At 40.9% G+C, this 576,716-nt stretch overlaps 6 protein-coding genes, 5 long non-coding RNA genes and 1 pseudogene across 70 annotated transcripts in view; 5 read left to right on the top strand and 7 right to left on the bottom strand.

Moving 5' to 3' along the window:
- The first annotated feature begins 12,549 nt into the window (after positions 1-12,549).
- HERC1 (HECT and RLD domain containing E3 ubiquitin protein ligase family member 1) lies at positions 12,550-216,732 on the top strand. Of its 50 annotated transcripts, none has more exons than XM_070234926.1 (80): positions 12,550-12,751; positions 62,510-63,465; positions 69,939-70,034; positions 75,826-76,020; positions 77,366-77,677; positions 79,655-79,751; positions 80,330-80,473; positions 81,575-81,702; positions 84,082-84,226; positions 84,554-84,725; positions 86,144-86,278; positions 86,596-86,761; positions 90,819-90,944; positions 91,929-92,150; positions 95,323-95,475; positions 95,604-95,736; positions 97,094-97,285; positions 100,341-100,562; positions 102,516-102,689; positions 105,755-105,869; positions 105,958-106,078; positions 108,147-108,318; positions 110,718-111,057; positions 111,522-111,642; positions 117,106-117,157; positions 119,551-119,679; positions 120,816-120,881; positions 123,962-124,230; positions 125,972-126,187; positions 126,829-126,949; positions 127,210-127,447; positions 127,601-127,794; positions 131,218-131,373; positions 133,001-133,107; positions 133,649-133,759; positions 136,530-136,706; positions 141,160-141,399; positions 141,772-141,855; positions 143,615-144,135; positions 145,997-146,772; positions 155,922-156,120; positions 158,058-158,218; positions 163,902-164,018; positions 164,237-164,465; positions 165,761-165,885; positions 166,884-167,104; positions 168,057-168,325; positions 169,068-169,120; positions 169,814-170,014; positions 170,692-170,866; positions 173,416-173,686; positions 173,822-174,035; positions 174,793-175,049; positions 176,201-176,328; positions 177,058-177,185; positions 183,869-184,069; positions 185,306-185,436; positions 186,257-186,456; positions 186,841-186,946; positions 188,390-188,536; positions 188,879-188,980; positions 190,039-190,212; positions 191,417-191,710; positions 192,755-192,820; positions 192,995-193,120; positions 193,954-194,092; positions 195,123-195,304; positions 196,007-196,162; positions 196,945-197,067; positions 198,125-198,227; positions 199,775-199,944; positions 203,656-203,794; positions 205,750-205,919; positions 206,998-207,167; positions 207,452-207,617; positions 208,446-208,522; positions 209,587-209,839; positions 210,345-210,497; positions 213,052-213,357; positions 216,090-216,732. In XM_070234926.1, exons 2-80 carry the CDS (start codon positions 62,536-62,538, stop codon positions 216,273-216,275), a joined length of 14,856 nt encoding a protein of 4,951 aa, XP_070091027.1. In that variant the 5' UTR covers positions 12,550-12,751; positions 62,510-62,535; the 3' UTR covers positions 216,276-216,732. The 50 variants fall into 50 exon arrangements, with proteins under 50 accessions (XP_070091027.1, XP_070091073.1, XP_070091171.1 ...); XM_070234972.1 differs by having other exon boundaries at positions 110,745-111,057; XM_070234959.1 differs by lacking the exon at positions 12,550-12,751 and adding an exon at positions 12,937-13,099 and having other exon boundaries at positions 110,745-111,057.
- On the bottom strand, positions 56,067-56,494 carry LOC138917647 (SOSS complex subunit C pseudogene; annotated as a pseudogene).
- Positions 215,217-226,731, bottom strand: FBXL22 (F-box and leucine rich repeat protein 22). 4 transcript variants are annotated; one of them, XR_002799234.2, is made up of 3 exons: positions 226,140-226,731; positions 221,657-222,738; positions 215,217-218,452 (listed from the first exon to the last, which is right to left on the bottom strand). XR_002799234.2 is itself a non-coding variant. In XM_014733553.3 (2 exons), exons 1-2 carry the CDS (start codon positions 226,625-226,627, stop codon positions 222,393-222,395), a joined length of 834 nt encoding a protein of 277 aa, XP_014589039.2. In that variant the 5' UTR covers positions 226,628-226,731; the 3' UTR covers positions 215,217-222,392. The 4 variants fall into 4 exon arrangements, 1 of the variants encoding a protein (XP_014589039.2); XR_002799233.2 differs by having other exon boundaries at positions 221,414-222,738; XR_011425953.1 differs by having other exon boundaries at positions 221,392-222,738.
- LOC138917653 (uncharacterized) lies at positions 221,609-248,024 on the top strand. The gene is made up of 2 exons (XR_011425959.1): positions 221,609-221,791; positions 246,056-248,024. It is a non-coding gene; the product is annotated as an uncharacterized lncRNA (long non-coding RNA).
- On the bottom strand, positions 229,028-319,952 carry USP3 (ubiquitin specific peptidase 3). Of its 3 annotated transcripts, none has more exons than XM_070272858.1 (15): positions 319,752-319,867; positions 293,610-293,670; positions 289,604-289,735; positions 275,079-275,162; positions 271,877-271,958; positions 270,315-270,397; positions 269,047-269,160; positions 266,302-266,415; positions 259,197-259,343; positions 255,622-255,728; positions 255,362-255,442; positions 235,949-236,067; positions 234,663-234,776; positions 234,438-234,505; positions 229,028-232,603 (listed from the first exon to the last, which is right to left on the bottom strand). In XM_070272858.1, the coding sequence occupies exons 3-15, from the start codon at positions 289,630-289,632 to the stop codon at positions 232,438-232,440; spliced, it is 1,308 nt and encodes a 435-aa protein (XP_070128959.1). In that variant the 5' UTR covers positions 289,633-289,735; positions 293,610-293,670; positions 319,752-319,867; the 3' UTR covers positions 229,028-232,437. The 3 variants fall into 3 exon arrangements, with proteins under 3 accessions (XP_070128959.1, XP_023497990.1, NP_001093229.1); NM_001099759.1 differs by having other exon boundaries at positions 232,395-232,603; positions 319,853-319,952; XM_023642222.2 differs by lacking the exons at positions 293,610-293,670; positions 319,752-319,867 and adding an exon at positions 292,388-292,503.
- A 1,666-nt stretch (positions 319,953-321,618) lies between these two features.
- On the bottom strand, positions 321,619-324,028 carry LOC138917651 (uncharacterized). The gene is made up of 4 exons (XR_011425958.1): positions 323,911-324,028; positions 323,649-323,799; positions 323,062-323,250; positions 321,619-321,794 (listed from the first exon to the last, which is right to left on the bottom strand). It is a non-coding gene; the product is annotated as an uncharacterized lncRNA (long non-coding RNA).
- Positions 324,029-339,148: 15,120 nt separating this feature from the next.
- On the top strand, positions 339,149-345,628 carry LOC102148957 (uncharacterized). Its single transcript, XR_001379102.3, has 4 exons — positions 339,149-339,437; positions 343,174-343,486; positions 344,294-344,344; positions 344,929-345,628. It is a non-coding gene; the product is annotated as an uncharacterized lncRNA (long non-coding RNA).
- A 4,464-nt stretch (positions 345,629-350,092) lies between these two features.
- Positions 350,093-364,280, top strand: LOC138917654 (uncharacterized). Its single transcript, XR_011425960.1, has 2 exons — positions 350,093-350,238; positions 362,587-364,280. It is a non-coding gene; the product is annotated as an uncharacterized lncRNA (long non-coding RNA).
- A 37,253-nt stretch (positions 364,281-401,533) lies between these two features.
- On the bottom strand, positions 401,534-431,605 carry LOC138917658 (uncharacterized). 2 transcript variants are annotated; one of them, XR_011425967.1, is made up of 4 exons: positions 431,369-431,501; positions 427,352-427,522; positions 405,470-405,610; positions 401,534-404,583 (listed from the first exon to the last, which is right to left on the bottom strand). It is a non-coding gene; the product is annotated as an uncharacterized lncRNA (long non-coding RNA). The 2 variants fall into 2 exon arrangements; XR_011425966.1 differs by lacking the exons at positions 401,534-404,583; positions 405,470-405,610 and adding an exon at positions 419,983-421,224 and having other exon boundaries at positions 431,369-431,605.
- CA12 (carbonic anhydrase 12) lies at positions 430,997-481,118 on the top strand. Of its 2 annotated transcripts, XM_005602598.4 has the most exons (11): positions 430,997-431,683; positions 437,452-437,472; positions 463,452-463,631; positions 464,544-464,686; positions 467,316-467,411; positions 468,323-468,386; positions 468,610-468,767; positions 470,472-470,598; positions 476,653-476,685; positions 477,559-477,646; positions 478,439-481,118. In XM_005602598.4, exons 1-11 carry the CDS (start codon positions 431,431-431,433, stop codon positions 478,509-478,511), a joined length of 1,236 nt encoding a protein of 411 aa, XP_005602655.3. In that variant the 5' UTR covers positions 430,997-431,430; the 3' UTR covers positions 478,512-481,118.
- APH1B (aph-1 homolog B, gamma-secretase subunit) lies at positions 437,323-526,381 on the bottom strand. Of its 4 annotated transcripts, none has more exons than XM_023616091.2 (7): positions 526,117-526,381; positions 524,554-524,724; positions 518,811-518,881; positions 517,602-517,724; positions 506,666-506,793; positions 499,464-499,658; positions 437,323-439,311 (listed from the first exon to the last, which is right to left on the bottom strand). In XM_023616091.2, the coding sequence occupies exons 1-6, from the start codon at positions 526,227-526,229 to the stop codon at positions 499,491-499,493; spliced, it is 774 nt and encodes a 257-aa protein (XP_023471859.1). In that variant the 5' UTR covers positions 526,230-526,381; the 3' UTR covers positions 437,323-439,311; positions 499,464-499,490. The 4 variants fall into 4 exon arrangements, with proteins under 4 accessions (XP_023471859.1, XP_023471853.1, XP_070091358.1 ...); XM_023616085.2 differs by lacking the exon at positions 437,323-439,311 and adding an exon at positions 457,068-458,260; XM_070235257.1 differs by lacking the exons at positions 437,323-439,311; positions 499,464-499,658; positions 506,666-506,793 and adding an exon at positions 516,201-516,553 and having other exon boundaries at positions 526,117-526,322.
- A 7,198-nt stretch (positions 526,382-533,579) lies between these two features.
- The window catches only part of RAB8B (RAB8B, member RAS oncogene family), a 67,133-nt gene continuing 23,996 nt past the window's right edge, over positions 533,580-576,716 (bottom strand). Inside the window, 7 exon segments of the mRNA NM_001309334.1 lie at positions 533,580-537,860; positions 538,709-538,759; positions 540,961-541,026; positions 542,248-542,337; positions 543,303-543,380; positions 548,404-548,464; positions 551,273-551,333. Of these exon segments, the coding sequence (NP_001296263.1) occupies positions 537,768-537,860; positions 538,709-538,759; positions 540,961-541,026; positions 542,248-542,337; positions 543,303-543,380; positions 548,404-548,464; positions 551,273-551,333 (500 nt within the window). The 3' untranslated portion in view covers positions 533,580-537,767.

Below are 576,716 nucleotides of genomic sequence, written 5' to 3' on the forward strand. Positions count from 1 at the left end.
GAACAGCAGAGCGGGTGCTGCAAGAAAGACTAATAGAGACAGCAGCAGCAATGAGGGAGGAGGGGATTAGAAAGGGTCAGAGAGTAGATGTCGCAACTTCAAACTGTTGTCAAGATTGACTTTGGAATCGGAAGTCTGGCCTGAGGGTCCTTGAGGCTCAGGAGGGCTGCATCTGCCCACCCCAGATCTGTGCTGGAGTGTCTGTTTCAGGGGTCAGCCGTCTGGCTCAGACACCTTGACTCAGAATCACCAGCCAAGGCCTTCCATCTGTGCTTCTGTCTGGCCCAGTGCCCTCGGTCCAGGCCTGAAGCTAGAGGAATGCTGGAGGAATGCAGAGACATGACAGAGTCCAGGATTCAAGGCACTGGTCCTCTGCTCTGGGATACGAACCAGGACCCTGAACCCAATTACGCATTCATTTCCTCGTGCTATTTTCCAGTTGAGAAAACAAGTCAGACAGCAAAAGAATGTGTGGGAAAGTTACTAACGCTTCCTCGTTATTTCTGTGATTCTATCCTAAGGCCCTGCTACTGTTTAGGGGCCCTCCCTGCTTCTTTTAAGCTACAGAAAGGTACCAGGTGGCTTTTCCCTAAGACACTGGGTTTTGATGGGCAACACACTAAGACAATATGTTGTAGATATTTTTAGCATGCAATACCACCTAATATGATGGTTAAGAACCTTCCTATGGAGTCAGAAAAAATATGGCCTCACATCCTGGCTTTGCCATTTTTAGCTCTGTGGCCATGGACAAGTTCCTTAACTTCTCTGAGCCTCAATTTCCTTAACTTTAAAATCAGTGTAATAGCAGATACCTTCTAAAGTCTTGTAAGGAGAAAGGAGATCATTCATATATGGGACTCAGTACATTGCCTTGATTTTAGCAATTCCTGAGGAGATATTTATTATTGTTGTTGTTAGTATCATTGTCACGTTATTGCCATTTTTTGAAAAAGCTTTAACTCAGGGCCAAAGGCAGCCGCAAGTCTAGCTATCCACTTGGCTTTACATCTCTCTGTTGTCACAGCAGCCTGAGATTGCCAATGCTTGGCAAGGACTGGGAGGTCAGGCCCTTCTCTTCTGCAGAGGTCAGGAGGATGGGCAGCCGGATGATCTCCTGGGTGGGTTCAGCTAGGCACAGCTACAAGAGACAAGGAAGAGATGTTGACATGGTCCAGATGTGTTCCACAGCTGTTGTAGTAGGGCTTGGTGCTGTCTCTCCTACCAAACTGTAGAAAAAAAAGAAAATCATTTCTGGGAAGCTGGTTTCTAACTTCACGTGTCTTTGGACAAAAGAGTTGAATTAGTGACAAGCTAATCCAGTTATGACTGATGAAAACACGACACTTGAGAAATCACGACACTTCAGGTTTATCTTAAACTTGGTGACTAGGAGCAAATTCCCCCAGAGCACAAACGGGAAATAGTGAATGAGTCAAATGATATTTGTCAATGGCTTTGAATTCACACCCCTGGAGTTACAACAATTGATGGGATGCAGTGAAACAAGCATTCTCCTTCATGCTGGTGACAGTAAAATCACTGTAAGCTTTGGGAATGTCATTTGGCTGTTGGTGTCAAAGCGTTTATTTCCTTAGGCTTGGTAATTCCATCTCTGAGAATCTATCTTAAAGAAACAATCCACAAATTTAGAAAGAGCTGTATGCATATGTTTGTTCATGGCCTCATCGTGTATGAGAGTGAACAGATGGAAACATCCTAAATGTCAAACTAAAGGTCTAACAACAGGGAGTTGGTTAAATAATGACAGCATATCTATTCAGAGGAATATTATGCAGCCATTACTAATGAGTATCATAAAGGCCATGCAGCAGCACAGGAAAAGGCTTGTGGTGTATATGAAGTGAAAAAGTCAGACACAAAATGGTGTAACTATATGTGAAAGACCAAATAGAAAAATAGATTGGAAAGAGTTATAGAATGATATTATTGGTGATTGTGTTAGAATGATGGAGGAATTGTGGGTAACTTGTTTTGCACATGCTCCAAGTTTTTAATCTTGTAGTTATATAACGTGGGTAGTAGGCAGAATAACGACCCCTCAAAGATCTCCACGTCTTAATCCCTGGGACCTGTGCACATGTCACCTCACACAGCAAAAGGGAATTTGTAAGCATAAAGGTAAATTAAGGCTTTTGAAACGAGATTACTCTGAATTACTGAGGTGGGCCCAATGCAATCACAAAGTTCCTTATAAAAGGGAGGCAGGAGAATCAGGGGCAGAGAGAGATTAGAAAATGCCACATTGCTGGCTTTGAAGATAGAGGAAGAGGGCCATGAGCCAAAAAATCCGAGTAACCTGTAGAAACTGGAAAAGGCAAGGAAACAGATTCTCTCCCAGAACCTCCAGAGGGAACACAACACTGCCCACACCTTGATTTTAGCCCAGTGAGACCTATTTCAGACTTCTCATCTCCAGAATTATGAGATAATAAGTGTATTGTTTTAAGCCACTAAATTTGTGGTAATCTGTTACAGTAGCAATAGGAAATGAATATAATAAAGTTGAAATGAATCATTTATATAATAAAAATTAATTTTCTAAAGTGCCAGCCCTTACAACAGTGTGTTACCAAATACAGTGGAATGATTGTATATTTTCTTTACACTTATGCACATGACATTTTTCCTTTGAATGAGGAAAGGATTGATTTGTAGGACTGGCTTTGGAGGAGGCAGACCTGAGTTTGCATCTCAGCCCCTCAGTTGTGTGACCTTGGGCAAGTTCCTAAAAAACTTCTTTGATCTCCTAATCTACATACATGTGGACCCTGAAATACGATCTTTCTCAGCTGCAGTGGGCCCCAAGAGGGTCGGTTGTTTTTACTTCTTAAATGATTTCTTTGAAATTATAAAAATAATATAACATTACAAACAGAATAAAAAATATAGAGAAAAACTCCCATAATTCCTTCACTCTAACACAATAATTCTTTTTAAAAAATTTTTTTTTGAGGAAGATTAGCTCTGAGCTAATATCTGCCACCAGTCTTCCTCTTTTTGCTGAGGAAGACTGGCCCTGAGCTAACATCCATGCCCATCTTCTTCTACTTTATATGTGGGACACCTACCACAGCATGGCTTGACAAGTGGTGTCAAGTCCACACCTGGGATCCAAACTGGTGAGCCCCAGGCCGCCAAAGCAGAACGTGCGAGCTTAACCGCTGCGCCACCAGGCCGGCCCCAAACACGGTAATTCTTTTGTGCATTTCCTGCCAATCTTTTCTCATATACACATGGTGTTTGTCAAGACTCTGGGTTGCAAGTAGCCAAAACCTAACTCAAAGTAGCTTACTTAAGCTACTTTTTTACTTAAAAAAGGGAAATTTGTTGGTTCAGTAAGTAGGAGATACGCTGGCTTAGATTCATGTACTCAAATGATGTTGTCAGCGTCCGTATCTCTCCATGCTGTGGCTCTGCTTTCTTCTGTGTGGCTTCATTCAATATCCAGGGGCCTCTCTTTATGTGGTGTCACGAATGGGGGCCAGCCCGGTGGTGCAGCAGTTGGGTTAGCACGTTCCACTTAGTGGCCCGGGGTTTGCCGGTTTGGATCCTGGGTGTGGACATGGTGCCGCTTGGCAAAAGCCATGCTGTGGTGGGCGTCCCACATATGGGGTGGAGGAGGATGGGCATGGATGTTGCCTTGGGGTCAGTCTTCCTCGAAGAAAGGAGGAGAATTGGCGATAGTTGGCTTGGGGCTAATCTTCCTCAAAAAAAAAAAAAAAAAAAATGGCCAACACAAGATGAGGCTTCTGTGATCCTTATAGCTCTTGATCCCAGAGGAAGACAAAGTATCCACACACCAAATAGCATGCTGAGATTCTGATTGGCCTTCCGTAAGTCACATGTCACACCTTGGGCAAACCAATATGGGCAGGGGTCAGGGGTATCATGATTGTCTGGGCCTGCATCACATGCCCACTCCTGCAGCCGGGGATTGGGAGGAACAGTGTGATTGCCATACAACCAGGGGGAGGGGCTGTTCCTTTAATGAACAAGAGGTGTTGGGCATGAGAAAACAGGAGACATCCTCTAGCCATATTTTATATCATGAGCAATTTGTATATCATTCCGTAGTCTTCATAATTATCATTTTAATGGATTTAGGATTGCAGCATACCATAGCTTGCTTAACCCTTGTTAAATATTGTTGGCTACTTGGACTGTTATAAAAATTCAATTATAAATAATGTTGTAATGAACATTTTTGTGCATATAGCTGTCTCTATAGTTTAGTTTCTTTCTGTAAGACAGATTCCCGGAAGAGGGGTTGCTGGGTTAAAGGTGAGAACAATTCATTTTGGCATATTGTTTTTCGGGAGGGCTGCACAAATGTACAGGGAGCGGCGCAGCTGCTAAGACTGAGAGGTAGAGTTGTGCTCACTCTCAGGCCTTGCAAACTGAGGTGGGTTGAAAGGATACCACAAGCTGCTCTGCCCTGAGGGCATGACCAAAGCAACAGAAAGGAAATATACTCACTCTGCTTAAAACTGAGATAAAATGCAAACTCACTTGTAGTTAGGGAAATGCATATTAGAACAGTGAAATACCATCTTTCATCCATCAGACTGGTAAAGCTTGAAACACTGAGAACAGGCAATATTTGTGAGACTGGGGAAGAGCCACCCTCATAATCAGCAGATAGAACTGGGAATTATTACAACCTTTTGGGAAAGTAATCAGGCCCTATGGATTAAAATTGATCGGAGAACACCTCTATTGCATCACATAATTACCATCTCTTTTGTGCCGAGAATATTTAAGATCTGCTCTCTTAGTAGCTTTCAAGTACATAACACAGTATTGTTAGCTATAATCACAAAGCTGTACATTAGATCCCTAGAACTTATTCCTCTTCTATTGGAAGTTTGTACTCTTTGACCAACATCTCTCCATTTCCCCCACCCCCCACTGCCTGGTAACCATTATTTTACTCCTTGTTTCTGTGAGTTAGGCCTTCTTAGATTCCACATATAAGTGATATCATACAGTATGTGTCTTTCTCTCTCTGACTTATTTCACTTAGCATAATACCCTCCACGTCCATCCACGTTGTTGTGAATCACAGGATTTCCTTCTCTGTCATGGCTGAAAAATATTGTAATGTACAAGTGGATCAAATCAATCACGTTGTACACCTTAAATTTACACAGTGTTATATGTCAATTATATCTCAATAAAGCTAGAAAAAATTTGATCTGGTAATCCCATTTTTGTAAGCATATCCTATAAAAAAGAAGGTACCAGGTTTGTTTCTTCTTGGTGTCAGTTTCTCTTTCTTTACAGGTTATAGTTCCCTGCATGAGCTAGATCCATCATGTGTCTCTGGCCTTATCTCTAGGAGGTGCCATACCCATCTTTGCCTTAAATAATTAAGCATTTGATGTGGACTGTGACAGAGGCAGCTAACTATCTCCAGTAGCTATTTTCCCTTTCTTTCTCTTAGTAATAGATCCTACAGAGCCTATGACTACCTAGGTAGAGATCATATAACCTAGCCCCCCTTACAGCTATGTGTGGCCATATGAATAAGTTCTGGCCAATAGGAGATGAATGGAAGGGATGTCTGCAAACTTCACAGGTAGAATTTGTTCATCTGGAAACTTTGACCTTTGAGAGATACCAATGAATATCTGCTGGTCTCTTGAACTGAGAAGAGAAAGAACTGGGAGCCACAGGATGACTATTCTCTGCCTTGGGAGCAGAGAAACGAGAGGTGGTTTGCCAAGAAAGGAGAATGGAGCAGAGGCAAAACAAGAGGCAGGGTAGGGATACTCTGAGGTCTGAGCAGCTGTTCCAGTCCTGGCGCTCATTCCTCCTGAGTGAGGTCACACTACTCCTGTGCTTGGGTCCTTTCAATAGATTCCTCATTTTCCTTCAGCTAATTTGAATGATTTTTCTGTTTGCAAGAGAAGGGGACTTCATAAAGATAGAGCCTTCCAGAATAACTCTTTCTTTTGTACATGATAGCCAATAAGGTGTGGGAGGAATATTTGTTGAGATATTGTATTTTGCTTTTGCTGTTGTGAAGAAGAGAGAGAGGGAGAAGGAGAGGGAGAGAAAGATCTAGCCCAGTCTCATTCAGCTGACATTCCACAATCACATTTTTCAATATCCTACTTTCTATTTATTTTGTAGTATTTCTTTTCCTGGCCTATTTTAGCCCCAATTAAGTCAGACCCTAACTAACCCCCTCTATGTCAAAGACAAAGAGTCATGGAGTTCTTCCCTTCCATTTGTTTTTGTCTTCTCAAAGTATCAGCTTCTGGTGCCAGAGGCAATCAGGAAATGAGGGAAGTTTCCTTTTCTGGGCAACAGATAATTAAAAATAATGATGTATTGAGTGCTGGCTGTGCACCAGGAAAACGGGCTCTGCATCTTACATGGTTTCTTTAATCTTTACAATAACCCTGTGAGTGGGGATTATTATTGCATATTTATAGAGCCCTATAGGGTTGTTTTGAGGATTAAATGAAATCATGTTTGAAAAGTGCTTCGAACATCTGGATTCAACAGATGTTAGCTCTCATTATTACTATTAGTTTTCGGTGAGGAAATTGAGGCTCAGTTTGGTTAAGATACTCACCTAAAGTCATCCAGCTATAAGATTGAAGAAGGATCCCAGGTCTTGCTGTCCTTAAAATGAAAGTGAGGAATCCACTATGTTTCACAACATCTTTTTTTTTTAATATACACATTTTCTTTTTTTTGTTTGTTTTTTTCTTCTTCTCCCCAAAGCCCCCCAGTACATAGCTGTGCATTCTGGCTGTGGGTCCTTCTTGTTGTGGCATGTGGGACGCTGCCTCAGCATGACCTGATGAGTGGTGCCATGTCCGCGCCCAGAATCCGAACAGGTGAAACCCTGGGCCGTCTGAGCAGAACTTAACTACTTGGCCATGGGGTGGGCCCCCTAACAATATCTTAATTGAAATGACAAAACATTAATCAATTTGAACAATGACAAAATTTTCAACTCTATTTTAACCTGATAGTCCAGCAAATGTTCACCATAATTTTGGACTATTTCCCCCGCTTGCTGATATGCTCCTTGTACAGATGCCAACTTCAGTCCCCATCAACTCCCAGAGCACAGCCTCATAAGACTTGACTGCTTTTCCAGACCCATCTCCCACTTTTTCTCATACCATTAGCGAGTACTATGGTGTGCCCTGCCCTTACCCTTGGCCTCCTGGCATTGTTCTGGGGATGGGCACAGATCCAAGCCTGGCCAACCAGCACTTTTTTCCCCCATGATTTTTCAAACTTAAATTGAGCATTAGTCCCTTTCTAGTGATGAAAATAGTAAGATGTAAAACTTGAGGGTGCCGTATTTCCGGATATATGAAGAAAGCTACTAGCTTTGTCTTGAGAGAAACTGAAGCCAGTGCAGCAAGGGAAGCAAAGAGGCAAGAGAGTTCTGGTGGTGCTGAAGTTCCTGTTCCAGAAGTTCCTGAAGCCTTGGTTCATTTTCCCTCTTCCACCTTAGTTTGACTGTTCAACTCTTTTTTGGATTCCTTCAGCTAATTCTTCTCCTTCACTGTTGCTCAAGCAAGTTCAGGTTGGGTTTCTGTCACTTGCAACCAAGATTCCTGGACAACGTAAGTACCACATAGCCACAACTAAACTAGACTGCCTGCTGATCCTGAGCACACTTTTGCTTATTCTAGTCTTTGTGCCTAGAATGTTCCCTGTTCCCACATGTCCAGAACTAACCACTCAATCTTCAAGGCCCCATTTCTCAAGAACTATCCCTGATACAACTTGCTGGAATTCAACTATCCCTCTTCTAAGCTCCCCAATCTTTTAAAAGGGGGAAAAGTTCTCCTATTGTACTCAGAACTTTCTAACTTGTGTTATAATTATTTATATATACACTCTCTCTATTATTTTCTTTCCAGAACAAAGATTTGCTTTGTTCATCTTGTTCCCACTGTGTGACCATCATGTCGGGCATGGATAGCACTATATAAATGTTAGTTCCCTTCTCTTCATTGTAGGCACACTTTTTTCCTGTACCTTCATTTTCTTTTCCCAGCATCAATGTTCCATTCCCTGCTGCTGAGTGAGAAAATGTTCATCTGTGTCTGCTCCAGTCAATTGTGTGATGAAACAACACTAACAAATTGTTGTAAAAATAATTTATCTAAAAACGGTTATTGCATTGCAGGCTTGAGGAATTAGTGAGGGAAGTTGTTAATGCTGTTTAGTGGTGGGTTGTCCTGGTTCATGTGATATTTCATGTAGAATATGGATTTCAAGTGGGAAGCCTATAAGGTTTGCATTCAGCAAGAAGGGACTCCATTTCCAAAAGAACTACCTGCCAATCTTGTGGTCCTATTTTTAGTATCTCCACTTCCCTTCAAACCTCTTGGGCAGACCAATTATTCATTAGTGAGAAAAAAGGTACTGAATGTGTTCTTATATGTAGATACACCCAACAAAAATTCTAGGTCGCTTTTGTGGCTCGAAGGTTAGTGTTTTGAGAATACATTACTATCAGGATGAGTAAGTTTTTATATTTAGCTGTCAGCTCCCCTCTCAAACTCTATCACTTGGATGAAATGCTCTCTGTCCAACAATGTTGTCTCTTTTCTGAGTTCTGGGAATATTTATATTTCTGCACCTTCTTTTAGCTTGTATCATACTGCTTTTTATTGATGGCTGTTTTTTTGTGCAAGTCTTTGTCTTCCAGGATAATTTTAATCGGTCCTTGGGTTTGGTCAATTTCAAATTTTACCTGTACCCAGAGAAAATTGTAATGGTTACACTCTGTTTAAAGGATGATGTATTCCAGAGCACCTACTAAAATACCTATCATATGTCTATAAATATCAAGTTACAATAAACACCTTGCCCTTCCTTTGTATCCTGCTTCTCTGGAGGAACAGTAGGGGAGAATAAACAAGTTTCAGTAGTTGGGCACCTAACTTTACAATTTTGCTCATTCAACCAACAAAAAATATAGAGGGATAGAATCCACATTGTTGGTTATTTACCTCTCTTTTCATGGATGTTTATCTTCATCTTTAGTTTTCAGGACCCTACAAGGCATGGACCTACTTTGTACAGCCTGTAATTCTAGCACAATGTCTTACACATAAAGGCACCAGTAAATGTGAGAAATGCTTGAATGATAAATACACTCTCTTGGAGTTTCTTTGTGGGGAACATGATTAAGAATAAAGTGCTAATAGCTCTCTCAAAGTCTTTCGTAAAGAAGTGGAGTATAAACAAACACAAATAAAAATAAGGTATGGTTATCACATTCTGGAAATGCTTCTGGGCTTCTGATGTGCAATAATGCTTGGATCAGAAAGACTGACTGAAGGGAACTATTGGGGACCAAGTAGGTGAGGTGTAATGCATTCTGTTTTTTGGGTGTTTAAACACAAGCTGTAAGGACAAAATGTTTCTAATTAAGATATCACCAATTTTTCCCTCTATTAATTCCATCTTTCTTCAAAGCTAATGGGTCTATATAATGACTCCACATCAAAGACACTTTTCTAATGGTTTAGGAGATATGAGTTTGATTAGAACAAAGCAGAATTCACAACCCACAACAGAGCAATTTGTTGAAGTTATTTTGGAGTTGATTTGTGAATCACTGTTCATGAAATGAGCTGGATCCTCATTATGTGTGCCATCCTCCTAAACCTCCTTCTCCAAGAAGCATTTCCGCTCTTTGTCCTTCCTCTCTCTGGATCCTTCCTCTCATACCCTTGTCACTTGCACTCTCTTCACATGGTGTTATAATTATCTATTTTCTTTTCTGCATCCTCCAGTTAGACAATAAGCTCCTTGAGAGCAGATAGTAAAGCTTGCTCAACTTAGTATAATCAGTTCCTGGTTTATGGTAGGCATTCAACAAAGACCTGTTAAAAGAATGAATAAAAATAATGTCTCACATTTATATAGTGGTTTAGGTTACAAAATACTTTCCTCTGTTATTTGACTCCCATGATACTGTGAGGCAAGCAGGAAATCCATTACCACCCCTATTTACAGATGTGAGAAGAGGTTCAGAAAGGCTTTGTAACCTGAGGGCAAAGAGGCTGCAACTTCGGGAGACACCGGAACTCCTGACTGTAGATTCCTGCTCTAGAGCCCTTTTCTGAACAACGGAGCTGTTTATTTCCTGAGCCAAGTGCCAAAGGCAAAGCGAACATTCCCCTAATCCTTTAAACCTTCTCCCTGTTCTGCATCCACACTTCACTCCGCTCTTGGATCCTTTCACTTCTGACTTAAACGTAGTTTTTATTTAGGAGCCATATATTTCCTACGTGCAGATGAAAGATGAAAAATATATACTCTTCTGTTGATTCTCCAGTTCCTCTGCCTGGGACCTCCTGGGTGAGGTATAGGATTATGTGGCATGAGATAGGGGTGATGTGTGTGTGTGTGTGGGGAAAGACATAGCTGAATGGTGAAGCCAGAGTATGCTGCTCAGAGGACTATCAGGGCAAAGGCCTGCGATGCTGAGGCCTTGGCCTTGAGTTCCCTCTGTTCCCCACCCCGCCATCTCCAACATTTTTCTCTAGAGAAAATCTGGATAAATTGAACTAGTAGAGTTGGGAGAAAGATGATGACAACAAGACTCCAGAAGATGTTGATTTAAGTATTAAAGAGTGTTTAGGGAAGGGGTGGAGTGATCAAGGTGAGGGTGGAAATTAGTTAGGACTTACTTGCTGACTTTAACTGTATTTGATAATTGTATGCAATTGGACTCAATTGTATTCAATTCTCCTTTCCACACAGCCCTGAGAGTGGAAGCTAAGGATAGGACAAAGGGGGGAATCTCTCAACTGGCCTTTATTTACTTTATTTATTTATTTTTTTTTGAGGAAGATTAGCCCTGAGCTAACACCTGCCGCCAATCCTCCTCTTTTTGCTGAGGAAGACTGGCCCTGACTTAACATCCATGCTGATCTTCCTATACCTTTTTATATGTGGGACACCTGCCACAGCATGGCTTGACAAGCGATGCGTACATAGGTCCACACCCGAGATCCGAACCAGTGAACCCCAGGCCGCCAAAGCAGAACGTGCAAACTTAACTGTTGCCTTTAAAATAAGCAGTCTTGGGGCAGCCCAGTGGTGCAGCAGTTAAGTGCACACGTTCTGCTTCGGTGAGAGGGGTTTCACTGGTTAGGATCCCGGGTGTGGACATGGCACCGCTTGGTACACCATGCTGTGGTAGGCGTCCCACGTATAAAGTAGAGGAAGATGGGCACAGATGTTAGCTCAGGGCCAGGCTTCCTCAGCAAAAAGAGGAGGATCGGCAGCAGATGTTAGCTCAGGGCTAATCTCCCACCCCCAAAATAAAATAAGCAGTCTTTTTCTTGTTTTTCTTGAAAGAGAATGGGCAAAAGCAGTACAGTTTTACAAATCCAAGAGAAATGGAACGTCATGGAATGCTTGTGAGTGGCACAAATGCCTGCATCAGCAGCAAGTTAAAATGAGAATGACAAGGGAGATTGTTAGCCTTGTCTCAGCTTCACACCCAATACCAGATCATAAAGCACTAGTAACAATGACGTCACTCCATACCTACCCGCTCCTTCACATCCAGTTTACCAGAAATAGATACACATTTTATATGTATAAACTTACGTTACACACATAATAGGACTACCATTTAATGAGTAATTAATATGTGTCAGGAGCTTTATATATATTTTACTCTTCACAGGAACCCTGTGATAATAAGAACAACATTTTAAGTTAACAGATAAGGAACTGAGGTCCAGAGAGGTCAAATAACTTGCCCATGGTCATACACCTGGTAAGTGGGATTCTGGAATTCTCACCTATGTCTGACACTGAAAACAAGCGAGTCAAATAACTCTTGGGCTAAACTGCCTCACAAATATCCAATTTGACCACGGGCAAGCACTCCCTTTTCTGCCTATACCATAATTTTTTACATTAGTGACACAGACATCGCTTCTTTGTTGAGTATCCCTCTTATGTCCCCAATTAGATAGTGAACTTCTGGAGGGCAGAGACCGGCTCCATATCCTCAGTTAGTGACACATAATTGGTGCTCAGTAGAATATTTTCAACGAAGGACACCAGGAAGGTGGCTAGAAATACAGGAGTCTAGGAGCAAGAACAGATGCAGAAAGAAGACGGAAAGGACTATTCATTCAACAATTCAACGAGCACCTGCACCGGTATTAGGTGCTGGGGATACAGTGATGACCAAGCCAGTCAGGGTCCCTCCCCTCATGGGACTTCATTGCAGGGGTCGGGGTCATGATCAAGGATGTGTCACCCAAAGGACAATTTACCTCCGCGTTCCTCGGCGGAAAAGAAAACCGAGGAGTGGCAGCCCCCAGCATCTGCAGGGTTCTGGCAGTCCTGCAGCGCAAAGACATGAATAATAAGATGGAAGTAGGTCAAGTGAAACGCTTTCATGAGACTGAAATCAACCGGCCAGAGGTCTTGGCCGGGCGGGACGGGAGATAAAGAGCGCAGAGCGCGGGGCGCGCGGCCGAGATAAAGGGGTGGGGCCGCCCCGCCCCTGCCGTCAGCTTCCACGCGTCGCCGCGTCCCGCAGCACTAGGACGCCGGGCGGTCTTCCCCGCTCACCACGAGGATACCGGGGGGCGCTGGCAGGCCCCCCACTCCTCACCGCCCTTTGTGAAACGCCCCCAATTGTGTCTCATAGGCAGAGGCCGGTCTCCGCGGGCGGACAGGGCTGTCCGGACTCTGCGAGGGCTGAAAGGTGAGGGCTGCGCGGGGACGGGGTGTCCCCAGAACCTAGGCTCCCGTCTCCCATTGAATCCCTTTCCCTCTTTCCCTCTGCCCACAACCTCGCCCCGGCGCTCCACCCTCAGCCCCTCTCGCCTCCCGCGCGGGGCTTGGGGGGCGGGGTGAGGGTTCCAGACTGCGCGAGAGTTCCGCCCAAATCCCGCGATACTCGCCTGCCGCCGCTGCCACCGCCTCTTACGTCGTTCCCTTTGACAAGTCGCCGCTGCTGCAGCAAAAATAAAGGACGCGGCCGCCGCAGCCGCTGCCGAGCCGGCTTCGGGTCGCTGGAGCCGCGTCCTAACCCTGCCAGCTCCGGAGCAGCGTACGGTAACCCCTCATCTTCTGCCCTCCTGGCCGCCTGTGCCGCGCCGGCGGGCAGGGCCGGCTGGGACCGTTCCCGGGCCGCTGTCGAGCGGGGCCGCCGGGGTCCCGGGTGGGCGGCGGGCGAGGCCTGTGGGAGCCCTCGGCGCGGTGCGGCCCTCCAGCCCCGGAGGCCTCCCGCTGCCCGAGCGCCTTCAGAGCCGCGTTCGAAGCCGAGCCGCTCGCCCCAGAGGGCGGAAGGACCCGCCCCTCCCGCCGCTCGCCGCACATGTCTCTCGGCCCTCCGGGTCGGGTCTCGGACCTTCTCCCCCACCCCTTTTTCGCTAACGAGCGCCGCTGTCCTGGCCGGGGTCGGGCTGGGGGTGCGGCTGCCCGACTCTTTCGGGATCCGAGAGAGCCGTGACCCCGGTGCCCCCTGTTGCCGTCTGCCTTCTGAGGGGTGGAGGTTGGGACGAGGTGTCTTTCTCCTTTCCTCTGCCTTGGGCAGCTCATCATCTAGTAAACCTTTCTCCAAATCTCCCACTTCGATAAAATAATTTATAAAGCCTCTGCTACCTGGAGGGGAGACGAGATGCATTGTTTAGCCTGTGGGATGAGATGAGGATGATGATGACAGGGAGCTGTCCCAGGGAAAATGATGAAACCTTTTCTGTGATGGGTGGCAGGTTCACGGGAGACACGGGGAGGACCGGAGCTAGTACCACCTCTCTCTGGAGGTTATATAAAAGACATGCTCTCCATCCTAAATTGCTGTGAAACACGGGGACAGAATTTGCCTTAATTTTAAAATATTGTCTATAATACAGTAGAAAATATGGATAATCAGAATAATAGGAATACCGAATCTGAACAAACTAACTCATCCTTGTAATTCAATTTCTAGAGATAGCATGTCATGGTTAACATTTTAGTGTATTTCCTAACGCTTAATTTTTTCAAGTAGTATTTGGCTCATTGTTGATTGGGACTTCCCCATTCTATATATGTTCCAAAAATGATTTGTTTTATTTGAGTCACTTCTTTGGCCTGCTTGATTAAAACTGGTTACTTGTTCGTTATCACTGGCTGTACTCTGTCATTGCTATCTATTTCATTGGGCCTTTTTCCAAAATGATTGTTAGCTAAATGGTTTTAACAATCAAACATTAAAAAATTACTTTCTGCTTGGATCCAGTACATATGTGTTTTTAGAATTCTGCCTGTGGTGGGTACTGAAAAGAAGCAGTACTTGTGGAAAACAGATAAGCTTTGTTTATTCATAGAAGAAACCTGGTTACCTTAAAGGTTTTATAAAATTAATTTCCATTGGTTATTTTTAGGTCAAAATCGTTATTTGATGTTGTTAGTGCTTTTTTGATTGGGATAGGGTGGATATGTGCCTTTGCTTGTCTGGGTTTCTATAGTGTGTGTTTATACAAGCAAAACTGAGTGTCTTAGGTGCCTGTGTGCATATATGTGCATATATATATACATGCATGTGTATTATGCACCTGTACACGTTTGCGTATCTTGGGAGTGAGTTAAAATGTATTGTTCTATTATTTGAGAAAATAGATCATTAGGTAGGGCAAAGGATAGTCTTGTAATATTTCCCCCGAATCACATGACAGAATTATATGGCAGAATGAGACATCTAGGGAGGTTGGAAATCTGGAGGCTTTTAAAAATAGGATAGATTGTCATCTGTCTGGAGTTGTCATCAGAATGGATTAAATGGTCTATTAAGGCCTCTTGTAATTCTAAACTTTTATGAATTTTGCTTTCCCTAAGGTTCTTATCGCTTTGCTTCTTAAATTTCTAGTCATGCTGTTTACATGTGACACTTACCCATTCATTTGCTGGTCATGTATTCCACTCTCAATGCACGCATCTTGGTGGTGGATAAAGGAGAAAGCAAATGTAAACTTGGCACTTAGTCTGCTTATTAATATAAACATCTCCTGAAAATCCTGTTTGATTAAAGGAATTTTGAAGACTGTATTGTTGATTGGGGCTAGGTTGGTTATTAGAGGATGCAAATAATAAATAGCAATACAGTTCTGATGTCCTAAGTGTTCCCTGCCCTCCCCAAATACTAAATTACTCCATCTTGATGTTTGAAATAAAAAAAAGGACTGGATACATTGAACAGCTGATCTTTTAAAATTTAGACTTTCAGAACTTAAAATAATAATAATGAGAACTTTATGGTTTGGAGTGTGGAGAGAAATTTGTGTTAGGATAAAAGCAAATTGACTTGTGAAAGAGAACTTGAATTTTATTTTATTATTATTATTTTTTTTGAGGAAGATTAGCCCTGAGCTAACATCTGCTGCCAATCCTCCTCTTTTTGCTGAGGAAGACTGGCCCTGAGCTAACATCCGTGCCCATCTTCCTCCACTTTATATGTGGGGCGCCTACAGCAGCATGGCTTGCCAAGCAGTGCCGTGTCTGCACCCGGGATCTGAACCGATGAACCCCGGGCCGCCAAGGTGGAACATGTGAACTTAACTGCTGCGCCACCAGGCTGGCCCCAGAACTTGAATTTTGTAGTTGGACAACTTTGCGGTAATACGTAACAAACTTCCTATAATCTATTGAGGATAAAATTTTAATGTAAATAAACTTTGGCTTACCAGACAAATGAAATGCCTTGTATGGGCACATACTGCAGATTATCATGATGTTGAAAACATAAAACATTGATCACTTATTTAGAAAGAAGTTTGCAAAGTCAGTAAAGTCACAATACCTAGCAAATGTTTTTAACTAAAAAAAATATAAGGGAACATAGTGTAGATAATTTACTTTTTAGATGCCAGATCTGATTTTTATGATTTTAGTTTGTTCTGCTGTTACTTATTGGGCCCTCTAAATTAATGGGAATATTAAATTCCAGATGAGATCCCTGAGCAAGGAAATACGACAATTGTATAAGATGATCGATTAATGGATTTTATTTATTTATTTTGAAATAATGTTAAATTTACGGAAATGTTGCAAAGATAGTACAGAGAATTCCTGTATACTCTTCACACAGCATCCCCTAATGTTCGTGATTTATATAATCATAGCACAGTGATCAAAACTGGGAAATTGGTGTAATGCTGTTAACTAAACTACAGACTTCATTTGAATTTCATCACATTTTCCCCAATGCCTTTTTTTTCTGTTCCAGGATCCCACATTGCATTTAGTTGTTGTATCTTCTTAGTCTCCTCCAATCTGTGACAGTTCCTCAGTTTTTCCTTGTTTTTCGTGACCTTGACACTTTTGATGAGTACTGGTCAGTTACTTTGTAAAATTTTTCTCATTTTGGGTTTGTCTAATGTTTTTCTCATGATTAGATTGAGGTTAAGTATACTTGCAAGAAAACCACAAAAAGTGACGTGTCCTTCTCAGTGTATCATATTAGAGGGTACATGGCGTTGTTATATCTTATTGCTAGTAATATTTTAATCTTGATTGCTTTGTTAAGGTAGTCTCTGCTGTATTGTCCCCTGTCAAGTTACTATTCTTCCTTTTGTAATTGATACATATCTTGGGGGAATGCTTTAAGACTATGCAGATATACTGTTTCTCCTCAAACTTTCTCTCACTGATCCATTGGTGGATCTTTTCTGCAACAGTTATTACTGTGGTATTTACCTCATGGTGATTTTGTATTCCCCTCATTCCTTTTACATTTATTATTGGAATTCTTCTGTAAGGAAAAGATGTCCCTTCCTCATTTATTTATTCAATCAATCATTATTTATATAAATATGATCTCATGGGTATTTATTTTATTCTATGGGTTATAATCCAATAGTATCGTTATTTTGTTGCTTAAATTGTTTCAACTTTGGCCATTAGGAGCTCTTTCAGATTGGCCTCCACCCTTTTTTGGGCACTTCCTTATATTCTGGCACCACAGGCTGTTCCATGCTCATCTTGTATCTTTCCTTGTGCCAGTCCTGGAATCAACTGCTTCTCTGAGCTCTGGTTCCTTTTATTGGAGAAAATAATTTAAATCAAGATCTGGGTGCTAGGTGTGCTCATTGGGATGTCATTGCTCCTAGGCCCTCAGTGCTAGGAAATATATGTGTATATGCTAACCCACGCATGCAAGCAGGCATGCGTGCACACACTCACACACATCTATTTCTATGTATGTTAAAAACCGTGAGCTCATATTGATATCTTCTATTCCAGTCCAACACTACAAGGTTCATTCCAACCTTTCCCCTTTTTTTATTTGTACCTTTTTTTCTGACAGAGGGAAACCTGGCTCTCATTATCTGTAGTATACTAATTTATTCACTTTTAGAAGGCATATCAGGTAGAACCTGATTGCTAATCATACCCTTATGAGAAACGTATTTGCTCATTAGAGTGCAGTATTTGTGTCCCTTTTTTTTTTGTCTTTAACCTTACAGTATCTAGTCAAAATACTGTTTTCCAAAGTTACTTAGGTTAGTTCTTTTCTTCCTCACTCCCGTTAGTGTGGTTATGTTATTCATTTGTAATGTAGTTAGGTTCTTTTCTTACTCTTTGTATTCCATTTTGGGTTCCTCCAATCTTGGTTGATTTTAATTATTTGTTTACTTATTTACTTTGGTATGTGAAACATTACTATTACTAAACATTACTACATAAAAAGATATACTCAGAGAAGTGTCACTCCTTATTCCTATTACCCAACTCGCATCCCCCCCAGTTTCCTCCACCTGTTTTCCATGCCGTGTTGGTAACCAGTCTCTTCCATTTCTGGTTTATCCTTCCATTATTACACAAATGAACAGATTGTGTATATTCCTTTCTTTTTTTTTTCCTGGTTGTTTTTAATTGAGATACAGTTCATGTACCACAAAACTCACGCTTTTGAAGTGTACAGTTGAGTAGTTTTTAGTATATTCACAAGGTTGTACAACCATCACTGCTATCTAATTCAGGAACATTTTTCATCACCCCAAAAAGAAACCCTGTATGCATTGGCAATGACTCCTCATTCCTCCTTCCCCAGTCTCTGGTAACCAGTAATCTACTTTGTATTTGTATGAAATTTCCTTTTCTGGACTTTTCATGTAAATAGAAGCATATAATATGTGGACTTTTGTGCCTGGCTTCTTTCACTTAGCATAATTTTTTCAAGGTTCATCCATGTAGTGGCATGTATCAGTACTTCATTCCTTTTTATGGCTGAATGGTATTCCATTATATGATTATAGTGTCATATGTCATATAACGATGGGCATATGTTCTGAAAAATGCATCATTAGGTGATTTCATCCTTACAAGAACATCATGGAGTATACTTACACAAACCTAGATGGTATAGCCTACTATACACATAGGCCATATGGTACAAATCTTCACCATTGTATATGTGGTCCGTGGTTGACCGAAATGTTATGTGGTGCATGTCTGTCCCATGTTTTGTTCATTCATGCGACAATTGATGGACATTTAATTTTCCATTTTTTGGCTGTTAGGAATAATACTGCTGTGAACATTCCCGTACAAGTTGTTGTGTGGACAAATGTTTTCAGTTCCCTTGGGTGTATACCTAGGAGTAGAATTGCTGGGTCATATGGTAACTCTATGTTTACCTTCTTGAGGAACCGCCAAACCGTTTTCTTGTTCCCTTCTTTCTTATATGAAGAGTGGCTTATTATAGATACTCTTTTGCACTTTACTTTTTTCGCTTAACAGTATATCCTGGAAATCACTTCAAATCAGTTCATTCTTTTGATATTCTGCATTCTTTTTTTTACAGCTGTATAGTTCTCCACTCTGTGGATGTATCCTAATATTTTCAACCATTCTTCTATATATGGGCATTTAGGTTAGTTTCATATATTTTGCAGTATAAACAGTGTTGCAATATAAATGATCTGTGCATATGTATTTTTGTATTATTAGACGTATATCTTCAAGATATATTCCTGTAAGTGGGATTGCTGGGTCAAAAGTTAAGTGCGGGCTGGCCTGGTGGTGCAGTGGTTAAGTTCTCACGTTCCGCTTCGGCAGCCTGGGGTTCGCCGGTTCAGATCCCTGGTGCGGACATAGTATGGCTTGGCAAGCCATGCTGTGGTAGGCGTCCCACATTTAAAGTAGAGGAAGATGGGCATAGATGTTAGCTCAGGGCCAGTCTTCCTCAGCAAAAAGGAGGATTGGCGGCAGATGTTAGCTCAGGCCTAATCTTTCTTAAAAAAAAAAAAAAGTTAAGTGCATGTGTAGTTGTGTTAGGCATTACCAAGTTTACCCCAAGAAGTGTTGTACTAATTTGCATTTCCACCAGTAATGTATGAGAGCACCTGTTTTCCCTACAGCCTCACCAACAGAATGTGGTGGTGTGCTTTTTAATTTTTTTTTTTTGCCAGAGATGACTGATTTTAAAAAAGGCTCTGTAGTCATTTAGGTGACCAAACCTGTTGTGGAAGGGCACTTAATGCCTATGGTTGGCAGGTTCTTATAGCTTGAAAATGAAATAGATTGTCTACTAATATTGCACTGATACATGTAGGTTATTATGTGCAGGTGAAATCAATTGGAATGCAATTTCTGGTCTAGCCAGAGTTGCTCATTTGAAACCTTTTGCATTTAATGGAGTTGCTGCATTGATTCATAATACTTGTGCTCTGAAATACTTGTGTTTAACAGAGGGTAACTGAAATTGTAAGGAGAATATTTTTTCCTGTAGAGTATGTATAATATAGTGTTATTGGTTCACATTGTATGCTAGATATTCTGAACAGTACACACAATACATATTGAAACCATAGTATGGTAGTTATTTGACCAGTAATGGCCGTATCTGGAACCTGTTATGTTTCTATAAGAAAGAAGGCCAATCTTAAGGAAGATGAAATCAAGAGTAAGTTCTGGATTAGGATAATCCTATCAGATTTTAGTGGTGCCAAGCTAACTAAGACAACATTGAAAAAGTCTGCATTTTACTAGGTAACGGTCTGCCCAGTGAGGCTGGAAATTTCGGTTCTTTCCCAGAAAGGGCACTGTTCCAGGTGCTTGGAACACATTAATGAAAAAACGAAGATTCTTGTACCGGAGAAGCTTACTTTCTAGTGGTCTTCTGATGAACTAATGTCTCAGGAAAACAGATGCTGAGTGCTGATTGTGAATGGAAGCAGTAGAGGTCTGGTGTGGTCTTAAGATAAAATCACCTTTGGTGCTATAAAACCCCCAAATAACACTTGATTTTACTGGTTACAAAGAGAATGCCATGAAAAGTCACAGGGTGGTTACTTAAGTTGTTCACCAATCTCTGTCTCATTTTAAATGATTCCTAGTAGTAGTAGTAGTAGTAGTGGTGGTGGTGGAATAGTAATAACAGAATAATAGTTTTTTTCTCAACTGGGGTTCCAAGAGAAAACTAAACCCCAATGCTCTAGGACATTTGGACATTCATTGTATGTAAAGAATTAACTTGTGTCCAGTGCATCTAGAATGACGTTAGTTATCTATCATCCTTGGGAGAATTGAGAAAAATATTCACTCCAATTTTCACTTCAAGATTTGTCGTTCAGATGAACCTCAGTTGAGAAAGGTCATGGTCATTGTAGTCAGTTAGATCTTTGTGTTTTCCCCCTAACTCTCCCACTTATTAGCAGCATGATGTTGGACAAGTCTTAATCTCTTAGCCTCAGTTTCCTGATCTTTAAAGTGAGAATAATAATAGTTGCTTCCTCGTAGGTCTGATGTGAAGATTAAACAAAAAAGTCTTTCCCATCTACATTTATCCATTTCTGTGGCTTTAAAAACTATCTATTTGCTGATTGACATCCACGTTTATATCTTCAGGCCAGACCTCTTCCCTGAGGTCCAGAGTCATGGTTCATCTGCTTATTCCACATCTCAAATGGCTGTGTAATAGGCATCTCAAACTAAATTTGCACAGCACGGAAGGTGTGATTCCTTCCTCATCGTTTCCTCTGAATCTGCTCTTAGTAAATGGCAGGATCATTTAACTAGTCACTCAGGCCGAAAGCCTAGGTGTCATCTGTAATTCTTCTCTTTTCTTTATACCCTATAACCAGGCCGTCACCAAATCCTCTTGGCTCCATCTTTTGAATATATTTCTAATCTGATCACATATCGTCATCTCTGCCTTATTACTCTGGTCTAAACCACCATCATCTCCTGCTTAAATAATTACAATACTTTCTTAACTGATTTCCCTGCTTTCTCACTTGACCTCCTACAGTCTATTCTTCACTTCATAGCTAGAATGATCTTTTTAACGGTTAATCAGGCCGCTCCTCTATTTAATACTTTAGAATTACTTCCTTTTTTCTATCTAATACTTTAAAATTACTTCCTTTTACAATTAAAATAATAGCCAAATTCGCAGCCATTGCCTACAAGGTCCTCTGTGATGCAGTTAGTCCTTGCTTACCTCTTTCTGTTCATTCCAATTCTGCTATACTGAACATCCCTATATTCTTTGGTCGTGCCATGTGCATTCCAGGGCTCAATGTTTGTTCTTGCTCTGCTGGGAGTGCTCTTCCTTCAGATCTCTGCACTGCTTGCTCCCTCACACCGTTGAGGTGCCTGCTTAAAGAGGGGTTCTCAGAGTCTCTCTCTTTAGAAAGATCTTCAGTGATCACACTATAGAAAATAGCGATCACCTCCCCCTCTTCTTTTTGTCTCTTTTGCTTTATTTTTTATAGCACTTATGCTTCCTGAAATTTAATGAGTTATTTGTCTATTTGTTTATTTTTCTTCCTCACTGAAAGTAAACTTCATGAGAGCAGGAATCTTATATGTCTTGTTCATTCCAGTGCCTAGAAAAGTCCCTGGCACATAGTCAGTCAGGGATGCAGCTCTAGGAAGTTGTCTTTGGAGTAAAATTGTCTTTAAATTAGATTAAGTGATTTTACTTTTTTTAAGGTTTTAAGCCAAAGGAGAACTATTAAGCCAAAGGAGAACTATTTAGAAAGTATAAATAGTTTCTTAACTTTTAAGAAACAACGCTGTGAATTTTTTGCATTGGGTGCTCACATATGAAGTGTTAAGATTTAGGATTTATGACGTTATCAAGAGCATATAGTTGTGCATAGGATGTGCTCAGTAATATGTAAAAGATAAGCTTGGAGTTTAGCTCTTGTGCTTGTTGCAGTGTTTAACATACTCTATGGTTATCCTCTATTTATAATGGTAGTGATGTTAATAGTCATAATTTCTCTTGCTCTGGGAAGGTATTTTTTTTTTTCACTCTAAGCTTGATTTAAAGTCTCTATTGATTTTGATTTTGGGGGGAATACACTGTTGTCCAAGCTGTTTTAAAATTTAATATAGTAGCATTTATAGATGCCCTTTTAATTTTTGCCTGTTTTAAGACCGTTCCTGTTAGTCACTGTACCATAAAATTGTCTGGAGAATTTTACGTGATAGAATTCAAGTAAGTAGCTTTGCTAACTGATAGTATTAGAAATATAGGATAAACTAATCTAGAACTGGGAAGATTATATTATCTATGTGTTAATATAATTTAAAAGTGTGTGGGGGCCAGTATCTTTATTATGTCATCATTGATCTTTCTTATAAAACCACGTATTCAGTCACGTATAATGAAATTTTGTCAATAATGTCACAGTTTCTGCTGTCTCAAAATTGCTCATTCTTTTGAAAAGAAGGAATGATGGGAAGATTTATGTGATTTAGTGAAGGTGGTGTGATGGAGTAGACAGCTGCACATAGAAAGGATAACGTTTATTGAGCATTTACCTTGCACCAGGCACTATTCTAAGCACTTTGATCTGTTATTTAAACCACATTCAATCTGGTGGTTCTGTTAATTATTTAAACCACGTTTAACCCATTTATTTTGTAGATAAGGAAAGTGAAGCACAGAGAGGTTAAATAATTTACCCGAGATCACAGTAAGTGGTGGAGCCTGGATTAGAATTCAGAAACAAAGGAGGGTGTTGGTGGAATTTGGGGGGGGGGGGGTTGGGGGGCGTGGGCAGAGCATGGAAATGGCAAGCCCCAGTGTGATGCTTTTGGCTGATCCAATCCAAGTATTGTCATGTGGGCAGGACCATTCTTCATAGGTGTTCAGGAACTCATGGTGACAATAAGACAAATTTTAGGTGCCCCGTGTTGCTTTGACTTCTTAAAGAATATTTCTAATTCTGTTCTGTCACAGAGGGGGAATAAATGTCAGAAGAGAACAGTAATTCGTATAAGGATTGGACTTTGTCATAGCAAGGTGAATATTAGTGGATCTTTATGCCCTGAAATATGAAATTTTTCTTGGTAGACCTTGAAATCCACTGATACTATGGAGCAAGTTTGGTCTGCAAACTGTCTAGAGGGCAAACAAGTAGTGAAATAATAATGATTTACATTTGTATATAGCTTTTTAGTTTACAAAGTCCTTTGGTAAACATTTTCTCAGTTGATCTTCATAACACCTATGTGAGGTAGGGAGGGTAGATATTCTGCCGTTTAACAAGCTCCCACAGAGGAGAGAGGTAGCTGCCCGAGGAATGAGCCCTTGAGTAACCCTAGTTGCTAGATCCTCTTTCATGAAGATTCTGTTCATAAAGGAAGTGGCTATTCTTTTGCAAAACTGCCAGAGATTGAGTGGTGGACTTCTGCAGTGGACTTCTGCATTGTGTGGTGTTAATGGATTTGATCTCTTAAATGAGTGAGTGGAAAGTTGCTTAATCTGAAAGCAGAAGATATTTGGCATGGTGAATAGGCAGAGATGCCCTGTTCTTAATGTTTGTTATACTGAAAGCCTAGATATTTTTAAGAAATATAATTTAGATTAAAACTGTAATTCTAATAGCAACATTGTTGTAATCTTTTTTAAACCAATATTTTAATTCTAAAACCTTTTACCAGTTAGGCTGCAATAATATTGATGCTATTTTGATTATATTGTAGATTGACATGGGGGGTGCTTTACTGTTTTGAAGTCAAAAAAGAAAGTTTGGTAGCTTCTGAAAAGGCTGATGTAACATATAGTAGTAGTGAAATACTGACAAAAGTTTAGTATGTTCCCTGCTTCCATTATTCACTTTGAGAATAGTTTGAATTGTTTTGGTTAATTTAAATTGGTCTGAGATATTAAGAGGGACTTTTCATAACTCTTAAAGGTATGCTGTATAAGGGAATAAAGTCATGCAAATTCACAGAATCATGTCGCTTTAATTGACGATTGACAAAATGTGACTTTGTTTTTCAAAAATCTAAGAAATTGCTGAATATTTTGTATTCTTAAATTCTTGTATCTTTCAGTTCTCAGTGTTATTTTCTTTTTCCATGGTGCTCTCTTGTAACTTCCTCTTTGTCACCACCCCCTCCCGCTTGGTCTGCCATCTGTTGGTTTGGCTCTTTATTTCAGAGTAGGAAGGCAGGAAAGGGTTTTTGTACACAGATAAAACGAGTCCTGTTTGGACCTCAGTGAGCTGGAGTGCTTATGCAATAAGTCTGCTGATGATAAATTCCAGAAGTACCATAGGCCCATAGGACTAGAAAGATAGCGATGACTCTGCAATATTGTCTGCAAGTTTTTTTTCTGTGACTGTTGCTTTATTTAATAAATAAAAATTAAGAAATAAATCTTACTTAAATTTTTACTTACTGTATTTTTTCATGGAAAGCCATAAATTGGTTAAATATTGTTAACAGGCTTGTAAAAAGAGTAATTATATAGAGGAGTTTATCATATTGTTAGTGAAATTCATGTCAAATGATTTCTTGTAGTACTTTATAAATATAATTTGATCATCATAAATTTACATTCACTTATGCCTGACTGTGTATTAATCTATTATGGGAATCTGCAAAGACTATTTGCAGTTCCTAGGCAGGTAAGTCAATTCCTGGACAGTGATTTTTTGTTTTTATCTTTTTATTGCAAAATATTTGGAACATATACTAATATAAAAGTAGGGAGGATAGTATAAAGAGCTCCTATGTACTCATCATTGAGCTTCAAGAATTGTAGGCAGTCTTGTTTCCTCTATATTTCCATCTACCACCACCCCACCTCCAGTCCCTGGACTTTTTTGAGCCAAATTCCAGACATATTTAATTTGTAATTTCAGATATTTCATTCTCTAAAAGATAGAGTCTCTCTTTTTATAAAATAAGCATAATACCATTATCATACCAAAAACAAGTTATAGCAAGTACTTAATATCATCAAATATGTAATCATGTTTCATATTTTTCTGATTGCTCCATATGTAAACTATGTAATACACATAGTTTGCTTAAAGTGGGATCCAAATAAGGCCCATACTTTACAACTATTTGACATGTTTATTAAATCACTTTTTATTTTTAAAGATTTTATTTTTATTTTTTTTTCCTTTTTCTCCCCAGAGCCCCCCAGTACATAGTTGTATGTTCTTAGTTGTGGGTCCTTCTAGTTGTGGCATGTGGGATGCCACCACAGCGTGGTTCGATGAGCAGTGCCATGTCGGCACCCAGGATTTGAACTGACGAAACACTGGGCCGCCTGCAGCGGAGCTTGCGAAGTTAAGCACTTGGCCGCGGGGCCAGCCCCTATTAAATCACTTTTAATGTTTAGACTCTCTCTCCATCTTTTTTTTTTTCTTTCTTAAAATTTTTTGTTAAAAGAAGGCAGGTTGGGCCGGCCCTGTGGCGTAGTGGTTAATTTCCCGCATTCTGCTTTGGCGGCTCGGGTTTGCTGGTTCGGATCCCGGGTGCGGATGTGGCACCACTTGGCAAGCCGTGCTGTGGTAGGCATCCCACATATAAAGTAGAGGAAGATGGGCACGGATGTGAGCTCAGGGCCAGTCTTCCTCAGCAAAAAGAGGAGGATTGGCAGCAGATGTTAGCAGAGGGCTAATCTTCCTCAAAAAAAAAAAAAAAAAGGCAAGTTGTTTGCCCTGAGAAGTTTCCCATAGTCTCATTTTGCAGATTGCCTCTCCGTAATGTCTTGTAACATGTTCTTCTGTCTTGTGAATTTCCTGTAAATTGATAGATTTGTCGGATTTTTTTTTTTTTGGTGAGAGTAGTTCATAGGAGTGGTTTGTGTTTCTATCAGGAGGTACATAAGGTTTTGTTCTCTCTCTCTGTGGTGATCATTGCTTGGATTTATTAATTCATCAGGGATTGCAAAATAGTGAAATTCTGTTGTTCCTTCTTCATGTGTTAGGTGGTATTCTTTTGGATAGTTCTTCAACAGTGTAAATTGTGTTTCTAGGGCATTGCATTTATGCCAGAACTGGTTCTGAGATGATTTAACAAGGTTCTGTGGTAGAATTCCTTTAAGGGAAGAGTGAAAGTCCTTATTATTGAAAATTCAGAGAAAGCTTGGGAATATGGAATCACAAAACTTTGTTTAAAGGATGTTTGGCCAATAAATAGGCTGACATCCCATCATGAGATAACAGCTTGTGACCTGACGTGTGTAGTTGGTCATTGGTGTTTGTTTTTTTAGAGGTCACTGTTTGTATTCAGAAATTTCAAAAGTTTTTTGCGCAGGGCAGCAGTTATTAGTTATTTGAGCTAGATTTCTCAGCATAAATTTTAGATCAGACCTTGTGTGTGAATCATATTTAAAAAATATTGAGTTTACATAACATAGCATATTTTGTATTAAAGGTTGTCAAAAAATTGGAGCAGCAGTATTTCCCAGTGTGGCTCCTTGACAAAAGGGTTTTGGGATCAAATAAACTTGGTAAACAATGTGTACTTTATTCTCTCTTGGAGTGTAATAGTACATATTAATGTGTAAAAGACCTACAGTAAAGAAACTTGTTTAATATTAACTCAGCATTTTCCAAATTTATTTGATCCCTGAACCTTTTTTCCCCTCCACATCATCTTGAAGAACTAGTGGAACAAATTTTCTAGAGGAAAAAAATTTGGAATATGGTGGATTAGAGGGTTTGAACAAAGAATAAAGAAGAATATCTGATGATGAAGAGTGTGTATGACTTCATTATAGTGATGTGGAGAAACTTTTGGTAGGGTAAATAAGACATTTTTCAATGAGAAGAAACAAAAGGCACATAATGGTGGTTATTTTAGCCTGCAAGCATTATATTTTTAGAAAAACAGTGTTAGAAAAGGATTTCAATCATATTTAACATTTACTACACACCAGGCACTGTTTTCAGTCCTTTATATATAATTTATAATTCATTTAATCTTCACAACAACGTTATGCAGTAGACACACTGTCATTATATCAGTTTTCCAGATGAGGAAATTGAGGCAGAGACATTAAGTAAATTGTTCAAGTTTGCATTACAGAATTGGTGACATAGCAGAGGCAGGATCTGAACCTAGGCAGCCTGGCTCCAGGGTCCATGTGCATAGCCACTGCTCTACACTGCAGGATATAGCAGATGGAGATCATGAAATATAAATTAGATTAAAAGGGGATTTAAAATCTGTTTGGAGAGAACAGACATATTTTCTTTAATTTTCAGGCAATCAGGGCCATAAGAGAAGAATGTGGAGAGCAGGCTGTGTCCTAGTGAAGATAGAAAACCTGGAGTTGCGGGAACCATTATCCGTAAAAAAGGTATACCTCCCAAAGAGATAGATTAGTTGCAGGTAGAAGGCTGAGTTAAGAGGACGGTGTTATTACCAGAATATCAGACTTAGAAGAGAATTAAAGCTCACTTAATAAGACCCCCTCATTTTATGTATGAGATCTGCTGTTGCATAGGTGTGTTCAAGTGCTTGTAGTAATAATTGTAGCTCACATTAGTATACTCTTGTGTTAAAGCACTTACACATGGATTCTCATTTGGTTCCCTAAACAATCCTGAAAGGTGTAATTAGATAGGCTCCATATTTTCCACAGCAAAGCTGGTTCTTGAATTTAGATTTTCAGTATCTTAGAAGCTAAAGTTCTCTGCACTGTATCACATTGCCTCAGTTCTTAATGAATAACATATATTAAAGAAGAGTAGTGCTTGCTTTTGAAATGCGATGAGGATTTGAGTCAGAAAGAAAAAAACCATGCATTTTAACAAGTGGAAATAACTCCCTCTTAAGTGTGAAAAGTAATATATGCTAGGCTAGTAAAATAATTTTTTAGACAATATAGGGAAATATAAAGAAAAAAGTGAAAACTGTCCCACCACAAAGAGTAACCACTGTTAAATTCTAATGTGTAGTTCTCCAGATTTTTTTCTGGGTCTATTTTATATAGAGAGAATTTTTTCAAAATTCTATACGTATTGTTTTATAACCTGAAATACTATATTCTTAAAAGAGACTCTACCTCTTTTGCCTCTACCATAGTAAAAAAGTACCTGCAAGGACAACAGGCATAAAATGGTAATGTCCTGGACAAACTGGGATGTATAGTCCCCTCCCCACCTCCTCCCCCCAACCCACACACACTCTAATAGCTGACCTGTGAGTAAAGTCTAGGTGAATAGATAAAAACTTATTTGAGGTTAAGTTAATTTAGGGAGTCAATGAGTAGTATAAAGCTTTGTTGTATCATTTTCCTGTAGAATTTGGGATAATTGATTGTTTTGTAGTTTGATAGAAAAAAATTTTTTCACACTGTACTGGATTAAAAGATAAGTAACTCAGATTTCTTTAAGTAAACATTAAGAAGAATAAAGTATGGTTCTTTTGGAGCACTCTGTTTATGGGCTCTTTTAGTGTGTTTGTGTGTGTGTATGTAACTGTCTCTGATTATCATTATTATTGGAGTGGTGGGAGGGGAATGGAGCCTCTTGTGTTGGGTTGTGGAATGGATTTTTGTACTTGAAGTCAGTGCTTCAGCAAATCTTGCTTTCTGTTTTATTGACTGCATCTAGTAATTTACTTTGTTAATCGCTGTCTTTGCCCAAGCAGATTTGCAACAGTCTTATTTTAAAAGTGTTTGTTTTTTGAGAATTGGGTTACATTTTATTTACATCTCTCAATATTTTCTTCTAAATTGATAGTAAGGCTTATGATTTTACTTATGTTAGTTCCTTTGCCTTTCCATGTAAATTTAAAAATAAGTTTGTCTGTATCTACAAAAATTCTTGCTGGGATTTTGATAGGTATTGCATTAAATCTATAGATCAGTTTGGGGGAGAAAGGACATTTTTATATTTAGTCTTCCAACCTAGGAACATGGCATCTCTCTCCATTTATTTTGATCTCCTTTGATTTCTTTCATCTGTCTTATAATTTTCAGCATATAGGTCCTGTACGTGTTTTGTTAGACTTGCATCTAGGTATTTCATTAAAAAATGTTTTAAAAGCTTTTTATCAAAGTATAATATATATTTGTAGAAGTGTACATATAGTAAATGGATAGCTTGATTAATTAGTTCCACATGGATGGACTTATTTTCAATTTCTGCTATTTTCTGTCAACCTGAGAGATTTTCAGGAGGGAGGTAGAATTCAAGATGAGGGAACAAGAAAAGCTTCCCATTTCCTCCTGAGTCAGGTCTTCATAGTGTGATTTCATTGTTTGGTTTAAAAGTGAATTCTCAAGACAGTAGACATATTCAAGATAGTTAAGCTTATTTCCAAAACAATTTGCCATTTAGATTTTTCCTGCTGTAATTTACCTCCAGTCATGTTACAATAGAGGTTTACCTAGGTTTTTTCTGATATAGGAATGAATACTGTTTTAAAACAATGAAGATGTGGGTTGAAGATTTAAGAGATGGAAAGTTCTGCCTTCTCATTTTTGTCGAACCTAGCTGTTCCCTCACCGTTAGCTTACTTCTGTACAGTTTGTGCTAAACACAAGCTTAAGTAAACTTGTCGTCTTATTATCTGTCTTTTATCTTCCTTCTAGGAAGGGTGGGAAACTTACTGTCTGTGTTTATGGGAACAATATTTTTCTGCCTGCTCCTTCTAAGTAAGCCTTCTAAATCTAACTCTTGAGTTTATAGAGCTGGTATCACTGTAATTACTTAAAGGAAAATCATTACGTTGTAAGGAAATGAAACGTGATATTTGCTTGATACAGGTACTCCTGGGAATAAATGAGTTTATTACATATACTCCGCCAGGAAGGACATGGTTAAAAATGGAAAAACCATACTTATTTAACTCCTCTGTATACTTTTTTGTAAAAGATGATCATTTTTTTTTCTTTCCTCTTTACAGCACTGGGGCTCAGCTGTGTCTGATTCAGCTATTTCTGCCCTTCTCACCAAATTTTTATTTTGAAAATTTGTCAGATCTGTAGAAAAGTTGAAGAATAGTACAATAAACACCCATATACTTTTCACCTAGTTTCACAAATTGTAACACATTACTGCAGTTTCTTTTTTTCTTTTCTTTAAATGCACACACATTTTGCTTTAAGTGAAAGTAGGTTTTAGTCACTAAGGTTGTAGTCACCCTCCCCACGTAGGTTGTAGTCATGCTGCCCACCAAGTTCTTCAGGTGTGCATCTCCTGAAAATAAGGACACTTTTATTACACCTAAGGAAAATAACTAGTTCATTATCGTCTAATATGCAGGGTCTGTATTTAAATTTTTCTAGTTGGCTCTCACATATCTTTTATAACTTTTGTGTTTTTTTTTTTCCTGATCCAGGATCCAGTTACATTGACATGATTTTTATGTCTCTTTAGTCTCTTTTAATCTAGAACAATCCCCTGCCCTTTTTTTTTAAATGACATTAACTTTATTGAAGAATCTAGGCCATTTGTCTTATATAATGTCAATGGTTTTAGTATCCATGCGAAGATTATCCTTGTTGGGATAATTTTCTTTTTTTTAATGAAAAATATTCTTAGGGAATATATGTACATGGTGAGAAACCCACATGGTACAAAGGAGGTTACAGCAAAATGTGTATCTCCCTCTTGTTCCCTATCTCCTCTTTCCTAGTTTTTCCCAAAGTTAACTGTTACCAGTTTCTTGTGAGTCCTTTCAGAGATTCTAAACCCCTCCAGTCATGCATGCGTATATATTCTCTGTTTTTCTCTTTACACAAATGGTGGAATGCTGCAGACTGTTCTACATCTGATGTTTTTTATTGTGGTAAAATATAGATAGCGTATTTATCATTTAAACCATTTGTGATGTGTACAGTTCACTGGCATTAAATGCATTCACAATGTTATATAACCATTACTACTATATACATCCAAAACTTTTTCATCATCCACAACAAAAACTCTCTTCAACGATAAAAACCATTAAACAGCAAAAATCCATTAAATAATAATTCCCTCTTCACTTTACCCCCAGCCCCTGGTAACCTCTATTTTACTTTCTCTGTGAATTTGCCTGTTCTTACTTAGTACCTCACATAGGGGGACTTATACAATATTTGTCCTTCTGTGTCAGGCTTATTTTACGAAGCATAATACTTTCAAGGTCCATCCATGTTCTAGCATGTATCAAAATTTCATTTCTTTTTATAGGTGAGTCATATTCCATTGTATATACTATATTTTGTTTATCCATTTGTCTATTGATGGACACTCGGGTTGTTTCTGCCTTTGGGCTATTGTTAATAGTGCTGCTATGAACAGTGGTGTACAAATATCTTTCCTTGCTTTCAATTCCTTTGGATATATACCTAGGAGTGGAATTGCTTGGTCTATGTCTTAATGTATTTTTAACTTAATATATCATGGTTATCATTCCAATTCAATATATTCCAGATAATTATAAATCTTTCTCATTCATTTTAGTGATTGCCGTGAATCCTGGTGTATGTGTATAATTTATTCAATTAGTTTCTTATTGGTAGACTTTAGATTATTTCCCTTTTTTCCTTTTTCTTTAATTGCTATTCTAAATAATGCTGCAATGAATAGGCTATTTCTTACTTTAAGCAATACTTTGTTTCTTGATTAAAACTGCAGTGTGGAAATGTTGATTAAGCCTAAGCTCATTAAGCATGCTTTCAGATATCCTTAAAATTCGTCTTCTCATAAGCTCAATATATTCTTGCTCTTTTATTTTAGGCCCTCATCTCTCAACTTCTGGGGTGTCTCTTGTGTCCTGGCTTTTCTGTCCTTGTTTCCTTAGTATTATCCATAGCTTCTGCTGGGTAACTTTGTTATGCAGCGTTATCATATTGTATTGTAATTGCTTACGTATCTTTTATCGTCTTCTCCTTTCTGAGTCCTTTAGGAGCCTTGTGCTTTATATGTAGTAGACCTTCTTGATATGGATAAATTTTGCACATTCTTGTCAAGTTCCTGGTAACAAATTGGAATGCTTTTGTTAAAATTAACATACAGGTACAGAAGATTTTTTAAAAATGCAAGTAGGACTGAACTTAGTTCATTAGTGAATATACTAGGGGTACATCCCTTTGATTTTTTTTTAAAATGAAGAGATAAAAGAGTTACTTTGAAGTCAGTATTTGGTATTATTATGTCTCCCCACCCCCTCTTTTTTTTGTTTTTTTTAAAGATTTTATTTTATTTTTTTTTCCTTTTTTCTCCCCAAAGCCCCCCAGTACATAGTTGTATGTTCTTAGTTGTGGGTCCTTCTAGTTGTGGCATGTGGGACGCTGCCTCAGCGTGGCCTGATGAGCAATGCCGTGTCCGCACCCAGGATTTGAACCAACGAAACGCTGGGCTGCCTGCAGTGGAGCGCGCGAACTTAACCACTCGGCCATGGGCCAACCTGTTTTTTTTGATACCATTAAATCTTTCAGGTAGTCTTTTAAGTTTTATTTTTTTCTCCTCAGAATCGTATTCACGGGGCTGGCCCCGTGGCCGAGTGGTTAAGTTCGCACGCTCCGCTGCAGGCAGCCCAGTGTTTCGTTGGTTCGAATCCTGGGCGTGGACATGGCACTGCTCATCAAACCACGCTGAGGCAACGTCCCACATGCCACACTAGAAGGACCCACAACGAAGAGTATACACCTATGTACTGGGGGGCTTTGGGGAGAAAAAGGAAAAAAATAAGATCTTTAAAAAAAAATAAAAAAAAATCGTATTCACATATTGATATTCTGAGATTGTGTGAGGAGCTAGCCATAGTATTTACTTACTACATTTTTACTATTTCTCCATTCTTTATTTTAGGGAGGCTCATGAGAATGAGTTCTTTAAGTGTAAATTGGGTAATTGTTGGGAGGTCAGTGAAGATAAATTTACCAAAGATGTTATGATTGCCATGACTTAGTCATTAGATGCTAGCAAATTGATGGTTCTAAAGAAAGGAGAGGAGATTTTCTCTACAAACAGTATGTGATGAGGACCATTGGCCTCTTGTGCCTCTGGAATTTTTACTTTTGTTGAAGTCTGTTGTCTGGTTCATGGCCACTGGACAGCTCCAAATTAAGGTATCCTGCATGTGCTGACATTTCTATTTGCATTTCAGACTGATTGCGTCTGTTTGCATAACAGGTTGTTGAACTTGACAGATTGATAACTTGCTTTACTCTTTTGTTCCCAAGGATTCTGTCATTAAAAAGTGCATCGATGTTCCAAAAACCCCAAGGTTGATAGCAGCCATTGTTTGGAATTACTGCGCTGAAAACAGAATCATTAAAAACATAGTAAATTTCCTTATGGCTAGTTATCAGAAACTTTTTGTACTAGAATATTGTAGTGATGTGATTTTGTTTATTTTTCTCAACAAGAGTTACTTATTTCTAATGTTACACTAACTTTCATGATGGAATATAAAAGAAGAAATTTAAAATATTTCAGATTTCTTCTCTTTGGGGGATATATGGTGAACAGTTAGAGACCATACAGTACAATACCTATCATTTATTTTTACAGTTTTCAGAATACTTCTATGAAAGAGACATGGAAATTCCAAGATGAGAAAGATCATTGTGGGATAAGGTTATTAGGACAGATTTAATTGGGGGGGAAAATGGTAGCATCTGAATTAATACCTGAAGGAAGGATTTGTTAGGTAGAGTGGAAGGGATGGGCATTCTGGAGGCAGCAGCATAGGTAAAGGTGCAGGGGTAGGAGTGAACACATCCCAGCTGAGTGATGGTAAGGATTAGTAGAGATGCCTGACTAGAGCAGAGAGCTGCTGAGGAGCTTGGGCTGATTAAGATTTAGTAGTTTGGAGGGAACAGTTGATTATGAGCCTTGGGAAGCAGAGTGGGGAATTTTAAGCGTAGGGAGCTGTATCTTAGGATCCTAGCAGGAAATAAAGGGACTAGTTATAGAGGTTTGGGTAGGATTAAGGGAAGCAACAAGGGATTGTGAAGCTTCCAAGGCCTAGCAATATCAGGAAGCCATTGATACTTTTAAGCCAGAGGGAGCAAGAAGAGGATCACTGAAGCCTGAGGAGAGCTGGAGCAGTGGAAGCCAAACCAGTGGATAGGATCTGTGGTTGTAGAAGAAAGTTCTGTGGTGGAGAGGGAGTCAGGGCAGTGAGGACCCCAGTTTCTTTTTCTTCTCATCCTTTAATTGCCTGCTAATGCCTCTCATTGGCCTAATCCAGCTGGAAACCAGGGAAGCTTGGGCAGTGTAGTCCTAGAGGTCAGCCTCAAAGGTTACAAAGCAGAGCATAGAAAGTAGAGATTAAGTTTGTTTGGGGCTACTGGGGTCAAATAGAGAATGCCTAGCCCAGGACTTATTTTAAATTATTCTAAGTTTGTGAGCAGAGGAATGTTATACTAAAAATGCTCTTGTAGGAAGATTTGGTTTAGTGGATTTTGAGGGTCTTGTTAAAAAAAAAATCTCTTCAGGGGCTGGCCATCTGGTGTAGTAGTTTAGTTTGGCGTGCTCCACTTTGACAGCCTGGGTTCATGGGGTTCGTGGGCATGGACCTACACCACCATACAAAATAGAGGAAGATTGGCAACAGATGTTAGCTTAGGGTGGGTCTTCCTCAGCAAAAACAAAACAAATCTCTCTTCAGGCAAAGTTTCAACTTATAACAAAAAAGGCAGGATGCAATCTAGTATCTGATTTATCCTTATATCCCCTGTGGGCTGTATAATCTCTTTATTTCTCTGTAGACTCCTTAGATCAGAATTAATTCATCTACCATAGAGAGTTCCTGATCTCCTGCAGCAAGAAAGGTAGAGTGCCAGTGGCTTAAAGGGGCACAAGAGGGATCAGTCAGAGTACTAGCATTGAAAAGCTTAAGTTTGGTTGTAGAGTGGATGGGGCAGTGGTGATGAAGACAAATACATAAACAATAAGAAATCAGGTAGAGTATGACAAATGTTACAATATGTGTAAGCAAAAGTATTATAAGAGTTTAGAGGAGGAAGTGATCTAATCTGTATTGGTGAGTGTAGAGTGATTAAACCATAAAAGGCTTTATGGAGGAAGTGACCTTTGACATAGGCCTTTGAAGTACGGATTTTGACAGATAAAGATTAGATAGGTGAGGACTTGTCAGTTACAGGGAATAGCATGAACAGAGGCACAGAAGTGGGAGTGTTTGGTTTGTTAAAAATTAGGATGTATTTAGGCTAGTTGTGGAAGATGAAATTAGAAGGCAAACTTGGCTCCCTCAGGATGGACTTAAACCTACAACAATGGCTTGTATCCAATTTTTATGGGAAATGGAGAGCCATTGAATTCTTTATAGATGGGCAATGATATAATTGGTTAGAACTGAGCTTTAAGAAGATTAATCTAGCAGAAGTAGATAGAATGCATTGGAATGGGGACACTTTTTGGGAGCCCATTGCAGTTTCCGAGGGGAGGTTATGAGGGCTGAAGCAGGGTGGGGTCAGTGGGAATGTTAAAAGAGGCTGGGGCATAAAGGAAAAGCCTGAGTCAAAGACTACTCTGCAGTTTTGACTCTGGGTACTTGAGTGATGTATCAGAAGGAGCTGGTTTTGTAAGGGTGCAGAAGGGAGGGTAGGGGAGCATTAAGAGGTAGGGAAGCTGCAAGAGATGGTGAAAGTAATTTTGGACATTGTTAATTGGGGGTAGGAAGCATTGACATGGTGATGTCCACCAGGCATTTGGAAACATAAGACTGGTGTTCTGCAGAGGTGCTGGTCAGAGGTATGGATTTGGGAGATATCTGTGTAGTGATGATGGGTTAAGCTTTAGCAATGAACAGAAATGGTTGATATAAAGGAAAAAATATTGAGAAGAAAAAGACAGAGGTCTGCAAATTATTTTGTTGTTTTGTTTGTTTTTGGTCAGTTTTGAGGTATAATTAACATGCAATAAAACTCACCATTTTAAGTGAACAATTTGACAGATTTTGACAAATGTATATGGTCATGTAGCTACCGCAACAATCATGGTATAGTCCATTTTCATCATCCCCAGAAAGTTCCCCTGTACTTCTTTGCAGTTAATCGGCTCCCCCTATTCCCTAGCTACTGGCAACCACTAATCTACTTTCTATCATGATAGTTTTGCTGCTTCTAGAATTTTATATGTAGACGCATGATCATGTAGTCTTTTGTGTCTGGCTTCTTTCATTTAGCATAATGCTTTTGAGATTCATCCATGTTGTTGCTTGTATCAGTTCTTTTTTATTACTGGGTAGTATGCCATTGTCATGTACTACAACTTGTCTATCCATTCATGGATTGATGGACATTTGAGTTTCCAATTTTCAGCTATTATAAATAAAGCTACTGTGACATTCGTGTGCAAGTTTTTATGTGGTCATGTGTTTTCATTTTTATGGGCAAACACCTAAGGAATGGAATTGCTGCATGTATAGTAAGTACAGTATATGTTTAATTTTATAATAAGCTACTGAACAGTTTTCCATTTTATGAGAGCTTTAATTGCTTCACATGCTCATCAATACTTGGTATTGCCTGTTCTTTAAATTTAGCCATTTTAGTGGGTTTGTAATAGTATCTCATAGTTTTAATTTGCATTCCTCTAATGACTAATGTTGTTGAGCATCTTCTAATATGCTTATTTGACCATTTATATATCTTTGGTGAAATGTCTGTTCAAGTATTTTGCCCATTTAAAAAAATTGTGTTTTCTTATTACTGAGTTGTAAAGGTTCTTTTTATTTATTCTTGATACAAGTCCTTTGTTAGATATATGTTTTACAAATAGTTTCTTTAAGTCTGGGGCATGCCTTTTCATTTTCCTAACAGTATTTTTTGAAGAGCAAAAGTATTTAATTTTGTTAAAGTTTAATGTATCAAGTTTTTGAGTTCTATTTAAGAAGTCTTTACTTAATCCAGGGTTGTAAAGATTTTTTCCTGTGTTTTCTTCTAGAGATTTTTATAGTCTTCGTTCTAACATTTAGGTCTAAGAACCAGTTTGAGTTGATTTTTGTATATGGTGTGAAATTAGGATCGAAGTTCATTTTTTTCATATGTATATCCATTTGTTCCAGCACACTTTGTTGAAGATTATCCTTTCCCCATTAAACTGCCTTGGCACCTTAGTTAAAAATCAGTTGGCCATAGGGGCCAGCCTGGTGGTACAGTGGTTAAGTTCGCACATTCCACTTCTGTGGCCCGGGGTTCACTGGTTCTGATCCCAGGTGTGGACATGGCACTGCTTGTCAATCCATGCTGTGGCAGGCATCCCACATATAAAGTAGAGGAGGATGGGCACGGTGTTAGCTCAGGGCCAGTCTTCCTCAGCAAAAAGAGGACGATTGGCGGCAAATGTTAGCTCAGGGCTAATCTTCCTCCAAAAAAAAAAAAAAAAATTAGTTGGCCATATGTATGTGTGGGTCTGTTTCTGGACTTCCCGTTTCTGTTCTGTCGGTCTGTCTTTATGCCAATACATGTCTTGATTACTGTAGCTTTTTAATAAGTCTTAAAGTCAGATAATGGAAATTCTTCAGCTTTGTTCTCTGTCAAAATTATTTTGCTATTCTTAGTCCTTTGCATTTCTGTCTTGCAAATTTGTGATAAGGACTGTGAAAAGTGTTTTGTTTTTGTTATTTGATTGGGATCATTTAATGATCTTGAGAGAGTGGCTAGGAGGAGTGGATTTTATCATAGCAACAGAACTTTAAGAATGAACTGAATTGGCAGTTGAGCCATTGAAACCTTCTGAGGTTTTTAGTGTTTAAAAATTGAGTGATATAGAACATGTGAAACCACCATGATAGAGATAAGAAGCAGTATGATTTAGTTGTTAAGAGGATGGATGTCAGTCTGCTCTGGTTTGAATCCTTACTCTATCACTTACTGGCTCTGTGACTTTGGGTAAACTATTTAGCCTCTCTGCCTCCATTTCCATTCCTGGCAAATGGGAATAATAAGAGTACCTATTTCATAGTGTTATTCTGAGATTAAATAAGATAATACATGTAATGGGTTTAGCACAGTGCCTGCCATATATAAAGTGCTCAGTGAATGTTAGCTGCTTTTGTTGTTCTGTTCACCTAGAGAATGTTAGAAAGCTTCAAAATTTGTTATATTGACTTGTATCAACTATTAAGTCTACCCTTGTGTTCAAATCCTTCAGCTTCCGTCATTTATTTCAGTTTTGGAAAGAGAGTGGTAGTGCTGTTTGTTTTATTTTCCAGTCCTTTGGTAGTTTTTCCAGCCTCGCTTTTCGTTGATGAATTTGGTAATGTACATATATACTTAAATTTGGATTTGTGTATTGGACCGTGAGTGGCAAAAAGAACAATTGGTCTTTAGTGGTATAAATCATTACTATAAATTAAAACAAAACAAAACAACTGCAGTGTTTTTTTTTCTTTGCCAGTATTTAGCTGATTCATCAGAATTGTGAATTGGTGCTTCTTGAATACAAGTGAAAACCCATTAGTTTGATTCGATTTTGTCTATAGTTCTTTACTTGCTGAATAAGCATGTCTGCTTCCTGGTTTATTTGACTAGTTCTTGTTATTGATGTGGCAACACAATTTGCCAGCAAACTCAGCAAGTCTTTTCCTTTTCTAAATGTACTCACTTTCTAAATAGGGATGATAAAAAAAGCTTTTTCCTTTTTATCAGCTGTTTAATTTTGTGCAGCTAAACATTGATAATTTGTATGGTTTAATGAGTAAGAGTACCAAAATCAGTCAGTCAGCCTAACGAAGCCCCCGGAAGGGAAGTATTTGGGACAGGGGTGGGGAGAGCTGGATCATAGTTGGCACTTAATTTTCAGTTGCAGAACTCTGCAAGTGGGCTGTCCCTCCTGCACTTCCAGAAATGCTCCAATAAGTATCCTTATTCACGTCTTTCTTTTATGAATCTCTAAATTCATAAATCCAGAGCTTTATAAATTTATTTGTGGATGTGAGCATATCAGAGGGATGGGGTGAATGATAAGTTCAGTTTTAAACACGTTGAATTTAAGATTCCTTTGAGACATCTAAGTTGGTATATCTTGTTAGCAGTGAATACTCACTGGAGTTCAGGAGAGAGAAATTTGGACTGGACTCATTACCTTATGAGAGTTGGGTGAAAGCCTTGGGAGTAGCTGGAAATACTCCAGAAATGTATGGACAGTGAGAGAAGGAGACAGAAATGAATGAAGACAGAATCCAGGAGGTCTGTCCACTGTGATACCATCACACTTGGAATCATTTCTTTTAAAGTGCTTCTACTATGTCACTTCAGAGTAAAATAATACATATCTGGGTTTAAATTAGATTATATGTAAATAATGAACTATATAGACCCAGATTACTCAGCTCAATTCAGCAAATATTTATTGAGGTCCCTGTATGTGCTTTACTTTTGCAAAGCACTGGGTATATAAGCAAAATTGACACTTGTCTTTGCCCTCATGGCCTTTATAGAGTAGTATGAGAGGACACTAAACAAATAATCACACAAATAGTACATAACTGCAAACTATGCAAAATGCTGTGAAGGTAAAGTACTGGGTGCTGTGTGAGCATTTTAATAGAGGGACCTGACCTCATGGGTGCAGTCAGGGATAACTTCCCTGAGGAAGTGACATTTAATTCAACTAGTAATCTTTGAGTACCTAATATGTCCCTGGTACTGGGCTGTTTAAACTGAGCTCTTGTGACTAGTTATTAGCCGAGTGAAAGAGGATAAGTTGGAAAAGGCAGGCTCCAAGTAGAGGGAACTGCACGTGCAAAGGTCCTGCAATAGAAAGGAGCATGGTGCCTTCCAGGAATTAAACATCTCAGGTGTAGTTATAGAAGGGAAAACAAGGAGAGAGGTCAGTTCTTGGCCTTCCTGGCCATAGGAAAGATTTTGTTCTTTAGAGTAAAATTATTGAAAAGATTCTCAAAGTTTTTTTTAACTTTTGTTCCCTTTTAAATAGAGTTTATTAACTTTTTATTATAGAAAAATGTTAAACATAAACACAAATGGAGAGAATATTTTCCGACATCCAGTGTGTCAACAATTATCAACTCATGGTCACTTTTATTTCATTTATACTTTGTGCATTGCTTTCACTCACAACGCATCTGTCGCCAAATGTGTGGGGTTTTTTCTCACACCGACCAATTCTCCACCTCTCCAGACACTAACAAGGTGTTCTCCAATTTAGCTCAGTTCTGACACTTAACTACCCGGAATTAGCACAGACCCTGCAGGTTAAGGGCTCAGTCCCACAGAACTGCCCCCACTTCAGATGCCAGTTGCAAATCCCAGGTTGCCGCCTGTACTTTTGACCAACCAGCTTTAAGTTGTTTGTTCTCAATATCCTCTCATCAGGTTTGATAATTTGCTAGAAAGGCTCACAAAACTCAAGGAAACACTTTACTTGCATTTGCCAATTTATTATAAAGGATACGACTCAGGAACAGCCAAGTGGAAGAGATGCATAGGGCATGGTGTTTGAAGGGGTTGGAGATGGGGTGGCAGGAGGTTGGTGCACAGAGCTTCATGCCCTCCTGGGGCACATTGGAAGCTCTCCAAACCCTGTCGTTTAGAGGTTTTCATGGAGGTTTCATTACTTTAGCGTGATTGATTAAAGCATTGGCCATTGGTGATTTAACTCAAGCTCCATCCTTTCTCCCCTCCTGAGAGGTAGGGGTTGGGAGGCTGAAAGTTCCAACTCTCTCATCATGCCTTGGTGTTTCTGGAGACCTGCCCCCATCCTGAAGCTCTCTAGGGGCCCCAGCCACCAGTCATCTTGTTAGCATACAGAAGATACTCTTACCACTTCGGTGATTCCAAGGGTTTTAGGAGCTGTGTGTCTGAACCAGACGAAGACCAAATATCTATTTCTCATCCTACTACATGTTCCCATCCACTTTCCTTGCCTTTTGTATCTCAGATGCAGGCAGTCATTTAGGAGATTATTTTGGTGGTCCAGATGAGAGATGATTGATTATAGCTTGGACGAGGGTTATGACAGTGAAAATGGAGATATATGGATAGATTTGAGAGCTGTTTAGGGGGTGATAGACCTGTGGGAAAGTATGCATACTGTGATATGTGAAAATTCCAAGATGAAAAAGGGTAAATCTTGCATACAATAGGAGAAACAGACCAACCATGAAGTAGCATGGATTAGCTGGTGTTATGGGAAAAGGTGGGGCATTCTTAAGGTTTCAACCCAACAAACTTTGTTGACTACAGTACTACATTGCTAATTCTCTTTGATATATTCTTTCCTAAGCTGGGGATGACCACCTCCTCCTGAAACCTCCTACTTCTTTGTATTACTTGCATAATTTGCTTCTTGCCTCTTAAGGCCTACTCCCAGGCTAAGGGTGAGCAGTTTCTTTGTCCTTTTAATTACTGTGAAGTTGACTTTTTACCTTTCTGGGCCATAGGTCTGTACCTTGGTTTCACAGCATCTTCCTCCCCCACGCAGTGGGCCTTTTATTTTAAAAAAAAAATTGTGTGTGTGGTTAAATCCATTATAACATGAAATTTATCATCTTAAACATTTTGGTTTTTTTACCATTTACCTTAGCCATTTACCTTCTTAGCATTTTTAAGTGTACAGTTTAGTGATAGTAAATACGTTCATAATGTTGTACAACCTTCACCATCATTCATCTCCATAACTCTATTTTTCTTGTAAAACTGAAACTATTACCAATAAGCAATAACTCTCCATCTCTCCCTCCACGAAGCCCCTGGCAGCCACCATTCTACTTTCTGTCTCTATAATTTTGACTACTCCAGGTACCTCATATGAGTGGAATCATGCTGTTACTGAGAGAAGGCTCACTGCCCAATGCGTATAGAAGCCAATACTGTAGCGCTGGCTTTTTTTTTTTTAAAGATTGGCAACTGAGCTAGCATCTGTTGCCAGTCTTCTTCTCCTTCTTCTCCTGCTCCTTCTCCTCCTCCTCGCCCCCTAATACATACTTGTATATTCTAGTTGTAGGTGCTTCTGGTTGTGCTATGTGGGATGCTGCCTCAGTGTGGCTTGATGAGCAGTGCTATGTCCGTGCCCAGGATCCGAACTGGCAAAACCTTGGGCTGCTGAAGTGAGCGCACAAACTTAACTACTCAGCCACGGGGCTGCCCCGAGCACCAGCTTTTGAGAAAAGAAAGAGCTTTATTGCGTGGCTGATCAGCAAGGGGACAAGAAGCAAGGCTCAAATCTGTCTCCCTGACCTGAAGGAGGGACAGACTTTGAAGGATTTGGGAGTGGAAGTGTTTATACAAAATGCTAACTTACGGGAATCTGATTGGAGGGTGGGAGTGTAACAGTCTTAAAAGCCCAATATGTTACAAATCAAGAGACCCCTAGCTTGTATTAGGTTCCCTGTTCCACTTTCTCTTTACATTGAGTTCTCTAGTTGGGGAACTTTTGGTTCCTAGACAGCTCGAGGCCATCTAATGACAAAGTTTCCATCCTTTGGGCATGCTCCAGCTACATGACTTGAAGTTTTTCCTTGTTACCCCTGCAAAAAAACTTGATACAACATTGTTATTGATATAATAGGATATAAGAGGGCAGAATGAATTGGCCTGTGATGGTTACAATGCAGTATTTGTCTTTTTGTGATTGGTTTATTGGTTTATTTCACTTAGTATAATGTCCTCAGGGTTCATCCATGTTGTAGTATATGTCAGAATTTCTTCCCTTTTTGAGGCTGAAAAGTATTCCATTGTATGTATATACCACATTTTCTTATCCATTCGTCCACTGGTGGACATTTGGGTTGCTTCTACCTTTTAGCTATGGTGAATAATGCTGCTTTGAACATGTGTGTACAACTATCTCTTCAAGAACCTTCTTTCAGTTCTTCTGGGTATATACTGAGAAATGGAATTCCTGGATTATATAGTAATTCTATTTTTAATTTTTTGAGGAACCACCATACTATTTTCCACAGCCACTGTACCATTTTACATTCCTACCAACAGTGCACAAGGGAGCCAGTTTCTCCACATTTTGGCCAAGACTTTTTTCTTGATAGTAACCATCTTAATGGGTGTGAGGTGGTATCTCATCGTAGTTTTGTTGTGTTTCTCTAATGATTAGTGATATTGACCATCTTTTCTTGTCCTTATTGGCCATTTGTATTTGTTCTTTGGAGGAATGTCTATTCAGGTCCTTTGCCCATTTTGAATTGGGTTCTTTTTGAGTTTTAGGAGTTCTCTTTAGATTTTGGTATTAATCCCTTATCAAAAATATAGTTTGCAAGTATTTTCTCCCATTCTGTGGGTTGCCTCTTTATTCTGTTGATATTGTCTTTTTTGTTTTTTAAGATTTTATTTTTTCCTTTTTCTCCCCAAAGCCCCCCAGTACATAGTTGTATATTCTTCGTTGTGGGTCCTTCTAGTTGTGGCATGTGGGACACTGCCTCAGCGTGGTTTGATGAGTAGTGCCATGTCCACGCCCAGGATTCGAACCAGCGAAACACTGGGCCGCCTGCAGCGGAGCTCGCAAACTTAACCACTCGGCCACGGGGCCAGCCCCTTGATATTGTCTTTTGATGCACAAAATTTAAAAACTTTCATGAAGTGTAATTTTTCTATTTTTTCTTTTGTTGCCTCTGCCTTTGGTGTCATATCCAAGAAATCATTACTAAATCGAGTGTCCTGAAGCTTTTGCTGTATGTTTTCTTCTAAGAATTTTATAGTTTTAGGTCTTACATTAGGTCTTTGATATATTTTGAGTTAATTGTAGTTTTTTTTTATGAGGAAGATTTGCTCTGAGCTAACATCTGTTGCCAGTCTTCCTCTATTTTTTTTCTTTTTTGCTTGAGCAAGATTAGCCCTGAGCTAACGTCTCTACCAGTCTTCCTCTATTTTGTATGTGGGTTGCCACCGCATTGTGGCTTTACCAGTGATGTAGGTCCACACCCGGAATTCGAACCTGTGAACCCGAGCTGCCAAAGCAGAGCATGTTGGACTTAACCACTGTACCATGGGGCTGGCCCCTTAAGTTAATTTTTATATATAGTATTAGGTAAGGGTCCAACTTCATTCTTTTGCATGTGGATATCCAGTTTTCCCAGCACAATTTGTTGAAAAGACTGTCTTTTCCCCATTGAATGTCTTGGCACTCCTGTCAAAAATCATTTGACCATATATGTGAGAGTTTATTTCTGGACTCTGTGTTCTGTCCCATTGGTCTATATGTCTGTCTTTATGCCAGTACCACACTGTTTTGATTACCTTAGCTTTGTTGGAGAGAAGCAGCGAAAGTGGGCATTCTTTCCTTGTTCCTGATCTTAGAGGGAAAGCTTTCAGTTTTTTGCCATTGAGTATGACGTTGGCGGTGGGTTTTCATTTGCAGCTTTTATTATGTTGAGGTAGTTTCCTTCCAGTCCTAGTTTGTCGAGTGTTTTTCCTATGAAAAAGGTGTTGAGGGGCTGGCCTGGTGGCGCACCGGTTAAGTTTGCACGCTCTGCTTCTCAGTGGCCTGGGGTTTGCTGGGTCAGATCCCGGGTGCGGACATGGCACTGCTTGGCACGCCATGCTGTGGTGGGCATCCCACATAAAGTAGAGGAAGATTGGCATGATGTAAGCTCAGGACCAGGCTTCCTCAGCAAAAAAGAGGAGGACTGGCAGTAGTTAGCTCAGGGCTAATCTTCCTCAAAAAAAAAAAGGAAAAAGGTGTTGAATCTTGTCGAATGTTTTTCCTGAATTGATTCAGATGATCATGTGGTTTATGTTCCCTTCATTTTGTTTCACTGCATCTTGAGCCTGACTTAGGAGTGGCTCCTGAAACCTACTCACAGAAATTCTCTAACCTCTTCTCTGCACTTTTTAGTCTTGCTTGCAGTTATCCATGTTAATTTAATTACTTACCATGATTTTGTAGTATTTTCTTGTTCCATTACCTTCCATCTCCTGACTTCCCTCAAATTCTATATTCTCCTTTGCTTTCAAAGCTCTTAGTTTCTCTATAACTGACCTCCACCACTACCCATGGAGATCCTAACTTTCTTCCAGGGGTTTTCTAGATCATTGCCTCCTTTGGATATTTGGGGCAAAGAACAATATTGTACTTATGATTCAGACACACCAGTTCTTCTATATTTTTAGAAGTTCTTCTACACTTCTAGACTTTAGTTCTTTTACACTTGAGGTTGGGGGCTGGGTGTGGATATTAGATGAATGATAACTATATCTATGGTTGGGGATAATAATGATGATGATGATGATAATAGACACCATTTATTAAAGACTTATTATGTGTCAGAACAGAACTGAGGAAAGAGGTAGGTAGAAGAGGTCGTCTCTGTTAAATTACAGAGTTTATTATTTAGTTGTACAATTCCTAAATTGACTTTTAGTGAGTCTTTGAGTGACTGATATGAAGTTAACTTGTCTGAAAGTTGCTGTTTTGGTAGCCAGAATTATTTAAATGTAGACATCAGTTGTAATCAGTTAATTTAACAAACACTATAATGTTCTAGGCTGCATGCAAGGGAATTAAAATTGAATAAGATGGAGTCCCTATCCAGGAGGAGTGTATTATCAATTAGGGGAGAAAAGAAATCCTAAATAATTATAGTTCAAAGTGAGAGAGATCCTGTTAGAGAATTAGAAAGCCTAGGTTTAAGTTCTGAAAGGCCTTGCATGTGAGGGGTACGTGGGAGAGGGTAGAAGAAGATAAACTGAGAAAGTACTTCAATACCTGATTGTGAGGAGTTGGTTGCTAGTGTAAAGCAATTGGCTTTTACTTAGTAAGTACCAAGTTGCCATTTGAGGCTTTAAGCAAGAGAGTAACATCAGGTTTGTAGAAAGATGGAGGATGAATTGGAGTGGGGGAGAACCTGGTATCAGGGAGTTGAGTAAGGAAGCTACTCTAATGAATCAGCATGTAGAGAATTTGCAATTAGATGTACAGTTATGATTCCAACTCCAATTTTGAATGTGGGTTTTTTCCACATCACTAAGCAGTTCTCAGATACCAGCTGGTTGTCCTACAATTCAACTCAATTTGACAGTGTCTACCTGGAGATAGTGTCAGATCCTACGGGTTAAGGGTTCAATCCTGTACGACTTTCCCCCATATACATACTTCAGATGCCAATTGCAAGTCCAGATTGTCACCTGTGCTTCTGACCAACTGGCTATAGACTTCCTCCTTGGGTTTGGCTCACAGAACTCAGCAAAGCATTTTACTTACCAGATTACTGGTTTATTCTGAAAGGATGTAACTCAGGAACAGCCAAGTGGAAGAGATACACGGGGCATGGAAGTTCTATGCCCTCTAGGAGTGTGCCACTCTTCCTGAATCTCCATGTGTTCACCAACCTGGAAGCTCTCTGAACCCTGTCCTTTTGGGTTTTTATGGAGGTTTCATTACATAGGCATTGTTGATTGTATCGTTGGCCTTTGGCCATTGAACTCAATCTCCAGCCCCTGTCCGCTTCCCAGAGCTCAGAGGGTGGGACTGAAACTTCCAACACTCTGATCAGGAGCTTGGTTCCACTGGCAATCAACCCCTATCTTTAGGTGCTTTCCAGAAGTCACTCCATTAACATAAACAGAAGATAGCTTTGTTCCTCTTATCCAGGAAATTTCAAAGGTTTTAGGAGCTTTGTGCCAGGAATGGGAACAAATACATCTGTATAATCTATATATGTTTCTTATTATAAATTGGAGTATCACAGATGTCATCCTTAGGCTGATTCAAAGGGTGAGGGGGAGTAGGTGGCAGTGTCACACCTCTCCAAAAGAAGTGGTGGGAGTGGGGAGTTGGGCATGTGTATTTTGACAGGCTCTCACACTCGATTCTTATATCCACACTCCATTTAGAAATAATTTTTCCAGAGAGTGGTGTTGTGGGACAGTGGAAATAGCACTGGACTTCAGAGTCTAGAGACTTGTGTTCATATCTTGACTCTGACATTCACCTTATGTGTGATCTTGTCAAATTATTTAAGTCCCCTCCCCCCCCAGTTTTATCGTGATATATTGACATATAACAACATTGTATTAGTTTGTGGTTATTATTATTATTTAATTTTAAAAATTTGTTTCATGTTACTGTCTCATGGATTTTTATGATAATTAAATATCAGCCTACAAAAAACAGAAACCAATTTAAGAGGCAAAGCATTCTTTTGGGATCAAAGAATTGCAATTTGGGGACCACAGATTCAGATAGAAACCCATATAGTGTCCTGATTACAGGATAGGGGCTCAAGATTTTATAGGGAAAAGGGAGGAAGATAAGGTAAGTTGTATTAAAGAAGAGTTTGTTGGTGCTAGATGAGGTGAGGCTCTTTTGTACTTCATAGATTGGGTTGAGATTCAGTCATCAGGCGAAAGGCTAGACTTGTACTTCATTGATTGGTTAGCAATTCCATCATCAGCAAAGTCCAGTTTCATCAATTCCTTACAAACAGGATATTCTTGTCCCTACTGACTTCTTGGAATGTTGCCTGTTTGATCCAGTTTGGAAGATAAAGAAAACAAGACGTGCAAGGCAATTCCTTTCAAATGGCTACTCTGGCTCTATTTTAATATGGCTCCACTCATGTCATCTTTAACATAAGTTAAAGTGTCTGAAATCTAGTATGTGCTCAGTAAAGTTTTGTGAATTTTAAATGTTAATCTAATTTTTAAAATTAAAGAAAATTTATGTTAGAAACTACTGAATTTAGTCATATTTCAGTACCCTCATCTACATATTAAATGAAACAGATTTGTTAAAAATTGTAGAAGATGTGACTGTTGGAAAATGTATAGTTGATGAATGGACTTACGTGATGATACCCTTTGGTAGTGGACTAAATATAGTTTTTTTGTTTATTTGTTTGTTTTTTTTGTGAGGAAGATTGGCCCTGAGCTAACATCTGTTGCCAGTCTTTCTCCTTTTGCTTGAGGAAGATTGTCGCTGAGCTAACATCTGTGCCAATCTTTCTCTATTTTGTGTGGGATGCTACCACAGCAGGGCTTGACGAGCAGTGCTAGATCTGTTCTGGGATCCTAACTTGTGAACCCAGGGCTGCCAAAGCAGAGCGCATGAATTCAACCACTATGCCACTGGGCTGCTGCTTTTAATTGTATAGTTTATTTTAAAATTGTGTTTACTCTTGATTGATGAAACTAAGAGCCAGTTCTTTGAGAAGATAAACAAAATCGACAAACCCGTAGCCAGACTCACGAAAAAAAAAAAGAGAGAAGACTCCAATAAATAAAATTAGAAATGAAAGAGGAGAAATTACAAAGGATACCACAGTAATATAAAAGATTATAAGAGAATACTATGAAAAACTATATGCCCATCTAGAAGAAATGGATAAATTCTTAGACTCATACAATCTCCCAAAACTGAATCAATAAGAAATAAAGAATCTGAATAGACCAATCATAAGTAAAGAGATTGAAACAGTATTCAAAAACCTCCCAAAAATAGAAGTCCAGGACCAGATGGCTTCTCTGGAGAATTCTACCAAACATTCAAAGATTTAATACCTGTCCTTCTCAAACTATTCCAAAAAGTTGAGGAAGGCGGAACACTTCCTAAGACATTCTACAAGGCCAACATCACCCTGACCCCAAAGCCAGACAAGGATAACACAAAGAAGGAATATTATAGGGCAATATCACTGATGAACAGAGATGCAAAATCCTCAACAAAATATTGGCAAACCGAGTAGAACAATATATGAAAAAGATCGTAAACCAGGATCAAGTGGGGTTTATACCAGGGACACAGGGATAGTTCAACATCTGCAAGTCAATCAGTGTGATACACCACATTAACAAAATGAGGACTAAAAACCATGTGATCATCTCAATAGATGCAGAGAAAGCATTTGACAAGATCCAACATCCATTTATGATAAAAAACTCTCAATGAAATGGGTATAGAAGGAAAGTACCTCAACATAATAAAGGCCATATATGACAAACCCACAGCCAACATCATACTCAATGGGGAAAAACTGACAGCCATCCCTCAGAGAACAGGAACAAGACAGGGGTGCCCATTCAACATAGTCCTGGAGGTTTTGGCCAGAGCAGTTAGGCAAGAAAAAAAGTAAAAGGAATCCAAATAGGCAAGGAAGAAGTGAAATTCTCACTGTTTGCAGACGACATGATTCTATATATAGAAAACCCTAAATTATACATTGGAAAACTATTAGAAGTAATCAACAACTACAGCAAAGTTTCAGGATACAAAATCAGCTCACAAAAATCAGTTGCATTTCTATATTCTAATAATGAACTAACTGAAAGAGAACTCAAGAATCCCATTTACAATTGCATTTACAATTACAATCCCATTTACAACTGCAACAAAAAGAATAAAATATCTAGGAATAAATTTAACCAAAGAGGTGAAAGACCTATACAATGAAAACTATAAGACATTATTAAAAGAAATCGATGATGACATAAAGAAATGGAAAGATAATCCATGCACATGGATTGGAAGAATAAACATAGTTAAAATGCCCACACTCCCTAAAGCAATCTACAGATTCAATACAGTCCCATTCAGAATCCCAATAACGTTCTTCTTGGAAATAGAACAAAGTATCCTGAAATTCATATGGGGCAACGAAAGACTCCAAATAGCTGAAGTAATCCTGAGAAAAAAGAACAAACAAAGCTAGAGGCATCACAATCCCCGACTTCAAAATATACTACAAAGCTATAGTAATCAAAACAGCATGGTACTGGTACAGAAAGAGACACACAGATCAAGGGACAGAATTGAAAGCCCCAGAAATAAAACCACACATCTACAAACAGCTAATCTTTGACAGAGGAGCTAAGAACAAAATGGTGATAGGAAACTCTCTTCAGTAAATGGTGTTGGGAAAACTGGACAGCAACATGCAAAAAGAATGAAAGTAGACCATTACCTTTTGCCATACACAAAAATTAACTCACAATGGATTAAAGACTTGAAGGTAAGATGTGAAACAATAAAACTCCTAGGAAGAAAATATAGGCAGTACATTCTTTGACATCAGTCTCAGAAGCATCTTTTCGAATACCGTGTCTACTCAGGTAAGGGAAACAAAAGAAAAAGTAAACAAATGTGACTTTGCCAGACTAAAGAGCTTCTGCAAGGCAAAGGAAACCAGGAACAAAACAAAAAGACAGTTCCCCAACAGGGAGAAAATATTTGCCAATCATATATCCAACAAGGGGTTAATCTCCAAAATAAATAAAGAACTCATGCAACTCAACAACAGCAAAGCAAACCTGATCAAAAAATGGGCAGAGAATATGAACAGATGGTTTTCCAAAGAAGATATAGGCCAACAGGCACATGAAAAGATGTTCAACATCAGTAATCATTAGGGAAATGCAAATCAAAACTACACTAAGATATCACCTTACACCTGTTAGGCCGGCTATAATTACCATGACAAAAAACAATAAATGTTGGAGAGGATGTGGAGAAAAGGGAACCCTCATACACTGCTGGTGGGAATGCAAACTGGTGCAGCCACTATGGAAAACAGTATGGAGATTTATCAAAAAATTAAAAATAGAAATCCGATATGACTCAGCTATCCCACTACTGGATATTTATCCAAAGAACTTGAAATCAACAATTCAAAGAGACTTATGCATCCCTATGTTCACTGCAGCACTGTTCACAATAGCCAAGATGTGGAAGCAACCCAAGTGCCCATCAACTGATGAATGGGTAAAGAAGATGTGGTATATACCTACAGTGGGATATTACTCAGCCATAAAAAGACAAAATTGTCCCATTTGCAACAACATGGATGGTATTCAAGGATATTATGTTATGTGAGATAAGCCAGACAGAGAAAGACGAACACCGTATGATTTCACTCATATGTGGAAGATAAACAAATACATGGACAAAGAGAACAGATTAGTGGTTACCAGGGGGGAGGGGGTTTGAGGGGTGGGCATAAGGGGTAAAGGGGCACATGTATATGGTGACTGACAAGTACTGATGTACAACTGAAATTGCACAATGTTATAAACTATTATGACCTCAATAAAATAAAAAATAAATTGTCCTTACTCTCTGTTTATCTGCTTATTTCCCAAATTTTAGAAGTAAACACAAAATTTTAAGAAAACCTCTGTAAAATGCAATCTTCAGTGTCTAAGAAAATTGACCTAGTCTTTAAAACCTTCTCTAGAGTTTAAGATCTGTAAAGCAGAAACTTGTGCTTTAGAATTCTGTTGCTACATTTTAAAGTGTTGTAATTTGTGAGTGTATCATTTAAATTTTCAAGGTAGGAAAAAGGATGATTATTCCTGTACCTTTTTCCCTCCAACTACTGAAGTGGGGCTAGGAGAGTGGAAAATTGGGAGGGAGAAGTCCTAGCTATTACAGGATAAATGTGTGGAGTCTTCTGTTAGTCTCAGTTTAGGTAGGTAATTTGAGACATTATTTTACTTTTTTTTTTTCTTCTGAGGAAGATTTGCCTTGACGTAACATCTGTTGCCTCTCTTTTTGTTTGAGGAAGATTAGCCTTCAGCCAACATCTGTGCCAGTCTTCCTCTATTTTCTATGTGGGGCACTGCCACAGCATGACTGACAAGTGGTATAAGTCTGTACCAGGGATCTGAACTTGTGAACCCAGGCTGCCTAAGTGGAGTGTGCCAAACTTAACCACCAGGCCACGGGGCTGCCCTCAAGAGACATTATTTTATATTAAAAGCACACCATCCAAATTGTAGGAATTTAAAGTAATTTCTTGATTAAAATGGACTACTTAGTTTGGGATACCCCAAAGTCCTGGAAGCACACATTCGATCTACTCTGCCAGCAGGGCTGTATCTGGAAAGAGGTTTGAGAAGTCAGCAATATCTTCTGCACTTGCTGAATTTATTTGTCCTTTTTGTATTCTTTCTAGAAGTGAGTAGAGTGTGGTGTCAGGGAGGGGGAAATCCTCTTTCTATCCTTCTTGTGTTCTTATAGCTGGCCTAATAATAAAATTGACACAAGTCAAGATTAACAGGAGAAAAACCCAATTTAATTACGTGCACAGGGAAGAATTGTGAAAATGGTGCTTGGAAAGTGAACAAAGCAGGCAGAATCTAAATCTTTTACACAAAGAAACAATAAATTTGTGAGGAATGACAGGACAAAGAACCTTAGATTTGAAGTACATAATTAGGGAGGAATTTAAGCAGAATTTAGCTTGAGGGAGTAAATAAGCAAGGTTTGTTTATATAGACTTCTCTGCTGGAAATCTCTGGTTCTGGGGATAATGATGGCAGGGAGAGCACCTTTCACATGGGAGATTCATTTCCTGCTTTCAAGGGGAACAGAGACAGGAGGGGCAGAATGCCTGTCTTGCTTCTCAAGTAACTTTAATTCAAAATAATCAGTATGCTATTGTGGTATAGTTTGGAGTGGCCTGCCCTGGGCCCCAACAGTAGTAAGGTCTAATTTTGTATGTCATTGAACGTGTGGGTTTTATTTTAAGTATAAAGGCTCATAGTATTCTAAAACTGGAAGGGACTTTGGAGATTATCTTATTTGAATCCCTTATTTTTTAGATGAGCCCTGGGGAGGGTAAGTGATTTTGCCCAAGGTTATTTCTTAAGTATCAGTGTCTTAATTTCCTGATTCCATTCTAGAATTTATTGAATCATGCTTGTCTTTTTGTAGCTAAGGTAGGAGCTTGATTAAACTGGCTTAAGGCATTAAGGTTTGAAAATGTTGGTCAATTGGATATAAAGATATATACTTTGTGAACCTACTATATACTTTCTTGGAGTTTCATGGAAAATGAAAAAAATTGTCAGTTATCAATTATTGCACCTTGCCCCAACTTGACAGTTGCTAATAACAAGAACTACACTGAAAAGTAGTTGATTAAATCAGTGATTTTACTTTATTTTTGAACAATTGTGGGCCAGTAACACTGGAGATCCTACAGCTGGTAGATAATTTAGTTTTGAAATGGTTGGTCTAAAAACTAGGTTTTATATAATATTTGAAGAAATACTAACTTTATTCTCTATCTTAGTGAGGGAGAAAATTATTTATTCTAATGTTTGACATTTAGAGAGAGTCTGCTGATTGTACCTGATGTGAGTGAGGCTTACAGCTTGAAAACTTTAGACGTTCAAGTTGATTTTAGTTTATTGTAAGTGTTTTAGCATTGAAGGAACCACGGTTTGTAATTTGAACAGCTCATGAGTTGGTTTTTATTCTATTTGCCTACAACATAATATGTTAAAGAAGGGACTAAACAGATCTTATCCGGTAGCTCAAAAGTTTTATTGAAAATGTTAGTTTGATGCAGTATTTTGTTCTTTGAACCTCTCTCTGCTGATCATATTATTCTGAAAAGCATCATCCCCTAATTTTTGGCAAATCTGGCTGCGTTGGTGATTCGTCTTTCTCTTTTACAGAATGCATCATCAGAATACACCCAGAGGTTATATTTGTGATATTTATATATAATACATATGCAGAACGACATATTTTAAGTACAGTTATCTCAGAGTATCTAAAGTAGCAGGCTGATGGATGTATCATCTCTAGGGTATTTGTCCCATAACTTTGCAGATTTCTGTATACCAGAGGAAAGAACAAACACCATTAAACCTACGTTATTCAATTTTTGTTTTACAAAGCTTCTGTGTTAGTTAGAAACAGGATAGATAAAATCAATCTTTTTAAAAAAATTTTTAGGATTGTTCAAATGCTATTTACAGAATCAAGCCCATTATAAAGATGTCTTCGCATTTGTAAATATCCTAAATTAAAAGAATAATGGGATAGTGATGATAACTTTTGATTATATTATAATTGAAAATGATATGATTACAAACTTTTTTGTTTTTCCTTTTCTTGAGAAAAATTTAAGACTGAAGAAAAATACAGAGAATTATAAAAAAGACCCTCCTATGTTTCTTCTATCATCATTTAACTAGTGTTAACATTTTGTCATGTTTCTGCAACCATTTTTAAAATAAAGGAATGGAAGCCTAACACATGATGTTGATGTCCTCCTCTACACCTGCCACTCCCCTAGGTGATCATATCATGACTTTGGGGGTCTATCCTTCTAATCTTTAAAAAAAAAAACTTTTATGTACATCTACACGTATATCTACAACCAATATTTAGTAGACATAGCAATAATGAACAAAATAATAATGATCACAATAGCAGTTTACATTTATTGTGTATGTACTATGTTCCAGACGGTGATTCTCAGAACTTTATGTGTGTTGTCTCTTTTAACCCTCATGATAGCCATAGAGGTTCTCTTATTCTCCAGTTCACAGGTAAGCAGATTGAGCCATGAAGAAATTAAAGAGCTTGCCTTGGTTAATAGCCAGTAAGTTGTATAGCCTAGATTCAAACCTAGCCAGTCTTGCCGACTTTGGGGCTTTTACTTTTAATTTATGTAGTGCCACCCCTCTAGTATTGTTTTTTATATTCCTTAAATACTAAATGTTGTTTTGAATGTTAAAAAATTATATTGTTTTTGTTGATTTGCATGTGTTAACTTCTTTATAGTATAAAGTTTAAACTTTGGCATCATCTGAATATTCCACATTTTAGTTGTCTCTTCCCTATTGATGAATAGTTAGGTTTTTCCCTATTGTAAAGAGAGTGCACTGAACATCCTTAAACATGTTTCCTTGTACACACTGGGATAGAGAGTATATACGTTCATTTGGAATAACGTTTTTATCATATGCTAACATTCATGATATACTAGCTTAATATATGTCCTTGGATCTTGTTCTGGACTCTCAATTTTTTTATATTGATATTTTGTAGTATAATCTGTCTATTGTGTCAGAACCACATTGGTTTAGTTATGCCAACATTATAATTTTTAATATCTGGTAAGCCAGGACCCTGTGCAGTTTGTAATTTTTTTCAGATTTTTTTTTCTCTTTTTGCAATAGCTGTGTATTTCATTTAACAGATAATCTTAATAAATATTTTATCAAGTTTCAGAAAAGCCCAGGGTGATTTTGGTTAATATTGAATTGATTTTATGCATTAACTGAAGGAGAATTAACTTCCTAAAATGTGGATTATTTCTAATGAGAGCATTGCTTAGCTCTCCACTTATTAAAAGAATCTCTTTTATTTTCTGGTAGAATTTTAATTATTTTTTAATAAAATTTTTGCACATTTCTTATTCAGTTTGTTTCTAGGTGTTTTATGTTCTTTGTTAACAACTCTACGTGGAATTTTTTTCTCCTTATATATAATTCTTGGTTATTGTAGTTATTTAAAGATACTTTTGAGGGTTTTTTTTCTTATAATTGTTTTTAATAGCATTTAGTCAGATCATTTATAGTGGCAAGTGTTTATAAAAGATCTTTAGGACTGGTTGGCAGTTTAGTCTTATCTTGGGTTTTCTTTTAAAATTAGAAGAGGGGAACTAGTTATGAGTTAACAGAATATTTTAGGGTATTACATTGACTGTAAAACCAAAAGATACGCTGACATCGATTCTATAAACAGTAAATATGAATGCAGCTTTTTTAAACCTATTGATTTACGTTTTTAAAAAACACCCTTGTTTCTTTAAATGTTTCTTGAAAATCCTGTTCTGGATGTGATATGAGTCCAACTTCTTGGGAGCTAGGGGATGAGTTTATGTGACCGTCAAATTCAGAGTCTGATTTACAGTTAAAGTTAAATTGCATTGCAAGAAAGTTACAGTCACTGGTGGCATAATCAGTTCCTTAGATAATACAGCTTCTAAAGCGTTCATCATCCTAGTTACCCTCCTTTTTGTTTTCACGTACATATACCTTTCTTTTAAAGAAGTAAAAAATATGAAAATTCATCAAAATTCTGAAAGTCATAGAGTTAGTAGCTTTGGCCTTTGATATTAGAAAGTGACTTTCATTGCGAATATGTTCTTCATTCTGGGTCAAAGTGAGGTAAAATGGGAAAAATAAGATTCTTATGCAGTCTTGAATTGTGAAGTATCCAGATGAATGTGCATTTGCATGCTGCGAAGCTACCTTGTGTTGGGCTGCAGTCTGCTGCTCAGCATGATCCTGGAAGTCCTTATTAAGTGAGGGTCTCCAGAGCATAATGCTAGCTCCAGGATGATTTGTTGAAGATTGCTTCTGCTTTAGTAATTTTCCTTTCTCTTTGTCCAGTTCTGCCAAGATTGCAACTCTGTTTTTGTTTTGAAAGCCTTGTCCTGAAGGGTTTGCTGCCATCTTCCTATTTTCTTTTTCAACTGTGTTTAGTGGCAGTTGGTCAGCAGGGTCACAAGAGCATGGGACCACCTTGAAGTTGGATCTTGACTCTCAAAAGGGAGCCTGACCACTTAGAACAAGATACTTTTGAGTTTTGATTTTTATTTATTCTGTAATTAACTACCTCACTGTCGTCTTGTTTCTAATATTTAGTCAGATTCTTCTGATGGATTTTCCAGGTATTCAGTAATATCACTTGTAAATAACAATTTCTAGAACATATACTACTTTTTTTTTGTTCAGTTGCATTATTGATAATAGTGGTGAAAGTGAGCAGTCTTGACCTTCACTCTAAAAGCCAATACTGCTAGTGTTTTTCTTTGCATTTGTGATATGTAATTTTTCATCATTTTAAAGAGAAAACCTTTGTTTTTGCTGTATTAGTAGATTTTTATTAGGAATGGATATTGGGTTTTATCAGATACTTTTTTAACTTCTCACAATATAAACTGGATTTTGTTAAAGTTAATAGATTTGCCTAAATTGTGCCGTCTTTATATTCCTGGAATAATCACCACTCACATTGTGTGTTAACCTTTTAATGTACTGTTGCACTTTTCTTGCTAATATTTTGGTTGTGGATTTTTACGACCACCTTGATGGGGCAGTATTATAAATGTATTTTTTGTGCTTTGTGTGTTTTACTATTGTTACTTTATTGGCAGCTAAAGAAGAGCTGAGACTCTTTCTTCAATGCCCTGAAATGTTTAAAGTAGCTTAGGAATTGTCTGTTTCTTGAAGGCATGAAAGATTTCTTCCTTAAACTTGATTTTTGTTGTTGTTAGTTTCTTTGAACCTCAGTACTAACTTATTTCAGTGGTATCCTAAACTCGGTTATTCCAGTTCTCCAGTTCAGTGTATATTACTATCAAATTGGTTTTCTTGAAATGTATCTTTCATTGAGGACGTATAAGGTACCAGGTACTGTGCTAGGTGCAGATACCATTTTTGCCCCCCAAATTATTGGTTTTGACTCATCATAGATTGCAGAACAAAAGCAAACTCGTTGGCTCATTAAATATTTTTTTTCACGTTCTGAACTCAGTGTTCATTTTCTTACAATTTTATATGAACACCTGTATGTTTTCTAGCTCCTCTGATCCGCTTTACATTCTTCAAATGCTCTTGACTTTCTTTCCTTTGAATTCACAATTTGATGAACCTGGGATGGCATTCTGTAATTTTTTTTGACCATAAAAGTCATTCTTGCTGTATATTTGTCTGTATATTTGATGTATATTTGATTGCCCACTGCTGATTCTGTTTTCTTTTGGTAACATATCGTAAGTTCATTTTAGGGAAGCCCTTCCTGCCATACTCTTTTCTTTTTTAAAAAATAATTTATTGAGTCGAAATTCACATAACACAACCATTGTAGAGTGAATAATTCATTCGTACTTAGTACATTTTCAATATTGTGCAACCACCATCTCTGTCTAGTTCCAAAACATTTTCATTACTCTAAAGTAGAACCCATTAAGCAGTTTTCCCCATTCTCCCCTCCCTAGCAGCTGCCAACTTTCTTTTTGTCTCTATGTATTTGCCATTTCTGGACATTTCATATAAATAGAATAATACAATATTTGGCCTTTTATGTCTGGCTTCTTTCACTTAGCATGGTATTTACAAAGCTCAGTCATATTGTAGCATGTATTAGTAACTCATTCCTTTGTATGGCTGAGTAATATTCCATCGTGTAGATAATAATACATTTTGTTTATTCATTAATCTGTTGATGGTATTTGGGTTGTTTCCACTTTTCAGCTGTTATGAGTAATATTGTTATGAATGTTCCTATACAAGTTTTCCTATGAACGTATATTTTCAATTCTCTTAGGTATTGACCTAGGAGTGGTGTTGCTGGGTCATATAGTAACTCTGTTTAACTTTTTGAGGAAATGCTAAACTGTTTTCCACAACTGTCTTTCCATTCTTACTTGTAAAATTGAATATCTTATCCTTTTTTCCTTGATTAAGTTAGCTGATTGTTTTGTTCATTTTTCTCACTAAAGAGTCATTTCTGAAATTTAGATATTAATCCTGGTAGTTTTTTATCTTTCTTATTCATCAATTTTTATTATTTTTATTCTCTTAGAGTCTCTTGTTTTTCTGATTCTGAACTGAATTACTAATTATTTAATTCTTATTTAGAAATGAAGTATTTAAGTCTCTGTATATTTCTTTGAGTCAACTTTGGTTACATTTTGTTGATTTTAACATATAATGTTTTTATATACTTTTCTAGATAACGTCAAATCCCTTTTTTCTTCCCCTTTTTGCTTAAAAACCTATTTAGAAGAGAGTTTCCAAAAATTTGGCTTTTTGGTTTCCTTTCCTTATTTAAAAATGGACTATTTTTTGGGTCTGGCCCAGTGGTGTAGTGGTTAAGTTTGGGCACTCCACTTCGTCAGCCCAGGGTTCACAGGTTCAGATCCTAGGCATGGACCTGGACATCACTCATCAAGCCATGTTGCAGTGGTGTTCCACATACAAAATAGAGGAGGATTGGCACAGCTGTTAGCTCAGGGCCACTCTTTCTCACCAAAAAATGCACATATATGAGATTCGAAAGGTTATGCAGTGAAGAGTAAATATCTTTCCTACTCATATTTCCCAGTAACCCAGGTCCTCTCCCCACAGAGGGAACCTAGTGTTGCTAATTTTTTGGTATATCCTCCCAAAGTTTATGCATTTGTGAACATACATGCATGTTTAATTTTTTAGAATATAAATGTGTGACTGTATATGAACTATTATACTATACCTGAATACGTATTTTTCTTTTTTCACTTAAAAGTATATCTTGGAGATAGTTCCATATTAGTTGTTTCTGTAAATGCTTCTTGGTTTCACTGCTTGTGGTTAGAAATGTGGTCTAAATTCTACCTAGATTTTGGAATTATTGTTAAAATACAGTTAGTTTTCGAAGATTTTCCGCTAACACTAAGAAGATATTTTAGAATATCCATAACATTTTATCAGTTTGGAGTACATGGATGACTTCAGGACATCAGTGAAACCTTTGTAGTTTTGCTCATATTTTTAGGAGTATGTACATAGGAGTTTTAGTCTTGGGGGAGTCAGGATCCACAGCGTTCATCAGATTCTCATAGGGATCCATGGACTGACAGGTTCAGAACTAGCGGTGTACATACTGTTGTATCTGTTTGCTTGATTTGTCAAGGAATTAAGTCTCTATTACTGTGGTTTCTACTCTGTCTCTGCATTTTCTTTGGTTTCTGCTTTATATATTTCATTACTATGCTTGTACATAAAGGTTCATGATGGTTATACCTTAGTAGCAGTTATACTGTTTATTACCAAGTAACCCTTTTTGTCCCTTTTTTTTTAACCTATTATTATTAGGTAATAAACCTTTCTAGATCACTTTGTTTTAGATCTCTCTCTTATGCATATATTTTTAAAATAAGATTTACTTATTAGATCTTATTATTATGTATACTTAATTTATAACAGATTATAAGTAACTGGGCCGTATCTACTTGCACCTATGTTTTGTTCAGATAGCATATAATGTTTTTTTGATATCAGCGTTTTTTTGGTATCAGTATTTGTCTTTGGTTTTAATGGGTGAGTTTTACAGATATTGATGTAGTAGATGTGCTTAGTCTTAGACCTTTTTTCTCTGTTTTATCTTTTTAATACTTCTTTGCTTTCTTCCTTTGTTTTCTGTCCTTTGTTATATTGTGTCTGTTTCTTTGATTCATCCCTTGTCCTTGTGTAATTTGGAAAAGTATATGAATATACCCAGATGGCTAGATAGCAGTAAATTATCTAGAAAAGGAAATGGGGAACTTCCATTCATAATAGCTAGAAAATAAAAAATATTTAAGAATCAGTTTAACAAGAGAGGCACAGGACTTATATGAAGGAAATCTAATAGTATTGGATCAAATAGAAAGGCATGCTATGTTCTTGGGTAGACACATTATCATAAAAATGTCTACTTTCTGAAAATATGTAAATTTAATGCAACTCAAATTAGAATATCAATAACATGTTGGGGAAGGTAGCGTATAATTAAATAAAATAATCTTAAAGGTTAGGGACTTCCTTACCAGCCATCAGAACGTTTATAAAGCCACTGCATGTTGAGAAATAGGAAACTCCTTTTAGTTAGTCTGGAATTTCTTACCACTGGAGCTCTTTCTTGAAGATCTACTATATCATAAAAATAAAATGTCCTTCAGCATGTGAGGATCTTTCTCTACGACTAACTGTTGCTGATTAGTGTTCTGGGGACTTGCTGGAAAGTCAGGACTTAGTCCCCACCTCTCCCGTAATATGTCATGTTGAAAATTTTCAAACATACAGCAAAGTTGAAAGCTTTAAAAATGAACAGACGTATACTCATCACCAAGATTCTACCATCAATATTTTACTATACTTGTTTTATTTTATATCTATCCATATGTATGTATCTTTGCACATACATTAATGCATCTTACTTTTTGATACATTTCAAAATAAATTACAGACATCAGTATACTTCCCCCTAAAAATACTTCAATATGCATATCACCTGGAGTGCAATATTTATTGAGGTAAAATTTACATGCAATGAAGTGTAAAAATCTTAAGTGTATAGTCAGTGTGTTTTGACAAATGCATGCACCTGTGTAATCAAACATTACCATCACTTCAGGAAGTTCCCTCATGCCCCTTTTCAGTCTATTCTTGCCCTCACCTTCTAGGGGCAACCACTGGTTTGATTTGTCTTTTTACAGACATAGGTTTTCTTTTGGGTAAATCCCTAGGAGAAGAATTGTTAGGTCATTGAGTAGGTATATGTTTAGTTTTATAAGAAACTACCAGACATCTTTCTAAAGTGATTGTTCCATTTTACACTCCCACAAACAATTTGTGAGAGTTATGGTTGTTCTGCATCCTTGCTAACATTTGATATTGTCAGTCTTACTAATTTTCGTCATCCTTGTGGATGTGTAATAGTATCTCTTTGTGTTTTGAATTTGCATTTTTCTATTTTTCTGATGAATAATGACCTTTAACACTTTTCTTGTGCTCATTGGCCATTCATGTGCCTTATATGAAGTTTCATTCACATCTTTTGCCCATTTAAAAAATTAGGTTGTCTTTTTATTAATGAGTTGTAGGAGTTCTTTATGTATGTAGGATGCCAGTCCTTTGTGGGATATATATATTATGAATAGTTTATCCCAGAGGAGTTAGCTTTTAAGTACTTTTTTCAACAAATACTTACTATGTACTGCAATACAGCTGTAAGCAAAATAAATATAGAAAAACATTCCTGCTCTTTTGGAGTCACTGTAGTTCCTCAGTACAGCCAGGGAGACCAGTAAGAAGGCTTCATCAGTGATTCTAGAGCCGATGGCTTGGGCCAGGGTTTTAGCAATGGAGAGGGTGAAAGCTGTTTGGATTCTGCATAAATATTCTAAAAATAGAGCTGACTCACTGAATTTGGAGTGTAAGAGAAGGAGGAATCAGTGAGGACTCCCAAGGTTTTTGGCCAAAGGAACTAAAAGGTTAGAGTTGCCATTTATTGAGATGAGGAAGTCCATAGGAGGAATAGGTTTGTGGGGTGGTGGTAGTGGATTAGGAATTCAGTTTTCAATATGTTAAGTTTCAGATGCCTACTGAATATCTATATGGAGAGGTCAAGTGGGCAATTGTATACATGAGTTTAGAGTTCAGGAAAGAGGTCTGGATTGGAGATAAATTTGGGAGTCATCAGCATATAGAATCCACTGTTATGCTGACAGTGAGACCAGAGCCTGAAGAGAAAAGGTACATAAATCACTAATTTTAAAAATAACTCTTTTCTTTTTGGGGTAGTTTTAGATTTATATGAAAGCTACAAAGATAGTACAGAGTTCCCATATCCCTTCACCCATTTTCACCTAATATTAATATCCTGTAACTACGGTACATTTATCAAAGCTGAAATACTAACATTGTTACATTACTGTTAACTAAAGTCCAGACTTGGTGTTTCACTAGTTTGAAATCACTAATTGTAATATAAGATGAAAGTTTAGAAACATTTTATGAATCACCTGTATAAGTTTTTGACTGCTGTTTCTTCTCGCTTTACAGAACTAATGGCTGAAGAGTAAATCAACATGGCAACTATGGTTCCACCAGTGAAACTGAAATGGCTTGAACACCTCAACAGCTCTTGGATTACAGAGGACAGCGAGTCTATCGCTACAAGAGAAGGGGTTGCTGTTCTATATTCTAAACTGGTCAGCAATAAGGAAGTAGTACCTTTGCCCCAACAAGTTTTGTGCCTCAAAGGACCACAGTTGCCAGACTTTGAACGTGAGTCCCTTTCAAGTGATGAGCAGGACCACTATTTGGATGCCCTTCTTAGCAGCCAGCTAGCACTAGCGAAGATGGTATGTTCAGATTCCCCATTTGCTGGGGCACTTCGAAAACGACTGCTTGTACTCCAACGTGTCTTTTATGCACTTTCTAATAAATACCACGACAAAGGCAAGGTGAAACAACAGCAGCATTCTCCTGAAAGCAGCTCTGGTTCAGCAGATGTCCATTCTGTTAGTGAACGACCCCGGTCAAGCACTGATGCACTTATAGAAATGGGTGTTCGAACTGGTCTAAGTTTATTATTTGCACTTCTGAGACAAAGTTGGATGATGCCTGTGTCGGGACCTGGTCTCAGTCTTTGCAATGATGTGATCCATACTGCAATTGAAGTTGTGAGCTCTTTGCCACCATTATCTTTAGCAAATGAAAGCAAAATTCCTCCTATGGGCTTGGACTGCTTATCACAAGTAACAACATTTCTTAAAGGAGTAACTATTCCCAATTCTGGGGCAGACACTTTAGGTCGTAGATTAGCTTCTGAGTTGCTGCTTGGCTTAGCAGCTCAGCGAGGCTCTTTGCGGTATCTTCTTGAATGGATAGAAATGGCTTTGGGGGCTTCAGCAGTTGTAAATTCCATGGAGAAAAGCAAACTCCTATCAAGCCAGGAAGGAATGATCAGCTTTGACTGCTTTATGACTATATTAATGCAGATGAGGCGTTCTTTGGTACGTACTATATAAATCTCAACTTTAAAATTCTTATCTAACAATTTTGGGGAAAGTCAACCCAACTTTTAATGAATTGTTGATAATACTGAATGATTTGAGAGTTCTGCTGGTGATTGTTATGTTAGTTAAATATTTCATATACTTTGAGTGAAGAGACTTTTATGCATGTTGATGTGGATATGTAATTCAAGCACAGGCTAGTTGGTAATAGTGTTAAGACTACTGGATCAGGAGTCAGGATTGTAGTTTTTGTTTTGTGGCTTCTTATGTGAATTTGGGAAATTCACCTAACTTCTCTGTGTTTTAGTAAACTTATATGTAAAATGAGGGGCCTTGGCTAGTGAGTGTGGACGTCTTTTGAAAAAAATCTGTAATTTTATTCTTCTCAATTTTTATTAAGCATTTACTATGTGCTACGTATTATTTTAGGCCCTAGGGATACAGCAGAGAAAAATACAGTTTCTACACCATGGAGCTAACACTCTAGAAGGGGAATCAGACAATAAATATATAATTTCAGGTACAGTCACGTGCTGTATAACAATGTTTCGGTCAACAACAGCCCACATTTACGATTGTTGTTCCATAAGATTAGTACCATATGGCCTAGATATGTAGTAGGCCATACCATCTAGGTTTGTGTAAGTACACTCTATGATCATCACACAACCACAAAATCACCTAACAATGCATTTCTCATAACATATCCCCATCATTAAGTGACACATGAGTATAGTGAGAAGTTCTAAGAATTAAAATAAGGTAAGGAAAAGGAATTCTATAAAATGATTAGCTCAGGGCAGACATTGGGGAGGGGAAACGTGTGTTATTTTAGTTAATGTGGTCAGGGAAGGACTCTGAATTGTGACTTTTGAACAGAGACCTGAATGAAGGGGAGCAGTGAGCTAAGCAAAGATTGATGGAAAAAGTGTTTTTCTTTCTGGAGGAAGTTAATTGGTTGACTGTCATAAAGAAACTAACCTTGGATACCATATTGAAGAATAAACAATAAAATATAGTACAGTATGGTTAATTTCAAGAATTTCTAAGACTGAAATGTAATACCTTTCTGAAAACGAAGAGTAAAAATTCCAGTTAAGAATACAAATTTAGAATATAAAGGTTGAAATACTTATAAACTGACAATTTCGTTTGGTTACATTGATCTGTCTTTTTGATATCCTTTATTACCAAATATCATTTAGTAAATTGATTTAGTTAAAATAACTAGAAATGCCACTTATAACTTATGTATGTGTATTTTAAGACTTTTTCCCCTCCCAAAACAAGTGGAAAACTCTTCAGTTGACAGGAGTGTTTCATAAAAAACAATTATGTCGAGTTTATTTTCAAACTAGGGCATTTAAATTTTCACTTGGTTTACATTTTGCCTTTGTGAACTGACTGGTAAATAGTGGGTCATTTTTTATAAATAATTTTATTGTAAATAAGTACTTGGAGATTTTAGATCATAAGATCTATGAAAATTTGGATTTCTTAATGTTAAATAAAATTAAGACAAGAAAAGCATACAGTGCTTTGTTCGGGATATGAAACATTGACAAGAGCCCTGTGATCTTCACCTGATGTGGAAACCTAGAGCCAGAGATTGAGTGATCTAAGTGAGAAAGGTTTGAGGGAACAGCTCTGAGAGGCAATTAGGCCCCTTTGTGTTTTCTTATTCAGTATTTAAACCCACTCATTTGCGCATCTGTTTTTCTAATTTTATTTCCTGATTCTTAATACTTTCTGGTAACATTCTCTATATTTACATTGTTTTTAAATATGTAATGCCATTTGATGACCTAAAATATTGTTTCTATTCATGGTCATGTGTTAATATTTCTGTGAGAAGTCACTTAATTCTTCATTTTACAGTCTGTCTATTTTGCATTGCCTTCGTTAGAAAGAAAAGATTATTTCACAATCTAGTTACATGATTATATGCTTGCCCATGGTATATTTCCTTCTTAAAATGCTAAATACCCTGAGTTAGAGGCCTCTTCCTCCCCTTACCCTCTAAGGCCTTATCCTACAGTATTGCTCCTTAGCTGGAAGCGGGGCTCCCGGGAAACGAGATTGCTTTCCTCAGTATGTTTAGTCTCATTGTCTTTTAGCATGCTGGAAATAGGTTTGTATTTGGCTGTAAGTTTAAATTGGCTCTGTAAGCTTAAGATATCTTTACAGTGAATGTATTTATCTGCCTATATAAGGTGTATTAATCTTCATTTAATTAGCCTATAATAAGCCATCTCATTCCTTTTTTGGCTTTTTTTGTTTACTGTTCCCCAATACCTGGAGTAAGGGAGGAGGAAGAGGGCTAACCTCTTTGAGTGCCTACTACCTACCAGGTGCTTTATATGCACTGTCTCATTCACTTGTCATGTTAATCTGTAAGGTAGCTATTATTCATCCTTAATTTAGGGATGAAGAAACTGTGGCAATTATCCTAAATTTACATATCTATTTGGCAAAGGAACTGGAAGTATAATGGGTACTCCTGATTAAGCACTTAAGGGCTAGGCACTGTGTTAACTAATTCTTAGAACCCTAAGTCTGCCTGCACAGCCCATGTTTTTTTCTGACTACTGTATGCAGTTTTTACCCTGTTTATGTTAAAATGATTAATTTTTTTCCCCCATAAAGGCCTACCTTAAGGTAGATGTAAAATATAATACATTTATTTTATTGCTGGATTTCCATTTTTCTCTCCACTTGGCCTCTTTCATTCCTGGACAAAATGTCAAATAGATCTAGTCAGAAGGGCCTTCCTCCATAGCCTCCAAGGCTATACCCTATAATATAGCTCCTTATTGGGATGAGGCTACCCCAGAAACGAGATTGCTTTCCTCAGAATTCTAGATCTATTCTGGGGAAGAATCTTGTATGTTTGTTTGATTTAGTTTGGCTCTCCCAAGAGTCACCAGAGGCCTACATTAGATTGAATTGAGTACCTGGCATAAGGCCTAACAAAAATAAATTCAATCCGTAAATTGCATTTATTTGTGTGATTGTTAACCTCTGCTACCCACACACGTGTAATAATTGTATTTTTGTGGAAGTGCACAAGATACTCATTAACTTACATTTAAATAAAAAGGAAATAGTGTCAGTGTACATCTCTGAATTCTAAGAAAATAAACAATAACAACACCTTGGCCTTTGATGCCTCTAAGTGTTTAATCAGCAGTGTGTGCCACAGACTGTTAGTCACTGGGTTAAAACGATGAATAAACTTTGTAGCGTCCATGCCCTCAGCCAGCTGACAGTTTAAGGAAGGAGAGATGCACAGGCATTTCAAATTAATAATAATAGTCTGTAGTAGAGGTCTGCACTGGGAACAGGTGATGGGACACAGGAGGAGGGCTGGAGAGGAAGGGGCAGAAAATGCCTTATGAAGGAAGGACCCCTGAGCTTAGTTGACAAGTAGGAAGAGGTTGCCTGCAAATGTGAGGTGCATGAGTACGGGGAGCTGGAGAAGTTTTCAGATGAGAGGACCAGAATTCACGAAGTGATCGAAGTGTGGGAGAGCAAGCCCTTGACTGTATGGGGTGGAATGGGACGGGATAAGGCTGCCAAGCTAGGCAGGGCCTCGTATCCCTTGCTATAGGGTTTTGAAACTTGATCCCATAATCAAGTGGGATGGAAATGTACTCCATCCAGTCTTATGTCCTTGTCTGAATATCTTAATAGACAAATGTGAAAAAAAAATAAAGGATATTACATTATTTTTGATGGTAGGTTTTTAAGAGGAAGGTAATTAAATGAAGACCTACGAAACCACAAATTTATGTTCTTTTAATTTTCACTTTATCTTTGAACCGTTGAATTTCCTATATGTTAACAACGTATGAAGTTTTACATTTAATGTGTTTTATTTTCCAAAGTTTAGTTTCTTTAAAATGCCTAGATATAGCCCTATTTTTTTTTAATTATGCAGTATGTTTACAAAACACATTAAGAATTCTGTATAGGGGCCGGCCCGGTGGTGCAGCGGTTAAGTTCGTACTTTCTGCTTCTCGGTGGCCCAGGTTTCACCAGTTCGGATCCCGGGTGTGGACATGGCACCACTTGGCAAAAGCCATGCTGTGGTAGGCGTCCAATGTATAAAGTAGAAGAAGATGGGCATGGATATTAGCTCAGGGCCAGTCTTCCTCAGCAAAAAGAGGAGGATTGGCAATAGTTAACTCAGGGCTAATCTTCCTCAAAAAGAAAAAAAAAAAGAATTCTGTATAGAATGGGTTTTAGAGATGTCTTTAATCCGAATTGACTGGGGCTGGAGTAGTCTCACCCTTCACTGTTGTTTTTTTTGGAGGAAGAGAAATTAATGACAGTCATTGCAGACAATGTTTGAAGGATGTTTTATTGGTTTGGTATTTTTAAATTTAGCAAGAATTTGTTAAAGACTTCCTATATTTTCTCTTCTTTCTCAGTGTACATGATGCAAAATAATAACAATTACTGCTACCAGTTTTTTTTTTAAAGATTGGCACCTGAACTAACATTTGTTGCCAGTCTTCTTTTTTTCTTCCTTTTCCTCCTTCTTCTCCCCAAAGCCTCCCAGTGCATAGTTGTATATTCTAGTTGTAGGTCCGTCTACTTGTGCTATGCGGGACGCCGCCTCAGCATGGCCTGATGAGTGGTGCCATGTCTGTGCCCAGGATCTGAATCGGTGAAACCCTGGGCCACCAAAGTAGAACACACAAACTTAACCACTTGGCCACGGGGCTGGCCCCACTGCTACCAGTTTTGAGTTCTTACTATGTATTAGGAACTGTGCTACGTGTTTTTCATACATGATTTCGCTTAATCTTCCCAATAACTCTAAATAATATAGGCATTATTGCTGTCTATGGATAAGAAAACGTATCCTTCAGTCACACAGCCAGTAAATGATGGGGCCAGGATTTAAACCTAGTTCTGTGTGTCATCGAAAACTTTGTGCTCTTTTCAGCATTTTCCTCCATACTGTAGAAAGGCATATAAAAGGGATTGTGATGGCCCTGGTGCCCTTAGGAAGGTACAGCAGACTGTTGTTCCTCATCTGCTTTTGGTTTGATGATCACTAGAGGTGGCCTTTAAATAATGAAGCCACAGATTACAGTTGTGTTTTTCCCAGAAGTGCTACTTGCTAATTATGGAATTTGAGAGGCTGTGTCCCAAAGTGTTTGCTGGTGTAGCAATACCTTGTATGTCTAGGGATGTTAGTTTTGAACACTCAGTTTCTGATATGACTCTAGACCTACAGGTGGCTCTTTAAAGCCTTACCACTAAAAATGTGAGCCTCAGACAGCAGCATTGGCATCACATGGGGAGCTTGTTAGAAATGCACATCTCAGGCCCCATCAATATTTATGGAGCCATCAATATTTATGTTGTATTTTAACAAAATCTTGAAATAAATCAAGTCCACATTAAAATCTGAGAAGCACCACCTTAAACAACTAAAAAGAAAAAATTGATTTGGTAGCAGCAGGTTAGCACCTGATGACCCAGCAATAAATTAAATAGCCAACATATTCATTTCTTTCATTACTTAGGAATCATGTAAATTAAAATAGTTTGAATTGGTAAAATCATATAAACAGAGTTAGATAGGCTCTTACAGGGCATCTAGGCCAACCTGCCCTCTACAGTAGAGGATATATTTTTCTATGTATATCTGTCAGATGATCATCTAGAATATAAATATTTTTACCATACAGTATCCTTTGAAATAAAGCTTCCAATGAAAATTTCACAATTATAGGATTGATAAATAAGAGAAAGAACTTGACATTTGTGATCTAAAGATTTAAGGATGTGGGAATTCGAGGGAGTGATAGAGATCAAGTTCACTTTCTGGTTTATCATTTTTTAATGAGAGAATGATTTCTGGTTGCAGGCTTAGATTGGGCCCTACTGTGGAGAGTAGGCATTTAGCCCCAGAGAGGGGCTATGATTCCTCAGCTATATTAGAATAAAGATGCTTTATTGCTAGTGTAAAGCAGCTACATGAACTGACTTGTGGGACCTTAGTTGTGCTGGAACCAAGAAGAGAGGGACAGACTTTCTGCTACTCTAGTCAAGGTCATCACTCAAGCTGGCTATATTCTACTTACCTGTATCCTTGGGGGCAGGTGGGCAAGGCAGCCCCAGGGAAGTAGAATATTTCCTGGATATTGGCCACCCAAAGAGTGTGTAATTGGCAAAATTCTGCCTCCTTGACTGTTTCTGAGTCAAGCCCTGTGACCCTTAGAACAAATCACTGTTTAATAAGTTAATCAATGAGAGATTGGCACTTAATTTACTGTTTCACTCTATAGCCATGTCTTTTGTAACACTTATATGTAAAAGTTGGTTTAGGATTTGATCCTAATGCACATAATCATAAAAACAGTTCCTCAGATGTTTTTGTGGACTGTTTAAGTGATTTTAATACATATGTCTCTCTTCTTCTCAAACTATATCCCACAATGTTTTAATTACAGGGTTCATCTGCTGATCGGAGTCAGTGGAGGGAACCAACCAGAACATCTGATGGTTTATGCTCACTCTATGAGGCAGCCTTATGCCTCTTTGAAGAGGTATGTAATAATCATGGCTTTTACATTAAAAATTACTTTGTCTTAAAATGCTCTAGCATGTATTTGTCCCTTAAAAAGAATCTGCTGCCAATTCCTCCTCTTTCTGCTGAGGAAGACTGGCCTTGAGCTAACATCCGAGCCCATCTTCCTCTTTTTTTTTGTATGCGGGATGCCTACCCCAGCATGGCTTGCCAAGCGGTGCCATGTCCGCACCCGGGATCCGAACTGGTGAACCCTGGGCTGCCGAAGTGGAACGTGCGCACTTAACCGCTGCGCCACCGGGCCCGCCCCTATCCTGACTTTTAAAGTAATCACTTCCCTGCATTTTTTTATAGTTGTGTCACCCAATTGTGTAGCCCTAGACGCTGTTGTTTTCTTGCCCACTAAAAAAAAGATAAGTCTTTGAAATTTCTTAATATATAGGTTCCCCCTCCACTTTTTTCTTTTAATGTATTTGTTCAGGCACCTGGGCTTTTTAGGCTGCAGAGTTTCTCAAACCTGGATTTTGCTGATTGTTTACTCATAATGCAGTTCAGTATGTCCTATGTATTACCCACAAATTGGCAGGTGGATCTAGAGGCTTGATCAGTCTTCAGGTTTGATCCCTTTGGCAAGACTATTCATCATGTGGTGATCTTCCATCAGCTTCCCTCTGGTCGTCACTCTTTTTGCTGTATTAGCAGCCCTTGATGCTTAATGACTAGATCTATTAATTCATTGATGGTTGTTTGCAAAATGGTGATATTCTAATTATATCATTCCTCTTTCATTGATTAATTGGAATGTTTTTATAAAGAGATAATTCCCTTATTGACTCTTTGGTTGCTCTGCTACATTCATATAGGAAAGGCAGAATAAATGCTTGATTTGCCTTACCCAGTTTTTTTGTGTGTGTGTATGTGTGAGGAAGATTGGCCCTGAGCTAACATCTCTACCAGTCTTCCTCTAATTTTTCTACGTGGGATGCTGCCTCAGCATGGCTTGATGATCGATGTGTAAGTCTGTGCCCAGGATCTGAACCTGTGAACCCTGGCCTCCAAAGTGGAGCATGTGAACTTAACTGTTAGGCCACCAGGCCGGCCCCACCCGATGTTTTTTTTTTTTTTAGATTTTATTTTTCCTTTGTCTCCCCAAGGCCCCCCATACATAGTTGTATATTCTTAGTTGTGGGTCCCTCTAGTTGTGGCATGTGGGACGCCGCCTCAGCGTGGCTTGATGAGCGGTGCCATGTCCGCGCCCAGGATTCAAACTGACGAAACACTGGGCCGCCTGCAGCGGAGCACACGAACTTAACCACTCGGCCACAGGGCCGGCCCCCACCACCTGATGTTTTTTTTTTAACACCAATTTTTATTTACTAGTTTTCAGTTTAATGAATTGGTCTCCTGTCATCCTTAAAAGTTGACCAACTGATTTCATTAGGAAAATATCATGAGCTCCTAGAATTAAACCTATTCCAGTTTCAATCCATTGAATTATTATTTATTTATTTATTTATTTTTTAAGATTGGCACCTGGGCTAACAACTGTTGCCAATCTTTTTGTTTTTTTTTTTCTGCTTTATTTCCCCAAACTCCCCCTGTACATAGTTGTATATCTTAGTTGCAGGTCCTTCTAGTTGTGGGATGTGGGCCACCGCCTCAACGTGGCCTGACGAGCGGTACCATGTCCGTGCCCAGGATCTGAACCCTGGGCCGCCGCAGCGGAGCTCGCAAACTTAACCACTCGGCACCGGAGCCAGCCCCTAATCCATTGAATTATTATCTGTAGTGAAGCTCACATTGTTTCATGTTTGGCCATAGTCTTTCAGGGTAGTAGTCTCTTCAAGGTGGTTCGTAAGTTCTTTTGACATAGGCCTAATAATCTTTGATAGTTTCCTTGTTCTCTGAGACAGCAAATTGTTCCAGACTCATGTTGTATGTTTGTTGCCCTGTATCTGGAATTAGCTAGCTATTTTTCCAAAAAGCTGTAGTTTCTTTTAGTGGGAAATAGTGTTTCAGACCACAGTCAGGGTGCTAAATAGGTTCATTGCTACCGAGTTGTTTTATTGCTTCTAGGCTTTTATAGTAGCCAAAGCTAGGAGTTGTGTGTGTGTGTGTGTGTGTGTGTGTGTGTATTTAGAGCTAAAATACCTCATGAGTTGATACTGATACTTTCAAATTCAGAGCTATAAAATTTTTGCTTAACCTTTTCTATATTACATTTATATCTCATCTCTTCCAAACTAAGAATGTTGATTCTTAGGGATATGTAGGGATGCAGGGATGATAGAAGGAGAATATCCCATAATTACTTAGTTGTTTTAATCACATATTACACACACACACAAGCAGCCATCCTAAAAATAAGAGAATTACTGACCACTCTATGATTACTGAAAAATATTAATTTTTTACATATGCTTTCCTGGTTTTTATAATTGTATTATATCTACGTAGTCAGAGCATACATACTCTCTACCTTTTAACCCTCACTTAGTATTAATTCTGTGAGTAACTGCATATTTAATACTCACTGCCAGTCTCTGTCAGTGTCTATTCTTTTTGGTTGTCTGAAGCTCATACTCTCGTAGATACCTCAATAAAGGCTCATAGGAAAGGATTTTCTCAGTTCTTATGTATTAATAATTGCTGTGCTCTTTATACTTGGCACTCAGTTTTGAGATTATGAAATCTTTGGCTCACGTTTTCTTTTCTTCTGCATCTTAAATATATTCATCTATTTTCTTCTGGCATAAACCTTTGCTGTCAAAGTTTGAAGGTAATCTGATTTTCTTTCCCATATGAGTCATGTACTTGTTTTGCTGAGAAACCCATAGGATTTTTTTTTTAAGATCAGTAATTTTACTAGAATATGTCTTGATGTTATTCATTCTGGGTTGATATTCTCAAGAGATGTGAGAATTTCAATATGCAGTTTCAAACCTTTTTATTTCAGGAAAGTTTCCCTAAATTATAGTTTTTAGTATTATTTTTAGTCTTTTTATTTGGTTCTCTTCTTTAAAGACCCCTATTATCTGTTTATTGGATCTTTCCGTAACTTTAGTATTTGTCACTTTTTCTTGAATACTTTTTATATCTTTTTTATTTCTAAAAATTTCTTTTTATCTTTTGTTGCTCTTAAGGTATTGTCTACTGTATTTATTTATTCTTGGATTCCTTCTAGTCTTCATTTCTGAAATGATTTTTTTCTTTTACTTCTAGTTCTTTCTTGAGTTCTGTCACCTCATTTTTGAGTGTTTCTATTTCAGATTTATGTTGTTCTTTCATGTCTTGTTTCATTTTCTTAATCCCTTTAGCTTGCTTTGAAATAGGTTATAATTTGATCTGTTTTGTGGGCAATTCCCTTCTGCCATGCTTTTATTGTAGGGATGTTATTCTGCCTCTTTTCCCTTTTTTTCTAATAATAACTTAATATGGAATTTGACCTCGATACTTTTCTGTTGCTTTTCTACGTAAAATTTGTTTTCCTGAACTTTTAGAATGGGATGAGATTCAAGATAGCTTTTCTAACTCCATAGACTACCTCCCTTTATTGTTTTTGTGTAATATTAAAAAAAATATGGTGGTTTCCCAGCATATTCCCCTCCCCAACTTTTATCTTGATCTTCTGTCTTTCTTCTCTGTTATCCCTGTCTGGCTTAGTTTTTGTTGCCCTCTCAGTAGCTTCTCCTCAGTGTAGGAGTTCTCTCCTGGAAGGGTCTTGGCTTGTCAATTTCCAGAGTTCACAAGGGCTGTGTTGCTCTAGCTTCTTTCAAACTTCCCATCATGTACCCCGTGTACTTACCTGCTATCAGAGAGGGCAGTTTCTTCCCAGTTGCAATTGCTATTCTTAAATTGGCTTATTGTTCTTTCCAGTGAGTACCTGATTAGTTGTTTTGGTTTTTTTTTGTTCTGAGGTCTGGCAGACACTCTATTGCTTCCTCCTGCACAGATGTCACTGCAGTGCAGATCTTAAGTTTGGTGGTGATTTGTTCATGCCAGCTTATATTTTGGAGTTATCAGCGCTACCTTTGTCACCTAGTTTTGTTGTGAATGGTAAATGTGGGTTTAGAGTTTTGCTTTCTCATTGCTCTCTGTAGTGATTCAGAGTGTTTAGAAAACTGTTTTTACTGCTGCTGTTATCTTCCCAGAATCTCCCCTACCAGTTGTTTTTAAAAAACACGTTTCTAAGCGTGAGTAGATTGTATTTTTTTCCTGCCTTGCTCCTCTTTTTTTTTTTTTCCGGTGGGGCAGGGGTGGGAAGAGGACTATGATTTTTCCTTTAAGCTTTATTATAGTAATAGATCTTTAGAGAAAAAAATTCTAACCCTCTTGGCCCCACCATCCTCCTTGCAAAATTTCAGATCTTTTATTAGGGGCTGGCAGCCTTCACTTATGCATATTTTGTGTGTCCTCGTGTTCACTGGAAAATAATTTATCTAACACACATATTTTTCTGTTGTTTTGGATACTATTTAAAGATTCTGACTAAAATTACTCTGTCTCCTCCCACTTAATGGGCTGGTATTCCAGTGTATTGACTTTTGAAAATTCTCTTATCGTTTTGCTTGATTCAGCAAAAAAACTAAAAGGTGGACACCAAGCTGACAACAGGATAGTCCAAATTAATACCTTTATTGTATGGAGTTCATACAAGTCAATAAAAAATCCATTAAGCCCTAATAAATGGGCAGAGGTTAGTGGTAAACAAATAGATGGGAAAACTTTAGTTCTTCTGGTAATGAGGAAATGTAAAGTTAAAATACTACATCCTCTTTTTCTCCCACTTAAGTTTACAAAGAAATTAAAAGCATAATACTTACTGATTGTATGGATGCAGTGAGACTAGTACTCTCATAATTGGATGGCCACCCTGGGTCCTGTGCTTTTGGCAGGGCTGGGGAGGGGGAAAGCTGGATTTTTAAAAAGCGGTATGAATGGCAACAGACTTTACCATTATATTCTACACAAATGGTAAATAAGCCATGATTTTTATTTTATATATATAATGTATGTATGAGTGAGTGTTGAATTGCTCTGGACCTTTACTGTTTTTAGGACAGCCCTCCTTTTGTACGTTGCTGGTGATATAATAATATTGTAGCACCATTTTGGAAAGCAATTTGGTATAGTATGTTTTAAGAATCATAAGATTATTGTCATTTTTTTGGATATAGTAGTCCTATTTCTGTAGTTCTCTACTAGATTAGTAATAAAAAAGGTAACTACTATGTTCTTAAAAATGGCTTATATAACAAACAAGTAGGAAGAATCTAAATGTCCTATTAAAGGGAAGTTGTTAAGTTTCATTAGGTGGAATATTATTGGTTCAATCATGAAGATTAGGTAGACATATGAAAAATTTTGCATGACTCTTCTGTGTCATTACTTTTATATGTCCATTGTGATAACTATGTTAAATAACATGTATATGCAAAATTCTGGAAGGATATATATAAAAAAGATAACATTTATTAAGGTGATGGGATTATCAATGGTTTTTTTTCTACTTTGTATCTTAAGCTTTGTTTTCTATAATGCTGTTGTATGCAAAAATAAATTTTTAGTTAAAAAAGGCTTGTGTGTTTCCTCCTCGCCATTTTTGCCACCTTTATTAGTATCTTTTAGTGGTTTATTCTGCAGGAGTAAATGATCTGGCCATCTGTGTTTAAGATTGGTTGTGTTCTTAGGTTATTTGAGCAGTTGAGAGTTTTAGAAGAAGGAAAGTCAGTAATTTCAGAGCATTTTTATAAAAATATCTACACTAAAAATATCTTGACTATTTATTGCATGTTTTAAATTTTTAATAGGTTTGCAGAATGGCTTCTGATTACTCAAGAACATGTGCTAGCCCAGATAGCATTCAGACTGGTGATGCTCCCATTGTCTCCGAAACCTGTGAGGTTTATGTTTGGGGGAGCAACAGCAGCCATCAGTTGGTGGAAGGCACACAGGAGAAAATATTACAGCCCAAACTGGCTCCTAGTTTCTCTGATGCTCAGACGGTGAGTTCCCTGCATACCTTCCAAATTGGTAGATGGCAGGGTTTGCTTTAAGTAATGTTAAGAGTATTTTTTAAATGAGTGAAGAATCTTGCTTGTTTCTTATCTATGTTGTTTCCATACCGTACTATGTCAGGTTTTTTTCCTTTTAATAGAAAAAAGTTTTTAATCCCGCATTTCCTTAACAGTGTTTCCAAGTTTCAAAAATTAAATTGGGTTCTGGATTTGTAAAAAGAGATATGAATGGCAACAAGTTTACCATTATATTCAACACAAATGGTAAATAAGATTAAATAAAAACTGGAATTTTCCCTTTGCCAGATTGGCATTTCATTTTCTTATTATGATCACCTTTTTACATTTGTACCTACCTTTTAGCCCAGGTGGAAGTTTCTATTTTATTATTTTCATTAAATGTTTTTTTAAATAAGTTTTAAATAAGTTTAAATAAGTTTGTGTGTGTGTGTGTATGTGTGTGAGGAAGATTAGCCCTGAGCTAAGTACTGCCAATCCTCCTCTTTTTGCTGAGGAAGACTGGCCCTGAGCTAACATCCATGCCCATCTTCCTCTACTTTATACGTGGGACGCCTACCACAGCATGGCTTTTGGCAAGTGGTGCCATGTCCGCACCCGGGATCCGAATTGTCGAACCCTGGGCTGCCGAGAAGTGGAACGTGCAAACTTAACCGCTGTGCCACTGGGCTGGCTCCTTTTTTTTTTTTAAAGATTGGCACCTGAACTAACATCTGTTGCCAATCTTCTCTCTTTTATTTCTTTTTCTTCTTCTTCTGCCCCAAGCCCCCCAGTACATAATTGTATATTCTAGTTGTAAGTCCTTCTAGTTGTGGTATGTGGGATACCACCCAGCATGACCCAACGTGCGGTGCCATATCTGTGCCCAGGATCTGAACCAGCGAAACCCTGGGCCGCTGAAGTGGAGCGCGTGAACTTAACCACTTGGCCGTGGGCTGGCCCCTAGAATATATTTTGTATGGTTCTTGCCATAATGGACTTAAAGGAATTTATAGGAAAATTTTATTTTTGCCCTTCACCAGTTACAAGAGGCGGCCAACACATTTTGCTTTGTTGTTTCTTTGAACCACGACTGGGTAGATAACCTCAAAAGATAGAGTAGACATTAATTTGAGCTCAACAGTAAAGTCAACTTGAAAAGGCCATTTATAGTTTTCTTAATTTTCTGTTTACTCCTTAATCTCTTTGGAGGGTCATGCCATATTCTGCTTTAAAAGACTTCCTTTGAGCCTCTTTGATAAAACCAGCCTTAAATATTATACTTTGATTCTCACAGAACCATTTTATATTTATGATTCTGTTTGTTTGCTTGTAGATTGAAGCTGGACAATACTGTACTTTTGTCATTTCTACGGATGGCTCTGTCAGAGCTTGTGGTAAAGGCAGCTATGGGAGACTGGGCCTTGGAGATTCTAATAACCAGTCTACTTTGAAGAAGTTAACATTTGAGCCTCATAGATCCATTAAAAAGGTTTCGTCTTCTAAAGGATCTGATGGTCATACTTTAGCTTTTACAACGGAAGGAGAAGTCTTCAGTTGGGGAGATGGTGATTATGGGAAACTGGGACATGGAAATAGTTCAACACAGAAATATCCCAAACTTATTCAGGGCCCTCTGCAGGGGAAGGTATGTGCTTTTTTTTGGGTTTAAAAATAATTAGATGCACTGGTGCTATAACTGACAATATCTTTCAGATTTTGATGTATTCTTTCTGAGTTGCCCCCATCCAACCCTTTGGGTTATCTTTTGTATATTTGCTTTATGGTTTACAAAACACTTTCTCATACATTATTTAATTTTAATTCTTAAAACAACCTTGTTAAGGTAGTTATTATTCTCATTTCACAGATAAGGAAACTGAGAATCAGCAATTCAACAAGTATTTATTTAGCAACTTCCAACTGCCAGGCATTGTTTTAGGCATTAGACATATAGCAGTGAACAAAACTGACAAGATCCTTGCTCTCATAGAGCTTTAATCTGTGGGATAGAGATAATAAATAAGTAAACAGACATGTAAAATAATTTTGAATAATAGTAAAGAAAAAATTGAGTAATGTAATAGGTACTAACTTGGGTGGGATGTGCTATTAGATAATGAAGTCAGAGGGTTCTCTCAGAGGAGGTGGCATATTATCAGAAATCTAAGTGAGGCATTTAGAGTGGTTAAATAACTTGCCCAAGGTCACACACAAATAATTGACACCATTAGAAACTGAACCTAGATTCCCTCTTCTTATTTTTATTTTACCTTTCTTTAAAGAAGTGAAGATATTTTCCTAAACTTAAAATTATGTGCAATTATATGGGTTCCTCTATTATAAGATTGCATTCTTTCCATGAAAATTTTCTCATATAAAAATCTTTTAAAGTTTAAATTTTAATTTTATATGAGAATTACAAGTGGGACACTTTTCCTTAATAGTAATTTGTCTGAGAAGGTTGTCTATCAAATGAATTTTACTTTATTATAACTTTCAGTATTTTAACTTCGATATCAACCCCAAAACAGTGAGCCTTAGAACATTCCACTTCACAACATCAGGGGACACTTGATAAGATGTTGAATATGGGGCTTTAAGGAACTGCATATGATTTCTATTTGAAATTGTATTTTCCTAGTCTTTCTGGCACCTTCTTTCTTCCTTAATTCCAATTCTTTTGAATTTCCTTTACTTATGTTCCTTTTAATATTCCATTTTATAATGGAAACATTGCCAATTAAAAATAACTTAGTATGAATGTCATGAAGGAAAAATGTCCCGTAAAGTAAATTAATAGTTTACACATAAAAATTTCAGAAGTTCTTAGCATATTATCTAGAATGTATTAAGTGCTCAGTATTTTTAATTGAATCTAAATTTTGAATTTTCTAAAGTGAGTTCTAAATTTTGTAGATTAAAAAGACATGGAGTTGTTAGTGTAGATATTTTTCTATGTTTTTTCAGTAGTCAGTGGTTTTGATCAGTGTTAAAAGGTATGAGTGATGTTGCTATATATACCCTTATTCCTCTGATTCTGCTCATCAACTGTACAGCTACTTGAGAGTAAAGTGATACTATCAGGAGTTTAATTAATGTAAGTTTATATAAACTGCTTAGATATATCTGCATTGATAATAGTGTGTTTTTGAGAGTTATCCCTGTTGTTTAATGAGTTTTTCTTGATTAGCCAGGATGGGAGGTTTTATGTTAACATTATATTTAAAAATTTTTCATTGCTCCGTGAGTGTTCAGCCCCCTCCAACTCTTTGAGCAAAGACTTGGTTGGTGATATAATATTCTTGCAAGTGACTAGATTGATGTTTTGGGGGCCCCTGCTAGCCTTTACAGTGCCTTTGTGTGAATTAAGAAAAGTTATCCTCTCCTTTGGGTGGAAGCCAGCATTCATTGCTTGGCAAACAGAGCATAGGCTATATTTCAGCACCCTTAAGCCAGGCACCCTTGTCCTGGACACAACCTCCACAACTGTACATGGCAATTCCTGGATGAGTTATGAATATTAGTATCTCTAAGTCTCTGTGTATAGGGTCAAATGTGAACTATGTGTTTTAGCATCTTCGTGGTCATGAAATTTACTTTGTGTGCTTTGTGTGCAATGCAGGTAGTTGTTTGTGTGTCAGCTGGATACAGACATAGTGCTGCTGTCACAGAGGATGGGGAATTGTACACATGGGGCGAAGGAGACTTTGGAAGATTAGGTAAGATTTTTAAAAAATTGAAGTTATTTCACAGAAAAATGGAAATGATGACGGTTACTGAGAAGCAGTGAGACTGGATTAATAGGCCAAAGACTATCATTTGTTAGTTTTAAGTTCAGAGAAAGATAATTTTGTATAGAGAATACCTAGATTCTGGTGCTGAAATTTAAGATGTAATTACATCTAGCAAGTATTTCCTGAGCGCCTATTATGAGCAGGCACTGTGGGATTTCAGGGATAAGAAAGATACCATCGTGATCCTGAAGTATATAATTTAACGGGTAGTAAAAACAAGTTGCCATGAGCATGATACTAGACAGCATTAGGTAAGTACTGTGAGAGGAGCATAAATAGAATGTTCTAATGATTCATTGAAGAAACTGGATGCCTCAGTTTGGAAGCAGCCTAGAAGATTGAATGAGAACATAGTGGAAATGATTCTGTTTTTCATATTTAATTGCACTTAAAAAAAACTCAATTCTATTATTAACTTGTAATGTTTATTCCACCTGTGAAGTAATGACCTAAAGAAGAAGAATTAACATTATTTCTTTGTTGTTGTTTGTGTTTTATCCAAGGTCACGGTGACAGTAATAGCCGTAACATTCCAACTTTAGTAAAAGACATTAGCAATGTGGGAGAGGTTTCTTGTGGCAGTTCACATACTATTGCTTTATCTAAAGACGGGAGAACTGTATGGTCTTTTGGAGGAGGAGACAATGGTATGTAAAAATTACTTATTGGTAGCTTTGGCCTTTTTTCTTGAGTTTTTAAAAAAATTTATTTTTTATTTCTATAGGACATTGCCTGTTGTAGAAAAGCTCAAATACAGATGAGCAGAAATTTAAAAGATTAAAATGATCTATTCCTACAAATGTTGCTATAACCATTGTTAAAACTTTGGTAGATAGACATGTAAATATATATGCATTTATACAAGTGTATACATATATTTCTATGTAGATTTCTTTTAAAAAACAAAGCAGACATATATCATAGATATTATTTTATAACCTGCTGGTTTTTATCTAATAGTATTTTGTAAATATCTTTCTCTAGAATTTTTTGTAGAGAAAATTTACAAACATGACTCTACAATTTTCTTTTAAATGGCTCAAAGTATTCTTTCTTGTGATTATAACACAACTTATAAAACCATTTTATTATTGTTGAGTACCTAGACGGTTTCTAATTTTTTTCAGTATTAAAAATGACACAATGAATGACTAAATCTTTGTCCACTCTACTTAGTCCTTCCTATCAGCAATGTGAGAATGCTCACTTCTCCATATCCCTCAACAACACTGGGTATTAAAATTAAGATAATTTTAAAAATAATTTCGACAATGAAAATGGTATCATTTAATTTGTGTTTCCTTGATTCTTAGTGAGACTGAATTTATATGTTATTGGTCATTTGTTTTTCTTCTTTAGTGGTTTGCAAAGTTTTGTGTTTCATGAACTATTGAATTTTTTCAAAAATTAAAAACAAAGCTTACTCTTATATAGGACCTGTTTATTATATCAGCAAATTTAAAGTTAGAAATATGAACATAAAAGGGGAGAAAGACAGGAAGATAATTTTCCATGTCTCTCTTAGAGTGATTTTAATTGCTTGAAATTATGATTCAGAACGCTATTGGTTGTGGGTTGTTTCTATCTTGTAGCAAAAATACTCATTTGTTAATGTCCTCTGCTGTCAGAAACTGTCCTAGTAGAGATGGAAAGATGAGTGATATTTTTCTACTTAAATACTTAGAAAAAAAATAAGAGGTTCTTTAAAACAAGTAAATTGTTTAACTTAAATGTGTTTGTTTTTATAGGCAAACTTGGCCATGGTGATACTAACAGAGTGTATAAACCTAAAGTTATTGAAGCTTTACAAGGAATGTTCATTCGCAAAGTTTGTGCTGGGAGCCAATCTTCTCTTGCTTTGACATCAACAGGGCAGGTAGGACTAAGGGTTGAACATAAAAAGCTTAGAGTATTTCAGAGGATTAGATGGCTAAGGAATAGTAATCATATTTAAATTTTAAAGTTAAAAAATATATTTTAAAGGCAGTCTACTGAAATGAAATATTTTCTCCTATTTGAAGAAGTAGAATGTCTGAGAAGGAACTAGATTTTCTGACCTGGCCTTTATGACCCAGGAAAACCTGCCCACAGCTTCCTGTTCTTTGTATTAAGATGGTTTTATAAAACCTTTTAGCATTTAGCACTCCTTAAACTTTTTCTTAAAAACTGTGGATGGTGGGGGAAAGTGAGAATAGATTTTGCTGGAACCAGTGATAGGAACTAAGAAGACTAGAAGGTGATTAAAAGAGATGGTAAGGAGAACATTTCCATATGGAAAATAATCTGAGAGGATTAGGTGTTTCTGAGAAAGGGTAGTCAGGTTTAGGATAGTCAGAACTTTATACTCCCTTTATAAACTTTGGAACTTCTACATGCATATTTTAACTTCCCTCTGTTTGTTGGTGATGGAAAGGGTCCAGGTATGGTGATAGACTGACAATAATTTCCCCCTTATAACCATCAGTGATGACAGTGAAAAAGTGAGCTGACCACTCATTGTCTCACATATAGGAATCTGTTATGTGCCAGGCAGATAACAGATAAAATGTTTTTTGACTAATTCACAAGATGAGCAGCAAAGCTGAAATTAGCATATAATTTAATTACTTTTTGAGAGACTGGAATGCCTTGTGTCCTAAAATCAAATATATATACTTAGAAAAAAATAAAGTGAGAGAGAGGGAAATACTTTGAAATGGTAAGGGTGGTTCTGGTCACCATTATTCTTGCTGAGCATAAAATGAAGGTAAACATCTGCTTTCCCTCAGTCCATTTCAGTCTCCGCAGGCCCCTTCAGTGCTAACTTCCCACCACGTTAAGTGTGATTCTTATGTTTAAAAATATAGTGTGTATTTTTTTTGTCTTGCCACTGGGTAAGGACCAGGCATCAATCCTTCGGGACTGCATCCTCCTAACCTACAAGGACGCCAACAAGTTCTTTGCTGTTTTCAGTACAAAAAACCGAGATACTTAATTTTTAAGTCACTGTCTTATATCATCAGTGTTAAAAATGGTAGTTACATTATAGCCCACCAATTAAATGCATTGTGGTCAAAATAGTAGACATTTGCAAATGTATCCACATGAAATGACCAATAATTAAACAAAATAAGAAAAAAAAAAGTATGTATTTTTTTATACAACAAGGTCCCTAAATGCAAGCCACGTATTTCTTCATCTGGTATTCAACCAAAGGAACACTGCAAGTGCAGACTCTAGCTATGTGGGTCTTATTTAGTGATAGTGCTATATTGTACTTGATAAGTGATATAGGAGATTTTCAGTTTCTTTGACAGTATATTTTTTCATTTTTGTCTTTAGTTCTTAACATATGCCTTTACTATACTGTAATTTTGCTCCATTCTATGCTTGTCTTAAGTAAGTTCTCTAGCAACTGATAGAAGTATTTGCTCTTTATTTTTTGTTGAAGAGGTTTAACCTCTCAATTGTCTTTCCTGAAATAATTGCAAGACAAAAAACATTCCCAAACTTGGTGGCATACAGATAAGAGAGTCTACATTACCAAAACCCATTAAAGGGAAAAAAGTCGTTCAGTTTGCTGATTGTTTTGATTTTGGGTTGCCAAATTGGCATTATTTATCCTTTTGTCTTCCTCTTTTCTTCACCTCACCTTTCCCCCAAGCATCTTAAATCAGTCAGTGATTGTTTTAGTATTAGTCAAAAGTGAAGATGTTCAAAGAGAATTGTCTTGATTACTGCTTCACATGGCCCTCTTTGTAAATGATAAAGTTGTTATAACAATGAAGAGAGGTAGTTTTTAATTAAATCATAAACATCAGTTTTGTGATTTATATAATTTATTTTATGTGATCACACCTTGGTGTAATCAGCCAAGAAATATTTGTTGAGACTTTCAGAGTGAAAAACATGTAAAGGAGAAGTTTTAAGATAGCAACAGTATTTCCAAGCTGCTAAGATTGGGCAAATATAACTTACTGCAGGCCGATTAGTAGCTTTGGCAGAATCTCTCAGAAGATCCTTCATTTTTTTCTGTGACCAATTATTTTTCTTTTCAGCTAGCTGCTTGTCTGCCTGTGCAATGAATGTTTAAAAACAACCAAATGAATCACTATGGAAGTCTTTAATCAAACCAGTAAATATTTTAAACAACTGAGTGTTATTATTTAGTGTTAAGCCACACTGTTGTTTAACAGATGATGTTTATTTCTAAATAACTTAATTCATCAACCCATATCTCAGGATATTATGTGTAGTGTATTTCTGTTTATTTCAGGTCTATGCTTGGGGCTGTGGAGCTTGTCTGGGTTGTGGTTCTTCCGAAGCTACTGCTTTGAGACCCAAGCTTGTTGAAGAACTGGCTGCCACAAGAATAGTTGATATTTCTATTGGAGACAGTCATTGTTTGGCTCTTTCTCATGGTAAGGTGATTTGTTTTTAAAGAAATAGTATTAATTATCATCATGTGCCAGTTAACAACAGGGATACGTTCTGAGAAATGTGTCATTAGGTGATTTCATCGTTGTGTGAACATCACAGAGTGTACTTACACAAACCTAGATGGTATAGCCTAGTACACACCTGGGCTATGTGGTACTATCTTAGGGGACTACCATTGCATATGTAGTTGGTCATTGACTGAAACGTTGTTATGCGCCACGTGACATCACCTTCCATATGTATCACCTTCCATAAATATGTTACATTTAAATTTGGCTTTTCTTTTGTTTTTTATGTTTTGTTTTTAGACAATGAAGTTTATGCCTGGGGCAATAACTCAATGGGGCAGTGTGGCCAAGGAAATTCCACAGGTCCTATTACTAAACCAAAGAAAGTGAGTGGCTTAGATGGCATAGCTATTCAGCAGATCTCTGCTGGAACATCACATAGTCTAGCATGGACTGCTCTTCCTAGGGACAGGTAAGAGTGCCCATGTTTAAAAATTCTTGTGTTTTGGGGTCGGCCCAGTGGCCCAGCGGTTAAGTTCGCACTTTCTACTTCTCAGCAGCCTGGGGTTCGCCGGTTTGGATCTCAGGTGCAGACATGGCACCACTTGGCAAAAGCCATGCTGTGGTAGGCACCCCACGTATAAAGTAGAGGAAGATTGGCACGGATGTTAGCTCAGGGCCAGTCTTCCTCAGCAAAAAGAGGAGGATTGATAGTAGTTAGCTCAGGGCTAATCTTCCTCCAAAAAAAAAAATCTTGTGTTTTAATAACAGCAGAAACACTAATAAAAACACAAATAACTACTTTGTTCATAAAATGCCCTTCTGAATATTTATAGTATTGATTTTTTACTTTCATAGAAATGACATCTAGATTTCTTTCCATTTGACTGTTGAAGTTAGGAATGTTTCATAAGCAAGAAGATAGACCTTGTATTAAGATATTTCCAAACATTTTGAATTTCTTCTCTGTCTCCAGATACTGATTTTAAAAATTAAGTTTCTGCATATCCAGAAAAGTTAAATTATTCAAAATCAGAACTAGCTTTATTGATTTGAACAGTTGACTAAACTCAATGCCCTTTATCTGGTTAGTTTTTTGAAAAAAGGCAGTGGCCATACTTTTAAATAAAGGAATTTACTTTTTGCAGCAATTTAGCTTTTTCCTAAAGTAATAACCTTATTGCCTTAGATAATCAGGTAGGTGATTTTTAGCCAATATTAGGAGACTGAATTTTAAGGAATTTTGGGGTGGTTTCAGATATTTTCAGATACATGTGGGCTAATTTACAACTTAGAATGTATTGTATTTTCTTTCTAGACCGTTGATTCAGATGGGATTTATTATGACTTTTTAACCAATTAAAAACATTTATAGATAATTACCCTTCAAAACAAAAGCCAAAAATATAATAAGTTGTATATAAATAGTTTGCTATGTGTTAAATCTGCAATTTGTCACTTTATATGTAGATAGTTGGTTCCCGAGATCTTGAAAATCTTCAAAAGAGTTTTCTTTTAATAGATTTCAGTATATCACTCTATTTAGTCAGGCTATTTTTCTTAATTTGAAATATACAGTTTATAGACCCTTAGAACCAGAACGAGCTGCAGCAGATTTTGTGGCTCAGCCCTCTGCCCTCAGGTGAGTGAATATCCAAACCTTCCAAAACAGGTGGTGGTTGTATATTTTCTTCTTGAACAATTCTAGGGATGGCGAATTCTTGGTTTTCCTCAGTTGCTAAAATGAAGAGTTTTATCACCTTCATAATCAAGAAGGTCTTCTATGTATCTTGGAATCTTTCACCTTTAGTAGTGGCTTAATTTTTGTTTTTGATCATGTAAAAATTTCATGTTAAGGCTGTTTCATGATCGTTGTGTGCTTTTTTCTAGACAAGTTGTTGCATGGCACCGACCTTATTGTGTAGATCTCGAAGAGAGTACCTTCTCACACCTGCGTTCTTTTCTTGAGAGATACTGTGATAAAATAAACAGTGAAATTCCACCACTCCCTTTCCCTTCATCAAGGTATGTTATATGTATGTCTGTTTGTGTATGTGCATATGTCTATTAATTACTCGTTTTGAATTTTGCCTTATGATCTTTCCTGTATGATTTCCCCATCAATTATATGAAGCTTCTTGATAATCTAAAAAAGAACTAAACTTAGGTACTTATTGAAAATAACCTTTAGGAAAAGTTATCCATAATTTCATGAATCATGTTTTAAAAATTATTGTTGGTCATAATGTGACAAAATTTTTAAAGAGAAAACATGTGATCCAAACTGGATAGTACATACTGTTTTGTGTTCCAGAATTTCACAGCAGTTTATTTGGTTTCAGGGAACACCACAATTTCCTTAAGCTGTGCCTGAAGCTGCTTTCAAATCACCTTGCTCTTGCACTTGCGGGAGGGGTAGCTACCAGCATTCTTGGGAGACAGGCAGGTCCACTTAGAAATTTGCTCTTCAGACTGATGGACTCGACGGTCCCAGATGAAATCCAAGAGGTAAGAGTATAGGACTCGTGAATTTATATCTCAAACCTTGTCTTTCCCCCACTTCCTGGTGGGAGTAAATGTTTTTGGTTAGCTCATCCTTTAAGACGAAGATCCGATGTCATCTCTGAGAAACCTTTCATTCCCTGCTCTCCTACTAGGTAAGGTTTCTCTTGTACATGTTCTCATTGCATCACATTGTATTATAGTTGTCTATTTACAAACACATCTGTCTTTTCTACCAGAAGATGAATTTTTGAGCACAAGGACCCAGTTTTATTTTTTATTATGGTAAAATACATATATGATTTACCATCTTAACAATTTTTGAGTGTATGGTTCAGTGATATTAAATACAGTCATGATGTACAACCATCACCAGCATCTGTCTCTGTAGCTCTTTTCATCTTACAAAATTGAAAATCTATACCCATTAAACAGTAACTCCTCATTCTCCCCTCCCTCCAGCCCCTGGCAACCACCATTCTACTTTCTGTCTTTATGATTTTGACAGTCTGTCATTTAAGTGGAATCATACACTGTCTTTTTATGACTGACTTATTTCACTTAGCATAATGTGTTCAAGGTTCATCCATGTTGTAGCGTATCAGAATTTCCTTCCTTTTTAAGACTGAATAATCTTCTGTTGTGTGTTTATACCATATTTTTCTCATCCCCTCATCCATCATCTTTATGACCTTGGATCAGGTAATGGTTTCTTAAATATGACGCCCAAAGCACAAACAGCCAAAGAAAAAAGAGATAAATTTGACTTCATCAAAATTAAAAACATTTATGCTTCAAGGGACATTAAGAAAATGAAAATCCATCTCACAGGATGGGAGAAATAAATGTAAACTATATATATGGTAAGATTCTAGTTTCCAGAATATGGAAAGGATCCTTAGAACTCAACAATAAAAAAGACAACCCAATTTAAAAAATGAGCAAAGAATCTTAGTAGATGCATCTCCAAAGAAGATACACATATGGCCAATAAGCATATGAAAAAATGCTTCAACCTCAGTAGTCATTAGGCAAATGCAAAACAAAACCACAATGGGATACTGCTTCATGCCCACTAAAGAGCTGTAATCAAAAAGACTGAGAACAGGAAGTGTTGATGAGGATGTAAAGAAATTGGAACCCTCATACATTGTTGGTGGCAATGTAAAATGATGCAGCTGCTTTGGAAAACAGATAATTCCTTAAATAGTTAAACATGAGTTACTGTATAATGCAGCAATTCCACACCTAGTTCTATATCCAAGAGAATCAAAAACATATGTCCCTACAAAAACTTGTACATGAATGTTCATAGCAGTATTATTCATAATAGCCAAAAAGTGGAAACACACAATGTCTGTCAAGTGATGAATGGATGAACAAAAGTGTGGTGTGCCCATCAGTGTAATATTACTCAGTCATAAAAAGGAATGAAGTACTAATACATGCTACAACCTGACTGAACCTTGTAAACAGGCTAAGTGAAAGAAGCCAGACACAAAAGCCCACATAGTGTATGATTCCATATATATGAAATGTGCAGAGTAGGCAATCCATAGAGCCAGAAAGCAGATTAGTTGGTTGTCAGGGCTTTGGGGGATGGAGAGATGGGGAGTGACTGCTTAATGGGCACAGAATTTCTTTTTGGAGTGATGAAGATATTCTAAAATTAGTGGTGATGTTTGCACAACTCTATGAATATACTAAAAGCCACTGAATTTTATACTTTCAAAAGGTGAATTTTATGCTGTGAATTACATGTAAATAAAAAACAGCAAAAAAGATACAGTGATTTTTCAACTAAAGGGACATATCCTTGGAATGTCGGTAGAAGGAATATTAACCAGGTGGTGAATGGGAACTTTGACGATTTAATATTTATGAGGAATGAGGTGGTATAATATTTTATTTTATTTTGGATTTATTTCTTTTTCTTGAGGTACAGTTGATGTACAATATTATATTAGTTGTAGGTGTACTAGTGTAATATTTTAAAAAAGGTTGAAAAGCACAGGAATAAGATAAGGAGAGTAAACTTTTAAAAAGTTATCTTTAGAATTGTTTATTCTCCTTGGTAGCTGCTCCATCTTAGGAGAGTCCTTAGGAGATGGATTCTCCCAGGATGTGTATAGGGCTGTTTCTGTTGAGGGCTATTTCTGATCCTCTTTCCTTATCCCTGAAACTTCTAGTAATTTATTTGTTTGCAGCAATCACTGTTGCTGTTGTTTCTTGTGTTTCTTTTTTAATGCTTTATTTTGAATCAATTGTAAACTTAAGGAAAGGTTGCATAAATAATAGAATTTTCATGTATTTCTCACCAGCTTCCCCTAATGTTAATGTCTTACATAACCACAGTACAATTATCAAAGTCAAAAATTAACATTGGTTTAATACTGTTAAACTAAACACTTTTTAAGAAATTTTATCAGTTTTCCACTAATGTCCTTTTTCTTTTCCAAGGTTCTATTTGGGATCCCGTATTGCTTTAATTGTTTTTTCTCCTTAGTCTCCTGCACTCGGGAACAATTCCTCATTCTTTCCTTATCTTTCATGACTTGGACACTTCATGAGTACTGGTCACTTATCTTATTGAATATCTCTTTAGGTGTTTTCTCATGATTGTGCTGAGGTTATGCATTTTTGACAAGAATACCGCAGAAATGGTGATATGTTTTCAGTACATCATATTGTGCAGTTCATGATATTCATGTGTCTTATTACTGGAGACTTTGACCTTGAACACTTGGTTAAGATGGTGTCTTCTGGATTTTTACATCCATCGGTAGCTTCTGATAGAGAGTAGATAGAACATACATTCTTTGAGAATATACTCACACGGAAATAGTTTGCGAATTGAGTATCTTCGTGAAAAGTTGAAGCATAGAATTCTAATGGGAAATCATTTTCCCATATGAATTATAAAGTTGTCATCTTCTAGCTTTCAATGTTGTTACTCAGAAAATCAATGCTGTTCAAATTTTTGATTCTTCGTATGGAAATCTGTTTCTCTGTCTAGATTCTGTAGCAAGTTCTACTTGTCCTTTGTGTTCTCGCTCTTCAAAATGATATGAACTAATGTGGTTCTGATTTTATCTACTGTGGTGTATACTTGGTTGGACCCTTTTAATTTGGAAACTCTTAGACTTCAGTTTTAAGATATTATCTTGAAATATATTGTTGATTTCCTCTTCATTGTTTTCTGTCTCCCTGGAACTCCTTATTTTAGGGATACTAGATGTCCTGAATCAGTCCTCTTAATTTTCTTCTGTTTTCTTTCCTGTTTGCCATCTTTTTTCCCTCTACTTTATGAGAAATTTAATCTTAAATTCTAACCCTTCTATTGAGATTTTTTGTTTCTTCTATCATATTTTTAATTTATAAGGGCTCTTGTCCTTAATCTTTGTTTCTTTCTTCTAGTCCACTACCCTCATTTTGCTAATAAAGAAGCTATGATCCAGAGAAGTTATGTGGCCTAAGATAATACAGCTATTCTTTATGCTGTTTTTGCTACCTGGATCTTTGTCTGGCTAAGTCCTGCTCATTTTTTAATTCTTAACTGAAATGCCTAATCCTCAGGGAGATGTTCCATGAGCTAATAGGCCATGTAAATTGCCTTTGTATGTGTGTACTCACTGAAGTTTGCACTTCCTTTTACTTTCCCTTTGTGACTCCTTTCACATTTACAATTACTTGCTCAAGATTTCTCTTTCCTGCTAGAGTATATGCTTATGAAAGTAGGGCTTGTGTCTGTCTTGTTTATTTCTGCATCCACAGCACTTTGCAAAGAACCTTACCGGGCCCAGTATTGTAGACTCAATGCTAAATTTTTGTTGGGTGGTGATTAGCTATTTAATGGCAAATCCAAAATATGTATTCTAGTTTTCTTAAAGACATCTAAAGAAGGACTTGCACGTTTTCTTTTTTGACATACCACCTCTTTTAGACTTTTATGATCCGCCTTCTTTAGACTTCCATGATCCTAATAGTGAATTTATTTTTCATATATTTCTATTAAAAAAATAAGAACCAGGCCAATAAATCTACTTTTCTTTTTTGATATCAGGTGGTAATTGAAACTCTGTCAGTGGGAGCAACCATGCTGTTACCTCCATTAAGAGAACGTATGGAATTACTTCATTCTCTTTTACCCCAAGGACCTGATAGGTGGGAAAGTTTATCTAAAGGACAGGTGAGCCTTTGCGTAGTATCTAAGTAAATCAGTAATATCATACAAAAAAATAGACTGAGTGGGAAATAAAACTTATCAATTGCTATGTGTTTATGGAATAATACTTAACTTGATGGGTCTGGTAAATCCTAGTATTTAATGTTTTCTGCTGGACGAGTTCCCAGATTTCTAATGAAGGTGAAGCAAGTGATAATTTATTAAATGATTTGGGGCCGATTATTAAAATTATGACTGATTTTTCCAGTGTTGCTTACACTGTCAAACTACAGACCTTTTAGTTTATTTGTAGTATGCTGAGTTGAAATAAAGGGCATGTGCTAGTGCTGGTTCCATGCCCAGAACTTTCTTTGAAATTGCTTATATAAAAAGTAAAAGAAGATTACTCTTATGAAAAAGTATTTGATGATATGCATATGCTTATTCTTTCCATTTTTAATGTCTGGTATACATTAATTACATTTTTCTTAACCAAGTAAGAATAATCAATTGTAGAGTTATCGATTTGAGGGAAAAAGTGGTGCTTACCGGCAATATAATATCCACAGATGCTTTCCAATAAATATTTTGCATTGTTTGGATTTCAAGTGATTTATCTTAAACATTAGAATAAATAGTGTCATTGATAATTTTTAGAAGAATGTATGCATAGCATAATTTATCTGTTGACATTTCCTATTCCTCTTTACTTGCAGTGCTAAAGTCGTTATGCAGAGTATGTCATTTTAGCTTAGAGTTTTAGGTATTATAATAAAGGATGGAATAAAATGCTATAAGTTGCATTTTTCCGAATAATAATAATAATAGGATAGTTCTTGTTTTGATTACACATTTCCTAAAAGATTATTGTTTATGAGGATATTGAGTGGATTGGTTAGTATTATTAGTACAGTTTTTTTTTTCTAGGATCCTTTTTTTCTTTTCTAGTGCACTTTAAGCTAATTATTTATTTGTTCCTGTTTCATTGCTGGAAACATTTTTCTTTAGAGAATGCAACTGGATATCATTCTAACAAGTTTGCAAGATCATACCCATGTAGCTTCCTTACTTGGCTATAGCGCACCCTCTGATGCTGCTGACCTCTCCTCTGTGTGTACTGGCTACGGAAACCTGTCTGATCAACCTTATGGCACTCAGAGCTGCCATCCAGACACCCATCTGGCTGAAATTTTGATGAAGACTCTCTTAAGAAATTTAGGATTTTATACAGTAAGTTCCTCTTTTTCTTTGTAGTGAAAAAAAGAATAAAGCTAGGAGTTTATTTTGAAGAGGGCAGGGACTGCTTCAGGTCAAGATATTTTGACATTTAAACACTAATGTAATCAATAAAACTCTAGACTCCACTCCCCCAAAGAGGGGAAAACATGTTAGATCTTCTGAAATATTGTGGGTGCCAAGTGACTTGTAACTGACACTTCCAGAGGTTTATTTTAGAATTTTACCAAAGTTTTCTGGTGTTAATGTACAAGAATAAACAGATAAAAATAGTCAACAACATTTTGCAAGAGAAGAATAATGAGGAAGGGATCAACCTTACAGATACAGTCTTATAATTAAAGAATGTGGTTGGTACTGACTAAGAATAAGCTGGTCAGTAGGAGAGAAGACAATGGGCACAATAGCTTTCCCTGTAATAGGATGCCATTAATTCTTATTCTTTGCTGTTTCTTAGATTCATCTCTTTTTTTCTTTCCATTTCTGGGGTTCTAGCTCAGGCCATCATGACCCAATGCTAATAGCAATGTTGTAGCTGTTGTCACTGTTGCTAGTCTCTTAGCATCTTACTGCTGGAATAACCTTGTTGTATTAAATAACCTCATTGTATTAAATTAGAACCCCCTCAGACCCTTCGTCATTCGGCTTACATACCACTCTCATTTGAGCTCATGCGCATGGCACACCTATCTCCTGCTTGCTCTGTCTGTCTACCAATCTGTGACTTCTTTAAGACTTGACTATTCTGGGAAGTTTTGCCCCAATAACCCCATCTAACTATGTAATTATAACTGCACACCTTTCAGCAATGTTTAGAGTCAAAGTGTACTGTGAGACTTAACTTTGAATTGTTTGTGTATCATTTCATATTATTTCCTACACCTCTTCAGCATCGGATCTGTATATTCTTTTTCTTCTATACGAGTCTTAGTGTTCTTTTCTGCCTACATTAAAAGGTTCTGGCTAAGTTAGAGTGACAGTTGTTTCTATAGAATTATGTTCTTTCAGATTTAAGGATGTAGATTTGATCTGATATTTGGCTGCAAATGGAATGGGAACAGTGTTACGGTATATCCATTTATTATTGACTGAAAATTTTTTCCAAACTTGTAAGGGACATTTATGCTGCATTAAAGTAGTGCCTTTCTTGTGTTATTAGGGCTGAGGTAGATGTGTATATTTATGGAAATGGAAATAAAATACTAACTGCTTTGGGGCCAAAATCATAAATATTGTTTGTTTCTGATGTGGTTTAAACCAAATTTGTCACGTTCTAAGATTTTAAAACAATGGTGCTTATCTTAGTTTGTTTGGGCTATTATAACAAAATACTATAGACTGGGTGGCTTATAAACAACGCAAATTTACTTCTCACAGTTATGGGGACAGGAAGTCCGAGATCAAGGTGCTGGCAGATTCAGTGGTGCCCACTTCCTGGTTCTTAGGTGGCTGCCTTCTTGCTGTGTCCTCACACAAGGGAGCTCTCTGGGCTCTCTTTTATAAGGGCGCTGATCCCATTCATGAGGGCAGAGCCCTCATGACCTAATCACCTCCCAAAGGTCCCACCTCCACATACCACCACATTAGGATTAGGTTTCAACATAGGATGTTGAGGGGACAGAAACATTCCATCTCTAGCAGTGCTTGTTTGGCATCTTATAATGGAACTCATATAGCAAGGGCCTTAGAATGTTCTGAGACTCTCTCTTGCATATTGTAAACATAGACCATATTTTATGCATAAATATATTCATCATATCATTTATAAGAAATAAAAATTGGAAATAGCTGCAATATCTAAAAATAGGGGAATGGTTAGATAAATTACAGTGTATATGCTTAATGGAATATTATATGACTTAAATTTTATGTACACATGGTTTATGAAAACCTAGAAGATATTTGTGAATCTGTTGGAAAAGGGAAGACTGAAAATAGAATATGCGGTATTATGAAAAAACGTCAGGAAAGGAAATACACCAAAAAATATTATTAGTTTTCTATAGGTAGTTGGCTAAATGGTGATTTTACCTTTTTTTTTTTAAAGATTTTATTTTTCCTTTTTCTCCCCAAAGCCCCCGGGTACGTAGTTGTATATTTTTAGTTGTGGGTCCTTCTAGTTGTGGCATGTGGGATGCCGCTGCAGCATGGCTTGATGAGCAGTGCCATGTCTGCGCCCAGGATCTGAACTGGCAAAACCCTGGGCTGATGAAGCAGAGCGTGGGAACTTAACCACTTGGCCACGGGGCTGGCCCCTTAACTTTTTTTTAATGTAGTTTTGGTATTTTCTAATTTTTTTTTTTTTTTTGGCATTTTGGTATTTGTTCCCTCTTTTGTTTAATCAGATTTTCTAAATTTTTTATACTGAGCATTTCTTTTTTTTAAAAAAATATTTGTAACTTGAAATAATTGAAAACTTACACAGGAGTTACAAGAATTATTCAAAGAACTGCCCTGCACTCTTCAGTCAAATTTGCTTTCTCTCTCTCTCTTTTATTCTAAATAATTTTGAGAATAAGTTGCAGATGTCATGCTGGTTATTCCTAAACACTGAGCCTGTCTTTCTTAAGAAGAAGAATATTCTCCTACATAACAACAGAACAATTATCGAATTCAGGAAATTTAACATTGATACAGAACTGTTATCTAATATACAGTCCATATTCAGATTTCTACAGTTGTCCCAATAATGTCCTTTGTGGTGACCCCCACCCCCCTGCCCAAATCCAGGATCACACATTGTATTTAGTTGTTATGTCTCTTTAGTCCACTCACTTCTCTTGTAATCAGAAACAAATTTAATTTCTAAGAATTGTGTTTTTAGAAATTCACAAGCATGTGAAAATAAAGCCTTTACACAGGAGGTCTAGAAAGCAATAGCATTAAAATGTTGAAATATGTTGTCTTTGAGTATTGTACTATTTTTCATATTTTCAAAGTTTCTGTGGTGAAACATGTATTACTTTTTTTTAATGGAAAGACAAATTGAAATTGCTTGATAAATCTTACCATCTAGTCTAAGTAGCTAACAACAACATAGCAAAGATTTAAAGATTGATAAGGAGAGAAAGAAGACATTGGCTTCTTAAATCAAAATCATTATGGTAGAACATTACTTTCATTTTCAAACACTTCAAATGTAATCTTCATTTATGTATCATTTTAGGATCAAGCATTTGGAGAGCTAGAAAAGAATAGTGATAAATTTCTACTTGGAACATCATCTTCAGAGAACAGTCAGCCTGCTCATCTTCATGAACTGCTGTGTTCACTGCAGAAACAGCTGCTGGCATTTTGCCATATCAATAACATTAGTGAGGTATGTGATTCTTTGCCTTTCTTGGTAATCTCTCACTGACCTCAAAACTCAGATAATGTAGGTAAGCCATGATATTTTTTGGTACCTTGAATCTTTTGAAGAGTAATTTAGGAACTTTTTTCCCTCAGAACTCAAGCAGTGTGGCATTGCTTCATAAACATCTTCAGCTCTTGTTGCCTCATGCCACAGATATTTATTCACGTTCTGCAAATTTGCTCAAAGAAAGTCCTTGGAATGGCAGCGTTGGAGAAAAATTAAGAGGTGTGTTTGGTACTGGATTTCAAATTTAATCAGTGGTTGTAAAGCAAGAGTCCTTAGCCTTTCCAAAGCCTTAAGAGGGCCTGAAACCTCTGAGTGGAAGAGAAATGATCTTGAATCTGCTTCCTATTGAAGATCTCTTTGATCTTGGTTTGGGGGTGATGGTAAGAGCGATTGATCCCATTAATCTTAAAAGATGCTAATTGGTGTGACAGAGGCCTAATTTAAAGGCATTGGATGATAACTACTCAAAAAGATTAATTTTAAATGGCACGAAGTGAGATTTTTATCTGCTGTTTCTTTACCTTTCCTCAGTATTTGCCAGTGTTCTTTCCTTCTTGAAATGCTTTCTTTTTTCTTGCTTCAGTAGTCACAGTCCTATTTTTACTCCTGTCTCTGTGATTACTCTTTTTCAGTCGATTCCTGTAAGCTCCTCTTCCTTGTACATGCCCTTTAATGTTTAGGATACTCTGAATTTTGCCCTCAGCCCCCTTTTCTCCCTGAATGATCTTATCTGGTCCCATTATCTTTAACCACCACGTGCACGTTGACTCCCATATTTGCATCTAGCTGAGAACTCCTGTTTTGCACTAGAAACTTTCTCTAGTTACCTGCGCGGTGTCTTTTCTTGGTGGTCCCAAAGGCAACTAAAATTCAATATATCTATCCAAAACCAACTCATCTCTGAAGTTCCCCCACTGAAAAAAGAAAGAAGCTGAGAAACTAAAACCATTGCTTACTAGATTACCTTCATTTTGTTGTTCCACAGGCATTTAAAATTTAATCTGTTCAAACTGAACTCATCTCTGAATGGGCCTCCCTGCCCCAAAATACAATGAAATATTAAAAATAACTTGATGTAAGACCACTATTATTTTATTATCTATAAAAAGACAGATGCTTTGAGGTAATTGTAATTTTTCAAAATGTAAATTTAGTTTAAAAGACTTAAAAGGCTTCCCTCACTAGAATGTAAGCACCATGAGGGCAGGAATTTTTAGCTCCTTGTTCATGACTATATGCCTTTCACATAGAACAGTGCCTGATATATTGTAGATACTCAATATTTCTTGAGTCAGTCTAAAAAGATAAAGTTGTGAATGAGAAATTCATAATACGTTTTAAAGGAAGCATCTGTAATCTTTTGAATTTGTTGGCATGAGGGTATGTGTACTTTCCCACAGTGTCTGTTGGTGGCACTTTCTGAAAGTGAGTAAATACTAATACCACATCAGCTACTAGGTAGGTGTTCAAAAAGAGTTATTGAATTAGTGTAGGCTACTATAGTATTTCTTAGGTTTTTTTTTTTTTCAGTTTGTTTGAAACGATTGATCCATGTTGAGTTTCTTACCCTTCCTAGATGTGATATACGTCTCAGCTGCAGGCAGTATGCTCTGCCAGATTGTTAACTCCCTACTGTTACTCCCCGTGTCAGTGGCTCGGCCTTTATTGAGTTACCTCCTCGACTTGTTGCCACCTCTTGATTGCCTTAATAGGCTCCTGCCAGCTGCTGCTCTTTTAGAAGACCAGGAGTTACAGTGGCCTCTTCATGGTAAGTAAAGGTAAAAGAGCGGTTATGCTTTGGAGAAAAGTTGTTCCTCTTGCATGCATCAGGTAAATCATATCTGACACTTGGGTGTTCTATGTAATCAAAAAGATGAGGTTGTTATCTTCTGAGAACTTACAGTCTAAAGTGGGCAACTGAGATGGGAAAACTCCAAGTTGCTCGTACATAACTGTCATGAATAGGGTCTTCATATGGTCATCAGGTGTGATTAATGTAATTCATTAATTCTGAGACTTTTTTTCAGATTTTGACATGGTTGAAATTGGGCCATGTTACAATGGATGATAGGAAAGCATTGTTTCATAATTCCGCCAGCAGCATAATGACACGTTTTACAATCAGTGGATTGATTTGATTAAAAAGTTTTCTTAAATGCGAAGACTTTTGTTTATTTATTTTTTTGAGGAAGATTGGCCCTGAGCTAACTACTGCCAATTGTCCTCTTTTTGCTGAGGAAGATTGGCCCTGAGCTAACATCTGTGCCCATCTTCCTCTACTTTATACGTGGGATGCCTACCACAGCATGGCTTTTGCCAAGTGGTGCCATGTGTGCACCCTGGATCCAAACCGGCGAACCCCGGGCCGCCAAGAAGCAGAATGTGCACACTTAACTGCTGAGCCTCTGGGCCGGCCCCAACTTTTAGTGTTTTTTTTTGGGTTTTTTGAGGAAGATTAGCCCTGAGCTAACTGCTGCCAATCCTCCTCTTTTTGCTGAGGAAGACTGCCCCTGAGCTAACATCCGTGCCCATCTTCCTCTACTTTATATGTGGGACTCCTACCACAGCATGGCTTGCCAAGTGGTACCATGTCCACACCCGGGATCTGAACCTATGAACCCTGGGCCACTGAAGTGGAATGTACGCACTTAACTGCTGAGCCACTGGGCCGGCCCCCCAACTTTTAGTTTTAAATTTCTATTTGGTAGTAAAATATTTTGTATTGGTTGGATATATAGATAACTGATTGAATGTCAAAGATGGAAGTTGGGAACCTATCTTCCTGTGTTTTTCTTTTTTAGCTACTTTATAGTAAAATAGTATTCTGATTTTAGGCATTACAGTTGAATTTACTCTTTTTTTATTGAAGTATAATTGACTTAGTTTCGGGTGTACAATATAATGATTCGATATTTGTATACACTGCAAAATGATCACCACAATAAGTCTACTTTCTCCCTGTCACCATACAAAGTTACAAAATATGAAATACAATATTATCTTAAATTTACTTTCAATTGAATATAGCTTAAAATACCATGTCTAAAAAACATAAACGTGTCTTTCCATTGACGTCTTGTCTACACTAAGGCTACCAAAGGAGTTTCAATACTGAAATCTTAAAAACCTTTCAAGTTTAAGTGAGGCCACTGTTTTTTTGGAAAGAATCCTGGACTAAGGTATAAAAGGATCTAGATTTTATTAGTCTTGGCTCTGCTAGTAATTTGGCTGTGTGATCTTGAGCAAGTCCCTTATAACTTCTGAAAGCCTTGGTTTCTTCTCCTGAAAAGATTGGAGTTGGACAAGATGACCTGAGGGCCTGTCCTACTTTAACATTGTATGGTTCTGTGACAGTTGGATTCAGATGAAGTCGAGCATCAAGGTTACAGTTGTAGCAGGTTGTTGATTAGGCTCTTTTGGAGCCATTCTAGGATTATTCTTGTTTTTCTAAAGCATCTCAGAACTTGCTAAGATTCACTCTGTTTGTATTACATTAGGTGTCATTTTATTTTGGATTTCTGCATCTGTGTTCATAAGTGATATTTTTCTATAATTTTTCCTTTTCATGCTGTCCGTGTATCATTTTTACTACCACAGTTATACTGACATAGCATCGGTTTGGAACTTCCCTTTTATTCTTTTTCTCTGAAATAATTTATGTAAGATAGGAGGTCTCTCTTCTTGAAGCTTTAGACAACTTTATCTATAAAACTATCTGGCCCTGGTGTTTTTTTGTAGATAGACTTTGGCTATTAATTTTCTTTCTTTAGTCATTATTATTCTCTTCCAGCTTTTTGTTTCTCCTCAAATCCATTTTGGAAATTGATGTTTTTCCATTTTGTTATTTTTCTAATTTATTGACATAAAATTGTTCATAATATTCACTCATGTTTTTTTAAATCTCTAGTGTATCTGTGGTTACATTCTCTTTTTTTATTCCTAGTTTTTGAATTTATGGCATCTTTTTTTTTGGATTAATTTTATTAGTGGTTTGTCTGTTGGTTTTCACATAACCAGTTTTTGGATTTGTTGATCTTCTCTGTTTTTCTTTAGCAGTTTCATTGATATCTGTTCTTAACTTTATGGCTAAGTGTAGTTGTTTTTTTGTTTTTTTTTTTTAAGGTGAAGAACTTTTAAAAACAAATGTACAATAAGAAAGCATGGGTCTAGATCTTAGTAAAAGACAATTCTGAATTCAGGCCTTAAAAGTATTAAACAATACTGGGGCTGGCCCCGTGGGCGAGTGGTTGAGTTCGTGCGCTCCGCTGCAGGCGGCCCAGTGTTTCGTTGGTTCGAGTCCTGGGCGTGGACATGGCACTGCTCATCGAGCCACGCTGGGGCGGCGTCCCACATGCCACAGCTAGGGGGACCCACAGCGAAGAGTATACAACTGTGTACTGGGGGGCTTTGGGGAGAAAAAGGAAAAAAATAAAATGTTTAAAAAAAAAAAAGTATTAAACAATACTAAGTGTCGTTGTACTAGATCAGCTCTTGTATTGATTTTGGGGTGATGAGCTGTCTCAAGTACTCATTCTTATGGTGAAATCTGATCTGGATAATGAAGAGTAGGAATAGAATCCTTTGGGATAATTCTGCCAAATTCTGTTTTAATTTTTATCTTAAAATTAGTAACTTTACAAAGGAAATTTTTGATAGCATAAGTTATCTGAATATATTTTACATTAGCCTAGTAAAGAGAATATGTACAGAATAATTTGTTCGCATTGTAAAGTTGTTTTGTGTCAATATCTTATTGCATTGCAATAGAAATGAAGAATCTTGAATACCAGGTACGACACGGTTACTAATGATTTTGTCTTCAGGAGGGCCAGAACTGATCGATCCTGCTGGTGTGCCATTACCTCAGCCAGCCCAGTCCTGGGTGTGGCTTGTAGATCTGGAAAGAACAATTGCTCTCCTTATTGGACGGTGTCTTGGTGGCATGCTTCAGGGCTCCCCTGTGTCTCCAGAGGAACAAGACACTGCATATTGGATGAAAACACCACTTTTTAGTGACGGTGTAGAAATGGACATCCCTCAGTTAGGTAATGTGCTTCTCTGCAACATTTAAAATACATGCTTGTGTTTGTACTTCTGTTGGAGATAGTACTTCTACTTCTCTTATTCTGGGTTTGCTAAATAGAGAACTGATAGAAAACAAATGCAACATTAGCAGGGTAAGGGATCTGAGACTAACTTGAAGCCCTCAGAAAAACAGTTAAATCCTGCAGTATTGTGTAGTGTAAAGAACCCCTGAACTAGGAGAGTATATGTCTGGTCCCACTCTGTCATTATTTATCACTTATTTTGGGCAACTCGTGTAACTCATAAAAATGGGAAAATACTTGATTCCTTGTGTTCTCGGGCTTGGAGGTTATGAAACTTCTTCATAGAATGTAAAGCTTTGTAAGGTTACTTACCACGACTTACTAGTGCTCAGTTTTCAGACACCTCTCGGATGTGAGTGGCAGTCCCTTCTCCTCCCAGCTTGTCCTGCTTTCATGCTGTTGTTACCTTGTGTGATTTCTCATTTTTTTCTCCTCACTTATGGTGCCTTTGGGGTTTCTCTTTCCTGCCTCATCTCTCATTTGTCTACTTTGCTGGTAGGCCAGCTTTCCGACGCACTGAAGACGAGGATTTCTCCAGTTCCTGAACAGATGATCTAGTTGTTTTATCTAGGATTAGTCTTTTAATCTCTGGGCTTCTAATTTTGATTCATAAAATGATGAGTTAGATTAGATAATCTATATCGTCTTATTAAATCTGAAATTCATTACTTCTATGATAGTAAAAAGAGACTCAGAGAGTGTCCAGGAAGGAAAATCTAAGAGATCTCAGTTTAAGAGAATCTCAACTAAGAGGGAATACAAAAGATAGAAACCAAAATAGAAATCACAGGAAGGTTTTACTTTAGGGTTGGAGAATAGAAATGAGGAAAGCTGTTGAAGATTTTTCTCCTTTTCCACATAGGAGTGTATATTCATCACTTCATTTATGAACCAGAAAGTGATTCTGGCCATGGTTGATGAATGCTAGACTGGTACCTATAATATGTTTGTATCAAAAAAGTAAAATTATGGTTTTTCAAGGGATATTTAATATCATAGAGATGGTTCCATGCTATCAGTGTTTTAACTCTGTGATAGCCTTAAATGTTCTCCTGAGGACAAAAGTGTCTATATCTCTACCTTCCTCATATTTCTGTTATATTTACTTCACTCAGTTAACTGGCCTTCAGTATAAATAAAATCAATTTGTTTTAATATTTTTCAGTTTTTAAATTATAAAATCATAAAACTATTAAAATGTTACATTTTATGTTTAAATACTTGCATATATTAGGAAAAGGGTATTGTCCTTTGCAAAATTGTAAATATGTGATAATTCAGTTATATCATGGGTTGACTTGACTTTTGGTATTAGCCCCAGAAGTTGACTATCATTTAGAGAATGTTGTTAGGTTTTTTAAATGGAAAATGATTCTGAATGCCAAATGTCCCATTGAAAAGTTAGGAACCACCTAAATAAGTGTAAGTATCAATTGGGAAATTGTTCATGGCATCTTTGATCTCTCTTGAAGCATACTTCACTGATTATTTTCCCTTAAGTCTAGAAAAAAGGAGAAATTCCTGTCTGGTCTCTTTCCCAGTGGTCCCATGTTTCTCAACAGGATATCATTCCATTTTTTGCACAAGAGAGTCTTTGTTACACAAGACTGTGCTGCTTGTCTAGGACATTTGGCTTCCCTGGTCCCTGCCTACCAAAATGCCAGAACTCCTCCCTGGAGTGTTATGTTTGGTCGCACATCCTTCTAGAGGGGGTGGAAAGGGTGATAATACCTCCAATTGAGAAACATTAGAGGACTTTTACCTTTGTAGCATCTACATAAAAGTTTTAAATGTATCATTTCATATGCATTAAATAAATGTGGTAATATTTTATTTGTAGCACCAAAATTTATGAGGTTTAGAATTGATAACTTGAATGATTTTTTTTAGATAAATGTATGAGTTGCCTATTAGAAGTAGCTCTTTCGGGAAATGAAGAACAGAAGCCTTTTGATTACAAATTGCGGCCTGAAATTGCTGTCTATGTAGACTTGGCATTGGGTTGTTCAAAAGAGCCTGCACGAAGCCTTTGGATCAGCATGCAGGATTATGCTGTTAGTAAAGGTAAGATGAAGAAGATAAAGGAGGTAAATATGTAGATAGCTCATAATACTGACTAATATATATGTAATATGTATAAATAGAAAATCACAAGGATCACCCTATTTTTTAATAGAAAAAGATTATTTTTTTTTAATAGAAAAAGATTATTTTACAAACAACATTAAAAAAAAATTCGATTTTCCTCTTTGTGGAAAATACCCTAGGTATTTTTTTTGTATACATGTATCCCACTTGAAGCAAACCCACTGTGGGAAAATTGAGATTTATACAAAAGATAGATCCAGAGGCAATCATTTTACTGAAGGATTCCATGCAATGTGAATGCATCTGGTATAACAGTCTGTTTAATGAATCTCTTCCTTTGCACAAGCCCTAGTATAAGAACTGAAAGGAGGTGTGTGTAGGAGTCTAAGCTCTAGGCCTGGTCCTTTTCCTTCTCTGTAAAACATTTTCCTGCTCCAGAGGGCTATGAAAATATCAATTTGAAATAAGGTGTGCTATTAATAAGAACACTAGTGAAGTGCTATGCAAGTATATAGCAATATTTCTTTTCTAATATTATTTGATGAATAAAATTAATTTTATGTACAAATTTTCAAAGGATAAACCTGATTCCTTTTCTCTCCCCTGTTTTGCCTTTTAACAGTGATCTTGGTTGTTTAGAGTCACCTATCTCTAGTTGTCTTTCTCTGTTATTTTTTCTTGTCCTATCTTTAGTTTCCCCCCCATTTCTTTGAATTTTCCTCCTTCTGTGATAAAAATGGTAAAGGTCAATACATTTTCACCTTTTATTTTCTTTTATTTTGTATGATAAAAATGAAATGAGATACATATTATTCAGATCTTTACAATACCAGTGAGATGGTACTTTTGAAAGTTTGATCTCCTCCAGTTTATCATTCATTTGTTTATTTGTTCTACTGTGTTGATTCCCACCAGAGGTAGAAAAGTATGGTAATGGAGGAGGAAAAAAGTTTACTTTCTAAATTGTATTTTCTGGTATTCTCGTATTTTGCATCATTTGCTTGAAATGTGCAGTTAGGTTTTCTTTTATATCATATTATCATTTCTTACATTGCAGAGTGAGAACTTGTGAAAACTAGATAAAAACATAAGATGAATAAAAACTCATTATATGGCTTCATTTGCTGAATTGCTTATACACTGTAGCCTGGACTTTATAACTGAGTAGTGGAAACACTCTGTAGTGCTTGGCATAAAATGACTGTAACTTTAGTGAAGGTGTTTTAAAAGAACCCATTGCTTTAAAAATTGCATGGGAGGATAATCCCTGCTAAATTTGAAACCTAGCAAAGAGTGTTACTTTAGTTTGCTTTTTGAATTGAATATTAGCATCCTTGAAATGGAGTCCTGTTTGATTTTGAGTCAGAGCAGTTCTTAGAATAGCAAGCAGTTCTTTGGAACAGATGATCTCTCGAGAACCTAATGTGGAAAAATTTTGTATGTAATACAAACTGTCGTTTTATGATTCTCTGTGGGCTGTAAGATTTTCTTAAAATCAGGCATGTTTATATTGTCAGTTTTTTCACTCGTAAAATAGGTAAGTCTGAGCTTAATGTTTTACCTAGGCATACAGTAATGACTAGAAAACCAAGATATAAAATTTTATCTCTTGAAATAGGAATTTTAAGAAGGGATTAAGAACAAATGAAGTTAACTTAGGGCTTAATATTTTCCAAGGGTGTTTTTGTTTGTTTGGTTTTGTTTTTAAGTAGCACAGTAAATCTGTGAAATTAACAGAGTCTGGCAGACATTCTGGGAGTGGAGTAGGTAATAAACCTCCCACCCCTATTTGGAATCTACTGAATGTACTGCATTTTTAAAGTACAGTATGTACTGGTTTGCTAACATGGAATTAAAGAAAGCACCTTACTAGTTCTCATCATCTAATGCTGTTATTTGGGTTTTCACTTGCATGTACTCAATCAAAATGTTTCATTTCTTACCCACTTAAGCGTATGTGTATTCACCATATCTACTTTCATGGCTTCAAATACCAGATATATACACACTTGACTAGTTTACCTAATACCTTTCTCCACTAGGATGTCTAATAGATGGTATTAAAAACCAGACTCCTGATTCCAGCTCCCTGTCCCCCAAGTGTTCTTACTGTGGTCTTCCTCTCTCAGTAAATGCCAACCACATTCTAAATACATTTGTTTTTAGAAGTATCAAACTTGACTTCTCTCATATTCTCACATCTGACCCATCAACAAATCCTATTAACTCTGCTTTCAAAATCCACGTGGAATCTGACACTTCGCACTACCTCCACGGCTACTACTCTGGTCTGAGCCACCATCATTTTTCACCTGAATTAACTGCAATAATTACTTCTGCTGTTTCTGTCTCTGTAGTAAATTCTCCACTCATCAGTCAGAGGAAGCCTTTTAAAACACAAGTCAAATCACGTCGTATCTCTGTTCAAAGCCTTCTAATGGTACTTCCCATTTCCCACAGAGTAAAACCTAGAAGACTTCAGATGGCCTGCAAGGCCCTCTGTGAGCTGGTCCCCAGGCAGCTTTCTAATGTCTCCTACCACTCTCGTGCACACCCACTTCGCTGCAGCCACACTGGCCTCTTTCGACCTACCTCAGGGCCTCTACACTAGTTTTTTCTGAGGGGATACTGTTTCTATGTGGCTTCTTCCTCTACTTCATCTAGATCTCTGCTCAACTGTAGCCTTATCGGAGACCTTCCTAAACCAGCCTGTGTAGAATAGGAATCCCATATGGTACAGTACTTCTTGTTCTCCTTACTCTGCTTAATTTTTCTCCATAGCACTTATCTGTCACATTGTTTTTGTTTGTCTCCCTCACCTCCCGACTATAATTTAAGCTCTGTGAGATCAGAGACTTAGTTTTGCTCACTGCTGTATCCCTAGCACACGGAACAGTATGTGGGATCTAGTAGATGCGTTTGTTGAACAGCTGTTTAGGAAAATGATAAAATTCAGGTGTTAGACGACTAAAGCTGTTAAAATTACCTCTGAACTATTTTCTCAGCCCTTTTAAATGTCAATGCATCATTTTTATTTTCAGATTGGGACAGTGCAACTATAAGTAATGAGTCACTCTTGGACACTGTGTCTAGATTTGTTCTTGCAGCTCTTCTGAAACACACAAATTTACTTAGTCAAGCATGTGGAGAAAGCCGGCAAGTAACTTAAAACTATCCTCAGACATGTATTTGCTCTTATGATGTTAGAAATTAGGTAACTTTTCTACTTTGGTTCTTTATTTAGATATCAGCCTGGTAAAAGCTTATCAGAAGTGTACCGTTGTGTGTACAAAGTTCGAAGTCGTTTACTTGCTTGCAAGAACCTTGAACTTATTCAGACCAGGTCGTCATCACGAGACAGATGGGTAAAGTTGGAAATCACTTAATTTCTTTGTTTTTCTGCAAGCTCTGAGAGAGATCTCCGTATTGGTTTATGTGAGGGAAAAAAATGGACCTTTATTATTATAGATATTCAATAAATGTTTAATAGTTCTTTTTCTAGTGAAAAAATTGGATGAGTGAAAGATTTGGGGTTTATTTAACCCCACATTTATCAAGTGTGATATGGCTGCTAAGAAAGTTTATATATTTTTAGGCTGTGTAAATAATAAACAAGAAATTGAATTGTCCAAATCATATGAAATATTATTCCTTTGTTTTATGCTAATTAGACCACATTTGAATTATCTTATTTGGGGGTGCCGTAATTTATGAGGGACGTTAACAAACTATCTTGGATTGGTGAAGGGTCCAAAAACCATTTTATACAAGAACTGGAAAGTGTCAAATGGGAGTCGCGTAATAGCTGCTTAAAAATAGTTAGAGAGCTTCCGTCTAGGGGAGGAAATAAACATGTTCCTTATTGTTCCAGAGGGCACAAGTAGGACCAAAGGGTAACAATTGAATGGAGAATCATCGTTAACTGAATATAGGGAAAAAAGCCTTCGAATGATTAGAGTTCTCCACCACTGGAGGCAAAGATTGAAACCTTTTATTAAGGATATTTCAGAAGTATTTCTTGGAACAAAAATGAGATGATTTCTAAAGTGCTTGTAATCCTGATAACATGATCCTATAATTATAAGTCTAAGCCTGGATAATACATCACCTTCAGAAGTGCTTACTTTGAAAATTCATACATTAGATGCTCTGTATTCCATTGTTTGGATCTTAGATTTTAAAACCAAACTCTATCTCTACATTTGTATTATAGCACTCTTTTGGTATACGCTGATTTAGTATTCATGGATCTCGCTATTTGTTAGTGGCCTTAAAAGTCCATAAAATGTATTAATTTGCCTTTTTGTTGAAGCTCAGATTTGAAACTCATATATCAGGGGATAAATGACTTACGTATTATGTGAATCTGACTGACTGCTCAGTATTCCTATCTCTGTGAAATACTCAAGTTATTTATTGGCCATGAATCACAAAATCACATTTATTGTGCATCTGAGGATATCATTAAAATATTTTTTTTGTGCTTTATACTGAAATTTGTGGGGGGAAATGATATACTTTTATAGTATTTGTGACTTTCTTAGCACCTGTTGTAAGGACTCTTTCCTCTAGGTAACTACTAGGAGCATAACCACTGTGGGAAATAAAATTAACATTGTACTTACCAGATTTCTAATTTTTGGTTTCTTCAGGGGCAAACAAAGTAAAGAAAGAAATTTGAAACAATACTGTTTGTATAATTGAAATTTGCTAAGAGAGTAGAATGTAAATGTTCTCACCAAAAAAAAATACTGTTTTAAATAAGAATTATTAAACATTTATACAGAGTAATAATGACATATGCAACTTGAGGGAGACTGAATGGAATCTAAATTCATGGTCTTTAATTACCTTTTGTGCTTGGTGTCATATTCAGCTCATTTTAAGTTGCAGCTCTGTAGGAGTTTACGGCTGCATATCAATATAAATATGAATCCATTTATAGCATGACCTTTTTTTTTAAAGATTTTATTTTTCCTTTTTCTCCCAAAGCTCCCCTGGTACATAGTTGTGTATTTTAGTTGTGGGTCCTTCTAGTTGTGGCATGTGGGATGCCGCCTCAGCATGGCCTGATGAGAGGCACCAAGTCCGCACCCAGGATCCGAACTGGGGGAACCCTGGGCCGCTGAAGTGGAGCGCAAAGCGTGTGGACTTAACCACTCGGCCATGGGGCCAGCCCTATATAGCATGACCTCTTGATCAAAATACTAAGGTAGAGAGAGCATATAGGTGTCTCTGTGTATAGTGTATATACATTCTTTCTAATCTTTTCAGATTTATTCTGTATATCCAGATTTATCCAGTAGTAAAACTCATGTGTTTTTATTGATATTAGAAATATTTTCCATGATAAAAAAAAAAGTCAATGTTTTAATGAAGTTTTTCAAAGTTTTTGAAAAATATATTGAGTATAGCTCTGATCATTTCTTTAAGATATCAGAAAACCAAGACTCTGCAGATGTTGATCCTCAGGAACATTCATTTACCCGGACCATTGATGAAGAAGCTGAAATGGAAGAACAGGCTGAGCGAGACCGGGAAGAGGGGCATCCAGAGCCAGAGGATGAGGAGGAAGAACGGGAACATGAAGTCATGACAGCTGGCAGTGAGTACAACCTTCTTACTTTACGGAACACACTGTGGCATTCTTTTTGGTAGGGCAACTGACTGGAGGAGAAGGCAAAAGTTTCTTCACAGTTTTTCTAAAAGGATCTGATATTCTGCTGGTGATCTGAATTTACATTAGCTGACATTTCAGCTCTTATAACTGTGCTAGTTCCATTCTGCATGTTTTGGGCTGAAAAGCTCTGGAAGGAGGTTTTTGGAACCACTACCTGTTCCACTGAGTCTCATGCGTGAAATGACACTCATTAGTCACGGGTTAAGGTCATTCGAAGTGTGTCCTCTGCGGGGGTACCATGTTGTCCACTGACCTGGTCAATCTCTGCGTGTTGAGGAAGAGAGCCCCTTTCTATGCCTATGAGGAGAGGCCTATTATTTTCTATACATAGAACTTTTAAAAGTATAAATTTTACCCACTGACTACCCTGCTGTTTTCAGTAGGGAGCAAGAATATATATGAGAATACTGCTGGCTGAGTGAACAACACTTTTCGTATCAAGGCTACAGATAGTTAGTTTTGTTGTTGTTGTTGTTTTTGAGGAAGATTAGCCCTGGGCTAACATCCACCACTAAACCTCCTCTTTTTGCTGAGGAAGGTTGACCCTGAGCTAACAAGGGCTACAGATAGTTTTTAAAGGTAATCATTTGGATGTTTAAAAAGACCTGTCAAAGCTTTTTAAACATTTATTAGTATCCTTTGAGTGATTTGGCTATTTCAAGTTAAAGTGTGTATTCACTTTGTAGCCTAAAACATTATGGCGAGCTATGCATTTGGTATCATGATTGTATATGTCAATCAATTTGACGCTTACTTTATTATCAATTTACTTGTATTCTGCGTACTTCTAAAAATGTTTTTGAGGTGGCTCAAAACAAAACCAAAAACCATTAAACAAGAGGAAAAAGATAAGGTCCAAATGGAGAAAAGGGGATTGGAGATAGGAAGGGAGAATAATTATATTTTAAAAACTTAGGCTGAGGGAACTTTTGCAGTTGAACTTAAAACTTAGTTTAGAAATTTCTGAAAGCAAAGGACAAAGGGGAAAATGGTAACACAGTATAACCCTCAATTATAGTAAAAGAAAGCATAATAGTCATCTGAGGAGTAATAATATTTAAGCTAGCTATGGTTTTTGAGCACCTATTATATGCTGGTCACTGGGTCAAATGCTTTACATAGATTAACTCATAATCCTTGTAAGAGTCTTATGAGATGTGCTCTAGTATTACCCTACTCTAAAAATGGGCAAACTGAGGTTTAAGGAGGCAAAATTATGTGCCTGGGACCACAATTAGTTGCAGCTTGAATCAGAACCAGGTCTGCCCAAAATTTCAGTGACCATTCTCTTAATTACTTTAACTGATTTCCAGCTCTGGACTCTGAGTTTGTTGCTTTGATTTTTATAGAAATAAGGAACTTGTAACAGTATAATGAAAATATTATCGTCATAATTCTATAAAATACACAGATCCGTTTTTGAAGTTTGTACTTCCATGTTAACAGATGAATCTAGTATTTTACCAACTTTTCTATCTAGGTTCCCCTTTAAGAATACCATCTTCACCCCAAATTTGAGCAAAAGAATTCTTTTCTTATTGTGAACTATCTACTACTGCATCAGAACCTTGTCAAACCCGCTGACTTTTTACACTTGTGAATTGGGAAGGGCTGGCATCAGATGGACATTTCTGGTGATGCAATTTGACTGTGGAAGCAGTCTTTCCATATATTATAACCACATTTTGTTTCAGCAAAGACTTTTAGTGGTTGCGCTTTTTTTAATGTGTTGAAGATACAGCACATTGTAGGTGTTAGGAATTATATGGACTTTGGAAAGGGAAGGGAGCTGTTCATTATAACTAATGCAGCTTAAATTTTGCTTGTTGTGTTTGTAACCTGACATTTTTCATACCAGTGTCATGAACATTCCAGAAATAGGCAGTTATTTTTATCTAACCCAGTGCTTGTCAACCTTCGGTGGACTTCAGTATCAGCTGGAGGGTTTGTTAAAACATAGATGCTGGCCCTATGCCTAGAGCTTCTGATTCAGAGGTCTGGGATGGGCTGATAATTTGCATTTCTAACAAGGATCCAGATGATGTTGATCCTGCTGGTCTGGGACCCCACTTTGAAAACCACTGACCTATCTCATTAATAAGAGTAGAAATAGAATCAACCAAATCTAAATTCTATAAAGGCGTGAGTATTTCCTATTGTAATTTTTATGAAAAGTTTAATAGTTTGATATAATTTTAACTTAGTTACTATGCTATATTTAATGTCTAAAAAATAATTTTTCCCTCTTTCAGTAAGTTTTTGGTCCAAACTTTTTGACTATTTTTATTGTTATTTTCTTTGCTCTTCTCTCCCCATGTGTTAAGACCTTGTTTTTGTGTTGCATGTTACAGAAATCTTTCAGTGTTTCCTCTCAGCCCGTGAAGTAGCTCGTAGCCGAGATCGAGATAGAATGAACAGTGGGGCAGGGTCTGGGGCTCGAGCTGATGATCCACCTCCTCAGTCTCAGCAAGAGCGAAGGGTCAGCACAGACCTTCCCGAGGGTCAGGATGTGTACACTGCTGCCTGCAACTCCGTGATCCATCGGTGTGCCCTGTTAATATTAGGAGTAAGTCCTGTGATTGATGAGCTTCAGAAGCGAAAGGAAGAAGGACAGTTGCAGCAACCTTCAACAAGTGCCTCTGAAGGGGGTGGACTTATGACCAGGTGGGACTGACCAGAAACTTAAAACTACCTCTCCTCCCTTTGTTACTTTATGCATTGAAATGGTTTATTCTCAAAGTTACAGTGTTTTTCTGAAATTAACACAGACAGGGAGGAGGAAATACAAATTGACTAGGATGAATTTAAAGTAATATAAAGAGTAATACTGATTCAGCCTAAAGTATAAATTTCTGATTAAATGAGGAGGCACAATTTTTTCTACATATAAACAACAGTAGTTGAGAAACATATGAAGTTATTTGTGTCTCTCTGTAATTTAGTGGCATGCAAATTATTTTGATGCAATTGAGAAGGGCTTTGTGCTTAGACAAGAGTCAGGATTTCCCATCAACAGACATAATTGCTCCTCACTGTGTGTGTATTATCTCTGTGCTGCCAGTTCTGTTCAATTTTATGTTCACTAACAGTCCCAAATCGAAAAACTTTTCTTTGTGCATGTGAGACAGGAGTGAAAGTCTTACTGCAGAGAGCCGACTAGTCCACACAAGTCCAAATTATAGACTGATCAAATCGAGGAGTGAATCTGATTTGTCTCAGCCTGAATCAGATGAAGAGGGTTACGCACTGGTAAGTATACCTAGATTCAGTAAAGAAGGATTTTCGTTTTCGAGGTATATATACATAAGGCTTTGGTTAGAGTTAGTGATATACATTTGTTTTAGACATATAAAGACTTTTTTAAAAGAACTTTTAAGAGAAATGAGATAACTGTATTGCATAGATGTTTACCACCTATATGTTCATGGCTCTCAGATTTCTGTCTTTAGCTCTGACTTCTTCTTAAACTCCAGATTCATATATCTGGCTTCTTGATGGACATTCCACCTGAGCTTGTCAGGTTACCCAATCTTAACCTATCCAAAAATAAACTCACCTTTCTCTCAAACCTTCTTTTCTCACATTCCCCATAGTAGGTGGTACTATTAACTACCTGGGCTGGAAACCTGCATTCACCTTTGACTCTACTTTTTCTTATTTCCTGGTCTCTGCAACCCCCTCACTCTCCACAATCCAATTAGTCAAGTCTTGAAAATTTTACCCTTAATATGTTTCTAATTTGTCCTCTCTGTCCCTCCTGCCACTACTCTCTTCCAAACTTTCCTTCTCTTTAGCCTGGACACGTACAGATGCCTCCAAACGAGTTGCCCCACCTCTTGTCTTGTGCCCATCTTCCACATTTCACTAGAATAATATATTTAAAATACAAGTCTGTTTATATGTTCTCTACTTAAAATCTTTTAGGAGCTCTCATTATCTGTCAGAAAAGCCTCAGGACCTAGGATGCAGGCATTTAAGGTAAAAATCAAACAAGTGAGATGCTGATTTATATAAGAAGTGGGAAATAAGGTGTGCTATAGTGTGACAGGTAAAATAATTTATAGAGTGAAAACTATCTAAAAGATTGCTTCTATTTGAGTAGCTGTGGACTTGGAGTTGATAGCTGGCTTTTCATTTCAGCTATTTCTCTGCCTTATTTGTGAATCTGTATGTCCTGCTTGACTCTTCTGGGCCTTAGTGTCCCATTGTGTGACATGAGGATAGTAGTCCCTGTTCTGTGTATAGCAATGTATTAGACTTGGCTTCTGGCCCTAATTCTGCTGCTGAAGAGCTGAGAGACCTTGGTCATGTCACGTGACAGTTCAAATAGAAACTCCGAGTATTTTGGATTGAGTTATCTACAAGCTTCCTTTTTAGCTTGGAAATTCCTCTGTTGTGTGACTTGAGATAATGAATATGGAAATGTTTTTGAAAACTATCAAGTGCTACATAAACTTAAAAAGCTATTGTTTAAAAGAAACTTCTAAGCTTAAAAGATTTTTCCTCTAAGGACAGTTGAATATTGTCTTTAAGCAATTTCATTGTATCGTGATGTTTTTGTTTGTTCTTCCTCCTTTTAGTCTTCATTCCCATTAGTATCTCTGTGCGCCCAGTTCGTGTTCTCAGTCTTGCAGTCTCCTGAGATCCCTCTCTGTCCATTTATTTTTCTAATCTTATCAGTCTCGTTATCTAGTCTTGCAACCCAGTGGTAATTTTATAACATAGATCATATCATTTCTCTACTCAAATGACTCCACTTTTTCTCAGAGTAGAAGAAGCCTTGTCCTTACGGGGGCCTACAGGACTCTACATATCCTGGCCCCGCTACCTCTTTTATCTTCTGTTCTGCTTCTCTTCTTCTCGATGACTCTTGTGCCACACTGGCCTCTTGACTTTCCCATAAACATACCACACGACTTCCCCCTGGGGCCTTTACATGACGCTTTCTTCTCACTGGAATGCTGCTGTCTGCATGGCTAATTCCCTCACTTGAAGTCTTTATTCTGATGTTACTTTTTCAGTGAGGCCTACCCTGACCACTCTATTTAAAATTGCAATTTGCCTTCCCTTTCACATATTCACTCCCTGACTACCTTGCCTTGCTCTGTTTTTTCTTTTTTTCTGACAGCACCTAACATAATTTACTTATTTATTATATTTATTTATCAGTTTCTGTTAGCCTACTCTAGAATATAAGCTCCTTAAGGACAAGAGTTCTTGCTGTTTTGTTTTTTTTTTAAAGATTTTATTTTTTTCCTTTTTCTCCCCAAAGCCTCGCGGTGCATAGTTGTATATTCTTCGTTGTGGGTCCTAGTTGTGGCATGTGGGACGCTGCCTCAGCGTGGTCTGATGAGCAGGGCCATGTCCACGCCCAGGATTTGAACCAACGAAACACTGGGCTGCCTGCAGCAGAGCGCGTGAACTTAACCACTCGGCCATGGGGCCAGCCCCAAGAGTTCTTGCTGTTTTATTTGCTGCAAGATCCCAAGCACCTTTAGTGCCTGCCTCACAGTAGGCAGTCACTAAATATTTTTTGAATGACTGAATGATTGTCTAATCTACTTTGGTGAAATTTCTGTGCCCATTCCATCCTTTCCACTCTTTAATTCAGGCCCTTGTTACCTTTGCCTGGACTAGTAGTTTTCAAACTGATCTTCCTACTTTTTCCAGTCCCTCTCCTTAGACCCTGCTCCCAAAATTAGAGCCCTTGAAAACACAATAACAAGAACCATAATAAAACACCTGCTAGTCATGCTACCTTCCTATTCAAAAAACTCTCTGAGCCTGGATTACCTACCCAGAGATCAAAGATTCTGGAAAATCTTGCCTGCCTTCTTTTGGAGCCAGTTTTCCCCTACAGTAATCTGCATTTTTGCCATAGTAGTCATCTGCCAGACCCCAGACATACCTCTTGAGCCTCTGCTTAAGCATTGTTTGCCTTAAATGTCCTTCTCCTGGGTTTTGTCGGTGAAGTCGTCTCTCTCAAGGACTGGCTAAAATATCAGCTCTTCCAGAAAGCTTTCCCAAGATTACTTTAAACACAGTGACTCTCTCTGTTATTTCCATGGCAGTTTGTTGGTACCGCTAATAAATCACTAAGAGTTTGTTTCATGTCAGGCTTATTTATGTATTATTAGCATTTCTTTCCAGTAGACCTCTTCAGAAGGTCAGGGGTTTTTTTTAATGCCCCTGATAACTCCTACAATATGCTTTGCATCTTGTAAATAATTGATAATTCATTTCAACTGAAATGAAAAGATAAAAGAGGAGGGTAAATGTAGTTAAAGTGGCATACTTTTTGGAAACAAACAGTGATATCTGACTTAGTCACAGTGGGCTTAAGACTCACTTGATTTTGACCTGGGGCAGGATAGTTAACCTTCTGAGCTCTAGTTTCTATTTTTTTTGAGGAAGATTAGCCCTGAGCTAACTACTGCCAGTCCTCCTCTTTGTGGTGAGGAAGCCTGGCCCTGAGCTGACATCCGTGCCCATCCTCCTCTACTTTATATGTGGGACGCCTACCACAGCATGGCGTGCCAAGCCGTGCCACGTCCACACCCAGGATCTGAACCGGCGAACCCTGGGCCGCTGAGAAGGAGAATGTGTGCACTTAACTGCTGCGCCACTGGGCTGGCCCTGAGCCCTAGTGTCTTTATCTTTGAAATGGGAAGTAATACTGTCTGTTACACTTGCCTCAACTGAGTTGTTGTGAAGAACAGGTTTGGTAATGCAATTTAAAATATTTTGAAAATTTATGATTTCAAAACATAATGAAAAGACAGATCAGTGGAGTTGGGTTGAAACTAGATTTAATTGCCAAGATAGTTCATTTAGTTTCTACAGAATTTTTAAAGATTAATAAACCCATTTTTGAAAAAGATTAACTCTTGATCATCTTTCCTTATGGAATATTTAGGAAAACAGTGTCATAAAAGGTAGAAAAGTCAAGAACTAGAGAGAACAGGTTCTGTTGCAGAGGAAAGGAGACCTGGGCTGAGCCTTCAGCTTCAGAGAGCCTGGTGTAGATGTAGAGGAGCAAGCAGTGGGGCAGTTTTTTCAGTTGGATTTTTCCAGCTGAAATATTACCCTTCTGTCTGAGGTTATTTAGGATTACCATTTGTACCCTTGATCTCTTGTAAGTACTTCATTTATCCTGAATTGTTTGTGAGTGAAATGCTTTCTTACAATAACTGAAGTTAACCAGTTTAATGCTAAATCTTTGTTTTAACCTTCTTTCATAAAGAGTATTCTGTGATCCATTATTAACTTCTCTCCTAGTAGTAAACAGAAATCTAAGTAAGCAGTTAAACAGGTTTTAAGTTTAATTGTTTGATTGACAGTTGTCATACTTTTAACGTTTCTTACTATTCTTACTGCATTCTCCTAATCTTTTCCCCACCCTCCCTTATTTCACAAAGGATTTGATTTAGCATGCAAAAATAAATACTTTATGAAAGGATAAATTAAGTGAATGAATTAGGACTAAAAGAAGCTGAGAGAGGAAAAGTAAAGGCCTGGATAAGATTTGCACACCTCAGCACATATTGTTGTTCTGCTAGAGGTGGGCCACCAAACAGGAAAAGCATAATGACTTACATCATTCACAGTATCTGAAGGATAAAAACAAGCCAGTTGTCCAAGGGCCACACAGATATTTCCAGTTCTGAGGCCTGAGATAAATTTCTTCTACTGTGAGCCCTCATGGCAAAGGTACTGTGTGATAAAAACATTTCATTGAATGACACAGGAATGTCTTCAAGAGCTGTTTGGTGTTTTGTCCAGCACCAAAGGCCTGAAAATAGGCTTGTTTCTGGTGTGTGTACGTAAGACAAAAATGTCTTTATCTACAGTGTGGGTACATGTGTGACCAGGTAGAGATTTTGTACAATGACATTTCCTAATTTTGTCACTTCTGCAGCCTTTCTTCTTTGCCACCAATTTTTTTATTGTGTGATAGAGTACAATTGAAATTGCTAAGACCATCTTGTTAAGTCTGCACATAAATTTGTCTTCTGTCTTTTGAATCTAGTTGGCTGTGCATAGAAGCAGGGTAAACGGTTGTCTTTACCCACCCCTGACCATGTGCACACAGAAATACACCGAGACATGCTTCTCTTCTTCCTGAAGGCCCTCACTGTTTTATTAAGCTGTCTGCAATCTCGCCAATTTGAGATTTCCTTATTTTAATAGGTTTTTGAAAACATTTTAAAACACTACCAGAAGGCTTAGAACTGTTATTTTTCTGTTAGTGTGGATTTGTCGGATTTTCTTCCTCTAAACACTTAGCCAAGGCTAGTGGGAGTTTTGAAAAGAATGGAAAGTGAGGATAGAGCAAGTAGTAATTTTGGAAAATGGGACTTTAGGCATCTAGAGGGTATTAATAAGATCATACTGTGTTGCGAAAATAAAAGACAAAGAATCCACAGAAGAAAAAGTGACAACACAGAGGAAGACTTTTGCTATTTTACAGTGTTAATTAATGTGCACCCTGACTTTGTGTTTGTGTATCTCAGAGTTATGTGCCTGTGTTTTCTTGTAGTTGTTTTCACTGGGTTTTTAGAGACTTTGTTGTTAGTCTGGCTTGATTGGTGAATAAGTAGCATATTGCTATAATTATATAGGTTATTTTTTATTCTAATACTCTAATAAATCTTAATCTTAAAATACTTTTCGCAACTAAATTTTATGGCTTATTTATTTTTAACTTAATAGAGTGGAAGACGAAATGTTGATTTGGATTTGGCATCATCTCATAGAAAGAGAGGTAAGTATTAAGAAATATTAAATATCTAGTTAAATTAAGTAGCTGTTTTTATATCTAATATATTTAGATCTGATTGTCATTGAAACATTATTGCAAAAAAAATTTATAAACGTTTTATCAGAAGAGTTAAAAGGAAGATAATTTTCTATAAAATATATACCCTTTTAAAATCTGGGAATGTCTGGGAGGTAATAATCAGTTCTGTTTCTCATTTGTCATGTAGTGTTTTGACTTTCTAAAAATCGTATGGAACTCCGGAAGCAGTGCTTTACAGTAAGGGGGTTTTGTACATAATTTGCCATGTATTAGCTCACTGATACAGTTACTATAGTTTAAACGATGTCATAGGGAGAACTCTTTATCCAATCACCTCCTAAATACACATACACGCTTTCAAACTGAAAGTTTCCAGCTTATTTTTCCTCTTTGCCTCTTAAGATAAAGCATGTAAGAGATGAGCTGATGATTTCTTAAAAAGAAAATTTTCCCATGAGGAAGAATTATAGAGTGTCATCAAGCGTTAAGTTCATTTGTTAGAAACTGTGTCTTAATGATTAATATAGTTAACTCTTGGTTATATGTAAAATGCATTTTAGAAAGAACAGCAGTTTTGGATAATATAAATCCAAGGATTACTAAAAATGCTCTAAGTATTATTTTCTATTAACTGACATGTTTATTAAACCCATTTATACTATGGTTGTGAAAATGTGAAATGGTAGTTACCGCTAATGTCAGTTAGTCTAAAAGCCTGCGGGAAAAATTTTTTTCCATCGTATTAAATCTTTCATATTTCAAAATGAAACCCTTCTCTTGATAGCTTCCTTGGCAGAATGTTAGATTCCCCCCATAGGAAAAAAAATGAGAAATGAGGGAAAATGAGGAATGAGGGGAAGAAATGCACACACAGTTTTTTCATTTTTATGTTTATAACTTAGAATAAGAAATGTTGGTACTTCTGTAGAATAAAATATGGCAATATTTTATCCTTTAATTATAATTAGAATACAGAGAATGATTTTTCTGAAATATTAGGAATAATAATGGCTAGGGCTAGTACTTTATTGAAAAGTCCTTTGAGACTATAATATATCAAAGCTGTTGGGTTTCTAAAAAAATTATAAGGTATGTGTAATATCAAAGAAATTAATGATGTTTAGTATAATGTGCAATATTTATTTTGTTTTATAATTCTTTGAAAACTGGCAATTCATGTGCCGTAATTAGCCAGAGTATCCTTTTCCTTAACCAGTTGACTTAGGAATAAGATTAAAATTTTGGAACAGATTTACCTTCCTAATTTTGGTGAGCTCAGGTGAATATTGTTGTTAAAATTTCTATGTTTTATTAATGAATGGATATTATTTGGTCCTGGAGAGAAAATGGCTCCAAATTTATTGAGTAGCATAAGGGATCCAAGCTGTAGTTTAAGAGCTTCCTACTATACTAATTATATTTATAATTGGTAGTCCATTGGCTAAAATTATTCTTTTCTCTCAAATCTTTATCATGCTTATGGAAATGTAAATTTGAGATTCAGCCTACGTTAGCATGTCAATATGTGGCAAAGTAATCTTTGGAATAAAACAGAAAGTGATCTTTATCTTTGAATTAAGAATAACCTAGAATTTGAGTATAAATTACTTAGGAGCAATTAATGTAACACTTTAAAACTACTGTTCTAGAGTTACTACTTGTTCAAATTTTTAAACAATTATCCTATAAGTAGATGTGGATTTCCTGTAGTTTTAGGTCTAAGTAGATAGAAATGAATTAAGCCATTGATCCAAATCTTCTTTATGGATAAACCACCTTCTTCAAGGTAGTATCAAAACCTATTAACTTGATGGAATTTAACTTTATTTTGTTGAAAATAGAAAAGCAAATACAGGACCTCATGGGAAAAGTGTTTCTTTTTTATTACCCAATTAGGAAGTTATAATAGGGAAGCAAACTAGTTATGTAAATTTTCGTCATATCACTTAAGGTGGTAGCAATTTATTCTGGTAATCATTACATTTTAATGTTCCCAAGGAAAATATTTGCTGGTGGCTTTATTCCTAGGAAAAAGTGACTAGAAAGTAGAAGAATCATCATTTTAGGAAGGGCGGCAAAAATAGTTTTCAATCTCATGAGTCCTAGAGCTTGTGGATTAAACAATGAAAATGTACACTTAGTGGTTTTATTTATTTTATTATAATGGATTTCCTTCTTCAAAAGAAATTAACACTGAAAATACATTTAGGAGATTATACTTTGAAAGAAGTTTTTAAAATCATGTATATTTAGTAACTACCCTCTGACGGCAGTGAGTTTTTTGTCTTGTTTTGCTTTTAAATGATGGTAAAATAAACCACCCTATTTTTTCCTTATTTATTGTCAATACGGACCAGATGCCATAAGCCATCATATGCCTGTCTTCAACTGGGCAGATGAACCTACCAAGTCTGAAAACTATTTGGGGCCATTCAGGTGTTCTGATTCTGACTTGAGCTGTGAAGGACAAGCAGATGTCCGGCCAAGTGAGAATTCTTCTATGTCCTTGTTTACCCCTTTCGAATATTTTGAAGAGGAAGAGCAAACTTTTTTCCCCTTATATAGCTTTTGCATTTATTAGTCTCAGTGGTCCTGAGTTATTAAAAACCTAATAAGAGAAATTATATATATAGAGAGAACAATGCTTAGTTGTGTCCTGTTTACTGAAACTAAATGGGTGTGTCAATCAATGACAATGGTTGTATACACATTTCAACTGCTTTTATTATGCCTCCAAAGACTCCTCCCTTAGAGGACCTGGTGCCTATAAGTTCAGTATTTGGCATTGAGAATACTAGGATCCATGCTGTTGAACCATGATGGTTTCCTCTCTCTTCACTTCAGTTAATGTTTCACAGTTGGTCCAAGCTCTTGGTCCAAGTGAGCAAATATGGTAGGAAGAATTAGAGCAAAGTGAGCAAATAAATTTAACTCAGCCACTTTGCTCGGCTCTTTAGAGGCATCAAAGCTAAAGTCTAAAATCAAAAGTGTCATAAATTACTTTAAAGAGAGATAGCTGAAACATATTTCTGCTTAGCGCCTCAGGTAATATGAAATTTGTGTTCATTAAACACTTATAAACTGCTTCCTATATGCAAGGCATTGTTCTAATCATGTCAGGCATATTTACTCATTTAATTCTTGTAAAAGCCTGTCAAAATTCTTGACAGAACCTGTTAAATATGTTGATATTTTGGTACTTTGATAAATAATTAAAAGATTTGCTATCGTTATACAGAACTGAGCTTGTCCTTTACTGAAAGACGATACCTTTTGCAAACACTTAACTTTAGCTTTCATATTTAGGCTGAAGATGATACAAGTGAAAAATGGTGGGGATACTAAAAGCAACAATTTAAGAAACAACATCAGGAATTTTATTAGTTAAAATATTGTATGGTTTGATTTTTCTTTTCCTAGGTCTTTAAATATAGTGTTTGAGTTTTATTACTAAAATAATTCTGGGAACATTTATCAACATGTGTGTTTTGTGGTGTAGCATGTATGGGTGAAATGCTGTTTTATGTATGCATTTCAAATTAGATTATATAAAGAAGAGCAAATGTAAATGTTGTCTCCTGTATCAAATTTCTCCTTTTGTCTTCTGATTCTTGTGTGGTAGTGTATTTACTCCTTTTTGGCCAGTTGAGCCCCAGAAAAAAGAAGAGCTTCAAGCAAGTACATGATGGCATGTTTAATTTTTTTCCCCTTTTAGCTTGCCTACATATTTTATGGTTTATAAAGTATGTATTGCAGCTCTGCCATGTTCATTTTGATAATTCCATTTAAGAGACAAAGTAGTAAGGACAAGTAAACAATCTCAAAAATTTCGTGTTGGACTTTATATTTTCTTTTTATAGTAAGTAACTCTGAATTAATATTAAGTAAGAATTGAACTTACTCACAATTACTGTATAGATATGCTTTTCAGACACAGAATTTCCCATATTTAGATAAAACAGTATAGAACAAACTAAAGTTATCAGATTGTTACAGTTTTTTCCCCAAGAATTAGAGTTCTTTCATCTCTCATTTCCATACTGTAAGTTTTTGTGTTTCAAAGTATTGTTGATGTCAACCTAAATATTTTAGTTATTTTATTTATTTATCCTAATACTTTCAAATAGTGTCTTTCCTGTTCTTATATTTTATTCATACAAATTTTTGTTTGGGATACACCTAATAAGTTGCATCCTTTAAATTAGGGGTCGGTAAACCATGGCTAGTGGGCCAAATCAGACCTGCCACCTTTTTTTTGTAAAGAAGGTTTTCTTGGAACACAGCCACACTTATTTGTTTATGTATTGTCTATGGCTGCTTTCACACTACAACAACAGAGTAGTTCCAACAAAGACCTTTATAATCCACAAAACCTAAAGTATTTACTATCTGGCTCTTTACAGAAAAACTTTTCTGACCCCTGCTTTAAATTGCAGAAAGGAAGGACTTAATTTTAGGATTGGCCACCCATTTCATAGAATATTTTGGAGTATATTAAGGCAATTCACTGTAGATTTTTCACAATTGAACCTTTGTATAGGCAGGCAATTGAAATTTCCATGGATCAGTGATGTGTGAGTTGATTAATAACAGAAATATGTAAGATCACCTCCCATAATATTAAGGATTAATTTAGCAGATCAATTTCTTTGAGCCTCTATTTCCTCTATTGAGGAAACTGGACTAGATAATCTTTAAGATCTCTTTTACTTCTGTGGTTCTAACTCTAGTTCATTGCACATTTTGTAAGGTAATTTATAGGTATTGGAAAACAGAAGAACTTTTTATTGAGATTTTATTATTGAACAAACAAGCTCAATACAAAGAACCAAAAACTATCATTTGTAAATTAAGGCTAAATCCAGATTCTGGCTTGGGAGTGCTTAAAGAAATGGAAAATGATTATTTCTTTTCTTTTTTTTGATTTACATTAGCCCCAGCTTTCTTCTTTTAAACATCACTTTTAATTTACTACATTATGCATCCGTGACATTATTCTTTGGATTTTTACTCTTTTCTATTTTACGTAAAAAGATACTCAGCTATACAATTAGGGGCAATTTTCGGGTTGTTTATTTTTCGTATTCAGTAAAACTGAAAATTCTGCATTTTTTAATCTTAAGAATTCTTGGTAAAACATGGAAAGCAAATAAACCATGTATTCTTTGGCATTCTAAATTATTTTAGTAGAATGCATATAAATTATTTCCTAGTTACTTTAAAAAGGTAGCTGCCTGTTACGAGTTTCTGTGTCTGACTTTGAAGTCCTGGGGTTTTACTGACACCAAGGTAATAATTAAAAAATAAGTTATGCAATCAATATTGTGTTAGTTTGTTTTCTTTGTGGGCATTAGTGTTTAAGTAGTTCTCTTCCCAAATCTTTTCCATCTAATTATGTAACATACAATTTTGCATATTTTATTGGGTACCTTAAGATGCATTCCTAATAGAGAAATTTGGTATATTCACATGATAGGGTATCATATAGCACTCAAACAAATGAACCATGGCTACATGCAATAATGTGAATGAATATTAGCAATATTATATTGAATAAAAAATGATACTTATTTATAAAGTCAAAAACAACTAAAACTAACCATTATTTGTCTTGGGAGTACATATAAGATAAAATGATATCTAACAACAGTAAAAGCAAAAGAATGATAAACCAAGGCTTCGGGATAATGAAAGCCTTAGGTAGGAAGAGACAGGGAGAAGTGGATTGGAGGAAGAACAGACAGGTAGATAAAAGTTACTGTCAGTTTTCTAGTTCTTGTGTTCACATTTATTACAAATAAGTATAAATACAAAAGCAGCCTATGCATGGACCAGTGATGAGAGTATATCATGAGCCGAGGCTTATCATTAATTCATGAGATCAATTAAATTAAAAAATAAAAGCTTGTAAGAATTGGACATTTCTATATTTATTTAAAGCTAATATTGGCATATGGCTTGGACAGTTGTGTTCAAGCATATTAGCATTTTTACTGTCTAATGTAAAGATTTTAGCCTAGAGAATGCCTACTGGCAAAACTAATGTTATTATATTTAATGACTGTTATGATACCACTTGGTAATTTTATATAGATATCATTTTACACTAAATCTTACATATTCTTGTCTGTGAAACTTTGCTTCCTCTATATAGGAGTTTCACAACCTGCAATAAATATACACATGACACAGGGAAAGTGTTCTTTGTATTAATGAAACCCAAAGGGTGATGTTTATGTCTCCTTTTTGTCTACGTTTACTTGCCCTTCTATATTCTTTTTAAGGTAATGTTTCATTGCAGATATGTAGACTTCACGCAATCTTAACTTACTCTTCACAATGATAATCTTAAATCAGATGAAGTCCTATTACTAGTAGGTCTTACCCGCCGTGTCCTAAGTGCCTAGTTCCTTTTTGTTCATAAATGATAGTCTCGTTTAATACTGCAGAGCATTTTAAGCTAAGCATTTTGAGAGCGGCTTCTGCCTTTCTTTTTCTTGTGGCAGCGTGTTGCTAAAGCGCTTACAGAGACACTGGTACATCAAAAAGGGCTTTCCCTTTATTTTCTTACATTGCTCTAGTTTTTGTTTGTTTGTTGTTTTTTTACCAAAGCATTTTGCTCAGATTCACTTAATGCATGCATGTATTCAAACACGAGTATCCATTTCTCACCAGTTGGTATGGGAGCAGTACTCAGCCCTCATCTAGTTTCGGAATGTATGCTTTACCTGGTTGCCATTGATGCGTGTTTGTTCTGTTTGTATGTAGGTCCTATGCACAGTCAGTTGGAATCCCTGAGTGACTCTTGGGCTCGCCTGAAACATAGCAGAGACTGGTTATGCAACTCCTCTTACTCTTTTGAGTCTGATTTTGATCTCACCAAGTCTTTGGGAGTTCATACCTTGATTGAAAATGTTGTGAGTTTTGTGAGTGGAGATGTGGGGAATGCCCCAGGTTTTAAAGAGCCAGAGGAAAGTATGTCTACAAGTCCCCAGGCCTCCATCATTGCAATGGAACAGCAGCAGTTAAGGGCAGAAGTAAGTCTTCGATATTTACTCTTCGTGAGGGTATATGGAAACTTAAACCAAACCACTGAATGTATAATTGTAGGAAAAACTTTTCCTTTTTTCCTACTCCTTGCCTCCTCATTTTCTCCACCTGAGCTTTTTGATGTCCCTATCTTAACTAAAACAGCATAATATTTTGTTTGAAGTGGACAAAAGTGCAAAATTTTGTCAGGATACTCTAATCATAAGTCTTTCCTTGTTTCCTAGAAACTAGAGTGAGACTGGCTGGTGACCATATGAATCTGCTTCTCACAGCCTCCATTTTTGACAAACTTGGCCCATTTAACAAGGGCTAGATTAGAACATCATGGTAATAATGACCAACACTAAAATTAGTGAGCAAAATTTTAAGGAAACACAGGATATCTGCAGAGCCTCTAAGTATCTCCCTCAAAATATTTATTAATTATTGTGGTTTTAACATGCCCACAAATTCTTTGATATTCTTCCCTCCAGGAAGTGGAACCTAATTCTCCTCCTCTTGAGAGTAAACTGGACTTAGTGACTCAAGGCTAATAAATAGAGTATGAAAAAAGAAAAAAGTAGTAATTTACTTTGTAAAAACCTGGCAGACATCACATTAACCGAGTAATCAAGATTAGCATCACCAGCAATAAGTTATGGTGATATCATGTACTCCTGAAAATAGTGTGATGAGAAGGAGAGTTTATTTTTCTCCAAAATCCATAACTCTAGTCCAATCATGAGAAAGCATCAGGCAAACCCAAACTGAGGGGCATTCTACAAAATACATGAACAGCTATTCCAAGGTGTCATGGTCATGGAAAACAAGGAAAGACAGATACTATCACAGACTTAAGGAGACATGACAAATGAATGCAATGTATTATGTTGGATTGGGTCCTGGAACTGAAAAGGGACATTATGGAAAAAATGGTGAAACCCAAATAAAGCCTGCAATTTAATCAGTAGTGTTGTCCCAATGTTAATTTCTTAGTTTTGATACATGTAGCAGTTATGTAAGATGTTAACATTGGGAGGCTGGGGGAAGGTATCCAGGACCTCTCTGCACCACCTTTACAACTCTGCTGTAAATGTAAAATTATTTCAAAATAAAAAGTTTATTAAAAAAAATAGGAGGAATAGGACAATTGACTGCAGTGGTGGGTATTATCCTCCTGTGAAAGATAGAGCCAGAAGTTCAAGAGAACCACAGAGAAATCTTTCAGAAATCCTTTTTCTGATTCTTGAACTAAAGAGTACTCATTCTGTGTTCTATATTCTTTATTATAAGTAAGGGAAGCAATAACCATACTACCTTACAGTTTTGAAACCTTCACATGTTTCTCCTCAAGAGCATCACAATAGCTCTGTGAATAGGTTAGGTAAAATACTATTAGCCTCATTGAGACTCATTGAGACTGTGTTTTACATCAGTGAGTTTCTCAAGGCCACAGAGTAAGTGGAAGGATCTGGCTTGAAACCAGGTCTCCTGCTTCCAAATCTGCTACTTTTCCCATTGTACTGTGTAGCCTCTTTTATACTGAAGTATACTTAGAGAGTTTTTAGAGAGATTTTCATTTTAAAAAGTCATAATAATAAAGCAAATGTTTATGTTAACAGAATAGATTCCTAAGAAATGTCAGAATTTTCCATGTGCTAGGTAATATATTATCTGTGACATGAAGAGGTTCTTTGTGTCTCAGTTCAGTGAAGAACTCTAAAATATGTTTATTTTACTTTTCTCAAGCTTCGTTTAGAGGCACTTCACCAGATCCTCGTTCTGTTGTCTGGGATGGAGGAAAAAGGTAGCATCTCTCTGGCAGGAAGCAGATTGAACTCAGGCTTCCAGTCATCCACACTACTCACGTCTGTAAGGCTGCAGTTTCTAGCAGGTTGTTTTGGTTTGGGCACTGTTGGACACACAGGAGCTAAAGGAGAGAGTGGCCGATTGCATCACTATCAGGTAGGTAATGGACCTGTCACGTGAGGATGACACCTTGCAGTATATTTAGTTTTAACCATTGTTTTTTACAAAACTAGTTTAATAATGCTAAACTTTTTGGTATTTAAGACTGAGGTTTAAAAATATAAAAACTTTGAAATGACTCAAAGATATCTTATTGGTTTAGTTTCCTGAGTAATAATAATACTATTGGGATTAGGTGAGCCATGGTACTGTTGTACTTTTAGATTCTTTGCTGGCTCAGTTTTGTTAACCCTTAGCTGAATTGAGTAGAGAGAGATCTAAGCTGGGATAGGGATTGGTGTTTGGAAGGATGGATTTCAAGAATTTATATTTTAGACTAGATCATTTTACCTAGCTTCTCTGATTGCTTGAATTTTTTTTTTAAGTATTGCCTTTATGTCTTCTGTATTTAGAGAGGAAATATTGTTTTGTGAGAAAGGAGAAAGGTTATATAGAATCAATAATTATCAAGTATTTAAAAATAAATTTATTATAAAACTTTTATACTGAAATACACTAAATAATTAAAAACCACCACAGGGCTCTGCATAGTCTAGGAATAAAATACTATTACTTTTATTTGGATAGGAGGTATTATTATTGCTAATAGAAAAGGTAAATCTTTGTGTGTAATTTAGGATGGGATCAGAGCAGCTAAGAGAAGTATTCAGATTGAAATCCAAGTGGCTGTGCATAAGATTTATCAACAATTGTCTGCTACCCTGGAGAGAGCCCTGCAAGCAAACAAGCATCACATCGGTGAGTAACTGCCCCGGTAGGTAGAAGATGCAAGGTACGTTTTGGGCTGAGGTGATGCTAGATAGATGCTAGATGTTCTATACCTTGTGTTTTACATCAGTAAATCAACTTACAGGTAAAGAATAAATGTTTCTAAATGTAATAGTGTTCCATGTAACTGTTTATATTTTGGAATATTACTTGTTTTAGTAAATACTTTGTTTACTTCAGAGAAGATTCTCAACTGTCTTTGTTTCTTTGTTTCTTTTTTTTTTTTCCAGAGGCCCAGCAGCGTCTTCTTTTGGTTACAGTTTTCGCCCTGAGTGTTCACTATCAACCAGTGGATGTTTCTTTAGCAATTTCCACTGGTCTGCTAAATGTATTGTCACAGTTATGTGGCACGGACACTATGCTAGGACAGCCCCTGCAGCTGTTGCCAAAGATTGGTGTTTCCCAGCTTAGCACAGCTTTAAAAGTGGCAAGTACAAGATTGCTCCAGATTCTAGCCATCACTACAGGGTGAGCATTGTAGATGACTTGGTAGAATTGTGTGGGGTCTGGTCTTTTCATTTTAGTAATTTCCATTTCCCCCTCATCTCCTTTATCTGTTTAAGCACAACGTTTGCCCTTTTGTGTTGTTACTATTTGTTTCTTTCCTGTTCTTTTATGTAGGACCTATGCTGATAAACTGAGCCCTAAGGTAGTTCAGTCCTTGTTGGATCTACTCTGTAGTCAGTTGAAGAATTTGTTGTCCCAAGCTGGTGTACTACTTATGGCCTCTTTTGGAGAAGGGGAAGGAGAAGAGGGTGAAGAAGAAGAAAAAAAAGTTGACTCCAGTGGAGAAACTGAGAAGAGAGATTTCAGAGGTATCATGAACCTTTTTCTCTGTCATGATGTACAGGCATGCACTGAGTCCCCATTGTGTGCATATCATTAGAATGTAGACTTCTTTCTGTTGTGAGGCATGAAAGGATTTTTGTTTGTTCATTTAACCCCTTTTCTCTCCAAATATATATGATTTAGATGAGCTTCTGACTGAACCTCCTCTCCTTAGAGCCTGTTAACCCTGATGCAGTGACCATACTGCTTATTCTCTATGTTCAGACTCGCCTTGGCTGTTCTGGCTCTAGAACCTAGAGGTTCCAAGTGACTGACTCCCCCAGATTATGCTTTCTTAGGATTTGATCCTGACAACCCATCTCTAACCAGTCTTGGCTTAAGTGTTCCCGTAGGACCAAGGGTTTTACTATTTGGGAACTGGGAGCTGAACTTTTTGCTAGGCTGTTCTCTTCCCTAGTCACTAAAAAATTTCTTCATTATACTTAGCCGTCATAATTTTTGGTTGCTGCAATATGATCATTTGCTCATAGCTTTAACAACTATAGTGAGCATTGTATTTCAGTAGAACTTACTAAACCCTGAACAGCAAAACTACTACATATGTCTGTTACAAATTAAGGGAATAAAGGTCTAAAATTGGTCATTTATTCAAAACATTTTGTGAAACTACCATGTCTTATCATAATAAACTCTGGGAGCCCTTAAATCCTTTCTGGATTAGAGAGAGACAGAAAGAGAGAGAGAGAATTAGATCGATAGATAGATGGAGAGAACAAGGTACTTAATCATTCTGTGCCCTAATTCCCTCATTTAATAAAATGTGCATACTAGAACCAACCTCAAGATTGTTATGAGGATTAAATAATTTAATACCTGTAAAGCAGTATCTGGCACAAAGTGAGAGCTCGGTGAATATTAATATTGGAATAAATATTAAAATTAAGTAGCAGTATTTAAATAATATTAACATTGTGTAGATAGGTGAGTAGATAGAGGAAATACCCTGGGGATACAAAAATGATAAAACGTTGTCTCTGCCCTCAACGACCTTCTAGGGTAATGAGGGAGGCAGACATGTAAACAGATGATTACAGTGTAATAAAAGAAGCTCAGAAGAAATAGCTAAATCTCTTAAGTCAGAATCTAGGAGGATGTATGGGTCTGATTAAGGACTAGCTTTTAGTTTGAGACGCTGAACCTGTGGTTCCTTCTCCCTGTTTACATAAAGAATATGGTGCTTATACAATATGGGCAGACTCACGAGGTGTGACAAAATTAAAAACAAGCTTTTACTGCCACCATCTGTTTTCCTGAGATCTGGTTAGGGGGATACAGGGTTGTTAAGCTAATAGTTTTTCACCGCTCTGTGCTGAGTACTGCACATGCAGAAAGCAGAAAAGAGACAGATAAGTTACAGCCTATAGGTTCCTGAGAAAACTGGATCCTTCCATATCCAGTAAAGAAAGAAATAGTTCTTCTGTGTGTGAATCTCAGCAGGTGTAACAGTAGGTTGAATCCACATCTGTTCCCCTCAGGTCGTCCTAGGGAGAAGGCCATTGCACTCTCTCTGTTTATGAGGATGGCTGGGAGTGAGACTGATTCTAGTCAGCAGTGGCCAGGCATTCAGAGGCAGGCTGCACGGGTATTAATAAGCCCACAAACCCTCTAAAATGCTTAATTGAAAGTAAGGTGTACCCTTCATTTCAAATGTAGTATTGATACTGAAATACAAACTCTATCATCAAGTTGTATCAGCCAGCTTTGTATTTAAGGGCTCCAGGCTTTAATTAATTTAATTAATTTAGTGTCTTGTTACAGAAATACTTGCTGGGAATGAGGATGGAGGTTAGAATGGAAGCCTCATAAAAGGGATTTTCCCAGGGTTCTCTCCCAAGAGAGAAGGCTTCATAGAAGAGGTAGCTTTTGAACTGGATTTTGAAGGAATTTGTAGGAACAAGGTTGGAGTGAGATATGTGGGTACTCAGGGCAGGCTAATAATTTTATATTCTTCAAACTAATATTATGAAATATATTTGCTTAGTAGCCTTCAAGCAAAGGAGAGGTAGAGTACTGTGTGGAGGAAATGTAGAGGAGTTCTTAGCTTTTTCTCTAGTTGTCCCTAGCAATTTAGTTCTCTCCTAGACTTGCATCTCAGCAAAAGAAAAGTCCTCCAGTTAACTAGACGTCTATGAAGATAGATTACAGGCCATTAAGCATGCACCTTGGCAAAGGAGTCTCCCTTCTATCACAAGTGACTTGTCTGTCTATTCCTTAATTAGACATGCGAGGATCTCCCTGAATCCTGAAAGGAGTGCTATATACCTGTCTTCAGATTATGATTTTCCATATTTTAGTGCCCCTTAGGGATTGACATTCTGGGCAGCTGTCCCGCTAGGACACTTCTTCCCCCCGGCTCTGAGTGCGACTTTAAATGGCTAAAGAGGTATGAAAGGTGTTGGATGATAAGAGAACCTGGCGTGTTACAGAAAGAGCAGGTGGTTCTCTGGTTTCAAATCCACAGGATGGAGGGAAACTATGAGAGGCGTGACAAGAGAGAGGCTAGTGGCTGATACACTGGTGGAAAAACTGGGAAGATTGGTTAGGGCAAGTTTATGTGAAAGATCTTGTACAAAGAGTTTGAGCTCAGACAAACCAGACTCAGGCCAGAAATTTGCTTCTTCGTAGAATCTGAAAACACGAAGTCCTTTTTTAGAGATGTGATTCTTAGTTTGATTGGCATGGAGGGGATCATGGACTTTTTGAAAATGTGATCAAAGTTTTGAACTCTCTTACTAGTCAAATATGCACATATACATAATTTTTCATACTATTTTAGGGAGTTTACAGGCCATCTCCTTCAAATTCTATCCAGTAGAACTCTAGACTTGAGTAGAGAACTGTTGTTTTTTAGAATAGCGGTAAAAAAATGCATAAAATCAAGTACATATACTTTATTCTAGCAAGCTCAGTATTATTGTACACAGATGTAGAGGTTGTTTTAAGTTTGGCTTTATTTTCTGACCTTTCCCCGTTCTGTTCTTTAAGTTTTAAAAATTCAGCAACAGGGGCTAGCTCCGTGGCCGAGTGGTTAAGTTCGCGCGCTCCACTGCGGTGGCCCAGGGTTCGGATCCTGGGCGCGGACATGGCACTGCTTGTCAGGCCACGTTGAGGCGGCGTCCCACATGCCACAGCTAGAAGGACCTGCAACTAAGATATACAACTATGTACGGGGGGGTGTGGGAAGATAAAGCAGAAAAAAAAAAAAAAAAAGATTGGCAACAGTTGTTAGCTCAGGTGGCAATCTTTAAAAAAAAAAATCAAGCAGCAAACTGACAACCTATATTTTAAATTAGATTTGTGCTTACTGTAATCTAAATAGGAGTTGTTTGATATAAGACTGTTTCCTGTTGGCTTTTGGTTGTAATGTACACTTTCTCTTTGCTCCTCAGCTGCTCTTAGGAAACAACACGCAGCCGAACTGCACCTGGGGGATTTTTTGGTTTTTCTTCGCAGAGTTGTATCTTCAAAAGCAATTCAATCAAAAATGGCTTCCCCAAAGTGGACAGAGGTGCTTCTAAATATAGCATCTCAGAAGTGTTCTTCAGGTATTTGATCTTTGCCTCGTTTTAGAGTATTTTTATACATCACATGTGTTTTATTCAGATAATGCCAGACTTTAGCAATATTGGATACTCGACTTTGATTTCAAATCTTTTCTTGTTTTCTGAGTACTTATTTGATTAAAGGAAAACTCTAATTTCAGGAGTAAAAATTGGTAGGAATGAATAGAAAGTAGCACTGAAGACGATCCTGGATTTAATCTAGAGAACTTGCCCCTGTTTGTTTAGATTACAATAATAATAAAAGTAAGCAGAGAACATCCTGTTTAATACGATAGTTTGGCACAGATTTTGACATCACTTCTTAGATTATGAAAATGCAGATCTGAATTTGTCCACTCTCTCTTATCATGATATAATTTCTATTGTCTTGATTGTAACTTCTGATTGTGTACTGTCTATGAGAGTTATATATAACAAGCGTTATTCCTGGTTCTAAGCCTAGAAGTCTAGTCTGCTTGTATAGATTACTGTCAGTCCTTTCCTGGTCTGTTTTTTTTTTTAATTGAGGTAAAATACACATAAAATAAAATTTACCATTTTAACCATTTAAATGTTCAATTAAGTGACTTTACATTCTCAGTGTTGTTCAGCTATCACTGCTCCCCATTTCTATAACTTTTTCATCATCCCTAATCTTTTAAAAATATCCTAACATGTAACATAGTCTTCCATGGTACATGTTATTTTATGTATATACATTCCCATTATACTTCACTAGTTTTTCTTAACTAGTATAACTTAAAACAGCCTTTTTTCTCTTTTAATAAGATGAGGCTTATATAACATTAAGTTCTTAGAGCATAAAGAAAAATCAGATATTCATTTATTTTAACTGGTTTTATTGTAGTAATGGATAGAGAAAAGAGGATGAATATGCTGTCTCTACCTTTGCTTACTTTAGAAAAGTACAAACTGCTTACTCCCCATTAACCCTAACAATCTCTGTGAGGTAGTCAGGGCATGGACGGAGAAGAGGCAATGAAAGGGTATGATAAGCCTGAGCTTTAGAGATTAACAGACCTGTTTAAATTCTGCTAGACTCTGCCATTGCTGAGCTGTGTGGCTTTGGTCAAGTAACTTAACTTCTCTGAGCCTCAGTTTTCTCACCAGTAAAATGGGGCTGTAATGTATGGTTTGTGAGGATCAATGGAGTTAATGTGTATGAAATGCATAGCACAGTACCTGGCACAGGTAGTTATTATAGTGCTATTCTGTTTATATATACATAAAAACTGAGACATAAACATGAATATTCATATACATTCATGGGTTTGGGATGAATCTAGAATTCTTATGATAATAGGGTAAAGTGAAGTCCATTCCACCCATAAATGCTTAGCAGCCTCAGGGAATTTATTTTTTAATTGAGGTTATGATAGTTTCCAACATTGTGAAATTTCAGTTTACATTATTATTTGTCAGTCATCTTATAGGTGCGCCCCTTCACCCTTTGTGCCTACCCCACCACCTCCCTTCCCACTGGTAACCCCTAATCTTTTCTCTTTGTTCATGTGTTTGTTTATCTTTCAGGGACTTATTTTTAAGAAATTCATTTAAGCTTTGAATGTAAGTCACACCGATAATAAGAAAATGTCTTTCTCCCCACCAGGTATTCCTCTAGTTGGCAACTTAAGAACGAGGCTGCTTGCACTTCATGTCCTTGAGGCTGTGCTACCAGCTTGTGAATCTGGTGTAGAAGATGATCAAATGGCCCAGGTTTCTATTTTTAAAGTTATTAGAAGATGTTTTTCACAGCCGCAAGATGATTCACCCAAAATTTAAACTTAGAGTTTCTACGGTTGTAAATGTGTCATTTATTCAGTGGCAAAACTTCCACTTCTGAGATTGCTTTCTTTATTATTTCATCTCCAAGCAAGACGAAAGGGAAATTGTTATGCAGTGTGAGGAAGGAGTATGGGGATAGTGAATACTTGCAAGATCAGAAGGAAAGGAAAAGCTCTGAAATTTCTTACTAGGTTCGGGCCTCTAGAGAAAGAAGGGTGTGAGGTTGCATGGCCTAATTTGAGGTCCATATAGTGAGGCAACATAAGGGCGATGGAACCCACTTTCCAGTCGTTAATGGTCTTTCTAAAAAGAAGATATTTAACTTACAACCACCTGAAGTAGCTGTAGGACATTGGTATATAATAAAATTTCACATGTGACTTGATATTACAGTTACATGATTTATCTTTTCTAAAAATATTTAAAATCACCCATTACAAATTTCCTCATTCTTTTTTCCCTCAATAAATAGGTTGTTGAACGCCTGTTTTCCCTTCTCTCGGATTGTATGTGGGAGACACCCATTGCTCAGGCCAAACATGCTATTCAGATAAAGGAAAAAGAACAAGAAATAAAATTACAGGTAATTGATTTTTCCAAAAACGTATTTTTAGACAGCACCAGTGAGTATCCTTTCACCTGTCTCTGGATCCCTTCTCCTCCGAAAGACCTTGTCCTATCAGTTTTCCCATCTCCTCTCTGTATTCTTTCTCCCTCTGCACTGGTTCCTTCCCCTCAGCTTATAAATGTCTCTCATTCCCACCTTCCTGAATCCCTTTTTTATCCGTGAAGCCTTCCCTACCTTCTCACTCGTTCTTCATCGCTAAGCTTCTTGGAAGAGTAAATCTTATACATGTTTCAGCTACTTCCTTACTACTTCTTATCTCTTCAGCGCAATCATTTATCTTCCATAAAAGCCCTGAAATTAAATGACACAGGTAAGTGTTAATTGCTAAATACAGTGTACATTTTTTGTCCACATCTTACTTGATCTCTGGAAACTCTAGACTTCTATTGTTTTCAAAACACTACCTTCTCCTAGGTCTCCATATATACTCTGCCAATTCTTGATTTCCTCTGGAGGTATCTCTTCTTTGCTGCCACTCTCTTCTTGCCTTTATCCCAAACTCTCGTGTTCCCCAGAGTTCTGTCCTTAGATTTTCCAGCAGTCTCAGTCACACTCATGACTATTTTCACCTACATGCAGTGCCTTCCAAACTTAAATGCTAGCCTGGGTGTCTCCCCCTCAAACTTTGCCTCTTTTCTTGCTGTCCCATTGTTTACAGATGGCAACATCACTAACCTAGCTTTCCAAACCTGAATTCCTGGGAATTCTAGGCTCTCCTGATATCCCCATCCGTTTAGTCACTAGGCCTCATTGATTTTACCTCCTACATGGCTCTTGAATCCATCCATTTAGCTACCTTAATCTTTCTCTTGGTTTTTGTGATTCTGTACTTCCCTGGTTTTCCTTCTATCTCAGTATAATGGCCTTTTCTTCTCATTTCCTTTTATTGTTCTTCTTTGTCTGTTTAAGTGTTGGAGCATCTCAAGGCTTGGTCCCAAACAGACCCCTTCTTTTCCTCAACCATCACCCCTATTCCCTTTCCTGTACTCAGCAAAACCTTATTGAGACCCATATGCCATTGATCCCCAAATTTTAATTCCAATTCTGACATTTTCCTGAATTCCAGACTTATATACTTGTCTTTGGCTTGCCTGATCACTTGAATGATAGTCTAATAGGCATCTCATACTTAGTAGAAGTTCTAAATTCTGTCACATCCTGTTCCTTTCCCAGGCTGTCCCATCTTCCTAGTTAGTGACTCAACCAAAAAACCTGGGAGTCATCCTTGATTCCCCTTCCTATCACAACCCATCCCCCATTTTCTCCATCCATACAATCTCCAAGTTGGATTGACTCCTCTGTAAAACATAAGTTGAATTTGCCCACCTTATCATTTCCCTGCCATCACCCTTTTCCAAGCCACTGTCATCTCTGGCCTGGACTCTGCATTAGCTTCCTAACTAGTCTTTCTGCTTCCACTGTTAACTTCCTATAGTCCATTCTCTACACAAGATCCAGAGCGATCTTTTAAAATTAGAAATCAGAGCTAAATATGTTGATAAACCCTCCAGTGGTTTCTTATCATTCTTGGGATAAAATCTGGAACTCTTGTTCTCTCCCCTTCGCTCAGTACACTCTAAACAGCTTGCCTTCTTCCTTTTTCGAGAATATACTAATCTTGTTCCTTCCTTCGAGCTTTTCACTGGCTATTCTCTCTACTTAGAATACTTCCCTCAGACGTATTTCTCAGAAGTCAACTTATTTTTATTCAGGTCTCAACTGAATTATTGCTTCTTCAGAGAGTCCTTTCTTGATCCTCAATGTAGAGTTAGTAGCCATACACTTTTTGTTACGTCCCCTTTTTTAATTTCAACATAGCGTTTATTATCTGATATTTTCTTGTTTATTTATTTTATGTCTCTATCTTCCAAAATATAAGTTCTATGAGAGCAGAGACCTTATCATCTAACATATTGGTGAATATATGGGACTTGGTATGGGGCCTGCCACATAGCAGATGCTTAATAAATATTCATTGAATGAATGAATGAATTCAAGTACTCAGTATTTCTTACCTGAACTCTTGCAGTAATCTCCTGAGTGGTCTCTTTGCCTTCATCCTATATACTCTTGGTAACACAATGTTTGTAAAACACAGATCTGATCAGAGATCCTCTATATAAATCATTCTATGTAGGCACTCCCTATTGTGTATAGGGTAAAATTCAATCATAAAATGGGACTCAAGGCCATCTGTGAGTTTCTTCCTTCTTTTCTGTCTAGGCTCCTTTCTGCCACTCTCGTCCTCCAGACATTCCCCACTACTTGCAATTACTTTAAATCACTGAACTCTCTTGCACCTTCATGCCTTGGCACATACTGCCCTAAATGCCTTTCTCTTCTTTGACCACCTGCTTAATGCCTTCTCATTGTTCAGGACTGAGCTCAGAAGTCATCCTTTTCTGATTGCTTACCTTATCTTTCCCACACATGGTTAGACACTCACACTTTTATGTTTCTGCTTTACCTGTCGTATAATTTCTCTTATTCTCTCACTATGATATTGGTGTTATTTATTTGTCTCTCTGTCCCCTAATTTGACTATAAGCTCTTTATGGGCAGGGAGGACACTGTGTTTATCATTGTGTTCCCATTGCCTGCACAGTAACTGGTACATAGTAGATACTTAGTAAATATTTGGGGGATCAAACTAAGGAATCTTAGAATATATATTAACTGAGATCTGGGTTACTCCAAAATGCTGACCCAGCTTCCTTTCTGTTAGAAGCAAGGAGAGTTGGAGGAAGAAGATGAGAATCTTCCGATACAAGAAGTATCCTTTGACCCAGAGAAAGCTCAGTGTTGCCTCGTGGAAAATGGACAGATTTTAACTCATGGCAGTGGAGGAAAAGGATATGGATTGGCATCAACTGGAGTAACTTCTGGGTGCTATCAGTGGAAGGTGCGTAGAATTCCAAGCAGTTTTTAGCATGTGTCTTTTAGTCCTTTTTCCCCAAGTTCTTATAAAAAAATGTATAGACTTTTAAAAAAATCATTGTATGTAAATTTCTATCGATATGTTAACATAAAGGGAAACTAAATGAAAGATAATACAGGAACTCCATATTATTTTTGTTAATTCTTCTGTAATTCTAAAATTATGTCAAAAATTTTTTAAATGAGCATTAAAAAATCAAGATCATCCTTCCCATGAGGTGTCACACAGTGCTCCCAGCAATGAAAATGCAGTAATGTGTGTGATGTTTCTGCCTAGGAATGCCCATTAGAGACTCAGTGCCCAAGATTTTTATTGGGTGGTGGTCACATAGGTACTCTCTGCCTGGCATACAGTAAAATTTTAGATTTCCAGAAGCAAAGCAGGTGATTAGCATAAACCATATTATTGTACAGTCTAGGCACAGTGAGCCACTCTTATCAGTTAGGGAAAGTTTTTATCAGTGTAAGGAACTGTTTACCTGTCTAGTTCCCAGATGCCAGCCAAGGGCCAACATTGCAAGCAGGCCTTTCTAAGGGTAGCAGTCTCTGCTATTTTAACTCCTTTTTTGCGCAGCCCATCCCCTTTGCTCTTCGCCACAGAGTCTTTACAGTAAAATTATTATCAGTAGGACCTCGTACAGCAGGGTGAGACCAATCTGTAGCATTGACTTCAGTTATGCCTTTAAGGCGTCCTATACTTAGCCAGTTAAAACAAATCTCATTAACCATAAAGGTCCATCTGAAAAAGCCGCGTGGCTTTGTCTTTAAGTTTTTGTATTAACTTTTTAAAACTGGCTTAGGCACCGGTGAAGCACAGCACAACTCTGGCCAGTTCAGGACTCAGGTAATGTCATGTGAGGGTACACACACAAGAAATACAATCCCAGAGGGCATACGTGGTATTCTTGGAAAGAAAATGTTTATAATTGTTAGGACACTGCTAATCAGGATGTACAGTAGTCAGATAGAACAAGTTAACAGGGCCCCAATGTGGCCTCCCACCAGGGAGCCTCCCACCCTGAGTTCCCTGTACAGTCTGAATAATTTAGTTGAGTCCTTGGTTGCAGAGGGACTGCCTAAAAGTGAAATGGTTTTGCTTGTCTGTGACATCAGTTTATCTGCCTCGAGTGTGGATGCCAACTGGAGGTGTTCTGTGGAAAGTGCCGGACCTGGGGCCACCTGCTTCTTATTGTCTATCAGGTGTGATCGGAGGCTCAGCAGTCAGTTTGAATTTAATAAGTGCTCATAATAGCCTTCAAGACAACATGGATTTTTTTTTTCTCCTAGAAGGAGGAACAGTTCTGAAAAACAAAGATTGTTAATGCCTCCCCACTCCTCCCCACTTCCCCATGGCCGGGGTTTTTGTTTTTTCTCCCTTGTTCTAAAATGAGTGTGTCTCATTTAGTAATTATAACTTCAGATTTTTCCAGTCTTTTTTAATTTTTATCTAGACCTTTTGTCCAGAAAGGTTAGGTGCAAGAGGGACAAAAGGATTTTCACACAAAAACATTTTTGTACAACTTAACCAGAAAAGTTAGGCATTGGTCAGGACAAAATCTCAATTAAATTTTTTTTTCAAAATAGGTTAACAAAACCTTCTTTCTCTTTTATCGTAATCATCTATCCAGTGAGCAGCCTAGAAAAGATCAGTCTCTGTGGAGAGCTTCATTTAATAAACCGCCTTACTCTAAGTGATGAGACGTGTAGAGGCAAGCTTGTCAGTCTGTTGTTGCAAGCTGCAATCCAGAAAGCCGAACAAAATCAGTCAACAGCAGTGGGACATTCCCAAGAGGAGGCTGAGCGTCCAGTCTGTTAAGAGTGGACAGAGGAGTTATACTCCCTGTGGTGTGCCCTCCTCCAGCTTTTGGTAGGAATTACAAGTTAGGAATGTAATCAGTTTCTGTGTCAGAAATAGAGAGCCAGTCAGCAACTCAAATTTAGATGGTTCTATCTAAGAACAAGCCCTTTCCCAGTGGCATCTGCAAGAGACCTAGACAGTCCAACCCAAATCCATGATGTTTTTGTAGTCCATGGCCACATAGATGGAGTCCTAAATCTGCAAAGTCCCAGAGTTTGTGTTTTTTTCATTGGGCCTGTGCCTCGTTTTAGTCAAGCACAGCTCTTGCTGGGTTGAAACAGGCCATGGTAGATAGTTTCAGGATTTAGCTTAGACTCAGGTCCAGGCAATTAGAATCTGCAAGTTCAGGATTCTAAAAAACTAGCAACTTTTTTGGCAGCAGTAAAGCCTAGATGCTATATGACCAGACAGCTGTGTTTTAAGTCCAAGTGACAAGTAAGGCTTTCCTAAGCTCTTTTGCCTTGTCAATCTTAGAGTCCAAATTTACCCACTTGAAAATATGTGGTTCGGGTGGGGAAATCATCAGCCTCTAAGGGTCAGACATCTGGTTTTACAGGAACTCATTAGCAAGTAAAAACCACTTTTTAAAACTCTAGAAGTATATCTGTGTATCTCTATTTAGAGATTGCCACTCTTTTTATTTTGTCTCCATTTTTCCAGAACTCTAGTAGGCAAAAATCATAGCAAAAAATTGTCAGTTATGGAGGCTTGTTTTGTTTCCAATGCTCGGTTTAAATTCCAGTCTACCTATGGGTGGCAAAAAAGCAAGGAAGCTGTCTCCCACTGATGTGTTTCCTTTGTAGCTTTTACTGATCAGGATGATCTCTTAGCATTTATGAAGTTATAAGCATATAACATTTTACATCAATTTTTGTACATCCAGATGCAATGGCCACAAAACAAAGCTGTTTTTTATAACTTACTTTTCCCCCTCAGATCTCAAGTTTACTCAAACCCCTAGCAGTAAATTTAGCATTTACAGGGTTAATTGGTTGAGGCGGGGCACTGCTGCAGCAGAGGCAGCATCTAGGCTAAAGAAAATAGCTGGAGTGGTTTTTTCTTTCATTCTCTCTCCTCTAGTCTGTTTAGAGCTTTGTTCCAGCCCTGGGAACTGATTAACCATTTTTCCTCTCACTTGGAGGACAGAGCAACACACTTCTAATATTTTTGGTCTACCCAAAACCCTCTTTCAGGAATTTTTGAACTCTTTCCCTTCCCACCTGGAGGAGAGAGCAACTGCAAGCTAATTTATATTCTTTGGCCCATCCACAACCCATTTGTGGGAATGTTTTGGCCCTTTCCTTCTTGCGAAGAGAAGACAGTTTTTACCCTGGCTACTCTTTTTTCCTCACTTTAGCTGCCAAGGCCAGAAGCAGCCAGGGGATCCAGCGAGCCAGCTCTCCTGTGGTTGGAGCTTTATTTTTGAATTCCATGGGTAACTTTTACCTCTCAGAACAGATAGCAACTCACCTGCTGTTTCATAACACCTATAACTCCATAGCCACCAGGCACCAGAGTTTTGTCTTTCTCCACTTCTCTCTTTCCCCAAATAACACTGCAACTATATTTTAATGAGTCAGAGTTGTTCTGTTGAACCTCATTATTGTCACCACTATGTTGGGGGTCCCTAAAATCACTCCTATATTCAAAGGTTTGTTTGAAGGACTCATAGGCCTCATCATATAGTTGTATTCATGACTAAGATTTATTATAACAATGCAGTAAGGATATGCAGCCAGATAGTAAGGGAAAAAGACACAGGCAGAGTCTGAAGGAATCCATGTGCAGGCTTCCTTATGTCCTCTCCCTCCCACTAGGGGTCACATGGAGCACACTCTTTTCTCAGCAACAAAATGCAGCAACATGTGTGTGATGTTTTAGGGAAGCCCATTAGAGACTTAGTGCCCAAGATTTTTATGGGGGGCTGGTCATGAAGGTACGCTTTGCCTGGTATGTATCAAAATTCTAGGCTCCCCAGAAGGAAAGCAGATGTTCAGCGTAAACCACCTTGTTTGTTCAAACATTCTAGCTTTGGTGAACCACCTTTGTCACTTAGGGAAAGTTTTGTATCAGTGTAAGAAACTGTTCACCAGTCAAATTCCCAGATACTACTCAAGGGCCAGCATTACAAGCATGACTTTTTAAAGATAGCAGTCTCAGGCCTGCTATATTAACTCTTCTGCACAAAAGTATACACAAGAGAATAGTTAGAAAATTTGTATGTAAAGAATGGAAGCTTTCTATTAATAGTTTTCTGGACTAGACTCACTTCTTCAGCTTCTTAATTAAGATGTAAGCTAAAATGATTTTTTTAAGTAAGTACTCAGAGGTTATTCTAAATGTTCTACAAGGTAAAGATTAAATTTGTTGTAAAATCTTTACAAAATAATGAAATTATTTCATTTGTATGTCATTTTCACTAGGCTGCAAATAAACTTATCATGTTCCCACAAATGCATACATATTATTTATAAACATATTCTCAGGTATTGGTTTATGCAGTTAATAGTATAGAAACAGGTCTTTTGACTATTAGTGAACATTACCACTTTCATTTTAGTTTTACATTGTGAAGGAAAACAGAGGTAATGAAGGCACGTGTGTTGGAGTTTCTCGCTGGCCAGTACATGACTTTAACCACCGTACTACCTCGGATATGTGGCTCTATCGGGCCTACAGTGGTAACCTTTATCACAATGGAGAACAGACTCTGACGTTGTCCAGCTTTACTCAAGGAGACTTCATTACCTGCGTGTTAGACATGGAAGCCAGGACCATTTCCTTTGGGAAAAATGGAGAGGTACTGAAACTCATTCACAAGCACTGCATGTTTTTTTGTTTTTATTTACACTCAACTCGGTTATTCAAGTGCTAGTCATTCAGTTTATAAATTATCCACTCTTCTCTGCTTTTTCTCTAATATGTTTGGTTCTTACAGTATTTATCAGTGCCAAACAAGCAACAGAAAGATAGTAAGATTGTTGAAACAGATGAACAAATTTGCATCGTTTATTCTTTGTGGAATTTCCTTGGTTAGCAAGGTTAATTGAGATTTGGCTCTAGTAACTTTTGTTCTGTATCATGAGTTTTGAATTTTAATGTGATTGGATATTATCAGTTCTTAAAAATATGTTCATTTCCTTTTATTTTCATCACCTCTGCCATACTATAGGAACCTAAATTAGCTTTTGAAGATGTGGATGCAGCAGAGTTGTACCCGTGTGTAATGTTCTATAGTAGCAACCCGGGGGAGAAGGTAATAAAACCTCAAGCTTTTATACTTAAGTATAAAGGATATTTGTCATTTTTTATTAATATTTGTGAGCATCATACAAAGTTTATAAATGTAATAAGCTATTTCTGTCACTAAAAGTACCTGCTCAGGTAATTGACTCTTTTAGAAGGAGGTTAGATTACTTTTAGAAATTGTCTTGACTCTTTATGAAGGTGCTATTTGATATTCTGTCAATTTGAATATAGTCACTTTTCAAACATATGTACAATTATGAGAATTCTAGGAAATAGGGATAATCTGATTTGTTGGCCATTATGCATATGAGAGAAAAAACTAGAAATAACTTTAAATGTAATCAGATACCATTAGCTGAATAATAGAAGTTCCAGGTGTGATAAGGAAGCTGTCTTTCATTCATTCAGCTGAAGGGGTTCTTAGACCTTGTAGACGGTGTAAATTTGAACCTTAAACCTTCAGCAGGACAGGATTAAAGAGATACCTTCGCACTAAATTTTTTTTTTCTCCTCATCTAAAACCCAGGCAGAGACAGACTTCTTCGTGGTCTCCCTGTGCAGATGGGTGGATTTGTTTTCTACCCCATCCTTTCACTTGAGGATGTAGTGCAGCATAGGTCTGGTCTCCAGAATTGCTAGTTATTTTTTAGTAGAAAGTTTTCATGTTATCTCATATATAATATTTCTATAATGGAATTGCTGAACTTGGTAAATCCTAACCATGAAAGTTACCTTTTATTCTGTGTTTCTAAGTATATTTTAAAATTTTTCAAGGAAGTATATTTCAGGCTAGCTGTTCACGAGAGAGGGGAACTGCTTCTTGAACAGGTGGTCAACGAAACTGAACTGGAGCTGAAGTAAAGAGGCAGCAGCTGCTGTCATCCCTTTCCCTGATGACACTCTTGCAGCCCAAAATAGGTTCTGCTTTGTTCTAGTTAGAATGATGGCCTATTGCTCCCCAAGATCTGTGAACCTTGAAGGAGTTCATTCAATCTTAGACTATGTGTTAATCAATTTATTCTGCCCAGAAGCCTCTTCTGATAAGTTTCAGGATCTCTGATAAAAACAATACTAATAATAGTTAACAGTTTTTGAACATTTACTGTGTGTCTGGTGCTGTGCTAATAAGCACTTTATATGCATTGTCTCATTTAATCTTTAAAATGACCGTAAGAAACAGATACTATTATATTAGTGCCATTTTTTCAGATGAATGAACTGAGGTTTAGTGAGATTAAATAGTTTCCCAAGATTATGCAAAGTTAAGATTTGAACCCAAGTCTTGCTCTTCTTTTAATCTCTGTGTCTTTTTTGAAATGTGTGTCCAGATTGGGAATATCTCAATTATCTAGATTTATGATTTTATGCTTGTGTCCCTTGAGCAGTATAAGATGGTCCCAGGGCTCATTATTATTCTGGAGTCCTGAGGATGAGAGTGAATAGATTCTCAAGGCTTCTTTTTGGACTAAATTGAGTCAGTCACATATACTTTGGTCTATATCCATCTGTCGAGTGGCCACAGCAGGTCTGATACTCACAGGCCACAAGAAGTTTAAATGACAGGGCAGCTTATTTCAGAGGACCTACTGCTACTAACTTCAGTAGATCTGTAGTATTTGCTCGCTCCTTACTGGGGACCGGTGGTATAATACACATGTATTAGGACACCAGACACTAATTCAACATGAGATTACATGTGCTAGAATATAGTGACTAATAGTTTGAGAACTATTAAAAATAGTTTGTTACCCTCTTTTGTTTTATAGGTGAAAATTTGTGATATGCAGATGCGTGGCACACCACGAGACTTACTTCCGGGAGACCCCATTTGTAGTCCAGTAGCAGCAGTGCTGGCAGAGGCCACTATTCAGCTTATCCGTATCCTTCACCGAACAGACCGTTGGACTTACTGCATTAACAAAAAAATGATGGAAAGGCTGCACAAAATTAAGATATGTATTAAAGAGTCAGGTCAGAAGCTAAAGAAAAGCCGCTCGGTTCAAAGCCGAGAGGAAAATGAAATGAGAGAGGAGAAGGAGAGCAAAGAGGAAGAGAAAGGTAAACATAATAGACATGGCCTTGCTGACCTCTCAGAGCCGCAGCTGAGGACCCTTTGCATAGAGGTGTGGCCTGTGCTGGCAGTGATAGGAGGAGTTGATGCTGGTCTTAGAGTTGGAGGTCGGTGTGTTCACAAGCAAACTGGGCGCCATGCCACGCTGCTGGGAGTGGTCAAAGAGGGCAGCACGTCTGCCAAAGTCCAATGGGATGAAGCAGAAATTACCATCAGGTATGATCTGTTGAGTTACACTTTTAGCAAACGAGTATGTATTGGTGAAATGGGCCATTGCCTATGGACAGTGAGTAATTATGTATTTCGCGTGAGCTGCCAGTTAACTTTTTAAAATAATGTTTTTCATACAGCTGGGTATGAGTACTGTGATTTCATAAAGGAATATTTCTCAAACCTGTGTTCCTTGGAATTCTAGTGGTTTGTAAAACATGCAGTTTTTTGGTTTGTTTTGTGAAGAAATGGTAAGCTCACTAGTTTAGGTTTAATTGGGCTCCTTCTTTGTATTTTTCATTTGGCTCCCTGCTTTTTGATCATTTCCATTACACACTGGAATAGAAAAATGCCAACCAGCAGATGTCAGTTACTTTCTTGTAGGAGGGCTTTGAATGTAGGACAGAAACATTTGAGTGACAAAAATTAGGTTTTGGATTATCTATGATTTTCAGTATTCTTGCTTTTTTTTTTTAAGGACATATTTCTGTCCCCTCAGTGTGCAACATTTTGGATAGACGTGAAGTTTACATTTATTTGACACAAGCTGTACTTAAAAGCATTTAGTTGTGTTTATAATTAGATAGGATTTGTGTGAAATAGAAACTTCATATTTTTAAAAGGAAATATGTCAAGTATCTCCCTCAATAAGAGGATTCACTTATCTAATGATTCCTCATAATTGTATCATTTGAAAATATGGATTTATTGATGATATTATTTAACTTTATTATATTGCCTAAAGTGATTACTTTATAGTGTTAATATGACATGGGGCAATATCTAAAACAGTGGTTCTTAAGTATTTTTTGGAGGCAGTTCTGTTTTAGAATCTAACTGTAGCTATGGATCCTCTCAGCTGAAAAACACACCTACATAAGATTACCCACAATTTCAGGAGTTAATGGACTCTACCTCCCCCTACTCCATCAAATGAAGAAACCAATGCAAATTTTACAGTGTTACATGAAATACCTATGTTTTCTTTTATTCTTTGCCTTGTTTCAGGAGGGATTTATGATGCCTTATTGAGATGCATACAATATGGCAAAATAAATATATTATAAATTAAAGCAAATAAGAAAAATGAGGCAAAGGGAAAAATAAGGTTAGGAAGGTTAAGCTAGAACCAAGATTTAGGTTAGTAAAACAAATGTATGCCACCAAACTTTGTATACTTGGTAAAGCTTTCTGTTGCATTTTGTATAATTATAACATTTTTAATAAGGAAGTTCTTGCCAAATATCAGGAAACATATGATCATAGTTTTAATTAAACTATGAATTAGAAGCATTAATTAGAGACTACTAGTTTTTCTAATGAAACCAGTTCTTCCCTGGAATGGATTATAAATGACCATTATTCACATAATAAACTAGATTTATTGTACGAACTTTCCAAATAGCTCATATCAGGGATTGGCAAACTACATTTTGTCCACCTCCTGCTATTGTAGTAGACAAAGTCATACAGCCACACCCATTCATTTAAGTATATCAATGGCTGCTTTCACACTGGTGGCAGGGCTGAAAGGTTGCAACAGAGACCGTGTGGCCTGCAAGGTATAAAATATTTGGTATTCGGCTCTTTACAGAATTTTTGCTAATTCTTAGCTTACATTATATAATAATGAATATTCTTATTTGAAAGCGTATGCACATCTCATTGCTTTTGCATTTAACATCACATCTCCCCATTTTCTCATAATAGACTCATTTTTCTGTTTGCAATGACTTCTCTAGTTTGTGTAAATTATTCTCTGTACTCTGTACATGATGCATCTTATTTTGTCTACATTATCTTCTGTACTTTCCTCCTGTCTATCCCTCACTTGGTTCTTCCTGTGTCATTCTGATCTTTATTAAAGCTTCCCAACTTTTTGGTCGCCTAGTGATACTCCGTTGTATAATCTGGAACCCTGTGAACCACTGCCTTTTGATGTGGCGCGATTCCGAGGCCTGACGGCTTCTGTGTTGCTGGACCTCACGTATCTGACTGGCATTCACGAGGACATGGGTAAACAGAGCACCAAGCGACATGAAAAGAAACACCGACATGAGTCTGAAGAGAAAGGGGATGTTGAGCAGAAAACCGAGAGTGAATCTGCTTTAGATATGCGAACAGGCTTAACATCTGATGATGTCAAAAGTCAGGGTACCACAAGCTCCAAGTCAGAAAACGAAATAGCTTCGTTTTCTGTAGATCCAACACTGCCAGGTGTGGAATCGCTACATCAAATAACAGAAGGAAAAAGAAAAAATCATGAACACTTGTCTAAAAACCATGACATAGCCCAGTCAGAAATGAGAGCAGTCCAACTGTCCTATCTCTACCTCGGTGCTATGAAATCACTTAGTGCTCTTCTTGGCTGTAGTAAATATGCTGAGCTCTTGCTGATACCAAAAGTTCTGGCTGAAAATGGCCACAACTCAGACTGTGCAAGCTCTCCAGTTGTTCATGAAGATGTGGAGATGCGTGCAGCCCTACAGTTCTTGATGCGACACATGGTGAAGCGAGCAGTCATGCGGTCACCCATAAAGAGAGCATTGGGATTAGCCGATCTGGAACGAGCTCAAGCCATGATTTATAAATTAGTGGTCCACGGGCTTTTGGAAGACCAGTTTGGGAGCAAAATTAAGCAAGGTATGTTCTCAGATTTTTTTGCTTTTGTGCTGAAATTATTTATATAATTATTATTTATAATAATTTTAAAATTATTTATAATTTGAAATTATTTGTAATTGTCAGAAATTCTATATAGTCATGTGCCGCATAACAGTGTTTCAGTCAATGGCGGACTGCGTGTATGACGGTGGTCCCATAAGATTGGTACCACATAGCTTAGGTGTGTAATAGGCTATACCATCTGGCTTTGCGTAAATACACTCTCATGTTCACACAGTGAGAGAATCGCCTGACAACACATTTCTCAGAACATGTCTCCATCATTAAGAGACACATGACTGTATTCTGTAAATGATTTATAAAAATGTTTTTTGGTCAAAGCAAGTTTCAGATTGTTTTTCCTTTGCAAGGCAAACAGTTTTTTATATATATATATTAATAATCATCTGTCTACCTGTAATTTTCTATTTTAAACCTATACAAGCATTAGAACTTAATAATTATTACTACATTTTGTAAACCAGAAATTTGACTCATGCTATGAAAGGTACTCAAGTATTTTTTTCTGTTCATTGTCTTGTTTTATTGCTCAAATATTGATTGATCTGATTGAAAATACATATTATTCTGATAACTTTTCAGAGACATTGTAAAGTACTACTTTCATAGACTCTATATTCTTTGTAAAAAACTTTGTTTTCTCTTTTATCCTCACCTTTGGGGATAATATGAATTCTCAGATAAAAATGAGATTCATTAAGTAAATGTTTACTGAGTGCCTACTACGTGCCAGGTACTCTTCTAGGTTCTGGGGAGTCAGCAGTGAACAAAGCAAAGTCCCTTGCCTTCATGGAGCCTCCATTCTTTTTTACTTCCTTCCCTTCCGCTTCCTCCTTCCTTTCCTTTTCCCTTACTCAACTCCGTCCTTTCTTAGTTTTGACAGTAAATAGGCAGAGAGAGGTACATGGTGCATATAAATAGGAGTGTTAAGATCATGATGATTATGAAGGCCATTTAGCAAACCTAATAGAGTTGGCTATCTTTGTAGCTACTGCTATCTTGATTATGTTTACTCATAGGCTCTCTTACAGATAAGAAAAAATTATGAATACTTTGTAAGCTCTTCAACATTGTAACTAATTTTTTTTTCTTTTGAATCTTAGGAGTTGTTTATTTTGTGAGACACTGTCCTTTTTAGAGCATGTAGTTTCTATGTTTTTGTTATTCTTGTATTTGCATGTCTTCATCTTTATGTTTAAAGATTAAAGATAAGCATTAAAATCAAAGTGCCAAGGAAACACAGTTTTAATGCTCAGGTATCTTTAGAGAACCTCTTGTCAAATCTTAAAAACAAATGTGAGACTTTTGTTTTCAAGAAAACTTTCTTCTCTAAAAAAATGGGGACTTGTTACATTATTGTCTGTAGAGTCTATAGTAACGAGTACAGTAGTGAATATAAGGATGTGTATGTCTAAGAACATTTTTTTCTGTAAATCTCTCCTAGAAATTGATACTTATGAAATATATTTAGAAGCTTTCCAAGTTAAAAGTTGAAAGTTTTCCAGTCCAGTGTCACTTTGTCACTTTTGAAAAAACAAATCCTTACTGTTTTCTTTTTTTTTTTTTTAATTAATGTTATGATAGATTACAACCTTGTGAGATTTCAGTTGTACATTTTTGTTAGTCATGTTGTGGGTACACCACTTCCCCCATTGTGCCCTCCCTCCACCCCCCCCCCCTTTTCCCTGGTAACCACCGATCAGATCTCCTTATCAATATACTAACTTCCACCTATGAGTGGAGTCATATAGAGTTCGTCTTTCTCTGACTGGCTTATTTCGCTTAACATAATACCCTCGAGGTCCATCCACGTTGCTGTGAATGGGCCAATTTTGTCTTTTTTTATGGCTGAGTAGTATTCCATTGTGTATATATACCACATCTTCTTTATCCAATCATCAGTTTCTGGGCATGTAGGTTGGTTCCACGTCTTGGCTATTGTAAATAATGCTGCGATGAACATAGGGGTGCAACGGACTCTTGAGATTTCTGATTTCAGGTTCTTAGGATAGATACCCAGTAATGGGATGGCTGGGTCATAGGGTATTTCTATTTTTAACTTTTTGAGAAATCTCCATACTGTTTTCCATAGTGGCTGTACCAGTTTGCATTCCCACCAACAGTGTATGAGGGTTCCTTTTTCTCCACAACCTCTCCAACATTTGTCGCTCTTGGTTTTGGATGTTTTAACGGGTGTAAGGTGATATCTTAGTGTAGTTTTGATTTGCATTTCCCTGATGATTAGGGATGATGAACATCTTTTCATGTGTCTATTGGCCATATTCATATCTTCTTTTGAGAAATGTCTGTTCATGTCCTCTGCCCATTTTTTGATCGGGTTGTTTGTTTTTTTGTTGTTAAGCAGTGTGAGTTCTTTGTATATTATGGAGATTAACCCTTTGTCGGATAAGTGGCTTGTGAATATTTTTTCCCAATTAGTGAGCTGTTTTTTTGTTTCAATCCTGTTTTCCCTTGCCTTGAAGAAGCTCTTTAGTCTGATGAAGTCCCATTTGTTTATTCTTTCTATTGTTTCCCTCAACTGAGGAGTTATAGTGTCCGAAAAGATTCTTTTGAAACTGATGTCAAAGAGTGTACTGCCTATATTCTCTTCCAAAAGACTTATTGTCTCAGGCCTAATCTTTAGGTCTTTGATCCATTTTGAGTTTATTTTGGTGTGTGGTGAAAAAGAATGGTCAATTTTCAATCTTTTGCATGTGGCTGTCCAGTTTTCCCAGCACCATTTGTTGAAGAGACTTTCTTTTCTCCATTGTAGGCCCTCTGCTCCTTTGTCGAAGATTAGCTGTCCATAGATGTGTGGTTTTATCTCTGGGCTTTCAATTCTGTTCCATTGATCTGTGGACCTGTTTTTGTACCAGTACCATGCTGTTTTGGTCACTGTAGCTTTGTAGTATGTTTTGAAATCGGGGATTGTGATTCCGCCGGCTTTGTTTTTCTTGCTCAGGATTGCTTTAGCAATTCGCGGTCTTTTGTTGCCCCATATGAATTTTAGGATTGTTTGTTCAATTTCTGTGAAGAATGTTCTTGGGATTCTGATTGGGATAGCATTGAATCTGTAGATTGCTTTAGGTAGTATGGACATTTTAACTATGTTTATTCTTCCAATCCATGTGCAAGGAATGTCTTTCCATCTCTTTATGTCATCGTCAATTTCTTTCAAGAAAGTCTTGTAGTTTTCATTGTATAGATCCTTCACTTCCTTGGTTAAGTTTATCCCAAGGTATTTTATTCTTTTCGTTGCGATTGTGAATGGGATTGAGTTCTTGAGTTCTTTTTCTGTTAGTTCATTGTTAGTGTATAGAAATGCTACTGATTTATGCACGTTAATTTTATACCCTGCTACTTTGCTGTAGTTGTTGATTATTTCTAATAGTTTTTCTATGGATTCTTTGGGGTTTTCTATATATAAGATCATGTCATCTGCAAACAGCAAGAGTTTTACTTCTTTGTTACCTATTTGGATTCCTTTTATTTCTTTTTCCTGCCGAATTGCTCTGGCCAGCACCTCCAGTACTATGTTGAATAGGAGTGGTGAAAGTGGGCACCCTTGTCTTGTTCCTGTCCTCAGAGGGATGGCTTTCAGTTTTTGTCCACTGAGTATGATGTTGGCTGTGGGTCTGTCATATATGGCCTTTATTATGTTGAGGTACTTTCCTTCTATACCCATTTTATTGAGGGTTTTTATCATAAATGGGTGTTGGATCTTGTCAAATGCTTTCTCTGCATCTATTGAGATGATCATGTGGTTTTTGTTTTTCATTTTGTTGATGTAGTGTATCACGTTGATTGACTTGCGGATGTTGAACCATCCCTGTGTCCCTGGTATAAATCCCACTTGATCATGGTGTATAATCTTTTTGATGTATTGCTGTATTCGGTTTGCCAAAATTTTGTTGAGGATTTTTGCATCTATGTTCATCAGTGATATTGGCCTGTAGTTCTCCTTCTTTGTGTTGTCCTTGTCAGGTTTGGGGATCAGAGTGATGTTGGCTTCATAGAATGTGTTAGGGAGTACTCCATCTTTCTCAATTTTCTGGAACAGTTTGAGAAGAATAGGTATTAAGTCTTCTTTGAATATTTGGTAGAATTCTCCAGAGAAGCCGTCCGGTCCTGGACTCTTATTTTTGGGGAGGTTTTTGATTACCGTTTCTATTTCCTTACTTGTTATTGGCCTATTCAGATTCTCCATTTCTTCCTGATTCAGTTTGGGGAGATTGTAGGAGTCTAGGAATTTGTCCATTTCTTCCAGGTTCTTCAATTTGTTGGCATATAGCTTTTCATAGTATTCTCTTATGATCTGTTGTATTTCATTGGTATCTGTTGTGATTTCTCCTCTCTCGTTCCTAATTTTATTTATTTGCGATTTCTCTCTTCTTTTCTTGGTGAGTCTGGCTAAAGGTTTGTCAATTTTGTTAATTCTTTCGAAGAACCAACTCTTTGTTTCATTGAGCCTTTCTATTGTCTTTTTTGTTTCAATATCGTTTATTTCTGCTCTTATTTTTATTTTTTCCCTCCTTCTACTGACTCTGGGCTTTGTTTGCTCTTCTTTTTCTAGTTCTGTTAGGTGTCGTTTGAGGTTGCTTATGTGAGGTTTTTCTTGTTTAGTGAGGTGAGCCTGTATTGCGATGAATTTCCCTCTTAGGACTGCTTTTGCTGCATCCCAAATGATTTGGTATGTCATGTTCTCATTTTCATTTGTCTCCAGATAATATTTGATTTCTTCTTTAATTTCCTCAATGATCCATTGTTTGTTCAGAAGCGTGTTGTTTAGTCTCCACATTTTTGCACCTTTCTCTGCTTTTTTCTTGTAGTTGATTTCTAGTTTCATAGCATTATGATCAGAAAAGATGCTTGATATTATTTCAACTCTCTTGTATTTATTGATGTTTGCTTTGTTTCCCAAAATATGGTCAATCCTTGAGAATGTTCCATGTGCACTTGAGAAGAATGTGTAACCTGCTGTTTTTGGATGAAGTGTTCTATATATATCTATTAAGTCCATCTGGTCTAATTTTTCATTTAATTCTATTATTTCCTTGTTGATTTTCTGTCTGGATGTTCTGTCCATTGGTGTTAATGGTGTGTTGAGGTCCCCTACTATTATTGTATTGTTGTTGATGTCTTCTTTTAGTTCTATTAAGAGTTGCTTTACAAATTTTGGTGCTCCTGTGTTGGTTGCGTATATATTTATGTGTTATGTCTTCTTGGTGGAGAGTCCCTTTTATCATTATATACTGTCCCTCTTTGTCTTTCTTTATCTGTTTTGCTTTGAAATCTACCTTGTCTGATATTAGTATAGCGGCACCTGCTTTCTTTTGTTCATTATTAGCTTGGAGTATTGTTCTCCATCCCTTCACTCTGAGTCTGTGTTTGTCTTTGGGGCTGAGGTGTGTTTCCTGGAGGCAGCATATTGTTGGGTCTTGTTCTTTGGTCCATCCTGCCACTCTGTGTCTTTTGATTGGGGAGTTCAATCCATTTACATTTAGAGTGATTATTGAGATGTGGGGGCCTACCACTACCATTTTGTGTCTTGTTTTGCAGTTTTCTTCAATTTCCTTTGTTTCTCTTCCCATGGTTTAATCTGTTCTGATGAAGAGCTGCTACTCTCTGTTGTTGTCCTTCTACTTATCTCCTCTGCTCTTGGTTTTGTAGCCCCTTTCCTTTTTTGGATTTTTCAGGAATGAGGGTTTTCCTGAGGATTTCCTGAAGAGGAGGTTTTGTGGCAATGAACTCCCTTAATTTTTGTTTATCTGGGAAAGTTTTTAGTTCTCCATCGTATTTGAAGGATATTTGCACTGGGTAGAGAATTCTCAGCTGTAGATTTTTGTCCTTCAGATTTTTGAATATATCATTCCACTCTCTTCTATCCTGTAAAGTTTCTGCTGAGAAATCTGCTGATAGCCTGATGGGGGTTCCTTTGTAGGTTAGTTTCTTTTGCCTGGCTGTCCTTAGTATTTTCTCCTCGTCGTTGACTTTTGCTAGCTTCACTACTATATGCCGTGGAGTTGGTCTTCTTGCGTTGATAAAGTTTGGAGATCTATTGGCTTCTGTCACCTGAAGATCCATCTCTCTCACCAGATTTGGGAAGTTCTCAGCCATTATTTCTTTGAATAGGCTTTCTGCCCCTTTCTCCTTCTCTTCTCCCTCTGGTATACCTATAATCCTTACGTTGCATCTCCTAATTGTGTCTGATAATTCTCGGAGAGTTTCTTCATTTCTTTTTAGTCTTACTTCTCTCTCCTCCTCTGCCTGCAGCAATTCTATATTGCCATCTTCCAAATTGCTAATTCTTCCCTCCATATTATCGGCCCTACTGTTCAGTGCATCTAGATTTTTCTTAATCTCCTCTATTGTGTTCTTCATTTCCAATATTTCTGTTTGGTTCTTCTTTATCGTATCAAACTCTTTTGTGACATAGCTCCTGAACTCGTTGAGTTGTCGGTCAGAATTCTCTCTTAACTCAGTGAGTATTTTAATGATGGCTGTTTTGAAGTCATCATCATTTAGGTTATATATCTCATTTTCTTTGGGATTGTTTTCTGTGTATTTGTTATCTTCCTTCTGTTCTGGAGATTTAATGTATTTTTTCATATTGCTTGATGTTGTTGATTTGTGCCTCTGCATAGAGATAGAGTTTAGTTGCTCCTTTCACTTGTTTCTGCTGCTGCGGTGGGGGAGCAGCTGTTTATATTGCACCAACCAGGAACCCTATCCACAGTTGCTAACTGGGCCTGGGCCCCTCCTCGTAGTCACAGTGGTCCTTTGGATTCCCTCCTCTGCTGTGGGGGCCGTCACAGGGGGGCTTCAGGCTGCTGGTGCCTACTGTTGCAGCCCACCTAGACGTGCTCCTTCCTGGGGGTCTGCAACGGTGTTATGGGCTTTTCCAGCGGCCAGGGGTAGGATCACTTATATTTGTTGCTCCATCACTGTCGGCACCCACAAAATCTCACTTGTCCACTATGGGTCGCAGGAGAGCTATTGGCATCTTCTACAGTCTGTGGTTAGTTCACCTAGCTATGCTACTTTTGTCCCGGGGTCTTCCAGCCTTGTGGCTGCTGGATGGGTGCTTTCTACTAGTGCTGTGCAGAGGCTTTCCCTGAGGCTGCTGTGAGCCTGTAGGGTTTCCCCCTAGGCTACGGAGCTGGGTCGCTGGAACTCCACCCTGCCCCAGTCCTGTTCCCCAGGAACTCGGGGAGCCCTTTGCCCTGTCTTGGGGGATAGCCAGAGATCCTGATTTCAGTGGTAGCTGGTCAGCTTCTGCCCTGCCTGATATTCTCCTCTCCGGGACCCTCCTGGTGTTGTGGATGCTGGGAGTGGCCCCTCAGCTAATAGCAGACAGAGAGTTTTGTCTGCTGCCCAGGCAGAACTCTGGAGCTTCCCCTCCGGGCTGCAGAGCTGGCCTCTGGAGCTTCACCCAGCCCCAGTCCTCTCTGAGATCTCCGAGATCTCCAGCAATCCCTAGCCCCACGGGGCAGGCAATGGCAGCTGGGGGTCACCTCGCCCTCTGGGATTCTCTCTGGGACTTTCCTGGAGTTGTGAATGCTGGGCGTGGCCCCTCCACTAATGGCAGACAAAGAGTTTTGTCTGCTGCCCAGGCGGAACTCTGGAGCTTCCCCTCCGGGGCGCAGAGCGGGCCTCTGGAGCTTCACCCAGCCCCAGTCCTCTCCAAGATCTCCGGCAATCCCTAGCCCCACGGGGCGGGCAGTGGCAGCTGGGGGTCGCCCCCCCCTCTGGGGTTCTCTCCGGGACTTTCCTGGAGTTGTCAATGCTGGGCGTGGCCCCTCCACTAATGGCAGACAGAGAGTTTTGTCTGCGGCCTGGGTAGAACTCTGGAGCTTCACCCAGACCCAGCCCTCTCCGAGATCTCCGGCAATCCCTAGTCCCACGGGGCGGGCAACGGCAGCTGGGGGTCACCCCGCCCTCTGGGGTTCTCTCCGGGACTTTCCCGGAGTTGTGAATGCTAGGCGTGGCCCCTCCGCTAATGGCAGACAGAGAGTTTTGTCTGCTGCCCGGGCGGAACTCTGGAGCTTCCCCTCCGGGGCGCAGAGCCGGTCTCTGGAGCTTCACCCAGCCCCAGTCCACTCCGAGATCTCCGGCAATCCTTAGCCCCACAGGGCGGGCAACGGCAGCTGGAGGTCACCTCGCCCTCTGGGATTCTCTCCGGGACTTTCCCGGAGTTGTGAATGCTGGGCGTGGCCCCTCTGCTAATGGCAGACAGAGAGTTTTGTCTGCGGCCTGGGCAGAACTCTGGAGCTTCACCCAGCCCCAGTCCTCTCCGAGATCTCCGAGATCTCTGGCAATCCCTAGCCCCACGGGGCGGGCAACGGCAGCTGGGGGTCGCTCCACCCTCTGGGATTCTCTCCGGGACTTTCCCGGAGTTGTGGATGCTGGGTGTGGCCCCTCCGCTAATGGCAGACAGAGAGTTTTGTCTGCTGCCCGGGCGGAACTCTGGCGCTTCCCCTCCGGGGCGCGGAGTCAGCCTCTGGAGCTTCACCCAGCCCCAGTCCGCTCCAAGATCTCCGGCAATCCCTAGCCCCACTGTGCAGGCAGTGGCAGCCGGGGGACCTCCGTACCCTCAGCGATTCTCTCTGGGACCCTCCGGGTGCCGTGAACACTAGGTGGGATCTCCCTGCCAATGGCGGGGAGAGACTCTCCCCGCGGGCTCAGGTGTGTAACTCTAGAGTTTCCCTCTGCGTTTAGGAGTAATTGCAGGGGGTCTAGGTAGGGTTCTGGTCACCTGTTTCCACCGTCGCTCCTCTGTTGTGTGCTCGCTCCTGCCGTAGATGTGTGTTGATCTTCTGGGGGCGTCCGTTGGAAGAAAGCTGCTTGCGGGTACTAGGCTGTTCGGTCGGGGTCGGAGAGTTTTCACCTATTTCCACATCCTCCCGGAGGAAAGTCCGTCCGCCTTCCGATGTATAGTCGCGTGGGTCTCTCAGACGTCCTCAGATGCTGTCTGGATATCCTTTGTTAAGTGATAAGTGTCCAAATAATTGTAGACTCGAAGGGGGAGAGACAAAGAGGACTACTCACGGTGCCATCTTGGATCTCAATCTCCTTACTGCTTTCTTAACCTTTACCTTGGTTTACAGAGATCGATCAACAAGCTGAAGAAAGTGACCAAGCCCAGCAGGCACAGACGCCGGTTACCACTAGCCCATCAGCCTCGAGCACAACTTCCTTCATGAGCAGCTCCCTGGAGGACACCACAACTGCCACTACTCCAGTCACTGACACGGAGACGGTGCCTGCATCCGAGTCCCCAGGAGTGATGCCGCTTAGTCTTCTCAGGTAGGGAAGTGGATCTTTAACGTCTGCTATATTGATGCCTGTGGTTCTCAACACATGATTGTTCTCTTATGAAGAACGTGCCCAACTAAATCAAGACATTCTAGAGCTAGAAGGAACCTAAGAGATCATATAGTCAAACCTATTTTACTGAAGTTGGAAATGTCCCTTATAGGTTTAATAACTTGCCCAAAGTCTCACAGCCAGTTAGTGGTGGTCCCAGATCTAATCAGCTGTGCCACTGCACTGACTCAGGTACTCCAGCACTTTTCTCTCCTTATAATGATTTCTTTGAGGGGGAGAAAGGGGCTATACTTTTGAATATTTTTTTCCTCACAAAGTAAGTATTTTGTATTTTGAATATTAGAGCCTCAAGAAAGAGCTTATCTCCATGAAAATAATTTTCTCCTTCAGATTATTTCCCTTTTAAGCATAATCCCTTAATTATACTTTTATTCTTGTTATAAGATCAAAGTAGTCTACTTTTCAAATGAAAGAGCTTGTTTTGTGATGCTTCTTCAACCAAGTCTTATTTTAGTAGGTTTGTAAATTCCAAATAATGTTTTAGGTTTTGGAGCCGGCCTGGTGGCGTAGCGATTAAGTTTGCACCTTCTGCTTTGGTGGCCCAGGGTTCGCTGGTTGAGATCCCGGGTTTGGACCTATGCACCGCTTATCAAGCCATGCTGTGGCAGGCATCCCACATATAAAGTAGAGGAAGATGGGCACAGATATTAGCTCAGGGCCAGTCTTCCTCAGCAAAAAGAGGAGGATTGATGGTGGATTAGCTCAGGGCTAATCTTCCTTAAAAAAAATTAAAAAAAAACAAAAAAACAAAAAAACATCCCCTGCCTCTTACCTCTCTCATTTAAGTAACACAGTTCCAGGAGGTGCTTCTGTTCAAGAAAGGAGGAAGAGAGGAATAATAGGATATTCTAATACGGTTTTTAATTTCTCTGAGAATTACAGAATTCAAAGCATCCGCAGAGGATCAATAACTCTGTGACTCCTTGTTGCCTTTCAAGGTTTGTAGCATAGGTGTGGGATTCAGTGGTAAAATAATGCTCTTTTACTCCCAGAGGCATTCACCAGAACTTGCAACTGCTCCTTTCTTCTCAGTCTTTGTTTCCCTGCTGTTGGCTGGGACTATATTAGAGCTGCAATTGTCTCTGCCTGGCTGAAGATCACTTAACATGAGAAAATCAGGGAACAACTGCCCCCTGTGTGATTACCATCATATCATAGTTATTTGACTGAATAGACAGTGCTTTTTTGATGCTTAAAAAGTTGTTGTTAATTCTCTTCGACAAATCTAAAGAGTGGTCAGTGAGGATCTTCCTGGACTTTATTCTTTAGTCAATGTCTGCCTTCTCAGCCTGAGAGGGACTACCTCTCCTGTACCTTTCCCCCTCTAAACAGCTGGCATACCATTTATATTCTATTTTTTAGTTGTACTGGCAGTTATCTTTTCTTTCCATAACTTACCTATAGACCTTACTCTGAATCCATGTGAATAATTTCATGGCTACCTAGTCAATTTATATTTGAAGTAACTGTAAATTACCTATCTGTAAAAGTCTTCTTTATTGTCTTAATTACTATATGCCTACCAAAATACTCCTGTCATCTTGGTATGATAGTAGAAGGAAAGCTTCATGAAGGCAGGGCTTTTAAAAATATTTTTGTTAATTGGTGTATTTCATCCACCTGCTATGTTGCTGGTATTTTGCTGAACAAATGATAAGGTATTATTACTTTTACAGTAAAAGCATCCTATGAGATAATGATTTTTAATACTTGTGGAGTCTTTCTCCCCTTCCCCCAAGTAAACTATAGCTAACTTATATAGTTTTCCAGATTGCATATTCTTCTATAAGAAAATTGTGATGTATATATTATTTTCTAATTGGGTTTTTATGTTAACCACTGTTATTTTCTTAAAGGCAAATGTTCTCTAGTTACCCAACTACTACTGTACTTCCCACACGTCGTGCACAGACTCCTCCAATATCATCGTTACCAACCTCTCCCTCTGATGAAGTAGGGAGGAGGCAAAGCTTAACTTCTCCTGATTCCCAATCAGCAAGGCCAGCTAACCGTACAGGTGCGTGTGCTATCATGCGCTACACCCAAACCTCTTGGCATTCCAGATGTGTGGGACTTTATTATGTGGGCATTATGTTTTGTCTTCATTGCAGGTAAAACCATGATTTTAATTAAGGGGGATCTGCCCCATCAAACTGAGCTGTCTTCTCTATTTTGAAGCTGTGGATTGAATTATGACTATTTGGGAGAGAAATAATGTACTGTACATCAGTCATATTAGACTTTTCTAATAGAGGCATTTTTAGTGCTATGAATTTTCCCTGTAAACATTGCTTTTGCTACAACCAACACATTTTGAAATGCTGTGTTTTCATTTTCATTCATTTTAAAGTACTTTCTAATTTAGCATTGATACCTTCTTTGACATGGGTTGTTTAGAAGTATGTTATTTTGTTTCCAAATATTTGGAGATTTTCCAGATGTCTTTCTATTATTGATTTCTAATTAATTTTATTGTCACCGGAGAACATATCTTGTATAATTTGAATTCATTTAAATTTATTGAGACTTGTCTTATGGCCCATAATATGGTCTATTTTGATAAGTATTCCATGTGCACTTGGAAAAAATATGTATTGTGCTATTGTTGAGTAGAGTGTTCTATAAATTGTTGGTTAGATCAAGTTGGTTGATAATGTTGTCCAAGTCTTCTTTGTCTGATTTTCTTTTACTGATTTTTGGTCTATTTATTCTATCAATTATTGAGAGAGTGGTATTGAAATCTGTATTTCCCCTTTCGTTTATCAGTTTTTGTTTCATATATTTTAAAGCTCTCTCCTTAGGTCCATAAACATTTAAGATTCTTATATCTTCTTAATGAATTGACTTCTTTATCATTATGAAATGACTTTCTTTTATCCCTGGTAATATTCTTTGCCCTTAAATCTGCTTTATCTGGTGTAACTGTAGCCACTTCTGATTTTTTAAAAAATTAGTGTTAGGATGGTATATCTTCTCCCAACATTTTATCTTTAATTTATTTGTGTCTTTATATTTGAAGTGGGTTTCTTAAAGGCAGCCTATAGTTGGGTCTTGCTTTCTTAACTCAACCTGATATTCTCTGCCTTTTAATTGGGGTGTGGAGACCATTTACGTTTAATGTGGTTATTGGTATCTTGATTTAAATCTACCATCTTTCTTTCATCTCATCTCTCCTTTGTTCCCTTTTTTCTACCTTTTTTGGATTAAATGAGTATTTTTTATGTTTCTATTTTATCTCCTTTGTTGCTTAGTAGCTATACTTTGTATTGTATTTTTAGAGATTACTTTCAGGTTTATAGTATACATCTTTAATTATCATGGTCTACCTTCAAGTAATGTTATAACGCTTCATGTATAGTAAAAGAATCTAACAACAGTATGCTTTCATTTCCCCTTTCTCAGCCTTTGTACTTTTATTGTTTAACTTCTACTAACTGTTTAACTATACTTCTAACATTTAACTTCTACATATGTTATAAAGCCCCATACTACACTGTTATTATTTTTGCCGTAAACAGCCAGTTGTCTTTTAAAGAGATTTAAAAACTAAAGTGTATATTTTATATTTACCCATATATTTACCAGTTTTGAGATTCTTTGTTCCTTTATGTAGTTCCAGATTTCCATCTTGTGTTATTTCCTTCTGCTTGAAAGACTTCCTGTAATATTTCTTGCAGTGGTCTGCTGGTGATGAATTCTTTTGGTGCTTGTGTGTCTGAAAGAGTCTGTTTTACTTTAACTTTTGAAAAATATTTTCACTGAGTGTAGAATTCTAGATTACAGTTTTTTCTTTCAGTACTTCAAGATGTTGCTCTACTGTCTTCTGGCTTGTGTTGTTTCTAATGATATGTCTTCTGTCATTCTAATCTTGATGTAGTATGCCTTTTTCTATGACTGCTTTTAAGATTGTCCTGTTTATCACTGGGCTTAAGCACTTTGATTATGATCTGCCCTAGTGTAATTTTCTCATGTTTTTTGTGCTTGGGGTTTTTTGTGCTTCTTGGATCTCTGGGCTTATAGCTGTCATTAAATTCAGATATTTTTCGTCTGTTATTTTTTCAGATGTTTTTCTGTGCCAGTCCTCCATTTCAGTGTCTCTAGTTACATGCATATTAGGCCACTTGAGGTTGTCCCACAGATCACTGATGCTCTCTCTCTCTGTCTTTTTTTTTTTTTTTTGAGTCTTTTTTCTATTTGTGTTTCATTTTGGATAGTTTTTATTTGTTGTGTCTTCTGGTCATTAATTTTCTCCTGCAGTTTTTAATGTGCTCTTAATCCCATCCAGTGTATTTTTTCCTTCAGATATTGTAGTTTTCACCTCTAGAAGTTCAATGTAGTTCTTTTAAAAAAATCTTTCACGTCTTTTAACATGTTCAGTCTTTCCTCTACCTTATCAAATAGATAGAATAACAGTCAATTCTCACTATTAGAATAGTTATGTTCTGTAAAGTCACTGTGAACACTGAATTAGCGAAAACTGAACCATTGTTCCTAGGGAAAATACAGGGCTACGTTTCTGTGAGCTCTTTTGGTCACCTTTTGTCCACTGATCAATATGTAATCTTGTTTTGTCTGTCTTTCTATTTAAAGACACCATATTTAATGTATATTGTTGACTCATTAGCATTGAACTCATGGCCAGGAGCACCATAACTCATGCCTGAATGAAGCTTATCTGACATGTATATTTTCTCCGTAAGACATTACAACCTTCTTGTATTTAGAAACACTAGACAGCATTTTAGCACTACACTTAGGGGCCATTTTAAACAGTGAAATCACCAACAAAAAAGCACAAAAATGCAGAAAAACATGTCACTAAATGACTGTGAAAAGAACACTTGTTTACAGTCTGAGACCTGAAACAACGTGGGGCATCACCTTGTTCAGCCTCAGCTGGGAACAAATGGATGAGGACACTGAAATTTTTTGTCACTGTGCATGTGAATGACTGTGAAAACACCATGGTATTGATTTTGGACTTACAAATTAATTTTACTGAGTAGATGAATTTGTAAATATGGAATTCACAAATAAGGAGGATCAACTCTGTTTATAATACCTATTTTGATATCCTTCTCTACTTAATTTATCATCTATCTCATTTCTGGGTCTGTTTCTATTGACTAATTTTTCTCTTCATGTTGAGTTGTATTTTCTTGTTTCTTTGCATGTTTGGTAATTTTTTATTGGATACTAGACATTGTGAATTTTACCTTGTTGAGTGCTGGGTATTTTATATTTCTTTAAATATATTTTACCTTTGTTCTAGGATACATTAAGTTACTTGGAAAGAGTTTGATTCTTTCAAGGCTTCTTTTTAGGCTTTGCTAGGTGAGACCAGGACAGCTTTAGTTTGGGGCTAATTTTTCACCACCACTGAACCAGTACCTTTCTTAGTATTCTGTTCAATGCCTTATGTATTACGAAGTTTTTTCATTCTGGCTTGTGGTAATGCAAACTCTTCTTAACCCTGTGTGAGCTCCAAGAATTGTTCTGCCTGCCCCTTCTTGGTGATTCTTTCCCTAGCTTTGGATAGTTGCTTTATTAGCATCAGCTGAAGACTTGAGGTGACAAGAAGGACATTTTTGTTTTTTTTCTGTGCAACTTCCTTCTTTTTATATAGCTCTCTCCTTTTTGGTATTCTACCTTTTAATTCTAGCCACTTTGAATTCTCTACCCTGTCTCCTCAGTTCAGAGAGACCACAGAGTTTAGCTTGAATTTACCTCCCTTAACTGCAGCTTGGAAATTCTCTCCAGGTAATACACGAGGCAGTTGTACACCTCGCCTCATTTCATTCTCTTCTCTCAGGGATCATTCTCCTACACTGCCTTTTGTCCAGTGTCTGCAGACTATTGTTTGATATATTTTGTCTGTTTTTCAGTTGTTTAAGGTGAGGGTAAATTCAGTCTCAGTTACTCCATCATGGCTAGAAGCAGAAGTCCAGCAGACATAACAAGACTATTACTACCATAGCAGTCGTGGCCTCTTTTAAGCAAAAATGAGAGTTATAGTCCTCCCTCCCTCCCTTCTTCTTTCCCTCTTTCCCCACTACCTAATTCAATCAAAAGTCATTAAGTGGAGTCAAGCTAGAGTGGCATTCCTGCCAGCAGGGTTTGGGAGGTGGGTGGCATGGTGGCCCAGAGTGGGCTGTCAGAGCCAGATTGGGGTGAGGAATGCTCCTTATATGTGTGGGAGTGGACTGGCATAGAGTATTGGAGTCCAAGTGGGGTGAGAAAATGTCCACATGGCCCAGCACAAGGTGTCAGAGTCATGCAGGGTGAGGAAGGCCCCTTCTAGCACTATCTATTGAGAGGGTCTGGGAGCAGTGATGCTTCAGTAGCAATAAACAGACCTAGTGCCAAGATCCTGTTTTCTAAATAGCATTCTCTACTAAAAAGAACTCCAGTTTCCTGGTAAATGGCTAATTTTAGGGTGAAGTATGAGAAAAGCCTGGAACAGCTTGTGCCAGAAAGTGGTAAAGTGCTCAGAGAATGATGGGCACATGCCTCAAAGATATAGAAACCAGATTGAAGGGGCTTCCACTGGCCAAATCTGGGAGGTTTGAGGCATCAAAATAAACGATCATAATTATGCTAACAGATAATAACCCATGAATACAATAAGAATCTATAACCCATACTAATGGAGAAAGGAGAAGCTTTGCTTTAGAGTGGAGTACCAGCTGGTGAATCTGAAAGTGGTGATGGACTTAGAAAACCATCTTTGTCAACCATCATAATAATAATTAATTCAATAAACATAAATGGATGCTAGTGAGTAAAACTATGATGAGGAATGGGGTATTTACATATTCTCATAGTTCCTCCCCACAAATACTTAGTAATTACACAGGTAAAAAAAGAGTATCTTTACAGTGGAGAAACCTTGCAGATACCAGCTTAACGCAAATAATCAAAGTTAATATCACTAGTAATGAGACAAATTGAAATCATGTACCATCTAATAGAATGCAGCAAGAAGAAGGCAGCATCAGTTTTGTGGTACTCGTGCCAAAAAGCACAACCTGAATCTAATCATGAGGAAACAATCAGACAAACTCAAATTGAGGGACATTCTACCATCTAACTGGCCTGTAATCTTCAAAGTACCCAAGTGATTGAAGGATGCTGAAGAGACATGAAAACTAAATGCAAAGATGATCCTGGATTGGATCCTTTGCTGTAAAAAATATTATGAAGACTTTTGGTGAAACTAAAATGGGATCTGGATTAGATGGTGACATTATTCATTTCCTGACTTTGATGGTTGTGTTGTGGTTAAGCAGGAGAATGCCCTTATTTGTAGGAGTTAACGTTAGTGTCTTCAGGGGAGATGGAGCATCGTGTCTGCTACTTACTCTCCAGTGATTTGTGGGTAGAAGAATTCTTTGTACTATTCTTGCAAATTTCTTTTCAGTTTGAAATTTTTTATAAGTAGGAAACTATTTCAAAATGAGAAAACGTTTTAAAATTTTTCAGCAGGCTTATTTTGTGTTAGCAGTTTTATGAAAAACCTTTAAAAGTTGTAACAAATTTAATCACATTTAGTTATACATTTAGTGAATTCTTAGCAGGGTAAAATTTCATTAAATTTCGACAGTATTAGGAAATTGAGGACTTAGGGTCACTATAAGAACACTTTTTGCTCATGGTTTCTAGTGATATATAGGTCTTTATTTCTCTTTCTTTTGTCTCAGCCTTGTCAGACCCAAGCAGTAGACTTTCAACTTCTCCTCCTCCTCCAGCAATTGCAGTACCCTTGCTGGAAATGGGGTTCTCTCTCCGACAGATTGCCAAAGCCATGGAAGCCACAGGTAGGATAAGTTTTTATATATCAATATATGCAGATATGAGAGGCCCAGTCTTGTTAAGGACAATGTATTTTTTAAGAGGTCATAAAATGCTTGGTAAGATTTTTAACACCAGAGTTAGTTACAGTGACATCATAGAGACACTCTTTAAAACTGAAAGCATGAATAACTAATTATTTTGCCTGAAGTCAGTATCAGACTTTTTTGTTTTCCCTCGTCAGGTGCTCGAGGAGAGGCTGATGCCCAGAACATCACTGTCCTTGCCATGTGGATGATAGAGCACCCTGGGCATGAGGATGAGGAGGAGCCCCAGTCAGGCAGCACAGCAGACTCAAGGCATGGAGCAGCTGTAGGCAGTGGTGGGAAGTCAAATGATCCCTGTTATTTGCAATCACCAGGAGACATACCATCAGCTGATGCTGCTGAAATGGAGGAAGGCTTTAGTGAAAGGTGACCTCCAATTTCCATATTTTTGTTCCGTATGTTTTAAATGGTATCCCCCAAGAGCCCCATTTATTTGCCTGCGTAGATGCTTCTAATGGTGTGTCAAGTTAATAACTAAACATATGTGAAAAGGTGGACATTTCAGTTACAAGTTTATGTTTCCATGAAGGGTAAAAATGACATGACAAGTTTTGACTTGAATGGATGTTTTCACGGAAAGAAGGAAATAATTCTTAGATAAAATTGAGCTGAAAAGAGGAAACAAAATTAAAACAAGTTTGTTCTAAAATAAACATGCTGATAAAATAATTTTATCTCATTTAGTGATATAAATAGAATTCTCATTTTAATATTAGAAATTGGTTTAATTAATACATTTGATAGGGGCCGGCCTGGTGGCGCAGCGATTAAGTGCGCACATTCCACTTTGGCAGCCTGGGGTTTGCTGGTTCGGATCCCGGGTGAGGACATGGTACCACTTGGCAAGCCATGCTGTGGCAGGCATCCCGCATATAAAGTAGAGGAAGATGGGCATGGATGTTAGCTCAGGGCCAGTCTTCCTCAGTAAAAAGAGGAGGATTGGCAGCAGATGTTAGCTCAGGGCTAATCTTCTTCTTCAAAAAAAATACGTTTGATAGAAATGGGTTTTTAAATCTTTTGTCTCAATGTAGATTTGTATTTTCATCTCTTCTGTGGTTTTCACTATCTAGTACAATTTGCCTCTTTTTTAAGTTGTAAAAAGAATTCTATGATAGTACCTAGCCTAAAATGAGATGAAATAAAATATTCTACAATTCTTGCTAAAATCTTCCCCCTTCAGCACTTCTTATGAGTTTAACCTTCATTTTTTCATTTTAGCCCATGAAGTCACATGGTTACCAAGGCTTGTATCTTATGTAATATACAGACTTTTTCTGACAAGCTCAGTGACTATTTTTATAATTTATTTTGAAATATGTTTACCCTAGGCAAGAATTCACAATCATTTCAAATTTTCAGTATTTAAGTATTTAGGATTTAGTTAAGTCCATTGATCTCATTTGAATTTGGACATGCATTAAGCATCATTTCATTGGTGGCATAATTCAAAATGAGATAAAATTATTGCTCAGGGCAATATGAAATATTTATCACTTAGGAGCTTTACCAGGAACAAAAGATATGTTTCAAAGTTTTATTGTAAACATATTTTATTCTTGTAATATTTGGAGGAAAAAACCACCACAAGCAAGCTCGCACCTATGCTTTCTATTCGTGATGGTTTTTAAAAATTTGTATTGCTTTCAAACTTGCATTTGTAGCCCTGATAATCTGGATCATACAGAGAATGCAGCTTCTGGAAGTGGACCACCAGCTAGGGGTCGCTCAGCAGTAACAAGAAGGCACAAGTTTGATTTAGCTGCTCGCACGTTGCTCGCAAGAGCAGGTAATTATATGTTTCACATCCTTCTCTTGGTGAAAGTATCATGTAGTTAATTTTTTTTTATATTTCAGAGTCAATGTAAAAGCAACATTAAAGAAGATGTAAACTAATGATACTAAGTACTCAGTTCCTCCACATTAACAGAGCAACTATTTACGTATTACTTTCTGCACATTTACATAATTGAAATCACAGCATACATTCACAGATTTATTTTTAAGTTCCCTCTGGGTGCAGAAGGTTATACTAGTCACTTGTAGGTATTGTTAAGTTTTGTAAATGCTCTCTCTGCCCTCAAGCAACTTTTAATTTAAGAAGTTAAAGGTGCATATTTAAAACTTAATGTCAGTGGTGAGAAGGAGCTGAAAAGAGCGCTGTGCCAAAGACATAGGCTTTTCTGATGTACCCTGTGGACCTTAGGGCTTCACTGCTAGGTAAGGCCCTAGATAAGCAAAAATAAATTCCCTTGTTACATTAGTAAATACTTTTAGGATTATATTCTGGGCATGTGAAGTATAAGTTATAGGGAACATATTTTCCATACTAAAAACCAGAATATATGATTTTTCAAAACAGAGTTTGATCCTTAAAATATTAAAACATAAATAATGATTCAATAATTTATGGGAACAGAGAGAAATTGAGACTGTCCTAGAAAATATAGAATGTATACTTAATATACAATGAAAGGAATTGATTTTTTAAAAAATAAGCCTAAAAGAATAGTAACAGCCCTAGTTTTTTGAGTATATAACAAACATTATGAAGTATTTTACATGATTATGTCATTTAAACCTATCAACAGCCCCTCAAGGTATGAGTGCTATTATCCTCATTTTATAGAAGAGGAAACATGTGATAGGTAAAATTTTATGTTTATGGTCTGGAATCCAGTAAGTCAGCTGAGATACTCACCTGCATGTATGGCAGTTAAGAACTGGTGAAATAATCAAAATTATTTTATACATACAAATGAAATGCCTTTTTTGTTTTGTTCTGAGCGGGGTTATACCGCTCTGTGCAGGCCCACAGGAATCAAAGTCGGAGAGAAGGAATATCTTTGCAGCAAGACCCAGGGCCGTTGTATGACTTTAATTTAGATGAGGAATTGGAAATTGATCTTGATGATGAAGCGATGGAAGCTATGTTTGGACAAGACCTGACCAGTGACAATGATATTCTGGGAATGTGGATCCCAGAGGTACTGGATTGGCCTACCTGGGTGTGTGTGACTGCAGCGGGGGCTGCTCTGACTTATTTTCCTGCCCTCCTGTTCATACAGCTTACTAACAGCAGCCTTGCCTAGAGTTGTAACACTCTTAAAGTCTTACATCTCATCCTAAAGTTTGGGGCTCTAACGCTTGAGGTTACTTTGTTACCTACAAACTAAGACAACTAAGTCTCTCTTGTTGCTTGCTCTGTGCGATTTTATTGCTTCTCTCCCCAGACTAGATGAATAGAGCCATATTGTGGTAATATTTGATTCTAACATCAAAGATAGATTACAAAACAGGCATCAGGTCCCAGTCAACTCTGCTGGGTATATAACGTGGCTGCGCTGCTCACCTTGCTATCTGAATGCATGCTCTTCTCCTTCATAGGTTCCATTTAATCACTGTACTGCCTCATTCTAGGAAACAGTGACGCCCAAATCTTGTAAATACCTCCATCCAGGGGCAGGGTACATGGTGGGTTTGTATGTTTATGTTGTTTAGCATTATGCTTTTGTGGCAGGGAGACTGAGAAGTTCAGAGGTATAAGTCCTACAGGAAAGAGCATTTACTATATTAAGTTAATAAGAGAAATGAATCTTAATGACTTCTTAGAAATTCAGAAAATAAATACGCATGTTATGACCAGGGAAAAAGTAGTTTTTATTAGAGGGATTTAAAAAAAATCATTTGAGATGGGGCAGATTGTCATTTTTATTAACTCTTCTCAGTAGGATAGTCAGTTACTTTTATTGTAACTTGTTAGAATGAGGAAGGGCAAAGAACACCTTCAGATTGTGTGACCTGAATTCTGATTTGAAAGAAATTTGTTTTTTAGCATTAATGAACATCTTTCAAATATTCCAGCATATGTAAACAAAGTAGTTAATATCGTAATCTATTTACCTCTTCTTAAGTTCATGTTAAATTGACTAATAATTGATATGAAATCATTTTGTACAGCATGTTTGTGAGTCTGAAGACAGGGAAGAAGTGGTGGTGTGTGAACTGTGTGAATGCAGTGTCGTTAGCTTCAATCAGCACATGAAGAGAAATCACCCAGGCTGCGGGCGCAGTGCAAACCGCCAGGGCTATCGCAGCAACGGCTCCTATGTGGATGGCTGGTTTGGTGGTGAATGTGGGAGTGGAAATCCATACTACCTGCTCTGTGGCAGCTGCAGGGAAAAGTACTTAGCCCTGAAGACCAAATCTAAGACAACAAGTTCTGAAAGGTACCTTAAAATTGTGTCGATATCCAGACCCTCTGAATGAAGAGTATAAGGTATCTCTTATTAAGACATGGGAATTGTAGGTTTTTTCCTGTGAGGAGTTACTTTTAACCTTTCCTAAAGTCCTTTGATTGCTGAACTAGGGGGCAGGAAGGATGGAAGTTGTTGAGGAATTCATGTTCCTGCCAGAGCTGGGAGCCTGTAGTCCAGGAACAGTGGCATGGCAGCAGGTCCTTCACTGGAGTTTGACTGTGTTAACCTTTGACTTGTTGGCAAGTTGCGGGCGAGTTAAACTTCAGGAGGCTTATGGTCAAATTTTTGTGTTGGTATTTTTCACCATATTTTTGACATCTTAATTAAGATCTTTTTCTTGATGAAAAATTAGACTGTTTAGATTAAATGAACTTCCATGAATCAATTACCTCTTTATATTCTTGAATAGCAATTAATCTCTAGTGAGTAGAGTTTTTGCCTTATTATCAACCATTAAAATCTTTAAGGCATTCTGGAATAGGTTTGGATTAAAAGAGTTATTGTAGGTCACCCAGAAACATCCCCAGTAATTTGTAGTCATTGATTTTGTAAACATATAAGTTTTTGTTACATTAGCCCATAACATGAAACACACTTTTTTATTTTGTGTTGCTTTATTAATGACCTGTTAAAATGTTCTAGTGACTTAATTTGTATTTTGGGGTACTAACTCTTTTGTATAAAAACACAGTGTTCTTCATGTTTGGTGCAGGTACAAGGGACAAGCTCCAGATCTAATTGGCAAGCAAGACAGTGTGTATGAAGGTAGTTGTTTTGAGAGTTTCTTTATTTTACATGTATTTTTATATACACCTTCTGCTTAACAACTGTTACTAAAATTTACCTTCGTGTGTGTGTGTTTGTATTTATGCACATGTTAACTTAAACTTTCCCTGAAAAGCTCAAAATAGTTTGATAGCAACAGCCCTAGTTTTAAAAGTCAAAGGAAAAGGTCCTGGGTTCAAGTACTAGCTTTACCACAGAATGTTAATTTCTGCATGGCATATATTTTTTTTCAAAGTAAGGAAAATATGTAGTATATTTTGAATTTCCGTTCTATTTGAGGAAAGTGAAAAATAAAAAATTGAAGTCAGCATCATTGTATCTGGAGCATTCATTAACTTTAAATAACTCATTCCCTAATGATTATGGGCAGGGTGAAGAACTCTTTGTTGGCCCCATAACAGTATTTTTTATTAGTTGAAACCTCCATTAGCAGCTGTAATATTTGCTGTTGCTTCAAATGCGTTTAACTGCTCTGACCCCCTTGCGCTTAGTCTCACTGTGCCTTAGGAGTACAGTTTGGTTGGGTTACCAGGAGATGGTGCTATAGTTCATTTTGTGGGCTCTGGGCTTTCACTCCTCCTGCATGTTAGATAAATTTCACAATAACCATTGCCAGCAGAGTTATGTCATGTTTATAGTCATATATCATACATTTAATTATTTAAATTCTAGAAGACTGGGACATGTTGGATGTTGATGAAGATGAAAAGCTAACGGGTGAAGAAGAATTTGAATTACTTGCTGGACCACTTGGTTTAAATGACCGACGCATTGTACCAGAACCAGTTCAGTTCCCTGACAGTGATCCATTAGGAGCATCAGTAGCAATGGTAACAGCCACCAACAGTATGGAAGAGACTCTGATGCAAATAGGTAAACTGAAATGCTGATTGGCATAGATTTTATAGAGTCTGTATTAATTTGTTTCTTATATAAGTAAATAATAATAAGGTAAAGGTAAATAATAATAACATTCAACATTATCCCACCACATCAAGTATCTTTAGCCAGTTGTTTTAACATGTTTAAGGTATAATGTAGTATTAAGTTTTGATTTTTCTGTTTTTAAGAAGTATTGAAGTGATAAAAAGAAAATTTATAAAATATGAGTAGAATTTTTTTAACTTTGTGAGTAGGGAATCCTGGAACTGACTAAAAACTATTTTGCAGTCTTTTTATTTGGGAGAGGATATAAGGAATATAAAATAAATAATTGGGGCAGTATTGGTGACTCAGCCTTTTATGTGTACTCAAAGCATATTTTTAAAACTATATCTTTCCTATATTTGTTAATAACAGTAGAAGTGATACGTGACCAAAGTAAATAAAACCAAAAAAGTTTGAGGCATCTTTCTCCTATAATTGTTGACTAAGCAATATCTATTTCTCCTAAGGAATTTTTTGTATAACAGAGTTCCAGATGAGCAAAACACATTGGTTTGCTGTATTTCCTTGCAATCTGGAACCTAGGTAAAATGGGAAAATTTTTCAGTAGTCCTGATATTTTTTTCTTATCTTATTGAGAACTTAACAAAATCTTATTTTTTCAGGTTGCCATGGCTCTGTAGAAAAAAGTTCCTCTGGGAGAATAACTTTAGGTGAGCAGGCAGCTGCCTTAGCAAACCCTCATGACCGGGTGGTGGCTTTAAGGAGAGTGACTGCTGCTGCTCAGGTTCTTTTGGCCAGAACCATGGTCATGAGAGCTCTATCTCTTCTCTCAGTCAGGTAAGTCGTATTTCATGTCGAATGATGCTCAGTTAGCTTCTACTATATATTAGAGTCTGGTATTGTTTGGGAGGATGAGATAGAACTTTTAGAAACTTGAATATCTACTGTTGAATGAAAGAAGTTAGACATAGTCATCATTGTTATGCATTCATTCAGTCATACCTTCCATTAATACTTGGCTCTTTTTAGTAGAAAATAATGTGATTATAGTAACTGAGTAAACAGCGAACATTTTATCATCTGAAATGGGAAACCAAAGCTGTTGATCCATTTGGTGCAGGGTTTAAATAAAAGGTCAAGAGGCTGGCCCCATGGTGTAACAGTTAAGTTTGGTGCACTCTCTTCAGCAGCCTGGGTTCATGGGTTCAGATCCCAGGCACGGACCTACACCACTCATCAGCCATGCTGTGGTAGCAACCCACATGAAAAATAGAGGAAGTTTGGTACAGATGTTAGCTCAGGGCTAATCTTCCCCAGCAAATAAATAGATAAGTAAGTAAATAAATAAGTAAAAGGTCAAATGAGGTTTTCTGCAGAATTGACTAACTGTATAGCTAAGTCAACTACAAATTCTATCATGGAGACTTTTGCCATGTTCATACTGTGGAGTGTAATGTTAAAAGAGGGAAGAGAGCCAAGAATACCTAAAAGACATACATTTAAGAAATGGTTAGGGGCTGGCCCTGTGGCGCAGCAGTTTTCGCACATTCCGCTTCTTGGGGTTTGCTGGTTCAGATCCTGGCTGCGGACATGGCACCACTTGGCAAAAGCCATGCTGTGGTAGGCATCTCACGTATAAAGTAGAGGAAGATGGGCATGGCTGTTAGCTCAGGGCCAGTCTTCCTCAACAAAAAGAGGAGGATTGGCAGTAGTTAGCTCAGGGCTAATCTTCCTCAAAAAAAGAAAAAAGAAATGGTTAAGTGGGGCTGTTTAACAGTAAATCAGTGAAGACAGAAGGACCCTGAGAGAAAAACTCAAAATAAATTTAGATGAGACTGTAGTATTGGCTCAGGAATAGACAATTTGGACAGTGGAGAACAGAGTTCAGAAACTGACTAACACATATAGATAAACATTTGATTTATGACACTTTACACTACACAGCAGTGAGGAAAGGATGATCTTTTCAATAATTTGGGCTAGGTCAGATGGTTTATTCACGTAGGAAAAAAAAGGAGTCTTGCCCCTTTCCTCCCACTGTATGAAAACAAATATTTCCAAGTCACTCTTAGATCTAAATGTGAAAGGTATATCAATGTAAGTTTCTATATGGTAACACAGGAAGAATTTATTCTTGATCTTGGGACAGGCAGAGATTTCTTAAGCAAGTCACAAAAGGCATTCACCATAGGGAAAAAGATTGATAATTTGGACTATGTTCACAAAGAACTTTTGTCAGCAAAAGTCACTAAGAAAATAAAAAGTCAGGAAGTAAAAAAACAAGCCACTGAATGGGAGAAGATCTTAGCAATGCATATAACCAACAGAATATGTAAAGAATTCCTATAAATCAATGAGGAAAAAGACAACCCAAAAGAAAAATGGGCAAAATACAAAATAATACAAAATACAAAAAAGGATCTCCAAAGGGCCAATAAACATGAAAAATGAAGCCTTTAACCTCATTGATCTTCAGAGAAATGAAAATGAAAACCCAATGAGATACTACTATACACCCACTAGAATGGCTAAAATTTAAAAGACTGGGGGAGAAAGTAAGTGTGAGGATATGGAACACCTAGAAGCCTCCTACACTGCTGGTGAGGAAATAACTTTTAAAACTGTGCAATAATACCAAGTAAAGGTGAATATTAACATATTCTATGACCCAAAACTCCACCTCTGGGTGTATATCCAACCGGAATGCTTACATATGTGTACCCAAAGAATAAGCAAGAACATTCATAGAAGTACTATTCATAATAGCCCCATGACCTGATTGTCTTCTGTCTGGATAAATGAATTGTGATAGATTTCATTTATATGTCAATGAAAATTAATAGCTACTGCTATAATGCAACAACATGGATGAGTCTTACAAGCATAATGTTGAGCCAAAGAAGCTAGACACAAACATTTACGTACTTAATTTTTTTGTTTATGTAAAGTTCAGAAATAGGCAAAACTGATTTATGGCTTTAGAAGTCAGAATAGTGGTTCCTTTTGAGGGCCTAGTGACTGAGAAGGGCACAGGCAGGCTTCTGAGGTGTTGGTAATGTTCTGTTTCTTGATCTGGGAGGTGGTTACAGGCGTTTGTTCAGTTTGTAAAAAGTCATGATTTGTGAACATTCCTCTATGTTATACCTTGGTAATTCAGATATACTTCAAGTATATGTCAGTATTTACTAAGATTTTTTTAAAGTTTCAATAACAATTTCCAGTTAATGTAATATTTTTGGATGTCTCTTAGGACATGGATAATTAGTGATAGTGCAGCTTGCCTTTTGTTTTGGCTCTTGGTGCTATGGATGATATGTGGGGCTCCAAATGGTTCCTTAAGAAATCTATTTTCTTTCTCCATCTGAACTGTTTTCCTTTCCTGGCAGTGGTTCCAGTTGTAGCTTGGCTGCTGGTCTTGAATCTCTGGGCCTTACAGATATCCGAACGCTGGTTCGATTAATGTGCTTGGCTGCAGCAGGGAGAGCTGGCCTCTCCACCAGCCCTTCTGCCATGGCAAGCACCTCAGAACGCCCACGAGGTGGGCACAGCAAGGCGAACAAGCCCATCTCTTGCCTGGCTTATCTGAGCACGGCAGTAGGATGTCTGGCGTCAAATACTCCTAGTGCTGCAAAACTCCTAGTGCAGCTGTGTACACAGGTAAGCTAGTTTTCAGTGCTTTTCTTGTTGCATTGCTTATTTCTGACCGATTCTTAAAGAGCCTTTTGAGGTGAAATCTTTGTGTTCAAAATTATGTGTAAAAATTAAACCTGTTTGTTCCAATTGCCTCTTCAGAACTTGATTTCTGCTGCAACAGGTGTAAATCTAACCACGGTCGATGATCCAATTCAGCGAAAGTTTCTACCCAGCTTTCTCCGAGGAATTGCTGAAGAGAATAAGCTTGTAACCTCCCCAAACTTTGTTGTAACTCAGGCCCTTGTGGCGTTACTAGCAGACAAAGGGGCCAAGCTGAGACCTAACTATGATAAGTCAGAAGTTGAAAAGAAAGGTAAGTTTCATACCATTTAAATATAGTCTTCTAATCAGTTTGATTTATGTTTTAAAAAATGTTTTTGCATTGTTGTATGTGATGAATTACACAACTTCAAGTATACTTCTTAAGTTTAAATTATAAAAGAAGTGCATGGATACTTTTTCATTGTGCATGGAAACAAATATTAGAAAATGTCCCAAATTAGTCTTGATTTGATTATATTATTTTATTAGATTATGCTTTGAGTCACCATAGATAATAATCCTATTAGAGTTCCTTAATAAAATTTAGATAGAGGTAATGCTATTTTTCTCTTCATCTAAAGATGATGGTACTTTGAAGGGACTACTTAATTACTACTGTCTACCCTTCTCTTCATCAGGGCCATTTGGCCAAGAGAGATGGGCATTTGGATCTATCAGCCCAGATCCTTGACTGGCTGTTAAGATCACTTTTGAGCAGCAAAAGCCAAACTCTTATTCTTTAGGGCATGCTGCTTCTGCCCTGGCCTTAAAATTATTCCTGCTGCATTCTCAGTCTGTGTCCTTAGAGGAAAGACTATTGATTGATAAATATAAATGTACATTTGCAATGAATCAAGTTTATTATAGTATTTGATGTGAGATAAATGCTTTATACCTTGTATGCATATCTTAGTGAATTGATTGCTTGTAAAAGTGCTAATTCTTAAGACATATGGGTTAACCCATTTTTGTTTGTTCATCACTACCGGCTCTTACCTGGGCATCATTTCATTGTTTTGTTTAAGCAGGTTTAACTGCCCAATTGTATGCCCATCCTTCCTATGATCCTTCTGCTGTAGGCCCTCTGGAGCTGGCTAATGCCCTGGCAGCCTGCTGCCTCTCCTCCAGGCTGTCCTCACAGCATAGGCAATGGGCTGCTCAACAGCTTGTGCGCACTCTTGCTGCACATGACCGCGACAACCAAACTACTCCACAAACACTCGCTGATATGGGAGGAGATCTCAGAAAATGCTCCTTTATCAAGTTGGAGGCTCATCAGAACAGAGTATGTATTTTGAGCCCCAAGTGTGTTAATCACTGTATGTAAGACAAAATAGTTTCTGCCTTTCTCAAAGAGCTCAAAATTTAGGTCTCTCTCTCTCGCACTCTCTCGCTCTCTCTCGCTCTCTCTCACACACACACACACACACAAAATGATCAATATCCAACTGGTAGTTATTAACTCTTCTTTCTCTGTATGTTGTGTTGACATTTATTGTTAGTGCCATGGAGTTGATTCTGACTCCTAGGGACCCTGTGTACAGCAGAGCAGAACCCTGCCTGATCTTTTTGCGCCATCCTCTCATCTTCCGGCACTGTATCAGACAATGCTCTGCTGCTGTTCACAAGGTTTTCATGGCCAGTTTTTTTCAGAAGTGGGTGGCCAGGTCCTTCTTCCTAGTCTCTCTTAGTCTGAAAGCTCCCTTGAAACCTGTCCACCATGGGTGACCCTATTGATTATTTGAAATACCGGTGGCATAGCTTTCAGCATCACAGTAGCACACCCACTACAGTATGACACTCAACAGACGAGTGGTGTGGTTCCCCGACCAGAAAACGAACCTGGGTAAAGGGGATGAGGGCACTGAATCTTAACTACTAGACCACCAGGGCTGGCTTGGTTTGACATAGTAGTATAGAGATGGGAAAATCAGATTGGGGATGAGAAGAAAACCAAAGGAATAGCCTTACAAAAGGTGAAGGCTTATACATGCAAGAGGAGAAGAAACTGGTCTCGCTATTTTAATATAACCCACTGGGCCTCTGAGCAGTGACAAGGGCAGTTTAGGAAATGAAGACTTTCCTCTATTATTTAACCAATTTTAAAATCACTTCTCAATCTATGTTACTTATTTTATAGAAGATATAAACATGTTGAAGTATTTTACTTTATTGAATTAAATAAACATGTTTAGTAAAGATACTATGAAGTCTCAGATAAACTAGTTTGGGCATAGTACTTTAAAACTACACTTCAAATAGGTGTGTATTTACAAGCCAATTAGAAAAGAATGAGACCCTGCATATTGTGGTAAAACATTTATGCTTTTGTGTTTTACAATTTCATGGTAGATTTTTTTTGTTAATTTGATAGAACTTTTTCAAGTGATAGAATCATTTAAATCAAAACTTGCTGGATTTTGTCAACTTTTTTAGGTAATGACTTGTGTTTGGTGTAATAAAAAAGGACTCTTGGCTACAAGTGGCAATGATGGCACCATCCGAGTATGGAATGTTACCAAGAAGCAATACTCACTGCAACAAACCTGCGTGTTCAACAGATTGTGAGTATTAACGTTATCTCTCTTGTCTAACATTTAATGTGAGAATCCTAAACACGCCTCGTCGTGGTTGTGTTAGTGTAATCAAATTGTCACTGAAATTTTTTACAATTTTTCTTTTAGAATAGTCTTACTATATCTCCAATGTGTATTTTTTAATTTCTATGATACTGATTCAGAACATAAAAACTTTTAACTACTAATATTGGACTTACTCAGAATTAAATCAAGGTGTACTATACTAGAAAATAAATGTTCAATTCTGTAAAACAGTCGGCTAATTTTCCATCATTCTTCATGGATTATTTAGGAATTAGAGTTCTGATATTTCTTCTGTAGCAGAATAGTAGCATCTTTTATAGCTTTATGACTAGCTGTAGGTAATTCTTTTCTGAGAACTTCTGTAGAGATTAGGCAAACAAGAACCAATGTGTTCTGAATAATGACCATGTGTACAACCCGTACAGAATCAGAATGTCTTGGTTGACTAATTATGTACTACATTAAATGATGAATAGTCTAAGCATCACTCTTTTATAATTCCACATTTTTCACATTATGACAAATACTAGCAAATATATGGTTGTCCAATATTCCTAGCCAGCCTTTTGAAACGTAAGAATCTGCTATTACGTGCTCTAGTCTACATGAAACCCTTGTTTTAAGGTTTGGGGTTTAGTTTACTTTTGGATGATGAGGATTAGAATTCCATACATATCTGTTATATTCCAGGGAAGGGGATGCTGAGGAAAGCCTGGGGTCACCCAGTGATCCAAGTTTCTCACCTGTTTCCTGGAGTATCAGTGGCAAATATCTAGCTGGGGCTTTGGAAAAGATGGTGAATATCTGGCAAGTTAATGGTAAGAGTCATGTAAATACTAGTAAACTACTGAAGGTCCTTTTTAAGCCTTTCTCTTAGCCTTCTGAGTCCAAACATTGGCTTCCCTTCACCTTGAAACTCACAATCTATTCATCAGCTCTGAAAATCTATGCATAGTATGGTTTAAATTAAAGAGGAAGTGCTTATTTCCTGACTTTCCTTTTGAGGCATTTTAACTAACCTGATAGTTGTAAAATGAAAATTCTTGTTATGTATCACTAAGTGTTAAGAGTAGAATTTGAGGAGAAGTAATGGCCTCTGAATTTTCAGCCATGAGTTCTTTTGAATCACTTGAAATATTTTTACAGTCAGGCATCACTTAATGACAGGGGTGCATTCTGAGAAATGCGTCATTAGGCGGTTTCATCATTCTGCGAACATCATAGAGTATACTTACACAAACTTACATGATATAGCCTACTACATACCTAGGCTATACAGTACTAATCTTATGGGACCAGCTTTATATATGTGGTCTGTCGTTGACCAAAACATTATGTGGTACATGACTGTATTAATTTTGTCTGTTTCACAGGTATAAACTCTTATCAATTATTTTTAGTTTGACATTAAATTTTTTCTATTAAGGTCATAATAGTTTATAACATTGTGAAATTTCAGTTGTACGTTATTATTTGTCAGTCACCATGTATATGTGTCCCTTTACCCCATATCCCCACTCGCCAACCCCCTTCCCTTCTGGTAACCACTCATCTGTTCTCTTTGTCCATGCATTTGTTTGTCTTCCACATATGAGTGAAGTCATGTAATGTTTGTCTTTCTCTCTCTGGTTTGTTTTGCTTAACGTAATACCCTCAAGTCCATCCATTTTGTTGCAATTGGGACAATTTTGTCTTTTTTATGGCTGAGTAGTATTCCCTTCTATATATATGCCACATCTTCTTTATCCAGTCATCAGTCGATGGGCACTCGGGTTGCTTCCACATCTTGACTATTGTGAATAATGCTGCAGTGAGCATAGGGTTGCATAAATCTCTGAATCGTTGATTTCAAGATCTTTGGATAAATCTCCAGTAGTGGGATAGCTGGGTCATATCGTATTTCTATTTTTAATTTTTTGAGAAATCTCCATACTGTTTTCCATAGTGGCTGTACCAGTTTACATTCCCACCAGCATTGTATGAGGGTTACCTTTCCTCCACATCCTCTCCAACATTTGTTATTTGTTGTCTTGGTAATTATAGCCATTGTGACAGGTGTAAAGTGATATCTTAGTGTAGTTTTGATTTGCATTTCCCTAATGATTAGTGATGTTGAACATCTTTTCATGTGCCTATTGGCCATCTGTATATCTTCTTTGGAAAAAATGTCTGTTCATATCCTCTGCCCATTTTTTGATCGGCTTGTTTGTTTTTTTGTTGTTGAGTTGTGTGAGTTCTTTATATATTTTGGAGATTAACCCCTTGTGAGATATAATATTTGCAAATATTTTCTCCCAGTTGGTGGGTTGTCTTTTTGTTTTGTTCATGGTTTCCCTTGCCTTGAAGAAGCTTTTTAGTCTGATGAAGTTCCATTTGTTTATTTTTTCTTTTGTTTTCCTTGCCTGAGTAGGCATGGTATTTGAAAAGATGCTTCTAAGACTGATGTCAAAGAGTGTACTGGCTATATTTTCTTCTAGGAGTTTTATGGTTTCACGTCTTACCTTCAAGTCTTTAATCCATATTGAGTTAATTTTTTTGTGTGATGAAAGATAGTCTACTTTCATTCTTTTGCATGTGGCTGTCCAGTTTTCCCAACACCATTTATTGAAGAGATTTTCCTTTCTCCATTATATGTGCTTAGTTCCTTTATTGAAGATTAGCTGTCTGTAGATGTATGGTTTTATTTCTGGACTTTCAATTCTGTTAATTGATCTTTGTGTCTGTTTTTGTGCCAGTATATGCTGTTTTGATTACTATAGCTTTGTAGTATATTTTGAAGTCAGGGATTGTGATGCCTCCAGCTTTGTTCTTTTTTTCTCAGGATTGCTTTTGCTATTCGGGGTCTTTTGTTGCCCCATATGAATTTTAGTATTCTTTGTTCTATTTCCATGAAGAATGTCATTGGGATTCTGATTGGGATTGCATTGAATCTGTAGATTGCTTTAGGTAATCTGGACATTTTAACTATGTTTATTCTTTCTATCCATGTGCATTCCATTCCTTTACGTCATCATCGATTTCTTTAAATAATGCCATGTAGTTTTCATTGTATAGGTCTTTCACCACCTTGGTTAAATTTGTTCCTAGATATTTTAGTCTTTTTGTTGTGATTGTAAATGGGATTGTATTCTTGAGTTCTCTCTTAGTTTGTTATTAGAGCATAGAAATGCAACTGATTTTTGTAAGTTGATTTTGTATCTTGCAACTTTGCTGTAGTTGTTGACTATTTCTAATAATTTCTTATGGATTCTTTTGAGTTTTCTATATATACAATCAGGTCGTCTGCAAACAGTGAAAGTTTCACTTCTTCCCTGTCAATTTGGATTCCTTTTATTTCTTTTTCTTGCTTAATTGCTCTGCCCAGAACCTCCAGTACTGTGTAGAATAGGAGTGGTGAGAGTGGGCACCCTTGTCTTGCTCCTTTTCTCAGAGGGATGGCTTTCAGTTTTTCCTGTTGAGTATGATGTTGGCTGTGGGTTTGTCATATATGGTGTTTATTATGTTGAGGTACTGTCCTTCTATACCCATTTTATTGAGAGTTTTTATCATAAATGGATGTTGGATCTTGTCAAATGCTTTCTCTGCATCTATTGAGATGATCATGTGGTTTTTATTCCTCATTTTTTTAATGTGGTGTATCATATTGATTGATTTGTAAATGTTGAACTGTCCCTGGTATAAATCCCACTTGATCGTGGTGTATGATCCTTTTAATGTATTGCTGTATTTGGGTTGCCAATATTTAGTTGAGGATTGTTGCATGTATGTTCATCAGCGATATTGGCCTATAATTTTCCTTCTTTGTGTTGTCCTTGTCTTTGGCTTTGGGATCAAGGTGATGTTGGCCTCATAGAATGAGGTAGGAAATGTTCTATATTCTTCAATTTTTTGGAATAGTTTGAGAAGGATAGGTATTAAATCTTCTTTGAATGTTTGGTAGAATTCTCCTCAGAAGGCATGTGGTCCTTGGCTTTTATTTTTTGAGAGGTTTTTGATTACTGTTTCAATTGCTTTACTTGTGGTTGGTCTATTCAGATTGTCTCTTTCTTCTTGATTCAGTTTTGGGAGGTTGTATGAGTCTAAGAATTTATCCATTTCTTCTAGATTGTCCAATTTGTTGGCATATAGTGTTTCCTAACATTCTGCTATAATCCTTTGCATGTCTCTGGTATCCATTGTAATTTCTCCTCTTTCGCTTCTAATTTTATTTATTGGAGTCTTCTCTCTTTTTTCTTAGTGAGTCTGGCTAAGAGTTTGTCAATTTTGTTTATCTTCTCAAAGAACCAGCTCTTAGTTTCATTGATCCTTTCTACTGTTTTTTTGTTGTTGTTGTTTCAATTTCCTTTATTTCTGCTGTAATTTTTATTATTTTCCTCCTGCTGGCCTAGTTTTTCATTTAATTCCACTATATCCTTGTTGACTTTCTGTCCGGATGATCTATCCATTGATGTAAGTGGGATGTTGAGGTCCCCTGCTCCTATTGTGTTGCTGTTAATTTCTCCTTTTAGGTCTGTTAACTGTTGCTTTATGTACTTTGGTGCTCCTGTGTTAGGTCCATATATCTTATGAGTGTTATGTCCTCTTGGTGGAGTGTCCGTTTTATCATTTTTATATCGCCCCTCTTTGTCTCTCATTGCCTTTATCTTGGAGTCTACTTTGTCTGATATAAGTATGGCAACACTTGCTTTCTTTTGTTTGCCATTAGCCTATGGTATCATCTTCCATCCCTTCACTCTGAGCCTGTGTTTGTCTTTAGAGCTGAGATATACTTCCTGGAGGCAGCGTATTCTTGAGTCTTGTTTTTTAATCCATCCTGCCACTCTGTGTCTTTTGATTGGAGAATTCAATCCATTTACATTTAGAATGATTATTGATATATGAGGGCTTAGTACTGCCATTTTATCATTTGTTTTCCAGTTGTTCTGTATTTCTTTTTTTTTCTCATCCTGTATGTTTCTGACTGCCAGTTCAATTTGGTGTTTCTCTATGATGGTTTCTGTTTTCTCTTTATCATTTGCGTCTCTGTTCTGATTTTTTCTTTAGTGGTTACTGTGAAGTTTGTATAAAAGATCTCATAGGTAAGATAGTCCATTTTCTGATAGCGTGTTTCCTTAATCTATGCAGGTTCCATCCCTTTATTGTTGTCACTACTTGTTCCATTTTGTGTTGTGAGTTTGTGATTAAAATGGAGTGATTATAGTTATTTTTGATGCTTTCCTTCCCTTTATCTTTAATAATTGTTTGCTAACCTGTTCTGATAGAGAGCTACAATTTTCTGATTTTGTCTGTCTCCTTGCTCATGGCTTTGTAAACCCTTTCTTTTTTTTGTTTTTGTCAGGTTTAAGGGCCTTCTTGATCATTTCTTGTAGGGAGATCTTGTGGCAATGAACTCCCTCAGCTTTTGTTTATCTGGGAAGGTTTTTATTTCTCCATTGTATCTGAAGGATAGTTTCACTGGATAGAGTATTCTTGGCTGAAAGTTTTTGTCTTTCAGAATTTTGAACATGTCATTCTACCTTCTCCTAGCATGTAAGGTTTCTGCTGAAAGCATGACAGGGCTTCCTTTGTAGGTTATTTTCTTCTGCCTTGATGCTCTTAGTATTTTTTGTTTTAAAAATATTAACTTTTTCCAGTTTTACTAATATATGCCTCGGAGAAGGTCTTTTTACATTGATATAATTAGAAGTTCTATTAGCTTCATTTACATGTAATTCCAGCTTCTTCCTCAGGTTTGGGAAGTTCTCAGCTATTATTTCTTTGAACAAGCTCTCTGCTATTATTTCTTTGAACAAGCTCTCTGCTCCTTTCTCCCCCTCTTCTCCCTCTGGAATACCTGTAATCCTTATATTGCATTGGCTAATTGAGTCAGCTGTTTCTCAGAGAATGTCTTCATTTCTTTTTAGTCCAAGTTGTCTCTCCTTCATCTGCAGCATTTCTATATTTCTGTCCCCTAAGTTACTAATTCTGTCCTCCATAATATCAGCTCTGTTTTTTTAAGGACTCCAGATTTTTCTTTATCTCATTCATTGTGTTTTTCATCTCCAACATTTCCAATTGGGGTTTTTTTTAATAGTTTCAATCTGTTTTGTGAAGAATTCCCTCTGTTCATTAATTTTATTCCTGAGATCATTGAACTGTCTTTCTGAGTTTTCTTGTAACTCATTGAGTTTCTTTATGATAACTTTTGAATGCTCTGTCATTTAGATTGTGAATTTCTTTGACTTTAGGATTGGTTTCTGGGTACTTGTGATTTTCCTTCTGGTCTGGAATGTTAATATGCTTCTTCAATGCTATTTGATGGGCTGGACTTTTGCTGTCACATAGTGGTAGTATCTGGTTGCAGATTCCACCTGCCACCACTGGGGGGTGGTGGAGCTGTGTTTTCTGAGCCCTCTGCAACCCCTGGCAGATGTGCCCGTCCATTGGAAGCTGTGCCAACAGGGCTTGTCTGTGTTTTCCCACTGGCCGCTATTGTTTTAAACATGTATGTGCAGGTTTTCTGGCAGGGATCCCCTGCTCTGGCCACCTGGCTGAGCTGGTGCGCCGGGTGGAAGGGGTTCTTTGTTTCCATGCGCTGTCTTGCACGCTCCTGCCCTTCACTCACTGCCTGCCTGAGCTGGTCAGCTTGGTATGGATACCTCCGCTGTTGCTTATCTGCCTCATTGTGGAGCGTTCCCACAGGCTAGGAGGCAACTCTGAGAGCACAAGCATTCCCGTGGAGGGCTGCCTTCTTCCCCTTCTCTCAGAGTTGCATGCTGGCTGCTGCGCAAGAGGTCCTTTGCCCTAGATTGCTGCTGCTTAAGAGGAACGGGAGATCCACTTACCTCCTTCCGCTGCCTACTGGGGGGGGGGGGTCCATCACCCCTGTCTTCAGACTTATGGCTGTGTGGATGTCAGAGGTCTGTTGTGTTGTGTGAATGTCCTCTGTTGGTTTGTGAATGTCCTTTCTGTTGTATCTTAGTGGGGAGAGACTAAGGGAAGTACTCACTCCGCCATGATGCTGACGTTACTCCATCTTGTCAATTTTTAATAATACCTCTCTGGGAAGTAAAAATCATTATTATAATCTCAGATTTATCAGTATTTTTGTTTGTTTTTGCATATTTGAGGAATGGCTGTTCTGTTTCACATATTTGAAGGAATTACTAGGCTTAACTCTAGGTAAATTTCTTATGTTCATTTGCTTTTCAGTAATTACTATGAAAGAACTTAAGTATTTGACATTTGTACACTGAGTATCTTCCTTTACTTTTTCTTCCATGAAGCTGTCATTTTTGTCCCTTTAATAAACAAAAAAGCTTATTACAGAAAAGCATATTAATTTGGTAATCCTATGTAGTATGTAAATGAAGGATCCTGCCTTGCAGTCATTCATTAGTACGCTATTATGAAATTGAGGACTGCTTTAAGTGTATATTAGAATTAAGTAGTATTTCTTTTTGTTCTTGTTTTTATTTTTAAGAATTAAGTAACAACTAGTTAATATTTTCTTCCTCTTTAGGAGGAAAAGGACTGGTAGATATTCAGCCCCATTGGGTATCTGCCCTGGCTTGGCCAGAGGAGGGTCCAGCTACAGCCTGGTCAGGAGAGTCTCCAGAATTATTGTTGGTGGGACGGATGGATGGATCTCTAGGACTTATTGAAGTTGCTGATGTGTCCACTATGCACCGTCGAGAATTGGAACATTGCTATCGAAAGGATGGTAAATGTCTGGTTATGTGTCTACCTGAGAAAATGTTCCCCACACTCAAATAGACTTAGTTTTTTGGGACTTGCTTTTAAAAATGCTGAGTAAATATTACTTTTGGCTTTGTTTTCCAAATTGTCTAGTTGGTATTGCATTTTAATTAGTTACTAAATTGAAAGATATTTCTCTCCCAATCCCTACCACATCTCTCTGCCAAAATGAGATCTAATAGTATTATAATGTATTAGCCATTCATCCTTCATGGAAGTATCTGAACACTTATAACAGGCTCCAAGTCTCCCTTGAAAGTTAAGAATGTCCAAAAGAAAAAATAATAATCATTGGTAGAGATGAAATTGTTAACAGATTAGTGAAATTGTGGAAATGGAGGAAGGAGGAAGAGGGAAGTTCCTGGTCTTATGAGATAGCAGGAAGTCTGCTTTCATTTATTGTCTCATTGTATTCCCTTTGGATGCGTAGGCATCTTACTTGATAGTTTTTGTTAGTTGTTTTAGGGGAGTGGGGTATTTCAAACGTCGCAGTTCCCACTTACATGGTACTCTATTGACAGAATAGAACAAGTTTGTTTTTTTAGGTTTTTTTAAAATAGGTAATACCTTTATAGGATGCAAAAATTTTAAAGTTTAAAAAGGTATACAGTGAAAAATCTTTCTCCTGTCAACTCAGTTCCCATGTCCCCATTCTACTCCCACAGATAAACACTGTTTTTTACTTTTTTTATAGCCTTCCAGTGTTATATATACTTAAAGAAGCAAATATGAATATAAGTTATTAGAATAGAACATGTTTGATAGAATATGGAAATAACCTGAGTAGGGAATATTCAACAAGCAAAAGAAGGGACAGGTAATTTTCTTTCTATGACTTAAGGTTTTTTCACTTCTCGGTTTCATGGTAGATTCGACCCAAAAGGAAAGGACTTGGCACAATCACTTAAAATCAGCAAGGAAATTCCCATTTTTTGTCCTTCTTTTTTAATAACCACCTGAAAAGAATGAAAGATTAAAAATGAGGTAGTCCTTGTCACTTATAAATGAAACTTTTAAAGTGGGTTAAATGGAATCCCTTCGGTAAGCCTACATTTTATCTAAATGCATTAAAGAGATGTTTGGAAACTTACTTGCTGTGGTTGCAGTAGCAAATATTTGTTGCAAAGTCTCTTTTTTAAGTTAGACAATGACAAATAAGTCTCTCTTTTTTTTAATTTTAATTTTGTTTTTATCATGTTAGTGTCTGTAACTTGCATTGCTTGGTTCAGTGAAGACAAACCGTTTGCAGTGGGATATTTTGATGGCAAATTGTTACTGGGGACAAAGGAACCACTTGAGAAAGGAGGCATTGTTCTCATTGATGCACATAAGGTAAAGCATCTTTACCAGATGTTTTTTTCTTGTTTTTTACTGTAGTATTGCATGGTACTAGTTTCTTTAAAAATTTCATCAATCACTTATGACTTAATATTCTGTTCTTACATAAAGTCTTTGGACCATGAGTATACATGGAAAAGTCTTTGTAAGAAAGCCATCAAACAGGGAAAGAGGTAAAACCAAAACAGGGAAATAGGAACACCCTTGGAGTAACCCCTGTCAAAGTACCTCCCGCTAATGCCAGAAATTCCATCTGTGAGGACTGATTCCGTTGCCTTAAACAGGGGTTGCCAGTTCATATGCTTACAGGGCCACCTAGGCAAGTAACAAATGCCTGAAGCCAGGAGTTAGAAGGTGTGAAGGAGGGTAAAAAAGAAAGTCAGAAGAGCACAGTGATGACAACCATATAAACACAAAACATGTCCCAGATTCTCATAAGTATTTGGAATTTTGGTGTAAGGGTGCTTTTTTTTTTAAGTTTCTTCTTATTTTACTTTTTAATGATTACCAATCAGTAAAAATAACTCTTAAAAATGCCAATGAAAGGTAACATCCCTTTTGAATCAGAATTTCATAATTAATTCATTCAACTAATACTTATTGTGCTTTGACTACAGTAAATATGTATAATGCACACTAATTAAAGGATGAGTTGGTCTGGTGATTGGGAATGCTGTGACAGTATTTGTGATTTGCATAAAATTTTGATGTCAAAATAATTGAGTAGTAGAAGTATAGGTCATAAATTATTGAGTTTAAAGTATTTGTGAAGGAAGCATTACTATGATTTTTTTTCTCCCCCTACCATTTTTAGGATACTCTTGTTAGTATGAAGTGGGACCCAACAGGTCATATTCTGATGACATGTGCCAAAGAAGAAAATGTGAAACTCTGGGGGCCTATTTCAGGATGCTGGCGCTGTCTGCACTCACTCTGCCATCCGTCTATTGTAAATGGCATTGCTTGGTGCAGCCTCCCCGGGAAAGGATCCAAGTTGCATTTACTGCTGGCTACGTATGTTGTAAATTTATGTGTGTGTCTTAATTTTTATATTAGAATAGACTGTTATTTGCATTAAATGTGACTTCTCGGTAGTCTTAAATAGTTTATTGCCAGTTACTATTCTTATAATGTGTAATACCATAAGATCACTTTGGAGAAATAAAGAGCAATTTTCCAATGTGAAATTTGGTATGTAAACTCCTTATTTGGGTGTGATGTTGTTAGAATATTGATCCTAGTTGTATTTTTTGTAAAAGATCATAGTGTACCTACTACAAATAAATTTTTCAAATAAATTATAGTAGTTCTGTTAGGTCTTAATTGATTGCTGTGTGAAAATATTTTTACTTCTGCATATTGACATGTTTTTGTTTTATGTGATCAATTTTTTTAAAGTGGCTGTCAGAGTGGCTTAGTATGTGTTTGGCGTATTCCACAAGACACCACACAGACCAGTGTGACTAGTTCAGAAGGATGGTGGGACCAGGAATCAAAGTGCCAGGTAAATATTCTGGTGTTTTTGAAGCCCTTGTTTGAAACCATAGATAGTATATGTTACCAAAGTAATCCTTCCTTGATTGCTAACATACTTACTACTGTGTGCCAAAAGACAAAATCCATTAGGGAAGTGTACTCTCTGAATGAGCTTAATCTTTAATAAGTTAGAGATACTGTAATTGCTTGTTAAGGTGAGATGTTCAATAAATATTGAGTGGTGATCATTTGTGGTAATGGATATAATTGGCACTACAGGTGGACAAGTCCTAAGTTAAGTTTTTGGTACCGTGAAATAGAAACACCATGGGAGTACACCTATTTAAAGTTAATTCCTAACTAATACCACAATTCCACCTATGAAGAACAATTCCTTTACCTTAAACAGAAGTTACAAATTCAGATAGATGCGTGCAGGGCCCTGTAGGCAAGTAACATAATTGGAGTTGGAAGGTGTGGAGAGGGTAAAAAAACCCCAGAAGTGCACATGCTTCATATAAAGGGCACAGTTGCCACAGAGCTAACTGTTACCCTCCACAAATGAGAACCTATTGTTACCAGATTGTCTAATTTTTTAGTAGAAGCCCAAAATCCAGTGTTTTATGCAAAATCTCTCAGTATTAAACATTGGCATCTGACTTAAAATTCTATAAAACACTGAGTGGCCAATCGCATCCCTGAGCTACCAGTTTACAACTTGTGTTGCTCTGTCTTTTGTTCATGATGCAAATATCTCTGGAAGACGTAGTGCTTTGTGTCATCTTTGGGTAAATGAGTACCTCTGGTATTACACTCTGTCATAACTGGAAGGGTGAGGGAGCTTAAGAGCAGGGAGAAAGGGGTGAGGAAGTGGGGTAGATAGCTCTCTAATGTTGGGAGGAAAATATCACAGAGGTGGAGGTGGAAGCCCTAAGGTAAGTCTTTTTTTTTTGCTTTTTGTGCTAGAGAGTAGCCCTTTGGACAGGCCATTCTTATCTCACTTCTCAAACTTGCAGAGCAAACATGAAATTAGACATTATGTGACGGAACCATCAGCAACAAAAAGACGAACCTGTTCTATAGAGCTAGCACGTGCAATTCACAGATGTTAGGGGCTAAAAATAAAAATTGCATAAAGCTAAATTTAAAAATTAAAACACTCATTAAAGAGTAGAAGTTAGAATTTTCCTATCTCTGAGGGATAGTTGGAACTTAGAAATGTAGTCATTTCTGCCAGTTTGAAAAGTAGGAAATTAGCTTAGAAGTATATCAAAAAATATGAAACTCAGCTTCTGCAAAGGAGAGCCAGGTTGATATTTTATTATTTTCTCAGGTAACTCTTATTCGAGAGTTGTCCTTCCCTCTTCCCTAATTTTATGCTGAAATATAAAATTTCTAAGAATAATTGTAAATTGTGAATCTATAAATTGTTTTCATTTTAATATATACTAAAATTAAAAATGAATTGCAGGATGGATATAGGAAATCAGCCGGTGTCAAATGTGTTTATCAGCTGCGGGGACACATCACCCCTGTCCGCACTGTTGCCTTCAGTTCTGATGGGTTGGCCTTGGTGTCTGGTGGACTAGGTGGGCTCATGAACATTTGGTCTTTAAGGGTAAGAGTATAAATGTTATTTTTATCTTAAATGTTTTTACATTAACTTATGTGGTAAAAATTAACCCAACCAATCCTAAAAATATTTTGTGTAGTAATATTTTGAATACTGAAGAAACTCCTTTCAGAATCCTCCACCCCTTAGTTTTTCTTATTGAAGATAAATATTTTTAAAGTCATCTAGGCCTTAGAAAATTGAGTAGGAGGTATGCAATTGGACATTGCCAAATTTAGCTATAGTGTAGATTTTATAATATGTTTTTGTGAATGTGAAGTGTAAGTTTAAAATGTGAGTAGTGACTAAGGTCAACTAATGTGTATTGATAAATACATCTCATTTTAGGATGGCTCTGTCTTGCAAACTGTTGTAATAGGCTCTGGAGCTATCCAGACCACAGTATGGATTCCAGATGTTGGGGTAGCTGCTTGCTCAAATAGATCAAAGGTAATATTGCTATTATGTCTAATCATAGAGTATAAGCCTGTAAGGTACCTTAGAAATCATAGTGCAAGCATCCCACTTTAAAGAGGAAAAAACTGATAGACAGAGGGATTATTACTTGCCCAAGATAATTTATAATGCAACTATTTAGTGGCAGAAGGAAAACTAAAACCCAGGTCTCCTGATTTGTAATCTAGTACTCTTTCTGCTACACCTTAGACTTTGGTGAAAGTGCTTAATTACCCAATGACTTCATTTCCATTGGAAGTCACAAAGTGAGTTTTTACTTTTTGCCATGATTTTTGAGATAGCACTAAACTGTCTTAAAAGAACTTTCCCTGAAAAGAAAGACTATCCCAAAGATGTTTAATTCAAGTATGGACAATATATTTTGGCTTTCAAATTTAATATTTTAGTAAAAAATACTTGCCCCTTGCTGTGAAGTAATTCTATGATACAACGTTGTATCCTGCAGAATTGCCTTTCATACCCTTAAGGAATAGAGCCAATGTGCTGCTTTGGTTTACTTTTTATGTGGTTAAATGACACTAAAATAGAGCTGTAAACTTGCTTGACTAGTCCTCCTGGAAGTATCATGTAGAATCAGACCTTAGGCAGCGGATGGTCGTGTAGAATAAAATGTGGAGCCACAGGTAGAGCAGTGCTGCAGCTTTTGCAGATGTGTCCCTCAGCAGACAGAGTACCACCTCCTCTAGCATCCCTGAGGTCTTGTCGGACCTTTAAAATATACTAGATACCTTGTCCTGCAAGTCCTATGTAATAACAAATAATTGATGTTGTCTCTTTAAGGAGAATCAGCTAATCCAAGGTAGTTCACAAATTTTGTGGTTATTTCTTATTCACTTGTTTTCACGTAGACAAAATGTAGGATGTTTTGAAGTTCATGGGCATTAAAAGTACAGCATATAATGTCCAGAAAGTAAGTGTTTAATGCAATTCATGGAAGGAATTTCTCAGATATGAATGGGGATATAATTATCTCTCTTTTGTCTTTTATTTAAACAAATATATGGTGTGGCATGATTTTTTTTTTCCATCAGGATGTTTTGGTTGTGAATTGTACAGCAGAATGGGCTTCTGCCAATCATGTTTTAGCAACCTGTAGGACAGCACTGAAACAACAGGGTGTTCTGGGATTAAACATGGCTCCCTGCATGAGAGCATTTCTGGAGCGGCTACCCATGATGCTTCAGGAGCAGTATGCCTATGAAAAGGTAACTGATTGTACTCACTCCTACAGATCTACAGATGCCTGGTGCTTTGGAATTTGAATTACAGCTTTGAATTGATCCCTTAATCTCATGAGGTCTGCGGAAAATATGTGGGGCTATTTGGGCAGAATAAAATGAAGATAAATCATGTCTAAAACTGTTGTTCAGTAATCCTAAACCTACTATTACTTTAGTGAGATTAAAATTTTAAAATAACTCTTAAATTTGTGTAATGTTTATATCATTCTTTTTCAGATTATTTATTCACTCCAAAACTTCTTAAAATACCTGTGCCTCAGAGTATCATCTTACCTTTTCTGACCCATATATATTTTTGTGTGGTTTTGCCATCCCAAAGGTGGGAGGTAGGAGTAGATATGGGTATCAGAGTGAATATCCTGTTCACTTATCAGGTGAATCCTTGTGGAAAGTTTACTGGAAGAGCTAAGGTTGAATTGAGTAGGGTCCTTAAATACTAGAATGAGGAATTAGGAAATTTGGAGCCGTTGCCCAGGATCTGATCCTGTGTAACCTGCCTTCCAGACCTCAGTAGTCACAGTATGCTGCCTCTAGGCAGAGCTCTGAGGTTTTTTCTCCTTCTTTTTTTTTTGCCAAGCTACATGAATCTAATCAGCTGTTCCCACATCCAGTTAATTTCACTGATGCATTTGCCCAGGTTTTCTTTTCTGAATCAGCCTCTCCCAGAGTTGCTCTACTATGACGAGGGAGCACCACGAAAGAAGGATTTTCGTTTTGTGGTTACCAGAGTTCTCTTGGTAAAGGAGGAACTGTGAGAGGGAGCAGATCTCCATGGATTAGCTGTTATCTGTCTCTCTCTTTTTTTTACTTCAAGAAAAAATGTAATGTGATATCCTGGATTGGATCCTGGAGCAGAAAAGGAACATTAGTGGGAAAACCAAATAAAGTTGTGTTGTTTAGTTAGTATTGTAACAATGTTAATATCTTAGTTTTAATAAATGCACCATGGTTATGTAAGATGTTAACATTAGAGGAAGTTGGGTGAAGAGTTTACAGGGATTCTCTGTATTATCTCTGCAACTCTCTGTATATCTAAAATTATTTCAAAGTAAAAGTCTTAAAAACAGTAAACTTAAAAAATACAGTTACAGGCTTTCAAAATGTAGTAGGTTAATTTAGAATATTTGGCATAGGCTCTTCAACATATCGTCCTTGGATTTTCTCTTAGCCTCATGTGGTTTGTGGCGACCAGCTTGTTCACAGCCCCTATATGCAATGTCTGGCTTCCCTTGCTGTGGGACTTCATCTGGATCAGCTGTTGTGTAACCCTCCAGTGCCACCACACCACCAGAACTGCCTCCCTGACCCTGCATCCTGGAATCCCAATGAGTGGGCCTGGTTAGAATGTTTCTCAACCACCATAAAAGCTGCTGAAGCCCTGACCAATGGAGCACAGTTTCCAGAATCTTTTACTGTTCCCGATCTAGAGCCTGTTCCAGAGGATGAACTTATATTCCTAATGGTAAGTGTAATATGAGCTGCTGTTATTTGCAGCTGAGATTGTACTATGAGTATTTAGCATGCAGCAGACCCTCAGTAAGTATTTGCTAGCTTGAATAGCTAGAGGCATACCCTTAGATAAACTTAAAATATTTTGCTTTCAGATAGCCATTTTCAATCTGTTGGCAGGCTTTGGTGGTGACAGGGATTGATTATATGGGAACTGTGGAGCTCTTGTAAACTTGCTGGCTCTCAATGACATAGTCCCATATTTTCCAGGGTTTTTTGGTCCGTAGGTACCCTGTTAGTACCTTATTTGTATATGTTTAGCGTCTTTTCCTGGGCATCTTGTGAGATTTATCCCACACCTAGATTCTAAATTATTTGGCACTTCAGTCATGTTTTACTCATCATAAAATGAGAATATGGAAGAGGATTCCAGTTGTCATTTCTTCTGATTGTATTTGAGTGTGTCTAGCTATAGACTCTGTGATGTAGATAAAATGCCTCTGTAGATGTGCAAGCCAGCACTTGATCTAACAACCCCTTTACTTAGTTAAGATTTATTTATACAAACATTTGAATATATAACTATAGATACAATGTGAAATGGACATATGAATTGAGGAAAATTATCTAAACATAGGATATTTCAGTTACGAAGCTTCCTTCTGATCACATTTTCCCCAAATCTGTCATTTTGTAGATGAGCAAACTGAAACCCAGAAAGATAGAGTGGCCTGCCCAAAGCTCTACAGAAAGTTCATGGGAGTAGGGGTTCTTGTGCATGACCTTGTGCCTGTGGGTGCTTAGAAAACATAAATGGTTAACTTTGGATCACCAGTGCTATAATGATAGTTGATAGTGAAAGTGTTTATAATAAAGAGAAATAATAACAATGTGTAAAATCAAGTTTGGCATGATTATAAAACTCTTAATTTCTCAGAATATTACCAAGTTCTTTTTTGGAAAGAAAACTTAGTTGTCAGAGGAAGACTTAGTTTAGTTAAGAACAGATAAATCTTCAGTAAGCACGATTGACCCTGATGTTTGTCCTGTCTTTCAGGATAACAGTAAATGGATTAATGGCATGGATGAACAGATTATGTCTTGGGCAACTTCCAGACCTGAGGTCAGTAAAGATGAAGATGACTATATGGTGGTTCTCAGTAAATCTTCTGATTCTAAATGCTTGTGTGTTTGTGCCCTGGTGTCTCTCATAGAGGCTGGCACACACCTGGTACCCAGTACATGCTTGTTTGAATGAATAGGTGAATCTAATCTTGAGATGATTGTGGTTTTCTAGGACTGGCACCTGGGAGGTAAATGTGACGTCTACTTATGGGGTGCTGGCAGGCATGGACAGCTGGCAGAAGCTGGAAGAAATGTAATGGTACCTGCAGCAGCTCCCTCATTCTCGCAGGCCCAGCAGGTAACTAACAGGGTAAAGAAATGGAGAAGAAACTTGGGAACTGACGATTCTGATTTCCTTGCTGGCAGTAACTTACTGTGGGAAAAACTTTGTCCATTTCATAGTCTGTTATAAGGAATCACTAAAGAAAGTCATGATGCATAGCTTCCAAATAAAAGCTTTTTAAGGTTTTTATCAGACTTTGTTAATAAGTTTTTAAGTTTTTCTTGCTTTCAAGCATAATGAATTAATGTCATGATGCATTAGGCCTGTCCGGTGCATATTTATAGAAGTTAAGATGTTCCTAATTATTGATTCTCTCTTTTGGGCCATAAACTTACTGGGATCTTTAGTCAGATTTCATTGACACCTCTCCCCTCTTCTAATAATTGTACTGTATTTCCAAACCCTTCTTGAGGCCACTGCTTTCTCTGTTGTTCTATACCTCAGTGAATACAGGATGAACTATTCTTTCTTGTGTATACCCTTCCAGTTTCTGCTTCTTGCTGACCTCCAGCCCAAGTCTGTAATATTTCCCCATCACCCTTTCCTCTTTCTTCTTTTGTCTATTTTGTTGTTGTTATTTTTGTAATCTCTGTACAATTGGCTGAAATCCCTATAGATAACATGGTTCTAAACTATCTTAGGTGAACCCCTCACATCTCTTGGTTAAGTAAGTAGTTTTATAATAATCAAAGGCTTGTAGGAACCCAGTTACATCAACCCTTCCCGTATAGTGAAAGGATAAAAGAATTAATAAAGGTGTCATAGGTATATGTGGAATCATTTTAAAGGTTTGTATGATAAAGCTATGTAATAATATTAGATAATACATTTGTGTGTTTTTATACTAGGTCATATGTGGTCAGAATTGCACATTTGTCATCCAGGCCAATGGCACAGTGTTGGCTTGTGGGGAAGGAAGTTATGGCAGATTAGGACAAGGAAATTCAGATGACCTTCATGTGCTGACAGTTATTTCAGCCTTACAAGGTAAAATTATCCTCAGTTAAAAGCTGGTCAGAAACTATGGCCTAACTGTAGGAATGTTTGCTTATGTTGGAACTCATCTCTGACTTTGTAGATAAAGTCATATAGGGTTTTTACTTATACTTAGATTCTTGTTTAGATATGTAAAGCCTTAATTTCCATATTTTAAGCTAATATTATTTTGCAAGTTATTTGTCATAGGAGTGCTAGAATTCAGTGATATAAATATTTTAAGACCCACTGGGGATTGTAAACAAAAACTTTAAAATTGCAAAACTGTAATTAGGCAACTATTAATAGCAATAGTGGTCATGCATGTGTTTCATTAAAATTAAAAATCAGTTCATATGGAAATGTACTAGGACTTCAAAGGGCATCTGTGTCAGAGTTCTCTATGACTTGAAGAAAGAATACCTCTGAAGAAAGCCACTGCCAGGAGCCCGTGGTTTGTTCCTTAAGTTAACTTTTACTGACTCTGAAGCCTACAAAAAGAGGAAAGAGGGTGTTTTTGAGTAAAAGCATACAAGTAGCAATGAGTTCAGAATCAATTCCTGAGCAGCTCCGAGTTCTCTTCCTTGAGATCTAAGTGTGAAGAGCACAGCAATGGGGATGGGAGAGCTAGGTTCCTATCCTGTTCACTACATCCTGCCTCTGGGACCTTGCACAAGCTACTAGACCTCTTTGTGACTCAGTTTTACCAGTTGCAAAAGTGGTGATTATAATATCTGTCTCATAGATTCTATATAAAATTGAAAATGAGGTAATCCATGTAAAGCACTTATAGGAGTGGCTAGAACATAGTCCTTAATGACTGTAACTGCTCCTATCACCCTCCTCTTGTTCATCATCATTTCACGTGACTGCTCCCAATTTACTAGGTTATGGCTGAAAATTTGATTTGAAATTAAGAAGTTTTTATTGCCGAAATACCATTCTGGTATTTTTTGATTCTGGGAGTATTCTGTGGCGGCTGCAAGTATAGAGGGGAGTCTTAACATCCAGTTACTCTTACTGGGTTTCTGCTCTGTTTCAGGCTTTGTGGTGACCCAGCTGGTGACTTCCTGTGGTTCTGATGGGCACTCAATGGCCCTGACTGAAAGTGGTGAGGTCTTTAGCTGGGGAGATGGTGATTATGGCAAACTTGGCCATGGGAACAGCGACAGGCAGCGGCGGCCCAGGCAGATTGAGGCCTTACAAGGCGAAGAGGTGGTACAGGTCAGACAGGACATGAATAATTTTGCCTTTGAATTCAAACATGCTAGTTGTTGAGTCAAATTTAGGTAATGGGAAATAATGGTAAAAATATATTACACAGTCATTATAAGAGAGCTAATGTTTTTGGTTGTTCATATTTATTCTTGAGCTTGTCAGAAGTTTCAATAGGCTTTGTGTTAGAATGGACTCTTTTTTCCTGAGCCAGCTGCTTGGCCCAGGCTAGCATGCTGCGGATCCTTGGAAAAAACAATATGGGATTTAGTTCCTGATACACGAATAAGTGGAAAGCTTTGCTTTCAACCTATCATTATTGTTGCAAAGGCTGAGTTCATATACATTTTCTGGAAAATCAATTAGTCATCTAAAATAATATTATAAAATTGCATAGCACCTTAGAGTTTACAAAGAATTTCCCCATTCACTATCTCATGTGGTCTAGGTTATTGCTACACAGCTGAAGAGTAGCAACAGTTCTTCCCAGGTGTGCTGTTGAGCTTGGTCTTCCTGAGGATGATGAGGTAGATCAGGCTGGGGGCAACAGGAGGGCCACTTGGGCAGATAGGACACACCGGTCTTGAAGATCCTGAGTTGTCAGTGAAGTTTATTTAAAGTTTTTTACTATATAATAGCCAAAAAGGACTGATTTATTTCTTTCTTAGTATGCCCTCTTAGAGAATTTTTTCTCCTTGGTTCTGTCTGTAGATGTCTTGTGGCTTCAAGCACTCAGCAGTGGTGACTTCAGATGGCAAACTGTTTACCTTTGGGAATGGAGACTACGGTCGTCTGGGTCTTGGAAACACCTCGAACAAAAAACTTCCAGAGAGAGTGACTGCACTGGAGGGATATCAGATTGGACAGGCATGGAACAAGTCAATAATGCGTTCTATCTGATCAGTTTCTTGTTTCCTCTGTGTGCACTTAGACGCTATCCTGTCAGGAAGAAAGGAATCACCAGTTGTACTTAACCTTATGTACATTTTGTTTGGCCTACTTGATCATTTTTCATGATTTTTTCCCTATGTGAAAATTCACATTTTAAGTCAATTTGTTTGTTTGTCAGACTTGACAAACAAATGAAAGCCTTAATTCAGGATCTGAATATTTTAAAACCCCCCCATAAGTACTGATACAACTTGATATAGACCCTTTAAACAGTACAGACTTTTGTGACTCCTGTCTGGTAGCGTGTAAGTAGACGGCTGAACTGCATCATTGATAGCTGCTGCTCTTAAGCAGTAACTGTCCTTGTCCTATAGACCTTGCGACTGTCTCTTAACAAGGAGATGAAATAAACTATTTTTATGTTTTTCTGTATCATTCCTTAGACTCCTTGAGATGAATGAGTAGTTTTGAGTCATATGTACTTTTTCTCTGTCTTTTATGCTCTCTGATTCTGAGTTAGCCACAGATATTTGAAGGATTTCACTTGGGGAAAAAAGTCATTTTTGTGTGTGTGGACATTAGGAGTTATTTCTTGTTGACACATTTTAGTTAACATATGTAGAAGGCCCTGAAATTAATAAAAATCTTTGAAAACATAGGCAAGTTTTTCACTGAAGTAGAGAAAAAGGATTCAGAAACAGGAATATGTGTTTTAGGTATTATGATTTGCCTTATTGAACACCCTGTTATTTCTCCAGGTTGCTTGTGGCTTAAACCACACTTTGGCAGTGTCAACAGATGGCTCCATGGTGTGGGCTTTTGGAGATGGGGACTATGGAAAACTAGGCTTAGGAAATTCCACTGCAAAATCTTCACCTCAGGTCAGTATTGTCTTTAATCTAGGATTTCAGACAACGTAGTTTTTATCTATGTTAGTACCTTTCTTTAGTTGGAAATAATTTACCTTTAACATTTTTGGTAATTCCTAATGAAGTTGAGAAGCTTCTGTTGCTTATTCTTAAATGTTCAGCATACTAGATCTTGATTTTTAAATAAGCCATTAATAGCTAAATTGGATGTAAAAGCTCTGCAAGGATAAGCCTCTGTCTCTGTACACAGGCTGGCCACTGTAGGACTACCTCCTGTGTAGAGGAGAAAAATTTATAAACATCTCCAGGATGTCTTATGGAGGGAACCATGGACAATCTTTTGTAACCTTTTGCTTGCAGCTGCCATTTCAGCTAATAAGCTGATAATAATACCACTGAATTATACAATATGCACCTCCTTTTGAAAAGTAATAGGAAATTAGAGTGCATAAACAAATCAATTAGAAGCTATTATTCAAATTATAGAAGGTTTCTTGGCTCTGCAGAAGACCACTTATGCAATTCTTTTATGTGAGTTTTCCTAACACATTTAACAAGCAGCATGATTGACAAATATTCAGTTTATTTTCAACTCTAGATTCATCATCATATATAGTCTGTGACCTCTTGACAGCTAGACTGGTGAATATTCAGCTAGGGGTACACAAAGCCAGGAAATCCTCTCTGAGGAACATATAAATCAATTATTTTTACCTCTGAAAGCAGAAAAAGTAACTGGGAGCAGCCCATGGCTTTACAGGGTCTTGCAGTGTTCTTTAAAAGGCCACAGGCTTCTTCTGGTTTCTGTTGCCCAGGGGAAATGTTTCCACTTCACATGGGGTCCTGGGGATTTTATTCAAATACCCCTGCTTACTTCCTCCCCCGAATTCAGCTAGTTTGCAGAGCAGTATGAGAAAACGTTTAGAAGTGTGGATTTGGGTGGAAACAGGTAGGTGACTATTAGTATTTTTATTAGAAGATGATCTTTAAGTTTATACATGCCAGTAGGCAAATTCAAGAGTTCTTTTTTTCCATTTTAAACTATGTGCCTGATGTTTTTATTTTGCAGAAAGTAGATGTCCTTTGTGGAATTGGAATTAAAAAAGTTGCTTGTGGAACTCAGTTTTCTGTTGCGTTGACCAAAGATGGTCATGTGTATACCTTTGGTCAAGGTAAGGCATTTTCCTGGCATTATATTGTTTGTTTTGGTTACACATGTGTTATAGAAACGTTTGCCTTCCAGTTTTTTAAAAAGTGCTCCAAATTGAGTCATTTTTTGTTCTGGGTGATGAATGTCCAGTATAACCTTCATTCATTAGCTCCTTTTCTGCTCCTCTTTATGCTCTTTGTCATAAGGACAACACTTCACCCCATTGATGGCTCCTCATGCCAAAGCCTTCACTCTTGCTAAAAGAGTCCCTGACAAAGCCCTTCCCCTCCTCCTTTCCGCTGCCTCCACCATGCCGTCACGAACACTCCCTTGACCACCAGAGCGCCTCCGGATTCTACCTCGCTTTCCAGCCCTTCCAGGGACTAGAGGTTCAGGTCTTAGGAATTCATAGGCGTTCAGGGTTCAAATCTTGAGTAGGTTCATGATCCAAGCATCCACAGTGGGATTCCCTGGCAATTATTCACCTCCTTAAGTGGAATCTCTTGGCAAGTCATAGTGACAGGGGTCTGTGAGGCAGGTGAGAGGAAGAAGCAGTAAATCATGAGTGAAGTTTCTAGTCTTGGAAGAACATTGATGCCACTGACTGAGGATAGGCAACTGATTTGGGGGAAAGAGGTAAGGAGCTTAGTTTTAGTCATAATGAGTTGGGGCCGTATACTCTAGTATGGAGATTTCCATCAAGTTATTGGGGATTTGGATATGAAACTCCAGAGAGATTGGTTATGGGGATGTAGGTTTGCATAACTCATAATGATAGTAGTTAAAGCCATGTTAATCCCTCTACGACACCCAGGGAAAGAGTATAGACATAAAAAACATGAGGACAGAACTCTAGGGAATGTGAGTAAAGGGCACATGAGCACAGGAAGAGGACTTGGGAAAGGTCGCTTTGAAAGGAGTGGAGAGAGAGGTAGCCAGTGAACCAGGATAGTGCAGAGTCTCTGAGGAGCAGGAGGAACTGAGGCCATATTATCAGAAAGTTTTGTGCAGTTCTGTAGGATGGGGCCTAAGAGGCTGTTGCAGTAAACAGGAGCTTCTCAAAGCTTTCGAGAATACAGTTTCAGTGCAGTGGTGAGAGTGGATGTTAGGCAATAGAAGGTGGCCAAGTCAAACAAGCCTAGAAGACATGGAGAAACAGAGTGGCCCGTACTTTCTAGAAGTTTGGCAGCAAAGGGAAGGGGAGGTTGGCTGGAAGTTTGAGCACAAGACAGATTGAATGATGTCTTTTCTTAGAATACAAGAACTTTAGGGCCTTTGTTAACTACATGCCAGTCTTCAAATATGAGGATACTGGAGGTGCCTCTTGGTTTGAAATAAGCTACTAATTTTATATTTATTTTTATGAATAAGGAGACTGACATTTTGCAAAGAAACAGCTTCAAACATATTATTCACTCAGAATCCAGTATACCTTACCAGAATAGAAGCCTTTGTCCTAATGAGTTATATATGTCATTGCCATTCCACCATAAAATTTAAATGACTCATTAGAAAATTTAAAAGGACTGTGGCATGCCATCCATAAATTTCCTCTTGCTATTCTTTCAGATCGCTTGATAGGCTTGCCAGAGGGGCGTGCTCGCAATCACAATCGACCACAGCAAATTCCTGTCCTGGCTGGAGTGGTCATTGAGGACGTGGCAGTTGGAGCTGAGCACACACTTGCTTTGGCGTCAAATGGAGATGTATATGCCTGGGGGAGCAATTCAGAAGGACAGGTAAATATATATATCTCTGTCTTGCTGCTCTCATATTCTAGAAATCTGACAACGTTCCTCATTTGGGACAGGGATAAGCTAGGAAACTCATGATATTTACCACAATGCCTCAAGCACCTCACTTTGCCATAGAACTGATTATGTTATGAGTCCAGTTGTGCATCTCTTTCTCTTGATTATGGCCAAGTAAATATTATATCATGGTTTAAAAAAAAAATCTAACAGTACAGTAAAGTGATTAAGGGGATTAACTGAGTATATGTGTGTGTCTGGCACATAGTAAGCAGTACTTTATTAAGTATTTGCTACTATCATTTTTACTACAGTAATACATGAGATTAGATCCTCAGGGTATCAGGTGATCTGGAAAATGGAAAGAATGAAACAATGCTTTTATTTTCTGTAATATGACAGTGTACAAAGTATATTTGTGTTCATGTAGGAAGTCTTGTCACCCCCATTATACAGAGGAGTAAACTGTATAATAATAATATGATATATAAGCCTTTAAGAATTGAGAAAAGACTCAAGTGGTGATGTGTTCAGCCTACTCTGTATATGGAGGAGGGAGAGACTTTGGTGGGAGATGTCGGAGATGCCTGCTACTACAGTGGCTTTCAGCCCCACATGCAGAGCCACATTCCCTTCCTCCGTAAGTCCTCTATGGGTCTGGCTGCCCCTAGAGCGAGAGGCCCTCAAGTTAAGGTCCAATATTATTCGTTGTAGCCTCATTTTGCCTCTTTGGTCTCCTGATCACTGTATTAATAGGTGAAGAAGCTGCTCTTCATCGTGGTTGAATATTGTCTTAATGAGAGGGAAGTTAATATTGAAGATACCTTTCGGAGGTCCGTGACAGGACCTTGACATGATCTTCCCTAGTGATGTTGAGGTGCTTAGCTGCTAAAACACTGAGTGTCCCTGTCAGACCCTAAGAACAGAGATCTGGAGATGAGAATCTGCTTCTGTGTATGTTTTTATAACTATGTATTGTTATACAGGCAATCCATGTTAAAAATCAACAAATCAATGTGTTTTAAGTAAAAGCTCTATAGAACATTGTTATTTTTTTAACTTTCCAAGAATTTATTTCATCTCCAGAAGTGGAAGGATGTGTTCATCAAGGATGTGTTCATTAAGACTCATCTGCATTAACAAAATGAAGAATAAAAATCACATGATTGTCTCAATAGATGCAGAGAAAGCATTTGACAAGATGCAGCATCCATTTATAATAAAAACTCTGAATCAAATGGGTATAGAAGGAAAGTACCTTAACATATAAAGGCCATATAAAAAGCTAATATCATTGTCAATGGAGAAAAACTGAAAGCTATCCCTCTAAGAAAAGGAACCAGACAAGGATGCCCACTGTCACTACTTTTATTCAACATAGTATTGGAAGTCCTAGACAGAGCCATCAGGCAAGAAAAAGAAATAAAAGGGATACAAATTGGAAAGGAAGAAGTGAAACTGTCACTATTTGTAGATGACATGATTATATATATATAAAACCCTAAAGAATCCACCAAAAATCTTTTAGAAATAATAAATGAATATGGTTAAAGTTGCAGGATACAAAATCAACATACAAAAATCAGTTGTGTTTCTATATACTAACAATGAAGTAGCAGAAAGAGAAATTAAGAATACAATCCCATTTATAGTTGCAATAAAAAGAATAAAATACCTAGGAATAAACTTAACCAAAGAGGTGAAAGACCTGTACACTGAAAACTATAAAACATTGTTGAAAGAAGTAGAAGACACAAAGAATGGAAAGATATTCCATGCTCGTGGATTTGAAGAATTAACATAGTTAAAATGTCCATACTTCCTAAAGCAATCTGCAGATTCAATGTAATTCCTATCAAAGTTCCAACAACATTTTTCACTGAAATAGAACAAAGAATCCTAAAATTTATATGGAACCACAGAAGACCCAAACAGCCAAAGGAATCCTGAGAAAAAGGATCAAAGCCGGAGGTACCACACTCCCTGATTTCAAAATATACTACAAAGCTACAGTAATCAAAACAGCATGGTACTGGCACAAAAACAGACACACACATCAATGGAACAGAATTAAGAACCCAGAAATAAAACCACACATCTATGGACAGTTAATCTTTGACAGAGGAGCTAAGAGCATACAATGGAGAAAGGAAAGTCTCTTCAATAAATGATGTTGGGAAAACTGGACAGCCACAGACAAAAGAATGAAAGTAGACCCTTATCTTACAGCATACACAAAAATTAACTCAAAGTAAAGACTTGAATGTAAGACTTGAAACCGTGAAACTTCTAGAAGACATTGGTCTTAGCGGCATATTTTCAGGTACCATGTCTGACCAGGCAAAGGAAACAATAAAATAAATAAACAAATGGAACTACATCAAAGTAAAAAGCTTCTGCGCAGCAAAGGAAACCATGAACAAAATGAAAAAACACCCTAACAATTGGGAGAAGATATTTGCAAACCATATATCTGATAAGGGGTAAATATCCAAAGTATACAAAGAACTGATACATCTCAACAGCAAAAACACTAGCAACCCAACTAAAAAAATGGGCAAAAGATCTGAACAGACAATTTCTCCAAAGAAGATATACAGATGACCAACAGGCACATGAAAAGATATTCAACATCACTAATTTTCAGGGAAATGCAAATCAAAACTACCACGAGATATCACCTTACACCTGTCAGAATGGCTATAATTAACAAGACAGAAAATAACAGTGTTGGAGAGGATGTGGAGAAAAGGCAACTCTCATACACTGCTGGTGGGAGTGCAAACTCATGCAGCCACTATGGAAAACAGTATGGAGATTCCTCAAAAATTTAAGACTAGAACTGCCATACAACCCGGCTATCTCACTGTTGGGTATTTATCCAAAGAACATGAAAACACAATGCATAAAGATATATGCACCCTTATGTTCATTGCAGCATTATTCACAATAGCCAAGACTTGGAAGCAACCTAGGTGCCCATCAAGGGACAAGTGGATAAAGAGGATGTGGTATATATACACAATGGAATACTACTCAGCCATAAAAAAGGATTAAATCTGGCCATTCCTGACAACATGGATGGACCTTGAGGGTATTATACTAAGCGAAATAAGAGGGAGAAAGTCAAATACTGTGTGATCTCACTCATACATAGAAGATAAAAATAACAACAAACACACACATAGAGACAGAGATTGGATTGGTGGTTACCAGAGGGGAATGGGGGAGGGAATAGGGTGAAAGGGGTGATTAGGCACATGTGTATGGTGATGAATTGTAATTAGTCTTTGGGTGGTGAACATGATGTAATCTATACAGAAATCAAAATATTGATGTATACCTGAAATTTATATAACCTTATAAATCAATGTTACTGCAATAAAAAAAAATGAATAAATAAAAATAAATAAATAAAAGTGAATGGAAAAGAATGCCCCCCCCCCCCCCACACACACACAAAAAACCTCATCTGCTAGGTTTGGAATGGGCTTGTTATACCTTAGTGTTTAGGCGACAGTCGGGGTGTGAGGACCATGCTGATAGAGAAAATCAATTAATTTCATTATTTTGGTGCTCTTGCTTGGTACGGATATTAATTTATTTATATTTGCTACCATCTAAGAAAGATTTCATCATCTAGGCTTCCTCTCTTCCTCTTTCTAATTGAATCTCTGTGTATTTGTAATTTATCCCCAGCTTGGCCTAGGCCACACCAACCATGTTCGAGAACCGACCCTGGTAACAGTTCTGCAAGGGAAAAACATTCGGCAGATCTCAGCTGGCCGTTGCCACAGTGCTGCGTGGACAGCACCACCCGTCCCTCCAAGAGCACCAGGTGAGGGAGGAAATATCCCTGCTCCCGCAGCTTCTCTTTCAGCAGGACCCAGCTGCACTGTCTGCTTGCCAGTTTCAAACTGTATCCAGGCGTCATTCTGAGACCATCACACCTTCCCCTACACAACCAAAGCACTCTTTGTGCTGCCGGCACAGTAAATACTTTCACCACAGGCGACTCTCCTGAAGATTTCATTACGAAGCAGTCCTTCTCTGTACCCCCAAAAAAGAAAACGTACCACTTAGGCAAGCAAAAATTTATAATTTTATGGCAGCCATTAAATATGTTTTTACATATGAAAGAAGTGATGAATTGTAGCTTTCTAAGGCCTGCTGTTAGGAATAAAGATTAAAGCCCTGAGACCATTTGTCAAATTCTTTACCCAGTTAACCATTTGAAACATGATGTTATCTATGCAGTGGCACAGCAAAAAAAAATTGTTGCTGTTTTACTCCAGTGCACACAGCAGAACTGCTGGGCTCTTTCTACTTTGTTGTTGTTTGTTTTGCTTTTAATTTATTATGAGATCCTTACAGATCTAAAAAAAGATATAAGGGAAAATAAAATCATATTTGTGTACATAACACCCAACTGCGTACTCCCCTGGTTAGATCCATCTTCCATTCTCCACAAATGTAACCCTTGCCTTAAGTTGGCATTCTTCATTCTTAGGCATTTCTTCATATTTGGGCTGTTTCTTTCCCAGGCCTTCGAGCCCTTTCTTTCTCCCATCGTCTGTTGGCAAAAGCACTAGAATTTCCCTGAAGAGACCTTGTGCCTGAGAGCTCAGCATTCTCTTTTCTGGCCTTTCTATTTCTTAGCCACAGGTCCTTGGGAAAGACTCCCCACAGAGATTTTTCTCTTAGATATGCTAAGAGAGAAGGGCAAGACTGCCAAGTAGATTCTAAATAAGCAGAACGTGGTTTCTAGTTAAGAAAAAGCAGTGCTGCTAATGCACTGACCATTCCAGGTGCTGAGGGGCCTCTTCAGCTTCCAGAGGGATTTCACTTCCACTTCAGCACAGAAGGTATACAGTGTGGTGGTTCAAGGTTCAGACTCTGGAACCACATTGCCTGAGTTGAATCCTGGCTTCTCCATTTAGGAACTGAGTGACCTTGGGACTCAGTTTCCTTGTCTATAAAATGAAGATAATAACAGCACTTATTGTACAGAGCTATGGGAGTAAATGAACCAATTCGTGCGAAGCTCTTAGAATAGTGCCACACACCTGAAAGTACTCAATAAATGTTAGCTTTTATTATTAGTAGTAAAATACCTCTGGGAATTGAGCTGTACAAATCTTTATTTAAAGGAAACTCAGAAAGTTGAATATCTTGTTTTTACTCCTTTGTGCATTTTTACAAGAGGATAACCATGGATATAGTCCTTGTAGTCTTTGCTTCTACAGGGCTCTTCTTGTAGTAAAAAACCTTCATAAGTCCTGCACTTATATCTTTTATTCCATTGTGGTCACTTTCTGTCAGATCCCTAGTGAGTGTGAGAGGGGGCTTTGCTAAGTGGCCCATTTCCACTTTTCCAGAACTGCTTGCCTGGTCCTGACTCACACCTTGTTTTATTATGAAGATGACAATTATTTACTACGAAAGGAAGAATTTGGAGTTTTTTGTTTTTGTTTTTGTTTTGTGAAGGAACTCTTTAAGTCCCATAATTAAATAGGAAACTAAATTAAAGGAGAAAAAACTAAGTTTCCATATGATAAATAAAAAATATGGTTTAAAAACCAACATAAGTGCATCAAAAATTAAGGTGGATTGATGGACAGAGGAATTGATAAATATGTGATAAAGCAATATAGCAAAATATTAATTACAGAATTTAGGTGTTGGGAATGGGTGTTCATTGTACACTTAGCTTCTCTGTTTGACATTTATCAAAATACTGAAAATGAAAGCAATGCGTTTTCCTTTACTAGTGTCCATTTGCTTTCTGGGCAGGTGTATCAGTGCCTCTACAGTTGGGCCTGCCTGATGCAGTGCCCCCCCAGTATGGGGCACTGAGGGAGGTGAGCATTCACACTGCGAGGGCCAGGCTGCGGCTGCTTTACCACTTCTCGGACCTCATGTACTCCTCCTGGAGGCTGCTGAACCTCAGCCCCAACAACCAGGTAACGTGCTGGCTTGGGAGGCAGTGCCTGTGACATGCTCACCAGGGCCCAGGGCCCTTCTCTTCACCTTCGGAAAATTCTCCTATGGCTAATACTTTTTACTCTCCACACCCAAGAGATGTAGAAAAGGCAAGAATTCTATTCGCATTTTTATTGCTGGTTTAGGGAAAGTTGATATTGGTAATCGTGCTGCTAGACTCAGTCTTCCTGTATTTTGGTTTGTCCGAATCTGAGGAAGTATGAATGGCTAAGCATATATTTTCTACAAAGTCCAATATATGATTTTAAAACTTAAGCACACACAGCTGTTAGTACCACAGTCAGGGTTGTTATATAAATGAGTCCGAGACATTTAGGAAACTTGCTCTTCTTACAAAAGAGCGTTCCAGGTTGTATAGAGGGGTAGGTGTGGGAGAAAAGTAAATGTGGCTAATATGACTGTCTTTATGGAACAGTCCAGTAATTTAGGAAGAAAGCAAGCTGGCAATGTATACTTGTAATATGTAGGCATGCCTGCCAGAATGTGTATTGGTTTGTAAAACTTTAGTCAAAAATCCTTTGGGTCACCTGTCAAGGGGCATGTGAGAGATTTGACAAATCATTCTTAGAAATAGTTAACCAGCCAGGCAACAGAGTGCTATGTGGCACTAAACAGAGTTAGCAAAATTTGTAATTAGTGGGAGAAATGTTTATGATACAAAGTTAAGTGAGAAAAGCAGCAGAAAATTATATAAACAGTATGATCTCAACAATGTGAAAAATGTATGTCTACACACATGGAAGGAAACTGGAAGGAAATAGATCAAAGTGTTGATGGGACCATCTCCATATGGTAGGATTGAGTGATTTCATTTGTGTGCATGTGTGTGCCCTTTTCTATATTTTCCAAGTTTTTAAAAAATAATAATTATGTGTTTTGTCAGAAAAAATATTTTTAAAAAGCTATTAATAGTTACTGATACCCAGGTTTATGCTTTTAAAGTGCATTTCAAAAAGAATCATATTCTAAAAGTGGGAAGTGTCATTTCTTTTAAGCCTTGAATTGTGCCATTTCTGATAAGCTTACTTTCTGTTACAGAACAGTACATCTCATTATAATGCTGGAACATGGGGCATTGTACAGGGACAGCTTCGGCCTTTGTTGGCCCCAAGAGTCTACACCCTCCCGATGGTGCGCTCCATAGGAAAAACCATGGTTCAAGGCAAAAACTATGGACCTCAAATTACAGTAAAGAGGATATCAACCAGGTTGGCATATGTGTGTATGTTTTACTAACTAGCTAGCATTGTTTTAGGTGAACGTTATTACTAACGAATCTCCGTGAGCCTTAGCTTCTTCGGTTGTAAAGTAGGGTAGTAATAGTACTTCCGTTACTACCCAGTGTGGTTACAGTGGGCCTAGCACAGTGTTTAGTTGTTGTTAAACTGGTCTGTTCATTCATTGATGGGAAGATACCTTCAAGTGACCTTTGTGGCGATTTGGGGAAGTTGGTGAGAGTTGTATTTCATTCTGTTTTTCCTTTCTTTTAAAGAGGACGAAAGTGTAAGCCCATCTTTGTCCAAATAGCGAGACAAGTAGTTAAACTGAATGCTTCAGACCTCCGTCTGCCCTCCCGAGCATGGAAGGTTAAGCTGGTCGGAGAAGGGGCTGATGACGCTGGAGGAGTGTTTGATGACACCATCACAGAGATGTGCCAGGTATATACATGCAGTGTCCCCTGCTGAGTCATCCTCTCAGGTGGTGGCGATTTTACTGTTGCCAGTGATTACTCTGTCAGGCATGTTTTCATAAATGTAGCAAGGGTGCATTGGTGAGCCTTATATAAAATCATGCTGTTAATGATGTATGGGTGAATTATAGCAAGGGTTTGTGAAATGCTTTGTGAAGATACCTTTACTGAATAAAATGTCAATGCTTAGCTGTCTACCAGTGACTCACCATCTGTTGTGCTATAATACTAGCAGAGGAAACAACAATGATACATATTTACATTTATGTAACAGACAAATCCAGGACCACTCATGTGCTCTGATTATTCTGGTGCTTTTAGAAAACACGGAACTGCCAGACTCCAGGGGAATTAGGAAAACAAGTCTTAAGAGTTTGGACCAGTTCTTATTTTAAGATCTACAGTGGCAGCTTTGCTTCCAGGTCAGCTCTGACCCTTCAGCTTTGCCTAGGATCAGGATTTTCTGATAAATCCTGTGACTAAAATAACACTTGGCTATTTAATTGAGTCTATTTGAATATCACCATACCCTTCTCACAGGTACCCCAGCTCCTGCCCTGGATTGACTTTTTCATCTTAGTTCTGCGTACTGCAGAATATTTTCTACATGGGGGAGTTCCTAATTTCGTTTTAAATTAAAACCACAAAAGTAATTTTAGAGATGGCTGGTGGTTGTCACGTAGTATTATAAATTTCACAAAATATTTTTTTTCAGTGTGATCTTTAATGTAATTGGTTCGTTCTCTTGATGCATTTGATTGTCATTTCTCAAAAATTGTTGTTCTTTCTTCTACAGGAACTTGAAACTGGTATTGTTGACCTTCTTATACCCTCTCCTAATGCTACTGCAGAAGTGGGCTACAATAGGGACAGGTAAGGCAGTCAGCAAGTATTTAGTGATTGTCTGCAATCATCATCATCATCATAATGGGAGCTTACATTTATTGAATATGTGCCAGGCACTGTTCTAAGTGCTTTACCTGTATCATCCATTGAATTCTCACAGTGACCCACGGGCTAGGAACTACTGTTATTCCCTCTTCACAGATAAGGAAACGGAGGCATTTCCATCATGACTTGGTATTCATTATGGGGCTTACTATTATTATTATTATCATCAAAGATAATATAGAGAGGTAGAGGTAACTCAAACTTGATAAGGAAACCTGACTTCTTTTGTGTTTCTGAAGGCCCACATGGCCTCCCTTCAAGGAATTTTCTGCATCAAAATTCATTAAAAAGCTTTCATATGCTATCAAGTTACAGCACTTAGTATTTGCAATTATATAACATCCCTACATTTGCCAAACTGAATTTTGGATCTTACTTCATGGACTTGTAAATAATAAATGATTTTAGGAAATAGGGCATCCTGGAGCAGGTAACTTAAGGATTAATAGACCATTCACTTGCCCTTTTATGGTTCTTCTAAAAATAATTCAAAATATGGTCCCTGTACTGTTCAGAACAGTAGCCACAGGCCTCATGTGGCTGTTGAGCACTCAAAATGTGGCTAGAGTAGCTGAAGAACTGAATTTTACATTTTTTTTTTTTTTTTTTTTAAAGATTTTATTTTTTCCTTTTTCTCCCCAAAGCCCCCCGGTACATAGTTGTGTATTCTTCGTTGTGGGTTCCTCTAGTTGTGGCATGTGGGACGCTGCCTCAGCGTGGTCTGACGAGCAGTGCCATGTCCGCGCCCAGGATTCGAACCGACGAAACACTGGGCCGCCTGCAGCGGAGCGCGCGAACTTAACCACTCGGCCACGGGGCCAGCCCCTGAATTTTACATTTTATTTAATTAATTTAAATAACCACATGTGGCTAATTACTACTATATTGGACAGCACAGGTCTAGACTAATGCTGTAGCTATTGGATAACTTATTTCTAATAGAAATGAGGACAATTTTGTTTGAAATATTTCCTTTAATTCTGCAGGTTCCTTTTTAACCCCTCTGCCTGCCTCGATGAACATTTAATGCAGTTTAAGTTCTTGGGAATTTTAATGGGGGTTGCCATTCGCACAAAGAAGCCTTTGGACCTCCACTTGGCCCCTCTGGTGTGGAAGCAGCTGTGCTGTGTCCCGCTCACCCTGGAAGACCTGGAGGAGGTGGATCTGCTCTACGTGCAGACCCTCAACAGCATTCTTCACATTGAAGACAGTGGGATTACCGAGGAGAGTTTCCATGAGGTAAATCCTGGCCAGTCCACGTTTCTGCTGGTGTCAACTAGAATTTTTCTCTGTAAAACTCAGATGGGGTCTTCCACTTGCTGTCTGGCTGACTCACGCCGTGTCCCATTGCTGCCCTTAGCAGCTCAACCCCAGCAGTTTAAATAGCTGCTAAAGGAGAGAGCTGGCTCCCGCATCCAGCTTCGTTTCTTCCCCTGTAATCCATTCTCTGCTTGTTAGAATGGAGGACTGAAGGACTCAAAGATGGAGAGTGAGGCCGGGGGTGGGGACCAGAGTTCATCACATCTGGTTTTGGGGTAGAGAGATTCAGCCTTATTTTTAACTATAGTCAAATGAGTCAGCACATTCCCTGCTGATCAAGTAGCCTGATCAGCTCTCTTAATTCCCTTGTTTTTATTTTTAAAAATCTTTATGTTGTTACTGTTTTGCCATATTTGTGTGTAACATACTTTTTTTGTTGTCGTTGCTACCATATATTGAAAATTCTTTTTTCTTCTATTCTTAGATGATTCCTCTTGATTCTTTTGTTGGCCAGAGTGCTGATGGCAAAATGGTTCCCATAATCCCTGGTGGAAATAGTATCCCACTCACATTTTCCAATAGGAAGGAGTATGTGGAGAGGGCCATTGAGTATCGACTTCATGAAATGGACCGACAGGTGAGGTGAAACATTTTGAGAGGTTCATGGGATTGTTTGCATTTGTCTCCAAACAAGAGGGGACTAGTTACTACCGAATTTTGGTGTATGAATTTACTGTGTTGATTAATTTGTATCTGTATTTCAGAGACTTTTCAGGTCCTGTTTCTGGGTTTCCTATCTGCTTACTCAAGGCATTAGGTCAGCTCTGAATTGGTCACTGGCTGGATTGAGGCCAAGCTCTCACCCAGGCTGTCAGACCTGCCTTCTCCCTCCTCCTCAGTCCCGTTTGTCTTTATCTCTTACTGCTCCCCAACCTAGTGTCCCCACTCCAGATGGGTCAGTCAGAGCCCATGTGAATGAACCCCTAAACACTGGTCTTACAGTCCCACATGAGTGCTTGATTCCCCCTCCTCCTGCAGTCCTGCAAGCTCCAGCTGAGAGCACATCTCTTCCACAGACCAGCTTTCCTCCAAGTCCATAAACTGCAGAGACCTTTTTTGTTACTTAGAAATTCCTCAGGATATCACATACTTCTATGCTGCCATCTAAGAATCAGGCCACAGAGTTTGGGTCTTCTTTCTTCTTTTAGCTTGTAAGACATCAAATGAAGAATGCATTTCATGTGTGTGTGTGTATGTGTATGTTGCTCTTTGCTGACATGTAGTAAGCATTTAAAAATGAAGGGAGTATGATGAGTGACCATAGAAATGCATATTGTGTCCAAAAATGATTTTTTGGGGGTATGCAATCTTACACAGCCACTTCAATAATGCTTTATTTGCAGAATATGTTGGGGTCTTCTCAAGAGCGGGACACAGACTCTGAGGCTGGGTAGTAATTTGGAATGCATATATTCTACACCCTTCACTCCTGGTTCTTTCTTTGACTCTGGCTTTGGGCCAAGTCACTAGATCACAGTCACAGAAAACTAGATCCCTTAACTTAGTGAGAGCGGGTACTGTCAGCGATGCTGTTTACACAGCCAGCGCTTAGGATTTGTCTCCAGTTCTTGAATATTTTTAATTCTCAGAGAGTGAATAACTGACTAAAAATTTATTGATCACCTCCTACATGCCAGGCGTGCTGCCAGGCACTCTCTTGTCCAGTTTTCCTATAGTTACTCTGTGAGGTAAGGATTACTATCACCATTTCACAGATGAAAGCACTGAGTCCAGAGAAATGAAGCGATATACCTGAGGCAGAGCCAGGATCCCAAGCCAGGTTTAACTGTGGGATCTAGGCTCTTTTGCTGGCCTTTCCTCGGACAGTCAGATTGACCCTCCACTCTCCATCAGCTGTGCTCTGCTCTGCCCTGGCTTTGTTTCTTTCTCAGTAATGAGACTTTCCTCTTTCACTTCCTCCTCACCTCTTAGAATCCAGTGATGTTCCCATAGCTGTCCCCTGTTGTCCCCCACCCAAGCAGCCAGCCCCATACCATAGCCTCTTTTTTTTTCCGGACAGCTTTTGGTTTGCATTCTACCAGGCATGACGTCTTGTTTCGTGGCATCCTTTGGCAGGGGTGTTCCCTTTAATAGTGGTGGAGACTGCCCTCACTGCAGTCCTGTTCCTTAGCCTTGAGTGTGACAGCCTTGTACCAATCATAACCCCCCAGAGCCTTGCTGAAGGTGTGGCTCCTGTTCAGGGTCTCAGGTTTTGTTTGTTTTTTATCATAGATGGTTTGAGTTGGCCAAGAGTGAAGAGATATCTAGGAAACACCCCTTGAACAGTGATGAGTCTGTATGTAGGGTGTGCACCACTGTGCACCGTGGAGGAGTCTTTGTAAAAAGCCTGTGGGCAGCCCCTGGCAGTTATCCCTTGGCATTCCCCACAGTGCTGGGTGAAGAGAACAGAAGCAGGATAACTACCCCATCACAGACTGTCATGTTCTTACTCACTTAACCTCATCACAGTCACCTGAGCAGGAATTATTTACCGCATTTTTCAGATGAGAAAATTAAAGTAAAAGAAGTGGTGGAGCTGGGATTCAGAACCCAAGTCCTATGATTAAATTCTCTGTCCTTTCTACTACCTTCCTACAAAAGGACTTCCCAGTTTTACTTCTGTACATTTCTAACTTTTCTTTACAATGAGCACAAGTAATTTTTACAAAAAGGACATAACTATTTGCAAAAGAAAAATATAAATTACAAAACAATAGAAGCTAGACATGTCCTCCAGGAGCTCCTTACCTTGATGAGGAGATGGAGCATCCCCGGTAGCCCCGTTCCCCAGCGTGGCCACGTGCAATTAGGAATTTCAGGGAGTGGGGTTGGTGTTGGGCAGGGCCCCTGCCAGCAGGCTGGGATTTTGTAGGGGAGGGAAGATGAGCTCCTAAATCAACTTGAACTGGGACCAGGAGTGTACAAGTCCCACAAGCAGGGAGAAGCTCTAACAAAGGGTCAGAGGCAAGGAAGGAGGGCTGTGTGCACGGGCACTTATGGCTGAGTTCTGAGGGACAAGTAGAGGGTCTGGGGAACAGACAAGCAGGCAGGAGGTGCCCAGCCCAAGTGGGTCCACAGTGGGTGCCCAGTCTATGCACACACGTTGAATGAACAACCTCTCCTGAGAGCAGGTGGCTGCAGTCCGAGAAGGGATGTCCTGGATTGTCCCTGTGCCGCTGCTGTCCCTTCTCACAGCCAAGCAACTGGAGCAGATGGTGTGTGGGATGCCTGAGATCTCTGTAGAAGTCTTGAAGAAAGTGGTGCGGTACCGCGAGGTGGATGAGCAGCATCAGCTCGTGCAGTGGTTCTGGCGCACGCTGGAGGAGTTCTCCAATGAGGAGCGCGTGCTTTTCATGAGGTTTGTGTCGGGAAGATCTCGACTACCAGCCAACACTGCTGACATTTCTCAGAGATTTCAAATCATGAAGGTTGATAGGGTAAGTAAGCTATTTGTTCTTCCTTAGTAATGTCTGCCCTTATTGCTTCCGTGTTGCTTGCATGTTGGGAAAACCAAACTGCGACCCTCAAGTAGGCCTGCCAGTTCGGGCTTAATGCTTGAAATTTCCAGATTTAAAAAAAAAATCAAGCAGAAAAACTTGTTCAGAAACATCACATAACTTCAGTGAAAAAACTCCTACATGGATGTAAAAGCATGCTACGACCCCTAACCTTCGCTAACTCTCCCCGCATCTTCCTGAGTGAAAGCTAAGCTCGGCAGAGGAGTCGTCATGTGGCCTCTGCCTCCAGTTTCCTGCGCCTTGTCACTGTGTGACTCCTGCACTGGGATGTGGTCTTGTTTGTTTGTTTTCACGAAGATACCACCCATTAACTGGTGCACGTGCTCCAGAAGGAACTTCGAGACGTGGGGAACAGCAGTGACAGGCTCTGCAGCTAGTTGTGTGGTGTGTTTGTTTCAAGGAGCAGGCGATGGAGCTTCTCTGCAGCCTGATGAAAGGCCCCAGCTGCAGAGCCCCAGCCCAGCTGCCATTTTGACAGATGGCTTAGGAATAAAAGGGCTTAGAGGCTTAAACGCACTCTGCTGCCAGTCATCATTCTCAAGCACCCACCTGACCATGTCAGTCTCCTTTCAGACTGTTCATGGGCCCCATGTTGACTCCAGAATAAATGCCAACCCCCTTTGTGGCCGTAAACACCTCCACAGTCTGGCCTCTGCCCCGCTTTCTGATATCACCTCTTGACACTTATTATGTACTGGTCATAATGGGCTGCTTGCCTTTCTCCCCAACAGACCATGCTGTTTTTAAACTTCCCTGCCTTTGTGTAAGCTCTTCCCTCTGCTTTAGTAAGCTCTCCTTCACACTCCTTTCCATCTATGCCTGGCAAGCACCTTTTCATCCTTTAAGCCCAATACCAATATCTTCTCCACTAGGAAGCCCTGTGGATGTTTTCGTGTGTTTTAACCATTCCTGAAGGCAGACTTAGACTTCCTTCTGTCCACCTCCTGGTCACTAGATACACCCCTTGAACCCAGCATTAAGTTAGAAGTGTCTGTGTTCCCCCGATATACCCTCTCCCCCCGACATACAATGAGCTCGGCAGTCCTCCGAGAAGGGCCCATGGTGTTTATTCCAGAAACAGTAAGTAAAGTAGGGTTTCTCCACATAAAGGCCCTTCCTGCCAGTTTCAGCAGGTTTCAGTGTCTGCTTTTCTGGTGTTTTTCCAGTAACTCCTGGAGGTTGCTGTAGCCAAAGCCATCCCTCCCCCGCTGCCTCCTGAGGCTGCTCGCCTGGGCTCTGCTCCTGGGGTCGGCTTGCTGGAGAGGCCACGCACAGGAAGGGCTATGAAAAGAGCCTTTCCATAAATTTTCTACATGACTTGCCAGAAACTATAAGTTGTAAATCTGTTTTGTTCCTTCAGAGAGAGGTGGGGAGGACGAAATGGTTTACTTCTATTCAGTTCTGGAAAAAACCCTTGCCTTATATCTGTCCTGGGCTACCCCTGCCATTCCAGGAATTAATCTACCACTAATCCACTGCCTGGGGGGTTTAGCCTCAGAAAACTGACCACTGTGTGTCTCTTCTTTGTGACTTTTAGACCATTTCTCCAGTTTCCAAATTAGAACCACCTGTTGACATTCCCCTTAGGATCTTTGCTGGTTTGGTTTTTTGCATTTGAGCTGTCTGCGTCATCACTCGCTCTGGCACAGTTAGGCTTCTAGGCCCTCCACCTCCCAGCGCTTTGAAACGCATTCACCTGGTGTGGGGCTCCGAGGAGGAGGAGGGCCAGCTTCAAGAGGGAACTGAGCAAGAAAGAGAGCACGTTCTTTTTTAAAAGCTAATTTTAAAAACATTTATAGAAACATTGTAATATTATTATCATTACAGATAGTTTGGAAAATAGTTGTGTTTGCAGGGAGTGACAAAGAACGTATGTAATCTATCTCTGTGGTAGTAGCCATTTTCACCTTCACCTTTGTGTAATTCCTCCCAGTCTTTGCCTTAAGCATACACATTTTTGCGTGATGTATTTAGAATTGTATAGTCTGCTTTTTCCACTTAACAGTCTCTCCCGAGCACTTTTCTCTTTTGCGGCTAGTCCTCATAATCGTCATTTCAAGTGACTGCATCACCATCAGTTTAATGGATGGGCTGGGATTTAATTGACTGCTCCTTCCTCATCTGAGCTGTGCGCTGGCGGCCATGGCGGGTGAAGGATGCAGAATGCACTGTAAGAGGACAGTGACGGGAGGAGGAGTGCGATGGCTTCCTCACAGGTCTTCCTTCCATTTCCCCAGCTCTGTTGCGGGATCCCTGCAGCAGCTTCAAGTTTGCACTCTTGGTGAAAGGGAACGAACTCTCTTGCACGCTTACTCTGGTGCAGGCACCGTGCAAAGCGTGTTCTCTCAAGTAATCCTGCCAGTCAGGGCTTGTACCCACTTTGCACTTGAGAGCTTTTGGAGGAGTGAGGAGAAGAAGGAAGCATCTTCACAAAAAGCCTTGATGGCCGTGGGACACCAGAGCCTGTGCTCTTTCTTCCATGGCCCAGTCTCTGCTTCCTCTCGAATCGGTCATGCTGTCATGTCCGTGGAGTCCATCTTGAATGCAGGGAGAAGTGCTTTCCTGACTTAGGGGTGGTGGGAATGGCTGGCCCCAGTCCCCACATGACACCCTGCTGCTGCAGTCACAGCTCTGTGCCCTTCTCTCCACAGCCTTATGACAGTCTGCCTACCTCACAGACCTGCTTCTTCCAGCTGAGGCTGCCCCCCTACTCAAGCCAGATGGTCATGGCCGAGCGCCTGCGCTACGCCATCAACAACTGCCGTTCGATCGACATGGACAATTACATGCTCTCACGAAACGTGGACAACGCTGAGGGCTCCGACACCGACTACTGACCGCTGTGGGTGCCACACCCCCTCTTTTTTCTCAATAATGCTCACTTCCAATTTAATGTTGATAATACTTTTATGGTAACTACATAGATGTTTTAGGAACATAAACCAACATTATAAACAGTGGCCACATTTAGTTACTCTAAATGTAACAAAGAAATTAGATGTTTTTATTTTTCTGTGATTGTACAAAAAAAAGACAAAGTGCTCTCAGTCAGGTTTTCCCTCCATATTTTTGGTCACTTTTGATAAGTTTGCATGGAACTATTTTGGTGCATTTTTAGTTGGGAATGGTACATTTTTGTAAACCCACCCAGTGAACATGAAATTGTACATTGTGTATAATTGTTCATTAGAAAGGACAGTTTTACATGAATATTCATATATTTATTTTGTTTTAATTTGAATTGCCTGTTCAGGGTTCCTTATGCAGAGAAATAAAGCCGATTCAGGAACCAGAGCATGGGCTGCTTTTGTGACCTCCAGTGGAGCTTCTGCCAGAAAAAACAAGCTTTCAGGCTAGTCTCACTCTGACAACCTTTTGACCCATCAGAAATATTCCTTGACGCTGAGAGTAGGCTTTGCTTGGAAATGACACAGCAGAGGGCTGTGTGGGTATAGCAGCCCCTGGGGGCACGAAGCCCCTATTTTCATTTGTTCTGTCATCCTGGGTCTCTCGCTTTATTTTCTCTCTCCAGGGCCCTTGCATGAGCCACTCTCAGAAGTCAGCCATCTTCTCAGAACCACCCTTCCTCCTTTTCCATAGCTGGCTTACAGTGTAACATGTTAATAAGAGCCTTTCTTCAAAAGCCCCAGGATACTAGTATGGGGTGCAGCTCTACTAGGCACGGAGGAAGCTAACCAAAGTCATACGGTTCTGACCCAGCCTTGAAGAACAAGTGATGGAATTAAAGAGCAGGGCAGTTTACAGTAACATGTTGTCTCTGCAGGGAGAGCAGCCGAGTGGCAGGTGTTCAGAAGGGACAGCAATTGCTCGCAGGCACTTAGCATATGTGAATGAGTGACCCTATGAATAAGTGAGTGGATTTGCGAATTAACGTGAGAACTAATGGGTTACTTTATATCCTTGAATGATGGATGGTGGGGACTTGTGCAGGGCGCTGAGGAAGGGGTTACACTCTTGGTGCTTAAACCCAGCCGTTGAGGGCCCTGGGCGACACGCTGGTTTGTTCAGGCATGTCAGAATGAGCATGTGGTTCTGAGAGAAAAGGCCATCTTGAGAGCAACCGTGAAGGCTCTAGCTGCCGGGAGTGGGAACAGGAAGAGGGCAAGGCCCTTGGGAGGCTTGTCTCCTTCATCTTCAGCAAGTTCCTGCCACAGGCTGCTTCCAGTGTACTTCAGGCGAGATCACGACTGACAGCCTGCTCAATGAAGTGTCAGACAGAGTGCCTTGCAGGCAAGTTGTTTTCTACAAGGATGGTGGCAGGTGTGTTTTCAAAGAGAAATTGGAAGAAAAATAGAGTTTTGTTGGCTAAGTTAATGCCATGGATCTTTCCCAGTGATGAATGCCTAATAATATTTAGAATGACATCTTAGTTTTATTGGAAAGAGGTTTCAGTTGGCATTGAGTCTCAGAGGGAGACCGCAGCTTCTGAGGAACTCCAGGGGATACCAGGCAAAGAGGAGCCTTTAATACTTGATCTGAGAGCTCAGTCAGTAGCAGTGGTAGGGGGCTCTGGGCTTGAAGCAGTCGCTGTGGCGGTGGGAAGGCACTGCCTGGGCCTCTGGGCCAGGAGGGAACTTCTCTTAGGCTGCTGTGTGCTGCTGAGATCCTGAACCATGCCAAGAGAGGGGTCTCATGGGGCCTTTTGGGTTGGTTCCTCTTGACACGTGGCTCTTCCCTCTTGCTGGGCTCGGCTGAGGGTGTGCTGAGCTGAAGGATATCTGCGGTCTCAGACATTATTTGAAATCAAAATAATGGCTCGACCTTTGTGAGGCTCTGGCCTCTGCTGCACAGTTGGCTCTGGACTGAGGGGCAGAGGCACCCCCCGCAGGCTGACGCTCATGGTTTCAGGTCCCACCCTCAGGCCTAAAGGATAGCTTCTCAGGAGGTTCGACTTTGCAAGGAAAATCTGCAGAGATGCCTCTGTTTTATAACAAATGCTGTTTCTTTGCTGGAAATCTCTCACTTTCCTTCATGCTCTTGACTTGTGGAAGCTCTGGGAGAGAGGGGGAGGCGTGAGTACCTGATCTGAGGAGCTGAAATGGGCCCAGGACAGGTGTATTTTCCTTTACTTCCCTTTCAAGCCCCTATAGAGGTTGGGCAGTATTTTTGTTTGCTGGACCCATTCAGCTAACAAATACCACAGTTTTTATGACCCTTAAACAGTCTCGAGAGAACTTTGACCCCCAACCTTTAAAATTTAAGATTTCCCCAGAGGCCCTTCAGGGTGCATCTTTGTTCTGGGCCTCCCAGCTTTGTGGTCTTTGCCCAGCACTGCCAGCTAGATGAAACCTACATCTGGTGAACTCAACTTTTAGCAAAAAGCAAGTTTTTGGGATTAAATCCTAGAACTGGAGGAGTCCTCGAGCTAAGGGCTCAGATGATCTCTCCCTTTACACAGCAAGAATCTGAGATCAGGAGAGGGAAAGCTCGGATAGCAGTTGCATATAGGCTAGAGCTGGAAGCCCTGGCTTCCTGTCAGCATGCTGCTGGTGGAGCCCAGGGAGCTGTCAGTCCCCTCCAGACATTCAGCCTGTGCAGAAACGGGCCATGTATCCCTGTAAGACAAGCCTCAGAGCACCGCCTCCCCCCAGCAGGCTCCGCCTCCCAGGGAGCAGCCTGGAGCCCCTGACCTAAGAGCCATGTGGCCTCAGTCTCTGCTGGCACTGAGGTTCCTGTGCAGAGTGGCCAGCAGGATGTGGTGACGGGTCAGCCTCACACCAGGGCGCACTGTCCTGCCCCAGTACTGAGGTTCTGCACCCTCCCCCTAGCTGTCCCTCTATGTGGCCATTGGCTGCTTTAGCCAAAACTGAGAGCAGAATGAGTTAGCATTCAGAAGCTGGGGGAAGTCTGTGGTCTCTTCTAATACAGGCTGTGAGGGCACAGATAACCCCCAAGCCGTTTCCAGGTGGCTCTGGAACAAGGTCTGGCTCCCATCGTCTTTGGCTTGTCCTTCTCTGGACATGCCTTGGGCTTCCTGACCCTGCCTTTGCTGAGCTGTGCCTGCTGTTGGAACACCCTCCCACAGCTGGAACCTGGGGGAGCTGGAGGCAGTCTTCTAGGCTCGTTCTAGGCTCCTTCTAGGCTCGGCCCTCAATCAGGTGTTCCTGGATCACCCCGCTATAGACCCAGCTTGCTTCCTCCCAGGACCCGGGCCTCGTGGGTTCTGCCAGGCACTGCACATCTAGACAGTCTCATTGCAGTGTCACAGAAAGGGTACTGGTCCTATTTTACAGATGAACAAACTGAGGCTCAGAGAGATCTTAACTTGTCAGAAGTTATGGACAGCAGAGCTGGGAGAGCACCCAGGAACTCCTCTCAACCCCAGCTGCGTGTCTTCTGACTCGAGTGAGTCTCTGGAAGTAGGGCCTGGCCCAGCCCCTGGCCAATACCCTGTAAACATTTGCAAGATGAATGGGCCAGTGGATTAATTAAGCATGCGGTACCCCTTGTTCTATGCAAATCTGAGAGAAGACCTTGAAAGCTGTTTTTAGATTAAGCAGGCTGCTGTGTTCTGCCACACGCTTTGCTTAGTGCCTGGTGATGGTGAACAATGACTGTCAGAAGGCAGAGTGGAGAGCCATGGGTCTCTGTCAGTGCCTATCTTTTGGGAGCACCTCAGATGGCCCTTGGCTCAGGGACCCAGAGCTCCTCTGGAGGGGGCAGGACTGCGTTAGAGCCCTAGAAACAATGTCGGAGAGCTGTCAGCACAGCGTTAGTTCTCTGATCACTCCAGTTGTGACACTAGGCGTGGAAGGGCTAGTCAGGGAACTTAAAGCTCATTTATAAAAGAGCTTGCCTGGGAAAAGGGGCCTCGGGATGCAGGTTACTCCATTCGAGCTGAGCCTGCAGTGACCTCTGCTTTACAAACACAATCTCATAATCCTTACAAGAACCCTGTGCGCGAGATTCTCTAGCTATCCCAAGACACGGGTAAGAAAGCTGAGGTTTGGAGAGGGCTGACCTGCCCTCGGTCAGAGGAGGCCAGAAACCACCATCCTGTTGTTCCCCAGAGTAAACCACCAGCTCACGGCAAACAGGACCTGCTGGCAGTTGGGGCTTGTGGGAGATGACGAAAGCAGAGCCCTGGGGTTGAAGTGGCTCTGTGTTAAACAAACATTTAACCCCCTGGAAGCCTGAGCTTGCTTTCAACATTGTTTGCAGTAGTAAGAAAATAAAACCCCTGCAAGGCCTCTGTCCAGAGTCCAGGGCAGTGGTGGGTAAACTGGAAAATCGCTCAGAGGAGGCGTGGGTCTCACAGGCTAGTGGTGGCCCCCGTTCCACTGCGGCTGGTGGCCTGAGGGGGCTGGCTCTCCCCACACAGGGAGGAGGAGAAATCATGCCGGCCGGAGCTCACTGCCGTTACCCCTTTTCTGCACTAAGCGCTGGCCCAGTCGGGCCCAGGGGCAGCCGCTAAGGCCTTCAGCTGACCGGGAGGCGTTGGGTGGTGCGCTGCTGCTTGCCCGCCCACGGGTTCTGCGTGGAGAAATTGCAGCGCCTCTGGGCCTTCCCCTGCAGATCGGCTCTGCTTGGGGCCCTGGCTCCTGCTGCGGGTAGGCTGGGTGAGGGGATCTCCAGCTCTCATTTCATGTCACACTTACCTGGGAGGCCTCAACGCCCGCCCCCATCCCTTATTTCTCTCCTCTCCTCACCTTTCCTCCCCGCTCACTCTGCTCCAGCCATACTGACCTCCTTGCTATTCCCGGAACACACCAGCCATGCACCTAGTCTGGGGCCTTTGCATTGGCTGTTCCCTCCGCCCGGAACATTTTCCTCCCAGGTGCTGCTCGGCTCCCTCCCTCACTTCATGTCTCAAATGCCACCTTCTCCATGAGGCTACATTGGTCAACCCCTTTTAAGTTGCTCCCCTCCCCCAACCCTGGCCAGCAATTCCCAGATAGCCCCTTGCCCTGTGCTTTTCCCTCTAGTACTTACGTTCTTAGAAACCACTACTTACTGTCTCTTCCCCTACAAGAAGGAAAGCTCCAGGAGCATAGAAGGTCCCTTTTTCCTTGCTGTTGCCCCAATATTTGGGCAACGAATTAAGGAACCTGAGGGGAGTAGGGATCAAGATCCGCCTTCACAAAGGAGAAACACCTGGCCCCAGGTGGGAAAAGGGCCTTGGTCACAGCTGGTGGTGGGCGGAGCCGGAGCGGGAGCATCGCCCACCACTCCACGGGCTCCCTGCCTCCCCTCTTACCGGAGTTTGCCCCACGTTCCCGGAACCAGGAGGCCGCTGGGTGGCCGAGAGCCTTTACTTTGGCGGCTAAAGGGGGACATCAGTGACTAAAGCCCTGAAATTGACGTCCAGGCGTGTGCCCACGTTCAGCAGCAGGTAAAATCGAACTTTGCATCAGCTTAGCTGGTTTCCTCGTCAAAGGGTTTAGTCAGGGCTGCTGCTTTCACGTTGAAATCTTTACTTTGGGTTTTTCAAATGATTTCTTTTTCCTACGAGAACGGTAGAAATTAAGGATAACCATGCAGTTTATGTAAGAACCACATCAACGAGCGGGGTTTCTAGAGTTGCGCGTGCGGCCCCTCCTAGGAACGCACCCGTCCGGGAAGGGCGCGCCCCCGGCGGGGCCCCGAGAAGGCCGGCGGGGGCCTCTCGGCCAGAGGCCGCTCTCTGGGGAAGCTCGTGCCCGCGCCTCCCGGCAGGTCCTGACAGCTCTGGGCGGCCGCGGAGGGCCCGGAGGACGGCGAGGCGGCCGGGGAGAGGCGCGGGGGGTTAGCGACGCCCCCCGCCCGAGTGCTCGCCGAGCCTCTGGTCGTTTAATCTCGCGCTCAGCATGTGTATAAAATCGTCATGTGAGGTAGACATCGTATCCCCGCTTTGCAGACGGGGAAACTGAGGCTCAGATGTGGCGACAGTGCGGGAGGTGGAGGAGCTAGTTCGAAGCCAGGTCGCTCCTTCCGCCTGTGGGCCCCCGGCCGGCCTAGCGCGGCAGCAGCTTGCGGAGGGCCGAGCCCGGCGCAGGGACGCCGCGCGGGGGCTGGTCGGGGATCATGGCCGCGCTGTGCTCGGCGCGCAGGGCCAGGCGCGGGCACGCGGCGCGCAGGCGGCGCAGGCCGGCCGCGCTCACGTTGCGGCAGAAGTCCACGTGCAGCGTCTGCAGCGCGCGCCCGTGCGCCGCCGCGGCCACCAGCGTGCGGTTGGTGACGCGCGCGCAGTTCTCCAGGCGCAGCTCGCGCAGGCGCGGACAGCAGCGCAGCAGGCGCGCTAGGCAGTCGTCGGTGACGTGGCCGCAGCCGGACAGCGTGACGGACGCCAGGTTGGGGCACCTGCGGAGAGAAGGCGGTGACCGCCCGCCCGCCCCTGGCCCGCCGGTCCGGCCCACAGCCCTGGGAGGGGGGCAGAGGGGGAAAGGGCCCGGAGAGTGTGCGGAGCCTGCCTGCGGTGACGCGCCGGGATCGGACCCTGGGCTCCTGTCCCGTCTCCCTGCTCCTGCTGCCCCCGCCACCGTGCCCTGCGTGGGCCCTTCCCGGTGGAGAAGCCAAGCCCTGTCGGCCAGAGACCCAGGGCCTGCTGTGAAGGGAGGGGATGCTGGTTCCCGGAGGGACAACTGTCGTTGCTTTGGTTCTTTCCAGACTTGTTGCTTTGGGGGGGGGGGGGGGTCAGAGTTGGCCACCTCAAAATGTGTCTCTTTGGCTTATCTTTAAGAACGAAAGACTTTGAAAGAAACTTGGCCTTCCCCCTCACTGCCTAAAAGAATTTAGGATAGAAGGGCCTGTTCCAGGAAGGAGCTAATACCTCAAGATAACCTTGTCTGTAGCCGGCCCAGCAAACACTTGTTTAACAAATATTTGCATTTTCATCTCCATGTAAATTACCTTCCTCCCTTTTGAGGCCCCAAACCAGTACTCCCAGCATGGGCCTTTGTCTTTAGCTGAAGATGGTATTTAAGATGACAACCTCTGCCCTTCTGGTGAGTTGCCCAGTTTTCCTAAGTCTCTCCCACGTATACATGTTATAAAGCTTTGTTTGATTTTCTCCTGTTATTCTGTCTCATGTCAGTTTAACTTATAGCCCAGCCAGAAGGACCCAGAGGGTAGAGGAACTGTCTTCGTACCCTACGGGGCAAGGGAAGCGGTGCATGGTGACCACTCCAGTCTAGCTTCAAGCTGAGGCCCTGATGCTCCTGGCAGGACTGGGGAGGAAGCGGGGGCGGGTTTCCTGTGGGGTGGCTTAGTGATGGGCCCAGTGCAGCTCTTGAGGCCTGGAGGCAGGCCTCCGAGGATTGGCTCTGGGTTCTAGGGCCCTGGTTTCAGCTCCCCTGACTGGGGCAGTTGTAGCATCCCCACTGGGACGCCAGCCTGGAAAAGGTCAGGAACCAGAGGTAGCTAGAACCAGGCCCAAGGGTGGTACAGTCAGGGACACAGAGGTCACTTGTCTGGAAAGCCTGGAGGCCTCTCTGCTCCAGCCTTACTGGCGCAGGCTGGAGAAAAAGATCTTGAGCGAAGTTTGACTTGGCTTATTTGCCATGTGACCTTGGCTGAGTCACTCACTGGACCTTAGTTTCGCTGGGTGGGGGTGGGGGAAGTGGCGGGTGGGAGGCTGGGGCCAGGGGGGAATGCCTAGCAGTGGGGTCGTTATGAGGGTTGAGATTTGCCATGTAAAGAGCCTGCACAGGGCCTTCTATAGGCAATTGTAACCCCCTTTTCTGGGAGCAGACAGGACCAGACTGCTTCAGGTCAAGAAGGACCTGTCTCATGCACGAGGGCCTTGGCTGCCTGACGCCAGAAATTCTCTTTTCCCATCAGCCTCCCCTTCGGCCCTTGACTGCACCTGCCTGGGCCACATCAGTTCCCTTGTGCCTGGGGAAGGGGCTAAGGAACTCAAGTAGACTGGGCACAGCCTCATTTCACACACTGCATCCATTCCCTCTTCCCAGGTTCGTATGTCTGCCGTAGTCTTCACAGCAGCCCTCTGCACCCCGTTTTGGGAACGAGGAAGTTGGCTCAGAGAGCTCAAGTGACTGCCCTGTGACCTATTTTTTGTTGGGCCACCTCATCTGTCAAATGGGAGAGTTTGTTACCTTGAAGGTGGTTATGAGGATTAGGTGTTTAAGCCCCAAGGGTGTTGAGTGATCCCTTCCTCTAAGAACCTTTAGAATAATCTTGATGCCGGAAGAAACCAGAGAAGAAAGAGCTGACTCGTGCCCTGCCCAGCCATCCTCAGCTCTTCTTCCCTTCCCACCCAGCTGATTGCCGGGAGAACCAGATTCGGTGGATACTTAGCAATCCCTACTATGTGCTGGTGCTACCTGTCATTTAATTCTTTGAGCCTGTGAGATAAGGCTATTTATCCCATTTTCCCGATGAAGAAATGAGGTTGAAAGAGTGTAAAATTTGGGCTCGGGTCACGTGGTAGTTCAGTAGCAGAACTGAGGGACTCAGCACAGAACCCTGACCATCAAGCCTTTGCTCTTTTTGTGACGCTGGGGCCTCTTGCACCCCAGACAGTAGCCTGGGAAGTCGCTCCACACTTTGCTGGTTTAGGAGTTTAAACCTGGTTCTTTCAGCAAGAATGGAACAACTTTAGGGCAAGCTTCCCCCAATACGTATCTCCCTCCAGCCTGATTTCTGGGTCTTGCTAAACCCCTCAAAATGGCCTGGTCCCATTGGGGCCTAGCCCCAAGTCCATCTTCTCTTTTCTTCTTACTGCCTTAAAAAAAGAAAGCAAAGTCGGGGTCACTACACTATTTCCTTCCATTCCTGTCCTGCTGCCAGCAAACCGCAGCTATTAAACCTGGGTGGCAACAAACTGGCTGAGGCTACTTAGTAACCAGGGGGGCCTTTCCTCAAAGGCAGGACAGGGCTGGTAAAGGCCCGGGGGAGCCTGGCCCAGGAAGTCTGTGTTCTTGCATGAGCTGCTCTAGGCAGGAGGCTGTGACCATGGAGGAAGCCTGGCTTGTGGTTCATCCTTTGTGCCCACAGCAGGGTTGACAGATCAAATACAGGATATGTTTGGGACATACTTATACCAAAAAATTATTTCATTTATCTGAAATTCAAATTTAACTAGGTGTCTTGAATTCTTATTTGCTAAAATCTGGCAATCCTAGACTCTGGGCAAATCACATGACCTCTCAGAGCTTTGGTTTGCTCACTTGAAAAATTAGGCGAAAACGCCCTCCCCTTAGGGACCTGTGAAGATCAGTAAGTTTCTAATGAGGAAGCCATTGCTGTTTATCACCACTCCTAGCCCGGCATCTGGCTTGGTCCTGCTAACCCGGAGCACCCTAGCTCTCCTTCCGCAGCACATCTCACAAGCCTTGCAGTTTGCTTGCTGGGAAAGAACAGATGGTTGAGCTGATTACTGAACCTAGGAACCCTTTCCCAGGGCCTGACTGACCATCCAGGCCCAGCTGGACCCATTCAGCACTTAGTGGCTGCCAGGGAGGACAGCCGCCCAAAGGACAGTGACAGCTGCAGCCCTGTTCTTCCTCTGCAGCAGCAGCAGCTCCAGGACCTATGAGGCTAAGAGGAGGATTGGCAATTGTTTCCCCATGATTTTATCCATCTTCTGGGGACTGTGCTGTGGCCAGGCCTGGAGGGTCCGCCTTGGGCCTGGTCTGCGGCTCCCGGAGGCGGAGCCATCTTGGTCTTGTAATTTGCTCTTCCCTGCCCCCCAGAAGCCTCACAGAGCCAGCAAAGCCAGCCCTGCTGAGGCGGTGGCCTACCTGTCGCACACCTGGAGGAGGAAGTCATTGACCAGGCTCTCGTGCCGGCTGCAGATGCTCCTCTGGAAGGCGCTCTTGAGCCAGTCCTCAATGCTGCACACCTGCACGCGGCTGGAGTGCCAGCAGATGGAGAGGCTCCTGAGCGCCGGGCTCAGGAGGAAATTGTCCTTCTTGAGTTCTGTGAGGGAGCGAAAGTGCAACAGGGGCCAGAGTGCTGGGTCCTCGAACACGTCCTGGAGCTGGGGGCATGTCCTGGCCAGGTTCCTCCTGCTGTCCTTGTCCAGGAAGGAGAAGAGGTGCAGCAGGCACTCCCGGTTGAGCTGGGTGATGTGCATGGTGAGGGCGGCCACACTGAGCGGCCTGCAGCCCAGGACCTGACCTACCTCCCGCTCCTCCTCCCCGGCGCGGGGCTGGTGGACATATATGGTTGAGGAATGGTGTTTATTTTTGGCCAACAACTGGTGCTGAAGCTCCGCGGGGGGAGCCATGACCCAGACATACGTGCAGCAGGCTGTGGTTCTCCTTATGTTCAGAGGAACTGGAAATCCTGGCAGAAAAGCAGCTATTGAAGTTAAATATCCTTAAAAGGGATTTCTTTTCCTTTTAGCTGACAATAGTGTTTAGCAGAGAGCTCTTTAGGCTTTTCCCGAGGCATTTTCCTTCAAGGTGGCTGGCCAGACCAGACGACCTCTGTCTGGGCGTGCAGTCTACTCTCTGGGAGGGACTCTGATAGTAAATGGTAACTGTTTTCATTTTCTAGTACATCCATCTGAGTCTTCTGCCTCCCCTCTAAGTAGGAAGAAGCCTGTTGTCTCTAAAGGGCTCAGGGTATGGTTTTGTTTTCAGAGCTGCAAGCAGACAGCACACGTGAGGCCTCTCTGTTCTCTCTGCTCAGTAGTGATGGTTTCCAGGCCAGGCTGAAGCACCTGCAAATCCCCTGCCCTCCACCAGGCAACGGGATTTCCTTGGCCTCCCAACGGGCTCTATTTTTACTCTGAGTTGTTTCATAAAAGATCCTAAGTAGCTTTTCTTTCCAAGCTGCTTCTGTGTGTATGTGTGTGTTGGGTTTTAAACTTAAGTTTACTTGGCTTTAAAATTTTTTCCAGTTATGTCTCCTGCTTTATCTAGCCTGTATTTCCCCAGAACGTCAGGATGGAAGAGGTGGCTTTTAATATAAAACCGCTTGAAACAACTCTAAGTTATTTAAGTATTTTAGTGTCAGCTTGCCCTTTAAGCCCTCCTGTTTGTGGGTACCTTCAGTTCCACTGCCACCCCTGCCCCCCACCCTGCAGGTACGATCCGTTGTTCTCCCTTCCCAAAGAAATGGAGATTGCTCGGCAGGCCAGGCGCAGTGGATCTATTTTGCAATACTTCCCTGCCGGTCCTACCACAGCCCTACTGTGAATTCTGAGCTCTGTAACTGGTTGGTTTGTTCGCGGGCCGCTGACAGTCTGCCGCGCACCAGCAGCAGCTTTCCTCCGCCAGCCCGGGAGCAGCACCTCAGTGCTCACCTTGGCTCGTTCACCCATTTCAGTGGAACTGGAAGGAACGGGAATACTCTGTCTTCCAGTTGTGTGGAGTAACACAAATAAGTGTCTCTGCTGGGCCCTCTTCTGGAACGAAGGCTTGGTCAGGCTGGCACGCTTTGCCTTTACAAGCAGAATGCAGCCAAGGAGACAGTCGCTGTTCTCGCCAGCCCCATTCCTCTGAGAAGCCGTCTCAGCCATCCTCTGTGCCTCGATTACTCCACCACCGCCAAGGTGAAGTGCAAGGGGTGACTTCTCTTAAAAAAAAACATAAACCAAGAAACTGCTAAAAGGAAGGATTTCTCAAGGAAAGGGTAACTAGCTACTGCTAATATTTTAAACGAATCATGTTAATTGTTCAGAATTACAGCCGACAGGAAGCCCCTCTCTGGGCTGGTTGTACTTCTCCACTCAAAGGAGCACACAGCACCATAGACGGGTTTAATAGAAAGCCCGTTATCTCCACTTTCCCTCCAAGATCCTTTCCAAACCGATGCTTTTCAGAGGGCTGAGCCCTGGCTCCCTGGCTGCTGGGAAGAGTCATTTTGGTTCCCTGTGGCCTCCAAGCTGCACTCATACAGCCCTGCTGGGACAGCAAAGGCCTGGCAGGGTGAACAGTGAGCCACGGGCCGCCCTGCTGCTCCGGGTGGGCTGGAGGAGGCCTCCCAGAACGCAGGGTGGCCCACGTGGCCTGCAGGGCGCGGTGCTGATGACGGCAGCTGCTCCCTTTTGTCTCTGGAGCGCAGCTCCTTGGCTGCAGCAGCAGCAGCTGCACAGCCTCTGACCAGCACAGCTGCCAAAGGGAACGTGCAACTCAGGACCTGGAGGCAAAACCATTTGGGGTACAGGCGCCTCTGTCTTCAACTTTAGAAGACTGATAGGAACAGGAAAACCATGAGTGTGGACACAGGTGGTTCTTGTTTTATTCTGTTTGCAGGGGACGTGGGGGCAGAATAGTGTACAGGAGCTTACCGTAAAGCAGAATATTTATTTTTTTTAACAACAGCACTTATTTGCCTGTTTTACTTTAAAAGATGTCGAGTATCCTTTGCTCAGAGCCCAAAATCTGGTTGCTCAGGGTAGAGTCTAGCCTGAAGGAGGACGCGGACCTCATCTTTATAGGATCTGCAGTCACAGGTGGACGGGCTGATTTCACTCAGGCTCCTGACTGCAGGCCCTAGAGCATCTGCCCCGCCACCCTCCGCCCCGTGGGTCAGTTCAGCCCGCCCCTACGCCAGCAGCCCCAGGTGGTGAGCACTCTAAGAACTTACTGCCTCCTGACGGAGAAGGTCCAGGGCTTGAGCCAGTACGTCATCATTTACTTGGCTCCACTGAAAGGTGTTCAGAAATAATAGTCAAAAGGAAAGAGACCAGACCTTTAATGATACTTTCCATAAAACAGTTCAGGTTGGTGAAGCAGAAAGGGGATGTGATTACAACTTAAGTGAAATCAGTCGCTTGCACAGTTAATCCTCTCAGCAGCAAACAAACTAGGTTTTAATGGCAAATGATCACATCACAGCACAACCAACACTCGGGGAGGGCCACCTGGGGCCCAGCACAGCAGACCTGAGGGCGGAGGTGCCGCACCCAGTGAGGTGAGGCAGAGACCTCGGCCTACGCATGACACCGCCACACACCCACCTCTTCCTGTGCTGTGGACGTGTTCCTGTGGCTACACTCCAGTCACCTGGGACCGGTGCCCTGGCTGCAGGAACAGACTCTGCTCATGAGCTTTTCCAGGGCCCAAGTGAAGAGGCCACTTCAGCAAGAGAGGGTATGTGAGAGAGCTCAGGGAACGGTGGAGGTGGAAGTGGGATAAGCATATCTAAGTAGACTTATTACACACACTAAACCAACGAAGGAGAGGTTTGGTTTTAACAATAAATATGTCCCCAACCCCGGAAACCAAGCTGCTGAGTAGGTTCCACAGGTGAGATACACATTTAACACTTGACCAGGGCCAGCACACTCTCCTGGTTTAATTCTGTTACAGCTGTCATCGCTCAACACTGAGTAGAATACAGTGGATAAGCAAAGGTTTCTCCACCATGGAGAGAGATTTGTGTTGCCACAAACTGTTTCTGTCACCCACCTGTGTGGGAGGACTTCTGAGAAAGTTTCCTTGTTCCAAGGAGCTATGTGACTTGGCATGAGGCCCCGCCTCAGCATAAGCTCTCTGAGTGAGAAGCCACACAGATGCTAGAGACAACATGGCACGAGGGAAGAGCCCTGAAGAGCACAAAAAGATCAGCTTTTAAAGTAGGTGTGGGAAGGCTACACAGTTAAATTTTTAAAATACAAATAGGCACATTTACGTCTCCGGTGTTCAAGTGCACAATTCAAAGGGATCCAGTCGCTTTTCCAAAGAGCCTTTGTGATTTCATTCAAAGGTTTCTGTTAAGTAAAATCAAGCAATAAAAACACTACAAAAATTCAAACAGGAGATGTGTTCATCTCTTAAGCCAACCGTGTTGCCTCTCTGAGCATCACTTTCCCCAACAAAGTGGTCTGTCTGTTGCTAGTTCCATTTGGTATATAAAGACAGCTTTTCTCCAGCATCAACACTGCCCAAGGCTCGACTGTTGCAGTCATAACAGCTGCCCATTCAGAGACTAACGATCCAAATGCAGATGTCAGAAGTTACAGCTGTGTACCTTCTAAGCAAAAGAGCCTGGGTTCAGAGATAGATCAAAGGAGATGCACATTTCAAGTTCAATTACATGTGGTGTTAATGTATTGATATGTTAGATCAAATTATGTGAAACTGTCAGTTTCGTAGATCAAAAACAGTCAAATATCACAATTTCACGAGTCAACCTAATGCAATTTAGCATTGTAAACTATTTTAAATACCATTTTTCCCTCTTAATTATCTTCTAGACCCTGTTTCTTAGCTGTAAGACCTAACTAAACATGACGGCAAAGCTTTTTTCTCTGGAGTGAAAATTTAGACCAGTGCTGTCCAGGAGAACTCTACACATTGATGGAACTGCCCCAGACCTGCGCAGTCCTATGCCACGTGTGGCTGCCAAGCACTTGAAATGTGGCTAGTGTGACTGAAGAACTGAGTTTTTAATTTAATTTTAATTAAAATTTAAATAACCCCATGTGGCTAGTGACCGCCATATTGGATATTACAAGTTTAGACATAATTGCAATTTACTCCTAGTCATGTTGAAGTGTTTAGCAGTTGTTTTCTGCTCTGAGAAAGTGGGATTTATCCAGCTAATATTAAAGTGGCAATAGAACCACATCTGCTCTTGCAACTTCAAATATCCGACCTAGGAGGACAGCCACTAGGCTTTGTTTTACATTCACACTCTTAAAAAAACTTGACCATCTTTCCTTTTAATATAAAAGATAAGATTACCAAAAAGCCTGGTTGTCTGGCTTAACATGAAATACATTCTGCCCCTTGAATTGAGAAGGAAGGAAAATAATGATTGGAACATGAGAACAGTGCATGGTCCCAGGCCTACAGGCCTATTTTGGAGTTCCTTCTCTCAATAATTTTCAAGTAATGCCACCATCCCCCCAAATCAACAGACTGGCTTGGAACACTTGCAGAAATCACAATTACCTTGTTTAGCTGGGATTCTGGTTCCAAATTTCAATTTGAGTTCAATCTAAATAGCACTTGTACCTATTTTTCTTGAAAACAATTTTAAAACAAAGACTACTAAACTCACGAATAGAAACTCTACTTATCCAAGTGAGAATATTTTCACCTTGCTCTACTATCAGGATGGGCCAGTGAAAGTTGTTAAAACCCAGAGTAGCAAAGACTTGAATTTCCTTCTGAGAAGCAGACCCCACAGTGTTACTTCAAGTGTAGGTGATGGTCAGAGTCAGCTCTGGAGCTTACAGCTCAGCCTCAGATGGCCAGGCGGATAAGAAGACTAACGTGAGCATGCAGCTCTTCCTGGGGCCACAGCTAGAGGGGGAGTCAGATGCTGATTCGAAATGGCAAACACAAATTATGGTTTCATCTCACTGGATAACACCTATACCAGGTAGCTGAGTCACAGACTTTCTTAAACATTAAATGTATTTGTTCTTATTTGGACTTTTCTGTACTCCTATCTCCTCCAGGAAAACACAAACAAACAAAAAATACCCCAAAACCAAAAAAAAACCAACAAATAGAGTAATTTTTGGATTTGCAGTACAGGTACAACTGACCCAACAAATTTATTGACTTAGTGCTGATAAACAGCAACCTTGAGAGACACCAAGAGCAGCAATTACCTGGTCTACTTACAGACGCCCTCTCAGTTACCTTTTACAAGCAAAAAGAATGATTACTGAGCAGTCGCTGAAATCGCGTGTACACATGATCCTTGATTTGGAGCCGCCTCATCTCCATGAAGCCGTGGAAGGCGCAGACAGCACGGCGCTCGCCACACTCGGGAGCGCAGCCTGCTTCCAGCACGTGAGAGTAACGAAGCAGTGATGCAAATGTGCCTCGAAGTGAGAACTGAAGACTAATATAAAAAGTCAAATAGAACTAAGTTCTTCAAACTACATAAAAAACTGAGTTATTACAACTAAAGCAGCAAATCAAAATATCTGCTGAGGTTTCCTGGTAGAACTAAAAAAAAATTAGTTGGTGCCCATCTTCAATAAGTCACTACCATTGACAAAATAAAACTAAACCCAAAATAGGAAATTGAAAAGTGCATAATGAAATTAAATCTTGGATCAAGTATTTATGGAAAATTGGAAATGTTTGTCCGGCATAGTTGACAAATAATGATTTAGAGGAGGTATTAAAGTTTATCGGATCCAGCTTTGGCCTGACGTTCCACATAAAACAGGATGTAGGCCTTTGCCTTCACAACGGTGTCTTCATCAGTCAGTGTTACAGTACTGTCATTGAAATGGAACCAGCGACCTTCGTGAGTTGCATATGCTGTGTAATGTCCAGAACCGACCCTGTAAGAAAAAGTCAAAAGATCGAGGAAAAAGACTACAGAAATCACAAAAGGATCTATGCAACCATATAATTTGTTGGATATACAATAAGTTTTAATAATTATTGTAATTAATAAATCCTTGAGACTTGTGGTTTAAGATGGCTGATTGAGCTCACGTGCGTTTTCTCCTCAAAACCCACTGAAATGACAAGAAATATACTGACACTGGAAAACAGGGACGAGTGCCATCAACTGACCAGAAACTGAGGATTTTCTAGAACTCATAAAGTAGTGTTCACATGGCACCGGATTAATGGAGAAACCAAACACCTAAGGAACCCTCAACCTAACAAGGATAGGGCAAGGCCTATGGCAACAGGGAAAATCGAGGACCAAACTTCCCATCTGAGGTAAGAAAAACCTGAGCTTAAGAAAGTTCTCTGCTTCTGGGGAAGTGCCTTCCCCCCTACTTTTGCCATGGAGGACTTTTCTCTGTCAGCGTGCCCCACCCCCTCACACATGGAGCCCTAAAGTCAGGCCTCCCAGGCAGGAGAAAAACCTGCACGTCGAACAGAGACCTTTATAACTGCTAGACGGACCTTACCATTTACCAATAATGATCGATCTCATCTTTCATTTATCATGATTCTGAATAAACAACCAAAAATCAACCAATTCTTGAAGGGAGAAAAATAGCATGAAAGAGAAGTGCAGGAAGAAGAAATAATTAACCACTGAGCAACTTAATGCAGAAAACCAGAGAGAACTTTAAAAATTCTAATTAGTATCAATGGTTTCTAGAAGATACTGCAACCATCAAACAAGAATAGGCTGTTATGAAAAACAGTTATCAGAAATATGTAATGGCCACAATATAAAAATTTTATGGAGGAGCTAATCTTCAATTTGGATACAGATGAAACCCAAATTGGTGATTTGGAAAAATAGGCCATAGCAGTCTTCAGAAACAAAGAGATGGAAATTAACTATTAAAGAATAGTTAAAATGTGTGAAAGATAGATCCAGGAAATTCACTATACTTCTAATAGGGGTTCCAGAAGAGCCAATAGAGAATGGGGTGGAACAAATAAACATTTCCATGAGCTGAAGACACCAGACTAAAAGTGTCCCTATCAACGTGCAAGCAGGAAGACATCTGATGTAATTTCTTAAGTCCAAAGACAGAGGATCCTGCAACCTTCCACAGGGAAACAAACAGGTTGCCTATAAAGGAGTGATAGTCAGACTGGTAGTGGCCTTGTCATCGATAACTCTATGCGTGGTGAAGCCAATGGGGCAACGTCTACAAAGTTCTGAGGGAAAAGGATTTTCGACATGGACAGTGGTTTCTTCAAGTATAGTAGTCCACCTTTGAAGGTAAAATTAGCCATTCTCAGGCCAGAAATCAGAAGGTATATATCCTTAGTACAAACTTTCAGGAAAAAAGTAATCAAGAATGTTATTCAACCAAATAAAAAATGAATCTTTAAAGTAGATGACATGAGGTAAATTATTCCAAATAAATTCCCATTCTTCCTCGATTTAAATATCAATTGGCAAAGGAAATAAACAACTTTCGAGTAAAGACTGCTCAGGATTTTGTGGACAAGTAAATTGGGTTCTGCGTGCTGGGCTCAAATGAACCATTCTCCATCTTGCTTTCGTGTCGTCTCTTCACGCTTCACAACATCCTCTCAGGAATCTTCTTTGGCACCAAGGTTGAAGGAAAGTTCTACTTTACCCACTTTAATGCATCTGACCTCATTTGTTAGGGAGAATTATCAAGAATGGTGCAAAACTGCAGGTCTTCACTGTGCTGTGCCCACCCACGAGAAGCCTGCTGACTTACTCACCCGGAACCATGGTGCACCACCACGGCAGCGAGGTCGTACAGGCAGTTCTCCGGGCCGCTGTTCTCAGGCTACAGAACAAGGGAGGAGAAAGCATCCCAAGGCTGAGTTAGGACCAGCGATCAATGACATTAGTACCTCCTACCTCAAGGACCTCTACCCTCTCCCTGTGAGCTTAATTTTACAAGAGCCATCTTTGCACCATTCTAATAAAGGTAATAATCTTACCTCTAGTAAGTAGCATTTCATGTCTAGGCCTCTCAGTGGAAATTCTACATATGTATCAACTTTGTTTCTTAAATAGGCTGTCCAGTGAAACCTTTTCAAATGTAAGCATAGCACCTGGATGAGAGAGAAGGACAAAGATTGTAAACAAACACCTAATTTGTCTTTCAGTCAAAATTAACTACTTGGTACTAACGTCTCTCAAATATTTTAGGTGGCCTATCAGTTTTTCTTTTTGATCCTTGATACTGCTTTCTTCCACAAATACCTTATTGTGATATTGTGATTTATAATACGAAATATATATTTGGCCTTTGTCCCCATTTCTGCCACTGAGCTCCTAAACCCTCAGAATTTCCTAAGTGAGGAGAGCAATAAAAGTGTCTTTTGTTATGTTAATGAGCTGACTTTTGGACCACATCTAAGGAATGGGGCTGGCTGCCAGGAGAACCAACCAAGTGATTAGAGCGTTGGAACTCTGAGTCCCACCTCCCCCCTACATCTCCGGGGAGGGGAGAGGGGCTGAAAATTGATAATCAATGGCCAGTGATTTTAGTAGTCGTGCCTAGGTAATGAAGTCTCCATAATACCTAAAAGGACAGGGTTTGGAGAGCTTCCAGGCTGGGGAGCCAGAACACTTCCACTGCCAGACAAAGCCCTTTTGTTTGGGACCTCGCCCTACCTATCTCTTCATCTGGTGACTGATTTGTATCCTTTAATATTCTTTGTAATAAATTGGTAATCTAATGAGTAAACTGGTTTTCTGTTTACTCACTAGAGTAAACTAGAGTTCTGAGAGCCACTCTAGCGAATTAATCCAGTGGGAACTCCTGATTTACAGCCAGTCTGTCAGAATTACAGACACCAACCTGGACTTGCAACTGGCATCTGAAGTCCAAGGAGGGGGTCCTGGGAAACTCCAATCTATAGTTTGTCAGTCAGGAGCATAAAGTAACAAGCTGGGTTTGCAACCGGCCTCTGAAGTGGAGGGCGGTTTTGTGAGACTGGGCCTTCAACCTGTGGAATCTGATGCTGTCTCCAGGGAGACAGTGTCAGAATGGAGCTGAAGTGAAGGACACTCGGCTGGCGTTGGAGCACTGCTTGTTGGTGGTGTGGTAGGAAACCTGCCCCCTCCACACACCAGAAATTATGATCAGGACACATTTAATCATGCGTTCTCAAAAGGGTTTATTCACATAGTCTGAAGTTACAAAAACAATCTGTCTTCTCATCAATCATAAGCAATTTTTCCCTCGAAATTGCATTATAATTGGAAACTCAACACTTACCTTGGGTAGTTTTTGAATCCAAAACTTTTTAGTGGACTTTTGTTTCTTTTTGCATTTGTGGCACATATATAACTCTGTCTCATCAAGTTCTTCTAAGTCGGTAAAACTTCGAAGACAATCTAAAACCAAATTGATTTTGGCAGCATTACAAAAGGATGCCTTTTATAGAGGCACTGTACTGTAGAGAAAAGACGACTTTGAAGCTGAACAACTCAGGCTCAAATCTCTGCTTTATTACCTATATGACCTTGGAAAAGTCAGCCTTTCTCAGTTGCAAAATAGAGACCAAAAAATAACAATACCTACTTTAAAGATCTGTTGTGAGGAAGATAAAATAATGTGTGTAAAGTGCCTGACATCACTTCTGACACCTGGTAATAATCATTTAATGGCAGATGGTATTATTGGTGTTGAGTTTGCTATTATTAGTGAAAGAATTAGTCTGGATAACTCTGATAAAAATGGTTCCCTAATGAAATCAAAGTTCGAACAGCAATATTCTCTCAATATCTGACATTACAGAGGATGAAGCCCCAAGTTCATAAAAAGGCAAATTTAGATCAAACATTTTCAGAGTCCTAACTTATTAAAAAATAGATTATGGGGGGCTGGTCCCATGGCCGAGTTGGTTAAATTCACACACTCCAGTTTGGTGGCCTGGGTTTCGCCACTTCAGATCCAGGGCACAGACCTACGTACCGCTCATCAAGCCATGCTGTGGCGGCACCCCACGCAGAAGAACTACAATGACTTATAACTAGGATACACAACTGCGTACTGGGGCTTTGGGGAGAAAATAAAAAAAGAAAAGATTGGCAACAGATATTAGCTTAGGGCCAATATGAAAAAAAAAGATCACAGGAGGCTCCATCACCGGCCTCCCTGCTATACCCCCAAGGAATCCTTTGTTCCAGACTTTACTCTCAATCCCCCGGACAAACCACAGGGACATTTTTTTCTTTTAAAGATTTAATTGTGTAATCTGGGGTTTGGTAAACTGCAGCCCGAAGCCAAATACAGCACCTGGTTTTGTAAATAAAGTTTTGTTGGAACACAGACACACCCATTCATTTATATACTGTCTGTGGCTGCATTTACACAACAGCAGAGTTGACTAGTGGGGACACAGACTATGTGCTATAAAACCTAAAATATTTACAGCCCCTGAAAGTCCTGCTGGGATCAGGACTACAGGCATACCTTGTTTGATTGCGCTTGGCTTTACTGCGCTTCACCGATATTGCGTGGTTTTTTACAAGACCTCCACCGGCAAGAAGATTATGGCTCACTGAAGCTTCAGATGATGATGGGTATTTTTTAGCAGTGATGTATTTTTTAGTTAAGGTGTATGTACATTGTTTTTTAGACATAATGCTATTGCACACTTAATAGACTACAGTATAGTGTAAACATAACTTGTATACGTACTGGAAAACCAAAAAATTTGTGTGACTTGCTTTATTGCAATATTTGCTTTATTGCAGTGGTCTGGAACCGAACCCGTGATATCTCCAAGGTATGCCTGTATATGCAGAAGGCTATCTAAAATGTATGCATTGTTCCGTAAAGAATTAATAATACATTCTTTTTAAAGAAGAATCTGAATGCCTCTGTACCCACTACTCAGGTAAAGAGATGGCTTCTCCCCAGTACTTGAGGAGCCAGAGTTTACGTGACGGCATCGGCTCGAGTTGTCCGGTGGGCAGCAGGTGCGGGAGCCCTGTGAGGAGCTTCCGTATGCCTCCTCCCAGTCACCAATCAGCCCCCTCGAAGCAGCCATGATCCTGACGTGTGTAAAGCATTTCTTTGCTTGTCTATATAGACTGACCCTATACATGCACCTCTAGACAATATAATGTTTAGTTTGAAAAGTTGGGTGGCAAGCACAAACCTAGCTGTATAAGGAAAAGCAATACTGTCTCTGTACGCAGTGTTCAGCCTTGGCCTCCAGGAGAGAATAACAGGCACACCTCGTTTTAGCGTACTTTGCAGATATTGGGTTGTTTACACGCCCTCCACCAGCAAAAAAGATTATGACGCACTGAAGGCTCAGGTGATGGTTAGCATTTTTCAGCAATAAAGTATTTTTTCAGATATGTACATTCGTTTTTTTAGACATAATGCTATTGCACACTTAGCAGACTAGAGTGTAGTGTGAACATAACTTTTATATGCACTGGGAAACCAAAAAATTCATGGGACTCGCTTTATTGTGGTGGTCTGGAGCCAAAGCCGCAGTGTTTGAGGTAGGCCTGCCTCTTGCAGGGCAGTGAGTGGGCAGCTCTAGGAGGGTTTCTGGGTGGGCTGGGTACTGCACAGGCCAGTATGGGGCACGTGGGCCCATAGGTTCTTTTTGTTTTAACTAAGGTATAATTGACATACATCATTATATTAGTTTCAGGTGCACAACATAATGATTCAATGTTTGTATATATTACAAAATGATCACAGTAAGTCTACTTAGCGTCTGTCACTACGCTTGGTTACAAAAACTTTTTTCTTGTGATGAGACTTTTAAGATTTACTCTTAGCAACTTTCAAAAAATACAATACAGGGGCCAGCCTGGTGGCGCAGCGGTTAAGTTCACATGTTCCACTTCGGTGGCCCGGGGTTCGCCGCTTCGAATCCCAAGTGCGGACATGGAACCACATGGCAAGCCATGCTAGAGTAGGCACCCCACATATAAAGTGGAGGAAGATGGGCACGGACATTAGCTCAGGGCCAGTCTTCCTCAGCAAAAAGAGGAGGATTGTCAGCAGTTAGCTCAGGACTAATCTTCCTCAAAAAAAAAAAAAAATACAATACAGTATTATTAACTATAGTCGCTATGCTATATATTACATCCCCGTGACTTATTTATTTTATAAGTGCAAGTTTGTACCTTTTGACCCCCTTCACCCATTTCTTCCACCCCAACCCCTGCCTCTGGCAACCATCAATCTGTTTTCTCTATGAGCTTGGGTTTTGGAGGGGTGGTTTTAGATTCCACGTGTAAGTGAGATCATGCAGCATCTGTCTTTCTCTGTCTGACTTCACTTAGCATGATGCCTTCAAGGTCCATCCATGTTGTCACAAATGGTGGATTTCATTCTTTTCTTTTTCTCTTTTTTGAGGAAGATTAGCCCTGAGATAACATCTGCTGCCAATCCTCCTCTTTTTGCTGAGGAAGACTGGCCCTGAGCTAACATCTGTGCCCATCTTCCTCTACTTTATATGTAGGATGCCTGCCACAGCATGGCTTGATAAGCGGTGTGTAGGTCCACACCTGGAATCCAAACCAGCGAACCCTGGGCCACCAAAGTGGAACATGCAAACTTAAGTGCTGCACCACCAGGCCAGTCCCTCATTCCTTTTTACGGCTGAATAATATTCCATATATTTCATATATATACACACACACACCACATTTTCTTCATCCATTCACCCACTGATGGACACTTACGTTATTTCTATGTCTTGACTATTGTAAATAATGCTGCAGTGAACATGGGGGTGCAGATATCTTTTCAAGTTAGTATTTTTATTTTCTTTGGATGAATACCTAGAAGTGCAATTGCTGGATCACATGGTAGCTCTATTTTTATTTTTTGAGGAACCTCCATACTATTTTCTGTAGTGACTGCACCAATTTACATTCCCACCACCAGTGCACAAGGGTTCCCTTTTCTCCACATCCTTGCCAACACTTGTTATCTCTTATCTTTTTGTGATAACAGCCCTTCTAACAAGTGTGAGATGATACCTCATTGTGGTTTTGATTTGCGTTTCCCTGATGATTAGTGATGTTGAGCATCTTTTCATGTACCTGTTGGCCATCTGTATGTCTTCTTTGGAAAAATGTCCATTCAGATCCTCTGCCCATTTTTTAATCAGCTTGTTTGGTTTTTTGCTATTTGGGTTGTATGAGTTCTTTATACATTTTGGATATTAACCTTATCAAATATACAATTTGCAAATATTTTCTCTCATTTGGTAGGTTGCTTTTTCATTTTGTTGATAGTTTCCTTTGCTGTGAAGAAGCTTTTTCTTATTTTTCTCTTTCTCTCCAAAGCCCCCCAGCACGTAGTTGTATATTCTAGTTGCAGGTCTTCTAGCTGCTGTGTGGGACGCCGCCTGAGCGTGGCTTCACGAGCCGTGCTAGGTCCACACCCAGGATCTGAACTAGTGAAACCCTGGGCCGTCGAAGCAGACTGCATTAACTTAACCACTCGGGCACAGGGCAGCCCTGAAGAAGCGTTTAAGTTTGATGTACTCCCATTTGTTTATTTTTGCTTTTGGTGTCAAATCAAAAAATCATAGCTAAGACCAATGTCAAGGAGCTTACTGCGTATGTTTTCTTCTAGGACTTTGATGGTTTCAGGTCTTATGTTCAGGTCTTCAATCCATTTTGAGTTAACTTTTGAATATGGTGTAAGAAAGCAGTCCACTTTCATTTTTTGCAAGAGGCTGTCCAGTTTTCCCAACACTATTTATTGAAGAGACTGTCCTTTCCCCATTGTATATTCTTGGCTCCTTTGTTGTAAATTAATTAACCATATTTGTGTAGGTTTATTTCTGGGCTCTCTATTCCATTCCATTGATCTATGCATCTGTTTTTATGCCAATACCATACGGCTTTGATTAATACAGCTCTGTAATATAGTTTGAAATCAGGGAGCAGGAAGCCTCCAGCTTTTTTGTTCTTTCTTAAGATTGCTTAGGATATTTGGAGTATTTGGGGTTCTGCACAAATTTTAAAATTCTTTGTTCTATTTCTTTGAAAAATGCCATTGGAATTTTGATAGGGATTGCACTGAAGATGTAGATTGCTTTGGGTAGTATGGACACTTTAGCAATATTCTTCCAATCCATGAGCAAGAACATCTTTCCATTTATTTGTGTCGTCTTCAATTTCTTTTATCAATGTCTTACAGTTTTCAGTGTTCACGTCTTTCATGTCAGTTAAATTTATTCCTAGGTATTTTATTCTTTTTGATGCAATTGTAAAAGTGATTGTTTTAATTTCTCTTTCTGATAGTTCATTATTATAGAGATGCAACTGATTTTTGTATGTTGATTTTCTATCCTGCAACTCTACTGGATTCATTTATTAGTTCAAACAGTTTGTTGGTGGAGTCTTTAGGGTTTTTTATATGTAATGTCAGGTCATCTGCAAATAGTGACAGTTTTTCTTCTTCCTTTCCAATTTGGATGCCTTTTCTTTCTTTTTCTTGCCTAATTGCTCTGGCTAGGACATCCGATACTATGTTGAATAAAAGTGGTGAGAATGGGCATCCTTGTCTTGTTCCTGATCTTAGAGGAAAAGCTTTCAGCTTTTCACCAGTGGGAATGACATTAGCTGTCTTTATTATGTTGAGGACCTTTCTCTAAACCCACTTTGTTGAGAGTTTTTAATCATAAATGGATGTTGAATTTTATCAAATGCTTTCTCTGCATCTGTTGAGATGATAATATGATTTTTATCCTTCATTTTGTTAATGTGGTGTATCACGTTGACTGATCTGTGAATGTTGAACCATTCTTGCATCCCTAGGATAAATCCCCCTCGATCACGTGTGTGATCCTTTTAATGTATTGTTGAATTCAGTTTGCTAATATTTTGTTAAGGATTTTTGCATCTATATTCACTAGGGATATTGGCTTGTAATTCGCTTTTCTTGTGTTGTCCTTGTCTGGTTTGGGGTAATTCTGGCCTCATAAAATGAGATGGGAAGCATTCCCTCCTCTTCTATGTTTTCAAAGAGTTTGAGGAGGATTGGTATTAATTCTTCTTTGAATGTCTGGTAGAATTCACCAGTGAAGCCATCTGGTTCTGGAATTTTGTTTGTTGGGAGATTTTTTTTTAAAAGATTTTATTTTTTCCCCAAAGCCCCCTGGTACATAGTTGTATATTGTTAGTTGTGTATCATTCTAGTTGTGGCATGTGGGACACTGCCTCAGCATGGCTTGATGAGCGGTGCCATGTCTGCGCCCAGGATCTGAACCGGCAAAACCCTGGGCCGCCGAAGCAGAGCGTGTGAACTTAACCACTCGGCCACGGGGCCAGCCCCTAAAGTTCCCTACTATTATTGTATTGCTATTTCTCCCTTTAATATTTGCTTTATATATTTAGATGCTCCTATGTTGCGTGCATAAATATTTACAAATGTTATGCCTCTTGTTGGATTGACCCCTTTATCATTATGTAATGCACTTGTCTATTATTCCAGTCTTTGTTTTAAAGTCTGTTTTTTCTGATATAAGCATAGCTACCCCAGCTTTCTTTTGGTTTCCATTTGCATGGAGTATGTTTTTCCATCCCTTCACTTTCAGTCTGTGTGTGTCCTTACATCTGATGGGAGTCTCTTGGAGGCAGCATATAGGTCTTGTTTTCTACCATTCAGCCACTCTATGTCTTTGGGTTGGAGAATTTAGTCTATTTACACTTAAAGTAATTATTGACAGTTATGTACTTATTACCATTTTGTTAACTGTTTGCTGGCTGTTTTTTAGTTCCTCTCTGTTTCTTTCTTCTTCTCTTGTTCTTTTCCTTTGTGCTTTGATGACTTTCTTTAGTAGTGTGCTTAGATTCCTTTCTCATTATCTTTTCTCTATCACTATAGGTTTTTGCTTTGTAGTTGCCATGAGGCTTACATATAACAACTTATACTAGTCTATTTTAAGTTGATAACTTAAGTTTGAACACAATCTAAAGCTCTACATTTTTATCCTCCTCATTTTATGTCACAGTTTTGTGTATCCTGTAACTAACTGTAGTAAGTTATTTTTACTACTTTTGTCTTTTATCCTTCATACTAGCTTTATAAGTGATTAATCCACTGCTTTTACTATATATTTACCTTTAACCAGTGAAATTTATACTTTCATATGTTTTCTTGTTATTAATTAGCACCTTTTCTTTTCAGCTTGAAGTCTTTTTAACATTTCTCGTAAGGCCAGTTTAGTAGTGATGAACTCCTTTAGCTTTTGCTTGTCTGGAAAATTCTTTTTTTTTTTTTTTTTTTTAAGATTTTATTTTTTCCTTTTTCTCCCCAAAGCCCCCCGGTACATAGTTGTGTATTCTTCGTTGTGGGTTCCTCTAGTTGTGGCATGTGGGATGCTGCCTCAGCGTGGTCTGACGAGCAGTGCCATGTCCGCGCCCAGGATTCGAACCGACGAAACACTGGGCCGCCTGCAGCAGAGCGCGCGAACTTAACCACTCGGCCACGGGGCCAGCCCCTCTGGAAAATTCTTTACCTGGCAAAGTTATCATCCAGAATTGAAGTTTAGTTGGAAGTTTTTTCTTTCAGCACTTTGAATATATCATGCCACTCCCTCCTGGCCTGCAAAGTTTCTGCTGAAGATTCCTTTGTACGTAACAAGTTTTTTTCTCTTGCTGCTTTTAAGATTCTCTCCTTGTCTTTAACTTTGGACATTTTAATTATAAGGTGTCTTTGTGTAGGTCTCTTTGGGTTCCTCATATTTGGAACTATCTGGGATTCCTGGATCTGGATGTCTGTTTCTTTCCCCAGGTTAAGGAAGTTTTCAGCTACCTTTTCTTCAAATACGTTTTCTGCCTCTTTCTCCCTCTCTTCTCATTCTGGGATCATGTGAATGTTAGTCCACTTGACGTTGGCCCATAAGTCCCTTAAGCTATCTTCACTTTTTTCATTATTTTTTCTTCTTGCTGCTCTGATTGGGTGAGTTCCACTGCCCTGTCGTTGAGTTCACTGATCCTTTCTTCTGCTTCATCTAAGTGCTGTTGAACCCCTCTAATGTATTTTTTCAGTTCGGTTATTGTATTCTTCAGCTCTGTGAAAGAAAATCTTTGAAAGTCTCACTGTGTTCATCCATTCTTCTCCTGAGATTGGCATCTTTATGATCATTACTTTGAACTCCTTATCAGGTAAATTACTTATCTTCATTTCATTAAGGTTTTATCTTTTTCTTTCCTTTGGACTATATTCCTTTGTTTCTTCATTTTGCCTGATTCTCTGTTGGTTTCTATGCATTAGATGAAACAGCCACCTCTCCCAGTCTTGAAGAAGTGGACTTGTATAGGAGACGAACCTTTTCATTCAACTCTGCCCTAGCTCTTGGTTGGCTCTCAAACCTTTTGGTTGTTCAAGCAGCCTATTTTTAATAGCTCCCAGTAGTCAAGGATGTGTCCCAAAGGGGAAAATCTCAGTCAGTACCTAGATTCAGGCTGATTGGAAGCCAGACCCTCAGGCAGCAGCTTTTAAAGTATGCAAGTAAATACAGTCCTGAGGGACTGCAAGTGTAAGCCCCACTGGCCATCAGAGCTAGGTGATCTGGACATGTCCCCTGGGTGGCAGTCGAAAAAATTGGGGCTCCAGGTAAGTGCATAAGCTCCTTTCTGGGAGATACCGCTAAGCTGTAGTGGGGCAGAAGGAGAGTTCAAAGATGGCGTTCCCCAGCCTACATTCCCTGAGAGCATCTCCCCAGGCCCCTAGGATGTGTGCCAAACCTGAAGCCTGCCCCTCAGGCCGAAGCTCTAGGACAAGCCTGGAGCAAATAGACCTGTTGCACAGAAAGACTTGGGATGTGTTTCACTCTGCAGTCTGTGTGTGCCCTGGGGTGGTAGTCTGCCAAGAACTCTCTCTCCAAGAGTTAGTCCCAAGGGACCTAGGGATGCAAGCCCCACTGGTCACCAGAGTCAGGTGACCAGGGGCATCCCCTGTGCAGCAGCCATAAAAACCAGGGTACCAGATGTGTTTTGGAGTTCCCATCTGAGAGATACTGGCACTTTGAGGTGTGGCAGAGGGAGAGCAGGAAGACAGTGTGTGCACGCCCTCTCTGCGGTCTCTAGAGGGCATGCAGTCAGCCCTTAGATGTGTGATTAGTTAGAAGCCGGCCCCTCAGGCTGCAGCTGTGACATAAGCTAATAGTCACTTTCACAGAAAGACTGGGCTCCTGGGTCTCTTGCCTTTTGCTGTGCCCTGAGGGTGGCAGCTGTTTAAGAACTCTTTCTCTGTTGGTTATGGTTCTGTAGGACCCATGAGCGTAAGCCCCACTGGCCACCAGAGCCAGGTGATGTAAAAGTACCCGCTGGCAGCCACAAAAACTGGGGTGCCAGACAAGGGTATAAGCTCCTTTCTGGGAGGTACTGGCATTCTCTGCAGCAAGGCAGAGGGAGACAGCAAAGGCTGCATCCACCTGCCTCTGTCCCCTGAGGCCAACTCCACAAGCCCCTAGAAGTGTGCCAGATGAGAAGCCTGCTCCTCTGGCCAAAGCACCTGGACAAGCAGAGAGGCCTCTTTCTCAGGAAGATGGGAGAGTTTCAGTCTGCTATCTGTGCAGTGCCCTGGGGTGGTAGCCTGCCAAGAACTGTCTCTCCAGTGGTCACTGTTCCATGGGGCCCAGGAACACGAGACCCTGGCCTCCAGACACGTGTGAAAGCTCCCGCTGGGAGACACCTGCACTCCGGAGCGCGGCAGAGGGAGAATACAAAGATGTCGCCCCCTAGCCTCTGTCTGGGGGTATCCCAGCAGGTCCCTGCCCCTCATGCAGGCGCTTTCAGGTTAGCAGATGAGCCTCTTTCACAGAAAGTCTGGGTGCTTTTCCATCGCTGCTTCTGCGCTGGGCCCTAGGGGCAAGTGAGTCCCTGTGAGAGCCCTGTAAGAGCCGGTTCTCAGTTTGCTGCAGCCTCGTGGGTCTCGTGGACGCAAGCCCCACTGGTTTCCAAAGCCAGAAGCTTACTCGGGTGCCCAAAGTGGAGTGTGAACCCTTCACTCCTCAGGGAGAAGCTCCAGGTTTTGAATTCCCTCCTGATTGTGGGTTGCTGTGCCAGGAGTGGATTTATGGCAAGACTGCATCTCAGCCCCTCCTCTCTGCTTCAGCATGGTTTCCTTCTTGCTCACCCAATGTGCAGGAGTCACTCAGCTAGTTTCAGGTTTCCTTCAGAGAAACTGTTCCATATGTAGCTACAGATTCGGTGTGTCTGTGGGAGGAAGTGAGCTCGGGATCTCCCTATGTCGCCATCTTGAACAAGAACCCCCCATGCACTCTTGAATATGCCTTTGTTCCCTGATCCCAATACCTGGAATGTACATCCCACCCTTGTTACCCACAACTCAATTCTCAGTTCTTTTTTTTGTCTTTCCCAGCCTCCAGTGAACGTGACCCATCTCTCTTCAGCTTTGTCCTGGATCTCCTGAATACAACATTGCCAACTTGTTATTTTATGTCAAGGATGGTTCCTAGGAAAGGCTATACTTTTTCAACTTATATTTCTTGAAGGAAATCTCAAACACTAAACCCAAACCTGCAAGTTACAGTGGCGTCCTCAGGGGCCTCCCAAATTCCACATCTCTAGCTATAAAAGCACTGACTACACCACTGACTGGCTGGTACTATGAATCCCTTTAGACTGATCGCTATGGTGCCTGTAAGCTCTGAAATTGAAATCATGGGAGCTTTCATCAGCAAGTATTTGTTGCATCATATAAAAAGGTGTAGCCTTGAGGGTGGGAGATTAGATTTAGAAAAGAAAAACAGACTATTCCACTTTTAAAAATCAGCATGTTAAACACAAACTAGGAAAAGGCGGCAATTTCTTCAACATGATAAAAAAGCCCACAGCAAACATCATACTCAATGGTGAAAGGTTGAAAGCTTTTTCCCTGAGATCAGAAACAAGACAAGGATCCTGCTTTCACCACTTCTACTCAACACAGCATTGGAAGTGTTAGCCAGAGCAATTAGGCAGGAAAAAGAAAAGGCATCTAAATTGAAAAGGAAAAAGTAAAATTCTCTCTGTTTGCAGATGACATGATCTTACAGGCAGAAAACCCAAAAGATTAAAAAAAATGCTAGAACTAATAAACAAATTTGACAAAGTTGCAATATACAAAATCAACATACAAAACTCAGCTGTGTTTCTGTACACTAACAATGAACAATCCAAAACGGAAATGGGACAATTCCATTTATGATAAGATCAAAAAGAATAAAATACTTAGTAATACATTTAACCAAGGAGACAAAAGACTTGTACACTGAACACTATAAAACATTGCTGAAAGAAAACTTAAGTAAATGGAAAGACCCATGTACATGGATTAGGAGACTTAGTATTGTTAACATGACAATACTACCCAGAGCGATCCACAGCTTCATTGCAATCCCTATCAAAATCCAAATGGCATTTTGGGCAGAAATAGAAAAGTTCATTCTAAAATTCATACGGAATCTCAAAGAATCCTGCATAGCCAAAACAATCCAGAAAAAGAACAAAGTTGCAGGACTCACACTTTTCTGATTTCAAAACTTACTACAAAGCTACAGTAATCAAAACAGTGTGGTACTAGCATAAACACAGACATACAGGTCAGTGGAATAGAATAGAGAGCCCAGAAATAAACCCTTGAATATATGGTCAACTGATTTTTTTTTTTTAAAGATTGGTAGCCAAGCTAACATCTGTTGCCAATCTTTTTTTTTTTCTCTTCTTTTCCCCAAACTCCCCAGTACATAGTTGTATATTCTAGCTGTAGGTCCTTCTGGTTGTGCTGTGTGGAACTCGTTGGCCTGATGAACGGTACCATGTCCGTGCCCAGGATCCAAACTGGCAAAACCCTGGGCTGCTGAAGCAGAGCACACGAACTTAACCATTCAGCCATGGGGCCAGCCCCTGGTCAAGTGATTTTTGACAAGAGCAACAGGACCATTCAATGGAGAAAGGACAGTCTTTTCAACAAATGGTGCTGGGAAAACTGGATATCTGCATGCAAAAGAATGAAGCTGGATCCTTACCTAATACCATATATAAAAATTAACTCAAAATGGATCAAACACCTAAAGATAAGACTCACACAGGGGAAAAGCTTCATGACGTACTTGGCAATGATTTCTTTGATTTGACACCAAAAGCACAGGCAACAAAAGGAAAATTAGATAAATTGGACTTTGTCAAAATTAAAAACTTTGTGTATCACCAGGGGAAAGGTGGGGTGGGAGGTGGGCACAAAGGGTGCAGGGGTGCACCTACAACACGACTGACAAACAATAATGTACAACTGAAATTTCACAAGATTGTAACCTATCAACTCAATAAAAATTTAAAAAAACCCAAAACTTTGTATTTTCACTCTCTTGTGAGTGTCCTTTGATACACAAACCACAGAATGAGAGAAAAATATCTGCAAATCATGTCTCTGATAAGGGATTAATAGGATATTTAAAGAATTCCCACAACTCAACAAGAACAAAAGTAAACCAGCTGCTTCAAAAATGGGCAAAGGACTTGAGTAGACATTTTTCCAGAGAAGATACACAAATGGCCAATAAGCACATGAAAAGATGCTCAACAGCATTAATAATTAGGAAAATGCAAATCAAACCACAATGAGATACCACTTCACATTCGTTATGATGGTTATTATTAAAAAAGAAAAACAAGGAAAACAAGAAGTGTGAGCTTGAATGTGGAGAGATTAGACCCCTGTTGCACTGCTGGTGGGAATGTAAAATGGTGCAGCTGCTGTGGAGAACAGTCTGGCAGTTCCTCAAAAGGAATTCCTTTATGATCTAGCAACCACTGCCAGGTATGCGCCCAAAAGAAGTGAAAGCAGATACTCCAACAGATATTTGTACACTTCCGTTCATAGCAGCATTATGCACAACAGGCAAAAGGCGGAAGCAACCCAAGTGTCCATCAACAGATTAATGGGTAACCAGATGTGGTATATATTTATAATAGAATATTAGTCAGCCTTAAAAAGGAAAGCAGTTCTGACACATGCCACAAGATGGATGAACCTTGAAAACATTGTGCTGTGTGAAATAAGATAGTTACAAAAGAGTATGTATTTCACGTATATGAAGTACCAAGAATAAGCAAATTAGAACAGAGGTTACCAGGGTGAGGGAGAGGAGGAATGGAAGTTATTGTTCAATTGGTATAGAGTTTCTGTTTGGGTGATAAAAAAAAAGTTCTGGAAATAGAATTGTACACTTAAATTAACATGGTAAATTCGTTTATATTTTTACTAGCATAAAAAATTGTTTTAATACAGTTATGCGTTGCTTAATAATGGGGATACATTCTGAGAAATGCATCATTAGGCAATTTCATCATTGTGCGAACATCACAGAGCGCACTTACACAAACCTAGATGGTACAGCCTGCCACACACCTAGGCTATATAGTACTAATCTTATGGGACCACCATCGTATATGCAGTCTGTCGTTGACTGAAATGTCATTATGCAGCACATGACTATAAATAAAAATCATTATCTGCTTGAAAAAAGGCCAGGTAAAAATGATGACTGAGAAGCTCTGTCACTCAGCCTCTCCATCCCTTTAACCAGGTGGTTGTAAGATTCACCAGCAAGACACTGCTGCTCGTGTTTCCCCAGCCACACAACACGGAGACGCAGAAAGGATTCGACAGCGGGAAAGCCCTTTTTTCCTGTTTAACCTGCAGTGGACCCCGTTCTGAAAGGGCCTCCCCTCTGAGTATGGAAACACGCAGTCATTCAGAGGGCTTAACTAACGAGTTAGTAGGTGGTATTGTAAGTTCCTTTTGGTAATTATTTAGAATCTAATTTCAGGAATTTGATACCTTTAAAAGTGTTGAGATTATCAAAGAAAGAATATATCAGATAACATTTCAGAGCAACTCGTTGCAGTTTTGAGACCAAAATGTAAATGCACAGAAACACTGAATGGCTCTCCAGTTTCTTCTCCTTGCCACGACACTGGTGGGCGCCTCTGCAGCCACGCTGGCAGCCCTCTCTCTAGGAGGAGGCCCCACGCGCTTTCCACAGCACCTGCTGCATCACCCTGCTCTTTTTCTGAAAACAAAGCCCCTCTCTTCAACAGCCTTCCAGTCCTCATCTTCTTCCCAACACAAATGATGTTCTTTTCACCTACCCCTAGCATCTCCTTGCTTTCCAACATTTTCTGCCTCCCTGCATTTTTGAGAGGCTTAAACTTACACAGTGACCACCAACTGGTCCCACAGCCAATTTATGCACAAGATAGTGCAGAGCTCCCTCCTTCTCCTGTGAGGCCAAGTGATAAACCAAAATGGAACAGAAGACATGAAAGCCCCACTAGATGAGTCATAAACAAGCAATACAAGCTTAGCCTGGTTTTTCAAACACCCAGTTAAAAAAATGGTGGCCCCAACTGCCTCTAGGGGCCCCTTTGTGCTCCCACAGCTCTCTCTGCTGCTGCAGCAGGCCCAGGAGCCCCACCCCCGCTGCCGTCCTGCAGACAATGAGGCAGCCTCTCTGTCACAGCTGCAGCAGGTCAGAAGGCCGGTGCCCGGGGGCAGCCTCCAGGGTGTCTGAAGAAAACAGCAGCATTATGAACCCTGGCTGGATTAGTGGAGGAATACCCTCACCACCAGTCACCTCCATATGGGTTTTAAAAAGCTGCTTTAGCTCTCCTGAAAACCTAGTGCCTATTTGTAATGGTTTCTCTGGGTTAAAATAAAAAATAACCCACGATAATTCTAAAGTTCCAACTGCTGCCCTTTTAGAATAACAACTTTTAAGTCAGTTTTTAAATAAAAATACCCTTAACCACAGTATTTCTGGACAGTAGGCTCATAAGGGATGCGTACTTTCCTCTTTACGCTCTTTTGAATTTTCCCTAAATTCTACAATGAACATACAAAGAATTTTCCTTCATGGTAATAAGGAAAACCATTATGAAACATATAACACAAACATATTTCTTTAAGAGGAAGACTGCCTACATCCAGCATATCCTTAACATTCACAGACTTGACAACTGCCATTTTAATCATGTGAAGAGTCTGAATGACCCTGAAACGTTCTGCAGTTTAACATTTTGCAGCAGCGTGAGGAGGAATCTCACCTCAGCGCTCATACGTGGAGGTGAGTCACGCGGCCAGTGAACAGTCGACAAGCTACGAGCAGTCACTTCCCAGCACAGCTCTGTTGTTCTCTACCTACCTTCACAGCTCTCATTAAGGATCTGTGGAAGCTGCTTAAATTTTTCATTTGTACTTTATTGCATTTCATGAGAAAAAAAAATATCCCATGGTGGTTTTTTGAAACTCCTAAGATTTTCAAAGTTTTCAGGGCATATATTTCACAAGCGTCAGTCTTCCACATTTATATAAACTGTTAAATAGCATCCCTCTTGAGAGCAGGGAATACAACTGGTTTGTTATTAGATCACCTTTATGCACTTTATAAATTTAATTTAACAAAGCAGTAATTGGGAAGTATGCAAATTAATGCACATTTTGTTTTATTCCCCCTAAATATATACTTATAAAGGTTGACACAATAGGTTTAAAAAATTCAAACAATATAAAAGAGCATGAAAAAATAAGTCGCAGTTCCATTTCTCCCTGAATCCCACTCCTCTAAGACAGTCACTGTGAACAGATGGAGTATGTTGCTCAAGAATTTTAATGCACACATGAATGTTTTTTCTCTTACACAAATGGACATTCTATATACACACTTCCATGGATAGTGTTTTACTCTACAATATTTTGTAGCTATCTTTCTGTGGCCTGGCAATTGATCAACTTTTTCTTTACTGCTACATAGTACGATTTATTAAACCAACGCCCTATTTGTGGACATACAGTTTTTATTTTTTGCAATAACAAAGAATGCTTCAATGAACATCTTTTACATGTGTTATTGCCCACATTTGCAAGTGGAATTACTATGTCTAAGGAAATGCCCATTAAAAATGGTGATCACTACCCTCCAAAAGCTGTGGCAATTTATACTCCTAACAACATGTGAGAGTACCCACTTTCCAAAACTTTCACTAACAATGGATATTATTTATCTTTATCATTTTGACCAATTTTGCTTTACTTATACTTTCTTGAATATAAGTGAGACTTAATATTTTTTCAGATGTTATATACTTAGAAAGATCTCCCCTATAACGAGATCAAAAAGATGCTTTTATATAGTGTCCTGTGGTTTTATTTTTCACATTAAATCTTGAAAGCTCAAATTAATTTGGGAAAAGATATGAGTTAGGAATGAAACTAATATTTTCCCAAATTTTCATTTACAATAACATTTATTGACTAATTTCTAATTTTCTCCACTGACTTGAAATTTTTTCTTTGCCATATAATAAATTCCCACGTACACATTTTTGTATCAGCACCTGCTAAATTAGTACTTCTAGGACATTTCCTACCTCATCACTCCCTTATCTTCATTTTAAAAACTTTTTCAACTCCTCTTAAGAATTTCTGCTTTTGAATAAATCTAGGGAGTAATTTGGGGGAAAACGGACATCTCTACCATATTGAGTTTTCCCATCAAAGAATATGATGTGGCTCTGTTTATTCAGGCTTTTATCTGTCCTTTTATAAAGTTTTATAATTTTATTCATCTAGGTCTTACATATTTCCCATTAAATTTATTCTTGAGATTTTATTGCTACTATGAATAGGATCTTTTGCTATGTACAGGAAAGCAATCTTTTTTTGCTATTTATTTTCTATTTGGCCACCTTACTAAAGTTTTTAGCTCCACGTTTAGAACCTATTTATCAAAGTAATTTATCAAAGTAATACCTGTATTTCTTTTTTTTTAATTGAGGGCTTTAGAAAAGCAGGTGTCCTGCCCAGTCCTGTTCTCCAGGGATGGCTATCGTTAAACATTCTCTCATAATTTCCAACCGATTCTCTTGACATGTTCTAGACATGTAAACTCAGTTCATCTGCACATGTTGATAATTTGGTCTCTTCTCTGCATTATTTACTCTTCTTTCTCTTCCCTGTGTATTGCCTTGTCCCTCAGTGGCAGCTCTCCTGGCTGATTCCCATCTCGTGGTAAATCGTTAGTGTTTTACTGTTAATTGTGATGGTCACTAATAGCTCTTGATGGATAATCCTCATCAAGTTGGGAACATTTCTAATCCTAGCTTAGGAAGAATTAATAAGAGGTCTTTTTCTTCTTCTTTTAATCAGTCAGTAATGGATTTAGAATTTTATCAAAACCTATTTGCGCATTTTGATTTGTTTTCTCCCAATGAATTATATTTTCTAATATTAAATCAGTCTTGCATTACTGGAATAAATCCCACTTGATCACTGTGCATTACTGTTTTAGTACAGTACTGGATTCTATTTGCTAATATTTTATTTAGGAGTCTTTGATCTGTAATATTGGTAAGATTAAGCTACATTTTCTTTCCTTATCGAGAGTGTCTTTGTCAGGTTTTAGAACTGGGCTTGCTTTAGCCTCTCATACACAGACTTTTAGTTAAATAATTTCAAATTCCAGGGGTCTTTATTACCATCACCTTTCTTTTTTAAATGAAAACTAAGCTTAACAATTACAGATCCCAAAAGCATACAAATAATTCTTGCCAAGTAGACTTATAAAGCATGTAAAAGCAAGACATCAGGTAATCACACATCTTCATCGCCATTTAATAAAAAAATGTGTGTCAATCAACTAAAATTCACCACATGCTGGATGTCCAAGAAAGGTAGTGCCCTTCATTGATACATGGTAAACAAAAAGAGAACGAGGACCTTATCATCTACTTTTTCAAGCCAACAGTAAGTTCTTGAACAAAACAAAAATCATGTCTGAGAATTCAAAGAAAAGCCAGCTGAGAATACAGGAAACATGTTTCCGGCCAAACCCTAAACACTTCAGGATGGTCTGGAACCCCTGACGCTAATACCAAGCACATCAGATTTCAATGAGTCTGTGCCAAGAAAAATACTACTTGGGATGAGATGCAAACGCCTTCAACCACCTAAGCTGTGCCATACACTCTCCTCCCAGATGGTCTCAAGAAAGGAAAGTGACTATTAAAGCGTCTGGGATAGGTAATAAGTGAAATGCTACAGAAGGCAAATAAGAACCATGTACATGACCAACTGGGGATGGGGGGGACACTGCACAGAAGGGAAGAAACCTGAACAAACCAGTGTCTCTGGGTCTTCCAACCAAAGATCATCTTGACTTACTGGGTTTTGTTTACATTAGGAAATATTGTTCAAATATACAGCCACTTACAGCTATCAAGAAACAGTATTTTTTTTACTAATATATCAATATTATTACAGTTCTTAAAGAAATTATAAAATGAAGTCATAATCCAATTTAGATCTTATAGTCTGAGGCTTTCTAATTCCTTTAATAATTTAATTCTTACTGATTTCCTCTCTAAATGACCAAATAATGTTTGTTTCATAAGTTAATTTGATATCAAATATATTGTGACATTTTCTTAATCTCAAATAGGCTAAAAAAAGTTTTGGAGAAACATTGCAGCCATATATTTTAGGGGGAATTGGAGTGGATGGGGTTTCCCTAAATTCCTTCTGAATTCCCGTTCAGAAGAGACGATCAACACCGTTCCGTAGGCGGGGAACAAACGGACAGCATCTGCCGAATGTTTTCATAGACACAGTTGCTCTGCTCCCAGTATCTTTGACAGTCATCCCGAGAGATTTCGAGAAACTACCTGAGTACCAGAGCCACAGGCAAAACTGCTGCTCCTCCTCTTTTAATAAGCCAGATGCTGCACAACGCACCTGTGACACGGAGAAGCCTGTCCTTCCTCCAACAGAAAGGTACATTTTTATCAGGATGATTTGACTCTGGGGCACTGCTGTCCAATACAACTTTCTGCAATAATGGAAACGTTCTGCATCTGTACTGTCCAATACAGCAGCCACTCGTCACGTGGTTGTTAAACACAAAATATGGTTGAGCAACTGATTTTAATTAAATTTTACCAGCCACGTGTGACTCATGACTGCCTTACTGGACAGTGCAGTTTTAGACCAATAGAATCTTTTGTTTCGTAGGAAAAGAGTGTATGTGTATATATATTAATCATTATGACAGTGCTCCCTAAAATAGCTGAAGAAGAGAAAAGAATTACTTTTAGTGAATATACAATTCAGGGTCGAAATTATGTTACTTGCCTTCAGTGTAGAGTTACTTAATGATAGAACACACAGTAGGTCCTTCTCCATTTTTCTATCCTAGTTTCTTTTTATGACTAACAAGAACAATTAGTCATTTTAGTGGTTGGTCAAAGATAGGTCTTTTGCCTTGAGTAAAGTAGTGAATACTCATTAAGGAAAAAAGGTGCTCAAAATCTCCCAAAGTAAATGTGAATCTTAATAGTCTTGAAATTAAAAGCAGGGCCTCAGGCTTAACCAATAGTTGTATCATCAATAGATTTCTCAAACTATTAGTTACAGCTTCTCAATTTTAAAACCACTATTAATAAAGAAGAGAAAGGTGAAAAATATTTTATGCTTGACCTAATGTCTTTGGCAGGCATTCAGGTTTGACTTTTAAGTTATAACACAAATTCATTAAAGCAATTAACAACATAGCACATACAGATGGAACTTATAAATCTATTCAGCTATTTCCGGGGAAAAAAGAATTCTAGAACATTAAAGTATCTTTACCTCGTAATGAACAAACTGGTCCATTTTCTTGATTCTTAGAGCGCTTATTTCTGAACTGACTTGGAATATCTAATGAAAGGTCTTAAAAGGAAATACAAAAACAGAGAGCTGTTAAAGGCATACAACCACACTCAAAAACTAATTTCAAAAATCGATGTATTTTTAGAGATGTATCTCTTTACTGTCTTCATTTTCAAAGGAAACATTAAAATTATTATTTTAATAGAATATTATATCTCCACATGCCAAATACATCTTACCTAGGAATGGATCAAACTTTCTAGATTCTGTCCCACATATGAGGCAATTAACCTCATTTTGGAGAATGCCTCCGAATATAGCCGTGACAACCGTAGATGCTCCATTTCTAAAGAAAATCACCACAAAGGAAAATATCTCAGTAAAAAACTAAAATAAATGTGTGAAAGCTCCTATAGGCGACTCCCTTTGGGGAATATGTACATCATTTATATTTACTTAAATTATGAAATACGAAAACTTCAAAGCTATATAGATACAGACTAACTAAAAGGTTGAAGCCACTGACTAGCCTCCCAGCCCCTCTTCCAATCCCATTCAAAAGTAACTAACACTGGACGTTTGCCATTACTAACAAACGCTTCACGTACGTGCCTCCTCAGGGCAGGAGGACCCCTTCCCCCACAAATAGATCCCTTAGAAAAGAGGGACCTGCCATATATTTGAGTCTTTGCAAGACCTCATAGTCCAGGGAGTTCTCTCAATTACTTTACTTTGAACGACAACCTCAACTGGAGACAGTTTGAGATTTTTTAGGTGGTCATCTGTCAGATTTGGGGAAAATGAGGTAAAGAAATTTAATACACATTCAGTAATTACTGATGGAGATATGACTTAACAATTCAAGTGCTGAATGTTACTATCAACCAGCCTTTTAAACGCTCACTTAAAACAATACTGTAAACAATTTCCCTGTGGAGATCAAGAATACACCACTTTCAGAACAATAAAAAACCAATTATCTTAATGTTACTTAACCTCTCTGTGTTTCAGCTTCATCAAATGTACAGCAGGAATAAGACATCTACCTCAGAGGCCTGGTGTGAAGAATATGACAGTGCTTTTAGACAAGCACTTACCAAAAAGAAAGCCCTTCAAGTGTTTTAAGGCTATTTTATTAGCATAATAATTAGGATCATCCCTCCTTTTTCTCTTTTTATTCCCTAAGTATACATCTTGAACACGCACTTCACTCTTTTTGACAGCTGCATGGTGTGCCACAGAATGGATGCAAGAACCACCAAGAAAGCGCACCAGTGAAAGCACGATTAGCAAGCACTTACTAGAGGCCAGACTCCAGTCTAAGTACTTCCATTTATTAATCAATTAATCCTCACAACTCTGTGAAGTAGACATAGTTATGCCCATTTCACAGACCAGGAAACTGAGGTCCAAAGGTAAGTAACTTGGCCCAAGGTCACACAGCTGGTCTGGCCTGAGCTCTTAACACTACACTCCTCTCTTAATTAACCAATATAACATTAATGTATGTTGAGGTCGTTTCACTTGTTTGCTATCATTAATAGCACTACAACAAACACTTATATATTGATTATATATTGACCTTTGTGCACTTATGCAGTTACTTGAGCCAGTAAATGCTCTTTTTTGCTAATAGCAATTTGAGGTGATTTCTGTCACCTGCAGTCAATGATACCCCTAATATACTGGACCATTCTTTCTGAGCTGCTCCAAATTAAATCTCTTGCAATGATGAGATAGACAAAACCTACCTGGGCAATTCTATTATTTTAAAAGTGTACCTCCTTTTCTAGGAAAGGCTTTCCTTCCTTTACTGGCAAAAGAAATATACTGCGGCTTTTTTTTAAGTTTCTCATAAGATACACAGTTTAATAAATTAAACAAAAAGGGAAAATACATTGGGAACTGTAGGACATAATGGCCATTTCAGGTTTTAGGTTTAATATCTGTGTCATAAACAAAGGACATACCCAAAAAAATCTACTGAAAATAAAGGGACCAGGACTGATCCTCCCACACTGACGTTCGCATACAATGCTGCCTTAATTAAAGTGGAAACTGCTTCATTAAAAAGCAGTACATTTAAACTTGATGTAGCTCTTCCTTTACAATTTCTTCCTCTGAGAAAAGAATCCTGCTCACATCTTTTCTATCTGATGTGCAATGGCATTAAGTTGAAGTATACAATGACTTAAAACAAGACTCGTACATAATTTCAAAATTGCTGTTCCATTTATCATAACTGCACACCAAGACTGTTTACATATTGGCTACTTGGAGAGGCTCTCATGCTGCGAGGGTCCTTTATATTGGCACTAATGATTTTCCATGCACTAAAGAGAACACATCTGCCATTGATTCCTACCATCCCCACCCCCACCTTCAGCAGGGTTGGATGTGTTTGTACAAGTAAACATAAATAGTGCACAGGAGACTTTTTCTGTAATTTTAGCAAATATGATCCTTAGATCCTAAAATGCCCCCTCCAATGAATGAAAAAGAAATAGAAGAAATATAAACCTGAATTCTGGATATTTGATAATAAATTTTTTCTTTTCTGTTCCTAACTCACTAATGGAACTTGCAATTACTATTCTTTAAAATATCATGAAAGGATGCAGATTAATACGAAAAACTCATTAGTTACTGAAAGAACATCCTATTACTATTACAGAATGTGACTCCACGAGGGTGCCCTGGGCATCAAATAAAATAATAAAGACATATACCCCCTCACTTCACACAGACTACCCTTGATAGAGCCCAGTTCAATGTCCTTGTGTGTATATGCCATCATAAAATACAAAACAGAATTTTTCATGTAATACTATTTTTAATTTGGTGCTAGCAGCAAGAACAATTCTACCAGGCCCGCGTCCTTCCCTTTCTGCATTAGGTTCTAATTGGAATCATAGCTGCTAGGACCCGGAGGGCCAAACATTTTGAGAAGCATGACAGTTCAGATGCTTGCCCTTCTCTGATGAGGCCAGATGAGCTGTGAGGCTGCTCCGGCATTAAAAAGACCTTACCTTACACTAACCAGATTTATGGACTGCCAGGCAATACTACAATGACTGCTATATATTACTTACTCTTTTCTTTCTTTCTTTGGAGAGTTTGTCTTGTAAATCCCTTTCCTGCATAGGTCAATACAAAACTTTTCAAGAAATTTGAACAGAGAGAGACTACAATTAACCAAAACCAGGCTGCAATAACAGTGAATCATGCCTGCCTCAAGCAGAATCAACATTCTAATCTCAATGTAGATTTTGGGGTATTAGTATCTGGGAACACAATCCAAAAGGTTTGCTGTGTTGATGTTGAGAGCCAAGAAAAAATTCTGAGAACTTACAAATGCCTCAATTTCATTAAAGAACAGATATACGTTAGGAAAATTCAAGTCCAAAATAAGGCTTTAGGAAAACTCACATTCAAAATATTTTAAGCCTTTGTTTTTAGTGAACAAATATAATTATTCGGGCATATGAAAATTAAGTCTCCCATCCATTATTCAAAACATTTAAAGGAAAATTTTTCAGTGCTACATTGTACAAATATTTTCTATTTTTTTTTCAAGTTTTAAAATAATCTATACCAAAAACAATCAGAACTACACCAAGATATGAATACAAGATGCTTGTGGTCTGGAAGCAGAAGGCACATGCTTGTCCACTTGGTCACAAAATTCAAGTGCACAAAAGTTTCAGCAAAGGTCCAGGAAAACTCACTACCTTCCATTATAAAGCTAATAAACAATAATACCAAAAGAAATGTCTGAGGTCCTCTTAAAAAACAAAAGGAAACTAAATCTTACATGCAACATTTGTTACTTGGAGACAGAGTAGAATTCTCCTGCAGAATTGCTGAGCGGGAAACACCGTTGAAACCGCCCTGGAGCTCCAAGTGCAGGTGGTCCAAAAGGTAGCGCATGAATTCGTGGGCATCCTGCTGCTGATAACCCCTTGAAGCAAACAGAAACAGTGTGTCACAGGCGAGGCTCCGCCTGCCCAGCCAGTCTCGCAGGAGGGCAGAGCGCTGGGCAGAGCTGCAGCCCTGCACTCAGAGCACGGTGAGCCTCCCTGACCCTTGATTCCCACTTGCTCCATGTTTTACACAGAAAATTTCCCTTCAAGGAAAAATTCTATTACTTAAAAACAAGTTTGAAAACACAGAATGTTAGGGCTAATTGGACTTGTAGTGACCTCAACTGACCTCACTTCAGAAATGAGGAAATTGAGGGGCCAAAAAATGAGGAGGGAGGGGTAGTGACTAGCCTAAAGTCCTGCAAGAGTCACAGAGATGGGGCTAGCAAGCCCTGTCTCCTGGACCGACTGCGTCTCCCCACTCGCCCACATGCCTCTCTAGAAGACGCTCAGACGGTAGAACTTCACATCTTACTCTCACCAGAAAACTAGATCTAAACCACCACTATCACTATAAGAAATAAGGAATTTAAAGCTAATTCTTTAGATTGAAAGATACTAATTTTTAAACATTGGCTGAAAGGAAGAAAAACTTTAAAAAGTTAAAGATGGCTAACAGACCATACTTGCCTCCTGATCTCTGCTTCAAAGGACAGTTTTAAAATAAATATTTTTTAAATGCATTGATTTATATACAATTATGCTCTCGCCTAAAACTTGAATATATATAGCAACATACTCTTAGGTTACTTCTTACATTATATTCGGACAGGAAATTATACGGAATTACTATACTAATACAGATCAATGACAGGTGAACAGTAATGAAGGCTGACAGAAAATGAAGCTGGTACAGTTGGAAGCTCACAGAGATTTATGTAGATAAAATCCATCAAGCAATGATATATAAAGTACTTTCATAAAACTATGGATAGAGAAGACTTCTGCCTACGTTTCACCACCATGGAAGGCTCTCTTTAATGTACCCTCTAAATTGCAAGTTTTCCTGGCCTGGTCTTCCACCACTTATCCAAGCAATGGTTCCATAAACAAAATTTCTTTTGCCCAGAGTTTCCCTCAATATATATTTTCCCCCTTTTCCTGAAATTTCTCTTGAAAATTATAAATTATGAAAACCATCTGCCTAATCAATGGAACTTAAATCATAAATCACTTTAGCATTTCACTATAACTTTTTCTAAATGATTTAGCAGCCAAATAATATATGTTCAAGTATTTCTTCTAAGACTGAAATGAATAAAAATGTTAAAATTCACAGTCAAAAGTATTCAGAGTTGGTAGTTCCTTTATATATCTAAAGAGGTGCTTTAAACTTTTTCAATACGATATCTTTTTTTTTTTTCCCCCATAACTCAAAGGTAAGATTAGTATTTTAGGTCATAGCTGAAATTCTATCACATATAAAGAAAGTTCTATTCTCTCACCAAAATAATCTAATATCATCATTTTTCTAAAATGGATCATGAAAACCAGTACCTTGTAGTTATGTTGATTTGCATTTTTGTCAAACACATATCCATCCCTTTTTAATGGACATTAATTTAATGTACATCCCTGCCTGATGTACATTAATGAATATTTCCAACCACATCATGATTCTCTTGATTCTCTTTTCTTATATCAAAATACATTATTTTCTAATGTTTCCTTTACCTGCATTAGAAATACATTTTTTGATCTACATGAAATCGTGGAACACTCTGTTTTATAAAGGTAAATTATGGGTTTCTATTTCAATTTGTGATCTTTACCAGAAAACAGTCTGTGCTTAGTCTAAGACTAGGAAATCTTTCTGATTCTGACTAAAGCGAGCTTCTAGTGACTTATCTGAAAGTCTTAATAAATATTGTTTAGTATGTTAAATTTACGAACTTCAGTTATCTTTTCAATTATTTCCCAATTATACAACCTGGGCTTCAGGGTTCCTCTGTGGCCAACTTAGGTTTCTCTTGTTAGGTCATCATGTTAAAGGAAACACTCCTCACATTTGGATGCAGTGTCAAACAGGTGTTTGTGAATTAGTGACAAAATGGATTTGTGAAGAACCAACTAGTATCTCTGTGACAGGCCAGAATCAAGAGAGAAAAGAAGACAGAGTAGGGACTGGCTTTATGGCATAGTGGTTAAGCTTGGCATGCTGTGCTTTGGTGACCCAGGTTCGTGGGTTTGGATTCCACGTAGGGCGTGGACCTACACCACTCATCAGCCATGCTGTGCCGGTGACCCACATACAAAATAGAGGAAGACTGGCACAGATTTTAGCTCAGGGCTAATCTTCCTCAGCAATAAACAACAGATACAACAGTGGTTTCACTTTTAACACTGTTCCTTATCTTTACTTGTTTGCGACCTTAGACAAAGATTACCTTCTTCTCCTTAATGTTTACAGAAAATCTGTCGTAAAGATGCTAGGAGAAATAGTCATTGGGAAGCATACGGTAAATATAAAAAGCCTAAAAGATCATGAATCATCCCTTCTGAATGAAGGGGCTGACAAAGAGGGATAGCGCTGAGGCACAGTGTATAGGAACCTGGGGGCAGCTGTATCTTCACAATAATTTTTGGCACAATGAGGCAAACTGTATTTACCCAAATAAAACAGGAGATGTTCTCATAAAGAATAATCAAAGAAAACGTTATTTTGCACCTGGCTTGAGTGTGAAAAGCAGACACTCCAAATAATGAAGAGTCATCGCAGAATATAGGCAAACACAAGTACTTGTGTGATGCCCCGACATGCATAACTGTGACATACGCTTGTGCATTCCTGGCTGTTCTCTGCGTTTTGGCAGTGCCAGGGCGTAACGTGTAAAATGGCAAAGACCAGGAAGGGACACGATATGCTTCTACAGAATCAAACTTCACCATTCTAGAACAAACTTCTAAAATAGCTAGACACACTAGAATATTATATCTGTTCTGTTCATATTTAAAAGATCTTTAATGTGCATAAAAGAATCCTAAGTTAGTGTTTTGTCCAAATTGTCTGCAAAACCGAAATCAGTTAAATTTAGCTATTCCTATCCCGGATGTGACACCAATCTTGACTGGATTTCTTCAAGACAAAAACACCAGAAAACTCAAATCATAAAAATGATTGTTTTTGTTTACAAACACACAAAAAACATATGATAGCAAAATTCCTAGTCAGAACTAATGTTTAAATATAAAATATCAACAGCATAGTGTTTTTAGAAGTTCTCTATTTACAAATATCCAAAAAGATTATTGTTAAAATATCACATGCAAAGACCTATTTATTATCTACAAAGATCTTTTATATTTTCTACAAAGCCAAGTAGAATAGCTAGCAAATATAAGAGTAATGTTAGGGCCAGCCCTGTGGCTGAATGGTTAAGTCCGTGCTCTCTGCTTCAGCGGCCCAGGGTTTCACCGGTTAGGATCCTGGGCACAGACCTAGCACTGCTCATCAAGCCATGCTGAGACAACATCCCACATGGCGCAACCAGAAAGACTCACAACTAAAAGTATACAACTATGTACCACATGGCTTCGGGTAGAAGAAGGAAAAATAAAATCTTAAAAAAAAGAGTAGTGTTTCAGTCATTTATTCACTCATCATTTTTAAACATTAATTACAATAAGAATTGCTTTAAAAAACTAAAGAAAACTCTGTCTTGGGAAGTCAAGGCAAATATATTAAATCAAGTTATACATGAAAGTAGAAATTGCACATAAGTCATATGAGAAATAAGGGAATAAATACCATGACCTCATTTGAATTATCAAGAGACTTTCCTGGAGAGTGTTAGCATTAAGCTGGATCCTAAGGAAAGAGATGGAGACCACAGGCAAATACTGCAGGCAGGAAGCAAACGACAGTAAAGACATGAAGGCAACAAGACAAAAACATGTTAAGGAAAGCAAAGACTAACAAAGATTTGCAGAAAAGACTAAAATTACAAAAGCAAATATCTCTTGACCCAGCAATTCCTCTTGTAGATACTAAGCATGCACATGTATGAGACTATTAACTGCAGCACTGCTTGTAACAGCAAAAGATAAGAAACTATTGGCAGGGCACTATTACAGAAATTATGATACAACCATACAATGGAACATTATGCAGCCATAAAATGGACTAAGAAGGCTACATATTAATATGTATCATCTCAAAGTAGGAAAATAAGATATGTTACCATTTATGTTAAAATTTACACATATGCTTGTATATATACACACAGAATATCACTGAAAGGATACGCAAAAATCTAGTATCTATGGTTGTTTCCAGAAAGCAAAATGAATGGCTGGAGAATAGAATAAAAGAAAAGACTTTCATCGCATATCCTTTTTTTACCTTTTGCTATTTTGAACCATTTGTATTTTGCCTATTTAAAAAAAAAAACAAAACTGTGGGCCAGCCCTGGTGGCCTAAAGGTGAAGTTCAGCACACTCTGCTTCACTGGTCTGGGTTTGGTTCCCAGTCGCAGACCTACACCGCTTGGTTAGCAGCTATGCTGTGCTGGCGGCCCACATACTAAAAAATAGAGGAAGATTGGCATGGATGCTAGCGCAGGGTGAATCCTCCTCAGCAAAAAAAATTTTTTAAATAAACTTAAAGGTATTTTTATGAAAAAAAAAAAGGACAAGAAAAGCTGGACATACTAGGAAGCCATAAGAAGTGTAGTAAGTAGATATGAATGTTGGGAAGGTAACCTCTGACTTCAGGAAGAGTTTCCCTCAAGGGTAACTGGCTTTTGGTTTGAGTGGGAAAAGAGAGTAGCTTTGATGATTTCTATACCCAAAGGTGTTAATTACACGTAGAGTACATTTTTTTCTGCATTTAATAAATGAAAGTTGTTCCTACTTCTACATGCGTTTGTATTTGAGAGTCCTCATATTTCATTCCAAAGGATCAAATTCCCTAGACACTGTCATATGTTAATCCAGGAGAATGGGCTTTGTAAACTTTAAAAAAAGTTTGCTTTGGGATTATAAATACAATAGAAGCATGACTCAAGACCCACTGCACTTCCACACAGGCAGGTTCTAAGAACTTCACCCTGCAGATCTAACAGGAATAACAGCTCCGAGAGGAAAGCCCCAGCTCCCTGCCTCAGACCTGGGCGCTGTGCAGTGACCCTGCACTAAAGCCTTTTCCATGATATAATCTCAAGATCTAGATCCGACCAAGAGGATATTATTCTTCGAATCATGAAAATGGGGAACAATCTCAATTATTACAGAGCTAAGAGAAGCCCTACTAAGAATACACAGGCATCCTATTCTCCACCAGTCACTGAGAACATCTGAGGGTTCACATGTATTAGGAATCACTCTGGAGACTCCACGCCAAGTTCCTCAACCTGCTGACCTTTCCACAAGTTCTCTGCCTTCATGGGTAGGAATATGAGAATGTGTAAAATTAAGCAGCTAAAAACTAAATCATGCTCACAGTTGGGCTGTAGAAACTAGAAAGGGCAGAGATGTGGGCAGATTTAGAGGAAAAGCAGAATTCTACTGAATAAAAGTTTCAGAAGGTTTCCAAACTCCCAATTAAGAATGAGGGACCTGAGTCACCACAGGGATCAAGCAGGACAGTATAAAGGTAGTTGGTGGGCCTCACTCAGTCATGTGGGCAAATTACTGTTAACAAATCTATCATTAACCAGCTCCCCAAAGCCCTGGGCTCTAATTCTGGTCCTAACACCTGCCAGATGTGTAAGTTTGAAGAAGTTGCTCCTCCTCTGTCTCAGTTTTTTCTTCTTTAAAATGGGGCTAGCACTTCCTACCTTGATGGGAACTTTGTTGTATTTTTTAATGATGATAAGATAGAAAATACTGAGAGTGCTAGGTACATAGTATGCATTCAATAAATGGAAAATATTTTTATATAATAATAATAAAACACAAAGAGATTAAGTTTCTATCAAAAGTCTAACTAGGTGATTATGTTACAAATTTTATATTCGGTCCAAATCTGATTAGTGGTAACTCAACAGTCATTTCTACCTTGCCTACTTAGAGTCAAAAAATTCTAAAACCCTTAAAAAATTAGTCTCTCCTATGAGGAGATTAAAATGGCATGACAGATAAAAGAAGTCTTCTTCAAGACAGAGACCTGGGTAACATTTCAGTAAGGCAACAAATTATAGTTCTTTGAAGTGGCTACCTTTTAAACATTTCTCTACACTACCAGTATATCGAAACTACTATTAAGCAATAGAGCAAGATATATTGCTAAGTTTTATTACAGCAGGCTGATGTTTTTAAAAAGGGAAGGGTGTACATTAGGTGCCAAAATCACGACTGATAAGAACTGTGACTTGCTTCAGCAGGATGCAGTCAGCAGAAGGCGGCGAGGCTGATGTCAAACACCTGCAGGGCCCCAAATCTGCTACCACCTGAGTCCCTACAGGGATGACTAACGAAGGAGAAGAGGTAGATTCCTCTGACAGAAGGACAGTTTCCCCACTCAAGTGAGGCTAGAGAGAAAGCCCAGGAAACACAGGGACTCTCCGGCCACATTAGGATGTGGCCCAGCTACCTTCTGGACAGTGAATCCCAATGGACGTGACTACAGTCCTCTAAGACTTTCAGAACAGAGACCAGATGAGTGAATATACCACCATACATTTCTACTGATTACATTTGGATTTTTTTTAGATGAAATAACAAGACAGTGTATCATGGTAATTATTCTTTTTAAGATTTTGAAAGAATCAAGGAAATTTTGTCCAGTATGTGTTTAGAGCACATAAGTTATTCATAAGGGCTTTGCTTTTATAACAACAAAATATCCCACCCGTTGTTAAAGACATTTATAACATGTATCTATTATTTAAACAAACACATTTAAGTCAGATATATCCAACTTCTCTTCTCCTTAGGAAAAAACAGAACAAAGCCAGTCTTTATTTTAGAATACCACCACTTCACTGTAAATTGTTTCAGAAAAAGTGTAAGTATTAATATTAATGTTTTAAATACCGTTCTTTAAATAATACTTACCTAAAATTCGGCATAATCTTCCAAACAACATAAAATAAGGACTCTGGGCTAAATGCAGTCTGGCTACCTTGCCATAAAGCACAGAGTGTTTTTCTAAACTCTTCCACCAAAGACCTGGAAAAGAGGAAGGGACAACAGTCTTAGCATTAGTGAGAGGCTACTATTTCAGTGCATAATGTCCAATTGTCTAAAATTCATAAAAAATGAAAACATAAAAATGATTTGGTCTCCTCTGAATTAAGTCTGACAGTTAAGGAAGAGCAACTCAAAAACCCATACAAATAGCAGTAATTACTGACAAAACTAGTTTTTTAACCATACGGTGAACTTTCAGTGTGCCAAAGTACTGCCATACTTGTACACAAAGCAATGCATAAGTTACAAACCAAATTACTTAAGAATGTACATTTTAAAAAACTTAAAACAAGTGCCAGAACCTCTGTCTCCATCTCCTGCATCTTCCTTCTTGCCCCTCACTAGGAGCACTTCCCTGACCTCAATGTGTGATCATCTGCTCTTCTCTGCCTCAGAGGGTTCATCTGGCCACAGAGCTTCAACACTCAACTCTATACCAATGACTCTCAAGCTAAAAGCCAGATTTTCTCATGACCACTTTTATTCAGGTTTCTCCAGTTTCCAACAGGAATTTTCTACTGGATGTCCTCTGTCACTTCAAACTCAATGTGTACTAAACTGGCTCTGTGTACTCTCCTCGCGTTCCCCAATATCCATTCTCCTCTTCTCTCACAGGAATAGAACGCTTTTGCTCAGCACATGAACTCCTAGAATAAAAACGTTTGAGTGTGTCCAACTTCGGAGAAATTTCCTTAAAGAGGAAGAGTAGTCCTTCATATTAATCTCTTCCTTCTTCTGTCTAGCTTGAATGAGGACAAAATGGTGGCTCTCCAGCACCATCTTGGACTATGAGGATGAGAGCCCCACCCTAGGGTTGGTGGAATAGAAAACTACAAGGAGCCTGATGATTGTGTGATACAGTCCTAGATAGAGAATCTTCAACCTTTACATGAGAAAATAAACCATGAGTATTTAAGTCGCCGTTAATTTTGGTTTTTTATGCATGTAGGTAAACTGATACACGTCCTCAACTTTGATGACTATATAATACAACTACCAAACTTATGGATACCTAATTGATAGCTCAGAGAATTTCAATATCTTCTTTCTCAACTCCTGTTATCTCATAGGTTCCTGGGATACAAATCATATTTTTTTACTTCCTGCTACCTGAACCTCTTCCTATGTTTGAGGAATTCCCTTCCTTAAGAGGCTTGGTGGGAGTCAGAGCCTGCCTTCCACTGTGGAAGCTGAAAAGGCCAGATACTTGCTTTCTCAGCCTCCTTTCTGCAGCCCAGACTCAGGTACCCAGCCTGGGTTCTGCCTATTTGAAGCAGGAGTTAGTGATGCAAATAAAGATGGGACAGTGCTAAATATTTTCCGGCAGCAAAGAGCATCCATCATCCGGAGTGCAAAGGCAGCAGAAACAGCAGCATTCACCCAGCGCCCAACTCCAGCAGAGCTGGCAATGGGAACTCTGGTGTTGCACTGGGCAGTGGAAGCAGTGATGTCCTTATGGGACAGTTCCGTGGGATGACTGAACCTGTGGTACTGGATGCCTAGACCTGATTTTCCACCCATCCAGTAATGGTTAGCTCACGAATCCAGCGGCAGTAAATTCTTTTTGGGCCAGGATGGCCAGGGGCAATTTCTGCAGTTTGTAACTAAACCCTCAATGACACTAATGCATTAAGTACTACTAATTCTTCCCTTAACTTTAGTGTATGTGTACTTTTTCCGCTTCATTTCACTGCTATGCCCTCCAACCCAATTATTATAAAGTGTGGAGCCTCCTTGAATGCAGGCATTTTCCAGCTCATCCTGCATGTTGCTACAAAAATAAATTCTTAAAACACCACTTCTAGTAATCTCATTCCATCCCTGTTCCAATGCCTGGCTTTAAACTTCCCCCATATTTTGGCTCTATCCATACTGTACACTATTCCAACATGTTCTGCCCTATTCTCCTTCAGCCACGTAGGTAGAACAGTGTCAGATTTTAAGATGGCTTTTCAGAATGGGGATGGAGTATGTGGGAGCAGGGATGGGCAGGCAGGGAAAATATTACATTAAAATATACATAGATTATAAATCATAGTCCTACTTCAGTGATGTTAAGATATGAAAAAATGCACCCCTTACAATCATGATAATACGACACATCTTCTGAACCCCAAAGAGAGCATGGCTACACTGAATCTGAATACATACTGGTTCTCTATAATCACTTGTCAGTTTTTTCCCCACTCCATTATCAACTAATAATTGACTGTATTGCCCCATAATTAATTTGATGGCTACAAATTAATTTTATTATCCAAGACATGTTTACATAATACTATCAGACAAATCAACTCACAAAGACTCATGATATCCATGCTGGGCTACACCTACAATTGTATTCCATATAGAGATGTCAACTTTAGAAGGTTCAAACCCACAAAGACTCAATAAGTAGAGTGCTAAATTTATCCTACCTATTAGGTAAATAGAAATAAAATAATTCCAACAGTTATTAAGATTTCCAGCTAGATACTTAAACACAATTTTTAGAATAAGAGTTTTTAAAAATGTATGTGCCTGTTAACTCACACAATGCAATCGAAATCATCAGTAAGAGTCACTGGTTTTGTAGCTCAAAGCCAGAAAGGACACATTCTTAGAACTCACACATTGTTATCCCCTTGGCTCCTGGTGTGGTATGTTCGTCTTCCTGCTGTTTTCCCATTCCTTAATTCCACAGCGGGCAGTTCTTTGAAATAACAGCAAAACTGCTCAATGTTACTATTTTAAAAGGAAGGGAAGAAAATTATTAACAAAAAAAAAAACAAAACAATTTACTAGGACTGTAAAGAAAGTTCTATGTAACCTACATAGGAATTTTGAAAATGTGCTATTTCAAATCTCATTTAAATTGTTCTCAATGCAATTTCTTGCATGGAGGTTCTTCATTAAGCTTCCTCATTTACTCTAAGAAAACAGTATAAACAGCTGACTTTGTAGAAATGAACAAAGAGCTTAAGCAAAATCTGTTCAAAAAATCCTTGCTCCCCCTCCCCATAAGTTATTGCCATTTCTTTCTTTCCAGGGTACTTGTTTCCAGATATTCAATATTTTCCTCAAATAAAAACAAACCAGGAAACCAGCCATCTTGTTTAGATACACTATACAGATAACAAGGAGAATTCAGTAGTGACTAGAGCTTCTTATTTAAATAAGACTAGATAAGCTGAGAGACAGTACCTCTAAGGAGAGATCAAATATGGCTTCTGCTCCTTATCAGCAAGGTGGCCTTGGGAAGATAATTTACTCTGGCCTAAAGTATCTAAATTTCAAAATAATTTCCTCTACATAACTTAGGTCAGCCTTGTTGGCTATCTTATTTTTACTACCTATCTTACATTTTGAAGATCTTCTAAACATTTGATCTGAGGACCATACTTAAGACTCAACTAATGAATGAACGAAGTTCTCTGAACTAGGTTCCCAGTAGCCCAGGAGTCCGCAAACTATGGCCCACCAGCCAAATATGCCCCTGGCCAGTGAGCTCTTATATTTTTAAAGTGAGTTTTACATTTTTAAAGAGTTGTTTTAAAAAGGGAGCAAAGGGGAGGGGGAAGAGAAAAATATGTGAGAAAGATTGGATGTGGCATGCAAAGACTAAAATATTTACTATCTGGCCTGTTACTGAAAAAGTTTGTTGACCTCTTCTCTACCCCATTCAAGAAGCAACAGGAAATAAAAAATAATAGCTAACAGTTATTTACTGCTTGGCATCTTCTAAGCACTTCATATAAATTATATGATTTAATCTTCCCAACTAGTCTATGAGGTATAACTATTATCGTTAATTTTACTGAGGAGGAAACTAAGGCACAGGGAATTGAGGTCACACTAGAAATCAACATCAGATACTTAAGCTCTGACTGTGACATTACCTGAGTGACTGAAGAATAGCATTCATGAAACATGTGTTCCCCAAATTCCGAAGGCCCGTGGCACAAATGGCAGTGGTGCTTCCCTGTAAAACAGGACAAGAAGAGGGCATGAGTAATGCCAAGAGAAGGCCAACTGTTTCCAACATCAAGCAAAGCAAAGGCCTATATTTGAAACTCTAGCATCAAGACAATTTGGAATTGGTCCTTTTCTGTCCAATGAATATTTCAAACTCTCTTTTTAGTCTCTGCATAGGTGTTTTGATATTTTTAGAAGGCTGTTTCTGATCTTGGAACTGTTCTAAGTGGGAGTACCTCATGGAAGCTTATGAAGAAATCAATATTAATAAATACCTTGGAGTACACAATGGAAAAACCAGGAAGATCCTTAAAAGAAATAAAGTTTAACACTTAATTCCTTTTTAAAATTATATTTAAACTACTACAAATTGAAAAATATAAATATATACACCCCAAGTATTTCTGTCTCTAAACTTTTAACTCTAAGCCATGCATAAATGACCATTACATGTTTTCCTAGCAATGGAACGTCAATCTTAAAAAACTACCTGAACTTCCCTTAAAGACTAAGGCTTGGTTTTCTCATTAGCTCTACAAATGCAACATGACATCTGAATATGAATCTACCAATCCAACCCAAAGCATCTCTGCCCATAATTCAGATGGCCAGAGAGCACTTTAGCTCTTTCTTCCACAAAATTGTAAGACTTTAATTAAGTGCATGTCTAAACATAGCTAGCATGAGGTAGAGATAATATAGCAGAGAGGTAGATGAAGGGCAAAATTACTGGGTATTTAAAAATATTTAGCCATCTTTATAGGGACCGGCCCTGTGGTGTAGTGGTTAAGTTTGCATGCTCCGCTTTGGCGGCCCAGGATTCGCAGGTTCAGATCCCGGGTGCAGACCTAGCACTGCTTGTCAAGCGATGCTGTGGCGGCATCCCACATAAAACAGAGGAAGATTGCCACAGATGTTAGCTCAGAGCCAATCTTCCTTAAGCAAAAAGAGGAAGATTGGCAACAGATGTTAGCTGAGGGCCAATCTAACTCACACACACACACACACAAAATTAGCTACCTTTAAATTTTGTTACTCCATTAATGGCTCATACATCTGGTAACAGATAGTTACCAGAATGAGAAAGCATATTCTTTCACAGTGAAACTATATTAATGAAGTCCTAAGAAAATTTACCAAAACTCCAGAATTTGCACTAGGGACCTTTAACAGAAGAAAGCAAGGATCTTTGGGATCCTATAGAAACGGAATAAGGTACATGAGTGGGTGTTAAGAACAAAGGCTTGCTACGGCAGAGGAGCACGCAGTAGTCCTGGAGGAGGCAGGCGCTGACAGATGGACTCGCCAGAGAACTGAGTCACATCGAGAATCACTAGTACAAGGGGCAAACATTTTGTCAAATATTCCAAATCCAATGCATACATTTATAAAAGTTTATGAAGGACAACGTTCATGTCAGAACTGTAATAAAACAGTGATTAGATCTTAACCGATTCTTCTATTTGAATAAATTTTAATTACTTACATTTACTTTTAATAATTTGCTGTTTAGTGATGAGTTTTCCAAGAGTTTTCTTTTCCTATGCCTGTCAGCTGTGAAAGCTGAGCTATTAAAATACAAACAGAGAGTCAAAAAGACATTAGTACATACATACTACACAGCAGGGTAAAAAATAAACTTGGCTGTCGTAAGCCTCTTGGGAAGGTACGGAGCCCTGCCTGGCTGCGCAGCTTAAGGCCAGGAAATGCCCCGTTAGGCCCAGTGTGGCCCACAAGTATGTGAAGTAACTGAGGCGCTCCACTTCCCTTGGAAATCCCCACTGTTCCTCCAGCAGGGCAGGACTGGAAGCAGCCTCCACCAGGCCCCTCCCAGAAAAGCTGGCCAGGTAGATGTAGTTCGTGAGACAGTCCCTCTATCTGCCTCATCAGTTCTGAAGCTTCAAAAATGGGAAGACCCATTCCTCATAACAAAAGGAAAATCCTGGTCTGACACGACTGTTCTAAGATTAAATATTAATCCTCAAATACTATGCTTTCTTAATTAAATACTATAGTTTCTTTACTTAAATAGTATACTTCTTTCTTAATTTTGATAAAGATAGCGTGTTTTGCTCATTTATTCTAATAGACTATGATACAATCAGTTTGTGGAATAATAAATAAATTACAGGCATATGTAGGCATATATAAATTCATCTGATTCAGCTATGCTGCAAAGAATATTCTAAAACAAATCCTAATTAGCAAACAAATGCTAAATTAAAATTATTGAAAGACTTTCTTGATGAAAGATATTTTGCTTAAATTTTATCAGAAAGTAATTCCAGCCTTCAAAAGGTCCTTTAAAATTATTATGCGTCAGGAGAACTAATCTAAAAGAAGTAAATATTATCATTAATCACCACTAAGACCTTTAAGTCTGCCAGCCCTTTCCCATCTTCTGAAAGGACCAGACAAATCCAAAGTAAATACATAATTATTTAACTTCCGCATGAACTATATCATCTTTGGAACATCAGATCTAGTGATAGTTGCTTCCAATCTGAAAATATTCTTAGGAAACATGGCTTCAGAACTGTGTGCACGTCCCTCTCAGAAGATCTGTGACTACAAAGAAGAGACCATTGTGAAGTTATTCCTTCACAGATTCTGTAAGTAAAGAAGCTGAATCCTGAGCACAGTAAATATACTACTTAGTAACAATGCCTAATAGTTACCTTTCAGTTTTAACCTACAGAAATAAAGCATTTAGCTTTTACAAATACAAGTTACTAAATTTTACCCTCAGTGATTCTCAAAATGGTAGAATCCTCTAGATCCACACTGTCTCCTATGGTTGCCATTTACTACATGTGGCTATATAAATTTAAATTAATTAAGCTTAAATAAAGTTTAAAATTCAGTTCCTTGGTCACACTAGCCACTTTTCAAACACTCAGTAGCCGCATGTGACTAGTGGCTATCATATTGAACAGTGCAGATTATAGAAAATTTCCTTCACTTCAGAAAGTTCTATTGCACAGTGCCGCTCCAGAGGATGTGAGAATAGTCTAAAGTTAAGTAAAACACAAATATAATCATAGTTTTTAAACTGCAGCTTCCACTATAGACTAAAGCCTACGTTTGAAAAACATAAAAATGAACTTAGGTAATGTTTTTCAACACAGTTTGAAAAGTACAGCAAGGTAGATTTTTCAGTGGAGCCAAGCAGAAGTATAGACAAGGCAGTCTGTGCCATCTTTTACCCGATGAAGTGCTCAGTGGAAATAAAAGATTTGATAACTGCATAAATGCATGCAGGTTCTTGAATGTCCTCTTTTCCCTTTGACTTAGTTCTGATGAATTTATTTGGGATTGAGATGGTAGTCTTTTCTGAGAGAAAACTATAAATGGCAGAAAAAATATTCTAGTAGCTACCTACTTCTATAACAAAGAATTAAGTTAGTAAGATATTTACGATGACATCACCACACCAAAGAGTGATGTTACATAAATTACGGCAGGAATCTACTTCCCAGTTAATTGTCACAATTTCAGACAAAATTAAATATTTTGGGTCTGTGTATCAATACTGCATCTACCTATGTTTCTAATCCTAGGTGGGGCTCCTGCTGCTCTGTGAAAATTAAAAGGGAGGAAGCACTTTGAAAAAGAGAGGAGTCAAAAGATGACAAGCCAGAAAAGTACTTAAACCCAAAGTGTTTTAATTAGTTTAGATTTTAAAGAAATCAATTGTTCCCTTAACAGCTTTATAATCTATTTAGTCAACAAGATACACATAAAAGACTTTGGTGAACCAAAACTATACAGTTTCACTCAAAGAATTAGGTTATTTCCTCCCAACATACAATTTTAAAATATTCTATTGGCTTTACATTTAAGTTTGCTGAGGGACTCTGACTTCTGGCATGTTCTCACCATAGCTTCTGTACATCAACTGTCAAAATAAATTCGATGGCACCTGATGACGAGAGTGACTTACACCAATTTCACTGGAGTCAGCAGTCATTCCAGGGCCACGCTTCCATGCACTGCAGCTTGAAAGGCACTGCTCTTTGGGTTTCTGTTTATTGCTTGAATTTTGGGTACAGTGAGTTTTATCTAAATAAGCTATTTGGCTATAGTAAGAAAATTCTATCCACATAAGTAGTTTCTGTATGATGCAAAACATTTCACAGCCTCTTGTAATTTCAAGCGATATGTACTGTCTCTAATAAAAAAGGAAAAGAAGAAACTAGGATTTTGTGCTATCATATAGATGCAAAGTGGACAAGAATACAATTAAACCTAATTTCCCTTAAAAATAATGCATAAATTTTAGTGCTTCTAAGACCGCCTCATAATATATTTGACAAAGATTTTCCAATATCAAAGGTAACTCTATAATGATTTTATATTGTTTTATGCCCTTTCCTTGCTCCCCCCAAAATTTCCCTTACAAATAAATTGAGTAGCTTCTAAGTCGTTGGATAATAACTAAGAAACAGGTTTTTGGGTCCTTGACTGTGGTTTATGATAAATATTAAATGAAATAAATGCTGAGCTATGACAGTTAACCACGGGCTCAGTTTCAGATATCCAAACACAAAGTTTATTTTATTAACATTTCAGTCACATTAAAAACATGATAAAATTATGGAACATATAGACAAAAATGCCACTCAAAAATTCTAAAAGACCCCTCAACCCCATTCTATCCCCTTGCTTTTCGAGGGCCTGCTACTTACTTTTCCAAGTTCTGTAAGTGTTCTCTGACTTTCTGTACCAGTCCCAGCTTGGTGTCATTAACCACAAAATCATCACAGCGATAACTGCAAGGAAAATATTAATCAACGTGTGTCAAGAGTTTGAGGAAACCACAGTAATGAAATCGCTAAAAGGCCTGGCTGCTGCCAAGATGATCACATGGCCCTGCAGGCAGTTACTGTCGGTGGTAAGTTTAAAGAGGACTTGGAATCCACAGTGGAATGTTTTTTAAGGGCCTTTTTAAAAGCCACGTAGGCAACGAACACTAGCCTCTTTTCACATTTTCATTCAAAAGCTCTTCAATTCCCCCTTTGAAATTGAAAGAAGCTGCTATATGTGTGACATTCTTCTTAGTGGTGCATAATACATGGAAAATGAAATAAAAAGCACCAATTCTATTCATGTAGCATTAAGCCTAAAGCTTTAAGGTGATACTTCCCAACTCAAATTAAGGGGGAGTCTGGGGGGAGGGGAGATTTAAGTGAACGGCAAGCAGAAGGTAATTAACCTGTAGGAATATTTGAATTTTAAAACTAGACATTTTAAACTTAATTTAATGAAAATAAATTGAATTGAGGCAGTTGAGAAGAATGAATCTTTTCATTCTGAGGAGCTATAAAAAGTCTAAAACAGCGGCTACTTTTAGGAAACTGGTACCTGCTTTGAAGAAAGATGTTCAAGGGGTTCTTTAAAACTGTGTGTGTGTGTATGTTAGCAAGTCAATAAGCAAATAATGTAAGGAATCACATGTAATCAACTTTAACTTGTACATTAACATTCAATTTTTTTCCTGGGAAAGGCCAATTTTAACAAAAACAACTTACAAGCTAGTACCAATATATTCTTTTGAATAGCAGCTTTGTATAAAACCACTTTTTATAACTACCAAAGAATAATGACAATAACACTGCCATTCTGAGCAAATAAAACTTTGAATGCACAGCAATTAGTAAAAATCAGATCCCTAGCAGAATCCAAAAAACATTTCTTACATATCAGAAATCAGTCTATAAAAAAATGAGAGAGAAATGGGGGAAAGTAATTTAAAAAAAGACACAAAAGCATGGCCTGTGTCTTTTATTCACAGGAGTCAAAATTTTAAGTGAACGTTTTCAAAAACCTTAACTAAAATATCATATACGTAATTATTTAACACCCCTCCCCCCATAAAGTGACTACCTCCTGTCAATCAAGAGTCTCTAAGTATTCTCCAAGTGTCCCAGGTCACACTCTAACATTTCCACAAATAGAAAAGCTACTTTTTACATCCTTGACCATTTCTCTATGATCAAAGTATCAGCAATGGCAGGAGAATAATTCTTTATGGGTTTTATGACAAATACATGAAGGAATTAAATAGTGAAAAGGTTTAATTCCTTGCCTCCTCTCAGTATAAAGGTTAAGAGGTAAAGTCTACTCTGCCTGTAAATTTGGGCTTAAGGCACTTGGTGCCTCCATGAACCGCAGACATTCACTGAAGAATGAAATTGCATTGTTACTCTAATTCCTCCCTATATTTTCATTCTCTGTTTGCATAAATTTATGCATGTTATTTCCCATAAAACAATACTCAGTGTTCAAAACAAAAACAACTCTAAATGCTAGTGTTCATCTGGGAAAGTAGGAGCAAATTCAGATTACCTTTAATATATGTACAGGCTGCCATAATCTCTAATTGAAAAGTGAACCCCTTAACCTCCACAAAAAAGTGTTTGCTTTGTTTAAAGAAACAAATTCTTTCAAATTAAATAACTGATTCTTTTTTCTTATTAAAGTAATTCTTTTTGATGTGACATGGATTCAGCCTGGAATATAAATTTACTTTATATTTGTAAAGGTTAACATTTTCATATATTGAAATGTAGATTTATTTATGGCCTTGCTCCATTCTGAACTAATCTGACTTAACTGGGTCTAGTTGTTTCATCTCCCTGAACTTTCATCATTAAAGTGAGTAAGTTGCTCTGGACTCAAGAGCTGTGTTAATGTGGCTAATGCAACTGAGCAACTGAATTTTAAATTTTTTTAATTTTAATTGACACAAAATTTCACTTAACAACCGAAGCAGTATAAAATATTTTTCCATTAAACATAACTTTATGGTTTTGGTAAAACTGTATTTCACTTTTATTATTACATCCATAAGATGTATTACAGTGCATATGATGGGTGCAAGTGTCCTTTCTAGTGTTACACATAAGCATGTCACAATCTAGTTTGTGTCAATAGAATGATTCAGTTCAAGTTATTTTTCTGTGCAACAATGTAGCACTGTAACGTGTTTGAGTATTTTATGCAGACAGCATGAGTTACAGGGATACCTATGTAAACAGTAATTGGCAGTTAAATTGAAACATTTATTTTAATTACAATGTAATTAAATTATTTTTCTAGCTCAAAAATTAAGAATGAAAAAATTTTAACTTTCAAATGAAGGCATACTAATGAGACAGACTTGAGTGGAGAAGATCTGTCACAAATTTTACAAAGAATAGCAATTACCATTTGCTGCAGCAGAGCAAAATGAATAAACTGTAAAAAAAAGTTTTTAGATACTAGACTAGACAATGTTAAGAGTCATTTTCAGCAAATGCATATTAATAACTTACCTCTCAACAGTCAAAAAGAATCAATTAAATTAGTCACAATCAATGAAATTGGAATTAAATGTCTAACAAAAAAATTTCTAATGATTATTAAAAGATTGAGCTCTTAATTTCGGCCAGCTATAAAATGGCTTGAATTCTTGCTCAAGAAAGAAAACTATTTTTAGATGGAGAGATAAAAACTTTAATTATTATTTCAGCTAAGGGAATTATGTTTAAAAATTTGAGGAAAAGATTAAAAAGGATATTTTACAAAAAGCGAAAGATCTTCAATTAACCACCAAGCAAATGTCAGTGAATAAAAGACTTTTCTAAGAATATTAAAGATCAATCAACTCAACATTTGAAAAATTGCAAGTACTTTTACTTTTTAGCTTTAGATGAGTTCTACCAGATAAGAGATACTGGCCAATTAATACAAAGTTGGTTACATTTTTGTCTCAAATGACTTCCAAATTTACAAGGAAATGTCTTTCACCTTAAAAATAGTCGATCTCATGTTGTAGGTATTTTTTAATCCTTTACATCTGTCACTTTCAGTTAGATATGAAAAAATTAGTTTATATCAAAACAGACAATGGGCCAGCCACGTGAGATCAAAAATCTGGATTTACTGGAATTCTTATGTTTGTTCCTCTATGTGATAACATATTGAAAATGTCTGTGCTCTGAAGTAGTCTGTATTATGGTTGCAGTTATTAAAATTGTTCAGTATATATGTGCAAATGCTATAAATCATCACCAGTTTATGAAACTGTTATAAGAAATAGAAGATACTGAATTTAATGACCGCATGTTCTTTGCCAACGTTCATTGCTTGAGTCACGGAAGAGTTTTACAAAGATTTACTGTAAACTCTAATTCAAGATTTTCTTGAAACAAAAGCAACATCTGCCAATATTCAACAGTCAAAGAGAAAACATCACAGTGTGATTTACATTTTTTCACCTTATCACAAGGCACATTTGAGAGAGCTAAATGTAAAGATCCAAGGAGAGAAAAAGCTTACCCGTGGCCTGGCTAGACAGGTATGAGAATTTATGATAAAATTTAAACCTTTCATAATACAAATGAATAATGATTTTACACATATTTAATGAATAAATATCAGGAGATTTTAATTGTAATAGCATTACGTAAATTGGCTGCAAAATCTATGAGAAAAATTGGAGAACACTTTGTTGGTATAGATAATTTAGAGTCAATTTTCAGTTTAGTATATAGTGCCCCTTTGAACTGGATGTTGATAATACAGAGGTGTTACAAGAGTTAGTGGATTTACTCAACTTACAGGTAGTTTTGAAACTGATATGCTTTTGCTTCAGGGTCAAATCAATTGTTCTAAAAAGATGTCAGTTTTGTCAATACAGATGCAAATATTAAAGAAAATGGGGTGTTTTTTTACTTCAATCATTTATTGGAAAACTTTTAATAGTGTTTGGAATCTACTTTCTTTCTTTGTATTTTTTGGTGAGGAAGATTGGCCCTGAGCTAACATCTGTTGCCAATCGCCGTTTTTTTCACTTGAGAAAAACTGTCACTGAGCTAACATCTGTGCCAATCTTCCTCCAGTTCGTATGTGGGATACTGACACAGCATGGCTTCATGAGCAGTGAGTAAGTCCATGCCTGGAATCCAAACCTGTGAATCCAGGCCACCAAACCAGAGCACTCAAACTTAACCACTACACCACCAGGCCAGCCCCGCAGAATCTACTTTTTTAAGTGCAATTTTTTTTTAATCTAAATAGAGATCAAGCATTTCTGATGAAAATTTAGCAACTGAATGGAGATGCACTCTAAGTGTAAAATACACGCTGGATTTAGAAGGTTTCATATGAAAAAAGAATGAAACGATAATTTTATTAATTTGACTACATGTTGGCATAATATTTGGATAATTAGGTTAAATAAAATATACAATTAAAATTAACTCACCTTTTTGTTTTTGCTTTTTTAATGTGGCTACCAGAAAACTTTAAATTACCTACGTGACTTGTATTATTTCTGTTGGATAGCACTGCTGGTCTAAAGAGTATCTAAGACCCTACCTCTTCTAACATTCTATAATACTACCCAATATCATAAAGAGGTAATAAATACAACTTTATTGAACTATAAGAAATCAATTTTATTTTGGCTGGATTTGTTTTCACTGGCTTTAAAAAGTCTTTTTTGTTTTCACAACTGTTCCTATTTCTTGAGCCAATATTAGGTTCTCTTACAGTCATTCAGAAGGATACTTATTTCTAAGATTATTACTGTTGTACTGTCTGAATTTACCACACTATATGAGTGTTATTTGATGATGATGATGAAAGGAAAGCACCTCCTTCCACAGGTCCAAACTTCCATGAGTCCCTGGCATGTGGTAGAGGATCAATAAATGTCAGTTTCCTTCGTCTTTGTAACCAACAGCTGCCTTAAGAGCTGCCTTACAGCACACACTTCGCTAACTGCCCCCATTCCCGTTTTGTTTTGTTTCGTTTTTAAAGATTGGCACCTGAGCTAACATCTGTTGCCAATCTTTTTTTTTCTTCTTCTTCTTCTCCCCAAGCCCCCGGTATATAGTTGTATATTCTAGTTGCAGATCCTTCTAGTTGTGCTGTGTAGGACGGCGCCTCAGCATGGCTTGATGAGCGGTGCCATGTTCACACTCAGGATCCGAACTGGTGAAACCCTGGGCCGCTGAAGTGGAGCGTGAAAACTTAACCACTCAGCCAAAGGGCTGGCCCCTCCCCATACCCCTGTTTTTATCTCTTCTTCCTTCCTGGTACAGAGGTCAAAAGAAAGTAAGTAGCAAAAGTAGGAAATAAATGAGAATTTAAATGTCATCTGGTTGCCTTAGTCTTTAGCTGAGACACTGCTCAAACTGGAAACTATCCCACTAATACCGGTATTAAGAAGTCCCAAGACAAACAGAAGACTTTAAACTAAACAAGTTCTAAAAACCTCTTCTTGGTTTACAATTGTGTTGAAGCTATTCGGTCAGAATTATGCTTACCTCTAACAACTGAAAAAAATTTAGCCTCTCTTCTTAGTTTTCCCTTCAAGAACATTACACCAGAATAAGAAGGACAAAAAAGTAGTCCATAACTTGTAGGTTGTGTTTCAAAAGCTTGTAGATTGGTCTTCTGAAACTTCGAATGCATGTGCCATTTTGAAATAAATGTTATAAAATATGGTTAAATGTCATTAGGTGAAAATACATCGAATTCTCAAAATGTAGTTGACATAATATTATAAAAAGTTCTACTCCTCCTTTTCTTGCTTCTATCCTGCTGGCGCTGAGAAACAGAGAGGAGAAAGCTGGGCAGGGTCCAGATAACCTGATTAGTGCTTCACTAGGCGAGGAGGTCCAGGGTCCAGCACCTCTTCAGACACACAGGACCTCATGTGTCTAACAAAAGTCAGGAACTACCTGTACTATAGGACCAATTTTTAGGCTATTAAATTTATACTAAAGTTCTTATTTAGTGATTTTAGGTGATTTTTCAAGTAAAGATGACCTCTACTTCTAATAGACTACAACATGTCAGATAAAGAAAAAGTTCACTTCTGTATTTAATAAAAAGAACTGTTCAAGAAAATTTAAGTAAATTGAACACTAAAGATGAAAAAATAACACTTATAAATCATATTAGGCACCATATAGGAGATGTTAAAGAAATAGGATATAAAAAGGCAAAGTGGGAGGGAGATTGGTATCTTTCTTTACTTCTAACATCTTGAGACAAACTACACTATCACCATGGCTATGTAAAAGATTAGTCTTTGGGCTGGCCCAGTGGCTGAGTGGTTAAGTTCACGCACTCCACTTCGGCGGTCCGGGGTTCACCAGTTCGGATCCTGGGCGTGGACTTACCTACCACTTATGAAGCCATGCTGTGGCAGGCGTCCCACAAATAAAGTAGAGGAAGATGGGCACAGACGTTAGCTTAGGGCCAATCTAACTCACCAAAAAAAAAAAATTCTAACTTTAGAAACACTTATTTTCTTCCTATTTTTACCTTGCATTACATGCCCCCTCTAATTCTAAAAGGCAAAACGCTAGTCTACTAAGAAATGTTCAGAAAAAAATAAAAATTTTAAAAAAGAAGAAATCTTCAAATTATTTTCATCAGGCTCTTAATCAAATTAAAAAGTAGACCACATAACTGAGCATCCACCACCCCCAAAATATTTCTACCTTTGTGTTAATAAATTATATACGCAAGTAAATCTAAATTAATATGTGTAGTATAAAAAAGAAAATCTTTAGAAGAATAAGCTAGAGATGAAATAAACTATTTTAAAATGTCTTGCTATTCATGATACCTTCATACTATTATTTAATGAATATTTCAAAGTACAATATACACATAGGACGAGGTTTGACATTAATGATAATAGATATAAACTCATACTTCATGTAGTCTTTTAAACTTCTTGTTCAACTTATCAGCTCTGATTAGTCTGTGCTTTTGTTAGATAGCCAATATTAGACAGCCAATATTTTTATCTTGTAATGTGTTTGATGAGCTGAGAGTAAGACAGTCAGCTTGCCGTTTTCTTGTTCACCAATATTTGCGTTATTATTATTTTTGCAGGGGTTTTTTTTTGTAAAAATATTTTAAAATGTGTGTCCATTTGATGAGGGTTGATTTCATAAAACTAAATCCATATAACTCGGCAGACAAAAGGCAACATACTTCAAAATGCTAAAAGTGAACAGGAGTGAGGACACCCCATGTGAAGCTCTGATTCAGAACACTCTGTGTGGTTCCTGTCCCATGACCATCTCATCTATAGACCACTGGAAGCAGGTCTATTAAATATTTGCCAAAGCTTTTTTTCAAATAAAAAGTTTTAATAAAAGTTCTGATATTTTCTTCCCATACCCTTAAGTACATTATTTTGGAGACCACTGCACTAAAAACTAGGTCCCCAGCACATAACGGGTTCTCAATGCATACTTATTCATTGAATAAAAGCAACATATCTGCTATTCTGATTTTTTTTTTTTTTTTACATTATTCACATTATGTTTGAGGACCACCATGTAAATTAGACTCTGTCTCAAGTAAAAGTTTTGAATGTAAAAATTTGGGAGGAAAAGAGACTGCTTATAGAGCCAGCCCTAATGGCTTAGTGGTTAAAGTTCGGCATGCTCCACTTTGCAGCCCAGGTTCAGTTTCCAGGTGCAGAACCACACCCCTCGCCTGTCAGGAGCCATGCTGTAGCAGCCACTCACACAGAAGAACCAGAAGGACTTAACTAGGATATACAACTACATACTGGGGTTTTGGGGAGAAAAAAATAGAGAGCAAGATTGGCAACAGATGTTAACTCAGGGGGAATCTTTCCCAGAAAAAAAAACAAAACTCATCTCCTGTGAAAAAATAATAATAATTTTTTAAAAAAAGAGATTGCTTATAATACCAAGTTTTCTTCATAAAAAATTTAAATTTTTGCTTTGCATCTTTCTTTAATACATTTATTCCTAAATATAGTTTATGGCTTTTGTTATTATGTTGAATGTTTGTTTTTGTGTTTGGTCATTTCCATTTTTTTTTTTAAAGATTTTATTTTTCCTTTTTTTTCCCAAAGCCCCCTAGTACATCGTTGTGTATTTTTAATTGTGGGTCCTTCCAGTTGTGGCATATGGGACACCGTCCCAACATGGCCCGATGAGCGGCACCATGTCCACACCCAGGATCCGAACTGATGAAACCCTGGGCCACCTAAGCAGAGTGCACAAACTTAACCACTCGGCCCCGCCGGCCCCTCAAAATTTCTTATTAATTCTAGTTGTTGTTTTCTACGAAAGCCCCCCTGAATTATCTGGAGATTCGATTACAAAATTTGAAAAGCGAAATAATTTTTTTCTGGGGCCGTCCCCGTGCCTGAGTGGTTAGGTTCTCATGTTCCGCTTCGGCGGCCCAGGGTTTTGCCGGTTTGGATCCTGGATGCAGACACGGCACCGCTCATCAAGCCATGCTGAGGTGGCATCCCACATGCCACAACTAGAAGGACCCACAACTAAAAATATGCAACTATGTACTGGGGGGCTTTGGGGAGAAAAAGGAAAAAATGAAAAAACTTTAAAAAAAAAAGAATTTTTTCTTCTTTTCCAATATTTATACTAATTATTTATTTACTGTCTTATTTCAATAGCTAAAACTGCCAAAACAATGTTTAATAATAGTGACAATCATGTAAATGATGATAGAAGGTATTTCTGTCATTTCTGATTTTAATGGCTTTAGTATTTTGTCAATTACTTGTTTGCTTTCTTTGGGGGAAAACATGATATTTTAATAGTTCTCTTTTATTTCAATGTTGTTAGTGGTTTTTTCAAAATCAGAAACAGCTATTTATAAATGTACTTTTGCTTCTACTGGTACAATAAACTGAGGTTTCCTTTAATAATGAATATGTTGGCAGACTTCAGGTGAAATTAACTCAGTAATTATATAATTTTCTTTTTGATACATCTTACTGAGGTAGATTTGCTTTAAGTTATAATTATTTGCAACTATTTTATTTAGTGATACTGACATTTTCTTTTTGGAGTTTCTATCAGATTTTTGTCTAAAGGTTTTGAAAGTTTCATAACATTAATATACTCACGGTAAATTTTAATAGTTTGAGGCTGCACTATCCAATATAACAGGTACCAGCCACATGTAGTGGTTTAAACTTATACTAGTTAAAATAAAGCATTCAATTCCTCAGTCCCACTAGCTACTTTTAATTGCTCAACTGCTACCGTATTTTATGGCACAGATATCACACCCAAAGCAGAGAAAAATCTCTCTCTCTCTCAGCTTTAAAATTCTAAGTTTTTTTTCCCATTCCTATTGTTAGCGCTATCCAAGTTACCCAAATCACAAGGTTCCACGTCATATTCTTGAAGAACTAAGAAAATATGCCCAGATCAAATCATTTTTCACCCACCCGAATCAAGAAGCAATCATCATACAAATGAATCTAATTTTTAATACAACAGTAAAGAAACAACTCCTTTAATCTACTAGCTACAGAATGATTTTTATGCAGTAAGTCATGTATAATACTAATATCAAAAAAACCCCAAATAAAAACTTTCATGCAAAAAGTACCCTTCAAGAAGGGAACAATGGCAGATCAGTCAATAAGTTTTAAATTCCTTTTTATTCCCTTGCATAATATTTTGATATCTAGAGGCAAATCTGATCTCTGGTTTTATTATAAAAGATAGATACAGGGGAACAAAACCAACAAGTGATATTCTAGTGATTTCGTCTATTCCAAACCAAGAAAAGTTAAAATCCAAAAGAACTCTGTCAGAAAGCAAGCTTATTTCTAAATTCTCTTTTCTTAAAATTTGATGTGTTCCCATCAAATAAACCAATTTTGGAAAATTAGAATAATACCTGCAGAGGAAACCTACATCCTTTGTTAAAAGCAGACAAGGACCAGTTTATTAAGGAAGAGCATGTTTTCAGACCACACCTAATAAAAAGTTTCTCTTTTTAAATAAACAAAACTCTCCCTATTCTCTAATCTTTACAACACTGAAAATTTGTGTCCAAATAGTATATAATGATAGCCAACAAAAGATTTTCTCCTCTTTAATTTTTTTTTAAAGATTTTTTTTTTTTCCTTTTTCTCCCCAAAGCCCCCCAGTACATAGTTGTATATTCTTCGTTGTGGGTCCTTCTAGTTGTGGCATGTGGGATGCTGCCTCAGCGTGGTGAGGCTGCCTCAGCGTCGTTTGATGAGCAGTGCCATGTCCGCGCCCAGGATTCGAACCAACGAAACACTGGGCAGCCTGCAGCGGAGTGCGCAAACTTAACCACTCGGCCACGGGGCCAGCCCTAACCCCTTTTTAATTTTTAATCACAACTGCCTTTGAAACGATTCAGTATCAATTTAACAGATAAGAACTTTATTTTTATTCGTTTTAATATTAAAACTGCTATTTGTTACAGGTGTTTAAAATCTGAAATACAAGTCTTTTTTCTAGACAAATCAATTGATTCACATTTCATAATATTACTTTGTTTGAAGGGGTGCTTTAAAACATTGCTCTACCAGGAAGGAAAAATTCTAGTAATTTAGTTTTAATATTCCTTTCATACTTTCATATTCTTAGAAATTCAGCTATTGCTGATAAGCATCAAAGTTGACAAAACTATGTCAGATGTCAAAAGTTATTTTTTCAGCATTTTAAAATTATTAATTCCAAATGTCTATCTACATAAGAAATCAAATGACAGTTTCTAATTTTAATCTTTGTTTCTGTCCCACATTTCTTTTCGATCAATTTTAATCTTTTTTTTTCCAATATAATAATGTACACCACATATGATTCCATTTGTATTGACTGCGGGGTGGGAAGTTGGTGTGGGAGGAAAGGAAATATTACTTAAACAATAAACTGAACACTAGTCCTTGTTTGAAAATCTTGGGAAGATTTTCATTTTTATTGAAATTTTCACTTACCTCTAGCTCAGTTAATGTGACTTATCTCCTAAAGGAGTGGATTTGTGCCAAATCAAAATTATTCCTTTTGGTGTTGCTTTCCCTCTTTTGAAAGAGTGACCCATTTTATGCTGTTCTGTTTGTTTATTATGTGCTTCTTGGAGACGCCTTGTTTATATCAGAAGGGAAGTGAGCTGCTCTGCAAGGGGGTCCCTCTTGGAAGGTAAATGAAATAGCTCACATATGCCATGATTTAGGTCTTCCTCAGGAAAAACATTCTGTGGCTCTTCAGTCCTCCAAGATGATCAGAGGACACAATGTTATAGATTTGGTGTAACCTTCCCCATTTTCAGAAGATAGTTAGCAAAATTCAATCTCTCAAACATATAGTGCCTACTCTGCACCAGATGCTGAGTACCAAGAAAGACCCGAGGATCTGACACATGGTTCCTGCAGTCCCCAAGGACATTTACAAATAACTAACGTGCAGCAGGAAATTACTAGTTTCCTAAGAACTGTGAGTTTAGGCAAGATTACATCCAGCTACAATTTGAGCTGGGTGGCAGGAGTGGGGACAGTTCAGTGAGACCTTCATAAAGGATATGCAAAGCTAGGACAGGGCAGGGACTCTTGGAAAGGGGAAAATAAGGATAGAAAAACCGTAAGCCCCAGAGCATGCTTCAACTTCAGAGCACAGAGCACATGGAAAAGGAACTTTGTTTTTTATTTTAAAGATTGGCACCTGAGCTAACATCTGTTGCCAATCTTTTTTTTCCCTCCTTCTTCTCCCCAAAGCCCCCAGTACAAGCTGTATACTGTAGCTGTAGGTCCTCTGGTTTTGCTATGGGGGATGCCGCCTCAACACGGCCTGGTGAGCGGTGCCATGTCCGTGCCCAGGATCCCAAAGGGTGAAATCCCAGGCCGCCGAAGCGGAGCACGGGAACTTAACTACTCGGCCACGGGGCCAGCCCCAAAAAGGAGCTTTAACATTAGCTAAAGTCAAAATATTTTGATGACAAGCATAATAATTAATAAGCAAATAGATTAAACAGAACACACAAACATTCTACTTCTGAAGCAAACCATTTGGTCTAACCACAAGAAATTCATGTACAAAGAAAATTTACAAACTAAAGTGAAACTACTAAAGTGCACTGGAAACTACACACACACGAACACATACACCCATACAGAAAGAAGAAATCGTTTTCTGTTTGTCTCCTAATCATAGCAAGGTGTGGGGAAAATGTTAATTTAAACCACAGCTTCATCAGTTTACTACGTTGTAAACTGATGAAGCTGTGGTTTAAATTAACATTCAGATTCCTTTTAGGCCCTCAGTGTAATGCTGCAGGGTGACTGCCTGGCATTTTGTTCTAAAACCCACAAATGAGACGGTAATGTGACCAGCTGCAGCTCCCTTCCTGCATTTCAGAAGCTCTGGCTGTCCACACATTTGCAGTTCTGTATAACTTCACACAAAGACTGGCAACTGGCCAAGAAGTCTCTGCCATGGTGTATATTCCCCAAGGTTGAATATCTGCCATTTAATTCAAATTCAGCCATGAAACGGCATGTACTTCAGCACACTATACCAATAAAAAATGAATTAAATTCCAATTCTAGTTAATAAAGGTATTCCTCCAAAATGCAATATATAAAGACATTAAAGTATATAATCTACATTTTTAAAGAGATCTATGAATATTATTCCACTCCATTCTTAAAATTTCCTCAAAGAGTTACCATTTCCTCATAATATTATCAATAACGAGAAAACCCACTGCACATAGAGAGTTAATTGTATTTTCAAACTTCCCCATCAAGCATTTCACGCACATTGCTAACTGAAAATCAAGGAGAATGAATGTTTTCAGCATCTAGTATGTATAGGTTGACATGACCTACAACAATGATTGTGAGATAGAGACCTCACGAATGATCTTAACTTCTGGCAACAAGAAATACTTACAACCTTACAGAAACACATGGTTCTGTCAATTAGATAGCTATGCCATTCTAGTATATAAGTTTCCTGAAGGAAAAGGGGAAAAACTAATGAGAACACTTTAACAGCTTGGTTAACGGTTAACTTTCATAGGCAGGCGTGTTTTACAAGAGCAAATAACAATACACTGAGCACTAGCCATCGTGTGAAAATCTTGGGAGGATTTTCATTTTTATTGAAATCATCATCTACCTCTAGCTTCTCTCTCTTCCAGGTCTGGACATCTTCCACACAAAGAATCAACGAAATAGTAGTGACCTGAATGACTAAACTTTAAGATGTTGTATTCAACAGCCACAATTTAATAATGTTAAACCTGTAGAAATTTAAAAGAGTTGGGAAGCCACTGATCTTTTTTTCTTCTTTTTGATGGACACTTTTCTATAATACAATTATCAACTAAGGACAATGAAGAAAGGATTAGGATACAACTTCAGTAGAAAGTGTGAATCAGAAGTGACATTTGGACTTTAAATCCCCACCCTGCCTTCACGTGACATTCAAGGGCTGTATGGAAAAAAATATCTCCAAAGGGATCCTTTAAATGGCTTGGTTTTTTCCTTTTTTTCCTTCAGTGTCAAAAACCTTTTGAATTGAGAGTAAACTGATTAAAAACAAGTAAAGAATATTCATCATAATTTACTAGTCAAGGAAAGAAATTTGCTTCACACAGAAGTTAAAACTACAAAATACACCAACTTTTTGAGCATACTAAAGAGGTACGGATTGTTAAACATCATTTGTAGCCTAAATAACCTAGTTCTAAGTAGTCACAAAAATAGATACTTACTTTATTTTCATGTATATGAAACAGACATGGATATATTGTTTTACAGAAGGAGAACAGGGCCTCCAATCTCCTTTTAAAGGATGTGATACTTTAAAAAAATAGCCTTCAAGGCTACACATGAAATTTTTGACATTTATCTACATAGGAGTAGAAGAGAAAAGTGGAACTGTGCTGGAAGAGGGGAGACCATCAAAATAATTTTTTAAACAAAGAAGTTAAATTTTTAAGATTATATAACAAAATGTTAACTGGACACAATAGGAACATGGTTTTGTTTTGTTCCTTTAACATAGGTTTTTATGATATTATTCTTCTATTAAAAACAACACAAGACAAAAAGGAATTATAAGGAACAGCAACAAAGAAATAGATACTTTTCATTTCCCTGAAGCTTACTGGGATGGACAAGGCACAGGGGGAAGGAAAGAAGAGGAGGCCTAGCTCTGAAAAGAACGACGCCAAGTAAAATCTGAATGAATAAGGACAGGCACTCTGATGGCTCCAGTCCCCTGTGAATGCTGACAGGACTAAAAGGAGGTAAAGGCAGTAGCAACCGGCTTAGAGACTGGGCAGGAGGAGAAAGAGGGAGGAAAATGAGAAAACACTTGCACACACATAGTAAGGACTATCATTTCCAGAAAACATTAATACTTACCAGTATGTACTGTAGCTACTGCAATCCATACACACTGTGTGCTGAGCTTTATCTTGCTTTTCTGATTTCTTATGGTTGGTTAAGGGTGTTTGTGCATCTTCATAATGTTTTTTTGCATGGCCATTCACATACCTTATAAAAAGCAAATGAAAATTTATTTTAAACTAAATATTGCTTTGGAAGTTAAAGTAGTAGGAGAGGATGATAAAATTAGATGGTAATCAAGTCAGAATGAGAAAGAATGCTTCCTTATAAGAGCATTCAATCCCATAAGAGCACTTAATCACTTAGTGATTTTTAAGTTGAGTACTTAAAATATGCTCCTTTTTTGCAATCAAATATATGATAGTCAACTTTTAATTAGACACAAGAGTAGGGCCAGGCAAGGAAAGGCATTATCTATACAAATCAGTTTCAATACCATTGATATTATCACTTATCAGCTCCTTTGCTGATGCTTTTGCTATATAGCTTTTTCCTTTTTTTAAGTTTTTCTCAGACTGCTAACTGCCAACTCAGGCTACTATCAAAGACAAGCTTTGTAAACTAAATTACTCAGCCACCTCCCACAGGGCCATGGGCTCTGCTTGGGTTGCTGCTTAATATAAAACATGAGAGTATGGAATACTCTGGATAATATGGAAACAGGATAATCTTCCATCTCTTTCTCATCAATATGGCTTCAGATCTTTTATTTCAATGCCTGAATAATCAGTTCCACTCATATGGAAATACATTTGTTTAGAAAAAATCCAAACAAAACACAAATCATCTTAAGCTTATATAAACTGTTATTTTTCTGCATGGACAAAGATAATCAAAGGTTGACTATACTCATAAAAATTTTGTAACCCTTTCCAACTGAGATTTAATAAATGACTGTATTGCAGAAAGCAAAATGAAATTGAAATTGGTTCATATGCAGATGGCGTGCACCTAAATTCATCTACACCTTCACCTAAATACTGTACAATGTTCTAAGTGATCACCTATGAAGACCCTAATAAAACAAAAAAATTCCCACTTCCTAGAAAGCAGCCAATTTGTAGAAGGCAAGGCCTAATTGAAAACTCAGAACAGTCACGACAAATGCTGGTTAAATTGTACCAAAATAAACACGCTCAGAGAGTTAAGGTGACATTTTGGTCATGAGGTGCCTTAACGGTACAGGAGCAACACTTACCTTGGGGAAAAGAAGACAGTGGTGTGAGTAGGGAGGAGAAACTTCAAGTCCAGCCTCAATACCCCAGGAAAGGATTAGAGGCACTACTAACCCCAGTGCAGAATATAATCGTGTTCCTTTCCCATTTTTCCATTGAAGTAAATATAACCAACACGTGTGTGTACACGGGTCCTCTGTCCATAAAAGTGATTTTTACAATAAAATAATGATTAAGAGTATAAGCTCAAAAACTAGGCTGCCTGTGTTCAAAAGTAGGCTTTCTCACATGCTGGCCACGTGGGCTTGGGGGAGTTGCTTAACCTCTCTGTGCTTCTGTACCCTCATCTGTAACATGGAGATAATACTACTTCTATCTCGTGGGTTGTTCGGTGATTAAATAATCTGTGGCTCTGAATGCACGGATGAATGAATGAATGTCGGCAATTGTTTCATTCACATTTTCCTTTATACACTTAACTACCATTTATTCAGAATCCAAATAACATAATTGCTTAGAAAGTGGTCATCGTAAGCACATACTTCCATGTAATACATTGCATAGGTCAAGAAACATGCTATATTTAACTAAGAAGGTCAACTCCAAGGCATCATATAGGTCCAATATCTAATCAGCTCAATTTCCTATGCTTATATATTTTATACTGTGCCATGAAAAACAACAGTAATATTTATAGAGTACCTTCAGAATCAAAGAAAAAGCAGTACTGAATAATAATAATAATAATAATAAAGGCATTACCACTTTCAAGTCTTTGAAAACTGATCATTTGTACATAGTACATACAGTTCATTTAGCCACCACACTGTAGTCTCCAAAGGTACTAGACATTTAAATGGTTACTGTCAGTGTCGGTGATGAAGTAAGAAACGCATTACTGCGGACACTAAGATTAGCAATGTTTTGACTAATACTCAAATACATCAGTCAGGAGTTAACAGTTATGTATAAACTGGCTAACATAAAAATAAATATCTCCCTCATCTAGTTAGATTTTAACTAGACAATTTAGTCTAAAAAGTGTCAATATATATGTCAGATTTCTAACAACAATTGCAAAAATCTGAAAAATAATTTAAATGGGATGGTGTCCTGAAGACCAACAGAAGATATAACTCAAACATGCTACTGATAAACTATGTTTCCAGGTTGAAAGAAGATTCCATTTAAGACTTCCCTGCAGACAAGGGGTCTAAAATTACTGAAAAATCAGAATCCATGGCAATCAACACCCAAAGGATTACGTGATAAAAGAAAATTAACCAATCCGCTGTGTAAAATGAAGATCCAAATGCAGGCTACTGTCATTATCTGTTTAATCTACTTAATCACATTTCTCTGAAATGATGTCAAATTTCTAAATTTAAGATTGCTTGCATTTGGAAACAGACTACCTGCAGAGTCTAGAAAATTTCAACTTATTTTTCCAAAACCTACTTAGAGAATTGTTTGTTGCTTGCTATTAAGAACACTCATCTCTCCACTTTTTGAGAGTTTGTGAGGTCTTTTCATTGGCATACGACCTTCAGGATTTAGGCTGTAGAGCACTATGAGACAACTGGAGAACAGAACTATATAGATTTCATTGCATTATAATTCTCACCTCTCAAAATTTAGGAGAGGAATCTGTCTCTTCAAGTGCAGAATTTAAGTGCTTCTACTTTTCTTCTTTTTTAAAAAAATGTTATCTGTACAAAGTATTTTCAGGTTCCCCAAATCCTAGAGATTTCAAAACCACAACAGCCACAATTAAGATATGCAGTTAACATTTTCCAAAGGTACTCTTAAGTGTACATGGAAAACATACTCAATTCCAGGACTCAAAATGTGAAAAATCAAAAGTTAACAGACGCTCTCCTCATGCAACGCAGGTTTAAAAATAACAATGGGGAAACGGTCCAAATAAATCAATACAGATTTTGGTCTGTGTGACTTAGAATGATTTCCCAACTTCTTGCTGCTAAGCTATTACCTTCTGAAGTAAATTCGAAGTGAGTTTTCTAAGCTAAAAGAGCAATAGAAATAAATGTGCTACTACCAGGCTAAAAGAAGACAAAGGATGATATTTATTTGATTTTGTGTTAGAAGAAAAGAGTTACTAAAATATTTAAGTAACATCATTTTGAAGCTAAGAAGGGGAGGAAATGCTCTGGCTTGGTGGGGGGTGAGGGGGAGCGGAGTTAAATCCCTGGAAAGCAAAAACGTGTACACAGAACATCGAAACATTTGGTACATCTTAGCAATTAATAATGAACTCCACAGTAAGGACATTTTCAAGGGAATTCTTTTATCTGTAAATATTTTAGCATTTTGTTTTGTTTTCAGAAGAATGACGTGATATCTGAGATTTGATTCAAAAGTGAGAAAAGGTGGGGATGGGGTAGGAAATAGGTGAAAGAAGACTGGCCATGTGTTGATAACTGTGGAAGCTGGGTAATGGACATATGGATCTCAGTTATACTCTCTACTTCTGCGCAGGCTTAAATTTACCTGATGAAAGGTTTAAAAAACAACCGTAAGGTAAACTTTTATTTCCAGATTTCAAAGTTCCCTTATTTCATCTTTTCAAATATTACCAGTAGATTCTCTTGATCATCAAATTAATTCTTCTGAGTATCAATATAAAAGGTTTTTCCCCCTAGATTTTCCTCAGTTCTATCACTAAACAAAGGGATTCTACGGGGAGAGGAAGCCCCACAGAGAAGTACACACTATGATTAAGCAATGGTGCTAAATAAATCCAAATCAATAAGACTCTGACATAAAGCTTAAAGGCAAACTGAGAGAAGCACTTAGGGTAGTGAGGTAATAAGCATGTCACCTACCTTCCACAGTGGACACTCGAACAAGTCAAACAGACCCAGGGGCTTTTGTTGGACCGGCACACTAATAAAAAGAAAAATACACAATATACCAATTGTATCATGTTATTTCCCAGTTTCTCCTCTAATCTGCAATAGCATATCCTGTGGTTCAGTTGTAAATTCCATGGCTGCTTAGGTGTACTGAAATCACAAATCCCGGCTTTGTGAGGGCATATACACAAAATGGCTGCCCAATAACGTTACACTGAACAGAATTTAAATGCATGTCCACAACAGCTGCTCATTTTAACTGTCGACTCAACTCAAATAGTTTAACCACAAGTTAAACACGTATACACTTTTCTCCTTTATCACTTATTCCCTTTCACCACAGTCTCTAACAAGTAAATGACAGCCCGTTTTCTTATTAAAAACATTTTTTAAAGTCTTTTTTTTTTTTTTTTTTTTGCTGAGGAAGATTCACCCTGAGCTAATATCTGTGCCAATCCTCCTTTATTTTTTAGTATGTGGGTTGCCAGCACAGCATGACCACTAACAGAGCAGTGTAGGTCCATCCCCAGGAAGTGAATCTGGGCCACCAAAGCAGAGTGCACTGAACTTAACCACTAGGCAACCGGGGCTGGCCCCAAAGTCTAGTTTTTTAATTACGTGTCTTTGCCATGCAGATCATATACTACTATAAATGACACCTCTTTCAGTTTATTAGTGAGAGGCATAACCTAAGAATACAATTAGGAAGACTATGCCCAGTTTTTCCCAAATTAATGTCTCGGTCGCATTAAATATAATTCTAAATATGACAATTGCATATAATTCTTGCTGGAGTTGTAATCAGGACATTAATTATTTTAAGTATTAGAGGGGTGGGGCAGGCAAGAAGGGGTATGGAAACTTTTAAAACATTGGTTACAATTTTGCTTGCTGTTTACTCAATCTGGAAAAAAGCCCACTAAGCTTAACGATGATTTTCAAAAGGGAAGGGACATAAAAATCACCTGGAAAGCTTTTTGAAAACACCTGTTTTACTCAGACAGCGATATCTACATTGAGGTGCAGACAGAAGGACAAAGAACATGTCCATTTTGAGAAAAACCGCTTCCCTGGTGACTCCCTAATACATCCCCTTGAGAAACACCAGTCAGCATCCTCGGGGCCAGGGAGGGGCAGCACAGCACAGCCACACACTCAGGACTACAACACAGCCGCCACCTGGAACCCCAAGAAACATCTGTTGAAGGAAAGTTAAATTTCTTAGTATAGGATACCAAGCTCTTCCAAGATTTGGCCTATCACAACAGTCTTTCTCACTATTAAGAAAAATGAACCAAGCCAGCCCTGATGGCCTAGTAGTTAAAGTTCGGCATGCTTTGCTTTGGTGGCCCGGGGTTCGGTTCCCAGGTGTGGAACCACACCACCCATCTGCCAGTAGTCATGCTGTGGTGGCAGCTCACACAGAAAAACTAGAAGAAGTTACAACTAGAATATACAACTATGTACTGGGGCTTTGGGCAGATAAAAAAAAAGAGGGGCAGGCCTGGTGGCGCAGCGGTTAAGTGCACATGTTCTGCTTCGGCGGCCGGGGGTTCGCCAGTTCGGATCCAGGATGCAGACATGGCACCGCGTGGCAAGCCCTGCTGTGGTAGGCATCCCACATATAAAGTAGAGGAAGATGGGCATGGATGTTAGCTCAGGGCCAGTCTTCCTCAGCAAAAAGAGGAGGATTGGCAGTAGTTAGCTCAGGGCTAATCTTCCTCAAAAAAAAAAAAAAAGAGAGAGAGAGAGAAAGATTGGCAACAGATGTTAGCTTAGGGAAAATCTTTCCAAGCAAAACAAAAATAATAATAGATACCGAATTTCGGTACCTAAAAAAAAAAAAGAAAGAAAAAAGAAAATTAACCAAAGGTGGAAATAAGATGAATCAAGAACTGTAAGCCCTTTCAGTGTATAATGAAACATTGTTTAATAGATCCTCCCAAAGATACTTAATTAGAGCATCATTGTTTGACCTGCTGCTTACTGTTGATTAGGACCCAAATTCTATGAAGTTACAGGTAAACTTGTAGATTTTCATTTGGTAGAGAGAATTTCTGTCCAGCAAACTCCAAAGGTTATGATTTTACTACCCTGTAGGACATTAACCAATTTTGTATCTAGTCTAGCAATTTATTTCAACATTCTTGCCTCAATGTCTATATACACTCAATTCCTCAAATGCTCTTGGAATCAGCTTTACCATCCTGCTGGTTCCCTCATTAAGGAATCTCTGACATTTCATTCTGTATTTGTATGGAAGGAGAGAGGAGGGCCAAGAAGAAAAGGAGAGCACAGCGAGATACTGCCCAAGGGACTGGGCCTGTCTGGCCAGCACAGGGTTCTAACTAGTTTTGAATACGAGAGCTTTGAGTGGTGAAATCCCCTTCTAGTTAGCCAAGGGCCCTACCTTTCCTTACCACATTCACACATTTACATTAACTGCCAGGCCATCCTGAAGGCATTTGAGTTTTTGACTCAATCGGGTCCAATCCTGTTATATGCGCATGTAAGCCACAGGACAAAAAGGTTGAGAATACCTGCCAAACTGCTAACAATTATTTTAGGCAGGTACGTGAGAAAGACTATTGTGAGGGGAGATCGCTGGCTTTTCATTTGTACACTCCTGTGCTATCTGATTTATGGCAACAAGAATGTGATGTTTTTATAGCTTGAAAAGAAAGTCCTTTGAAGTATATTTTTAAAAAGAAATACAGGGCAGGCCCCATGGCCAAGTGGTTAAGTTCAAGTACTCCGCTTTGGCAGCCCAGGGTTTGCCGGTTCGGATCCTGGGTGGGGACCTACACACAGCTCATCAAGCCATGCTGTGGCAGCATCCCACACAGAGGAACTAGAAAGACTTACAACTAGGATGGACAACTATGGACTGGGGCTTTAGGGAGAAGGAAAAAAGATGACCGGCAACAGATGTTAGCTCAGGGCCAATCTTAAAAAAATAATAATAAATTAGAACACAGTTACTTGACAGGTATTCATGGTTTGAAGTATAAATTGGAAGAATGAAAAACTACAAATATTATAATTTCGTCCTCCAGCAAATCTTTCTTTTTCTCTTAGTAAATATGAAGAAACATTGTAACTCAACCTGGAAAAAAATATGTTGAAGTTTAATATTATCCTGAAATAAATAATTATATTACCACAGTAAGTTTAGGCCCAAGCTTTTAACTACCTAGAGCTATTTTTTTCTTTAATTACAGAAGACTTTTTCTTCCTCTAAATGAAAAAAAGAAAATCTACAGCAAAATCACTGTTACTTTGGTGTGTTTCCTACCAAATGTTCCTTTTTCCCCTTAAAGCTGTAAATATACACACACTACAATGTGCATACAATTTTGTGATCTAATTTTTCCACTATCAGTATACTGAATGTATTTCTTCACGTTACTGAATTTAGAACAGTGTATTCTAAGGCTAGTCTTATAATATCTCAGTTATCTCAAAGTTTTATTAACTTTTTAATTTCCCAGTTTCAAATTTTAGAAAAGTTTCCCTAAGGTTGATGGGGAAGAAGGAACAGGGAGTAATTGCTTAATAGGTATGGGGGTTATTTTGGGGTGATGTGAATGCTTTAGAGTGGTGGTGGTTGTAGATGTACTAAATGCCACTGAAGTGTTCACTTTAAAACTGTTAATTTATGTGATGTGAATTGTACCTCAATAAAATAAATAAATAGGTACTTAAGACAGGGATAAGGAGGGAGAACAAAAAGAAATGAAGTTTTGGGGTCACCCCCATGGCCGAGTGGTTAAAGTTTCACATGCTCCACTTCAGCGGCCCGGGGTTCACAGGTTTGGATCCAGGGTGTGGACCTACTCCACTCATCAGCCATGCTGTGGAGGCATCCCTCACACAAAGTAGGGGAAGATCAGCACAGATGTTAGCTCAGGTGAATCTTCCTCACCAAAAAAAAAATAAAATAAAATAAAAAATTTGACTTTCAAGAACACTAGAACAAGTAACTTATGCTTTTTAATAAATCTCAAAATGGGGCCAGCCCCGTGGCTGAGTAGTTAAGTTTTCGCACTCCGCTACGGAGGCCCAGGGTTTCACTGGTTCGGATCCTGGGCGCAGACATAGCGCCGCTCATCAGGCCACGCTGAGGTGGCATCCCACGTGCCACAACTAGAAGGACCCACAACTAAAATACACAACTACGTACTGGGGGGATTTGATGAGAAAAATCAGAAAAAAAAATCTCAAAAAAGACTTCACGTTTCTGAGTCAAGAAATCCAATTTCTTTTATCATGAATATTTACAATAAGAAAGTTGAGACAATGTGTGTGATAGGCCATTTGAATGGCAGCACTCTCTGAGGGCTTAATACTTTCACATTGGAAAAATACTTGAAGGCTAGGAAGCTATAGAGAATAGGGTATGATGGGGGATTCTGAAGCCATTTGTTGCATCGCTTTCAGGAATAGTCACTCTGTTTATACACATTTCATCCAAATTAAGAACCTTTAATGTACTTAAGGCAATTATCAAATAGAATGAAAAATACTGGCTTTAAATTAAACAAACTCTCAATGTTAAGAACAGAACAGATCATAGCATGAATAAAAGAACGCTACAAATAATCTTAAAATTATTTATTTTAATAACCTTAAGGGGAAAATATCTTATTATAAAAGACAGTCTCAATTTATAAACAGATGAGTTTCAAAAGTTCATCTGTAGGATGAATATATTTCCCATGGAAGTCATGAAAACACGGCTTCCAGGTTCTTCTCTAAAATTCTACATGAACCATAATATAACTGAAATGGGGTTTATTTTGGGGTGATGACAATGTCTTGGAACTAGATAGAGGTGGTGGTTGTAGATGTACTAAATGCCACATTTTTCTATAAAGTAAAACCACACATAGTCAATAAAAATATTTTTAAGCTATGAATATACTATTTATCCAGCAAAACACAAAAATATTAAACTGAAGGTTTTTAAATTTTTTTATCTTAAATGCTGAAACATAAGAGAAAGAGGGTAATAAGGATGGAAAATTGTAGAAGTTCAAAAAGATAAGTCTGAGAACTCATAAGCGCTCTTGTTATGACACCTAATTACACTTCGAGGTGACGTCAAGGCAAGGAAGCCACGCAGTGTGTTTCTCACAGTTACCCTTGGCCACAGCAGAGTCACTGCAGTCTCATAAATGGAGGTTTGTCTTCTTTCACTTAGATTATAAAATTTCCTCAAAGTAACTCTCTCCTCCAGCAGTCTCTCCTCTTTGCTTAGATTCTTCCAGCCCCAAGCTCAGTGGCTCTTCTCTCAATCCCTGGGCATCTCAGTCTGGAGGTTGGTACTAGCTAGGCTCCCTTCACTCTCTTCCTTCGGCTATGGCCTCAGAACCTTCCTCTGGCCCTGTTCTCACCTCAGACAGAAGCTCTGCAAGTTGGCACATGGGCCCCTTTGGCAGGAGTGGGGAATCTCGATCCTCTCCTGAGCTACGGCCATTCTCCTGAAGGTAGAAGCTATAAGACATGCTAGGCAGGGGAGAGGAGTGGAGGAGCCCCAGCCTCTAAAATATGCTCACACTCATGCCTTCTTCCTAAAGCCCCCAAAAGCTTTAACACTCCTGGAAACTGGGAGGTGAGAACTGATGAGGCACAGAGAAAGAAGGAAGGCATCCAAGTGATCTACAGACCAATGTGGTTTTCCTCCCTACCATTCCTGTGAAGGGAATAGTCTTCTCCTTTATCAAGAGATAAGACAGAAAACTAGGGAGTTCTGTGCTTAAAGGGGCCTATTTACCATGAATGTTTTCAGGTTGCACTAAGAAGACAAGGAGTTCATAAGACAAAATGGCACCCACACTGAATATAATGTTCTTTCCACAATATCACTGATCTTCAACATCCTTAGTATTCACTACATGGAACCTAATAATATACGGTACATTTGATATTCAAGGCCTATCAACAATTCTCTTGGAATTCTAAAAATTTTTTATAAAACATGCACTACTTCTTATGATACAACTTAGTCACTGTCTCTAGGCACAAAATAGTCCAAGCACACAGCACTGACAGGCAAGCCATTTATACAGCATCCATTATTCAATAGTTGCTTTCAAGTGGTAGAGAATTCACAAAGGCGAGGATCCGATGACCAGGATTCTAGTCCTGGTTCTACCATCACTAACTATAGAACTGAGAAAATCACTACTATTCTGGGCCTGTTTCTTCACTGTAAAATGAAGACTAGGTGATGAGCATGTCCCCTCTAATTATAAAATTATTCAAAGAACATAAGCCAAAAAACAGAGGAAACAATCATTTTATCCTCCCCTATAGATAAAATTCTTCCAACTCGACTCTCCACCTAATTTTCTTTAAAAGCTTAACAAAGAGATAATTGCTAACATAGTACAATTTTCTAAACCAACGGTTTCCAACTTTTTTCCTGCTTCCCACCACCCCCAAGAAGCAAACACATGCCCCACACAATGCCTATCGGTAACAGCAACCCACTGCCACAGCAGGGGTGGGAAGTGTGTGGAATCACTGTTCAAAACTGTTACAGACAGGGGGCTGGCCCTGTGGCCGAGTGGTTAAGTTCACATGCTCCACTGCAGCGGCCCAGGGTTTTGCCAGTTCGGATCTTGGACGCAGACATGGCATTGCTCATCAGGCCATGCTGAGGCGGCGTCCCACAAGCCACAAGCAGAAGGACCCACAACTAAAATACGCAACTATGTACTGGGGGGGGATTTGGGGAGAAAAAGCAGGAAAAAAAAAGATTGGCAACAGTTGTTAGCTCAAGTGCCAATCTTTAAAAGAAAATGTTACAGATAAACAATGCTGCCACAACAGTGAAACTCAAAACAGCCCCCAACACACGCACAATTTTTAAAGTGCTCCACTCTAAAATTACTAGCAACCCATAAGAAAACATCTATGATATGTGTTTTTTAAAAAGCAAGTTCATTTTTATCTAGTTCGGATGTATCTAGTACGTAGTATGTGCCAGGCACTACTACAACCACTTTATGAATATTACTCCATTTAATCCTCTACAATCCAATGAGGTGCATGCTATTATTTGGCCTGTTTTATAGACAAGGAAACTGAGGCACAGAGAATTTATGAACTTGCTAAGTTAGTGACGAAACTGGAACCCAAACTCATACAGTGTTTGAAGTCATGAACTGCTACAAAGCAGTAAATCCAGAAGGTTGTCATTTTTGTTTTAAAAAGATTCCATACTGTTTCTGGGTATATATTATATGCCTGTATATAAATTTTTAAAAGTCTAGAAGGATATATAGTAACTGTTAACAGCTATGTAAAAGGAATGGGAAGGGAGATTGAAGCCACATGGACCTACTTTCAACAGTATTGTTTGAATTTTTTCAGAAAGCATTACTTCTTTTATAATAAAAATAAATTTTAAATGCCTTAAATTTAAAGATACTGGTATGATAAAGTTGTCCTAATGAAATGGACTTGTTCTAAATTATTAAAAAGCATGAATGGTAAGTCAGGCTAGAATCCAAGATTACAACTCTATGGGTTTGTAAAAATACGATCAATGAAAACAAAATTTTTGCAGCTGTTATTCAGAACACACACACACACACACACTCCATAAAAGTATCAACAGTGAAAGTGTTATTCCTCTTGAAATTGGAGGATAGGGCAGTATTATCATAAAAATTCTATAAATATTTCAGTACATATAAGTAGAAATACATTCCAAGACTAATTCAATTTACCCTCCAACTGATATATTTTTAGATGTTTAAGAGCAAGGCATATAATCTTTATACCATAAATACTCTTTGAACCATATGCTCACAAGCCTATTCGTTGCTAAAGGTTCTAAAGTCTCTCCTATCTTATTGGTAAAGTGACATAAAGAGCAGGAACTGGGCCATAATGCAGTCCAGAAAAGAAGAAATCCAGCTATCCCAAGCAACTGCCAAAGGTGCTAAAGCAGCCTGAGTGCAACCAAAATCATTGTCTGTGACCCCTCCCTCACTCCAAGGCTGCTTATTTTGGGAGTGGGCATTGGATTCTCAGGGAACAGGGAAACAGAAGAATTCATATTAAAAGCAACAGGGGGTGCCCAGGGCCCAAGGAGTGAGCCAAGGCAGAGCTTGGCAGACTAAGCAGAGGTCCAAATACTGGAGGAGGAGACGAACCTGAGCACCAAATCCAAAGTCACCAGACGTGGCAGGTTGGGACTCAAGGCCAAGATCACAGAACCAAGAGTTCAGGGCCAAGGCAGGGAAGGCAATTACGAAGCAAAGCTTATCTTGATTGTCTTTCCACATCCCCCATCAATCTTTTCCACCTTCCTCCTTCTAGCAGCAGCTCTCTCTTGCCTCAGTCCTATTCTTATTCAAGCAATCAATTACTCTTTCCTGAATCATTAGATAAGTAAATAGGCTGGTAAAGTCACAATTCAGTATTTCTCACAACCACTCTCCTTTCTTTTTAATGGCCTTGTGATAGATTAAAGATGGCCACAAATTCTTTGACACTCCTGCCATTAAGAGGCAGGTCTATGTTCTCATTCCTTGAATCTGAACAGGCTCTATGATTGCCCTGACCAACTGAATACAGCAGAAGTAACCGTGTCAATCTGCAGGTCTAGGCCTTAAGAAATGGACAGCTTCCTCTTGCTATAGCATGGAATGCTTTATCTCAGGGAAGCCAGCCACAATGTAAGAAGTCTGATCACCCTGAAAACAACACACGGTGAGATGCTCACCCACATGGAGAGACCTTGGAGAATATGACATCATGGGGATGGGGGGTTGGGAAAGAAAGAGAGACAGAGACAGAGACCTGGGAGCAGAGAGGTCCCAGACATGTGAGTTAAGAAGTGATCTTGGAAGAGGATGCTCCAGCCCCAGGTACTCCAGCTGATACATTACCAGCCAAGTTCATCCTGATTTCCTGACCCACAAAATCATAAGCAAAATAAAATGGTTGTTTTAAGCCACTAGGATGTAAGATAGTTTGTTATGCAGCAACAGATAACCAGAGCACCACCTGCAGAAGGAAAAGTGTCAGTGATATAACACCCCTCACTCAACCCTGCCAAAAAATTCACTGGAATGACTGACACTGCTGTTTAGTAGAAGAGAGAATGGGAATCTTCAAGAGGTTCTACCCAATAGGAATCAAGCTATCCAAACACTAGACTTTCCCCTCCACAACAGAGGTAGTAAGAGAGTAAAGACATTTCGGTCTATCACCATCTAAGCTGCCATCATGCACTAGACTGGCTCTTTCAGTATCCCGTCAACATTTTAATAACTCAAATCCACGTGTGCTGTCATTACCATAAGACAACCTAGGTCCTTCTTGAGCACAAACATCACTCCTAATGTTGCCCTATATTGAAAAACAAGCTTTACCATCTCAAACGCACTATTTCCACAGCAATCTGGATAAAGATCCTTAAGAAAGTGTTAATGGCACTTGCAGGAATTCTTTTCCTCTTCATTAAAAGCTACAAAGCCTTTTCCTTCACTCCTTTTGCCTCTCCGGATTATGTTCTTAAATAAGCACTCTGGGAAACCTAAGATTTTACTGAAGGTTGGATTTGAGAAACTGACTCTGAATAAGAGTTGAGAACATCCTACTCCATATCTGTTTCCAGTTCCATCTTTACGCTAAGAGTTCTGACATATTCCTCAGCCAGTCTGACTTGATCCCCATGACACCCAGCAATGGCTGATTCTAGGCCTTTGTAACTGAGATGACGAGACCACATCCTAACCAGAACCCCAAGATTTCTGAGGAAGTACTTACACTTTTCCCTTAAAGTTCCTAGCAAATTGTTCCACAGTCAGCCCAGAAGGAGGCAGGTGAGGGGCACAGGGAAAGGAACTCTGCTTTACGTCAATTTGGTTGAACTAGGCAGAGGCCTTGATCACCTGCCCTTGACCCCTAACCCTGCCAAAAGACTCCTTCCTTCTTTAATACAAAAATGTACCAAATGGACTGGATTACGCTCCTAAGAATTTAACTGTCGCTCTGTAGACTCAGAACAAACTGTTAGAGATCATGTGATAGAATGAAGCAAGCACGGCCTTCAGAACTGACAGAACAGAACCTGTCTTACCTCTACATTCTAGCTTTACCATTTTTTTTTAAAGATTTTATTTTTCCTTCTTCTCCCCAAAGGCCCCCAGTACCTAGTTGTGGGTCCTTCTAGCTGTGGCATGTGGCACGCGGCCTCAGCATGGCTTGACGAGCGGTGCCATGTCTGCACCCAGGACCCGAACCAGTGAAACCCTGGGCCGCCGAAGCGGAGTGCGTGAACTTAACCACTCGGGCACGGGGCCGGCCCCTTTACCGTTCTTTTACTCTGTGACCTTAAAGCAGTTGGTTACAGGGCCTGTTTCCTCATCTGTAAAATGGGACAAATACCACCTCTTCCTCACACAGCCAAGGAAGGATTTCATGAGACAAACATTATAAAGTGCACAGCAAAGGGCCTAACAAACAGAAAGCACTCAGTGAATGCCAGTTCCTTTCCCCTAAAAATATATTAAACGGAATAAAACGGCTGTCAGGGTTAATTCTGGTGGCCGCTATTATGTACAACACAGGTAACATATGCCCACAAATACCATGACTGCTAATTTTCAAAATTTTTTTCCTCAGTTTACGTTCAAAAAGAATTGTAGTTGTCAATTCCTTTTCACAGAAAAATTCTCAATACATAAGTTCAAGTCAGCAAAAATCCTTCAGAAACTCCTCCTATATCTGACCTAAAATTAAGTTATATTCAAAACATCAAATGAATGATATAAAAATATTCAATTTTAATAAGCTTATTTCAAAAGTGATATAACTACTATAATCACCTGAATGTCAAAATCATTAAATTTTATATCTAATGTGAAAAATACTTTAGGAGGCAAATGCATTTTAGAAGCGCATTTTGAGGGGGCCAATCCTGTGGCTGAGTGGTTAAGTTTGCATGCTCTGCTTTGGCGGCCCAGGTTCGCCACTTCAGATCCTGGGCAACGACCTACGCATCACTCATCAAGCCATTTTGTGGCAGCATCCCACATAGAAGAATTAGAAGGACTTACAACTAGGAGATACAACTAAGTATTGGGGCTTTGGGAAGGAAAAAAAAGAGGAAGATTGGCAACAGATGTTAGCTTAGAGCCAATCTTCCTCACCAAAAAGCATTAAAAAAAAAAGGTCAGGTTTAAAAAAAAAGAACCACATTTTGAGAGATGTGCAAGGAGGTTTAGACAACTTAATAAGATGCTACTCAGATAAAACATTTAAGTACGGAAGCAACTTAAGTGTGAAAACCATACTGAAATACAGTAAACTCATTAAATCACAGCTCACCAATCTAATTGATCAAAATATACCTTGGGTATCTACTTTATTTAGTGTACTGTCAGTACATTATCAGTATGGCAATGAGTGAAAATGTCAAAATTCAGACCAAGAAAGAGGCTAAGGTCCTAATGTGAACTAGTCTATATTCCAATATCCACTACAATAGGGTTACAGGTCAAGTCATTTTAAAATGTATTTTAGGGGCCGGCCCGGTGGCACAGTGGTTAAGTTCACACGTTCTGCTTCTCGGCGGCCCAGGGTTCGCCGGTTCAGATCCCAGGTGCGGACATGGCACCGCCTGGCAAAAGCCATGCCGTGGGAGGCATCCCACATATAAAGTAGAGGAAGATGGGCATCGATGTTAGCTCAGGGCCAGTCTTCCTCAGCAAAAAGAGGAGGATTGGCAGTAGTTAGCTCAGGGCTAATCTTCCTCAAAAAAAAACCCAAAAAACTTCAATACTCTTTAAAGCAACACAACAAAAAATCCAGCACCCCAAGATATGAACTTCATCATGTCTGGCATCCAATAAAAAATTACTTGACAAGGGAATAAGAAAGAAAATTAACTAATTAATTTAATTAAATATATTTTAATTTCTAACTTTTGCTTTAGCAAAGAAATAAATAGGAATCATTTCCAATCATACCAGACTTAATATGATATGGTGATATGGTGATCAGCTTATTTTTATGAACTGATAGCTCTAAACTTCTATCCCACATAATTCAGTTCTTCTTTATCCACCTTATTACCTGGTTCTCTTTAAGGGGTAATGTCCCTGGCTCTCAGAGACTAACGTTGAAGCCTGTTCTTTAGCCTACTTAAGTTCCCAACCTTTTCCATGTCAGGGCTTGCACTGAAAAAGATAACATCTGTACGGCAGACGATCATAAACTGAAGACGCTTCTCAGGGCCAGAAGTGATCTGCTTGGAGGATGCAGCCACCCTAGGGTGGGGAATCATCATCTCAACACATGGGTAATCCATTCGTGGCCCCTCTGATGGGAAGCTCTGCTAGCCAATCTTTTACATGGTTATCTAGCAATGCAGGAGGAGATGGCCCACCTACTCCAATGCCCACTTGTTAGAACAAAAGACTGGAAGTCATCAACCACTTGAGAGGGCCAGCAGCACTATCTGGGAATCTGAGATGCCATTCCTCTGACCACCTGCAATTTATAATACTCACTAATGCTCTGAGACCTATAGAGAAAACGGATGCCCAAATCCTTATTTCTAACCTATGTATAACTGTCTTGTCCTACTGCCATTCCGTACCCCAGTCAACAGTATAACATGAAGGAACGTAGTAAGAATCGAATTAGAGAAGTACCAGAAACAGCTGGGTCTGAGTACTCAGGTGGTAAAACAGCAGTGATGAGCATGGACAAGGAACAATCAATTGCTTAAAATGAACCTGGATCCAGAGCACGTGATTAACTACTACTGCTACCAATGTTTCCAAGGCCACTTCCAGCTCTCTGATTTCAAGGTTTCCCAGACAGAAAAATAATTGAACTTTTACTCAAAATAGATTAATGCAAAATTTCATTTTTAAGTGATTTAACTCTCTGAATAAGATCCATTTCTAATGCGGCAAAGCATTTTGCCCTAAAAACTGGATTAAAAATATTTCATTTAAAAATAGGCACCAAATTAAACATGGAAGACCAGCTTCTCTCTTATTTCCTCTCCCTCCTAACATCCCACTAAAATGACAATAAAGGAATTAAACAGATATTAACTTACAAAGATGAAGAGAACATGCGAGGCAACCAAAGCAAACAAAAGATTTCAACATGTTTTTGGAAGTCAGAAAGAAGTTAGAGGAGCAGCAATAACCTCAGTAGTGCAAAGGAAGCTACAGCCTAAGTGCCCTCAGAGAAGAAAGGCGGCGAGGGGAGGGGGGCCCTCTGGGCTCAGGGACACTGGGCACAGGAGACAGCAAGGGTGAGGATGGGACTGAAACAAGAGGGCCAAGGGCTGTGAGGCACAACTGAATCATGGAACTGCCTAGGCTCTGATGTCAGAACATACGCAGCCAGAGGGACAGCCCCCAGAGGGAAGACTGAAAAACTAAATAGTGCCAAAAAAATTCTCCAGACAGACATCTTGCGAGTCTTCGTCCAATGAAGAAGGCGGCCTGCTCCCCCAGCTCACAGTGAAGCCCTCTGTAGACAAGCCCCACTCTCTGATTGACCTCTTGAGTGCCTCCCTGTTATGTGAGACAGATCCTTGAAGAAAACCTCCAGTCAGAGAGAATGATTTTAACCAGAAAAAGAGGAACCCAGAGGAAACAGAAACAATGCAGGGAGCACAGGAAAACTTCAAAACAGACTCTCAAACCCTGGAGTAATAAGAGAAGATAACGAAAAACAGCAGCAACAGGATGTATGAGAAAGCAACAGTCAGAAAAAGGAGGAAAAGCTCTTGAAAATTAAAAATGATTATCAAAAGTCAGTAGAAGGGAAGAAAAACATCAAGGAAATATCACAGGAACTGAAACCAAAAGGCAAAGGAATAAAAAGATAAGAAAGTTACAGGTTCTACCCGGACACCCAACATTCAATTAACAGAAGTTCCAGAAAGAAAAAAGTACAAATTAGGAGCTGTAAGTATGGGAGGATGAGTGTGCTATTAAACATATACGTAGATTGAAAGATCCCTTGAGTACCCATCACAATACAAGAAAAAGTACCCGTGCCAAGACATCACGTCGAAATTTCAGGACACCAAGGATAAAAAAGGTATCCTAAAAGCTTCCAGGAAAAAGAATGAAAAGATATGTATGAAGGAACAGTAATCAGAAAGCCATCAGGTTTCTCAACAGCAACAATGGAAGCCTAAAAACAAAGGAACAAAGCTTTCATAATTCTAAGGGAAATTTTTTTTCTAAAGCCAGCCAAGTAATCAAATATAAAGGTAGAATAAAAGTGTCAGACTTGGGGCCGGCCCCATGGCCAAGTGGTTACGTTCACGTGCTCCACTTCGGCGGCCCAGAGTTTTGCCGGTTCGGATCCTGGGCATGGACATGGCACCGCTCATCAAGCCATGCTGAGGCGGCATCCCACATGCCACAACTAGAAGGACCCACAACTAAAAATACACAACTATGTACTGGGGGGCTTTGGGAAGAAAAAGGAAAAATTAAAAAATTAAAAATTAAGATAAAAAAGTGTCAGAATTTCATGGAGTCAAAAAGTTGCCTCCCAGGAGTGGCGAGCTAAACGATGTACTCCAGCAAAACACTCTAACAAACCAAGAAAAAGAAAGATATGGGATCCAGGAAATGTGAGCGCTAATACAAGAGAACAGCAAGGGAACCATAGGATAAAAACTGTCCAGTAGGCCTAGAGAATAATTAGTTCAAATGGGAGCAAAACGGCTCTGAGAAGGAGGTTTGCAGGAAAAAACAGTACTAAGAGATTATCTATCTGTTTAAGTGCTTGGAAAATAACATCCACAGACATTTGACAGATTTATAGGTACATGTGGGAGAGAAATGTGTAGAAGGTAAATCAAGCAATTTTTTTAAAGGCAGTTATTAACTCAAGGAAAAATAAAATGCTGGACAAGAAAGAAAAAGTAATCACCGTATTAACCAAAATTTGTAATCTAATTATAGTGAGAAATGGAGAGAGGGGCAGAAGGGAAAGTACTTCAAACACTAATGTCCTCATTTACTATAGCAAGATGGCAAGAGATAATGCCTAAAGTTGATAAATTAGGAAATAACAGTTATTACTTAGAAGAATGCAGGTCAACATGAGAAAGAAAGCTAAACAGAGCTTGCAGCCATTGTCTGCGGACAGTAAGAATGAGGGTGGGGGGGCGGAGAGAGACTGCTGTTCTATTTTAAACCTTTTGATACTACGACAACTGTGTATATATATTACTTTTAGAAAACATGGGTTAATCTTTAAAAGATAAATTGATACAACAGTCGTATCAATTTATGAAACTGCCCAAAGCACTTTATTCATCTTAAAAAAAAAAAGTATATCTAAAATCTATTACATGGCATAAAAATTACAATAGCAGTTTATCATTTGAAGCCAGACACTACTGAATCCCCTATATACTGCAAGGCTAATTTACGGAGCTAATGATATGTGTCCTCTAGTAGAGAATGTAATTTCTGAGCTGGCCAAAATTTGTCATCTATATGTTAACAGATCCAGATACCTACAGAGCCAGAAAAGAGAGGGCATCTGGTCCTGCTGACCTCCCACACAGAGGCAAATGCTGATCCATAAGGCTGGTCCCCTCACTGGCTCAAGCATTTTACTCTATTTTGAAATGGATTTCCGAAATCAGTTTTCAACATCAAAGGAAAACAACATATGGAAACAATGTATATGAAACTACATATTCTCAAAAACTGCAATGCACTGAACAAATTTGTTATTATTCATTCTATCACAAACTCAGACTTGTTCAGACCTACTTTGGTGAAAAATACCTAACGAAGCTATTATGCTATACCTACTCCACCACTTCAGCTAAACACTGGAACTGTGCCCCTACCTCCAAATGAGGGGAACAGGTAGTGGGCAGAAGGATTAAAAATGCTAAAGCCAAAGCAGATTCCTAAATCAGAGCCAAAATGAGCCACTTTTGCCTTTGGAAGACCAGACATAAATAACTACAGAATAATTACCAGGAGTTTATACTGTTTCAAAAATAACTTCCCCTATGAAGCTGATTACATGGAGAATGAACACAAAAGCCATGAGTCACTTAAGAAAAATTCTGACATCCAATATTTCTATTTATTTAATATAGCAAAATCTGATGCAATTCCATGCTTTTGCCAACAACCTGAGTAAGCAAATCCATGGTTGAACAATCGTGAGATCTTCAAAAGAATGAATCAAGTCATAAATGTAAACACCACACAACTACTATTTCAAAACAGTTAAGTGCATGCAATATAAGAAAAGATTCTTATATATATGTTTTTATAGGAAGCACTCCCTCCCATAAATAAAATAATTAAGAGGTTTGGGGACCTCTTATTATCAAAGACTTTACTCAGAGAACAATAGGTTTAATATCTGCATTGTACAATTCTCTTTCTAGTTTTTTGTAGTTATATAATAAAGGTTAGTGTGAAAGCACAAAGCAGGGGAAAAAATTACCACACTTGTACTTACTGGTGTGCTGGGAAACTCTTTATTCTTTTAAAATCAATGGGACTACTCATGAAGAAATGGAAAGAAAAAAATATAAACTGGGCACATACTTCTACTCTGCTTAAAGGGCTAGATACCCAATATTACAGAAAACAGGCACTGCAAACTCTAATAGCTGTTCTAATTATTTAAAAAACCAAAAGATGGATTTTTTTTTTACAACCAACAGGCATAATTTTAAAATCTGGCCCACATTTTCCCAAAAATCTCTATTAATTATTCAAAGAGAAAAAAACACACACAAACCTGAAAAAATCTTCTTTAAAATGAGGCTCTAAAAAGACTATACACAAACACACACCTGAAATAACTGAAAAGAAATTGATGCAGTTAAGCTCTCAGAATTAAATTCTCATGGCCTGGGGTTTGGCCCCATGGCCAAGGGGTTAAGTTCACGTGCTCCACTTTGGCAGCAGCCCAGGGTTTCACTGGTGCGGGTCCTGGGTGCAAACCTAGCACTGCTCATCAAGCCACGCTGAGGCGGCGTCCCACACAGTAGAACCAGAAGGACATACCACTAGAATCTACAAGCATGTACTGGGGACTCTGGGGAGAAGAAGAAGAAAAAAGATTGGCAACAGATGTTAGCTCATGGCCAATTTAAGAAACATATATTTCATGACCTGAATCTTGAGTTCTTGCAGCCACTTCACATGCATAAGGTAAAGCTTGAGTCCTTAGTTGTTGCAGAGCAATTTCTCCATTGTTAACACATCTCATTACTAACACTCAAAATAGTTCAGATGGAAACTAGAGTTAATCTCAGTTAAGTGAAAGAAAATTTACCGTGTGACACTAACATTAAAAATCACTCAATAATATGCATCAGCCTCAGAGTCTCTAAGTTACATATAAGTTCTTTTTAAAAAATATTATATCAGGGGGCCCGCCTGGTGGCGCACTGGTTAAGTTCACATGTTCCACTTCGGTGGCCCGGGGTTTGCCGGTACGGATCCCCGGTGTGGACCCATGCACTGCTTGTCAAGCCATGCTGTGGCAGGCGTCCCACATATAAAGTAGAGGAACATGGGCACAGATGTTAGCTTAGGGCCAGTCTTCCTCAGCAAAAAGAGGAGGATTGGTGGCAGATGTTAGCTCAGGGGTAATCTTCCTCAAAAAATTTTAAAAATTTAAAAAAATATTATATCAGGACATTTCTCTATCATGTTATCTATCAATTATGCCAGGAAAACATTCTATCACAAAAACTGGTTTCCTAGAAATTTCAGCATCTTTATCCTTCAAGTTATTTTCAAAACTTCTGATCAAAATATTACCACCTACCATTCCAATATTGTGCAACAAATTTCAAAACAAAAGAATGGACAATAATCTAGTATTAAAAGAAAAAAAACGTGAACATAGTCAGTAAGGATAAAGATTTAAAGAAGCTAAAACAATAAGTGTACTACCTTATAATCGGCGAAATTAAACCTGCAGGAATATGACAGTTAATCACCAGCCGGCTCTTCCTGGTGATGAGATAGAACAAGAACAGTCCCTAAAATTAAGAGACTTCAGGGCGGGCCAAGGATAGACAGGCTAGCAGGTTTCTACAAAGCTGTCTTAAACCCAGCTGGGACAATGGAAATATCAGGACAGAACATCTACTCAAAATGGACAACAGCCCACTGATAGAGCTCTTCAATCCTAAAGCAGAGTACAAAGTTTCCAGATAAAATCCCGTTGGTTATATCCTCTTTTCAAAGATACAAGCTGGTTCATCTTAAACTCTGAACTCCCTCCTCAAAAGGGTCTTATACAATTTAATTAGCCTGTATTTATTAATCGTGAAGCATTTAGCTAACACAAGCAGTAAGACAACAATAAATTTCATTTTCAACGTCCAAGTTTAACTCCAACAATAGTTTTCAGAATCTGAAATTGTGTTTCTAAGCTCATCTGCATTTTATACATCTGTAAATAGCATATATATACCTATTTTTCAGTCTATCTTGAGAGAGATCTGTTGTAAGCTCTGCAGTCTAAAAACTATAATTAACTTTTACAAGAAATACAATTGGAAAATCTTTGAATGTTAACTAAATGGAACCAACAAAGTACACTGCCTAAAAGCAAAGATTCAAATAACCTCTGAGCTACCAGAGGCAAAAGCAAAATTCCACATTTTAAGAATTCCCCCCTCCCCCACCCACAACAAAACCCCTCCAAGAAGTATCTCTGCCAGAACCAAATGAAGACATGGGAGGGGGCAACTTCAAGAAACCAAGCACATCTTTAAAATAACCAAAAGCTAATTGCATTTTACCCATAGATATGTGGAGAAGGCTGGTTTTACATCTGTGCTAATGTGAATAGCAGCCTATAAAAAAATTAGATCTGACCTGTAACAAAGTTAAGACATTCAAAAACAGTTGTTTTCTTCCAATTGTATTACCAATTTTGTTCCAACTTACCTGCACTTTAATCAATAAATAGGAGGAAGAAGGGCTAATCAAATACAGAATTCTAAAATAAATTATTTTCAAAATGTGGAATTTAAAATGTATTTTCATGTCAAAAATCTTAAAGGAATTATTTCAAGTATGTTTCCAAACACTTAAAATCCTTCAGATTATCAAACATTAAGTTACTAGACAACAAAATAACGACCCTGCTTTTCAAAAGGCAAGCTAGGGGCCAGCGCTGTGGCCCAGTGGTTAAGTTTGAGTTCTCTGCTTTGGAGGCCCAGGGTTTTCCCGGTTCGAACCCTGGGCGCGGACATGGCACTGCTCGTCAAGCCATGCTGAGGCAGCAACCCACATGCCACAACTAGAAGGACTCACCACTAAAAAGACACAACTATGTACTGGGGGCTTTGGGAGAAAAAGGAAAAATAAAATCTTTAAAAAAAAATGTCACCTTGAAATTTCAAATTAAAAAAAAATAAAAAGCAAGCTAAAAGTATGATTTGAATGGTATTTGAATTTAAGCTTTGGGCTATCTCTAATACCCCCAAGCATCTTAAGCAATTCTCTTAATCTTTGTCTCAGTTTCACAATCTATAAAACAGGAAAAACTACAAGGATGGGTAGTTAATTAAATTAGTCAAGATTAAATGCTAGCAAACTGCTTTGAAGTTGTTTACGTTGTTCTCAGTTCTCCTCCTACTCAGTAAAACTAATAGATGAGAAAACATCTGGAATTACTAGATACTAACAGCTGCAGACTCACAGCAGTTAAAAGATGATCTCTATTTACAAGTTTCTAAGTGAAAGTTCACTCAACAACTCCAAAAGATTTCAGGATACAACTGCAATGAACAATTTTTAGGTAAATTTCCTTTCAGTCTGAAAGAGACCTACTCTTATCTACATTCTCAAAACAGACTACTACAAATCGCAGAGCATCTTGAGAGGTCTTGGCAGTAAACAATTCTAGGTAAAATGAACAAGCTGTTACTGTTGTTGATGCTATTCTCAGCATTGTGAACTGCCAATCAAGGTAAGCTTCATCATAAATACACCCTCCAAAAAGTACCAGCCCCTGCTGAGAATCTAAATACTTCCTTCTGAGCCATCTGTCTAGGAAAGCTCTATTGAAACACCTAGAATGTACTTGCTCACACATCTAAAAGAGCTATTAATAAACATAAAACACTAAAACACATTAAACCATATACATTTTCCACTTCAAAAAACTGATAAACTACCTGCCCAAGTCTATTCTGACACCTAGGTGGAACACAAAATCCATAGGTAGGTGGGTCAGGAACTGCAGCTTAATCAAACGAGACTAGTAATTTTTTTCAAAGAAGCAAAAATATATAAAATAGCTCAAGAAGGGGGAAAAAGCTCAAAAAGAAAAAAACAAAAACTGAACAGGTTAGGGGGAAATGTACATGTAAATTACTCCTTGATGGAAGAGGGACTCAAATTTTAAAACAGGGATTTATTCACTGAGCTACAAACTAAATTACTCACTGTTCTGCTTACTGAGCTACAAACACTATGGAAACATAAGCATTTCTAAATCTAGTTTGAAGGATCCAAAATTAATCTATTATATTCCAGTGAAGAAGGAAATTGCATAAATTTCAATGAGGAAAAAGTAGGAGGTTAGGGGCCGGCCCGGTGGCGCAGCAGTTAAGTTCCCACGTTCCGCTTCAGCGGCCAGGGGTTCGCCGGTTCAGATCCTGGGTATGGACATGGCACTGCTTGGCACGCCATGCTGTGGCAGGCGTCCCACATATAAAGTGGAGGAAGATGGGCATGGATGTTAGCTCAGGGCCAGTCTTCCTCAGCAAAAAGAGGAGGATTGGCAGCAGATGTTAGCTCAGGGCTAATCTTCCTCAAAACAAAAACAAAAACAAAAAAACAAAACACATCTAGAGATTAAACACAGCCTATAAAGGAAGAAAAAATAAATTGAAAATGTAAATTTTTTTTTTAAAGTAGGAGGTTATAAAAGCCTATGGCTAATGCTGTAAAAGCAAATAACGATGAGAAGCAATTATTTTGAGGATAAATGAATAACAGGAAATCGAAACAAGTAGTTTGAATTCTCCCCTCAACCTATCCCTTCTTCTGCTTAGGCTATGAAGGATATCCTTTGTATAGTACTAAGAACACTGTTTAGAAAATAATTTCTGATCAATGTGTCCAAAACTTCTTCACAACAGCAAAATATTAGGCTCATCCCCAGACTGTAGCCTTTTCAACAAACACATGGAACACATTCTAAATTCCAGCTCTTTCACATCTACTACCAATTATTTAGAGACTTTGGAAATGCTCTGAGGCTGCTTTAAGATTCTGGGAGGTGAAGGTGGGGGCAGAATACTGCCAGAAAAACCAGAAAGACAATTCCATTTGACTTAATCTTACAAATATTAGCAAAAAAAGGTTAAAATCTTCAGAAAGTATTTAAAATTCAAATAATCTTCAAAATTAATGTGAAAAAAGTATCACCTGTCCACTGATTTTGAACTGCCCCATCCACATTTACTACTAAAATGTCCACCTGCTCATCTGTAAACACAGAACAACAAAAGAATACAAATTCATTGTGGTAACAACATTGCAGATGGTCATTTGTTCACAATCCTGTCAAGGTTCACTTTAAAATACCAGGAGCAAGGACTGGTGAAAGCATTCCGAGGGGAAGCTCACTTACTTTGCATTTATTTTCAACATAAACTTAAAAACCATTTCAGCCATGCTATAAACGGAAGAAAGTTCTTCATTCATTAAGCAAATATTTACTGAGTGTCTTATTACATGCTAGACACTTAATAAATACTTAATAGAAGGTACTAAAGAGCAGTAAATGCATTTGACCTACCGATGAACAAATGACTGATCCTATCTAGAAAATTTAGTCTACTGGGCACACAAGAGTCTTCTTTAGATGTAGGTTGTGAAAGGAATATGATACAAAGTAACTGATCGCTCCATCAAGGTGATTTCTCACCTTTATCACAAGCTTTATCACAAATTACAAATTTATTACCTTTGACAAGGAATCAATAATCAGCACCTCATCCTACTAAACGGATCTTCAACAAAAGGTTTTATCTCCAAAACTGCGGAACATTTACTTAATCTACACTACTACACTTACTTTTCCTGGGTAGAGTAATGTGAGGGCAAGTGTGTAGTGGAAACTTAAAGAGGCATTCTCATCTCTTTGAAGAATTAATCAGGGAAAAATTCTCATGCCTATGCTATTAAAATATCTCCAATTTAACTGGTTATTCAACCTAAACCGCTGAAGTCCAAATGCTTGGTCTTTGGCTTTCCTTACTTATGAAAGAAGTCGTGTTTAGGTCATCTTTTTAAATAATTTGTGGGGTTTTTCCCCTGTATTTTGCCACTGGTTCAACTCTTTTACCCACAAAAATAAGAAATGCCCAAGCCTCCAGCTTCTGAAAATAACATCTGGTATGTGCACATAACAAAAACCTTGAGAGAATGTCCTAGTTTTTATTTAAAACTTTTTCATTTACAACGAGAACGCCTTTAGCAACGATTAGACATAAATCAGCTTTTACCTTATTAGGAGATTGCTATTTTCAACATTTACCTTAAACCACAAAGTGGATTTATCTTCTAACCAGTTAGCTTCCTGTCTCTCCCCAATTAGATTAGACTGTAACTTTTTTGAGCCAGGGACTACTGGACCGCATGATCTGTTCCCAGATAATACATTTCAAAAACTCTGTAAGTCTCCATAAAGACATAAATGTTGCTAGCCCTAAGGACTTCTCTAGTATTTTAAAGTTCTTTTAACAGGAGCAGGTGTCCTTAACTGTCCCTACAGTTATATATTAGTGGGTTCTCAAGGTGTGGTCCTGGACCCCTGAGAGTTTCCAAAACCCTTTGAGGGGTTATATGAGGTCAAACTATTTTCATAAATAATAAGATGTTACTTTTATTGTTTACCCTCATTCTCTCACAAGCATGCAGTGGTGTTTTCCAGAGGCTACACGATTTGTCTCTTAGGAGACTGAATGCAAAAGCAGATATGAAAATCCAGCTGTCTTGTTTTCAGTTAAACCACAAAAAGACTTGCAAAAATGTAAAATAATTCCACTTTTCTAAGTTTGTTTTGAAAAGTATATTTTATATAAACTATTATTTATTTTAACAGGTAATGGACTTGTTATTTGTAAATCATTTAATAAATACCTATTTTAAATTTTTCTGTTTTAATTTCTAACACAGCAAATATCAATAGACATAGGCTCTTTGGGTTCTCAATAAGAGTGTAAAGGGGTCCTGAGAACAAAAAGTTTGAGAACCACTGCAGTACACAATTATATAATCTAACACAGTGCTTTCCATAGATAAGAAGCTCAAGTTAATTCTGAAGAATAATTACTTCTTACACCCCCTAATCTTGTTGAGTAATATATCTTCTTGTAAAGCATAATTCAGCATAAAGCCAGTCTGTCGTAGGCCCTGTTTAACAGGCTTTAGATATTTAAGTATTCAGAGTCCTCTTTATAAAGATGTTCTGACCTGTAGTACCACCTATTACTTGAAAAGTGTATAAGGTGTTTCTTAATGTTTTCACAAAAATTACCTTGCTCATCCTAACAGCAACCTGTGAAGTAAATGTGAAGTATTACCCTGTGTTACAGATGACATAATGAAACACGCTCAAAGGGAACAAAATCACTTGTCCAAGGATGTATTGCTAGCCAGTACAGCCTAGGATGTTGGTCTTTTGCAATTTGCTTGGCTGCCTTAAGGCTGTTTCACTGTGGTGTAATTGCAAGCTCCCAAAGAAAACAAGGCAAGGGCATTACTTTTATTGTCCCAGTGCCAAAACAGGGATTTTTCCCTCTTCAATAAGAATGTAATCAGACACAACACCCGGTCACAGCATTATTCAACACACTGGCTACCCTTCTGGTCCTCTATCAAAAAAAAAAAAAAGAAAGAAAGAAAAAAGAAATTCAAGAGTGTTGGGGAATAAATACCAGAATACGTAACACTCTAAGATGAATTAGTTAAGGACTCACAGATTTACTAATCATTTAATCATGAAACAAGAGGCAGGCAAGAACAAGATCAAGCTCAATACAGTAACACCAGATTATACCAATGAATGGATGCCAACAGGTTACAATGAGAGGCCAACATGAAATGAGTTCAATTCACAGAATATAAACAGAAGGCAAAAACTCACATAAAGTTGTGAAACGAGCTTTATTGGTTCTACAAATCGAAGCGCATGACTAGAACCACCCCCGGAAAGCAATGTCCGAGACAAACTTTGTTGCAAGATGCAAAGATGCCATCCTAGCCCTTGGACAGAAATCGCTCCTCCCCTAGGGTGAGACATACTAGTTTGTTCTTGTTATCAGCACAAGTCTCTTAGTTATGCACCACTTTAACTTAAGTTCCTCAACAGATACTCAGTTTTCTGCATCTCTTTTCCACACTCAAGTGGACTCCCTGGCAAAGGCAAGACTGACTCACAACAGGATATGGACCACTTGCATAAACTCTTTTCCTTTTTTAGATGCATGTGCCCAGTGAGGCCATTTTGAAATTTGATGTGATTTTATCTAGAAAAAGCCAGAAGTGTGCTGTCAGATTTGTATCCCTCTAGTTTACTACAGATGGCAAGAGTAATTTCATCATTCCTCATGAGGTATGCTTTTCCTCGTGTTTACTTTGGTCAATTTTTTCCGAATCTCTTTGGGGGGGGGGGGGGAATTAAACGTTACAGTTACACCACCACAGCAATCGCTACAATTGTAGCTAACGCACCACCAACCAATTTGTAAAGCCATTTGATACACCTTATTTGTTGTTCCATGCTCAACATTCACCGTGGAAGATACATTCGTAGGTAAGCTAATTTATACAAATTTCCAGCCCTCATAAAAGAATTGCAATACTGCAGTGTAAAACCAGTTAACCGGTTAATCTTTAAAGGCTTCATGCAGAAAAAGATAAAGCATCACACCTCTGAGAGCTCGAGGAAACTGCAGTTATTTCTATTCCTTATCTTAGGGCACATTTTTTTTTTTTGTGGCGTTACCTGTGTTTTCTCCAAGGACATAATCAGTATTTAAGAAGTAACCTGTCAAAAGTGTTAAGGCATTCTCTAAACTATCTTCTCGGTTCTGGCCCACGATGAGAAATGCCACACAGCTAAATCATACCATTGCTGTTTTCCTATATTTCTTCAAATAAACTTAGGATTTTTGAAATGCACAATTCAAATTTTACACTACCACCCATGCTACCACTGACCATCTCAAAGCTAATAAACAAAGAGGCTAGCGGCGGCACCGGGCCCTACCAGGAAGTAATCAAAGCAGTGTGGCCGGTGCGATCCTAAGTCGCTAGAGCAAACAATAAGAGGGCACTGGGGGTTCCCAGGGGCCCGGAGGAAGGAGTTAAGATGCTTCAGCAACGCAAAAGCATTACATAAACCTAATAACTGTTCTACAGCACATGAACTCGGGAATCCCAAAGCAATTTCAGACAACCCAAAAGATCTGAAGGGCAACTCGAGCCGCCCCTCCAAAGCAGCTGCTGGCTCAGCCTCCCGAGCTTTTCTGCCCGCAGCCTGTTTTCAAACTTCACCCTCCCAGGCTGGTGAAAGACTCCGACCTCGGCCGCCCGAGTTCCGAGCGCCTCTCCGGGCTCTGGGCTCTCGCTGGGAGTAGATCGGGTCGCCCGAGCCTGCGGGGAAGGGAAAGGAAGCGGGGCCGGGGCAGGCGGCGGAGTGCCCCCGCGCACCCCGCAGCCCAGACAAAGCTGCGCCCAGAGAGCAGCGCCCTGCCCGGCCGGTCGAGGAGGGGACGCAACTCGCACGTGCGGCAGCCTTGTGGGGGCCGGACACCCGCCCCCACGGCCCGCGACCCCGCACCAGCGGCGAGCACAGCCCCCGGGCACGGCGGGGCGGGGCCGCGCGCGGAGGGCCGGGGTCCCCGCCCGCCGCTGCCCCCACGCGCTCGGGGCCCCGCAGGCTCCCGCCCCTCGCGGGCCTCTCCTCCGCCCGCCCGGCCGTCGGGCCGCGGGAAACAAAGGAGCCGCCGCCGCTCCGCCCGCCGCGCCCGCCTCAGCGCGGACCCCTCGCCAGCCGCCGGGCCCGGCTCGCCCTCACCTCTCCCCGAGCCCGCGCGCCGGCCGCCAGCGGCCCCTAGACGGCAGGCCCGGCGGAGCCGGGGCCTCGGGTGCGCGCAGGCCGCCCGGGGCCGCACTCACCGCTGCAGCACCAGGACGACGGGGAGCCGTTGGGGAACTTGGCTGAGTCCGGAGCGATGCAGACGCTGGAGCTGAGGTGCGGACACTCCATGGCCACGAGGAGGGCGGCGAGGAGGACCGAGGCTCCGGGACCGGGCGAGGTGGGGGCGGCGGGACTGCAAAGGCTCCGTCTGGTGTCGCTCCTCGCCGGGCGCTCGGCCGACGGCGGCTGCGTCCCGAGCCCTTGCGTCAAAGAAAGCAAAGGCTTCCGGGCGCCGGGTTTTCCCACCCGCCGTCTCCAGGAGCCCCGCTCCGGAGAACGTGGAAATCCGGGATCCGGGTTCTACCGCCACCCCTAGGCTGGGGGCTTCCGTCTTCCTAAGCCGGCCCCGCCCCGCCCCCGGGCAGTCCCCGCCCCCAGGCCCGGCCCCGCCCCCGTCCGCTGCCGCGGGGTGGCGTCCCGGCGCGCGCGGGCGGGTGGCCCCGAGTCAGGCTGAGCAGGGAAGTGACTTTCCCAACTCCGCCGCCCCGGGCGGCCGCGGCTTCCCCCTGCCCCGGGAAGGGTGGGGCGCCGAGTCCGGGCACGCCGGGCCCGGCCGCTGCCTTCACCGCGGCCCGGCGAGCGCTCGCAGTCAGGGAAGACTGATCCTGCGAGTTGTGGTCGTCCGTCTGCACGGTGGTAGAAAATCTGGCCTCTCAGGAAAGTGTGAAGAAAAAAATAAAAACCTCTCGGGCCGGCAGGCACTTTCGCCCCCGTTTTACACAAGACACAAGCTCAGAGTGGTTAAGGGCCTGGCCGCTGGTGGCCCAGCGGGCTGTATAGGTCCAGGAGCAGTCCTGATTTCGTGTTCTGCTCCCTGCGACAGGTGCGATACGGACCCGCTTCTAGGTTCTGAACACCTGGCCCTAGCCAGCCACCTGGGTGCTGCGTGGCTGGGCCCGCGGGGGCGCCCACGAACGGAGGTTCAAACGCTGTCATTGTGGCTCACCATGTGCGTCACCTCGAGCACGTGGGCGAACTTCCGTACCGCCCCCACCGGTGGAAGTTTAAGTGAGATAGACGAAACCTGGGTTTGCTGAGCGCAAGGTCCCGGTCACCAGGTGATAAAAAGGGAAAGGGATGTAACGTTGGTTAAACACCTACTGTCTCCTAACCGGGCACTTTACATACAATACCTCATTTAAACCTCGCAGCACCCTGCCAGCTGCAGTTACCTTCTGCTTTTTACCTCGGGGGAAACTGAGTCCGTAATTGGTTAATCCGTGCGGGGAGTGGATCCCCTGCTCTCTGACCTCTTTGTAGAAAGGGTATAGGGCAAGCCTCAAGGGGCTGCTTGGGCACGCATTACACCCGAGCTAGCCTGCGCTCTCTCTGGGGCACGGCCTTGAGGACGTCCTGGGCTATTACAAGTACTGCCTCAAAGTTGGGGCTCCTTGTAAAACCCGGAGAAGGAGCAATAGGGCCGGGAGGCGAGCCGGTGCGGGGGGAGGGTGGTGCGGAGGCTGATGTGGCAATCCTGCGGGCAGGGCGAGAGGAGGAAGGAAGGTCAGGAAATGATTAACCGGGCTGGGCCGGGTAGTGGTTAGAGCAGGGCACCTCCCCGCAGTGCAGTCCTGGAGCAGCCCAGGGACTCCCCCTGGGTCACTTCTCACGCCTCCCCATCCCCCCCCCCCCACAACCCCCGCCGCCGCTCTGTTTCTTCCTCACACTCCTCTGCCTAATGGTGTCCAGTCACCTGGGGCATCTCTGCCCACCCCAGTAATATTTCATTTCAGAGTCGACGATCTTTTGTAGCTTTCCAAGTTTTCTTTCATTGCTGTTAGAGCAAGCCCAGGTCTAGGGATTTGACGGCGGTGAGGACTTGTGGAAAGTGCAACTCTCAGCTTCCAGCTCTCTTGCCTACTTGATGGCCACCTTTAGCAAGTGTCTTTAGTCCTCCCAAGCCTTTTTGGATCTGTAAAACTGCGAAAAAAATAATACTTATCTCTCAAGGCAGATGTGAGAATTCATGAGAATTGCCACCACTTAGTAGGTCGCCAATAATTTATAGTTGTTTTTTTTTTTTAACGACAGCAGGTGAGGGCATAATTCCCTAGGAAGGGGGTGGATAAACAATATCTGACCTTCGCTCAAGCTCTTCCAGCCCTCTCCTCCTCTCAACTGACTTTTCTTTCAAGACCTGGCTGGACCAACCTCTGTTTCCCTCTGGACACCTACCCCGATTTAGTATCCATATCCGCTCATTTAGCCATGGAGCATGCCCTGACTCCTGCCACCATGTAATGTTTCTTTTTTCACCCTCTCAGAGACTCAATTTCCTTATCCTCTAGACCTCATCTTAAACATCACTTCCTCCCACAGGCCTTTCCTGACCCTGATCCACCCCCAGGTTAGGTCCAGGTGTGTGATGCCCTTGTCTGCCCACACACTCTGCCTTTTTAAAACACTCTTCATGCATGTAATTATTTGTTTAATGTCTGTCTTCCCCTTGGAGGTCCATAAGAGTAGCAAACAAGTCTGTCTGGTTTCCTGCTGTATTCCTAACATAACATGTGGAACACGGAGGGCGTCCAAAAATGTTCAATAATGAATGAGTGAGTGATCGATTAGCAATGTCTACCATGAGCAGGCGCTTAAGAAGTGACCCAATAAGTGCCAGGTATTTGCCTCCCCCCAACCCGGCCCCCCCCCGGCCCCCCCCCCCCCCCCCCCCCCCCCCGTGATCTCTAAATTTCCTTGCGGCTCTAAGTTTACGATTTTTAACGACATCAGGAATGTGAAAGCACCTTGTAAGGTGTAAACTGCTAAAAAAAGAAAAAAACTTTTTTTAAAAAACACCTTTTTTTCCCCCTTTCTCCCCAACCAGAATAAAAACCCCTCAGAGCAGGGACACTAATTTAGTCATCCCCGACTGCTATAGTCCCCAGAGGCAAACCACGACTATCACGCAGTCCAGAGAAGCTGGGCAAAATCGGAGAGGCCCTGCTGGAGCTTTCACTAAATTTCCCTAAAACATAGGCAACTTTCCTGTGTCTTCGAAAGTTTTCATAATAAAACAATTTTTTTAGGAAAAAAAAAATCTCGCGGTGAGTAAATGTGTCAAACGGGGGAAGACCACGGGCACACTGGGAAATCTGCATTTCAGGTCTTCAGCTACATTTAACACAACGTTCGCTTTTTTGTTCTTGGCCCGCATCCCTCTGGCACTGAGGAGCTCTGACATACATACCAGCGAGCCCTGGTGGGGATGCGCCAGCCTCCCGCTCCGGCGCTAGGGGACCGCGCGGCCGCCGGCGTTCCCCACCCGGCCCGGAAGCGGGGGGCGCTCCAGCCCAAAGCGGCGGGCGTGTTTTAAAAGTTTGCATCTTTCGGAGGAGAGGAATGCACAATTTCAACCATAATAGCAGATGTTTCTCTTCTAAAAGAGATATATACATTCATAAGTGGGGGGGGGGGGAGCGGCTGAGGGGGAAGGGGGAAGGTCATGCGTTGCCAAGGGAACCAGGATCACGAAAGTTCTTAAGGTTGCTGTGACCTTCCCCTACCCTCAGATTTGAGACTTCTGGTAGATTCGGTGGTCCTTAAGCAAGGATTACAAACTGGCCAAGCCTAGCGAAGACTAGCTCTGACTATCCCCACTCAGGCAAGGCTTATTGGAAGCACCCAGAGAGCTGGATTCGTTATTTACCTTAGAGATTTTTCTAGGAGCAAAGCCTCCTTGGGGAACCAAAGTTAGATCTCAAGGAGGTTTGGTGAGTATTCAGAAGGAGGGGAGGCGGGTAGGAGCGGCCGCTCAGGGAGGGACTCTTGTATCACCTGGTTTGATTTTCCAAGCGGCACTTAGCTGATACTTCCTTGCTTGTTTCCTTATTTGTGTGTTGTCAGTCTCTTCCATGAGAACAGAGACTTTGCCAGTCCTGTTCATTGCCTGATTTCCAGCTCCTGGTACACAGCCGACCTGTAGTAACTATTTGTTGAACGACTAAATGAATGAAGGGCGGTGGTCGTCAGCCAGCCAGCCGTCACTTCCGCCCACAGGAATGCCCACATTGGCATTCTCCCACTCCATTCCATTCACCTCTTCCGCGTTATCTCCCTGCCCCAAATTCTTCAGCGGCTCCCCATCTCTGGCAAGATAATATCAATCGGAAACCTGCTGACGTCACAGTCACCTGTCCCTTCTCTTTCACTAAAGCTAGTTTTTTTTTTTTTGCTACTGTTCCAGCAGTACCTAAAATAGTTCCCTCATTATAGAAAATGTGCTGTCTCACGCCTCAGGGTCCACCCCAACCTCTTTCCTTTCTACCTGGCCAGCTCCTACTCCTTCCCCAGGAAGCAAATAGCCTCCTCAGGGAAGCCCTCCATCACTCACGAAAACCGGCTGCTAAGCCTCCGCCCCCCGCAATCCCCGCCATTCTGTCGAGGCAGCTTGTCACGTGGTGCTGTTATTTTTCTGTTTACGTTTCAGTCTCCCTTGAGAACAGATGGTTTACTTTTCGTCTGTGAATCCTAGGCACCTAGTTCAGCAATTGCAGCTATTTAAAAAATTATATTTGTTGATTTAATGTTAGACGTGCCCCTTTTGAAAGTAATTACGTCAATCGTTATGTATAATGGTTTCCTAGGTATTCACAGAAAGCCCTTCAACTATGTAAGAACAGAAACTTACCTTTATTGGGTCCCAACTAGGTGCCAGATATTATATCAAATGGTTTTCATTTCTTCTTTAATTCCCACAACAAACCTGAGAGGTAGGTTTTATCAACTCCATTTTACTGATGAAAGAGCTAAAGCTCAAAGAAGGTTAAAGAATTGCGCAGTTACAATTAGTAATTGGTCTTTTATCAAAAGTGATAGAGTTTCACCCTACATACACACTGTCAGCTAAGTGATTTTGCAGTATTATGTGGGGGTAGCTGAAATTCCTAATAATGAAGACTCTTAGGGACCTCAGAATCGGAAGAGCCTTCTGATTAGTAAAAGAAAGAATCATTTAGGTTCAGCATTGCTGTAATAATCATTGTATCATCAACATCTCAATTTGTATTGCTTTTAATGGTTTCTTCTTTATCACTGAAATGTGAACATCACACACTTTCATGAAGGAGATGAGAGATTCTCTTGTTTAAAGACCCACTTTGCTGATAAAGCACTGACCGATTAAGCAAAACAGTGTGACTCTAGCACGAAACAACTCTGACAGTGAAGGATCACTTACTTGTCTCTCTGGGCCCCAGTCTCCCACCTGTAAAATCAGGGGGTTGAACTAAATGATCCCCAAGGGCCTTTCCAGAGTGAGCATCCAGTAACCCTGTGATAGCTCATGGCCACCCAGTGAGACGGGCAGAGGCCAGACGGTCCTTGTGTCCTGTGGCAGAGGCTGCTAACTGTGCACTCCAAATCTGTTTTCTTTTCCTCCTGGGTTCGCAACTAGAAATTTCTCAGCTTCCCTTGTTGCTAGGTGTAACCATTTTTAGTCAATGCAGTCTGAGCAGAAATTGCAAGGATCAGCCTTGGCTGGCACTGTGGACAGCTGCCCAAGACAAAAATACCTCAGTGTCCAGATTTGTTTAGCAACACTTGGAGGAAATGGGGGAAATATATTAGGTCAGATCCAGAAAGAAATGTAGGTCTTCTAGGTTTCCGGTCTACCCTGTCTGTCTTCTCTCTTCACCCATTCCTTCATTTATCCAACAAATCTTGCCTGTGCTCCTACAATGTGCCAGGCATGAAGATACAAGGATCCAGAGCTCAGTGCTATGTGGGGTCCTCCTCTATTGACATCTCTTTGCCACTATCAAGATGGACAGCATTTTGACATCACTCCTTTCCCCTTGCTTGTTCATGGCCTGATTGGACATCAGAGCCTCTGAGTTTCAAAGTGCTGTCTAGACGTGAAGCTTTAAGGCTTTTAATTGTGAAAATGGCTTCACATGTAAAGGGCCTGTCTTGGTGCTTGACATCCAGTAGACCCTCCATAAATGTCTGTTTCCTTGAGACTTTGTCAAATAGGAGGATTGATGTGGGAGATGGAGGATGGGTCTGAAATCATTGATTCTAGTATAGCTGGCACAGAAGGGTATATTTTTGTCCTTTTAAAGGGATGTGGGCCAGATCCTTCATTTAACAAATATCACTGATGCTCAAGGCTCATGAGATATAAAAGTGAGCAACACGAAGTCTCATTCTCAACGGGATGAGGAAGGGGCAAGAGAAAAAGAACAGCAAACAGGCAATTGCAACACAGCATGATAAGTGCTGGAAGGGGAAGTACAGGATGTCACTTAGCCACAAACAAGGGGCAAGTAACCCAGGCTGGTGGATGGGGGTGGTTCGGAAAGTATCAGCAGGGCTTCCTGGAGGAAGGGACATGTGACCTGAGACTTACCTAAGCGTTAGCCCCGTAAAGGGGGGCGTGGGGAGGAAGGGGGAGCATAGAGTCCCAGGCAGAGGGAACCGTATCTGCAAAGGCTCAGAGGCTCAGAGAGCCTCTGAGACTGCCAATCTGGCTCAAGAGTCAAGTGCAAAGAGATAGAAAGCTGAGAGCAGAGGCTGGCAAGGTAGGCAGAAGACAGACATTGAAGGGCTGCTGTCTCTCTGTAACAGAAAACTGCCAACACCTGGCAATCTAGGTCCCCAGGACTCTGGCATCTTTCAGGGCTGCACTTTGTCAGGTCCTAGGAGAGGGGATAGGATGCAAAGATGCAAAAAAGATAAGAGATAAGATAGAGTAAAGAAAAAAACTAGCAATTATTAAACATCTATAAGATGTTCCACTGCATTGGTCATCTGGGAAATTCAAATTCAGACCACAGTGCATACCTTCTAGAAACAAATAGGCAGGGGTTACAAGGCGGATGTGGCTCCCTGCTCCCCTAATCATGACCAGATCTCTGAGACTGTGTCCTTGAGGAGCTCACAATCCACGGAGAGGCAGAGACTCATCCGCTTTAACAAGTAGAATTTTGATGGGGAAAAGAATCCTAGGCTTGGAGAACCTCCATCTCTGCCTTCCCCTCTTCTTTCTTAACCTTCATCTGACCTGACAATTCAGCTATCTGGAATATTCAACTAACCAGAAAATGCATTGCTCAAACATCCGGAACATAGATTTCCATAGTCCCAGACCCTTCTGTGAGGTCCCTGATGCATTGGAAAGAAGCAGGGCTTTGGGTCCAGTCAGGCTGGGGACCTGCTTCTGCTGCTGGCCTGCTAGGTGACCTTAGGTCAGCAGGCTGACCTCTCCTGAACCTCCGTGTTTGAAATGGAATAATAATAGCTGCTTCCAAAATGGTGACCTCCCTGCCCTGTCTCCTTTAGCCAAAGCCTTAGTGTGTGGAAAGAGAGAACAAGGATTCACGTGTTATGATCAGAAGCCCTTTCTGAAGTCGCCAACACCCGTAATTTATGCTTTTATGTAATCACACTAAAGGTTATAAGCCTATTTTATAATTACATCATCTAGAAAGCTCTGCTGTGGCTGACTTGGTTTTAAATTGGCAGCAGTAGGGAAATAAGGTTTTTAACATATTACCATTCAAAGAACAATGGTGGAAAGTAGGAAAGGGCTTTAGAGCCCTTTTGGCCTTGCTGGGTTTCCTGTGGAGCAGCTGGTGCCATCAGGCTGGAAGTGGAGATCAGGAGCATCAAGGCTTCATGGAAAATTTCCCTTCCTAAGAGTCCTTAGGGCAGGAGGACTAGAATGCTGGAAGGGCCAGGAGTTTCGCAGAGAAGGAAACTTGTCCCAGAGAGGTGACATGTCTGTCGAGTACTCTCAGAGTCCTGTGGTCGGCTCCTGACACCACAGTGCCCCTCCCTTCCTGGAGGCTATGCAAAGCCAAGTTGGAGAAGAATTTTTTCCTGCACCTTATTTGGCTTTTCCTTTGCTCAGGATGCACCAGCTGGTTCTACTGGGGAAAGAGATGGCCACAGAGGGAAAAGCACTTAATGCAGCTGTCGGTGTAGCAGGTCCCTCCATAAATAACCTCCAGACTCAAGCCAGGGAGCCCTCTGCAGGCAGTAGTAGCCCCAGCATAGAGCACCTGGCACCTGTGAGGCACTCAGGGAGGGACATTAGTCTGGAAATGTGGATTAAGCAATGAGAAGCTCAGTCTAAAGCTTCCTTTGAAAGGCCATCCAAGAAACTGGTAAGAACTATTGGCTCTGGGAAGGGACACTGGGTGGGAGAAGAGAAGGAAGGGAGGGAAATTGACTTTTCACTGTACGCTTTTTGATTCCTTTTGAGTTTTGTACCACTGATTATCAAAAAAGTAAGTTATATTTAAAGAAAAAAAATTAAGCCTAATGTGATTCCCCACTCAGGGAAATGTGCACAGCCACAGGAAGGGGAGAGCTGGGTCTTTAGAATCAGACCAGCTTGGCTTTGACTTCCAGCTAATCCTGCTACTTCCTAGCTGTGTGTCCTAACACAAGTTACTTACCGTCTCTGAGCCTCAAAGTATCTAATTAGAATGGGGACAATGATCCTCCACTGGATTGTTGTGAAGGTAGAATGTGATAACATAATCAACACTTGCAGAGACTCACCATGTGCCAGGCGCTCTTCTGAATGCTTTCTGTCTGTGTATTGACTCATTTCAGCCTCAGGACAACCCTACAAGAGGAATGCTATTCTTTTCCTTCTCCCCATTTTACGGATGAGGAAACTGAGGTCCAGAGAGACTAAGGAACTTGCTTAGCATCTCACAGCCAGGCAGGCCACTTCCCAAGCCTGGCTCTTCCCACCTGCACTCTGCTGCCTTGAAATGTTAGCATCTTCTCCTTTTCAATAGGGAATTCTTAAAAATGCAAACATTTTTAAGACCTCCCGAAATGTCTTTGTAATGATGGGCTGTTGCATATGGTGACAGGGTAGTGCTGGTTAAGGAATCGGCAAAGTAGTTAAAAAAGAAAGACAAAGAGAGGGAGAGAAAAAGAGGGTTCGGGTCTAATGAAGTTAAGAATTTTGCAGACAGAGAATGTAGTCGAATTGTAGCATATATGTAATTTTTGTTTTACACTTTATTTCTATTATTTTTAAAATTTTGAATTGTATATTGGAGGAGGATACCATGAGTTTTCCAGGACTTAGGGCCTCTGAAAACATTGATAGGGAGGAGCAAACTTTTAGGCAGAGTTGCTTTCCCCACACCCCTCAAATAGGTCCTAGGCTGAGTCATCTTCTGCTTTCTTCGCTGATTCTGCCTGTGGTATCCGCAGCAGGTGTTTTTATGGTCAACATCCTGGTATTAACTTGTCTATGGTCATTTACTTATTTTTCTTCTAATTCAATCAAAAGGCAATCGCAGGGAATTGAATGCCCAGGCAATTGGGTTCTCAATTTCATTGAGTTTTTATGGTGCTTGAAGAAAAATTCATCTGTGCTTCCTTAGAAAAGATTTTCAAAGTCAGAAATGAGCCTGAATCTGTAAGGGATGAGGGCCCTTATTTTGCTTCGGCTGAGTTGGAAAGACTTCTTCACCAGGTCCCAGAACGTGTTTCCTTGCCGTGTCCCCTGCCACTGCCTAGCTCCTCCTACCCCAGGACCCTCAGTGTTTCCTACAGGCCCGCCCCCACACAAAAACATCAGGCCACTCCCTCCTCTGAGCCCCTCCCACAGGCCTTGAAAGGGCCTTTTGCTCAGCCCTGGCCTAAGATAGGGAGCTGCCACGGGAACCAATCCTCCCCTTCATGTCCCACGAGTGGCCAGCCTGGCAGCGGATGGTGGCCAAAGAAGGGAGGGACCACACAGAGGCCTCATAGCCGCCTCCCACGGCCAGTTCTCACTGCAAACTTGCATCATCTCTTCCTGCCTGTGCTCTATCAGAAGCTTTCAGCAGCTCCCCACTGCTCCCAGAAGCAAGCCTAGACCCTTCCCTGGCATCAGAGCTCGCCTGCATTTGGTTCTCACTGACCTGCCCGCCTTGCTTCTCCCCGCAGCCCACGACGAGCCTGGCTGCTGAGCAGGTCCTGAGTGCTCTCGCCCTGGTGTCTCCCTCAAGCCCTTTCCTCTGTCTGCTTTCCTCCAGTCTGTAGAAGTCCTCCAGTCTACTAAGGCCCAACACAAAGCCCATCTTCTCCAAAAATTCTTCCCAGCACCCGTCTCATTCATATTTTCTGTCTCTCTTCCTCTCCCTCCTACTATTCTCCCTCCATCCTTCCCTTCCCTCCTCTTTTTCCCTTCCCTCCCTCCCACTCTCTCTCTCTCTCTCTCTCTCACACACACACACACACACATGTTCCCATGGAACTCTGCTTGTACCTTAGAGACAGCACTTATTTCATTCTGCTTTGGACTAGAATTCTCCATGTTCACACCACCTCCCAGTTAGAAACTGCGTACCTGGAATGCAAGAGCTACCCATCCCTCATTCATCTGGCTATTCACCATAGTCCTGGCCCCCGGGAGTTGCACACACTAGGTTCCCCATAAACGTTTGGCCATTGAGTGCAGTGACTTGAAGGACAGAGCCTTGGCTTCAGCCATGAACAGAACTGAGTCTGAGTGCCCCTCCACCTCTTAATAACTGTGTGACCCTGGACAAGTGACCTACTCTCTCTGAACCTCTTAGGTCCAAAACCTATAAAATGAGGGTTATAATAGTGCCTGCCCCATGGAGTGTTGAGAAATGATTGGGTCAGCATGTGTAGAGCATGTAACTCGTACCATTCATAAAACAGCTTCCTGATAAACAGGAGTCACCAAGCTTTGAAGCTCTTACTTTTGCCCTGGACCCCCGCTGGAGCAGATACCTGGGGAGAAAGTTACTAGAATATTCTCATTGGAATAGAAACCTTGACATCCTTGCAACCTGGGCCTGGTTACAGAGGGGACGGCAAAGACTGAAGGGATTCTGAGGAAAGTAGAGTGGCACAAAGCTGGCAGCCCCAGGTCCTGTAGGAGGTGGGTCACACCCTTCCCAACTAAAGAGGTCAGACACTGCCCAGGAAATCAGCTCCTCCCATCCCTTTTAGGATACATTAGCATCTACTAGAGACCCTCCTCAAAGACATCTCCACACGTCAATGTGAGCCTGAGTAATCGGAGAATAGGAAAGGCAGCTTGGAGCATGGAGATAGGGCATTTTCAAAGGAACTTGGCCAGGGTGTCTCAGGCACAGTGGATGACGGGAACAGAGGCCCAGGAGGGCAAGACTCTAGAAGGCCAGGGAGTCCCTCCTGTCACTCACACTTGCCGAACAGCCTTGTGATCTTCCCTTGGTTTCCCAGAGGCAGTCATCCTGGAAAATGGTGATGGGGGACAGGGTATAGTGTGGGGAGGAGAAGGGCGGGGTGGGAGCAGAGCAGTATCCTCTGTTTGGCAGCTGCGGTTCTCAGAGAACATTATTAAGTGGGTGTTTTGATACATTTCGGTCCCCTGAGAATCTGGGCAGGGCTATCAGCTTTTCTCAGGGCCGAGCTCCTTTGAATAAGTTGATCTACTTCCTTCTGTGCACCGTCCCCTGTCCAAAATCTAGGTCCCTGTGATGGCACAGTGTGGGATTGGAAGTGGTGGTGATACTAGTTTGCAGAGTAGTCGCTGTGGGAAGGTTTGAATGTCACGTGGCACCTTTCCCTTGGAGATAGGCTCCTGGGCTGGGATCTTGGCACTTGAATGACTTTTGAACATCATCTAGTGCAATCTGCCTTTTTACAGATGAGGAAACTGAGATCTAAAAGGCTAAACCCGTTCACAGTGTATAAGTATATCAAATCATTATAATGCACACTTCAAATATCTTATAATTTTATTTGTCAATTATACTTCAATAAAGCTGAAAAAAATTAAAATTAATAAAAAAGAGGCCAAGCCAGGAGGAGAACTCAGGTTTCCTCATCCCCAGCCCAGGATTTTAATCCTGTTTCTCTGTGAAAGCCCCATCAAGACCTTCTGGTGAGCTAAGATGCAGGTGTCACCACGTGGTTGAAAATGATAAATCTGGATTTGACTAGAAAGTGTGAATCTTTCTTGTTCTAATCTCAAATTGGAGCCCCAACTTACTCCTTACTGATAGAATCTTCGGGTGGATTTGGGGAAGGTCCAAGGTAAGAGAGAGTTTTGGCTTAATCAGTCTGCTCTTTTGAGTGCCAGGCAAGCAGGCAGGCAGGCATTCTCTCCCTCCTTCCCTAAAAGATCTCTAGTCTCTTTAAGCCCAAAGCAGGCTGGTGTGCAATGAGATACCCCTGGAGGTAGCACCTGGCACCTCTCCTGGGGAAAGAAACAGACGGAGTGAAAAAGTAACAGTAACTCACGATGGTTCAAAAGAAAACCCACAAGTAAATGAAGCGTGCATGGATATGACCAATGAAAAGACTAAAGGAAGGGAATGTCAACAGGACTGATGAAACTCACAAGGAGAAATTCATTCACTCATTCCAGAGATCTTTGAATACTTAATTAAACCAGGCACAGTTCTAGGCACTGGGGAAATCAGACCAAGAAGGGTGCAGAGACTCATGCAAGTGACCCAGAAGAGGAAAACTCGAAGTCTTGGACAGATTGTCAGTTAAATGGAAAGCGAGGTTAGAGGAGGACAGCGGGAGGAATGAGATCTTGAAAAATTGGTAAGAGATGTCAAGAGGAGAACGTCAGCACGATAACGTTTTTTAAAACCTGGAAGAAGGAGGTGGAGGGAGGCGCAATTTGAGAGCTACTTTGGCACTCTAAGGACTAAACAGAAGTGTTTGCACTGCCTGTGGGGATAGCTGATTCACCCAGCAAGTACTGACTGAACAGCTCCTAGCTCTCTGCCCACACCAGGCTCTTTGCTCTTCTTTGTCCTCACCAGACACACTCCCCCACCCTGCCTCAGCCTGTCAGCGTCCTCTTTTTGGAGGGCTTCCTCCCTATGAATAGCACCATTTAACAGACACATAAACCTCCTGAAAATGCTGTGACAGGAGAAAGAACAATATCCTAGAGAAGACTCTCTCTGATTCATCTTTGTACCCTAGTGCACATAGTAGGCATTTAGGAATTGTTTGATGAATGAATCAGTATCATTGCTGGGAACCAAGGAAGACAATTTTTTTTATATATGAAATGTTGCTGTGATTTTGACTTTGTAAAAAGCACATTTAAAAAATGTTTTTAAAGTCCACTAAAAAACACTAACAGTAGTTGAATGGTGGAATTATGGGAGATTTTCTTTCTTTTCTCTACTTTCCCCATTTTATGTATTGTAGCAACATTGTTTATAATGAAAAAAGTATATTTTAGCCTCATTTCCCCTCCTTTCTCCCCAAAAAAGTTGTAAGAATTACAATTTACTACCTATTTTTTAAAAAACTTTGTGCCACATAAATTATGATGACTGAGAAATCATGACCTGAATTTCATAATGCAACCAAATAAAATTTATGACCACATTACTCAGATGCATCTGATGATACGCATGATCACTTGTGTGGCTGGGCATAAACAACAGTTCTCATAAAATGCTTTGATTACTGTTACTTGAAACAGCCAAACTGGGCTTTTTCTCAGAATGCCAGGAGATGGGAGGTGGGAACTGGGTCGAGGGGGATGTGGCTCTGTTGGCCTCACTAGGGCCCCGCTTTTCTGGCAGAGACCTGGGAGCTCTGAGGAGCTCCGGCTGACAGATGTGCAGGCCTCCAGTGTTGGCAGCAGAACAGGGCAGTACCTGGGGCTGCTCAGGCTTCGCAAAGGACCTTTTCACCCCAACAGGAGTGGTGCTACTACCCCAAACTCTCTTTTCCTTCCCTTCCCAGGGTCAGCCTTGTATATGAGAAAGCTGGTAAGGATATGGTCTAAAATGTCATCAGTAAAGATTTATTTGGGCAGCGGAACCATTGCCTTTGAGGGAGCTAGAGGAGGGACAGATTCATTCACAGATATTTATTGAGAACCTGCAATGTGCTAAGCATAAGCAAGGTCCTGTACATTCAAGATATTCCTTCCTTTCATCAACATTATGTAGATGTTATTATCCCCATTAGATAGATAACGAAACAGGCTCAGAAAAGTTAAGTAATTGGCCCTAGGTCGCACATTTAAATAAGTGGTGGGAATTGGTTGCAGAGGGGAGTAGAGCGGGAGGGCGGGATCCAAACTCGCTCCGTCAGACTTGGAAAGCCGCTCTCCCCACGCTGCGCATTGCAACATAGCAGAGGTTTCCAGACTTGGTGTTTAAAGTCTGTGCGACCATCAGCAGCCACTCTGGGTCTCAGTCGCCTTGTTTATAAAAATAAAGGGCTTGAGAAATATGTTTTCCAAGTGTCCTCCCGGAGCTGGATTCTTTGTCACAGCGCTTCCTCTTCTCGCTTTTGTAAAAGCCCTGCTGGAGAATTCTCCCTGGCCCTGCGCAGAGCAACCCCGGGCGCTCGAGTCTCTCCTGGGATCGCCCCCTAGAGGACATTGGTGGTGCTGCGAGAGCTAGAGGCCCGGTGAGAGTACGTGCAACCAACGAGCCAACATAACACACGGTGAAGCCACCTTTAATTATCGCTTTGTGTTTTTATTTTTATTTTTATTTTTATTTTTTGAGGAAGATTAGCCCTGAGCTCACATCTGCCGCCAATCCTCCTCTTTTTGCTGAGGAAGACTGGCCCTGAGCTAACATCTGTGCCCATCTGCCTCTACTTTATATGTGGGATGCCTGCCACAGCATGGCTTGCCAAGCGGTGCCATGTGCGCACCCGGGATCCGCACCAGTGAACCCCGGGCCACCGAAGCAGAGTGCGTGAACTTAATCACTCGGCCCCGGGGCTGGCCCCTATATTTGTTCTTTTTAATGGCTTTTGGTCTCTCCAAAATGATAAGTGAAAACTATCTCATTGTAGTGTTAGTTTTTACTTATTTTCTTATGAATGAGATTGAGCATCTTTTCATGTATTTGAGAGCCGTTTGTATTTTCTTATCTGTGAATTTTCTTTTCATGTACTTGCCCCATTTTTGTGTGGAGTTGTTGGTCTTTTTCTTTTTGGTTTTTAGGTGCTCCATATAAATTCACATTATTAGCTCCTTGTCTATGATATGAATTCTGAATATATTACCCAATTATCTTTTGACCCTCCAGCATCTGTGTAACCAGGTACATTAATTTTCCCTGTTTGAATTACCTAGCATGATTTCTGTTTTCCTGACTGGATCTTGACTGATACATTTGGGCAGGTTTTTTCCTTATTCATTTGTGAGAACTCTTTGTATATTAAGGAAATTAGCCAGTTATCTATCATATATTGCAATTATTTGTATTAGTTCGTTTTTGCCTTTGTTGATATGTTTATTCTTGTTCAGAAGTTTAACAGTTTTCTACACTCAAATTTCTTGATGTTTGCCTTTACAGTTTCTGTATTTCACAGCCTGTTTACACAGGCCTTCTTCATTCCAAGCTAATAAACAAATTCACCTATATTTTCTTCCTATACTTTTTATGGTTTCATGTTTTACATTGAATTTTTTATGCATCTGGAATTTATTTTGGAGTAAGGAGTGAGGTAGCAATATAATTTAAATGGTTTCCCCAAATGGAAAATGGTGTTCGTCTATTGTCTCAATACTATTTATTGAATAACCTTTCCTTTCTCCTTTGATTTGAAATGCCCATTTTATTAAGTATTACATTCACATATATACTTGGGTCTATTTCTGGAGTTTTTTTCTATTGGTTTATCTGTTTATTTCTCAGTCAGTAATACTTTACTGTTAACCAGAAACAAGCATTTGATTTTATGGACTTATCCATATAAACACCTCTACATTTGAAGGAATTCTTGGAAGTCAAAACACAAGAAAGGGAGAGGGGAGTGCTTTTATGTCAGAGAAGCCAGATGTTGATTCAGGAGGAAATATCGAAAAATTGATTTCCTAAACCAAGACTTCCTGAGTAATTTTTGGCTGATAAAGCAAATGCATCTTAAATGTCTGATTTCAACCAAAAGTTATGGGGTTTTTTTTGTTTACTTTCTGGGAGATTTCCCAAATTTTGTCTTCCAACTTTTTTACTGAGCTGTCATTTCTACTATCATATTTTTTTTTTTTTTGAGGAAGATTAGTCCTGAGCTAACTGCCGCCAATCCTCCACTTTTCCCTGAGGAAGACTGGCCCTGAGCTAACATCCATGCCCATCTTCCTCTACTTTATATGTGGGACGCCTACCACAGCATGGCCTGTCAATCGGTGCCATGTCCACACCCAGGATATGAACCGGCAAACTCCGGGCTGCTGAATTGGAATGTGCACACTTAACCGTTGCACCACCAGGCTGGCCCCTCTACTATCATATTTTTAATTCCAAGAGCTCTTTATTGTTTTCCAAACACTTCTTTTTTTATGTATATAGCACCCTGTTCTTGTTTCATGGATATATTATTTTCTCTTCTTTTCCTGAGGATTAACTATAGAATGTTTCTTGTTTTTCCTCCCCTCTCTGGATGTCTCTGTTTTCTCTGAGTTCATTGTTTTGTTTATTTTAGCTGCTATCTTCTAAATTAGAGAATTTTCCTTAATTATATGATTTTTGGTTATTTGTCCTTATGTAAGAGTGAAGCATCACAAAGATGATTGGGAAAATCTGTGTGTGAGTGTGAAAGTGAGAAAGAGAGAGAGAATAGGGTTATTGATTAAAAGGCTTCAGGCAGGATAACTAGGCAGAGAGCCCACTGTTTATTTAGGTGAGCTTCAACTGTCAATCTCTTTTTTTTTGTTTGTTTTAAAGATTGGCACCTGAGCTAACAACTGTTGCCAATCTTTTTTTTTTTTTCTGCTTTATCTCCCCAAATCCCCCCGGTACATAGTTGTATATCTTAGTTGCAGGTCCTTCTAGTTGTGGCATGTGGGTCGCCGCCTCAGCATGCCCTGATGAGTGGTGCCATGTCCACGCCCAGGATCCGAACCAGCAAAATCCTGAGCCACCACAGCAGAACACGCGAACTTAACCACTCGGCCATGGGGCCAGCCCCCTCAACTGTCAATCTGTTAAGCCTTTTCCCCTGGGCACGTTTCTCCTGATAAGACACCTCTAGTCTCCTGCCTAGTGGGTACATATCTAGCTGCCTGCTTCTAGGGAGTTAAGCTAGGGAAGAAACTAGGTGGCCCTCACAACACAGGGACACTATAAAGTGGGAAAACCTTTTGGGAAATAATTTGGTATTTGATGTCTCAAAAAAACATTAAAGTTCTTCTATGTGGAAAATCTGTGTTCAAGACCAGTCAGTCAGTTTGCTGGGTAAGGGCCTCTGGATACACAGGATATCACTATATTAATAACTACTAAGGTAAGTGTGTGTTTGAAGTACAGATACAACGTGAATCCTTTGCTACACCCTTCTCAGTTCAGCCATCTCAGGCCGCTGTAAAGCTACAAATCGCACCTATACTTAAAAAGAGTACACTATACAGAATCTGTGTGTGTTGGCCCTTTGGGAAATAATTGCATTCATAGGAATCCTGGGTCTACTTCCCTACAACCTTTAGGATTTTGTGCTGATGAGGGTCATTTCCATGGCCTGTTTGGCCTCTATAAAGCTCTCAATTGTTCCTTTTTCCCTTTTAACTGGGGATCAGATGTGTAGGAAGATTTTGCTTTCAAATGTTTTTATTCCAGCAAGAAGGCTCGGTTTTAAACACAAAATGTGCTTGTTTTAGCTCTGTGCTGTCAAACTTCCAAAGGGAAGATCTTTTCATAAATTTGCTGAATTCTCTGTGAGCTAGTGTTTATGAAGTCCCACTGTTTGGAAAGTATTTTGGGCTGACGTAAACATCACTTTAAAACAGGAAGTTAGCTTTTAATCATTAGTCTGCAATCAAGTACTTCAGAAAATAAAAAGGCTTCAGCCTGAAAATTTAACATGACAAAAGTCACAGCAGGAAGTCAAGTGACTCTGGCCTTGCCTCTCCATTCATAGCCTTTGGGTATGTTTGTTCATTTTTCCATTTCTTTCTTCTTCTTTCTTTCTTTCTTTTTTTTTTTTTTTTGCTGAGGAAGATTTGCCCTGAGGTAACATCCGCTGCCAATCTTCCTCTTTCTGTATGTGGGTCGCTGGCACAGCATGGCCATTACAGATGAGTGGTGTAGGTCTGCACCCAAGAACTCAACCCAGGCCGCCAAACTGGAGCACGCCAAACTTAAACACTATGTCACCAGGGTTGGGCCTGCCCATTTCTTAAAGAACTACTTTGTGCATGGCCTCATTTAAGACTAGACCATAGCCATCCAATGAGCTACTCAGTCAAAATGCAACAACTCTCCTAATACATAGACTTCTCATATACAAAAATGGGGAAAAGAGGCTTTATTTTCACTGCTGTAAAATATTCCATTGTGTGAATGAGCCACAATTAATTTATCATTCTTCCACTGATGGACGATGTTTGGGTTCTCTCCAGCTTTTTCTATTACAAACAATACTGCAGTGAACAATCTAGCACATCCCTGCTGGTGCACGTGTGCAAGTGTCGCTAAGGCAATGGTTCTCAAAGTGTCATCCAGGGACCCACAGGGGTCCTTGAGGCCCTTTTAGGGGTCCATGAGATCAAAACTATTTTTATAATAATTTTCATTCTCATTCTGTTAGGCAAATTCAGCGGAGTTTTCCAGAGGCTGCATAATTTATCCACAATTATCAGAAAAGGCTATTACAATACTCCTACCTTTTCCAATTATCTGTCTCTGTGAGGCTGTCTTCTATTAGGTCAGATAAAAAAGAGATTTGCAAAATGTAAGACAATGCCACTCGTCTCTCTAACTTTTAAAGTATATATAATTCTTTTTCATAAAATATATTGTGTGAACATAACATGTAATGAGTTTATTTTAAAATTAATAAATATTTTTAAATGTTTCAGTTTTCATTTCTATTATAGTAAATATCAATAAATATAACCCACATAAAAATAGAGCTCTTTGGGATGGGATCTTTAATTTTTAAGAGCATAAAAGAGTCCTGAGATCGAAAAGTTTGCAAACCACTGCACTAGGGTACATACCATACCTAGGGGGGGACTGCTGAGTTGTCGGGGAGAGGCGCACATCCATCTTTAAATGGTAAATCTCATGACCACTGACGATTAAATTCAGCTTGATATTATTTACAAAGAACCCCACCCCAAAAAACCCAGAACAATCAAAGTATATATAGCTCAGAAATGCATACATATTTGCTAAAACTGAAAACAAAATATTGAAGGCATCGTTAAGCTCAGAATATAGGATAGTGGTGACTTTTTGTGAGGAGGCAGGGGCATAGATGGGAGGCGATGGAACGGATGCGTTCCTAGGTAGAGTGTTTATAATTGTGCTTTATAACTTACGGATATGTTGCATGTTTCTTTTTTTTTTTTTCCTTTTTTTTAGGAAGATTAGCCCTGAGCTAACATCCACGCCCATCTTCCTCTACTTTATACGTGGGATGCCTGCCACAGCATGGCTTGCCAAGTGGTGCCATGTCCGCACCTGGGATCCGAACCAGTGAACCCCGGGCTGCCGAAACAGAACGTGCCAACTTAACCGCTGCACCAGCGGGCTGGCCCCTGCATGTTTTTTTTTATTTTTATATGTACTAAGTATTACGTAAATTTTTTATCTACTAAGAATAAGAAAGAAATAGTTTCTTCCCTCCAGGAGCTCCCAGTCTGCTGCTGAGGTCTGAATGGAAATCACATTCTTCTTCCCTCTGGGTTTCAACCAATTGAGAAATTGGCTCAGGGCTAAAAGTATTGGCTTTATTGTTGGCAAAGCTGGATTTGAGAAAGTGGAGGCCAAATGATTTTCTCCTCCTTCCTCACCTGATCCAGGGGGTCATGTGCAAACTGGAGGTCCCCTGCTGACCTCTCCCCAAGAGGCAGGGCCTACCTGGTGGAGGAGGAGGCAGGAGAGAAACCCCTGAAGGAAAAGGAGGGGGCTGTCCTTCCTGGGGAGTGGAGTGGAAGTCCTCTGGAGGAGGCACACCCAACTACAGGGATGCAGAGCAGGAGGTGACAGCAGCAAGTGAGCCGTGCCAGGCAGAGTTATTTGCAGCTAACAGTGTGATGGAAGGCTTCCTGGTGTAGGCCACAAACATTTTGCCTCTCTGTGAAAGGTGGTGGGATCTAGGCCAGTCGGGGGGACATAGTGAGTTTTAACACAGAGGCTGAAGTGGTGAGACCCGTCAGGGGGCTGAGGTCTGAGTTGGGGCTTCTCTGAGCCCCATAGGACAGAACTGGCCCTTCTTTGAGTGCAGGGTGTGTCACCTGAAAGCAAGCACAAAAGAGGGGTCACCAGGCTGGGCGAGTGAGGCAGGCTCAGGGGAGGGGCGTGTGTGAGGGAGTGGAGCTGTCTAGGAGCCTGGAAAGCCCCCTCTCCGTCTCCTCCCCAGCTGTGGGAGACTCCTTCCAGCTGCTGATTCCTGGGCAGGCACAGGGAGACCCAAGGGGCATGGGGATTCTGCCCTAAAGCAGGGTCCCTCCCTCACCCTCCAGGGGGCAGGTGACCTGGGCTTGTGACCTGTGGCCTGCCAGGTGCTTGACTTTGGGCAGGGAGCAAGAGCAGTCACATTCAATGAAAACCTACCTCCTATGGGGCAGGGTGTTGCTTTCTATGTATCATGTCCTTTAATTATATTTCATCCTTGTGACAACTCTCTGAGGTAGGCAGTAATATCTCCCATTCACAGATGAGGAGTCTGAGGGTCAGGGAGGGTAGAGGACGGCTCCTGTGATGTTAGAACCCAGTTCTACCTGCCTCTAAAGGTGATGTCCTTTCCGTTATACTATTTAACCCTTCTGGGACTCAGTTTCCCTTCTGTAAAATGGGAATAACATCTATGTCCCAGATTTGTCATGAAAACAACTTGCAAAACCTAGCACAGTGGTTGACTTTCCTCCTTCCCTTCCCTCCAGGTCCCAGGGTCAGGCTGCACGCTGAGGTGGCCCATGTGCACCTCTCTGGGTTTGGCTGTTTTCACCTACTTTCAGGGCAAGGACCTATCCAGAGAGGGCAGGACCATGAGTTACACAGCTCGTTTCACATCATTAATTCTCTCACGTTTCTGATAGTTGCATTTTTTTCTTCACTGACGGTGGGAGGAGGCCACCTCCTCCTCTTTCTCCCTCCCGGGGCTCCCTCTCCTATTTACGCTCATTCACACCCAAGCTGAGCTCGCACTCTTGACTTGATTCAAAGCCAGTCGTTTACCACAGGTAGTGACTGTGAGAAACCAGACCCGACCCACAGAGCAATGAGCCAAGAAGAGAAACCCTCCAAACCCCCAGAATGGGTCCTAATGCTGTGCCCACGTCTTCTCAGGTGCTGTGGCTTCGGCTGGGCTACATATAACGGGCCAGTGGCCCTTATTCGCAAGGCTAGTTTATAGCCTAGCAGTTCAATTCGGTTTGATTCTATTTCACTAGACTTAATTCCTTTAACAGTTAAGGGCCATGTGCTGGGCAAGGCTAGTGTGTTTAGACTGCTGAAGCTCAGCTCCTGTGAGAACAACGTTGTTAGGGACAGAATTCTAGAAATGGGGTCTAATTCACAGATATTTTAACTGGGACAAGAGAGGATGAGAGGAAATGGGAGGCTATGTGAGTTTCATTATGACTGAGGAGTCTAGTTCTCTGCCCGTCAGGCTCAGACCTCTGAGCTTCACCAGGAAAAGAGAGAATTAACTCATGTCTCACCCAAACAGGCCATGCCACAGAGAGCTGCTCCTCCAGTGTAGTCTAGAAATGTGTGTGTACCGCCGTGGAGCTGGAAAGGAAAACCAAGGGGAAAAATGCGAATCAAGGGGGAAAAACAAACATAGTTAAAGCTGTTCCCTCCAGCATTCTCTCAACTGGAAATTTCCAGTTCTGACCTTCTGGTTAGTTTTTAGTACATTGAAAATACATGTTCATCTATTTTGAGTGAGCAATACTGATCACAAGACAGTACAAGAGAAGTGAAGGAGATCAAGGTTAGCTGGTAAAAATAAAATAAAATGAGTTAAGCTAGTAAATTGCCAGAGAAACTATACATATTAGCCAGAACTTATAAAGAGAGGCAAAACAAGATTAAAAAAACAAAACAAAACAAAAACCCGAAAAAGCAGAATTGAAGAATGTTTACATTCTCACAACCACAAACATGAAGTGAAGTGAGCTCAGAACTCAGTGGGAGTTTAGCGAAATAAGAGTTGAGGCTGAGGCGGAGGCTGCTCCGTGTTCCCTCCTGGTTGCCCTGGCGATGAAAGACATCTGCCTTATAGAAATGAAATCACATTGAGAAGAAACCCACAAGCGCAAGAGAGTTTCTGGGTTTATAGACTTGCTGTTTCTCCCTCCGACTTTGGGGAGTGTGTAGGAAACAGATGAGGTAGTTGGGTATGCCTCTGGCTGCCCCTTTTACTCATTGGTGCCACTGCCTGGTAGGAAACTTCAGGAACCCAGGACAGGGAAGTGTCAGAAGCTTAACCTCCTGGAGGCCGCCTGAGGGGCTGGGGTCAGAGACTTACACCAGCCTATCACTCAGGAGGGGTTAGAGAGAGGAGAGCCTGAGTCTACTCGTTAGCTAGCTAATTAATTCTTGAGCATGTCATGGCGATGTCACGGAGAAGACAAGGTGAGTGACATGAGATCTTGTCTCCAAGGTGAGGGGAGAGCAGATGCATATACACAATTAGTTGTGATATAAGCCCTGTTGAGGGAGATAAACAAAGCTCTACAGGAATTCTTTTACTCTTCCATATTCTTTTCCTTATTCAGGCTGTGTTTTTATAGAAAAAAAACCTTAGCAAATATGAAAATAAGCAGAAGGAAAAAATTAAAATCACTCCATATTACACCACCCAGAGAGAACTATCATTAACATTTTAGAATGTATCTTTTTAAACTTTTTTCTTATGCAAATATATGCATGAGTTCAAGACGTTTATGTGTTCTCTCTCTGTAGATATATATTTTTCTGAAACAGATTTATACTACAGGCATGTGCTACATAATGATGTTTCAGTCAATGATGGACTACATGTATGACAGTGGTCCCATCAGATTAGTACCTTTTATCCTAGGTGTGTAGGAGGCTATACCATCTAGGTTTGTGTAAGTACACTCTGTGATGTTCACACAACGACAAAATCGCCTAACGATGCATTTCTCATAATGTATTTGTGTCGTTGAGCAGCACGTGACAGTACATATAGGATTTTACCTTTTGGCATCTCACAATACACCATGAACATCTTTTCAACTAACACATATATATTGGCATCATTGTATTTAACATCTGCATTGCATCTATTACTTGACCTTAAAATAATTTAGCCAAACAAGGTGGAGAGATGGGGGTTCCTGTCCTTCCCCTCAAGTCAGTTGAGAAAGGCTCCAATGGAAACACTCAAAGAACTTGATACGTGTTTCTTACAGTTTTAGGCACCAGCGTTGGTGTCAAATCCTGCCTAAGAAATCTAAAGGGCCAATGCAGGCTGGCTGGCTGGCAGCTGATGGATGAGAGAGAGGAGACAGGCTGTGCTGGGATCGGCCTCCAGGCCCAGGATGGCCAGCTGAGGATGCACGAGCATTTCCTGTGGAACACACCCTGGAGAGAAACAAGTCGATTGGTGATTACATCAACATAAAGGTCACAGCAATAAAGGAGCTCCAACTTTGATGCTAATGAGGACCCATTGGGAGGCTGAGGAGGGAGCCTTGCTGTAGGAGATGAATCTGCTAATTGCGTGTAAGACAACTGGAGGGATGGGAGATAACAGGACAGGAAGTCATTTCACAGGCTGTTATCAAAGTCTGAAGGCAAATGTTCCATCCTTCCAGGGGAGTTAGAGGATCTGGGTTCAAGTGTGACCTCTACCATCAATGAACTTAAATCAGTCACTCCACTTTCCTGAGTTGCAATATCAATCCGTAACAAGGGCATGAAAACAACCCCAAGGGGTGATGAAAATGCTTTGGAACTTGCTAAAAGGTGGTGGTTGCACACCATTCTGAATGTACTAAATGCCACCGAATTATATGCATTATAATTGCTAATTCTATATTTTGTGAATTTCATCTCAATTAAAAACAAAACCAGGGGCTGGCCCCGTGGCCGAGTGGTTAAGTCTGCACGCTCCGCTTTGGCGGCCCGGGGTTTGGATCCTGGGTGCAGACATGGCACCACTTGTTAGGCCATGTTGAGGTGGCGTCCCACATGCCACATCTAGATGGACCCACAACTAAAATTTACAACTATGTACTGGGGGGAGTTGGGGAGAAAAAAGCAGGAAAAAACTAAAATAACTCCAAGGGTTGTTATGAGGATTAAGTGAGTCTTGTGGTTTTTGTTTTTATAGTGACCGTTAGATGGGCAAGCATGAAACTAGCTTTATTCCCATAATTGCATTAATCCTTCTTGGCTGGATCCCTCCATAGGCTTAGAGAAAGCAACTTATTTGGGTCCTTTAAGGTTTTCCAGGCTTATAGTTCCATCTGTTTATTAAAATCCCAGTCACTGTGCAGCTTATAATTTCAATCTCCTTCTTTCTCCTAGTCCTGCTGTTTCTGCACAGAGTGGGCCTGTTCCTGGCTGCACAGGGTCCAGGTAAGGAAGGAGTGGGATTGAGAGGAGACTGATCATGGCCTATTGATGACAGTAGGAGGTTGCATAACTAATTCGCAGTAACTTTCCTGGGGCTTCCCTTGCCTGAGTCACCATCTGCCTCCTGGCCTGTGGTGCTGCTGGGGGGCGGGAGGGCCAGGTTCTCCACCTGCTTCAGTCAGGGGTCCACTGAAGAGGTGGTCTCAATGGGATGCTGCATAAGGTTTTCTTGGGCAGATTCAGCCCAGCCCCACCGTAGAGGACCCCAGTGGGGCAGTGGTGTCTGTTTGGGGTGGATGACTGGTTGTTCTCCTATTTCAAAGCTCCTCTCAGTGCTAGCTCGGCACTGACCACTCAGGCAGCCTGAGGGCTCTCCCCTCCCTCTCCCGCCACTACCCCACTAATGTCTGTGCTTCCTCCTGAGAGTCCTTTCCCCTGTCCTCCCAGCTCTTGGTCCCCTAGCTGCACAGGGTGAAGCCATTCTGCTGAATTCCAATCCCTCACTTGCTTTCTCCCTTGCCATTAGTTGAGACACATTTAAATCTCCTCCCCCTCTGACTTCATGCTCAATTTTTCATTGTTTCCAGGCTAACATTTTCTTTCACTGACTCAAACGAGGACAGATGACGCTGATGGTTTATGGCTCCTCCCTCATTTGTCCCTGGGCTGTGAGGATCATTACATGATGGACTCTAGGAAAATAGTCATTGAGGAAAAATGGATGGCAGAGAGAAAAAAATAGATCTTCTTAAGCCAGCCGTTGTCAGCTGAAAGCACACCCACCAGCCCCTGAGAGGCTGGCCGGCCAGCGCTTTAGATAATCTGGCTTTTCTGGAGGGTGCTGTCACAGGAAGACAGAGGTAACAAAGTTAGGGCTTTTCAGAGTGGAGCGGAAGGGGCTAGGAGTCTGTCTCAAGCCTCCTTCCCCCGAGCTGAGGCTAAAAGTGCCTACGACACCAAAACCCACAGTAGAAGAAACGGCCATGTTCCCTCTGTAGCCTCCTCTTCCTCTTTTCTGCATGAAGAACTCCTAGCTATCCTTCCAAGCCCAACTCGATGCTATACTCACCCACCCCCTGAGGAGCAGTTGGGACTCCCTCTGTGCACTCCACAGGGTGTGCCAAGGATCCACGAGACGTCAGGTGTGGAAGGACAGAATGCTTAGCACGGCGCCCTTCCTCCCTCCCCTGCGGCAATGTCCCTGTGAGGGACCCTGGACATCATGTGTGTATGTGAACAGGTACTTTACGCTACAAAGCACCATATTAAAAATACTATTTATCTGGCTGGGTTTAGTTAGTTGCCTGTACCTACTCCTGAACTGTGAACTCTTTGATGACAAGGATGCTTTATTTAAAAAAAAACTGCAGCCTCCATCCCTGGCACAATGCTGGGTACAAAAGTAGGCACTGCCAGTCATGCTGGGCTGGGGAACCGCCTTTACACAGGCCCGCAGCCTGGCCAGGAAGGTGGCACCTGGCTCTGCAGAGCAGTGCAGTGGTCAGCTTTCCCGAGCTGAGGCCTCGGGCTGGCTGCTACATCTTCCTCCCAGAGGCCTGCGATGCTGTTTGCCTTTGTTTGCTCCCAGTAGCTCTTGCTACCCATTCTTCCAGACACCTGGCACCTCCCGCCTGCTCACCCAGCGCTTGACCCTGGCCTCTTTCCTCAGCCCCTCCTAAGACTTCCCTGGCAGCTTCTCAAACTGGACCTGTCATCGCTTCCCCAGCACTGACCACCGCAGGAGTGACTCAGGTTTTGTCTTATTAAGCCAGGCTTTGGGCTTCACGTGTGGCCCAAAGCTCAATAAATTTAGATCAGAGTTAGAGAGAACATCAATGTTGTGAACTGATGGGCCAGTGGCAGTGGAAAGAGCATGAGCTGACCTGGGGTCAGATCTTGGCTCAGCTACGCTTGCTAGCTGGGTGACCATGACCAGTTGCTGAACTTCTCAGAATCACACTTTTCTCATCTGTACATGGGGATTAAAACACACGTACACACCCCTGCTAACTCACAGGGTCACTGTGAAGAGTAAACGCCATGACACATATGAAGCCTCTGGCCTCCCACCTGACACATGGCAGATTTTCAGTAAGTAAGAGTTTCCTTCCTTTCCTCTTTTCCACTAAGAACTCTTCCAAGTCTAAAAGTCCATGAGCCTTTGAAACACATGTTCCCATGTTAAACAATAACTTGGGAAGGTGACCAAGCTGCTAGAAAGTTTATCTTCCCAGAGGAACAAGGATCTCAGGCGATGGAGACAATGCTGTGTCCCAGGTCACCCTGGAACAGGTTTCTTACTCCCCGTCCGAAGTCCCGCAGATCAGGAGAGGGTGTTGTCGGTGATGAGGGTTGGCAAACCACACTTGACAAAGTAAGGAAAGCTGGCTCAGTTCACAGAGAAGCAGCGAGTGAGGGAAAGCCCAGGGAGGCCTGGCATTGACCCGGGGCTCAGAGGGCGGGCAGGTGAGTCTGTGCACAGCCGGCAGCAAACGGCTCAGCCAGGAATCCTCTGCGCTCCGTCACGGGGAGGCTGCAGTCTCTACCACAGACTCCCATGAAAACAGAGCGGAAGAATGGAGGCCGCACATGCCCTGGACCTCTTCTTCAGGCAGGTGAAGTGGATAGATTTTGGAGGTGCCAACTGACCTGGAAGAGCAGCGGGGAGCCAGCAGAGTCAGCTTGCTGCTGTCCCTGAGAACAGCGGTGCTGAGAGAGGCGCCAGGACCAGCAGCACAGCCTCAGCTGGGTTTGTTACAATCAGGAACTTCTGAATCAGGAACGCTGGGGGCATGACCTAGCTGTCTGTACTCTAATAAGCTCTCCAGTGATTTTGATGCACGCTAAAGTTTGAGAACCACTGACTTAGCAGGAGCTTTTCTTCATTTACCTGAGATTTCCTTCCCATTTTGAAGTGGTGGGAGATGGCATGGGAGTGGAACGGTCATAATCTTAGAGACAAGAAGATCTGAGTTCAGATCCTGGCTCTGCTGCTAAGTGGTAGCGTGGCCTTGGACAAATCCGTCAACCTCTCTGCACCCTGATTCCCTCAAGTGTGAAACATCTGCCTTGCAGGATTAGGTGGTAGATTTAGAGAGAACGTATGGAAAGCATTCAGCAGGGCACCAGTCACGGAGTGGATGCCTATCATCATCATCATCATCATCATCATCGTCACCAGGACTACAAAGAACACCCCCGGATCTGCCCCCCCCCCCCTCCCCCCCCCCCCCCCCCCCCCCCCGCCCCGCCACCATGAGTAAGAACTGTAGATGCATCTAAGGAAACTCATCGGGCCACACAGGTATTATCTTGCTCCATGAGTGTTTAATATGCTGCTCAGAAGGCTACTTCATGACACTTGTCACCTGGCTACATCCTCATTAAGCTAGGAACAACTTAAAGATAAGAATTCCTTTCAAACATGATGAGAAGCAAATCCCTATCTAATTCGGATATACCAAGTAAAACTCCAAGCAGTAAAATTACTCTCATTATAGTATAACCTAGATGTTTTCCCATCCTCTCCACTTTCCCTTCCCCTTTTCCATAAGTCCCTTAAGCACACAGTAGCACCCGGCAAATATTTGTTGTGTTGAATGAATGGATTGGCTCAGTTTGATTTGAAAATGCCTAACTGTTCTGCAATAAAGGGAACTCAATTTGTGACCAGACCTTTAGCCTCCTGGGGTGGAAATGAGGCAGGACAGGCCACAGTACTCATGCTGGTAACCCATTGAAACCTTGGAAATCAGGCACTTAGGGGATGTTAAGAGACCAAGGTGGCTGGGACAGGGAATGGAAGAGGTTTTCTGAATTTAGCAAGGGCCTTTTACAATGAGATGGCTCGTGGCCCTCAATCCCTGGCTGTACACATGTCTGCTTCTGCTCCACCCCCTAAGTCTGCTGGGGACCGGCCGAGTCAGCTGTCCTGTGGCCTCTCCAAGGCAAAGCAAACTGGAATCAGAGCACCAAAATGGAATGCCAGTTTGCCTCCTGGGGGCATAAATGTAAATGTTGCCCTTCTAGTTCTGGCAGAAAGGAATTAATTCAAGCCCTCAGCATCTTCTTTCATCCCCAGATGGCCAGCCATCACCTGTGGGCCTCCCTGGCTCCTATCCTGCTCTTCTCCAGTCATGCTCCCCGTTATCTACAACATACATCTTATTATTCACTGCCTACTTCCTGCCTACAGGATAAAGTCCAAAGCCTTGCCAGGGCATTCAAGGTCCTTTGCAATTCGGCCCCAACCTACACGTCCAGCTTTACTGCCTACAGCCAGTGCATCGGCCATACCTAACTCCTGCCCACTAGCGCCCTGCTCTTTCATATTTCCCAGCCACTGACTGAAAGGCCCTTCCTCCTGTTTTCTGTCTGGAGGACTCTGACACCTCTTTCCAGACCCTTCTCAAATGCAGCTTTCTGTGAAATGGACCTGCCAGCACCCAGTGCCTTCCTGAATGCTTTCCTAAGTCTTTACTCAGCCTGGAATTCCCTTTTCCAACCCACAAATTCCTAGTCTCCTTCAGGACTTGGCTCTAGTGTTGCTTTCAATTTTTTTTTTTTGGAGGAAGATCAGCCCTGAGCTAACATCTGCTGCCAATCCTCCTCTTTTTGCTGAGGAAGACTGGCCCTGAGCTACCATCCATGCCCATCTTTCTCTATCTTATATGTGGGACGCCTGCCATGGCATGGCTTCCTGAACAGTGTCATGTCTGCACCCAGGATCTGAACTGGAGAACTCTGGGCTGCTGAATCAGAATGTGTGAACTTAACCACTGTGCCACTGGGCTGGCCCCGCTTTCAATTTTTTTTTTTTCTGCTTTTCCTCCCCCAATCCCCCCAGTACATAGTTGTATATTTTAGTTGTGGGTACTTCTAGTTGTGGCAGGTAGGACACTGCCTCAGCATGGCCTAATGAGCGGTGCCATGTCCGTGCCCAGGATCTGAAGCGGTGAAACTCTGGGCCGCTGAAGCAGAGCATGCAAGCTTAACCACTCGGCCACGGGGCCAGCCCCTGCCTTACATTTTAAAAAAAATGTTTATTGACGTAATTTTGGACTTAAACGGAAGGTGTAAGAATAGTACAAAGAATTCTTGTACATCTTTCACCCAGATTCTCTAAATATTAATGTTCTGCCACATTTTCCTTAAAATTCTCCCTATTTGGACATCTAATTTTTTCTGAGCTGTTTATGAGTTATTTGCAGACACTACGCCCATCCACTCCTTCGATGCATATGTTTTCTAAAACCAAGGACATTCTCTTTGGTAGTTACAGAACAATTATCAGGATTCAGAAATTAACTTTGATACTATTTATTATCTATTATATAGATCTTACTCAGATTTCACAAATTATCCCAATGAAGTCCTTTCTAGCAAAAAAAGTCCCAGATCATGCATTGCATTAAGTTGTTACATCTCTTTAGGATCCTTTAATCTAGAGTGGTTCCTTGGTCTTTTTTTTTCTTTTTTTGGTCTTTCAAATTGACATTTTTAAAGTGTCTAGGGCAGTTATTTTGTAGAAAGTACCTCATTGTAGGTTTGTTTAATGTTTCCTCATGATGGGTTCACGTTGTACAGATTTGGCTGGAGTATCCCAGAGGTGATGTTGTGTTCATCTTGGTGTATCATATCAGGAGGTATATAATGTCACTTTATCCCATTTCTGGTGATGTTAACATTGGTCAATTGGTTGATTTGTCAACATGTCTGACTCCTCCCCTGATCCATGAGGCCCTTCTCAAGGTCAAGGAGGGACTCAGCCTGATTCATCCTTGTGTCCTGGTACCTGAGGATGTGGAGATGCAGGGAGGTGAGGAACAAACACCAGCTGAGCCCTTCTGTGTGCCCGGCTCTGTGGCTGCGTCTCATCTAAGCCTCACAGCAACCCTGTAAGTTAGAGGATGTTGTGCTCATTTTACAGGTGTGCTCCGCGAAGATGAGTAATTTGCCTAAGGGCACTTGACTGGTAAGTAGCAGATCCAGATTCAGATCCAGGTCTGTCTGCCGCTTCCCATAACACTAATGTGCTGGAGACAATAGACAGTCAACAACGTTCATTGCTTTGAATGGATGTTTAAAAAAAAATTTAAACAGAAAAATCTAACACCAAGACCATCAAAAAACAACACTCTCCTTCATCAATGAGGATACTTTTTATTCATTTATCCCTTCAACAAATATTTATGGTGGGTCTACCACGTACTAGGCAGTAATATAGGTAATAGGGATATAGTAGTGAGCAAATAGCTTATGTTCTAGTGGGACTGTGCAAATACCAGAAAATCCAACTAAAGTGGCTTGAACGATAATAAGATAGCTAGTGGCAGAGCAGCTCTAGGGTCAATTAATTTAGTGGCTCAAATGTCATGGCTAAGATTTGTGTTCTCTGAAATTCTCTTAGCTTTCCCTTTGGAGATGCAAATGTTTGCCTTAGTTTTAAGCAAGATATCCTTAAAGGAAACAAAGGAGACATTCCTGTCATGGTCCCTGTAAATGGGAAAAGAAAGTCTTGCTAGAATCTTCTCAGCTGACTTGTCTTCCACCTCATTGGCCAGAACTATGTCACCAGTTCATGCCTAAATCCACACCTGGCAAGAGGAACGGGCTGCCAAGGCTGGCTTGGGCAATCTCACTTCATGCCCCCACCACCCAGACTACTGCCAGACCCAACCTTCCCCAAAGCACTTGGTTGTCAGAAGAGTAGGTGGAGCATGAACAAAATGGCATTTTTCTTTCTTTCTTCTTCTCCCCCAAACCCCCCAGTACACAGTTGTATATTCTAGTTGTAGGTCCTCCTGGTTGTGCCATGTGGGACGCCGCCTCAGCATGGCCTGATGAGTGGTGCCATGTCTGCGCCCAGGATCCAAACCAGAGGAACCCTGGGCCGCTGAAGCAGAGTATGCGGACTTCACCACTCGGCCACGGGGCCAGTCCCACAATTTTCTTTCAACAAGGCAAGAGGGGGAAAGGCTGTCGAGTAGGAAACTTACAATATTTGTCAAATCTCCCATTCACTAATTTATCAAATATTTACAGAATCTATGGCTTCTTAGAAACTCTTGTTTATACAAATACAAATTTGCTTCATTGCTATTCCTTATGTTCATTATATCAAGTTCTACTTTTTTTGCTTACTAAGTCATTTGTCTCTCTCTTTAGCTATCCCAGTATCTCTTGTCTCATTCTTTTTTTTTTTTTTTTTTTTTTTTTTAAAGATTTTATTTTTTCCTTTTTCTCCCCAAAGCCCCTCCAGTACACAGTTGTATATTCTTCGTTGTGGGTCCTTCTAGTTGTGGTATGTGGGACGCTGCCTCAGCGTGGTTTGATGAGCAGTGCCATGTCCGCGCCCAGGATTCGAACCAACGAAACACTGGACCGCCTGCAGCGGAGCGCGCGAACTTAACCACTCGGCCACGGGGCCAGCCCCTCTCTTGTCTCATTCTAAAATAAGTTCTCATTTTCATGAGTGTGTAGAATCTTAGCCAGGGAGGTTTAAAAAATATTTAATAACTAATTCTAGGATGTGCACTGACCGCTGCACAAGGTAGGGTCCTGGAGGGTCCTGCTGGGCCAGGCATTCACCATTTAGTTTCTGGATGGGGAGATCCAGGAGGATCCTAGTGGAGGGGCCAGGGGGGCTGGGGGGACACTCAGGCCCTACTGTTTACCAACTGGTATGAAGGTGTTTATTTCGATATTTTTAAAAATTTATTTTTTATTGCAGTGTAATTGACATATAACATTATATTAGTTTCAAGTGTACAACATAATGATTCGATATTTGGATACATTGTGAAATGATCACCACAGTAAGTCTAGTTAACATCCATCACAATACATAGTTACAAATGTTTTTTCTTGTGATGAGAACTTTTAAGATCTACTCTCGTAACAATTTTCAAACATGCAATACAGCCTTACAAACTGTAGGCACCATGCTGCGCGTTACACCCCCATGATTTGTTTTATAACTGGAAGTTTGCATCTTTTGCCCTCCTTCACCAATTTCTCCCACCCCTGACCTCTGATAACTACCAATCTGTTCTCTGTATCTATGAGATTGGTTTTTTTGTTTTTTAAGAGTCCACATATAAGTGAGATCATATGGTATTTGTCTTTCTCTATCTGACTTATTTTACTTAGCATAATGCCCTCAAGGTCCATCCATGTTGTCGCAAATGGCGAGATTTCATTCTTTCTTATGTCTGAATAATATATATATCACATTTTCTTTATCCATTCACGCATTGGTGCACGCAGGTTTTATTTCTGTATCTTGGCTGTTGTAAATAATACTGCAGTGAACATGGGGTTGCAGATATCTTTTTGAGTTAATATTTTTGTTTTGTTTGGATATATACCCAGAAATGGAATTGCTGGATCATATGGTAGTTATTTTTAATTTTTTGAGGAACCTCTACACTGTTTTACATAGTGGCCACACCAATTTACTTTTCCACCAAGAGTGCACAAGGCTTCCCCTTTCTCCACATCCTTGCCAACACTTGCTGTTTGTTGTCTTTTTTTGTGTGTGTATCTGAGGAAGATTGACTCTGACCTCACGTCTGTTCCCAATCTTCCTCTTTTTGCTTGAGGATGATGGTCACTGAGCTAACATCTGTGCCAGTCTTCCTCTATTTTTTGTGGGATGCCACCACAGTGTGGCTTGACGAGTGGTGCTATGTCTGTGCCCAGAATCCAAACCTGCAAACGCTGGACCACCCAAGTGGAGTGCGTGAACTTAACTACTATGCCATTGGGCTGGCCCCTTGTTGTCTTTTTGATAATAGCCATTCTAACAGGTGTGAAGTGATATCTCATTGTGGTTTTGATTTGCATTTCCCTGATGATTAGTGATGTTGAGCATCTTCTCATGTACCTGTTGGCTATTTGTATGTCTTCTTTGGAAAAATGCCTATTCAGATCGTCTGCCCATTTTTTTAATTGGGTTATTTGTTCTTTTGCTATTAAGTTGTATGAGTTCTTTACATATTTTGGATATTAACCCCTTATCAGATATAGGATTTGTAAATATTTTCTCCCATTCAGTAGGTTGCCTTTTCATTTTGTTGATGCTTTCCTTTGCTGTGCAGAAGTTTTTCTTTTTTTTTTTTTTTTTCTGAGGAAGATCAGCCCTGAGCTAACGTCTGCTGCCAATCCTCCTCTTTTTGCTGAGGAAGACTGGCCCTGAGCTACCATCCATGCCCATCTTCTTCTACTTTATATGTGGGATACCTACCACAGCATGGCGTGCCAAGCGGTGACACATCCACACCTGGGATCCGAACTGGCGAACCCTGGGCCGCTGAATTGGAACGTGAGCGCTTAACCGCTGCGCCACATGGCCAGCCCCTGTGAAGAATCTTTTTAGTGTGATATAGCCTCACTTGCTTATTTTTGCTATTGTTTTTGGTATTTCAATATTTTAGCAACCAATATGATAGCACCCGTGTGACAACCTGGACATCAGCTCTAATCCTCACAGTGACCATTTGCAGTGTCAGTGTGGTGACTCCAGCACAGTCTTCCCAGCTTCTGCCCCATGGCGGTGCATTGGGGCTGCCTCCAGTTTTAACTGCAATATTAACCTCAGTTCTAAGTGTCTCTATATGCACCTTTGTTTTATTTTTATATTTCATAATATGACATTTTATGTATTTATATTATATATGTATATTTGTAGATATATATTTCATATATTTATTTATTTCCTTGGGACATATTTCCCAAAGTGGTGTTTTAAGGTCAAAGGGTATAATTTGACCTGGCGATTTAAAAAGCACTTAACCAATGGTTTAGAAACCTCCTTGCTGACTTTTTCACCAACTCCTGTTGCTGGGGAGCTGGGAGGATGTGGTACAGTGGAAGGAGGGTGGGCATTGGAGTAAGGAGAGCTGGGCTCAGGTCTGGGCAGTGCTGCTCTACCAGGGGCTGGGGACCTGGCAGTCTCTTAGCCTCTCGAAGTCTGGTTTCCCCAACTGTAAAATGGAGGGGTGCCATCTCTCACAGTATTAGGCACAGTAAGCATCGATTGCCTCCACGTGATCCTGACCTTGGCCTGAGGCCCTGGCCACCTTTGTCGCACCTTCACCAGGCCTGCCTTTGAAATGGTTCTCAAAGTGTCCTGGAAAGTGCTGGTTCTGCACCATAAGGAAGTGTGTAGACTGCCACCTTCTGGTGTGAAGAGTTAATGTCCAAATAACATTGGGGATCAAGCTGCGCCCCCTTGTGTCCCTGTGAGGATCTGCCCCAGGGTGAGGCTGCAGGAGCAAGGGGAGGTTGTCCCGGTGCAGACTGGCCCTGGTGTCGGTGGTGGCTCTAAGGCGATGCCCTCCTCCTGCTAGTGAAACTCTGGGAGAGAGAAGTTGCTGGGATTTGAAAAGCTGCTTGTAAATGATAGTGTTTTGGGTTTTGGAGACTGTGAAGGTGCTGGTAGAGGCATCTTTGCAAAAGCAGGAGGTCTTTGTCAGTGTTTTCTTAAACCCTGCTTAGAGAGGCTGACAACAGTGGTCAGTCAGTCAACAGATAGTTACAGAGTGCCTACCATGTGCCAGACACGTGCTTTGGCAAACGTTGAACAAGATCAGCAGGGTTCCTGCCTTCCTTGTCTAGTGGGCAAGATTGGGGGTAAGATTAATTCTTTTTAAATTAATATATTTTCATTTAATTGAAGACAAATGGTATCTAAACAGAAAAATTTAAAACACAATATTTCACCTCCCAAACACTATAGCTACTTTTATGTCAATACCTTCCAGCCCTTATGCACCCATATGCACATTTTTACAGATCTATAATCATAATGCATGTTATCCTGAAGTTTGTTATATTTCACTCATAATAAACACTTCTCTATGTTGCTTCTTAATCTTCATAATTATTCTTATAACTATAGAAGAAGCCAGTGTATGGCTATGTCAAAATCTATGTAGCAATTCCCTTCAAGTTTAGACACAGATTCTCTTTTTCTTTTTTTGTTATAATAGATATTGCTGATGTTAACTTCTTCATGCAGATTTTTATTGCATTGCTTCTCAATGATCGTGAACATGGTTCATCCTATGCGTTGCCATATTGCTCCCCCAAAGAGTTATTACTAATTTTCAGTGCCACCAATATTATATCAGAGTCAATTTTGCTGCAACATCAGGTACATTGAATATTGTCACTTTTACACATTTTTGAGAATTAATGCTTTAAAATGGGGTCCCAGATTTGCTTTAATTTGCATTTCTTTGGATACAGGTTGGCAGGTTCTTTTTTGCACGTGTGCTGTTTATAATTGCTCTTGTGTGAAATGTGTGTTCATATTATGGTTAAAATTTTGAATGAGTCTCTTGTTTGACATCTTTCCTTAGTAGAGAGAAAAGCAATAGAAGATTGCGTTATTGCAGCCCAGGGTGGTGTCAGAATGGTACTTACTGCATTATTCATTGGGTTAATAACTCCTTCTGGAATCTTCCTAAGAAAGCTCAGCTGTTCCAGAATCTAAAGTGCAAGTCTCTTTTGCTGCCCAGAACTAGTAAGTGAGAAGAGTGATTCTGTAACACCCTTGGCCGTGCTTGGCTCAATAGTGGAAATGACATAATTTCCCACTGTTTAAGAAAAAGAGTTGGACACCAGCCTAGGTTACGATAATGCAAATGAAAATTATGCAGTTGGAGAATTAATTTGTTTCCTAGTGACTCTGAAGAATATAGAGTGTCCTTGAATATTTCAGCTGGAAGGGTCTTTCTGATATTGTCCAAACCCCTGTCCCAGAGAAGTGAAGTGACTTACCCAAACTCACACAGCAAACTAGAATCCCTAGCATCTTTCGTGTGTTCTGAATGTGAATGTAAATGAACCTGTGAGTCTCACCTTCCAGGCCCTGTCCCTACCCCCTGCACTGGGATTGTCCCCCTCCCGGCCTGGATGCTTTCCAGAACACAGCTCTGGGAACACTTTCTGTGTTGGGAGTTGGTTTCCTTTTCCTACATAGCCTCCAACAAGAACTCTGGGCCTATCATCTCTGGGAACTCACAGTACTGCATCATGTAGGGGTCTGAGCAGTAGCTAAAATACTTTTGCAAGAAAACAGTCCTTCTCCTGAAAGAAGACGACAAATGTTAGGAACTGGGCCGTGTGAGGGTGAGTGATTCTGACTCTGTCAGTAAGGCCTTTTGGTTTAATACCTCACTACGATTTTCAGGGCTGATTAGATGAAGAAGGGAACTAACATTTGAATAGCACATACTATGTAGTGGGCACTACTTCATTTAATTTCTTATAAACACCTATGGAATAACAGATTTGGAAATGGAGGCTCAGAGAGGTTAAGTAATTCATCAGCTCCCGCAGCTACGATGTCACTCTCTCACTGATCCTCAAATGGGGGCGGGGGGGGGACCTAGAATGGCAATTGGAATTACCTGGGAGCTTTTTCAAACTATTTATGTATGTTTCCCATTGAGAACAAGTGTACCTCACTGTGCCATCTGTAGTAGGGTGCCACTTTACGGATGATCTGTGCTGGACAAGTGTCAATAGACTGGTGACATATGGTAGGAGGTGGATAGGAGTCTGTGTAGAGGGGCTGGAACAAAGACAAGGAAAATAAACATCTGGAAAAATTCCTTAGGGAAGAAGAAATAGAAGAATCCTAAGGATTGGGACACAGGGGAATATAATTCAAGACAAGAGAAGAGAGAGGGTCTTGGTGGGTGGGAGGGTGCGAGGGACAGCCTGACCCACTCCCAGGAGGGATGTGGTAGGGGGCCGGCGGGGTGCAAGGGTAGGAGGGCCCCTTGTGGCAGAATCTCTGTCTCCCACTCTCAGAACAGAGAGGCAGTAGCTGTGCTAGGAGGAGCACTTCACAAGGAGTTCTAAGACTTAGTCCTGGCTGTGTGGCCTCAGGCAAGTCACATCACCTCTCTGTGACTTGGTTTCTTTCTCTTTAAAATAGGTGTAAAAATAACCTTCTCTGGCTACCTCTCAGGTGGGTTATGGGAACTGACTGAGCTAACTCTTATGGAAGTGTTTTATAAATTGTGGAACGCTATGCAAATGTCACAGAGGGACTGCTAGGTTCAGCAATGAGTTCTAATTCGTGATTATTCAGAATTTCAGCCCCTCTGTGCATTCTTGGCTGTGTTTTATAGACAAGGTAGCATATGAGGCCCATTGAAATTCTGCACATGAAAGCCTGGCACAGGGTAAGCCCCCGTGCTGGTGTCCCCACCCCTGACACTTAGCCCTGAGTTATTGTACCCTCAGCCCAACTAGGATGGATTTCAGTGACTTAGAAAATACCTTCTGATAGTGGTCTGACTGCCCTTTAAAAGACCCAGCTCTCACTCTTGAAAAAGAGTTTTTGGTGAAAAGTCCATTCCTACGAGAAATATATATAACCTGTAAGCACAATTTAAAGAATAATAATAAAAAAAAAAACACATCTAAGCTGAAGAAAAAATATCACCACTATCTGCAAAGCCTGTACTTATCCTTCCCTGATGCATTCCCTTCACTCCACTATCCTCGTTTTGTGTTCATCTTTCTCTTAGTTTTTAAAAACAGCTTTACCACATATGTATTATCCCTAAGCACTACATGATTTAGTTTTTCCTGTCTCTGAACTTTTGTAAAGGGCATCATATTATAAGTAATCTTTTATACCTTGCTTCTTGCATCTATGATCCCCCTGTGTTGACAGATGGAGCTGTAGTTCATTCATTTTCACTGCTGTATAGTATTCCTCTGTACTATAATTTACTTATCCATCCTACAGTGAATGGACTTTTGTGTCGTTTCCAGTTTGGGAATATTGTAAACAACACTTGTACATGTCTCCTGTTACACATGTGTAAGAGTTCATATATATCTAGAAGTGGAAGTGCTGGGTCATACAATATGTATGTCTTTAATTTTGTAAGATAAGGCCAAACTCTTCCAGATGGTTATACCAATTAACACTCTCACCAACAGTGTCTGAGAGTTCTCATTGTGCTACATCCCTGCTCCTGCTTGATGTTGTCTGTCTTTTAAATTTCTGCCAATGTGGTTGCTGTGGAATTGTGTCTCATTTTGGTTTTAATTTGCATTTCCCTTATAACTAAGGACGTTGAACATCTTTTCATGTGCTTGTGGCCCTTTTGTATTTCTTTATCTCTGAGATGCCTGTTTGTATCTTTTGCCCATTAAAAAAATTAAGCTGCCTACTCTTGTCTTAGTGATCTATAGTAGCTCTTTACAGATTCTGGACACTAGTCCTTTCCCCGTTTGTATTACTGTTATCTTCTCCCAGTCTCTGGCTTGTCTTCTCATTCTCTGTGTGATTTTTTTTTGATGAATAGAAGTATTTAATTTTAGTACAGTCAGCCTCCATCTTTTCCTTTCACTTTTGTTGTCTTGTTTAAGAAATTACTTTTTACCCGAGGTCAGAAAGATAATCTGTATTTTCTTCTGTAAATTTAAAAATTCCAAATGTCTTTCTTAGCACTGTTCTGTCTTCCGAGCTCCTAAATCTTTCCATAAAATGTTTCGGGAAGCCTGAGGTTATTTCTGTCCCAGTGGGTCTCCTCTCAGCACAGATGGCTTTGAGTTCTGACAAGTGCCAGAGAAAGACTCTTTCATGGAGAGCGCTGCTGGGCGCCACAGGCCCTGCTCAAAGGCCCCCTGTGTCCTATACTCTCCAATGGCCTCGGGCCCCTAGGAGGCGCCTTTGCACCAGACATGGAGCTCCCTGCAGCCTGCCCGCTCCGAGGGGAGCCCTGTGTCCACCTCCTGCCCGGGGCCTGCTTACCCCCCTGCAGGCTGCAGAGGCAGCACCTCCGCATCCGCCCGGGCCCTCCTGCCCTCACCCAGCCTCACCCTGAGCCTGAGCCGCTGGGGCCCAGGCCTCTCTTCTTGTTTTGAAGGAACCCCATGAAAGCTTCCTAGCCGGTCCTGCTTTCAAATCTGCCCTCCTGCCTCTTGCTCTGTCCACTTTCTTAGACGACTCCTGATTTTGTAGTGTCTTTTGGGGGACCCCGTCAGGGATGATTTTTTGTTGAGTCAGATACTGCTTTGCTTTAAGCCTACCCCAAACCACTGCAGCATGTAACTAAGGCTGCCCAAAGGATCAAAACACTCAGAGGGCCACAAAAGATATGAAATGCTTGCAGCATAGCGCCCCTTGCCCGTTGGCATATTCGATTTTGTCTTTTCTTTTCTTTCTTTTTTTTTTCTTTTAGGAAGATTACCCCTGAGCTAACATCTGCCGCCAATCCTCCCCCTTTTTTGCTGAGGAAGACTGGCCCTGAGCTAACATCCATGCCTGTCTGCCTCTACTTTATATGTGGGATGCTGCCATAGCATGGCTTGACAAGCAGTGCATAGGTCTGTACCCAGGATCGGAACTGGAGAACCCAGGGCTGCTGAAGCAGAACTTGTAAACTTAACCACTGTGCCACCAGGCCGGCCCCTTGTCCTGCCTTTTTATCTCCTCTAGTTAATAGCTGGCTTAATTGTTTCCTCTTACCTCAGTGTTCTTATCTGTAAGACCGAGTTAATAATCACTGTCTTACAGTTTTTGTGAGGATAAAATGAGATAACATAGGTAAGGCTCACTGTGCCTGGCACATGGTAGGAATCCACAAATGTTAGTTTCCCTTTGTCCTAGCTTGAGTTCCCCAGAGAGCAGAGCCTGTGACCAAGCTTGTCCACTAATGCTTTACTGGCTGGCTTCATCCCAAGGAAGCAAGAGTGAGGGGAAAAGGGAAGTCAGGTAGGGAGGGAGGAAGAGCAAATACTCGATGGCAGTACTGAGCTGGCCATCACCAGTTCTGGGGTCATGCAGGATTTCTCTGGAGAGGCCGTATGGAACCCCTGGAGGAACCGTGAGCACCTTTCCTGCCAGCACCTTCCACCTCCTATCTCTCATTAGCCAAAATTTGCCTGTGGGGTGTTGAGCCCCTTGCACTCCTGAACTGTTATCCGAGGCTTGCGGGTGGCCTCTGCGGCAGGCAAGGCCTCTGTGAGTCAGGTTGGCTCAGGTCTGGGCACCTCAGCTGCTGTGGCTCCTGCTGTGGTGGGCGGAATGGAAGTGTGCTGCCCTCTTGCCCTGTCCTTGGGGGAGGCTGAGACACTAGTAGCCTTAGGAGAGGGAGTGATGTGGTGGCTGCCAGGGCCTTATGAGCTCAGGAACAGTGTGAGTGACTGCCAGGCCACTCGGGCCAAGAAGCAGGGCGAGGGGCTGACGCCTGGGACAGAGAAGGCAGACAGGTCAAGTGGATCCATGGGGTACATAAACTGGATCTGGTACACCTTTCACTTTTCTCATGATTATGTGAGCTCTGCTTCCCAGGAGAGCTGGCAGTGAACACATCAGTATGGATGAGTTTTATCTCTATTCACTAGTTTATTCAACAGTGATTTGCCGAATAATGGTACAGAGATAAACGAGCATGTGTGGTTTCATGCACTATGCAAGTATTTTATTTGGGAAGGATGGGGTGTGAGTAGATTTTCTACTGCTCTGGATGCTGTGCAGAGTTGTGTTAGGGTTATTTTAGAGTTATAGGTTAGTTCAGGAGTCGGTGAAAAATTTCTATGAAGGGCCAGATAGTAAATATTTTAGGCTTTGCAGGCCTCAGGCATCTCTGTTGTGTATTCTTTGTTTGTTTGTTTATACCTCTTTAAAAATGTAAAAAACTTTTCTTAGGTTGTAGGCCATACAAAAACGGATTGAGGACCTGTGCATTAGTCTATGCTGCCTAAAAAACTCCCAATCTGAGTGTTTTAACACATTAAAGGTCTATTCTTGCTTACACCCCCATCCAAGGCAGGTCAGTGGCTCTCCTGAGTGACTGTCCTCTATGCAGTGACTCAGGGACCCAGGCCAACTCCATCTCACGAGGTAGCCATCTATGCCATCCTGGGTACTGTGAAAGAAGGAGAGGACTGTTTGCTTGCATGAGATCTTTTAAGGGCCACATCACTTCTGCGTACATTTTATTGGTTAGAACTCAAATGGACCCAACTTAGCAGTAACGGAGAGGAGGAAAAGTCATTTTCCTGGGTGTCTAGGAAGGGGCAACAGCATGGTAAAACTTAGCTTAGTCTATACCACAGAGTAAAGAAAAGTTTCGGACGTGCTCCTGTCTCAGAAGGCCTTAGGATGTGGCTGGGGAGAAAGATGAGCACGTGTGAAAGGTCGAATAACAAAGTGCAACTGTAAATGCTGTGTCAACAGTATTCTGATGATAGCAATAACTAAATAACAATCAAAAGGCTAGAAGAGTTCATAGGACCAAGAGAGCAGACTGAGCTGGAGTAGTTGGATAAAGTTTCATGGAGAAGGCAGGACTGAAATTAGGTTTTGAAGGATTGGCAAGATTTAGCCAGGGGCAGAGGAATAAGAACTATTCTCTAGGTGGAAGCAGCCAATAAACAAAGGGATCACCCTGGAGAAGGTGTGAAAGTCCAGAGTTAGCACGGGGAAACCCAGGCACTAACCAGTCCTAATGATTCCTGGCCAGGCGTGTCTCAGTGGTTGGGTTTGGAGGCGGTTCCTATGGAGGGACTGGGGTGGAGGTGAGACACTGAGGTGGTGGTGGGGTGCTCAGGACAGCAGTCAGAGGTGGCTTCCTAGCAATTTAACTGTCCTGCTGTAGAATGTTAGCCTTTTAACAACCGAGACGGCTCTATCAGTGCACGTAGGCTAAGCATCTGCCTTGCCTTCGAGACTTAACAGCAGCTAAGGATGGAGAGACAGGTTGGAATTAAATTGTGACGGGCTTTGAATGCAGGGTGTTTGGGATTTCCAAAACAAAGATGAACATCCTTTATTTTCAGTGACAAAGATTAGGGAACTCTCCCCCACCTGTAATAAATATCTATTAAAAAATAATGGTTAGACAATAGTGTATTTATATAATGGAATAGTCTGTAATCCTTAAAATTAAGTATCTAAAGACTCTTCAATGCCATGGAATAAGTGAAAAAATAGAAAACTGTGCATAGTAAGGAAAAGCATAAAGATATTCAGACTAGAAGAACAAACATCAAACTGTAAATTGTGGTTATTTTTAGATGATAGTATTATGCTTGATTTTTCTTTTCATCATTAAGTTTTTTCTGTGTTTTGACTTTTCCTATAATGAGCACTTATTACTTTTAAAACGACTAACATATAATAATTTTTTTTTTCAAAAGCAAACCTTAAACGTAGAGTTTGGCGTGGTGGTTGCCGTTGCTACTGTTTTCTTCTTTCTCTGCAGGTGAATTCCCTCCTCATTCGCAGTCTCCAGGAACTGGGCGCCCACATGACTCAGTTCACAGTGGCTGAGCACCATCCGTCCCTGTGGTATCACACTGCCTGCCACTCAGCACACGACTGGAAAACGCTGCTCACTTATCATTCCTGAAAGGTCCTCGGAGGCACCTGTAATTCCAGCAATTCTCTGAGTCTTCTGGGGTCCCCCAGTGAATATCTATGTGAGACAAGCACACGACCACCCTGAGCATGAGCTACAGAGGTGTGGGAATGCCAAAGACTGACACAGAACCACAGGCAGTGGGAGCACATTCAGACGTAACTTCTTTTTATTTTATTTTTTTTGAGAAAGATTAACCCTGAGCTAACTACTGCCAGTCCTCCTCTTTTTTGCTGAGGAAGCCTGGCCCTGAGCTAACATCCGTGCCCATCCTCCTCTACTTTATATGTGGGACGCCTACCACACCTACCACAGCATGGTGTGCCAAGTGGTGCCATGTCCGCACCCGGGATCCAAACCGGCGAACCCCGGGCCGCCGAGAAGCCGAATGTGCGAACTTAACCGCTGCGCCACCGGGCCGGTCCCATAACTTCTTATTTTATAGATGAGAAAACTGAGGCCAGAAAGAGGAAGGCTCTTGCCCAAGGTCACACAGTGAGTTAGTGGCAAGTAGGGCCTTGGGCCCAGGGCTCCAGGGTCCTGTGCGCTGTCGTCACCAGTCACAGACCCTTCAACAACTGGCTTTCCTGAGTTCTGGTCCAATTCTTTTTTTACCTTCTCTTCAGCAACTACACAGTCAGAAGTCGTTTGGGTTAAAGTTCACTGAATCACTTCTATTTCTTGTGTCTTCAGTTTTGTGGCTCCCTGGGTCTCTTTGACTAAATTCTGATCTTGTTTAAATCCAGTATGGTATCAAAGTGGTGGAGTTATTCTCTGAAGACAGTCTGGCTGGTCCTCAAAGAGTTAAACGTAGAGTTACCATAAGACCCAGCCCTTCCGCTCCTAGGCATATACCCAAGAGAATTGAAGGTGTGTGTCCACATAAAACCTGTACACCAATGTTTGTAGCAGCTTTATCCATAATAGCCCCAAAGTGGAAGCAATCTAAATGCTCATCAGCTGATGGATGGATAAACAAAATGGGCTGTATCTATGCAATGGGATGCTATCCGGCAATAAAAGGGAATGAAGTACTGATAGGTGCTGAAACATGGACTACCTTGAAAATGTCTGCTAAGTGAAAGAAGCCAGTCGCTAAAGGCCACATGTTGTAGGATTCCATTTATACAAAATATCCAGAATTGGCAAATCCAGAGAGACAGAGAGTAGATCATTGGTTTCCAGGGGCTTGGGTGGGGAGAATGGGAAGTGACTGCTAATAGATATGGGGTTTCTTTATTGGGTGACGAAAATGTTCTGGAATTAGATATTGGAGGAAAGTCACAACGAGAAGTGTTGTAATATAAAGACCTATGCTTAAAAGGTCCTAAAAGAGCATTTGTAAGCAGGTCTTCTACTCTGAAAGGTAGAAATGAAAGGTAGAATGGGTCCTGTCTTATAAAGTAGCTACTCAGATAGGAATTAGAATCCTAGCTCTTCCACTAACCAGATGCAAGACCTTAGTCCAGTTACCCACCCTTTATCAACCTCAGTTTCTTCATCTGTAAAATGGGATAATAAAGTCTGCCTTGCAAGTAGTTGCACGTACAGTGCCTCGCACTCATTTGGTTGCTTCTCGTTTCCCTTTCTCATCTCTTCGCTAATCTCAGGAGTTGCTCCTACAATATTGGGGGTACTTGCACCCCCTATCAGGTGCAAGAAGACCTCTTGACACGAGTACCTGGAAATTTTTCTGAGTGCTCCTCAAACTGTAACATACATAGGAATCATTTCATACCCACAGCTTTGCTCAAATTCTGTAGGTTAGTGACTAGGACAAGTCATCTCACACTAAAATGTACACAGAATCACTTGGGGGATCTTGTTAAAATGTAGACTCTGAGTCTCTGAGTCCCAGGTCTAGGGTAGAGCCTGAGATTTTGCATTTCTGAAAATCTGCCAGGTGATGCTGTTGTTCTGGTCCTCGAAAACACCTGCATAGCATGGTACTAAGTCACGGGAAATGTTAAGCTAGAGTGATTTATGGAACCTTTCTCAAGTAGCAAACTTTGAATATCTATGTAAGGTAGACAGAGATAAAATAAATTAATATGGGTTTCATAACTAAAATGCTTACAAAGATAGAGTCTGAAATACTATCAAAGATTTTTTTAAGGTCCTTTCAGGTATTCACAAAAATGTTTATAGCCTTCCAGGAGGGTCCAGAGTTGGCATATGAAATTCTAATTTGAACTACAAAAATTAATAGTTGTGTGGAGTGTCTACATTTTCCAAGCATGGCTTATGTCTAGTATTTCCTTTAATCTGTTTAGACCAAGTCTAGGAGGTAGGCAGAGCAGGTTCTCATTGTGTAGATGACAAAGTGCAGGCTCAGGCAGGTTGTGATCTGTGAGGGCCACTGGGATTGTCCCTGACCGAGCCCCAGCACATGGAACGCCACTCCTCCCTGCATCTGGGTCCCGTGCCCTTTGCTTATAATGACATGTCACAGGATTCTATGCAACTTCACATATTCCCTCTGGTCCTGGATCTACCAACAAGCCAGCTTAGGGGATAAGGAGGCAAGAGATAGACCCCTTAGCAAAGGGTATCCTCAGAGGTGTAAGATAATAGAGCTTGTGGGGCTTGCCCCGTGGCCGAGTGGTTAAGTTCGCACGCTCCACTGCAGGCGGCCCAGTGTTTCGTTGGTTCCAGTCCTGGGCGTGGACATGGCACTGCTCATCAAACCACGCTGAGGTAGCGTCCCGCATGCCACAACTAGAAGGACCCACAACGAAGAATATACAACTATGTACTGGGGGGCTTTGGGGAGAAAAAGGAAAAAATAAAATCTTAAAAAAAAAAAAAAGATAATAGAGCTCGTAATAGTTCCACCTTCTTCCCCTGGGTCCCGCTCCACAATTCAAGATTAAAAAATGTCAGAGTCTGGCCTACACTGAAACAGGCATGTTTGGGATACAAACACACATCTTGCTGTCTTCTTGCCCTCCTTGTTTATAGGACAACAGGAAGGCGGAAGGTCGCCAGGCTTCAGCACCTTCTCACCAGCCTCCCTTTTACACAGCATCCCATGGCCTATCTGATCTGGCCCCTGAAAACTCTCAGGCCTTTGGGTGGGGGTGGGGGTGGGGGTGGGAGTGGGAAGGCAACAACAATCTCTCTTCAGATTTGGACCTCATGCCCATTAATTCAATCAGGCATTCATGAGTCTAGGGGTGTGTGTGTGACTCTCAACCTTGAAGGTTTCAAAATATTGGCACCGGGTGCCCAGCCCCAGAGATCTGCAGTGGGCGCCAGGATTTTTAAAAGCTTCCCAGGCATTCTAATGGACAGCCAGGGTTGCAAACTGCTGGACTAAGGTCAAGGATTTGAATAGATCTCCCGACTGCACCCCACAGTCAGGTTACTTCTGTCCACTGTGTCCTGTGTAGCAAGACTTTGCCCACTCTGAGAAGGCGTGCGAATTCCGTTCCACACAAAGCGAGTCGTGTGTATGAAATGTGGGCTGGAAAGGAGGCTGGTTCATTTCTTGGCTCTACCACTTGCTTGCTGTCAGAGAGGCAGCACGTGGAGGGAGGCACAGAACGGGGCTTGCAGCCTGAGTCCACTGCTAACTAATTCAGTCATTCTGGACACACTGCTAAGCTGTCCTGAGCCTCAGTTTCCTTATCTGTGAAATGGGGCTGTGGGTTGTTGATGGGATACAGAGCTGTGAAGAGGACACACTTGCATGACACTGAGCATGGGAGTCTCCTTAATTTTGCATCCTAGGCACCTCATTTGCTTCACTTTAATCCTTGTTCAGTGCTTAACATAGTGCCTGGCATGCATCAGGTGCTCAATAAATGCAATGCTGATCAGGAACAGGAGTTTGGTCTCCAACCCATCTCTTTTTTTGTGTGTGTTTTTTGTTTTTTTGAGGAAGATCAGCCCTGAGCTAACTGCTGCCAATCCTCCTCTTTTTTTTTTTTTTTTTTTTGCTGAGGAAGACTGGCCCTGAGCTAACATCCGTGTCCATCTTCCTCCACTTTCTACGTGGGACGCCTACCACAGCATGGCGTGCCAAGTGGTGCCATGCCCGCACCCGGGATCCGAACTGGTGAACCCTGGGCCACCGAAGTGGAATGTGCGAACTTAACCGCTGTGCCACCGACCTGGCCCCCTACCACCTGTCTCTTGACTCGGCCAAACTAACAAATTAAATTCCATTCCTTTCTATTTAACTCAAGTCAACAACCCAGTCCAATCCCTCCACTCCACTCCCCATTCCACTCCACACCAGTCCCCCGCCGCCCTGAATTTTATCTGAATTTTAGATGATCATCAAGCAATTATTTCAGTAGAAGTATGTCCCATGCTATATTGAAATTTAAATTTGAAATAGTTTAAAATAAAAATTCAAATTTAAGCATATTGTATTTTACAAGGCACCTTCCCTACTCATTACCACTCAGGCAGAGTCAGCTCTGTGCTCTCTGGTGGTTTTTCTTTCCCACCGTAGAGCGCTTACATTGTGAGACAAATTGTAAGTGCTCCCAGGTAGGTGGAAGCAACTGGGAGACATGTGTCTCGTTAATGTCTCTTTATTTCAATTACTTAGCATAGTTCCTGGTACAGTTTGTGGAAGGTGGGAAGGAAGAGAGAGAGGGAGGGAAGGGGAGAGGAAGAAAAGAAGGGAGGAAGGAAGGAAGGAGGGAGGAAGGAAAGAAAGTTCTGGTTTTCAGCTAATAATCTGATTTAGTGTATGAAAATGGGTAAGCAAAAATTACTCTCTCCTTTGTGTTTACTTAACACTTATATTTTCAATAATTAACACGTGCCCAATGTTTTAAAGTTTACAAATGGTTTACACATACATTATCTTATTTAATCTTCCCACCAAGACTTTAGGGTAGGTGTTATTTTTAACCCCAGGTAGCAGACAGTTGGTTGCCGACAAACCAGTTTTTCCAGTACTTCCTCAAATGCCTCTTTTTCTCTGTGAATATGGAAAATGGCTTTGTTCCCATCTACCTTCCTGGGCCTCTGGGAGGTTGGGCCCCATTCCCAGCTCCAGGAGCAGGTCGTGGTTGGTCCAAGCCCAGCACGGTGGGCCCGTCGCTAATCACCACTTCAGGCACCTGGCAGGATTCCACCTGATGAAACTCAGGAGCAAGCCTGTTTGTGGAATGGCGCTCTTGGCTCTTCGTGGAGCTGCTGTTCTGCTCTTTTGCTGCTGCACTGTGTTGTGTCTGAGTATGAGGTCTGGAGGTGGAGTGGTTATCCTGAGCAGGGACTGGCCAAACAGAAAGATGGAAAGAGCCTGGGACCTTGACGACAGCACTGAGCTGATAGAGCCAACCCTGACCCTCCCTCCTCCCGTTTCTCATTATGTTATAAGACTTCTTATTGTTTCAACTGTGTTGAGTTGGGTTTTCTGTTCTTTGCAGCTGAAAACATCCTGCTTGACACACTCCCTCTTAGAGGTAAGAGCAAATTGAGGCCTAAGGAGGCAGATACTTGCCCTGGGTTGCAAGCTGGTAAACTCAGACAAGGATCCCAGTCACAGCTGTATCTGAGTCCAGGCTCGAGGTTGTCTTTGCTATGCCTCATGCCCCTTTGCTAACCAGGGTCCCTCCTTTGGGTCTGCCACCATAATTCAAATTCCTATTGCTTAGCTGTCTCTTTGCATTAAGATATCGAGAACCTCTGTAAAAATGCAACTAGCTACATTTGTATTTCACTTCTGAATGTGTATGTGCATGCAATGTGGTGGCAGCTCTTTTTTTCCCTGGGGGTAAAAATTTACATTATATTTACATTATATCTGCATGCTACTGTGTGGACACACTTGCTCACACAGCTGACTTTTTTTCCTAGCCCAAAGAGGGATTTTTCTCCTTCTAAAAATACATTTTCCCTAGAAGGATGAAATATTTTAAAAGCACATATTTTCATCTTAAGTAGGAATTATAAATAATTAATTTTTTAAAAAAGTCACAAGGCAGAGGGCTGGGCAGCAACAGACCTGAGTGCTTTGAATTTGCTTTCAGGCCTCTCCTCTTAAATTGTTCCTCATCTTTCACATAAACTATATAATCTATCACTACACAAAGGTTTCCTCCTCTCTGCTGAGAATAAAAGCACTTTACTTGAAAAATCGATTTTTTTCTAACAAGAAAAATGGAGTGATGTCAGGGATTGTGAATGCAATTAATGGCACTGAATTGTATACTTAAAAATGGTTGACACGACAAATTTTATATATATTTTACCACAGTCTAAAAAATTAGTAATATCATATACAAAAGCCTTAAATATCATGCTTTAAATGGATGCATTGTATGGTTGTGAATTATATCTCAATAATGCTGTTAAAAAAATAGAACCAGCAATTAACTTCCTTTAAGAAAATATCTTTTGTCCATTGCCATTTAAGTTTCTGAAAAGATGATCTGAATACTAAATAATTTCAAATGCATTAATAAAAGTCCCATGTATGATCACCCATTTACAAACTAATGACAGTTACCACAGCCTTTATAATGACTTTTTTTGGGTAATGTTTTATTTGTATATAAATTCAAACTTATGAGCATTTTACATGTTTTTCAAACAATACGTAACAATGCACAGACGAAGAAAGAGGAGAAATTCAGATAATCTAAAGTAAGCGTTATGGCATCAGGAGAAAATCCACTGTATAAAATAACACAACTTTGAAATAGCTAAAGAGATGCAACCACTTTAAGACAATCACAGTTCAGCATTTAGCTATTTCATTACCCAATAGCAAGAGACAAGTTCCCATAAAATGCATGGGCATGTCATAGGTAAAGAATTTATGTTGCAGTCATGTGTTCAGCATTTTTACACAATAAAGTCTTGAATTCAAATTATATGTGTGCACACTTTACAACTGGAATACACTTAAAATACATGGGATTTAAAGTGTTTTAAAAATATTCAATGTAAACGTCCACAAATATGCAATTTTGCAGGAAACTCACATTTTCTCTCTCATAGGGCTCTGGTCGCCCTCCCCCAGCTCTATGGCACCCACAGTTTATTTCCGTGGTGTGCCCTTTGCCAGCCCCTCTTCACTCGCTGTTCCTGCCCTTCTGGGCTTGGAGATGTTGGGGGGAAATGGTTTTCTCCCATGACTGACTGCGGCAGGCAGGAAGTCCTCCTAGTTGCTCTAACTGCTGATCTCCAGGGTGGCCAGAGGGGGTGGGTGGAGGTCCCCATCAGGCCCTGCTGGGGTGGGATTCAAGCTCAAGCAACTCCCCTTGACATTGATCAGCCCATGAGGGATCAGACCCCATCTTTCAGCTGCCTCATTCCACCCCCCTGCACACACGCACCCCTGACTGGCAGCACCACCCTGCATCACGCTATCCCAGTCTCTCTACCATCCAGGCCCCCAGCTCTGGAGCCCCCAGCTGTGCCTTTCAAGAACTGGGACCAAAGGAGGTGACCTAGGCCGCTTCTCTCTATCTCATCCTAATGCTCAAGCCTCCCCTCCACCTCCCCACACCTAGCTCTGACTAGGCCAGCAAGTTCTGTGGGTCTACAAAAGATTGTCTTAGGGCTATTATCCTGGTACTCCCACCGTTGACTTTAAGGCATGGAACCAATCGAGTGACGCCCTTGCAATGGGAGGAGATGGCAAAGAAAGGTCTCACCCTACATAAATTGCACTCTCCCTGAAGTTAGTCACCAACCCCACCCCAATGCATCTTGCAGAGACTAGGAGCGGAGTGATGGGGTTCAGGCAGGAGAAATGGGGTGCTAGTTCTGTGAAAATGATGTTTTGCCTTTCGGAAAGTTTTTATAGGGGGTAGCTGGCCCCACAGATGGAGTTGCTCTAAAAATGTGAAAAGTTTCCAGCTGTGGGCTCTCACAGGCAATTCTGGAAAAGAGGAAAGATGCCACCATCATGATACGTTATTAACCTACAGCTAGGCAGGTGCTACACCAGGGACATTTACAGCAGGAAGTGAGGTAGGGCCACCTCTCCTTGGCAGGGGTGGGGGTGGGGGAGGGGCTGAGGTTGGGCTGGGACTTGAACAAGGAAGCTTCCTGCTAGAGAGAGGAGAGAAGCCTTCCAGCCAGGGAAGAATGTTTGCAAAGACCCTGGCTTGAAAGGACAGGGCCTATTTAGAGAAGTGTCAGGAGAGCGCTCCTGGCTGGCCTGTGGGGTACCAGGGGGAGGGGAGGGAGGGAGATGATTCTTGAAAGTGGGTTACAGCCATTAGTGAGGGTTATGAGTGCCCAGGTAAGGAGCATGGGCTTCTGTTGGCTTCACGGGACACTCTGAGAGGCTTTAAGTAGGAGAGTAACATCATAGGATGTGTTTTATTTTAACTTGTTTGTATACTGTTGCATTATGATAAAGACTATTACAATAAACTACATATTTCAAAAATTTCTACTTCTAACATGTTTTTAAAGTCATAGGGTGTACATCAACGGCCCAGAACAAAAATTCCCATGGGATTTTATTTATATAACCAATAATTAGAAGTAAATACATTCTATGTGTAGCTATTTTAATATGGTAGCGTAATACATATTTTCATTTCCATTGAATTAGAAGCCCTGCTAAAGAATTATGAAGTCTGAGCAAATCTGCCGAGTCTGTAGAAGAATATTGCTTACTATTTTTATTCTCATTTTTAATTAAAAAAATGACTTCTCTTTGAACATTTTTACCCAGTAACTACTGACAAGCACCAGTGCTTACTGGGCAGACAGTATTTCCCACCTCTGCAGTGACAAAGGGAAACAATGCAGCAATTGCTATGCTTTTAGAAACAGTAGCCAAGTTTCAGAATAAAAGTATTTTCCCTCGTTATTCGTAGTTCATCTGGAATATTATTTGGCTATTTCTAAAACTAACTGTACTTCTTCTTTTTACTTTTTATTTAAAAAATTCAAATCTACAGAAAAATTGCAAAGATAATACAACAAACATGTATATACCCTTCAATGAGATTCAGTAGCTGTCAACATTTTAACAATTCTCTCTTTTTATATATATACATATGTGCACACATACATATACATACACATGTATAATTTTTTTCTTTTGAACCATTTGAGAGTAAGTTCCAGATATCATAACTCTTCATCTCTAAATACTTCAGCATGCAACTTATAAGAACAAGGATATTCTTTTATATAACCAGAATACAACTATCAAATTCAGGAAATTTAACATTAATATAATACGATAATACACATTCTTTAGTCAAACTTCACTAATTATTCCAATAATATCCTTTAAAGCAAGTTTTTTCCCAATCCAGTATCCAATTCAAGATCATACATCTTATTTACTTTTTTATAGCTTTAATCTCTTTTAATCTGGATGTGGTCCTTAGTCTGATTTTCATGATATGGACATTTTTGAAGTTTATGGGTCAGTTGTTCTGTAGCGTGTCCCTCAATTTGGATTTGTCTACTGTTCTCTCATGATTAGGTCCAGCTTATGAATTTTTGGCAGAAATACTCCAGAAATAGCGTGTCCTTCTCAGCGCATCATGCCAGGAGCCACATGATGTCAGTTGTTTTATTATTGGTGATGTTAACTTTGATCGTTTGGTTAAGGTGTGTTTCCAGATCTTTCAACTATAAAGGGACCCTTTTCTCTTTGTAATCAATCAATAACTTTTGGGGAAAGACTTGAGACTGTGTAAATATCCTGCTTTGCAACAAATTTTTACCTGACGATTTTAGCATCCATTGAGGACTTTTTGCCCAAATCCTTTATTAGTATAATAGTTACAAAATGGTGATTGTCTTGCCTACCACTTTTTCTACATTTATTATTTGACATGAAGAAGAAGAGCTTTCCTTTCTGTTACTATTTACTATCCCTTATTTATTTATTTGTATATGTTTGTATTTATAAGTATCAGCATGGGCTAATAGATTCTTTTGATAGATAGTATGTTATAAGCTTTTATTGTTAATATTTCTTTTGATGCCCAAAACGTCCCTGATCTGTCCAGTAGTAACCCCTTCACTGCGGCTCTTGTATTTTTTTTGATATGTCCCTATCTGCTTTTTTTAAAAAAAATTAATTGATGTATTTTCCATGAACTTTTGAGCACTCCCTCATTTTCTGGCCCCACAAGATGTTCCAGGCTCACCTTGTACTTCCCTGCACTAGTCCTGGAATCAATCATTTCTCCAAGGGGCGCTTGTTCCTTTCAGTGGAGAATGGTTGTTAGAAACCAAGATCTGGGTGCTGTCTGTTGTAGAGAATATATTTTAGAAAAATAAAATAAAGCTCATCAGGTCATGTGGCGGCAACTGGACAGGGAGCCAGGCAAAAGACCTTCTCCCTTCCTTCTTGTCTTCATGGGGTAGGGCTCAGGCATCAGCGGCCTTTCGTTCACCCACACTTGCTTCCCGGAGCTAGGCTGGCTGAAAGAGGCCCAACCACAGAAATGGAGCATTCTTTGTGGCCTCGTACCCTCTTTTGCTGCCTCCTGGGTATTGCAGTCCCTTGGGTTCTCACCTTTGGTGAACCTGAGAATTTGTTCTGCTCTGAAGCTTTCCACCCTTCCCTATATCCAAAGAATTTATCCCTGCTTCCACCCCCCCATTTCACAATGTGCTCCATTCTTTGGAAATAGGAGTAAGATTTGAACTCAAACTCTGGTTCCCCTACCTCTGTGACCATAAGCAAGTTAATTTTTCTGGGCCTCAGTTTCTTCATCTTTAAAAGGAAGGAATAATCTTTAATATCATAAAATAAATTAATGTATATGAAAGTACTTTGTGAACCATAACACTTCCATAAAAACGTAAGGGGCCATTATTACTATAAACACAATCCTCTGATGTATTAATAGCTTAATGCGTTAATGCTTCCAAGTTATCAAGGCGGCCTGATGAACTGGGAATCGCTTTGAAGCCAGAGAGATCCAGTTTGCCGTTAATTACTTGTGTGAGCTTGGACAAAGCCACGTAACCTCGCTGGGTCTCAGTTTCTTCATCTGTAAAACGGGATCACAATACCTACCCTGTAGTTTGTTACTGGATGTCTGCTGAGCCGCAGGGCTTCCTGGACTGACCAGAGTTGGAGTGGAAGGAGGGAGGTGAGAGTCGAGCATCGGGGTGAGAGGGCATAGGGTCTTGGCGGTACTTTAGAATTACATATGGAGCTTTTAAAAGATCCCAATGCCCAGGCTGCACCAGGGGCCAATTATGTCCAAATCTCTGGGAGGGGAGACCAGAAATTAGTAGTTTTTAAAGCTCCCCAGGTGATTCCAACATTAAGTGAGCTAATAACCCTAACTCCTGCTGTCTCTTCTCTTCTCTCCCTTTGGGACCATGACCCGAAAGACCTGCTAATGGTGGCAACCCTAGGCCCAGGGACAAGGCAGTGAGGAGGGCACTTCAGGACGGGCAAGCCTCTCAGAGCCCCTTCAACACAAGGAACTGTGCATTGGAGTTGCCTGTTTCTTGAGTCTATTTAGGTCAGTTGTTAAGTGACATCATTTGAAAGCTAAAAAGGTCAGATTGCAGCGTGATGCCGACGCCTCCCTCCCTCACCACCCCCTCCCCAAGTACAAAGGGTCTTATTTTTAAAACTCTCCTTAATGATGGTTATATACCAAAATGGTGTTGAAGCTACCTGCTCAAAACATCCATATACTTAAATGTATAGTGAGCACAGTATGCATTTAACCTGGAGTCAGACAGAGAATTGTTATCTTGTCCACACGTCGTGCTGTCAGGGAGAGGCTTCTAGGAGACCACGTGGGCACCCTCCATCCAGGCCCTTCCACGCTGGGCTGGTCCCTGGCCGACATTTGAATAATTTGGGCTTGGCAATTACAATGAGGCTTTGTTTATACTATGTTCTTGCAAGCATGTTTTGGGAGTGGCTATAATTTAGTGCCTCTACCCCCAAAGATGGGGAACGGTGTTCCCTTGCTTTGTCAAAGGGGTGGCGGGACGAGCCAGAGGAAGACCAAGGAGTCTTGGGCCCAAGGGTCCCTCTCTCCTCCTTTGAGCAGATGTCTTTTCTTCCTGGAGATGTTTCCCTTTCCCAGGTAAATGGCTGGTTCCACCTGCAATGGGGCCTGCTGGGGAGATCGTGCAATAAATAGTGCAGGTGGTTCTCGAATTGTCCAGGTGGCAGCACACCTGGAGGTCACAGTGCTCTTTCAGCTACTGTGTATTCATCACCTACTATGTGCCAGGTGCTTTATGTGCATTGTTGTATCTAATTGACCTCACACCCTGCAAGGTGGATATTATCCCCATTTATTTTCCAACGATAAAACCAAGGCCCAGAGAGAGGAAATAAGTTCCCCAAAGTTACACTGCTAGTAAGTGGCAAGACCAAGACTGGAACCCAGGGCTGACTCACAGACTCTGCTCTCAACACTATTGCTGAGGTCCAAGTTATCAGCTTCACCACCTCCTCCAGCCTACAGAAATATGAAGATTCATGAGCAAGTCTTGCCTCTCTACAAAATAAACAAGAGAGGTAGTACTTGCAGGAGTCCTGCCAACCGTCCAGAATGATTTCCTCTTACCTCTATGACCACGACCACAGAGATGTGACAATAATTATGTAACAGGCAGCAGGGAAAGGCATTTCCCTCACTTGGGCATCAGGGGACTGTCCCCAGGCTTCTCTGGAAAGCTCATTGTGGGGATGCAGCTAGGGCACACCCAGGCCATCGAGACTTGTCTCTGGCTTTTACACTCAGTGTGGCCGCTCTGCTTTTGTGCCCATCTGTTTCTTGTCCCCCTGGGTAGCAGAGGCCGGAGCTATAATGAATTTACCTTAAAATCTAGTCTTGATTTTGAAAATTCAGATCTATAGAATCTTATGCTTTCAGTATTTCAAAACTGGAAAGGATAAAGATTATCCACTTAAATCTCCCTCATTTACAGCTGGGGAAACTGAGGTCGAGAGCCGTTTAGACATCCTTCGAGGTTACACCATGAAATCAGCAGTCAGAACACAGTATAACTAAGAAAGGCTAAGTCACAGGCTTCCTTTCCTCTTGTCAGTCTGTCCCAGTTTCATTCCTCACTGACGCTTTGATTCCTTTTCTAGAACCTTCTGGGAATCTTCCATCAAGAGATGAGGCAAGGTGGGCAGGACCTGTGGCATCTGTGGGTGGGCACGGAGGATGGGACAGGAGGTCACTCAGCCTCAACCCCAGGCACAGCTTGGGATCAAATGCAGCCTGGTGAGGTGCTGGTCACAGAGCATCTTTACCTCAGAAACCTGGAATGTTTTGAGGCCACAACTCCATGCGGCAGGAGAGGGACAAGGCATTTGGCAAAGTCCCTCAAATGAATTCCAGTGTAAGGAAGCCCCAGTGGCAGGAGAATTCAAGGGCTGGGTCCTGCTTCCCTCTGGAGGTCCTGGTCCCTCCCGGAGGACCAGCTCTGATCTCCTTGAGAGTTTGGGCCCCTGGTGTGTGACAGGTGCACGGTGAATTATTGCCTTTGAAACCACCTGGGGAGCCACATGAGGTACCCAGTTGTGTGTTTGAGGTTTCTCATCCTGTTTGCGATAAATAGTTCACTCTTATTCTGCAGACTCAGTTCTGAATGACTTGAGCTGTTTTTCCAAAATCCAATCCATCAAAGGAAGAAGATTGGTTACTGTTGACAAGATTCAAAAGAAAGCGCCACAGACTTTGAAGGCTTTTCTATGGGAAGAGTTCCCAAAAGTCTCGGAGCGGTAATTCTGAACCCTCTGCATGTTAGAACCACCTGGTAAGATTTGAAAAATCCCCATGCCCGGGCCCCGCCTGCCTAATTCAGGCAGAATCTCGGGAAGTCAGACTGAGCACCAGTACAGTAAAACTCCCCAGGTGGTTCCAATGTGCCGGGTTGAAGGCCCCTGGCAGAAGAAGCGGAGTCTCCAGGGGGCCGACTTTGAAAAGGACAGTAATGGTTTGGAGAGTTAAGTTCCCATGTGATTGCTCCAAACTGTCCTTCACCACCTCGCCATTCCGGTTTACCCGTGACAGTCGGGCACGCCTGGGTTCATTTCACTGACCGGATTTGATTCAGGTGCAGCCAGACCGTGTGCTGTGTTGAACACTCCTGGATGGTAGTTTATACGTGGCTGCAGTCTGTCACATGCCCTGAGGTAGAAAAAAGGAGGGAAGAAACAGCCTGTGACAAAACAGAAGGGTCTCGCTGTCATTCCATTCGTTGGTCCAAAGATTACTCTCTTTACCTCTTCGTCGTTGCTGCTGGAGAAACCCAGGTGTCTGCTGGTGATCCTGGGAAGGTTACTTAATGTCGCTGGGCTTCAATTTCTTCATCTGTAAAATGGAAATAATACTGACCTCACAGCACTGAAAAAAGGAATAAATGAAATTATGTTGGTCATCTCCTGGCCTGGTGCCCGCTCATGGGAAAGGCACTCACTGAACAGGAGCTAATGTTTGTAGTCACTGATTTGTCAGGCCCTTCATCATAATCAAAAGACTCCAAGTGTTTATTTTTAGAGAGGATATAATGGCTATGAGTTCTATGTTAATGTGCACAGGAAACGTGAAGAACTTCCACTTCCCCACTGCTGCTCAGATGTGAATACCGAGTTCACAGTGAGCCACTTACAAAGGAAAGATAGTTCGTGTCCCTCCAGTGGGTGTGTTGATCCTGCGTTACCCTCACAGGGAGGCCACGTTTCAGTGCCATCATGGAAAGCAGGTGTGAAAGTCCTTTAAGATAGCGTCTTTCATGATGGAAAGAAACAACTTGCACCTTCTACATACTTGCAGGTTCTGACTGTTTCAATGTCGGTCGCAATAGAGCTGAGGGGAAGAGATTCCCCGTGAGCAATAGTCATAATCCCGTACGTTTATACGAGGCTTTCCGATTTTGAAGCACTTCCCATATCCGTTGTAGTAACCTTGGGAGAAAGGCAGGGGAGGCTTATATGGATTTTACTAAGAAACTGTAGACTAAATTCACTCAACAGAACTCAGGCTGAAATGTCTGGTCCGCCAAGAAAGCGCACTGATTCCAGTAGCCGTGGGAGGAGAGATGGTAGATGAGTTAGTTACCTGAGCCCACTCAGTAACTATTTACTAACTAGAAACACCTACTATTTACTATTTACTACTACAGGCCAGGCACTGTTGGAGTGTTAGGAAGGACAGCAAGTGGACAGACACGGTGCTGTCCTCACGGAGCCCACAGTTTAACTGAGCTTGGCCAGGAGAGTCCCTCTCTGTCTCCAATTTGTTCCTCTGCTCAGGGTAGTTGCTCTTTCCAACATGACCTTAGCAATGAGTCTCTAATGTCAGTTTCTAACTGAGGATGTGCTCCAGAAAATGCAGCTACTTTTGCTCATCAGCAAGATACAGGCGTCCTTCAAACCTAGAACTTCTAGCTCCTCATTCGGTTTGGTCAGCTGGTGCCCTCCTCCGGCCGCGATCACACGTCGTCTCTCACGTCTCAGACATTTGGAGTCTGTGGGCCAAGCTGGAGCCCAGCAGCCAGAGGCTTGTTCTCACTTGCTGATCCAAAGCTAACAGAGGAGCCCCCTTGGCAGGTATTCCCTTTACCACAGTTTGGGTTACAGATCCTTGGCCACAGGCCCACTGACTTCTGTGTCAGGTGCTGGAGGTGGAAAAGCATGAGAGAGGGAGCCTGGGAAGCTATTTTCATCCTTTCCCAACAGCTTAAAACACCAGCTTCTCTTGTGCCTTATTTAGATGAATAGTCTTGACCTAAAAAAGTCAAAGCCGTGACTCAGTTGAGCTCCCAAGAAGCTTAAACTGTCCTGGGCTCCTGTCTGGGGCTATTCTGAACAGTGTCTTTAGATGACATGAGGTGGACACCATGTTTAGGGAACTGAAAGAGCTTTTGGAAATCATCCCCCTGGATTTTGGGGTCAGGATGAAAACCACTGGTATTTGGGAGCCCAGCTTGCTGTTTCTGCCCACTCACTTTTAAATAGCACAGCGGGGGGTGGGAGTGGGGGGGCGGGGCAGACTCGCCCATTCGAAGAAAAGCATGTTTCTAACCTTCCAAAGCAGAGGGTATGCAACTTGCAGACATACCAAGGTGAGCCCAGAGACCAGATCCTACCTGAGGAACCACACGCGCTGTGTGCACCAGGGGCACGCTTCCTTGGGGAAAGGAGCCACATGGCGGGGCCATGGTGGAGTAAACAAGTTCATTTCAAATGTCTTCTCAATGCCAGGCTGGCCTGAAGGAGATTCCTTTCCCAGACAGTACCCTGTGCTCCAAAATATGCTCTCTTTGCCTTGCCACACTCATCTCATTAAACTATTGCTTTTTATTCACGTAGAACCCCCAGTGGCAGAAGGGAAATGTGTCCCGCACTTTGTCCCCGTGCCCAGTCTGCCTCAGCTCAGGATCTAAGCGGGATGCACAGACCAGAAGAGGCGGCCTGGTGCGAGGGCAGATGTATGGGTTCTGGGGACTTGGTTTAAATGTCACTCATGCTGCTTCCCGTCCAGGTGACCATGGTCTAAGTCTCTTCACCTCTTTGAGCCTCAGTTTCCTTTTCCGTGACAACCTCACGGCCTACCAATCTATGGAAACGTGTCTATCAATGGCTTCAGACAAATACGAGCAATGATGGCAGGCCTTGTACAAGTTTTGATATCAGCCTTTGATCATGACGTCAGTGTTAATACACTCAACCATCCACTCTAACACCAAGAGGCTTGATGACAGTCAGTGAGGCTCAGAACTGTGTGTGGTGCAGCCAGATTATTTGGCCTCATATCTGATGGCTTCTGCTTCCTGGCTGAGTGGTCTTGGGCTGTCATCTTCGTTTCCTCATTTAGAAATGAGCGTAATAACAGTATCCACCTCAGTGTTGTTACAAAGATTAAACAAGTGGATTCATGTAAAGCTCTTAGCACAGACCTGGCATCAAGAAGGCACTCAACAAATATTCTTATAACTAGTAGTTTACATTTGCAGCGAATGCTCAGATGCATCATCTAATTGGCTTTTGATTCCTACGACATCCTGCAAGAGGTGGAGAATCATATCCATTTTACTAATAAGGAAACTCGGATTGAAATGGATGAAATGTTTCACCTGAGAACAGAGCCCAGGTTTTCTGACCCCAAGACAAGTGCTCTTTCTATTGTTTTCTGCTGCATGCATGGAAAAAGTACCCTTAAAACTAAACAACCAAGGCCCATTACAGTCAAGTCATAGGTCAATATTTTTGTAAATTCTTGTCAAGGGCTAGACAGAATTTAGCAAATGTTTAGATGTGGCTTTCGAGTGGTGGGTTTCCCACCCCACGGTTTGTGACTTTGCAGGGCTGCAAAGTCAGGTGTGACCTGCCAGGTGACAAAGCTTCTGTAAAGAAGACCTCAGAGGGATGATAAGGGTTCCCCACAGATGACTCTCTGGAACAGTCCGGGCTCTTTCTGGAGGGTAAGGAGAGAGGACATGAGACGTCAGATGACTTCTTCCAACCAGCTATACCGAGGGAGCTGCTTCACTAGAACTTGTTAAATTCCCATTTTGATTTTAAAAATAAAGATTAAAAAATTTGGTTAAAGACAGAATCCAATATTCCAACTTGAAAAGCAGTTCCAGAAATACAGAGAAGCAAATGCAGCCAGAAACGTTTGAGTGTGGAAACATTGATGGCAGAGCACTGACTCCTTCGTTCCATTCCTTCCATCCATCCATCCACGTAGTCATTCTTCCCTCCAATACGTATTTATTAAGCTCTGACTCTTGAGGCCATGTCTTGAGAGTTACTGGTGGCTCATGTAGCAGTCACGACCGCAGCTAAGAACAGTAGCCCTGGCACCTCTCCTCAGGGGCACACCTGGCTCAAAGCAGCCGCAGGGCCTCCTTGGTTTGCCCCCTCTCACCCTCCCTCCCTTTTAATGTGGGCCAGTGTCCTCACACGTGGCAAGGACGGCGATTTCCCAAAGCACGGCTATTATTTTGTTTCCATATTCAGCCCACCTGGATGCCATGACTTTAATTTCAAGTCACCATCAGACCCTGCTTTTTCTCTGCTTCTTAGAAACAGGTCCTCCCAGAGCTCCTCTTGGGTCCTCCCCTGCCACACACAGCTGGTTACACCCATACCCCCTCATCAGAAGAGCCCAGAACGACACCTCCTTGTTGCCATTGTGGGGTATCTGTGCCCGAGTAATGTGGCTGTCAGGAACACAGATGCCTGGAGCTCTTCTCCACTGACAACAGGTGAGGGAAGAGAGGGTGAGTGTGAGGCAAAGTGGAGAGCACACAGCACCAGGAGGCAGGGGAGGACCCAGGTGCTTCCTCATTCTTGCCAGTAGCTAACTTGCTCTCAGACCCCAGGAAAGCAGCTTCGCTTTGTTCTTCTTCACTTTCTTTATCTGTGTCTCACCAATGGGCACCTGCCCTTGGCTACGGGACTGTTGGGAGGACTACTAGAGACAATATGATGTCACATGATAAAAGGGTCCAGTCCTATCTAAAAATTAGTTATTATGGATGACAGATTGCTATAGGGACAACACAGAGTCCTGCTGATTCAGATGCCTGATCCCTACCACTTGCTCAATGCTTTTATGTGACCAGGAAATAAGATGAACCACCTCCCTGATCTGGGGCTGGAGGTTCATGCCCAGACAGTTCTAGAAAAGATTGAGAAACCAGAAGTCTGCCACACAAGTTCATACAACTCACAGGGCAGGTACTTAGAGATGATATTGCTGATGGTGCCTATGGTTGTAAAAATGCAACATGGTTTCAAAATCTTAGCAAGAGTGTCTTGAAAGGCATCAGTGTGAGAATATCCATCCCTGTAGGTAGATCCTTTATGGTTCTTTTTCTCATTGTCTGTGCATACATCTCTGTTTCTTCCTATATTTATTCTACTGCCTTCATTTTTTAAATCACTTTACCTCTGTACCCATTTCCCATGGTATTTTTCCTTAAACTGGTCATAATTCAAAATAAAGTTAAAAAAAACAATTCAATGTTCATTGTTCTTACCTGTGTTTATTGAAACAGTTTTAAATACCCTGTTCTAATTTTCAAATTAGGTGGATAGAATATTTTATGAATGGTAAAACCACCAAAGAACAAAGCTTATTTTTCACTAACATACTAGAATCTTTACAACAGAATGTTTTGAAACTATTTGCAGAGGATTCTTTTTTACATCCTCAATGAGAGCAAAATCTTCCTTTAAGGAAAGATTTTAAGGAAGAGCCAAAAATGAGTTGGGAGTCAGCCCTGATGGCCTACTGGTTAAAGTTTGGTGCTCTCACTGCTTTGGCCACGCAGGTTTGGTTCCTGGTCGTGGAACCACACCACTCATCTGTCAGTTGCCCTGCTGTAGTGGTGTCCCACATAGCAGAACTAGAAAGACGTACAACTAGAAGATACAACTATGTACTGGGGCTTTGGGGAGAAAAAAAAAAAGAGGAAGATTGGCAACAGCTGTTAGCTCAGGGCGACTATTTCCCAGAATAAAAAAAAAAAGAGTTGCCTCTCAGGCTTTAGCAGCTCTGTCTTTAGCACCCTCTAAACAGATTTTTACTTTCCCTTCCCTGCCTCGGGCACGCTCTCTAGGCTCCATTCCCCAATACCCTACGATGTCTGCCTGCTCAGTTATGGGTTTGGGGAGGTACCACCCTTAGACTTGGGTAAGAGGGGCACTTGCCCTTGGCCTCACACTTTATAGGGTCTGCTCTGGCCCTGCGCTTTCCGTGGGGAAGGGAGTTCATGGGGCCAAGTGTCTGTACCCTGGGGAGCCTGTGCCCCTCTACTGGACCATCCTCGGGGTACTAGGAACTCCCAAATTCCCTGCCCAAGGGTCTCCAAGTCCAATTACAGGGACTGCATGACCTCCTTCTCAGATTGCTCTGATGCTGTGCTTACCCTGGGCCGAGAGGGGGCCAAGGGCAGCTGCCTGTGTGTGTGAGGTGCTTGTATGAGGTTTGCGTGGGAGCCTGGGGTGTCGAGGTGCATTCACCTAAGGCCCCTCATGGTGTTTGGGGGCTCTCCCCTGCTACCATATTGGACTCAGAACTTTGAGAGTGTGAAAGTTCTAAATATGAACCTGTCTTTCCATCCTGTTATGAAGATATATTTGTCAAGGTAGGAGGATAGAACATATTTTATTTCACATTTTGTTAGCTTGACTTACAATTTTTAAACACTGAGGAATATGGTCCGTGGCCTCCGTTTGTGCTCTGAGCTTGTACACGTTCAGGTGGCCTGGTGCTCTGGCCTAGCGTCTGCCTTTCAGCCTGGTCCTGTTGGAAGACCTCAACTTCACCGCAGATCCTGACCTATAGCTCCTTGTGGCGTCCTGCCATACGGCCCAGGGCCAGTCCCACCCAATCCTTCTACCCAGGCCTGGTTCCTGAGAGCCCCGGGAAGGGAATTTCAGCAATTGGGGACCAAACCTGGTGAATCAGGCTGGGACTTATCTAGGTCATTGCTTCTGTTTATTTCAGGATGTGGGAGGCCATTAAAGGGAAGGGTTGGTTTCTTCTGTGGCCAACAGACTGCTTCTTCAGGCAGTTTCCCAAGAGATCTGGGGCACAGGCAGCATGACGGTTGGAGGGAGTTGAAGGTAGTTGGGGCTCTGCCAAAACCTGAAGTTGAGTGTGAGGTGGCCAGGCCAGGAGAGAGCAAAGCCCAGATCCAGAGCAAGACCGTAAGTGAGGCCTGCGAAGCCCATTCCAGAGTCGGTCACGGGAGGATCAGCTGAGCACTGGCTGATAAAGGATGGTAGTATCTGCTCTGGTCTAAATGTTTGTGTCTCCTTGAAATTCGTATGCTGAAATCCTAACCCCCAAAGTGATGGTATTAGGAGGTGGGCCTTTGGGAGGCGATTACATCTGAGAGTGGAGCCCTCATCACTGAGATTGGTGCCCTTATCGAAGAGACCCTAGAGAGCTTGCTTGCCCCTTCCGCCACAGTGAGAAGGCAGCACCTATGAAGCAGGAGGAGGGCCGTCACCAGAACATGACCATGCTGGCACCTTGATTTTGGACTTCCAACCTCCAGAACTGTGAGAAGTAAAATTCTGCTGTTTATCAGCCCCCTAGTCTGTGGCGTTTTGTTATAGCAGCCAAAAAGGACTCAGACAGTACTCCTCCGGAAGCGTGTTTCTTGACGATGCTCTCATGGAGAGCGCTGTGAGGTGTGGGAAGGAATCCTGCACCCGGGGTGGGAGCTGAGCCCCCAGGGCGTGCTGGTAACAGCAGTTTGTGCAGGCCTTCTGAGGCAGTGGGCTCAGCTATTGCAGGACTTCTGCCCGGTGTCCTGTTGCCCTCTGGGCTCTCTGCAGGTTCTGAGATGGGGAGACCAATGGCAACGTGAGCGACGTGGGGACCAGAGCATATGGAGCGAGACACTGAAGCAGAGGACAACTTCAACTGGCAGAGGTCCTGCTCTTGTTCCAGATTCTCCAAAAACTTCCCCGACTGCCCTTTCCCTTGCCAGAACTCTCATGGCTGATGAGTCTGCACCTTCTATGTCTCCATTCCTTTAGTCTAGAGTCGTCTCTATAGGGCAGGCATTGTTTTCCTCCGATAGCGGTGACCAAGGCCTTACATTCTAGTGGAGAAGACAGACAAGAAAGAAACAGATACATACGTAACACATTTTGGGTAGGAATCCGTGCTATAAAGGACCTAAAGCAGGGCATGAGGATAGAGGCTGACTGACAGGAGGGGCTTTTTAGGTGGGGAGAACAGGGAGGGAATCACGGAAGGCCTCTCTGAGGAGGTGGCATTTGAGCAGAGGCCCCAAGGAAATCTAGGAGCCATGTGGGTGTTGGGGTGGGGAGCATCTTTGGGCAAAGGCCCTGTGAGCAGACCAGAGTGGAATGAGTGAGGGGAGGGTGGTAGAAATGAGGACGGGGAGGGAGTCAGGGCCTGGATCACGTGGGGCCTCACTGACTGTGTTGAGGACTTTGGATTTTATCTTTGGTGAGAGGACATTGTTGGAGGTTTTGAAGCAGGGCAGTGACATAATATGACTTCGATAGGAAGGAGGTTACTCACTGGAACAGCTACGTGGAGAATGGACTGAGGGAGGCTGGGTTGGAAGCCTGGAAGCTTCTGCAAAACTTCAGTCCAGAGTTGCCCGCAGTGCGGACTCCATCAGGTGTTCTCACCCAGACTTCAGGGGGTCATGAACTTAGATGGGGTGGGGGGAGGGCAGAATATACATATCTCTTATTTTCATTAACTTTCATGAACTTCTAACTAAATGATAAATGTAGGCAATAAATCACATGAATATGAGTAATGCCTGTGACTTTGTCACCGCTAGAAGTCACAGATGTTTTTATATCACATAACATACAGTTCCTGCAGGTAGCTAGAAATACTGTTTATACTCCTCGCTACTTTGGAATTATGATAGTTATTAGACTCACCACTCAATCTTTCTATTTAACTTGGTAATAACGAAGCACATATGTTAATATATCATGTTTGTTCTTTAAAATATTTTGATAACTATATTTTAGTATGATGGTTTCCTTTGTATTCTCTGTAATTTATTTTATGTATTTAGAAACATTATTCTGATACAGGGCTCCATAGCTTCCTGGCAAAGAAATGCCAGGAGTAGGTGGAAATAGTGTATGTGGTGAGAAATGATCAGGTTCTAGATGTATCTTGCAGGTAAAGCTGGCAGAACTGGCTAATGGATTAAGTGTGGAGCAGGAAGGAAGAGGAGTTAGGACTCCTGGGTCTGGGCTGAGAAGGTGGATGAACGTCCAATAATCAACATGCCCCGAAAAGAACTTTCCATTTCCTGCCCCTCCAAGCCTGCTCTTCTCCTCATCTGCCTCTTCTCTGTGACACCAAGAGCAGCGGTCCAGTAGACGGCCATATATATGAAGCCAGAGCTCAGGAGAGAGACTGGGGCTGGAGATTCGAATTAGGGAAGCATCAGTCTACAGACGGTATTTAAAGCCATAGGACTAGATGCAGTAAATATTACTGCACCTGTTTTCTAGATAAGAAAACTGAGGCTAAGAGCAACAAAGCATGGTACCTACTACGCTCAGAGCCAGTTCTTTAAGCCTGGTCTTCCTCTACTAAGCAGCCTCTACTCTGCTCCAGCAGGCTGAAAATAACCTAGCGTGGCGGAGCATTGCCTCACATAGGGCCCATTGCAAAGAGGAATTATTTGACAGAAGCAGGCCCTGTTTTGAGTCTGTTGCCAGAAAGACGATATACATAAAGTTTCCTTCCACCTTGACAAGTGGAACAGCTTTCTCCTAATTCAAACCTCTGTATGCCTGTGGAGCTCATGGTCGTTTGACGTGTGACAGACTGCTCCAGCCACAATGTATTTCAGGCCGAGACGCCTTTAGAAAGGTGGTAATTTAACTGCTTAGCCAGAGACATTCTCATATACGATTGCTCATATTGATGCTAAAAACCTCCAACACTGTTTACCAGAAGCACAAGGGAAGTTGGTAATTTTGTTCCAGACACGAAAGTGTAGCGCAGTCATGACCAATGTGACAGACTGGGCCTCAGTTTCTTTATCTGTTAACCAAACAGTTCAGCCGGGTGTAGGGAACATCCCCGAGGCTCTAAAATGAGGTTTTGTTCTTGTCTGCACTTGCTTCCCCTGTGTGTGTCCAGGAATTCCAGGGAAAACTGCCATCCAAGAAGAGGCAGGAGAGTTCCGGGGGAAGGCATCGGGGCTTCTGTTCCTGGCTGGCTGCTCTGATCTGGGCTAAGTCTTTCTGCATTTCGGGGTCTCCATCCTTTCTAAGCTCCTGAATAAGAAGGAAAACTTTCAGAAGTGACTGGAGAGATGAATTTCATGGTTATAGAACACTCTGGACATAATACAAAAATCCCAGAAGAATCCTCCATTTGAATGACCAGGAGAGTATTTCTCAAGTATTTTGTATCCCACAGACCACGGTATTTGCACAGAGATAAAATGTGATGTGGTGGAAAGAATGTGGGCTTTGGGGGCAGGAGACCTGGCCCCAATCTCAGTGCTGCCACTTTCAAGCTGTGTGACCTGGGGCAAGTTTCCCATTATAGCCACCACCCGATGCTTACTATGTGCCACGGTCTTCATAGAAATGGTTTCTTCCCAGCATGATAATCACCCTTATTTTATGCACGAGGAAACGTTACATACAGTGCAGTGCGTTCCCCAGCTAGTGGGTATCAGGGCCGCGACTCCAACACAGGTCACCTAGAAGACTCCAGTCCTCCTTGTCACCACAGGGAAGCCTGGGAGAGAGAGTGCACGGGAAGCACCTGGGACATAATAGTTGCTCAGCGAACACCACTTTCCTCTCATCGTGGCGCTAAAACAGATATTCAAGGCTCACAGTTCTAGAGAAGAGTCTTTTCATTCTTTCCCTCCCTGCCCTTCAGTCATTTAATCTTCACCGGCATCAGAGCCATTGAGAAATATCAGCCCCGCGTCCAAGAGTTGACCTTGTCACCAGGAAGCTTCATGGGTCGGGCTTCTGGACTCTTTCCCTCAGCAGGACTGGGTTCTGCCGGGATGCGCGGGTCTGCAGGAAGGAGCATTTTTGCTGATGTTAGAATCAGCTCATTTCTGTGGAGCACTTACTGTGGGCCAAGCACTGTATCCAGCATTTTGGCGTGTTTTCTCATTTCATCCTCAGGATAGACCCATGAGGTAGATAAGGTTGATATCTTTATTTCAGAGACAAGGAAACTGAATCTTAGAGAGGGCCGGTCACTTTCCTAAGGCCACACAACTCGCCAGGAGCAGTCAGGATTAGAAATCGGGTCAGCCTTACTCCGAAATTCGTCATGCCCCTAGAAAACAGATATTTCTTTGGGCAAACTGGGATTTGCCCACCTCGTCCTACTGTCTTCTTTGCCCTCCCCACAACCTGGTAAAACAAAAACAAGCCAAAAATAGAGGATTTCTAAAATGAAGATTCCTAGGCATCTGGGAAGACCCAGGGCTTTAAGTAAACAGCCATTGTCAAAGGGAAAGCTCTATGTGTTACGTGGCAAAGGCCACGCAGACGGTCACACCCCCTGACTTAGTAATTGTACCCCTGGGATTCTGCAAGGTTATATTTAACATAAAAACCTCCACGAGTATATTTATCATAAGGTTATTTCAATCTCTAAAATTTAGAAACAGCATAAATGTCCAAAATAACGAACTGGTTGTGAACTATTATGTATTAACACAACTAAATATTATGTGGCCATTAAAATGATGATGATTTAGACCATACAGAAAGGGAGAAACACTTACGGTCATATCATATGTGATTAAGTGAAACAAGGAGAGAATAAAATACACGTGCAATATGATTGCAACTAAGCACAGTACGTAAGTGTGTGGGCAAGGGCTGGAAAAGAATTAATGAAAAGGGAAATAGCCATGTTAGGCTGGTGGAATCACAGGCGCTTTTAATTCTTTTAGAAAGCAGTTTCTGCTCATGTTAAAAAAATTTCAAATAAAGAAGGCATAAAGTTGAAAGTATTTCTACTCTCCAATGGTAATTCCCATTACATTTTCTTGTGCTCTTTTCATGATGCATTTTCTAAATTTAAAAAGATCCTTGGGGCTGGCCCCGTGGCCAAGTGGTTAAGTTCGTGTGCTCTGCTTCGGCAGCCCGGGGTTTCTCAGGTTTGGATCCTGGGCGCGGACATGGCAGCGCTCATCAGGCCATGCTGAGGCGGCGTCCCACATGCCACAACTGGGAGGACCCACAACTGAAAATATATACAACTATGCACCAGGGGGGATTTGGAGAAGAAGAAGGAAAAATAAAATCTATTAAAAAACCACACACACACACACACACAAAAGATCCTTAATGCTATTTTTAGTTATAAATAAAGCAAAACAAATCGTTTTCTTCACAATGATTGGTACCTGTTTCTTTAAGAGCATTTGGATTCTTTTAACAAGATTTTACTTTGGTTATTAACATTTTTTACTTGAAAATCTCAGACATACAAACAAATTAGAATTTAATGAAATAGTCATATGTGTACATATTACCCAGCATAAAAAACAAAACATTTAAAATACGTTTTATTTTCAGGCCTTCTGGGTACAGACCCCAATCCCATCCCTCTCTCCCTCCCTCTCAGTGGTCAAGATGAGCCTGGATTTGCTGTTCAACATATTTTTCTACTTTTACCATGTATATATAGTTCTCAAAATATTTGCTCTTGTTTTGCATGTTTTAAACTTTTCTATAAATTTCTGAAACTTGCTTGTTTCACTCAATATTATTTTTGTAATAAAACTCCTTTTCTCTGCTGTTTACTATGCCTTCGTATGAATGTGGCAGGCCTGTTGGTGTCCCCTCCTCCTGTATCCTCTCCAAGCTCACCATTTCTCTGCACACAGGCCTGGCTCCCCACTGCCAGCACGCACACCTGCACACCATGGCCTGAGGGCTTTCTCTGGCTGCTGGAGCCTGCTCTGTGGCCACGTGGGGAGGCCCAGAGGGCTGGGATGTAACAGCCCCAGGAGCAGCCCTCACCAATGCTGAGGGGAGTTAGCAGCTAAATTCCCTGCTCTGCCTGCTCCTCAGGCTGGATAACTCTGAGGCATAGGGCTCCTGTCTCCTAGATTTTCCCCATGGGACTAAGCTCCAGCTAGTTGCCCACAGTGGTAACTTGCTTGACAATCGTCTCAGCTGGGTTCTCCAGAAGCAGATGTTGAAACCAAGCTTGGGGCACAAGGTGTTTATTAGTAATCAACACCTGCAAAAGACGGGGGAGAAGGCAGCACTGGGCAGACGGAGAAGTGGAACAGCGATGCAAGCCTGATGAAGCCTCGGACAATCGGCAGGGAGCTCGGGAGCGAGGAGCGGCCTTCGGAGTGGCCCATGATGGACCAAAATGGCTGGGTCTTCGTACCCCTGTCCCACTCATTCCCCAGCTGTGGGCTGCCCTGGAGAGGGCGTGTCCTCAGGACCCTGAAGAAGCTGGCAGCTGGAGGCCGCCTGCTGACCCCAACTGCAGCAGCTGGGCAGCAAGGTGTTCCCCGAAGGGGGCTCTGGGCAGCACATCCAGGTCTACCACTAGGACACACTTTTTGTTGGCTTTGTCATCTGTCACATCTTTGGTATCACCTCCCATAGAAACTACTGTACTCGTATGTGTCCTTGTCTCAGGGTCTGCTTTTGGGGGAACTCAAACTAAGACAATAAATATGTCTCAATGTATTTATCCATTCTCCTGTTAATGGACATCCAGATTGTTTCCAAATTTTTGCTGCTATGAACTACGCTGCAATGGACCTTCTTGTACAAGTCTCCTTGTGTACATGTTCTAGGAGTTTTAAGAAGGTAAATACCTAGAGGCAGTGTTCTTGGGTTACAGGGAATGCATATCTTCAACTTTACTAGCAGTTGGACCAAGGCCCTGTAGTTGAGGTCAAGATTGAGGGTGTGGATAGACTGGGGAGACAGCCTCATATTGAAAAGGTTTTGTGCCAGATAGACTTCATCACAGAAAGACCCTCAGAACCCTTCCTCTAGAGCAGAGCTTCTCAAACTTTCACGTGCATACAAATCCCCTGGGGATCTTGTTAAATTGCAGATTCTGATCCGGTAGGTCTATGTTGGGGCCTGAAATTCTGCATTTCTAAGCTGTCAGATGCTGCTGTTGCTGCTCCATGGACCTCACACTGAGTAGCAGGCTCTAGCGAATGAGTCTATTTAGGGGGCTATCAGAATATCAAAGGAAAGGATCCCTGATTCTCTTTGACCATTGATAACAGAATAGGGTGAAAAGAGATGGCCTATCAGAGGGGAATGACCCCTGGGTTACCCGTGGGTTAAACCGTTAGGATACTTGGCGGGGGAGAGGGAGGGTTATGCTACTGGGGGTCTAGTGATTCCCCAAGGATTTTTGGAGTAGTGTCAATTCCAGGTTACTCCTCACTTTTGTCAAAGGGAAAGACATAGACTAGAGTGGTCTTAGAGGAGTAGGTCTGTCTTATTAATTGTCAACTGATTTTTCACCCTTTTTATGTTGTTGTTCCAGATACAATATTTGGCTGTCAGTTTGAGGGGGCTATAACATTTACCTTTAGTGAGTGCCCAGCTCAGGTGGGTCTGGACTCGAGTCCCCAAGGGGCTAGACCTGCTGGGCTACTTCAAGGATTCATAGCTATGGACTGGCCATGTGGGAAGGTCCTCTGTTCATTTCTATGGGTGCAGAAGGACATTTAACATCAGTTAAAGGACTCCCATTTCTACTCAAGATGGAGTAACAACGATTGAATTTATCCTTTCATGCAAAAAAACTAAAAAACTGGACAAAGTATTTGAAACAACGGCAACACATGAGGTAAGCCCTACAATTACCTAGTTCATTGCCTGGAGAAAGTTCTCAGGCTGTGGCATATGGAGGGGAACACACGCAGAGCCCAGAAGAGTCCCTGAATTGAGTAAACAGAGACAGGGTCTAGGGAAGCTAAGGCAGCTACAGTTCACACGGCAGAGTAGCAGAAAGGAGAGCTGCCCTCAAAGAGAACTCTGAAGATCTGCAGAGGGTCCCCCTTGAGCATTCATTTGAGTGCTCATCAGCCCATGCATGTGAAGACTCTTGCTGAGACCAAGGAAAGAACCAACCAAAAGGATTGGAGAAAACTCAAAGCTCATAGGGCAAAGAATAATGCCTGTTCCCTACAGCCAGAGGGAAAACCTCTTAATTCAGGAGGCACTAATGAGAGTACCAAGAAGGGTCTTGCCTTGGGGGAAAAATTAACTCTAAATTAAATGCAGCTCTGATCTGGCCTAATAAAATTTAACAATAAGACCTGAAATGATCAAACTATTTTCAAGTAATTTAATTGTATTCAAGAACAAAGCTCAAAAATATTAACATGAGTACAAAAATATTCAACATCCAAAGTAAAATTCAAAACGTTTGGCAACCGAACAAAAAGTACCAGGCCTGCAAAAAGGAGGAAAATACAATCCAGAATGAGGAGAAATATCAGTTAGTCAAAACTGACCCAGAAAGAATACAGATGACAGAATTCACTTACAACAATATTTTTTAAAAGTTATTATGACTATAGTCCATATTTCAAGAGGCTAGAGGAAAGACTGCACATGATAAGGAGAGACGTGGAGACATAAAATAGACCCCAATTGAACTTTATAGACGGAAACTACAGTGTCTAACATGAAAAGTGCACTAGTTAGGATTAATAGCAGATTATACATTGCAGGGAAAAAGAATAGTGGACTTGAAGACCTAGCGATGGAAACTATCCAAAAATGAAACATATAAAAAAGAGTAAAACAAAAAAAATGAGAGTGTCAGTGAACTGTGGGATAACTTTAAATGGTATAAAATATGTGTAATTTAGATATTGGAGTCCCTGAAATGGAGAGCCAGGGGACCAAAAATAATATTTGAGGAAATAATGGCTAAAAATGTTCTAAATTTGGTGAAAACTATAAACCCACAGATCCAAGAATCTCAACAAACCCCAAGCACAAAAACATGAAGAAAACAACATCATAATCAAATTACTTAAAGCCAGTGATAAAGAGAAAATCAAAAGCAGCTGAGAAAAAAGACATATTACAGACAAACAAAAATGAAGATGACAAAAGATTTCTTGTCAGAAACAAAGCAAAATAGAAGACAGAAGAATGATATCTTTAAAGTAGTAAAAGAAAAAACCTGTCAAGCTAGAATTATATGCCCAATGGAAATATCTTTCAGAAATGAAGGTGATCAGAATGAATGGGAAGACAAGGCACAGACTGGGAGAAAATATTTGCAAGAGATACAACTGATTGGGGCCGGCCTGGTGGCACAGCGGTTAGGTGTACACATTCTGCTTCAGCGGCCCAGAGTTTGCCAGTTTGGATCCTGGGTGCGGACATGGTACCGCTTGTCAAGCCATGCTGTGGTAGGCATCTCACATATAAAATAGAGGAAGATGGGCACCGATGTTAGCTCAAGGCCAGTCCTCCTCAGCCAAAAAAAGGAGGAGGATTGGCAGTAGATGTTAGCTCAGGGCTAATTTTCCTCAAAAACAAAACAAAAAAAAACAAAAAAGACACCACTGATCAAGGGCTGTCATCCAAAATATACAAAGAACTTGTAAAACTCAACAATAAGAAAAAACAATCTAAATAAAAAATGAGCCAAAACCTTAACAGACACTTCACCAAAGATGTACAGATGGCAAATAAGCATATGAAAAGATGCTCCACATTATATGTCATCAGAGAAATGCAAACTAAAACAACAAGATGCCACTAATCAATACGCCCATTAGAATGGCCAAAATCTGAAACACTGACAACACCAAATGGTGATGAGGATGTGGAGCAACAGGAACTCTCATTCATTGCTGGTGGGAATGCAAAATGGTACAGCCACTTTGGAAGACAGTTTGGCAGTTTCTTATAAAATTAAACATACTCTTACCATACGATGCAGCAATTGTACTCCTTGGTATTTACCCAAAGGAGTTGAAAACTTACGTCCACAAAAACCTGCACATGGGTGTTGATAGCAGCTTTATTCATTATTACCAAAACTTGGAATCAACCAGGATGTCCTTCAGTAGGTGAATGGATAAATAAACTGTGATACATCCAGATGATGGAACATTATTCAGTGCTAAAAAGAAATGAGCTATTAAGCCCCGAAAAGACATGCATATTACTAAGTGAAAGAAGTCTGTCTGAAAAGACTATATACCATATGATTCTAACCAAATGACATTCTGGAAAAGGCAAAACTGTGGAGACAGTAAAAAGATCAGTGGTTGCCAGAGGTTGGAGCGAGGAGGAAGGATGAGTCAGCAGAGCACAGAGGATTTTGGGGGCAGCGAAAATACTCTGTATGATGCTATAATAGTGCATACACGTAATTTTACATTTGTTCAAACCCATAGAATGTACAATACCAAGAGTGAACCCTAAGGTAAACTGTGGGCTTTGGGTTATTATGATGTGTCAGGCTAGGTTCATCAATTGCAACAAATGTACCAGTCTCATGAGGGTTGTTGATAATGGGGCAGGCTATGCATGTATAGAGTCAGGGTGTAAGTGGGAAATCTCTGTACCTCCCTCTCAATTTTGCTATGAACCGAACACTGCTCTAAATAAAGAAAATCTTTAAAAAAAAGAATTATAAGAGGAAAAAAGAAAGACAGGTGAAATACTTTTTCAGATATACAAAAGCTGAAAGAATTAGTCACCAGCAGACTTATCTTACAAGAAATATTATTGTAAGTCTTCCAAGCAGAAGGAAAAGGATATCAGAGGGAAACCTGTGTCTACATAGAATAATAAAGAACATCAGAAATGACAGCTACGTAAGTAAAGACTTTTGTCTTCTTAGCTAAATCTCTTTAAAAGATAATTGACGGTTTAAAGCAAAATAACAATGGTATTACGTAGAAGAAAATGCATGACAACGACAACCCAAAGGCTGGGAGGGGAGAAATAGAAGTATACCATTATAAGGCTCTTATATTATACACGAAGTGGTATAATATCTTGTGAAGTTAAACTGATAAATTAAGGATTTAAATTATAAACCCTAAAGCAACCACAAAAGTAGCCCAACAAAGAGATAGAGCTAATAAGTCAACAAAGGAGGTAAAAATGGAATTATGAAAAATATCCAACTAACCCCAAAAAAGGCAGAACAAGAGGGGAAAATGAACAAAAAGATAGATGGGAACACTAGAAAACAAATAGCAAGATGATAGAATTAAAGGCAACGTATCAATAATCACAGTAAACGTAAACAGGCTAAGTACCCAAATTAAAACAAAGATTGTCATATTGGATAAAAAAGTAGGCTCAACTATATATTGTCTACAAGAAATCCACTTCAAATATAAAAACACAAATAGATTAAAAGTAAAAGGATAGAAACAATATACCACGGTAAATGTAGTCAAAAGAAAACTTTTGAGTGGTTATATTAACACCAGATAAAGTAGATTTCAGAGAAAGAATTTTACCAGGGCTAAAGAGAGTAATTTCGTAATGACGAAGGGGTCAATTCATCAAGATGACATAATAATCCTAACCATCTGTTCACCTCATAACAGAGCTTCAAAATACACGACACAAAACCCGATAGAACTACGAGGAGTTATAGACAAAACCACAGTTATCGTCTGAATTCTAAAACCTCTCTCTCAATAACTGATAGAACAAGTAGGTAGAAAATCAGAGCTAGTGGTTTAGTTCAACCAGAAAGGAAGATGCAGGAAGGCATGAGGGGAAATGAGTGAACTACCCTGGAGGGCAGATAATAGACAAAAACATGAAAACAAGGAAGATGAACGCAGTAACTCCGGGGCCCTAGGGAAAGAAAGTGTTTGGTAAACGTGAAGCTCTCCTGTTACCAACTGTAATTAGGTCAGAAGACTTCCAGTTTCCGTAATGTCAGCCTTTTTTTTTTTTTTTTAAATTTTTGTATAAACAATCTATAAGTTTTTGCCGGAGGAATATTGTTGCTCTTTAATCATACAGAACCAGTCTGGTGCAGAATCCTTTGAATTTTATGAAGTCAAACTGAGAGAACAGCCGATGACAGAGAGGAGACCTGCTTTTTAGTCCAGTCCTAGAAGCTTATCTGAGCGACCCCAAGCATAGAAGGCTAAAACGAGGAAATGATGTAAGCCACTACAGTCATGCATCACTTAATGACAGGGACACATTCTGAGAAATGCGTCATTAGGCAATTTTGTTGTTATGTGAATGTCATAGAGTGTACTCAAAGGGGACAAAATTTGCTACCCCGTAATGTGTCTCTTTAAATGAGGATTATTTTAAGCTGATTATTTTTAAGCAATAGAGGACTCAGAAAGTTTTTCTTGTTACCTCCCCCTTAACTGCCTAAAAGAATTCAGATAACACCTGTCCCAGGAAGCGAGCTATCACCTTAGCATAACATGAGGGAGGTGGGAGACAGGGTGGGACCTAGAAAAGCCTGTTTGTTGGGCTCCCCTCTGTCTTCTTCTGTTTCTGTGTCACCAGACACTTGTTTTCCAAACATTTGCTTCTTTTCACCTACCTGTGAATTGCCTTCCTTCCCTTTGAAGTCCCTGACTCTCCCCACCCCCAACATCTCCTTTTGTCTTTAGCCAAGGATGGTATCTAAGGTGAAGGCTTTGGTCATTTTGGTGAATTACTTGGTTTTCCTTCATTTCTCCCATGTATACATGTTATTATACTTTTGTTTTTCTTCTGTTATTCTGTTTCATGTCAAGTTAATTCTTAGACCAGCCAGAAGAACCTAGCAGGGTAGAGGAGAATTCCTTCCTCCCCTACAGTACTTACACAAACCTAGCCAGAGTAGCCTACTACACACCTGGGCAACATGGGACTAATCTTATGGGACCACTGTTGCATACGCAGTCCGTCATCATTATGCAGTACATGACTGTGTAATTAGAGGATAGTGAAGAATGGGCAGAGCTGCTGAGGAGACAATCCATTTGTCTACCCATCATCTATCCATCCATCCATCCATTATCCCTCTATTTATCCATTCATCCATTGTTCTCCATTTGTCCTTCAACCATCTGTCCATCTATCCACTCATTCATTCATGCACTAAGTAGTCACTAATGCTTAGGTGGGGGCAGGGGGACAGCTTCACCTGTGGCTCCCTGATCCTTGGTCTTATTCAGGGGTAACTGAGACTTCATATCTCATTTGCCTTCAGGGGAAGTTACCATCAAGGCACACCCAGGTCATCATTGTCCCTTGGGGGACTCTCTGGCAATAACAGATATCCTGTTGCATGAAACCATGGCCTATCCTATCAACTCAAGCCTTCTCAAACCAGGCCTCCAAAACACCACGTGGCCAGGAATTGGAGTGGAGCGGGAGACACACCTAGATCAAACTGTGTTGAAAGGAGAGGGAACCAGTCAGACAAGAGGCCCTCTCCAAAAAGGGAAATAGAAATGGGTAGGCCTGGGTTCACTTTTTCCCCTCTGTTTCTCCCATTTCTCCCCTATTTCTGTCTCTCCTATCCCCAACCCAAGAGCATAATTTGGTCCTTAAGAGCCAACCAATTGGCAGATGTACCAACCTCTTTTAGAAGTGCTGAAATAAACCCCATTTAAAAGGGAATTTGAAGACATATCAGCTTTGGAGTCTAGGTTCAAATCCCAGCTCTAACACTGAGAAGTTGTATAATCTTGATTAAGTCACTTAACTTCTCTAGGTCTTGGCTTTCCCATCTGTAAAATGGGGATGACAGCAACCTTGGAGGGACGGTTGAGAGGACTAAACCAGATAACACATGTGTGGGTATTATATCTCCCAGGCTACCACCCTGGGTATCCAGAGAAGAAAATCTAATTTTATTTTTCCGTAATTTAGCTTTAAACACTATCCTGAGCTCCCATTTTGCCTCCTGGTTAAATACAAACAAACAACAATTCTAGGCAAATTCAGACACTTGAGGGTGTTTCTTGGTCACTTCAGTTTTAAGCTCAGTCAAGTCAGTGTGTCCCCTCCTTTTTTCTCCCTGGAGTGTCCGCCCTTCTTCATCCTGAGGGACTTCACCTTCAGTGTCATCACCATAGCAGAGGGAGACACCTGCCCTCATTTAACTCCCTGAAATGCGACTCATCTTGACTTGCCTTTGGTCCAGAATACGCTGGCATCTTCTGGGACCTCACGTTCCTTATCTGTTATCTGGTCGTCAGCTCAGTTTTGCACGACTCACTCTGTACTCTCCTTGTCCTCCTTAGGGCCTCTGCCCTTCCTAGGCCACTATCTGGAAAGCGTTTTAAATTTAACTTTAAAAAAGCAAATAAATTTACATCATTCAATACACAAGGGGTACAAAAAAAGCCCCCCAGAAAACTCTTGTCCTTGTCCCCCAGCTCCTCCTCCTCTCTCTCGGCAACCATTTTTACCAGTTTTTTTTAATACGTTCTTTCAAAAATAATTTATGCATATTTACAAGCATATATGTGTATAAAATCATCTCCTATAGTTATAATATATATATATAATCATCTCCTATCTCTCATGGATCAGTTTACCTGGAATATATACACACAAATATATATATCTCAAATATACACACATACACACACACACACAAATGTATATATTTATAAATACACACATTTTTCAGAGAGGCAGGCTCTGAACAATTTAACTCCCTGCAGGTATATGGGAATCTAGCCCCCAAGGCTGAGTCGTTCAATCAGATTTCTGCGATCTTTAACAACCTTCCACAGGTTCTTATTGAGCATCGACCATGCGCTGGCCACTGTGCAAGGCCCTAGGAAGAGAGCAGACAAAGGCAGCCTGCCCTCCGGGAGCTTGTGGCCCAGAAAGAAGGAGAGAGGCAATGATCAAGCCATTCAGTGCAGTTATAATAGGGTCCTGAGCAGGCAAGTACAGGGGGTTACAGAATACAGCTTTGCCTGTGTTGCTGTTTATATTTTCCCTCTTTTTAGTTTTAAACTATTAAATAAGAAAATTTGGAAAATACGAAGAAGAGAAGGGGTAATGCAGGATGCTGTGTGCTCCTTTTTTTACCCAGCAGGCAAGAGCTACATGGAGGGAAGAGGATTTTGTTGGTTGGAGGGCAGGTAGGTAGCAGATTCTTGGTGGCTGGCCTAGGCCTAGAAGGCTTAGAGTATCCTAAATTCAGAGAAAGCCAGTCCAGCACAGAAGTCACACTTTCTTGCGCATCCTGATCTCCTGCAGAGTTTGTAAAATATGATAGATTCCTGGGGCCTACCCCAGAGATTCTGTTTCTTAATATGAGACAGGAGCCAAGAATAGACCCTTGGCCTAATGTGGCTCTCAATACATTTCTGTTAAAGGAATGAATGAATTTTAGTGCAGGTAATCCAAGGATCACACTTAGATCTAGAGAAAGCTGCAGTAGGAAGTTTTGCCCATCTCAAAAATGTTACTAGGGAAATGCAAATCAAAACTACACTAAGATACCACCTTACGCCTGTCAAAATGGCTATAATCACTAAGACTAAAAATAACAAATGCTGGAGAGGGTGTGGAGAAAAGAGAGCCCTCGTACACTGCTGGTGGGAATGCAAACTGGTACAGCCACTATGGAAAACAGTATGGAGATTCCTCAAAAAACTAAAAATAGAACTACCATATGACCCAGCTATCCCATTACTGGGTATCTACCCAAATAATTTGAAATCAACAACCCAAAGTAGCCTTGGCACCCCTATGTTTGTTGCAGCACTATTCATAATAGCCAAGACATGGAAACAATCCAAGTGTCCATCAACTGATGAGTGGATAAAAGAAGATGTGTTGTATGTGTGTATACACACAGACACACACAGACACACACACACACTGGAATACTACTCAGCCATAAAAAAGACAAATTCATCCCATTTGCAACAACATGGAAGGACCTGAAGGGAATTATGCTAAGCGAAATAAGCCAGACTGAGAAAGACAAACACCAGACGATTTCATTCATATGTGGAATATAAACAAACACACAGACAAAGAAAACAGTTCAGTGGTTACCAGGGGAAGAAGGGTGGGGGGTGGGCACAGGGGGTGAAGGGGAGCACTTACATGGTGACAGTCAAGAAACAATGTACAACTGAAATCTCACATTGATGTAAACTATTATGGATTCAATTAAAAAAAAATGTTACTAGGAGCATCCTGCACAGGAGAAAGGAGGAGAAAACCCTGTTCCTACCTTGTCCCTCATGCATCCTGTGGCCTCCTCCTCCCAGGACCCAGAATTCAGGCTGCAAGTATTTATACTCTAGTTCAGCTCTGTTTGGGGTTAAACAGGCTTTGGAGTTGGCTTGGGAACTTAACCAGGATTTATAACATTATTTCTATTGGAAAGTGTAATTGAGGTTCAAAGACCAATTCAAGACATGAACTTTTAGAATAAAATCCTTTGGTGAGTTGGACGCCACAGAGTGGAAAAGGAAAAGACAACATATAAAGTGTTGTAAAAAGTAACTTGAATGTAAAAATCTACCTGTCGTATGACTCCATTCGTATGAAATGTCCAGAAAGGCCAAATCTAAAGATGCAGAAACCAGATCAGTAGTTGCCTCAGGTTGGGGTAGGAATGGGATCTACGGTAAAAGGGAATGGGGGAATCGCTTTGGGGTGATGGAAATGTTCTAAAACTGGATTGTGGTGAGGGTTGCACAACTCTTTTAATTTACACCCCCCAAAAAATCACTGAATTGTACACTTCAAATGGGTGAATTTTATGGTATACAAAGTACACCTCATTAAAATTATTTTTAAAAAGTGACTTGAGCTGATCTCCAGATTACCCAGGAACACTCCCTTCGATTTGTGAAGCACTTTATAGCATAAAATATTTTCATTCTCATTATCCAATATAAGCCTCGCAACATCCTTGTGAGGAAATAGAATTATTTTCGATTTACAGTGGAGAGACTGAGGCTCAGAGTTGTTAAGTGACTTGAGTGGAAGGTGTGCTGTATGATTCCTTCACCCACTAAAACTTAAGTTGTAAACACCTTTCTCCAGGCACTTTACTCAGGAATGGAAGCAGGGGCCAGACACGGGTTTTTCTCGTCTGTTCTTCTGTCTTATCTTCAAGCCGATCTTCTCTCTGGCCGCCCCACTTTGTTGATTCTGTGTGCTTAGTGGGGCCTCTGGGTAAAGCCTCTTGCACCAGTAGCTTCAGACCTAGACCCTTTGACTGCGGGCAGGGGCTTAATCCTTAATTGGAAACATGCTGGGAATAAGTTGGGCTGAGTAGGTGGAGATCAGGTTAAGGACATCGAACCATATCCTGTAGACTGGTAATTTTCAACCTTGGCTGTGCCTCAGAACCATCACAAAATAAAAAGACAACCTACAGAATGAGAGAAAATATTTGCAAATCTTATATCTGATGAGTTCATATCCAAAATATATGAAGAACTCATACAACTCAATAGAAAAAAAGCAATCCAATTAAAAAATGGGCAGAGGATCTGAATAGCATTTTTCCAAAGAAGACATATGAATGGCCAACAGATACATGAAAAGATGCTCAACATCACTGATCATCAGGGAAATGCAAATCAAAACCTCAGTGAGATATCACCTTACACCTGTTAGAATGGATATTATCAAAAAGACAAGAAATAACAAGTGTTGGCAAGGACGTGGAGAAAAGGAAACCCTGTGCACTGTTGGAGGGAGTGTAAATTGGTGCAGCCACTATGGAAAAAGAGTATGGAGGTCCCTCAAAAAACTAAAAATAGAACTATCTCATGATCTAGTAATTCTATTCTAGATATTTATCTGAAGAAAATAAAAGTACTAACTCGAAAAGATATCTGCAGCGCCATGTTCATTCCAGCATTATTCACAATAGCCAGGACAACATGGAAACAAGCTGTGCCCATCGACGGATGAATGGATAAAGATATTTTATATATATATATATATATATGTATAATACATGTATTATGTATATGTATATGTACACAATGTAATATTATTCAGCTATACAAAGAAGGAAATCCTGCCATTTACAACAACATGGATGAACCTTGAGGGCATTATGCTACGTGAAATAAGTCAGACAGAGAAAGACAAATACTGTATGATCTCACTTAGATGTGAAATCTAAAAAATGAAAAAACCAACCAAACTTATAGATACAGAGAACAGATTGGTGGCTGCCAGGGGCAGGGGATGAGGGGGTAAGTGAAATGGACAAAAGTGGTCCAAAGGTAAAAACTTCCAGTTACGAGATAAATAAGTCCTGGGGATATAATGTACAGCATAGTGACAACAGTTAACAATACTGTACTGTATATTTTAAGTTTCGAAGAGAGTAGATCTTAAAAGTTCTAAGATAAAAAAAACTGTAATGATAGATGTTAACTAAATTTATTGTGGTGATCATTTTGCAATATATACATATGTCAAATCATTATGATGTACACCTAAAACTAATACAATATTACATGTCAATTAAAAAAAAAAGAATCATCTAGGACCAAGCTTTTAAAAACACGCAGGCTGGGGGTCCAAGGCCAGTTCTACAGAATCAGATTCTGCGGGGGTTGGGGTCTGAGCATCTAAATGTTAACAGGACATTTTCATGCCTGATGGTGAAATTCTTGCTGTAGGCAGTGAGCAGTTATCGAAGGAAGGGAGCAATAGTACTATCTTAAGGAAGATTAATTCGGCAATCGTGGGAGGGAGAAGAGGAAGATTGGAGACAGGGAAACTGGTTCGGAAGCTGCGGAAATGGTCCAGGGATGAGCTGTGCTAAGGCCTGAAACTGGCTGGTGATGGGGAATAGATTGAAAGGGTTGGATGTGGAAGACATTTCAAGGCTTTGTAACATTTGGGAGGGCAGGCAGCGAGTGAGAGAGAAAAGAACAGAATTTAATGGTTTCTAGCAAACCCGCTAAAGCAAACCCATTTCTTTCCTTTTTGTCTAGTCATCAATTCTTTATTTGGGAGAGTGAGTCCTACAGCAGTGGATTCAGTGTTTCCTTTATTGACTCTGAGATTCAATGATAGATAGATCCCCAGCTTTTCAAACTGGTTACAGTTGTTTTTTAAAGGTAATCAGCAGTGTACCAAGAGGTGAGCAAAAGCCACAGAAAACACACGGCACCCCTCTCTAGAGCAAGGTTTGAAAACATTTTCTGCTAAAGGATCAGACAGTGAATAGGCTTTGTGAGCTGTACAGTTTCTGTAGCAACTACTCAGCTTCGCCACTGCATTGTGAAAGCAGCCATGACAATATCCACGTGAGTGAGCATGGCTGTGTTCCAATACAAGTATATTTGCAAAAGCAGGTGCTAAGCTGGATTTAGTCCACAGGCTGTAGCTTGCCAATCCCTGATCTAGAGCACTGATTTTACCAGAAAATTTGGAGAAATATTATTTTTACAACCCAAGTGCTTACAAGGTCTGCAATTTTTAGGGTCACCTTCTCTTTAACATCCAACCAGCTTCGTTCTGTAAGTGCAGGTTGTGTAAAGCACAAAAGCGCCTAAGCAAGGTGACAAGTGGGGCTGAAATCAGCCTTTTTGTAATTGATTGTTCAACGGGCCCCTTGTTGTGTAGTTTGCAAAAGGTGCCATATATACTAATGGAAGCCTTGATACACTTGCACTCCCACTGACCTGGCTCCAGTAGCTCTGTCTCCCTCTTCAGTACTTCTCAGGGTCCTGGGGACAGTTTTTGTTTTCCAGGTGGTGTTTAGCTTGTTTGCCGGGTGATGGCTTGCTGTCTCTCCTTTGGTCACCGCTGGCCACCTTGGAACTCCTTCTCCAGGATGTTCCCCTGATCCACTTTCCCACAAGGGTGGACTCAGGCCTCTCTCTTGATCCCAAGGTACTACACAGACAAGCAGGTGTATTAGACCTGGCTGAGGCCTGAGGCAGACGAGAATTTCGGCTCAGGAACAGAAACCCAGATCAGCCATCAGCTGTCACTGTTCCCATGTACCTTGGCTGAAGTCAGCCTTCTAGATTATTAATCAGTCACAACATCTGGTCAGAAACACCTGGATTTGGATCACTCACCTGCTTCAGACCTCCCTTCACAAGTAGAAGCCTCACACCTATTGCCCCCAAGAACCTGCTGGCCTTAGAGCTTTCCGTTAAACAAATGGGAATTTTAGTGGAAGTGAAGACACAATTTTTATACATTTTGAAAACACATAATAGAAGAAAATTTGCATTTGCTCCAAGCAGTTTTGGCCAATGGTCTCAGGCTCCTGGGTACAAGACCACTGGGTTCTGTCATTAAAGAAAATATTCTGTCAGTAGAAAACACCCAGAACCCCTGAATTAAACGCTTTCCTCTTATTTAGTGTGGATACACATTCTTTGCAGAAACTGCATATCTAGTATCAAACACAGTTGCCTGTGGCCAGTTTAAACGAGTTCCTACCCCTTTTTTGAGACCCCATCCTCATTCTCCCAGACTAACAGACTTGGCTCACTGCTTTCAGGCTGTGAGGGTTAAGGGTTTTTGTTTAGAAAATTCCAGCTTCCTGACGTGTCCACAGACTGGTTCTCCTTAAAGCATAGGGCTTATTTTCTCTTGGAAATTCTAGTCCTTATAAATCCAAACTCTAATGTGTTCATTCAGGTCTTAGCTATTCCAGACCCGGAGCTACACACAATGGTTACCGTTCTGCCTTTCCTAGAGAGTGAGGCCTCAGCATCAGGGGGAGGGGCTGAAAACAGGGACATCTCGCCTCAAGGCCATTTGTCCCTCTCCCCAACTTCCGAGCTTGGAGAGCCTCTCTTGTAACTCATTCTTCTGTTTGTAAAATTGTTTCTAGTTGCTTTGAGATTTCCCAGATGAATGTTGTTTTGGTAATGTGAAGCAAGAACGGAGGAATTTTAGACTTAAAAATAATTTTTAAAACGAAACACAGAACAAATCAAGTTTTAGCATCAGAGAAAAACTTTTTAGGTGGCAAGGTCATCTGGTCCCCCTGAGTTCCACTTTGGGGTCTCTCACTGGGTCCATGGATGTGCTTATTGGTCCTCTGGGCCCAGGACAGCCAAAACTTCTCCCCTTGGCTTCCCAGCTGACGCAGGCTGGCAGTGGCACCCAGCACTAAATGCAAAGGCAGTCTCACCCTTGGATCCAGGCAGTCGAGGTCTCCGTCCTGTCCCCTCTGCTTCACAGGACCCGCTCAGGCATTCTTCTGGCTGGGCCCCTCCCCACTGAGTGAGAACAAGGAGCCAAGGGGAGCCAAGGACAAGGAATGCCTTCCAGGTCAGGCTCTGGGTACCAGGGGCCCTGGGATTCTCTGCTGAAATGGCCCCAAGCCTTCTTCTCGGGCCTCTGATGAACGCTTCCCCAGATCCATCCTCTCAAAGGTGGACAGTGCTCTGATGTGCATACCTCGGGGTCCAAGAGGTGGCCAAGGGTGCTCAGGCGGGAGCCTGTGAATGGAATTTGGGCAGGGTTGTTTGCACACATGCGTGCAAGGCCCTCTGTCATGAGGAACAGAACAGGGGTGCATAGAGAAGCGGCATGAGCCGTGTGCCTAGGAGCCCCCATTTAAATTCTTGCCTTGGCCCCTGCAAATGTTAGTAGTGGGCCTGCCCAAGGGAGAACAGGTGGGAAGTATCCAGAGAAAATACAAGAATCATGATAGCAACACATTTACCAGAACTCCTGTTTTGGTGTAGGGAAAAAAGGATCCGTGAAGTCACTGCATTGAGAAACCTGGACTTAAAGCCTAATTTATTTTTCATTTTAAAAATCAGATAAAATTTTCAATAACCAAGATTCATTTGCTCAAAGATGGCAAAACTAGGTCCCTAGGTTATTGTGAGGATAAAAGGAGAATGTAGGCCAGATCCATCGGAGGGAGGCACTTAAGACATGCTAATATGATTGTTCTTTTTTGATTTTCCTCCAACGAGTCCCTAAGATAATGTTCAAAGCTTTACCTTTTCCTTCATTTGTCTTACACTGTCTGGTGGGATATAGTTAATAGAACACAGAAACTGAGATGTTTTTAAATGTCAAGTTAAGACAAGTTAATAATTGCTCTCCCACAACATGAGAGCAAACTGTAGTCCAAGATCAAAAGCAATTGTTTTTCTACTTTTCAGAGCTGCCAGAATTCCCACAGGGGTGTGCACCAGGTGAGTGTGGGGACAAGCTTAGAATCTGAATGATATCATTGTCACAGCTCACAGCTGGGGGCATCTATCCAGATTGATGGGATGTGAGTTAATCTGTCTTGTCAGAAAAGAAAGCAAGAGCTGAAAAACCGTGCTGATGAGCCATGCAATCCGCTTAACTATCTACACGTAGTACCTGCAGATGGTCTTCAAAGGCCAGTGAAGTTGTAGAGGATGTGGCTCATGCCAGAAATCACAGCTGTCATCCCTTACACTTGTGGAGTGCTTTGTTGTTTCCACAGGGCTGCCACAGACGAGATTTCACACCGTCCTCCACCTGTGGAGACAGAGCAGTGCTTGTCCACACAGAGCACCCGGGGATGGAACCTTCAGCATTCCCCAAACTCCCATTTGGAGAGAATGATGTTGGCTTTGTGGGTTGGGCAGAGCACTTTGTGGCTGCTGGGATTTGGTTGTGCCACCTTCTGTAAGACCCCTAACCAGTGTGGAAGCCACGATCCTTCAGGAAAGCCCCCACCCTGGGCCCCTGGGTGCAGCCCCTCCCATCAGGGCCCAGCGAATGAGGAGGCTGTGGTGCTCATGCCCATGGGTACCAGGTTGTCCTCCTCTGCCTGCCTTGGAGGAACAGTTGCTCTTAACATGGGTGGGCATCAGGAGACCCACGTTTTGAACCACCTAGGTCTGAAAGAGAGCTCTGGTCTGCAGATCTGGGTGGAGGGAGTGGTCCTGGGCATGTGGTACCTCTCAGGGCTTGGGGCCAGAGGCTCAACAACCTCATCATGGGTGTTCCAGCCAGTGCACTCAGAAAAGGAGCAGAGGCAGGCAGCCAAATCAACCCAAATTATCACAACTACCATTCATGGAGTGTCTCTAGACACTAAGTCTTTTTACATACGTTATCTCACTTAATCCTCACAATACCCTGCTTTGATTTTTATTCTTCCCAATTCACAGATAAGGAAACTAAGGCTTAGAAGGGTGAAGAAATTTCCCAAAAACATGCAGGTGGAAGTGGTGAACCAAGGGCTTTCTATAAAAAAGTCTGCTTATGGAAACTCAAAAGTGCAACCATTGGGCCAGAGGGTGCCCCCAGGGCATTGTCTAGGGAGCCTTATTTCACATTTGGGATTTTCATAATTGCAAACACTATCACATAAGATTCCAGTAAACTGAATGTGTGACAATTGCCACGCCTCTCCCCCAGGTCCTTAGAAGCATAGCACAGCCTGGCATGGCTCATTCCCACAGTCTGGGTCTCCTGGTTCAGGGCCTTCTCCTTACCTTCCAGAGGCCTCTCTATGGTTATCAAGACTGAGCCTGGGAAAGTGCCTGGTAACATTTGTCAGCTTTTGTCTCTGTCAGCTGGCGACATGCCGGAAGAAATATGATTCTCTGCAAGGCCTATCAGCTCTGTGGGGCAAAAACAACCTCCTGGGGCTTAGCAGTTCTCAGAAACGAAGGCATAGGTGTTTTCTCAAAGGACAACATACTCTTCTCCTCGATAGTTCTGTCTCAGGCTTCCCAGTTTTCCTGGTAGAAGAGGAAAGACATTGTGGATGGCTCCGTACCAGTCCTGGTGGGTTTTAACCGTCTTGGAAGACAGAACACATCCCTCAGGGGCCAGGGTGGGGCCAGGGGGAGTGCAGAACCCGGGTCCAATGCCTCGGACTGATGTTGAGTCCCGGGCTGGGTCAGGTGGATCGAGCCCACATCAGAAGTAGACTGAGCCATGCCATGCACTGAGAGCGAGTGTCGGACGACACCCGAGGAGAGGAGGGCCCGGGGTACACAGGAGTGTGAAACTGACGATGGAGGAGGGGAAACAGGTGGGTGGGAGCCAGGTGGAGCAGGAGCCATGGCAATCAGCAGGCCCCAGGTGGAAAAGAAGTGAGGCAACAGGGGCATGTGGAGCTTGTTATTTCTGGTTGCTGGGCCCATGGGTTCATCAGAGTTAGAAGAGAGAGACAGGTCATCGCAGTTGTTCACTCCTAAGAGGTATACTGTATAAGTTAAACTAAAACCCTATAGGATTCAAAACAAACTTCTGCACACACTGGCCTCCACTTTCCTCCATGTTCTAGGCTCAGCTCCACCAGTTCTCTCTTTCGTATACCCTACACCTCCGCCACAATCGTCTGTGTTCCTTCACACACCACACTCTCCTACCTCTCTGCCTGACTCTCCCCAAGTGCCGGTTCACCAGCTTTCTGCCTGTGGAAATCCTGCTCATCCAACCTGAACAGGGGAGTCACGTAAGAGGTACAACCAGGAAGGGTTTGGAAGCATAGAGACATGTGAATTAAAATAACGACGAGGTATCATGGCCTAGCTATGAAGTCAGCAGATTGAAAAAGCGGACAAACAAAAAACCATCCAATGCTGACACGGTTTTGGTGAAATAGGTACATCTATTGCTGGTGATGCTGTAAATGGGCCCAACCCTTTGAGGGGGGAACAATGGAACAATATATTTCAGGAGAGAGAGAAGTGTTCATGCCCTTTATGCCCCATCAATCTTACTTTGCAGAGCTCAGCTAAAGAAAATGATGTTAAAGAAGAAAAAAGCTACATGCATAAAGATACTCCTTACACCATAACTTTTAACTGTGAAAAAACCTGGAAATAGCCCAACTATCCCCCAGCACGGGATTGTAAAGGAAATTACATTCACCAACAGATGGAAATTATGATGAAAACTAGTTAGCAAGGCGAAATGCTTATAACCTAATACATAGGAGAGCACAAAATTGTATTGTGACTGTACTAGAAAAATCCCATAAATGTATGAATAAGGATATGTAAGGGAACACAGAAAAAGGAAAATCACTACTTAGGGCATTAGGGCATTATTTTTATTAGAATATTGTTGAGGTAATAAAAATCTCCCATGGAAAATGCTACCCTTCCTTTAAAAGCCCTGATTCACTTTGTTCCTACCTGGCTGTGGTCCTTACTACATCTGCCTTGAGGGTCATTATCGGAGCGTGCTAGATTTATCCCCCTTTGGACCATAAACTCTTCAAGGGCAAGGACTGTGTTTTACTTTTCTCTGTCTCATCTGAGCACTTGTATTTACCTGGCACATAGTAATGTTCAATCAATATTTGTTAAGTGAATTCAACCGCTGCTTAGGATTATGGTATGCTTAAAAATAAAACTCAGCGGATCATTCTTTCCACTCTCTTGTCTCCTTGCAAAAAGCACTCAGATAAACAGATATCTTTGGTATAAAGACCTCCTGAGAAAGAAAGACAGGAAATGTGACAAAACAGCAGGAGCTTATCCCTCCTGAAAAGAATAACGGGAATTTACCGAGGTACTATTCTGAAGAACCCAGGCTTTATTGCATGCCAGGGACGCTATGCACATCACCTTAGGCTCCTATTTTACAAATGAAAACCTCAAGTTCATAGATAGTGTGTCACTCACCCAAGTGAGTCAAATAGCTAGTGAGGGGTGGGTCATGACCCCAAAGCAGCCACAGGCTCTTAACCATCCCTACCCAGCATGCCTTGCAAGTCACTCTAAACAGCCCTATTTTGGCTGTTTGTCCAGGATGGTGACATCTCGGAGTCTTCCTTCTTCTTTTCTCTTTTTCCTTTTTCTCATCTTTAGGGGGCCAGTTAACATAAGGGGAGGGAGTGAGTAGACTCCCGCACGTACCGTTATCTCCCTTTCTCGCAGTCTGCAACTCAGACTCTTTTCACCTCGCTTAGGTTTTTTTCTCGTTTCAGCATCCTGGAGCCCAGGATTTTACTCCATACTCCTTGAATTGCTGTGGTCATCAGTCTTTTTCTCCTCAAGAAAATCACACACACTCCCTTTTATCAGTGACATTTCCCCATGCCTGAGTGTATAAATCATTTCTAGGACATGTTTTCTTTAACTGAATACAGTCTCATACACTGAGGATAGGGCTTGGGGATTAAAACAGCAGTTGTTCCAAAACGGTTTCTTCCAAAATTATACGAATTTTCTTTTTTCTTGGAAGTAAAGCTTTTTCACAAGTTGCACATTTTTAACATTGAATACTCTCCTTCTCTTGCTGTGTCCACTTTCCTCTTTTTCTTCCATGCATTTTGTCTGTGGTGCAAAACTGACTTGTTTTAGTCTCCCTTAATATGAGTAATGATAGCATCTAATTAATCCCCAGCTACACCGGGGCACAGACAGGCCCCTCCGCCTGCTGTTGTCTCAGAGCTGCCTCCTCTTTTGCTCACTTACATGCCTCTTAGCTTTATTTTGTGCTCTTCAAATTATCTTCCTAAAACACAAAATTCCGCACAACTAAAAATTCATTCGGAAAATAGATGGTGCTTATGAAGTCCCAAACTACAGATCCCACCCATTCTCATTGTCTGGGGCTTACACAGTTGAACATTAAGTGGTAGCAGATGCTCCTTGCTGGAAACTCAATTTCCAGGCCTGTATTTCATCATTTCCTCTAAAAGATAGTCAATTTTGTCCCCTTTTTTTCTTTCCTTAAAAAAATAACATTATCTAGGTTTAAATGGAGTTAAAACTTCTGCATATGGAAGGATAGTTCAGTGATAGATGCTTGTTCTTTTAACCAATTAAGGGAAATTCCAGAATTGAGACTACTTTTTCTGGGTTGGCTGTGTATTATGCGTATTTCAAAATGGTAAATGAATATTTTGATATATGTGTGTGGTGGATGAAATCCAAGCACAGATTCTTTACAGTTCCTCCCACCAAGAGGGCAAGGTCTATTTTCCTACCCTTTGAGTCTGGGCTGGTCTTGTGACTTGTTTTGACCCATAATAGGTGGCTGACCCCGCATTCTGTGAATTCAGAGGCCTAGACCTCAAGATGATTTGCAGCTTCTTCATTTGTCACTTGAAATGCTGTCCTGAGACCACCATATCAAGAAGCCAGTCCACCCCAGTGGAGGGTGAGATGTGACCTGGAGGAGAGCCCAGCACCGACTACCAGACGTGAGTGAGGCCATTTTGGATCTTGCAGCTCAAAGCAGCTGCCTGCATGAGCCCAGGGGAGACCAGCAGAGCCATCACCCAGCCAGCCCGCCACATTGTGAGAAATAATTTTGTTTTAAGCCGCTAAGTTTTTGGGGTGGTTTGTTATGTAGTAATAGATAAGTGAAACAATGTGGCATCCCCAAGTCACTATGAGCGTATGTGTGTATGTGTGTAAATCTATACATGTGCATTTTGAAAGGAAAAGTAGTTGCTTAGATTTAACGACAATTGCTTTCTTTGCCTGTTCTCCATATAGAGGGCGCAGATTAGAAATGGGCTCTGTTTTCTTATTGAGGTCATAATAGTTTATAACATTGTGAAATTTCAGCTGTACATTACTCTTTGTCGGTCTCCATAAAAATGTGCCCCTCACCCCTTGTGCCCAACCCCCGACCCTCTTCCCCGCTTGTAACCACTGAACTGTTCTCTTTGTCTGTGTGTTGGTTTATCTTCCACATATGAGTGAAATCATACAGCGTTTGTCTTTCTCTGTCAGAAATGGGATTTTTAAGGGGATAAACAGTGGACAGTCTAGGAATTTTCAATGGTAATATCAGGCAAATAACACACTCATCTATCAATAACATGTGCTGCCTCTTCTATTACCTAACCAGGGTGTGAAAACTGTGCATCTTAAAGCACTTTCATGTTGAAGTATTTCCAGTCTATACCAAGGAGAGAAAATAAATATCAAACTACTGCATACCACTACCTAGCTAAAGACAGAATACTACAGATACAGTGGAAGCCTCTCCCCAGTCGCATTCTCCCCCTCCGTCCCCAGAGGGAATCACTGTCCCTCACTGGTGTTTATCACTCCCACGCATGTCCATAGTTAATACACAGCTTTTCAGTTTTATAATTTTATGTAAAGTGAGTCCATCTGTATGCATCTACAACTTGCTTTCTTTGTTCAGTGCCAGGCTTTTGAGGTTTATCCATGTTGGTGCAGGAGGAAAAACACTGGACTCTACTCTTGGAAAAGTAGAAAGTCAAGCACAGGAATGAGGACCACCCAAGCGGACAGTGAAATCATGATGTCCCATTTCACGCTCACTCAGGGCACGCACAAAGTTACCTGCCCCATTTACGTCTTTTCCTCTCTCTCTCTGTCTCTCCCTCCCTCCCTCCAGTGCAAGTATGTTAAATGTGGGTACACGAGGCGATGCCACTGTAATATGATGTCTTAGAGTGCAAAGCAGAAGGCAAGGTCTATATTATATATCTCAGCCTTGTCCAATAGAAATGTAACATGAACCACATATGTCATTTAAAATGTTCTAGTAGCCACATTTTAAAAAGTAAAAAGAAACAGGTCAATTAATTTTAATAATACATTTTATTTAACCTAATTATATTTTATTTAACCTAATATATCTAAAATATTACTATTTCAATATGTAATCAGTATAAAATATTAACGAAACAGTTTACTTTTTCATACCAAGTATTCAAAAATCTGATGTGCCTTTTCCAGTTATAGGACATGTTAATTTGCACTAGCCACATTTCAAGAGCTCAGTAGCTACATATGTCTAGTAGCTACTGAATTAGACAGCACAGACGTACCTTTAAAATCTGACCTGAAAACATACGTTGAGCAATTGTTGGTTTGCCAATCTTCATACTAATGAATGAACATTGTGAAGGTGTTTGTATCTTTCCATGAGTCCGGAGGAGGAGTCTTTGCACGGGGGGGCTTAGGGCTGCTGGGATATGGTGTAGGGGAAACAGTACCAACTGGGCTGGGGAGCCTGGTGGGAGGCGCCAGCACTATAATCCCTTTACATAATCTCAGGAAGGTCACTTGACCTCCTAACCATTTTGGGTCTCCGTTTCCCTCTCTAAGAAATGCCACGATGGACTAGAAGCTTTTTAAGGGCCCCTGTAGCATTGATGATCCTGAGCTTTCCATCTCCCATGGCCAGTCTTCCCTGGAACAAGGACAGTGGCTGGTTCTCTGCCAAAGGGGTGGGCAGCTGTCTGTCTTCCCAACATACAGAACCAGAGAGCCTTTCATTAGAAATTGACTCCTGCGTGTCCCACGGAGCCTAAACATAAAGCTGTGTTCTATTAGGAGGACCACGATTCCGCCCAAGGCCAGGCTAGCACCGTAGAAATCCACAGTCAGAAGGAACCACAAACCAACTCCCCTGGGTGGCATGGTCTGGGCTGTGCTTTATTTAGATGAATGCACACAGAGATGCTACAGTTCCGTCTGGGCATATGATTATATGGTTTTGATGCCGTGTGGTCTTAGGGGAAGTCAAGAGTAGTGACTGCAAATACCGGCTGGCACCCAATTTGCTGTGCCCTGCCTCAGTTTCCCTTTATTCTCAAATTGGCATTATAGTTGTTACTTATCTCATAGGTATTATGGTTCTATCCTGATCCCCAAATCTGTTTTTAAAGAAGCACTAGCTTTTACTGTAAATGCTACATAAATCCAAGTTTCAAAGTACCTTTGGGCTGAAACCAGCTTTGAAGTCAGGCAAGCTCTCAGGCTCCATTCTCTTTTCTTCCTTGTGTTCATCAAGCCCTTATTGAAAGACAGGTGGGTGAGTACACCCCTAGGAGAGGGGATCCAGTTGGCTGTTCTTTAATTATGGGTAGGAAGGAAAAGGAAGGCGCTCTTTCCAGTATCAGTCTCTATCAATAATCAGGAGGGGCACTTGTCAGGGTACTTGTTCTGATTCTTGGCAAATTGTCGTTGGACATAAATCTAAAGTTAATGTACTGCTACATCCCCCTGCATTCTCTCTTAAAGAGACACATCGCCACCCAAACCTTGCAGGCTCATTCACAAATTACCTTCTCTCTGGGAGCTCGTTTTCCTGGACTGTCTTTGGTTTGATCCTCTCAGGGTTGTGACATTTATTTTCAGATATTATTTTTAATTTCAAAAATAATTTAGAGGACCTGCCCCATAGCCGAGTGGTTAAGTTTGTGTGCTCTGCTTCGGCAGCCCAGGGTTTCGCTGGTTCAGATCCTGGGCATGGACATGGCACCGCTCATCAGGCCAGGCTGAGGCGGTGTCCCACGTGCCACAACTAGAAGGACCTGCAACTAAAATATACAACTATGTATTGGGGGGATTTGGGGAGAAAAAGCAGAAAGAAAATAATTTAGAATTCAGTTTAATTTAAAAAGTTATACACACGTGTACATACATACACACAATTTGCTAAAAATTCTATATTATAATAGCTAAAAATACTATAAAATCTTATTCAACAAAAAGTAAATGTCCACTCCATCCCAGGCAAGCACAATCTGGAACCAATTTCCTGGGTATTATTTCAAAGCTATTCTATCCATAGAATATATTTTTTTCAGGCATTAAAAAAAGATATACTGTTTAATTTTAAAGCTACTTTAACTGAAGACAAGGTAGAAAGGTTGAAACTCCTGGATTTAAAAAGCAAAAACAAAAACAAAAACAAAAAAATGCCTGAGGTATAATTGTTTTAAATGATGTGTTGATATGTTGGGTTTAAAAATATTTTGTGTTCCAATACATGGAGAACAAGACGCAGTGAATCATTGACTGTCCTGAATAAACTGTCCAATATGATTATATATTTTTGTGTTCACTTGGCAAAGTCACCTTAACAAGTTGACATAATAGTATACAGAAAACAGAAAGCACCAAATAAACTGGAGTGAGCAGAGAGGGAAGGGAGGGGCAGAGCTAGACGGTCTCAAGAACGGTCACTTAGAGAAGATGTCTTGAGAAGGGAAAGAGATGAAAGATGGAGAGGTAGGTGGACTCAGCTCTAGGCCAGAGCTCTCCCACAGGATTTCCTGCAGTGATGGAAAGGATTGCGTTATGCACCGTCCAGTGTAGTAGCCACTTGTGCTGTCGAGCGCTTGAAATGTGACTAGGGCAACTGAGGGATGGAATTTTTCATTTTATTTAGTTTTAATTCACTTGAATTTAGATAACCACATGGGTTTGTGGTTACCATACTAGACTGCGTGGCTCTGGGGGTTGCCACAGCTTTGGGAGGCATCAACGGGCACAGAGAAGGGAATGAAAAGGCAGAGAGAATAAGGAGGGGAAAGTAAAAGCAGAAGAGGAAAGGAGGATGGGAAGGAGAGAGGAAGGGGGAGAAGAGAGAGAGGCCATTGGGCTTTGTCAGAGGAGAAAAGGAAAGAAGAACAGAATAAAAGAAACAGAGAAGTCAGAGAAGCAAGGGAAGGAGATGGGAAAAGAATAAGACACAAATGCAAAGGGACAGACAGCGGTCTTAAGTGACAGTGAGTGACCCTGTACCGCTGGCAGGGACCTTCCTGCCACTCTGGCATTTCTTCTGAGGACTCTGGGGCAGCAGCACCGGAATGGCCTCTGGAAGGCTAAATTCTCGGGCAACATCCCACCTGCTGACCTTGGGAGGCCTGTGGGCTTTAACTACCGAATCTGTTAAGGGAGCAGATGATCCCAAGGACTCCTCCACTCTAACGTGTAAAATGAGTTTACTCCAAGGAAACCCCACAGGTTTGATACACCACTAGGTGTCACCATTAACCAAAATGAGTTTTTATTTTTTTTAACCTGCAAAATTTGGTGAAGGTTTCTTTTTTGAATCTATATCTTATCTACACGATTTATTTGGCTCTTTTCTCACTTTGTCACACCAAAAGCTAAGTGGTTTGTGCTCTGGGAGCCCACTAAACAGGGATATTCATTCTAACTTGGTTTATTTTTCTTTCCCATTAAAACTCTGCTAAATGCCACAAAGATGACGTGTATGCACGCACGCACGCTTGCTCACTAGCTTGCTCCTTCATCCATTAAATATTTACCATATGCCAGGCAGGGGCTTCACGTACAGCTGCATAAGTTGTGCACCGCACACCTCCAGGGGGGCACTGTTCATACCCTCAATGTGAATGGTGCTCCCTGAAGTTGTTCAGCCCCGCAATACTCTGGTCTGAGTCATGGGGACAAAAACAGACTCTGGTCTGTTTTCTCTCTTAGGGAAGACCATTAGTCTAAAACCTTCTTTGTAACCAGAAATATCTGTGCCCTATATAAAGTTTGAGAGTTAAACACCACATGTGGCTTTACCTTCCATCCTCGTTAGAATGAAACTTTTGTTCATTTTCAGAAAAGTAATACCCCTCACTGAGCATATTTTTTGAATAAAGCAATGTCCTAAGCCAGCTGGAGAAGTCACGTCATGGCCTTTGCCCTTGAGGAGCTCAAGAAGACCTCGATCATACCTAACACACAAGATAATATCCTTCAGTTTTGCATATCTCAACCTGACCTTTGACTACAAAAGGAGTAGCAACAATTGAATGTGAAGCTTGGGACCAGGACCTCTAGATTCTAGCCTGAGTAGGCTTTCTAGGGGAACGTGCCAGTTAGGTTTTGCTGTGTCACAAACCACCTCGAAACTTAGTGGCTCGAAACAACAAGTATTTGTTATTTCTCATGATTCTGTGAATCACTTGGATGGTTTTCCTGATCTAGGTTGGTGTGGTGGGTCCCCAAGGTCTGTAGGTGGCTCATCTGGGGTTGGCTGGTCTCACTCACATGCCTAGAGGTTGATAGGCTGGTTTGTTGAGGAGGACTCATCTGGGATGGCTTGTCTCTGCTCCATGTGGTCTCTTATCCTCTGGCAGGCTGAGCCAGGCTTCACATGGTCTTCTCATTATGGTGGTTTCAGGGTACCAAAGAGGAGGAAGAGAGGCCAAGCTCCAATAACTTTTAAATTTCTGCTTGTGTCCTATTTGCTCTTGTCTCATTGGCTAAAGCAAGTTACATGGCCAAGCCCGGAGTCAGTGTGAAAGGTGACCAAGGATGTGGGTACAGGGAGGTACGAACAAATTGACAGCCACCGCTGCAAAAACTTACTGAAAAAATGAATTTAATTTCTCCTTATCTCAGTTTTTACCCAAATGATAATAACACTTTCTTTAACTGTTGCCCAGGGATGCAAAAAGAATCAACACACAGAAGAAACTACTGTATATCATTAAAAGAAAAGAGACAATACAAACATTATTAATTTTACTTCAGTTTCTTCATTTACCTTTTTCCTGTCTCCTCCACTACACGACTAATCTATCCCACTTATTAGAAATTCCTATCAAAAGTAAAAGTAATATTTTCAAAAGACATTTTCATTTGTCTTATAATCTTTACTTGTAAATACGTACATTTTAAGGGCTGTGTGTAAGGACACCCACCTAACGGTGTAAGTAGGAGTGTTATTCAGGAGCAGAGGCCCAGGAACCTCTGGCCACATGCTACCTTCCACAATTGCCTCTATGTTAGACTTTGCAGGTACCTTTTTTTCTAAATCGTTGCTCAGCACTTCACAGGCTGAACTTGAAGGACTTATCAGATAATGAGAATGACTAGGAGTTTACAGTGTCTGCTCTCATTCCTATTTGCATGTTGCTGAGTATTACTGAGGATAACAACACCTCTGCAAGTTCACATCCCATCCTACTGGAACCAAGATTGGGCAAGAGCATTATTTCATCTTACTAATGACTTCTTTTTCCCATAACCTGTGATCTCTATCATTTAATTTGATGAATAAACATTTATTGAGAATCTACTATGTGTGAAGAACTGCTGAAGAGATAGAGATGAATAAAACACGGTCCTTGCCCTCCTGGAGGTCATGTCCAATGGGACAGTTAGATAACTAACAACAAACTCTAAGGCAAACCTGACAGACAAATGCTATGGGGAGCAGTGGGGGAAGGACTGACTTACACCAATGGGATGAACTTGAGAAGACTTCATAAGAATGACGACTTTTGTTCTGAGCCTTGACAAATGAGTAGGATTTCTCAAAGTGGAGAAAGGGTGAGAGAATTCCATGGAGAGGGAACTGTATGGTAAACAGACAAGGTTTAAAGTACAGACGTTTAGGAAAAGGAGATCACCCAGAGTGGTTTGTGTGTGGGATACGTTGTGGTAAGTAGGAAAGGAGGTGAGGCCAGCCTGTCAAGGCCTTGAATGCTCTTATTAAAGAACTTGCAATGAAGGCCTTCAATGGCCTGTGATTAAAGCATTCTCACGATTATAATTATTTTAGAAATGTCACTCTGGCTTCTGGATCCTGACAAAATGGCAACTCATTTTAGGCTACTTACTCCCTCCCTCAACCCAGCCCTGGGCATGCCTCAGAAATGGGGCAGTTGATGGATCTGAGTATCTAATGTAATAACTTTGAGAAGCCTCTAGAGGGACAGTAAATAGTTGGGTCCCAGGGTATGTGTGTATGAGACTAGTCTACAGGAGAAGAGGAAAGATGCCACGGGTGGCAAAGCTTTTATCTTGGGATCTTTTCTCCCCCCATATTTCCAGGAACAGATTATGGTCCACCCCAACTCTACTACAAGACGAAACAGAATCACCTGCATCAGCAGCAGGTGGAGCTTGTGGTTACATTAGGGCAGGCTTAACCCCTGGGGACAGGAAGGAGATAACAGGTGCACATCTACATTTCCTCTAAGAACAGGAACTGCTCCTACTCAACAGAGTACTGGAGGTCTTGGCCAATGTGCTAAGACATGAAAAAGAAGTAACAGGTATAAGGATTTGAAAGGAAGTGACAAAATTCTCATTATTTACAGGTGACTTGATTATTTACATAGAAAACCTCACAGAATTAATAGGAAAACTTTTAGAACTACTAATTATGTTTGGCAAGGATGTCAGGAACAAGATCTGCTAACAAAAATCAGTAGCATTCCTCTACATCAGCAATATTCAACCAGAAATTATAATAGGAAATTAGATAACTTTCAGAGGAGCAACAAAAATATAAAGCACCTAAAAATTAACTTAACAAAAAATTCAAAATAAATTTTTGGAGAAAAATGTAAAACTATTGAAGGACGTAATATAAGACTTGCAAAAGCAAAGAGGTGTGCAATGCTGGTGGACGAGACTCCTTCACATGTAAAGATGTCAGTTCTCCCAAAGTTAATCTAAAAATTCAAGGCAATTTTAATACGCTCCAACAATTTTGTGAGAGAATGAAAAAGTACATCAAAAACTTATATGGAAAGGGTGGGAGAAGGAGGAATTGGCTAAAGATGGTCCAAAAGTACAAACTTCCAGTTATAAGATAAATAAATACTAGGGATGTACAGGCATACCTTGGAGATATTGTGGGTTCAGTTCCAGACCCCTGCAATAAAGTGAATATGGCAATAAAGCAAGTCATATGCATTTTTTTTGTTTCCCAGTGCATATAAAAGCTGTGTTTACAATATACTGTGGTCTATTAAGTGTGCAATAGCATTGTGTCTAAAAAAGAGTAATTAAAAAATACTTTATTGCTTAAAAATGCTAACCATCAGCTGAACCTTCAGGGAATCGTAATCTTTTTGCAAGTGGAGGGTCTTGTAAAAAAGGCAGTATCTGCGAAGCACAACAAAGTGAAATGTAATAAAACAATGTATGCCTGTAATGTACAACATGATGACTGTGGGTAACACTGCTGTCTGGTATATATGCTAAGAGAGTAGATCCTAACAGTTCTCATCACAAGGAAAAAAATTGTTCTCTTTCTCTTTTTTTTGTATCTATATGAGATGATAGATGTTAATCAAACTTATTGTGGCAATCATGTCATGATATATGTAGGTCAAATCATTATGCTGTACATCTTGAACTTATACAGTGCTGTACATCAATTTTATCTCAATAAAACTGGAAAAGAAATTTATATGGAAGAATAAAACCAAAGTCCACAATTAGTTAAGCCAATTTTGAGAAGAGAGCACAGAGGAAGGACCTGCCCCACCAAATGTCAATGCTATATAATAAAACGTTATTGTACCAATGCAGAAACTTGCAAATAGACCAAGGGTCAGAAAGTGCCCAGAAATGTACATGTGTGTGTTTATGCATTTGGGTGTGAGTGTACCAGGTGTATGGAAAAAAGCCACCACAAGTCAATGGGGACAGGATGCACTGCTTAGTAGATATTGCAGGGAAAACTGGCTCATGATGTGGAGAAAAATTTAGTTGGATCCCTAACACCATAAAGAAAGGTAAACTTCAGATGCGCTAATGATATGAATGTGAAAGGCAACTCTTTCACATATACCAAAAAAAAAAATACATAGAAATATACATAAGAGAATATATATATGATCTTAAAAGTGGGGAAAGATTTTTTTTAAAATGAGCTGAAAAGTACAATCAGAGGCCAAAAAAAATTGATGGATTTGACTATGTAAAAATTAATGATAATGATAACGATGGATATCATTATCAAAATTAACTGACAGGTGACAGACTGAGAAAAGACATTTGAGACTTCTAAAACCAGCAAGGGATTATTACCTAAAATATATTTAAAAAGTCCTACAAATCAATCAGAAAAAGACAGAGAACCTCATAGAAAAATGGGCAAAAGATAGGAATATGTGACTCACACAAGAAAATCCACTAGTTTTGATTAGCCTAACTAGTTATTAGATAAATGCTCAACCCCACTAGTTATTAGATAAATGAAAATTAAAACAACAGCAAGGTATCTCTTTGTCCCCATGAGGTTGGCTTGGACTGGATTATCCAAAAATCAGATTGGATAACACGGAACTCCAGCAAGGTTATAGGGAAGCAGAGACTCGTCAGCCAGCCTCATGGGAAAGTAAACCGGTAGAGCTATTCTAGGGCATGTCAAAGATAAACAAACCTGGACACTAGTTAAAGTGGCAAGGGCAGGTTTTATTCAGTAACTACCGCAATAAAGAAAATGAGTCCAGAGTGAACTGAACTCAACTTCCCTGAAACAAAAGGATGGAGACATTTTTAAAGACTGAGATGTGCCAAGGGAAAGGCTCTGAGGGTGTTAGGAGGGGTTAGTCCAAGTGACTAGGCCCCCTGGATTTGTTAATTGGTGCTTACGCAGAGGAGAAACTTCTATCTTTATGACAGGAGGCAGTGGAGCAAGCTGAAGCAAGGCAGCCACAAAGTCAGTCCCTTATCCTCCCCAGGGACTGAATGTTTGCATTTTGAAGAGAAGGCTCTCAGGCCCTTGAGGAAACAGTTTTGGGTGGTGGATTTACACCTCAAAGAGCAGTGAAGGGATTTATAATTGCAAGCTTTCTAAAGTAACTGCTCTAAGAGGAGTGTGGGAGGGGGGTGCTTATCTGCCTACCACTGGGTTTTGGCTGGAACAAATAGTAAATCTTCCAGGTAGGCATTTTAAGGTGGGGGGGGGGGGTGGGGTGCAGGGCTGGGTCATCCTAGGAATAGGACCTTAGGTTGCTAGAAGCCATGCTAGAGTTTGGTCAAGTCTTTCAGTGCAGGGGTTTGGATGGGTCTTTTTTTGTGATGAAGATTGTCACTAAGCTAACATCTGTGCCAATCTTCCTCTACTCTATGTGGGATGCTGCCACAGCACGGCTTGACAAGTGGTGCTAGGTCTGCACCTGGGACCCGAACCTGCAAACGCTGGGCTGCCAAAGCAGACTGCATGAACTTAACCACTACGCCACTGGGCTGGCCCTGATTCTTTTTTTTTTTTTAATTGAGGTAACATTGGTTTATAACATCATATAAGTTTCAGGTGTACCACATTATAATTCAACACCGTATATACTACAGCATGCTCACCACCAAAAGCGTAGTTTCCATCCATCACCATATAATTGACCCCCTTTACACATATTGCCCTCCCCCAACCCCTTCCCCACTGGTAACCACCAATCTGTTGTCTGCTCCTATGAGTTTGTTTTTGTTGGAGTCTTTAGATACTGAGAGTTCTGCAGTTCTCAGGCACGGCCTGGCAGTACTTTGTAAAAGTAAATACGCGTAGATATTATGACTCAGCAATTCCACTCATGGGCATATGTTTCAGAGAAACTCTTGTACAGGTCCTAAAGGATCATGAACAGAGGTATTCATCTCACTGTAGCACTGGTAGCAGGCAGTTGGGGACATTTGCTAGGAGAACGAATAAGTAAATATGGTAGTTAGATTTAAAACCAGAAACCACACAAAATAACATAATGTATTTATATGTTCACATACATAGCCAAAAACATTGTATCAAAAACATTAGAGTGAAGGTCTATGGGAGAGAGGAAAATGGAAGCAAGAATCAGGGATGAGGAGGGAAAAAAATAAAATAAAACAAGAACAGTTCCTTAGACAGACGGCTAATGAGTGAGATATGAACTCCACTCATGGCACTTCAGTCAGAGAGAGAGAGAAAGAGGGAAGGAGAGAGGATGAGGGGGAGAAACAGAGAGAAAGCATGTCTCTCTGGCAGGGTGGACAAAGAAGGAGAGGCTAGGGTGGGAGAGGCCGGGGGACAGTTGATGGGGCAGTGCAGGTGGGAGAAGATAGTGGTCAGAAGCAGAGCAGAGGCAATGGAAATAGAAACAAACAATCAGTGTTGATTAAGGGCCTACTATGTACCAGGCACTGTTAGGTTCTTTCATTCTCTCTGGGATCTCAGGAGTTCCCAGAAGGTAGAAACATTTACAATGGATGATGTACCACATGTGGGGAGGAGTCCAAGATCACCTCCCAAGTTTCTATCTTGGGTAACTGGGAGTAGGATGATGCCATTAACTAAGAAATAAGTAAGATGGGGAGCACAAATTCATGGCCTGGGGTCTCCCAATCCATCTCTTTGAAAATCAAGATTCTAACAAGGCATTCGTACTTGGGGGAAGAGAAGTGACATTCATTGTGCTCCAATTAATGATTGGTATTTTCATAACATCAGAAAATGTGGGTGCTTATTGCACATTAGATACTCTGATTAAGATGTTTACACCCATTAGCTCATTCAAAACCCTGTAAAACAGGTACGATTATTATCTCCATTTTATTGATTAGGAAATTGAAGCTTAGAGAAGTTAAGTACTTGCCCAAGATCACAGAGCTTCTGTGAACCCATGTCTTCAGATTCCTTAGCCCTACTATATGTCAGATATCAGGCCACAGGCTTAATTTTCATATAATTCTCACGTTTTGTATGAGATAGGCTTATTATCTTCATTTTCCAAATGAAGGAAGTGAGGCTCGGAGCACTGAAATTACTGGTCCACCCTCTCTCAGCTGCTAAATGGTAGAGTGGGGTTCGGACCCAGCATTTGTGCTCTTTGCACAATGCACACCTGCACATCTCTCTTTGCTACTGCTCAATCTATTCCTCATGCAACTCACTCAAACTCGACCTATAGATCAAGAGTCTGAAGAGATGTATTAACCAATTGCAATGTATGGACCTTGTTTGGAGCCCGATTCAAACAAATGGTTAGTAAAACCACTGAGAGGACAATTGGGAAAACACGATATTAAGGAATTACTATTGATTTTTGTGAGTGGTGTTAACATTGTGATTATGTTTTAAAGAAGGGAGGCCTTTTTAAAAGAGAAATATGTGCAGATGAAATAATACAGTGGTTGTCGAAGTGTGGCCTCTGGATCTGCAGCATTGGTATCATCTGGAAACTTGTTAGAGAAACAGATTCTCAGCCCAGACTTGCTGAATCAGAAGCTCTGGGGGTGGGCTCAGCTATCTGTGTTTTAACAAGCCCGGTTATGAGTTGATCTTTGTTGAAGCTGGGTGATGGGGACGTGGGGTTCATTATAACTGTTCTCTCTCCTTTTATCTGTGTTTGGAAGTTTTCCACAATAAAAAGTTTTCAAAAACTCAAACCGTTTTTTCTACAGTGCGCCTTAGCTGCTCTCTCCTCACTCATCTTGGGCTCTTCTTCTCCAGCTCTCCTCCGTCGGGAACATTCCCTCCTGGCTTCAGAAATGGCAGCTCTCCTTATTCTCCTTATTTGCCTCCAGTTTTCCAAACCTTTGGGGCTCCTCCTGCTCTTGCCCTCTCTCCTTGCCCTCCTGCTAAAGGTTTTCAAGGACCCGTCTCTCACCAGTCTCCATTTCTCTCCCCTCGGCATTCTTTGTCACGGCTCACTCTGGCTGCAGAAACCCATTTCTCAGAGGCACCAAGGACCGCCCGCTTTGTCCAAGACATTTTCTCTGCACTTGCGACTTTTGTTGACACTGTTGACACCCTGCTCTCTTTAGGTAGTCTGTTGCTTCTTTTCTTTCTCTTAAAAAAGAAAAAATTTGCCTCTTTCAACTTTTAAAAAATTTAATTTGTGCAACTGTTTTAACATGTAACAGATTTGCTGTTTAAAAAAACCCAAACACTACACAAGTGTAACAAGTAAAACTGCCACCTTGTTTCCTGGGACACTGTCTTTACAGTTTGCTTCCTACTGCCCCAGCCAATCCCTCCGGGAGGTCTGAGTTCATTCCTCCTCAACCTCTGCCGTAGGTTCCACACGACAGCACTTACTCTGTGGAACCAGAAGTCCACAGCCCATGGATTCTTCAGGTTGAAGGACGGAGAAAGTTCAAGGAGGAGGAGTAAATGAAATGCAGAAGAAGAGAGCAAAAGCAGAGCCAGAGTCAGTGTGAGGAGGATGGCTGATAGCTGCCTAGAAGTGAGACACGGCATGAAAAGTCCCTCATGAATGTTCAGCTCTGACGACTCCCCAGACCTTTCCCTTCCTTGAGTGCCGTTGGTTCTCCGTCATGGCTCTTGGGCTCTTGTAGGAGCTCTGAGGCCCAGAAGCATCTTGAGAGGGCTTATTGATGACACACTGTTCAGCAAGTGAACTTAGAATGAAGACTCACTGTCATGCACCATGGCTGCCTCTGCCCCGAGCTGTGAACGTGGACCCGTCCTAGAGGGCTCGCTTCCCCCCAGCAGCCAGCACTATCTGTGCACTTGCTTCTCCTTGTTGTCCCCAAAGCCATCAAGCCACTGACTTACCGACAATCTACCCATTGTCATATTTATCTGAATTTGTCAAATTGTATCTTCATTGCTCTTCTAGGAGTTTGCAGACCTTCCTGAGGAAGTCACTCAAGAAACTTGACTCCCTATTTTAAATTGTTAGTCATCCTAGGCTTTGTGACTTCTTGAAACTTGTCTTAAGATGTTGTCAATGTTAAAATTACTAAGACTATGTAGAAATGTGGGAAAGTGCTTATGATCCAGTGTAAATTTTTTTTAAAAAGTAGTATACAAAATACGGTATATTTACTCGATAGTAACAAGGTAGGTATTTTTTGCTGACGTGGACAAGAACAAGAACGGAACATGCACGAATGAAGTTATCGTCGGGTAGGATGGATTAGTGGGCAATTTTCTTTTTATGAATTCCCTCTAACTTCGTATATAAAAATCACATGGCTGAAATGTTTCCCTATTCCAGCTCAATGTTTAAAGTTCTCTTTCCAGTCTTGACCAAGATTACTTTGTCCAGCATCAGACTCTGTGCTGAGTCTTCACAAGATCACCATGTTGCTCATCCCGCAGGCGGACGACCGTGGAATTATCTTTCACTTCCCTGTACCTCCCCTTTTGTCTGGACAATGGTAACAAGTTAGCACTGTTCCGTCCATAACTTTTCTCTGCCGTCTTCCCCATTTCTTACCATTTTCCTTCTGCTGACAGCTAGTTATACTAGGCCTATTATGATGAGATTTCTCTTACTCACTATCTCTGCTTTGATTTCTTTCCTATGAACTGGGCCTGTGTTAACTCGTTTCTTCTCTCAGAGGGGTAACGAGCCCAGGATCTTTCTTATCACAGACAGTTCTGATGCCTTCACTAAAAACAAACCGCTGTATAGCTACAACATCAATCCAACATCAATCTTTGTAATTATGGATTATTGTGTCCTTCCAAAATATCTCAAAAGAATTTTACAAAGTCTTACTGGAATTGAGTGGCACCATCTCTATTATAGAAAAGAAACGACTGAGGTGTTTGAGGCATTTCCCCTTCCCACTCCCTGCAGGGGAAACAGAATTTGAAGAGAGAGCCCAAGTTTCTAGGTTCTAATTTTCAGATTCTTTGAACATCCTTTAAGGACCCTCACTGTATCTTGCCATCATTTCTACCACCCACAAAATCCTGTCAAGTCGCGAAAACAGAGATACTAACATCGAAAATAAGTTTTGCATATCAGTGGTAAGAAATTGAGATGCAGACATAAGTAATCTAGTTCTAATTTATTCCACTTCAGAGTGAGCCCCAAACTCTTACTTCAAGGATGGGGAGTGGGGTGGGCATGAAAAAATTAGCTCCATAGGTAAGATCTCTTTACTCGTGTCAGTGGGCTCATAACTCAGCCTCTCCTTAGGCAGGTATCTCTAGTTTGCTGGCAGTGTTGTCTTGAGTGGGAGAGCTAGGAAGCCCTGGCCGCCTACCTGCTCTGCTGGCCACCGGACATACCTGAGCCCTGTCTTAGGGCTTGAGAAGAAGCTGCATCCTTGCCAGGGCTGGCCTCTAGCCAGAGAGGCAACTCCACTTGAGTGGTCTGTTGGGAAGCTCACTGGCCTTCACCTGTCCATGCCATAAAGCTAGCAATGTTAACTGCACCAGGCTTCCAGCCTACTGAGCTCTCGGTCAGGCACTGGAGCCAAAACAAGGTGGCCCACCTCAGTACACGAACTCCAGCTGGCTGCAAAGCAGAAGACTCACACTGCGCGTCCCTAGTACTTCATCTCCAGTGGAGAAGAATGCAAACTGAAGTGTAAGCAGCTGGGGGCTGCTCGCCAGTTTTCTTTGAAAGGACCTGAAATGGGGATCAGCTCATAAATTCCTGCAATTGTGGAGAACTAGAGTATCAAAGCAAGAGGAAATTACTAGCTTATTCCAATAGTATGTGGCATCTCTGAGCTCAGGAATACCTCCCAGCTCCAAGACTCCAGTGATCAGGCATTTCCTGTGGTAAAGTGGTTCTGAGTCTACTTGTTTAGAATGCATCATTGCTTCACTAGGAGGACTGGTTTGTGATGACAAAAGCTACATTCTTGAGAGGCCAATGTGTAGAATTATGGAGGGAAGCGATTTCTGGAAATCTCCACTTATTCTTCTCTGAGGGTTCACAGAAGTTGGTGTGGTTGCTCAAACTGGGGAAGTCAGTGGGCTTGCCCAAGCTAGGGAAGTTGGTGGGGTTGCCCAAACCAGGAACTATGGGGTCAAATAACTCCTTTCAGCCAGTCAAGACCCTTCTCCAGCAGAGGACTACCACCTACGTAGTGCTTAATATCTGCCACTGTGCTAAGTTCTTCACATGCCTCACTTATTATATTTATTCCTCCCTATTGCCCTTTGGAGTATACATACTCTATGGCCCTCATCTCTTTAAAAACGAGGAAACTGAGACTCAGAGAGGTTAAGTGACTTGCCCAAGGTCACACAGGTAGTGAGCAGTGGAGCCAAGTTTCAAAACTCAGATTCATGTGATGCCAAAGACCTCTCGCCACTACCATTTGGCCTCCTTAACCCTGGGCAAGAGTTGTCAGAACTGATATTAGGACTATTTACTTTAGGTTGGCACCTGTGATGTTGCTGGAATGCGGTCTGTGACTGTGCTTTGGTTTAAAAGACCGAGGTGAGAGAGGATGGTGCTTCAGACTGAGAACAAGAAGAACAGGATCTGGATCAAACCCGGAGGAGAGTGGATCCAATCAGCAGGTGTGAAAGGAGAGACAGATGTGAGAAACCTTAAGCTACCAAAGTCTAATTCTATCTCTTAAGCATTCTTGGTGTCGGCCAACCAGTTTTCAGAATAATTTACCTGGAAAGAAGTAAACCATATTGTGTCAAGGTTTATTTTCCACTTAAAACGCTAACTCTCTCTGCATAGGATTTTGAATTATTGTCATTTGTTATGCGTCATGCAGAGTGCTTTATAAAAATCCCCGCGACAAGCCATTATTCCCCACTTGACAGAAGAAGCAGCTGAAAGATTCCATGGACACATAATTGGATCAGAGTCACCAGTTACCATGGTAACCAGACTAGCTGAAAACTTACGGTCCCTTGTTGGAATCCAGCTTTCATTTTTGAGATTAGTAAACCAAGGCTGAGAGCAAAATAAATTTTTTTCTTTTATTTCAAGCCCACTCTTAGGAATATTTTGTGTATGTCAAGTGCGTTTGTTTTCCAAACTACTTTCACACATAGGGTCTCATCCCACACCCACAGCCCTGTGTGGGGTTAGACATGTTTATTTTGACTTACGGATCAGAAAATGGAAGCATCTACGGGGCAGCTGAGGGCCCAGAGCTGATTCCTGGCAGAGCTGTGAGTCCGGCATTCCTTCCTGTGAGGCACATTGCCCTCCAGCCGATCCTGCCTGAAACTGAGCAGGGCAGCTATGGTTCACACAGAGGTTATGACTCCAAGGCACAGCTGCAGAAGCGAAGAAGCAGATGTGAACAAAGCTACAAAGTGACTGCATTTTGAAGACCTAGACATTTGCACTGGGGTCAGTGGGTCCTTGCAAGTCTTGGCCTAGAGGTTCTGTCAGCCACTGCCCAGTCAAAGGAGACCCCTTGGCCTTTTCCTTCCTTCTTCCTTCCCTTCTCTTCCTTCCTCCCTCTCCCTCTCCCTGTCCATCTCTGCCTCCATCCACACCCCACCCCTGTTCCTTGGTCAGGACAGAGCTCATTAATATAATAAGGAACTCTGCGGTTGGGCTCATATTCTCCTCCTTTGCTGGAGAACTGTGTCCAATCAAAGCTCTGAGGTCTCAGGTTCCTCGTATCACATTCCGGCAGATGCTCTGTGCACTGATCAGAGGGCAATATCCCTCAGGAACCCCACGTGGCTTGGGGAGAAGGACACAGCCGCGTCCCGTGTCTATTATTTGATTGCCAGAATTGCCACTCACAGCATCTCGAAAACTGGAGAATCCACATCTCAGAGGGATCCAGAAATAAATCGTCCCCTTTTGAGGCATTTGTGAGGACAGGCGTGGAAAGAGCCTGCCTGGACCTTGGAGACAGAATCGTCTGGTTGAGAATTCAGTCTCTGCCACTCAAAAGCCTCATGAACGTGTGTAAGGAATGGATTTAACTTTTCCAAGCCTCAGTTTCCTCATCTGTAAAGTGGCAAACCTAGCACCATCCCCACAGGTTGTTGTAAGAATGAAGTGCCACACACAGCATCAGGCAAACAGAAGGTACTCACTAAATGTTAGTTCTCCTCCCACCAGTCCTTTCTTCAGCATACAAAGGTGCATTCCCAATTGATTGACTCTATTTGAAGAATTAATCCTAAGAAATAAAATTCTCTATACTCAAACCTTATGCCTGAAAGGCCAGCGATCAGCCGTGTAAAGGGCAAATACCTCTAAATGGCACCAGCTTGAGAAAGAGGAGCCTGGTATTAGCTGTGTATTTCAGAGGTTTTATGAAGTCACAGAATCTAATCCTTACACTGATAATGTCTTCCCTCACCGCCCAGGACAGAGTGGCCCTCTCCTGGTTATACATCAATCTTCTATCGCACTGATTACAATCGTAATTATAGAGTTCTTTACGAGATTATTTGTGTTTACATACTCTCCAAGAGCAAGGATCATGCCTAGCATGGTTCCTGGCACATGGAGGGGGAATGAATGAATGAATGGTCAAGTTTCTACTTGCCTCATCTCATTGCAGCCATATATCAGTTCTGTTAGTGACCCCGGGGCTGGCATTATGACCTGCACTTTTCAGATGAGGAAAGTGAAGCTGAGAGAGGTTGTACCACTGTCAAGGCCATGCAGTAAGTGGTGGGCAGGCACCTCAGCCCAGACCTGCTGACACAGAATCTCGTGTTCCTTTCCTCCATTGTCCTCTGCCTTTTGACTTGTCAGCCTCGCCCTCACATGGATCCAGATGGTGACATTTTAGAGGAGCTCTGCTCCCTGGAGCCTTCTGTCTGGGTGTGTCATTTGGTGGCCAGTTGCCACATTTTGAGTAATGAAAGTCCCTTTCCACCCTAACCCACTGAGTAATGGGTTATTTATCGGCTGACAACAGCCCCATCTGAAGATGGTAAAGCAAGTCTGCACAAGTGCAGCTTCACAGGCCTCAGGAAGCCTCCGGGAGAGAAGGTTCCCAGAGTTGGGCACTTCAGCTGCTTAGCTTTGTGCTATTTGGGGGGGCACCCTTGACATCAGTTCTTTAGAAGCTTGGTCATTCCATCCATTTCTCTTTGCTTTTCCCCTTCTCTGATCTCCTAAGACTAAAAAAAAAAAAAAAAGAAAAAAAAAACTTCACTCAAAGCACTTAGGGTAATTGGGTCTCAGTTTATGTTCTCAATTCCTTTTTAATTGCTATCCATTCTTTACTAATTAACCAGGTCTCTGATCTTGACATGCAGTAAACATCCCAGCCCTGTCCTTTCTCTCCATCCAACCCAGTTCACAATATTGCCTTACTGTTCTATTAAACTCCTCTTTTTTCAACCTGTCCATTTCTGGGGATCCCTGGAGAACACTTAGAGGTACAGGTTCAAGGAGAAACTGAACTTAATGTTTAGCCAGACCTAATACCTAAACACCTAAATACCAGACCTAAACACCTGGAGTGGGGGTAACAAAACGTGTGTACACGGCCCGGTTTACCTTAACTAGTTGAGAGATGCAGGGCAAGCGATTTCACCTCCATGGGTTCCGTATGCACCTCTCGGAGCCCTCAGTGGCTCCTCCCCAACCTCTCACATTCCTTTAGGACATTTCATCTTCTAAAGCCCATTACGACAAATCAGAGACACAAATGTCTTCAGAACCACAAGTGAGAGGCTCGCTGACTACTCCAGAGGTCACTCAAGGCCCTTTCTCAGGAGTAGCAGGCAGAAAAGGTCATCCTTAAGCCTACTGTAGTCTGGAAGTGCTTGTGACAAGGTGGAAACTACTTCCTTAAAAAGGCTTCGGAGCCCTTTATTAACCCAAACAATAGCTGAGCTGATAGGGACAGAACAATAGCACTCCTTGAAGTGTGGGTGGCATGTGCTTTCTGGTGGTTCTCAGCAGAGAAGCTGCTCTATCCCTCCAAAGCTACCAGGGACAAGTGGCTTCACGGGCCATCGGGCCATCGAGGCCAGCCTGAGAGTCCGCTTAGGCTGAGGGTCGGCACAGACCTGAGAGAAGTGAGGGCTGGTCAGGCGGCTGCGGCCAAGAGAAGAGGGTGGGATGGGCAAGGTCACAAAACCGGGCGTCATGTACCAGGCTGGGTAGGGCACCCTACCATGTGGTCTGAGCAATGTCTGTGGGCAGCAGGGAACCAAGAGAACAGGCAGGGTCACAGAGCAGGAAGGAAACTGAGCCCAGCACAGGGTGCAGTGCAGACACATTCAGAGGGCCCAGGGAAGCCAGAAGGACAAATGACAAGGGTGGTGAGAACAGCAAGTGGCAGTGATAGCAGCAGGAAGATTTAGTGAGCATTGGGAGCGGCAGGTTAGTAAGACCTTTGACTTACAACTGAACACGGACTAAATAAATACAAAGGGGATCAGACTCACGTGTATATGACTAGATGTATGTATACACAGATGTATTTTGACAAGAACACAGACATATGAGAACAGTGGGCAGAAATGAGCAGCAGGTGATGATAATATGCCCTGGGAACAGAACTCAGACCCTGATCTGGACCAAGTAGTACAGTGCCTGACACACGGCAGGGGCTGGATAACCAACGTGAGTCCCCTTCTTCCACTGCTCTCCCAGAGAAGGAACACGCCAGCTTCCTAGGGAATGGATCAATACTTTGAACTGGCATGACCCTTGTCTACTCACCTGTTATTAGGGGAAAGTCTAATGGCTTAATAAAGCTGTTCACTGTGCACCTGCATCTTGCTATTCACCTATTCTTCATTCACTCGTGTCTACATTTCAAAGGCAGGACATTATCAGGACGCACTGTACGATCCGCAGAAACTCTGAATTTGAATGCAACCCCTCTGCTGTCCTATCCAGTCCCTAAGGGGTGCCCAATCCAGGCAGGCAGAGGATTGGCTCTGAAAGGGGCTCTTGTCCCTACGGCATTGCACTTAGGGGGCTTCTCAGTAAGGGCAGCGACAGACCAAGGCCGTGGCCACTGAAGCGAGTCCCTAGACTCACCCTTCCTGACGCGGCCGAGGCGGGCGGATCTCGCCCACGCCTGCCCGCTGCTCGCACGGAGAACCGGGTTCCCAGGTGAGCCCGGCCCGGGGAGCGCCGGGGTCGCTGTCCTGCAGCGCGCGGCTGAAGTCAGGGCTGCAACTCACCTCGGACCTGGGGCGCCAGACCTCCCGTAGGCAGGGCGTTCTTCCCCCCGCACGATGACATCATGTGTTTGGGGCTGAGTCGCTCCATAAAAGCAGTCCGCGGGGAGCCGGCAGCCCAAAGGTCGAAGAGCTGGCCACGGCGCCGGGCTGCGCACACGCGCCGCCGCGAGCACGGGAGTCAGAACAAGGAGGGGGAGCCGCCGCCCGCCCCGCGGGAGCCGCAGCCGAAGATGCCCCAGCGCAGCCTGCACGCGGCCGCCGTCCTCCTGCTCCTGAGCTTAAAGGAACAGCCTTCCAGCTCAGCCCCGGTCAACGGTAAAGTTTCTGCCCCTTCTTTCCTAACAGTCCCGAGCGCTCAGCCACACCTGGACAGAAGGATCTCCTGCGGGGCTCTCTAAGGACGAAGTAAAATCATTTTGGGGGAGCAGGGAAGGACAGGCATAGTATCAAATAGCGCAGTTTTTAGAAAGGATGCTTCATTTTCCGTTGGAATGCACGACCTGCTGCGGTTGCCGAGAACGCGTTGTCTTCATTTTAGAATATGTCAGTGTGTTCTCCAAGCACCCGCAGCTCTGGAGGGGTGGCTTGGGAACTTGCGAACCGGGGAGGAGAAAGGGAACCAGGATTTAAAATATTGTGCCTCGATCTACGTGCAGATCGGAGAGAAGTGGCTGTGGCATTCTGAGCGGCAGCATTGCCAGGGCCGGTTTGCAGTCGGGGCAGCGCAACTGCAGGTCCCCCGACAGGGGTGGGCGCTTCTTTTGGAGGAGAGACTTCTCACCATTAAGTTTTACCTCCAAGCCAAAGAGATTTTGCATCTCATCCTTAATCATTGTTTTTCCCCAGAAGCGTCTACGATCCTGAACGTACGTGTGTGTATGTGTGTACGTGCACTCAGAAGAGCATACACACCTTATTTCTGAGTGTAATTAGGGCCCTTCACCTGGAAGGGCTGGAGGCTGAGGGTGCCTAGTGGGGTGGCAGGAGGAGGTGAGGGGATGTGAACTGTGGGCTCAGGTCCAGGCAGTGAGTTGCTGTGAGCAGCCAAGCTCAGGGGAGTTCATCCTTTGGAACAAGAGGAGGATGCCAAGCTTTTGCCTGCCTCTCCACCAGCTGAGTGACTGCTTTTCTTGGGGTGGGGGTGGGGAGGTAGATGGTGACTTGTTTGGAAATTTCCTGCATAACTGATGGTGGCTCCTGCCCTTGACAGAGTTTGCCCCAAGTTGAGAGATATTTGTAGATGCTACGATTCCTGGACCCAGGTTGGGTTGAAACATTTATAGAAGGGCCCAAAGTGACTATAGTGGCTGAAAATCGATCCTCTCAGCTCAGCAGTGGTGGTGGAAAATTGGTCCTGCTCAGCAGCGGGGAAGCTCAGAGCCTCCTCCTGACTTGGAGGTCATTGTGCCCGTGGGGCAGGGCAGGGGAAGCAGGCCGAGCTGGACTGTCAGCAGCTTTGGCATCATTCTTAGTTCAGTTTAAAGCCACTGGCTGGCATGATATGCTTGATATTATCTCCCTCATCTGGTCGGGGAGAAATAGAAGGTAGATGGGAGAAAGGAGTCATATAAAAGTGGAAATTAATTTTCAAACCTGCCAACTTTGATACCTGTTCCTTTCTCAAGAAAGCTGCGCTGAGACCCTAAATCTCACCAGAAATCTAGGGCCAAAAGAGAGAAGCAGCCATTCACTGGCTGTCTTTCCCAAAAGCTTGTTACTCCTCTCAACTCTGGGGCAGCTCCTCCCCCCTTCTCTCTCTTCCCCTGCCCTCCCTGCCCCTCTCCTCCCCTCTCCTCCTTGCCCTTCCTACTCCCTCTGTTTCCCTCCTCCTTCAGCCCCTCTCCCCTCCCCATTCTCCAAATTGGGGTGGGAGAATGTGCAGTAAAAAATCCACTTTGGGGCCAGCCCCGCTGGTCCAGTGGTGAAGTTCAGTGTGCTCTGCTTCGGCATTGCAGGTTCGGTTCCCAGGTGTGGACCTAACCACTAGTCTGTTAGCAGCCATGCTGTGCTGGCAGCCCACATACTAAAAAATAGAGGAAGACTGGCGTGGATGTTAGCTCAGGACGAATCTTCCTCAGCAAAAGAATAAAAAACAAAACAAAACAAAACTCTACTTTCACCTCCCACTGAGTAGCCAGCCTGCCTCCCCCTAGATTCTAATACAATTTTTATTCTATAATTCCTCATGCAGACTTCTTGGCTTTTTTACCTACCTTAGGGGACGAGGTCACAGCAAAAATCACTGATGTGTAGAGTGTCAGTATTAACCCAAGGTTGGGGGTGGAGGGGCATTAAGGTTGGGTAATGGGGTCTACCCTTTGCCTGGAACATTTAAACTTCGAGCAGTTGGCACTGGTGAATGTCCGAGAAAAATGTCTGGGGTTGGGGAGGGAGGGTGCAAAATAAGGTGAAGTCAGTGTCTTCTGGAGAAATCTTTGACTTCTTAGTTGCTGTGGGGGAATCGTTCAGTGAATTCTACAGAGCCTGCTCTGCCTGAACTTGGTGTGGAGAGCTGGGCTGCCCAGATAACGGTTACTCAGGGAAGGTCTAGCACCCAGGACAGGAGGCAGGCAGGGCCCTGAACCCCTCACCTGGGTCTTTGCAAATAGCATTTTCTCAGCAAGCGCCCAGGAAATTCTCCCTGTCCGGTACAAACTGGGCCTGCGGGTTCTAGCAGGCGTCAGGCTGGGCCTCCCAAGTCTCCAGATAGAACAGATGACCTTCTTGGGAAGGAACACTTCCCCTCCTGGAAGGGCCTGCTCCCTCAGGGAGCCACTGAAGTGTAGCCACAGGGGCCTTGCCCTGGCCTGCCTTATGGGGTCAGTTTAGTCTTGTTAAGACTCCTGCCCTGGGGCCGGCCGGGTGGCACAGCCATTGAGTTCGCACGTTCCACTTCTTGGGTGGCCCGGGTTTCGCCGGTTCGGATCCCGGGTGTGGACATGGCACTGCTTGGCACGCCATGCTGTGGTAGGCGTCCCACGTATAAAGTAGAGGAAGATGGGCACGGATGTTAGCACAGGGCCAGTCTTCCTCAGCAAAAAGAGGAGGATTGGCAGTAGTTAGCTCAGGGCTGATCCTCCTCAAAAAAAAAAAAAAAAAAAAAAAAAAAAGACTCCTGCCCCTAAAGCTAGAGGCAGGGAACCAGGAGGTACCATTTCCAAATAAAGCAAACACACGCACACACACACATCCTTTATAAAGTCTCCCTGAGGCCACTTCTGAGCTGATGGTGAACCAGACTGGGCCTGACCTTTATGTGATGAACCCCCTGACATTTTACAGTGTGTCTTCTCCCCAGCCTCAGCTCCTGAGCCCCTCTGACGCTGCCGTTTACACCCAAAGCCCCAGGTCCGGAGGACCACACAGACTTGCTCAGAAAGAGGAGGCAGGAGAGTTTGCTCTGGATGCTGCTGCTTTTCAAGCACAAGTCCCCGGTCTTGTGTCCCCACTGGAGGCCTTACAGTCCCAGATGTCCACTCTTTCACACTGTGCCCTGAGCGTTCTCATCTGAGGATGAGAGCTGCAGTAATAGGAGAAGCCTCAGCTTAGTAAGCTTTGGGGAGGAAAGTGGATATGGAGGATACTGGGACTATGACTGGATTTCAGGGAAGGTGCATTGAAAACTTCTGGCCATGGCAGTACCGCTCGGAGGCAGCAGATGTTTTTCTGGTGGCCTCCAGAATCGCTGGAGTGGCCTGTGTCTCTCGAGAGAAGCAGTAGGATGAACCTCCCGGGTCCTTGTGAAATTTTATATCCCGGGCTGCCAAGTGCTCTGCCCAGCTAAGTGGCAATAATCTGGCTTCTCTGTCTGAAATCCATGATTGTATTTTAATAGCGAACCCCTCAAACAAAATGCTGAAGGAAAATGATCAGAAAAGAGATTTGATGTCTTCCAAGGCAAGGCTCTCTTTGTCCCCTTTCACTATCGTTTCAGTAAAAGGGGTGGTAGCAGATGCGGGGGTCACATACAAGTTTGGTTTGCCCAAACGTGGTTCTGAATGTCTTCTTCCAATCGCTAATTCAGGGGAGGTTCACCTTGGGGCTATTAACTCCTGTGGGGTCCATAGCAGGTTTCAGGGGTTCTGTGGACTTCCTGAGGTTAATTGTACATGGAATTTTGTGTCCAAGCTTCTGGGCATTTTCATGGGGAAAAGCTCCGTAGTACTCATTGGATACTCTATGGGGTCTGCACTCCCTCCACTATCCCAAAGGTTGGGAAGGAGACTCACAGATTCCCTAAGTTCTGGGAAGTCAGGGAGCTGTGGAGAGACTTCTTAGCAGGCACTGATCTTCCCTTCACCTCAGTGGACTTCCATTTCCTCATCTATAAAATCAGGTGACGGCTGCAGCTGTGTGAAGAGCTCTCAGTCCTTCTCTTCCAGGGTGGGCTGTCAATAAATCATGCCTAACCTAAACAAATCACAAGGGAGCAATATAGGTATGTTCTATAGACATGTGGAGATAATGCCAGAAGAATCATTGCGAAAAGATTCAAAGTGGTTATCCTAGGGAGCAGGGAGATGGCTAGGGGGTGTCAGGGGACTGATATTTGTATAAAAAGCCTTACAGAGCGATCTGACCCTTTAAACCACGTACAAGTGTAATTTGATAAAATTACCAACTGAACTTGAAAATTAAAAGCAAAATTAATTAAAAACACTGAGGCAAAGAAATGAAATAGAACAACAAAAAGTATGAGATTGAACCAGCTTAAAAAAAAAAAAATCAAAGTCTTCTTTTAGCTTTTAAAGACCACAACTGGCTGGAGTAGGAAGTGCCCAATTGTGATAAGAGAGCAGATTGCTGGTCAATTACATTTTCCTGCAAATCAATTCCCGAGAGAGAGAGGGGATGGGAGAGTCTTCCCCTCCCAGCTGTACCCTGTGACCAAGAAGCCCGGAGGCACTGGGAGAGGCTAGGAGAGAGGGACTTGGGAGTTGAAGAGTCCCCTTTGTTGGAGGTGTCCCCTGAGACACCCTGAGTCTCAGTTGGGGGCTCAGTCTCCTTCTGGAGGTGCAGAGGAGGTGTGCAGGCAGCGCAATGAGAGCACGGCTCTGCAATGACTTTTTAGAAACTGTGTTGATGTAGGAAGGAAGGACCTGTGGTGTGAAGGGTGGAGGAGGAGGAGTAGGCGACTTTCGTTACATTCCTAGCAGCACTTCTCCTACACATTCCTACCACCCCTGGGATTCTAACCCAGATGAAGGTGGCAGCTCCCTCAAAGAAAACCTTTCCTTTTGAGATTCGTTTTCTGCTCTTTATGGACTGTCGTGAGCCGTTCTCCAGGATATGTTGTTAAGTGGGAAAAAGCATGATGCAAAACAGTGTCTCCAGTATGCCAACCATTTGGGTGAGGAGAGGAGAGAAAGAATAGAAATGCCTGTGTGTGTGTCGTCAGACTTCATGCTGTGAAGGGGTTCACGGTGACTGCGGAGACTGGCTGTCTCTAGAGGAAGCAGGGAGGTTGTGGGGAAGGAAGAGATTCCAGCCTTGATGGCTGTTGGGTTTTGAGCCTTGGGAATTTATTACCTATTTGGATAATAAGATCTGGCTTCTCTAAGATGTCTCAAGGGGCCGGCCTGGTGGCGCAGCAGTTAAGTTCGCACGTTCCACTTCTCACTGCCCGGGGTTCGCTGGTTCGGATCCTGGATGTGGACCTGGCACTGCTTGGCAAAAGCCATGACGTGGCAGGCGTCCCACATATAAAATAGAGGAAGATGGCCATGGATGTTAGCTCAGGGCCAGTCTTCCTCAGCAAAAAGAGGAAGATTGGCAGTAGTTAGCTCAGGGCTGATCTTCCTCAAAAAAAAAAAAAAAAAAAAAAAAAAAGGATGTCTGGGAGGCTTCCCCTCAAGAAGCCCTTCCCAAACCATGAGCCCCTGCACCAACCCGCTGCCTGTGCCTCCCACCCTTGGGAGCATGGTTGCTCAGAGAAGCGGTTGTTCTGACACAGACTGAAAAAGTTTTAATTTCTGGGCATCCACCTCCTTTTCAATTTACCCCTTTCAAAATAAAATCTGTAGTGTTTTCTCTAACTTGTTCAAGCTCAATTATACTGACTTGCTTTGTTTTGTTCTTTGCAGGATCCAAGTGGACCTATATTGGTAAGTAGAGATCTTAAATACTTTTTGGAGGGATGGCTGTATCTAATGAGAAAGCCAGAAATGCCATGATCTGTGGAGATTATTTTGGGGGTTTGAGACGAGCAGTTCTGGTGCCGTTAAAAGAGGGCACAAGGACTCTCTGAAGATCGCTCCATACAGGTGGCATACAGCACTTTTTCCAGCAGATGGGCCTGCTCTGTGCACTTGAACTGTGAGTCAGAGCCTTAAGGCTTCCAGATTCCTGCAAGGATTTCTCCCAAACCTCCCAGGAGAAGATGCCTAGGTTATCCCCAGACTGCAAGGACGCTGGGCAGGAGAGAGACTTTCTCCTCAGTACGACATTGATCCAACAATAAACAAAGAATAAAGGGCTCCTTTCTGAAAGTTTGGCTCAGGCCCCAGGATGTACACTGTCAGTGTGTCTAGAATTAACTTCTTGTTGCCATGTTTGTAAGCAAGTAATGGACGAAGTGGTGATGGTCAGTTTTTAGTACAAGAGGGATGCTTGTCTTAAATGGTGAGAGAGGGACATCAAGTGTGCAACGGGGTTTCCATGGGATTGGGTTAACAACGGCATTAGCCCTCTGTGGCAGACCTGCAAGATAAGCAGCTGGAAATTGGCTCAGCTGGTGTGTTGCAATGAATTGGAAATTTGGCCATGAGTTAGAGTGGGAATGGGAAGCCAAAAACTTGGGCCCACTGGCAAGTACAGGAATGTTAATAATGTCTTGATAGGGACAGAGTCACAAGGGATGTGAAGGATAGATTATAATGGTGAGCAGGAGGGTGGAACCCGCCTCGTTGGCACAGGAAAGGTGGTGACAGGCAGGGAAGTAGATTATTACAGTGGAAACAGAATCCAGAGAAAGATCTGACTTAGATTTGCAAAAGTTAGCCTTTGGATATTTGTTAGCCCAGGAGGCGTAGAAAAATCACTGAACTAATCGACCTTTACCTACAGGCCAAGGTCTCCTTGGCTCTAGCATTGCATTGCTCCATCATTACTAATGTCCTTTATGTACTTATTATGTGCAAGGCTTGTTGCTGAGTGGGTGAATAATTAGAAGGGTAGGCTGTGGTCTGTTGCTGGGAATCACTTAAAACTTACAATTCAAAGCAGAATGTAATAGGTAATAATAACAGATAATGAATAAATGGTTCCGTGCTCTGATGGTTCAGAGGAGGACGAGAGTGCTAGAGCTGGATGGTCAAGGAAGCCTTCTTGAAGGAGGAGGGCTGTCACCTGGACCTTAGAGGGTGGGGAGGATTCAGTGTGGTGGGGAGGAAGTACTGTTGGCCAAGATGATGACATCACATGAGTGGAGGCAAGAAAGAGCAAGATGGTATTTGAGGGAAAACTCGTAGAGAAGGAGTTATAGAGGAGTGATGGACTCTAAGGTCCAAAAGATAGGTGGGGTCAATCAGGGGAGGCATGCGGGGGCAGGCCAGGCCTGTCCCACATTGTCCCGTAGGTGGAGGGGCAGGGCGTGATCTGCGTTTTAGGGAGAGTAACATGGTGGCTGGGGGTGCAGGGGGAAGGATGGGAGGGAGCAAGGAGGTGTTGGGCCTTTGTAGAAATCCCGTTCTGTGTCTTAACGTCCAGTTTACGGTGATGGCAGTAAGAGAGAAGGGCAGAGCAAGAGACCTGACTGAGGGAGAATGGGCAGAGTCTGGGCCTCAGGGCTCCTTGGGCAGGTTCAGTGTATGGGAGGTGACAGGAGCAGGGCGGGCCTGGAAAGAAGGCGAGACTCGTCCTGGGCCTTATTCCCAACGATCTTGAGTGAGCCACGCTGAGTGAGCCGTGCACGCCCTCTGGGTCTCGCTTTCCCCATCTGTAACCTGAGGAAGGAGAGGTTTAGATCAGTGTTCCGCAAACTGGCTCAGGGTGACCTATATCAGAATCACCAGGAATGCCTTCCAAATATGCAGATTTCTGGGCCTAAGGGCTGGACCTGGGAGCGGAAGGGAACCTGAAAAACCTGTCTATTTCATGCACACTCCAAGTGATTCTTATGCACGCTCTGTTAGAAAACCTCTGATCAGATGGTTCCCAAGGCCTTTCTAGCCAGAGTCAGAGGTAACTTGCCCCACGGCCTCCCAGGTATAGTGGAAACGCAAATCAAGTCACTTCAGGGGTCCCTGCCTCTCTGTGACAGCCCCCCAGGGCGGAGTAAGATGGTTATGGAGAACAGAGAGACACTGCATCATGAAGGTGTGGAGGAAAATCTTACTGCCACTTAGTCATGACGTGGTGTTCCCTGAGGGCGAGCTTCTCTGTCCAGCAGGGCGTCAACCAGGCCAGAAGCATTTCTTCCTGACCGCCAGCCCTCTGTCCCTCCCACCTCGCACAATTAGAGCAGCTCTTTGCTGAGGAAGCAGAGGGCAGAGTCTAATGCTGCACGACATGCATGGGGTGAGCACAAAGGCAACTCTGGCTTTTTATTAGTGAAATGAACACACGCGACGTGGAGTCAGCGCTCCCCAGTGGGGGCCAGTGAAGGAGGACGGATGGAGGCCAGCTAAGGAGGCAAACGGGTCCAGGCTGGCAGCTGGCACCTGTTCTCAGAGTCACACAGGTAAACGGAGGGCCTGGCGTAGGCGCTGGGGAAAACAGTTCCAAACAGTAAGGGCTGCCTTGAATAGGGCAAGTCCCACCCAGCGCCACGTGCTAGTTTTCCCAGGCTGCAGACCTCAGCTGCTTTGCATGCAGATGCTGCTGAGTCATCCTGATCCAGCGGCCTCCTGCTGCCTTGCACAAGGTAGGACTTCTAGAAACACATGGAAAGAACTCTGCCCTCATCCCCCTCCACACTGAGTCAGCAGGCTGACTTCCTGGATGGTCCCCCTGGAGACAGAAAGACCATCTAACAGCCCAGATGGGGCCAACCCTGCCCCCTGCACTCCTCCTGGGTGGCTGAAGGAGCATCTGGATATGTGCTGGGTTTAGAATTGCTGAGTGGGCCTTCCCCCTGGAAATCAGCCCAAATCAATCCTGCTGGGCTTCACCAACTCTGAACCGGAGGGCGACTGTACGTCAGGTTGTCACGTAGGCTGAGGATAAACTCTAGTCTGCTGAAGTGAATGTGTGCTGTTAGAAGTCAGGATAGTGGGTGCCCTTGGGGTGCAGAGGTGACCAGAAGGAGGCACGAGGGGTGCTGGTCATGTTCAGTTCCTTGATGTAAGTGCTGTGCTCGGTTTGTGAAAATTCATCAAGCTGCTCACTTACGATACAGACACTTTTCTGTGTGAATATTATGTACAATAAAAGAGTTAAAAAATTCCAGCTGGCTGGGAGAGTCATCTTTACCCTGATAGTTTTTTTTTAGCCCTCCCCCGAGAAAAAACAAAAAAAACCCTTACTGCGTTCAAAACAACAGAGCAACCGAAAAGAATGACTGTGTTAGAACTAACAACCCGAGAACACGTCATGTGAGCAGAGAATGGGCACCATGCTCCATCCTTGAGGATACCAGACATTGCTTTGGTGCTCCTCAGAAGTGAGCTAGTTCAGAAATAGACAAATACCACTGTTTGCTAGAGATTTGGGAGAAATAAGACAAACCTTCAAAGGAGGTGGGATGGAAGGGACCATGGAAGTCAAGTGCTCCTCCTGGAGGGGGAGTCCCACCTTTCGCCCAGCCAGGGCCCCATGGGGCATCCATCAGCCCAGCCCCTCCCTAGTCTGGTGCAGGGAACTCTGGAACTCTGGACGGTGGCTTGGCCTGGGGGGTGCTGGGCAGCAGGCTGCAGCTGCTCCCAGGCCCGCCTGCCCATCTTCTCTGCTGTGGCTGGACGGCCCTCGGCTCTGGCAGGACTCTGTGTGACCCGGGTGCTGACACTGTATTCCTCACGCTGTTCTCCTTTCTCCCAGGTGATAGATTCTCTGTCTTAAAGAACTTCCTTTGAGAATCAGAAAGGGATCCTCCCTCAGGGCAAACCTCAGTGGTTTTCTAGGCTCCCACCTCCACCCACCTTCTGTCCTGAATCTGCTGGAATATTAAGTTGCTATAAGTGAACTTTCCCTGGCGCTCAGGACATCCTTCCAAACCAGAACTAGAAATGGAACGCATGGGAGGAGGCTAAGAGGAAAAACTCTTTGCTTTCTATTCTTTAGTCGTGATAAAGGCACACTCAAATGCAGTGTGAGGAACAGACAGTCAGAGCTAAAGGGAGAACTGAGAACGGCAGTCAGGGAGCACGTGCAATGAAAAGGCTGATTTAGTTAAGGAGAGCTCTTGTCTTCACCAAAGGCAGAGAGGCTTAGCCAACTCCGAACACCCCAGCGGCTTCTCACCCACTGCAGCTGCCACCCTGAGGATGAATGAGAAGAGGCACAAAGCACTCCCAGGGGAAAGAGCCAGAAAAGGCCAGAACATGTTTTTCATACCAGGAAACTGAATCTCTATCCCTGTGTCCTGGAGATTTCCCTCGAGGCTTGCCAGCCAACCCACTCTGTGCTGTAGTTCCAGTCACTTCTACTTGAAGTTGTGACATCCAGGATCTGCTTGGTTGTGGTTGGTCCACCCACTCGTAATTACTTCTCATCTTTCCCAAGTTACAGAATTGAGGTTTGTCTGTTCCAGGAGATCTTGGCCTGTAGCTGCCAAAATGCCTGCACTTTAGTGTTCCCAGCTGGCCTTAACAGCTGGGTGAAAAGATAGGAAAGCTAGCCTTAGTTCCTAAAGGCAGGTGGAGTGGCACGGGGTGGGGTCGGGTGGGGGGGTGTAAGGCAGAACACCAGGAGGAAGAAGCAGAAAGCCTACAGAGCCCAGAACTAGGCAGACCTCCTGGGGAATATGTGCTAGGCTACTTTCTGGCAGAATGGCATTAGGAAAGTAACTTAACCTCTCTGACCCTCGATGTTCTCAGCTGTGAAATGGGAGTCATAGCATCTACCCTAGTGGTTCTCAGCAGCATCAGCATCACCTGGGGCTCGGGACGCCCTTCCCAAACACTAAGAGCTAGAAGTGAAACACAAGGAAGGAGGCTGGCACGAAAAACCCAAACCCTTCATCTCCTGTTCTTTAGCTGCAATAAGGCACCATGTGTGACTGGGTTAGAAATGCAAATTCTTGGACTCATCCCAGATCTATGTACGAATCCAAAACTCTGGGGCTGAGGCTCACAATCTGTTCTAACAAGCCCACCAGGTGGTTCTGGTGCACACTCAAGTTTGAGAACCACTGCTCTGCTTCCTAGGCTTGTGGTGAGGATTAGATGAGAAAACAGATGGAGAGAGGCTAACAGTGCCGGGCGCTTCGTCAGCACTTGGTAAAGCTAATCCTCACTTTCTGTCCCTTCGCCTCGCAGAGTTATGGTGGAATTATATTAGGTAATATGTGGGAAAATGCCTTTTAAACGCTACAGCACCAAACAAACACAAGTTTTGTCAGGCAGGATCTGCTTCTTCATGCTTTTCTAAATTGCCTGAGTTTTTAACAGTGAGAAGGTAGCTCCTTTTATATTCTGAACAAATGAAGAGCGTTTCCTTTGCGAGAAAGGGATTCAACAAAAACACAAGGGCTCCAAGCCCTCTCCCAAGGGCCTCACAGGCCGGAATGTTCTTTCTAGCCTTGTCCTTCAGACCAGGTGAAGTCAGATCAAGTCTCCCTGGTGCTTTCCTGGCCTTTAGGCACCAGATATCCGGTTCCATAGCCATGGCCACCTCAGTCATGCAGCTGAAGTCACCAGAGAGCAGGCGGTGCCCTCTGCCTCCTCATCCAGCTGGGCTCCACTTGCATCTCAGCATCTGGGCTGAGCCTTGATTTAAGGCTTCCCAGTTGGAGTTCTGAACCTAGGCAGAAACCTACCCAAGCCCAGCCCTGTGCAGGGACCCTGCCCACTGGAGGCAGTCAAGTCTTGGAACCACAGGAGAGCTGGCTGGGAGAGCCAAGACTGCGTCCTGCCAGGCCTCAAACTGTGTTCGAACTTGCTCCTTCTGCTTTGTGCTGGTCTTGGGCCCCAGCTATTCAGGTGAAGGCAGGCAGGGTATATTCCTTCAGGAGCCCATTAAACCCTTGACAGCCCATCCTCGGCATGGGGAGAGAGAGGAGCCCGTGGGGGTAAACCAGCTCAGAAGAAAGATTTAAAGCCAAAAGGCTAAAACTCAAAGCTGGTGTGTGAAGGTGGCTCCAGGCAGGGACTAGAAAGTCTGGTTTTCCATGAGAAAGAGACTGGATCAGAGATTGTTTCAGCAGGATCTGCAGTCTCCTGGCAGGGAGCAAGGGCCCTCCTTCTTGGTCTGCTACCGTCTTCCTCTGTGGTGGCAGCCATGGGTGTGAAGGGTGCAGGCCCCACTGTGGAGCCCAGGAGCACAGCCAGACTCCTCCAGGGGCCATGCCACGTGGCCAAGAAAGAGAGCGCCTGCTGGACAAAGACCATATTTCATTGATTCTCAGATACACACCTTTTCTACATTTTAGCATCTCTGAAACTGGGATATATCTTATCATCACTGGCATCTAGAAGCAAGGAAATATGGTAGTTGTTCCACAAGTACTCACTGAGAAGCACCCTGTTAGATGCTAAGAACACAAAGAAAGGAGCTGAAATGATTAATTTCAACAATAAATAGTGAAAACAAAGGGAGTGGCAAAAAAGTGTAAAAACAATGGCTAGTTGGCATGCCGTCCCAAGTAGCATATAGGAATGGTGGGGCATTGCATTAGACCTTGAATGGTAACTTTCTGAGTTTCAGTCAATCCGCAGTTCACATAGACTTCTTGGTGGTTTGGGATCAGTATTATAAGCATTTATAAACAAAGCAATTTAGGTGCTATTTTTTTAGTTTACAAAAGTTTTCTTTTAAGGAAGAAGCTTTCCAATGACCTGAAAAGCATTTGATTTATGCCAACCAGGAAGGAACAATACTAGCTGCCACCTCCTTGTGTCTACAAAGGTTGACTCAGAACTGGTATAACTCTACATAAAATAGTTCGTTTAGCTCATCTTATCTTTTTAAATGATTTTACAATCACTAAGTTGTGACTGGATTGGCTGTGTGACTTCTGGATGAACTGGCTGAGACGCATCGGGGTCTCGTAAGGATGCCTGCGGATTCAGGGCAAATGGTTCATGCTGCCCCCACCTCTGGGGCAGGTGGTTCAGGAAAGGCTCCTTGGTTATGATGAGAGTGAGATTGACACATAACAGGAAATGGTGACATTGGCAGATGGTGCCTGGTACTTTCATAGGGTGGCCCCTCCTTGGTGCCCCATCTTGTGGGAACTGCATGAGAAGTGGAGAAATGAGAAAAGGTGATTCTGAAGTTTGTGTAACAAAGATGTTTTGTAGCAAGTCTGAGGCAGTTGTGTGAAGGACTGTTTCCCCTTTTGGCTTTGGCACCAGGAAACCCAGAGGCAAACTGGTGGCTCCAACTTGAGCAACTGTCTATTCTCCTATGACCTGCAAATCTAAAGATTCTCCCTTGATACTGGCCTTCTAGTTTATACAAGTTGATACGTGTTTTGTCTGCTCCTGAGCCCAAATGCTGTAACAAATAGAGTTCTGGAATTTTTATTTGGAAGGGACTTTTTTATTCTGCCTCCCTCTATGGATACCATTGTTTAAAAGTTTTAACAAATTAATACATTAATGAAATAGTTAACTTTTCTCTTTTTTTGTCAATCAAAGATAGATATAAAAACCAATCCAAGTTTTCAGTTAGCCCAAGATCATTGGTTCACGTTCATTCCACAAACATTTATTGAGTGAATACTAAATGCCAAGTGTTGGACCAGGTGCTAAGGAAATGAAGAACAAGGTGCGGTCCCCACTATGAGAATGTAGGAGGGGACAGTGAATTAGACACGGCCTTACGATACAGAGAGATGAAGCATGGAAGGAAGAGACCTCACCTAGTGTTTTGGGGAAAGGACTATAGAAGGCTTTCTGGAGGAGGAGATGTGTAAGCTGAGACCAGGAGGACATGGAAGAGCTAGCCAGGCGAAGGGCAGAGGATGAAAGGGCGTTAGGGGCAAAGGGACAAATTGTGCAATGATCACTGAGGCTGGTATGTTCTGGGGACTACCAAGGAGCTCAAGAAGGAGAGAGGGGACTAGGAGACAGGCCAGGGTCAGAGAGAGGAGTTTGTGAGCCAGCCGAGTTGGGACCTCATTCTGGTGGCAGCAGGGGATTGCTGGAGCATTCTAAGTAGAAAACTGAGGTGATCAGACAAGCATTTTAGAAGGATCATCCCGGCCACAGGGTCGAGAGCGGATTGACTGTGAAACACTGGAGGAAGGGAGATCAGAGGGATGTGGGAGAAGCGGGTGGGGGTCTGAACCAAGGAAGAGGCAATGGGAGTCTTGACATGTTGGTATAATTCGGTGAGAAATGTACACACCTAACAGAAGTGTAGACACAATGCAGCCTGATTGTGGACGAGGGCCTGTCTCTATTGGGCTTCACGACGTATTCAGATCGCCATCCAGACTGCCATTATTGCCTAGATGGGACCGGAGTGGGGAGCACTGACGTAGCCAAGCCCCACCCCCATTTACAGATGAGGGAAGAGAAACTCAGAGCTGTCAAGTGGCCCAAACAGAGCATGAGGAGCCAAGCCAGGAGCAGAGCCGTGTCTCCTGATTCCCGTCTCATGTGCTTTCCCAGCCATTTGGCAGATGCTTATTTTATACCAAGCATTGCGTGCTGTTCACTACACATCATGACATTGTGTAAAAGCCATTGAGGAAATGCAATGACTTTTTAAAAAAGTAAATAATGTAGACTTGCCAGAAACAAATCATGCCAAATTAACTTGCTTTTCTTCCTCTCATCAGGATAAAAGGCTTAGTGGTTAAAGAAAACACAATAGACTTAATACCTGTTTGACATAAATAAACATTTGATACGGTTCCTTGTGACACACTCATGGGACATGTGGATCAAAGAACTAGTGTGTTTGCTAGGAAAAAAAATCAAAAGAATCCAGACATTGTTACTGTTGGCAGCATGCAGCTGGGAGAGATGTCGGGGTTCCTCTAGGGATGATCCTGAATCAATACGCTTTTCGGGTTCTTAGGGAGAGGACGGACAGCTGAAGGAGAGTGGTGATTGGAATCAGAAAGATCAGTGTTGGAAGGGAGAACAGGGAGGAGAGGACACACATAAGTGCAGAAGCACGCCAGGAGGCCGGGCAAAGTGAGTGGGCTGGGCTGCAGGGCAGAAAGTAGCATCTAGTGAGCAATACCGTGTGCGTGCAGCCCATGGCGGGAACAGAGCCCAGGCTGCCAAGACTGAAAGGAAGAGGAACGTTGGCCACTGTGCTCGGTCCTTCTGGTTATTCAGGAAGGAGATGAAGGTGCGTGTGTGCACACATGCACACGCATGCACGCCCACATCCATATTCATACTTGTATCTACCTTCTTAGATGTGTCTGTACCCACACACACTCACACCTCCATCTCTACACAGTGCACTTGGAGTAAGCTCTCTGCTTGTTTCTGAGGGTCAGGTATGTGCATTCACAGCTCCTGCCTGGAGAGGTGCTCAGGTGAAACCTTAAAGCAACTCCTCTGTTTCCTTTTGGCAGCTCCCCAAGAGTCTCCCAGCTCTTGATAAACCTTTCAGTGTGATGCTTAAACTCGTCCATCAGCAAGGATAAAGTAGGGAATGTCTGCATCACTGACTAAGATTGAGCGTGCAAGGTGTGCAAGTAAGACTGAGTGTGCAAAGATGCCTGGTCAGAAAATTTGTTACACTCTGGTAAAAAGTGGAGAATTGCGGGAATGTTATGCTCTCCTTTCACAGAACTGCCTCTCGAAGCACACATACCTCCTGGGTTAATAACAAGCGCTTATTTCCAGTGAAGATCAACTTGTCTGATTACCACTGAGCAGTTTTTCCCTCCATGGTGGTTTCTTAGCACAAGGCTGCTGCAAGCAGGGCAGTGTCCTAGGGCCTCAGAGGGGTACGGGACTGAGGAAGGAGCCATTTCTAGCCTCAAAGAGAGTTATCCGGAAGGGGACATACCTACACAGCATGTGGGGGCGACGCGCTCCCCCCTACAGGGGCTGCTCGGGCAGGTGCACAGAGCCCAGCCCAGGGGAAATGTTCAGGAAACATTTGTTGAGTGAATGAAGAAAGAACAGTTTAGCTCTCTAATTAGTTTTGGCTCCGGGAGTCAGGAAAGGCACCAGGGACAAAATGGCATTTGATCTGGGAAGGTAGGATTTCAGAGGCGAAACCAGTCTGAAATGAAAAGCTGCCTCACCATGTGTATCTCATTAGAGGTAAAAGGAGACACATAGGGAACCCTAGATTCCGGTGAGGTGAAAGGGAGAACTTGCTCTAAAAGGTTGGACAACAGCCCCAAAGAACAAAAGGAAGAATCGAGACTATTCAGTTCAGAAGGGCCGGGGAACCAGCACGTCTGGGAGTCCATCCCATCCAGACACTAATCTTACACTACCACATTTGTTCCTCACAACAGCCCTGTGAGGTGGGTACTGCCATTTTCACTTTGTAAGTGAAGCTCAGGGAATCTAAGAGCTGTGCCCAAGGTCACACAACTAGTAGGTGGCAGAACTATGATTGGCAGCTTGATCTGATGGCTCCAAAGCCCTTGGCCTTCCCACTGCACTTCATGCCTCTCTGGAAAGGAGACAGAAGTAGCCTGAGTGTAGGTTTTTAGGTGGGAGAAGAACCATTGAAAAGCAAGTTTTCTCCCTTTAAGGGAAAACTGAGGGAGTAGCTTTAAATAACAGCAATAGATTAGATATCAGAAAGGCAATCCTCATTGGGAAAGCTGGTAAGTGAAGAACTGGGTGAACCTAGGGTCAATGTTTAGGGGCCAGTCGGCTTTCATTTTAGTTCAGGTTCCACCCTGGGTAACTGCAGCAAGTTCTCGTCTTTTATCAGATCCCCTCCTTTTGCTATTTCTAGACTCCCCAGGGAATGTTGACAAGGTCACAAAGCCCTCCATTGCTGCTTCTCTCCTCTAGCTTTGGACCATTGCCCAGGGCTTACCTGCTGGTCCCCTCACCACCTCATAACCGGTGTCGCTGCCCAGGCTCTGCACACTCCAAGCGCGTCGGGAGGCTGCCGTGGTGGAGAGCATGACTGTCAGGGTCAGAGCCAGCGTGTGACTTTGGGTGGGCCTCGGTCACCTCATCTACTCAATGAGAACATAGTACCTACGTGGTAGGGTCTTTATGCATATTAAATCAATACAGATATGTTGAGCATATAGAGCGGCGTTGGCAAACTATGGCCCACCAGTCAAATGCAGGCCACCACCTGTTTTCGTAAATAAAATTTTCTTGGAACACAGCTATGCTCGTCCATCTGCATATTCCCTATGGCTGCTTTTGCACCAGCGGCAGAGGTGGGGAGTACTGACAGAGACTGCAGCCTGCAAAGCCTGAAATAGTTACTAGCTGGCCTTTTGCAGAAAGTGTCAGCCAACCTCTACTACAGAATTATGCCCAGCCCACAGTAAGTGCTCATTAAATGACAGTTAAAAAAAATAACTCATTAGGCCTTGGAGTTTAACAAAATTTGATTGTGATCCTGGGATGAGACAAGGCACTTACAGCCTTAAAGGAAAATCTGAAACAGGTATCTCAGTCCTCAGCACTGCCTGAGGGCAACCGGCAACCATCATCCCTTTCCCAGGGGGCCCTACCATCGTGTTGTAGGCCCTGGCCTTGCTCTGCTGGCCTGGAGTCGTCCTGACTGTGCTTGCTCTTCCCCAAGGCCAGAGCCCTATTCCTCTTCCCTGCCCCAGGATGACTGACAGTGAGAGCGCCCAACTCCTTCGAGAAAAACCTCCTCCTCAGTATGTGATCTGCTCCCTGCTTCCTCATGGCCGAGACAAGGCGCTCACAATAGTCTGGTCCAGGACTTCTCGGCCTCTGCAATACTGACGTTTTGGGCAGCATACTGCTTTGCTGTGAGGGGCTGTCCTGTGCACTGTAGACGTTTAGCGGGGTCCCTGGCATCCCATCTACCCACTAGATGCCAGTAGCATTCCCCAAGTTGTGACACCAAAAATATCTCCAGACGTCGCCAAATGTCCTGAGGGGCAAAATCCCTCCTGATGAGAACCACGGGCTTAGTCTGAAATAACCCTGCAGGCGGGGCAGCAACATTTCCATCCAGGACAGCTAAATTCATATTTATAGAAACAGTGTTCTTTGCAAGGGCACAGACCTGTTAAGATCCACTCAGTTTGTATCACTGGATCACTAAACTGATCGCCCACCATCTCTGCCTGAAGCACCAGCCTGTGGATTATTTGGGCTCGGGACAGGCTTTCCCAGAAACGCTGGGTAGTTCCCCGCCTCATGTCTGTGTAACTAAGAAGGCTTATCCAAGTGCTCTGTCCCTCAACATGGGGAGGACCTCCCAAGGACAGATTTCTGGTCCCTCCTGCAGAATGTGGAAAATGCTTATGAACACCCCGCCTGCCCCCCACCCGCCTTGTCCCAGGCCAGTTTTCCAGCTTCAGTTTTTATATCCGATTCCACCTCAAGTGACAGGAAGAAACTGCTGGCAGCCTGAAAATAATAGTTTATTCATTGACTCACTTATTCTTTTGACCAGTCCTTAATGATGCCCTTTGTGGGCTGGTCGCTGGGGATCAGAGACAAGCACGACGCAGCCCTTGCCCTCAGTGGGCTGGTAGTTGAGGGACAAGCAGGCATGTGAACAGGTAATTACAATGGAGCAAATCAAGTGCCATGATAATGTGCCCTGGTGCTGTGGACGCGGAGCGGGGACAGAAGTCCTCAGTTTGGGGCAAGGGTCAGCCCTGCCTGAAGAGCTGATTCTTGAAAGACAAAGGAGTTAGCAGGGGAAGGAGAGCGTGTGAGGGTTTCTGTGCATTTTAGGGATGCGGATGGCGTTCCATCGCAGGCAACAGAGATCCAAAGAGTGGGTGAACGGATGCTTGTGGCGCGGTTAGACTCAGGATGGCACAGCCCACGTTTGAGGAGTGGTTTTGAGAGACACTTCTCCCTGGGTCTCCTGTTGCAGCATGGCTGGGAGCAGAGGCACTGACAGCTTTTGTTCCAGAATATCTTTTCAAGGATATTTATGTAGCAAATAGTCTGGCAAGATAGAGATAATGTCTCCCTCCAGGTCAGAAAGCAGATTTGTTTGCTGTCCAGTAAAATAAAGATAATGTCTCCCCTGGGGGCAAAGGTTGGGCAGGTTTGCTAACCACTCCCTTTAAAAGACTGGGGCTTCCTAAGCTCCGAGTTCCTCAGCTATAACTCCGAGCAGCTTGCATGGGCAGGTGTCACCAGGCCCTCATTGCATCAGCCTATGGAATGGGGGCTTGGGAAACAGGTGCAAATGTCACTCTGCTACCGCTGAGTATTAAACTGTCCTTTGTCTCTGACTCAGGAGTCTCGTGTCTTCGCCAGTATCCATGAAACTGTGGCAGGTTAACTGGTTATTCTGAGTGGGGTCCTAGGACTCCTCCTACCATGTTTTGACAGGTTGTAGTGGGGAAGGCAAAGGCTGGAGAGGGGGGTGGGGTCACGAGAGTCTTGTGGGCTGCACTACAGACCTTAGGATTAATTCAGGTTTTAAAAAGACACGTGAAAGAATAAAAGAGTTGGGGTCCAAGGGAGAGGAGAGGAAGGAGCAGACTGTGATTCCAGGCTTTTGGTGCGGTGGGTGCTACCATCAGCTGAGCTAGAGAACCTTGAAGGAGGTGGAGGTGATTTTGGAGGGAAGAGGGTGAGAGAGGAAAAGATACTGAGTTTGGTTATTTTTAAATTATGTGTTTGCCTGTCTGCCTCCCCCTCCAGCCATGTCTAATTTCAGGAACCCACAGAGCGTCCAGTGGGGGCGTCCAGTAGGCAACTGGTCTGAAACTCAGGAGGAGACCCTCAGCAGGGCAGAGGTGGTATTGAAGCCACGGGAAGGGATAGGATCATCCCAGGGGAGTGTGTGTGAGAGAAGAGGAGCGAGTGGAGGACAAAACCACAGGGTCAGCTGATATTAAGGGGCAGGTAGCGACAGAGAGCTGAGAAGGGGCAGGAGAAATGGGAAGACAACTCAGATAAGGCAGTGTCCCCAGAAACCAGGAAAGGAGAGGCTTCAGAAGCGAGTGGGTGGGCACTGGGCCAAGGGCTTCAAGAAAAACAAGGACAGAAGAGTCTATTTGAATTCAGCGGGATGTGGGCCTGAAAGTCCGAGTCCCAGAGCAGTCAGATCTGAATGGGAAGTAAAGATGCAGAAGTGAGCAGTGTACACAATTCTTGTAAGATGCTTGGCTGCGAAGAAGGGAGAAATCAGAGCGGGAGCGAAAGGGGAAGTACTCATCCTAGTAAATAAACATTAGAAGCCCATGACGAAATAATTTGTTCTGGGCACATTCAACTTAGATATCCTGGGTTGTCCCTGAGCTACTGTCTAACTGCTGAATCAAGTCATGGCTGCTCACCCTCTGCCTTCCACTTTTAACAAAGATGAGTGCTGAGAAGGTGGATGGGGAGAGAGAGGGAGAGCAGAGCGGCTTTTTGTCAGTCGGGAGAGACAGCTACCGATGATGACAAGCATGTGTGACATTTTCAGATCTCTCTGCCAGGGAAGGAGCCTGTCACAAAAGCAGCCTCTGCCCACGTTATTTGCTCTCCCACTAATTTCCTTTTAGTGCCAGAGAACGTTGCTATATCACCTTGTATGGGATATGCCTTTATCATCATTACTATTTGAAGTTTTCCCTTTTCATTCAGGAGCTTGTTGTGAATTACAGCTTCACTGACCCCCCCAGATCCTCGTTTCCAGAAAACCAGGCTATGTTTTCTCCATCTTCCTTTCATGCCAGCTCTATTCACAGCTTATTTTCTAAAACCCACACAGGAGAGACACCAATGCTTTATTTCAGTCAACAGCTATTTTATAGAAGAGAATAGCAATTTAACCAGAGTCGAATATTTAAATGTCAACAAAAAACAACCCTATGAATGGATAAATGAATTGTGGTATATCCACACGATGGAATATTATTCAGTTATAAAGAGGAGTGAAGTACTGATCTATGCTACAACATGGATGGACCTTGAAAACATTATGCTAAGTGAAAGAAGCCAGACACAAATCGTACTATTCTATTTATATGAAATATCCAGAATAGGCAAATCCGTAGACATAGAAAGTAGATTAGTGGTTTCCAGGGGTTGGGGGGCGGGGAGATGGAGAGTAACTGTGTAATGGGTGTGGGGTTTCCTTTGGGGTGATAAAAATGTTCTAGAGCTAAATAGCAGTTATGCTTGCACAACATTGTGAATATACTAAATGTCATTAATGGTAAATTTATGTTATATATATTTTACCACAATAAAAAACTAATTTTAAAAAAAAAAGCAGAGAGAGTAAAACGTCGTGGCTCCAGCCACAACACCGGCAATCTAACGAGGGCTTCCCAACGGCTTCTCTTGACTTTGGCTGCACATTGGAATCACCTGGGCAGCTTTTTAAAGCCACGTGTATCTGGATCCCACCCAAGAGCAATTGAACCAGATGGTAGGAACTGGGACCGGGGGCAAACTCAGAAGCCCTCGGAGATTCCAGTGTGCAGCCAGGGTTGGGAAATCCTGCTCTAGACCGGTGGCTCTCAAAGTGTGGTCCCCAGACTAGCATCATCAGCATCACCTGGGAACTTGTTAGAGATGCACATTCTGGGGCTCCACCCAAAACCTACTGAATCGGAAACTCTGGGGATGGGGCCCAGCCATCTGTGTTTTAACAAGCCTTCCAGGGGATTCTGATGCAAGCTAAAGTTTGACAACCACTGTTCCAAGTCTAAACCAAGTAAATCACAAATTTTCCTCAACCAATGAGCGTTTACTGAGCATCTACCATAAGTTTGGTTCTGTGATAGGTGTGAAAATATAGAGACCTACCTGGGCTCTCCTCAGACATCTAGTGGGTTAGATTCTTGGAAAAAAAGTCGTATATTAAAATGAGATGAGCCTTTTCATGGCTGTATAATATCCCATTGTATGTATACACTACACTTTGTTTATCCATTCATCTGTTGATGGGTACTTGGGTTATTTCCACCTTTTGGCTATTGTGAATAATTCTGCTATGAGCATTGGTGGACAAGTATCTGTTTGAGTTCCTGTTTTCAATTCCTTTGAGTGTATACCTAGGAGTAGAATTGCTGGATCATATGATAATTCTGTGTTTAATTTTTTAAGGAACCACCAAACTGTTTTCCACAGTGACTGCACCATTTTACATTCCTGCCAGGAATGTACATTTGGGGTGATGGAAAAAGTTTTGGAAATGGATAGTCGTGATGGTTGCACAACAGTGTGAATGTACTTAATGCCACTGAATTCACTTAAACATGGTTAAAATGGCAAATTTTATGTCATGTATATTTTACCACAATAAAAAAAAGAGTAAAGAAATGAGATGAGCCATGAAAACAAGTTTAGAAAAGGAAGTTATGTTCCTCATAGTCAACACTGAATAATATTCTTTTTAAGGGGGGTAGAGCAGGACGTCTGGTTCACTGTGGGCTTGGCAGTTTTACATCTGCCATGATTCCTTTGTGAATGAGTCAAAGAAGATCAAAGAGAATAACGTGTGTTGAGCGCTGACCAGTGACTTGGGTCTGGCTAGGTTTCATTATCCGGGTTGGGCTGTTAACACTTAGCAACTTGTCTGACTTATGAGTCGTTTGTTGATGCTGTTATCCAAGAAGCATCTGTTGAACACTCCGATGTGCCAGGCTGTGTGGTAGGAGTCAGGGATACAAGAATGAACGAGAGGAGCTGGGAGCCAAGTGCCGTGGTTCTCAACCTTCAGTGAGCATCTGAATCACCTGGTGGCTTGTTCAATGACAGATGCTGGTCACCACTTCTGCAGTGTCTGATTCGGTAGTTCTGGGGTGGGGCCCAAGAATCTGCATTTCTAGTGAGTTCCTAGATGGTCACGATGATGATGCTTGTCCAGGGACTACCCTTTGAGGATCGCTGGTCTACTAGGGTAGAAAGATATAAAATACTATTTTGAGAAGTGTAGGTGCTGCTAGCAGAGAGAAATGCAAAGCGCTCTACAGGAGCACCAAGGAGAGAGAAACACGTGGTCCTGCCTTAGTGGGTGAATGGGGCAGGGCGAGGGTGTTTCAGGGAGATGGGAAGCAGCTTGGCATGTCTGAAGAGTGCCAGCAGCCCGGCATTGCTGCAATAAAATGTAGAAGTGAGAGCAGGCTCAGAGAAGTCCGGAGAGGTGGCGGTCCTGGTCTCTCCCCTCTCCTCAGCAATATTGGAGAGTGGTTATTGGAGAGGTAGTGGCCCTCTAGATATGGCAAGGTAGAGAGGAAGGACTTCCCAAGGGCCAGCAGAGAGCAGAGCTGGTGGCCCCAGTCTGGCAGCTCGCCTCTTCTCCCTTCCAGCCTGCACTATTGGTCCCACTGCCACGGCTACACCAGAGATGATGTGGCCTGGGCACTTTACCCAGTCTCAGTCTCAGCCCTCCCTCTCAAGCTGACCCAAACAAAAATGGAAATAATAAAGAGAAAAGTTTGATATAAAATATGGATTAAAGCATTTAGAAAACTTTTCTTTTTTTTTTTTCTGGATCTATAACATAAAATCCAAGGAGGCAGAATGGGCCTGCGATGGCAGTCCAGCTCTCCACTTTATAAGTAATAAGGAACTCTGACCCTCTAGCCCTTTGCTCCCTGCCCTGGCCCTGATTCATTTGCAACATTAACAGAGGAAAAGCTTCAATGCCAGTTTGATCCCTTGGCCTACGTTTGTTTATAGTAAAACCAGAAGACCTCATCCATCAATCATTAACTCCCACACTCCTGCTCCCCTCCTTTCCTTCCGGGCAGGATCATGGGCTTTATGCACGTGCTTCTTCACCTGACCGGCAGGAAAACAGGCAGAGTCAGCAGAATGTGGCCTTCTGCTCAGGGGGCCAGAATCCAGCCACGGTGGATGCTGTGGGAACCCTGTACTACCAACTGGCTGAGCCCACTGGACTGTTTTGAGAAGCTTTATATCTTTTAATCAACTTTGGAAGTGAACTGCAGGAGCTATAAAATACATATTAAACATATTTTGAAAATGTGGCTTCCACATCCCAACAACATCCTGAGGATGTGTGACACTGAGATGGATTCAGAGGCTGCCTTCCCTTCTGCATGAGGTCCTGTGGCTTAGCTTGTTCTCTGTGGCTCCAACCACGGGACCATGACTAAAGGATGGATGACCCCCATAGGGAGGAGGGTACCAGCCATCTGAAAGCAAGACCTTTCCAATACACAGAGGAGTGTATATGAGCAGGTGCTGAATGATTCCACTCAGCCTTGTCCTAGGGCAGCGCCCAGCCCTGGACAAGGGGAGGCCAGATGAGTGCTGGGTTCCTTCTGAATCTCTACATCACGTACACATAAAATATACAAGCTCTCTGCTGCTGCAGGGCCTCTCAGCTTGCTGTGCCCTCTCTCTGGAATGCCATTCCTCTGGTTTTGCTCATATTTGGCTCAATCTCATCCTTTAAGTCTCAACTTTAATGGCACCTCCTCTGAGAAGCCTGCCTGTACTACCTGGTCCATAGTGGTCCCTTCCTTTGTCTCCATCACAGCCCCTGCTTATTTCCTTCACAGCACTGATTGCAGGTGCCATTACTTTATTCATGTATTGCTTTGCTTGTTTGCTAATTTGTAGTTTATTATCAGTCTCTTCCACTGGAATGTAAGCTCCATGAGGACAGAGACCAGATTTGTTGTGTTCTCCATTGTATCTTCAGCACCTAATGCCATGCCTGGCACATAACAGGCACATTTGCTGAATAAATTAATGATTTAACTTCAGTGTTATTTAGCACTCCAAGCAGAGTATTTAGCAATTTTTCTCCTTCATTCAACATTTAAATACTCAATTTTTATTGCAAATATAATCTATTTTATTAAATGTGTCTTCGATTTTGGTACACAATCTGTGATCACTTGCATATAAATATATATACCAGGATGGGGTACATTTTTACTACAGTCAGATCCCCTTACAAAACAAACTTTGGACGCTGACCAAAAGCTTTTATTGTACTGAAATTCTGACTGCTAGTGGGAAAGAATGTGTAAACCTTGCCACATGGTTTTATCCATTGGGGCAAATTTTGATCTGACTGTGCTTTTTTGTTTTTTTGTTTTTTTCTCCCCAAAGCCCCAGCACATAGTTGTATATCCTAGTTGTAAGTTACACTAGTACTTCTATGTGGGATGCCGCCACAGCATGGCTTGATGAGCCATATGTAGGTCCGTGTCCAGGATCCAAACCAGTGAACCCCCGGCCGCTGAAGCAGAGTGCATGAACTTAACCACTTGGCCACAGGGCTGGCCCAGATCTGACTGTGTTTTGACAGACAGTCTAAAGAGACATGCCCTGGAGCCTGTGGCCCAGGGCTGGTTCCCCAGGCAGCTGCCTACACCAGCATCCCCCACACTGAGGCATATACCTCAGAGAGTAGGACCACTAAGAAATGTCAGGAGCAGCAGGCAGGTCTGAGGGACTAACTTAGAAAGACCCCAAAAGACAAACCTCAAAATAGGATAATAATGAATTCACCTTTTTTTGGTCCAGGCTCATCAAATACAGTCTAAGTTACAAACATATTTATTTTCATTAAAAGTTTTATTATTTTTGAGCACACAGGATGCAGAGTCAGCAAGAAACAGGAATCAAACTGCAGCAGTAACCACATAGCTCTGGTCTTCTAAGGAGCTCTATGTGCTTTTATTATTACAATATATGCTAAAGTGTATATGTACCAGGAGCATAAATATAAGAAATTACTCAACCCATAAAATTTTTCACCTGCCCGTATACTATGTTTGCACACAGGTTATAAAATAATAAAATCATCCTTCATTGACTTGCATAAATTGTTGTCTGCCCAGGGCAGTAAGGGTCTGCACAGCACTGAGTCTATACGTAGAGTAAGTACACCGCACTGGAGAGAGACAAAAGGGGGACCCGCAGATAACAAGGAACTTAAGGGGCAGAGTAACCGGTCACAATACATGGGCCTTATTTGGACCCCGATTCAAACAAACTGTTAAACAAACTTATGAGACAACTGGGTAAGTCTGAACGCTCACTGGATATTTGATGACATTAAGAAATTATTGTTAACAGTTTTTAGACTTTCAGATGAGAAAATGACGTTGTGGTTATTTTTAGAGAGTTCCTATCTTTAATGAGACATAAGCATCCACAGATTTTCTTCAAAGTAATCGAGGGGAAGGGAACAGATGGGTGGGGGGGATGGACGAAACTGAACTAGTCATGAATAGATGGGTAGGTTTGGCCGTTATACTATACTCTTTACTTTTGTACCTCCTTTGAAATTTTCTGTAACTAAATTTTAAAATAAGACAAAATGTACATTAAGAAAATAGCCAAATTTAAGTTCATTAAAAAAATCACATCGACTTTTTAGGCTCATTGGTGTCCTTTGGCTGCGTACATCTCAGAATGTGAGAAACATGGATGGCTTATGTTCTCACAGCCAATCCTGCTGTCTAATGGCCTTGGGAGGCCTGCTGAGTTCCAGGATGTCTGACTGGGTTTTCACTCTATGGGTTTCATTTCCAGGCAGGCTTCAGTGTTCTGGTCTGAATCATTCAGCAAACATTTATTGAGCGCCTCCTTCGCCCAGAATTAATTTCTGCCTGTGCTGGCTGGATCCTCCACTGCTGTCTTCTCAGGGCCACACTCCATCGATGAGCTCCTCTTCCTCCTGGATCCAACCTTCCTTCTCTGCTCCCCGTTCCCGTCTGCATGGAAATATGCTCAAGTCTCTCCACTAAAAAACAAAACCAAACCCTTCTCATTACCCTCATCTTCCTGTAACCATCACCACACACACACACACACACTCACACACTCACACTCATACACACTCTTCTCTCATCCCTTTCTGACTACTTTTCTGAAACAAAACCCTCCAAATCAATTCATTGTTTCCTAAGTGCCTCTATGTGTTCGGACTTGGAGGAATATGACAAAAAGTTCTAGTCTTCAAAAGGTCTTCAAAACTTGCAGACAGAGTTCTAGTCTGGAATAGGTTTATGTGCTAGTCTGGAGAGAGCAGTCACAGGTGACAGTTAAGTGACAATTCAAGGCACTGTCGCATTGGGCAAACCTTGAGTAGGCTGGTCAAGAAGTTCCGGGCAGGGAGAAAACCCTGGAGTAGCTTTGGCAGGGGACTTGAGCTGGACTTTGAAGAGTGGACAAGATTTGGAAAGATGAAGAGGAAAGAAGAAGGCATTTTAAGCAAATTTTTAGCATAAGAACATTTGTGAAGTTTGGTGGGCATAGCTTGTCCTGAGGACGGGGGAGCCGGCCTGTCCACGGGGGGCAAGCTGGGGAGGGTATGCGGGCCTTTGAAGGCCTTGACAGGCTGAGGCATTTTAGGCCATGAAAGACAGCCATGGGCCTGCTTTTTTATTAGGGTGGGGCGGGCATGCTGTAGAGACAGGCAGTGGAGGATGGAGTGGTGCCACAGGAGCAAGGGTACACCTGGTTAAACCTGGTTGCAACAAGAGAGGAGCCTAGTAGCTAACAGGAAGGGCTGAGGCGGGGCTCCCTGCAGTGGGGAGCCTGTGCAGTGTGACACGGTGAGGGCTTAACTCGGGGTAGTGGAGGTGGAGGTGGTGACGGAAACTTGGGACCCCATGACCGACTGAGGGCAAAGGGTGGACCGAGCCAGCCTGGCTCTGCGATTGTGAGTCTTGGAGGAGTAGGGCCAATTGTTCTCTGATGAGGCATCGCCCCATCAAATTGAGATCTAGGCCAAAACACGTCAACTAACTGCAATATGTGGACCTTATTTGAATCTTGAATTTTAGATATAAACCATTCAAAAGTTATGAGCTAATTGGAAAATTTTGAATTCTGTCTGGATTTGATAATATTAAGGAATTGTTAACTGTTTAAGTGTGATGATGGTATTATAGTTTTGTTTTGAGCCCTTATGTTTTAGAGATACATATGGAAATATGTACAGATGAAATATATTTGGGTTTGTTTCAAAATTATCCAGAAATAGGGGAGAGTGGGTGCGGTGTAAACGAAGCTGGATTGGCTGTGAATTGTTAGCTGTCGAAACTGGGGGACGTGGGGGTTCACTTTACTCTTCTCGCTACCATTTTATACATTTGAAATTTTTCAGGGAAAAATTCTGGTCCTCCGGGAATGCGAGTCTTGCACCCTGGGCCTCATAATTCCCCATCTGAAATCACGAGAGGCTTTTTGAGCCGTGCCATGTTAATCTCCTGTTACATTTCAAAACAGAAATTCGGTCCACTTCTGTTTTGCCTAAAGCAGAAAAATTCATGAACTGGAAACAAATAATGCCTTGATTTTGTTTGGAAAAACAAACCGGGAGATACATGTGATCTCCTTTATCATTGTCATGGGAGGAATCCAACCAACAGGAGGGGCAAGGTCAAAACCCAGAAAAGTCACATTTTTACGGTAGCTGGAAATAAATGCTTCTTTGGAAGAGTCAGTCTCAAGAGACGTTTTCTGGCAGCAGAGCACTTGGCATGAGTGTGAAAGCTGAGACTGAGCTGAAAAATTACAGCCTGGGCTGTAGCTGCCAGCGAAAAAGCCAGTGTTATTGCAGCGGCAAGGCACACATTGCCCAGGCAGAGATGGGGGGCAGAAGCAAGTCCTCTGCCAACATCCCTGATACTGGTTGTCCTGGTGCCCACCCACGTGGCACCTCTCTCCCTCTCACTCACAAGCCACGAAGACGGGAGGTTGCTCTGACAGTGTCTCCAGTTGTGTAAGAAGGGCACATCAGCCATCACATGCTGGTGGAGGGTCCTGTGAACTGCCATGAAGCCCCATACTTGGCAGTATGTGGGGCACTGCCACAGCATGGCTTGATAAGTGGTATGTAGGTCTGCACCGGGAATCTGAACCCACAAACCCCCGGCTGCCAAAGCAGAGTGTGCGAACTTAACCACTATGCCACTGGGCAGGCCCCCTTCCTTTTCTTTTCTGAGGGGAAAAAAATTATATGGGGTAATGGGAGGCTATTAATATAGGAGCATGCTTCCCTGGAGAGGAACAAGCAGGAAATTAGCATGAGAATCCAGCTCAGTGAACATGTGAGGGCCTGCTCTGGGCCAGGCATTGTGGGCAAGGCAGGGATGAATGAGGCACCGTCCTTTCCTGCAAGGAGAGCAAGGGAAAGGGCGGAAACAGGTGTGCACAAAATCTCCTGGATAAATACTGAAACAGAAGGGCACGGAAATCCTGTGACCCAGGCAAAGTAACTCTGTTACTAAGCCCAAGTCTGACTTTGGGCAAATCAGTTAATTGCAATTTTTCATCTATAAAATGGGGCAATTCTTGCCTTGCTGACCCTGTAAAGTTGGAGAGACCAAAACAACCGAAATAATAATAATAAAAATGAAGCAGCAGCAGGAGGGGGAGTAGAAAAGTCTTTTTTACACCCTGCTGCCTAAGGCCCTGTGACTGATACTCAAGGTTGAGCGCCCCCTGTGTTCGGCCGCCCGCTCTCCAGCCAGCCCCAGGAACAGCAGTGCCCTCATTCCCACAGCTGGTTCCCACCGGGCACCTCGTCACATGCCCAGCAGCTGCCTTGGCTTGAGCAACTCTCTCCAACTTGTTCAAACTCACCTGATACAGAGGGTGAAGGTGCTTAGTCCTAGTAACTTAATAAATCTTAGAGCTTGAGAGCTAGAAGGGACCTTCCAGAACATGGTGTCCAATCCTCTCATTTGTGCGAAGGGCAAAGGTGGCTTAGGAGGGAGGTGACCTGCTCAAGGTCACTCACTGAGGTGGTGCGACAGCTGATGCTGGAATCTTGTTCTCTGGACTCTCCTGGCCCGATATGGCTGCTTCTCTTTCCCAGGAAGGTTTTCCCACCACTGACTGATGCCTTTCAAATTAGGCACTGATGCCTTAGTCTTTCCTGCCCTCAAATACCTAATTCGGCCTAAGTTCCAATAAAGAGTATTTAGGGCAAAAAAAAAAGAGAGAGAAATTCCTCCTGAAAACCTTTTCCCAAGCTTTCTGTTCTTTGGGGTCTTTCTTTCATTCTTTGGGAAAATGTTTACTAAATGTCTGTTACGCATGTGACTCTAATCACAACACAGGTTCACAGAGATGAAAATAAGATGTCCCAGGCCCCGAGGAGCTCTGGGTTTAGTTACCACTAAAATGCTCTCTCCAGGAAACCTTTGGAACCTCTGCTCTGGGAAAAGAAAGCCCTTCTAACCCAGCTCCTTTAAGTCATGTGTGCAAGGAGAAATCTCCTTGCTACGCCTCTTTACTTCCTGAGTTTTTCCATTCATGCCTGTCTGGCAGCTTCTGCCACCCTGGCTGTGGGCCCAGGTGGTATTGTGAGCAGAGAAAAGGCTGCCAGCCTTGCTCTGGAAGGCTTGCCATCGAGTAGCTGTGCCTCTTCCTGACCCTTAGGGTTTGCACGATACCTTGTGATTGCTTCATCTCTGCTCCCTGCTGTTCCTAAAGAATTAGGTTTTGCCCTCAGCTGACTAACTGTCTTCTTCCAGTTTGCCCCCGGAGTGACTGCTTTGCTGTCCCCCAGCCTCCTGATCCTCCAGTTGCCATCTTGGTGTCATTGAGTTGCCTTGAGTCCAAGGCTTGGAGGCTTGGAAATAAAAACAATATAGTTCAGTGGAAACTCTGACTGATGTGCTCAAGAGAGAAAACTGGAGTCCACTGAAAGGTTAGACTGGAGATTCTGAAATCCCATCAAGCTCTAACATTTCTGAAAAGGTGTATCCAAAGGTTGACAGCCTGGAAAATTAGTAGGGTTCTACTGTGCGTGTCCAGACCTAGGGCCAACTGCTCATAGCATTTTAAATGAACACGTGCATCCAGTTTTGCTTCTGACTCTCCCTGCTCTCAGATGAGGTCCCCCTAGAGAAGAAGGTATGGGCAGTTAGGATTCTGCAGGGCCAATATACACACTTACACTCTTATGAAATGGTGCTGTTGTCTATGTAAGGGTTCCCAGAAGAAGTGGTGTTCCTTCCCCCTCTGCTCTGCTTAACACCTTCCTTGTGCTGAAATACTAATGAATGGACCCCAGATGGCAACACTTGGCTCCCAACTCCAAGAGCGCCCACAGGGCACCAGGATTCTAGCTAACGAGCCATGACATGCCAATTAGTTGCTTTTCTGGAGAAACTTCAACCTGAAAATCCATTTAATTACCATGTGAGATAATCTTTTAAACGCAGCTTTACATTCTTTAAAGACTTTTCCCTGTGGGAGTAAGAAGGTTTATCTGAACTTGGGATTGCATTGTTTGTTTTCATTTCCAGGGGAAGGACTATTACCTGATAGTTAGCAAGAAGCCTGAGCCCTGGAGGATTTATTTTTTAAGTCTGTTCCTCCTCACTGATAGTTCGTCAATTGTATTGTATTATATTGTAATTATATCTCCTATCAGGGAGATTAGTAAGTCCATCAGCCTCAAAGACCTACCTAGAGCTGTCAGGTAGCTATTAGACACCAATTTTTCCAACCTGGGGCATCCCAGCAGATTCATTAAGTTCTTCCCCAGTAGATTGCAAGCTTGGGTGAGCAGGGCCCATATTAGTTGTATTCAACATGGCGGCCCCAAGACCCAGAGCAATTCCTGCTCATAATAGGTGTTCAGTAAACGATGCTAAATTGCTGCAGATCAACAGGTCTTCACGTGGAGAGGATGTGTATTCTGTCAAAATATGAACAGTGTACAAAATAAAGCTCTAGTCCCTGGAATGGGCCTGCTCTAGTCCCTCTTTCTCCACATCACTTTAAGACCAAATGGTCTTGAGGCATTTGCTGGACCTGATTCTGTAGGCTGAGATCTCTGGACCTTGAAGAAAATACCTCTGGGGATGAAGGAAAGAAGAGACAAGGAGTAATTGTATTGAACACAGAATTAGAAGGTAAGGAAAAAACTTGTGTGGCAAACATTAATCTTAGGTTTGACTCTCTCCTTCCAGGTCCTGATGGGGAGACGAGCTGGTCCCACAAGTACCCATCATGTGGGGGTCTGCTGCAGTCCCCAATAGACCTGCACAGTGACATCCTCCAGTACGATGCCAGCCTTGTGCCCCTTGAGTTCCAAGGCTACAATGTGTCTGCCACAGAGCAATTTATCCTGACCAACAATGGCCATTCAGGTGAGGGACAGATCTCCAAGACTCGCAGGGGATGTCTGAGCTTCCCTCGGCTCCCTGGCCGGCCCGCTTCTGTCTCCCGGGGTGGGGGGGGGGGGGGGGGGGGGGGGGCTCTGCTGTGGCACCCGGGAGGAGGGGCAGAGGGGAGCCCTTGAGGGATTCCTAGACCACTCTCTTCAGGGGATGCTGGAGGCCCTGGGCTCAATCAGTTGTGCCAGGGCAGTACCTCTCAGAAGAAGCACACCTCCTGGGATGGGAGAGGAGACAGGCCCAGGTCCTTTTGCCTGTTAGCTGTGGTGCAGGAGTGAATTCTGGGGCATCATGAACTACTCAAGGGGACACACAGTTCACTGGGGGAGCACCCAGGTGTTGGAGTCAGACAAACCTGGATTTGCATCCTGGCTTCACTACTTATGAGTCATGAGACTCTGGGTCAGAATTTTAACCTCCTTGAAAATGGCATATTGATGGGTACTGTGAAGACTAGAGATTTTATATATGGGGATCTGGAATAGAGTAGATGCTTCATAAATAGTCATTATTGTTGTTGTTGTTGTTGTTATATAATTCTACAGCTTGGCGGATACTTCATTAAAGGTTCTATCTTCATAGCCAGGTGTGTAATACATGGATATGTAAATAAACATCCATCCATTGGTCTGGTTTTGGTGTCCCTGCTTTCATTTTCCAAGGGGAACCAAGAGGTGTTAATGCTGCTGGAATTGCTTTAGCAAAGTGGGGCTGTTCTCAGGGAAAGAGCCCAGGTTTCTGACCCGCAGGCTGTGTCTCTCTGGTCTCCACCTCGTGGCATCCACCTGCCCCGCTCTGGGCCCTGGGCTGGTGTTGCCTGCCTGACGGCTCTCAGGCAGCGCTCAGCTGGCCAGGCTCTGAAGGCTCCCCCTCCACTCCCCACAGTGAAGATGAACTTGCCCCAGGACATGCACATCCAGGGCCTCCAGTCCCGCTACAGTGCCACGCAGCTGCACCTGCACTGGGGGGACCAGAATGACCCCCATGGCTCCGAGCACACAATTGGTGGGAAGCACTTCGCTGCTGAGGTGAGTGGGGCAGCCAGGCTGGCAGAAGTTGCCCAGCGGTGGGTGGTCTGGCACCCGTCCACTTGGCTAGTGTGCAGATAAGATCAGAGCAGGGGGACAGGTGTGTGTGGGGGTGCCTTCATGCTCTACACACCCACCCCTGGCCCCCTCAGCAGCAGAGGAAGGTGGAGCCACTCTAGCCACCCTGCAGCTCATGTGTGGTCTCCTGCCCCACTTCCTCTCCCGAACATGCTGAGTTTGTCTCTATGTCTTTTACTGAGTCATGCTCCCCAGAAGGCTGTCCTCCCAGAGTGGCCCAGGGAGACACCCATGCCCCTTTTCTAGACATCGTCCTCCTGCTTGCTAAGCTTCTCTGGCTGATACATCCCGTTACTGAATCATGTTGGGCTAACTGCTCCCCCAAACTTCTCAGTCTTTCTTCACATGCCATGCTGTTGGCACGGGTCTTTCCCAACCCATCTTTCCTTTCCCTGGGCATGGGTTGTGCTGGGAACTTGGAGCCCCAGGTCCAGAGCCACTCTCCACAAATCAAGGGATGACTGGCATTATAATGCAGGGGACATCCGGCAATCAGAGACTCACTGAGGACTCAGAGCGTGGGACATCAGCAGGGCATTGTGTTATGTCACCCTGAGGTGCTAACCCCAAATGCCAAAAGAGAGGAGGAGGAGCAGGGCATTGTTCCTGCACTACAAGTGTGCAGTGGTGTGTGTAGGGGGCTGAGCTGATCCATTTCAGAGCTCCGATGGGATTGAACTCGGGGATGTGGTTCTGAATGTTCATAGGGCAATACAAGGAGATAAATGCGCTGATCAGCCAGTGGAGCCCATGGCAAATAATGACATGACCAGTCTCCTCTGTTCTCAATGCTGAACTGCTTAATGTCTCAGGCTAATTGCAGGTCGAGTAACAAGCGTGGAGGGACTATAATTCAGGCCCAATAGGATGGCACTACTGGAGGTGCACGTATTTCAGACCAGGCCCCTCTCTGAACCTCCAGGACTGCAATTTCTTTCAGGCTAATTGCAATGTGGAGGCTTCTACTTGCCCACAGAGAATGAAGAAGGAGTTAGGGTGCAGGCTGGGGGGGTTTCGGCATTTAAAAATATTTCTATTTACTGGATTTTCTGCTATTAAGTCACATCCTCAGACCAAGAGCTTGGTGAAGATGGACCACAAATGTCAGTAATAGAGAAAATACTCAAGGTGACCTTAAAGAGGCACATTCTCTATGAAGAGCCTTTGAGAGGGTAGCAGTTCTTCTGGATTGCGTCTACAGAAGAAGACTCTCTTAATCCTCCCGGCAGGGATTCCCTTCTGTTTGCATTAGTCTTCACCTCCTCTTGAATTAATCCAAACACAGTGAGAAAAGTGCTCAGACAGACCACGAGCTCAAAGGTCAGCTGTAAAAAGAAATAAGGATCTAGGCCCTTCGGGTTTCAGCCATATAGAATTCCGCTCCGTTTCTCACAGCGATGCCAGGTCACAAGGGTGTGGCGCAATGCGGGGGGCTACATCCTTCACGGGGAAGGTGGTGAAGTAGGAGCCCCAGGAAATCCTTAGTAGAGGACCACGTAAAAGAAGAAATTACTTGATATAATTTTTAAAAATTAGAAAGGGCCACTTGAAAAGTGGAGAACATTGAGCTGTATTCAATAAAATATGCTTGAATTCTATTTATAACCACATAAGGTGGAAAAAGAGATGAATGAAGAAAAAGAAGAGATAAAATCTCAATATGTCACAGTCCCAAGAGGCACAGAATCAAAAATGCATGTGTCATATTTATAGATCCATCTACTAAGATAGCTTTTAGAGAGACAGGTGACACCACCTTTAGGATTAAAAATCAGGTTAAGCATTGTCAGAATTTGTCATAACAATGTCTTCATGCTTACCTAGACTTTTTAAATCCAAGATTTCTCAAAAACTTCTCTTTTCCTCACTTTAATAATGACAAGTAATTTCTGCTTTGAAAAAAATGAGTTTAGAATTTTATTTGGTAAGGGTCAAAGTCTGCATTCATGGAGTAACATTCTTGTTTCATGGCCTCTTAAAATATTGCTGATAAGACCTTTATAAAAGCCATGCCGTGATTTTCTCCACCTGAGGGACAAATACTGTCCTGCTCTGGAGACAAAGCAATTAAGTTACCGTTCGATGTTCACTGGCCCAGCCCCCACTGCTTCCAGATCAAGTGCAGAGTGGCCAGGCTGAGGCTGGGCAAGCCATTTGAGACCGTTTTGTCCCAGGTTCCAGAATAAGTAGGAAAACTCAGAAGGGAGAAGTGCTCCAAAGTACCCAAGCTTTTTCATGCCCAGTATAAAAACCCATTCATTCATTCATTCATTCAGTATCTATTGTGCACCCGGTACCTTCCAAGCACCCTATCAGACACTGGGATACAATAAGTGAATAAGATGGACAGTCTGCTTTGGTGGAGTCTGCCATCTGGAGAGGACTGAGAGAGAAGGAAAAACTGGGGAGGCATGAGGGGAGGGTCTGAGAGGCCTAATCTAGCAGGGAGAGGGGGAGGATTCTGCCCTCCCATCGGATTCAGTCTCCTGCAGAATTGAAAGGTTCCCATGAGTCGCCCATCCCCTGATGGGCAGCTTTTCTCCCACTGCAGCTGCACATTGTCCATTATAACTCGGACCGGTACCCCGACGCCAAAACTGCCAGTGACAAGTCAGAAGGCCTCGCCGTCCTAGCTGTTCTCATAGAGGTAAGAGATGTTTAAAGGGATTTTATGTGAAATTTGAAGCCAGGATGAGTTGAGACTTGGCCCTTGGTTCCATGCACACCTGTCTGTTGGATGTGTGAGGCTCTGGTAATAAGCTGCTCCCATTTCGGCTGTGTCTTGCCTCTAGAGTAGAGGTATTCCCCCATAGGGTTCCTTCTTTCTTGGCCTGGAGGCAGCACTTTCTGTGGCTGGGCAGCAGAAATGGGCATGTCCTTTGTGACATAGAAAAAACGAGCCGCAGTCCTCGAGCCGCAGTCCTCAGCCCTATTGCATAAGGCATGGAATTGCCCCATTGGATAGGACTGTGTGTGGGGAGAGGGTGGGGTGTGGGGATCATTCAGTCATTCAGTGCTGCTCCATCAGATGCCTGAACCCCAATACAACTCCTCGTATCTGAGCTCCATCCTTTATATGGACCCTGGAATGAGTTCTTTCCTTAATCCCAGAAAATGGCAATATCTCCTGATTTGCTTGCATTTCCCCCCCTCCCAATGAGACAGCATGTATCTTGTTTCTCAACATGCTTACTTGCCTGACTTGGCTTGCATAAACTCAAGCTCCCTTAAGTTCTGGTTAGAGAACATGCTAGTTGTGGCCTTCAGGCTCACAGCCAGATAATCAGGAGCGCAAGCTATACCCTGTGCCCTGGGACACTCAAGCCCCAGTGCTGTCAGCTGGAAACAGGATGTCCTGAGATGCAAGAGGGCAGGACCATTACACCAACTCCCTAACAGCCTAGTGATGCATCATAATCGTCCTAGTAAAGTATCCTTTGGGGAGGACCTGGGCCGTGGTGACTACATACCTCCAGCCAAGCCCTTCCACTTGCAATTGTCAATCCAGGCCCAGCCTACAGAATTCTGTCCCAGTTCAACCTGCCTTGTCTATTGCAGATGGGCTCCTTCAATCCATCATACGATAAGATCTTCAGTCACCTTCAGGAGGTAAAGTACAAAGGTGAGGGGTCCTTATTTACTCATCCTCTGTTGGAGAAGGATATAGTCACTGCAGTGTGACCTTAAGAAAAACAAATGCAGGTGGTGGGTGCTGTCTGTGACCAGGTCCTTGGGTCAGATGGCCCAGAAAGGGGCTAGTTCATGTTTCTAGGCTCAATCATGCTTAGCTGCACCTCTGCTACAGAGGGCGAGGCCAACATCCTCCTCCGAACATGTCTCTCCAGGTCAAGAAGTGGTCATTCCAGGTTTCAACATTGAAGAGCTCCTTCCTGAGAGGCCTTATGAGTATTACCGCTACAAAGGGTCCCTGACCACACCTCCTTGCCACCCCACTGTGCTCTGGACGGTTTTCCGGAACCCTGTGCAGATTTCCCAAGAGCAGGTAACTGTCGTGCCCATCTGACGCAAGAGACCACATGGTACCTCACCATATCATCACCCACATCATAATAAGCAACTGGATTTCCTCACTTAGTTTCATTGGCAGCTATTCGAAATCTCTCCAAAGATCGCAGGTACCTGGAAGCGCTGTAAAAATTACAGACTGAGCTTCAAAAGTGGAGCTGTTAAGTCAAGCTGGGAAAATGAACCTGTCTCCACAGATCTTTAAAACAGAGTTGTTGAGCTGCATTTCCTAACAGATCCCTCAGTGGCTGGATGATGGTCACCTCCCCGGCAGGAGAGGGTATGGTTTCTTTACAGGGGCAGAATAAAGACAGGATCAGGTTAAATCATTTAGCGAACTGCGGAGCTGGGATTGCAGCATTGAGTAAGTGAAGGTCTCTGCCCTCAAGATGCCCTCGGTCTGATGCAAAACTGGGGAACAGAAACTTCAGCAATCATCTCTAACCCTCTCATTTCATAGGTGATGGAAGTGAGGGTTGCAGAGTTGAGAAAACTTGCGGGATCACCCTCTGGGTAGTGATGAAGCTAAGACCCAAAGTCAGGTCTTCTGAGTTCCAGGTCACTTCCTGTCCCTCCACTCCACAGCCTAGATTCATCAAGAAGAAAAATATCTGGGGCCCCGTGGCCAAGTGGTTAAGTTCGTGTCCTCCGCTTCAGTGGCCCAGCGTTTCGCAGGTTCGGATCCTGGGCGTGGACATGGCACTGCTCGTCAAGCCATGCTGGGGCGGCGTCCCACATGCCACAACTAGAAGGACCCACAACTAAAATATACAACTAGGTACCAGGGGGCTTTGGGGAGAAGAAGAAGAAGAAGGAGAACAAGAAAATTGGCAACAGATGTTAGCTCAGGTGCCAATCTTTAAATAAATAAATACATGAAAAAAAAACTTCAAAAAAAAGAAGAAAAATATCTGTCCAGGAGACAGGGCCAGGGCAGTGCTGCACACTGATTCATGCCCCTGTCTGTCCACGCCCCTTCATGAGTCCAGTACAGCCCTCACTGTTCCTCTTTCTTTTTTACTATGAGCTTCTGATCTGAGTCACCTAGATAAACGGCAGTAAGTAGGCGGACAGGAATAAAGATGTGATGAATCAACAGATGAAATGTGTGGGGAAGCAGTAACATCCTAATCTAGAAACTGCTTTGGAAACAGATTATATAATCTATGTGGGTGTATGAGAATTCCGCGGAACGAGCAGTCAGCCGACCTAGGAAACTCTTGCCTCTGTCTTTTTATTCCTTTTGATGGGACTATCAGAACAAGCCCCCAGTCCCCTCTGCTTTAGAGTTGGGTTCTAATTCAGACTCATGAGAGGAACGCAGTGCTGTGGGAGGCTGAGGAGCCCCTCCTCCACCCCAGGTTTCCCTCCCTGCCGGGCAGGTTTCAGGGCTCATCAGGAGTTAACAGCCCTAACCGTCTCCAGGACTCCAGCCTCAAGCGGTGGGCAGACAGACCCAGCAGGCCTGGTGCCCAGTCACCCAGACACCTGTAGGGGAGGGAAGCAGTTCTCTGGCTTTCCCACTGCTTTCTAACATGTTTCCCACCAAGCACCACAGGGGCTGGTTCCAGATGCTTCTCCCAAGTGTGAGAGTTGAGAGCTGGCAGTGTTTTCCTCCTTGAGGCCAGGCAAGGGAGCGTCATTCTCTCCGCCCGGCGTGTTTCTGCTCTTCCCCCCACAGCTGCTGGATCTGGAGACAGCTCTGTACTGCACACACGTGGATGACCCATCCCCCAGAGAAATGACCAACAACTTCCGGCATGTCCAGAAGTTTGATGAGAGGCTGGTGTACGTCTCCTTCCGAGAAGGTGAGGAGATGCAGTGTTTGTGGGGAGTGTGGCGCCAAGATGTCTGTTTTATATGAAGTCAGGTACTCTGCCCTCGGTCTTTGTCACCAATGCCCTTAGGAGGTTAAGAGCACTGTGGCTGCCAAGGGAACCAGGGTACGTGAGGAATGGGTGACGGGGAGTTACAGAAGATGTTTGAACAAAGGGTGACAAGATTATAGTTGCAACTGCAAAAAAAAGAAAAATTAGTGTATCTAAGCAGACTATATTGGAGGCGTGGGAGGCTACAGAGAAAGCAATTTGAAAGCTATTTTCAACAATCAAATGAGAGACAAAATCAGTGAAGACTGAATTGTAGTTGAATTCTGTGCGGGTTTACTTGGGTCTCCCTTCACTGCTCTTGACTTCCCTGAGCCTTTGCAGGGAAGCCAAGCCAGGGCCTCCAGGCGTATGGACCAGAGCCCTCATTAAGTCCAGGAGTCTCCCACAGATGGGAAAGAGAAGATGTTCTTGGGGACCTCTCTGAAGAACTACCCCCTCTCCTAAGCCACATGATACCACCCTTTTCATGAGATCAAACTTCTCACTTCTTATCCTAGGCTTTCTTGGCATCAAGGTTCATCTTTGGCCTTGCCAAGTGATTCATGGCACCACCACCACCACCATCCAGGGATGCTCCTTTATAAGGTTTTAGAAAGTGGGCATAACCTACATCCATGGCCACAGGCAGTTCATGGTCTAATGTGGCAGGCCCATGAGGCAAGAAAGCATCCTCCTTCACTGCCTTTTTCTCTCATCTCCTTGAAGCCTGCATGAACACGGACACACAGGATCTACACGGAATGAAGCTTAATAGTTTGGTTTATTCCTAATGCTATGAAGGCTTGGTTCTTCTTTTAAAATCTGTAACCATAACTCCCCAGAAGGACATTTAGCGTCTTTACTTGCTCAGTACCTACATCAATACTGCTGGAAGCTGGGAGTCCAGGGGACAGGGGTGAGGGAACACTCTTGCAGCCCACACCCTTCTTCCAACCTCCAAGTTCACTTTCTCACTGTAGATTCTTGAGCTGCTCTTGGGGATCTTGAGTGGTCAGAAGCAAGGTAGGTCCATGAAGTTCCACTTTATCCCCTTGCATCACTTGTGACCAAATTGGGCCAGGTGTTCATATTAAAGATGACCCTGTTAACCCCCTTGTCAGAGAGTCAGCTCTCCTCGTCTCACCTGGTGCACATTTTTTGGTACCTTTCTTATTGTGTGAGATTATAACTATCACCTACTAAGCCTAGTTGAAAATAGGGAGTTTGTACTCAAGGTCCTTGCCTGAAACCTTTAGAAACATACCCTTCTGTACTGACCCATGGATATGGTCAGAATTATGTCCTCTGTCAGTCACTTAATCAAGAACTGCTCAAGAATTTGTCTTTTGTGTTCTCCTCTCCAGAGACCACTAGTTAAGGTAATTTCCCTCTTTCCCTCAGTTTCCTGGTCTGAAAACTGAATCTGTGAACAATGGCCCTTCCTAAAAATTGAGAATGTATATTATGATGATGATGGCCAGCTTCTTTTGTAGCAAATGCCTCAAATGTACAGAATTATCCCTTCGTGATCTATTCTGGATGTAGCATTCTCTTTTCCCATTCTTCTAAATGGAGTATGTAGTAATCAAGGGTTAAATGGAAATACTGCAACTCTTAAATAAAATAAAAAACATAAAAACTCTGCCAGGAGATAAGGGACTTTGACCACATAGACCAGGTAGAATTTTGCTTAGAATTCAAGAATAATAATCAGCTCTGTTCTCTGGGCTAGTCTATAGTCACAGGGGATAAGGGGACAGATCCTGCCCCTACAGTCAGGAGACCTCGGTTCAAGGCCTCACTTGGTTTCCTCCTGGCTGTAAGATGTGGGCAAATCATGTCCCTTCTTTGGACTTAGTTTCCTCAGCCATAAAATGACAGGTTGGACTAGGAGAGCTAGTCAGTCCTTTCAATGCTAACATGTTATGATCCTAAGTGGACACTAACAACTGTCCATCCTGACTTTATGCTGCAGGGACAGTATTTGAGGGCAGTTACAAGAAATCAGAAGAAACCATGCAGGAACTTGAGTCTGACATCCAAATTAACCCCCTCTTCTAACGCTGGACTGTGGCGTTGGGAATAATTAGCCGTCTTCTTAGATCGGTCAGGCAGTGCAGTGGGGCAGGTGGCAGAGCGCTTCTGCAGACCTTCCCAGCGTGGCTGGGGGGTGGAGGGGCCTCTCAGCAGACGCCTGCAGACTGACTCCTGGCTTAGGACCTCAAGATCAGAGCCCAAAGGCAGCTTTACCGCTGTGTCCGTCCTGCATGGCTCACCCAGGGCTGCTGTTTCCAAGAGCCCAGGCTGGGCCCAGCTCTCTCCCTGGAGTGAGAATCTGTGGTAATCCAAGGCAAACCTGTTCATTTGCAGGCTGATTATGGAAACTTGGCCAGAATTCTCCCTCCCTCTCACTTCCCAAAGATGCAGGCAGCAAACAGGCTGTTTCCCAAGGAGCAATGAGGAGGCAGCCCAAAGGAATGAAGCCCCAAACCTCATGCCCCCAGGGGCGCCCGCATTCAGGAGGGCCCCCTCACACCAACTTGGAGCAGGCCTCAGACCGTAATATGCCCTTTCAGGTTTAGGGGGTGAGCCTGTTCGTCAGCGTGAACCTTGAGCAATTTGGACTCACTATTTGTACACTCTTCCACTGACGCATGTTTGTAATTAGGGTGTGGTTTATTTAGGGTTTTCTCTGGAAGTTAACAAGAACAACGGACTTAGAAAATTCTGCCAGGTTTCTGTTAAGGAAATCCTCTAGAAGAGAAAGTGCATGGACTTTGAGAGGAGGATCTGAGGTTTAACCAAATTGGGACAATTGGGACTGAATCATTTAACATGACCCTGCTGTTTCCTCAACTGTTCTCAGAAAAGGAATACAGAACTTGGTTTCTGTCCTTAAGAGGTAAATGGTCTAACTATGACTTAGCCCTAGGGCAGGATTTCTCAACCTTGGCACTACTGACATCTGGGGCTGGATAATTCTCGTTGTGGGGGGCTGTCCTGTGCATTGTAGCATTACCAGCATCCTTGGCCTCACCCACTAGATGCCAATAGCATCCCCCTATTTCTTGACAGCTAAAATGTCTCCAGACATTGCCAAATGTCTCCGGGGGAGGAGGGGAAAATTGCCCCCGATTGAGAACCATTGCCCCAGGAATTGTACAATGACTTTCCTAGGTCCAGACTGATTTTTTTCACTCATATCACAGGATTCTAGAGTTTTATATCACATGCCCTGGTCTTTATTCGGTTACAGCATGACATTTTCAGTTTGTTGATGATTATTGCCGAAACAGTAAGGGTGGAGTTACTGAAGTAGAACAACCAAAACCAAGAGAAACTCTGTTCTCCATCTTCCTTTAGAATTTGAGTATATATTCTTATATAATTGGGTAGATCTGAGGCTAAGAGAAGTAGATAAGAGACAATTATTCACCTTTAAGAGAAGTATACAAATCCCTCTCCCTTTAGTTACCAGATGCTTGAGCATCTGCCTCCAAGCCCTGTGGGCTTTGTCCAGCTCTGCAGCGAAGCCCCACTTCTGTGATGGTTGGTGCTGTCTCAATTGACAGGGCACAGCATCCCAACAACATTCCTGCTGTGGGCTTCCTGAGGGGTAGAATGCTTATTAGGTGACAGTCTCACTGCCATTCCTCTTCTTTAGTGCCTTATGCTCTTTCCTTGCCCAGTCAAGCAACTTGGTTTTTGCTGCATCAAAGTCTTGCCTGTAAAGCATCTGTCCCAGTTTCTGGGGTTTTCCTTGTCTTCATGGATGCTTGGTCTCATTTCATTGTTTCCAAAGAGAGGCAATTTAGACCCCAAAAAGTGGTTGTCCAGGAGCAAGAAGCCCTGGTTAGAGCCCTGGGTTAAATTAGGCTATTGTTTATAGGGCCCAATACAGCCAAGAGCACTCCTCAGTGAACCAGGAAAGCCAGACTCTCCCTGCAGATAAGCTGCCAATCTAGGTCATGTGCTCTTGAGAAAAGTCCCACCCCTGGGGCCTTGCTCTCAGTAGACTTTGCTCAGCTCTCTAAGACCATAGGTTGGGGGCACCTTCTCCAGCCACGGAGTCGGGCTGCTCAGCTGTCTGGGGGCCTGTGGGGCTCACAGGATGGTTGAGGTGACTGTGAAAGCAACGACTTCAGAAACTGTCCAGTTTGGACGGCTTAGCCAAGTGGTTAGGCTTACTAGTAATAGTCTCATATGGTGGGAACTGCTTTGGTACCATAAGCACCTGGCGCTTTAGGAACAAAGAACAAAAGTATAGTTCATCAAAAGGCTTGGAAAAGAAACCAGAACTAGTTGGGTTCTTGTGGTGGTGGTGGTGGTTGTTTTTAAGATCTTAAGCACCAAGGCTTCTAGGTACCTTAAAAAAAAGGCCCCCAAAATACCAAATTACACTGTGTAAAGGCCACAGGCTACACAGGGAACAGAGCATGTGCTGTACAAAACACTTGACACTCTCCCCAGGTCTCATGTCCTGAGCGTCTCCCCAAAGGTACAGATTGCTCCTTGTGTTCAGGTTACAAGAGGCCTGGGGCAGGGAATCTGGCCAGGGGAGCCACTCTCTCTGCCGCTTGGGAGGCCAGGGGCTGCTGGTTTTGGCCGGCAAGAGCAGAGAGAACAGGCCACCCTGTCGTTTGTGGACAGCTCCTCTCCATACCAGCTCTGTGTGTCTTCACAACAGCCTGGGGCCACCCGGGGAAGCCAGACCAGGGACTCCCTGGGGCTGGTCTTGAACCAGGGAAGCTGCAGGCTCAATATGTGGCTGTGGAAGAGGACAGCAGGGAAAGGACACAGGCTGATGGCTCCTAGGGAATCAGCCAGACTCTGGCCACATGACAGAAGAGGGGTGAGCAAAACCTCACCCTGCAGGCTCAGGTCTGGTCCTCTGGGGTGTCAAGCACCCCAAGGGTAAGGCCCTGGCTCTCTGCTGGCATCTCACACTCGGTCAGGGCTCTCCCAGGGTCTCAATTGCCACAGTGAGCTCTATAGGAATAGGCTCTCCTGTGTGTCAGGCTGGGTGGCCACCATCTGCATAACTCTGGCTTCCAATGTGAACTGAAACTAGTATACACCCAAACCCACACACACACCCCTTCTCACGCACACACACACACACACCCACTAGAAGTTTCTACTGAGATCAGAAAGCCACCAAACAAGAGGGTATTGTAAACAGAGACTTTCTTTAGATGGAGGACCTGATTGGGAGGATGGGGAGTAGTTCTAAGAGCCTGGAAGAAGCAGGCTGCGGATGACCCAGGAGGGCTTCATGACTGGGCTCCTCTATCATACTCAACTAGATGGGCTCATCCATGAGCCTCCCTGAATGAAGTCCCTAGTGGGCTGACTATGGGACTTCACCTTAGATAGCCGGGTACTATTTCAGCCCCACTGAGGACTCTTAACTCACCTCATTCATGCCCAACAATAACTCACTGGGAGAAGCCACAGTCCTCTGGTTCCATGTAGCAGAGAAGGGAGGCGGATGCATGGTGGAGGGTTTTCTTCAGTTTGTCCAGTGGGGCCACAGCAAAAATAGAACCAGACCATAACAACAAGACTGGGTCAGAAGTCTGATGACAGGTTCCAACTAAGCTCTGCCAGCCAGCCAGAACCTGGCATGTTCCTTGCTAAGGAAGCAGAGTAGATACCAGAGAAGAGAGAACAGCCTGCTCAGGTAGACTCTGATTCTTACCTTTCCTCACCTTCCGCTTTGGCCACTTTGTATTAAAAATTGAAGTCCTGCCTAGCAAAGAGACTGCAGTGCTAAAGGAGCATTAGAAAGAAGGGTCATGATGTGAATTCCCTAGGTGGGCAATTCCCTCTACCCAGTAGGCAGTCACCTGAGCCAAGGGTGGCCACTCCCAGAAGGTCTGCATAAGACACGTACCTCCAACCAAACAAAAGGTAGGGCTTTGCTCAGCACACTGTCAAGTCCACCACGGTTTGACTCAGTTAATTTCCAATCTTTTCCTCTCCCCTTTAAAGTGCAAGACCCTACCTCCACAGGACTGAGTCTGGGTATGTGGCCAGCAGGCCGTGCATGCTGCAGCTGGGTAATCACTGTGATTCTTGGTGTGGTCTGAGCCTGTGATACTTCCAGCCCATCTTCTCTGCTTCTCTGTGCTGTCACACTAGCTCCTGGCCCTATCCTCGCTGTGGATCTTACCCTCAAGTCACTCTCTGATTCAAAGATGAACTGCCAATCAAATGCTCCCCTAATGAAAGACCTAATCACTCTACAGCATGTGCACATTTAAAGAGCCTATCCAAGACCTTCTGTTGGCCACGGTGGGTGGCCACTGCCTAAACACATGCCTGAGCCCAGTGTGCAAGATGGGTGACTGGCTAGGTGACCTTGACAACAGGCCCTGGTTGTTTTGGACTGCTTAGGACTATGCAAGAGAACTTGGGGGCAAAGCTGATAAAGAGTCATCTCAATGGGCCTCAAATCCAGCAAGCAAAGATCGAGTAAGTTCTTGATCTGTAGCCCAGGGTTTCTCAAAGTGTGGTTCATGGACCACATACAGCAGCATCAATTAGAGGTGTTTGGTAAGCCAGCAGAGTCTGAGGCCCCACTCCAAACTGATAGTTAATCAAAGTCTCTGAGTGTTGGGCTCAAAAAAACTCTACATTTTAAACAAGCTCTTCAGATGATCCTGGTGCAAGTTTGAGAATCCTTGCTGGAGAATCACTACAGTTTGCAAATGGCCCCCTCTAAGTCCTGCAGCCAGTCCTGCTAAGCCAAAGACCAGAACCTGAGGACACAGATGGGCAAATTATACCTTTCTGTGGATCATTATGCAGCTGTCACTTGGCTTCACACCTGTGTGCTATGGGATGAGGTGAAGGGGAAGGGAGGAAAGTAATGTGTGTTCACTGCCTTTTCACCAGGCATCATTCTTTCGGTGGCCCTGGCTGGTGTTCTTGGCATCTGTATTGTCCTGGCAGTGTCCATTTGGCTTTTCAGAAGGAAGAAGAGGTGAGCCGGTTTTGGTTGGAAATGGGAGTGGGAGGCTTATGTGTTCATGAGGATCGATCTGTCTGGGAAGGCAGCCTGCAGAGTGAAGAGCCCCTGTCACCTCTACCAGCACTTATCCTGGGAGTGCTGTTTCCCAGCCACCACTGCCCCAGGCCTCCTTTGCAGGAGACACTGGCTGCTGGTCGTTCAAGGGTCATTGTGCTCAGAGTTGGAGGTGTGTCTGCCCGCCTTGCTGCCACTGCTAATTAGCTAATGACTTTGGACAAGTCTCTTGATTTGGGAGGAGGTCCTGTTTGCCTAAACACACGCAGCAAGGCTGTCTTCTTTCCAAAATCTTTACATCTGGTTTTTCTTCTATGAATACAAAAAGAAAAAAGTGAAAGAAAACCTGATTTCTCATTCACATTAGTATTAATGTCCTTTGAGCATGTTTTTATCGTCATGTCTGGTTTTTCCTAAAACCTAATTTATTTTTCCTAGTATAAAAAAAAAGGTTACCAGGAACCCTGTTATGGAATCAAAGGTTTGAAGTGGGAGCAGTAATGAGACCTTCAAAATGCAGGTCTGGTATTGTCAGGTGTTAAAGAGAACAGTTGGAAAATGAACAGGTTCCACTTTGGTTAATGCTTTATTTGGGGGACATTCCCTCCCAAGACCAACAGAATTGGGGAAAGGCCCTCAAGAGCAGAATTCTGACCTCTAAAACTTGCCTCATTCCATAGCTGATTCAGGCTGCTCTCTGGCTCTCTCACCTCTTTGACTAACATGATTCATGTGTTCTGCCTGTTCCAGTAGCAAAAAGGGTGACAACAAAGGAGTCATTTACAAACCGGCCATCAAGACGGAGACTGAGGCCCACGCCTGAGGCCTGGGCACTCCCAGGCACGTCCAAGGAAGAACTTTGCTTTGGATGCTACACACTGTGGCTCCCTGGACATCTGAAACACCAGAGTTCTCTGAAGCTCAATCTGCAAATACCCTAGACCCTGGAGGGGCCTCTAGTTGGGTGCCCTGCCATCCTGATGCCATGGCCACCCCCAGTGTGATCCGTGGATGGGAAGAGCTTGCCCAGGAGGTGGGAACTCTGAGCTGTTTGTGTCACCTGTGTGAGACCATTAAGTGGTCTGGATTCTGGGGGCACAAACCAAGTCACCTGCTGGGGGCTGTTTGGGTTGGAAGACACTTTCATCCACGGGTTCACTCAAGTGTTGTTTCAAGTGTCCTGGAAATTCTGCTTTTTGTCCAAACTTTCAGACCAGAATGTGCAGTCTCTGCTTAGGTTTTGCTTTTGAGATTCAGTTTCTTTCCTCAGGGAAGGGTTGTTGTCTTCCTCTGATTTCTTTCTGCTATGACAAAGCCTTTAGTCTGACCTTACAACTGAGGGGGAAGGTGTGATACAGGAAGGGTCAAGATGTCAGAGAGAAAAAGAAAACAAGAGATATACTTCGACTATATTAGAGGCATTTTCCAAGTCCTGTCCTTTGGCTCAAGAGGCATTGATGGACCTGAGAGAGAGAACGAGAAGACATCTACGGTCTGGAAGAGTATCACTTTGGAATCAGAATTGGAATCAGAAATTGTTTGTCAAGCCATACGTGTGAGGAGGACAGAATATTAAGCCCAAACCCAACTTCCTGTCAGCAGGGAAGTTATGTTTTATACTCTACAGATTTTATAAATAATTAGGCTGTTCTCTGAAAATGTGTTGCTGCTTTCTCTCTCTTAGAGTAGACGTGAGCTTTGAGATGACCCAAACTGCTTTTGGATCTAGAAGAAATAAGCAGAAGCAAAATGACTGAAGAGCTTTGTCTCTCTTGCCCAATTCATTTCTGCTCCCTTTGCAGTGTTCCTACTGTCAACCTGGAATTGGAACTCACCTACTTCTCTGACTTTGAAGATGCGGAGTCACGGCTTAGTTAAAATATATTTTCAAGCTATAAAAGCAGGAACTTATCTGTGCAGGGGCTGGCATCACGGTATTTAGGAACCAATAATAATGAATTGTTACAAAGATTCTTCATGGTCTTCTCCCCAAGTCACAGAGAAATTTCTGAGAAGACTTAACTCCTTTTTCATTCTCCTCCCATAGATGTGAGAGCCTCTTGGAAATGAGTTAGTTCCAGGCCTGAGAAGGAGCCTCCTTCACCAGCCTCTCAGGGCTAGCACCCCAAAGTTCACAGAGAACGTTCTCATTTATAGCCTCATGCTGCGAGCATAGAATGTCCTCTTGAAGCATAGGTTTATCATCTTTTTCCTTCCACTCCTCCATCTAATTCTGAGAAGTCTTCTCCCTTCTCCACTGTCACAACTTTTTGTAGTGATGACAAGCCCTATGTCTTTGCAGCTTGTTAGGCAGAGCTACAAATGACCTAACGGAGACTCAGACATATGTGTACAAAAGACCTCTGACAGCCTTGGAGCCTGGGGTGGCATTAAAGCCTGGCTTTGCCATTAGCACGCTTGATGCTGATCAAATGACAGCAGGGACAACCCTCATGACCAAGCCATGTGGATTAGGTGATGCTTTCTTGGCCTCAGCCCAAAGTTGCCAATCAGAAACCAACATAAACCACTCCAGAGCTGTGGGACTGTCTCTTGAAGAAGCTCTCTACACCTTTTATGGACAAATTTTGTGAGAGATGATTGTACCTGGAACAATGGCTGTTCATAAAAAGGGAGATTTACTGGGTGGTGAAAACAGTGGCATTTCTCCTGCCCTCTTCCACCTCAGCACAGCCCAGGCTCTCGGTCCTTGGAGTTGTGACAATCAAAACCAGGGAGGCAGACAGAAGGCTACAAGAATCCACACTGTCAACTTCCTTGTTAATCCTACAGGACTCCTGAGGATCCAGCTTTGGAATTGGGAAACCTTTCTCCAGGTTCTCACTCATTCCATTGAACCAGTCGCTACTAAAGGAAACCAGGGCTGTGGGACGTGAAGCTCCGTTGCCTTGCCTTCACCCCTCAAAGAGCTCAGGCACTGTGCTGGGGGCAGGGCAGGTGGAGATAACAAACACAAGGCCCAGGCTGGGGGAGGGACACAGGGAAAGCTCTGGCTTCTTTGCCTCTCACTAATGGGAGATCTTGAGTCTCTTTGTTTTGTTCTTTAGTATCATCTGGTAAAAATGGTAAAAATCTGTTTTTTTATATATACCTGTTTCCTTAAAACATATTCTAGGATTTTGCTGCATTGACGTTAATCCCACTTCAAGCTCTTAAATTCCTCTTTATTTTTACCTTAAATTTTACCTTAAATTCTTCACCCCTTCACTAAACTCTCTGGAGGCCTCCTGACTGGCCCTTAGGAAGCACCGGGGTCTGTAGCACCCCTCCGTCCCTGTGCCTCGGATGGACCATAGGCCACTGTGATGACGGTCCCTTTAGCACTTCTGTATTTATTGTAAGAATGACTGTAATGAAGACATCCACTGTAAATATGAGAAATTATAAATAAAATGTTTTTCACATCAGACGTAAATTGTGGAGGTGAGGGTAAAGCACTGCTATTGGCAAAGTCCTTCGTAGTTCCCTATGCTGATAGGTAACTGATCAGAAGGAAGAATAATGTTATTTGCATCCAGGTCTTAGAAACTGGCTCCGAAGGAAAACACACTGATGTACTTAATCATTTTATGAGGACGGAGGCCTATGGCATGTGCAGCCCCAGGCCACACAGCTGCCTAGTTAGTAGAGCTGGAAGTCCAGAGGAAATCAGGGAAAGGCTCAAGGAGAAGAGGGGATCGGAGCTGGGCCCTGAAGCATAAGTCAGATTTGAATAGATGGATGGAAAAGATGGAGACATTCCTAACCAAAGTGACCTGAATATAGGGAACGAGGCTTATGTCTCTTTTTACTCTATCAGGTATTGTACCTAGCAGGTTTTAGCCTCTTTTGGTTATGGGACTGCTACCTTATTGTGGATCCTTTTTGCAAAACATGCTATCATCCTCCATATAATCTTTTGTCTAAATCCAGATTTCACATTCTAGTTTGCTAAAGGAAGCAGTCTGTAAAGGTTACACGTAGGCGCCATCATTGTTTGTTTGAGTGGTTTCAAAAAGCTTCCAGTTTTCATTTCAGTTGCCCTAGGACCGAGACAGGCGAACTGTTCAAAGGTAATTTTGCTCCAGTAGGTGATAAAGCGGTGGGCCCAGCTTTGGAAGAGAAACATGACAAACTCCTTCAGGTTCTGATGGTCTCTTCAGTTGGAACACAAGGATTCTTCAGTTCTCCCCCTCTGGCATCCTTCCAGGTGTCAGAGACACTTGCAGGGATGAGGACAGGTGGGGAGTGAGGCAGAGTTCCTGTGGAACACTCATTCATTACAGTGGCTCCCATCCCACTGGGAGTGGGGGTGGGGGGAGGCTGGAGGGAGCACTTTCTGGAGCAAGCATTGACCAACAGAAGTCATCTCCTTTCTCTCCCCATTCCCTGAACATAAGACTTATCTGGGTTGATGGTCAGGGAAGTGTGCTGGCGAGAGCCATGGGTTGGCAGAGGAGACTCAAGTCCTTCTTCAGCTTGGCTATGACCTCCTCATCTAAATCCAGATAAATGGACACTCTAGGGAGCACAGTGCAATAGAAATACAATAAAATATAATACAAGACATGTGACATTTTAAACTTTCTAGGAGCCACGCCAAAAAAAAGTAAAAGAAACCAGTGATATTAATTTTTAGCAACATATTTTATATAACCTGATATATCAAAAATACTACAATTTCAACATATAATCAATATTTTGATATGAGATATTGTCATTCTTTTTTCCATAATAAGTCTTTGAAATCTGGTGTGTATTTTACACTTACAACACATCTCGATTCAGATGCTAAATTTTCCTTGAAAATATTGATCTGCATTTAGATTTCATAAAATTTGCAGTTGAAAAAGCAGATTCACATACTCGAGTTGCTCCAAGTACACTTAGAAGTTTTCCAAACTTCTGAATCAATTATCAGCTTTTAAATTTAAATTTATTGAAATAAAATAAATTCAGTTTCTCAGTTTCACTAGCCACATTCCAAGTGCTCAGTAGCCACATGTGGCGAGTGGCCAGCACAGCCACTGTGCAGATATGGAACACTAACCTTCTCCTTTGACATACCCTTTGAGAGAATTAAACCTAGAACACTTTCTCACAAAAATAAACCCTGGAAGAAAGCTTTAGGGAGTGAGGGATGGGGGATGGGGGATGGGGGATGGGGGATAGAGGATGAGGGAATCCAGGGAGGTGGATATGGAAAATCAGGCCAAAGCAAACAGACCAGCAGACCTTAGGCACGGCTCCCTCTCCTCCCATCTCTTTCCCTTACTCACAGGGGCTCCCCAGCCCTCCCCATACTAGCCACACTCCTCAGCCTCCCCCTAGGGTCCAGGCGCTCAGTAGTGACTCCAGCCTCGGGCATTCCAGGGCCTTTGTGGGAGTTCAGGCTGCAGGCACGAGGGCGCCTGGTTAATTGCAGGGGACCTCGCTGCAGGACCCTGGCCAGGTGCCAGAGGCTAACTGCTCCCCCACCCCCAACACCCCTCTCCTGATTTCCTTGAAGTCCTAATGTTCCCACACTGGACAAGGTGTCTCCACTTTTCTGGAGCCCTCCAGCCCAAAGGGGGTGAACAGCCGGAAACCTGAGTCTCTTGAATTGTTAGCCATGCCCCATCCCTCATGTTAGAACAAGTTGCCTTCCTCAGAGGTGTGAGGAGAAGTCTTGAAACCAGCTTACAAGAGGCAATGAGACCTCTGGAGCCACCTGCCAGGAAGTACAGGTGCCACCTGCACAGTGGGCACCATTTTGGCATCACCATCCATCTCCACATCGGATATGGCCCGGCAGGGGTGCATGGCCCTCCATGGTCTGCTGGCTCGGATTCAACTGTTGCAGGGTATTGGGGGAAGCTGTGAGGCCCAGACCACACCACAGAGGAGGGCTGTCATGCCCCACCCGTGCCCTTTCATTATAGAATGACTGGGCAGAGATAAGGGCCAAAGTGCTTTGCGGTATGGAATTATTCACTATAAAAAAAATTATTGCCACCAGGTCAGCAGGTCATTATGATTGCAGGTCAACTAGAGATTCACTAATGTCTCCTACTTGTATACCATTGACTTCAATGCACCTTCACTCCATTATCCAACAATCCAAGGAAAGTGGGAGCAGTGCTCCTATCCTGTAAGTGGGAAACTAAACAAGGGCTCTGACTCTGGGCTAAGCCAAGGTCACACAGCTCCTGCAGCACTAGGGTCTTCAGTGACAGTGTGGGGTCCACCCTCTACAGCTCTGGTGACATGCAAACAACTTCTTGTAATAGAATTTACCATGCTTATCTCAATCATGACACAACCTCATAAAACTCCATAGGTTAAAGGCACTAAAGGCATTTGTGCCAATGATTTCTGAAAAGTCAACAACCTCCTGCCTCTAATCTGCTTGGTGACATTAAACCCTGGCCTCTGCTCAAGAAAAGTCTGACTAAGAATTGCCAACTGCAAGTAGGCAAAGGAGTCAGCTCAGCTCCTAGGATATCACCCATCTCTTAATTCGGCAAACCAAATTCCGAAGGACATAATCATTGAAATTTCTCTCTTCCTAAGGCTGAGCTGGAGAGAAGGAATAAATACACATACACACAATGTAATTCCATTTGTATAAAATTCTAAAAAATGCAAACTAAACTACAGTGACAGAAAGCAGATCAGTGGTTGCCTTGGGATAAGGTGGGGGTGGTGGGTGGGGGATGGAGGGATTACAAAGGGGTATGATAAATTGTTGAGGTGATGGATATGTCCATTATCTTGATTGTGGTGATGGTTTCTCCAGATATTTCAAACTTGTTCAAATTTTACACTTTAAATATGTGCCATTTATCTTACATCAATTATATTTCAACAAAGCTGTAAAGAAAGGAAAAAAACCCCACACAGCCAAATGACTCCCTGCCCCATGCTGGCATTTCCATTCAGAGCTTATCCTCCTGGTCCATCTAGAAGGAGACTGGCCGGGACTGGCACACTTCCCTAGGACTCACCCTGTGGGTGGGAGCCCAGGGAGGAGCGTGATCTCTATTCACGTGGCCAGCTATGACCACTTGATAGTGTAAGTCAAAGTGGTTACTCCTGCTTGAGTTCACTCATTTCAAACATTAACTTTTAATTACCTGCAATGAAGAGGACCAACACAGGGCCGATGGGTTCAAGGACAGACTGAGACCTCTACAGCAACTGTCGGTGATGACAGTCGACCAGCTTCTTTGGAAGAAGCAAAGACTCTTCTGGTGAGGCAGGTAACATAACCAGCTAATTCATCTGCTGAAACTAGTTTCCCAAGCTAACTAGACATCAACAGCAGATCTCATGCATCTTAGTTTCTCTCTTTCCCAACGACCTAACACATAACCATTCAAAAAGTTTTCCTGAATATGGTATATCCTTTCTGTGGAGAACAAGCATGGTCAAGAGCTCATCACTCCCTCTTAGCCACTGGGTGAAATCTGGATTAATCTTCTGTGATATTGTGATATAATAAGCAATATATACTTGGTCTTCGTCCCTGGTCCCTGGCACAGAACCTCTAAATGTTACTAATAATAAGCCCCTTTAAGTCATAACTAAGTTTATGCTAAAGAGATGATGCTTGGATGATGGGAGGCTGGTTGCCAGAGAAACCAACCATGTGATTAGACGGCTGGAACTTTCAGCCCCATCCCCGACCTCTAGGAGGGGAAGAAGGGATGGGAATTAAATTCAATCACCAATGGCCAATGATTTAATCAATCATGCCTGTGTAACAGAACTTCCATTAAAAACCCTAAACAACGAGTTTCAGAGAGCTTCCAACAAATGGAGGTGATGGAAGGGTGGTGCATCCAGAGAGGGCATGGGAGCTCTGCGCCCCTTCCCCATACCTTGACCTATTTATCTCTATCTGGCAGTTCATCTGAGTCCTCTGTAATATCCTTTATAATAAACCTGTAAACATAAGTAAATGTTTCTCTGAGTTTTGTGAGCTGTTCTAGCAATAATCAGACCTAAGGAGAGAGTCATGGGAACCCACAATTTATAGCCAGTCGACGAGAAGTATAGGTGACAACCTGGGACTTACAACTGGTGTCTGAAGTAGGGGCAGTCTTGTGGGATTGAGCCCTTAACCTATGGGGTCTGCACTAACTCCGGGCAATTCTTAGCATCAGAATTGAGTTAAATTGTAGAACACCCAGTTGGTGTTCACCAAGAAATGGAGAATTGCTTGGTGTGAAAAAACCCACACATTTGGTGCCAGAAGTGTTATAAATAAAGGAAATGGTGTTTTCCTTTATCTCTCTTATATCATTCAAAGTAATTTCCACCTGACTTTCTTTCTTATACTTCCTGATACAAAAGCAAAGATTTAATGAAGAACTACTGCCCGCAAGTTACAGGTGAAGTGACAGGGATTCAACCATGATTCAGATAGAGTTTCTATATTCGATTATAATTGGTATCACAACCTCATCTAGGGAGACAGACAGAAACTACTAACCATAATATATAGAAGAATAGTATGGAAAGAATGCTGCGTGTCTATCAACAGAAGAATGGCTGTACAAATTTTATATCTCTAAGATGGACTACTATTCAGCAAAAAGCTGCAAATTATTGATATACACAAAAAACATGGATGAATCCCAAAAAATTATGTTGGGTGAAAGAAGTCAGACAAAAAAGACTACATTTTGTGGTATTCCATTTATATGAAGTTCAAAACAAGTGAAACTAATCTATGGTGACATAAGTTGGAACCAGTGGTTGCCTCTGTGGAAGCAGTCCAAATTGACTAGGAGGGAGCATGAAGGAACCATCTGGGAAAAAGGAAATGTTTTATATCTTGATTGGGGTGGTGGTTACACAGGTGTACACATTTGTCAAAAGTCATCCAACTGTACACTTAAAATCTGTGCATTTTATTTTTATTTTTTTAAATTTTATTTATTTATGTATTTATTTTTTAAAGATTGGCACCTAACAACCGTTGCCAATCTTCTTCCTCTTTTTCCAGCTTTTTCTCCCCAAATCCCTCCAGTATTTAGTTGTATATTTTAGTTGTGGGTCCTTCTAGTTGTGGCATGTGGGACGCCGCCTCAGTGTGGCCTGACAAGCGGTGCCACGTCCATGCCCAGGATCAGAACCAGCGAAACCCTGGGCTGCCAAAGCAGAGCATGCCAATTTAACCACTTGGCCATGGAGCTGGCCCCTGTGCATTTTATTATATGTAAATTATTCCTTGATTTAAAAAAATATATGCTAAGGGATCACAGTAGCAAAAGCCACTTGCTTTCCTGAATTTAATCAGGAAAGACTTCACACAGAGTGACATTTGAGCAGGACCTTGGAGGAGGTATAGGTTGTTTTCTGGTTGGAGCTAAAAAACAAGAGCAGAAGTGTGAAGGTCATGGTGCATCCTAAGTAGAGGCCTCAGGGATATGTTTGAGAATGTCCTGGGGGAAGGCAGGGAATGGTGGGGGGCAGGAAAAAGTGGCTGAAGTGAGATTGTGAAAGGCCTTGAACGATATACCTTTTCAAATAAGGACAACAAGAAGTCTTGGAAATGCTTAGATTACGGTTTTGTCTGATTATTATAAATAATACATGCTCATTAAAAAAATTACAAATAATTAAATCATGTATAAAGCCAAAAGTCCCCCAAATCCTAATAGTCATTGCTAACAATTTAGTTTTATCTTTCCAGACTTTATGTGTGTGCATATTTTAATATTTTAAAATTTTTAATAAAATGGACTGATAGAATATATATGGTATGCTCATAAGGTCTAGGATCATACCTGTCTATTTTCACTCTTGTATTCTCAATATCTAGCACAATGTCTGTAAGAATTATTTGTTGAATGTAAGAATGGTCTATATCTTACTCTTGTTTCCTAACATATTCAAAATATCCTTATTCTTTTTAATGGCTGTAAAGTGTTCTGCTCTTTGAGGCAAAGCTGTATTGAAAGACATTTGGTGCAAATTCCTTACAGTTACAAGACTATTATAAGATCCTTGTGTACTTGGATGTATTTCTATAGGATATATTCCTAGAAAAGGAATTGCTGGTTCAAAATATGCACATCTCAAAATTTTATAGCTATAATAGCGTTTGCTAAATTACCATCCAAAAAGGTTGTACTAATTTGCTTTCTCACAACCTGCTGTTTCCACCATATGCTCAACAACCCTTGATATTATCAATCTTATTCATCTTTTACAATCTTACAGTCTAAAAATTATTTGCTTGTTTTGCATTTCTTCTATTAAAATGGTTTAGCATTTTGTCTTATGTTTATTGGCTACTGTATTTTTTTCTGTGAATTAGCTGTTTATGTCCTTTGATCACTTTCTTACTAAATCATTAATTGTTTTTAATTATAGAAGCTTCTTATATATTAGAGATGACAATTATTTATAATATACGCCAAAAATTTTTCTCCCAGTCTTCTTTGTTTAGGGTATCTTTTGCTGTACGGTTTTAAATTTTATGCAGTCAAATCTGTCCATTCTTTTCCTTTATGATTTGTGACTTCGGTGCAGTGCTGAGAAATACTCTATCCACCTTAAGATTATGAAACTATTCTAATTGTTTTCTAGTTTTTTTATGGTTTAATTTTTTGCATTTGAATTTTTAATGTCTAGATTTATTTTATAGTGAAAGCGAGGTAAGCACCTAGCTTTACTTTCCCCTCCTCCTCAAATATAATCAAATAAATCATCAAACAGCCCACTTATTGAATAGCTGATTCTTTTGCCATTGATTTAAAATGGCAATTTTATTATGTACTAGATTTTCATATACAGATGGGCCTCTTCTGGAACTTCCTATTTCCTTTATTGTAGATTTATGGTATATGTTGGTATCTAGTAGGGTAAACATAGAAATATTTTAGATATGTTTTATTCTCTGAAAGTAGCATTGTTATCAATCTAATCTAGATTAGGTAAATTTAAAAACTGGACATAAATTCATTAAAAAGTTAAATATTGATATACTGGGTATTCTTTCATAGTGTGTTAAATAGGCATTTAATATGGAATCGGCTTCTCATTCACATTTTGTTCAGTTATTACAGAACAACAAAAAGTTTTAAGTGTAATAGTGATTCTATATTAACTGCCTATAAACACATTTTCAATAAACGTGTACATTTTTATAATTCTTTTCTTTTTCTCCATGCTTGTTTTATTTGCTGAAATGTAATTTTACATCTGTTGACTCTAATAACAACAATTTGGGTTTGTAATTTGAATGTCTGTTTTATCACATTTTTATAATAATTCATTTTTGTTGTGTTTTACAAAAGTATTGATCTGTGATGGATTAGAATTCTTTTTAAAAATGGCCCTTCACTACAGATAGTTTGAGAAGTAAACTAGTCCTAGGGAGCCAGCTAATTTCAATTTCCAACTGTTTGCTGCTTGTATAAAGAAACATAATTGATTTTTGTATGTTGACCTTGTATCCTATGACTTTACTAAATCCACTAATTAGTTCTAGTCTCATTTTTGTAGCTTCCTTAGGATTTTCTACACTGACAATCATATCATCTGAAAATAAAGAGTTTTATTTCTTTCTTTCCAATCTGTATAACATTTCTTTTTCTTGTCTTTTTGCACTGGCTAGGACCTCCAGTACAATGCTGAATAAACGTGGTGACAGTGGACACCCTTGTCTTGTTTCTAATCTTAGTGGAGAAAGCATTTGGTCTTTTATCATTAAGTACGGCCTTAGCTGTAGGTTTTACATAGATGTCCCCTTTTCAGTTAGAGAAATTTCTATTTTATTCCTGGTTTGCTGAGAGGGTTTTTTTTTTTTTAATCAAAAATAGACAACCTAGAAGAGATGGATAAATTCTTAGAAACACACAATCTTCCAAAACGGAATCATGAAGAAATAGAAAATATGAATAGACCAATTACTAGCAATGAAATTGAATCAGTAATTTAAAAACTTCCAACAAACAAAAGTCCAAGACCAAATGGCTTCACAGGTAAATTCTACCAAACATTTAAAAAAGAGTTCATACCTATCCTTCTCAAACTATTCCAAAAAACTGAAGAGAAAGGAATGCTTCCAGACTCATTTAACAAGGCCCGCAAAACCCAGATACCAAAACCAGACAAAAACACCACAAAAAGGAGAATTACAGGCCAATATCCCTGACGAACATAAATGCAAAAATCCTCAACAAAATATTAGCAAACCAAATTCAACAATACATTAAAAGGATGATGCATCACGATCCAGTGGGATTTACCCCAGGGATGCAAGGATAGTTCAACATCCACAAATCAATCAATGTGATACACCACATTAATGAAACAAAGGATAAAAATCATATGATCATCCTAATAAATGCAGAAAAAGCATTTGAAAAACTCAACACCCATTTATAATAAAAACTCACAACAAAATGGGTATAGAGGGAATGTGCCTCAACACAATAAAGGCCACATATGACAAACTCACAGTTAACATCGTACTCAATGGTAAAAAGCTGAAAGCTTTTCCTCTAAGATCAGGAACAAGACAAGGATGCCCACTATCCTCGCTTTTATTCAACATAGTATTGGAAGTCCTAGCCACAGTAATTAGGCAAGAAAAAGAAATAAAAGGCATCCAAACTGCAAAGGAAGAAGCAAAACTGTCACTCTCTGCAGATGATACAATACTATATACAGAAAACCTTAAAGACTACACCAAGAGACTATTAGAACTAATAAATGAATTCAGTAAAGTTGCAGGATACAAAGTTAAAAACTGGTTACATTTTTATACACTAATAACGACCTATCAGAAAGAGAAATTAAGAAAACAATCCTATTTACAATTGCATCAAAAAGAATAAAATACCTAGGAACAAATTTAACCAAGGAGGTGAAAGACCTCTACTCTGAAAACTGTAAGACATGGATGAAAGAAACGCAAGATGACACAAATAAATGGAAAGACATACCATGCTCATGACTGGAAGAACTAATATTGTTAAAGTGGCCATATACTACCCAAAGCAATCTGCAGATTCAATGCAATCCCTATCAAAATACTAATGGCATTTTTCATAGAACTAGAACGAAGAATCCTAAAATTTGTATGGAACCACAAAAGACCCTGAATAGCCAAAACAATCTTGAGAAAGAAGAACAAGTAGGAGGTATCACACTCCCTGATTTCAACCTACACTACAAAGCTACAGTAATCAAAATAGTACGGCACTGGCACAAAAACAGACACATAGATCAATGAAACAGAATAGAGAGCTCAGAAATAAACCCACAGATATATGGTCAATTAATCGATGACAAAGGAGGCAAGAATATGCAATGGAGAAAAAACAGTCTTTTCAATAAATGGTTGTTGGGAAAACTGGACAGCCACACGCAAAAGAATGAAACTGGACCAATATCTTACACCAAATACAAAAATAAATTCAAAATGGATTAAAGACCTGAATTGGAGACCCGAAACCATAAAACTCCTAGAAGAAAACAAAGCCAGTATGCTCTTTGACATCAGTCTTAGTAATATTTTTTTGAACCTATCTCCTCAGGCAAGGGCAACAAAAGCAAAAAAACCCCCAAATGGAACTACATCAAACTAAAAAGCTTTTGCGCAGTGAAGGAAACCATTAATAAAATGATAAGGAAACCTACTGAATGGGAGAAGATACCGGCAAATCATATATCCAATAGGGGTTAATATATAAAACATATAAAGAACATATACAACTTAACATTAAAAGAAACAAACAACCCAATTAAAAAACGGGTAGAGGACCTGAATAGACATTTTTCCAAAGAAGACATACAGACAGCCAAGAGGCACATGAAAAGATGCTCAACATCACTAATCATCAGGGAAATGCAAATCAAAACCACAATGTGATATCACCTCATACCAGTAAGAATGGCTATTATCAAAAAGACAAAAAATAAGTATTTGTGAAGATGTGGAGAAGAGGGCACCCTCATGCACTGCTGGTGGGAATGTAAATTGGTGCAGCCTCTGTGGAAAACAGTGGAGCTTCCTTAAAAAATTAAAAATAGAACTACCATACAATCTAGCAATTCCACTTCTGGGTATTTATCTGAAGGAAACAAAAACAGTAATTCAAAAAGATGTATGTACTCTCAAGTTCATTGCAGCATTATTTACAACAGCCAACATATGGAAGCAACTTAAGTGTTCATCAACAGATGAATGGATAAAGACAACATGGTAGATATACAATGGAATATTATTCAGTCATAAAAAGGATGAAATCTTGCCATTTGCGACAATATGGATGGACCTAAAGAGTATTATGCTAAGTGAAATAAGTCAGACAGAGAAAGACAATTGCTATAGGAGTTCATTTATATGTGGAATCTAAAAAACAAAACAAATGAATGAACAAACAAAACAAAACAGAAACAGACTCACAGATACAGAAAACAAACTGGTGGTTGCCAGAGGGGAGGGGTGTTGGGAAGTGGGTGAAATAGGTGAAGGGGATTAAGAGGTACAAACTTCCAGTTATAAAATAAGTAAGTCATGGGGATGTAATGTGCAGCATAGGGAATATAGTCAATAGTATTATAATAACTTTGTATGGTCATGGAGGGTAACTAGACTTATTGAGGTGATCATTTCATAATGTATATATTGAATCACCATGATATACACTTGAAACTAATATGATATTGTATGTCAATTATACTTCCATTAAAAAAAAAAATCTCCCCCCAAAAAAGAATGTTAGATTTTGTCAAAAGCTTTTTTGGCATCTATTGATATGATCATGTCTGTTGATATGATGAACTGAACGATATTTGTATGTTAAATAAATCATGTAGTATTGGGATAAATTCCACTTGGTCATATGTATTGTACCTTTTATATATTACTGGATTCAATTTCCTAAAATATTGTTGAAGATTTTTGCATGTATATTCATTATAGATATTGGCCTGTAGTTTTTTGGGCTTTCTTCTTTATAATATTTTTGTTATCAAAGTAATGTTTGGTAATGCTCATAGACTGAATTGGAAAGTGTGCCATTGTTTCTATTTTATAGAAGAGTTTGTGTAGAATTGGTATTGTTTCTTTCTCTCTCTCTCTTTTTGTAACATTTGATAGAATTCTCCAGTGAAGCCTTCTAGGAATTTTCTTTAATAGATGCAAGTGATTTCTGGTTAGCCCCAATATGTAAAGAGCTTGGAAACTGTCACTCCCATCCTTACAACAGGAAACGAATTACTGAAGCACTAAACTAATTACTGAAAATCAGTAATTTTTCTAGCACCCATTAGAGAACTGAGGACTCAAGGCAAGCCATCACCTTGAAATCTGGAGAGACAGGAGAATCCAGAGTCACAGCTGAGATTTGCTTACCTAGAGCAGAAGCTATTGGAGCCACAGACTGGTAGGGACACAAATAATTTTGACAAAATGCTGGAGTCTTGAGTGTGTAATAACGTAAGGGTGAGAAATTCCTAAGACTAGCACAGAGTAGGAGGAACCCCATAATTTTGTGGATCTTTACTTCCAGGGGCCCCATGAGATTCTCACAGTGAAGAGTATCCTCCCCTAACCCCCCTGGCCCCTGTGGCTCTGACAGGGAAAGGGTAACAGTAGTCATTGTAAAAGATGCCTAGAGTGTTCTCCATAACGAAGGCCTACTCTCCAGGGAAGAAGACCTTACACAAGCCTTATTCCACAGGAAGGAAGGGCATTTCTCCCACCCCAGCCCCCTTTAGTGTTCCTGTCTCACCTAAGGAGGGAAAAAGCTAGGAGACACTTAGTCGAGGAATGCAGGCCCACTAAAAAACTGAGATTTAATCCTATGATTATAGGACATAATCCCTCTACCATGCCTCAATGCCACACCAACAGGGCTCCAATGTAGTAACAGTGGATGACAACTGAAGAGCTGTAAGACATAGCCTTTGTGTGAGGAGGAGCACATGGGGAAGCCCAAAGTCAAGAGGGGAGACAAAAGCAAGGATGCTAGAGGAATCTGAAGCCTCTGGCACTTAGAGCTGCAGCAAACATTAAATACAGTCCAACTGTTGCCCAGATTAACCTAAAACTTTCACTGAACGCCTATTTACTTCAGATCCTATTACCCAATACATGATGTCTAGCTTTCAATAAATAATTACAAGACATGTTAAGAGGCAAGAAAAAACACAGTCTGAAGAAATATAGAGCTATTTAGATTTTCTATTTCTTTTGCAGTAAGCTTTATTTTTTTAAAAGGAATTTGTCCATTTAAGTTTTTAATTTATTGGCATTAAGTTGTTCATAATATTGCCTTTTTATTTAATAATTGAGGATCTGTAGTGATGTCTCTTTTCATTCCTGATATTCATAATTTGTGCCTTTTCGTTTTTATCTGGCCAGAGCTTTATCAATGTTATTGATTTTCTCAAAGCACCAGATTTTTGTTTTAGTGATAGTCTTCATTTTCCTTCTGTTTGATTTCTGCCGTTCTCTCCATTACTTCCTTTCTTCTGCTTATTTTAGCTTAATTTGCTCCCCTTTTTCTAGTTTCTTAAATAGAAGTTAAGTCACTGATTTAAAAATTTTTTACTTATCTAACATAAGCATTTAATGCTAAAAATTTTCCACTCTATTCCCTCCTCAGGGGCTTTGTTTTGGCAACTATCCCCTCTTTCTCCTGCATCATCAATTCTTCCCTTTCCACTGAACCATTTCCATCTTCATAGAAACAGGCTGTTATAGTGCTATATTATAGGGGAAAAAAAAGAAAACAAAAACACTCTTTCTTGCCCCCACAACCTCCCAGGCTGTCACACCCTTTCCCTCCTATGAATATGGTTATCTGTACTCTAATGCTGTATCTACTTCTTTATCTCCAATCTCTATAGCCCACGCCATGCAGGTGTTTACCCCTGCATTGAAATTGTTTTTATCAAGGTCACAAGCAAATTTCATCCCTCCATGTACAATGACCAATTCTTACTCCTCATCTTACTCGTTATTCAGCAGCATTTGACATACTTTACCCTGGCTCTCAGGCCGCCAGTCTCCCGGTTTTCCTTCTTTCCTCAGTGATGACTCCACCTCCCCTTTCCAACCTCTCAGTTGGAGAGCTCCAGCGTCCAGTCCTCAGTCTCCACTTTTTCCTCTTGCTCTACATCAATTACCCAGGTGCCCTTCGTCCATCCACTCCTAAAATTTTAAGTATCATCTGATGTATTCAAGCTACTCTACATTACTTAATTTATAGTGCATAATTTCATAGTTTCATGATTTTGTAGTCATCTTAAAGTAATACTTTTGTGTTTTAATCTGGACAGTTAGATTATATGTTCTCTAAGGACAAAGATCTCCACCATCTTGTTCTTTTCCATCCTTTTAAAGTATCTAACACAGTGTTCTGTGCATGGTGAGCCCTGATTAAACACTGTGAACTCCATCTCTGATTTTGTTCAAGCACTGAAAAATGTATGGTTTTACTATTAGGAAGAAGCAAGATTTATAGTGATTCACACTTAAGCAACAAGTAGCACTCACAAATTATTGAGCCTTAGAGCCAGGACCTGCTCAGGGCTCATAATCTTGGTCACCGTAGAATGTGTCAATCTCCAATTCTTTCACTGAGACTGAGACCATGAGCCAACTGAGTGGTTCCTTTTATTCAGTATTTACAATGAGGTGAAGGCAAAACATACACTTGTTTCCATTGGAGGTTTCTCACGTGTTGAGGCTGGTCACAGGGAAATCCCCATTCCAACCAAATAACAGTTAAACTAGAGCTACAATTTTAGTATGGAAGGGCCAACAAAATTGTACACAAATTTGGGCTGTTACCTGAGGAATGTGCACCTCTTTTACTGGCTTACAAGTTAGGAGCAAAGAGCCCTTGGTCCCTGAGGACAGTTCATCTAACAACACAGTCAACATAAACAGGGAACAGCCTTATTTCAAGCCAGAGGCAAGAGGCATCCTACAGCTTTGAGGGTGAGGCCACCAGGATTCTCTACACAGCCTGATGGCCAAGGCCAATCTCCACCCCTCAGCCGCACTGCCTTCTCACCAAGGGGAGGAAAACACAAGGACTCTAGAGGCTGCGCATGGTCACTGGGGAGAAACCGAACTGTACTCTCCTCATCAACCAACTCCCATCTTTAGCCACTATTATAAGGTGTTTCACAAATTTACTATTTTACAATTCCTTAGGAGATTTTTCAAGGTGAAGTTCCAGGATCTTTGAAGATTCCCCTCCACTTGGTTTAAGACACCTCAAACAACTTCTCTGTACCAAATTCTTTCTGAACACACAGAAATGAAATGGGCTGTATGAATTTTAAATCAGATAACAAAGATATCTTTTGAAAAAAGTATCAGAGGTGACCAGTCATAAACAGAATGTACAGCCAAGTTTTATAAGAGACAAAAACTGTAATAACAGATACCAAAGAATACACTATTTAAAGAAGAGGAAACATGGGAAATGAGTAGTGCCAAACAGTCTTTTTATTGTTCATTGAAAAATACAGGTCTGGAAAGGGTCTCTTGCATTGTGTTTTGAACACAAGGTCTGATATTGCAAGTACATAAGACATAATAGTATAACATATAAAATGATATATATAGAGACAGAATACACCTCTCTACACACTACAGTTTAATAGCATGAAGTGAAGCCTTTTATTAAATGAGAAGTGTAAACACTGCGATCATGAACAAAGTGCTCTAAGCAAAGCACTCTAAAACTGTTTTGTTGTGACATCTACTTTGTCTACCTGGCCTTAGGAACGGGGGCGCCCCGGAGAAACTTAGCTAACAAAAAGCTAGCACTCTCAAGGAGCTCTTCCGAGGAAGCAGGCTACTGGTGCCTGAGACAGGCTGCCACCCTGGCTTCCCTGGAGCCCTCCGGTCCACGCTGACTGCTAATCCCTGTCTTGGGGCTAGTCTGAGATGAGTGGGAAGAGTGTTAGGTAGGAGGAAGCTTCTGTCTCAACTGCTTATACTGCACCAACTCTACAGATGAGAACATCTAGCATTATTTATGTGAATCTGCCACTCTGAGCAAACACTGAAATGTGCTTGAGAATAAAAATAGTAACATTAGGAACAAAAGCCATTTTCTATTCAGTCTGCAGATATCATCATTTATTCCTTTCAGTCATATTTTCATTAAGATGCTCTAAAAGAGGCTGCTACTACTATATTACGAGTCAAGCAGGTCAGGATCGAGGTAACAAAACTTCTCCAGTTACAACTACTAATTCAAATGAATTACAAATAAATACAAATTTATTAGAGAGCAACAAAACCAAGGTCTTATTTACTTGGAAACATATTCAAGCACTACAACAATATTCACATTCCAAGGTCAACTTTAACTACACCTACATTTCCCTCCAAACTGAGAAAGCCCTGTGTGGGGGAGAGCATACAACATCAACACCACGTTCTCCTCTCCAAATACTATCAGGGCTCAGAAAGCTCATTATAGATAACAAATGCAAAAAAAAAAAAAGAGAGAAAGAGGAAAAAATAGCACGTCAATATCTATACAGCAACAGAGGAAGGCTACACTCCCCCTCTGGGCTTGCTTGGCACGGGGCCAAGCAAGCCTATTTGTAACAATAGTGCCTAAGCTGACTATGGCAATGCTCACATTTTAAGAGAAATCAGGATTACAAAGTTTCTTTATGCATAGGTAATCAAAGATCATTAAATAATTTCCTGAACTAAGACAATAGTCTCACCACCAAAGAAAATTTTCTCCTCACCTGAGAAATTTTTATAAGTGAGATTTTACACTATCTCAGCTTCTTTACTTAACATTAAACTTAATGCACAGAGGACATACTCAGAGCTCAAGTCTGAGTAATATTAATGTGCTCAGGGTTTTCTACATTTTACAGATCAGCAAAATTTTATCAGCTATCCATTTAAGAGAGTTGTAAGTCAACCATAATAACCAACTATATATTTTTCTTATTCCGTTCCTCAAAGAACACCACGTTCCACTAGGAATAAAGCCCAGTTCAATAGGTACCTTGTTCCCCTCATCTTTGCACAGTATATTTCACTATTCAGTCCCTATGTCCTTGACTCTTCCTACGACTCTTCTAGACTAAGGAAAATCTTGTATAAAGGTGGAAAATTGTGAACTCCAGCAGAAGTACTGGTATTGGTGCTGAAGGAAATTTTAGGGGAAAACCCACAAGTGCTTGTGTTTACAGCCTTGCTAGAAACTCTATTCCTCTTGAATTCCTAGACCGAGAAATTCTAGTATTTAAACATGGGAGGGGATTTCACTGATAAAGGTCTAGTTCACGTGTAAGGTTCTGGTCCCTGGAACAATGTGTGGCTAGCCCAAAATACTGGTCATGTTTCCATTTTAAACATGTTTATTACCATTCCCCATGAGAGTACTGTCAAATTCCTCCACTGTCATGTCACTGATGAGCCCCGTCATTGCTGCTCCTATTTCTTCTGGATGTTCTACTGCAGATATGGGATTCACTGAGGTTATCACTTTAAGTCTAGGAAATTTCTATTTCACACCATCAGCTCCCTAAGAGCCATCAACTGGGAACAATTTCTAGTTAGGAAAGGCACAATTCACTAGCATTTCCTCTTTATAAAGGGAATCAAAATCATTGTTTAGCAGCTGAACAAACGCCTCAGGTATTCCTATAGAGGGAAGGCTGTGCCTGCTACCAAAACCCAGAAACGTTTACTAGATCTAAAGATTATATGGATTAAGTAAAAGCATGAATTTGGCAGTTTAAGACACATTGCCAATTTTACACTACACCATTTGAGGGCAAGCGTTTAGTATCACAGCAGCAAGTTAAAAGTGTCAACACCACCCTATTTGCTTGCTTTCCTCGTGCTTTAGGTAAACTTCCACCAGCTCCAGTGAAGCCTGTCCCAGGTACATCATTCAGCAGCCTGAGGAACCGCTCAGAGAGAGAACAATGGACTTCACCTCAACTAGCTCAGCAACTAGCACTCAGCTGGCAAACACTGCCTTGGGGCAGAGCCCATGCAAAGCCTTAAATCCAGGAAAGATTCATAGAAGTTATACAAAAATTCTTGGCTTTATAATACCTTTCGAGGAAGTCAGAAAATAATTGGTTTTTAGTTAAAGAAAGTGAATCTATGCTCAAAAAACAATGTAATGACTCCAAAAACAACTTCCAGGATGGAAAAACTACAGAAAAATACAGCTGATTAATCAATAGCTTACTTTGGCTAAATTATCATAGTAAGCCAGTGCAATTTATTATTGCATTTAGAAGCACAGCCTACCATGTTCTCAGAAAACAGGATACTAGTGAAGTCCATGAAAACAGTTCACCGAGAGGATAGCCCTTGAGCCTTTCATGACTTCAGAACTTAAAAAGACAAAGGCTAACTGGGATTTGACGTTCAGATATTTACTTGCTCAGCACAAGCCGAGTTCGGAGACGGTTAAACATCTGATTCTCACTCACTTATGGTGATCTGAGCAAACTCCTATTTGGAGACTGACGGTTCTCAATCCGGCTGCACATTGGAGTCATCTGGGAAGCTTTTAAAAAATTACCAAATGCCCAGACCAATGAAGTGTGGAGGGTGGAGCTAGAAATCAGTAGTCTTTGATTCCCCAGGTGATTCTCACGTGCAGCCAGGATGCACACCACTGAGGAATCCCTTTCAGAGAGCTGTTGCTTGAAAGCCATATCGTATCTAGATAGTTTGTTTTTTTTAATTCCACCAGGAAAAGGGATTTTTAGAAAAAGGCACAGTTGTGCTTCCTCTAAAGATGCAGCTTACTGTTTGAGAGGTGCTGGTTCTTGGAGGTTATCTGGAGCGCTGGCTGAAAAGGAGGAAGTCCTTGTCTTGGCAGAGCAGGCATAGTTTCAGGCTTCGGCAGCTGCCTCCAGCAGCAAAGAACGCCCAGATGCCCATGAGCACCATGATTATATATGCTGACACCAGACTTATTCCATAATGAGGATTTATGAAGGTCTGCAAAGGGAAAATAAATCAGTCTGGGTAATAACAGCAAGCTTATTAAACATGCGGAGCAACCAAGATAAAGGAACATATGGAATACTTTCAAAAGTTACGGTGTGTTTCATCAAACATATGATGTACATCGTGTTGAGGAGCAGCAGGCCCCACAGAGACACAGAAGTAACCTAGCCAACAGACACTAGCCCATAAATCTGTGCTTTGCTGTAGTCAGATGGCAACGATGGAAGGTAACCAGAAGTCAGAACCTAATGAAATACCCAAGTAGAAGATATATGTCATATAACCTGGGCTCAGTTTATAATAATTTTTATGTTAATTAGCTCTTAGAATTTGCAAGAAAGTGAGACAAGTCCAAGTTACTTTAGTATAAATCCTTAGTATTCAAGGGAATATGAGGACGGCATCTCTTTTTCAGCTGTACAATTGCTGTGGGTTCTAAAAGTTCATTTAAAAAACACTGATGGGATGCTGAGAAATACTATGTTACACAATCGTAAAGACCAAAGTGTCTATCCTAATGGAGCTTACAAACTAGTAAGGGAGACAGGTAACGAATGAAGAAACAAATTAATTAATTACAAATTGTGATGAATGCTGGGACAGAATAATTATAATTGTGATGGTGCTAGGATAGCTAAAAACAAGATGATCTACTTAGGTTGGTCAAGGAAGGCCTGATGAAGTGGCATTTAAACTGAGACATATAAGACAAGGAGAGAGCCAGCCTGTGCAGACTGAGGAACCAAAGGAAGGCAAAGAGCTCAGTGCAGCTGAGAACCTGAGAAGAGCTGATATCAATAACGTATAGGGACAGAGGGGCAGCACACGAGATGCGGTCCGAGAGGAAGGCAGGGGCCAGCTAAGCATATCAGTAAGGAATGCGGATTTTATCCTCAGTGCAATGAGGGTCACAGAAGGGTTGTAGGCAGGGGAGCTGAATGACTTGATTTAGATTTTTAAACTGCAGAGAATGGATTAAAGGAGGCTACGGTGAAAGCAGGGAGACTAGTTAGGAAGACTTTGTAGTGGATGAGGAGAGTACAGGATGCTGACTTAGGCCAGGGTGTCGGGGTGCAGATGGAGAGTGGATGATACGATCTGACAGGACTTGCTGATGGATGGAATGCGAGGGAAACGGAGAGGCCAAGAATGACTTCCATGTTTCCGACTTTAAGTAAATGGTGGTGCTATCTAATGAGATAACAAAAACTTGAGGAAGACCAAGCTTGAAAGACCTGGGGAAAGACCAAGCTTGGAGTGATGGGTAAATGCCTGTGAGATTTCAAAAGCTGACGTCAGGTCAGCAGTGAGATATATGAGTATGGGGCTCAGAGGAAAGGCCTGGGCTAGAAAAAGGAATATAGAAACACAGTCCGTAGACGATATTTAAAGCCATGACTACGAATATGATTACCCAGGGAGCAACTGTAGAGAGAAGGGAAAAGAGAAGTCAAGACCAAGCCCTGAGAACATTTATAAATTATTTGTGCTGCTTAGAATCACAGGAGCAAATGAAAAGTGTCAACACCACCCTCTAGGCTTGACTCTTATTGAAAAGGAGTCAGCAGGGGCTGGCCTGGTGGCACAGTGGTTAAGTGCGGACATTCCACTTCAGCGGCCCTGGGTTCGCATCCCAGGTGCGGACATGGCACTGAGTGGCACGCCATGCTGTGGTAGGTGTCCCTTGTATAAAGTAGAGGAAGATTCACACGGATGTTAGCTCAGGGCCAGTCTTCCTCAGAAAAAAGAGGAGGATTGGCAGATGTTAGCTCAGGGCTAATCTTCCTCAGGAAAAGAAAAAAGAAAAAGAGTCAGCAAAGGGGTCTGAGAAGAGCAAACGTGAGGTAAGAGGAAAATCAGGACAGTGTGATGCAGAAGTCAAAAGACAAAAATGTTTCAAAGATGGGGTTGTCAACTCTTTTTAAAGGCTGCTGAGATGAAGAATGAACAATGTCCATTAGATTTGGAGAAATGGAAGTCCTTTTTGACCCTGACAAGCACAGTTTTAGAAGTGTTGAGCAGAAGCCAGATTCGACTAGAAGTATGAGAGGTGAAGTGGAGACAGAATTTGTGGAGATAATTCTTTGAGAAGTCTTGCTGTGATGGGGAACAGAAGGAAAAAAAAAAGGCGGTGGCTAGAAGGGGAAAAGGCAATAACGAAGAGTTTTATGTAAGATATGTCTGTATGCTGATGAAGAGAGGAACAGGCTGGTGAGGTAGGATGCATGGCACCATCAAAGGAGCGAAGTCCTCAAGTAGGAGAGAATTAGGCCTAGAGCCCAAGTGGAGGGGCTGGCCCTTGACAGAAGGAAAGATACTTCCTGTGCTGGGCCAGGTGGGGAGATGGTTCCCATCCGACCCAGCATTTACACTTAACAAAGGAGAGGATCAGACTGGGTCAGTTTGTCACTGTAGACCTCTGCCTGTCAAGGCTCCTCATTGTCCTTGCCCTCTCATACCTGCATCCGTCCCTGGCTAAGGCACCCACCTTGACTATCAGCTCTGGGCAGGGAAATGGGCTGATTTCAGAGGTAGCACCTCATGCATAAGAGCGCTTTTCTCAAGAGGCATCTGTGGACATGGCAAACATTATTTTCTGGATTCTTCTTCAGGATAATTCTATACCTCAAATCCACTAACTTTTCATTTATTTTACAGGGTGCTAAGCTCTTTTGTATTTCTCTTTTTTCTTTAAAAAATTGTTTTCTTTAAACAATTACAAAAGAAATATGTGATTGTTGTAGAAAATTAGAATACATAAATGAGTAAAATAAATTTTAAAGCCTGAAATTCAGATAGGTCAATATTTATTAAACAGAACACAAAAAGTGCAAACCATATAGGAAAAATTGATTAGACTACGTTAAAGTGAAGAACTTTTGCTCATAAAAAGACAACATTAAGAGAATGCAAAGCCACATTGTAAGAGAAGTTATTTACAATACATACAAAAGCCTCTTTTAGAGAATATATAAAGAACTCCTAAAAAGAAAAAAGAAAAAGACAACCGAATAGAATGATGGGCAAAAGATTTGAACAGACACCTCACAAAAGAATTTCCAAATGGGCAATAAATATATGAAGACGTGCTCAACCTCATTTAATCATGAGGGAAATGCAAATTAAAACCATACTGTGATACTACTACATAATGTGATACATACTACATACTACTACATACATACATACCATAACAATAAAGAGAATGTCACACTAAGTGCTGGTGAGGAAGTGGAGGAACTGAGACTCACAAATTAATGGTGGGAGTGTAAGTCGACATGACTGCTCTGAAAAACTGCGTGGTACCAACAGCTGATGTAGGTACACCCCACGATTCCACTCCTAGACATATATCCAAAAGAAATGTCTACATAAAGTTCAACAAGAGACATACACTAGATACTATTCACAATAGACAAAACTGGAGACACCATAAATGTCTCTGCTGGAAAATGGATAAGCTATGGTACAGTCACACAGCAGAACGCTACACTGCAATGAAAGAGCAATCAACAGCTCTGCTCAGATAAATCTCACAAACATAATGTTGAGCGAAAGGAGTATGGTTCCATTGACATAAAACACCAAAAGGCAGGGCGAGCTGTGGTGGTGGAACCCGGGACTGTGGTTCCCCTTGGAGGAGCAGTGAAGTGGCACTAGGAGGCTCACGAGAGCTGACAGTGTTCTAGTTTTCATTTAGGTTCGAGTTACATAGGTGTGTTCACAACGTGGAAATTCATCTAGATGTACACTTCTGATTTGTATCCTTTTCTGTATGTATGTTATTTTAATAAAACAATTACTTAAACATTCTCTGAAATCTGCCATTCAGAGATAACTACTGTTAACATTTTGGTACATAATATTTCAAATTTCCTGGGTTCTTTTTAATCCTTAAGGAGAATAATATAAATTATTCAATATTAAACAATATTCATTGGCCAGCTACTATGTGCCAGGGACTGAGGATACAAAGACGGACAAGATAAGGTCCCGTCCTTGGTGATCAAACTCTAACTGGCGAGAGATGTAAAAACTATATTAAATAAAATAATCCTGGCCAAGGATAAGTGTTATAACACAGCTATGAATAAGGGCTGGTGAGAGTACCAAGTCTGGAGTATGCACCTTTTCCAGGGAAGCTTCACATGGAATGAACAGGAGTTTTCCAAACTGACCTAGGTTAGGGAAGATAAGTCAGTGCAGATAAAACAGCACGGACAAAGGCACACCACACTGGATCAATTTAGAGGGAGTCTGTGATGTGACCGTGGGCAACAGCAAGAGGGAAGCTTTCCCCAGTAAGACAGACGAGAGGCTACGCCAAACAAAGAAGTCTGGGTTTTATTTCAAGGTATCTGCTACAGCTGATCACTCTCTCTTCCTTAATACACTTGGTTTCCAGGACACCTGGCTCCTGGTTTTCCTCCTACCTCACTAGTTGCTCCTTCTCAGTCTCCTTTGCTGGCTCCTCCTCTTCCCCCAACCTCAGGGTTGGAGTGTCCCAGGGCTCAGTCCTTGGGCCTCTTGTCTGCTAGACTTACTCCTTACAATCACCTTTTCTAGGCTAGATTTCTTTCTCAAACTCCAAACTTTTTTATCCAACTGCCTAACTGACATCTCCACTCAGATAGCCAATAGGCACGTTTAATGTGGCCAAGGAGAATTCTTAATCTCCCCTCACAAGTTTCCCCATCTTAGTTGATGACAATTCCATCCTTCTCCTTGTCCAGGCCAAAAACCTTGGAGACATCCTTTGCTCCTCTTCTTTCTCTCCCATGCCTTATCCAGTCTGTCAGGAAATACTGTTGGCTCTACTTTCAAAACTATGTCCTGAATCTGATCATTTCTTATTATCTCCACTACTATCTCACCCCAGTTGTCACCATCTTTCTTGACTACTCTAATCTCTTCCCTCACTACAGTCCACTCTCAACACCGCAAAGTGATCCTTTTGAAATGCGAGTCACACCATGTCTCTCTCCCCAAAACCTTACAATGACTCCCATTTCACTGAAAGTAAAAGCCAAAACCCTGCATTATCTAGATGTGGTTCTCATTTCTGACCTCTACTTCCCACCCCATCTTCAACTCTGTGACAGTATCTCCTACGAACCTCCCCTGGCTCACTCTGTTCTGGCCACACTTGCTTCCATAAACAGGCCAAGCATGTTCTTCAGTCTTCGGACTTTGCCACTGGCTGCTCAGTCTGGGATGCTTTTTCTCCAGACAGCCACATGACCAACTCTACTTTACTTCTTTGCTGAAATGTCACCTTCACAATGAAGCCTACTCTGACCACCTAGTTCAAAAATTTTCTATCTCCCCAACCCCCACACTCTGGGTCCCTTTTAACCTGCTCTACTGGGCTGACCCTGTGGCTGAGTGGTTAAGTTCACGCACTCTGCTTCGTCAGCCCAGGGTTTCGCAGGTTCAGATCCTGGGCATGGACCTAGCACCGCTCATCAAGCCATGCTGAGATAGCATCTCACATAGCAGAACTAGAAGGACCTAGAACTAGAATATACAACGTGTACTGGGGGGCTTTGGGGAGAAGAAAAAAAAAAAGAGGAAGATCGACAACAGATGTTAGCTCAGGGCCAATCCTTAAAAAAAAAAAGATGGATAGGATAGATATAGATATTAAAAAAAAAAACCTGCTCTACTTTTCCTTTTTTCCACAGCACCTATACTAACATATTACATAATTTCTTACTTATTATGTCTATTGCTTATTGCCTCTTTTTCTCACTATATTGTACAGGCAGGGATCTTTGTTTTGGTCACTAAACTGTTTTATTCACCTCAATAAATATTTATCAAATGAATGAATGACCAATTGGATCCATAAGAAGGACATTTGTCTTTTTCATGTAACTTCCTTTCTGATTATAAAAGTGTATGATGTAGATGTTTTGGAACATGCCAAAAATGATAAACAATAAAAGAATCCACTCAGAGATAAATGCTGTTAATCTTTTAATGCATTCTCTTTCCAGTCTTTTTTCCACGAAGATTTGGCTTTAGATAGTTGCCATCATCTTAAAGGTAAATTTAGTATCCTGCACCACTGAAAGGTTTTAGGTAGGGGAGGCAATAAGACTGCATTTTAGATGGATCAGAATATAAGGAGCCCAGTATAAGAAAATCTGAGATGAACTCTAAATGGATGGAGAGGAGAGAAGCATGAGGCAGGACACTATCAGAAGGAGCCTTTTCAAGACTTTAGGTGACAAATGACAAGGGTCTAGACAAGGCAGTGGTGGGGATAATTCTGATGTACATAAATTACAAATTACAAAAAAGTCAGACTCAAAGCATTAAATGTGCTTTACAGATATATCTAGTCAAGTTTTCTTTTAAACTTTATTTTTAAAACTGGCATTATTATAATGTCGGTGAGGAGGGAGTGGAATGGGCACTCGTTATAGATCAGAATGAATAAAAATGGTACAACCCTTGTGGAGAGTATTTTAGTAATTTGCATCAAGGGCTTTAAAAATATTTATACCATGACTTCATAATTCCATCCCTCGGAATCTAAACGATACATGAAAAAGTTTCATATACAAAGATGTTCAAGACAGCATTTTAATAACCAAAAGTAGAAACAGAAGTGATCAGTTAGGCAAACTATAATTTTTATGTAATTATATAAAGCCATTAAAATTCACATATTAAAAGGATTTATAATAAAATGGAAATTGTTTAAGATGTGTTAAATAACATAAGCATGATGCCAGACTTTTTCAGATTTGACTGTATCCATTAAAAAAAGACACGTAGAAAAAATCTTTAATGAGATCAACCAACAAATTAATAGTTGTCTTTCTGTAGAAAGACTTAGATGATTTATCTACCTATGATTCATTCATTCTTTTAGGCGAGTTTTCTGAATTTCCTCAATTTCCCACCAGCACGTATTTCATTTAGAGTGGAATCTACTACCTTAGATATGTGGACTTGAGTTCCAAAAACACAGTTTGGGCAATACTCACCAGGGTTGACACCAGCAGATGGGTTAGAAGAACCAGAAGAAGGGCGTACCACTTTTTCTTCTCACAGCCATCAAAAAATACAATGCCCCAGAACAAGTGCAGCATTATGATTACCAGCGTCATGAAAGCTGAAAGACAGACATCCATTAGTGCCCAGTCATACAGACAACAGACGCCAAAGCCCACTGAACACCTGGTCGTGAAACAGGCTTTGGGGTGCACCATGCTAGTATGAGAGAGTTTAACCACCATCTGACAGAAGCGGAACCCTGACACACATTTGCTCGCATGGTAACTCAGAAAGCAACATGTCTAAACAAGGGGTCAGCTTGCAGCGGCTTCTCATCAGGAAGGTGAACCTATTTAACTTGCAATCTGGCCTTTGGGAGTTTCTCTGAGGAATGCAGTAAAACTACTGCGATAGCAGCTCTTTTCAGTTAGCCTGTTGCACTAATTAAGAAATACTTTTCTCAATTAAAAGGAATATTTTTGCTTTACACAAGTCGTTTCGCTAAAATAGAATTTCTCCTTGGATTTTTGTTTTTTTAAAAAAAAAAAGGCCCATGGAAGAATAAAACTAGTAGAAATTGCAATAATTATCTAAGATTCTTGTTAGGCAACTGAGACTGAATTTGACCAACACAGACAGGTTTTTCTGTGTAATACTGTGTGTGTGTGTTCCAGAGAATCTGAAAATTTTAACATGGAAAAAAAGGGATACAGATTTCCCTTTTCGGCCACATAATAAGATAGCACTGACACCCGCCAGTCTGGGAAAAATTCAAGTTTGACAGTTCTCTTTCAGACTGCTGAAAACAATCTGTTGAAACAAACTGTTCAACAAACTGTTGAAACAATCTTGCATTACCTAGTAACACTGACAATTCGCATTCTCTCTCTCCAGCAATTCCACAGCTAGATCTATACTCTGAAGCAGTTAGTTCTTGGATTAATAGATCACTAACACCTGAGAACTTGTTAGAAATGCAAATTCCTGGAACCCACCCCAGACCTCCTGAATCAGACACAATGAGCCCAGCATCCGTGTTCAAACAGTCCTCCAAGTGATTCTGATGCATGGTCAAAGTTGAGAACCACGATCTAGAGAAACTCGAATATATTCGCACAAGGGGATACATATGAGAACATATATATATTCATATATGTGTATATATATATATCTTTTTTTGGTGAAGAATGTTGGCCCTGAGCTAACATCTGTTACCAATCTTCCTTTTTGCTTGAGGAAGATTGGCCCAGAGCTACCATCTGTGCCAATCTTCCTCTACCTCACAGGTGGGATGCCGCCACAGCATGGCTTGATAAGCAGTTTGCAGGTCCATGCCCAGGACCCAACCTGCGAACCCTAGGCTGCAGAAGCGGAGCACACAAACTTAACCATTATGCCACCAGGCCGGCCCCAAGAATATTTTTGTAATAACCAAAATAGTCCATGGTTATCAGAATGGATAAGTTGTGGTGTATTCACATAATGGAATACTATACCATCTACAATATAAATGATCTCAAGAATATAATGTTGAGTGGGAGAAAAAAAAGCATATAAAATGCCTACTACTTCAATGTACACAAAGTCAAAAACATGCAAAACAATATTAAAAGTCATAACTGTTGTGGCTGGAAGAAAGCAAGTTGTTACATCTAGTGATAGCATGCCAGCATTTCAGTAAATGACAGTAAATACTTTAAAGTAGAAGAGGATTTTTTTTTTTAAACTTTGGGACAATGGTAGACTAAACTAAAATGATGTATTTTAATCTCAGTGATGATTCTGGAAAGGGCAGTTCCCCTGAAGATAGACGCCTGGTGATGTGATGGTGTAGAGCTGAGGCCACTGAAGACATCCAGGAGTTCAGTGTACATCAGAAAAGACCAGGGTATTAGAAACTCCATCTACACAGACACAAATGTTCATGTGCTAAGGTTTTTCTAAAACTACACGTCAATCAAATGTCAAGAGAAAGCAATGACATCATTTATGTGTCATCTATTTGTCAGCTTATGCTTGCCATTCTATGCATTACCATGAATAGTGAAGCCAGCCAATCATGCTCCTATGGTCAAGTCCTAGAACTCAGCTACTTGGAAAAGGCTCTTACTTATGGAACTTCTAGTTCATTTTCATCCAAAAGAGCATTATTCTGTCAGTTTCAGACAAGCATCCTCAAGATATCTTTAGCCCTGAACTTTCTTCCAAATTCTAGGTCTGTATTTTTTTTAAGATTTTATTTTTTCTTTTTTCTCCCAAAGCCCCCCAGTACACAGTTGTATATTTTTAGTTGTGGGTCCTTCTAGTTGTGGCATGTGGGATGCCGCCTCAGCATGGCTCGATGAGCGGTGCCATGTCCGCACCCAGGATCCGAACCAGCAAAATCCTGGGCCGCCATGGCAGAGTGCCCAAACTTAACCACTAGGCTACGGGGCCGGCCCCTAGGTCTGTATTTCTGTTTGCAAGGTCCTTTCCTGCTAAAATATATCTTTGATGGATTGACCCCATCTCCAAAGTAAAGTTCAAATACCTCAGATTAGCATCCCAGACCCTCTACAACCTAGCCCCAAATTACTATCCTTTACTAATCTTCAAACATATCCTATTTAGAGGAAAACCAGAACTCTTACACTATGTCTACGCCTCTATGTTTTTACTTTTTTTAACTGTCCCTTTTGCCTAAATATTCTACTACTCATTACCACCCCTGCCCATTTCACCACATCCAAATCCTACTTGTATTTAAGGTCTAGCTCAATGCCATCTCCTCCGTGAATTCTTTCTGATCCTTACTCTTCTCCATTTTTCTTTTCTTTTTTAACACTCAACACACATTTCCTGAGCACCTAGATGGTCTGGCCTGAAGATTATGTCTATGAGCTCTGGAGTCACAATCCTGAGTTGGAATCCCAGCTCCACAATACAGCTTTGGGCAAGCTATTTACCTCTCTGAACTTCTGTTTTCTTTATTTCTAAAACGTGGGTAATAACACCTCATAGGGCTGTTGCAGGGAAGAGCAGAGCTTTGCAAACTGTAGCTTTTCAGTAAATGACAGCTACTATGTGCTATGGTGTCCAGATTCAAAGATGAATAAGTGACAGCCTTTAGTGAGTTAAGACTATCAGGTGAGAAAATGAGGCAAGGCAGCAAGTAATTACGACTTTTATCCAGATTTCCTGTGTACTTGACTATGTTTTAAAATACACTCTTCTGGGCTGGCCCAGTGGTATAGTGGTTAAGTTCTCATGCTCCAATTCAGAAACCAGGGGTTTGCGGGTTCGGATCCCAGGCGTGGACCTACACTCCACTCATCAAGCCACACTGTGGCAGCATCCCATGTACAAAGTAAAGGAAGACTGTCACAGATGTTAGCTCTGGGGCAATCTTCCTCAAGCAAAAAGAGGAAGATGGGCAACAGATGTTAGCTCAGGGCCAATCTTCCTCACCAAAAAAATAGAATAAAATGCACTCTTCTTCACTCTTGTAGATTATTTCTTTCTCTGACTTGTATTACTCTCACATTTATTTTATTCCTCCCCTCATTCATTAATCCATACAAGTATTTACTCAATGCCCACTATAGGCCAGGCACTGTTCTAGGCACTGGGGCTATCATTGTGAACAAAACACAGTCTCATGGGACTTTGCCCCATTTTTTCAGTTTACTGTTTTATTAACACAACATCTAAAGGGGATCTCTGAGACATTTATTAAAACACTGTACATTCCCACTTGACTGCTTATTTATTTAGCTAGCACTAGTTTCTGGCTAGCTTCCATGGTCCTCAGAAGCCTTTACTATTACAATGTGCTATTTAGAATACTGGGATTTATTATTTATTCCCTCTGTAATTGGTTAGAGGTCCAAAAGAAACTGAGACCTGGATATGTAAACGATTTTGCCACATACGCGTAACTAGAGCTACACACATACTATTTTGAGACTTCTCTCTAGCCAGTGGAATTCACTCCAACTAGAAATGAAGTATTGCTAATAGTACCTCTCAGGTACTGTCTTTTAATTACTAGACCTTTCTCATTTCACGTTCCTAAATAGAAAATTCTAAAAGTCCTTCAGTGAATCTAACCCTAAAATTTGCTTTGCTCTAATATTCTTAAAAGTAGGGGGGAAAAAAACTTCTCCAAGTTAACCATAAGAATATAAAAATTAGTTTATAATCCAGATTAATAAAAAGAGCTTCCATAATTTCTAATGTTTTGGAACACTAATCAGAAAGCGGAACAATTCTAACAAGTATCGTATATCTATTTGTGAAATTGTAGCTGTTTAGTTTGATAACGGACTTCCTCTTCTAATCTTTAATTCTCTTGGTAGAGAATGTTACAATCTAACTTATTTCTAAGCAAAATGTTTCAGTGTTACCTTTAAGAAGCTCCACTAACTATTCGGTTCTTTTACCCTTTCTGATTGAATATACCCTAAATGCTCTAGTACTAGATTCACCAATATCCTCATTTTCACACTTGTCCCTCTTTCCCTCATTGCTGATATCTACTTTTCTGTCCTTGCAGAGACAACGGCCTGAGATAGCAACTGATTCTAACACTGGATCCTGCCAGCACGGAAGTCGCTATCATCTGGCTTCCCCTGACAACCTCAGAGTATCTCTAACCATGCCAGAAAGAGCCCAGGGCTGCTGGTGGTGGCGGCAGCAACAGACAGAGGAGGACCTCCCAGAGCCAAGGCTGAGCCTCCTCAGCTGCCCAGAGGCAGGATGTCATTACCAATAGGCTTCTGGCTTCTTTTTCCAAGTAAGAGAAGGGTCTGGGGTGTCAGGGTGCTGTGAAATGAGAGACTCTCTTCCATCCCTTTTGGTTGCAGAAACTCTCTGGATTCTTGCAAGGTCTCTAATGACCGAGCCCAAATAGGAGTCAAGCCACAGAACTAAACTAACGTTTTTGAAAACGCCTTTCCTGAAATAGAGATTTAACTTTAAATTTTTGCTTTAAAAAATGTAAGAGAATTCTGTGACTTAGTTTATTGTAATATAGACATATACTACTAATCAAATAACATTCTCCAAGATTAAAAGAAGATATTCTGAAAACCATCTCCTATTACATAGCCATAAGAAAGGCATAGTACTGTGCCTTAATACCAACCAGATCATAAAGATGTCCTGAAAGCAATCTGAATGACTGCAGGTATTTAAATAACATTTATCATTTCATCTTTATGAAAATGCTCCTGAAGCATGTTCATGAGCTGAACAGATTGCCAAGGATACAATTTTATGTTTAAAGTCCCCATAGCAAATGTTGAAGAATGATGAAATTCTCTCCTCAAGTTAGCTCACGAGCGCAGAGTCAGCATCGGGAAACCCCTTAGAAGCTGTCTGATCTAGTCCCCTAGGCAATGAAAAAACAGATCTCACAGCACCCACTTCAAATATTTAGTTTAGGAGCTTACTTCATTACAACAGTCACTGTGGGAAAGTTCCTTCTCAAACTGAAACCAATGGGCCCTCTAACACAGAGGTTCTCAAGTGGAGTGATCTTGCCCCAGAGGGCATTTATCAATGTCTGCAAACATTTTTGGTTACTACATCTGTGGGTAGGGTGCTTCTGGCATCTAGTGGGTAGAAGCCAGGGATGCTGTTGAACCCCCTACAATTCACAAGACAGCCCCTCAATCAAAGAATTATCTGACCCCAAAGTCAAGTGTCGAGGCTGAGAAAACCTGCTCCAACTCTTCCTTGTCGATCCTAGGAAGGCTCTTTGAAGAAGCACAAGTCAACTCTTTTTTTTCCAAATGTGGCACATTAAAAAATTATTTGAAATTCTTTGTATTAGTCAGCTATTGTCACAAAAATGCTGCATAACAAACCACATCAAGATTCATTGGCTGGAGCTGCCAGAGGGAGCATGGGGTCTAAGGCAGGGCTCATGGGAACCTGGGGTATAACTCCCTGTGGGGAATCCACCTCCTGGCAGTGGGCAGTGAGTGTGAGGCTCTCAGGATTCTGTTACTTTGCATTAATGCTTCAATGACTTCATGAAATTAACTAGTACCTTTCCATGTTTGTCTCTGGCCTGAATAGTTTCAGCACCATCAGATTTACCTTTTCTTTTCTTTAAAAGTTTGCTTCAAACCAGCTCTCAAACCATCTATTCCTGATGTCATATATAAAGCAAAACCAAGCCCATGAGAACTTGGACGGACATTTAAATGGAAGCTTGAGATAAGACTTGCAGTTGGATTGGACGTGCATTATGAGAAAAAGGGAAGAATCAGGGATTTCTCCAATGTTTCTGGCCTGAGGAACAGGAAAGATGGAAGCACATCAACTGAGATGTGGAAGATGGCAGAACTACACTTTAAAGATGTTGTTTCACTGTCTTCTGTCCTCCAGAAATTCTCATGTGAAGTCAGCAGTATTTCAAATCATTGTTCCCCTAAGTAAGGGGAAAGTTCCCCTAGAGATGGAAAAGCAGTCTACCATCTGAAACAAGAGATTTCAACTCCAAGATGGAAATATGCAAGTAAATATTCAAAAACGGAGCCTCTCACATTCCTCTTACTTTTATTTTTCTTCAAGCTTCATGTCCCTCTTCTCTTCAATCATACCCCATAGGATATAGCCTCTAGATCCTTCACCATACTGACAATGCTCTTCTATACCAGCTTTATTTCTTCAGTATCGCTGTCAACTCACAATGCTCAGAACTGAACACAGTACTTCTCAGGAGGTCTGACCCATACTGGTTTGTCCTGGTGAAAGACTTAGTGGCTAAAAAGTTTAAAACCTTACCTAGATGAGGGCACTGCCAAGAAAATATAAATTAAATGGTTTGGGGAAGTTTTAAAAAAATATATCAGCTGTTCTTCTTACTGAGTACTAGTTAAAGACATTTTTCTTCCAAAGCGTAAGGGAGGCAATTCAGAGAGATAAACTCAGATTCCCACAAATTAGAGAAATTATCCTCTCTAAAATCTGTTTTTTCATTTCAAGAACCAAATTCTCTACCCTTAGGGCATTTACAGTTTATAAAGCACTTAAATATATACTAAAGTAATTTAACTAAACTTTACAGCTCCGAGCTAGGTATTATTTCTGCCCTTCCTGAAAGATGAGGAAATTGAGGGCTAGATGGAAGTCAAGCACTTCCTTTGTCCAGTGAACAATGTCTTTCTTACCTCCAGGTCTGTAGGGAAAACTCTTCCCTCTGCTGAACATTCTTCCCTGACAACCCCCTCCTTTGCCTGCCTACTATTCATCTGGTAAGTCTCTACCAAAACAGCACTTCCTCCACAGGCTGTGCCTAGCTTTCATTTTTTCAATAAATATTGATGAGTCCATCTAGAAACAAAAGACTCCACAAAGTGTGAAGGATACTGCAGTGAACAAGACAGACACAGTCCTTGCACTTGTATAGCTTAGCACTCGGCTGGAGGGAAAGACATGAACGAGTAACTGCCGGGTTGACCAATTAATTACAACTGCACTAAGTGTGACCAAGGAGAAGCGCACCACCACCAGGGCTTGTCTTTTGTGTGCTCAGTGCTCTGCCTTATCATAGCATTTATCACACTTTATTGTAATTAGCTGTTTGTCTTTATCCCCCACTGTGAGTGGAAGGTATAGACATTAACTGGGCTGTATTCTCATGGCTGGGTATAACTCCTGTTGAATAAAAATACTTAATAACTATTTGTGGAATAAGTGATTAAATGATCAAATGGACTTGCCCAAAATACTAAATTAATGAGCCAGGATAATACTTAACTTAGGACTCCAATTCCCATACTCTTGCCTCTATATAGCATTACCAAGAAATGGTAATGATTTTTTTAAAAGTTAATGCTAGCCTACTACACAACTATAAATAAAGAACTTATACATACATATTATTTATAAACTATGCCTCCCTGTAACATGAAAATCTATGTACATACGGGTATCATACAGTGTATATCTGACACTAACACAGATACACTAATTAGTGATCTCTTATTCCTTATTCTAATTATTACTTAGGCATTTGTAATAGAATATAGAATATGTTAAACTAGCTTATAAACTTATAGCTTTAAATGAAAAATTAAAAATGAGCTCAAGCATAAATAAATAACAATATCAGTTATAAATAATATATATAACAAACATAAATATATACAAAATTTGGTGATATTCTAAATGCAATCAAAAGTAATTTCTTAAATGTACAACTCAAAGTTTATGCTCCAAAGAATGATGTTATAACAAATAAGAAACTCTTGCATATGATAAAGTAACAGCCGCTCTTTCACTCTATAGGTACATTTTCATGGCACAGTCAGTCTGCCATCCAACTTAGCTAAAGACATTAAAATACTTTATTTTCTTTGAATTTTCCTTTGAGTTTACGGAAATTACAAACACAATCCCCAAACTGCTAGCACATCTTTCTTTCTCTTTCTTCCACAAGAATCATTTTAAGCTAGTCTTATGAAAACAGCCTAGCTCACTAAAGGGAATTAGCACCATCTAGTGAAAGAAGGTGGCAGAAAAATAAGTTCCATTAGGAGAACGCTACTTGAGAACCAAAAGAAAATTGCTTATGTAGCAACATAATAGACCCATTTAAGAAAATATAGAAAAATGTAGCTGTAATATCCCTGATTATGTTTTATTAATTCATATAAGTCTCTAACAGACTTTAGCTATTAATAGAACATTTGGTCTAAAAACCTAACACTCAGTATTATAATCATTAAAAAAAAAAATGCTAGACGAGCTGCTGCTGGCTCTTGGCCTTCCCCAGGCCGCCAGTGTGTGTTCAGCCAGGCACTGGCACCCATCTCCATGGGCTTTATGTAGGTATCAGTTTGGTTGAATAAAAGATTCTATTAATAAAAATTGCCAGAAATTCTAATTACAGAATGTTTAAAAGGAAGATAATCTGCTATGTTGGAGGCACCACTAAATAAGTATGACCCATTAACACACTTTCCCACCCTCTAATTTGTAGCCAGATATGAAAGGCTTTGATTTATCCAGTAGACCTTGGAAAGCCATTACACATCTTTGTACTGGGAAGATTAGTTTGCTGGCTGCATACATGATGGATTCACACGGAAAGTGTGTTGAAGAAAGACTAACCAGCTGGGGTTGATGGTAGTAATCTAGACAAGAAATGCAGAGGCCTGAACTGAAATGGTGAACGAGTGTCCGCTGGGTTTGGGGATCACTGTAACACGTAGGATGTCTCTAAACCACTGCAGCAATTTTTTTTTTAATTTGGTCATTCCTCCTTGTGTGTTTTTTATTATTATCTTAAATTGTACTGAAACGCTTATTCACTTTCTTTTGTCTTATTCCTCCTACTAGAGGGTAAGCTCCTTGAGGACAGAAGGTACTTTAAGATCGATGTTAATTACATGATGACTGAATTAAAAGAATACGTGCATGGGGTCGCTTATTTCAATGATATAACTTATGGGGATAAAAAACACAGTGTGGTTTTGTAAAACTGTTTTTGAAAGATTCTTCTTGTGGAATTGAGGAGAAATCTTACGTTAATTATGTACATTATTACCAACTCTCAAATGCGTGATTATTGCATCATGATGACAACTTTTATATGATGTATGAAAAAGTAGTTTGAAATGAATTGGTCCTTTTATATTGCATCTTTGGATAAAAAAGGTTAACTCATCTAGTATCACTTTTCCTCTCAATTTCTTTTTTTTTTTTTTTTTTTTTTAAAGATTTTATTTTTTCCTTTTTCTCCCCAAAGCCCCCCGGTACATATAGTTGTGTATTCTTCGTTGTGGGTTCCTCTAGCTGTGGCATGTGGGACGCCGCCTCAGCGTGGTCTGACGAGCAGTGCCATGTCCGCGCCCAGGATTCGAACCGACGAAACACTGGGCCGCCTGCAGTGGAGCGCGCGAACTTAACCACTCGGCCACGGGGCCAGCCCCTCAATTTCTTTTTTTTAAAGATTTTATTTTTTTTTCCTTTTTCTCCCCAAAGCACCCCCGTACTGGTTGTATATTCTTCGTTGTGGGTCCTTCTAGTTGTGGTATGTGGGACGCTGCCTCAGCGTGGTTTGACGAGCAGTGCCATGTCCGCACCCAGGATTCGAACCAACGAAACACTGGGCCGCCTGCAGCGGAGCGTGTGAACTTAACCACTCGGCCACAGGGCCAGCCCCTCAATTTCTTTTTTTAAAGAACAAAGTAAGATTTATTTTTAAATGTTCAAAAGCAGAAAAGCTAATTATTAATTTTTTTCAAATACATACACGAAGGTAAAATTTTTATACTTTACCTTCAAAACAAGACACATATACACGTTAAAAACCTAACTTTCAAACGTGGTTAACCTAGAGAATTAATAATACAAAATCAGGGCAACGGTTACCTGTGAAGAAATGATGAGGACAAGGGACTCTAAGTTCCTGCTAACATTCCAGGTCTTAAGCAACAGGGAAGATGTGCTGTTATTCTTTAAATGATACATGTATGTTTAAATATAGATGTATGACATTACTTCACACTAAACAAGTATTTTTTTCCTCTCAATTTCAAGATTAAATTATAATGCCTATCCAAAAAAGGGGCCAAGATGACAAATTAATTAAAGATTAGAGCTTATATTGAAGATAAATATAAACTAATAAAAATTAAAAAGAACATATAGCCTATAAAAGTCACTTCCAATACATCAAGTGTACAGCAATGCTGTTAGTATAGTAAAATAAAAATAAATTTTATGCAAGTTAAATTCTACTCTAAAATTCTAAAACACTCCTACCGAATTTTTTCTCCCTAGGTCCCTTACTTTGTGGTGTCTGACAGTACTTTGCCTTTAGAAGGTATAACATAAATTTCTATTGACTTGAATTCCTAAGCTACAGAACTCCAATAAGGATGTTCCTTTAGACCAGAAGGCTGAGCATCACAGCTACCAGGCACGTACCTGAAACCAGGAAGAACTGGGGAGAGTCTCCATGAATGCCCACCGTGCCTGGCCCCAAGGAGTCAGACAAGGTATTGACAAAGGAAAACACGCCACTCATGATTCCAAAGCCCAAGCCAGAAACTAAAGAGGAAGAAAAACACTGTTAAGCCCTTTACATGCTATGATTTCTCTTCAAATCAAATTCCCAAGGACTAGGGAATTTTTTTTTTTTTTAGGAAGATTAGCCTTGAACTAACTACTGCCAGTCCTCCTCTTTTTCGTGGGGAAGCCTGGCGCTGAGCTAACATCCATGCCCATCTTCCTCTACTTTATATGTGGGATGCCTACCACAGCATGGTGTGCCAAGCGGTGCCATGTCCACACCCGGCATCCGAACCGGCGAACCCCAGGCCGCTGAGATGTGAAATGTGCGAACTTAAGCGCTGCACCACCGGGCCAGCCCTAGGGAATATTGTGTTGAAGGGGAAAGGGTGCACATGCTGTTGGAGAAGCAGTGGAAAGCTGGCTCAGAAAAGGCAAGTGCTTGGCTAAATGATGAATCGAGAAAGAAGAGAGGAAGAGGACAGGAAATGAAGAGTGGAACATAGCAGAGAAATGAAAAAGAAGAGAAAAAGATCTAGAAAGGCACAGAAGCAACAGGCAAGACAGAAAGATACAATGCTGAAGCTCTGGCTTTAGTTTATGATAAGAGTCTGTAGAATTAAGTTTGATGGCTTAGAACTGGCACTGAGCTTGAGGGGTGACTGTGCATGGTAAGGAGTGATCCCTGGGCCAAACTGGGGTGACTCAACTTAGGGACCTAGATCCAATCTTTAAAACATAACTCTGAAAGAAAAGTATGCAGAGGTATTAACTGTATTAACATGAAGGGTCCTCCTAGTACAGCCAAAGTCATGGTGACCACCCAGAGAAGGTAACAGTAACATCACTTAGAAACTATTAGGTAATAAACTAGAGTGTATCCACGTTAAAAAACTAACTTTCAAATGTGGTTAATAGTTAGGGGACACACAGATAAGGGTCACCTGCAATCACTTCCCTTTACATAAGGGCTCTGGAAAGCTAGGAAAATAAACAATGTACACCAATAAGCTAAGGACTAATAAAATACTATTTGAAATCTACAAAGACACAAAAGATAAAAATGGCTTTTTATGTGTCAAGTCTAATTTTTTTTCTTAATGACACCACACAGTTCTAACTTACCATAGGCCAGCAGTCGCATAGACAGTGCTGTCTCATCTGCGCTTATATTCTTCAAACCTTCACTGGCTTTTCTAAAATAAAACCATGCAGATCATTTTTTTAAAAGAAAAAGTAGTATATCAGAAAAATACACAAGATATTTCAAAATTCAGATATTTACTGAGGCTTTTTGATCAGGTTATACTCTAAATCTAAAATCCATTTAAACCAAACTCAGCAAATTTATAATTAACTAAAATCAACCAAAATTTTCAACCAACTTTTGCCCTTTTTGAGGAAGGTTAGCCCTGAGCTAGCATCTCCTGCCAATCCTCCTCTTTTTGCTGAGGAAGACTGGCCCTGAGCTAACATCCGTGCCCATCTTCCTCTACTTTATATGTGGGATGCCTACCACAGCACAGCTTGCCAAGCGGTGCCATGTCTGCACCTGAGATCCAAACTGGAGAACCCTGGGCTGCCGAAGTGGAACGTGGCACTTAACCACTGCGCCATTGGGCCGGCCCCCAACTTTTGCCTTTTGAATGTTTTTTTTTCCCTCCCCAAAGCCCCAGTACATGGTTTTATATCCCAGCTGTAAGTCCTTCTAGATCTTCTATGTGAGCTGCTGCCACAGCATGGCTACTGACAGACAGGTGGTGTGGTTCCACGATCGGGAAAGGAACCCGGGCCGCCAGAGTGGTGAGAGTGCTGGATTTGAACCACTAGGCCATCGGGGCTGGCTCCAAACTCTTGCCTTTTATCTGACTTTCACAGAGAAGGGAAAAAATAAGAAAAATGTAAGTAAACAACCCATCAGGCTTTGAGCTGAATAAGAAAAAAAAGCAACACCTCTGATTACTTTCTGAGCTCAGTAAAGATTTAACTCAATACCCAATGGCATCTACCACTCTGAATTTTTTCCTCTTCCCTAAGTACTATATCTGCAATCCCACTTTGTTGGTACTTTATCTTCCACCTGGGTTCTACCTATTCTGCCACCCTGCCCTCTACCTACCTTCCACTCCATGAACCTAAATTATACTTATCCTTCAAAGTCTAGTTCAGGCAGCAATTCCTAAGAAGCCCGCTTTACCAGTGATTGGTAATCACTAATCTCTTCTTACTCTTAAATCCTATAATACTGATGGTCTCGACTCTCACGGGGGTACTTAATCATATGGTCTTCTGATCCTAAAATATTTTACATATTTGTTTCATAGCCCCAATCAGGCTTCAGGGGAGAATAAAATGCTATCTTCAGAAAAGGAGATAAATGAATACCTGAATGAAACACTGAAATACTGCTCAATAAGAAATGAACTGCAGAGTGATCATATCCGTGCGTCTATTGTGTACAATCCACAAACTTTCCATGAGTCCCTGCTCCCCATGCACATGTGTTAGGAATGCAAGGTGTGGCTAGTTGGTTTCACTAGTGTCACTATTACTAAGCCTTGTTGGCTAGAAGCTCTGCAGCAATGATCCTGACTCAAAAGATATTTAAATTATATTTACATAACGTATATTTATTAAAGCAACAAAGGAATCAAACATTTTAGAATGGTTTTTCAGCAAGTGCTGAAACAAAAATGAGTTAGGTTAACTCTAAGAGTAGAAAATTAAATTGGGGGTGGCCCTGTGGCTGAGTGGTTAAGTTTATGCACTCCACTTCAGCAGCCCAGGATTCATTGGTTCAGATCCTGGGTGCAGATCTACATACCGCTCATCAAGCCATGCTGTGGCAGCACCCCACATGGAAGAACCAGAATGACTTACAACTAGCATATACAACTACGTGCTGGGGCTTTGGGGAGAAAAAAAATAAAGAGGGAGATTGGCAACAGATGTTAGCTCAAGGCCAATCTTCCTCACACACACACACACACACACACACAAAAACACTTTAAAAAATTAAATTAACCAGAACATACTTATATTATGAGCATTATGTTAATTTAATTCAAGGTATGCATATTCATTTTAGTTGGCTTATTCATTACATAAATATAAATATCATTGATTACATTAAATTAAGGCAAAGCAGAATTCAACCAAAATAGTAATAAGCATAATGAAAAGATCTTTTGCTTTTCTAGATTCCAAAGAAACAATCTGTCATTTCATTTGGAAGCATCAATTGACAGCAAGGACATGAGCCAAAACTTAAGTGACTGTCATCCTTCTCTGGAGCAGTAACCAACTAAAATATCCAATTTTCCTAAGTAAACTAAACTTACCTGTCACAAGAATGTTGTTAAAGGCTACTTATAGCTTAGAGACATATGTAAGAGTAATAATCTCCATCAACAATAGGATATAAAGGTAGAATAGAATCAATAAATTTTGGAGCATTCCTGTTTTATATAAGTTGCTCAGTAATAAATAAAAGACTTTTGCTACTTGGTATAGCAAAGTACTGCTTTCATAAATGTATTAAATAAATTCAAAAGTTTAATAAACTTCCTCACTCTGTGTTGCAGATTTGTGGGAGGAAAGGTCTATGGCACTAACAGTTCTCAATGCTAACATTAGGAAGTGAAAAAGTACAAAACACCATCAGCTTCTGCATTCCTGACTGATAGAACACACAACTGATGATCTAACGGACAGTGTTTTCAATTTGACCATTTTACTGAAGTGGAAAATTCTTTGTTTGCATTTATTCTTGTTTCCAAGAACAAAAAAAGAAAAAGTTCAATTTTTAAAATATAAATTTTGAAAAACTATTGATAAATCATACCATCTTTCTCATTTGTTCTGATTCTTTTTTGTATATGTTAAGAGAATACCCAAAAAAATGCATATAAATTAAATACACCATTTTGGAAATTTTAAAAAATAGACTTATGCCTTTTAAGAAACTGTAGCAATGATTATCTTGACATTTTTCTATAAATGGAAGATTTTCTAAAATTACCAAATATTTACGGTATCAGGAGTATGACAAAATTGAATTAAATTATAAAAGCTTCAATCCAAGCCAAAAAAATTTTAATGTACCTTTTAGGCAATGTACAGAACCATAACTTAGATTTCTTAAAAATTAATGTAGAAAGGGCTATCACTTGTGGCCCATGCCAATTTCTCATGGTGCAACTCTTTGCTAAGCTGAAAGTTACAATTTATTCATTCACTCATTCATTCAAGATGAGGTACTGTTCCTAAGGTCTGATCCATGAAATAAATTTATATTAGACTGCAATGATAAATGTTTTGATTCAATTCCATATATGTAAAAAAAACTGGTACAAACTCTCCACATTTTAATCTGATACCAAATTCAGATAGCAACAATTTGATTGAGGCAGTACTTTAAAGGACTTTCAAGTGCAAAACCTACTTTTGCACTTGGCAGTGGAGATAATTAAAATATTGATTAAACCAAAGTTCATACATTTGAATGTAGTGTAGCATAAAAGAGCAACTCAAATCTATCTATATAAATGTTAGTCATGATTAAAGTATCATCATAATTCTCAAACTTGCTTTGTTTAACACATAACTATATAACATCCAACATTTCTAAAATTTGCTAGGAAAATATTGTACAATCTTCCAAAGGCTTATTAAAGATGCGTTTTGCAAAGGCAAACAAAGGCACCTGTTAATACAGGTTTGTCCTACTATCTGTTTGCAAATTTCCAAAGGTCCTTTCAGAGGAGCAAATGTGGCTTCCCCAAAACACCAAAGAGGCTTCTCTGAACTTGCTGGCACGAAAGCCTACAGAAGACAGCTGTAACTCCTTCCACATGTGGCCCTACTCCCTCGCTTGTGGCCCTACTCGTTCACTGCTCTCATTAAAAATGGCAACTCAGGGGCCGACCTGGTGGCATGGTGCTTAAGTTTGTGCACTCTGCTTTGGCGGCCCAGGGTTCCCAGGTTCAGATCCAAGGCACAGACCTAGCACTGCTCATCAAGCTGTGGTGGCACCCCACGTAAAACACAGGAAGATTGGCACAGATGTTAGCTCAGGGCAATCTTCCTCACACACACACACAAAAAGGCAATTTACATTCAGTTTGTAGTCCTTTGGAACCATAGGTCACTGCCAATAAAAGGCTGCATTTCAGGTGGACACCGTGAAGAAACAAGGTAATGAAGAACAGCAGATATTCACTGAGCCATCCAGGTAAGTCAGGTTTTACAACCCAAAGTCCTAAGGGGTTACTAAACCCATGTCCTGAACTGTAAAAATCTATCCAAAATTAAGTTTGTTTCAAAATTAGAACCATCATATGTGAGAATGCAAAACCAACATGAGCCAATGAGGTTGCCGACAGGAAAACCCAGTGCAAACTGAGGCTGAGCTGTTAAGAGAACAGGCCCCAGTCAAGGGAAGGGAGGGTGCTGCTCGCTGCACTACTTTGACCACAACAGAGTCCTGTGCTGGGTCCTGAGCACAAGGAAACCTGAGTCTACTAACATAAAAGAACAGAGACTGGAGAAGGTTTGGAAGCCATATCCACGTCTTCTGAGGGCCAGGGGAGGAAATGAGGGACGTTTAGCCCTGAAAGATACAAGATGACAACCACGTGACAGAGATTTCATTTGCCTGTGTGGGGCAGAGGTCAGAAAGAGGGAGATTTTGATTACCTTAATATATTCTCCAGTTAAATTTTGGAATGGTAGTAACTGCTGCATACCAGAAACATTTACCCACAACTGAATTCTACCTGTCAAGGATACCGTATTCGCATGGCAACTTAAATGTTTTCATTGATATATGTTTGTTGCCCTTTAATATTTCCAGGAACTAATGGAAATTTCATTTTTAAGCCTTTTCTAAGATATGACTTTTGCTTCTAAGCAATGGCTTCCTGGTTTTCTACTTGTAATTTAAATTGCTTCATTATTAAATTTCAGTATCTGTCATTAAAAGCAACAAGTAAAAAATACAGAAGGCCTAGCATATTAGCAAGAACAAATTATCAGAAGCCTATTATAAGAGATGCTGCTGAGGTTCTGTCTTGGTTACATCCATGAAATTCACAGAGAGCCTTAATTATCTCATTTGCAGAAATGAAAAGAGAGCACATTTATCACTCGCCTAACTAAGTCTTCCTACATAAAGCCAACCTCATGACTGCCTGAAAGAAAACATGGTTCCAAGTTCAAGCTGTGTTTCAAATCAGTGATTTCATGTGAGGTCCTCATGGATCCTACAGATGACCTACTTTCTGGCCTAAAAAGGGAACTTGTGCCCACAGCTTTTTTTAAAATGTACTTTTCTATTACAGATATGAAATATCACAAAATGAACCCGTTTTCCCCTAATACATTCAAAATAATGGTAGACATAATCTCCATAAGAATTATTTATTTTAGGTGGTGGTAAGAGAAGCAGATAAACTCTCAGCTCGAATGGTTGTTGTTTCAATGACTATTTCTCCTGTTTATTTTTCTCCATGGCACTTATTATCTTCTAACATACAACGTATTTTCTTGTTCATTCATTTGCTGTCTCTTTCCCCTATAATATAACCTCCATGAGGACAGAGACTGTCTTTTGATCAGGATGTACCCCCAGTGCCTAAGATAGTACATTGAGAAAATTCTCAAGAAATATTTTTTGAATGAGTGAAGAAAAGAAGGAATGTCCACAAGTTAAAATACTCAATATTTTCAGGCTGGAAATGTACAATCCTTTGGCTTCGAACTAGGTAGGAAGACACAGACTCTCAAATACACTATATAAATGTTTCAAACTACTAAATAATAATTCAAATATAACTGGGAAGAAAGGTAAAGCAAACAGTTAACTTACTTTAAAATTTTATAATATCCAAACCGGAACACTTCTTGGATAAAGACTGAGACTAACACTCCAAACATCAGCAGGTATTTTTGTACTGGTCCATCTTTGTTCTCGGTAATGGTTCCTGCTAAGAACCAAACAAGGGAGGAAAGGAGTAGAGACACCAACCAAAAGAAAGCTCTGAAAATTAGGGGAAAAAAAAAGAACAGGTTACAAGTGAACACGATTAATAATGATTTAAAAGAAAAAACAAACAAATCCTGCTTAAGATGGAATAGATTTTCTAACTCTTTAGTAAGGAAAAAAAAAGTCCCCATAAAGTGATACTCTGGATCAACCATTCTTAATCAATGGTGCATTTTCCCTGGTGAGATGAACATGTAGTCCAAGAGGAATCTGAGATTCTTCCAAACAATCACTCTTTTTCAGTCACCCTACTTGTAAGAACATCTGCAGACTATCTGCCAAGGACTGTCTAGCTGGAAACCTGGTTATTTGCTACTCTTCCTAATTAAGCTTTGCCCATTGATGTGCAAATAGAAGCGTCTTTTCCAGAAAAATGCCTACCTCTCTATGAACAGAGTGATTGGCCTAAAATTCAGAGGTTGAAAACCTGTGCTCTGATCTAGATTAGCTTTCCAAGCCTGGTTTTTACAACATTCCTGTGGATTTTAACGATTATAACAAGCTTTACAAAGCTTTTGTCCAAATCTCTATTGTTTTTAAAACGACATGTGATGCAGCACTTTGAGCACAGTTGTGAGAGGTAAAGAAGTTCAGAAAAGGTGGGAATCACCGGCCTAGCCTAGGCTGTTTCTCCTGGTGTCAAGTGAGACTCAAGGGTGGAGGGGGACGTGGGGACCCCCAGGAGGAGCTGCCAGACAGATGACAACTGGGATTACGACCACATTCGCCACCAGAGTTCGGTATGTACCAAGTTCCCCCAAGGATATGCGCTGACAGGTGCTTCAGGGTTCTCACAGGTTTCCACCCTTCAGTTGCAGACCCGAATCATCCGGGGAGCTTAAAAAAATCTGTGGCCCAAATTTCACCCCCTTGACATTCCGATTCAGTTGATCTGGGGTAAGGGCTGGGCATCGTTAGGTTTTAAAGCACCTGATCCCCAGGTACTAATGGCTTTTAACCCTTTGGGATTACAGATGCCTGTGAGAATGAGGGAACCAGGGATCCCCTCGCCAGAAAAATACAAGATGCATATTTAACTCATCCACGATTTTTTCAGTTTTACTGGTTTCACGACTCATTAAAGCCCACCCACGGACCCGAGGCAAAAGCTCAGGAGACAAGCATCAGGGTTTTCTGAGACCCACAGTGTGAGCTCCCTCCCCGGAGCCTGCCCTCTGGGGTCGCGGGGCTCCCGTTCTTCTCCAGCCGACCCTCGGAGGAGGGCGAGTCCCAGGGAGCGGGGTCTCGCCTCTCTCTCTCTCTCTCAACCCTTCTCCCCCCGAAAGCCCAACAAGGTCGAGCCGTTTGCTGGGGACGCCGGGGTCGCCGGTACCCCCGGTGGGGGAGGGAAGCCCCAGGTCCAGGTTTCCGGCGCAACCGCCTCACCCAATGATGAGGAAGATGATGCGCAACGGCTCGGTGGCGATGGTGAAGATGTAGAGGGCGAGCGCAGGCCCGAAGGCAATAAAGGCGCAGCCGAAGAACACGGCCGCCGTCATGGCGACCGCGAAAAGCGGCCCGGGGGCCCGGTGGGAACACAGGGTGCGCGCTGCGCTGACAGAGCCGAGCGCAGGGCGGGGCGGGGCGGGGCGCGGCGGAGGAGCGGGCAGAGGGGCGGGGCGCGGCGGAGGAGCGGGGCAGAGGGGCGGGGCGCGGCGGAGGAGCGGGGCAGAGGGGCGGGGCGGGGCGCGGCGGAGGGGCGGGCAGAGGGGCGGGGCGCGGCGGAGGAGCGGGGCAGAGGGGCGGGGCGCGGCGGAGGAGCGGGCAGAGGGGCGGGGCGGGGCGCGGCGGAGGAGCGGGGCAGAGGGGCGGGGCGCGGCGGAGGGGCGGGCAGAGGGGCGGGGCGCGGCGGAGGGGCGGGCAGAGGGGCGGGGCGCGGCGGAGGAGCGGGGCAGAGGGGCGGGGCGGGGCGCGGCGGAGGGGCGGGCAGAGGGGCGGGGCGCGGCGGAGGAGCGGGGCAGAGGGGCGGGGCGCGGCGGAGGGGCGGGCAGAGGGGCGGGGCGCGGCGGAGGAGCGGGGCAGAGGGGCGGGGCGCGGCGGAGGAGCGGGCAGAGGGGCGGGGCGGGGCGCGGCGGAGGAGCGGGGCAGAGGGGCGGGGCGCGGCGGAGGGGCGGGCAGAGGGGCGGGGCGCGGCGGAGGAGCGGGGCAGAGGGGCGGGGCGCGGCGGAGGAGCGGGCAGAGGGGCGGGGCGGGGCGCGGCGGAGGAGCGGGGCAGAGGGGCGGGGCGCGGCGGAGGAGCGGGCAGAGGGGCGGGGCGCGGCGGAGGAGCGGGGCAGAGGGGCGGGGCGCGGCGGAGGAGCGGGCAGAGGGGCGGGGCGCGTCGGAGGGGCGGGCAGAGGGGCGGGGCGGAGGAGCGGGGCAGAGGGGCGGGGCGCGGCGGAGGAGCGGGCAGAGGGGCGGGGCGCGGCGGAGGGGCGGGCAGAGGGGCGGGGCGCGGCGGAGGGGCGGGCAGAGGGGCGGGGCGGGGCGCGGCGGAGGGGCGGGGCTCATGGCCGGCTTTCAGCCCCACGCCGAGTCCGGGGCCTCCCTGGGCGGCTCCGCCGTTCGGGATCCAGAGGCCGTGTTTGCTTGCAACTTTCGGGCCGGAGCAATAGCGCCCCCTACTCCTCGCCTCCTCCCCCCCCCACCGCAAGAACACAGCCATCAGGCCACCGAGTCAGTTGCGAGGCGACTAAGAAAAAGGGAAGTCCCAGCTCGCTTTGGAGCCGAGAACGGGGAAAGATTCCAGATCAACTAAAGAAAAACAGCGCAGGACACAGGAAGGATTCAATCTCTAAATAAGAGTCTTTTGTAAAGCGCTTTTTGCCATTTGCATTGTTGCGGGAATTCGTGCTCCATCATCTATAAAACCCAAGCTGGGATAGCAGTGACCCAAGCGACAACTCATAGACAGTAAAAGGGTGAAATAGTGGTGGGCAAAGCTGTCCTCAGGGTTGTTTGGGCGAGCCCGTTTTATTTTTTTCTCCCTCAAGTCTTCAAAAAAGTTGTTTTTGAAGGCATTCTCTGATCGCCCTGAAGTGACGGTGACAGCTCCCTGCTCTGTTTTTATTTGCTCGTTTGTCTCCCATCAGCATGTAAACTTTTGGAGGGCGGGGCCTTTGTTTTGTTCTTTGTCGTTTCCGCAGCACCTAGAAGGTGCTCACTAAATAGCTATTCAATGAATGAAATAAGTTAAAAACTGGAACTTAAAAACATTTGCTATTTTATATTAATTTAACAATTTCTGAGAGGTTTAAAATTTAAAACCAGAAGGTTAGGTTCCTTGATTATTCACACCTAAGATTTTTCTCCGTGTTTAATGGGAATAATCATTATCTCTCATGGGTTATTTTCAGGATTGTGCCTGCACAGTAAGTGCTATGTAAGTGTTAGCCATTCCTACTCATTCTTTTTTTTTTTTTAAGATTTTATTTTTTCCTTTTTCTCCCTAAAGCCCCCCAGTACATAGTTGTATATTTCTCGTTGTGGGTCCTTCTAGTTGTGGCACGTGGGACGCTGCCTCAGCGTGGTCTGATGAGCAGTGCCATGTCCGCGCCCAGGATTCGAACCAACGAAACACTGGGCCGCCTGCAGCGGAGCGCCCGAACTTAACCACTCGGCCACGGGGCCAGCCCCCTACTCATTCTTTAAGGTCTGTAGTGAATAAAGCTCTTGGACGTCAACACTGAAAAGACAAACACCAGTAGACAAAAGTTGGGACCTGACTGAAAATGTTTTCCGGTTCATCTCTGAAAATGGGCCTTCAAATAATACAACTACAGGTGTTTAATTCTTATGATAAAATGTCACCTTTGCCCGTTTAAAACAGACGTATATGTTTTCCATTTACTCCACAGACGACTTCTTCATTTTGGAATGTCTTATTCAGCACCTATGGAAACTCAGGTTGGGACAACAGTTCAAAGTGTTAGAGTGACTCACCATTAGGCTTTCTTTTGGTTCCATCCTGATCAAAGTTATCAAATGCAATTGCATTACTTCAGCTCCATCCAGAAATACCTTCACAAGAACATAATGTAAAGTAAATTAAGTGTAAATTAAGATTTTTATACAAGAAAGGGCCATCTACCTTTTCTCTCATATATGTTATAAAACTGTTTCATTATCATTGTTCAATATCTCTGATAGATCCATGCTTTACGATTTGAGTTCAGGGAGGGAAAAATTTTCGTTTCTCTTGACAAATGCATATACTCAGCTTGAGAGCTGACTCATAATATTCAGGCTTTACCTGGGCTTCCAGGAAGCTTGGAGCTAAATTTAATAGTCAATTATAGCAACTATTCTTGTGTGTTTTTTTAAATCATAATTATTTGCATGGCTTCAGAATATGACTTATTCTTTTATCCCTATTTTAATGATTTGATTACCTGATTTTAATCAAGATCTACATGTCTTGGTTAAAGCTGCCTCAAACACTTTGGAAGTATGCAACTCAACATGCAGAGCTGGGGGAATTTGTATTCATGGTATTTTGACCATAGTTCAGTTCAATCTTAGTCCCCTAGCCCAGTTAAAAAATGGGAAGGCAATGCAATGAGTCTGGACCCTATCTGTGAAGACATCTTTAACTGATGTCTGTTGGAATAGAAAAGAAAAAAGCAACTAGACCAAACTAGCAAAATCACCAATTAAATAGTCATCTTCAGCATTCATGTTTCTTTACTAGAAAACTTATTTCAAGTTTTCTCTGAATAATGGCACCTTACATTTATAGAATGCATTGCTGTTTTCTATTTACAAGTGAGGAATTTAAGGGTAAGTAGTAAGTTTTTATGAACTTAGTAATAATTTCCTCCAAAGGCTTGGAAACATAAGGTACTAAGTGATGTTGGGAACTAAATCCCTAAAAGGTAACTGGGGGAAGGAAGCAGGCATACACCATGGATACAGATAGAGACTGCTGAGAATTCCTCAGAACTAAGTGTGTGTTTGGGGGGGTGGGGGAGGAGTGGTGGCAAAAAGCAATACCACATTTTCGTAATTTATCAAGTAAGGCTTTGACGTACTTACCAGTAATTCACAATATACTAATGAATTCGCTTGAGCTTTGTGTTCTGGTAGTGCTGATAGATTTCTATTTACTCAACCATTTGTGCATTCATTCAAAATGCATACTGAATGCCTGCTAAGTAGCAGGCACAATGCTAGGCACTAGGAATACACCAATAAAACAGATGTGCTCCGGTCTCCATGGAGCTCACCATCTAGTGGGGAAGGCAGACAGGAAAGTATAGGGTGCTATGCAGGATACAGGAGTGGGGAGGGGCACTCGATCCCAACTTGTGAGATTTAGCTAAAGATTACACCCACTCATTCAGGTCTCAGCTTAGGAGTTGGCAAAGCCAGGAAGCAGAGAAGAAATGGAAGGACAAGTTGGAAAGGCCTCATAGTGAAAGAAAGCAGGGCATTTCTGAGGGACAGAAAGTAGTTCAGGATGTCCTAGGAGTGTGAGGAGAGGGACAAGAGATAAGACTGGAAAGGCCAGCAGCTTAGAGTTTATCTCAAGTCACAGGTTTATCTAGGGGAGTGACATGATCAGAGCTCCTTTGTAAAGATACGGGAAGTGGGATTCAGACAGGATGACTTTGGCCTACTGCAGGCCTGAGATGGTGGTGGCCTGAATCAGGGAAATAGCAAGAGTCTGGAGAGAAGCAGACAAATAGTGCGAACAGAATTTAGTGACTGAGGAGCTATATGGAGTGACAGAGAAGGAAAAATCAAGGATGATGGCTTCTAGAAAGGTGTATATATATGAATTAATTAATTTTATTTGCTATGGGGGCATTCTCATATAACCCTGGAACCAATATTAGAAAACCTGAATTTTGAGGGTAGGAAACATTGAAGAAAGTGGGAGAGAATTTACTCAATTTATCAATACATAAACAACATTCTGGGTGATTTATCTTGTTAAAAGGAGATTCTTCTGCATTTAATAAAGATTAAAATAGTGTAAGATATTTAACAAAGGCCATAATAGTGTAAGGTAAGAGACAGAAAAAAAACCCAGATAATGAAGCGTCTCTTTTTATTGCTGTACTTACTGAGGCATTGATGAATTTACTCCAAATCCTTCTTTAAGTTAAAAAGTGGAAAACAAAACAGCTCCTAAATTACACTTAGTTTTTTTCAGCAACATGTTAATTTTGATGACTGTTGAAGTCCACTGATTCTTTCAACATTTATTCAACACCTGGTATGTGCCAGGCTCCTTACTGGGTACCATGGATACAAAAACTGAAGACATGGCCCCTGCCCTACAGGAGCTTTGAGTTGACTAGGGAAGGAAAGTAAATAGGTAATTTGAATCCGGTGCAGTGAATGACACTTTTGACATACACAGGAGAGGGTTCCTAACCAGGGATGAGTTGTGGCTGAGGTTTTCCTGGCAAAACCCTTACTGACCATTGAAAGATAAGAAGTTAGCCAGAAAAAGGGTAGGAAGTCAGCAGAGGGAGCAGCAGAAGCAAAGGAACAAGGTATGATGTGTTTGCGAACAGCCATTACTGGTGAGGTTCAAAAGATGGGTCTGAGTTAAGGTACGACAAGATGTAAGGCTGGAGAGAAAGATATGGGGATGGCAAAGGACTTTGTTTGCCAGGCTAAAGAGCTTAGTTTTTATCCCAGGGTTATGAGGTACCACTGAAGGATTAGATTTGGCAGTGACAGAAGATTCTAGAATCTGTTGGCACTGTGAAAAGTGGATGGGAGGGGACTAAGATGAGAGATTGGTTTGGAGAGGTTCCGAAATCTAGGCTAAGGACGAGGAGGCCTGAGCAAAGACAGATGCGGAAAAGATGGGCAAATGGATAGATCAGGAAGAGATTAAGAGCTAGGACACAGAAGACTTGGAGGTTGATTAACTGTTTGGGGATGATGGTGCTATCTATTATGATGGAGAAAAAAGAAAGAACAGGTTTCTCCTCCTGGGATTGAGGGCTGTTGGCAGGAACTGCTGGAGAGAGAAAAGATAGAGAGTTGAGTTTGAGTTTCAGACATGTTGTTTGATCCAAGGGGAGATGTCCAGTAGGCTATCAACTTTGAATTATGGACCTCTGGAAAGAGATTGGGGCTAGAGATACAAATTTGGAATTATTAGTTTCCTATTGTTGCTGTAACAAATTGTCACAAATTTAGTGGCTTAAAGCAACACAAACTTATTCTCTTAATAGTTCTGGAGGTCAAAATTTATGCAATGAGTCTTAGGCTAAGGTCAAGGTGTCAGGGCTAGGCTGGTTCTTTAGGGGAACATCTCTTCCCTCACCTTTTCCAGATCCTAGAGGCCACCCACATTCCTTGGCTCGTAGCTCTGCATCACATCACCCTGTCTCCCTGTTTCCATCATCACATTGCTTCCTTCTGACTCTGACTCCTCTTGTGTCCCTCTCATAAAGACCCTTGGGTTTACCTAGGGCCCACCTGGATAGTCCAGGATAATCTCCCGTCTCAAGATCCTTAACTTGATCACATCTGCAAAGTCCCTTTTGCCATATAAAGTAACATTCACAGGTTCTGGGGGTTAGGAATGGATATCCTTGGGGGCTATCATTCAGCCTACCACAGAAGTTATGAGTATTTACGAGCCATGAAAAAGGATGAAATTATTTTGGAAAAGTAGAGAATGAGAAGAATACTGTTACAGAAACTAAGGGAAGAGAACATTTCTGGGAGGGAGAGATATACTGGTCAAACGCTGCCAAGAGGTTATCCAAGATAAGGACCGCAAATTGTCCGCTACGTTAGCAACTAGGTCATTGTAAGCACAATGTCAGTGAAGTGGGAGGGTTGGAAGCCAAACTGGAATACGTTGAGGAATAATTGGCAAATGAAAAACTGAAGACAGTAACATAGGCAACTCTTTGAAACAGCTTGGCTATGACAGGAAAAAGAGCAATAGGTGAGAGGGACACGAGGCAGAGGAGTGGGAGGGTTAAGGATGCTTAGATGCTGAGGTGAAAGGGACAACACAGGGTAAGTGTTTGAAGGGGTATGAGAAAGAGCTGCGGGTTCCCTAAGAAGCAGGACAGAGGTGGGAGGAAGAGGCAGAGAGAAAAGTACGGAATAGGAGGAATGCCTCTGCTCCAAGAGGAAGGAGGTGAGGATGAGGGGAGATGTAGAGCAGCCAGCCCATGGTAGGCTATAGGTGGGGGAGGGACAGGTGGCTAAGGTGGTTTTAGACTGATGCTTTTCTCTGTGAGGCAGGAGATGAAAGATCTGTCTACCAAGGGTGAAAGGAAAGAAGTAGGAAGCTTGAGAAGAATAGCGTAGGTTCAAAATAGTTGTGTGGATGAACGGGAAAGGCTATGACTGGGAACATGCACAGGCATCGTGACAGAACATCAACAGCGCTGGGGCCATCAAACTGTGTTATTTGGAAGTGAAAACAACAGAAACTAAACTCGCAAGGACGAAGAAAGGAGGGGTGATCAATTTAAGGCTGCAGTTCTATAATAGAATAACCTCAACGTATTCTGAACTAAGTATGAGCAGGAGATCTGGCCAATTTTCCAAGTCTTTAAACAACTCTAAGTCAGATGTTCAGATTTCTAAAATATCTTAAGTCTACCATGGTTTGAGTTACACACCTAGCAAATGTGAAGAAATACTTCTTTTTTTGCTGAAGAAGATTAGCCCTTAGCTAACATCTGTGCCAATCCTCCTCCACTTTATATGTGGGACACTACCACATCAAGGCTGATGAGTGGCACAGGTCCACACCTGGGATCTGAACCTGCGAACCTGGGCCACGGAAGCGGAGCATGCAGAACTTAACCACTAGGCCATGGGGCTGGCCCCTGAAGAAGTATTTTTAAAATGTACAATCCATTTCAGAGAGTCATGAGTATTTCCATTATGCAGTTTTTATTTTAGACGAACATTATTGTAAAAAAAAGTTCACCTGGAATAAAATTCATTTTTTTAAAAAAAACACAGCATCAGTATCAGTACACAGTTAATGAATTGGCTTAAACAAGATTAACCACATGACAGGTCCACTTTATCTGCAGGAGCTTTTCACATTAAGCCATTGGAGCAAAAGTAAAATATGCTGAAACATACATAGTAGGATAATTGTATGGAAAAAGTAGATATTTCCCATTGGGGCATGATTTTAGTCAAACAGTTTATGGTATTTTGCATTAAAGGAACTGCAGTGTCAGCTGCAAACAAACAAAATAAAACCCATCTGTAAGGCCATAGGAATGAATTATAACAATTAAATTCACATTTTAAAAAAGGTAAGAAAATGAAACAAGAAGTTCCATAGTTCTTGGCAATAAGAAATGCAACTGCATATGGCACAAGCATTTCAAAAAATGAAGGTAAAATTTGAAAATATTCCTAAAATAATTGTTTGCTAATTTTCATTTCTGTAAATTTCACTTAGATCTTTTCATAGTGAACATGACACCTGTTAATTTTATTAGTCTTAAAAGACTTGATTCTATTGTAAAATTGTGCTAGCATTTGAAATTTTATTAGCATATCCTGTCCCTCTAGGACAAGGAATTTCATTTTTAGACATTCCTTTTTTCCCCCTTTCTTTGGATATAACAAGAAGGAAAAAGGAATGTCCTTTCTGTTAAGAGAAAAATTCTAAAAAACCTGACAGCAGAAATGAGTGATTAAAATCTGAGATAAGTAAACCAACATAATGAAATGTGGTTTTAAAATTTTAAGCTTAAAAGCTCATCTTTAAAGATTAAGTACTAAATTTATAAAGAAACCTAAGTCATGAACTAGAAAGGAAAGTCTGCTTAAATGTATCACTTACTGTTCACAGGAAAAACTTTATAAGCCTTAATACAGATTCTCAGCATTCAGAAGCTGTAAAATGGAGTAATAATCTCTTATTTAGAAATTTCTGCAAACATTTATCTATATTGCACAGCTAAATTTATTAATGGTGACAGAGAGATAATACTTTTTGTGCGCTATTGGATATGACATGTATGTTCTATTCTAAACTAAACTACCTCCTACCTTTCCAATGATGCCTTTAGTTTAAAACAAAACATATAATCTAAATTGGGATGGATGCTTAAAGGCTGGCTCACTGTTTTTCTACCAGATATTAGAATACTAGTTAGCTAAATGAGGTATAATTAAAAAATAGTCCTTCAAAGTAAAGAGTATAGTCTTCTGAAAATTTATACCAAAGACTGCACAAAATGTTTATGTCAATAGTAAGAAAGCCTGCAGCACCTCCTAATGATGCACAGGTGGATTATTTTCTCATCATCTGTCTAAAGTAAAATATAGCTAAAATAAGTTCCCAGTGAAACGGTTTACAATCAACTGATTTACATGCTACTTAGTTACAGCACATTTTCATTGTCTGAGACCCTCAGACTCTATTTGAAAAGGTCTAGTCCAATCATTGTCAAAAGTTAGCACACTGATAATAAAGTGCAGCCGCTAAACCAGTAATACTGCTGCAAAAATCTTCATGTACCTTATCCATAAGACCACGAAAATGTTCACACAAAACTAGATTTTTCAGTTTCAGCAGGGAACAGACAATTATCTGTCACTAAATTCATCTACAAGTAGAAAAAATAATGCACTATATGTACATTATTAAGCAAAGTGGAATATTTATTGGGTCATTTTACCATGCAGAAAGTGAATTTCCTATGGTCTTAGCTTGAATTATATACAATTTAGCAAAGCTAAATGTAAGAAAATAGCAAGGACAATTTATTTCTATATAAGAGAGCATATCCCCCCCACTTTGCTGCTACTTCAAAGAGCACTTTTAGACTCATCTAACTTGTACAGACTCTTTCAAAGGGAAGTTCATGGAGACTAGTTATTAACTCATATGAGACGAAAGAAGGAAGGAAAAAAAGCAAAACATTCTGTTAAAAAAAAAAGCTAACCACAGAATATGTCAGTTTTGGTTTGCAGACAACCCCTGAGATATAAACCAAAGTGTTAAGACACCAAATAGTCAGAGGTAAATTACTAAGAGAATTACATTCATACATGGTGTCATAGCACTTGCCTTTTAGAAAGTACTTTGTTACCATCCACAAAGCTTAACTGCTTGGACCTTTTTCAGAAAATTAGTGACTACAGGATGTTTCTAAGAAATGATTTTTTCTTCCTAAAAATGTATCTAATTTTAAGACAGTAGACTTACAATCAACTTTCAATCAAGGAACTACTGATTATGTGGGGACACCAACAGGTGCCTTTAAGCCTATAGGTAAGTACAAAAAAAATCAAAGAGGCTGAAATTTCTCAACAGTAAGTTTAGTGTATCCATCAAAAATAGCTCTGGTATATTTGCTGCCAATAAATTGTGTGTAAGTTTTCAAACAAGTTGTAAAGGTTCACTGGTCCAAGCACTCTAATGATACATCTTAATCTGAAGCGGAATTCTGCGGTAACAAGCAATCCATGTCCACTTTCATCTCGCGTTCTTAACTCTCAAGCATGATGGTAACCTTTGTGAAACAAAACAGGCCTAAAAGGAAGAATAATCATTAACAGAATACATTTCCCTAATCACCTCTTCATCACTCCCTTCTGTGTTACGACACTGAAGGCTAGAATAACAGCGATGACATGATGATCTGAATTTGGCACATAAGTTTACACTAAATATTTGTTTTTCCTATGTGATGGTTTCATCTACAAAAGGTATTCCAGTACCAGTGTTTGCTGAGAAAGGCAGCTAAGCTTTTGTTTGGCTTTGGCCCATATGACTGGACCAAGTTCTCTAACAACCAACCTGAACAGATGGAACTGGGTTCTAGACATTCAACAACAGCTATTTTAAAACTGAACCTTGCTCATATTTTCTCTAATGAAAAGGCAAGACTTTTCCTAGAGGCTGCACTAGGTCTAATTACTTTTATTTAAGGGGGAAAAAAAGTCCAAATAAAAACAGAACAAAAAACATTATTTTCACCAAGCACTATCCCTATTAAATTTACATTAACAAGTTAATCTCTCTCCCTATAGGTAAGCTTCCTGTGAACTAAAATCTAAATCTAATTCTTGTGAACTCTTGCAGACAGGGATTATGGTGGAAACTGGCTATTACAACTAAACCAGCAAGCTAAGGAGTGAACCCAAGAAAAAATATATTACATATGCTGATGTGACAGAACCACAATTAGATGCTGAAATAAAATCCTAAATGGTAAATCTCTCTGCCTATGTAAAATTTCAGCTCAAGAAGTTCACAATTAGAAGCAGACAACATTGTTCAAATATGTTATGTTTTAGATAAATGAGTGGTTACAATAAATCAAACGTTGAAGACAACAGCAAATACAAACCCAGGAAAAGTGAGATGAAGGTCTTTTCCAAATACAGTTTCTATAGAGCAGGCAGAGGCAATCAATTGAAAAAGTGATTTATTCAGCTACCCAGACTCTGGCAGAAAAGTCAGGAATGAAGCAAAGCTCTAAACAATCTGAAGAAATAAAGAAATTGTGGCCTCTGATGAATAGATGGGCATTTTTATGATAAATTTTATCAGAATTTAATGATTCCTATTTAAGAAAATCATAAGTCAGAGCCCTTAAATAAATGCTATCAATGCAATAACATTTGGCTATATGAACCAGACCAAGGGTCCTTTAATTTTAGTATATTAGCCTCTGCTTTAAATGCTCTACTCTTTTTTAAACATCCCCAATTGCACAAATTTGTCTGGGACTTTATGAGATAAAAGTGTGCAAATAGGAGTCTAAGATTGTGCTGTAACAGGGAAGGGTTAACACTGATGTGCAAAGTGAAAAAGAAAGCAGCTTCTGCAACAGGCAATAAAACAAAGAAAAAACAAGTTAAGTCCTGCATGTGTCTCCACTTCATTGCTTCCATGTTTGAAAAAGGAGCCTGTTATCTTGATAGGCCATGAGGCTGGAATCCACTTGGCATTCTGTGTCAAGAGTTCTAGGTTCAGTGGTGCTCTCAGCAGCAGCTGGGCGATGTGATTCTGAGGCTGGGTGACCTGTGCTTTCAGAGAAGCAGGAAAGGGTCCTCTAGGTGTGCTGCAGTCTCTCAGAAAGAGTTCATCAAAGTAGCGAACAACGGAAGAAACTGGTCTTCTTTGATCGGCTTTCTGTTATTTTTACTGGTCCACCTGCCCCTGATGAATTGCTGTCATTCTAAAAAATGAAGATAAAGTTACCAAGGAAATAAAAGTTTCATGGTTTGACCGCAAATATCTAAAAAATAAAAATACCAATCTGTATCCTAATGTATATTCAGTAGTATCTTATTAGAAAGTGGACTAGAGTTAAGCTCTGATGTTGTCTGTTTCTTTGGAAATGGTGGATTAAAATGACAAAACTGTTTCTAGGATAGCACCTTTCATGCTAGTAATATATTAGATAGGAAGCTCCTATTTCCAGTTGAAAGAAATTATAGCCAATGGAGTGTAAACTTTCAAGGGTAACAAGGGAAACAATGTTAAGATTGGTATAGGCAATTCTGCAGTTAGAGGTAAGAAGAGTTGGTGACATAAGGTATACAATTATATCCAGGATTCAGGTTAACACAAACTTTCAAGGCTGTCCTAATGATCCATCACTGAAATCATTTCAAATTTAAGCAAACTTTAGCAACTTCAAGATCATAATTATATACAGACATAAATATCTGTCACATGAAAACAACTAGGCAATTTTATGGCAAAAATTTAACTTGTGTCATTATTTTCATTATTCCGATCTAAATTCAATTAAAGACCACTTAAAGAGCTAGATGAAAGAAGTGAAACAGCTGCAGTTCAGAAATAAGAAGAAACAGAAGATAACATCAATATCAGAAGATAAAACTGAAGAAACAGACATAAGAAAGTTCAGTCAGGTGAATATGTGAGTCAGGAAAAAAATGGGTTAATGTCAATATATTATAATCATCTATTCTTTTAATCAAATAAATAAACAGCATAAATAAGAAAACAGATTTTAAAAATAGCATAATAAAAAGAAAAATTCTAAGTAATACAAACCATTTTCCTGTTGAGTTTTGTCATTATGTCTCGTGCAAGTGTAAAAAATGCCTAAGGGTAAACCAAAAATTTCATTATTATACATTTATAATACATTTTCAAATAAAAATGCAGAATTTCTTCACTGTTTCATTATAAAATATAAATATATTACTTTGAAGTTTTTAATTGAGAAAAGAAAATAATTATAATCATAGTATACACATAAAGATCGTCTCTTATTTTTCAATTACAGCATAAACATTCCAGTGTTATCCAACTGCCAGTCGTGCAGTCATCAAATATTTCCTGCACGTAGTATCTGGCACAAGCTCCCCACACGACACTCGCTGGAGTTATGGGCAGCCTCCTCAGTACTGAGAGCACCTGCGGGGCAGAGGCTCTGTCTAAGCCACCCCTGCATTCCCAGACCGAGACACAGGGCCTGGTCTGGGAGATGCCAAGGATCTATTTAATGCTCTGTATTAACCTAGAGCTCTAAAATCTGTTTTCACAAAAATCTCCACCTTTTGTTCTCAACCTCCTCTCTTTCAATTATCTTTACTCTTATACCTGAGAATATATCATCTTCCACGTCTTAACACTCCAAAATCCCAATAGTTCCCACAGCGCAGCTAAATTCCACACAGAGGAAATCAGTTCAAATGGAAGCAGGATAAATCTGATTAATCTCAGTGCTATTTTATGCCTAGTGTCTCTTGACCCCAACCAAACATTTTTTAAATCTATCATCCCTACTTTCTTTCTACAGAGCCAAGACTGTTAAAGATTCTTCAGTTGCATCCATGCTAAACCCACTGTATGTCAGTCTCTTTCTTCCCAACCACTCCTAATGCCCCGAAAAATGTTCAGCAAAAGGATTACTTCTAATCAAGTCAAATAGAAACAATATGATAACTACTATCATCACTCATTGTCAGTGTCTCACTGTCACACTGGTCACCTGTGAGTCTAAGTTTCTACATAAGCCCATCCCTGTTTTTATGAGGCTAACCACACTAAGTTAAAACTCTGGGAAAACTGCTAACTTCTGCAGAACACCTAGTCAGAATAAGCAGTTTGAGCAACTCTCGGCTCTAGATTTCCATAACTCGGTGCTCTCTCTAAGCCACAGCTGTGATCCGGGTGCAGGTACCAACAGAGACCTAAGCCTGCTCCACTAAGCCAGGGTGTGGAGTTCATTCTGTGGGGGCAATCCTAGGTGAGCCATCTCAGTGACAAAGGTCTTCTCCTGTCTTCACCATTACAGCTGACTTAACAGGCTCCCCTCTTTCTGATGGAAGGAAATCCTTCTGTGGCAAGCAGAAGGAAGCATTTTTCTGCTTGTCTATGCTTATGGAAATAAATCAGAAGATGCTTCCTGTTTCCTAACACCCATTAGCTAACCTGAAAAAATGAGTGTTAGTTATTTACAACAAAGAGAAAGCTCTGATCAGTATCCACTAGCACATAAAGTCATTTAAGTCTCAACTTTAAGCTGTGATGTTGTGGTGAACAATGAGGAGCCTAAGAGTTTAAATGTTTAGGAAACCATGACTAGTACTGTTAAGTGAATTACATGTACTAACACATATTATTATTGTTATGATCAGTTAAAAAAATGTTTTTAAAGAAGAAAATATTATCAACAATTCAGCCCTTGGTGCAGAAAATCTATTCTTAGAAGACTTCAGATGATTCGGTTTTCTTCAACAGTTAACTTACTGAAAATTTATTAAAGCTACTCTCTAATAAACACAATTTTTTATTTCTACTAAATGCCACTGTGTTAGAATGTATCATGCTTAATCTACTTCAAATGTGAACATTAAGGGAATCTGTTCAATAAGCTAACAGTTTAATTCTCTCTTGAGAGAGTACAGACGTACAGACACCTCTCCTGCTACAGGCTACTACAGGATGACATGAACGATGATAACTGAGCAGAGGACACTGAGCTTGGTTGGCTAGTACAGGATTTCCAGCTTCCCAAACAAAGGGCAAAACTGAACTCAAACTGAACTTAAACTTCTAACTTCCGTTCAGTGAATCTTAATTGAGCACTCTAATATATGCCCTGTGGAGGCTGGGCGCTGGAAATTCAACCACCAGGCTCCACACAAAAGTCAGAGGAACAAAAGTTCACACAATGGAGGTGGAGTTCACATGGGCATTCACTAAGTCAGCAAGGAACAAGGCTTTGAGAGTGCTCGAGCACAGGGACCCAAGCATTAGTGCCTCTATGAACGAGTCCCCAAACGCTGCTTTCTTACCTCTTCTACATTGGTACTGGATTTTGCACTTGTCTCCAAGAATTTAATCCCATAGTCAATTGCTAACTGAAAGGCAAAGAGAAATATTTAAATTCAGTGAAAGGTGCTTGACTACATAAGGCATCTATATTTTTCAGGTTTTCAAAGTTCCAAAGGTAGAGTGTCTAGTTTAGAACTCCTGTAGTTCTCAAACTTCTTTCCTTGCTTCTATTGGGTTTGGAATTTAGATATCTAACTTACTCATCATAAATAACATGGCACAGCTTCCACTCAAAACATAGCCTAAGTACTTCTCTTTTTTTTCCATTATATTTTTAGTTCTCTAGTATACTTACAAGAAAAACTATGAGACAGACACCCACTCCTACCATTAACTTGGGATTCATTTGCCCCTTTTTTATGCTCCTTAAGTAAATTCTCCAACAGTTACTATACTGACTTTTAATTATTTTTTAATAAATTAGTGCATAATAGAACAAAAGCTTAAAATACGAAGTTTTGCTTTGTTTCTATTGATTGAGACAAATTGTGAATTCTTCCATATTTCCACCTACTCCCAAAGAGTTCCCACTTCATTTACAATAAATATCAAGATTAAGTGAATGTTTTTAGGGGAAAAAAGTGTGCAGTCAGATTGAAAAACAGAATGCATTTTGCATGATTTGCTAAAAAAAGGGCTAAAGCAAAATTCTAAGACTTAAAAATTGAAGGCTCTAAGTTAATTTAGAAAATGTCATAGAAGTAAATACGTGCATATAATAAACTCTTACTTTACAGGACAAAAAACAGAAATGCCTAGAAATGACTTATAAATGACATCCATAGCTTGAAGATTTACAAGGAGTTTATCCATCATGACCTAAATCTACTGAGTAGTAAAAAATTCTTAGAAAAAAATAATGAATAGGACAATGACTACTATTGAAACTTTACCTATCCTGTTACTTTTTTCAAAGAGAATGAACTACTTCAACTTGAGAAATGGGCATTTTCACACAGCTATGGAAGAAACAGCCTGAACTCTAAGCTGCAGGCAGCTTAAAAAGGACCAATTTGTATCTCCCAGAAAACAGCAAATTCTTTAGGAATGAGTCATGACTACACAGCATATGGAGTTGGATCTCGAATACTAATTCACACCATTCAAGTATGAATTACATCTCTTTGTTGTTTTTTTAAGGAGTAAAATATAGATTTTTTAAAACAAATCAATAATTAAATAATACTAAGAAAATAAAGGCTTGATGTGAGTGAATTCTAATCTTTATGCATTCAGTTCAAATTTACCTTCTCCCCTCTTTCTTTTGACACTTGTCTTTTGTCATTCATATCGCATTTGTTACCCAGGATCATTCTTTCCACATCTGACGAGGCATGCTGCAGGGAGAAAATGATATGTTATAAAAACAGCCTGAGGAAACACAGTTATTCGACAAATTCTGACCTGCGAGAAATACATCCATGAATTTAAGAGACAAATAATCTTTCACTCAACACAAGCCTTGATTCACAGACAAATGTAAAAGACGGGAGGGAGGGCAAGCTACAGCATAAGAGCACATGCAGGCTGTTTTCTCGAAGGCATGCCATCATTTTCATGGCTTCTTTTGCACGTGAACAAACAGAAATAAAACTTATTGTTATCTAACAACAAAACTTCCAAATATTAGTTTGGGTCAAAGAAGAAAACAAAACTCTGGTAAGCCAATTTGAAAGAGGTATTCTGGATTCTGAAATACTTAAAAATAAATTCATGTAGGTTAATATAAACGTGTACAAAACCATTTCAGAGTCAGATTTCTTTCTGAAATGTCGAAGACTTAAAAAAAAAACTTAATACCAATCAATGTGGAATTAAACCAGATTTCAAATATCTAAGATGGAGAAAATGTTAGAAGGGCAAAATGACAAGTTGCTGGAATAAAGGTGTATTTTTGCCAAACAGCGTGATGCAACAGACAGAACCTGGGAATCAGAAGTTCTAATCCTGGCTCTCCTTTTTGAAGGCTAGACAAGCATAGACAAGTCACTTCTTTCTGACCTCAGTTTTCTCATATGTAAAATGGGGACTTGGATTAAATTATTTTCAAGACCCGGCACAAGTTTAAAATTCTGTGAAACTGCTCCTCTTCTGCACCCACCAGTTCAGCAAAGTGGTCAGACTGGCCCGCCCTCCATGGCGCTCCTCACAGCAAGAGGGCCTGACCTGACCATGCCCTACTTCTTAGCAGCTCAGCTGCCTCTTAGAGACAGGAGGAGCCCTTTACAAGCACCCAGCAGGGATCATCATTTCAGTAGCAACTTGATGATCTCCGGAATCATCGTTCTCTTTCCATACATACCTCTTCAATGTTTCTTATCCAATTTTTAATATTGTCAAAGGACTTTTCATTTGTGATGTCATAGACCAGCATAATTCCCTATAGGAGAAAAAAAGATCTTAATTTAGTACTTTATATATTTAAAGTTATAGAATGTAATGTCAATGTATTCCTCCTCTCCAGAAACCTTTTGTTTGTCCTTTGTTTTTGTCTTTATAAAAGGAATAATAAGTTTTTTTTTAAGATTGGCACCTGAGCTAACAATTGTTGCCAATCTTTTTTTTCCTGCTTTTTCTCCCCAACACCCCCTCCCCAGTATATAGGTGTATATTTTTTTAGTTGTGGGTCCTTCTAGTTGTGATATGTGGGATGCCACCTCAGCGTGGCTTGTTGAGTGGTGCCGTGTCCATGCCCAGGATTCCGAACCGGCGAAACCCTGGGCCGCCAAAGCAGAGTGCACAAACTTAACCACTCGGCCACAGAGCCAGCCCCTAATAATAAATTCTAAAAGTACAGAGAAGCAAAAATAAATAAATTCTTCCATTGTCTCACCATGCAAATAAATACTCTGTTAACATTTTCACTGTTAACCTTTATCAATGAGTGATTATGGTAAAGGTGATACTCCCCCTCTGCCTGACTTCACATGATAAGAATCGACACCAACTGGAGCGGAAAGAGTGTTTAAGTTAAAACAGACATACCATGGAAAGTGAGAGGCAACGACTTCTGTCGTGCACTTATTTATTCCAAGTAGAAATTGTCTTGTCCCTTACTCCTCTACTAAGATTGTAACCATACTTCTTTAAAGTTACTTCTTTTTATAAGAAAAATGATCAAAATGTCATTAACAATGTAAGTAAATCACAGACACTTAAAATATAATGTGTTTGTTATACAGGTTTGACAAAAGGCACTATCCTCATATTTTTAAAGACCCCATGTCAGGTATTTCTAAAGAGTTATCTTCAAAATGTTCCAACTAACACCTGTATCTAACTATCCCAAAATCTATATCCCCAGTCCACACTTCCATACTAAGTGCTAGATCCACCCATGTGTCCATCCATTCAACAAGTAATGAGTGAGCACCCTCTATGTGGCTGATACTATACTAAGTGCTACTGGCAGGAAACAAGATAGACAAGGCTCCTTCCTCTCACGGATGGCTGGCAAAGAAAACAGACAATGAGCCAATAATTACACAATTACTTATAATTTTGACAATTGCTGTGAAGAAGCCTGGGGAGCTCTGAGAACAAAGGCTAACTTAATCTGGTTGTGGGGCTCAGGTGGTGAGGGAAGGCTTCTCTGAGAAAACGACATTAAAGCCAGGGCCTGAGGTCTGAGTAGACTTGAACTGGGCAAAGGGGTTGAGACTGGGGTGAAGAGGGGAAGCCCACAGTGCCAGGCACACAGCAGAGACGTTTTAGATATCCTCCTGACTAGGAAGACTCAGAACCCACCAGATTGAGTATAACAAAGTCAGCCCAGCAGAAATGCACAAATTTAATGTGAGAAGGTCACAAGATGACACTGAAGAGATACTTAGGGTCAGCTGTGCCTTGGAGACCACCGATAGGACATCAGCTCCTAGCTGTCCCCTGTGGTCACTGAAAACTCAACTAAGTAAAACATGAGGCTGTCTTTATCCCCTCCAAATCTGCCATTCCTGCTTGTACTCTCATTTTGATGAAGAACAATCCAACCCAGCCAGCCAGCCCAAGCAGACCCCTGGTAGCAATCTCCTCCACAGGCAGTCAGCTACTAAGTAAGCCCCGTAGACCCAGCAACCTCAATATTTCCGGAAGCTGACACCCCGATACACACACATCGCCTTATTCCCACTCTCATCAATTAGCCTCTCCCTAGATTACTATCATAGTCCCCCTGCTTTCATTCTCAACCTCCTCTAATCCACTCTCCATAAGGGCACCAGAGTTATCATTTCATTGCTTAAAATCCTTCAGTACCTCTCCATTACACTCATAATTGAATTACAATTTCTTAGCATGGTAAACAAAGTCCTTCAGGGTCTGATCTTCAACTTTGTAAATAAATATAAATCATATAAAAACCACATGTGCACATAGAGAAAAGAATCCAGGAAATACACAGAATGTTAACAGAAGCTTTCTCTCAGGGTGGTGGGATTTTGGATGATTTCTTGGGATTTTCTAAGTTTTCTACACTACATGTAAACTTTTGACAACCAGAAAAATATACAGTATGGTTTAAATAACAAACAATATTCTCCTCTATCCGCCCTCCTGCTGGTCTCAAATGAAATGTTTCACTTGGGCTACACTGTAAAGGAGATTTTACAAGTGTCAATGCAAATAATTTTATTTTTAAAAAATCAAAGTAGAGAACTGTACACTTAAAATGATAAATTTTATGTTATGTATATTTTATCACAATAAAAAAAATACCAAAGTGGAGTCTGAATAATTCCTGACTCAAAGAGTTTAGCTGCCTACAATATTAAAATTAACCAAATAACTGCCAGAGCTCTATAACCTTTGGGCCAAACGCACAACCTTGATCTTTATTGCCTCATGTCTGTCAAGTGGCACGCTGGGTGGTTAGCACAGGAAGTATGAACTCTGTAGCGGTTGAGGGCACAGGCTGTGGAGTCAGAGGCGTCAAGCCCACACGCGACCATGTACCACCTGGGAGATCCTGGAGATGTTATTTTATCCCTCTCAGTCTCCACTTCCTCATTTGCAAAATGAGGACAGCATATCTTCCACATTGGGTTCTTTTGAGGACCTACTGAACCCAAGGACTTCACCTAGAACCCAGGACACAGCTTAGACTCAATAAATGGCAGCTATTACTAATTTCTATCTTTGGTTTCAATAGCAGAAACCCTTCAACTACTTCCTATGTTCCTATCAGTTAAAACATTATACATGTGGTATATACCTATCATAAGAACAGCTTCCTTAGAATTCACAAGATAGTATTGGTCTATGAGAGATGTTGATAATGTAAGGATATGGTCCTTTTTTGTCCCAAATGCCTGACTGTCCATCAGGGTTACAGCTATGACTATGAGTGTTGCTGCATAGTCTGAAACAGACCAAAGGACTCCACCGTGGTAGCAGGTCCAGTACAGTGCTCATCAACATGCTGCATACCTCAACCAACCAAAGTAAACCCGCCAGAACCACCACTTGCTGAAAATGAGAACATGATCCAAAGAGAACATGAGGGCTCCAACGAGAACGTGAGGGGCTCACATCCCACTGGAACAGATGAGCTGAGAGAGCCAAGGCTCGAGGAGAGCAGGATTTCCTGAAGATCTACCTAAGATCAATACCCCTTCAGCAAGTATTTATTGAGCATCTACTACGGGTCAGACACTGGCATTACAGCAGAAAAAAAAACAGGGACAAAAACCCCTACCTTCAAAATGGAAAAGACAATTCTATCTTAGAATAGCAACAATTTCTAATTATTTGAAATCATATGAAGAAAGACTAGGCAGCAGATAAATGGGAACGACAGATGATCCTCACACCTAAATTAAATAACACATTTCAATGACCTCTTTCCTCATACCATGAACTAGAGCTAGTTATTCAAGAGAAACATTTCCTCTACATTCTGAGTGCTTCTGTCCACTCTCTAGTGAAAATGAGCATGAAAGTGGTGCCAAGATACCGCTCCTAGAAAATAAAAAAACTGCTCAATAGAAAAGGCTGTGTTTCTAAGATGCCTCTCATCAAAATTACCTGTAAACTATTCCAAATCATCTCTGTTAAGATGTTCTTATTTATGCCTAAAATCATTCCTGGAGGAAAGAAACAACAAACTTCTTCCCGGCACACAAGATAAGTCCCTTCCCTTTGATTCCAATCTAAGCAAAACAGAGAACAGCTCACAACTGTCTTTCTGAAATGATGGCCTTTCACAATCTTAAAAGTATTAAAGGGTGAAGTGTGGAGAGCACATACATATAAACTGCTTAGTGATGTATAGTGCAAAGGTGATACAGCTTCAAATGGGAATCCCTAATCTTTTTGTGGGAATGAATTACTGGTACTCAGATAATCAGGGTGAGAGGCAGTGGAGAAGGAAGAGAGAGCAGCATGATAACGAACGGATCTGTGGGTTCAGATTACATCTTCCTGGAGGCAAGGGGACAGCTATCATCCCTTCAGCTCTGTCACCCTGACACCACTCCCAGGAGCACAACAGATTTTTGTGAGCTGAGTATGATGAACTGTGTATGATGGCAGCTGGTACTCCAGAATCTACTGGGTTGAGCTTCATGATCTCAACTACTCAGACTTCAAAGACTCTCTGACACCTTGGGTTTCATCATAATTCATAGCTCCAACATGTGCCTGGCTTAGGCCTAAAAGCCAGAGATAAAGCCCTGGTCTGGGCCTGTCATTCTAGGCATGGTTCAGTACAGCTCTGCTTCTAAGCTGCCTTATTTACCACTGTTCTCTCAGCACCACACAGAATCTGCCCCAAGGCAATAAGCAATATAAACACGTTGTATAGATGAAGCACCTTAGGATGGAAAATATCCAAGTGATGAAGTTATGATAACAAGGATGTGGCTAGGATGTAGTAAAGAAGGATTTGGTAGTCCAGATTCACCAGATTATAAGCCTCAAAGAATCACAGATCATTCAGCTACTTCCTGGCCAGCTGGCAGAATGCTGCTGGAGGAGAATCCAGAGAGATGAGCCATAAGCAGTAGATGTTGTGGACCTGGTGAGAAATAAGGGATGATGGTGGCAGGGCTGAATGATGAGAGGGTGCAAGAAATGAATACTCAGTCACAGAATTTGAAGTTTCCTAAGAATTACAGAAAGTATTAATAAAAGGAAAGATCACAAAACTATGCAATCACCTCAGAACGTGTGGAAGAATTCGGAAACATCTACAAGCTAATTACCTGATTCATATTATGAAGACCAATGGCAAACCACACAAGTACTAAACACAAAACATGAAAAACCCTTTAAATGTCTTGTTTTCATATCAAAAAATCCATTTTCCCCATTGTACTAGACTCCAGCTTGCATCCTATAAACTTGACAAATGAATATTCATGTTTTACTTTCACCTGAAGAGTTACAAACCCCTAAAACACACTCACCATGGCTCCTCTATAGTACGCTGTTGTGATGGTTCGAAATCTTTCCTGACCCGCTGTGTCCCTAAAATTTGAAACAAAGGAGAGAGTGGTTTTAAAAGTCATCACCAGCATCACTGAGGAGAGACTCCAGGCTGTAGGGGATATAATTCTGATCTGCTCACAAATGCAGTGGTTTCATGGGAAAGGGGAATGAGACACAAAGGGAGACTGCTATGCATCTGTGAGCCGGAGGCGGTGGTAGCCATGGAGCCTGTCAGGAGCTCATAATGACTTGGGTAAAAACCTTGGACCTTGATGATAACAACACAACAGGAAAATGCATGGCCCTCTGGGAAGTGGCATGTTATATAGTCAAACACATGTGGGAGAGAATCGAGAATAATTCTTGGACTCCTAGAGTTATAATCCTCTTTATAAATGCCTAATGATTAAGGCATTTTGCTTTCTTGATTGAAAGTCTGATTTCTGTACAAAGCAAGCAATTGGGCTGGACTGACTACTGGGTAAATTCTGCTCAGCGGAGCACACTAAAACGATCTCTTCAACCTCTTTGCTATGGAGCCCATGATTAAATGGGAGCCTGGAGTTCAATACATAATTCTTGACAATGTTTCCAAAGACTTCAAAATATGGACAACACCTCAAAATTACATCAACTTTCATACATTCTTGCTTTTTAGCTGATGGCATACCATTAAAATATATTCTGAAAAATACAAAAGTTTCTAATTACATTTATTGAAGCAATCCCTATAAAGGAATTCAAACTTCCTTGCTATCTGGGAAAATCAATATTCCTAAATTTGCCACTTACAGCCAGAACTAATTCACTCCCTGTGCTACACTGTACAGACAATTTAATTGCTGGGGAGAAAGAGGCATGTGTGGAAATATACTAGAAATCGAATGCATATCAAACCCAAACAAGAGATGAAGGCCCAAGGGAAACATGGTAAATTAAAAACATTAATAAATACCTTAACCTTTATATATACCTTAGAAAATACTTTCACATGGTGCTCACATGATGCCCACCATAGCCCACTGTGGTGACATTACCATCACCCTTGTTCCGCAGAAGAGGAAATAGGCTCAGGTGGGCTGTGGTCCCAGCTCTGCCCCTAGACAGCTCATCTCCTTGAATGAAATTCAAGCATCCTAGGTCTTGGCAGTTTAGTGCAGGGCCAGGCCTCACACCACAGTCATCTTATCCTGCCATTCTTTTCACTGATCAGGATTAGAGACACGGGGCACTTCTTTGGTACACACCAAACAAATCATGGGGAAAACAGAAGCCAAGTACCTTGGAGCAGACTAACCATATTTTCTTGATTCTAACATACTGCTTGATTTAGAACCAGCTTTGCAGCAAGGAAGGAAGAGAAACCTCACAGGTCATGAAGATTGAATGAAGACTATTTTGCTGCTGACAGTACTGAGAAATAGTGCCGTGATGTTGTGGCCATCTATATTAAGTTCTAATTAGCTCATCATCCACAGGCTCCTAGAACACTCCTTATTGCTCTGATCAGGACTATACAGCACAGAGTCAAAAATTCTCTTTGCTTCCCTCTTAAAAAAATGTTTTGATAGCTTTATATTTGGCTTCTTACTATATACCAATAGATGAAAAGGGCAGCCTATGGTACTGTTCACAATGTTTTCCAGTGAAGTACACTGGGAACCACTACCCTAGGCTAATATATAAAGCTGACACGACGTTCCAGGAGATTTGGCGGTTGCCGCAGCTGTATCACTAAGGCAGACATATGCTGTCAGATGAACTTAACCACTCTAAGTCCTAGTTTTCTCCTCTGTAAAAGAAGGACCAGGGGATTTCAATGTAATGTTCTAGTTCTCTCCCAGTTCTGAGAGTCAAAGGAGAAAAACAGCCTAAGGAAAAAGCTCATTAATATATTACTTTATAATTTTGTCCTGCCTCCCTCTTAGTCTATGCTATTTTAAATTTCCAAGCTTTGTCTACTGCTGTCATCATCACACATTACGTAAGTAACCATCATCAAAAACCTTCCTCAAGGCTCCCATCTAAATAGCTGTATATGGCTCCCTCTATATAGAAGGGCCTATTCCAAAAAGAAATTAAACCAGCTTATAGGAGGTTAAAAAAAACCTAAGAAGAGCTTCTGAGTTCAAATCAAAAACATTCAACCTGGCAATCTGGAAGAACTACATTTATTCACCGTAGCTGGATAAATTCTTCAGAAATTAACCAGAGTCGGATGCTCAGAAGGAGATCTTTGCCTTGCAGATTGCAACATGAGAGATGAGAGGCATGACTTTTTTCTCCCTTATTTCCCAATCCAGTGTTCCTCATTGTTTTATTTAATGAGAAGACATATGCAAATAAATTACAAAATATCAGAGCTGGAGGGGAACTCAGATGTCGTCAGTCTAACCAGTCAATTTACAAGTGAGAAAAAGCAGGTCCTAAGAAGGGAAGCAACTGGCCCCAAGTCCTCAATTCAGAGGAATCAAGGCTAGACCCTACATCTGTACTTCCTGTTCAGGGCTCCTACCACCTGACTGCTTTGCCTTATCTGATTTCACAGCTACAATGAAAAAGTAATTTACACTCTTTGAATTTAGTTTCCTCCCTGCTAAAATTAGCATTTTGGAAGAATGAGTTCTCAGATCTCTTCTGGCTCTAAGAGTTAGTGGTATCATTCCTTACCTTCCCACTCTTGGTGCAGATAACTGAATACTTACCCATTTCGCCTTGGTTCTGATAAAGAAAAAATGTTTTAACTATCACAGGATACCTCTAACATCACAATTCACATTTTAATTCCTACTTTCAAGTTCTGATTAAGGTAGGAACTCTGTGTGTATATATATATTTTTTACTTACCATATCTGAAGCTTAATTTTCTTTCCATCTAGTTCTATCGTTCTGATTTTAAAATCAATTCCTGCAAGAAAAAGAAAGACAAGTTAAATTTCTTCAAATAGAATCCAAGTCTTATTAGGAAAAGGACAAAGGTTTCTATTGAAAAAAAGCTCTCCAACGCACTGGAAAATGTGAACACAGAGAGGGTGTGAATGGTATGTTTCCTCTGAATACAGGCTGAAGAAAGGAATGCTAATTACTCTGCAAAGAATTCCCACACATGTTAAATGCAACATATTATATGCCTCATTATTTTGACACAAATGGATCATATCCCTCAAAGTTATATAACTTAGATAGACTAAGAACACACCATATTTTCTACTTCTTGAAATACATATAAGAAATGCTTCCTACTCCTCACGCCCCATCCTTCCCTAAAGAAGGCCGTGGGACCTCTTTACAATGTCTTCCTTCATGTCATTCCATTTGTTTCTTTAGAATTTGCAACTGACTAACGGAAAAAAAAAAAAAAAACCCTGCCAATTTAAGGCCTATTTGTAATCTTGAAACAGACAACAATCACACCACAGCTAATCCAGCAGAACAGCTTCTCAATCATTCTTTCCCCTCACTAATAACCATGTACTGTTAACAAATACAATATGATATTCACTATCCCCAGGTTATCTGGCTCACATTTCCTCCTCTAAGGTACCTCAGCATTGCAGGGTCTACAGTGGCAGAGGCAAAACTTAGCAACACACCATGAATATATTGTTAGCATCACAAAGAATTTACTGTGGCCATTACTCATTTAAGACTTAATATACACTGATTTTTTTTGTGTGTGTGTGTGAGGAAGATTGGCCCTGAGCTAACATCTTTGTCAATCTTCCTTTATTTTATGTGGGATACAGCTACAGCATGTCTTGACAAGTGGTGCTAGGTCTGCGCCTCGGACCTGAACTTGTGAACCCTACGCCGCCAAAGCAGAGGATCCAAACTTAACCACTATGCCACCGGGCCAGCCCCAATAAATGTTTCTTGATATTAACATTTTAAAAAATTCACAATTTTCCAAATTCATAGAAACAGCTAATAGAATGGTGGTTACCAGGGGTGGCAGGAGGGGGAAAAGGAGAGTTGTTTAATGGGTATAGAGTTTCAGATTTGCAAGATGAGAAGGTTTTGGAGATTGTTTACCACAATGTGGATAAGCTTAACATTATTGAATAGGATACTTAAAAATGGTTAAGATGGTAAATTTTATGTTTTTTACCACAGTAAAAAAGAAAAAAAAATCATGACTTTCAAACTGTCTACTGTATTATCTGGAAAATAACTCGCTCAATTGGAAGATCGATGTTCAACATTCCATCATCTAATAGTTCATTCACGTTTTAAATAAGAGATGACGTATATCAAAATGCCTGTCCAAATGACTACTTTCCTTATTCTGGTTTATGAAGATGATAACTCCTGTTCTTCCAAAGTTGTTTTTTCCTGTATTTGGGAGTCATGGGCAACTTTTCCACCTTCATTCAACAAAGCCATTTTGAGGCTCCCTTAAAGTCTCAGTTACTCTCCATTCATTTAAACTATTCAGGAAACTTTCTACTGACCCAGCCTTTTGTTTTTCGTATTTGTTAGAAGGATTACCTTTCTGTTATTTGAGAAAGTCCTACCATTATCTGTGATACTTAACCACCTCTTCACCATTCACAGGATTTCAATGTTTATAAGAGTTGTGAACTTGTATTTAGCTTTTCTTTATGCTGCTGTCAGGAGCCAGCCGATAGGAATGGGCATCAGAGCAGGCTGCCCTAGAATGCCATTCTGGCATGTGGATTATTTTGAGCTGAAAAAAATCAATGCCCAACAGACTCAAGAAGAGCTTTTTACCTCTCCCTTAACTGTCTAAAAGAATTTAGATAGGGGGCCTGTACCAGGAAGACAGCTATTATCAGAGATAACTTTTCATATCACAAAGACTTATCTGTGTGGCATGGCACACATTTGTTTACCAAACATTTGCTTTTCCTATCTTCCGGTGAATTAATTATCTTCCTCCCTCTTTGAAGTCCCAGACCCCTACCTCTTTCTTAGCTTGGGATGGCACATAAGCTTCAATTGCCTGACTGTCAAGGAACCTTATATCTTTGGGGTTCCTATATGTATGAAATAAAATTTGTTATTTTTCTCCTGTTAATGTCTTGTGTCAATTTAATTATTAGAACAGCCAAAGAACCTAAAAGGAAAGAAGAGAAAAGTTTTCCTCCCCTACAGTTTTGGTGCCCAACATGGGGCTCCTCCCTGGCTGGACCCTACTCGTTCAGAGGCTACTGCAGTGAAGAGATCCTGGGACCTCTGACAAGCATGGCAGAAGGTAAGAATTCTTACCACATCAGTCTTCTGGATCTCTGCCTGCAGGGTCTGTTGGAAGCAAGAGTTTCCTTTTCTTTTTCTAAATTTAGGTTAGCAGGAGAGAATATTTGGGTTAACTTGTTTCTTGGGCATAGTGACTTTTGTAAAAATTTGCTATGAGTAGTCTTGTTTTCTATTGACCTCTTTCCTTGCAGAGATGGTCACTGTTTTCTTTTGTCTCTGTTGTAAAATATGGCTGGACAGAAATGTGGGTTGCACCCCACCTGTAGCTAGATGTGTGTCTAAGTCTTCCTTTTGGTTATCTTTGGAAGTGAACTTTCTGGATCTTGTGAGGGCTCCAACTTTTCACTCACTTATGGGATGCCTCTTGTTTCCTTGGTTTGCATTGCTATTGAGATTAATATAAGATCCTACTTGTCAATGGCCAGAAGATGGATCCTTTGAATTGGCTATATTTAAAAGAGAAAAAAAAATTTTTTTGAGCGCTCTCATCCTAAACAATTGTCTTATCGATACCTATGGAAAGACCAAGTTGAAAAGTGTATACAAAAGAATATAATGGCTAGCCTTAGGGACTCAATATGACAGAAGAACAGAAATTAGAACAAAAATTAAAATCCACATCTAATGTAAATTCCTTCTCCACCCTCTTATTCCTACCCTCCACCCATATCACTTTATCCCCAATTTCCTGACCCTCCAGAAGATCTTTCGGATTTCTGGGCCCCTGGTCTAAACTCCCCCTCTCAAAATTCAGCCCGTCGCATGAGCAAATTCTCTTAAATTCCCAACACTTCTCCATGTTCCCCAGAAAATCCCTTAAACACCAGCTGCCTGTTTCAGCTTCCCTTTCCCTACAAGATTTACAGAGAGCACTCCAGCCTAATCTCTACACCCAGGGAATACATGTTACTCATGTAAATGCTAAAAGCCAGGAAGTAAATTTAGTAGAAGCACCTGGGATGGACAATAAGGCTCGTTTTGCTGCACTCTACAATCAAGCTCTGCCAGCTTCAGGCCTTTCTATGCAATGTCCTTTGTGGATATATCCTGGACCCTTACTCAACGAATTCATGTCCTCTGGACAACAGGAGATCTTCTAAATTATGAAGCCCTTTAACCTCCACTTTCAGAAGATCCTATCAAATTTAAAGAGGAATTAAAAGATTAATGGCCATTCACAAACCCACCCCACCAGAAGAAACAGACAGCCAGAAATTCCCCCAAGCCCTCCTGCAAATGACCGGGAAATGGCTCAGGTGGGATGCTGATATTCACGTACTAACGGAAACATTAACAGGCTTTCCCCTCTAAGGTGAGTTAGTCTAAGGTTAAACTGTGCACTCAGAAAGAAGGAAACATTTAAATAGTAATTACCCTAGACTTCTGACAATAGAAAACTACACCCACAACTCCTGAGAGAAAACTTGCATTCTTTCTCTTGTCCTTTGAAGACATGAATCTTACCATGTCTTTGAAATGTAAACACCCCAGGAGGTAACTAAAACTTGCTTGAGACTGAAGAAAAAAAGTCAAGGGGCGGGTAGAGAGTGGGGGGTCTGCCTTTTTAAAATACAAACTGCCATAAAGTCTCCCTTGCCACAGCCTCCATAAGATTACTTGTCAGGGCAAATACAAACCTTAGAAGTCTTCTCCACAAATAGTAAAAAGCTTTAGCCATCCAAGCAAGTAAACTTAATTTATTCCAATTGTTATTTATAAACTAGTGAGTTTTATACTGTTGTGCCTGACTGATGGCTAAAATTTTAAAACAGAAGCTATAGGGTCTCTTTGTGACTGTCTGTATGTTTATGTATGTCTATATGTGTAAGTTATAGATAAGGTACTTTAACACCTCCGGATAGCACAGCCAAAATTAATTTGTATGAAAGCTCTATTTAATTGGCTTAAAATTAAGTGTTTATGAATTATTTCCAAATCTCAATATAATAGAAACTAACCCAAATGTTTTTCAAGTCCACATGATCTAGGATAATTTTCAGTAAATAAAAGCTAGTTTAAGTTTATGGGCTTAATTAAAACAAGCATATCTTTAGTTATCTGTATTAAGTATAATACTTTTATCCTACCTATGTTTACTAAAAGTCAAACAAAATCATGTTATCTCTGCTACAAAATTTGTCAGCAAGAAAAGTAGCTTAGAATGATGGGTGACTTCAATATCATATGAGGTTTTTGTGAGTAGTCTAAACATAATTGTTGAGGGTAAACGATTTAGATAGATGTAAGTCAGATAAAAGTTTTTAGGTGAACTTTTCAGCAATAATTATATGTTAGGGTATTTCCACATAAAAATTGTTTCTCAAATCTTTGGTAACTTCCACCCTTAGAATTTTGCTAAGTTAAATGAAATGACAGAAAATTTACTGGATGTCTAGATCACTTTCAAATAAGATAAAATACTGAAACATTAATTGCTAAACAAGTCTAAGTTTACCTACTTTTGACCTCTTATTACAGAGGAACTAAAGAAATTTGGATCTATTAGAAAACATGTCTTATTGAAAGAAATTGTACTAGGACGAAGCATATATGTTTCTGGAAATTATAAAATGTATTTATAAATTTGCCAAGCCACAGAATGATAATGTAAAAGAGAGTTTGTAACTGTCTACTTCTTTATTTTCACTAAAAATGAAGGCTTTTAAGGGTTAGAAATTCTAATATATGTAATTAAAGCTACCAGAAATAATATGGGAAACAACTCTGTATACAAGGGAAAGCAGGATATATTTTGGCTAAGAAAAGGTATGAGGTATGGACATTACATATATCGGGTTTTTGTAAGGGAAAAGAAAGTAAATTTGTCCTAAAGTAAAACTGCCTATGTCAAAATGGGAAAGGGAGAAATAAAGGATGAATTAAATAAAAAGTTGGGAAGAGAGAAAAAGAGAAAGAAAATTTTACCTTGTATAGTTAGTCAACTTGGATAAGAACTGAACTGATATTATAAGGGTTTAAAAATAAGATTTAATATCAATAGTGTACTCAGGTAACACTGAACAATTTTCTTTCATTTGATAACAGAACAAAGTTTTCTTGGACTACTGGTCTGCTTCTTGAAAGAGATTATGAAAGATTTTTCTTTACTTTTTAAGTTATCTGACTAGAAAGAAAAGATTTTGTGTCTTGTCAAAATAATTTCCTGTGTTGTCTTTATCAGGTCTTTCGATTACTTAAGAAAGCTGAGTCTTCCCTATGAAAAGAGTTAAGCTTTTCTTTTTTTACAACCATTAACTTTCTGTATTAACTCTGCCTGTGAAGTCTTTAGTTGTCACTATGGTTAAATGGATAACTAGGTATTTTTTTCACATTGACCTATGATCCTATTTGACCAAGTGTTTTAAAACCTTTTGATATTTTTGACAAACTTCCCCAAATCAAATTCTAAATGAAGTTTTTTTGACCTTGAAATAACTTTGGGACTTTCCACAGAGCTCCCGGAACATCTCAAAAGATTTGTTCTCTCTCCTTATAAAAGAGAGATATTAAACTAATCAGGCTTATTTTGTATGTTAAATTACAGAGGAAGCATTGTAAAATAAATTATACTGTATGAGTGAATGTAACTAATACAAGTGTTCCAGAAATTATATGAAATTATTAAAAATCTGATATATAATGTTAACAGTCATAATTTCAGTTATCATCTTAAAATGCTGTATGTCACAGAAATAACCAAATTTCCTTGTCAATTGCATTATAATGAACACTCATCTGATCTTTAACCATTGCCATTTTTAAGTTTTCTGTCATCTACACACAGTTCTTATTGTAACTCATATGCTTTTGCAAAAGTGTTCCTGCAGGAGTGCTTTATCCTCAAAGAGATTAATGGAAAAGACTCTATCAAATACAGGTTTCTGATAACTTTCAGATCATACCACTGAACTGGGTGAGAAATATAGAACTCTAATGAAAAAAAACCCTAACGGCTTCATAAAACTGGTAACAAAAGATCAAGATCACCAAGAATTAATTACTTGAGACTAAATGAACTGATGAGGATGATTATAATTTTTATGACTTTTTTTGAAATATTGCTAGTTCTTTCACCATTTTTTTGCCAGATTTAAGGAGACTTTTTCTCTTAAGCTAGCTACAACTTACAGCAATTTGGTAAAGTATACCTTTGTGAGCAAAGATGAAACAATTACTTTTTCTCCCTACCTGATCCCTCCAGAATTTGGAAACTCTCAGTGAGTATTCTTATATTTTCATGGCAATATAATTATTTGCACAAGTTCAATAAGAACATGTTCTCCTTGTAGCAGGACAGAATTGGAAACATTGGTTGTATTACCAAGGCTTTGACTGGAATGTCATAGTTGAGAGAGACATGCACAGACTCAGATATCACCAGACAGCTTTAAAGAACTAAGGTTGACTTTATGGAACCAATGATGCCCCTTGGAAAAATTGGCCTGGTACCTTGCTTACAGAGTTTCAAGCAGCTTTACCAGGTGAGTAAGGAAAGTCACTTCCTGGCTGGCCCAGGAAATTCAGGATATTTGGGGGACCTTGAGAAGAGAGGAATTCACCCAAATCTATACATATCACTGGGAAAGTCTGATAGCAAGTCCTTGGCTTGGCTTCCTGGACACAAGGCTTTTAAAAGTACAATCTGAGATTCCTGATGAAAAATTCCAGTAAAGCAGATTTAAAAGAGCCTATATTATGATCAATCATTCTTCTAGCTGCACTTATGTAAGGAATCAAGCCAAATTTATCGAGACTTTGTTGTGCAAAGAAATTAGTCTTTCTTTGATCATTTCTGATAGAAATGGGGTTATTTTAGAGAAAAAACTGTTTCTACTTTTGTAGATAGTACATTTTAGGGCTATTAATCGTCTTTGAGGTTTAGATTTTTTTACCCGTAAACAGGACTGGATTCTGAATTCTTTTAGTTTCCTCAACTATCTGGCTACAAATGTTCAAACTAATGTTTCCAATTTTTCTCCCACCCTGACCTGGAATCACTGAGAATTAAACTGCCCTTTTTCCGAAGCCATGCAAGCTAAAGTTGTACAACTTGATTTCTTCAGAGAAATCAGCACAATAGCTCATATATAGACAATTTTCCTGCCTGTTGCTATGTGGCCACTCAGAAAGATCACCAGAGACATTCAAACTGCAAAACCAGGAAAATCTGTCAGATTATCACTGCCTGCCCTCATCCCATCTGAAGATGCTTCAGGCCTGACATCCAGAAATCTTAACTGGCTGCCTTCAGAACTTAGAAACTAGAATTATAGTCTGCTCCAAACATTAACCATTGTTTTCCTTTTGTTTCCATAGAAATGCCTCTCATTAAATACCTGATTGCTTATACAATACAGGCCTAAGTTTGGGAGCCTGCCTGCATCACTGCCTCCTGAATGAGTCACAACTGTTTAATTGAACTGATCTATTCTCAGGACTAACAGACTGATTCAATAGATATGGAGCCATGTACCACTCAGTTACCAACCCAATTCTTCTCTCCGCAGCCACCAGCCCAGCTTTTATTTTTTTTAAGATTGGCACCTGAGCTAACATCTGTTGCCAATCTTTTCTTTTTTCTTCTTCTTCTTCTCCCCAAAGCCCCCCAGTACATAGTTGTATATTCTAGTTGTAGGTCCTTCTGGTTGTGGTATGTGGGATGCCGCCTCAGCATGACTTGATGAGCGGTGCTAGGTCCATACCCAGGATTCAAATCAGCAAAACCCGGGCCACCCAAGCAGAGTGCGCAAATTTAACCACTCGGCCACAAAGCAGGTCCCCAGCTCAGCTTTTAATATGTGAAACTTCCAGGGAGGGGCAGGCCCCGTGGCTTAGTGATTAAGTTCGCGCGCTCCGCTTCGGGTGGCCCAGGGTTTCGCCGGTTTGGATCCTGGGCGCAGACATGACACTGCTCATTAGGCCATGTTGAGGCAGCGTCCCACATGCCACAACTAGAAGGACCCACAACTAAAATATACAACTAGGTACTTGGGGGATTTGGGGAGAAAAAGCAGGAAAAAAAAAAAAAAGATTGGCAACAGTCGTTAGCTCAGGTGCCAATCTTTAAAAAAAATTTAAAAAAAAGAAACTTTCAGGGAAGTTTCATAGGAGGGAACCGATGGAGTTCAGAGCAGGCTGCCACAGAAATGTGCCACTCTGGCATATGGATTATTTTGAACTGAAAAAAATCAAGGCCCAACAGACTCAAGAAGAGCTTTTTACCTCCCCCTTAACTGCCTAAAGGAACTTAGATAGGGGGCCTGTACCAGGAAGACAGCTATCACCAGAGGTAACTTCACATCAGAAAGACTCATCTGCACGGCAGGGCACACATTTGTTTACCAAACATTTGCTCTTCCTATCTTCCTGTGAATCGTACTCCTCTCCCTTTGAAGTCCCAGACCCGTTTCCCCTTCTGAGGTCAGGACGGCATATAAGCCTGAATCGTCTGACTGTCAAGAAGCCTCATATCTTTGGGGTTCCCATTCATACGAAATTAAATTTGTTACTTTTCTTCTGTTCATTTGTCTTATGTCAATTTAATTATTAGACCAGCCAAAGAACCCAGAAAGGAAGAAGGGAAGTCCTCCTCCCCTACAATAAAACAAATGCTGTAGGGCACAGTCAAATTAGCACAACTTCAATTTCACAAAAAACGGAAAATATTGTTTATAGTATTATTGAAAAGCACTGGACCTGGAAGTCAAAAGACCTAAACTGAATGCCGGGTTCTGCTGTTAACAACTTTTGGGAGGTTGCTTACCTCCTCTGAACCTCTATATCCTCATCCATAAAAAGGTTGACAGGATCTAATTAGATAAATTAGATAATGTGTTTGATTGCGCTGTGGGAACTCTGAAAGTCCATATAAATGTAAGATGTTGCACACTCAGATTCTATTATCCTACAGCTCTTGTCATTAAACGCATGGATTATGATAATAGCTTCCCAGGACGTCATGCCAACATCTCTCCCTGGTCTAATTCCCCTGCATGCCAGTGTGAGAAAAACTTTCAACAATCCCTGTAGTAATGTCACCTCACTATGCAAGAAGCCGTGAATCCAACCAACTTCCTTGGCCTGGCAACACAGCCTATCCCACCGGATGGACTGCTCTCCTGAAACTGCAACCCTCAGAGCCTCTGTCCACTCGGCCTTCTGTTTCTCTCGGTAGGCCCCACACCTCCTCTCCTCTGACGTGCATGGCTACCTCACCCAGCAGCCTTCTCTGAGGATGCCACTCTACCCCTGCAGTCCCCTCCCTCCTTCCCTCCTCAGCTCTCCACTTAGCCATGTCCATCCCTAACTCAAGGCCTGGCTTTTGCACAGTAATTCAATCCTGTGTTACTGGTCTTATTAACACATTGCTCTGAATTGCTCCCACGTCAAGCAAGGGCTCCAGCCTCTCTCTGTCAGTAAGCTTGCACACAGAAACATGCATACAGTAGATACTAAATGAAAGATTAAATACTCTTATATAATTAAGTAAAGGTTAAATTCTACTAAATGTGGAGAGAGCTAAGAAAACCTTAGAAGTTGAAAGTTTTCTTAGTATACTATAGTAACAATAGTAAGGATGCAGAGAAATCTTACTACAGTAAGAAAATGAAGACCTTTACAGTACAATTAGTTTGACAATAACATCAGTAGAACATACAATGGATTAATGTTCACTTTAAAATTTAAAGGAAAGAAAACTTCCTGAGGCTACTCCAGGATTAAAAGAATAACTTGTTATAAGAATAATAATATATCAATTAGGATGCTTTCTGCTGCAAATAACAGAAACCCCAAATCAAACTAGCTTAAGGTAATTTGTTGACTCATATAACAAGCCCAGTGGTGAGCTGGGTTCAGGGACGGCTCAGTCCAATTGTTCCGGCTCACTTCTCTGCATCTCCCTTGGCTCTGCCCTCCTGGGAGTATCAATTTCATCCTCTGACTGATAGCAGTTCCTGATCACAACAGCAATACCGAGAAGAAGAGATCATTTTTCTGTGCCTCTCTCTTAAAAGTGAAGAAATGTTCCCCCAAAGCCTCCAGCAACCTTTCCTTCATGTCTCATTTCTGAATTTATAACCATGGGAACGTTCTCGGGGCTGAGGCTGAGTTCCTGAACCAATCACTGCCGTGGGCAGTTACCAAGATTGGATTAATCTAAACCCATCCCTAAATTTAGATTAATCAAGGCGCATCCCTGGAGCTGGGTCACTCCCCCCAATCCACAGGGCTGCTAAAAATAGGAGAGAGAGTGGAAAAGCTGTTGAATCAATCATAGTACCTGTTAGAATAATACTCAAATCTATCTAACTAATAAAATTTTATATTCACAGCTATATAAAATGGGCAAATCCTAACAGCTATCACTATTACCTTGGCATAAATGTTATTAAACTTCTTGATAACTATAGTACTTCTTTGAAAGTAATTTCATCTAGCGTTCAGCCAGGAACCAGAAAATATGGAGGAAAAAAAGGACAATAAGCAACCTAAGTGGCTCCCATGACACCTCTGTGCTAAGGCCGTGTTCTTCACTGCAGCAGAGTCCCTGTGCCTACAGTTCCAAAGACCTGGCTCGTGCTCTAGCCCCAAATGATTAGGGACTGCAAAGAAGAAGGGGCCTGTCACATCGACAGCAACAAGAACCACAGCTCATCCTGGCAGTAAGGGGTGACTTTTTTTTTCTTCTTTCATTTAAAAGGACTATACAATCTCAAAACCCATAGCTTCTGAAGGGCATTACATTTAGGGTCAAAAAGTCCTTCATATTTCAATGGCCTTTCAGAAAGCATCGTTTTCTGGCAGCACATAATACAATAATTCATGTCCAGAATGACCAGCCTGAGTCATCCCAACTCATGAGCAATCCATGAGCCGCCAGGCTACATGCAGCCTACCCAGCTGGCAACACCGCCCAAGGTGTCCGCTCCAGACACAAGACTCCACCGTCGCTTCCATGTTGTTCAAACAGGCCTCAACATTAATTTTTTGATGGCTTTAAAGCAGTGCAAGTTTTCTCATTAATATTTATCTAGTCAATAAATAGGAAATTTAAACTGTAAAACATTCCCAAGGGACTCAAAGCCATTTTCATTTTGAACTTAAATACACACACATACACACACACACACACAGAGGTTTTTTTTTTTCCTGAATTGATTCTCATGCTAAACAGTTGCTCATAATCGATACATACTTTATACTATGAGGAGGTAGGGAAGCAAGTGTAAAAGGAATCACAGAATTCTAGACCTGGAAACTACCTTAAAAATTGTTTAGTCCAGTTCTCCCTTTGTGCCTATGAAAACTGAGGCCCAGGGAGATGCAGCAACTTATCCAGATTCACAAAGACCAATACAAAAAGAGGGTGAAATAAAATTTTGGCATTTAAAGGTCAGGTCTTTTCAAAGACATGTGAACAAGAATGTCCATGTCTCCCTGAGGAGGTCACAGCAAACACTAGCAACAACGGAAATGTCCACTGGTAGGAGAGGACCTCAGTACACGAGGGAATATTTAGGAGCAGTGAACAAGAGCCACGTGTATCAACACGATGAATCTAAAAACATAATGTTAAGTAAAAAGAGCAACTGCAGAAATATCTCAAAAATACCAAAATCACTTATATAGACATCCATGTGTAATTAAAATATAAAAACATACACGAGAATGATTATCAACAAAATCAGGATAGCTGTTACCTCTGGAGGGAAATGGAAGCAGAGGGATTAGGGGGGTGGTTCACAGGGACGTCAACTCGATAATTTATTATTTCTGAAACTGACGGTGGTACATGGACACGGGAGTGTTTTATACTAGGCATACTTTTGTATGCCTGAATTGTTCATAATTTCTAAAAAGCAATGATTAGTTATCCGGAAAAATGACATATGGTAGCAGACATTCATTCATGGTAGTAGAAAAACCGAACCAAATTTTAGAGATGAAGGCACCTTAGAAGACTTAGTCCAGGGAACAGCAGGCACTACCCGCTCCCCACCTGTTCAATACAAAGAGGGCCTATAAGCCTTTGCTGACCAGGTATGGGATGACAGCAAGTGGATCAAGTTTGGAAAGTAAGAGGGCAGATCAGAGGCTTGGAGTAGCAAGGAGTGCTGGTCACTCTGATTTCAACAGGGGTTCAGGGATATTTCTGCCTCGCCTGGAGGAAAGGAGTTCCATTTGGGCCAAGGACATGGGAAGAATATAAATGTGGTCACTATTGGGAGTGGCACTCCAGGAGACGAACAAAGGAGTTCTGATTTTCCACTCCAACAGGAGAAGGAAGAAGACTTCCTCCCCTGCTGGGGGGTGAGAAGGGGGACGCCTCTGCCCTGTACCTCTGAGGAGAAGGTAAAGCTGTACTTGAGGCCTCTGCATTGTCCCAGGCAACCCACAAGGCACGAGAGCTGGCAGACCCCTGGCAGCAAGGCTCTAGTGAGGGATGTGGAGTGAGCACTCGGCCAAAGCACTGCTTATCAGATATTTCTCAGAAACCAGTGGTGTAGTTAGAAACAGCTGGAGGGAGGGCATGGCCAGCAGAACAGAGAGAAAGAAACCTTGAACTTGGCCCAAGCTCACTGTTAACAGACCCTAACAGGGAAAAGGAGCTTGGAACGAGTAGTATTGGGCCACCTTTCATTCAACAAATTAGATATAATTTAACATGGAGAGGGAACAGATTGACAAAACTCTTTTACACTAAAGTCAAATTAGTTAGCCAACAGATATTAATGGCATAACCTTTTCTGTTGCCAGAGAATGGGGAGGTTGCCCCTGGGGTTGGGAATGGGTGAAAGGATACCATTGCTGGAGCGTGGGAAAGAGTAGCAAGAAGGGCTTTTCCTGGCCTTCAGAACTAACCCCAGGCCAGCCAGTTGTCCTGGCCTTCAGCATAAGCTGTGACTCGATGCACTGTTGCCCTGTGGGGGCTGCAACTCAGAACACACATAGCTCTCTCTTCTATCTCGGGTTACTTGGGGAGGTCTGCTGCCTGGCCCAGGAAAATCAGGAGTGGAGAAACAGCAGGCACCTTCAACTGAGGTTTTAGACACCTGGTTCCCACTGACGTTTTAAAAGTCCAATTTGGCTCTAGTCAAGAGAGTCATGAAAAAAAATTCAGATTTCTGAGACATTTAGCCTTTCAATGAATGATAGCAATGCAGGATTCCGATGCTGAGTGTACTCACAGTGGAGAAAAAGCATGGGTCATCTATCCCCTTTGACCCACTTTAAGAAGCAGAAGTTTAACACTGTGCTTTTCTAATTTGAAAGAAAAAAAAGTGCTTTGTTTCAAAAGTACATTTGGAAAGAACATCTGTGATCCCAGGCCATCTGAATATGGGTTATGTGGTTTGTCTATTTACATTTCAGAGATATTCCAGAAATAGAAAAAAAGTTTCTCAAACACTGAAATCCACAAAATTTACTAAAGATTTTTATTATTAATGATGAAGACACAGTGTAGATGCATCCTGCCAGTTTTGAAACTTTGAAATCCACATTTTGCTTATGCTTTTTTTTGTGGCCCTTCAAACATGGAGATTAATGAAATTTCAGAGAAGCTGACTTTAGGATAATTAGCTAAAATTTCTACTCAGAAAACAGCTTATTGAAACAGGAAAAAACATGAGTCAAAGATGGAAGGTTTAAAATATTTTTTTCCAAAGTAAAGAAAGGATTTGGAGAAAATGTGTAAAAGTAGAAATAAAGTTAAGAATGCTACTTAGATTGAAAGAGAGAAGTTTAAGGCATTGTTGTTTTGTAAATACACATTCTGTAAGTTCATAAAAGCATATTTTCACCATGTACCAATTTTGCTCCGTACATTTAGAACCATTTAATTTTTTGTTTATTTATATTCAAATTTACAATCTGTTTTCTTGTTTAAAAAATCAGAAAATCTAACATTTAGGAAGAAAAACATATTAAAAGAAAGTTTAGAAGACATTTTAATAACAGTTTGAAATCATCACTGGCAACCAAATATGTTAGTTTTTGTTAAATTCAACATAGGAAAACGGGAATTTTTTTTAAAGGTGGAGTAACAAGTGGTCTGGGAATATAATTTGCCCTTACAAGGGACATCTGATATACTAAAAAGACGCTAGACTGGAAGTTTTCAGATTTCTTTAGTTCTTCTATTTCGTGAACAGGAAGTGGTAAATTAAACCCTATTTATGGTGTAAATCAACAGTGACACATATTACCATTTCCTGCTGAAAAAGCTGCACATCTTTACACTGTTTTAGAATTTCCTACTTGTTACTGAATTAAATCCAATTCTTGGCATTCTTCGTAAGACAGCTGTACCCATGAAATCTAATCACACCAACAAAAGATAATAAACTCATAAATTAATTGTAGAAATCAGGAAGGATTTACTAATTTTTCTTTGAGTCATAAACACGTGTGACAGATACAAAAATAGTGCAGTTAAGAATAGTTGTAAGGAATGTCTATTTGTATTAAGCAGGTGAGGAAAATTAGTAAATTTTATATTTTGCACCAGTATAAGCTGAACTCTTTCTTACACGAGTGATTTGGAAAATTTCTTGGAAAATAATAAAATTGTAGCTCAAGTTTATTTCAGCCCTAGTTGCTAACTGATATATTACATTGATAACAATCCTTTTTGTTTTTCCTCTTTTAAGAACTCCTTCTCAAAGGGAAAAAAATACATCATTGAAAGTCTCAAAGGGCTTTATAGATTAAAATATAAGGATCTAATTAACCCTTAAAATGTCTTTGGGAAATAAAAGGGCAAAATAAATCATTATATACCAAATGATAGCTACTAAAATATAACTATGTGTTGAATCACAAATAAAACGTTTGTAAATGCTAGAACTACCAAAACGTCAAGAGAGAAAAACAGAAACAGCAAATAAAGTGTAATAACACAGCTACAACAACTCAGCTAAGCAGGAAGAAACACTTAGAAAGGACTGAGAATTTTAAATCTTATTAAGGGGCCAGCAGAGATTACCCAGCATTCAGCTCACCACTTGAGAATGGCCAAATGAATGCATGACTAGTCTCTTTTGCAAATCTTGCATTTTCAAAAGGAAATGTGTTTTAAGTGTTACTCAATCTGGAAGTAGCAATATGCTTGAAGCTGTCAAAATGTGGGGTTTAGAGGTTTTCAATGAACAGAAGTTTTATTTTCAATAAAATCTCTTCTCATAAAGAGCTTAATTTACAAACTAAACTTTGCTGAAGAATAAAAGTTCAGAATACCTCTGAGATTTCCATCCCTTTCTCCATTATTAATTCATGAGGATCTTAGGAACCAGAGTGCTCCCAAATAAAACCAGCTGCATCTCCTCTGCTCCGTCCACTGTTTCTGAGCAAGTGTACTTTCAGGGCAGGCAAACTCCTTCAGTATGAGCCACTAGCACTTTCCCAAACCTGGAATTTCCTTGTTTGCACTTTGACAACTCAGGGTCAGGTCTGTTACATTTAAGGGTGAAGGGAATATTGTGGTTATTCAAAAGATGAAAATAAAAAAGCAAATCCCTGATTTTACATACTATTGCTCTGGGAAAACCAAACTGCCAAATCACTGGAATTATCACTGGAAAAAATTACAACCACATTCCAATGATGTTGCACCAAAAGTGCAGTGAAACTAATCCTTTAGATCTTTCCAAGTATTGACCATGTATCATATTTTCCACTCATTTGGAGGTGAGTAAAAGCTAAAAAGAAAAAAATTATGAAGCAATACAACTGAGTAACAACACTACATGGTGCAACTAACTAAAAACAAATGATGTATTTTTTTCCCTTTGAGAAGGAGTTCTTAAAAGAGGAAAAACAAAAAGGATTGTTATCAATGTAATATATCAGTTAGCAACTAGGGCTGAAATAAACTTGAGCTACAATTTTATTATTTTCCAAGAAATTTTCCAAATCACTCGTGTAAGAAAGAGTTCAGCTTATACTGGTGCAAAATATAAAATTTACTAATTTTCCTCACCTGCTTAATACAAATCAACTTTTTTATCGGGGGAGGGGAGTCTGTACCAAATTATTGGAGGCTGAAGAGAAGAACCATCTAAAGTCACCCTCTTTCTCCCGCAATACCCACCTCATCCGTTCCCATCCTCTTCTCCCACTGACTTCTCACTAGATAAATGGGAAATGATCAGAGACTATAAAACAAACAAACATAACTGCAAACTCACAGTGCTCTCAATCTAGTTAGCAAAAAAGCATTTTCTTGATGAAAACCAACACCAATACCACAAAAGTATAGTAAAATTAAGCAGCACTTACAGCTGACTGCAGCCAGGGTGACAGATGGATAATTATAATAGTTATTGCTAATGAGTAAAGTTAAAACAAACAGATGGAGTATACGCAAGTAAAAGGATGAGACCGAAATAAACAAAAATGGCACAAACAGAATACAGTTTTTCCTAATCAAAAATGAAAAACTTCTACTGATGATTGTATCACCCCGATTTGTAAACACAATCCCCTATGATACAAAAGTTTAAAGTTGATAACATTCTATAAAACCTTCATGCATATAGTAAACACTTCCATGAGTCAATTATGCATCTCTCATATAAATAGCCAACCGCCTCCAAATACTTAAGACATTTTTCTAACTTTATAGGGTAACAAAGGATTCTGGCACCTACTACTTCTTTGGCTCGGCTTTTATAACAGAATAAAATGTTACAACTGGATTGGTAAATCTTCTCTAACCTACGTTTCAGATTTATAGATGTGGTCTGGACTAGAGAAGGAGCTAGAACATGTCATATTTTCTTTTGTCTCCCTTGTCCCCCAGCTAATTGCTACTTTAAACTTCAAATACACAAAGAATGAGTAACAACTATATCAAAGCATAAAATGAGTGGGTTGTCAAAATATGCTACAGTGGACTTCACATATGATCATTATTCTCCCTACTCCCAAATCCCAGTGTTTGGGGAGGGGTGGAAAACCTAAACAATATTGACAAGACCACTGTTTTTACAAAGCCATCCTGATATTTGAATGGTTTGGAAAATCATCCAGTACCACATAAAATAATTTTTCCAAAACTGACCAAAAAAATTATTTTAAATTATATTTTATCAGCTTGTTTTTATAAAACTAACTTTAAATGGAACATCCCATTCAAGGCCCCTACCCTCAACCCCCATTAACCAAGGAAGAGGCACTCAGGTGTTAGAGCAAGAAACTACCTGTACAGTTTCCACCAACAAGCCCTCAGTATTGACAGAAGAATTATTCACCTTGTTGCCCTTTACCCACTTCTTTAAAAGAGACAGTTCTTTCTAAATCCTGGAGAAGCACTGTAAGGATCACTGAATGTCTGTTACCACCTGTCTTTCTCAGGCAAGCTTTTCAAAATTACAAATACAAAATATGGTTTTTAAACAGGTAATAATCAGGCAGTTGCCCCAACTGACAGGCATGTAGGATACCAAAGACTCATTTGGAAATCTCTAGCCTGACCTTGGGTCCTGGAGGGCAATGACCCTTATTTCCCACAAAAGAATACCTAGGAGTGAGAGACCAAGAGCTGTGTCTTCTCTTAGGCAGGTACAGACCCACTTCCTTGAAAATAGCATCTCCCTTCTCTCCTTCCCGTCCCTCCCTGAGTCCATCCCCTCCCCTTACTTCCCAAAGCTAGAGTAGCCACTGAAGGCTTTGCATTTTTTTCATCATGAAGGAATATCTTGAAGCTATTAAAAGTAATCCTTGGGGCCGGCCCCAAGGCCAAGTGGTTGAGCTGGCGCACTCCGCTTGGGCGGCCCAGGGTTTCGCCGGTTCAGATCCTGGGTGCGGACATGGCACTGCTCATCAAGCCACGCTGAGGCGGTGTCCCACGTGCCACAACTAGAAGGACCCACAACTAAAATATACAACTATGTACTCGGGGGATTTGGGGAGAAAAGGAAAAAAATAAAAATTTAAAAAAAAAGTAATCCTTGATCATTATCAAGATTATACAGAAACTTGGGAAGTATTTATGTTATAATGTTATAAAAGTAGCAAAACATAAAATGTACTACATCTTAACTATGTAAAAAATACATGTGCATATGGAAAGCAACATGTAAAACAGTAAAGTAGTTATGTTAGGATAAGTATGTTACTGTGAGATGATTTTCAAAATTATGAACTTAATATTGTCACATATTCACCTTTGCAATAAGCAATTTTGAAGAAAATATTACACATGTTATAGTTGAAATTGTATTCGTTACAACTACACTTCAAATTCTGGATTAAAGAAGCTTTTGGGACCCGCCCTTGCAAAGTCATACAGTTGAGTATACCGTTTCTGTGAAAAAAGCACACCGACCAACCAATTCACACAAGCCATCTGAAAGAGCTGGTGTTAACTGAAGACTGCAACCATTATTTACCAAACAGCCCAGACAAATTTGTCCCCCTTTCTCTAATTCCTACAGTTCCAGTTTACTTGCAGGAATGTGTGGGAAGACAAATACAGCGACAGACAAATGTGCGCTTGCTTTCCCATGATGTGTCTTTGTGGCATCTGCCGAAACAAACCCAGGAGGAAAGGCATCATCTGCAGATTTCATTTTTCCATGCTATCCTTGTCCCTAATTAACACAGATAATTCTGAGTTTGCCATACTATAATTTATTAATCATATTTAATTAATCTAATCAGCTGTAAACAGGAGAGGGCAACAGTGCAAGCTTTAATAAAGTGAGCTCATTGGACTTCCGAAGCTGCTCAGCTGAGGCTCCCGGTGAATTCTCACACACACAAAGGGCAACAGAGCTAGGTGAACAATGCGCTTCGTATATTTTTAACTCATCTTTCTACTTATAAGGCCTCTTAAAATGTGGATTAGGAAAAAAAACTACAGCAGGTATCTACAGATTATTTTATGCGTAAACTCAGGGCTACAGAGGGTAGAGAATTCTGGGCTCCTGAACGTGCAAGGGGTGGATCAAGCCAGGGTATGGCCATAGATAAATAGTTGAGAGAAAAACTAAACAAAACAAACTTGTCCATCAAGTTGAAAAATTTACCTCTGCAACTGAAAAGGTGGTATTTGACAATGTTAAATTCATCTACCCAGTTTTTGTCTGATCCAAAAGTACACTGGCGGCACCCTAACTGTAACCCTCAGTGACTAACGTGAAAAACAAAAACAGAACTCTCCACTCACATGATCATTTTACAGACACACTGTAATTTCAAGGATGTCCTCAAGCAAGCCTGGGGCAGGATTTCCACATCTGGTGGTCACAATGCTAGTGCTCCCAGTTTGGACAGCGTAGTCATTAGGTCAGGAAATGGACATGACAGTGATGCAAAGAAGTTAAGAAACATGATACACAATGACTGTGTATTTTTAACCCCAAACGGTCTGTCAGCAGAACAAGAAGTGTGAAGGAAAATGTCACTGGCCATTTTGGGAACAGAAGAAATCAACCACTGGGCTGCAGTTCTTGAGATTCTGAAAGTGACAGAAGAAAGCAAAAAGAACAACAACAACAAAAAAAACACCCACTGTACATTCAGAAGAACTGATATTTAATCTACTTTGGATAAACCTTTGTAGGCCTCAGGTTTGAAGTCCGTGCTTGGAGATGATGATATGATACCGAAGGCAGAGAAGTAGCAGACTTGGCTCCCTTCAGACTTTACAACCAATTCCTCAGTCTATGTGTGAGGATAATCCATTCCTCAAATTATAGAACAGAAACCTGTCTGGGACTGCTTCATTTTGGCTACCTAAAGATCTGGCTAAAGAGTGCTCAATCACATATGATAGATACAGTGAGTTACACTTAAGGAAAACCAAGTTGACTAACGAAAGGGCAAATTTCAATATTTAATTTGACAAGAAGTACTGAGACCGACACTACGCTAGGCACTGAGGAATATAAAGATGAAAAGTTATGGGCCTCGAGGAGCTCCTAGGCTACTACTAGTCACAAGTGCTACTAGTAGACTACCACCACTAGTCACTAAAATTTCATAACGTGAAAATCCTATGCCATACCTGCGTCTTGTGCTAAAGGCAGTGTCCTAAGGTTTGCTCTTCAGGAGCAGGACCTAATAGATGATAAACCAATAGAAAACATGATTTCCTAAGATATGAAACTGCCTGCTTGAATTGTGCCACTTCCACAGGCAAACATATAATTATCTCCTCAAATGCTGAGAGTAAACAAGCGGCATTTGTCTATCACAAATGGCAAAAATGGTAATAGCAATTTTTCACTGTTGTTTAGAAAGAAATTTGGCTTAAGATTTAAGACAGTTTTAAAAAAAGTACTCACTATACCATCACCGTCACACTTTCTTCTTGAACTCGAGTATATAAACTACAGTCTTGGTCAAGTTTAAAATTCTCTCTGAACTCTAAGAGCTTTGATGACGAGCTGAAAATCAAAATTAGCAAACACCATATTGACAAAGAATGGTAATATTAAAAACTCCATCAGTTGTAAGTCATATTAGCAAGGCTGGGGGGTTCAGCAAACCTCTATGGCTCAGCTGTGGAGTCTTGAGTCCCTGATTCAAAAGTCCTTTACCTGATAAGCATGACAAAATTATATTAAAGAGCATTATTGTGTACCTACTTTGTGCCAGGTGTAATCCTAGCAAAAAGCCATCATTATCCCTCATTTCACCAACAAGGAACCTGAGGCTCAAAGAGGTCAAGTAAACTTGTCCAAGAAGACAAGCTAGTAAGTGGTCGAGCTGGGATGTTTGCCCACATCTGCCTACCTCGTTCACTGGGCTACATACTATGCCAAGGATGAGAATTCTGTGACACAAGCGGCCCCAACGGGAATCACCTTTCAGAGCCCCCCTGGAGGTACTAACTCAGATGACAAAGGATTGGGGAGGAACCAGTTTCCCACAGAGCACTGAAAGCTGAAACTAGCTCTAGGTCTTCTCCAGGTCACAAAAGGAGAATCAGTTCACTCTGGGTGGACCTGAATATTAGCTATTAGTTCTTTGAGCCCTCTGAGTATGCTCAATATAGCCATTCCATAAAGAATTCTTATTCAAGATTAATCTGAAATAGATCTGACCATCCCAGCATCTTTTGAACTGGAAAAGGCCCCATCACTGCAAGGCTGCTTTGAATCAAAGTGAATCTCTCCCTCAAGGCAAAGCCCACAATAAGGGATGTTCAGGAGAAGGAGCAAGAGGCAAACTGTCCGCTCTTATGACTGCAAGGCAGGGATTGTGACACTCATGCTGCCCCGGGGAACATGCTCTTGGTTCTACAGGAAAGCTAGAAAGGGCCAAAAAAGTTTGGGATACCTGGGGTATTATCAGTGGTCCAATGTACTTCTTGGCCATTTGAAAGATACCTTTTGAATGCACATAAATTTCTTCCAACATGAGATGAATGCTTTATATAACTTTTCTCTATCTAATTATAGTTCCATCTTCCAATTCTGAGTTTAAAATGAGAAAGAAACTATGTCGGAAATAACTACAAATGCTCATAAAAAATTAAAATATGACCAGCTGGTAGACTGTTCTGTGACATCACTGAGGCTCCAAACTCAATGCTCTATTCACTACATCATACTGCTTCATTAGGAGACATTCTGTAGGATAATAAAATGGATTGGTTTATAGCTATTCCTGAGGATGCACCATAGGGGAAAAAAAGCAACAAAAGAGACAAAAGAAAAATTTCTTTTTTGGAAGAATGTTTCAGTCAGGGTCTAATCAGGAAAAAGAAACCACTTCAAGTATTTACAACAGAAGGAATTTAATACAGGGAATTGGTTACACAAGACATAAAGTTGCTAAGAGCCAAAGAGGAGATGGTAAAAGGTTTAACAGCAGGAAGCCACTACCACTCCTAAGCTAGAGAGACAAAAGGAGGAGGCGGTGTTACTGCAGCTCAAGGCCTAGTGTCACCTGACAAGAGGGTGGACCCATGGTGGGCCTGTTCAGTGGGAGCTGGAGCCCCAGAGCAACAGTCTCTGCTGAAGACACCACCAGAGGCAGAAAGGGAGAAGGAGAAATACCCTGGTCTCTCCCTTTTTCCTCCTCTCTAATTTCTTGCCATTGTCTCTGCTTGGCTGAACCCAGTCTGAAGCTGACTGACCCAGAAGCCAGGGCAGGGGAAGAAAGAGGAATGAATGGATCTGAGGGAAAACTGACCAAGGATATGATTGGCGTTAGCTGCAAGAATGAAATGTGTGTTACCGTTGAAAACCACTGAGATTTTGGGATTGTATGACAGCAAAAGATGACTGATAGATACGACCACAAACAACATGAAGCAGGCAAATAAATAAGCAGACAGAAAAAACAGATAAACGGGAGAATCAAATGTGAAGCAATACTAATAATTATTTTCCATAATTGCTTTGAGGAAAATATTTCCACCATTAATTTGTGAGCCTGGGGCAGAGGGCAAGCACCTGTACAGATCCCCACCCACGGCCTGGTCCTGAAGGAGAAGCACATTCGAGAACCTGTCTAGGAATGCGACAGGATCCTCAGCTAGAGGTAGAAAGGAGTCCTGGCCAGTATGTTTTGCAGCTTCACAATCAACTGGGCAGCCAGGGACAGGATGACCTAGGCAACTGGGAGTGTCATATGCTGCCAAGTTAGGAGCCAGGCCTTCAACAAGGAAGTCTATCACTGAGTCAGAGATGTTGCCAAGCCCTAAGCCAGAGCAGTACCAATATAGCTTAAGGGTAGCCACTGACATGGTGACTCCAAGCTTTTTAATTATATTACTTGAAATATGACCAGCTGGTAGACCATCGTAGTACAGCTTCCATCATAGTACTCACAGAACAGCCTCCTTAGTTATTTATAATCCCTCTCCTCTCCCAAAGTAGACTGTTAGTACCAGCAGGGTGTGGGGTACCTTTTTAGCTTATGAAACTCTACAATTAGTCACCTTAAAATATATGGCTCCACCCAACACATCCAACCCTGCTTTTCACAATTCCTCAGTACACACCCTGAGAAATGTCTCCTTCATGTTCCTTTCTGATATTCCCCACCACTGAGAATTTTTCAGAATTCCCCCAGTGTCTGGAATATTCTCTATCCTTCCCACTGGAATCCTGACAGTGGTTCAAGACTCAGTAACTCCACTCCTCTGTCCTCCAGATATACCAGGCAACTCTGAATTTAGAATATAAATATCATTAGAGATGGCATTTAATAATTCTTGCTGTTTCACGTAAGTTTTGCCTTCCCAATTAGACTTGGGCAAAGAATCTGGCACAGTATGCAGTTGAGTAGATATTCAATAAAAGTTTAAAGGAATGAATGAAAGATAAGCCTTTTAGAAGCAGGAGCCTCATTCTTTACTTACAACACTTCTTTAGGAACCTCTCTCCTGTTTGCCAACCACGTCACAGGCACTCAATAAATACTCTTGACATTGATTAATTACTTCTAAATACAATCAGGTTCACATATCTCCAAAATGATCCTACTGGAATGCATCTTAATGACTGACATTTAAATTAAGTTACATATTTGGGTAACTTTAGGTGATAAATGCACACACACAAACACTAAAATATTTAAACTATTGAGAAAAGAACAAATAACAAAACAGTACTAAGCACACACAAAATAAATCTCTTTTCATTTTAGAAAGGAGAAAAGACAACAATGCAATCTCTTCTAGAGAAATGGAACTGAATTAAAGGTTCTGTTATCATTGTCTCAATCCTAATCTTTATTTATTTTTCTAAAGATTGTCACCTGAGCTAACAACTGTTGCCAATCATTTTTCTTTTCTGCTTTTTCTCCCCAAATCCCTCCAGTTCATTCTAGTTGTGACATGTGGGATGCCGCCTCAGTGTGGCCTGATGAGCAGCGCCATGTCCACGCCCAGGATCTGAACCAGCAAAACCCTGGGCTGCCGAAGCAGAGGGCACGAACTTAACCATTCGGCCACGGGGCTGGCCCCTCAATCCTAATTTTTAAAAATCACAGATTAATTTAGACAGGCTTAGGAGTGTAGGTGATTTTTAAAAATCTACACACAGGGGCTGGCCTGGTACATAGCGGTTAAGTTTGTGCACTCTGCGTTGGTGGCCCAGTGTTCGCCAGTTAGGATCCCAGGCACAGACCTACACGCCGTGGCAGCATCCTGAATACAAAATAGAGAAGATTAGCATAGATGTTAGCTCGAGGCCAATCTTCCTCACCAAAAAAATAAATAAGTAAATAAAAATCCACACACAATGAAATAAACACCAATTCTGTAATTATATTAGGACTATTATAAATGCTACCACCAGACGGGAAAAAAGAATTGGTTATTTCATGTTGCTTAGAGATTTCTACTTTCTTCAGAAACCATAATTTTTTAAAAACTTGAGCAACAGGGGTCAGCTCCGTGGGCGAGTGGTTAAGTTTGTGTTCTCTGCTTCGGCGGCCCAGGGTTTCACCAGTTTGGATCCTGGGCGCGGACATGGCAGCACTCATTAAGCCATGCTGAGGCGGTGTCCCACATGCCACAACTAGAAGGACCCACAACTAAAAATATACAACTAGGTATCAGGGGACTTTGGGGAGAAAAAGGAAAAATGAAATCTTAAAAAAAATTAAAATTAAATAAAATTTAAAAACTTTAGCAACAATCACAAAACCATACATTACAGATGTCTCTGCTGTATGGGAACTTCTGCCATTGCTCCAACAACTAGAATGGCTTCTAGGGTCCACTTAGAGAGAGAAAAAGCAGAAAAGCAAAATAGGAGAGGGATAATAGGCTCATTACCCAAAAGACCCTAACAAAAACACAGCAAGTCAAACCAGCTGCCGAAGCCCCCCATCAATAAAGGCTTGCCAGTTAAAAGGCCCAGTTTTCTTTCATGGAAAAAAGGGATTTTCCGATTAAATACAGACTCTATAGAATTGGGGTTTTGTTTAAAAAACCAGTCTTTGGCAAATCCAGCCACAGCAGTGGCTTTCTAGCTTTTCTGACCCTCAGTTAAGAAAGACTTTTTATAGCATAGCACATTACACATGTATACATACTTACATAACTGAAACAAAAGTTTCATAAAATAGCACTCGACCCTTACTCCTTATTACTCTTGTGCATGAA

This window comes from Equus caballus, chromosome 1 (assembly GCF_041296265.1).
Source record: "Equus caballus isolate H_3958 breed thoroughbred chromosome 1, TB-T2T, whole genome shotgun sequence".
In the NCBI taxonomy this organism is placed as follows: Eukaryota; Metazoa; Chordata; class Mammalia; order Perissodactyla; family Equidae; genus Equus; species Equus caballus.

Excerpts from the sequence above, each read along its gene's own strand:
- HERC1 (XM_070234926.1), top strand. The coding sequence starts at position 62,536 with ATGGCAACTATGGTTCCACCAGTGAAACTGAAATGGCTTGAACACCTC. Across the intron at positions 126,950-127,209 it reads AGCAAACAAGCATCACATCG|AGGCCCAGCAGCGTCTTCTT; the intron begins GTGAGTAACTGC and ends TTTTTTTTCCAG. Across the intron at positions 185,437-186,256 it reads TTCTCATTGATGCACATAAG|GATACTCTTGTTAGTATGAA; the intron begins GTAAAGCATCTT and ends TACCATTTTTAG.
- FBXL22 (XM_014733553.3), bottom strand. The coding sequence starts at position 226,627 with ATGGCTCCCCCCGCGGAGCTTCAGCACCAGTTGTTGGCCAAAAATAAA. Across the intron at positions 222,739-226,139 it reads CTCCTCCAGGTGTGCGACAG|GTGCCCCAACCTGGCGTCCG; the intron begins GTAGGCCACCGC and ends TTCTCTCCGCAG.
- USP3 (NM_001099759.1), bottom strand. The coding sequence starts at position 319,943 with ATGGAGTGTCCGCACCTCAGCTCCAGCGTCTGCATCGCTCCGGACTCA. Across the intron at positions 289,736-293,609 it reads TCGAGTGTCCACTGTGGAAG|GTATGTGAATGGCCATGCAA; the intron begins GTAGGTGACATG and ends GCTTTTTATAAG. Across the intron at positions 232,604-234,437 it reads GTGGTGCACCATGGTTCCGG|GGTCGGTTCTGGACATTACA; the intron begins GTGAGTAAGTCA and ends TTTTTCTTACAG.
- CA12 (XM_005602598.4), top strand. The coding sequence starts at position 431,431 with ATGTGTTTGGGGCTGAGTCGCTCCATAAAAGCAGTCCGCGGGGAGCCG. Across the intron at positions 437,473-463,451 it reads ATCCAAGTGGACCTATATTG|GTCCTGATGGGGAGACGAGC; the intron begins GTAAGTAGAGAT and ends CTCTCCTTCCAG. Across the intron at positions 468,387-468,609 it reads TCAGGAGGTAAAGTACAAAG|GTCAAGAAGTGGTCATTCCA; the intron begins GTGAGGGGTCCT and ends ATGTCTCTCCAG.
- APH1B (XM_023616091.2), bottom strand. The coding sequence starts at position 526,229 with ATGACGGCGGCCGTGTTCTTCGGCTGCGCCTTTATTGCCTTCGGGCCT. Across the intron at positions 524,725-526,116 it reads ATCATCTTCCTCATCATTGG|AGCTTTCTTTTGGTTGGTGT; the intron begins GTGAGGCGGTTG and ends CCTAATTTTCAG. Across the intron at positions 517,725-518,810 it reads TATGCGACTGCTGGCCTATG|TTTCTGGCTTGGGCTTTGGA; the intron begins GTAAGTTAGAAC and ends CTTCCTCTTTAG.